Source organism: Zalophus californianus, chromosome 16 (genome assembly GCF_009762305.2).
Source record: "Zalophus californianus isolate mZalCal1 chromosome 16, mZalCal1.pri.v2, whole genome shotgun sequence".
NCBI lineage: Eukaryota > Metazoa > Chordata > Mammalia > Carnivora > Otariidae > Zalophus > Zalophus californianus.
In genome coordinates this window covers 5,300,001-5,808,266 of record NC_045610.1, presented here as the reverse complement: position 1 = coordinate 5,808,266, position 508,266 = coordinate 5,300,001, and the positions used below count along the sequence as shown (strand labels likewise).

General features: G+C 45.9%; 3 protein-coding genes, 1 long non-coding RNA gene and 1 pseudogene across 7 annotated transcripts in view; 2 read left to right on the top strand and 3 right to left on the bottom strand.

Moving 5' to 3' along the window:
- LOC118356381 (dynein heavy chain 9, axonemal-like) overlaps positions 1–628 on the bottom strand; it is a 148,573-nt gene extending 147,945 nt beyond the window's left edge. Inside the window, exon 1 of the mRNA XM_035724677.1 lies at positions 233–628. Within this exon, the coding sequence (XP_035580570.1) occupies positions 233–628 (396 nt within the window). The remainder of the gene's footprint in view (positions 1–232) is intronic.
- Positions 629–24,236: 23,608 nt separating this feature from the next.
- On the bottom strand, positions 24,237–326,571 carry SHISA6 (shisa family member 6). 4 transcript variants are annotated; one of them, XM_027624594.2, is made up of 6 exons: positions 325,928–326,571; positions 304,544–304,704; positions 184,423–184,518; positions 30,022–30,078; positions 26,129–26,281; positions 24,237–24,789 (listed from the first exon to the last, which is right to left on the bottom strand). In XM_027624594.2, exons 1-6 carry the CDS (start codon positions 326,569–326,571, stop codon positions 24,239–24,241), a joined length of 1,662 nt encoding a protein of 553 aa, XP_027480395.2. In that variant the 3' UTR covers positions 24,237–24,238. The 4 variants fall into 4 exon arrangements, with proteins under 4 accessions (XP_027480395.2, XP_027480396.2, XP_027480397.2 ...); XM_027624595.2 differs by lacking the exon at positions 30,022–30,078; XM_027624596.2 differs by lacking the exon at positions 184,423–184,518.
- LOC113939019 lies at positions 325,890–336,606 on the top strand. Its single transcript, XR_003525092.2, has 3 exons — positions 325,890–326,023; positions 333,602–333,712; positions 336,545–336,606. It is a non-coding gene; the product is annotated as an uncharacterized LOC113939019 (long non-coding RNA).
- Positions 336,607–479,816: 143,210 nt separating this feature from the next.
- On the top strand, positions 479,817–480,047 carry LOC113908241 (annotated as a pseudogene).
- A 17,258-nt stretch (positions 480,048–497,305) lies between these two features.
- LOC113908129 (V-type proton ATPase subunit G 1-like) lies at positions 497,306–498,183 on the bottom strand. The gene is made up of 2 exons (XM_035724676.1): positions 498,158–498,183; positions 497,306–497,901 (listed from the first exon to the last, which is right to left on the bottom strand). The coding sequence occupies exons 1-2, from the start codon at positions 498,181–498,183 to the stop codon at positions 497,586–497,588; spliced, it is 342 nt and encodes a 113-aa protein (XP_035580569.1). The 3' UTR covers positions 497,306–497,585.
- Between the last annotated feature and the right edge of the window lie 10,083 nt (positions 498,184–508,266).

Sequence of the window (508,266 nt, the reverse complement as noted above, 5' to 3'; positions counted from 1 at the left end):
TCCTCCTGACTTTGGCTTGTCCTCAGACCAGGGCGGACGCAAGTCAGGGCCCTTTAAGCTTCTCACTGTGACCTGGCCCCTCCTCAGCTTGTCCCAGCTCGCCCCCACATCTCAGGTGTGCTCTGGGCTTAGTTCCCATCCCCTCCGGCCCCGCCCCTCTCCGCCCCGTCCTCCCCTCCCCCTCCCCAGCGGCTGCCCGCGCAGGGCTTCCGGGCCACCTGCCCACCCTCACCTCGGAGAACAGCGCGGCCAGGTGCTCCAGAGGGGCGGCGGGCACGTCCCCGCACAGCACGGCGCCGCGGAGGCTGCGGGCCCCTGGCGGCTCGGGCCCGGTGCGCAGGAAGAAAAGCCCCTTGGCGCGAGGCGAGCCGGCCTCGGGCCCCGCGTCCAGCCCGGGTCGCACCGCCAGGCCCCCGGGCCCGGGCCGCACCACCAGCAGCGGGCTCGGGCCCCCCGCAGCATCACTGCCCAGGAAGGCGTGCAGCAGCCGCTCCGCCTCGGCCGTGCCGGCGCAGCGCTCCCAGGCGCCGACGGCCGGCCGCAGGCTCCGGGCCACGTAGGCCCCCAGGAGTCGCAGGCGCGGGTCGGCGGCGCGGGGCTCCGGGTCGGCGTCCTCCGCGCCCGGCATTGCGCGCTGCCGCCCGCCGCAGCCGTTTCCCTGGCGACGCGGACGCGGCCGGGACTCCCGCCTCCGCTCCCCTCCCATTGGGCACGAGTCTCCTGGCCCCGCCCCTCCCAGCCCCGCAAGGTAGGAGAGGGACGCCGAGGGCAAGGGGCGGGGTCGTGTCGCTGTTGCTAGGAAACCGGCCGCAGCTCCTATATAATGCCAGGTCTCTGGGATTGCGGGTGCTTCACGGGTGATGGTCCAGTGCAATGGTTTATTGACGGGCTGCGTGGAGCGGAGGGCAAGGAGAGAAATGCTGTGAAGGGTTCTGCTGGCTAAGGTCAGATTAAATTCTTTTTTTTTTTCTAAGATTTTATTTATTTATTTGACAGAGAGAGACTGCGAGAGAGGGAACACAAGCAGGGGGAGTGGGAGAGGGAGAAGCAGGCTTCCCGCGGAGCAGGAACCCCGATGGGGGACTCGATCCCAGGACCCTGGGATCATGACCTGAGCCGAAGGCAGACACTTAACCGACTGAACCACCCAGGCGACCCCCCACTTTTTTTTAAAAGGTTTTGTTTAGTTCAGATTAAATTCTTGAGAGGACTCCAGACACTGCAAATATAATGGTTCTCGCACCTACTCCCCAAATGTGTAATTCAAACTCGAAAACTATGTCGAATCATAAAACGGATGTAAACGATTTCAGTAAAGTTTTTAATTTCTTTTCCGTGATAACTTAAATACTTTAGAACGGTGTTTATGTGACTACTGAGCAATTTGAAATATGCTGGTGCGGCTGAAGAACTGAATTTTTAAATGTAATTTACGATTTAATATTAAATTATAATTTAATTTTAGCTCAGTTTCAGAATTTCAGTATCCCTTATTAAAAAATAAATAAATAAAAGGTTTTTTTAGTGTCCTGTTTCGTTCCTGCCTTAAGTGGGTGCTCAATCTGACAAATGGGGACTCAAACTCTGAGATTACTTTGATTTCCATCAGTATGGTCCCAATCGGTTCTTCTTAGGTGCACACAAGTGCTTTTAAATATACAGGATGTTCAGAGTCTGCAATATACCTGATCTTATCTTCAAAAAAGGATAAAGTGAAGCACGTTTCCTGACCTCAGAAATTATTTGTCACCTGCTGGATCCCTCTTCATTACAGGGCTATAGATAGCTTGGCCCTTTGCATTGCATGTGAGGGGAGAATGGGGCAAGAACAGGGACAGCCTGGCAGCATGAGGCCTCCAGGTCTGAAATGAGCTCCTCCTCTGCCTACCACCCCGATTTTAGTCACCAACCAGGAACTGCAGAATTTCTGGTAAAAAAGAATGTTTGTAACGGGCTTCAAAGGAACATTAACAAAACTTATCAAAGGCAACTCAAGCTAACAAGAGCCCCTCAGGAAAAGCTGGTAGCTAAAAAGTAAAATGATTGATTTCATAATAACCAGGGCACAGGAGGTGCTATGATGAAAAATGTTCACAATAAAAAACAAACAAACAAAAAAAAACAAAAAAAAACAAAAAAAACAAAAAAATGTTCACAATAGAAAAGGAATCTTTATGTTTGTAAAGCGTGTTTTATCATTGCTAGTTTAAGCAGTAGGCAGACCAACTGTGAGTAAAGGGACAAAGCAGAGGCACTGAAATGATTTTATCTTATTTTTTTATTTTAAGGATTTTATTTATTTATTTGAGAGAGAGAGAGAGGACATGCCTGAGTGGGGGGAAGGGCCAGGGGAGAGAGAGAATCTCAAGCAGACTCCCCCTGAGCACAGAGCCTGACATGGAGCTGGATCCCACGACCCTGAGATCATGACCTGAGCCAAAACCAAGAGTTGGACACTCACCCGACTGAGCCACCCAGGTACCCCACACTCGAATGATTTTAAGGTGAATTTGATGATTGACGTTGCAAAAAAAGCATCAGGGAAAGATAGAAGTATTGGGGGCTTCTTACACATATCATACACATAGTTCTGTAGAGTTTTTATTTTGCACAGAGGAATGCATTATATTGTTTAAATGCTTAGGGCCTCCAAATGCGTGAATTCTGATCAGGTTTTATAGAGTGACTTCAGTGCCATTAACTTCCTATAAGCTCTTCAAATAAAGTTTCTACCACCCCAACCATGGCCTATTTTGCCCTCCATTCTTACTGTGCTTTTGGCCCAATATACATAAAAATAGAAACCCAGGAGCCTGTGGAGATGACTTGAAGATGTCTGTCTGAGAGAGAAGGCTCCCAAACACTGGCAAGCCCACCTTTTGCTTTTTTCCTCTAAAAACACACCTTCCTCTTCATTTTAGAAGGAGCTGGGGGGGGGGGCAGTTAAATAGGATTTATTGAAAGCAACTGCCATCAAGTTTATATTGTGTAATTATAGTAAGGAAAATAACATAACAAATGTGTTAGCTATCTATTTCTGGGTAACAAATGACATGATAAGTTAGTAGCTTAATAACATTTCTTATGTAGCATAGTTTGTGACAGCTCAGGAATTTGGGTGTAGCTTATCGGGGTGGTTCTGGCTGGGGATCTCTCATAAGGTGTCAGACAAGATGTCATCAGGGGCCACATCATCTAAAGGCTTGACTGGGTCTGAAGGAGCTGCTTCAAGACGGCTTGCTCCCATGGCTGGGAGTCAATGCAGGCTACTGGCAGGAGCCTTCAGTTTCTGAGCATGTGGAGCTCTCCGTTGGGTACTTGATGTCTTCCCAACACTATGGCTGGCTTCCCCTAGACCAAATGATCTAAGAGAGAGTGAGCCAGACAAAAGCCACAATGTCTCTCACAACCGAGCCTTGGAAGCCCCACACTCATTTCTGCAAGAGTCCCGATATACAGATTCAGCCTATTCAGTGTGAAAGGGAAGTGTTCCAGGATGTGAATAAAGGGGGACAGGAATCATCTGAAAGGCTGGCTACTACAAAAAGTGTTAAGGAAGATATTGAGTTTGTGTAATTATTCAGATGAAATGATTTCCTTTTTTTTAAGATTTATTTATTTATTTGGGGGGGGAGGGGAGAGGAGAGAGAGTCTTAAGCAGACTCTGCACTGAGCATGGAGCCCGACCCGGGGCTCGATCTCTTGACCCTGAGATCAGGACCTGAGCCGAAACCAAGATTTAGAGGCTTAATCAACTGTACCACACAGGTGTTTTGATTTCCATTTTTTAAATTAGAAACTTAAACTTGCTTCTATGAGCATAAGTTTTTTTATATCAGATTTTTTACTTTGCACAATTCCTGTTCAACACTTTTTAAAAAATCATCTCTTTAAATTCTAGATAGTCCTCATTGGCAAGAATTTGTTCACACAAGCAGGCATAATGCAAAATTTAAAGCCTTTACAATCTTTCAAAATTTAACAGTTGACATTATATTTACAGAATCTAACAGTTCTTTTCTTCATCAACAAACATTATGTTGAAATTTCTCATGATGCTGCTAATGGATATTGAATCTACATCAAACTTTTCCTAATGAAATATTCAAAATAATGAAGTTTTATTTTATTTATTTATTTGAGAGAGTGGGAGAGGGACAAGCAGACTGTGTGCTGAGTGCAGAGCCCAATGCAGGGTTTGATCCCAGGACCCTGAGATCATGACCTGAGCCGAAATCAGGAGTCAGACGCTCAACTGACTGAGCCATCCAGGCGCCCCATGATGAAGTTTACCATTCATTCTTCTTAAACCATACTTAAGTATCATATACTTTCTGGTGTATGTATAAAATGCTTCACAATTAAAAAAAATAGAAAAGGGATGTGCCATTTTTTGTACTCTGAATGTTATGGGGCAATTCATTTCAGGTACTGGGAATAAATGTATTATTATTCATTTAAATGCTCACCATACTCCATTAGACTTATAAAACTACACATCAAATATCTTTATCTGAGTTGGTTAAATTATCTTTAATCTGAGTTGGGTAAATTACCAAATTTTATAATTAAGTCTGTTGCTGGTCATCAAATTCAATAGGTGTTTTTCAGCTCTTCTCTTAATAATTTCTTGGCTCTGTTCAACTCAGGGTTTTCCAGATTCACTGTGTGGGAATGTTCTAGACTCTGATTTTAGAGATAGTCACCTACCTCTGGCCACACACTGTGATTCTCTGTGACTACTCTGTTTTTACCTGTCCCTTCAATATCGATGTTGGCTAGGCATCTCTCAGACCTTCTAGGGTCTTTTCACTTTAAAAAATCTCCCTGGGGCACCTGGGTGGCTCAGTGGGCTAAGTGTCTGTCTTCGGCTCAGGTCATGATCTCAGGGTCCTGCGATGGAGTCTTGCATCGGGCTCCCTGCTCAGTGGGGAGTCTGCTTCTCCCTCTGCCCCCCCCCCCCCGCCCCAGCTCGTGTGAGCACATGCTCTCTCTCTCTCTCAAAAATAAATAAATAAAATCTTAAAATCTCTCCTTGTATGAACTTCTTTATCCCAGTGACAATTCCTCCCATTATGGGGGAAATAGCTGCCAAATCTGTATCTCCAGCTCAGAACTAAGTAGGTATATCATTTTAGGGCGATACCTGTTTTCCTTCAAACCTCTGTAGAAATCCCTTTTTGAAACTTAGTGTTGAAGAGAAGTCTGAAGCCAGCCTGATTTTTGTTCCCTTGTAGGAAACATTTTGAAACAACGTGATTGTTTAAGGCAGTTTTTTCCTCCCTTTTTTAGGTTTGTGATTTAAAAAAAAAATGTTTTAGGTTATAGCTAAAGTCCCATTGAATTGATTTTTTTTTTTTTTTGCCTAAATTATGAGAGCGCATTTGGTTCTCATAATGATGGGTTTCTTTGCAGCAGGAAAGATTGTTCTATGGAATCTTTGATTATTACCTATTTTCTACTTGCACTTTCTGGTCTGGTTCTCTGGTAATGTAAACTGATAGAGTGTGCTCAAAATTACAAGTAAGGGATACATTTTGCAATACTAATTGAGGGTTTTTTTATTCCTATATGTTTCGATGTTGTCCTGTGGCTCTCCACTCAGTGAGTTAGTGACATTTAATGCCTCAGGGGAGTGCGGATATGGCTTCAAGCAGTTTATTGAATTTCTGAATAGTTTTCAAACACACAGCAGAGACAATAGTCATGAAAGCCGAGCTACTTCTTTTCTTTTACTGTAAGAGCTAAGCACTTAAGAGGGAGAAAAGGTTTCTGTTGTATTGCTCGTTTGCTCTAATTGCAGGAGCTCAGCTTTGAGGACACAGGGTACATGGTCTGGAGACTGAGAGGCTCGAACGTGTATGCTAACCTGTAGATGCATAAGCGTATTTGCTAAAGAGGAGAGAGAATATGGGGAGGAGGGCTGGGGAAGCACAGTAGAGGACAATTTAGATATGTTGTAGAATTACTGACCCTTTCAGGAGAGTCCAAGCAAGGAGACACGACGTGACAGTGACTACAGAAATCCTGGGGTACACAGAAGGGGACACTTGAGCCTGGCTTCCCAGGGAAACCCCTGGTATGAGAGCAGCAATGAGTGAGAGCAGGGTCGAAGGAGAGTAAGCAGAAAGCTGACTCCCCCCTCCCCACCGGCACTCTTAATCTTCTGTGTTTCTAGATCTCTGTCTGTCTCTTTTCCAACTCACCCCTTCCCCTTCTCTTTGACTTCCTCTCTCTTCATCGTTCCTCTGCTTCTACTTCTCATTCTCTCTTGGTTCCTTCAGACATTCTTATTTCCATCAGTCTGGAGAGGTATAAACATACTCTCAGAGAAGAGGCCACCACTGCCCTTTGCTCCTTGAGGGGCCCTTTAGATACTGAGGCCACAGCAAAAATGAACTATTGGGATTTCATCAAGATAAAAAGCTTTTGCACAGCAAAAGAAACAGTCCACAAAACCAAAAGACAACCGACAGAATGGGAGAAAATATTTGCAAATGACATATCAGATAAAGGGCTAGTATCCAAAATCTATAAAGAACTTATCAAACTCAACACCCAAAGAACAAATAATCCAATCAAGAAATGGGCAGAAGACATGAACAGACATTTTTCCAGAGAAGACATCCAAATGGCCAACAGGCACGTGAAAAAGTGCTCAACATCGCTCGGCATCAGGGAAATCCAAATCAAAACCTCCATGAGATACCACCTCACACCCGTCAGAATGGCTAAAATTAACAAGTCAGGGAACGACAGATGTTGGCGGGGATGCGGAGAAAGGGGAACCCTCCTACACTGTTGGTGGGAATGCAAGCTGGTGCAGCCACTCTGGAAAACAGTATGGAGGTTCCTCAAACAGTTGAAAATAGAGCTACCCTACGATCCAGCAATTGCACTACTGGGTATTTACCACAAAGATACAAATGTAGGGACCCGAAGGGGTACATGCACCCCAATGTTTCTAGCAGCAATGTCCACAATAGCCAAATTGTGGAAAGAGCCAAGATGTCCATCGACAGATGAATGGATAAAGAAGTTGTGGTATATATACACAATGGAATATTATGCAGCCATCAAAAGGAATGAGATCTTGCCATTTGCAACGACGTGGATGGAACTGGAGGGTGTTATGCTGAGTGAAATAAGTCAATCAGAGAAAGACATGTATCATATGACCTCACTGATATGAGGAATTCTTAATCTCAGGAAACAAACTGAGTGTTAACTGGAGTGGTTGGGGGTGGGAGGGATGGGGTGGCTGGGTGATAGACATTGGGGAGGGTATGTGCTATGGTGAGCGCTGTGAATTGTGCAAGACTGTTGAATCACAGATCTGTATCTCTGAAACAAATAATGCAATATATGTTAAGAATAAAAAAAGAAGAAGATAGCAGGAAGGGAAGAATGAAGGGGGGGAAATCGGAGGGGGAGACAAACCATGAGAGACGATGGACTCTGAAAAACAAACTGAGGGTTCTAGAGGGGAGGGGGTGGGCGGATGGGTTAGCCTGGTGATGGGTATTAAAGAGGGCACGTTCTGCGTGGAGCACTGGGTGTTATGAACAAACAATGAATCGTGGAACACTACATCAAAAACTAATGATGTAATATATGGTGATTAACATAACAATAAAAAAATAAAAAAAATAAAAAATAGATACTGAGGCCACAGTTGATGCAAAAGGAAGACACTGATCCCAGCCCTATAGGGGCCTGGGGTGGGACGATGAGGCCTGGTTTGCTCTGGGTTGGGCCAGAGGTTCTCAAAATGTGACCCAGGCCATCAGCAGCACCTGGGAGCATGTTAGAAATGCAAATTCTTCACCCCTGACCCAGCTCCACCCAAAAGGAAGCTCTGGGAATGTGTCTCAGCAAGTGTGTTTCGGAGGACTTCCAGATGATCCCAGCGCATGCTGAAGTTTGAGACCCGGGCTCTATGGAGACGTGCTCCCTGGCTTCCTCTTCACAGGCCTCTACCCTGGATGAAGGGAGTCTTCCAGACATCTGAGCTCACAGTGGGTTGGGACCTGTATTTTTCCAAGTAAATAATGCTCTCCGCTCGGAGAAACCACCCCGAATCCGAGACTCGCGTGGAAATAAAGACCACCTAAGTGAGAAAAAGCAGAGACTCTTTATTCAGAGCTTGCTGTAACAAGAGAGTCACTGAGACGGGAGGAAATTTATATAGTTAATCCCTCCTCCTACACACACACACACACACACACACACACACACACACACACAGTGTATTAAAATAAGTCACAACCTCTTCTAACATTTACTGAGAGCTTACTCTGTACTCAGCACTGTTTTATGTGCTTTACACGTATTAACTTATCTCGTCCTCACAAAACCCTATGACTTACACACAACTGAAATCCCATTTTGCAGATGAGTTGTCTGCAGCCTAGAGAGTTGTTTTGTTTTTTTTTTTTCTACGATTTTATTTATTTGACAGAGAGAGAGCACAAGCCGGTGGGGAGGCAAAGGCAGAGAGAGAAGCAGGCTCCCCACTGAGCAAGGAGCCTGATACGGGATTCCACCCAGGACCCCAAGATCATGACCTGAGTCAAAGGCAGATGCTTAACCAACTGAGCCACCCAGGTTCCCCTGGAGAGTTTAAATAGAAGGTCTCAGATTGTAGTGGTCCGGCTCCCAGAGCCAAAGCCCTTACCACTCTCCTATACTCCCTATTGTCCTTTGTGGACAGATTTCCCCCACGTGCATTTTCTGGTGCAGATCATGCAGCCCTATCTGATGAGCTTATGGGGCCCCGGAGCTAAGCTTAATTTCTGTGGGGAAATAGAAAAGAATGATGAGTAGCCTGGTATAGCCTCGAGGCAAACCTAATTTGCCCTGGTTGACCTGTGTCATCCAATTCTGAGAGCAGGATCAAAGGGACAATCACAAGGCTTTGAAGGGTGAGCTGCTTATTTCACTGGGCCTCAGAGGGGTCAGAAGAGATTGGGCAAGGCAGCCCAGGAAGGAGCAGAGAGAACTTAGGGCCTTCCCTGACCTTCTATTGCTCTCCTCCCGCGGAAAGATACCAGTGCCCACTGGTTGACCACAGGCTTGAGTTAAGCCCTTAAGATAACAGGGAAGACAGAAGAATGTCTGGTCTCCAAAGGAGTAGGAGCTCACAGAAACTCCCCAGACTGCCTGTCTTCCTCTTTGCCCACCTTAAATCCAAAGAGGAGGACCTCTGATTTTGATTGATCAAACTCCCGACATAGTATTTCGTCCAGAGTGAACCCCGGGGACACCCTTTCTTCACACACCCAGAGAATTCAAGAGGGTGGGGATTTCTCTTAGTGGAGAGAGGGGTCAACCAGCTCAATGTCCCCATGGCTGTCTATCCCATGCTCCCCCCATCCTCCCTCCACCACCACTGCCCAACACACACACTTTTGAGGCATGTTTGCTCACAGGGTTGGATAAGCAAGGTAGGGATGGAGCATTTTCTCTTTTTCCTAAAAGCAAAACAGGCCATCTTTTTCTCCATTTGGCCTTTTTGTCCTTTGAGATCTTCTCCCTCGTGGTCAATGTAAGCTGAGCTGGCCTCGCACTGGAATTGGTTGAGTCTAAGACACTGCAGTTAAACCCTAGACTTAGAAAGAGTCCCTCTCTGTTATTCTTCCCCCAGCTCTTCGCTAGAGAAAAAGGAGTCTTCCATGAGATCCAGCTGAGTTCACTAAAACTCTGAGCGGCCCTAGACAATCATAAACGCCTCTCTACTCTGCGCTCATTGCACATATTCCTGCCCCAGATCCTGTGGTGAGAAGTGACAGTTTCAGGGAGAGATTTAGATGTTTGGGATTTGGTGTTTCATCCTTCTCTTTCTGCTGTAGGTTGACATGATTTCGATTTACTGCTACACTGACTTTCTCTTGGTGACACAGCTTCCCAGGGGTCTCCGAGCTACACAGTGAGAACAAAGACCAGTCCAGCTCAGAATCTTCAGGAGCTTTACTGACCTATACAAAGGGCATCGTGGAAATAAGCACAATGACTCTCAAGCCTAGCTCAGGGAAGCGGATTTTGTCAGAAGTGTGTATAGATTATGCTCTGCTCATACTGTTCAGTAACCCCTTACGTAGCCAGCATCTTTTCTTATAAAAACCTACATCCTATCACTTACCAGAATGTGGGATTCCCTCCCCAGTTTTCAATATCCAAGGGAGACATTCTTGCCCATGATCTTGTGGGTTCTCGAAATGCTCTGGTCATTCCCCCTAGTTCAAGGTTATTACTCACTCGTCAGTGCTAAGATTACTTTTCAGAATTACAGGTTCTATCCCTACTCTGCAGCCCCAGTGGTTAAGAGCTATCACAGATGGAGGAAAGTAAGGAATCTTAGCTCTGACCCTTTGACCTGGAGGTTATGTATTTTTGGCCAACCAACCAGACCATACCTCCCGGATGTATTGTGTGTAGCCTGAAATCGTTGGCCCAGAGAGGGTTTCTTTTTAAATGAATCAATAACCATCATTCTAATATCAGTGTATATTTTTATCCCTTAAAAATATAAAAGATGGGCCATTCTGGGCTAGCATGGCCACACCGTAATGATTGGCTACAGGTAAGAGGTGTAGCCCCCTTTAGATGGGGCTTACGCTCTCCGATTTGACCTAGTACTCACTACCCCCCACTACCTCCTAATGCAACGAACACACATAAGGTTAGGCTAAGAGACAAGATAGCCTAGAAATTGTGTCTCCTCATAGGCAAGACTAGTTGTCTCATAAGGGGTACAGTAGGGAGTGACGGGAGTCTACCCAATTTAAGCCAACCTCTATATGATGATTGGGGCTCCTGCCTGGATGGGGCTCTGCTGGAGAATGGCTACAGTGTTTCCTGCTTTGTTTTCAGGAATCTGTGGCAACTTTGTTCAAAACAAGCCCTCAAGGAGGGCCTGGCTGGCTCATTCGGTAGAAAGTGTGACTCTTGACCTCATGGTCAGGAGTTTAAGCCCCACGTTGGGTGTGGAGCCCACTTTAAGTACTTTAATTAATTTAAAAACATTTTTAACGATTTATTTATTTGACAGAGAGAGAGAGAGAGCATGAGTGGGAGCGGCAGAGGGAGAGGGAGGGAGAATCTCAAGAAAACTCTGCACTGAGCGCAGAGCCGGACGTGGGGCTCAGTCTCACGATCCTGAAATCATGACCTGAGCTGAAACCAAGAGTCAGGTGCCTAACTGACTGTGCCACCCAGGCGCCCCAAATTTAAAAACAATTTTTTTAAATGAGCCCTCCAGCCCTAAAATTAGAACAATAAATTTGATTTTTCCCATTAACAAAGTAATGCACACTCATTAAAGAAAATTGGGAAAATGCGTAAAAGTAAAAGGAAATTGAAAAATTGCCTAGACTCACCACCACTGTTGTTAATAATTTGGGGTGACTTTCTTCCACTCACTTTTCTGTATACGCACAAACACATATTGTGTGTGTATGTATGTGTGTATATATCTGTATATACACACGTGGAAGACAAATAGAAAGGCAAATATTGTCCACTGCTAGATGGCTTATCAGTCTACATATTTTTTTAACACATAATGATGTGGATTATTCAATGGGATTTTTTTAAACACCAGAGAATTGCTCAGAATCCTGAAGTGACCACTACGTTAGTTGCTCTATGCAACTGAAATTTTAAGGATGGGGCAAAATTCTGATATGGCGGCTCTCTGGGCCCAAGACCCACCTGCTGCTTGCTGGTCTCCTTGCCTTCAGCGTGAGTTTCTCCAAAGCATTCTCTATAGTAGAGTTCTAGATTGCTCTGAAGCAGAACCTGGATCTTGGGGGCGCCTGGGTGGCTCAGTTGGTGAAGCATCAGCCTTTGGCTGAGGTCATGATCCCAGGGTCCTGGGATCGAGTCCCGCATCCGGCTCCCTGCTCAGCATGGAGCCTGCTTCTTCCTCTGCCACTCCCCCTGCTCGTGCTTTCTCTCTGACAAATAAATAAATAAAATCTTTGAAAAAAAGTTATTTAGAACCTGGATTTTGCCCCCATGCTGCTTCCCCAGGGCGGGGGAGCCTCAATGGCTTCTCCTTGCCCTTAGGGTAACAATGGGGCATACAGCAGTCCCTGCCAGGAAGAGTGAGGATTAAATGAGCTAACTCCTTTGAGTTAACTGCATAGTGAGCTTTCTCAACTACTGTTCACTATCACATCACTGTTCTTTCTACTGTCTACATTCTCTCCCCATGGTACATGGGACAAGGTCCCTGGGAGCCCCCAGATGCATGTCATTAAGGTCCATTTCCTGAGAAGGAAGGAGTTTTCTCTTCTTAAGTTTCAGTTTGGAAATTAAAGAAAAAGACTTTAATTCGTCTGGTCCGAGTCATGTGTCTACACCAGTGATGGTATGTGGTTGGAGTCTGTTACCAAGTGGTGTTGGCGGGCGGAGAGGTATGGTTATTTGTCTTTTTCAGTCTAATTTCACTAAGGGCAAAACCCTCTGTGTCCATCCATGTTGTGGCAAATGGCTGGATCTCATCCTTTCTTAGGGCTGCGTAATAATGATGTTTATCTTACTAACCATTATGTAAAGCGAGTAATTGCTGCCATCTCATTAGCAAACTTCATTCCTTCCTCCCACTCTCTGCTTTTCAGAGTATTCTTTCCCCATTTCCATCCTGTCTTTCCTTACGCTTTTCTGCTCCTGATACATAAAAGCCTCGTCTTCTAGTAGTCTAGTCAGGATGTCACATAATTTTCCATTTCCTACAATTTTAGGATCCTTTTTTGAGTCTCTAGAGTGAACATTCCCTTTTCTTTAATCTGAGGTATTTTCAAAGGTCCCATGCATGGTGTGCTTATCTTGTTTTATTTTATTTTTTAAAATTATTTGAATATAGTTGACACGCAATGTTGCCTGAGTGTCGGGGGTATGATGTAGTGATTGGACAACTATTTGTTATGTTGTGCTCACCACAAACGTAGCTTCCACCTGTCACCACACAACACTCTCAGTGACTATATGCTTTTCAGATTATTCTCAGAAAATGAGAAGTCATTTGGTAACTTCTTAGCTTAGTAATATGCCCACTTCGGGGGCGCCTGACTGGCTTAGTTGGTAGAGAATGCAACTCTTGACCTCAGGGTTATAAGTTCAAGCCCTACCTTGGGTGTTGAGATTATTTTTAAAAAAACACTTTAATAAAATGCCCACTCCATTATAATAACAACTCCAAGTAAATGTGAAACTAAAGCCTGGCTTTAGGCTCTGCTCAGGCTGACTTTGGGCTGGCTGGTGGAAGTAGAAGAGGGGGGGGTTTCTCCCTGTTTCCTTTTGGGTGCTTCTCTTTCTCCTCCCCTGTTTCTGAGGCTGCCTCTGGGTCAGGGAGGTATACAAGGTGTGATATGGCAACCGACTAACTGCTGAAGCAAGCATCAAGATCCAGTGACCTTCTAATAAGCTGGATGTTAAAGGAATTAGCAAAAAAAAAAAAAAAAGGAAAGGAAAATAATTCCACTCTTCTCACTATTGTTTTGAAAATACAGTTATTTCTGATTATGTTATTTCTGGACACATCATGAGTTGGTTGTTTATTAAATGATTTAATAGATAAATTTTTAGGGGTACCTGTGTGGCTCAGTTGGTTAAGCATCTGCCTTTAGCTCGGGTCATGATCCCGGGGTCCTGGGATAGAGCCCCACATCGGGCTCCCTGCTCAGTGGGGAGCCTACTTCTCTATCTGTCTCTCCCCCTGCTTGTGTTCTCTCTCTCTCAAATAAATAAATACAATCTTAAAAAAATAGATAAATTTTTAAATGGTCTCCATTTAAATTTCTAATATAAAAAAATGTATCTAGATATGTCTCCCACCCAAGCAAATCTCTCTGGGATCCTCAATAATTTTTAAAAGTGTAAAAAGGTCCTGAGACTAAAGGCTTGAGACGAGTCTTGAAAGATGCTGGATCTCAAGTACCTGCTTTAAAATTTATAAACATAACTTAGATATGAGGATTTTGCTTGACTTCATTTCTTTGTAATGGCAGCCATCTGCTGTTGTGAGCCCGGAGATAATTAATCTTCAGAGATAACTTCCGAATTCCTACCCAGGGCACATATTATCTTCTGGGGATCACTTAGGGGCTGGGGGCCTGGGGTTCAAGGTGGGAGAAGGGCTCACTCTGTGTAGACCTATCTTGCTACCATTTCCATGCTACCAGACCAGACATATGTGGGCATAGAAGATTCATCAAAAATGTTCCTCTTGGGGTTCCAGGCAGGAAGCTGGGCAGAAACCCGCCTGCTCCCCGATCCTCACTTCTCTGATTCTCCCTGAGTTTCTGCTCCCGTGCAGGAAGGTATTTCTCTCTGTCCTGCATAGTAAGGAAGTAGTTCTCCATGTATAGTCTATTCTGTGGTTCCTAATCAAGCTTGGATCATTGATACTCAGAGGTCAGCTTGCAATATCCACAAAAACACTTTCTTTCCACTATGTTGCTCTTGCAATTACACAAGATTTTTTTGCTACTGTGAGCTTGACAAAAGTCAATTTTGAAAGTCAAGGTTGAACAAAGATATCTTTCTCTGGTCTCTCTACATTTTCCCTGGGGGCAGAGTAGATGGAGGGTTATTGTTGATGTATGGTCTGGTGGGGAAGGTAAAAGGGAAAGGGTAAAAGGAAAGGCAGGAACCCACCACAGTTTAAAATCATCACCCTGTTGTGGGGAAATATTTTAATGCAATTTCACAGAATCCACTGTTAGTGTGTCCTGTTCACTGTCTTCTCCGGAGCCTCGAGGGTGAAGCTAAAATGTAGATGCTCTGTTTGTGGGATGCTTTCTCAACACCGCAGGAATGTCCCACTGTAAAGAAGCTGCTCGATGTCTAGGCTCATCCAACATTTCGTCTTCTGGAAACTGCCTACAACTCCAGAGGTGGATGATTGCAGCCATTTTAGATTATGTGTTCCATGTTTCCCTGACCATGACTATGGGACCAGGGATAGATATTTGGCCCAAAGTGTGACAGATTGCATTTTCAATTAGCAGTATCTTCCATCAACATGGAAGGACATTGCTTTTCCTATGATCTAAGCTTGCTATGCTCCCTTTAGATGGGAGAGCCTGTGTCCGCCCCCTCCCCTTGAACCTGGACAGGACATCGTGACTGTCTGACCTGGAGAATGCACTACGTGATTTCTGAGATTACATCGCATACAGCGTTCACCTGGCTCACTCTCTCAATATTTCCCTTTTGCACACTCCCTCTCTTTCTCCTATCTCAAGATACTTGCTCTTAGAACCCAGCCACCATGTGATGAGGAAGCCCAGGCCACGTGACGAGGACATGTGTAACTGTTCCAGTGGATAGCCCCTGTTGGGGTCCCAACCAAGAACCAGCATTAATAGTTGGATATGTGAATAAGGAAGCCTTGAAGATTGGCTCCAGCCCAGCCACCACTGGACTGCGATCACAGAGGGACCCTGAGCCAGGACTGTCTGGCTGAGCCCAGTCCATCCTTAGCATCATGAAAGATTACAACAATAAATGATTGCTGTTGTTGATGCTATTAAATTTGGGGTGTTTTGTCACACAGCCATGGATGACTGATACACAAGGGGAGTCATCATAGACTTTCAGGTTTTTGCCCAGGAATTTTGGAACTGGGGCACAAAGAGGTTGTGTCTGCTAGCCATAGGGGTTGGGCTCGGGAGATTGGACAGACTTAACTGCCAAGGATGTCATTTCAGTCAGGTGTGACCATGCATGAAAGGAACCACCTACAGAAGGAATAGAGAGTCTATTTGCAGAGAGAAGGAAATGAGAGTCCATGCCAGCTAGGGAAGGGGTATTAGCATGTTTTTGGATGACCTTCAACTTCTTAGCTTTGGAGAGGCCTGGTTATACATTCAGGCCTTCGATGCTTAGATCCTATAAGATGCTCTCCTATAATAATAATACTAATTAATAATAATAACATTTTCATTTTTTTGGCTCAACTGATTTGAGTACATTTTTATTTCTTATAACCAAATAACTCCTGACTGAACTATGTCTCCCAGCCAATTTGAAATGGAAATGGACATACCATTGGCTTCATAGAAAATAAATTAGCCACAGAACAGTTTTAAAAATGAGAAGTTTTTGATGGTTTTGCTACAGCGATAGAGAAGGGGGCATTTGGCTCTATAACTTCCTAGTCTTTAGCTCTTGGCACGTGGCAACTGGGGGGGGGGTCATCGATGCCACTCACTAGATGTTTCCTGCTCCCCATCTGCCTAAAACATCATCAGACCCACACTTCCTGGCTCCCTAGCAGCATGGTGGGACTGTGTCACCAGATCTGACCAAGAAGATCTGAACAGAAGTGATAGGTGTCCCGGCTGGGCTGACACTTAATTGTCCCTACCAGACCCTCCCCAATTCTCTCCCCTGCCATGGTGGAAGGTGACATTGCAGACAGAAGCCTCTCCTACTATCTCTGAGAAACAGCAAGTTACAGATCCTCCTTCTGGAACTTTCAAAGCACTCATTCCCGACCTCTGGTCTTTCTGATTTGTCCACTCCTGACACACTGCAGCCTAGTGCGTGTCCTTAATTTTCTTCTTAGAATCTTGAAGGAAAACCTTTCTTACTCCTTCCTAGGGGTTTCATGCTTCCTTCTCATGCTCAACCAGAGAGGGGATCAGTATCCACAGTGACATTAGAGGTGAGAAGCTGAGACTCCTGAAATTCCAGGGACCCCAACATGAGACTTCTCCAGCTTTGGCTTGTTGATGATGGCATAGTAAGACCTTATTTTTTTAGATCTCACCAATTTGAAATTAATGACAGCCGGGATGGTTTAAGTTGAGGTTTACCTTCAAGAATCAAAGAGAAACCATTGAACAAATTATCAGAGTTAATGATATTTAAAGAAGGATATTTAATCTATTTAAGAGAAGAATCTTTTCAAGTATTTCAGAAATACCATTTAAGGCATATTCAGAACTCTGACCCATAGCTCTTGACCATTTTTCTATTAATTACACCTTATTCTTACCTGTTCAAAAAAAAAAACCCTCCTGAGATTGTTCTATTAGGGAGCATGTTGTTAGTTGAATTTAGTCATTATAAGTATGTGTAAGCATCGTAATTAAATTACACTTTTCTGCTGCGTGGAGCACTGGGTGTTATGCACAAACAATGAATCATGGAACACTACATCAAAAACTAATGATGTAATGTATGGTGATTAACATAACAATAAAAAATTATTTAAAAATAAATAAATAAATAAATTACACTTCTCTAAACAAAAAATTCTCCAATTCAGAATTTTGTTTTTGCTTGGGTTTCCTTTCGATAGTGAGTATAGGTTAGTGAAGTTTTCCTATACGTGTGTGTGTGTGTGTGTATTTGCTATGGTCATCATAGAGACATGGTGACTTAGGACCAATACACTGTAGTAATTAGTGATTGTTATAGTGAGCAAAAGACATCTCAGAATATGTATGGTTATGTGTTATTAAGTATTAGAAGAGCAATCAGGTTTTTAACTTTGTTTTAAGTGAGGAAAGCCATTAGCAGGAGATAATAGCAGGATTTTTAAATATAAGCTTCACACATCCAATGAGATAGGCTTTAATTACAAAGGAGTCAGGCAGTTGGTAAGAGACTATGACTCACTGTAGATTCTAGGAACTATGGAGGTGCTGAAGTTGGCCAAAGACGATGCCCTGTTTGGCAACCCTTTGTTTGCTGAACCTGAGCCCACCAGTATCTAGGTTATGGTGTAATTGCAGAAACTCAGAACAACAGCTGACCTTACTAGCCGCAGCGAATATGTGCCAAACAAAATAATACAAACAGACGAGTCTAGAGAAAGAGGGTCTTGAGTAAGATTCGAAATCTAAATCAATTTTCATGGTGCAACTTGATTGTCGGGTTAAATGGCATGGATATTTAACCACCAGTACTCTAACCACCTATGTTAACTACGAGAATTAACTGTAGGGCTCCTGGGTGACTCAGGCAATTAGGCATCTGTTGCTCCCCCTGCTTGTGTTCTCTTGCTCTCTCTCTCTCTCTCTCTCTCAAGTAAATAAATAAAAAATATATTTTTTAAGATTTTACTTATTTGAGAGAGAGAGCACACAAGAGGGGGAGTGGGAGAGGGAGAAGCAGACTCCCCGCTGAGCAGGGAGCCCGATGCTGGACTCGATCCCGGGACTCCAGGATCATGACCTGAGCCGAAGGCAGTCACTTAACCAACTGAGCCACCCAGGCGCCCAGTAAAAATATTTCTAAAAGAAAGCATTATTTAGGCCCAATTTGAATATCGTACAATTCACCCATTGTAAATATAGAATTTGATGATTTTTAGTACATTTATACAGTTGTGGGCATCACCTTAATCAGCTCCTTCATATGCAGCCAATCCCTGCTTCTACCCGCATCTCCAATGGCCTACATTCCTTCCTTTTGGCTCGATGTTCACAAAAGTAAGCATGTGGCTACTTTAAGAGACACAGGTTATGTTGAAACGGCTTTATTTTTTTTTAATCCATAAATATCTGTTACTGACAAAAGTGGAAAAATCCTTAAGACTAAATCTTACTAAATTGATACCTGTTTACAGTACATATAGAATGTGCTTTGACAAGTAAGTGGAACGATGAGATCTGTACAGAAAGAGCAGGTGCCAGAGCCCTGCTCATCATGAAGCTTCCTTACGAGGAATGGAGAAACTGTGCAAAGAAAGGTACAGATAGAAAGGTACTTTTCATCAGTACTACCATATAATAAACACGGAATCCGTAAATTGGGCTAATGTGTATAAATGTTCATTACCCCCCCTTAGGAAATTGTGCCCCCAAACTAAAAATATTACAGTAAGAATTGCTTTTTATTCGAGAATTTCAAGAATTCTTTACTACAAAATGTCTAGTTGAGTTACAGAACTAGAGGACTATTTGCTACTACGAAGCGAATGAATGAGTCCTCCCATGGAGTGGCACTGCAGGGGTGCAGCAGGAGTGGGCGGCAAGGTGGAGCAGGGGTCTTCCTCTCCCTCTGGAGGGAGGGTTTTAAGGAAACCTACAACGTCGTTTCTCTCCCTGATGGGAAGTTGATGTGTTTGGCCGATTTACAAGATGGGTCTGATGGTGCGGACTTGTACTCTCAGTTCTCGCTTTTCAAGCCTTCACCAGGAGGACGGTAGTGTCATGAGGAGGGACTAGAAAGGTACTAGCCTGGGGTGAGTGCCCACCCCCAGCAGCCCAGGGGGCGACGCCTTCCCCTCTCCTCCAGCTGGAATGGAGCCTGGTGTCCAGACTCGGTCTTCAGGACACAGGTTCTGGAGGGAGGTAGAGTAACATCCATTTCAGCACAAAGCTTTTGCCGTGTATTCTCCTCTGTGGCTTGGCATGCATTCGCAAGCTGTCCTCAAATACAAACCTTACACCCCTGTGGGCTAGCCTCTGGACCCTTCTCCTCCAGCCTGTCCTCTCTCTGAAATTGGAACCGCCTCCCTCCAGCTTCAAGGACCACATCCAAATGAACACTTCCAATTCAGAATTCCCCAACGACACAGACACCCAGGATGATTTAGACGTGTCTACATGAGAGGGCATTCATGAACACTGTTGGTAACCTACTGAATGGGTAGGCCCTTCCATCTGCAGATGAGAGCATCCCTGGGTGGCCAAGAGACTATGGAGCCCACCTCAGGCTTTAGTGAGGAGTCTGGTGGCTACCTAGGGCATCTGAAAATGTCACCATAGGGCAGGCGTAATGGGATGTGTGCAGCTTGGTTGGGCCGGGGAGGAATGCGAAGAAAAGAAGGGGGTGCCAATGGGGAATGAAGGCCCTAAAATGTAAGAGCTGGATGAAGCTTCAGAGCTCATCTACTCAAAGCCCCTCGTTTTACAGATGGGAAACTGAGGCACTGAGAGAGATCGTAACTCATCCTTGGTCACGTGGCAAGATGGAGACAAAGCCAGGGCCAAAGCCATGCCTCCAAGAGCCTCAGCCTTGTGCTTTTATCTCCTGTAGTATGCTGCCTTCTGAAATTAAATATAGAGCCCAGGAAGACATATCTTTCATATTGAATCTGTCATTAAAATGCTGCATTTATAAAAAATAACATTTGAACCCTGAAAAATACTTCATTAGAACACAACAAGCTCCTTTGAAAATGCTCCAGAGCAAAATTTCCCAGTTTTGGGGAGGTTGGTAGAGGGATGTCTGTGGGAGGTAACATGTCAAACCCTTCTCAGAGTAGGTGCTGCTTAGGGTCCAGGTCACCAGCAGCCCCTTCAGACGACCTTGGGTCAAGTCCACGGTTGCCTGTGGATGGAATCTGAGGATGGAAGGCTGGTGGCAGACAAAGTATCTCTGAAGAAAAATGGATCATTTGGCGGCAGGGTGGTTGGAATGGATCTTTCTCCTTGCTTGGAGAGTCATGAGGCTCTCCCGTCTTTTGAGACAAAGGGGGAATCTGTGACACACACAAGCAGTTGGGCATAAGCAAGGTGGCACAGTGGCCGAGAGCCATCACGGATGTGAATCTTTGGCCAGAGCAGGAGCCTTTGGGCTCATGGCAGGCTGGGCAGGAGCTTCAGGGGACTTGCCAGCTGTAGGAAGCAAAGCCGACCTTCCAACCGTGATGTCTCTGACAGGCCAGTTCTCTCCCTAACCTCCCAAAGATCAGAGGAGTAGTGCTCTTGACTGCATGGCCCGGAGCATCATCTTGTAGGAACAGGAGAAGTCAAGGATAAACCAAGGAGGCAAGCAGAAGTCTTGGAGTACATCTTCTTTGCTTGTTTTCACTGAGGGCTCTAAGTTTTAGAACTAACTACAAATTAGGGATGGAGGAAGGTACGTGGGGGAAGAGGGCAGAGCCAGGGAGATGAAAGGAAGGAAAGACTGGAGCGGCATAGAAGACCGAGGTTAAAATAGGAGTTTCTGGGTGTGAGAGTGGAAAGGGGGAGGAGAAGTTTGAGTTAAGGGAATGTCTGGGAATTTCTAGAAGGCAGACCCATCACCCAAGATGCTGGGGAGCCCTGAGGGTGGACCGCCCGTTAGGGGGGATAAAGGAATTCTTGGGAAAGCCTTTGTGACTTACGAACTTAATGGAGCCAAGAGTTAACTGGAAGAAGCAAGAAAGGGAGGGTTGTAGGGATTGGGAGAGCCTCACTGCCATCAAAAATCAAGGAGACCCGTGAGATCCTTCAGGTCAGGAGAGGACCTGTGTAGAGCCCTGTCCATTCCCACCAGAGCAAAGGAGACGCCCACAAGGAACCAAACAAGCAGAGGGAAGTTTGGGGCTTTGGGCTGCCCTTTCGGGGAAAGGAGAGCTTTCATTGTGGGGATGGGATGGCCTTCCTATGTGTGCTAGTGGCCACCAGCCTGGTGGGGCTGGGAGTCCTGATGCCTGGGTTCCCGCCCAGAGCCTTCTCTTCTCCGCTATGTGAACTCATCCGGTCATGTGGCTTTGCTTGTTCTCCCAATATGGGTGGGACAATGGAATAAAGGAGATATTTCTGTATCCCAGTTGAAACATAATTTTATGGATTTTGAAATGAAGGACTGAATTAGAGCAAGTCTGTAGACTTCAATTTTTTCCTTCCTTCCTTCCTTCCTTCCTTCCTTCCTTCCTTCCTTCCTTCCTTCCTTCCTTCCTTCCTCCCTTCCTCCCTTCCTTCCTTCCTTCCTTCCTTCCTTCCTTCCCCAAGGATGAAGCAGAAGAATCATTTAACCTAAGTAAGCATTTTAGCATTAGGTAGAATTTTCTGATCTGACTGACACCAGAGGTTTTAAACCGGACAGCAATAAGGCTGAAATGAGAAATGCTTTGGAATCAACCTATCAGACAACCCCTGAGACAGACAGACAGACAGACAGGGCAGGAGAGAAGCATCATCCTGACGCCTGGGGAACTTGGTGCCGAGAAGATGCTTCCAACTCGGGATGAGATCAGGTTTCTGGTTTGGGGTGTATGTGTGTGCAGACACCTGGGGAGGGGATTTTCACACTTTCCCCTCTGTACCAGCAGGCAACCTTTGAGGGGAGGCTAGATTAGAGGGCAGTGGGTTTGGGGGGGAACCAGCTGTGAGAGACACACCTTTGTTTCTGGGAGTGGCCAACTGCTCTGTTTAGATTGGTTTCCTCCACCCCAACCCTCTTAGCCTTACCTTCTGGAACAAACTCTCATAAACCCTTGGGGACCAGCCCTTGAGAAGGTTTATGTGTTTGTAGGGGAGGAAAGCAGAGAGTGACCCCTGTCCTCACAGCTTCACAGTCCCAGTGATGCCACCCCAATGTGGAAGCTGAGAGCTGTGTTCATCACCCCCAGCCTTAACGCCCTCATGATGAGTCTTGAGGGGGAGACAAGAGCTTTGGAAATCTTGAAATAAGTAAGAGGACTCAGTCGATTGAGTTTTCTATGGATTGTAGACTTGGTGAGATTAAAAATTCCCAGGGCTGACACTGGGGCATTCCCTCTGCCTGGTCCCCTTGTTGAAGGACCATACATGTTGTATGCAGAACTGGGAGAACCTAAATCCCCAGTTTAAGGTCATTGCTTTTGGAATCGGAGTGTGGCGAGAGTCACATTTTCTTCGTGTCGTACCTTTACCCAACAGTCTGGGGCTGATTCCCCTAGCCCCAGCCCAAGGAAATGCCCTGACCCTGAGAATGGGGGATCCCCTTTTCTCCCCCCAGGCTCTGGTCTTGGGGAGGTGGATGCTGCTTAGTTCACTGTTCACTCTCCAGGGGGCTGTTACACCCTGCCCACTGCCCAGGTTGGAGGCAGAGAAGGGGCTGAGTAGGGCTGGCAAGGGTGGTCCCCCAACAAAGCTGAAGGCTTGGATCTGCCTGGTGCCCGAGTGTCCCCCTGCAGGGGAGGGGTGGGGAGCTGCCCAGTTAACCCCCAGACCCATAGCCTGGAGTACCATTTTCTGTTTGCTAATGGGTCTCTGTTGCTTTGATCCAGAGGAGGCACTGGTCTAGGTAATGGAACTACAGGGGGAGGAGGCAGAGAGAGTGAGCACTGAACAGAGAAGGGGCCAAGCAGGTGGGCAGTGGTGGGGAGAGAGGGGTGGGCAAGGCGCAGAACCACCACCTTGGGTCCTCCTTGGCTGGGGGCTGAGCCACCCTCTCTAGAAGCCTCTGCCCCCGCCTGCCTGACCTGCACAGTGGGAGACAGGCAGAGCCTGGGGTGATGGGAATGGCAAGCCCTTGAGGCCCAGGGCATCACAGTGCCCCCCCCACCCTCCACTCTCTGGCCATGGGCAGAGGCCTCTGGGGAGCAGAGCAAAGGAGGGGAAGGCAGGCCTGAGTGTCGGGTCATAGTTCAGACCTAGAGGCCTGGAGGAAGTGTGGAGATAGGTTGCCGGGGACGGCACCCCCAAAATCCCTGCACCCCATTGTGACTCTCCTCTGGGAGGACTGGAGCAAAGCCCCAGAGAGCTCAGGGGTCAAACAACTAGGGCTAGAGGAGGGGGCCCTGGGGGGCCGGCGGGGGGGGGGGCACAGAGCTAGAACTGGGGGGGTTCCCAACATTGGGGAGGCAGCTGAAGAAAGGAAACCCCTCCCCATCTCCTGGGCCTTGGGGGAGGGGCACAGGGCAGGGGGTGCCCCGAGGGGGTGAACGAAGGAAGGGCCACTCAGTGGGGACCAGAGCGTTCCAGCAGGCAGAAGAGAACGTTATTGTGCTTATGGACACAGCAGCTCCCTGGCTCTGAGAGAGCGAGCAGGCAGTTTGTAGGCACTAGAAGATTTCTGTGACGCGGTTGTAGGTAAATGAACGAGACCAAGTAGCCTATTGGGTCAGCCCATTGACTGCACCTGCTGGCCGGTCCAAAGCCAGGCGGCTTCGGACCAAGGTCAGGCCAGGGTCTCTTGGCTGACAGAACCCAACGCTGAGCCCCCTGGAGGGGGGAGAGGGACATGGGGCTGAAAGGGAGTTAGTGGTGGTGGGCGTTGGGGGCGGGGGTGGGGTGGGACTGGGGCCTAGCCCCTCTCCTCACTCCCCTCGATGCTTCTTGGAAGAGTGAGGGACATCGCTCTAGATCCCAGTCTGAGTGTGCTGAGCCAGGCCACCGGGCTGTGTCTCCCCCCGCTCCGCCCCCCCCCCCCCCCCGGGGGTATGGCTTTCTGGGCAGAGGCGGCCCACCCTCACCTCCTAAGGAGGGGACGAGCGAGGGGAGCCGCCCAGGGCCAGAGGCAGGCTCTGCGCCCCGCCCCGCCCCGCCCCGCCCGACGGCCCCGCCCCGCCCCGCCCCGCCAGTCACACGGTCACTTCCGTCTTGCTGGCTGTGTAGCAGGTGTGGTGACCGGGGATATAGTGCAGCTGTTCCACCGTGTTGTGTCTGCGGGAGGCGAAGGCCTGACGCTTGGCGGCCGTCTGGCTCTTGCCCAGAGTGGCATAGGAGTTACTGGAGGCACTGGGATGGGAGTGCATCTTGGTCATGCGGTACCGGTCCAGCACGGGCGTGGACACAAAGACGTCCGTGTGCGAGATGGCCCGCGACAGGGACTGCTCAGGGAAGGCCGTCCGCTCCGGGGACAGCAGCGGGTCCTGGGAGTGCAGGCGCTCGGTGGACAGCAGCTGCTCGTCGGACAGGATGCGGTCGTAGGGCAAGCCGAAGTCGTCGGGCAGGCCCCGCTCCGGGGACAGAACCCTGTCCTGGGACATGGCCCGGATGGGCCGGCGGGGTCGCTCTCGAGGTAAGGGCTTCTGTTGGGACATCTGGATGACGTTGAGGGGGAGGGTGCCACGGGCAGCCAGGTCCGGCAGGTGCCGCCTCCTCATGTAATACTCATCAGCCTCTTTGTCAGCTGGGGGGAGAGGGGGAGGGAGAAAGAGAGAGAGAGAAGTCAGCTGGGGTGACACTGTGACATCGCAGCCAGGACTGAACTAGGACCCCACAGCCCAGACAGGTGGAGGAGAGCTTCTCCACTGAATGTGCAAACCCAGTCCGGGGGGGGCTTGTGAAATGCAGATTCTGATTCAGACCTCCTGGTCCAGGGTGGACCTGGGAGTCTCTCTCACTGGCTCCCAGGCATTGCTGATGCCCCTGGTCCAGGACCACCCTGAGTATCCAGGGGGACATGAAGGTGCCCAGGGAGCTCAGGGCAGAGTTGCTGGCACGGCCAAGCCCCTCAGATCCTGCTCTGGTGCTGTTTCGACCACACTACGGTCCAGAAACAGGACGGCTCTGGCTGGAACACTCAAGGAAGCAGTTGGTGGCCTTCTGATGAGGTTCAGAGCCTCTCTCCGAGGAAGCTGGGTTGCTCCAGGGAAGTAAGATGCTCCAACCAGGAGGCACTGGTGAACATGCTTAGCTGGTAACTTAGGAACATAGTAACACCTTCTCTGAGTAACAGCCAGTGTCTAAGAAGCCAACACAGGGGCCTCCAGCCCCACATGTGCACAGAATCCAGCCAACACCTACTTCAACTGTGCCCACAACATGAGCAGCAGGCCAGAACCATCCTCTATGTGCACCTCATTCAATGCTCCACCCTTCTCTTCATCCAGGAGGCCCTCCCACACTCACAGGGACTGCTATACCCTTGAACTTACGCAGGACACACATAAGCCTGCTTTGCCCCAAACTTCAGGAACGAGGCTTCCTAGGGTTTTCCAAATCTCTGCAGAATGTGGGAATGCTGACTGTTCCACTGTTTGCCCAGAGGGTCCTGGATGGGTAGATCCTGCCTCCCTCTTCCCCGCCATTCATCAGATTCCTCGGATCATTAGGGATCCCCGCTTCTAGCCATAGAAATTCACCATTCTACCTTGGAGGTGGCTGATGTAGGTAGACCCAAGGGATGAATTTCATCAGGGTAGGTTACCCCGTAGCATCAAGCAAAGGCTCAGTCCCGCAGCTGGGTGGTCATGAAAATAGTCCCAGGGGGACGTGGAGGCAGAAGGTCCAAGGGTCAGGAGCTAGGAAAGAAGAGCCCTTGTGCTGTGTACCTTCTTGGCATTGTAAAGGGTCTTAATGGGTCTTCAGCCCACCCATGTTCAGAGGCTCCTTAGACTCACATGGCCTCACTCTTTATTCTTGGAACTCCACACCTGTCCCCTCAGGTGTAGTGCAAGAGAGAAAAACACAGGAGGATGTCACAGAGGCTGCAGAGGCAGACCCCAAGCCCAAGAAAACCCACTTACTTAGCCTCTTCAAGGATGAGTACTTGCTAGGGTGGGTCTTCACTGCAGACTCATAGGATGGGGGCAGGTGGGCCAAGTTCTGGAAGGAGCGGGAGAAGGAGAGGTCATAGGGCTCAGTGGCCGATGTCAGGATGTTGTTCATCCGTGGCTTCTCTACAAAAGAAGGGAGGGGTGCATGGCATTAGGGAAGACAGAGGGCAGGTAGGAGGGGAGGATCCAGGTTCTGTCTCTCACTCCTCATCCTGCTTTCCTGGTCTGCTGTGCTAGGACACGGGTGGTGCTGGTGACTCAGTTTCCCTCATGCCCAGTTCCAGTTGTCTACAAGCCTGGGGGCAGGTGCTGTTTTAGCTGTTACTGGCCACGCTGGTGGCTTGCCCTTCCTTGAATGGCAAACTCCTTCTCCCCATGTATGTCTGATGAAAACATAAGCCTGATAGAGCTGGAGGGGGGGTCATAAAATTGTCTACTTTGGAGTGAAAGTTCTGTCCTTTCCCTCACAGCTCTCAGGCTCAGAAAAATCTGAATTTGAAAGAGGTGGAGTGACTGGTCTTGTCCACATATCCATGGAACTGGGTCCAGGACCCCAACTCCACCAAGACTTTATCCCACACAACCCATGATGTCATTCCATCCCTCATTCCATCCCTTACATGGGCCTTGGGCCTCCCCAAGCCCTGCACCCAACAGGCCACCGTGAGCTACAAAGCTATTTCCTCCTCCTCTAGTACCTCCCCTAAGGCCCCCTTGGCTATCTCTGAGCCATTGGAGGAAAGAATGTAGGCAAAATGCGTAGCACATCATTCCCCTTTCCTCCCTCCTTCCCTTGAGACAGAGCCTTGAGATTCCAAACTCTGAAGAGAGAGAAGGGAGTGTGTTCAATGCTAGACCGGAGTGGGGGGTGGGGAATGGGAGGAGGAATGGAAGAGAAGATGAGCAGGCAATGAGGTGGATGACTAATGAGGTGAATGAGCTGAGCTGGGCTCTGTGGTTGAGGGGAGAGAGGAGATGCAGGTGTGGGTGAGGGAGTGGTTGTGAAGGAAGGAAGCAAGCATGCCTTGGTGCTTGACGGACTTGCTGTGCCTCAGCAAGAAGTCAACAGTGGTACCATTCCCCCAAATGAGGTAGGCAGGTGGCTCTCTCATTGTCCCTCTATCCTCTATGGTTTGGGACCCCCAAGAAGGGCTAGGCTTTGGCTTCCCCCTGCCTCTTGGCAAAGAGAGTGCCGAACTATGGAAGTCAGGAATTCTGTGAAATGGGGGGCAAAGAGGAGCACCTGCTAGGCTTGGTCCAAGGGCAGCCTCACTCCAGGGAACTCCCAGCTTCTCTATCCTTCCTGGCTTCACTGGTCCCCCCAAACACTGGGGATGGAGCCAGGGGAGCCCAGCCAATGAGCTGGTGTTCTTGCCAGCTCAGTACATATGTGAGGGGGTGAGGGATGCTCTACATCCCCAAGAGATCAGAACGTGCTGTGCAGAAAGAGCCTCCCTGGTATGGATCGGGATGGATGCCAGGAAGTGGAGTGGGCAGGAAGCTGGGAGCACTGCTATCCGGAACTGGGTGACAGCCACTGGTCCCCTAGCTCTCCTTTCTTCACTTTTGGTGATGCTGGAGAAGAATAAACTTCCCTCTGCCTCTTGGCATCATACTCCCACTGAGGGCATAGCTCAGCTCACCCACTTCCAAATGCAACATTTCTGGATGCTCTTCCCATCAGCCCCGCTTGTTCTCCAACTCATGCTGCTGAGCTAAGGCCAGCTCTTCTTTGTCTTCTGTCTCCACCATGATTACCCCTGCCCCCTTGCTTATGCTGTCTTTCCTATTGCAATGCCTTTCCTTACTCGTCCTCTGTCCAAATTCTCTCTTCACTCAAGACTCCTCACTATGGCAATGTCACATCTTTTCAGCCCACAGCGATATCCGGTCTTCAAGCCCCTATTGCTTTTCCAGGCAATCCCACCCAGTTTAGTTGTCTATGTGATCTCTGATCAGTTGACTTGAGCTGGTCTTGTTGATCACCAAAGATGGCAATGTCCTTGACAGCAGAAATCTTGCTTTCCAATTTGATGCCTTCATAGTGTTTGGCCCCAAATCAGGATCCAACTAATGCTCTTTGGTTAATCAAGTTGACACAGGCCATCTTCCCCTTTAATAGTCAGTCTGCCAGCTCCTGGGGGCAAGTGTAGCCTCCAAGGAAGAAATGCAGAGAAAGCCCTGCTCCCACCAGGCTGTGAGCTGCTGAAGGGCAAGGACCAGATCTACCTACCCTTGCCCCCTTGTACCAGGTGGAAAAAGAAAAGACCGGGAGAGGAGCTGGGAAGAATGGCTCCTCTTCTGTCCTCAGGAGGCTGTGCTTATGTTGGCTCCTTCTGGAGAAAACCAGCTCCTACTTATCCTTCCAGAATGTTCAGGAGTGAGTGGAGCACTCCTCGCTTGCCTTTTCTGGCTCCTCTTCCTACAGCTGTGTCATCACCATGGGCATCCCCCAGGCTCTCTGCTTCTGCCTTCTGCTTTTCTCTTTCAGCCTTCTCTGCACAGACTGCCCCCACTCCCAGGCCGTCTGTTCCTGCTTCCAAAGCATAACTCACGTCTTCAGCTGTAACCTGCCTCCAGACTGCATCTCTGCATTTCTAGCTGCCTGCTGAATCATTTCTCTTGACTATCCTTTGGTTCTCTCCAGCTTCAGATGTCCAGATCCAAATTCACCATCGACAGCTTCAGCTCCCCTACACACAGGCTGCTTTCTTGCCTCTCCAGATTGCATTACTAAAAACTCCCATTCTTCTAATTGAGCATAGCTCACCATTTTACTCACAGTTGACTCTTGCCAGCCATATTCAGTGAGTAAGTTTTCTCGATTCCTTCACCATCGTGTTTCATATCTGAACCTTTTTGTCTTTTCCCACTGTCCACATCACCCCTGGGACCTGCTGCTTCTTAACTGATCTCTCTAATGTCTTCTAGTTCTGGTTTTTTCCTAGACCCCACAACCTGAAACAGCTTATTAAACTATTGCTTTCATCACACATTTCCACCAGGAGCCTCGCCCTAGAGGGGGACATCAAAATAGTCCAGTTCTAGCCTCCTAATTATAATGCTCAACACCTCAGTGCTGATGCAGAGCATAATCTCACAGGAGGGTGGTAAGTCTCTTTGCCAAGAGAGCTGCAGATTTTATCTTTGTTTTGAGTTTCTCTCTCACTAAAATTTAATGATGTTTTCACTCCTTCAGAGCAAAGACAGAGGAATGACTGATAGTTCATAATTTACATGGCTGTCTTGTGTCCTACCAAGTTTTGAGCGGGTGCCCAAAATAGTTTTTCTCTGCCATTCCAGATGTTACGTTGCGACCTGGCAGGAGGAAGTGTTAAAAAGGAAACTTGGTTTTGTAAACCTCTGGGGCTGCCTCCACACTCCCGTGCTCTACAACCTTCATCTTCCTCCCCTGCCCAGGGGCTAATGCTCAGGTCACCCAGTCTGGTTTTGAGTGTTAGCAAATCTTACTTGGTTTGGGGTGGATTGATAGGGTTTATATGCCAAGTCCCATGCCATTAGTAAATGGTACCACAAGCAGCCTTGGGCCAAGGAGAGTGCTCACTCCTTGCTGTGGACATATGGAATTGATGACCGCAAGAAGTGATCTAGATTGCACATGAGAATGGGCTAAGAGAGGGTCTCACTCCTTCCCTTTCATGGTGGAAGGTCACTCCAGTTTCAGAGACAGGACACGAGGGGGTCAATGGTGTAAGGGTGGGACTGAGCCATCGTGGGCTCCTTACACCTCCTGAGCATCAGTGAGTCATGACCATAGGTCTGATGCCTGATGGGCATCAGTAGTCAGGATGGACCCACTCGGAATGGGGATGGAATACGGAGTGCTCACAGCCATCTCTCACCATGTGTAGGGGTCTGGGCAGCACTGCTTAAAATCGGATGGTTATACTGATGATCACCTGGAAATCATAGAAAAGAGATGTTTAAAGAAAAGTTCAGGCATTCCATTGTTGCTCCCGCGCAATAGCACCTCTCTTGACATCTAATGTGCTTCTCTGAGTCCGAGGATGCCCTTCTGAAACCTGATGCCCTGGAAAAGTGAAGGGCAGGAGGCAGTGTGTTAGGCGCAAAGAAACTTCCTCTGCTGTTTGTGTGTCTCTCTCCTTCTGCACCAAGGCTTCCTCTGTCACCATGGAGACCCACCCACATCTGTGGATCTGGCTGACCGGCAACAGAGGTTTGTTGGGGTGGAGGTGGGTGGAGGAGAAAGAGGGATGGAGACTAAGGGCCATTTGGCAAGTACACACACATGGGGTGGGGAACCGGGCAGGGGAAGGAGATCCTTTTGGGGGGGGAAGGGGTGTTTTAGGGTGTGGTTAGCCAGGAAGAGGATTCCCTAACTTAAGGTGCTTATACTTTTACGGGGCTTTGATTTGTCCTTTATACACAGGTGTCTGGGTGCATCCTCAGGTGGGACAAGCTGACGTGAACTGTCCACTGCTTGGGATCAGGAGTCCTGGGTTCTTGGCTCTGTCCTGCCTCTACATGACACAGCCCAACCTTTCCAAAGCATTTCTTTTTATTATAAATGGCAAAGTCCACATGGATTGAACAAGTCACAAAATTAATAGGGTCCCAGTTGCCAAAGCGCAGAGTTCAAGGCATTCTAAGGGCTTCTGAAACTGAATGCACCTGTGGTTTTTGCCACGAAAGAACACTTCATCCCTATGTTATTACTTTAATTCAACATTGTATTTTTGCTTCTAATTTCAACTAAAGCAAGGGGGGAAGGAGGCATGAAGTCTTTGCTTTAGTTTTTCTAAACCATGGTTTACAGCCATGCCATCATCTTGGGGCTAGAAGATCTGCTTCTGTTTCCCTTCATCTCGCTATTGAAACCATCTTTTACTACTCCTGGCATCCTAGCCTCTGGCTGCTCACTATTCAGCTTCCTCATGAGACCCCTTCACCTCTTGTATTCCCGACATACTGATGCTTCATGAAGGCTCTACCTTCTTGCACAAACTGACAGTTCTCAAATACACCTCTTGTTGAAGGTCCATCTGGTCTGGTCTGTAGGGTTTGATTCTAAACAGCTTACAGACATGCCCTCGAAATTCCTGCCCTTATTCCAAACCACTGTGTCCCGAAGCGAGCTGAGCCTTCTCATCATTTTATTGTCCCATGGTCAAGCTTCTGTCTGTCCGTGGCACTAATATTCTATGGGCTTGCAAACCCCAGTCATGGTCCACCATTTCCCTTCCGTCATTCTCCCCAAATCCTGTTCCTATAGCTACCTCCAAAATCCAGGCCCATAATATATCTTTTTGTCCAGATTCCTCTTAGCTCTAGACCCTGGCCATTTCTAAGACAAATCATCCTGGGTACTCCTACTAGACAAAATTTCCCCTACTAAGGGAATTGTGACATCGTTCCTTTGGTTCAGACCAGACTCTTTAAGTAGTCATGGACATTATCCAAAGGGGATGTGGGTTTGGGCAGCAAGCTAGAATTTCTCACATAATGGTATTCTTCCCTCCCAAGACCGAATATTAAGCTATATCCAGGGAAAAAAACATTTGCCAAAGGTTGAATTAATGCTACATCGGACCTGGATTTAAGCAAGAGGAGAGAATCCAGGAAGGGAGATAAAGGATAATTTTTTTTTCCCTTTTTGCTTGTCCTCCAGAGGCAAGGAGAAAACCAGTTTCATTGCTCTCTGTTGTTGTTATTTTTTGGTTTATTTGTTTTTAGGCAATATGGCAGCATTAGAGACAGCTGTAAAAAATGGAAGAGCCCAGTGGAAGGATGGTGAGTGGCAGTTAGACAGAAACACTCTTAATCTTCCATATTAGAGTCTAGGTGCCACCGAGGAAAGGGACATCAATTCATTTCAGTTAATACCTCCTGGTCACCGGTTGCGCTCTGTGCTTTGTGCTAAACACATTCACCTACATTTTTTTTAAAGATTTTATTTATTTATTTGAGAGAGAGAGAGAATGAGAGATAGAAAGCACAAGAGGGAAGAGGGTCAGAGGAAGAAGCAGACTCCCCGCCGAGCAGGGAGCCTGATGCGGGACTTGATCCCGGGACTCCAGGATCATGACCTGAGCCAAAGGCAGTCGCTTAACTAACTGAGCCACCCAGGCGCCCTACATTTTTGAGAATGAATATTAAGACCAATTTTGATTTGTATATATGTTATTGGCCTACCCATTTCCAAACTGTAAAAAAACCTCTTTAAATGTCTTCTTTGAGGTAGTCCTTATCATTTTTCTTTACAGATGCATTTGCAAGCAGGATAAATGTCTTGCATTTAGATATTTTGTTTACAAGTGCAATGCTTTTCCTTTTGTTTGAATCACACTTCGAATGTTTTGCTAACATTTAATTAAGGGAAGAAATTTAAAGCATAAAGGAGAAAATTAAAACTGTCTTAAAATAACCACGATGACACTTTGTTATATTTCCTTTTCTTTCTCTCCCCCTGGAAATGACTATGTGTATGTTTACTTTCAACACACACACAATATTACAATGAATTACCTTTTGCATTTGTCATTTTGCACAAGTGCGAATCAGCTTTCAGCTCTTAATGTGGAGAAAAATACAGATAAATACGATGATTTGATCCTCACATTTGTACAAAATAACAAATGTGTGAGGTTATTCATTGCAACATTTTTATAGTTTTTATAAAACTATAATAAACTAAAATTTATAAAAATTTATAAAATTTTGTAGCAAAGAAAAGGAAAAAAGAAGGAAACTAAATGTTCATAGGCATATGTACATAAACACACACAGATAAATACGTATAGGTTCCACAGATGTGAGTGTCTCAAATACATTACTTTTTTTTTAAAGATTTTATTTATTTATTTGAGAGAGAGAGAATGAGAGACAGAGAGCATGAAAGGGAAGAGGGTCAGAGGGAGAAGCAGACCCCCCGCTGAGCAGGGAGCCCGATGTGGGACTTGATCCCTAGACTCCAGGATCATGACCTGAGCCGAAGGCAGTCGCTTAACCAACTGAGCCACCCAGGAGCCCTCAAATACACTACTTTTAATCTGTTTCCTTTATACTTAATGGACAACGTATCTGGAATATATTTTCACATTTTGAAATATTCCTTGAAATATTTTATATGGGTTCATAATAGTCCTTTCTATAGAATACTCTATAGTACACATCTATAATGTAAGCATTAAATTATATAATTTAAGCCATTCATCTCTTCCTGGGAATTCCCTTAATTTGCTTTTGGTGTCGTATTATTTCATTACAACATTGGATTCTATTTGCATATATTTATAAATTTTTTAAAATATTTATTTATTTATTTTAGAGAGAGTGAGGCAGTGAGTGGGGGGAGGGGCAGAGACAGAGAATCTCAAGCAGACTCCCCCCTGCTGAGCATAGAGCCCGACACAGAGCTTGATCTCACCACCCTGAGATCATCACCTGAGCCAAAACAAAGAATTTGACACCTAACCGACTGTGCCACCCAGGCACCATTTGCAAATATTTATTTAATTCATATATATTCATAAAGAAAGTTTGTCTTTTTTTGTGGTAAGATATCAAGTTTGTGCATCAAGAAAATGATTTCGTTGAGTCAGGTGAATAGCATTCAAATTTTCTCTGTGCCCTGAAACTAATATAGCACATGAGAAACCCGTTCTTTGGAAGTTTGGAGGAATACAATAATAATGTCTAGTGTCTTTGGGGGAGTTTTTGTTAGTACCGTATAGGAGGCTGCCTTAGTATTTCATTGACTGCACAAAAAATTTGGGAGATGGATGTTATAATCACCAATTTATAGGTAGGGAAACTGAGGTTTGGAGAGGTCAGTAATTGGCTTAACAGGTGAAGCTGGGGATGCAAATCCAGGCGGGCTTGCATGAAAGCCCGCATCCATAACCAGTACATGCACTGCTTCTCACACTCGGCAACATTTTATTTACATATTAATCCATTCAGTTTTCCAACTCTAAATTCAACTTGTAGTTTCTATTTTTCCTAAATATATCTACTGGAACTTTGTAAATTTTTTAGCTTAAAACTGTAACATTCCTCAAAAAAAAAAAAACCCTCTCTATATGAAATTCTGTCTTTTCTTTTTTTCCTTTAAATTTTTTTATTGGCATGTTAATCACCATACATTACATCATTAGTTTTTAATGTAGTGTTCCATGATTCATTGTTTCTGCATAACACCCAGTGCTCCACGCAGAATGTGCCCTCTTTAATACCCATCACCAGGCTAACCCATTCCCCGCCCCCAGAACCCTCAGTTTGTTTTTCAGAGTCCATCGTCTCTCACGGTTTGTCTCCTCCTCCGATTTCCCCACCTTCATTCTTCCCCTCCTGCTATCTTCTTCTTTTTTTTTCTCTCAACATATATATTGCATTATTTGTTTCAGAGGTACAGAGCTGTGACTCTACAGTCTTGCACAATTCACAGCGCTCACCATAGCACGTACCCTCCCCAATGACTATCACCCAGCCACCCAATCCCTCCTACCCCAGCCCCACTCCAGCAACCCTCAGTTTGTTTCCTGAGATTAAGAATTCCTCATATCAGTGAGGTCATATGATACATGTCTTTCTCTGATTGACTTATTTCACTCAGCATAACACCCTCCAGTTCCATCCACGTTGTTGCAAATGGCAAAATCTCATTCCTTTTGATGGCTGTATAATATTCCATAGTATATATATACCACACCTTCTTTATCCATTCATCTGTCGATGGAAATCTTGGCTCTTTCCAGTTTGGCTATTGTGGACATTGCTGCTATAAACATCGGGGTTCACGTACCCCTTTGGAACCCTACATTTGTATCTTTGGGGTAAATACCCAGGAGTGCAATTGCTGGGTCATATGGTAGCTCTATTTTCAACTGTTTGAGGAACCTCCATACTGTTTTCCAGAGTGGCTGCAGCAGCTTGCATTCCCACCAACAGTGTAGGAGGGTTCCCCTTTCTCCGCATCCCCGCCAACATTAGTCATTTCCTGACTTGTTAATTTTAGCCATTCTGACTGGTGTGAGGTAGTATCTCATTGAGGTTTTGATTTGGATTTCCCTGATGCTGAGTGATGTGGAGCACTTTTTCATGTGTCTCTTGGCCATTTGGATATCTTCTTTGGAAAAATGTCTCTTCATGTCTTCTGCCCATTTCTTGATTGGATTATTTGTTCTTTGGGTGTTGAGTTTGATAAGTTCTTTATAGATTTTGGATACTAGCCCTTTATCTGATATGTCATTTGTAAATATTTTCTCCCATTCTGTCGGTTGTCTTTTGGTTTTGTGGACTGTTTCTTTTGCTGTGCAAAAGCTTTTTATCTTGATGAAATCCCAATAGTTCATTTTTGCCCTGGCTTCCCTTGCCTTTGGCGATGTCTCTAGGAAGAAGTTGCTGCGGCTGAGGTTGAAGAGGTTGCTGCCTGTGTTCTCCTTTAGGATGTTGATGGACTCCTGTCTCACATTTAGGTCTTTCAACCATTTGGAGTCTATTTTTGTGTGTGGTGTAAGAAAATGGTTCAGTTTCATTCTTCTGCATGTGGCTGTCCAATTTTCCCAACACCATTTGTTGAAGAGACTGTCTTTTTTCCACTGGACATTCTTTCCTGCTTTGTCAAAGATGAGTTGACCATAGAGTTGAGGATCCATTTCTGGGCTCTCTGCTCTGTTCCATTGATCTATGTGTCTGTTTTTGTGCCAGTACCATACTGTCTTGATGATGACAGCTTTGTAATAGAGCTGGAAGTCTGGAATTGTGATGCCGCCAGCTTTGCTTTTCTTTTTCAACATTCCTCTGGCTATTCGGGGTCTTCTCTGGTTCCATACAAATTTTAGGATTATTTGTTCCATTTCTTTGAAAAAAGTGGATGGTATTTTGACGGGAATTGCATTGAATGTGTAGATTGCTCTAGGTAGCATTGACATCTTCACAATATTTGTTCTTCCAATCCATGAGCATGGAAAGATCTTCCATTTCTTTGTGTCTTCCTCAATTTCTTTCATGAGTATTTTATAGTTTTCTGAGTACAGATCCTTTGCCTCTTTGGTTAGATTTATTCCTAGGTATCTTACGGTTTTGGGTGCAATTGTAAATGGGATTGACTCCTTAATTTCTCTCTCTTCTGTCTTGTTGTTGGTGTATAGGAATGCCACTGATTTCTGTGCATTGATTTTCTATTCTGCCACTTGACTGAATTCCTGTATGAGTTCTCGCAGTTTTGGGGTGGAGTCTTTTGGGTTTTCCACATAAAGTATCATATCATCTGCAAAGAGTGAGAGTTTGACTTCCTCTTTGCCGATTTGGATGCCTTTGATTTCTTTTTGTTGTCTGATTGCTGTGGCTAGGACTTCTAATACTATGTTGAATAGCAGTGGTGAGAGTGGACATCCCTGACGCATTCCTGACCTTAGGGGGAAAGCTCTCAGTTTTTCCCCATTGAGAATGATATTCGCTGTAGGTTTTTCATAGATGGCTTTTATGATATCGAGGTAGGTACCCTGTATCGCTATACTCTGAAGAGTTTTGGTCAAGAAAGGATGCTGTACTTTGTCAAATGATTTTTCTGCATCTATTGAGAGGATCATATGATTCTTGTTCTTTCTTTTGTTAATGTATTGTATCACGTTGATTGATTTCCAGGTGTAGAACCAACCTTGCAGCCCACGGATAAATCCCATTTGGTCGTGGTGAAGAATCCTTTTAATGTACTGTTGGATCCTATTGGCTAGTATTTTGGTGAGAATTTTTGCATCCATGTTCATCAAGGATATTGGTCTGTAATTCTCCTTTTTGATGGGGCCTTTGGTTTGGGGATCGAGGTAATGGTGGCCTCATAAACTGAGTTTGGAAGTTTTCCTTCCATTTCTATTTTTTGGAACAGTTTCAGACAAATAGGTATTAATTCTTGTTTAAATGTTTGATAGAGTTCCCCTGGGAAGCCTTCTGGCCCTGGGCTTTTGTTTCTTGGGAGATTTTTGATGACTGCTTCAATTTCCTTAGTGGTTATAGGTCTGTTCAGGTTTTCTATTTCTTCCTGGTTCAGTTTTGGTAGTTGATACATCTCTAGGAATTTCTTCCTAGAGATGTATCATTTCTTCCGTTTCTTCCAGGTTATCTAATTTGCTGGCATAGAGTTGCTCATAATAGGTTCTTATAATTGTTTGTATTTCTTTGGTGTTGCTTGTGATCTCTCCTCTTTCATTCATGATTTTGTTGATTTGGGTCATTTCTCTTTTCTTTTTGATAAGTCTGGCCAGGGGTTTATCAATCTTGTTAATTCTTTCAAAGAACCAGCTCCTTGTTACATTGATCTGTTCTACTGTTCTTTTGGTTTCTTCTTCATTGCTTTCTGCTCTGACCTTTATTATTTCTCTTCTCCTGCTGGGTTTAGGCTTTATCTGCTGTTTTTTCTCTAGCTCGTTTAGGTGTAGGATTAGGTTGTGTATTTGAGACCTTTTTTGTTACTTGACAAAGGCTTGTATTGCTATATACATTCCCCTTAGGACTGCCTTTGCTGCATCCCAAAGATTTTAAACAGTTGTGTTTTCATTTTCATTGGTTTCCATGAATTTTTTTAATTCTTAGTAGGATGCTCTTTACCCTCCATGTATTTGAGTTCTTTTCGACTTTCCTCTTGTGATTGATTTCTACTTTCAAAGCACTGTGGTCTGAAAATATGCAGGGAATAATCCCAATCTTTTGGTATCGGTTGAGACCTGATTTGTGACCTAGGATGGGATCTATTCTGGAGAATGATCCATGGGCGCTAGAGAAGAATGTGTATTCTGTTGCTTTGGGATGATATGTTCTGAATATGTCTGTGAAGACCATTTGGTCCAGCGTGTCATTTAAAGTCTTTATTTCCTTGTTGATCTTTTGCTTAGATGATCTGTCCATTTCAGTGAGGGGGGTGTTAAAGTCCCCCACTATTATTGTATTGTTGTCAATGTGTTTCTTTGCTTTTGTTATTAATTGCCTTATATAATTGGCTGCTCCCATGTTAGGGACATAGATATTTACAACTGTTAGATCTTCTTGTTGGACAGACCCTTTAAGTAGGATTTAGTGTCCTTCCTCGTCTCTTATTACACTCTTTGGTTTAAAATCTAATTTGTCTGATATAAGGATTGCCACCCCAGCTTTCTTTTGGTGTCCATTAGCATGGCAAATCGTTTTCCACCCCTCGCTTTCATTCTGGGGGTGTCTTTGCATCTAAAATGAGTCTCTTGCAGGAAGCATATCAATGGATCTTGTTTTTTAATCCAATCTGATAGCCTGTCTTTTGATTGGGGCATTTAGCCCATTTACATTCAGGGTAAGTATTGAAAGATATGAATTTAGTGCCATTGTATTGCCTGTAAGATGACTGTGACTATATATTGTCTGTGTTCCTTTCTGGTCTATGTTGCTTTTAGGCCCTCTCTTTGCTTAGAGGACACCTTCAATATTTCCTGTAGGGCTGGTTTTGTGTTTGCAAATTCCTTTAGTTTTTGTTTGTCCTGGAAGCTTTTTATCTCTCCTTCAATTTTCAATGAGAGCCTAGCTGGATATAGTATTCTTGGCTGCAGATTTTTCTCGTTTAGTGCTCTGAAGATATGCCAGTCCTTTCTGGCCTGCCAGGTCTCTGTGGATAGGTCTGTTGCCAGTCCAATGTTTCTACCATTGGAGGTTACAGATCTCTTCTCCTGAGCTGCTTTCAGGATTTTCTGTTTGTCTCTGAGACTTGTAAGTTTTACTATTAGATGTTGGGGTGTTGACCTATTTTTATTGATTTGACAGGGGTTCTTTGTGCCTCCTGGATTTTGATGCCTGTTTCCTTCCCCACATTAGGGAAGTTCTCTGGTATAATTTGCTCCAATATACCTTCTGCCCCTCTGTCTCTTTCTTCTTCTTCTGGTATCCCAATTATTCTAATGTTGTTTCGTCTTATGGTATCGCTTATCTCTCGAATTCTGCCCTCGTGATCCAGTAGTTGTTTATCTTTTTCTCAGCTTCTTTATTTTCCATCATTTGGTCTTCTATATCACTAATTCTCTCTTCTGCCTCATTTATCCTAGCAGTTAGTGCCCCCATTTTTGATTGCACCTCATCAATAGCCTTTTTGATTTCGACTTGGTTAGATTTTAGTTCTTTTATTTCTCCAGAAAGGGTTTCTCTAATAACTTCCATGTTTTTCAAGCCCAGCTAGTATCTTTAAAATCATGATTCTGAACTCTAGGTCCGACATCGTACTAATGTCCATATTGAGTAGGTCCCTGGCAGTCGGTACTACCTCTTTTTCTTTTTGTTGAGGTGATTTTTTCTGTCTTTTCATTTTGTCCAGAGGAGAATAGATGAATGAGAGCACAAAATGCTAACAGGGTAATAACGTCCCCAGAAAATATACTCTAAACAAATCAGAAAAGACCTGAAACCAGGGGAAAAGAAAGGGAAAGAATGAAAAAAGAAAAAGAAAAAGATAAAAACAAACAAAAACAGAACAAAACAAAAAAAGAGAATATGATCAAACATGATCAGGCTGGTGCATAGATCAGTGCCACACACTAGATTTTGGGTGTATTTTGGTCTGTTAGAAGAAAGTGCCTCCCAAAATTTTAATGAAAGAAAAACTTATATATGTACAAAAATAAGGGTTGATACAATGAAGGGATGGAATATGACTGTAAAGATGAAAATTATAAAAATTTTTATAAAAGGAATTGATGAAATAAGAAGTTGTTTGAAAAAAGAAAGAAGAGGATTTTTAAAAAAAAGGAAAAAAAGGGGGGAGAGAATGTGATCAGGCAGGAGATTAGAACAAAGTCATACACTAGAGATTTAGGGTATATTTTGATCTGTTAGAAGAAACTGTATCTCAAAATTTTAAAGAGAGAACTATATATATATATATATATATGCCAAAAATATGAGTAACTACTATGAAGGAATAGAATATGACTCTAAAAATGAAAAATAAAAGTTTTTTTAAAAAAGGGATTGATAAGATGTTGTTTGAAAAAGGGAAAAAGAAAAATTAAAAGAAAAGTTAAAAAAATTAACTTTGAAAGACTAATGAATCATGGTAAAAAAGCCATGAATTCTATGTGCAGTATTCCCCTAGCGCTGGAGTTCTCCCGTTCTCCTTGATCGGTAAACTTGGTCTTGGCTTGCTGGCTGTTCGTGCTGATCTTCTGGGGGAGGGGCCTGTTGCCGTGGTTCCCAAATGTCTTTGCCAGAGGCGGAATTGCCCCGCCCTTGTCGGCCCGGGCTAAGCAAGCTGCTCGGGTTTGATCTCAGGAGCTTTTGTTCCCTGCAAGCTCTCGGTACAGCTTTGGAGGACCAGGGTGAAAATGGTGGCCTCCCAATCTCCATCCAGAGGAGCCGAGAACTCGGGGCCCCGCCCCTCAGTGCGCCCCCAGAGAAGAGCAGTCAGTCACTCCCGTGTCCCCGGTCTCCGGCCGCACTCCGTGCTCACCCGGCCTGTGACCGAGTGTTTCTATCTCTGGCCCCCGACCCCATGTGGAGTCTCCAAACCCAGCAGATCCCTGCGGTGCACTCCCGCGCCGCTCCTCCCGGGGGAGGAAGGGGAGTCTCCCCGGCTCTGCCACTTGTTGGGTCCCTGCTGGAGGAGCAGTGGCCCGACTGGCCCCCGGATCACAGTCTATGGCCACCCCGAGCTGAGAGCCCGCGCCTCGGCTCCGTCTCTGCAGCCGGCTTCCCCGCTCCGATACCTGGGAGCTCTGCCGCACTCAGGCACCCCCGGTCTTCCTGTGACCCCGAGGGTCCTGAGACCACACTGTCCCGCGAGGATTCCACCCCCCGCTTAGCCACTGGAGCGACGTCCCTCCGCGGAACCGACTTCTAAAAGTTCCGATTTTGTGCTCCGCGGCTCTAGCACTTGCCAGAAGCGGCCGACGGAGGGCCCCTCCCCCGCCGTCTATCCTCCCGAATATCGCCTCGGATTCACTTCTCCGCACGTCCTACCTTCCAGTAAGTGGTCACTTCTCTGTTCAGAGAGTTGTTGCTACTCTCCTGTTCGATCTCCTGTTGAGTTCGTAGGTGTTCAGAATGGTTTGATCCCTATCCAGCTCAATTCCTGAGACCAGACGAAATCCAGGTCTCCTACTCCTCTGCCATCTTGCTCTGCCCTCTCTAAGTCTTTTCTTATTCTTAGTTTTCTGTGTTAAAATTTTCTGGATCAGCAATTTTTTCATATTATTATTCTTTTTCCAAGAACTATCCCTTATACATATGTATTCTTTGTTTTGTCTTCAAATCTTATTTTATGCTTCTGGACTTGTTCATTTCTTCCCTCCTAATTTTCCTTGGTTTGGTTTGCTTTTGTTTTCTCATTTCTGGGCTCAAATCTTTGGTATATTTACTTTTCCTCTTTTCTTTTTATAATATAGGGTCTTTAGCTCTGATTTCATCTCTGGCACCTTCTCATCAATGTTCTTATTGTTGCAATGTCCTAAATGATCTGTAATTGCACCCTTGGTTTTCCCTCGGACCCAAGAGTTCTTTAGTAGAGTGTTGTTACATTTTGAAGTGTTTGGGTGTGCTGGTTTGAGCTTTGGCCCTTAATTTTCTGTCTCATTGTATCGTGGTCTTTTGGGAATTTATTGAGATTTCCTTTATGGGCTACTATATAATCGATTTTTATAAATGTTTCATGAGTACTTAGAGAAAAGGTATATTTTCCTTTTGGAGGGTACAAAATGGGCATATATCTATTCAATCAAACACATGAAATACATCATTCAGTTCTCCTCCATCCTAATTCATTCGTTGCCTACTTGTTCTGTCAAAGATGGAGGGACGTGTATTAGGATCTCCCACTACTTTGTGTTCCTGTCATTTTCTCTTGGTATTTGTCATGGAATTGCTTTTATGTATTCCCTAGCCACATCATTCAGCACAAAAAGGCTCATGGTACGTATGTCTTCTTTGTGGCTGCCCTCTTTATCAACATTAAATAACCCTTTCTGTCCTACTTAATGCCTTTTCTTGTCTTTAAGTCCTCTTGATCTGATATTTATATTGCCCACCCAGCTTTCCTTTTGTTTGCATTTGCCTGATGAACTTTGCCTATCCTTTTACATCTAACCTTTCTGTGTCATGTTGTTTTATGCTTGTCTCTTGACAGAGCACACAGTTTTCTGTGTGAAAATCTACCTTATGTACTTTGGCACTTTCTGGATTGCCTTGATAGCTAGAAGCAAGTCCTCCTGCTCAGGAAACTGTCCTCCCTTCTTTAAAATAAAAATATATGTATTTATTTTAGAGAGAGAGAGGGCAAGAGCGAGTGGTGGGGAGGGGCAGAGAAAGAAGGAAAGAGAATCCTCAAACAGACTCCCCACTGAGTGCAGAGCCTGATTCAGGGCTCAATCTCAGGACCCTGAGATCATGACCTGAGCCAAAACCAAGAGTCAGACACTAATGGACAGAGCCATCCAGGTGCCTCAAACTGTCCTCCCTTCTACTGTGGCCCCCATAGTTGTATGTGACATGACCCTGCTCCCCTTAATATAGGCCAAACTCTAGGTCACGGCTGATTTGACCAGATGTGAATACCACACTCAGCCTGGGCCAATTAGAGCTCCTTTTCCAGAAATGAGGAATTATAAGAGAGGTTTGGTCTCTCTGCATGGTTGGACCCATGGCGTGTAAACTATGTAGCTATGGGGCAGTCCTGTAGATTCGGAAGAGAGAAGGTCAGCCTTTAGAGACTGTGGCACATTATATTTTATAAAAACAGCCACAGTTATAGTTCTAGTCCCACATGTTCTCCTAGAACATTCCCACTCCAACATTAGAGGGAGTATCCTCTGCACCTCCTTAAAACTGTAGGGCTTTGGTGACTGCCACAGTAAGCACAGTGCAGCAGAAGTAATACTGTATGACTTCCACAGGGAGGTTGCAAAAGGTCATGTGGCTTTCACCTGTCTCTCTTGAGGCACACTCAACCTTGGATCCCAGCCACCATGCTGTAAGGAAGTCCATGCCACATGCAAAGCCTACAGGTAAGGGCTGGAAGCTCCAGCTAAGATATCTGTCCACAACCAACATCAACTGGCAGATGTGTGAGTGAGGAAGACTTCACATGACTCCAGCCCCCAGCCTTCCAGCTGCCCAAGCTATGCCCACTGAGCCCTGCCCCAATCACAGATTTATAAGAAAAAGAAATGTTGCCTTCATGGTATCATTCTCTACCACAAAGATTTTTATTTTGAGATAATTATAGATTCACATGCAACTAGAAGAAAGACTACAGATATCTTGTATACCCTTTAGCCAACTTCCCCAGTGGTAATATCTTACAAAAAACCATAGATTGTATCAAAACCAGAATACTGACATTGAGTCCGTCAAGGTGAAGAACATTTCCATCACTAGGAGGATTCTTCTTGTGGCCCTTGTATAGCCACACCCACTTCCTTCCTGTACCCACCCCTTCAGTAACCCCTGACCACCATTAACCTGTCCATCATTTCTATCACTTTTGTTATTTCAAGAATGTTATATAAATGGACTCATACGGCATGTAACTTTTGGGATTGGATCTTTCATCAAGCATAATTCACTGGACACCCACCAGGTTGTTGCGTGTATCAATAGCTCATTACTTTTTATTGCAGTGAATATCCTATGATCTGGGCGTACCACAGCTTAACTATTCATCTTCTGAAGGACATCTGGATCCTCAGTTTTGTTATATTACGAATAGTTACTATAAACATTCATGTGCAGGTTTTTGTCAACATGTCTTAATTTTCTAGGATAAATGTGCAGGAACACAACTGCTGGATTGTGTGGTAGTTATATGTTTAATCTTGTAAAGAATCTGCCAAACTGTCCTCCAGAGTGGCTGTGCTGTTTTACATTCCCATTAGCAACAAATGAGTGATCCAGTTTCTCCACATCTTTGTGAGCAATTGGTGTTGTCACTATTTTTTATTTTAGCCATTTTTAGTTAGCTATGATAGCTGTGTATTGATATCTCATTGTGGCTATAATTTGCATTTCCCTAATGGCTAATGATGTTAAACATCTTTTCATGTGCTTATTTTTCATCTGTATATCTTTTTCAGTGAAATGTCTCTTGATTACTTTTGCCCATTTCTAATCAGATTGTTTGCATTTTTCCTATTAAATGTTGAGAGTTCTTTCTATATCCTAGATAATAGTTACTTGTAGAATATATGGTTTATAAATATTTCCTCCCAGACTGTAGCCTGTCTTGTCATCCTTTTAACATAGAATCTTTTGTGGAACAAAAGTTTTAATTTTGATGAAGTCCAATTTATCAATTTTTTATCTTATAGACTGTGCTTTTGGTGTCAAGTCCAAAACTTTTTTCTAAGCCCTAGGTCCTGAAGATTTTTAATTTTCTCCTGTTTTTTTTTTTCCCTAGATATTTTATGTTTTACATTTAAGTCCATGATCCATTTCGGTTTTTTTTTTTTTTTTTTTTTAAAGAGAGAATTGGCGGGGAGGGGCAGAGGGAGAGGGAGGGAGAGAATCCTAAGCAGGCTCCATGCCCAGAGCACAGCCTGACATGGGGCTTGATCTCATGACCCTGAGACCATGACCTGAGCTGAAATCAAGAGTCTGATGCTTAATCAACTGAGCTACCCAGGCGCCCCATTTTGAGTTAATTTTTATACAAAGTATAAGACTTAGGTTTAACTTGAGGGCTTTTTTCCCCCCTTCCTTCCTTCCTTTCTTTCTGATGGCCAATTACTTTACCATCATTTCTTGAAAAGGCTCTCTTTCCTCCATCTAGTTGCTTTTGCATATGTTTTTAAAAGTTGGATATATTTGTTTGAATCTATTTCTGGGTTTTCTATTCTGTTCCATTGATCTACATGTCCTTTCTCTGCCAATACTAAATAATCTTTCTGCAAAAGACTCCACCCCAAAACTGCTAGAACTCATACAGGAATTCAGTAAAGTAGCAGGATATAAAATCAATGCACAGAAATCAGTGGCATTCCTATACACCAACAACAAGACAGAAGAGAGACAAATCAAGGAGTCTATCCCATTTACAATTGCACCCAAAACCATTAGATACCTAGGAATAAATCTAACCAAAGAGGCAAAGGATCTGTACTCAGAAAACTATAAAATACTCAGGAAAGAAATTGAAGAAGACACAAAGAAATGGAAAAACGTTCCATGCTCATGGATTGGGAGAATCAACATTGTGAAGATGTCAATGCTACCTAGAGCAATCTACACATTCAATGCAATCCCCATCAAAATACCATCCACTTTTTTCAAAGAAATGGAACAAATAATCCTAAAATTTGTATGGAACCAGAAGAGACCCAGAATAGCCAGAGGAATACTGAAAAAGAAAAGCAAAGCTGGTGGCATCACAATTCCGGACTTCCAGCTCTATTACAAAGCTGTCATCATCAAGACAGTATGGTACTGGCACAAAAACAGACACATAGATCAATGGAACAGAATTGAGAGCCCAGAAATGGACCCTCAACTCTATGGTCAACTTATTTTTGACAAAGCAGGAAAGAATGTCCAATGGCAAAAAGACAGTCTCTTCAACAAATGGTGTTGGGAAAATTGGACAGCCACATGCAGAAGAATGAAACTGGACCATTTCCTTACACCACACACAAAAATAGACTCCAAATGGTTGAAAGACTTAAACGTGAGACAGGAGTCCATCCAAATCCTAAAGGAGAACACAGGTAGCAACCTTTTCGACCTTAGCCGCAGCAACTTCTTCCTAGAAACATCGCCAAAGGCACGGGAAGCCAGGGCAAAAATGAACTATTGGGATTTCATCAAGATAAAAAGCTTCTGCACAGCAAAAGAAACAGTCCACAAAACCAAAAGACAACCGACAGAATGGGAGAAAATATTTGCAAATGACGTATCAGATAAAGGGCTAGTATCCAAAATCTATAAAGAACTTATCAAACTCAACACTCAAAGAACAAATAATCCAATCAAGAAATGGGCAGAAGACATGAACAGACATTTCTCCAAAGAAGACATTCAAATGGCCAACAGGCACATGAAAAAGTGCTCAACATCGCTTGGCATCAGGGAAATCCAAATCAAAACCTCAATGAGATACCACCTCACACCCGTCAGAATGGCTAAAATTAACAAGTCAGGGAACGACAGATGTTGGCGGGGATGTGGAGAAAGGGGAACCCTCCTACACTGTTGGTGGGAATGCAAGCTGGTGCAACCCCTCTGGAAAACAGTATGGAGGTTCCTCAAACAGTTGAAATTAGAGCTACCGTTCGATCCAGCAATTGCACTACTGGGTATTTACCACAAAGATACAAATGTAGGGACCCGAAGGGGTACATGTACCCCAATGTTTATAGCAGCAATGTCCACCATAGCCAAACTGTGGAAAGAGCCAAGATGCCCATCGACAGATGAATGGATAAAGAAGATGTGGTATATATACACAATGGAATATTATGCAGCCATCAAAAGGAATGAGATCTTGCCATTTGCAACGACGTGGATGGAACTGGAGGGTGTTATGCTGAGTGAAATAAGTCAATCAGAGAAAGACATGTATCACATGACCTCACTGATATGAGGAATTCTTAATCTCAGGAAAGAAACTGAGTGTTACTGGAGTGGTTGGGGGTGGGAGGGATGGGGTGGCTGGGTGATAGATATTGGGGAGGGTATGTGCTACGGTGAGCGCTGTGAATTGTGCAAGACTGTTGAATCACAGATCTGTACTTCTGAAACAAATAATGCAACATATTTTAAGAAAAAAGAAAAAGAAGAAGATAACAGGAGAGGAAGAAAAGGGGAGTATGTCAGAGGGGGAGACGAACCATGAGAGATGATGGACTCTGAAAAACAAACTGAGGGTTCTAGAGGGGAGGGGGATAGGGGGATGGGTTAGCCTGGTGATGGGTATTGAGGAGGGCACGTTCTGCATGGAGCACTGGGTGTTATGAACAAACAATGAATCATGGAACACTGCACCAAAAACTAATGATGTAATATATGGTGATTAACATAACAATAAAAAATTAAATACAAAAAAAAAAAAAATAAAAAAAAAAAATAAAAGTTAGAAGAAAAAAAAAAAAAAAAAAAAAAAAAAAAATAATCTTTCTGTTTTTGTTTTTCAGGAACAGTCTTTTGTTTTTATTGAAGTATAGTTGACACACAATGGTACATTAGTTTTGGGTGTACAACATAGTGATTTGACAAGTCTATATGTTATGCTGTGCTCACCACAAGTGTAGTTCCCATCTGCACCATACAACACTATCACAATACCATTGACTATATTCCCTACGAATACAAAGTCTTGATTAACGTAGCCATATATTTCTTGAAATTGAGTAGTCTGATCCCTCCCAGCTTATTTCTCCTTTTAACAATTATTTTATCTATTCTAGTTCCTTTTTCACTCCATATAAATTTTAGAATAATATTGATTATATCTACAAAGACTCTTGTGAGGACATTGACAGGAATTTTGTTAAAGCTGTATATTATTTTGGGAGAATTGATATGCTTACTCTTTTGAGTCTTTCAATCCATGAGCATGGTATGTCTCTCTATTTATATGGTGTCATTTAAATTCCTTTGACAATTTTACTATATCTTAAAAGTTATTTTCTTGGTGATTGCTCTAGGGATTACAACTATCTATCTATCTATCTATCTATCTATCATCTATCTATCCAATACTCTGGAAACTGACCAAAGAGCATACAACAATCTGAGAAGCACCTGTACTTGAAGAACTGCCAAATTCCAGGTAGGAAAAGTGAGAGTTTCTGACATTCCTTTTTATACATGTATACATATATTATACCCAATGATCAGTATTAAAATTATTGACATATACAATTTTATGTCTTTTCAAAAAGTTAAGAGAGGAAATGAAAAAAGTTATGTATAGCGTTTCTCACATTAACCATGCATTGATCATTTCCGGTGTTTCTCATTTCTTTCGGTGAATGTGAATTACTGTCAGGTGTACACTTGTTTTCAGCCTGTGAAGTTTCTTTAGTATTTCTTGTCAGTCAGGTCTGCTACCAGAGAACTTTCTTAGTCTTTGTTTACCTGAGAATGTCTTCATTCCACCTTCACTCTTGAAGGTTAATTTTGCTGCTACAGAATTCTTGGCTGATGGGTATTTTCAGCACTTCGATGGGGCTTCCCATCTGTCTCTGGCCTCCTTTGCTTTAGATGAGAAGTCAGCCATTAATTGTATTGGTTCTTTTCCATATGCAGTGAGAGGGCAGGGGTGTCACCTAACATCCCAAATCCAGTGGGTCCCTTCTGACTAGCACAGCTGCCAGTACTCACAGCTGGCCCCATCTTGGCAGAACCTCTGTGCTGACTGATCTGGGGGGAAGCTGGGAGAAGCCCCAAGACTGTCATATACTCTCCACTCCTGCCTTGAGTTCAGCAGTTTTTCAAGCATAAATGCTTCTCAGATGTTGTAAGCTTTTTGGTTAATTGTCCAGGGGACTGAAGTGGCTATTTTTATCAATTCTGTCCAGCTTTGTAGTTGCTTTATGGGGACAGGATTTGCTCACTGTCTCACTGGGCCCTGGCCAGCTTCACCCAGGTGCTTGGCACACCCTCCCCAGCTCCCTGTTTCTCAACAAGGCTGGTGGAGTCTCCCAAGTAGCCTGAAGACCTCAGTGCTCAGCCAAAGAGACCCAGGGCAGAGATCAGGAAGAAAGGAGAGTTGGACTGGGTCCTTAGTCTCTGGGGAGCTTAAAGGTGCTTTTAAGCCTTTCAGTATCAGTAAAATCCCCAATACGTTTTGGGCCAAACATTGTGTATCCAGGGATAATGAGACCTGTGTCCAGATGTCATACACATTCACACACTTTAATAGTGAGAATATTGGCTGGGAGAAGTCATTTGGTACAGAAGACACTTCCTAGGAGCATCTGATGGTTTCCAAAGTTCCTTTACCCTGAGGTAAAGGGAATTACTTGTTGCTATAAGTGGAGATATTTTCAGAAATAAAGAGGAAGATTCCACAAGGGGCTTTTCCCCAGCTTTGCCTCAAGTTCAAGCTCAATGGCTCTCCACCTCCTCTGGGTGGGGAGGGGGCAATGATGATCCCATGTGAAGACCATCTTGTGCTCACATCAGAGCAGGCACTCAGGAGTACCTCTAGAACAGTGTTTCTGAAACTGGCTCCAGGAAATCTTGTGGATTCCTTGGAGGTACCTCAAGGGCTCCTATTTAAGAATAGAGTGTAGGGGCACCTGGGTGGCTCAGTCAGTTATGTGTCTGCCTTCGGTTCAGGTCATGATCCCAGGGTCCTGGGATTGAGCCCTGCATCGGGCTCCTTGCTCAGCGGGGAGTCTGCTTCTCCCTCTCCCTCTGCCCCTCCCCCTGCTTATGCTCTCTCTCACATAAATAAAATCTTAAAAAAAAATAGAGTCTAGTGGGTGGTGTTTTAGCCCTGCCCACCCACCTCCACTCCTCTACCCCCAACCCTTGCCTCGCTCAGAGCAGCTTGGTTTCCATCTGCCTCCCACATTGGTCTTCTACCTAAGGTTTCATTTGAAGAAACAGTGGTAGTGTTTATAAGTGTAAAATCTACTGGTCAAGTTTGGCTACTTCATTTTGCAGGTGAAAAAAAGAGGCCCAGAGAAGTGAAGTGACCTGCCCAACATTACAAAATTGGTGGCAAAGAAAGGCCTAGGTCTTAGGTTGTATTTTTTTTCACAACCCATCATTATCTGAAAGCTTGTGGGTTATTTAAAAAGTCTCTCATGTTCTCCAGCAGAGGTTCCCAGGAGCTGTGCATTTTCTGGTGGCTCTGCCCCTCTTTGCTAGCTGCACTTGGCTGTCAGTGTATATCTGGCTTCCCTGAAATACATACTCTGCATTCTGAGGGTGGGGAGAGAATGAAGAGTGGTTCTGGATCAACGAAGCTTTGGAGTCTACATACCTCATCTTTCCTCTTGGATATTCACCGGGTATGTTAAAGGGAGATGAGAAGTCCAGTCATAAATCATCCACCTTATTAGTTATTTGACCTGGAGATTTTTTTTTTCACCTAACACAGTTAGGGTGCCGACAGGAAACAGATACACATCCAGTCGGGTATTTTAGGGGGGCTTTAATAAGGCACCATTTGCAAAGATGTGAGTAGAATGTAGGGAACCCATAAGGAATAGCACAGTGCCTTGGGGTGAGTAAGAGTGGGGGACTTTATTCAAACTGGGTCTGAGTAGTGAAAGAAGGAAGTGGCTTCTGGAATGCAAAGCAGGAGGGAGCTGTGTGGACAGGGCTCCCTGAGCTTTGGTTGAGGGCTACAACCAGGGCCCCGTGAATAGACCGGGAGGTAAGGTAGGAAACAGGTAGCCCCTCGTCACTCTCCTCCATTCCTTTCTCTTTCCAGTACTCCCCGTTTACCAAAGCCAACTAACATCCACTAAGCAAGATAGCCGCACAAAGCAATCCATAAACGTTAGCACCCAGGAGGCTGAGTAGGGTAGGGAGTCGATATGGAGGATCGAAGAGAAAAACTGTCTGGTGCAGACTTACTAACGCATTCTGACAAATGCAATTGTGGTTAATTCTGAAGCTGGTCTTTGAGGGTTTGGGCAGATGGTGTTCTAGGCACTGGGTGGAGTTTTGGGGTGTGTGGGCAGGTAGGTGTTGACGCAGAAGGGAGGAAGGCAAGATTTGTGATGTACAAAGACTACAAAGGCTAAGGATCCCAAGATTTTGCCTGGAGCTCCTCTCCACCGTGCAATGCATATGGTCTGCTAGATTTGGCATCCCTGCCTGTCCCTGGACTTAATCAACCCATCGCATCTCCACTCCCTCAAACACCTGTCTCCCCCTCCCCCTCTCCCTTCAGGAAGTCCTAAGGCCTTGGCACAGTGCCGAGCCAGGGCCATCAGCCTCCTGATGGATTGAGTTGGATAACGTAACAATTAATTAGCGCTCAGGACTCGTCGATCGATGTGCTGACAGGACTATAAAGGGACGAAACACAATCTAGATTCGTCCGGGTGCCAAGGCTGCTTGAAGGGAGCAGAGAAGTAGGGCGGGGCCCTCCGCCCACGAAGAACATGTGGACCACAGGCAGTTAACAGGTCTCCTAGATTCGGATTGTCCCCCCTCACTTCTGCAGCTGCGAAGGCGCTGGAGCAGACAGCAAGTATCCTCACACTGGGGTCTGGTTTAACTGTTACGGGAGTTGGCCAGTTTTCTCTGCGGAGCCAGTAAATTGCAGGTGTGGATGTGTGTGCATGCACTCATGTGCCTGTGGGTTTGTTCCTCTGTGCCTTTGGAAGGGGAGCCAGGGAGAAGGAAGGGTGATAAGGTGTTGGACATCCCTGGGGACAATTCAGTGGCAGATGTAGCCAAAGCAGTTTCTGTTGCAGTGAGGCACAGGAAGGTTGTTGGGTACAGATAATACCCAAAGACATAAACGATGGTCGATCAATGGGAATCTTGAGACAAAACAAGGAGATACTATGCATATTGGTTCTAGATTCTCAAGTCTTGGGACCTATCACCACACTCTGGAATTGCTATGATAGCCTCCTGATTTCCTCCCAGCCTCCAGCCTCTGTTCCTGTGGATAAGTCTTTCTTAAATGCTAATGTCACCCTTGCCATCAGCTTGCAAATATTGCAAACTACCAATAGGTTAACACTTAGATGCCTTTGGAGCATGCTTTTCGAACGAGTGTCCTGAAGAATCATCAGAAGACCTCATTAAAAACTTCTGGGCCCTTCCCCCATCCCGTGAATGATGATTTAGGTGATCCGAGACCGGCTCCAAGAATTAGCATTTCAAAAGCATCTGAGATGATACTTCTGCAGCTGGAATCTGGACCACACTCTGAGGAATGCTGTCCAACATCACTGCATTTTCTAAGCTATGCGTGGTCTAGGACCTCTTCATCTCACTCAGCACACCAGCGGCTTCTCTATGATCCGCAACACTCATCACCGCCTCATGCTCTGCTCAGTAACCTCTTCCCACGTGGACTGCTCTTCTCCTTACTTCCCCCCAAACCCTTCCAATCCTTGAAGCTAGAACTCTGGTGTCACCTTCGTCAAGTCATCCTCAGGCCCTTCCGTGCACAGTGATATCCTTGACCTTCTGATAACTGATAAATCGGTTACTGCCAACATTTGCTTTTTTCCTTCTCTCTCTTCCATTTGCTCTTTCAAAGACGATTAAACACTCCTGCATGGGAGGAGCTTCTCCCCAGCTATTAATACACTGAACGTTTCTGGAGGTGGAGATCGATCCCATCTCTTTCCTGTTTACCTTAACAAAATACTCCCTGGGCTGGGCTCCTTGGAGGCGCTTGTGCAGTTTTTGTTTTGTTTTGTTTTGTTTTTGAATGATGAATGGATGAGTAAATGAATCAAGTCTTGAGGCAGAAGAAAATGGGCAGGAGGCCACGGTGATGGTCCTTGATTGCCTGTCCTACTTTCTATGTTCTTGCTCTTTATACCCTCTCCTTCATGCTCAGAGTGGCAGATTTTCTAGGCCGGTGGCCAGGCTTGTGGGTTGCAATATTTTAGATGTGTCTGAGTATAAGTGTGTGTGGAGGAGTCAGGCACCCCTCCTTCCCCACCTCAAATTCAGCCCAGGCTTTCACGTCTTCTTGAGGATCAGTAACCCTTCTAATGCAACACCATCTTTTAAATCTTGGTGGTATGAAGAGGTCAATGTAGGGAGGCAGGCGGGACCCATCACCACACTCTGGAATTGCTATGACAACCTCCTGATTTCCTCCCATCCTCCAGCCTCTGTTCCTGTGGATAAGTCTTTCTTAAATGCTAATGTCACCCTTGCCATCAGCTTGCAAATATTGCAAACTACCAGTAGGTTAACACTTAGATGCCTTTGGAGCATGCTTTTCGAACGAGTGTCCTGAAGAATCATCAGAAGAACTCATTAAAAACGCATAAAAAATGAAGGAGACTCATTTGAAGTGTCAGAAGGTGGGGCTCCTCCCAAGATGACTGGTTGGTTGCCAATGACACTGGCACAATGCCATTGTGAGGTCATCGATTCCCGTGCTCCTGTGGGTTTCCCCTCCTTCTCTAGGTCTCGGTCTTCTCTTGCTTCAGAGGCTTTTTGACTCAGGGTCCCTGGGTCCTCCCCCTGGGAGTCTGGCTTTGTATGAGTGCCTCCCTAGTGGGCCTGCCCTGCTTCCCCACTTCAGGCAAGGATTTTAATTTTCCAGTCTGCCTGGGTTGTCATGCCCACAAAGGAAAAGAACATGTCTTCTGCCAGATTCACTTAAAAAGACAAAACTCTAGGTTTCCCTGGGAGAGCTGCCTGCCACCTGCTGTGATCACCTTCTTCAGGACAGATGTGGCCCCCATGAGCCCTGAGACACCAGAGCTGTGTTTGGTCTGCCAGTGGTTATTGTAATCACAACAAAAGGAGGATTTTCCACCCCTTCTGTTCCAGGGCACTGATCATGCTCCTGGCAATAAGGACTCAAGCAAAGCCCTGAGTGCTATTGAAATCCTACCCTTGGAAAATCAACCTTGCAATGCCCTGGAAATACCTGGAAGTGGGATGGGGCATGAGTGTCAGGTATGTGATGAGATGGATCTGGGAGATGGTGGGATGGCCTTGGCCTCTGACACTGGGCCAAACCAGCACATCAGGCGGGCTCCTTAAAGGGTTTCGGACATCTGATATTCCCTCAGAAAGGGGAGTGTGGTGAGAGTTTCTGGCAAATCCCAGATTCTCCTCGCCCCCACTCACAGTCACCCCATCCTACGATTGCCCTCCAATAGCGCTTGATCTAGGCACCCAACACATCTACCGGATGACATGAAGTAGCTCAATATCTCAAAAGGTGACTCGGGTTGAAATATCGAGAATGGAAGGATGATTGATATTTAGAGGGCATGCAGTCTTTTGGGAAACCCCAAAATAACCCAAGTGACAAGTAGCTTACCAGAGGATCTGCATCCATCCTGTAACTACTACGAGCTATGAGTGTATCTGACATAGTATCATATTTTTCTTTAAGAAGTGAAAATTTTGTGTGTGTGATCTGGGTCCATTTTTAACCTACACATTTGTTCTTTACATTACAATACCAATTGGAGGACACTCTAAGCCTTGTGCCTGGCCCTAGAAACCACGCGCATTACTATCCCAGCACAAATGGAATTTTTCTTTTTTTAATTTTTTTAAAAGATTTTATTTATTTGACAGAGAGAGGCACAGTGAGAGAGGGAACACAAGCAGGGGGAGTGGGAGAGGGAGAAGAGACTCCCCGCGGAGTAAGGAGCCCGATGCGGGGCTTGATCCCAGGACCCTGGGACCATGACCTGAGCCGAAGACAGACACTTAACGAAAGAGCCACCCAGGCACCCCTCTTTTTCTTTTTCTTTTTTTAGATTTTTATTTATTTATTTGACTGAGAGAGAGAGCACAAGCAGGGGGGATGAGAGAGGGAGAAGCAGGCTCCCCGCTGAGCAGGGAGCCCAACGTAGGGCTTGATCCCACGACCTGAGATCATGACCTGAGTCGAAAGCAGATGTTTAACCGACTGAGCCACCCAGGTGCCCCTCAAATGGAGTTTTTCTGTGTTAGGGCAAAGGCAATAATCTTTTTTCTTATCAACTACTATTTCTTGCATCAGACACTTAATATGCTAAGTAATTTACAAGTATCATGGCACTGAAACCTCACAAAAATTTCATGAGGTCATTCACACTGTATAGATTGATAATACCCAGTTGCCCAAGATTGCACAGAATGTAAATGGTGAACCTGGATTCAAATTCACAGGCAGAGACTCCAAACACAGTGCCCTTTTGCTAGAATGGGCAAATAAGGATTATTCCGCGGCATCAGAGTTTCTAGGGGGATCTTGGTTCTTTGGATTTACCCACTGGTAGCGAATCGCTGATACTTGGGAGAAGAATCTCATGCAATTTCTGATCTACAGGACCTGTTCTTACACCCACCCCATGTGCCTCCTGGAGGGTTGTCCCCGACTCAGGCCAGAATAATGCAGCCCTTCCTTGCCTCGCCTTTCCCCATTGATGGTGATCTTCTGGCTTCCCATTGCAGCCCCTCTGTCATTCACAAAAAAGCCCCCATCCGATCAGTGCACGCAGCTCAGCAGAAGCCAGCCCCACCGCTGGAGACACAGGAGACTGGGTATTCAGGCAGGGAGTGCTCTCTTTCTGGGGACCATCATGCAGAGCACTGCATTCCAGGCAATGGGTCATGGCCCTCTAGAGGACAGTGAACATGCCGGGGGTCCTCTGCTCTCTCATACCTGCTTTCCTGCTCAGGACTTTCCTAGCACAGTCCCAGCACACAGCCTCTTGCTGACCTTTCCACTGAGTTCCATCTGCATCCGTTCCCTTCCCTCAGCTCTATTCCTTCTTTCCATTGGCTACCTGCTCGGGTCTTTTTTTTTTTTTAAATATTTTATTTATTTATTTGAGAGAGCGAGAATGAGAGAGAGAGAGCACATGAGAGGGTGGAGGGTCAGAGGGAGAAGCAGACTCCCTGCTGAGCAGGGAGCCCGATGTGGGACTCGATCCCGGGACTCCAGGATCATGACCTGAGCCTAAGGCAGTCGCTTAACCAAATGAGCCACCCAGGCGCCCCTACCTGCTCGGGTCTTATCCATCCGGAAGGACCAGCTGAAAGACGACCCCTCCCCTTGCAGTTTTCACCACCCCCTCAGCTGCCGGTGATTTGCCCATGCTGTGAACCCTCTTATGCTCTGTAGTTTCTTGGGGTCATTTACTATTTTCTAGGCTCTGTTATCCATGACATAAGGTGCATGCCTTGTCTCTTCTAACACACTGGGTCTTCATGATGGTGAGTGATAGACCATTCATCTTCATATTTCCCAAGCTAACAGTGCTTTTATTCAATAACCATCTATGGGATGAATAAATGAGTCCATCATGCTGGGCACCTAGGGAGATATGAAGGCAGATCTGACACCATCTTGTTGCCTACAGTAGGTGTCCAATAAACGTTTAAACACATGAAATAGGGGCACCTGGGTGGCTCAGTCATTAAGCGTCTGCCTTTGGCTCAGGTCATGATCCCAGGGTCCTGGGATCAAGCCCCGCATCGGGCTCCATGCTCCACAGGAAGCCTGCTTCTCCCTCTCCCACTCCCCCTGCTTGTGTTCCCTCTCTCACTGTGTCTCTCTCTGTCAAATAAATAAATAAAATCTTTAAAAAAAATAAACACATGAAATAATAAATACATGGATATACCATTGCGGAGGGTACACAAAACATCTGGAATATTTCGTCGAGTACAATTAGGGAAGGCTTCATAAAGAAGGTACATTTTGAACAAGGCTATAAAAGAGATGTGATTTTGGACTGGGGGGATGGGAAATCAGAGGAAGGCACTCATTGCCTATAAAGGAGGGCCAAGGCCAAGGAGTCAGGGTAGAACAGATGGTTTGGAACGGGTGGAGGGTGAGTGCTGGGGACGGCAGCGAAACGGGCGGAATGAGGTTAGGTCAAGGCAGTTTTTAATGGCAGGTGGAAGACTCTGACTTTATCCTGAAAGGCTGTGGATTCCCAGACAGGAGGGGGATAGGAAAAAAGTCTTGTTTCCTAAAGATTGATCAGGGGCAAAGACTAGGAGGAGGAAGAAAAACAGGTTTGGCCGTGTTCGGTACTAAATGTTTGCATCGCCTCGAAATCCCCTTGTTGGACACCCCTACCCCCCAGTGTGATGGTATGAAGAGGAGGGACCTTTGAAGGGTGATTAGGTCATGAGGGTGGAGCCCTCATGAATGGGATTAGTGACTTGCTAAAAGAGATCCCAGAGGGCCCCTAGTCCCCTTCCTGCCAGGTGAGGGTACAAGAAGTTGGCCATCTGCACCCCAGAAGGGGGCTCACCCCAGGACCCGACCATGCCATCCCTGGTCTTGGTTCTCCCAGCTTCCAGAACCATGAGAAGCAAGTCTCTGTTGTTTGTAAGCCGCTCAGTCGATGGCGCTTAGTTACAGCGGGGGGACTAAGATAGGAGCGTACTGTGGAAATGCAGGTGGGAAGTCCGGGAGGCTGAATCAACTCTCTGATTCCTTCCAGACTGCGGTGTCCATAATTTATGGTGCTCGTGTTTCATGAGCAAAGAGCCAGGTAGAAGACGTAAGGAGGTGCGGTCATAAATACTTGATCCCATTTCTTCACTGGGGGACTCCTTCCTGCTGGCAGTTGGTTTCAACACTTGCCTCAAACAGACAAGGCAGAACTCTCCTGGGATGACAACCACAACCCCAAGTGCTGCCCACAACTGGCGCAGCCTCTCAGTCCCCTGTGAGGTTGTCTGGGGCTCTAAACCACAAGCGAGGAAGGGCAAGGGAGGACAGGTGCTGCATCCTGTCACCTGCTTCTTCCAGAAAGGCCACCTCCACCTGCACCAACACACCCATTTGCAGGTACTGTTTGCCCCGTGGAGTATTACCCTTTGATAATACTCAGCACAGACCCTGGAAATCACTGTGTGCTGAGAATTGGGAAACCTTGTGGTAAGAGGTAAGAATTCGTATTAGCCCCATCGTAGAGATGAGAACACCAAGGCATGGGGCAGTAGCTTGGCTTTTGGCCAAGACAGAGGCTGGGGAACCCACACTTTTGGCTGAATCGCCACCGTCTTTACCCTCACTAACCAGATCTGAGCTGCTGCTTGTTCCCCGATGTTTTGCGGCTGATCTTGTCACTGGCACTTGCTTCTCACATCAGTTACTAAGACAACTGAAAAGGCTTCACTGATCTCGGGGGAATCCTGACCGTAAGAATAGTGCAGAAAAATAACAGCCACCAGCTGATATCCCCAGTGGGGAAGAAAGGACAATTAATAAATTCACCCTTTGCCGTGCGATTCCATCTGGAAGCAAGTTCCCTTGTTAGGTTGAGAAACGTCTGCCAGCATCAGAGTTCAGCTCCCTTGCTATGAAATGTATCCTTGCTTTGTTTCCAAGAATATCACACACCGCTTCCTTTCTTCGTGAGTATGGGAAACCTTCAGCCAAGAACATCCTAAATAAATGACTAGCCTTGACAGCAGACTCGCCAGGGATGGGGCTGGAACTTCTACCACGGCGTGCTGAGACATCCCATCAAGTGTGATACTCTTTTTTTAAAATTTTTTATTGTTATGTTAATCACCATACATTACATCATTAGTTTTTGATGTAGTGTTCCATGATTCATTGTTTGTGCATAACACCCAGTGCTCCACGCAGAACGTGCCCTCTTTAATACCCATCACCAGGCTAACCCATCCCCCCAACCCCCTCCCCTCTAGAAACCTCAGTTTGTTTTTCAGAGTCCATCCTCTCTCATGGTTCGTCTCCCCCTCCCACTTACTCCCCTTCATTCTTCCTCTCCTGCTATCTTCTTCTATTTTTTTTTTCCTTAACATATATTGCATTATTTGTTTCAGAAGTACAGATCTGTGGTTCAACAGTCTTGCACAATTCACAGCGCTCACCATAGCACATACCCTCCCCAATGTCTATCACCCAGCCACCCCATCCCTCCCAACCCCCCACCACTCCAGCAACCCTCAGTTTGTTTCCTGAGGTTAAAAATTCCTCATATCAGCGAGGTCATATGATACATGTCTTTCTCTGATTGACTTATTTCACTCAGCATAACACCCTCCAGTTCCATCCATGTCGTTGCAAATGGCAAGATCTCATTCCTTTTGATGGCTGCATAATATTCCATTGTGTATATATACCACCTCTTCTTTATCCATTCATCTGTCGATGGACATCTTGGCTCTTTCCACAGTTTGGCTATTGTGGACATTGCTGCTATAAACATTGGGGTGCACGTACCCCTTCGGATCCCTACATTTGTATCCTTGGGGTAAATACTCAGTAGTGCAATTGCTGGATCGTACGGTAGCTCTATTTTCAACTGTTTGAGGAACCTCCATACTGTTTTCCAGAGTGGCTGCACCAGCTTGCATTCCCACCAACAGTGTAGGAGGGTTCCCCTTTCTCCACAACCCTGCCAACATCTGTCGTTTCCTGACTTGTGAATTCGAGCCATTCTGACGGGTGTGAGGTGGTATCTCATTGAGGTTTTGATTTGGATTTCCCTGATGCCGAGCGACGTGGAGCACTTTTTCATGTGTCTGTTGGCCACTTGGATGTCTTCTTTGGAAAAATGTCTGTTCATGTCTTCTGCCCATTTCTTGATTGGATTATTTGTTCTTTGGGTGTTGAGTTTGATAAGTTCTTTATAGATTTTGGATACTAGCCCTTTATCTGATATGTCATTTGCAAATATTTTCTCCCATTCTGTCGGTTGTCTTTTGGTTTTGTGGACTGTTTCTTTTGCTGTGCAAAAGCTTTTTATCTTGATGAAATCCCAATAGTTCATTTTTGCCCTTGCTTCCCTTGCCTTTGGCAAAGTTTCTAGGAAGAAGTTGCTGCAGCTGAGGTCGAAGAGGTTGCCGCCTGTGTTCTCCTTTAGGATGCTGATGGACTCCTGTCTCACGTTTAGGTCTTTCAACCATTTGGAGTCTATTTTTGTGTGTGGTGTAAGGAAATGGTCCAGTTTCGTTCTTCTGCATGTGGCTGTCCAATTTTTCCAACACCATTTGTTGAAGAGGCTGTCTTTATTCCATTGGACATTCTTTCCTGCTTTGTCAAAGATTAGTTGACCATAGAGTTGAGGGTCCATTTCTGGGCTCTCGATTCTGTTTCATTGATCTATGTGTCTGTTTTTGTGCCAGTACCATACTGTCTTGATGATGACAGCTTTGTAATAGAGCTGGAAGTCCGGAATTGTGATGCCGCCAGCTTTGCTTTTCTTTTTCAAGATTCCTCTGGCTATTCGGGGTCTCTTCTGGTTCCATACAAATTTTAGGATTATTTGTTCCATTTCTTTGAAAAAAGTGGGTGGTATTTTGATGGGGATTGCATTGAATGTGTAGATTGCTCTAGGTAGCATTGACATCTTCACAATATTTGTTCTTCCAATCCATGAGCATGGAACGTTTTTCCATTTTTTTGTGTCTTCTTCAATTTCTTTCCTGAGTATTTTATAGTTTTCTGAGTACAGATCCTTTGCCTCTTTGCTTAAATTTATTCCTAGGTATCTTATGGTTTGGGGTGCCATTGTAAATGGGATCGACTCTTTGATTTGTCTCTCTTCTGTCTTGTTGTTGGTGTATAGGAATGCCACTGATTTCTGTGCATTGATTTTATATCCTGCTACTTGACTGAATTCCTGTATGAGTTCTAGCAGTTTTGGGGTGGAGACTTTTGGGTTTTCCACATACAGTATCATATCATCTGCAAAGAGTGAGAGTTTGATTTCTTCTTTGCCGATTGGATGCCTTTGATTTCTTTTTGTTGTCTGATTGCTGTGGCTAGGACTTCTAATACTATGTTGAATAGCAGTGGTGAGAGTGGACATCCCTGCCGCGTTCCTGAGAGAGCTTTTCCCCATTGAGAATGATATTCGCTGCAGGTTTTTCATAGATGGCTTTTATGATATTGAGGTATGTACCCTCTATCCCTATACTCTGAAGAGTTTTCATCTCTTTTCATGTCACCCAAGAAAGAGTGCTGTACTTTGTCAAATGCTTTTTCTGCATCTATTGAGAGGATCATATGACTCTTGTTCTTTCTTTTGTTAATGTATTGTATCACGTTGATTGATTTGCGGATGTTGAATCAACCTTGCAGCCCAGGGATAAATCCCACTTGATCATGGTGAAGAATCCTTTTAATGTACTGTTGGATCCTATTGGCTAGTATTTTGGTGAGAATTTTGGCATCCATGTTCATCAAGGATATTGGTCTGTCATTCTCCTTTTTGATGGGGTCTTTGTCTGGTTTGGGGATCAAGGTAATGGTGGCCTCATAAAATGAGTTTGGAAGTTTTCCTTCCATTTCTGTTTTTTGGAACAGTTTCAGGGGAATAGGTATTAATTCTTCTTTAAATGTTTGATAGAGTTCCCCTGGGAAGCCTTCTGGCCCTGGGCTTTTGTTTCTTGGGAGATTTTTGATGACTGCTTCAATTTCCTTAGTGGTTATAGGTCTGTTCAGGTTTTCTATTTCTTCCTGGTTCAGTTTTGGTAGTTGATACATCTCTAGGAATGCACCCATTTCTTCCAGGTTATCTAATTTGCTGGCATAGAGTTGCTCATAATATGTTCTTATAATTGTTTGTATTTCTTTGGTGTTGGTTGTGATCTCTCCTCTTTCATTCATGATTTTGTTGATTTGGGTCATTTCTCCTTTCTTTTTGAGAAGTCTGGCCATCGGTTTATCAATCTTGTTAATTCTTTCCAAAGAACCAGCTCCTAGTTTCGTTGATCTGTTCTACTGTTCTTTTGGTTTCTAGTTCATTGATTTCTGCTCTGATCTTTAGTATTTCTCTTCTCCTGCTGGGTTTAGGCTTTATTTGCTGTTCTTTCTCCAGCTCCTTTAGCTGTAGGGTTAGGTTGTATATTTGAGACCTTTCTTGTTTCTTGAGAAAGGCTTGTATTGCTATATACTTTCCTCTCAGGACTGCCTTTGCTGTATCCCAAAGATTTTGAACAGTTGTGTTTTCATTTTCATTGGTTTCCATGAATTTTTTTAATTCTTCTTTAATTTCCTGGTTGACCCATTCATTCTTCAGTAAGATGCTCTTTAGCCTCCATGTATTTGAGTCCTTTTCGACTTTCCTCTTGTGACTGAGTTCTAGTTTCAAAGCACTGTGGTCTGAAAATATGCAAGGAATAATCCCAATCTTTTGGTACCGGTTGAGACCTGATTTGTGACCTAGGATGGGATCAATTCTGGAGAATGTTCCATGGGCACTAGAGAAGAATGTGTATTCCGTTGCTTTGGGATGGAATGTTTTGAATATGTCTGTGAAGTCCATTTTGTCCAGTGTGTCATTTAAAGTCTTTATTTCCTTGTTGATCTTTTGCTTAGATGATCTGTCCATTTCAGTCAGGGGGGTGTTAAAGTCCCCCACTATTCATGTATTGTTGTCAATGTGTTTCTTTGCTTTTGTTATTAATTGCCTTATAAAAGTGGCTGCTCCCATGTTAGGGGCATAGATATTTACAATTGTTAGATCTTCTTGTTGGATAGCCCCTTTAAGTAAGATATAGTGTCCTTCTTCATCTCTTATTACAGTCTTTGTTTTAAAATCTAATTTGTCTGATATAAGGATTGCCACCCCAGCTTTCTTTTGGTGTCCATTAGCATGGTAAATGGTTTTCCACCCCCTCACTTTCAATCTGGGGGTGTCTTTGGGTCTAAAATGAGTCTCTTGCAGACAGCATATTGGTGGGTCTTGTTTTTTAATCCAATCTGATAGCCTGTGTCTTTTGATTAGGACATTGAGCCCATTTACATTCAGGCTAACTATTGAAAGATATGAATTTAGTGCCATTGTATTGCCTGTAAGGTGACTGTGACTATATATTGTCTGTGTTCCTTTCTGATCTATGCTGCTTTTAGGCTCTCTCTTTGCTTAGAGGATCCCCTTCGATATTTCTTGTAGGGCTGGTTTTGTGTTTGCAATTTCTTTTAGTTTTTGTTTGTCCTGGAAGCTTTTTACCTCTCCTTCTATTTTCAATGACAGCCTTGCTGGATATAGTATTCTTGGCTGCAGATTTTTCTCGTTTAGTGCTCTAAGGATATCATGCCAGTCCTTTCTGGCCTGCCAGGTCTCTGTGGATAGGTCTGTTGCCAATCTAATGTTTCTACCATTGTAGGTTACATATCTCTTCTCCCGAGCTGCTTTCAGGATTTTCTTTTTGTCTCTGAGACTCATAAGTTTTACTATTAGATGTCGGGGTGTTGACCTATTATTATTGATTTTGAGAGGGGTTCTCTGTGCCTCCTGGATTTTGATGCCTGTTTCCTTCCGCACATTAGGGAAGTTTCTGCTATAATTTGCTCCAATATTCCTTCTGCCCCTCTCTCTCTTTCTTCTTCTTCTGGGATCCCAATTATTCTAATGTTGTTTCATCTTATCGTATCGCTTATCTCTCGAATTCTGCCCTCGTGATCCTGTAGTTGTTTATCTCTCTTTTTCTCAGCCTCTTTATTTTCCATCATTTGGTCTTCTATATCGCTGATTCTCTCTTCTGCCTCATTTATCCTAGCAGTTAGTGCCCCCATTTTTGATTGCACCTCATTAATAGCCTTTTTGATTTCGACTTGGTTAGATTTTAGTTCTTTTATTTCTCCAGAAGGGGTTTCTCTAATAACTTCCACGCTTTTTTTAAGCCCAGCTAGTATCTTTAACGTCATGATTCTGAACTCTAGGTCCGACATCGTACTAATGTCAGTATTGTGTAGGTCCCTGGCAGACGGTACTACTTCTTGTTCTTTTTGCTGAGGTGATTTTTTTCGTCTTGTCATTTTGTCCAGAGGAGAACAGATAAATGAGAGAATAAAATGCTAACAGGTTAACAACGTCCCCAGCAAATATACTCTATACAAATCAGAAAAGACCTGAAAGCAGGGGAAAAGAAAGGGAAAGAAAGAAAAAAAAGAGAGAGAGAAAAAAAAGAAAAAGAAAAAGATAAAAACAAACAAAAACAGAACAAAACAAAAAACAAAAACGAATATGATCAAATATGATCAGGCTAGTGCATAGATCAGTGCCACACACTAGATTTTGGGTGTATTTTGGTCTGTTAGAAGAAAGTGCCTCCTAAAATTTTAAAGGAAGAAAGACATATTTGTACAAAATAAGGGTTGATAAATGAAGGGATGGAAGATGACTGTAAAGATGAAACTTATAAAAGGTTTTATAAACGGAATTGATAAGAAGTTGTTTGAAAGAAGAAAGAAGAAGATTTAAAAAAAAGAAAAAAGAAAAGAAAACAAAATGGGAGAGACTGTGATCAGGCAGGAGACTAGAACAAAGCCATACACTAGTGATTTAGGGTATATTTTGACCATCAAGTGTGATAAAGCAGGGGGGCCTGAAGGCAGCCCCGCACTCGTGGGCTCAGGTACAAGCTCCTGATGTCTCTGGAAGGATCTCCGTCTCCCCTCTGAAAATGGCTCCAGTTGTTACTGCCTCTGATTTTTTTTTTAATTTTTTTATTCTGATTTTTTAAACTATATAATTAATGCATGCAGTTGTTGAAAGTCTAGAAAATAAAAATGAACGAAAGAGAGACGTGTATTTTCCACCCAGAAAAATGGGATAATGCTGCATAAACCGTCATGATTTTAGATTAGATACTGTGATTCCTTGTCAAAGTCAATCACGAAGGGTTCTGTGATGACTGTAAATGGTAGCTGAGCCTTCAGCCATATGGATGTGTCCTTATCATTGTTGGTGACTTTGTTTCACTAACCACTTCCCTATGGTCAGATATTTAAGTGAATTCCACTTCCGTGGTATGAACGATACTTTGTATCTCTGCAGGCGGAACTCTGCGTGTCCTTGATTGCTTTCCCTCGGAAAAATTTCTAGACTCCGAATTCCTGGGTGAGAGGGAATGTAACGTTTAAAATTGTGGTTTAATTTCTTCTCGGGAACTGTGCCCATTGATACTTCGTTCAGTTCTGCATGAAGAGTGTAGTGTCTATATCTCCTTCTGCTGAGTAGCACTGGGTAGGACTTTTTCTTTTGGGAGTAAGTGGTTTTTGCCAAGTTGAAAGGTTACATTTCACTGATTACTAGAGAGATAAATCCTTTTTTTTTTTTTTTTTTAATTTCCCCTATGTCTGACAGGGGAAATATGTTTGATACTTTCCTTGGCTCATTTCTTCCCCATTGGGATGATTAACTTATTTTTATCCTTTTATTAAATTTTTAAGAATTCCACCTATAAAGGATATCAATCCCACATCTACCACACATCACAACATCTTCCCTCTTTTTTTTTAAGATTGTATTTTTTTCAAGTCATCTCTACACCCAACATGGGGCCTCGAACTCAATCCCGAGATCAAGAGTTACACACTCTACCAAATGAACCAGCCAGGCGCCACACCCCCAATTTTTTTAAATCATTTGTCTTTTCATTTAATTTTTTCAACTCACGCCTATCTTAAATTCTAATGTAGTCAAACTTACCTGTATTTTTCTCTATGTTTTGTCTCTCTGGCAATTGTAATAACTTACAATTCAGAAAGCAATTGTTGAGCCAAGACTCTGGGCTAGTGCTGGGGTATGCTCAGAAAGAGCATCCCCATTCCCAGAGGGCACAAACATTGTGGGTTATATTATTTAGGGTTTTCCTTCTGGCATTTTAATCTTGAATATACCTGGAATATATTGTGTTATGTCATGAGATAAGAATTTAATTTATTTTAAAGTGGTTCACTATTAAGTCCAATGCAGGCTTTCCTCACTTTCATGCAAATCCATCTAATCCTATCCCGAATAATTACCCGTGGAGGAAGCCCCCTGCTTTGGTGGCTCAGCGCAGAGACTATTCAGATGAATGATAGTAAGGGAGGGTTGCCCTGCAAGAGGTCTGCTGGGTGAACGCAAAGCCAGAAATGATTCCATGATTTCAAGAGTATTTTGATAGTAGAGGAGCAAGTAGGGGAAATCAAGGTTCTGACTGGGAATCTATCCTATAAAATATTAAGCAACAGTTGAATAGGAAAGAAAAAGAATGGCTAAGCTGGATCAGGGTGAAGCTGGCCTCCCTCAGGCTGCGGGCTTTGGGACCTGTGGCCCCAGGGCATCTCCTGTCAGAGACCTGGACCCCAGCAGGTTGCTTCTGGAAGCACTGGGTCTCTGCGCTGTGCATCGAACTACAGTGTGTTCTTTATGGAGGGAGTGTTTTTTTCCCCCGACAAATGTCTATGTCTCAGTGCTTTCCCTGTCGGCCCCAGTTCATCACACATGCGAATCCACGCAGCTCATTCTGTCTTTCTGCCACCGCTCATGCGGTCTGAATCATTACATTTTTCTTTTACCTTTAAATAGCTAAAGATCTAGCAGTGCAAATGTCTGTCCGTATTTTCACATGTGTGTATGTCTGTACACATTAAGTCTCATGCATTAATGCTTCCAGGACTATTTTCCTACTATTTTGTGAAATGAGCAAATTTAGATTTTGGCTTAGAATTCCATTATTATATTTATAGAATAATCTGGGGGAATAATTGAAAATCTTCCCATTCAGGGTCATGGCCTATATCTCCCCCACTCCTTTATTTAAATCCTTTATTATGTGCCTTAGTAAATACTTGTTGCCTTCCTTATATAAATCTTGTACATTTTTATATAATAACATCTCTTTCCAATGATTTTTTTTTTCCTTACTACAGTGGCTGTAAGTGCCTGGTTTGGTAAATAATATCAAGTAGCCCAAAACAACTTAGGGAATGTTATAACTTACCAAAAAGGAAAAAAAAATGTGGAAGTAACTCCCTGGGACTTTATCATATTTCAGTTTTATTTTAAAGTTCTTCATCTTAAAAATAAAATGAAACAAATGGATGAACCAGCAAACACACAGTTATCAAATAAACCTAGAGGCTTGCTGATAGATCTGGCACCTGGATCAGACAAGGTGGTCCAATTCGAAGGTATAAGTAACCCAGGGATGCTTATATTTTGAATGACAGCAGGCCCCCACCTGTCTTTCTAGATGCAGGTTAACTGCCCTGACATTTCACCTCAGGCTCCTTTTTAGAATCTGTTGATGAGTCCTCATTATACAGCTGAGTTTTACAAACAAGCTAGAATTGGCTCATTCGGAAAAGGTCTTTGCTTCCAGGGCTCTGTGAGAACCCTTCTGTGTGATCAGCTCTGCTCCCCACTAGCCACGTCCTTCGCCAGCACTCCGGGTGAGATCCCACCTGCCTGCGCCAGGTGGGAAGCGAATACCATCTCCCCAAAGGGCAGCTCTTTATCACCCCATGTTACAGACCTATTCCTTTCCTGGGCATTTTACCCAAAGGATAAGCCAGCTTCTCGCTTGATCACCCATAGATGTGGGTTTCCCCAGCTAACGATTCATATGAAGAATGGTGGAAGCTACTCTTGGCCACTCCATCAGGACCTCTGGAATATGTCTTCCTGTTCCGTGAGAAAATAATTAATAGACTCCATAGGGATTAGATGGGCTTATGGGCAGGAATCAGTTAAGGTTGAAGCTTTGGAGTTTCACACATTCTTGATTTGGATGGAAATATACAAACCATACTGAAGTATTACTATAGGAGTCGGTTGACTCCAGCTGACTAAGTTGGTTTAAATTTTGTCTTGTTCCTTACTACTCTGGGTCTACAGTTGGATGATTTGTACACAGGCATTTTTACCCACAGAGGGACGAGAAGGATGATCATTTTCTTTATACCGAATGAATTTTTCGCATTGTTTATTTTATTCGATTATTAAATTAGGAATTGCCTGATGGGAAAGTTGGTCTTTTATAGGTGCTTTGCCGGAAAGAATGACATAGATCCAGAGTTGGCAAATGATGGTCTGTGGGCCAAATCTGACGAACCACCCCTTTCGGAAATAAAGTTTCATTGGAATACAGCTACATTACTCATTCACATATTTACACATTATCTATGACTCTTTCATGCTAGAATGGTAAACTTGAGTAGTTTTGAGAGATACCATATGGTCTGCAAAACCTAAATATTAACTCTTCGGCCCTTTACAAAAAATGTTTGCCAACCCCTGTTATTATTATTGGTAGGTATTATTATTAGTTAGTATTTTTGGTAGGTCATCCTTAATTCTTACCCAGTTTACCTAAAAGCGCATACAAGTTATCTTTTTTTTTTTAAGATTTTATTTATTTGAGAGAGAACTGTGGGTGGGGGCGGGAAGAGCATGGAGCTAGAATCTCCAGAAGACACCCTGCTGAGTGCAGAGCCCAGTGTGGAGCTTGATCTCATGACCCTGAGATCATGACCTGAGCCAAAATCAAGAGTTGGATGCTCAACCGACTGTGCCACCCAGGCGCCCCTCATATGAGTGATCTTACTCATTTTCCAAATTGTCTATCCCTGAAAAGCATCATGATATGGCTGTGTTCAAACCAGAAAGTCTGTTGAGAGTTTGACTTTGCCTGGTGGGGATGTGGCCGAACGTGTTACAAAAACTTTGCAGGCTAAAATTTTTTTCCCCTCTGGTGTGTGGGATTCAAGTGTGTATGCTTACGTACCTGCACGGAGTAGGTGGAAAGCAGCGATATCCCTGGGGACAGTCTGTGGGCACATCTTTGACTCAGGTCTGTTGTGCAAACGAGATTAGCATTCTTGCCAGGCTCCCTCGTTTTCACAAGCAGGTGCAAACTGCATGCATGGCCTAGTATATATGATGCAGAGTATCCGCACGACCAGAAGTCGTCTCTCCCTACCATACGATATTCATCAATAGTTTGCTTGAAAGAAACAATACCCAGGCAGAATTGTAGGAATAATATGTAAGCCATTGACTCATCCTAGTAGTTGAAACCGTATCTGGGCCAACCAAATCAGGAGAGGGCAGGAAGCTCTTGGCACAGTGTAACGCTGCCATCATGGACGTTTACTGACGTACTCGGCTCTGGTAGCCTCAGTCTACAGAAGGTGGTTATGTCAATCAGCCCCATGAAACCCGTCATTTAGGATAACCTCGTTCATTACATCACAACAGCCCCTTGGAGGAAAGCACTGGGAGAAAGTAGCTTGATCCTGACAGCAATAAGCATACCTCTCTTGGCTGATGGACATAATTCCTTCTTTTTTTAATGATTTTATTTATTTGAGACAGAGATAGCAAGAGAGAGCATGAGCAGGGAGGAGAGGAAAAAGCAGGCTCCCCGCTGAGCAGGGAGCCAGACGCGGGGCTCCATCTCAGGATCCCGGGATCATGACCTGAGCCGAAGGCAGATGCTTCACCGACTGAGCCACCCAGGTGCCCTGGACATACCCTCCTTCTTACACGTAATGAATTGTCTACTCCAAAAGATTCTGTTTCTCTGGATGGCTGCTAAAATGGCCAGATCAAACGTACAGGTGAGGACACAACGGGGCTGTATGGTTTAGCTTCATTCCTGCCTTCAGAGTAGTCCCCTGCTTTTGTCTTACTTTCGCCGACTTTCAAGCCCTTCTCTCCTTTTGCAAAACTCCTCCAATTCCTTCGAGACAAAGTGAATAATATGCGGACAAGAAAAATCAAAGGAAAACAGGGTCAACACAAGCCTGCTCGTCTTCCACGTGTGAGATGTGAGAGAACCTTCCACGCCTCATTCCAGGGTTTTGGAACATGTAGGAGTTACTTTGCAAGACGGCGATTTAAAAGCAATAGAGCTAAACCATCTCTAACCGCTTTTCTTTCAAAAGGGGCGATTTAAAAAAAAAAATTCAGATCATAGAAGTAATGTTGCAGAACATTGAAAAAATTAAAGGAAAATATAATTTAAAAAACCACCAATAAGTCCACTACCCAGAGAGTTATCTTGTTTCTTAAAACCCGTCACTCATCTCTTGTCCATAAGTCCTGCCCGCCTCCTCCAGGATACTCTTTTTAATAATTCTGGACCATATTAGTCTGCAGAAGGAAAAAAAAAAAAACCCAACAACTTGTCTTTCTAGAATACTTATTTTTCTGCCCCACTTTGCCACAAGTTACCGTCTGATGATTTCAGCTGTTGCCATCTGATAACCAAAGGGTCAGGGGTCCAGTCTCTTTCTCGGGAGTTTTGGGGCCCCGTGAACCAGATGGCGCAGGTGTGACCCCATCATGTGGTTCAAGCTAAAAGGTCTGCTATTCTTTTCAAAGCGTTCAAGATTGTAGTGTTTACTTGTGCCCCCCCCACCCCCAAATAAATAACTGATTGGAGAACAAAGCCGATACACTTGAGGCTGTTTTAAATATCCAAGCATTCTGCTTTCAGAGCAGATGCACACACAACATCAGATGGCCATAATTAGCACAATTCGTGAGAGTCAGCCTGACCCTTAGCTGGTGGCCAAACCCCAAGCCAAACTTGGACTTCTCGCTCTAGCTCTGAGCAGGGGCCGGCCTCACCTGGCCCAGGCACCCCTACCTCCCCGGCTCACCCGAGAAGCATCTGCCCGCTTCTGCAGTGATCTTTTGGCATTTCTATTCAGCGAGACTTGCGGTATTTTGCCAGACTCCCTTTGCAGCCTCTAATCCTCCCACAGACAACGGGAGGAATAAGTTGCCAGAAATGAACATGGTAAAGCTGCAGCTCGTGTGCAGTGGCGGCAACTCCAAGCAACTCCAAGGGGAGCAAACAGGATGCTTTTCTCCCTTCTGGCTCCTTCTTCTTTTTTCTTTTTAATCTTGCAAACTTCCCTACTCGGCTCTAGAATGTGCCGATACACAGCGTCTGTGCTTGCTAACTGACACGCCCCGTTGGTGGTGCTCAGAAAACTCACCAGCTGACTTTTTTAGAGGCTCGGAGAGCACTCAGTGTCAGTATCTGGGATGAAACCTGTGTAAATAGCTGCTGAGAGGCTGCATTTAAACGTTGGTAAGAATGCTCTTAAAATATATATATATATATATCCTGTCCAAGCAAAGGATACAACTTGTTTTGGAAAATGGCTCTGAAAACAGGGAATTCGAGGCAATCTGTGATCTCAAGGCATGTCCAGGAACTTGGTAAGGCAAAGAAGCTTCTGGAAGCCTATATGGAAAGCATTATGGCCTGCAGCTCAGTATACAGAAGTTCTTGTTGTAAATACTTCCCTGGAACGGAAGAACAAAAGCACAGGCTGAATAATGTGAAATAGGCCATCTACTAAGGAGACAGATGCTGGGTCTGATCCTGGGTTTTATTTATTTATTTTTTTTTACTCAATCTAAAAGCTACGTCTGTCTCCCTCGAACTCTTCGTTCCTCCTCTTCTGTTTCTTCAAAGAAACAAAAGACGAAGGAGAGAAGAGCTAAAGTCTGGCCCCTTTCTTCGTAACTACTTTTTAAAAGGCAAGAAAGAATCGCTAAGAGTTTGTAGCCAGTAACTCAAATACCAGCTGCAAATATTTTTGAAGTCAGGCTGATTCGAGCAAGTCCCCAGAGGATTTTTGCTTAAACTAAGAATGGGATAAGGTGATGTTAGGGATTTGTAAAACAAAGATACCAAATCAGCACTCGTTTTATAAAAATCTTGCTTTAAGCACAAAATACATATTTCATTATGATCCTTAAAAACTTGGCTTTGAAGAGTAATATAATCCACCCATTCATACTGTATGAGATCTGCAGACTACTAATAAAGAATTCCATTTTTGTTAGTAAATAAAATTGGGGGAAATTCAGGATTGCAGACTTGCAGAAAAGTCTTAATCTAAACCCAAGCATTACAGACAGGGCATCATGTCCCATGAGGACCCGGTACCCCAATCTGTCATCCAAGGATTTATCCAGTATACCATGTGCATCCCAGGTGGACCCTACCAGAGGGTCTCTAGGATACAGTGGTGAATCAAGTAGAGCCTGTACTCATGGGGCTTGGGATTTACTGACAGCAACAGACGAGAAGGAGTTAACAAACGTAATTATTAATGGTGACAAAGTCTAAGAAGATAAGACATAAGGGATGGATGACAACAGAAGGTGGTGTTTATTTAGTTAGGATGATCAAGGAAGGTGTGATTACACTCTGAAGAAGTGGTATTTATGCAGAGGTCTTAAGGATGAGAAGGGCCAGCCATGGAAACAGACATGGGGTGAGGAGGAGGAAAGCATAAAGATGTGTGTGTGTGTATGTATGTGTGTGTGTGTGTGTGTGTGTGTGTGCAAAGGTCCTGGGGTAGGAAAGAGTTAAGCCAAGCTGAGCACAAGCCCAGCTGAGAAGCTGAAATGACTCGTGTAGCTAGAGCACAGAGGTTGAGGGCAAGGAGCAGAGAGGCTTGAGATGAAGTTGGAGAAGAATCAGTCAGGACTCTGGGGCACTAAGAAGACTGCTACAATCTGCTACCAAAGAGGCAGTGGGCATGGAGAGACATGGACTGATCCAAGACATAAGTTTGAAGGAAGATGAAGATTTGCTGATGCACAAGGTACAGAAGACGAGGAAGTGACAGAAATTAGGCATGCCACTCAGATCTGAACAGCTCAGCCTTTGCTGAGATGGGGAAGGATGACAGATGCCCAGTCGAGAGTGCTATTTTGAATACATTAAGTGCGAGGTGCCCACGGAATGCTGCAAGGGTGATGTCAAGCAGGCGGTGGGGTTGGCCACTCCGGAGTTGAGAGGAAAAGCTGAGACGAAGTCCCCTGGAGAAAGGAGTGTATGCACAGGGAGGAGAGAGAAGGTCCAGGGAGGAACTGAGGAAACTTTAACCTTCACCCTGAACCCCAGGGCCCCAAAATGAGGGGGCAGTTAGGAGGAGAAAACAGGAGAGTGCGGTGTCATGGAAACTGGAGAAAGCAGGGCATCCCTGAGTGCCGCATCTGTAATCCTGCATGTCAAGGTGACCTTGGCCAGAGCAGGTTTGTTGGAGTCAGGGAATAGAGCCTGGTGGTTGTGAGCGGAGGAACACATGGTAGGTTAGACTGGGGACAGCAGGTGTCTACAACTGTTACTGTTATTATTTTTATTTTTATTTGTTTTTATTTTTTTTTTTAGAGATTTTATTTATTTATTTGAGAGAGAGAGAGCATGAGAGAGGGGAGGGTCAGAGGGAGAAGCAGACTCCCCGCTGAGCAGGGAGCCCGATGCGGGACTCGATCCCGGGACTCCAGGATCATGACCTGAGCCGAAGGCAGTCGCTTAACCAACTGAGCCACCCAGGCGCCCTACTGTTATTATTTTTAACTCTGGCGAATATGCATGACATACAATGTACCATCTGAACTACGTTCAAGTGCACAGCTCAGCGGCGTGATGTCCTTTTGCGGTGCTGTGCCGCCGTCACCGCCATCCATCCCCAGAGTTCTTTTCATGTTCCCCAACTGGAATTCCGTACCAAGTAAATAACTCTCCATTCCTTCCTCTGCCCCGGCCCCAGGCAACTACCTTTCTATTTTCCATCTCTATGAATTTTAGAGTAGGGTCACACAGTATTGGTCCTCTTGTGACTGGCTGATTTCCCTCAGCATAATGTCCTCAAGGCTCAGCCACGCTTTCCTGTACAGTGTTACGTATAGACCACACTTTGCGGTCTGCCCCCAACAGACACTTGGGTTGTATCCACCACGGGATGTTAAGAATCGCGCTGGGCGCGCATGGTGCCTAGACACCTGTTGAGTGGAGTCACGGGGGTGGGCGCTGGAGGGGGGCATGCAGTCAAGAGAGGGTCTGTTTTGTTGTGGTGATGGTTGTTTCCTGAACTGAGAGAAGCCAGAGCATGTCTGCGTTGTCACCGGCAGTGATTCTGGGGGAGAAGCAGAGACGATGCTGAGCAGAAAGAGGGACATGGAAAAAGGGAGGGAAAGTGACCAGGCTCTGTGATGACACGTGAGTGGGGAAGCTGGCCTTGGGCTGTTGGACGTGGCTAGACCTTCCTCTTTTGAAGAGAAGGCAGAAGACTTGGCTCTGGATGCAGACACTTTAGCAGTTTTGACTTCCTCCAAATGGCTTTAATTTTCTCCCTGAAGTATCAAGCAAGTTTATCAGCTGAGAGCTGAAAGACGGGAGGGTGTGGGAAACTTAGAGGAGAGAGAAGGTAGCAAATGATCACCTTAAAGCAACATTTCTCCATCCTGGCTGCCCATGAGAGTCACCTGCAGAACTTGCAAAATATTGCAGAGGTAGCCCTGCTCCCTCCCCCGCATGGTGGTTGCGACGTCCTTGGTCTCGGGTGGGTCCTGGGCATCTATAGTTTTAAGTCTAGCTTAGTTTAAAAACGACATCGTTTTAAACTACAGTTTAGCTTAGAGTTAGTGTAACTAACCTTGCAGTTAGTTACAGTTTGAACTCCCTAGATGATTCTAATGTGCCACCCGGGTGGAGAATGGCTGTCTCAGACTGGCAAAGCAAGCTTGTTAGAGAAAAATAATAGGATCGCTGGGATGGTCGGACCCCAGTTTGAGATTCGTGACCATAAATTTCAAGTGAAATGAGCCCGTACAGATTACAGTGTGTGCGCACACATGCGCGCGTGCATGAGCGTTCCCTGACTCAACATATTACAGTCCAGCAAACCTCTGTCTTCAGCCTTTTTCCCCTTTAAAAAGTACTTAAGAGCCCATCTACTTCTCGTCACGGGCTTCTACCAATCAGAGTGAGAGCTAATGTCATCATGTGCCAAACGCTGTGCTAAGCATCTTCTGTCCACTAATTCCTTCTGTCCTCACAATATCAACATCTCCATTTTATGAAGAGGCAAATGAGGCATGACGATAAAATCAGGCAGCCAACCTTCACACAGTTAATGTGTGATGATGGGGCGGGGGGTGGGGGTGGGAAATCATACCAGGAAATCTAGGCTTAGAGTGCACGCTCTTGACCATGGATGGCATCACACCAACTCTACGTGCACCGTCTGAACTGTGTACCTCCAGCCCAGCCCTTCCCAGGGCATGAAACAGAGAGAACAGAATCCACAAGAACACAGTTGCGTGTGTGTTTTTTTTGGGGGGGGGGCTTCATACTTTGATAAACCCTCAGGTGAGGAGGAGACCCCATGAGGCTCATGGGTACGCCCGTCAATGGAGGGTGGACCCGGGTGCTGCTGGAGGTGGGATGGGTGACCAGAGGGGTGAGTCAGAATGCACGCCTGAGGGCAGAGCTGAAATTCTCAGCATACTGGAGGAGAAGGGTACAGAGAGGGGCCAGGGGAGCTGGTGGGGGCCAGGGGACTGTTGGCATACAGCTATGTCTGAGCCAGACTTTGAAACCCTACTTTGCACGCCGCCATGGAATATGACACTGCCTGCCACTAAGGTCATTGGTGTTAGCGGGTCATATTGGGGGCAGGTGACCAGGGGCTGCAGTCTATGGCAAGACTGAAGGAGTGAGAAGAAGACTAAAGGTGAAGGCGGTCGTGTCTGGTTTATATCACTGGGCTGCAGGCTACATTTCCAATGGTCTTACGGCTACTTAACACAATTAAGCTCACTAAATGCAGAATTACCTCCCCAATCCTTCATGCCAGTTTCTCCTCCTGGCTTCTAGACTCCTGTTGGTGGTAGCAGGTTCCCCAAACTCAAAGGCTGGGGACGTCTCAGCATTATTTTTGAGTACGGTGCCTTCACCAGAAGGTGCTGAAATCGGGTTGGTCTTGGATGTAACAGGAGTAGAGCACCGGAGATTTTTATCAATACGCATGAAGGTTTAGAATGAGCATCAGACCGAGACCCTTTTAGACATCTCTGCAGAGACTATCCCTTGGCTGGGAATAATCCCTTAATAATAAATAAATAATCCCTAAATAATAAATAATCCCTTAATAATAAAAAATGGCTTAATAATTCCTAAGCCATTTATCCAACAGACATGGGCAAGTACGAGGAGCCACCATTTTGATGGGCTTCGCGGTAGGATGCTGGCTTCCCACCCGCTCCCTTGAGCGGATTTCCAAACATGCAGGAATTTTGCAAGGTGGTTCTTAAACCATAGGTAGGTGGAAATCAGTCAGAGTGGGAATATTTACACCATGGAAATCAGCCAACATAAATCAGGGCTCCCTCTCCAAACTGCCCCCTCACCTCAGGCCAGCATTACGGGTGTGCCTGGTTGCGATAAGCCACTGTTTCATTCATTTGGAACCTAATCCTTATTTGTCCCTGTGAACAAGCTCACAGGAGGTTGACTTTGTTGTGAAGGGTCATTTGGCTGGTGAGTAGCAGAACCAGAGTTGGAGCTCAGAGTCTTAAACTGAAGGTCTGAAGGAGGTATGGAATGAGACCCTGAGGTACTCTGCAAGGAGTTTTTGGCATCTGTTGCCCACGCCTGGGCTAGCGGGGCGGATACTTCCAGAGTTTGCTGTCAGAGATGCTTATGGTAAAGGTTGGGGCCTCACTTCTGAGGCACTGCAATGCTTGAGGAAACGCTCAGTTTATAAAAAGATTCCAAATTATCAGCGCACAATCCTAGAGGGAATGATGGGGACTTACATGCATTTTCATGTTAGCGACTGAGATGATGTCATAACACTTAACAAATCCGTAATTTGGAGAGAATCCCTGGCACTCCCCTGAGCTCTCTCAGTTGGAGAGATTAAAGATTAAACAGAGAGCTCTGGACAAGGGGAGTTTCAAAGCATCCAGGCAGAGCAGAAGTCTCTGCATCATGAAGAATTTGAAGGAAAAAGGGTCTTCTTCGTAGATCATGGGCAATGCAAAGGATGCTTCTAGTGGCCCATCAACTGGGACCCCTTTGCTAAGCTGGTGCATCTGTCCCCCAGCTCCTGGGATGATTTCCCTGGTCAGACCCCCATGTCGGGGAAGTGTGGGGTGGGGGCAGCCTTCAGCCAATGTCTGCCTGACAAGGGGTACACAAGGCCCACCCTTTTGTCTCAAGGTCTGATCAACACTCCGCCCTTTGTGCTCTCGGGTTCTCCACGGGGCCGGGCAGAAGCCCGTCTTCAGCTGAGCCCACATCCTTGCTTGGCTTTCTTGCCCTGCCCCAGCCTCCTTCCTTCCTCCCTTGAGAAAAGCCTCTCAAGAAAGGTGGTGCCCAAGAATCCCACCCCAGCCTCAGCTTCTAAGGAAACCAACCTAAGGTGGGAAAATCTTCTATTCTGGCGTCCAAGAAATACACAAAGTCTTAGTGGTTATTTGGAACACCTTTTAAGGGTTTTCCTGGCAATGGCACGCCTCCTTTCCCCTTGCAGCACCAGTAGAAGGATTTCGGGGAATTCTGGGTCTTCCTGCTGAGACTTCACCCTCCCCAGCAGAGACACCATCCCCTGCTGTGGTCTCTAAAGGAGGTCTAGTGACCTCTAAAGGAGGTCATAGAGCTCTAGTGCTACCCGAAGGACCAGTCCTCCTTGGCCTCTACAACACCCACTCAAAAGCACAAGCAGATCCAAGAATGTGGGTGCATGCTGTTCATTTGGGAGCCAGCCCCTGGAATTGAGGCAAGGAAAGGAAACCAGCCTTGTATTTAAGGACCTGTGCTATGTGCAGAGCACTCCCGAGAAAATTTGGGGTGTCTCCTGGCATCATCCACAGAGGGAGGGACTGCCGGGGCACCCTTGTGCTGGCTGGTTCTCATCCCATGCTGGCTGACAGTGAACCCAAGGGGTTTAACTCCCTCGTGTTTCTGGGCTTCTGCCACATCCAGTAAAGCCTTTAAGCCCAAAGATGTGCAGAGGATGGATGCTGTCCTTGTAAAGGAGTCTGAGGTCAAACGTCCCCTGAGCTGAGGCTGAGCAGCTGGGGCTGAAGGCAGAGATGGGCCAAGGTAGCAGAGAGGTCTGCCCCAGGCACACACTCCATCATTTCAAAGCTTTTCTTAAAAACAATTCCAAAAAGGAGGGCATCATGAGAACTGTTTACTCACTTTCCCTTAAACACATTAAGACTAGTACCTTCATGACTCACCACTGTGTGATCTCAGACACCACCAGAAACCCATGTCCTGATGTCTGATGCCTGAAACATAGTAAACTGTCAATATTTGTGTACTGAACACAGGGGCAAGAAAACAAGATATGAAACTTTCAATCGGGATGTGAGGCATGGATCAGATCACTCTAACAAGATGAATAGTAGGACAATAAGCTGTGTCACAGCCGGGGTGGGACAGAGCTGACGTGGAGTGGAGAAGTCAGGGTCATGTCAGCCACCAACACACAGCCCAAAGTGGCTGTGCCCACCCAGGCGCTGTCCAGAGGGAAGAGGGAAAACAGGTGCATCGGAGCCAGAAGCCAGCAAACTGTCACCTACTCCCCTTTTCAGCTCTCTTTCTGAGAGCTTGGTCCACTTCCCTAGTTTGCCTGAGGGAGAAATTGTGCTGGAGAGCCCAGCAGTCGTCGGGTTTGCCTAGCAGTTAGGCACATAAAGAAGCTGGATCTTGGGTTTATATGCCCAGGTCTCTTGTGAGTCTAGTCACTGTGAGTTTAGCCTGCTGGGGACCAGCTCTGGGGCATTAACGGGATGGAGCTTCTGGATGAGGAAGACAGATGCTTGATTCCAGAAGGGAGTGAATTCACCGCCACCTGGGAGAGCCCATGTGGTCAGCTAGGAGCATCCTCACAGGGACCTCCAAATTTCTGTACTTATGTAGTGAAGGAGCAGGAGGAGAGCAGGTGAAGGGAGCAGGCATATGGTCTCCACGGAGGATGGGAGAAAATCCACCTAAGTTGGCTTACGGGATCTCTTATCCAGACATGCAGTCTCCGTTGAGAATGAATTTAAGAAGCTACTGCTCACTTAAAAGATGTTTTTCCATTAACAGGACTTCATGGAAGAAATACCAGAAACGCGCTTGGCACACTGAAGGTGACTGATAAATATTTGTTGAATAAACAAAATATAATCGGTCAGTGAACATATGAAAAAAATATCTAGACTCAGCGATCAAGGAAATGTCTAATAAAACATCAATGAGATCCCATTTCCCCCTTTTTAGATTAAACAAGTTAAGGGAAAAACCATATAGGGGTGCCTGGGTGGCTCATTTGGTTAAGTGTCTGACTCTTGATTTCAGCTAAGTACATGATCTCAGGATTGTGAGATTGAGTCCTGCATTGGGCTCCACACTCAGCGTGGAGTCTGCTTGTTCCTCTCCCTCTGCTCCACCCCCGCCTTCTCTCTCAAATAAATAAATAGTCTTTTTTTTTTTAAAGAAAAAAAACATATAGCATCAATAAAATAGCACATGCTTCTTGGGAAAAGAAAGGAAATAGGTACTCCTATAATTCCTGGAAATAAATCCGGTAATATGCATCAAAAATCAGAAAAAAATATACAGAGACCAACTTGCCTGGCCATTTCCTGAATGGGAATGGAGCTTTAAAAAGTAGTTGCGCAAACTCACTGGAAAATTATTGATAATAGCAAAAACTTAGAAACAATCTTAGTGTCCAACAATAGTAGATTAAGTGAATAAAGTAGAGAACTCTGAGCGATGATATGCCATTTGGCCTTTACAACTCATTATATAGATAAATAACACATTTATATACGCTAAGTGAAAAAAAAGCAGATTGGAAACAATATAATAGAATATGATTCTCTCTTTTTGTTATATGAATTATTTGCATGTAAATAGTCCAGAAGGATATATAATAAAAGGTTATCTTTGGTAGGATTATTAGCATTTTTTAAAAAAGATTTCATTTATTTATTTGAAAGAGAGTGAGCAAGAGAGAGAGCACGAGCAGGGGGGAGGGTCAAAGGGAGAGGGAGAAGCAGACTCTCTGCTGAGCAGGGAACCTGACACGGGGCTCCATCCCAGGACCCTGGGATCATGACCTGAGCCGAAAGCAGATGCTTAACCAATTGAGCCACCCAGGCGCCCCACTTTTTTGCTTTTTTTTTTTTTAGTAAGTCATGGTTTCTAATTTATCTATAATCTACTTACATTGTTTCAACAGTAAAAAGTTACTTATATTTTAAAAATTAAGGTAACTTAATTTTTTCCAGTTTCCAAAGGGACTTGATTTGACTTTGGAGGTGGGAACATGCAGTTACAAAGTTATACATGTAAGATTAAGAAATTCACCTCAAGGACTGCAAGAATGAGCTGTTACTTGGTGGGTGGTGTGCTCTGATTACCGTAACTTGGTGCTGCATTTATCTGTGAGTGTCCTGGTAGCTAAGGCAAAGAGGAACCAAAGTGGCAAGGTGGTTTTTATTTGGCCTGAAAAGGAAAGCAAACAGACTGATCTGAGGGGTACATTCCTCCAGGCATGCAGTTAACACAGGATGTGTTACCTCTGGAGGCCACTAGATAGATAATGCATTATTACATAGATTGTCACAATCTTGTTCAAGGAGATGATTTTGGACTAGAACTTTCTCTAAAAAACAGAGGGTGTGACACTAAGTTGTACTTTGAAATCACAGAGTGTTCAAATTGGACAGAAGTAACCTCAGGGATTACTCCTTTCCAGACGAAGAAACTGAGGGTCAGAGTGGTGAAGTAATTCACTCGGTGAGTGGGGGAAGGGGGACTAGAATTGACTGATTCTTGATTCCTGGGGCAGTGGTCTTCTTACCACACCCCAAAGCCTCTATCACTCATGCCTCTAGCTTATCTGTGCATTCAGGACAGGACTGGCTGTGACCAGCCGGACAACAGTGTCCATGTCTGACACACCCTCTAGATCAGGATCTTTAAGGCAGGAGTCTCGTCTATGTCCCGCACCACTTGCACGGTGCTCTGGACACAGAAGGTGCTGGGGTGGGCTCATGGATTTACAGTCGATGAGGGGATCGTGCACAAGAGTGTCAAACAGGATCGTTTTGCTGTTTTATAACCTAATTTTACATAGCTTCGGAAGTGTAGGTAGCACTGGGCTCAATAACAAGCATGACAGCCCTAAATGAACACTTACTGAACCCCTTGCTAGGCACTAGGCTCGTTTCTAAGCACTGTTCGTACACTATCTCGTTTCATAGTCACAGCCCTAGAAGAAGATGGGGGGCTCTTCCTCCCTCCATTTAACAGATGAGAACACTGAGGCACGAGGCAGGGAATTAACCTGTGTGAGATGACACGTTTAGAAGATGGCAGAACCGGGGCAGAAACCCAGGCAGAATGTTCTAGAACCCGATCTTTAGCTACCAACTGCACCAACTCCAGCAATAACAAGAATGTTCATGCCTGCTATTTGGGGAGCTGTTTTCAGGGGCCAGGCCCTGTGCTTAGTGAATTCTAGCACACTGGTTAGATGCTGCTATCTGCATTCAATTGGGAGACAGATGGAAGTTATTCACCCCCAATCCAAGATAGCTGGCAAACCATGGCACTTGGCTTGAAACCCACGTCTCCGAAATGTCTGTGCTGTTTCTACTGTGTCCTGTACGGGAAAACAGAACCCCCCACCCCCACCCTCCTTGGACACATTCTGAACCTCTGCACAGGAACCAGGCAGGCTGAGCGAGGATTGTACTCACCTCTCCGATGGATCCCAGGGTTTGTGGCTTAAGTGCTACCTACACACACTCCCAGGCTGGGGGGTCAACCCCATCGCTCAGCAAGGTCGATCAGGTGGCTGATTCTGCTTGGGAAAAGTCTTGTCCAACCTAGAAAAGCCTTTAACTAAAGCTAGAACGGAAGCGGATGCTTCTTCTCCTCCCACCCGGGACTCACTGACCACTCAGACACTCGGTTTAGTGGATGGACAGGTTGTGCTACTGGGACCCCGTAGGGGAGGTAGGCATCAAGGGAAGGCTTCCTGGAGAAGGTGATGTCTCATCTGTTGTATTAAGAAAGAACCAGAAGAGCAAGGGCTTTGGAGAAGCTGACATGGCTGAGGGACAGGGTTCCCTAGGTCACCCGTGTCCCTCGAGGGCTCTGCTCTGTGAAAGCTACAGACGGGAAGTGTGGTCTCCCTCCCCGTAAGGTTCCTCCTTATGTCCCACATATTTCCCTTCTCTCCTCTCCCATGTCCTACCCTAAGTCAGCCACTTCCTTCACAGACCCCTGCTTTCAGAGCTTCCGTTCCTCAAGGCGTAAATGATCGAACACACAGCATCCCTCTTCATCCTGCCTTCTTCCTCCTGCCACACTGGCTTCCTCTCTTCTACCCCCGAGTGGGACACCCCCCTCCCCAACCCCCCCCCCCCCCACCATTCCCTCTGGGGAAAGCCTAGCCTGGTGCTTCTCACTGCTGTGGGCCAGTCATTAATGCACTTGTTCTGGTCTCTCATAGGGCAGCCTTGGATGACCTAAAGGGGCAGAGTTTCCAGACCAGGTGGTGGGCACCCAAGGTGAGAGGGAGGACATCTCTGCAGAGCCAGTAAGCAGCTCCCCACAGACACAGAACGATGCTTGTTCTCCTCACACCCCCAAGAAGTGAGGCAGCCTCTGGCATTTCCAAAGCTCTCCGTCCTGTCTGCCTCGCATAGCTGTGGGGAGCCTCCAACCAGATGGCAGAGGCCAAAATGCTCTAGAGATGGTGAAGCCCTGTGCAAGTACCGCCATGTGTGATGCCGTAGTGGACTATGGGTGTGCGCCTTTTGAGTGAATCAGACTGCCTTTCCCGCCCAGGGTTGCTAATGGGCTTGGGGGTAAAGCCTGAGGAAAAGCCTCCCCTAACAGTGGCCGAGCACCTTCTGTCCATGCCCAGGCTTTGGGCTTTCACACACCACTTTGATCTGGGTTACCTGAGAGACTGAGCTTGTGTAGACACAGAGTCTGAATTCCACACCCCCCTCCCCCGCTGCCCCTGCCCGCCCCGCCTTTGAGAATCAGTCAATGCTTTAGGCAGTCAGACCTCCCTGGGAGGATTTTAAGACAGTGCTATTATCCCATTCAGGTATAAAATCTTGTCCCCAGTGCTCATTTTTCCTATAAATGAGAATGATTGATCTAGACTCTTTTAATGTGATACTCAGACAAATGAGCGCTTCATTGAGACTTAATATGATCAGATCACCTGTAAAGGAGATTCCCTCAGAGAGGCAAGGAGCCAGGCAGACGGCAGGGGAGATGGGGGTGGGGGTTAGGGCTGTAGGCTCACAGCACATGTTTGGGAGAGACGGGGGCATGTTCATGCTTGTACACAACTACCTAGAAAGAGCACCTGGTACATACCAGGTAATTCAGTAGATCTTTGCCGGATGAATAAAAAGGAAGCCATAAGGGTGCATAGCCTCTTATGTGTGCAGTCCGCCATTTTGTATGTAGCACCCACCTGTGAGCACCACCCATGGGGGACATGACAGGGGAGCAGTGGCAGGGTAGACATAGGGGCGCTCATAGGGGTTGCCTTAACCACCAGCCGACCAAGGTCAGGGAGGCTGGCTTCACTCCTCAACAGCAGGACCACATCAAAACCTTGGGACAAGTCTCTCTTCAATGAATGGAGTACCCCGGGCTTCTATGATCAGGGAAGGGAGGGCAGGGTAGGAAGGACAGACAGCCCCCTCTTCATGAGCCCCTTCTTACTTGCTGACCTTTGGCAAAGGTTCCAAGAGGCTCACGGACCTTCCAAGGTCATTGGGAAGTTTTCTCCAAGCCACTGCCTTTGGGTAATAATAACTCATGCATCCGTCCCAAACAAGCGAGCATTTCCCCCGAGGTTTAAAAATCGCCAGAAGGCGTTGTGTTCATTTGGTTCTGCTTTTATTATATTGTGAACATTGGTACAAGGTTAAATACACACAGAGACAGATATCAGGAGCATACACATGAACATACTTGTACATACAGAAGGGTTATAGAGAGACAGACAGAGCACATGGATACACACAGAATGCAGATAAGGGCCCCAGGGTGCTGGCTACATTGGGTGTGCATCCCTGCACAGAACACAGCAAGGCATACAGAGAGCAAGAGTCAGTTGATAAACATCCATTAATTAAAATCCAGCCATTTGTGTTACATTTTTGACAAGACAATATGCATAGCCTTATGACATCTCCAAGGGCAAAAGGTCTAAGGAACCTCAAAGAGTTTTGTAGAATGGTCTCAGAGGCCGGGCTCTGAGGAGGAAAGAAGCAGACAGTGACCACAAAGATAATGAGGCCAGGAGACCTGACTGTCAGGCTGAGAAGCAGGAGTAATCGGTGGGGCGGGCGGAGGGAGGGTAGCGGGGGGAGGGGGACGACAATGGGGCCACATTTGTCAAGAATCTCAGTGACATCAAGATCAAAGGTCCTTCTCCGTCCAGACCCTCGGGCCCAGCCCCAGCTCCACTCTCCAGCCCTGCTGGAAAAATCCAGGCATTGAAGATGAGTCAACAGGAGCCCATTTTTGCTTTGTTTAAGTGACATCTGATGACTACGTTCCCGGCACCGGATACTAGGCAAAGGACGTCACCCCTGCGTGTGAGAACTGCCGTAAGAGCCTCCGTGCTGTCAGCCTCGGGTTCTAGCCCTGGCTCTGCAATCAACTAGCTGAGCTCTCTCGGACAAGTCACTTAACCTCTCTGGGTCTCAGTTTCTTCATCTGTAATATGGGGGCGCTGTCTAGTTGACCTCTAGACCCCTTGAGGCTCTTACAGAGGGAAATTCAGGTGCGTTTTAATAGCACCTTTTTCTGAAGGAAAAATGAAAAAGAAACGAAATGGTTGAACAGAGGTAATCCTGCTTTCCTGCCACCTATCTACCCCTTCATCCCACAGTCACCCCCAAAGGCCAGACCCTGAAACTCCACAATTAAACACCATGAGACCTGGCTCTGTGCCCAACGCCAACTCCTAGAAGGCTATTTTCTGTTCAGGGCAGACTTCTCAGGATTAGGAGCCAGCTAGAAGGGAGAGATGCCTCTGGAGTTTGTGAGCCCCAACTCCGCACCCGAGCACCTGGCAAAGAGGAGATGCTTTCAGCCTCAACCTCCCGCAACCTTCCATGTCAGAGCGGTGGGACTGAGTTTCTGGAGCGTCCGAGCTCTAAGCACTTCGGCCTCTCTTCCTTGGTTCCTGATGCTCAAGTAGAGGGACTTCAGAAACACCAAAGTGGGAAGTAGGGAAAACAGAAAGTGATTTGCTATCAAGGAACTGTCCAGCTCCTAGCAGAGCAATGGCCAGGGGAAATGGCGATTCCTCCACCACATCTGTCTTTCCCACCCTTTCCACCATGAGCAGTGGGAACGAGATCCCTTCTGCTCTTGTCGCCTGTCCGCGGGGCACCACTGGGACCATGAAGGGTGTGTGACACGAGGCTCTTTTTCTCGGAATATCTCCAGGTGGCAGTGGTCCCCCTTACTGTCCATCTCCTCCATTGCTCAGTGCTCAGGAAGCACCACCTTGTGACCACCTGCGTTCCCTCTGCCCCATGCCCTTTCTCTGCCCTGGCCCTCGGCAGCTGGCTGTCTCCCATTCCCAGAGACGGGATTAAATCACCCCTGGGTCTTCTCTTCAAGCCCTCCTTAATTCCTGTCATCGGTTCTTAGCCCTTTCATGGTCTTTGCCATCTTGAAAATAGCATCTGTTTGCTTGGCTCTAGAGCAATCCTTCAGTCTCTGCACCCTTTCTAAGCCACTCACTGGAAGTAGTAGAAATCAGTAATTAAGTACCTGGCCTCAGAAGTCCAACAGACTCAAGCCGAGTCCTGACTCACCACTGACAAGCTACGGGATCGTGGTCACTTGTGTTACTGTGTTCAGTATAACCTATAGTCCGATAGTGTCCACCCAGTAGAACTTTTTGAGAGGATGGAAACTCCAATGTGGTAGCCACTAGCCAGATACTCAAAATGTGGCTGGCACAGCTCAGGAAATGACACGTTAATTTTATTTCACGTGCAAAGGTTTAAATTTAAATTGCCGCACATGCTTCGTGGCTACCATATTGAATACATCTAATGGATATATGGAGGTAAATACATATGGACGTATCTGGACCAGTGGCTACCTAGGGTGCATCTTTGCCATGCATGAGGGAAGAGTTGGCCTTTTGAACAAACCAGGGAAAGTGTGGTATAAAATGTGTCCAGGGCTGGGGGGGGGTCTCCACGTGACACTGCCATGGAACCTTGGGCAAGTCGGTTCACTTCTGTGCCTCAATTCCTCACCTATAAAGTCAGGTAGTTGAGCAGTGTCCACCCAGGGCTGCTGTATCTGAGCACAGGCGCTGTTCCCAGCACTTGTCACAGACAGGCAGCACCATTCACAGAGACTATAGTATGACGGGTGTCCCCCAGAGTTGTCCAACCTTATAGTCTTGCCTCCATCCCTACCTATTCTGGGGCTTGACAAGGCTGATCTTCCAAAGTGCCTCTTCTGATACCTTCTGTAAGTCAGGAGGGGCATCTGCACTTGAGAAGACAAACTCCGCAGGGAATGGGCGTGGGGAGGGCATGCCTAAGGCACGTGGTCAGCTTTCCTCTGCCAGTGCTGCCTGGGGTAACCTGCCCGCCTTCCTGCCTTGGTCTCAGACCCCACAGATGTATCGCAAATGTTCATAGCCACCATTTAATAGGGACTAATTTAAGGCATTGCTCCTTATTAAAGCACTGAATCAGTATACATGTAGGCTTAGTAGACACTAACACTCTAGCCTAAATTAGCCCATTTTAAAGTGCTAACTAGCTAAGAGCTGTTTTGCCAAGCAGAGCCTGTCACTGCCTAGAGAAGGCAGAGCCACTTATGACTTGGTGGAGGGTAGAAGCAAAGGTGTGCATATGTGTGTGTGTGTGGGGGGGTACATGTTCCCAAAACAGGGACAGTGGTGCTCCATAGCCCACTGCCTGGGTGGCCCCTTGCTGGCATTGCCAGCCCCACACAAGGATGGAACAGCACCACCTCCTCTCAGCATCCTGCACTGTCTCTCCTACTTTAGCAATGCCATGAATTCTAGGGCCTGTGAAGTCCTGCCCCAGGCTGGACCCCGTGGCTTTGCAACCTTGCCTTTTCCAGAAGAGAAGCCTCCACTGGCTGCAGGTTAGTTATGCATCCCGAGGAAGCCAGCCCATGTGCTGCCGCCAGCCCTGGAGGCCCGCAGGACAGACTGTGACAGTGGGACTGCAGCATCCAGCCCCCTCCCTCCGTTCTTCCCCTTGATGACAGTCATGACGTTCAAGCAAAAATCATGAACATGCATGTGCTAAGCCCTTCAGATCCATCGCCTCCCTGACCATCTTTTTATAAAGATCATTAAGACTTATTTTTTTTTTTTTTTTTTGGAGAGAGAGAGAATGAGCGGGAGGGGCAGAGGGAGAGAGAATCTCAAGTAGCCTCTATGCTGAGCGTGGAGCCGACTTGGGACTCGATCTCATGACCCTGAGATCATGACATGAGTCAAAACCAAGAGTCGGATGCTTCACCGACTGCACCACCCAGGTACCCCTATAAAGATCATTTATAAATGTGAGGTTACAAGCACAGAGAGGAAAAGCAACTCCTACAAGGTCACACATGTCATTCCGGGGTTCAGCTGGAATTCCAACCCAGGTCTGTCTGGCCCCACAGTCCAGGCTCCTCCCGTTCCCTCCTCCCTTCCCGCTTCATCTTTTTTTCTTTTTCTTTCCCTGATTATATTGCTTCTTCCCTAATTGATTCTAGTTGAGGGTGAGAAAGAATAAGACATGGGTGTGTTGAGGATGTTTGAGGGACTGGATGGTGGGGGCCAGCACAGGGAAGGCTCTACAGGAAGATGCACCCTTTGGGCTGAGCCTTAATCACAAAAGACAACTTTCTATTTAGTGTGAGAGCTCCAGCATCCCCCACCCCCCTGTGTCCCACCTGCGGATTCCACTTGTGTAGGAGAGGAATGGAAAGAGAAGAGGGGTGGGCTGCTAGGCTAGAATCAGTAAGAGTCCCCTACTCGTCACCCCTTTCCCTTTTTTGCTTCCTTCTGCAAATGCTGTGTTTATTAAGCATTTCCTCAGAGCTGGGGATTAATACAGAAAGAAATAAAGTGCAATACCTGCTCCTTGAAATCCAGGCTAGGAGCAGGTGTGCCCAATAGAGAAATGGTCTTTAACACAACACTTCAAAGGTAGTGCTGCACGAGCCTGGAGGGAAGGAGCTGTCTGAGCCTGGTAGTGAGGAACAGACATGGGAAGAAGGTGAGGAGGAAAGCCCCATGGAAAGAAAGAAATAGAAAATAAGGTAGCTGCAGGGAAGATCTTAGGAGGAGCAAGAAGTCTGATGAGCGGGAGAGCTCAAGGTTATAGGAACATGGCTGGTGACAATTTGTGGCCAGGTTCAGCATCAAGGGAAAGCTTTTGGGTAAATGTTTGATAAGGTATGATTGGTTCCTAAAGGGGCATTTCCTTGGTGATTTGACTAACTCACTGCCATATTCAAGGCCAGCAGCCCAAAGTGTCTGGAAAGCCTTCTTTGTGCACATGTGGTCCAGCATCCTGGGCTGATGCACCTTAGCCACAGTGTTTGGCTCTTGCTTGGACCATTGCAGTGGCCTATTCAACAATTGTCCTGTTCACTTGGATGTGTCCACAGCCTGCCTTTCTCCTCACAACAGCCAGAGTGATTATTTTAACCCATAAATCAGACCATTTTCCAGGCTTCATGAAAATCAAGGCACTTGAAAATGACGGCTGAGACACAAGAATTAAGAATTTCTAGAAGCAATCCCAGAACATGAGGCAGGCTGGTCTTCCACGAGTGCAATCTCCTTTTCCTTCATCTCTTTCCCCTGCCCATGATGCTCCCCTCTCTTCTCCCCTCTCCAGGTCAAGTCCTCAGGGCATCCCCTATCAGATTTGGTCCTAAGGAGAGAATCTAAAGGGGCCTGGCCTAGGACAGGGGTCCTGTGTCTCCTCCCTGCTAGAATCTGTGGTGAGTGGATGGACAGATGAATGGGTGGACTTTCAGTTGCAGCTTCCAGGCCTTCTTCTGGCTTAGTTGGGGCAAGGGCAGCCAAGAAAGAGGGGCCGTAGGAAAGGTCTCTGGGAATCCTCCAGAGGCAGCCTCCCTTAATAATTGAGACTTCTTTCCCTCCGCTTTAACTGTGTGATTTGAAAGTCTGGCCTGCAGCCAGAAGAACACAACTGTTACACATTTTATAGATAAATCAACCCCCTGATGGTTTAAAATGAAAGGGATGGGGAGAATGCAAACCAAAAACATATGAGCCAACATGCTCACTTAATTCTTGGAGGGATGGTGCAGTGGCTATGCCCGGGTCAGGAACAGTGGACAATGGCTGAGTCCTGACAGTCTGCAGTCTTCATACAACATGGCCAGGCCAGGGGCATACCTAGGGGATGAAGAGGTAGGCAGCTGCCTTGAGAGGAGCCTCAAGGGAAGATCCTGGATACGAGGCCCCTCTGTCCTAAATTCTGCCAATCGGCATTGAAAGGAGGTGGAAGGAGTACATGCATGCTTTGTGCAGACACCCAGACCAGCCATAACCCTGGCATGGGAAAGCCTATCTTCTCTCTCTCCCCCAGCCCCTACCCTTCTCTGGCAATCTATCCAGTTCTCTTGGCCTCTGTGAAACTTGGTTCCATTTGGTGCCATGGGCAGCTGGAGCTGCCCGCAGAATGCCGCTCCATCTATGACCCCCAGGGAAGATAGGAAAAGGTACTGAAGTGCTTGGTAGAGAGGTCAGCCTGCCCAAGGTCACATAGCTAATGAGTGATGGAACCTGGCTTTCTCTGATTCCAAGATTCATGCTGTTTGATTAATATCCTTGATAGACTTGACAATGGATGAGAGGCTTTCACCTTGGGGTTGGATTTCTCCCAGACAGAGCTCGGTAAAGTCTACTAGAGGCAGGGCAATCCAGTCATTCTATGTCGTCCAGATTTTCCTGGTTTTAGTCCTGAATTCCCCATGGTCCAGGGAACCCTTCATTCCCGGGCAGACTCACGATGGTTGTTCACCCAATCAGAAGATAAGTCGTCCTCAGCCATTTGGCTGTATTTTGGATGCTTTGAACAATATTAATGACCGGCTCCCAACTCCAGACATGTTGATGTAATTGATCCAGACTTCAGCCTGAGAACCAAGAGTTCTGAAAGCTTCCTAGGTGATTCTAACGTACAACCATGTTTGAGAGCCACGGGCTTAGCCTTAGGAATCTGCCCGACACCATTGCTGGTTACGCTCAGCTTCGTCTGTGTCCTTCTGTGATATGGTGATGTATATATTATTGTATATATTATATGATATATATTGTAAATATTATATGATATATATATTATTATATATATATTTCGTTTGCATTCCTGTTTCTAGCACAGAGTTCCAGAGTCCAAAACCTTTGGAATTTCCTAAATCCTGACAGTGGTCAAGGTGTCCTATTCCAGCTTAGCTCCCCATGATTCTCAGCAACTGCCCCTGGGGAATCCCAATGCAAGGGTTCCATAGACCACACTTGGAGAAAACTCTGTTTTCCCCGTCACCTTCTGAAGCTCCCTGTTCTCTGGAAGTCTGGTGGGTGTGCAAGGGTGGTTCATTTCTACCTAGACCTGGTAAGTGACTGGTGATTTCGGGTGAGGTCTGGACAGCGCTCCACTGTGGTGGAGGATTTGGCAAGACCACTAAGCAACATACAGAGCAAGGCAGGAAATAGGACTGGGGGTACCAGCAAGTGGATGCTAACAAATAGGAAGAGGGTGGCATATGGGGGGGCAAAAGGGGTGGGGGAAGGGAGAGAAACCCTCTGCTCCTGCCCCCCCTGTTTGTCTCTGAGGGGGAGAGAGCCCCCAGTCCTGTTCGGCACGTGGGCTGTGACCCCGTCGGACCGAGACAGCCCCTGGCTGAGCCCCGGTCTCCAACCAGTCTGTGAATGAGAACTGCCTCATGCTGGTGCAGCCTGACTTAATTGGTATTTTTCCTAATTATCAGATTTAATCACCACCTCTCTGATGAAATAATTTTTGACTCAAATGAGAAATTAGACTCAAATGAGGAAAAAAGAACAAGTAGGGGAAAAAAGCAAAGGAACAGAACTCAGTACAGGAAATATGTTAAAATTACTTTTTGTGTGTGTCGTGAAGCATTATTTCCTTTTCTGTTCTGACAGGAGCGCCCCAAGGCCAGGGTTTCGGAGGGACTCCTGCACTTGTGAGCTTGTCTTGGGGTGGGGGAAGAGCCTAGGGGCTTGGAGGTCAATGAACCTGGGCATCTCCAGCCCTAACCTGCCCCTCTAGCTTTGGTGCCTTTCCATATAGGTACCCCTGTGCCTGGCCCCTGCCCTGCTGATGGGTTGGAGGTGAAGGAGCTGGGGCTTCTTTTATTTTATTTTATTTTTTTTTGTTTAAAGATATTTTATTTATTTATTTGACACAGAGAGAACGAGGGAGAGAGACAGAGAGCAAGCACAAGCAGGGGGAACGGCAGGCAGGGGAGAAGCAGGCTCCAGGAATTTGGGCAGGTGGAAAGCACGTGTGCTGGGAAGGGGAAGGGCGTCAAGCAAGTAGCAGGTGCTTTATCTCCTTCCAGGAATCAGGTTTGGCTGGCCAGTCAAGTAACCACAGTGAGCAGGAGCCGACCCTGCTGTACAGTTGCGGGGGGGGGGTCCCCCGAACTCACAATGGTCATTAGCCAAAGCTTTCTGAACATATTCGGTGTTCATGGAAAAGTTAAATAAATGTCAGTGTTTGGGGGATCCGGGAAGGGTCCAAGGCCTGATGCACAGAGCGGTATTGTTTTAAGAGGGACGGGTAGAGAGAAGACAGGAGCGTTTACTGAGGCCTCACCATGCACCACGCTCCGTGCTAGATGCTTGCCTATGTTTACCCCCTACAACTACCTCATTTTAAGGATGACGGGCTGTGGCTTTGAAATACACCTATGAGAGGCTTAAACCTGAAGTCTTTCCGATTCCTAAGCCAGACCACCTTCTAGGGTCTCACCAAGGCTTTGGCGACTTGCCCATCAACGCCACCATGGTTTTTATGAGTCGAGGTCATGGTCGTTCACCTGGTGCTCCTGTAGCTATTGGTACAATTGGACCCCAATCGAAGAAGAAGTGAAGCATTTTGGAGCGTGTACTCTCAACCTTCCGTGACCTTTCAGCTCCCTGTCCTTCTCACCGCTCTTTGATTGGGCATTCTTGGGAAGGCCCAAGAAGAACATGAAGATCCAGGCGGGACCCCCACCCACCCCCAACAAACACCCCTCTCCCATCCGGGACTCCAATCACATCACACCTCACTTCTCAAAACCTTCCATAGTTCCCCCCTCGAGCCCCACAAAACGGGACCCCGATCTTTAAGTTGGCATTTAAGTGCCAGCCCATGGGCTCGGGGGGCCCTCCCAGCCCTTCCCCCCGTCACTCCTTTATACCCCAATCAGAAGGGACATTGGGCTCCATTTACTCAAACGTCTCTCCCTCAACACACCCAACTCCTGGCAAAATCCCCACGTACAGCCATTACCCCACAGAAGTGCTTCTGGTTCACTGCCCTGGCTCCTAGCTTAGTTCTCTCCTGGAGACTCTTGAGGCTGGGGAGACTCTCCACTAGCAGGGAGACAGTAACACCGAGCTAACGGGACCCCCAAGGAACCAGGGTACTGGAGGCTCTCCCTTCCTCCTCCTGTGCTCACAACCTGGGATCCGGCCTGAGGCCTGAGTTGGGAGTCCTGGATTTACACTTGTCCTGTGTCTCCTGGGAGGCCCGGGAGGCCCAGGCGCGGTTTGCTGCACCTGCCACACAGCCACGGGCAAGGCCCTTTCTCTGCACTGGGCCCCAGCTGGATGAAGGAGGTCATCAGACCTGAAATGCTGCTGCGGATGAACATTCTCCTGCCGCTTCTCAGCCCCACACAAATTCATCAACAGCCACTCCTCTTGCACCCCGCTACCCACCCCGCAGGGTCTGGAGGAAGCAAGATGGGAAAGGTCAGGAAGGAAGGCCTCTGAGCCCAGGTCTGCCTGCCCATAGCCGGGAGTCAGGCTGCACCCCCCTCTCCCCCACCTTCCTTCTGCAGTGAAGACAGACCGGACTCACCACTGGTGGAGCGTCTCCAGAGTGTAGTGGAGTGTGTGGGCTCAGAAACCGCTGGAGCAGAGCGTGAATAACGGGAACGGCTTCTGACTTAATTAGACTCCCCTGAAGCCTGTAGAGGCAGTGGGGAGGCCCCGTCCTCCCTCCTCCACGACCTGGGATGCTCTTCCCGTGCCAGCCAAGTCCAGATATCCTCCCCAGTCTCCCGTTCTCCTTCCTCCTTCATCAGCTCCTCCTCCTCTCTGTGTCTGCTCCCCCCGCAACCCCGTCACGATTACCCCCTACCTGCCCTCTGCCTCCACTCGATCCGGGGACCCCACAGTGCTACAGCGAGGGGTCTACTCAGTGTCTCTGCTCTGTAACTGTGAGCACAGGCCAAAGCCGGGGCGCGGGGGCATGCTCTGGTCGCGGGCAAACCGAAACGCACGCCAGGAAGAGGTGTCCTCCGGCCCCGGTTCCTAGCACGCCGGCCTGTGTATTTCCCGCCCCTTCTGATGAAGACGAAATCACACAGTGACTGATTTGGCTTGCACCTGGCTGAGGACAGAAGGGGAAACCATTAGGGGCTATGGATGGAGACACTTCTCTCTGGATACCGGCACTATTGATCGCTCTTTGTTGCGTGGGGGGTGGCTGGGCGGGGGGCACTGTGCTATGTGCTGTAGGATGTTTAGCAGCATCTCTGGTTTTTCCTTGATAGATGCCAGTCAACTGGCATCCTTCCCCTGAAATGGGTCAATCAGAAAGGTCTCCAGACATTGCCAGATGTCCCCTGGGCAGCGAAATGGTCCCAACTGGAGAGCCACGCTCAAAGCTTTGCTCATTTAGGCATCTGTGTGGTTGAAACAGAAGCCCCCTGGGCTCTGTGTCTGCGTGCAATTTCCCACCTCCCACCCTGCTTGTCAGAACCTACCCTCTGGCACATGGAAGCTTTCTAAGTTTTTTTTTTTTTTCTCTTTTTCACTTGACAAATGGAGACATTTCCCCCTTTACAGGATTAACATGAAGGACAAATGAGATACAAACTATAAAGTACCACATCACATTATGGAAAACATATTTAAGGACTCCACTATGTTATTATATGCAAATGGGACTAAACCTATATACTCGAGGGAGAGTTCATTTTAAGTGATGATGGATAAGGGCACTCCAGAAGCTCAGTTGATTAGATTGGGAGATTTGTGGAAAATCGTTTAAATGGAGGAAGAGACTCAGCAGTCAGGGTGGGAGAAAGAAAGAAAGGAAAGAAAAAAAAAAACCCATGACAACAGGTGTGAATAGAAAAATTTCCCTAGGGGCACCTGGGTGGCTCAGTCCTTAAGTGTCTGCCTTCGGCTCAGGTCGTGATCCCAGGGTCCTGGGATCGAGCCCCGCATCGGGCTCCTTGCTCGGCGGGAAGCCTGCTTCTTCCTCACCCACTCTGCCTGCTTGTGTTCCCTCTCTCCTTGTCTCCCTCTGTCAAATAAATAAATAAAATCTTTAAAAAAAAAAAAGAAAAAAAAATTTCCCTAAAAGCCGGGGTAGCGAAGAGGCTAACAAGCAGTCTGGGGCAGACTTCTCCCTAAATGGAGGTAATGATTTAGGGAATCAACGAAGGGACCTAGAGCTCAGGGCTGACAGGGAAAATCAGCTACGCTGGGGTGAGCGGGAGACCCAGAAAGAATTTAGAGACGGATCAGCTAGCCAAGAGTGAACAAGGACTAAAACCCTGAGCCGGAAGGATCCAGACCAGGAGGACAGACACACCCACATTAGGAATATAAAGCAGCTCCCGAGGCCGACTCTGTAGGATGCAGCATGAGTCCCTGCTCTCTCTGCTTCCCAGCACCTCCCATCTCTTCCTCTGGAAGGGGAATCATGACCCCTGATTTTTCTTTGAGGAATGACCCATTTCCCATTCTCTGTCCATGTGGCTTCAGGAATGGCCGTGAATATCACAGCCTCCCAGCTGCAGCAAAGAGACTCAGGGACGGGCACATAATCAAGCAAGGCTGATCAGTGACAATGAGCATCAGCCCTGGGACTTCTGAATACATTGCCGGAAAGGGTACTCTCTCTCTCTCTCTGTGAGAAGTGTTAGCTTGGAAGGATGTGAAGGAACCTGTCTGAGAACAAAGCCAGCATGGAACAAAGCAGAACGGAGAGATGGACAGAGATAGATTACTGACAACACCATCTGTACACCTGGATCCAGCCATGCCTGAAGTCTAGTACCCCAGGCATTTTCAGTAAAATGAGGCCATACATTCATACACTTCACTTTTTTTTTTTTTCTCAGTTTGAGTTGGGCTTCTGAAGATGCAAGTGTCCTCAGTAATGTAACAAGGCAGTGTGGTAAATTGGCAAAAAGGTCGGCTTAGGAATCAGGAATTCTAATCTTGGCTCCAGGTGCCCATCTCACATCTCTGAGCTTTACTCATCTCTGAGGACTTTGAACAAGGTGGTGTTGAAGGACCCTCCCCACTAGTAAATGTGATGATTCAGACCACTCTACTACTGATAGTTCTTGACTGCAAATAGCATTAAGACTTCTTCAAGGCCAGTCACTGGACCCTGTTCAGCTATGTGTGTGTGTGGCTCCTGGTGATCTGGCCGGACAGCTGAGGGCTCACAGGGCAAAAGCAAAGTCAGGAAAGTTTTTCTCCACAGGAGACAGTCCTGTCCTTCCAAAGCTACAATAGACGAGGGTCTTTGGTGCCAATGCCCCCGATCAAAACAAAAAACCAATCTGATGATAGACTTTTGCCCTATAGTCTGAATGAGATCTGAACAACTTTTGAATCTAAAGCAACTTGGGCAAACATTTGGTTGGGCTTCTTCTGTTCACCGAGAGGCATTTTATGGCCCTTAAGGGAGTTGGCCTAAAGGTAAGTTGTCACCAGTGTCTTGCATTCAAGAAGGGTCACATCCCTAAGACTAGACTCCAGGTTCTTGGGAGGGGGCAATGCAAGCTAATTTCATTGCAAGCTGGAGTTCAAAAGAGACTGGCAGGCCAGACGGGGTATTTACAAAAGGGTCCTGGCATTAACAAAGTGCTAAATTGAAATGTTTCCAGTCTCAGAAAGAGTCAGGGGGCATTAATGCACTCCACCTGAGGCTAATCCTATTATTTGGAATTCTATCAGCCCGTTCTGGCTCGAGCCTAATCTCAGGAGTGAATTAGTGCAGGGGCTGCTTTTCATTCCTGCTGTCTATGCTGTGGTCCTATTTCCTGGGTACCTGGCCCGGTAGGTAGGATTCGCCCCAAATCCCACCATATGCAAACAATTATGGTTGATCGTGATAAGCCAGTGAGAAAGTATGTTTTATAAACAGTGAAAAACAACAGTGGACATCTATACTTTCTGCCCTAATTTACAGGCTTTCTCAGCCCGGTGATTTTCATATCCTCTGGATGCCCGAGAGAGGAAGAAAGAGCCTGTTATAGCCAGAAGCTCCATTCACCACTCATTCATTCATCTACTGCCATGGCTCTTGACGCCTCCAGATGGAAGACAAGACAATGGTCCACCTGTGCTTATGCAAGCCCATCCACGTGTGCACACGGGCCTTCCCATGTTTTCCCTAGATTTGGGCTCAGAAAACTTTCTGCAAGAGGCTAGAGAGTAAATATTTTAGGCTGTGTAGGCTGTATGTTCTCTGTTGCAAAGATCCCACTTCACCGTTGTGATTCGAATGCAACCACAGACGGTATGTTAACAAATGGTGGGGTTGTGTTCTAATAAAACTTTATTTAAAAAAGCAGATGGGGGGCGCCTGGGTGGCTCAGTCGGTTAGGCGTCTGCCTTCGGCTCAGGTCATGATCCCGGGGTCCTGGGATCGAGCCCCGCGTCGGGCTCCCTGCTCAGCGGGGAGCCTGCTTCTCCCTCTGCCTCTGCCTGCCTGCCTGTCTGCTTGTGCTCTCTCTCTCTCTGTCAAATAAATAAATAAAATCTTAAAAAAAAAATTGGAAAAAAAAAAAAAAGCAGATGGTACTGGATGTGGTGGGCAGGCTGAGTTTGCTGACCCCTGAGCTATACACCAATTGTGCTGAGTGCTTTGGTTTACTAGTGTTAACTTAGCGATGGCAGTCTGCCTCTCTCTCCTGCATCCCTTCTGTATCTGGGGTTGGATAGCTATCTTCCCAGAATGCTTTGAGGACAGCTGATAAAGACAAGCAGGGTATAAGAGATGGCCCCTCCAGAATCCTCCTGGACCCAGATGCCAGAGTGAAGAGTAGATGAAGAATGATGGAAAATTCTACCTCTGTTTGTCTGTTTATGGTCTCACCTTGGATGCTGTCTCTCCTGGCACAGAAAAGGTCCTGAAAGATCACATGGCCCAGCTTCTGCCCAGGACTGGGGTGTCTGACAGCCAATCTTATTGATTCTGCTGGTTGCGCCACTTTGTAGCATGTATTTACCCATTCACCTCCTTGTTTTTCTCTTTAGCAGTACTTTGCATATTTACAGAGGAGATGTTTCATAATATTTGTTGAATATCCGCCAACTAGGTGTCTGGACTTGGGCTAGGCATTATTCCGGGTTCAGGGGGAAAAGGCGTGGTCTCTGGCCCCAGGGAGCTTACAATGGAGTAGACAGAAGGAGGAATCAACAAACACAGGACAATGTGTCAAGTGCTGTGCTGGGGGTGAGCAAAGAAAGCAGAAGAAAGGGCAGGTAGGCTCAATCAAGCACTATGGCAGACTCAGGAGGTGGGTAATACCAAGGCCCTGTCTCTTCCTGGGACAGAATCCCAGAGCATGGAGCACCATGGGGAAGGACTGGCTCGCCTCTCCGCGACCACTTGAGTGCCATCGAGCTCCAGTCACCCGCTTAGAATCACAGGGAGCTATGGCAGAGACCCCCAAAGCATATTTGGAGGAATGAAGAGAGGCCCATTCAAGGGAGAAGGAAAAAAAAAAACCTCCCCCTGTTTGCTTCTTACAGCAGTTTTTGTTTATCTCATTAACTCGCAACCTGAAGAACAGGACCATCTGGCATGCGGGCATGTTAACAAGATCATAAATTAGGAGGAGAAATGAAGCCAGATTTCCATAATGGTCGCAAGACAGAAATCAACAGCGCTGGGACTGAATTTGCTGGGAAGGTAGGGTGGGAGGGGGCTGGAACAAAATGAAAATGCCTTAGCACATCCAGTCTGAATGAAAAACACAAATCCAGAGTCATTTAGAAGGAGCGTTTTAGAAAAAAGTGCTGGCAAAGCATCTGCTCCCTGGAGAAGTCTCTCTCCCGCCTGTCTCCCTCTTCCTGTCTCTCCGGTCTTCCCCTAGGACTGGGGCCAACCTGATTCCCCTTGTTCTCGTAGGTCATGATTACGATTACTATAATAGTTGCCTGAAAACTCCCCTTGCTTCTCATCTGGCAGAGGAAGACTTGCCCAGTGTACCAGGCTGCATGCTTGGACCCAAGCTCTGAGCCACCAGTGTTTCTACAGATTCTGAGTATTTTCTAGGACCCTATGCTGTGGGCCTGGCAAACACAGCACCGGTGGGTCATTAGCGAGAGAGAGGCCTTGCCCTCTAAGGGCCCGGCTGCTGAGTGCCCAGTACCTGCGCACACGCAGAGCGTTCCCCAGTGTCATGGCTCTGGGCTTCTTGAAAGAGAGAACCCCTCCCCTCCCCATTCCCCAGCAGGTGCGCCCCTCCATGTGGCAGCCCTGGGCCCCTTCCCCTCTTGGGCCACAGCTTCTCCCGCTCCTACCTCTGCCTCTCTGTGAAAACAAGTCTCCTCCAAGCACCTTTCCCTTCCACCCAAACTATCCTGATAATAAAAACACTATCTCAGGTTTAAAAATGTTGAGAAGGGGAGGGGCACCTGGGTGGCTCAGTGGGTTAAGCATCTGCCTTTGGCTCAGGACATGGTCTCAGGATCCTGGGATCAGGTCCTGTGTCCTGCGTCGGGCTCTCTGCTCAGCGGGGAGTCTGCTTCTCCCTCTCCCTTTCTGCACCCTCGCTCTCGAATAAATAAATAAAATCTCAAAAAAAAATTAAAATGTGGAGAAGGGGAGAAAATTACGTGCTTGTACTTACAGAAGGACATCAGAGAAAGGGGTCTGTCCTTTTCGTTTGATAGAGGGAGACCAAAACTATGCTAATTTTAAGGTACCTGATGGAGAAGAGGCTGATAGGATGACAATGGTAAAATAGCAAACTTTTTTTTTTCCGATTGGAAAAGCCACAGCATAATGGATTCACCAACGTTGCCTACAAATTTCTCTCTGCTCAGTTTCTTTGAGGGCGGCAATTCACCAACAAATTTTTCAATTTCTTCCATAGTTTTTCACCAATTCAGGCTTTTAAATACTCTCAAAAAGTCAATTTTGGTAATACTTGGTTGCCTAGAAAGCTACTCTCTCTGTGGATATAAGAAATTTTATTTTCTGTATCTGTGGCTTCTTAACCCTATTTCACACCCTTCTTTTTTGTATTTGTGATTTTTTTAAAAAAAGATTTTATTTACTTATTTGAGAGAGAGCAAGCAAGAGGGGCAGAGGGAGAGGGAGAAGCAGACTCCCCACTGAGCAGGGAACCCCACGCGGGGCTCGATCCCAGGGCCCTGGGATCATGATCTGAGCCAAAAGCAGATGCTTAACTGACTGAGCCACCCAGGCGTCCCTAGTTTTGTGGGCTTGTATCTTTCTCTCTAGCCAGTTCTCATTAACATGGACATTCACTTCATATATTTTATATGTATTTTGGTTAAGCCACAATTCTAGACTCTGTTCTGCTAACTGATTCTTTCTAATTTATGAATTTATTTTTTTGTTGTTATCTTTCTCAGTTATGCCCTGATAATTTCCAAAGATTTATCTAATTGCATCTTTCTACATCCTGATACAAATGAGTAATTCCCTTGTTCTCATTCAGTTTTGTTCAGTCAACTCACTGACATTTTCTTTAGAGGCCAAGATACGGTCTGATTTTGTAAATATCCCAGTCATAAGAAAGGAAAATATATTGACTTCTTTGTAGGTTAGTGATGACAATATTGAACTATTAAATATTTATGTAGATCACTATGGCCTTATTTGAGAAATGTTCCCCCTTCTTATTTCTGTCAATGTTCCTCTTCAATTCCAACTTTGGCTTTATATATTTTGATGTGATATTATTATGTATGTATGTATTTTGAGAGAGAGTGCGTGAGTGCACACACGCACGAGTTGGGGAGGGACAGAGGGAGAGGGAAAGAGAATCTCAAGCAGACTCCCTGCTGAGCGAGGAGCCCGATGCCGGGCTCTATGTCATGACGCTCAGATCATGACCGGAGCCAAAATCAAGAGTCGGACACTTAACCAGCTGAACCACCCAGGCGCCCCGACGTGATGTTAATATGTGCACAAAGAGATAGATCCATTAGCCCTCCATGTGTATTATTTACTTCATCAATAAAAAACACTCCACTCTAGAAATGATTTAGAATTCTACACCCTACTGCCTTTAAAAAATTTTTTATTTTTGTAGTTATTTGTGTCACTTAGTAGTTTTCTGTCTAGCTCTTAACTTAAAATTTTTTTACATGTAATTATGCAGTAGGTGTATTTCTTGTAGGTAACATAAAGCAAAGCTTTGTTTTTTGAACCATTATTTCTTGAAAGCCTGTATTTTGACAAAGGAGTTAAATCCATTTATCTTTATCTCAGATTTGATTTGTTCATTCCTATTTCTGCGTACTTTTATTGTTTGGGGTTCTTTTTGCTTTTTATGCCTCCTTGATTTATTATTTCCTATCATTAGTTTTATGGGACCATGTTTTGGTTTTCCCCCCTAAAATGTTAATTTTTGCCCTACAGTAATTACTTTCAACTTTACAAATATTGTCAAGCCTGTGTTTTTTATATTATCAAAATCCGTAATGAAACCGTACCTAGTGACTTATACACATATGGGAGGAAAATGTTACCGAATATTGACATTTCCTCCTCTCCCTCCCAGATTTACCTGTCAGGCTTTCAAATATTTGGCCCCCTGATGAATATTGACCAATGACTATCCTTAGAGTGTCCTTTTTTCTCTTTCAAGAATCACATTTGCACTGTTTTGTAACTGCAGTGACAATCACGTTTTATGTGTGATGAGTCTCCAGGGTCCTCCAGTGCTGTGTCTTCTCTTGGGAACTCTTTGACTCTTTTTTTTTTTTTTTTTGGTTGTCAGGTAGACGTTTGGAATCTTTACATATCTGAGGAAGCTTCTGTATTGTCTTGACAAGTAAACAACGCCTTGGCTGGCTGGTGTGTTCTTGGATCACAACCTTTCCCTCTGTCTGTCTGTCTCTCTCTGTCTCTATCTCCTGTCTCTCTCTCTCTCTGTCTTTGTCGCTTTCCCTGTCTGTCTCTTTCCTTCTCTCTCTCTCTCCTCTCAGTCTCTGTCTTTCTCTCCCTGTCTGTCTCTCTGTCTCATCTCTCTCTGTCTCTGTCTTTGTCTGGCTTTTTAGCAACTCTCTTCTGGAATGCACATCATCTGTGTCATGGAGATCTCTGTGACAAATCTAACTTGTTGTCCTTTGTAGATAGCTTTTTTTCTTGTTGTTCCCCCCCCCTCCCCCGGCTACCTGGACACCTGCTGAATTCTCTCTTTATCCTTGACACTAAGAGGGGAAAAAAATCATCAGTATTTGTCTGTGTGTTGGTTACTTTCAGTTAATTTTGCCTGGGGAGTCCCATCCCATTTACTCATTCCTGTCTTTGTAAATTCAGAGAATTTTTTTTTTTTTTTTACTTTGTCCTAGTTTATCTTTGTAAGTGATTGAATTCCTTTATTAAAAAAAAAGAAAACAAACCCCTTTTTTCTCCTTCAAGAACTCCCTTTACATACAGGTGGATTTTTATTCTCTGGACTCAGGCTCCAAACACCTGCTTCCGGCCACTTCTGTCCATGGTTCCTTTTTGCTTCAGCATCTGGACGGCATCTCTGGCTTGTCCCTCACGTTCCCATGACTGTTTCTCATGGAATCCGTTGCTCCTTGACATTTCCAACAGCCATATTTGCTCCTTGTCTCCTTTCCTTAACCTATCAAGGCCTTAAAAGAATGTTCCAGCTTGTCTGCTTATTATCTCCCGTTTTGTCTTGTATTTTATTAAGTGTATGGCCTCTTCTACATCAGTGAAAAGAAATGCCATACCGACATGTTTCTGAATATTTTAAAAATCATTTCTTATCTCTGATTCTTGAATGCTACATTTATCTTTCTAGGTACTCCATATTTTTAATAGACTTCCCCGCTGCCCCCTCACTGACGTCTTTAAAAGAGATGGTCACTTCATTTGGGACAGCCCCATATGTAGTGACATTAGACTCTCCTCGGGGGCCCCTTTTTCTGTTCTGTCCCAGGTGCTGTACCCCTCACTCGGTTCCTCAGCTGGTGTAAGTTGGCACACACCGTGGACACCTCCAGCACAGGACCCTGATTGCTGTCACTTCTTTCCAACAAAGCTTCAGTTTTTTTCTGTCTTGTCAGTAACAGTGTGGGGGTGTCTGGCTCCTTCTTGGAACCCATCTAGGAAGCACACTGAGAGAAAACGTGGCCATGGGGACAACGCTCCGCAGAGTCAGGGGACTACCTGGTAGACCATGGCCCTGGGATTCTGGGGTGAACTTGGCCAAGTTCTGCTTCTCCCGATATGCCTAATATGGTGGCACATCACCTGGGACAACTCCTATTCATTATTTCCAGTTCCCATTCATTCATTTGATAAATGTTAGTCTGCCGATCCATTCAACAAGCGTTTGAGGATACTGCCGGGCTGAGTGCTAATTGCTATGGGTATGATTGAGAGAGAGAAACGAAAAGGTCCCCTGGCCAGACTTTCATTTCAGTGGGTCAAACACAGTCACCAGCCCCCGGTCTAGGGACACGTGGCGGCCAGCCAACAGGATGATGCAGAAGCTGCTGTTCCTTTAGATCCAGAGGTCGGGGAAGGCGTCTCCCCTTGAGGAGATGACCCAGAGTGGAGCCATGTAAGGTGACAGGAAGGCCATCTTCTGAGAGAACAGAAAGCGGACCAGTGTGCTGGAACACAGTAAGCAGGCTGGTGTCTTTGGCTAGCTCTCTGGGTTTGCTCTCGCCGGCTCCACTCTGTGCACCCCAGATCCCCTGCTCCTCTGATTTCTGTGGGGCTTAGTCAGCAGGCATCACCAGCAGGAGACAGGGTGGGGGGCAGTGCAGTCAGTTGGGGGTATCTGTTCTCCCAGCTCATGCCCACGTGGGTCACTGTGCATGGGCTCCAGCTCCTATACCTTCTCTCTAGGTCAAAGATTGCAACAACCCCCCACCAGTGCTAGCCCCCCGGGACTGCGCTATCCTCCCCCTCCTTGTTTTAAAAAAAGATTTTACTTATTTATTTGAGAGAGAGAGCAAAAGCGGGGGGAGGGATAGAGGCAGAGGGAGAAGCATGCTCCCCGCTGAGCAGGGAGCCCGATGCGGGGCTCGATCCCAGAACCCTGAGATCATGACCTGAGCCGAAGGCAGATGCCCAACCAACTGAGCCCCCCAGGTGCCCCTGACTGCGCTGTCCCTTGTTAGTTCCCCTAACCATGATCACCCTTTCTTCGGGAGCCCAGTGCTGCTTGCTTCCTGCTGGGAGACAGGAGCATAAAGTAACACTGCACATTTTGTCAAAACAGATGACTGTGCTCTGCCTCCCCCCCTCCCCCCATTCCTCAAATGCCAAGTTGTGACTTTAGCGCTTACTGAATTGGATCACTGTCTCCCCCACGTCTGCCTTCTTACTCATTTTCATCTCGTTTCTCCTGCTGTTGGTGGACACTTGAGGTGGGGATGCCCGCTCCTCTGGGAGGCTGGATCATGGCTGGATCCTAAGGAGCCTGTGCCCTAATCCTTGTGGGGGAGAAGCTGAACCCAGGGGGTGGGAGGTGGCCTCTGGGTCCCCTTGTGGGCAACATGCTTCCAAGTGAGGGGAGGGTGAAGAGGCATCTGAGCCTCTGGGGACTGAGGTCTGCAAGGAACCCTCCCAAGAGACGCCCCAGCCTCCTACTCACTGGGTGCTCATCATCGGCTGCTTGGAGCACAGAACTTTGAGCAGAGAAGAGAGAGGTGCTCTGAGATGGCCCGGCTGGGCGAACAGAGGCGTTGCCCACAGTCAGCGACATGGCAGCCCCAGGAGGAGGGCACCAGCACCAAGGGCTAGTGCTGAGGTCGGGGAGAAGCAACAGCTCAGTCTGGAGCCCAAGCTCTGCTGGGGCCGTCAGGGATACAGGAGGAGGGTAAAACTCCGGAGATTCTGAGGATGACTCCCACGAGGCCCGTTTGATCAGGTGAACTTTACCCAAGGGTGGTGGGACACCCTCAACACCTGAGCTGCTTTCCTCCTTCTTGGGGCGGGGGGCACATATTCGTTTCCTACCACTGCTGTAACAAATGAGCACCCGCTCAGGGGCTTCACACAACATCAACTTATTACGTTAGAGTTCAGGAGGTCAGAAGTCTAAAATGGGTCTCTCTGGACTAAAATCAAGGAATTATGGGGCCGTGTTCCTTCCGGAGGCTCTAGGGGAGAGTCTGTCCCCCCGGCCCTCAGAAACTGCCTCTGTTTTTGGCTCGGGCCCCGTCTAACACCTTCGAAGCCAGCCATGCGGCACCTTCCAATCTCTCTCTCTGACATGCTCCTTCCTGCCTCCTGATTGTAAGGACCCTTGGGATCACATTAGACCCGCCCGGATAATCCAGGATAATTTTGCAATCTTAAACCGCCCTTGCCATGTAAATACCATATGCACAGGTTTCAAATATTAGGATGTGGACATCCCGGGACCAATATTCTGCCTACCACAGGGGGCTCATTCTGTCTGTACCAGAAGCTTTCTTCTGTCCTTGGGAGGGCACCGGAGCCCAGAGAGGGATGGCAGAAGCCATAACATCGACATCAGGGGACACTGCTCACTGGGGTCTCAGGAACAGCCATTCCTACTCAGGGAGGTTTGGAAAGGAAGGACATATGGGCCACGATGAGCGTGAATCAAGGCTTGGCTGGGGGGGCAGTGGGCAGTGGCAGACATTCAGCCCCAGTCCTGGCTTCTGACTCCAGAAGGTTGGCTCCCAATGTCAAATGCACTCTCAGCCCTAAAACCCGAGCAGACTCAGGATGGGATCCCGGGGTTGCCGGGGGCCCTGTAAGTTCGGACCTCAGTGGACCCAGGCACACCCGGGAGGTCCTTCACGGCTAGCACAGGGGTGCCCTGCCTTCTTCCCATGACACTGACCAGCATTCCAGGCAGGAGCCTCAGGGAAGGAGGGGATGGGGAGTCTGTGGTTGTAGCTCCTGGCATCACACTGTCCCTTCTCCTTGTAAGAGGAATGATGGGCTTCCAGCTTCATCTTTTGAGGATCAGGCTTGGACTGGCCTGATAAATGCCACAGTATCCTGGCATTCCTCTGGGAAGGACCCTGGGGTAACAGGGCTCCCCCTCTCCTAAGATGAGAACAAGCCTGCAGCCCTCCTGAGCGCTCACCATCTTACCAGAATCAGGCACAGTAACCCATTCTCTTGCATGTGTCTGCACGCACCTTGCACCCCAGTCAGTTGGATCCCTGACTTATGTGGGTCCTGTCTGTGCACAGTGTGTCCCTCTGTAAGCAAGCTAAGGTACCAGAACAGAGGCTCCCCTGCATTCCAACCACGGGCGGGAGAGAGAACCCATGGTGCCCATGCGGACGTGTTTTAGGAAAGCAACAACACCAACAAACAGCTTTCGAGGAGACAGCTGGCCTGGGGAGCGAGCGGGCTGTGAATGGGAGCAGACCAGGGAGTTGTAAACTCCTCTCCCCCGAGTTGCTGAACTGGGAGAATTAAAAATATAAATTAAATAACGCATCTGTTCTCCAAGGTCCCTTCCAGCTTTAAAATTTTATGCTTCCATAAGCTTCTGGGGAAAAGAATAAACCAACCACTAATATCAAGGAGCTTTTGAAAGCTTTAAAGATTTTAGAAGCTGTATCTAACAGGAACAAGGAGGTTTGCTGCACACATGGAAAGGTCTAGTGGGAAAAGTGAATACGCAGCTCTCCATTATCTGAATGGAGGCTTATCCAAAGCAAGCCCTGCTTTCAGGGACTTACACCATTTCTATTCTGCCCAACTAAGCTCTCGAAACAGACGCTATTTCCCTTCCCCAACAACAGGAGCTACAAGAAGAGGCCCCTAATCCCTCGCATATCCCCACTCCCCCAAGAAGTGAGGACCAGTTAGGACACAGCACCCAGGCTCTCCCTCACCCCCGCCCCTCAGAAACAGGCTGGTCCCACAGGAAGCTCAGACTTGCATCCCATTTGGGTCCCACAACCACGGGGACGGCGGAGGGGGGGCTCTCCTGCCCACCTTCCTTTAGCTGCTTTTCACTGATGCCAGGACAAAGTCACCTGCCACCTAACAGATAACAGGGGGAACTGAGAAGTCTTCGAGAACCGTTGCCAGACTACAGTCAAGGTGATGAAAATTAGAAGCGATCTTTAAAATCCGCCCATTGGGGGAGGGGTGGTCTGTACTTAAGTCAAACACCTGTGTGTGTGCATGTGTGTGTGTGTGTGCAACCATCTGAGGGCAGAGACCGTCCCCATCTTGTTCATTACAACCCTGAGGCCAAGACCAGCACCTGGACATATTAGATGCTCAACAAACATTGAATGAATGCATGAATGAATTAGGAGGGAAATACATTTGTACCCACAGGAACTCACTCTGAACGGCTTGCAAATACATCTAGGCAGCGGTCCCCCTGTCAGATTGCCCAAATTGGCGAGAAGGAAGACCCAGAAACACGGTCCTTTGTTTATTAGGAATTTAGTGACCTTCGGGACATGGAAAAAGAAAAAGACCTTGGCTTAGAAGAGAGAGATGGGGTGAATGCCTAATTGACATAAAGGAGTCAAGGGTCAGCAGGAAGGAGGAGAGACAAGCCAAGCCTTAGGAGGCCAGCCCAGAGGAGGTGGGGGCCGTGCGTGCATCCCCGTGGAGGGCTGTCACTGCTCCTGTCCTAGGATCAATGATGTCTGACATCCGTTTAGAAACTGTTTCCTGGGGCGCCTGGGTGGCTCAGTTGGTGAAGCGTCTGCTTTCGGCTCAGGCCATGATCCCGGAGTCCTGGGATGGAGCCCCACATCGGGCTCCCTGCACAGCGGGGCGCCTGCTTCTCCCCTGCCCCTCCCCCCACATGTGCATGTACTCTCTCTCTCAAATAAATAAATAAAATCTTTTAAAAAAAAGAAATTGTGTCCTGCTCTCTAGAGGACCGTTGCCTTGCCAGATCCTTGATTTTAGCCCAGGGAGACCTTTTGTGGACTAGGGACCACCAGAACCATAAGATTAAATAATTTGTGGTGTTTTAAGCCACTAAGTGTGTGGTAATTCATTACAGCGGCCATAGGGAACTCACATCACCCTTTCCCATAGAGAGCCGGGAAAGGCAAACCCTTCCAAGAAGGCGGGTGGGTGGGCAGGCGATGGCAGGGTCCTGATGAATATGGAGAATTCTACCTGGGGACCCCTGAAAAAGCTAGGAGCGAGGGGCATGAGAAGTGTCCTGCACAACACACAAATCCAGTCCTCTCCATCAGCCACCTCCCCACCAGGATCCCCAATCGGCAGGTGTGATGACCGGGCTGTCCAGTAGAAAGGCAGTTCCTGAAATCATAGAGCCTTGGGTGGGAACTACATGCAGTCCTGCCATTTTATTGACCAGGTGCTGACATCCAGGAAAATGACTTGTCCAAGCACAAAGCTCGAGGACAAAGCAGAAGTGGCACTGGAACCTCAGGCTGCTCATTTCCAAGTGTTCGTCCTTTGCCCGAGACATGCCCTTGCCAAGGACTGAGCCCCAGCGCAGGGCTGCGTGACCTCCCACCAGAAGGCAATGTCCTGCTGAAATGCTCAGGTGAGTGAGCAGGTCTGGAGAGCCCATGTGATTATCTGTGACCACAGGGCCATCCAGCTCCCTCTCCCCATTGGCGACCGACCCTTGGGGACCTCATGTTGGGCATGCCTATATCTGAGTGGGTCACTTCGGGGCAGGTGGGTCTGGGGCTGTGGGTGTGGGTTGCCTGCCTCTCCTAAATGACCTTTATAGGCAGAGCTGCCTCCAGCACAGAGGGCATCTTGCAGGGGAGGCTGGTCCCCCCTTCATCAAGCTCCCTGACCCTGCACGGCCTGTTTGTCACTCTTAGATTTCTTCCCTGACCACCCCCTCGGACTGGGGCCTCTCTAGCTGGGGGATTCTAAGGACTTGTGGGGTCTAATCAGCATCCTTGACTCAATGACACTTGTGCTCCCCAGAACTCCGTTTCCTGAGAACCTTCTTCAGGGTGAGTTTTTGAGCACTGGGTTTGGGGTGTTGGTGGATTGAGTCTCAATCTCCATTGATCTGCTCAATTGACTGATCTCAATTGAGTTGAGAGCAACAAAACAGCAGGACCATTTGGAAGCTTTCTCAGAGGGGAAGGTGGGGAAGCCGCGTTTGCATGGGATCTCGGCCCATGAGAGATTGTGGGAACTACGGAGACATTGGATGCCTTCGGAAGGTCATGGCTCTGTGAAGCTCAGCGTCAGAGCAGTGGCCCAGGACTTGGGCAGAGAAGAGAGAGCATGCTGGCTCTGGGGGCTGCCTGGGCAGTGGGGCTGAAGTTGGAGAAACCAGGGTGGGTGTGACTCCAGCATTGTAGAGAAGTTTCCAGCTCCCCTGGGGGCAGGCAGCTGGGACATCTCAATAGGGAAGCTGAGAAAATTGCTGGCCAGGTCCAAGGGATGCGTTTCTGCTTCCTCCCATATGTCGACTTCCTGGCCCCCCCAAAAATGCCCCTTCCCTCCCTTTAGCTGAGGATGGTACCCTCCCTTCCCCCGACCCCTACACCAGCACTGCCCGTCCTGGAGGCTGAGAAGATTGCCTGCCCTTAACTTCTCTACACAATTCAGAAGGCCCGCCAACTAGATCCTGATTTGGGGAAACCAGAAAACACTCCTTGAAAAGTGAGCAATGTGGCTGTAAATCAGGTCCTTAACTTAGTGCAATGTTTTAAAATATGCATTAGGTGCTTATTATGTACAGGAGACAGTAGATAGTAAAAAATGCTTTATGGGGCCTGATCCCTGTCCTCCAGGACCCGATAATCTAATATAGGACATATGCTCTCTATATGTATATATAAATGGGAACAGCAGCAATGCAAGGCTGAATGCGAGACATAATGAATATTAAAATAATTTAAAAGACAGACACAATGGTACAGGCTTCCTGTGCTAAGTAAGCCCTGAATGCCTGTAGGAGTCAGCCTCTAGTGGGAGAGGGACCGAAGCTGAAGCAGGGAAGGATGCAGTGTTGGGAGGATGGGGAATGGACCGTTGGGCCAGCTCCTGTGGGAGATGAAGCTAGAACAGTTGGAGGCCACGGGGTTGAAGACTATGAGAGATGGTCTGACGGGTTTAGTCTTTTGGGGGAGTAACAGGGACAACTGGAAGTATGTGAGAAAAGCAGAAAACATCAAGCCGTGGCTTTTTGATTCCTTCCAACAGACAACCTGAGCAACAAGCAAGGTGGGTCCTTGTGGGCTTGATTTGTTGGCTTTTGCCTGAAGGCAGGATGGGGCCTGCCCCAAGCTTCTGGCTCCCTTCCCCAGGGAACATGCTATGACCAGGGAGGTGCCACACTTTTCCTGAGTGACAAGACTAGAAGATCACTCTGGCAGGACAGGAAATAGAGTCTCCTGCCTTCTGGCCCCCAAATCTGTGAGAAACATGTTCTCTCAAATGATGGGCTAGGGCCCAGGTGGGGGTGGGGGTTGGGTTAATCATGATATTAATGATGACAGTTCTTCCAAATAGGAGGAAAACCCCATAAAATCTATAGATCACGTGGCTTCTAGTATATCATAAATTTAAACAAAACCCTCCGCACAATCTTAAATTCAATCACTTTTCCCCAAATGCCTTATAGGTGCCTGACACATATTTACAGAAGGTACAAGCAGAAGATTTTCCCCATTATATCATGCTGGAAATACACGAGGCTACAACCTAAATGTCCATCAACAGGAGGCTGGTCAAATAAATGATGGCACGTTTGTATCGTGAAGTATTAAAACTATTAAAACAAGAACACAACAGATCTGAGTGAGCTGACCTAGAACATTCCCCATGACATAGGATCAAGGGAAGTAAGTTTCAGACCAGTACAGAAAGCATGGTCCTGCTTTTGTACAAAAAGATAGGTGTGTAGGGGTGGCTGGGTGGCTCGGTTGGTTTAGCATTCAACTCTTGATCTCAGCTCAGGTCTTGATCTCAGGGTCATGAGTTCAAGCCCCATGTTGGGCTCCATGCTGGGCGTGGAGCCTACTTTTAACAAAAAGAAAGATATGTGTGTATACACATAAGTAGCTGTGCGATAAGGCACAGCAAAATGCTAGAAAAGATTCTGTGAATGGCATGTAAGTCATGGAGGGTGGGCTTGGAGAAGAGGCTGCCCTTCCTACTCCTTTCTGTAACTATTGTAAATGGTGGGATTTGAGGCAATTTTGTTTTCTTTATGCTCTGCTGTTTTTTTAAAAAAATAAAACCCTCTTAAAAGGTTCATGAAGTGTTGGTGCTATTTAAAGGAGTCATTTAGCGGAGTGAAGAATAACAGCTATTATTTCTTGAGTGTTCGCTATATGGTTGCTATACACCTAGGTGCATGTGGGTTGCTCTGGCCGGGACACCACTCCTGAAAGATCCCTGGAGAAAAGGGAACGATTGTGTTCCGTGTTTAGGTTTTTCACAGGGCAGATTTTTCAAATAATGGGTATATGGTGTGACGATTCATGGCGATGGCCATCTCTATAAGAACAACATCTGAATTCACTCTGTTTTACTCTTCACCCTACCTCGAGTGTATAATATGCTGATTACTAAATAAATTTCTAAAACAAACAAACAACAAAAAAACTCTATATACTGCCCCACTGGTGTTTCCTCAAAAGTCAAAAACTTGGTTGCATGAATTATCATGAGATTTTCTGAATGGGAAAGTGAGCTTTAGTGGAATACTTTACCTAAAGTTGAAGATCTGTTACTCCTCCCTCCTTCCCTTTGTTCCTAGCTTCCCTCCTCCCTTCTTTCCATCCATCCATCCATCCATCCATCCATTCATCCATCCATCTATGTATCTATCCATCCATCCATCCATCCATCCATCCATCCATCCACCTACCCATACATTCATCCCTCCTTCCAATCTTTCCATCCATCCACTAATTTAGCAAACATTTACGGAATGCATGCAGGGGAGTCTGTTGGGAACAAAGAAGAATACTAAATAGTATCAGACGATTCTCAAGGAACTCAAGACTAGCCCTCTGGCACTGTGACACAGCTCTTAGGCTGGATGGGTTGAAGATCACTGTTATGCAGTAGAGGAAGCCCACTCATCCCACTGCATCCCTTCAGGGGATGGAACCCAGGAGCCTCCACACAGGACACTGGGACCTGGGATGCCCAGGGAGGTGGCAGCCTATGTATCTGGGCAGGAGAATCCACTCTGATCTCATTAAGGAGTCTGAAGAAAGCCTGCTTTGTTTAGCTGGGAGGTTGGTGTCTTGCAATGATGGGGTAGCTGTGCTTCTGTGGGAGACCTAAGCAGAGAACACTGGCGAGGCTGCTGGGGGGAGGGGGTCCTGGTGGGGCTGGGGAGGTGGTGATGGGCAGTGAGGTGCAGTATCCAGAGGCTCTCTCCAATGGGTGACATAGGACTGTCAGAGAGGAGATCCCCATAGGCCTGGGCTTGAGGATCCAAGTGGAAGAATGGGAGTCACTGGTGGCCTGAGGGTCATGGCTTCTGCCTTCCCCCTTTCTGAAGCCAGGACATCCTCAGGCACAGATGCTGCAGGTTGTACCTCAGTCTCCAGGAAAGGCAAGTGTAGTACCAAGGAAAGAGTACAGGTTCTGGCACTGAAGTCGTGAGTTGAAACCCTGCCTCCATCACTTAGTGACCTCACTGTCGTAGGCATGCGACTCAACCTGTATAAACCTCTGCTTTCCTGTAGGTAGGACAAATGGTCACAGGGATTAAATGAGAAAACCCTGGGGCAGCACCTGGCATGGGTGCTTTGTATTTATTTCGGTGTGTGTGTTTATGCTGCTGAGTGAGGCTTTTTTCCAACTCCAGATCGCCATTGGCCCCGGAGCCGTGGAACACACCACAGTTTGAGAGTCAGGCCAGTCTGAGAATTCCCCAAGCCCCAGCTGGTAGCCTGTCCTTCCTAGATGAGCTCTTACCTCCTCTTCTCAGTTCCTAGGCTTCTGGCAGGAGCCCTGAAGCAGGACCCACTTTGTCCCAGAGGGGACATCTACTGTGTCTGGAGATATTTATGATGGTCATAAATGGGGGAGAGGATGCTTCCGGCCTCTAGTGGGTGAGGGCCAGGCATGCTGCTAACCCTCCTACAACCCACAGGACAGGGCTCCCCAACCAAGAGTTACCCTTTCCCAAAATGTTCATAGTGCCAAGGTTGAGAAACCCCACTCTTGAATCAAGAGTCAGGACGCTGATGCCCAGGCAGAGAGAACGTGATACGTGGAGGCCAAACGGAGTTGTTGATGTTAACAGCACCCTTTCTGAGACCTGAGCTGGGGACAAGCATTTTTTTTTTTTTTTTTAAGATTTTAGGAGTGCCTGGATGGCTTAGTCGTTAAGCATCTGCCTTCGGCTCAGGTCAGGATCCCAGGGCCCTGGGATCGAGCCCCACATCGGGCTCCCTGCTCCGCGGGAAGCCTGCTCCTCCCTCTCCCACTCCCCCTGCTTGGGTTCCCTCTCTCACTGTGTTTCTCTCTGTCAAATAAATAAATAAAATTTGAGAGACAGAGCGAGCAGCAGGGAGGAGCAGAGGGAGAGGGAAAAGTAGACTCCATGCTCTATAGGGGACTCGATCCCAGGACCCTGAGATCACGACCTAAGCCGAAGGCAGACACCTAACTGACTGAGCCACCCAGGCGCCCCTGGACAAGCATTTTTCATAGTGATCATAATGATGAGTCTAATGATGATATTAAAACAACTGACCCCTGGCATCTTCTTTCCCCATTCCCCATCTCAAAAATGGCACATGACCAGCCCGGTCCGAAACTGGAAGCCTGAAGGTTTGCAGTGATGTTTCCCCCATTCCCCTCCTCCAGGGCCCTACTCCAGTGCTGGTCCTGGCACTCTGAATTACCCTGTGATTCCACCTGCTGCCCAAGGCACCCTACTCAATCTCAATCTCACCATCCAGCTGTCTCCTAGTTGATGGATTGTTCTGCTCCCTGTCTCGCCTCCCTGAAATTCAGTCCCCATAGAGCTGCCAAAGTGATCTTTCAAAAAACATCACTTTAATTCACCTTATGCCCCCGATTCAAACCCTCCCGCCGCCCCTCGGGATAAAATCCAAATTCCTTGATGAAGGTCCTTTCCTGGAGTTCAGTTCCTAGAATGAATCATGTTTTCCCCTCCTTGGAGCCTTTGTACTTCTTGTTCTACCTGTGCAGACGGCCCTTCCTGGGCCTCCCTCAGGCTTCCAATGTCCTTTCCCCTTGGAAAGGCCAACCCTGATCTCTCCAAAGAGGTCCATTCTGTCACAACAGAACACATCCCTGTTCATTCTGTCACGACATTTACACAACGTGTAATTCACTAATCATGCTGTTGACGTATCCTGGATCGCTACTGAACAAGCAAGGGCATGACCCAGGTATCACATGCACTGCTGTATCCCCAGCATGTAGAACAATACCTACCCCCAGCCCATGTTCAACAAACATTTGTCAAATGAATGAGCTGGCTCCTAAATTGATGCTGGGCGTTATAGTTGACAAACCACTATGGAGACCTATTAGTTATCTCTGGAAGGTGGGAAGTCAATGGAAGCTCCCATCGAGGGTTGTCTGACCATTGGCCTTGATACTGGTGGTAGCCACATTGCCCACTGGCACCACTGGCAGCCACTCCATTCTGGGTTCAGGAGTCGTAGAGCTGGGGGCAGGGGCGTGGCTCAGTGGTTTCCTGATCCATTCCCAGTGGCAACACACACTTGGTAGGCAGCTGGGTCAAAATTGGAATTTGTGTTCTTGGAACACAGACCTCTTGGGACGTCGTGGGGAGAAGCCCCATAATGGTGGCATCGTTAGCATGCCTCCGAACTGGATAAGCCATTCAGCCTCCAGGGCATGCTTTGCAGAGCAGAGATTCACAAGGACTCTGCCCTCCCCACCCAGGGCAGAACAAGGAAAAAGGAGGGGAGGAGAGGAATGCGCAAGCTTTGGTCTCTGTTCCCTGTCCCATTGCCCCTTTTCTCTAAACTTGCTGGTTTTTTTTTTTTTTTTTCCTCCTTAGTACGGCTTTGCCTGGAATATTTTTGCATCTTCCTAAGGCTCATTAATTTCCAATTGTCCATCAACATCCACACCACTGTTAACTGTGTCCTTATTTTCACTTTTGGATGTCGAGTTGTGTTAACTAAACTTTCTTACTTCGTATTCTTGATGCTCTGGTGTCTGTGGCTGGGCTGACCATGGGGGAGGTACTGCCCCTCTCCAGCGTAGAATGACTTGCAAGCCTTTCATATGCAAACGAACCAATCCAGAGTCCCTCTCCTCCCATCTCTTCTGTGGGTCTCCTAAACTCCCGACCAAGATCCACCTGCCTTCATTGCTCAAGGATCAGAAATCAGGCAACTGAGAGTCAGAGCCCACTGGGATTATTCAAACCAGCCAAACCTAAATCTGTTTACCCTGCCTTACCTTTCCTGCTGAAACTATGAAAAAGACTCTCAACCATGCCCCCTGCCCCCACTGCCCCTGCCTCCTGACGGACCCTGGTGCTTCCTTTATGGCCTCGAATGGCATGCTGTGCCTTCTGCTTCTAAACACCTCTGAGTATAAAAACTTCTTCCATCTCCACAAACATTTCCATATCTACATGTCTTACTACCTATTCCTACCTACAAAACAAATCCTAAGTAAATTCTAAAACGAGCGTTTTCTACTGAACTATATATCAAAAGATGATTTTCCTGTCTCATAAATATTTCCATTGTCAACAGATTTGACACACACTTTTTGGATATACTAACAGTTCCTGATGAAGATGGAAACCGTTAGTCACTCATGAATTAATTGATAAAACTCTAGGCTGAAAAAAGAAGTCCCTCTATGTTGCAAGCACTCTTGTTATGCCAGTGAAAATCCATTAATTATAGCTTTCTGTCAGCCATCAGCTGATTCAGAGACAATCGAGGGCTCGTCAGCTCTCTGCGGGCCATGGCAGGACCCATGTCAAGGTTGGGGGCTTGGCCTCATGCAAGACTAGATGCCTGGGGGGTGGGGGGGGTGTCTCTCTGGCCCCTCTTGCTCACACACCTGGATCCACTCCCGAGGGAGACAAGCAAAAGCTCATCCCTTTCTCTCTCAGCCCCAGATGCAAGAGTTGTTGGCTTTCTCCACTAGACTTGGGTCCATCGTTTTGACCGAGAAAATCAGATGACAGAAGCTGCTTCTGGGAGGCGGTCCCGGGGCTTAAGGACCCCGACTGCCAGGCAGTGGAAAAGTTCTTCCTTAATATGTCTGGGCAAAATCCCTCGTGCAGCAGTTGGAGCCCTTGGCTTCCTGTTCGGGCCTGATTGAGCCGGGCATCACCATCCTTCTTGCAGAAAATGTCCACAGACTTGCACATTGTTATTTGTTCCTCTCTGCAATATATCAAACAGATGGCTCATCCTCTCCTCCCGGGTCCTATTTTCTGGCCTTTAATCATGTTTGTTGCTTAATGTTGGCCAATGCACCGGGCAGCCGTTTGTCTGAGACCCGCACGGCCGGGGCTGGCTGCGTTCCCTCTTGAACTCGTCCGGGTTCTGGGGTCTGATGAGCAATCGCTCCCATCAGCAGGCTGGATATTAAACAGCTGGGGCTCTCTGCAGCCATTTCGGGGACTGGCCCAGAAGACAAGGAAGCAATTTCAGAGACAAGAAACAATTGCTTTGAAGACTCCGTCCAGTTCCCTCGAAGGGTTCTGTGGCTGAAGGCAGGCAGGCAGACAACAGAGGGAAGGAACTGGGCTCTGTGCTTCACACCCACACTCTGCTGTTCCCATTATGTCCCACTCACATCCCCAGCTCGTGCAACTGGGGCCTGTCACCCAGACTAGGGAGTGTGGACCCTACGAGAAATCCCCTTCTCTTAACCCCACATCCTGAGTGGCACAGAAAAGATAACACACAGGTTAAGTCCAGGCAGAGAGGACCTTCAGGTTATCATTCAATAAGCATTTACTGAGCGTCTACTGTGCGCCGGGCACTGTGCTGCCCACAGGGGTGAATGTGAAGGTAAAATCCACATCCTGCCCGCCCACCCCTTTGAGATTACGTCTAGAAGGCAAATAGATACATGCCTATAACCCCTCATAATCCCGGGCAGGCTGGGAGAAAGGCAGTTAAGAGGGACACATTGTTAATATTCGGGAGGCAGTCCAGAGGAATACAAGATTAATTCCATGTAGGAGGGCAGGGGAAGGCTTCGTGATGGATGAACATTTGGGATTCGTCGTGTATTCACAGTGTCTTTTACACCGTGGCCCCGTTGAATTCCCACAACGACCCAATGAGCTGGGCAGGATGATGCCCATCTGTCAAGTGGAATGTCGGGGCTCAGAGAAGTTGGGGGGCTCATCAAAGGCTACCCAGAGGGTAGGTGGTAGGTCTGATGGAGCCTGGCTAAATCGAGGAGCGGCGTTGTGCCATCCTGCTTCTCGGGAGAGCAGGGTGGGTTCACTAGGGGATGCCCAGTTGGTACAAGGACACAATGATGGGGGCTCCAGTTTGGGTATCCGACTCCTGACTTCAGCTCAGGTCATGATCTCAGGGTCGTGGGATTGAGCCCCATGTCAGGCTCCACGCTTTGCAGGGAGTCTGCTTAAGGATTCCCTCTCTCCCTCTCTCTTTCTAAAAAATAAATCTTAAAAACAAAACAAAAGACACAAAGGTGGTTTTAGCCCTAAACAAGGGGACCTAGCCCAGTCTGAGGGTTGGCAGAGGGCTCCTCATCCTGGCCGCATGACTGTCTGCATCCCCGGTGTGGCACCCTCCGGGAGCACAGATCTCTCCAGCACACAGCCTCATCCATCCTCGTTAGCACATGGTCACAGAAATAACAGCTCCTCCTCCAGCATCTGTTTCTGTGGGGTTCAGAGCTCACCCCTGGGCCGTTCATACCCAGACAGAGAAGGGAGAGAGAAGAACCTGTGATGGGAAGGGGGGGAACCACTACTGGGCTTAGCAAAGCCAACTCCCTCTCACCATTGCACCTATGGACCAACCCCACGGGCATGCACTTTCTCCATCTTACAGACAAGACAGCTGAACGCCCGAGAAAGTTCTGGTATGACCCGGGAGATACTCACTGGTCTGACCCAAGACTTGCAAAGAATTGATGACACTTCTTCACACATGCTATGCGCTCAGTGAATGTCTTCCTGTCTCGCTGAGGATGTTGCTCTTGTTAAGTCTTAATACCTGGGCAGTAACTGTGGTCTGCACTGGTGGCGGGGTAATTCAGAAAGGGCTCCTCTGGAAGACCCCCCCCCAGGGGGGCTAAGGCAGGATTGCTGAGTGGGATTAGCAGCACGGGGGGGGTTGGGGTGGGGTTGGGGGGAAGGCATGTCTGAGAGATGAGTGACAGGGACAGCACTGGGGAGGGACGGCACTGGGGGAAGAGGGAAAGAGACAGGTGCCATAGCTCAGGGAAGGCTGCAAGCATTACAAAGACTGCGTGCAGACAGGGCGAGAAGAGAGGGCCCTATGGAGCTTTTCTGGCATAATAAATATTCAGTTGGTCACCATGAATATTCAGTTAGGCAGAGATCCGCAGAGAGGCCCTTGAGGGAGCTAGGACGGACAGGGGGACTGATTTCTTCTAAGAATCGCCCAACACCGAGGGGACATACGCCACAGCGGAGCACTGGACGAGAGCTAGAAGCTTCGATGCAGAGAAGTGGGTGACTGACAACTGGTAGGAGCTGAGGGTCCGCTAGAAAGATCTGACAGCAGTGCTCAGCTCAAGGGCCAGGCCACACAGTGGGATTATGAGTCTTATTATTTACATTTGTCTGGGGCTCTCTATGGTCTGCTCTCCTGCTTGGCAGGTGCTTATAAAATCACAGAGACAGAGCGCCGAAGAGGATGTTAAAGACACACCCCATGGTGATGAACATAACATAATAATATAAATAAATAAATAAATAAATAAATAAAGACACACCCTGACCCCTGCTGTCGTGAACCACAAGTGAGGGACATGGCATGGCCGAAAGTTCCAGCCTTTACCCACTTCCCACAGTACATCCTCAAGGCGATTCGCTTCGCTGACTGGCTTCTCAGAACGGTTCTGTCAGAAGACACGGCTCTGTGGTGACGAAATAAAATGTGCGAAAACCAGCTCTCTTGTCCACTCAACATTTTAAGGACGTGGACGCCGGGAGCCAGAGGAGGGCGAGAGTCTTGTCTGAGTTCGTGGCAGAATCCAGGCCGAGACTGAGTTCTGCTCATTACTGTCTGTGAAGGAGGGTGCTCGTGGGGCCACGGCTGGCTCCTTTGGTGCCTACAGGTGAATCAGAAACAGGGGGACTCCTCTGGGTGGTCCCAGCCCAATGAGCAGGTGCCCACTGTGGGCGACCCTGAGTGATGACACTCGGGGAGGGGTTCTGGTGAGGTCTATGATACCATTTACATATTCTCTTTCCTCCTTCCAGGGTTCTGTCTCCCACTCATCTGCTTTTTAAAAGTGTGCATTGAGTAAATGCCTCCTGCATGCACAATGACACCTTCCTGACTCGTGTAGTAAAGACTATCACTGGGGGAGCACCTGGGGGCTCAGTCAGTTAAGCATCTGTCTTCAGCTCCAGTCATGATCTCAGGGACCTGGGATTGAGCCCTGCTCAGAGGCGAGCCTGCTTCTCCCTCTTCCTCTGCCCCTCCCCCCCCCCGCGTGCGCGCGGGTCACACTCTCTCTCTCAAATACATAAATAAAATCTTTAAAAAATAAGAGTAGGAGAAGAGAGACAAATCAAGGAGTCGATCCCATTTACAACTGCACCCAAAACCATAAGATACCTAGGAATAAATTTAACCAAAGAGGCAAAGGATCTGTACTCAGAAAACTACAAAATACTCATGAAAGAAATTGAAGAAGACACAAAGAAATGGAAAAACGTTCCATGCTCATGGATTGGAAGAACCAACATTGTGAAGATGTCAATGCTACCTAGAGCAATCTACACATTCAATGCAATCCCCATCAAAACACCATCCACCTTTTTCAAAGAAATGGAACAAATAATCCTAAAATTTGTATGGAACCAGAAGAGACCCCGAATAGCCAGAGAAATCTTGAAAAAGAAAAGCAAAGCTGGCGGCATCACAATTCCGGACTTCCAGCTCTATTACAAAGCTGTCATCATCAAGACAGTATGGTACTGGCACAAAAACAGACACATCGATCAATGGAACAGAATCAAGAGCCCAGAAATGGATCCTCAACTCTATGGTCAACTCATCTTTGACAAAGCAGGAAAATGTCCAATGGAAAAAAGACAGTCTCTTCAACAAATGGTGTTGGGAAAATTGGACAGCCACCTGCAGAAGAATGAAACTGGACCATTTCCTTACAGCACACACAAAAATAGACTCCAAATGGTTGAAAGACCTAAACGTGAGACAGTCCATCAACATCCTAAAGGAGAACACAGGCAGCAACCTTTTCGACCTCAGCTGCAGCAACTTCTTCCTAGAAACATCACCAAAAGCAAGGGAAGCCAGGGCAAAAATGAACTATTGGGATTTCATCAAGATAAAAACCTTTGCACAGCAAAAGAAACAGTCCACAAAACCAAAAGACGACCGACAGAATGGGAGAAAATATTTGCAAATGACATATCAGATAAAGGGCTAGTATCCAAAATCTATAAAGAACTTATCAAACTCAACACTCAAAGAACAAATAATCCAATCAAGAAATGGGCAGAAGACATGAACAGACATTTTTCCAAAGAAGACATCCAAATGGCCAACAGACACATGAAAATGTGCTCCACATTGCTCGGCATCAGGGAAATGCAAATCAAAACCTCCATGAGATACCATCTCACACCCGTCAGAATGGCTAAAATGAACAAGTCAGGAAACGACAGATGTTGGCAGGGATGCGGAGAAAGGGGAACACTCCTACACTGTTGGTGGGAATGCAAGCTGGTGCAGCCACTCTGGAAAACAGTATGGAGGTTCCTCAAACAGTTGAAAATAGAGCTACCATACGATCCAGCAATTGCACTATTGGGTATTTACCCCAAAGATACAAATGTAGGGAGCCGAAGGGGTACGTGCACCCCTATGTTTATAGCAGCAATGTCCACAATAGCCAAACTGTGGAAAGAGCCAAGATGTCCATCAACAGACGAATGGATAAAGAAGATGTGGTATATATACACAATGGAATATTATGCAGCCATCAAAAGGAATGAGATCTTTAAGTCAATCAGAGAAAGACATGGATCATATGACCTCACTGATATGAGGAATTCTTGATCTCAGGAAACACACTGAGGGTTGCTGGAGTGGTGGGGGGTGGGAGGGATGGGGTGGCTGGGTGATAGACATTGGGGAGGGTATGTGCTATGGTGAGCGCTGTGAATTGTACAAGACTGATGAATCACAGATCTGTACTTCTGAAACAAATAATGCAATATATGTTAAGAAAAAAAAAAGAAGAAGATAGCAGGAGGGGAAGAATGAAGGGGAGTAAGTCGGAGGGGGAGACGAACCATTAGAGATGATGGACTCTGAAAAACAAACAGGGTTCTAGAGGGGAGGGGGGGTGGGGGGATGGGTTAGCCTGGTGATGGGTATTAAAGAGGGCACGTTCTGCGTGGAGCACTGGGTGTTATGCACAAACAATGAATCATGGAACACTCCATCAAAAACTAATGATGTAATGTATGGTGATTAACAAAACAATAAAAAATTAAAAAAAAATAAGAGTAGGGCGCCCAGGTGGCTCAGTTGGTTAAGCGACTGCCTTCGGCTCAGGTCATGATCCTGGAGTCCCGGGATCGAGTCCCGCATTGGGCTCCCCGCTCAGCAGGGAGTCTGCTTCTCCCTCTGACCCTCCCCGCTCTTGTGCTTTCTCTCTCTCAAATGAATAAATAAAATCTTAAAAAAAATAGTAATTAAAAAAAAAGAATACCACCAAAAGGTGAAGTGATGTGTTTAAGTTTACAAAGGGCTTTTGGACCAAGGCAGTTTGAAAGAGCTAGCATGTGGGGCAGAGGCTGGGAGAGTCTGTGGCATCTGGAGGAGGTGAGTGGCGGGGGGTGGGGGGGGAAGGCACTTCTGAGACAACATGCCCTCTGTGTTTGGATCTCCTTGTCAAAAGGCAATGTTGCGTGCTCAGGAGGAGACAATGGAGTTAGTTCTAAGAAACAGGGGATCTGCCGAGTATCTTCAAATGATGTTTATTGTGTTAAGGTCAGTGGAACTCCTAAGAACTTTCTGGTGGCTAGAAGGGTCCATTAAGTGGTACATGTTGGAGACACACACACAGGACCCCATGCCCTGCTGTGGGGGTACACCCTTAAAAACAGAATGGGAGCCCTCTCTCGTGGTTTCTGTGGAGGGTGGGGGTGAGAACTTCTGGGCTGTTCTTGGAGCAAGCTGTAAGGGGTCTGTGTTCTGTTCCCCGTGAAGAATGCCATTTGGCATGATGCTTATGCTTGAGCATGCACTTCCTTTTGTGCAGACTTGGTGCGTGTTTGCCTAAGGAATGAAGACCTTGGGTCTCCTTAAGAAGGTGGAAGCTCCTTTCTCACCAGCTTGCTCATCTCATTACCACTTTTTAAGCTGAGAGTTTTGGTACATTCACGGTGCGTCAGGCACTGCCGAGGGGGTTTTATATGCATGGACTCGTTTGGTTCTAATCCTATGAACCCTTTCATCCCATATTGACTCTCCATAAGCTCCCCCATCCTCACTTTTTAGTGAAGTCACCGGTATAGGCTGTCATCCCTCTATTTATTCAGGTATGTGCTTCCTGAAGAGTCTTAAAACATTTACTATGTGCCAGGAACTGTCCCAGGGGCTAGCGACAGGCCAGATGAGATCCCTGCTTTAAAGGGGCTCCTGTATTAGTCGGGAAGACACAGATCACAAATGGGTGAACCATTTTTTTTAGTAGAAACATTTATATAATTAAAAGAATTAATTATAGAAATACATTTTAAAAATAGAAATATTTTTATAATTAATATAAAAATAACCAATTCGTTGGATAAATGCCATGATGGACACAAAGGCCCTCTGAGAAGGTAGCATTTCAACTAGGGTGCAAAGGAGCTGATGATACACACAGGGTCCCCAAGAAGAGCATTGCACACAGGGGGCAGCACGTCCACAGGCCCTGAGGTGGGCGAGCACTCGGCTCATCTGGAACTCCGGGAAGGTCAGCTGAGCACCGCAGAGGGAGGAGTGCATGGGGGAGTGGGAAGATGGCAGAGATGTAGGCAGGGGGCCAGATCGCCAGCGCCTCTGAAGGCCAGGTGCAATGGGCCATTGATGGGGGGTGTGGTTTGAGCTTGGGAGTCACCTGATCAGATAAATGTCTTAAAAGGGTCACTTTGGCTGCTCCTTGGGGAATGCGTGGTAGGGGGACAGGGCAGAGAGGATGTGGGAGAGGAGCGGGCAGCTCTGTAAGACAAACAATGACTTCTGTCAAGGTGGTGGCAGCAAAGATGGATGGACAGGGGCCCTTCGAGACTATAGTTTGGAGTGGAAGATTCACAGAGAAAGTGAGTGTGGGGAGTTACGGGAAGAGAGTGACAAAGAGTAAACCCGGATTTCTAGGTTTTGGCTTTAAACGCTGAATGGATGGCCGCCACTGGGGAAAACAGGTTGGCTTATTAGTTTATACAGCCAATGTAAGTTACTGCTTTGACTTCCGAAACTAAGCAGAAATATACCAGATGACCCAGAAATCTCATTCTTAGGTATTTATCCAAGAGAAATAAAAACTTCTGTCCAAACAAAAGCTCGTAGCCTAAATGTGCTTCAGTGGGCGAATCAGCCTAAACACACCGAGGTACCATCTGAATCCTCAAGCCCTGGCAGCCACCGATCGGCTCTCTGTCCCAGCAGTTTGACCTTTTCCAGAATGTTCTATGAATGGAATCGTTAAGTGTGGACCTTTGGAGCCCAGCTCCCCTCCCTCCGCAGAATGCTTCTGAGAGTCGTCCTGGCTGTGGCGTGCCTCGCTGGTCCCTCCCTCTTTATCGTGGAGTACTTTTCCAGCAAGACTCCCGCCAAAAGCCAATTTTTAATGCATGTACATTTAAAAATAAACTTGACACATGTTTCGGAATAGGAAGGGAAGAAAAGCAAGGGGCCAGAAGTGAAAAATTCTGCGCACGGATGTACGACTTTTGGAGGTGGGAAGGATGGTGGTAGCGGCAGGGAGAAAGGATGCTATAGCTCAATGCCGAGCCTTCTGGATTGGTAGGTTGGACCTAAGTCCAAAGGCAGGTTCGCTGGGTAGCAAGGGAGCAGGGTCCCTCTGAGGGTCTGTGGGAGGGGAGGGACGGGGGGGAGGTGAGGGTTGGAGACAGTCGAGAGCCCCGCCTCCGCTGGGAGCCCCCGCTCCCCGTCACTGAGGGTCTGCTCTGTGGCCGCCACTTCCTGGGAGTCAGCCTGGCAAACGACCTCTGAGCATCCACAGCGGAGCCTCTGCTGCCCCCGGGGCAGGTCTCCCCCTGCTCGGGGCTGGCTCTCAGTGTCTCTGGGCCCTTGCCAAAATGATTAGCGTAGATCAGCGAGTGAGTCATCTCAAGAGGAAGGAAAGAGAAGGGCTGGGGAGGAAATGGATGCGGATGCCAGCCTGTGTTCCGGTCCTGAGAAAAATCAGAGTGTTTCCCAGAGACCTGGAGCTGGACTGAGGGTGGGGAGGAAGTAGAGAGGAGGAAGAGGGGGAGGGGAGGAGGGGGAGGGGGAGGAGAGGAGGAGGAGGAAGGCGGAGACGGAAGAGGAGGAGGGGGGAGGGAGCGGAGGCAACGTTCACATGGAAGGCAAAGCCTTCCTGGACGGATGCAGTGATGGAATGTGCGCGCGGTTCTCCCCAGGGCTGCCCTCTGGGTCAGGAGACCTCGCCGGCTGCCCTCTCTCTCGCAAGCTGGCCCGACCTCAACCTACCATGCCTGGCTTTGCTTGAGGGGCTCCTGACCATCCCTCGAGGTGGGATTTGTCCCACCTCGTAGTGTGATCCTGCTTCCTGCTCAGAGGCAAGCCTTGCTGGGCCCCACTGCGCATGTCAGGCACAGCTGGGCCAGCGGGGCGCGCAGGACGCTGACGGCGGATCGTGGGCTGGAGCTAACGGGCCCTTCCAGCTTGCCACAGAATCCAGAAATTTCTTCTACAGTCTTCCTCACTGACGGGCATCCTTCGTAAAGCTCGACCACCCCTGGAGATGGGGTGCTCATGACATCACAGCCAGGGAGAAGGCCACGGGAGGAGGGAGGCAGAGAGGGAAGTGGCGCGCCCACAAGCCAAGGAAGGATGGGACTGCTGGCCATCACCAGAAACCAAGACACAGGCATGGGTCAGATTCTCCCTCAGAGCCTCAGGAGGGACTACGTCTGGAGACTTCTAGAACCGTGACACAATAAATCTGTTGTTTAAGCCACAGTGTGTACTACTTTGTTACATCAGCCCAAGGAGACTAAGACGCTCTTTCTTTCCATTCTGTCTGCCCTTCTAAGGTCTTCCCGCCCCCTCCTCCTACAAGACCCCTACCATCTTCACTCTGATCGCTGTAATGAGTCTTCCAAGTCTCTATTTGGTTCCTAACTTCTCCCTCAACTTCCTGCAGATGGTCCACCTCAGCGCTCTGTATACATTTCAGACTCAACTTGCACTGTATCAAACTAAAATAATCCTCTCCACCCAACTGTTTCCAAACACCCCACTTTCTGACACTGTCATGCTTTTCCTCACCCACATCTAAATTTTTTGATGACTCTGTTCTATCCCGTAAGGGAAACTTCTCCATTTGTCACCTTTTCTCGATACTCTACTTCTTACGACCTTAACTCAAGACCATATGACGGGATTGTTGCTATCATAGCCCACTAACGCATGCTTGGGTCCAGTCTCGCCTCCCCCTGGAGGCCAGGAGTCCAACGAAACTCAACTTTCACCCAGCTCGTTGCTCCTCAGGCACTTCCGGTCTTGCTGGCAACAATCAGCACATCCCAGACTAGCCCCAGGTTGCCCAACCTCAGCGCTACACCTGGCCCATCTCCTGGATGTCCCCTCTACAGCCCATGGGCATTCCCACCTCGCATTGCGTGGGTTAATCTCACTGCCCTGGATTGAATGCATGCTTACCTCCAGAGCTACTGACCCTCAGCCAACACCGTGGGATGTGTTCACTAAAAGTAAGTGATGTTCTCTATCCAATGGGCCCGTGAGCTACTGTGGGTCAGGATCCATTAGTCTGTCTGCATTGTTCAGTAATAATAATTGAATTTATAACTGGTAACTGGTTTCAGTGGAGGCTGGGGGTAGATGAGTAGTTTCAGTGGTTAAGGCTGGTCTCATAGTATAATGCGCCTATATGACCAGGTCACTATAGAGAGACCCCCCACTATGAACAGACTTGGGGCTTCCTGGCACCTAGATGCTTTGCATGTGTGCTGGTGGTGCTTCAAGACCTGAGGGCGGTGGGGGTCCTGTGCATCAGCCTGCACCTGAGACCCCCAAGCCCCCTTGAATGCATACCCTTGTCTTGCCATTGCTCTGCTATATGTTTGCCCTGTAATAAAGCTGTTCTGTGAGTCCTTTTAGAGACCTTGAATACATAAGATGATTAGTGTGTAACACATGTAGGCTTTACTCATGCCTTTTTTTCTTTTCTTTTTTTTTAAGATTTTTTTTTAAGTAATCTCTCCACCCAATGTGGGGCTTGAACTCACAACCCCGCGATCAAGAAATGTGTGCTCTACTGATGAGCCGGCCAGGCAGGCCCCCTCATGCCTTTCTGACACATGAAATGTCCAGTCGGTTTCTCCCTCTGGTCTACCCCACACCTAATCTCTAAGGAGGTCTCAAACCCCACCCCTCCAAGAAGTCTCAACCCCTTTTGCTCTTTTCTCCCCCTTCTGCTCCCAGGGAGCTTATAAACGAGGCGGTTATTAGATCTTCATTGTATGCCCTAGCACACCAGCTCCCGGGGGACACACAATAGACAGTCCCATCAGAGCGTATGAAGTGTCATTAGAAAGCGACAGTCACCATAAACACGGAGCTGCCCAAGCTCACTGCCCACTGCTGTTCTTAGGTCTGATAAGCCTTCTGCTGGGTTCATCAGCTCTTCAACTTCCCAAAACGCCCCCTCGCACCCCACAGGGTACTTCCATCAGCCACAGAACATGACAGCCATGAAACACTGTGGATTTGGAGTGCAAGAAAATGGGAAGAAGGAAAATTCATGGAGGAGATAATGCCAAAGCAGCTCTGGGGAATCCATCGTAGAGGACCAAGGAAGAATTTGTCAAACCAGCCAGGGGATTCTGTTTGGAGAAATATGAAATGCCTGCCTCCTCTCTGGAAAGGTTTAGTTGGCGGGGGAAAAAAAAAAAAAACCCACACAAAACCAACCCTGCAGAGGCTGGAGTGGGGCGGGCTGTTAATGAGTCTGGCATTAAGAGATTTGTGTTAACTCAAGGAAGGTGGCTTCATTCCCAGGTTGGATTCAGCCTGTTCGGGGGAGCTGTAGGGGGTCTTCTTGGAGGACAGCAACAGTTAAGCTAAAATATTCAACTGCTCATTATTCCCACGGATTACACCATTTTCCCCAGAGTATTTTGGGAATGAGACAATTGCCCCGCATTGGGTGAATTAGCCCAGCCCTAAATTTTGGAGGATTTTGCCCTTAGGATGAAAAATTTCCTGAGTGCCACACCATGGAAGCTGGGTCAGGACAAGCCGGATCAGGCAGCTGGTCAGAGACATCCAGACAGAAGGAGAACAGTGGCCTGTCTCCTGGGCTGGACCCACCAGGGAACTCCATCTCCTCCCACACTTCTGCCCACGCGTGTCTACTGCAATTCCTTTTCATTCAATATTTGTCTAAGAGTGTTTTGCTGACAGCAGCCTTTCTGGGGAGGAGTGTTGGGGAATTGGATTAGGAATGTTATATTCTAAAGGTCAGAGCCACAGTAATTAACACGAACATGCTCGAATTGGGGCAGCCACGAGCAGCAAAGACCGGGGGGCTGTTTGGTCTCCATACCTCCCGAGGCTGCGAGTCTTTGACTTTGCAAACGGTCCCACCGTAGATGAAGGGTGCACCCGTGTGCATTTTTCTATGCATTTTTATCACACGTGGATTCGTGTGACCACCACCACAGTCAGCTGAGGCATGGTTCCAGCCAAGCACACTGCTTTGGCCCACACTCTTCCTCTGCATGCAATATCCTCCCTCCCTTGCTATTCCTCAGTTTGACCAAAGCCTGCCCATCTTTCGAGGCTCAGTCCATAGGTCGGTCGTCTCCTTTAAGAAGCTTGGTCCTACCTCTTGTCTAGTTGTGGATGGGAGATCTTGTTGATTTCCACTGCTTACCTTGCTATAGGTTTCCTTGTCTATCATTACCAGCTCCCCAATCCCTTGAGCTCTTTGAGGTGAAGGACAGTGCCTCTCATATATCTGCACCACCAGCACTTAGCCTTGCACCTAGCACACAGTAGGGGCTCAATCACTGTTTGCTGAGTGTAACTGAATTTTACCAAGAATAAATGTCCCGTGGCCGAGGGCAAAACCATATGCAAGCAACACCGTCGTGTAATTAGGATGTAATATATGGGCTGGATACCAGCAAACTTGCAACGCTAAAACACTTTGCTCTCAAATTAATCAGAATTTTTGCAAAGGTATGCGTGTCAGTATGTACAGTAATGCAATTACAGCTCTTTCTTCAGGACTGTTAAGTACTATGCTGATCCTCTCCTAAATACTTCCATGGAGTTTTTTTTTTAAAGCATTATGCCTTTAGCTTTATCAAAGACCATTTTTAAAAAGTTGTTTTAAAACCACCTCTCTCCACCTGCATTTTCTATAAAACTATCGCTCCCTGCCTTCTAACTTAGCTGCACCCTGCCATGAAGTTACTTGGAATTGGGCATGAAGAAAATCATGGTCTCCGCTGTGGAAATGGGAAGGCTTTATCTTCCTAGTAACCAGATGTATCTAAAGAAGTGGTCCTCTTTTCCTTTTTGCTGTGGTTGCCAGGAAGCTCAGGGTCACGTCTGCTTCTCATTTACTGATTTTCCTTCATTATGTTAACTGTTTCCCGACTTCCTGTTATTTCTCCTGAGAAGTATAAACTATTGTTAAATAAAACTCTGCTGCCTGTTTGAGGAGAAGCTCCACCCAGATCTACACCCGAAGCTAGAAGCGTCTCTTTGGGTGACTTCAGATTTGGAGCTCAGATTTCTTTTTTCTTTTCTTTTTTTTTTTTTTTTTATGTCGTTGTTATTTTTGCTTTGTTCTGGTCCACAGCATCTGCATCCACAGTGCCCATCCCTCCTGGCTCCCAGGTAATGGATGATCTCCAGAAGACCTCTACCTGGACTGCTCTGGAGGAGCGTCAGTCTCCCTGGGATTTCCTCCTTCCATAACCTCTCACAAAGGCATTCTGGTGCGCTATATTGCCTGTTGGCCCTTTTCATGAAACACGGTAACAGAAAAAGAGAGACACAAAATTCAGTTTTCTCCTTCCTTTCTTGATCTTGACTTTTTGACCCCTCTGCTATTTCCCTGGCTTTAGTTTTCACCTGTCATTTATGGTAAGATGTCACAGACCCTTTATATAAGGCGACTGTGCCCCTCCCCAACTCCAGTTCAAGTGTTTTGGACCCCATGACTTTTCCGGGTCTTCCCATCCCCCACCCACCTCGCTAGGCCTTCTCTCTGTTCTCAGAGCCCTAGTATTTTTTCTTTTTTTTAAAGATTCCACCTACTTAATTTGACAGAGAGAGACAGGACGAGAGAGGGAACACAAGCAGGGGGAGTGCGAGAGGGAGACGCACGCTTCCCGCGGAGCAGGCAGCCCTATGTGGGGCTCGATCCCAGGACCCTGGGATCATGACCTGAGCCGAAGGCAGACGCTTAACAATTGAGCCAGCCAGGCGCCCCAATTTTATCCTAGTATTGCTTCTGTTCCAGCACAAATAATATTACATTGCAATTGTTATGTCTGAGCATCACCCTAGACTATGAGCCTCTTGAAGACAAAGTGATGTGCCCCATTTTCTTTGTATTCCACGGACCCATCCTTAGCAGATGTGCGCAGCCCTCGTCTGAGGGCTCAGGCAGCTGCAAGAGAAAGGAAACTCTTCTTCGCATCCCGGGGTGTCCTTCGAGACTCCTGGCTTCTCGGGCCGGGCCAAGCACATGTTTCAAAGCTGTCAAATGCAGACTCCACTCAAATACCCAAGACTGCGGGGGCAGGGAGCGTGCAGAGCTCAGCGTCATCGTGGGTCCTTCAACTTCAAGCCAATTTCGAGCTGGTTCTCGGCTTTCTTTTCTCCCTAAGAAGTGTCAGGATGGACAGGATTTAGCCCTATCTCTGCCCCGCCCCCTTCCTTGCCTGACTGTGGGTGAAAGTGCTAATGAGCGACGGTTCGGCTAAACAGAAGGCTGCAGGTGACAGTGACACATCATTAGATTGGACCCTTGGTTCACCCGAGCCCAGCACTGCTGCGCTGCCTGGGACCCACAGCACCCTGCAGGCTCCCGTCCCAGGGGCTCCCTCCCAGCACGCCCGGGGTGGGGGTGGGAGCTCTGTCTGTTGCAGGGTTCTGTCCAAAGGCAAACTCCCATTCCTGGAATCTCTTAGCACGGATATCACCAGCAACCCAGGTGTGTGTCAGGCACTGGGCTAACCATTTTATGCCCCTTTTTATTTAATCCTCGAGATAGCCTTCTGAGAGTGGTACTGTTATTGGCCCCATTTGCAGGTGAGGACAACAAGGCTCAGAGAAGTTAAGTACTTTTGCTAAGGTCACACAGCTAGTGAAGGCTGAGCTGGTACGGCGGGGGCGGGGGGGGGCGGGACTCAAGACGCAGAAACTCTACTCTTCATGGTGGTGTTCCCTCTGCTAGTCTCTCAGGAACAAGGTTTTTGTGCAGTCACAGAAAGGGGTAGCTAGGTTTCCAGGTGGAAGAAGGGGACATGTGGGCAAGGAAAAAGCCAGAAACATGAGAGGCTCTGCTGGAGGGCAGATCCACGTGGATCAGGTCCCAGCTGCCCCCAGGCAGGATGACTCCTTGCTGGGTGCCCCGTGGTCATGCACCATCTGGAGTCTGACGCTCTGTTTCTTTAGCTATAAAATAGGGAGAGCCATATGAAGACATCAGTGTTCCGAGCTTCCGATGCCAGAATGTTGGTGAGCAGCCCTGAAGCCTGGTACCAAGGTGGTAAGGGTGATGATGGCGCTGAAGAAGGCACTCGATGCCTAGAAAAGGGGGTGACAGAGGAAGGAAGGCCCCCCCCCTCCCAGGGAGCGAGGCAGCACTGAAGTTTTTGCTACCTGGCTTTGCCCCTGGTCTGCCTCTGAGGGGTTGCTCTGGGCACCGTCCTTGTTAGGAACAGAAGGCCTCCAACGTTCTCTGGTTCAGCAGAGGTGAGCTGTCCTCAGGCCTGCTCGTGGCTCCCAGAAGGCTCCCTTGGAAGTTTCTAGCCAGTGGCTCCCCAGCGCCGGACCCGTTCATCAGGGGGCCAGACACAGCTCACGGTCCACCCAAAAGAAGTAGCGTGAACAAGGGGCACGATGCTGGATATACATCCGCTTAAGGTAGGTGAAAATGTCTAACACAGAGATGCACAGTGGGTGTGAATATATTTTGGGTTTTGAAATTCAAATCCATGGTGACACTTTGTTCACCTCACTGCTCTGCCATATACACACCCACTCCGGAGAATTTTGGAGAGTAACTTTAGTTTAGGTGTTCGGGGGTTTTGTTTTGTTTTGTTTTTGGTGTTTTGTTTTTTACTGCTCCTGGAGGCTCAAATCAGAAGTGACTCTTAAGACCCCTACTGGCTTCTCCGTAGGCTCATGCTCTGGCCCATCCACGGGTGAGCACCTGACTCCTGGTGGAGGTGGCCGTTTTACCCGAGCTCGGCTTAGGTAGTCTCGCACCTTCCATAGGCTAGAGTCCAAAATACATTCCTGTCTCCGATGGTTCCAGGTGGACCCATTTTTTGGGACTTCTGATCCCTCTTCCACAGGAGAGACCCTCACACCTTCCATCACTGTGATCTCTTTGGAGCCCTGCCCCTTGGGGGTAGCGTGGGCTATTTCAGGGAAGGCAGCCTGGGGGAGGCACTGGGAGAACCTTTGGTCTGGGCTCCTGCCAGTGGAGGACCTGGGGAGGGTCTTAGGGAGGGAGGAGTGCCTTGATTCATCAGAAGAGGTGGAAGCTCAGTGGGAAGATGGTGGTGGGCTCTCCTCCTCTCCCCATTTTCTGCTGCTGACCTCTGGACTTCACTGAGTCTTCTCCTTTCTCTCCCTCCCTGCTGAGTGGCCCTGTCTCTCCAGACCCAAGAATACTATTCGGACTCCTCCCTCCCATTGCAGGGACCAAGGGTCGGTGGGTTCCCTTGCTCCAAATTGTATTCTTCTTCCGTCTCTCTTCTTCTTCCAGACAACCCCACAGAAGTCACTGGACAGGAGTAGAGGTTGGCCAGAGTTTAATGCAAATGATGACGCAGCAAATCGTAGCTTGGATTTCCCACCAGTCATCTTGGAGCTCTGCACCTCTTTCCCCTTTTCCACAGCTCCTCAATGTGAGAACTATCTGTACGGCAGGTCCCCAGTCTTGGTCTTTCTTGTTTCCCGCTCAGCACTAAGCAGGTACTTGATAACTATGGAATGAATGAGTGAGTCAATGAATGAGTGAATTCACCCTGAAGCACCCCGAAGGCCCTCCAGCTGCCTCCTGTTCAGTTGGGATGCACGCACACCCACTATTCCCCACCTTGCTGTATTGCTTGTCTTTCCAGCAAAGTACAAGGATGTCTGAATCACAAAAGAGAGCGAATCTCTCTTCTCCGTAAAGATGGAGAATACATGGAAGGAAAAGCTGTCTTTAGACCATAAAACCCTCTCTCCCCAGAGTGCTAAAAACTTGAGACCAAAAGAGAGACAGAAGGAGGCAGAGTTGCCTTCAGATGTTTCCAGAAGCAGGCAAACGATTGCTCAGAAGGGAGGGAAGACCAGTGTAGGAGGAACTAAGGTTTGTTGAGTGCTCCTAGGTGCAGGATAATTTCCCAGCAGCTTTATTTATGTCATACTGCCAACTTATAGATGACATTCAGGATTAGCTGGACCTGGTGACTTAAGCCGAGGGACAGCATCTCTTGCCTAAGACCACACAATTAGCAAGCTGTCGATCCAGGATCCAACTTGGATATGCGGGACTCCAGCGTGCACAATTTTCTTTAATTTTCTGGGGTCTAAGAGGCCTCTACTTTTGGAAGTTTGTACTCATGAAGTCTGTGGCTCCCCACTGCTCAATCCTAGTGTGGCCTATGTTCTCTTTGGGAATAAGAAAGGCAAGCAAACAATCTCGTGACTTCGGTCTGAGGTACAGCTGACAGGCATGGCCAAGTGCTGCCCAGAACGCTGGCTGAGAGCTCCTCCACCCTGAGATGTTCTTTACTCTTCCCCAGGCTCTGCGCTGGGCTCTGCCAGCGGTACACCTAGACCCCTTGGGTCCCCTCCACCCCTTCTGTGCACCTGTCCCCTAGGCGAAATGTGCTTCTGCCGCCAATGGACACACTTGCCTTTCTTCTTGGAAGGATCTTCTTGGGTGCGGAGAACTGGAAATAGGTGGAAATTCATGTCTCCCGGCGAAGCCCTTAGCCAACAATTGACAGGTCTGGGAGTAGCAAAGCCCAGCCCCCAGGCCAGCACTACGCTAGGTGTAATGAATACCCCAGGACCCCATGAGACCAGTCCTTGGGACTCAGCTCAAATTTGCATATCTGCTTCCTTCATTCCCTCACCAGACTCCCCTCGGAGGTTCTTAAATAAGTCACCTGTGCATGAATCCTCAGCTCAGGGTTAGCTTCTGGGGAACAGAGCACCCCGTCCTTTAACTTAACAATTCCCGGCTTGGTCCCTGAAGGTGAGTCAAATCTAGCCCATTGTTTCCCAACAAGATTAATGGCGTCTTTAAAATAGAATGAGTTTGTTACATATGCTTATGATTAAGGACTGAAAAATGTCAGTGCAAAATTCATCTATGGAAACTCTAACAGCCCCCCCCCCGCCCCCGCCATGTGACTGTATCTGGAGAAGGGGCCTTACTTGTAATCAGGTAATAAAGGTTAAATGAGGTCATAGGGCGGGGCACACACCCCCACTGGACTGGGGTCCTTATAGAAAGAGGAAGAGACACCAGAGCGCATTCTCTCTTTGGGCACACCCACAGAGGACAGGCCATGTGGGGATGGCGCAAGAAGACTGTGGACCGCCAGCCAGGAAGAGAACTCCAACCAGACACCCATCCTATCCTGCTGGTGCCTTGATCTTGGCTTTTCAGACTCCAGAATTGTAAGAAAATTAATTTCTGGTTAAACCACCAGCGTGTGCTATTTTGTTATGGCAGCCCAAGCAGACTAATATGGTTACTAATGGCACAACCTAGGGCTTTTTTTTTTTTAATTTTTAAAAAAAGATTTATTTATTTTAGAGAGAGAGAAAGAACTCGAGCATGTGCATGCATGAGCAGGGGGAGGGGCACAGGGAGAGGGAGAATTGCAAGAAGACTCCCCGCTGAGCATGGAGCCCGACAGAGGGCTAGATCTCACCACCCTGAGATCCTGACCTGAGCCGAAATCAAGAGTCAGGCACTCAACCAACTGAACCACCCAGGCACCCCACCACACCCTAGGTTTTTATTTTTATTTTTTAATTTTTTTGAAGATTTTATTTATTTATTTGTTGGAGAGAGGGAGGGAGGGAGGGAGGGAGGGAGAGAGCACAAGCAGGGGGAAATGCAGGCACAGGGAGAAGCAGGCTCCCTGTGGGTCCTGATCCCAGGATTCTGGGATTGTGACCTGAGCTGAAGGCAGATGCTTAACTAACTGAGCCACCCAGGCATCCCCACCCTAGGTTTTTAAACATACCTTGATGTTTAGAGAATGAGGAGGGACAAAACAGTTGGTAAAAATAATGCTTAGGTTGAAACATATCACTAAGTAATGAAATAGCTAATAGACAAAGACCATGTACCAAGTTTGGGGATTGGGCAATGCAGGAACGCTCTTACGGAGAGTAGAAAAGGTCGCAAGTAGGTACGGCAGGAATACTCATCCACCTTGGCCCAACCTGCCAAGGTTCAAACGTCACCACAACAAGTGACATCACATAACAAATGACAAGAGTCATTCATTGCTCTTTCTAATCTTATCATCACCAGCCCCACCTTCAGCAGTATCAGCCCCAATATCCCAGAGCCAAGGCCAACACTGTCAAGGCCGTGTTGGTTGCTCTGCAATCCACATCCACCACTACACCTGCTCCCAAGGACCTGGAGGCTTAAGGACACTTGCAGAATCAGCAAATGAGTAAGAGAGATACATGGCCCACCAGCATTAAAAACTACAGGCCAGCACACAGAGTGGAATGAACCTTGGGCCAGGAGAAAATGACTCATTTGGGGAATCCACCTATTTGGCTACCGAAGAGATCTGATCTATCCCACCATTCCAAGGGTGCTCATGGATTAGGGAACAAACCTATTATCAACTTGAACTTGAGATGTAGGTTCTGGGGCAATCTTTGGCCAACAAGAGACAGGAGCCAGTGGATAGGTCACCCAGCATCCCAATCCTTTAGGCTGACAATTCCAAGCTCTTTCCAGAGATTACACCTTAATCAAGCCCCTGCCATCTGCAGCAGCAACTCTGACTCTGCAACCCTAGATTGGCTTTCTCTTTCCTTCTCTTGTCTCCCTGCCCCTCACTATGGCTTCTTTGGAATAACCTCTCGGAAGCCAAGACCCTCTCCCAGGCTCTGTTATAAACTAAGGGGAATAAACTAAGGTAGCCACTATGTAGCCACACACGTGTTATACATAGGAGGCTAATGAGTTTTCTCCCAGCACAATTAGCTTTAGTTGGGTGGCGCTCATTATGTGAGCAGCCATCTGTGACTTTGACCTTATGGTTGGAAAGGCCAGATTTCCAATGAGGGTATCACTAAGTTGAAAATCAAATCTTACAACTCCATTAGGCTCTTCCAAAGTCTAAAATGGAATCCTTTACCAGAATGATTACGCCAAGATGGTATTAATCAGTATTGTTCAGCTGCCTCAGGATCTATTCCGTTCACAATCAACAACTATTTCTCAGTGTCTACTGTGACAAGCTCTGTGCAGGGCAGATGGAGGCCCTGCCCTCATGGGGCCTGCAGTCTAGCAGGATAAACAGACATCAAACAAACAGTGAAGTAGAAGTACTTGGTAGAAGTACAACCAAGAAGAAACACAGAGATGCCATGAAAGTGACTAGCAGGCATCTGATGAAGATCAGGGCGGTGGTAGAGTCAGCCATTTACAGATAATTATCATTTAACATTTATTAGAGACCGATATAGTTGTACAACTTGTAGGAAACCATGTGGATATACAAACACATAGGTGTCAGTCAGTGCCTGTATTAGTCTGTGGCTTGAATCCTAAGGTCTCTTCCCTTGGCTGGTAGGTGGCTGCCATCTTGCTGTGTGCTCACGTGACCTCTTCTTGGTGCACACAGGAAAGAGAGAGAGTGAGCTCTCTGGTATCTTAAAAGGGCGCTAACCCTAAAAGACCAAGGTCGCACTCTCATAACCTCATCTAACCCTAAACATCTCCCCAAAGCCTCACTAAAAAGTACCATCATATTGGAGGTCAGGGCTTCAACGTATGGATTTGGACGGTGGGGCAGGGGGGAGGCGGGGGGGACATGACAGTCCCTCTTTCAACAGCCTTTAACTGTTTCAATCTTTAAAATCTGTGAAAGAGATTTAGAAACGTGGTGGTAAGTTCTCCCTTCCCTCTCCTCTGTCTCGAATCTTCCTTCGCATTTCAGGTTAAAGACTACTGGAATATACTAGATAAGTAGAGACAAGAGTGACGTATTAGACTGGAAGGAAATTTAAATGTGGGAGAAAGTGGGGGCCAGGTACCAGCTAAACATTACAGAAAAATCACATTGTGTGTAAGTGTCCCTTTTACATAATGGAAAACTCTAGACGTGACACAAGGCACAATGGAAGAAAGTGAGGATGGATTTGTCTGAGTCTCATGACACCCCCTGCCTTATGCTAAGCAACATGCGACCGCCATGCTTGTTAACCTGGAAAGGAACGGCGGAAGGGGTGGTCAGATGGCTGTGGGGCTCAGGCCAAGTTCAGCCTGCGTTAGCATTAGACACAGCTGCAAATACTTGTGGGGAAACTAGGAAGGAAGAAGAGGTGCGCTGGGCTAAGTCTGGACCCAGGTGACTGGACAAAAGAGTTCCAAAATAAGGCATCTCTCACGATATACACAACTGGGCTCTGGACATGCTCGAGGGGAGTGTGTACCTGCTTCTGGCCTCACATCCACTTTTCCCTCTGTGGTTACAGCCTCTTGATTTCCTCTCCAGCCATTCAATGTAATCCATTTGATGCAGTCTTGTTGGGACGACAAACCCCAAGCAAGTGAATAAAGATGCTCTCCTCGGCCTTTGTGTCTTGAGTGGAGTCAGCGAACAGACGGACAAGAGTGGCTGAAGGTCATTCAGTCCATGGGAGGCACCCTCTAGAGGGTCTTGGGTCCTGAGTATTTCTCAGCCAGGATCTCCATCCTCCTCTTTTCTATTTTTTAAAGGTTTTCTGAATATCATCTTTCAAAAAATATATATTACAGCCTTATTGGTATATAATTCACATACTATATAACTCACCCATTTGCAATATACAACTCCCTGATTTTTAGTATATTCACAGAAATCTGCAACCATCACCACAATCAATTTCAGAACATTTTCATCATTGCAAAAAGAAACTCTGTGCCTATTAGTAATCACTCCCCATTTCTCCCCAGCCCTCCAGCCGTACACATGCACTACCCTACTTTCTGTCTCTAAAGATTGGCCTCTTCTGGACATTTCTTATGAATGGAATCACACAACATGTGGTTTTTTGCAATTGGCTTCTTTCACTTTGCATTATGTTTTTAAGTTCTGTTGCTATTGTAACATGAGTCAGCCCTTCACTCTTTAGTGGCTGAATACTATTCATTGTATGGATATATATATTTAATTCATCCATCCATCAGTGGATGGACATTTCTGTTTTTATGCCTACCAGACATCCTTCCAATAAATCCCTTCTCTAGTTAGGTTAGGCAGCGTTGGTTTTCCTTGCTTGAAGCTAAACCACGGTAACAGACACTATGTTCTCTGTAGATGTCCATAGATAATATGTATTTCAGATGTGGTGGCCCTAGGGTTCAGGTGGCATCCAGCCCTGTGATTCATTCAACTTCAGCCTTTCGTACAGGACTCTCAGAGAGGTAGGCTGAGTGTGAACATTGGGGCAGCAAACCAGAACTTACAGATAACTGGATGGTTGGGGTGTCTACCTAAGGGTTCCTTTTGCACTGACTCTGAGCAGGCATCCACCCTGCCTCTGGTCCCAGGGGCATTGCTCACAGAAGTCATGGGAATCTAGCATAGCTTCCCATTCTTTGAGTGTCTTCTCAATGAACCATCCCCTCACCACCACTGAGCCTTTATTTAACCTCTCATCTCTGACCTTTCAATGTCCATCCTCATGGAAGAACTTAGACCTGCGTCATTTTGTTCTTTCTTACAAGCAAATCTGCTTTTAGGACCCCAGAGTTCCTGAAGGGCACCCTGGGTGTCAAGGCATGTCAAACCAGTTTGTTCCATCCATCAAACGAGGGGCAAGAGTGGTTGGACCCGTCGGTGATGTTTCCACTGTATTTGGCAACAGAAGCAACTCTTCAAATGGATCACGGGGGAATCTGACAGCACAGATGAGGCCAAGGACGAGCTACACTGGTTGTTTGTTTGTTTTACTTAAAGTACCTAAATCCATCTTGGAAGGTGGTGCTAGAGTCCCAGCCCCAAGCCCTGGTGTGTTTGTAGACCAAATAAATTAGTCTTAAGGAAACCGGAGGCCGCATGGAGGGGAAGAGAGAGTAGCTCTTGGGTGAGATCAACCCCGACAGTGGGGTTTCCTGAAGGATGGACACAAATTCACAGGGTGGAAGCTTGGAGAAGAAACCACTCCAAAAACAATCTTAGACTTGAAAACCAAGAGGCAGAATTAGGAACCCATGCCGTCCATAATGTCCCTCCCTTGGGAAGCTTGCTTTTCCCTTGGACCAAGAGAAAACGAGATTCAGTGTATAATCTCTGACTCACTTGATATACTCTGATCTTTGAGCAAAGTCTGATGCAGTGACACAACCCTATGTAGTGAGGGGTGGGGCGGTATGTGCTCACAGGACAGAGCCACAAAGGGGGCGCGTCTCTGCTGTCACCTGTGTGGACATGGCAGCCTACCAAGGGACCCGCGTCCACCCAGGATTTGTGCGTGTGAGCAGCAGCAAGTCAGTGCTGCAAGTCCTCCTCGGTGGTATGGAGGGCAGAGGAGAGGCGCCCACGGCCGGAGGAATCAGCTGCTGAGTTAGAGACCCAGGCAGCATAAGCCAATCCCACCTTCCAGTGGAAGAACGCACGGGAGCCTGATGTTTATGATGCATACTCATCTATGCTTGGGACCCTCCCCAAATTGTCCCAAACCTTGATGCCCAACCCTATGTGTACCAGTCCCCAGCCTGGCTGAGGGGAAAACCAGCTTAGCAAATGCCCGCTCCAGCCACCAAGGCTCCTCAGTGACAAGGACGCTGTTCCACTTAAGCCTCTTTCAAAAGCCTCTTGCTGAGCTGTGTGTGTCAGATCAGGCTCGGGAAGGGATAACACTGCCCCAGCTCTGTTCGTGCTCTTTTGCTGTTCCAAAGCAAGAAGCGTCCAGAGCAAATGAGGTGGCAGGGTTCTCACCCTGCCCGTGAATCATGCCATCGGTCCCTCTGGTCCAGACTCCAGCCAGTTATGTTCAGAAATAGAAGGCCGCCAGGAGGCATGCACCGTGGGGCCCAGGTAACTGAGGTGAAGGTGAGTGCCTGCCATGCCCTCACACCAGCCAGCCAGAACCAGAGCTCCTTTTAGGGCAGCCTCCACACCCCCCTTCCTCTCTGCTCTTTTGTCTTCCCTTCAGAGATACGTCAGCCAGGAGAGTTCAAATCGCTCCCCCTCCAAAGCTCAGTGACTCTGATGACACGAGTTTATTTCTTGTTCATGCTATTCGCCACTGTGGGTTGGTGGCCATTGTGGGTTGGTGGCCATTGTGGGTTGGTGAAGGTTCGGCATGAGCGAGTCTGCACATCAGTCACTCAGGGACTCAAATTTTGCTGAGGTCACTGAGGGGTCTTGCAATCAAACGCTCAGGCCTGGAAGTAAGACACGTCTACTCGCAACACACGGACCAGAATTGGTCTCCTGGCCCAGCCCGATCATAAGAAGAGCAGAAAGCATGGAAATCCGCTGGGCCCAGAGTGGACAGAATGGGAGGCACTTGACAAACGATGAATGGAAAGATGAGCTTGTAGAGACAGGAAGAACCGATTGCAAATGTAACCCCATCCTTTCCTCGCTGCATGATCTTAAGCAAATTCTGGAAGTCTGTGAGCCTCAGATTCATTCAATAGGGCACCAGTAACTATTAGCCCCCTTCCCTCCTTCTCCTATTCAAATCCCTAAACACAGGTAACTTATCTTGAAGGACATGATTTAATAATCACTTTTACCCGAAAGGGCAAATGTAGATAACAACTTAATTTTATTGATTTTTTTTCCCAATTCCTATGACGGGTATTTGCATTTTGAGGGGCAGAGTTCAACTTTGACAGATAGGCTTGGACCTCTGTGGGGTGCAGCCCTCTGACATGTTTCCCATGATTCTCAGCCCCAATATCAATCCCCTCGTGGGATCAACCTCCCCCTTGAATGTGGGCCAGACCCAGGGACTTGCAGAAGTGATGGGTGTCATTTTTGTCACCCTCTCTCTTGACTGCTCTGATGAAGCAAGTTGTCTTGCTGTTGGGAGGGGCCCATGTGGCAAGGACTGGAGGGTGGCATCCGGACAACAGTCCCCAAGGAACCAAATCCTGCCAACAAATGCTGAGTGGACTTAGAATTGGGTCGTCCACCTGTTGAGCCTCAAGCTGACTGTAGCTTTGGCCTACCCTGTGATTTCATTCTTGTGGAAACCATTACCTAGAGGCACATGGGACAGCCACCCATGGATTCCTGACCCATAGCAATTGTGGGGTAATTGACGTGTGTTGTTTTAAGCCACCAAGTTTGGGGATCATTTGTTACACAGCCATGGATAGCGGATACAAATCCTAGCATTCTGCTAGGTAGAGAAGCCGTGAATGGGTAGAATATATCCCTTCCGTCTAGAGACAATCTTGCTGCCACCACCCAGTCCCCACACTCGGCCTCCCCTCTTTTAAGCAGGGACAGTTCTCTCATTAAATCTTACCTGGCCATGCTCAGAGTGGGCTGTTTTACAATACACCTGTTCCTTCCTGGACCCCAGACTTCCTCAGGGCTGATTAACTCTGCCTCAGCTGTTTCAAAGGACCGGACACATCCGCGTTTCCCACCCCTATTACAGTTCTTTCATGAGGAGACAGCATGCTGCTGGGGTGGATAAAATCCCATTCTGGAGCCAGATCACCTGGCGTCAAGCTCAGTCCCACCACTTATCAACTGTGTGCCTTTGGGAACATTATTCCACCTCCCTATGCTTCAGTTTTCCTAAGAGTAAAAGGAGGATAAAATAGCACTCGGGGTTTTCTGAAGGTAAAGTAAAATATTACACATACAGAGCACAGCGTAGTGGCTGGGAGATGGGTACGTACTCCATCGAGGTTAGCTACCATTAATTACAGACACCGTGCCTCACTTGACAGGTGGAGTATTTGCATCTGGTGAGCAGCTATACTTACTCTCTCTGGTCTCTGCGATTACACTCAAACTAAGGCAGTAAACTGAGGAACAGGCAGTCCAGGAATGGCCCCAGTTCAACTCAACTGAATGTGCTGCTCCCCTCTTGCCCTCCCAAGACAGAGTGCCATGGACAGATGTCAGGACACGCGTATAGGGGTTTTATTTTGCTTCACTTATAGGGTGGGCTAGAGTTCTCTGTTCTCTTCCCTTCCTGTTGGCCCTTGGACCGCCCACCTCTGATGTGAAGGGAGTCCTTTTGAAGAAGAATTCCCATCAGTGAGGTCAGGAATGCAACTCATGAAAGACAGGTTGTTCAGAAATATTTGGGGAATAACTGATTGATGTCTTAACTAATTAGCTAACCAAACTGAAGATGCTTCACTCTGAACAGTGAGGCCTAGGGTGGGACGGGACATGCCCATGTAGCCTTGAGGGTGTCCTGGGAATGGGCAGAAGAAAGCAAATGAGAGAGGGGTTCTTCTGGGTGTTTTGACCAACAGGCAACCAGAAGAAGCCTTAGAGAAGGCTTTTTTTTTTTTTTTTTTTGCACAGGGCTCTTGAGCACATTCCTAATTTATAACACAGAGTGCCAAGCTGCTTCTAGGAAAATCTTTGTAGCTGCCACAGGGTTGACACAGGAGAGACTGCAATGCGGCTTTTGTGGTTGTTTTCTGGACACAAGGAATGTGGGAGAGGAAGCTGGAGCTGGTGAAAAGATGAAGGTGGAGGATCCGGGATATCTAGATCAACAGCTAAGGATGAAGGGATAGGGGAATGTTCCCCAATCCTCCCCACCTCCCCACATGTTACTCTCTCCCATTTCCAGGATTACTGGACTCTATGGGAATCACAGCTGGCAAATGGGGGTTGTTTTCTGTGCATCCATTATGTGTATACCAATTTTTATTTCAAATTATTAAGATGGATCTACTTTAGGTTCAAGTTTGGAGAGAGGTTCAAGAATAAATGTAACATTTTTCTTGCAGTGCTTTGAAGATAAATAATTTACAGAATCCCGTGTTCTTCTTCTTTTTTTAAAAAAAATTATTTATTTGAGAGAGAGAGCAAGAAAGAGAGAGAGAGCAGGAGCAGGGGAGAGGGGCAGAGGGAGAAGCAGACTCCCCGCTGAGCAGGGAGGCCAACGGGGTACTTGATCTCAGGACCGAAGGATCATGACCTGAGCCAAAGGCAGATGCTTAACCGACTGAGCCACCCAGGTGTCCCACATGTTCTTCTTCTGACAGAGGCACCATGGGCAGAGATGTTACCCGTCTTACATAGTGCCACTCTCCGAAGCTGTGCATAGCTCCCCAATCATCTCTTGGTAAGGTGTCACACTCCATCTTCCACAAATCCACGTAACCTCCTCTTAAACTTTCCTTTTTACCATCGGGGAATGTCTCCTGGCCCATTATTTCCCATGATACCATTCTAATTCTGTCATTCTACTTAGAACTCATTTGACTCCATCTTTGGGGCAAAAGAAGCCTCTCTGCCTACTTCATGAATACTGGAGTCTGAAAGCCAAGATGTGTTTGTCCTCACATAGCCCCGTTTTGTGCTTCAAATGGTCCACACTTTTAAGATTTCTCTCTGGCCCTTTGTCATTCTGTATGCAATGAGACTTAACCTTCTTAAGACCCTCTCTACTGGGAAATTACTCCTGTCATTTTGTGGGCTGTGGTGGACATTTGGTTTTGCCATCTGATAGCCAGTCTTCCTCCTTCTGGTAACCGCATCCTGGTTTCTGTCTGGGGACTGATATCCTCCCCCACTCCCCATCTGTGTGGCTGAGGTGAAGCTGTGCATGTTCCAGAGTGGGAGCTTGTTCACCTCAAGTAGATCAGCACATAGCCCCCAACCCTGTCTACAGTGACTGGCTCCACGTTGGGCTTAGAACTCTATCAGAGCTAATGAGACACAATGAGTGTTTCACTGGGACTTCAGGGAAGGAGATTTTGCTTTTCTTGCAGAACAGAAAACTTAGAGGATTTAAGGGCTGGAGCTGCGGTCACCATCTGGCTACAACCACCATCTGGTCTACCACGAGGAAGCCAATGTAACGAAAGCCAATGAAGATTAAAAGAAAAAAACAAACCTGGGGCACATGATAGTATTTCTGAACTCCCAATCTAGCTGTGCCTCAAGCTAGACCTAGCCCTGAGTTTTTCATCTTACACAAACCAATAATTTTTCACTGTCCCTAAGCCAGTTTGGACTGAATTCTCTGTCACTTGAAGACAAAGGAATCCTAATACAGCTGCATTAGCGAAAGCCATTTTTATGCCCTAAAAGTGTGGCCATCTGAAAAGTCAAAGGAAGCAGAACAAAAGAATGCTGGAAATGGAAAGGATCTTGTTGATTGACAGCTCCAACCCCATTGATTAAAAGATGAGGAAACAGAGTCAGAGCGGGGATGTCTGTGCATGTGTCCACATACCTGCTCAGTAGCAGAAGTGAGGGCAGGACCCAGATTTGACATCCAGTTTTCTTTTTCACCTCTTCCCACTTATTATTTTTTTTTTTTTGAGAGAGAGCGTGCAAGTTCGTGAACTCACGAGTGGTGGGGGAGGGGAAGAGGGAGAGGAAGAGAGAGAATCCCAAGCAGGCTCTCCACTGAGTGCGGAGCCCGACACAGGGCTCGATTGCAGGACCCTGAGATCATAACCTGGGCCAAAATCAAGAGTTGGATGCTTAACTGACTAAGCCACCCAGGTGCCCCATCACTTCTTCCCACTTAGATTGCAATGGATTCCCACTGTCTACAAGGGTGAGTATGTTTCCAATCGCTGTCAAGAGCTTACCAAGGTGAGCCACCTCTCTCTTCCTCCTCCATTTCTCCTTTCCTTCCTTCTCTCTGCTAGTGGATGTAGATTCTTTTCTTTTGATATAGATTCTTTTCCTTAAAAAGTTTTATTTTGAAATAGTTCAAGCATACAGAGAGTATGCATAAAAAAGTAAAATGACAGACACCATGTGCCCCATGTAAAGTTTTAAAATGTTAATACTTTGCCTTCTTTCCTCCAGATTTTTCTCTTATTGATAAAGAGGTAAGATACCCAAATTGTAACTGAAGTGTCACTGCCTTTCCCATCCCTCCTGCTTCACTTCTACCCCACCCAGCAGTAACTACTATCTCAAATGTGACTGTTATTCCTCCACATTGCTTTGTATTCTAAATGCAAGAATAAATACAAGAGTAGTAGATACTTCAGTGTTGGGATTCATAATTTTATGTCGATAATATTCCACATATCCTGTTGGAGCTTGCTTTTCTCACTTAGTATTATGTTGTAAGGTTTACTAATATTGATGGAGGTAGATTCCTTAGTTCTTTATTTGTGCAAAAATGCATTTATGTTGTCTTACCTCCTGAATGACAGTTCAGCTGGTTATAGACTCTCAAACCAGTGGTGGTACTGCCAGTTCAAGTTTGTTCTGTGTAAGGGGCCTGTCGTTAGTGTCTATCTGCTTTAAAATGCGACCTGAGATTTGGGGTGTTGATTATTTCACTTGCTTGAAGGTCACTGTGTTTTTCAAATCCATGGATTCAAGTCATTCATCAATGTTGGAAAACATTTTATCATTATCCATTCAAATACTGTTTCTCCCATATTTTCTCTGTATCTTTTCCTTCTGGAACATATAACATATTAGTAGTTATACGTGGGATTTACAGATTTTAAACTATTTAGCCTAATTCTCCCTTTGTGTCCTTTTCTCTCTGCTCAGCATTCTGTATAATTTCTTGAAATGATTTCTGATCTACTAATCCTCTCTTTGGTGGTATCTGATCTATTATTTAACTTCCCCACTTGGTTTTTAAATTCAGCTGTGACTTTTTCTGCATCTAGAAGTTTTGTACTTGGTTCTTTTTTCAAAGTTAACTGTTCTCTTTTTAAGATCTTAATCTTTTGTTAGTAGAATAAACCCTTTTTTTAAAAAAATATTTTCAATAATTTTAAGGACATTTTTTACATACGTTTCCAAATTGCCCTATTCAGGTTCTAGAAGTCTAAATTATCAGATAGTTTGGCTCTATGGTGAGTTGACATCTTGTGGTATGTTCCTTTTCCTTCAGAAATCTCACAGTTTGCCTTTCCCCTATATTTCTGTTTTTGCTTATACTGAACACTCTAGTGGTATCACTGTCTCAGGATCAGTTTTTCTGTTTTATTTTATTTTTATTTTTTAAGAGATTTATTTATTTATTTTGGAGAGAGTACCGGGGGTGGGGCCGAGGGAGAGGGAGAGAGAGAATCTCAAGCAGACTCCCCACTGAGCGTGGAGCCCGACACAGGGCTCAGTCTCACGACCCTGAGATCATGACCTGAGCCGAAATCAAGAGTCAAACACTTAACTAACTGAGCCACCCAGGCGCCCCAGTTTTTCTGTTTTATGATGTAGTTTCAGCTTGGTGATTCCCTATAACTGTCCAGCAATATAAAATCAGACTTCAGACCTCTATGAAATGCAGTCCTGGTTTTGATTTTTCAGAAGAAACTTTTTTGCCCAACCAGATGCAGACAGTCAGAGAAAATCTTCTTTGCCACTGCCCTGTGATGATGATGATGATGATGATGATGATGATGATGATGATGATGTGTATATATATTAGGTGTAATATGGATGCAGTCCTTTGAAGTCTATGCTTCCCATTTTGCTCAGTCCTAAGGTTTTGTGTCCTTTTTCTGTGTGGGGGGAAAAAAAATTAAATCCCATAGGTTACTGGCATAAGAAAAGCACTCTTTTCCACCTTCCAAGAGTAAGCTGCAAAACTAGTCCATACATTTACCAATATGGTTTTAATGTCCTCTTTTTTCCCGGAAGCAGGGATTTCCCCTTCTTTTGAATCCAGCCATGCATTTTAATTTATTTGTATTTCATCCAAAAATTTTTAGTATGCCTAGTGTAAGGTTATCTTAACCCAGTGTATTGACCTCTCTGGATACCCTTGGCCATGTCTTTCCATTGATGTACTTGTGAGCCTCTGTGAAGATCTCCTGGCCCAAATGCATTCTCGTAGGTGCAAAAGGAATGTCCATCTCTGTGCCCTCCTTCGTGGTGTGCCACTGGCTTAGCTGACTGTGGTCTCTGTACTGATTGCTCTAGATCCTTCATATCACTCAGAGGCATATCTTGTGCCTTGATGTGCATACCTCTTGCCTCTAATTCCTGGGCTTTCCTGTTGCTACCGAGGCACGAGACACAATGGGGCTCTTTGACACATGCGATGTCTTGTCCATCAGGTCCCCAGTGAGGCTGCAGGTGAAGAGATAGGCAGTGCCAATGGCTTGCTTCCATCGCAGGTTCGGCCTGAGTATTGTGGCTTGCGCCTTCGATACTGCTTTACTACGTGCCAGAGATCCGGTTTCCCAGGGCGCTACTGGAGGCCCTAGGAGGTCAACCCCCAAATGCAGGAGAGTTGATGCCACATGGGACAACTTGGACCAAAGAGAGACCAGAGCTAGTATAAAAATTCTTCTCCCTTCCTCCTTCAAGATGGACTATTAAAACATGCAGTGGTTTTAGGTGGCCTCTCTAAAGACATCTGGAGAGACCAAGCAATCCACTGTGCTTGTTCTAAAAGCCGTGATATAACCCCTTAAATTTGCTTTCCTGACTTTCCAGAGTCGCTCCTGTTTTTTCCACATCCCCATTTATCCTTCCTGCCTCCCCCCCGCCCCGCCCTGGTCGCTGGAGTTGGACTCCTCCATTAACTGTTAACACCTAAGAATGTGCTCTAAGCTCCATTGTCTAGGGAACCCAGACTGAGATACTTATTTGCCATCTTATGGAATCTGTGGTCCCTCTGTATCCAATCAGCAACAACTGGGGGAAGGCAGAGAACCTCTTCAAGAAAAAGGTGCATTCTTTCCATTGTTTTTGTACAGATATCAGCCTTGAACAGTCTCTCCAAGCTTCCATTCTTTCTACCCCATGACCATATTTTATCTTGGTGCTGGGCACAGGCAAAGTGGAGAGGGTGTGTGGAAATAGTTTGCAGTATAAGATCCAGGCAAGCCAACTTCCAGATTCAGGCTATGGGCTCCAAGTCCTTGATTTGTACAACCCCTCCTTCGGTTTATATAATAAAGTTTAACAGTGGACACGGATGGAGCTCGAGAAATCCCCCTGGTGCTGTTATTTCCTCCTTCTTTTTGTTGAGAAAATTATCTTTTCCAGCCATGCCTCTCTGCTGAATCTGCAGGACACTTCTGATAGTAATCTTCATTTTAAATCGGAGGCTCTCTAAAATTTCATTGTGAAAACAATGTTCTTAACATAGTGCTTTATCCCCAGGAAAATGTTACATGGAAACACTTAATCATAAAATCTTAAAATTGGAGAGCTCGAGGAATCCCCCCACAATGCCTGGTATAGGGGAGAGATTCGATATTCGTTAAAAGACTGAACACATTGATACGAGGAAACGTAAAATGGTGAAAAGCTCTAGAAGATGAGGAATGCAGGGACAAAGGATTTAGGCCTGCCAGCAATCATCTGTAGACTCTGAGTAGGTTATTTAACAAAAACATGCCCCAAATGGACTTCTGAACACTGCTCCTATGTGGGGAGAAATCCCAAAAGAGGTAAGAGACAGAATCTTGCCTCCTCCTATGGTGCTATAAGGCAAGTGACCATGTAGAATTGATTTGGGTGGTGGTCATATCAACCCCCTCTGGGGCCGGCGGCAGTGGTAATGGGTCCAGCTGTGACAAGAACTATGCCCAATCATGTTCTCCCAGTGGGGCGTGTTACAGCTGCAGCTCTGGCCCCCCCCACTTTCCAATGATTCCTGGATCATTTTTGAGTCCAGACCTTCAGCTTTGCTCTTCAGCCTGTGAACTACGTGATATCACTCCAAATACTCTCCTTTTCTGCTTAACTTACAGACTTAGTCCCCACTGCCTTCAGCCCAAACTCTACAAGTAGAAGGTCCAAAACCAGCTCCCTTGTTTCTAAAATCCCACAAACTGCTACGTAACCCTTTGGATTTTGAGAAGCACTTCTAGCCACGTGGTCATATTTCACCCTCAGAATAACCGTACGTGCATGCCTCACTAACCCTATTACGTGTATGGAAACAAATGAAGATCGCAAGATGGATGGTTTGCTTGGAACTGTCCTGACGGGGCAGGACTTGGGCCCAGTTGGATTCCATGTGTTTGTTTTAAGTCACCAGTGGAACCACAAGATGATGACCATGAAGGTGTGTTCTACTCTGAAGCTTGCTGGATGATTGTTACTGCTGTTTAAAGTCACCCAGGGGGAAGGCAGCAGAAATGTCAGATAAAGGCACACCTGGATTCCAGCCCCGTGTCGTTTCCATTCCTCTATACCCCCTCCCTCCAAAGCAATGCTTTTGTTTAATTACATTTATAGGTTACTATTTTGATACTCATTTTTACAGGTGGTTTGGCAAAGGAGTAAGAAATCTCTTGGGTGGTGTTTGAAGAATTCAAGAAATGTGTGCCTGATGTTTTCAACAGCCACACGGAAATGTCTGCACCTTGCCCTGAATCCCTAATGGTTCACTCAAGGTCCTCTAACTATAATAGTGATCTTATCACATCTATTAAGTGAATTCATGATAGCAATGGAAAATCTGCTCTGAAATTATCCCAATACCTTCCAACTGTCCTAACAGTATGTCTTTCTTAGCTCCTGCCGTTCCTGTCCTCTCTTCTTCTTCTTTTTTTAAAAGATTTTATTTATTTATTTGACAGAGAGAGACACAGCGAGAGAGGGAACACAAGCAGGGGGAGTGGGAGAGAGAGAGAGAAGCAGGCTTCCCGCGGAGCAGGGAGCCCGATGCGGGGCTCGATCCCAGGACGCCGGGATCATGACCTGAGCCGAAGGCAGACGCTTAACGACTGAACCACCCAGGCGCCCCTGTCCTCTCTTCTTCTTAAACCTTGCTGCTTAATCGCATCCCTTGACATTCCCGGCAGCCTCCCATCTCCCAGGAAGGTGGAAGAAAAGCTAGGTGAGCAGAGAAATGGAAAGACAGGCAGCCGCCCAATTAGTAGCAACTGCTGAGCAGATGAAAATGGAATAGAAATGAAATGCTCTCCACTGACCAGATAAACACCACTCAAGTAGTTAAAAGGGAAAAGAACAAATCCATCATAAACTCTAGAATGTGATGGCAATAGTAGGCAGGTGGGGTGGGAGAGAGAGGCACTTCTTTCTCCACCAGACTTTTCAACACCCAAAATGACTGACAGCCTCAACCAGGGACATGCGTATGCTCTAGTGGGAAAGGGAGCACAGGGCAGTAATAATCACAACAAAAAAACTTATATTTAGATAGCACATTATAGTTTGCAACGTGACGTGGGCAGAAAAGTTATTACTTCTCTTTGATATATAAGGAAATAGCTTCCAAGATGTTAAGAGACTTGCTGAGCATCACATAGCTGTTAAGTGGTGGAGCCAGGAATCAAGCCAAAGATTGTGTGTGTGTGTGTGTGCGTGTGCGCGCGCGTGTGTGCGTGTGCGCGCGCGTGTGTGTGTGTGCGCGCGCGCGCGTGTGTGTGTGTGTACTGTGGGGCAGGATGGGGGGACAAAGAAATAAGAAGGGATAGCCGCGAAGGGGATGTGGGGGGAAATGTGTAACAGAGAAGTCTCTCATACAATAAGATAGAACTAAAGCATGATACTAATAAAGATTTATTTATATTATTTGGGAGAGAGAGAGGAGGGAGAGAATCTCAAGCAGACTCCCCGCTGAGCATGGCACCCGAGCTGGGGCTCAATCTCATGACCCATGAAATCATGACCTGAGCCGAAACCAAGAGTCAAATGCTCAACCAACTGAGCCACCCAGGTGCCCCAAGAATGTTACTAATAAAATATCCACCATGATATGACATTGAGGGAGCAGATCCCAGCCAAGTAGAGAGGGTACAAATAATGTACCATCATCACCTGGACAGCAAGACATTCATAGATTTTTAAAAAATATCATAATGATTTAAAAGAAAAAGCACTGTCACAGAGCATAAAGAACCATAACATATTTCACTTTTTTTTTTTTTTTTTTGAGATACGGGTGATATAGTCAGTCCTTTTCCTACATTTGGAAGGCATTTGCTTGTTTTCAATGTGGAGGGTTAAGGAGGAAATATGTGGTTTATAATCCATCTGTACCCCCGCTCACAAGATAGGGAGAGCATGATGATGTTTGTTTCTTGAGTCTTTCCCCTTGTCACCTTTCCCTAAAAAATGACCAAGCTAAGTCCTAGATCTCATCCCTGATCAAATAATAAATGCTGAATTTATTCAGATGGGAACATACATCCTGGCTACTGATCTTTTATTTTGCTTCCCCAAAGGCCCATTCTCTAGCTCAACTTCTAGAAGTTCTATTCCTACCATGACCAAAATGCTGGCAGTGACTTTGATAAAAGAGGATATGAAGTATCTTAGCTAAATCCTAATATGAGCGAAGGTGAGGTCTCTGAAGTGGCCCCCATCTATAAAAGGCGAAATCTGTCTCAGCTGTTTTGTCAACATCCCAATGTGAATCTGCAGTGCAATTTCACTGAACAGACTATATACTTGGTCATCAGATGGTACCAAAGGGCATGCTGTGATGAGCACCATCATCTTACATAATCTTGCAATCAAAAATTCCAGACACTAATTACTCAACATTGTAGCCAATTACTTCTTCCATCTACTTCGTGTTTTTCGAATAAGCCCTCTCTTCCTGCCAATACAGGTAAGAATTTTATCACCTATTTTCTTTTTTAAAATTTTTTATTTATTTATTTGAGCGAGTGGGCGCACTGGAGAGGGGAGGGGCATAGGGAGAAGCAGACTCCCTGCTCTTGGGATCATGACCTGAGCTGAAGGCAGATGCTTAACCGACTGAGCCATCCAGGTGCCTCTTATTATCTATTTTCTTAATTAATAGTTTGATCTTTCTGAAAATAATTCTAGTCAAGCTTTAAGGACCAGTCCTTAAGTTTCGAATCTAGCGAACAGACTAGATGAATTTCTTACTCTTTCTGGTTGAACAGATATTGGTTATCATCTCTTTTAGCCTCTTCAGTCCCACGGGAGTAAAATGATAGCAATTGTTACTATTATTGCTATCTCTTTGTCAATCAAATCTGTTTCCAAGTGGCAGCTTTCCTATCATTTTATTTTCATTCTTTCGGTTTTTTTTTTTTTTTTTTTGCATAAGAAGTGGAATACACATTTTAGGGTCAGATAGATTTGGGTTCACCTCCTAAGTCTTATGCTTATTATCTGTGTAAGCTTAAATAGTTTGGTATCTCTGAGATGCAGATTTTGCAGTTGCAAAGTGAAGACACAAAGACCTACCTCCAGGGCTTGTGAAAGGGTTAAATCAGACATCAGAAGGACTTACACAAGACAATCCCTCCAGAAATGGTAGTTTCGTCCCCCAGTTCAGTTTTCTTTCTCAAATATGGTGCCAGAAACGTGAAGTGATATCCAAGCAAGGATATATCACACTTTTGTACATAACCAATACACACAAAGAGTCAAATGAATGTTCTTTGGTCTTTAAAAGCTAACACATGAATTATGTTTCTCTAGGGAAACAAACGTGGGAAGTCCTAAATCTCTGTTTATGTAAGTAAACTCTATACCCTCTGTTGGGCTCAAACTCACAACCCCAAGAGCAAGAGTCACAGGCTCTTCCAAATGAGCCAGCCAGTTGCTCCTGGAAGTCCTAAATCTCTAAAAGCAAAGTAATTTTCATTCAAACAGAAAAGAACTTTTAGAAGGATGGGAAGAAAATGATTTGAAAAGAATTTTTAGAAGGTCAGGAAGAAAAGAAAAACACATGAGACATGGTACGCATGAGTGGGATTGGAGAGCTCTACAGGGTTGCTCTCATTTACGAACTCCGACCAACCACGATGAGATCAGACTGACCCACAATCAAACAGTATTTCCCATCATCATCCAGTATGTATGGCCAACAAAGCGGAGTCTACTCCGACCTTGCAGGGCCATGACGCAGACTACACTATCCAAAAGTCATGCAGTAAAGTAACAAACTTTAAGTGTTAACAAACCCTACATTTTACAAATTTATGCAACCATGGGACCCTTTTTGTTCATGGGACACCTACAAACCCATCATAAAGGTAATATTCCGTGTAACCAGTTCGGGAGACACTAATTTGTTGGATGACACCCAAACCCTATAGCACAGAGACAAAAACCAAACAATAAACAATAGCAAAACCCACCACAAACTCCAGACCTATAAATGTAGATTGATATGCAAAAATGATATAGCTAAGGAACTGCTTCATTAATAAAAGATCTTGTTTACACCTTTTACAATTATCGATAATCATCCATCTTAAGTAATATATTCTCCTTTGCTGAACAATACCATGGTCACTGGAGCCCTGAGCAACTTACCCATTTGTTTGAATTGTGAGTGTTTTGGCTCTCACATAGGCAGAGGCTCCATCAGTCAAGACTGTCAGCTGATACTTAGGAAGCATGAATTCTTTTCTAGGCTTACTCTAACCACTTTTGCACCATGGATTATAAATAAATAGAGCACGGTGTGTTCTCATGGTTAGGAGTAAGGGCTTGTGGTCAGACAGAGATGAAATTGAATCCTGATTTCCCAGGCATGATCTTGGAAAACATATCTGATGGACCTGTGCCTCAGTCTCATCATATGTAAACACGGGGATATTTCCTACTTCGTTAGAGAGTTTGAAAATTAAATCAGACTATGCCAGTGCAGGGAGCCTGGGTGGCTCAGTCGGTGAAGCGTCTGCCTTCGGCTCAGGTCATGATTCCAGGGTCCTGGGATTGAGCCCCACACTGGGCTCCTTGCTCAGCGGGGAGCCTGCTTCTCCCTCTCCCTCTGTCTGCCGCTCCCCCTGCTTATGTTCTCTCTGTGTCAAATAAATAAAAAATAAAATCTTTAAAAATGAAGGGGGGGAAATCGGAGGGGGAGATGAACCATGAGAGACTATGGACTCTGAGAAACAAACTGAGGGTTCTAGAGGGGAGGGGGTGGCGGGATGGGTTAGCCTGGTGACGGGCATTAAAGAGGGCACGTATTGAATGGAGCCCTGGGTGTTATATGCAAACAATGAATCATGGAACACTACATCAAAAACTAATGATGTAATGCATGGTGATTAACATAACATACTAAAATTAAAATAAATAAATAAATAAATGGAAATAATTAAAAAAAATGATTATGCCAATGCTTAGCACCTGACCAGTCACATAATAAGTACACAAGACACGCTCACTATTATTTTATGAACTTCTGATCATGAGCTTATTAGTTTTTTCCTTTGCGAGTAATAACTTTATCTTCAGAGTGTGTAAGCGTGTGTGTGTGTGTGTGTGTGTGTGTGTGTGTATTCCCTGAAACGCCAATGTAGCCAGCAAGTTTCCGCATCCAGACTGATTATTTACCTACATGCCATTTACAAATTATTTGGCTTTCAAGTCAAAATCCTTAGGGAGACCTATTATTACATGCAGGTCTTTGAAGGTCTCCTTTCATACCTTATCACAAAGTATGTTTCTAGGGAGAGCTAGGAACATGGCAGGGAAGGGGGGTGGCCCTTCTCTACCCACAGATACTTTGCAAGAATTAGCGCTGACTGACATTTCAATGGCAGGGAGGATGGAGGAAAGCAAAGAGGCATATTGTCTGTATCACTCGCCCTTCCTTAACATCTCAACAGGAACCCCTTTTGAGGGCTGCCTGGGCCAAACTGAATGCTTCCAGGGGTGTATCAGTAGGAATTCACTGGCGCTGAGTTTTCTGACAGTCTCATAAGGAGGCTGATCCAAGAGGAACTTTACTAGCAAAGTCAAGGATGGGGGTTCGATGATACGGTGGGTACTGCAAAGCGCTTTCTCCCAGCACCCTTTTCCCCTGGCTTGTCATTATTACAGGGTCTGGTAAAACTTACGAGAAAAGAAAGAGAAGGGGGAGGGGAAGGGGAGAGGCAGGATGGAAGGCGCTTGGCCGGTTTCAGTTCCGGCTAAGGAGTCTGCCCTAGATGAATGGCCTCCCTTTTCCCGGCCCTCCGTGTAAGCACATCTCTGTGCTTTGTGACTTTGCAGTCATTCCTATCAGGAGGCGGCATCTGTTTTTCCAGCTCTTGATGCTGAACTGGCCTTGTGACTTGCTTTGGCCCATAGATGAGGCAAAGTGATGGACTAGTCTTGAGGCCTAGCATGCTTGTGCCCTCTCCTGGAAATGCTGCTGGGTGGCCGGGCAGGACTAGCCCAGGGGAGCCTGTTGGGAAGATGACAGGCACGTGGCCGGGTGCCCCCTCCAGAGGCTGACCCACCCTGCTGGCCCATGAGGACACCCCCCGCAAAGAAAACCCCTGCCCAGCCGAGCCTGCCCCAGCTGCCTCCCCCATCACAGACATGAGTTAAATAAATAGTCATTGCCAATGTCCCAGTTTGGGATGGTCTGCCAAGAGCAGCGGGGAAGTGACACAGAGGCAGAAACGGGTATCTGTTGGCATGACTCTCCCCCTGTCCTTGCTCTTCTGCCCTCGAATGCCAGGGTGATGTGATAGCTGGAACTTTGCAGCCATCAAGCAACCATGAGGGAAAGAACAGACTCCTTGTTTTGTCAGGTAAATAAGCTCCTCTTAGTTCAAGGCTGGTTTTCTTTTCCTTGATGCTCAACATAGTCCCAGCTGGAAGGGGGAGCGTTACTGAAAGTCCGAGTGGAGTTAGGGTGCTCAGTGATGGCAGGTGTAGAACGGTACGGTGGCCTGGGGGTAGAGAATCAAAGGGCACCCGCTCATTCATTCATTCACTTATTCATTCTTTCACTCGTTTAAATAGGCACCACTGTTATCTGAGGACTTGTTAGTGGAGGAGCCAAGTGGATGGGAACCCTACTCCGAAGGCTTTCATGGTTGGGAAGGATGTGGGAGTAATGAAGTCCTACCGTGACCTCCAAAAAAACCCCACTTAGGACATCTCCGGCAGGCTCCCCATTACCACAGAGCCCCTCTCCCTAATTGTTAGAAAGTGACATCCAGCTCTACCGTAATCTGCCTACTTACTGCTTTCACCCACTGGTCAAAGTTCTCCTTTCTAGTGCTTTCCACATTGCTCCTGTGAGGTATGCCTAAGGGCAAAGGGGTGGGCTGCCAGAAAGGATGGGATATAAAGCAATAAAGCCAGTTTTCAGAAGTCTAGATTTTCTTCAAAACATGCTTTCCCTTCAAAACTCAAAAACATGCAGAAGAGCTTCAACAGAATCCTGGTTTTAATATACCACATTTCTGCTGCTTACCAAGAAATAAATTTGATCCCTGAGGAACATACACCATGGTTATCCAGAGGCTTCCATACCTCTACTCCTGAGAAAATAAGACCATTTCGTTCTCGATAATAATAATGGTTGTTATTTATTTATAAGATGTCAGGTGCTGTGCTAGGTACCTCCTACATCATATGATTCCCACAACAGCCCTATGTGGTATTATTTTCTTCACATCAAAAATGGGGGGAAAAAAGAGTTCAGAGATTTGAACGGATTATTTCCCAAAGTCTCAAAGCCAGTAAAGTAGAAATGATATTTAACCACAGTTCCATAGGTCTCCAAAGCTCATCTTTCCACTACAACTTGCTGTTAATAAGCAACAGCCTCACATATTAAGAGACAGCCTTTTTCTTATCTTCTCTAAATATCCTTGTGGGGGGAAAGGAAACTACAAGAAAACCACATTCCCTTTGCAAAGGGGAAATCATAAAGTGGTGGGCATTCACTAGAGAAAATGGAAGGGAGAGGCAGAATTTTTCTGCTTCTTCCTATTTTTTTAAGTCCCTGTATCCCAGAAAGCCTGGAGACACTTGAACATACCCATTGGGATCCTAGGGGCATGTGCGTGGTGAATAAAACCTCAGGTATCCAGAAGAAAATCCTAATCACCTGACAGGGTCGAAGAGGAAACTGGCATTGTTCCCCCAAGATGGAGATGTGAGACCAGTGGTTCTCAGACCTTGACTATGCAGGAGAACCATCTGGATGACTTGCCAAAAACCCAGATCCCCGGGCCCCACCCCCAGAGTTTCTGACCAGCAGGTCTCAGGTGAGGTCTGATAAAGTGCATTTCCAACCTGTTCATAGATAGTGTTGATGCAGTAGGTCCAAGGGTCAATACTTTGACAATCACTGCCCCTTAAACTATCCCTAGCACCAACCAGACTGGCATAGTGCATGCTTGGGGGATCCCAGACCTAACAGATGCACCAGGGAAGACTGATTTGCATCCACCTATGAAACTTTCCCATGATCAGTGGGTTATTGAAGGGCACTGTACTGGGGTGACCCACTTTCATAAAGAGGGCCAGAGAAGATGTTGGACTTTAGAGTTAGACCTCACCCTAACCCCAATGCTAACTGGACCTGAGCTCAAATGTTAGCTCTGCCCCTTAGGAACTGTGCAATGTTGGGCAAGGTGCTCGGTCTCTCTGAGCTTCCTTTTCCTCATTTGTACCTAACTTGTAGAGTTGTTAGGAGTCTGAAAAAGACTGAGGTAAAGAACCTGCAGGCACAAAGCGATGTTCAAGAATTGATATTGCTTCAGGGAACTGGGTAAACTCATTCGGTCTACTCAGCGACGGTGCTGACTGGGGGGATTCGTGCTGCAAAGGCGAGGTCAGAGCCGACTTAAGTTAGTCCTCCTTGCTAGAGCCTGCCCCTATGGACTGCAATTTCAGGGAGTCAAGGCTGGTTTAAAGGAAGGTCTATAGCAGGAGAGGAAGAATGAAGGGGAGTAAGTCAGAGGGGGAGACGAACCAGGAGAGATGATGGACTCTGAAAAACAAACTGAGGGTTCTAGAGGGGAGGAGGGTGGGGGGATGGGTTAGCCTGATGATGGGTATGAAAGAGGGCACGTTCTGCGTGGAGCACTGGGTGTTATGCACAAACAATGAATCATGGAACACTACATCAAAAACTAATGATGTAATGTATGGTGATTAACATAACAATAAAAAATTTAAAAAAAAATAAAGGAAGGTCTAAGAATCAAGGAGAGTTCTTTAACCTCTGGAAGATTAAAAGCCTCCTGGGTCTTAACCCACAGCTGTGGCTATGCCAACAGAAGGGGATGAGGAGAGCTGAACTCTTCCACCAACATAAAGAATTCTGTGAGCCTATGATTTCTTACCCTTCTTTCCAACATTATATAAACCTTTCATCTTGGTGGCCCTGGACTCAGAGAAAGGAAAATGACCAAAGATATGTGTATTAAAAGCAACACATTAGGTCACGACCATTGGTTTATCCAGGTCAACTGTGGTGGTGTCATCCGGGGAGCGGGGGTGGGGGGGGGGCGAAACTCTGATTCTTTATGATGTTATCCATACGTGGTTAGGATGATACCCCAAGAGATGCTAACTTTCTCAAACCAACAGAGGGTAACCATAACTAATATTCTCCAAAGACCAGTATTCGAAAGGCAAGTTAGTTACTGTCTGACCTAATTAGGTATGTAACTTTTAGATTTTGTACTAGCTTCTTCAAAAAGTTGAAGTTATTTTAGACACCACAGCTGTAATGACACAACAATACACGGGTCTAATGAGTAATTTTATCAAATTAATTCTTTCTGAAAGGATACATTTTTATGCTCAGAAAAATCACTCCAGCTTTTTTTTTTTAATGTTTTGATCTTTGTAACTAATTTTAAAGATCACACTGTGCCTGTTCCATTTGCTCTGTGAGTCCTGCGATGGCCCCAGTTAAAAGCAATAACATTCGAATTTGACCAAAGCCCCAATCTTTATAGTATCTCAGCGCATCCTATCACCCTGGGTGATTAAAGTCCTTGGTTGAATTAACTTTCAGAATCTCCCGTTTTAATATTGTGGCAAGGAAGACAGCTGAGCTCCTCCAAGTAAGAATCATCTGAATTAATCATCAGCCTCCAAGCACATCCCACCTGCCTTGATCAATGGGCATATAATGGTTTGTACACTGGAGAAGTGTTTCTCTGGGGTCTAATAAATGAATGGCTTCAATTTCCTGGTGGCTTATGTCGAGCTCCTTACAGTTTGACTTTGGGCCTGGTACAGAGCTCCATTCCTAGCTAACATATTGGCTGGGATATCCTCTGAGGGCATGATACTTAAATAATGTACCCTTTGCATCCACCTACTTGGGTGAGATCATATCTTAAGAAGCATGATCTAATTATATATCTTAGTTCTTTATGACAGTGGTTCTCCCCAGAGGGCTTATTAGAACACACCTTGTATTCACAAGAGTCCCTGACTCGGGAAGTCTAGACTAGAACCCAAGAATGTGCATTCTACCAAGTTTCCAGGTAATGCAGACGCTGCTGTCTGGGGGGCCACACTTTGAGAACCACTGCTTTAAAGATACTGATACTACTTTCCTTTTTAGAAAATTAAGTTCTAATGGTTTCCCATGTGGCGTAAAAGGGACAGAGAAGATGGAAGCTATTGTAAAGTCCTTACCTTGCTGGGTGTGTTTCTTTCTTGGAACAGTCTGTTGTGGAGAACTCTGTTAAAAATATCAGCTCCCAAATTCTCCCACTGACCTCAGAGATAGAGAGAGGCGGTGTGTCTACCTGGGCTGAGCACGTCACATCATATTTGTTTATAGACGTCGGGAGACCACATCTTGGAAGAAATGGCCATGCAAAAATACTGACTCCAAGCCCTATTTTTTCAAATGTGATGTCACCAATGAAACGGTTCTTACAAAAGTGAAAAACTCCAGGAATGAGGGCCACTTCATTTCACAGGAAGGTCCCTGACTGTGTGACAAGTCACTCTAATTTTCTTCATGGGGGAAGGGGACTGGATACAGCCCAGAGGGAACATGAGGGGCCTTAGACTCCTGGTTGACCCCAAAAGAACCATCAAGTAAGGACAGACAGAGGTATCATTAATAGGAGTCTTTTAGACTCAGGAACCACCAGCCAAACTCCTTATTCCGGCACGCCAGTCTTATATACAAAGGAAATAAAATTCTAGGAAAACAACAGCACTGTTCTTATTCCGGAAAAAAATTTTAATTTGCGTTTATAGATAATAAACGCAAATTGAAGATTTGCGTCCATTGAAGATTCCTGAATGTCTCCTTCCTGACAGATGAGTAGGCCTGTATGTATGTGTGTGTGTGTGTGTATCTGAGAGAGAGAGAAAGTCAACTGGTATACCTAAAATTTGAGGACTGCTACTCTAATAAGATGGTCTGTTCTGCTTCCAAGGATCGCATTAGGTCCCTTACTCACTAACACATTACCTATGGGGAATGCTAACAGAGTCACACTGAGACATGTGCTTGATGTTCTCTTCTAGAAGGAGCTCACTCTCTAGCGCAGTGTAGCAGGGAAGAGCACAGACATGAAGTTAATCTACCCGGTCCCAACAGAGACCCACCATTTACTAGGTGTATAATCTTGGCCAGGTTACCGGCTCTCCTGGGGCCTTAGTTTACCCACCTATACAACTGAGTACTTCTCTCATAGGGCTGTTCTGTTGAGTAAATGAGCTAATATATGGAAACCACTTAGAGGATGCCTGCCACATAGAAAATGCTATATAAATACCAGTCATTACTATTTATGTCCAAATACTGTGCCATCCCTCTCCTTTTGTTCTATGCAAATTCTTCATGCTAATGCTATTTGGATTGGCTAGCATCCAAAATTTAGACTTCTGCCATAATTATCTACATATGGCAGCAGGATCATTCCAGAACCACCCTAATGACTTTGATTAGAACCAATCACCTGTGCCTATTTACACAGCAGAATGATTGGCAGGGTTTTGGAAGGACTTGGTATTCCAATTATACTCTCGCTGGGTATGGACTGTTTTGAGCAAATATGCCAGTCAGAATCATGCTAAAGCAGATCGGTTTCTGTACATTTTTCTACAACCCAGTAGAAGAAAAAAAAAAATGAAAGAGGAGAGGAACTATTGGTTTATTCAATAAATGCTGTTTGAGCCTCTGCTATTTTCTGTGCATTGTGCAAGATGGTGTGGATTGAGAGGTGGGTACGCCACTCCCACTCTCAAGAAGCTCATGTCTAGTGGGAGAAGCAGATTAGGAAATCAGCAAATACTGTACCATATATTGAGGATTATAACAGACACCCCCATGGACTGTTGGGAGAGCAGAGAGGTTCCTAGAATTACAGTGCCTATCTTGGTCTGGGAAGATGCAGTCCTCCCAAAGCCCAGAAAGAAAGAGCTGAAAGACAGGTAGGAGCCAGCCAGGCCAACAAGGTGGGCAAAGGCCTCATGAGCAACGCTGGGTACAAAAGTTCAGAAACACACATGATACTGAAGAAGGTGGAAGACGTAGGGAAGCAAGATCCTCATTCCTTAGGGTTCTTAAGGAAGGACCAAGGGGTCAAAAATGATGCGGAAGTCAAAAACGGAGGGATTATGTAAGAGGTTAATCCCATGAGGGTGGCATGTCTATGCACCACATGGCTATGGGGTTGTGTAACTGTACAACGTAGACTTCTCCAGGAGAGGGAGAGAAGCCAAGAAAGCATCCGCCGACAATTGAGAATTAATTTTCTGTGCAAAGAGAATGTACTGGATGCACAGTCTTTGCTAATATTGCTATTGGTTATCTGTAGAAAGGGATATGTTTCGACGAGCTCTTCTGTGATGATAATATATATTGTCTAGCTGTCCGGAAAAAAATATGCAGTGCCCAGCTGGTTGGAAAATGGATTTTGGAGAGTAGGTAGCAGGTCCATGGTTGGGATGGGAGCTGAGCAGCTGAACACAGACCCACTCTGCTAGTAAACAGCTCCTGGACCAGGGGTTCTCAACCAGGGCTGTGTAAATGCAACACCTGGGAAGATTTAGAAATTACCAATGTATGGGTCCCAGTCCCAGAAACTATGAATTAGTTGGTCACGGTTCAGCCTGGGCAACAGGATATTTAAAAGCTCCCCAGAGGAGTCTTACATGCCCTCCGTGTTGAGAACCCTAACTCTATAACTTTGTTACCTCAAGTTTGTCCCTGGGCCAGCAGCAACCCTAGGGACATGTCAGAAATGCTGAGTCACGGGCCAACCCTAAGTCTATCGGATCAAAATCCACATCTTAACAACATCCTCGGGTGATTCAAATGCACTTGAGAGTTTGAGATGTGCCAAACACAGCTATGCATCAGAATCCCCTTGGAAGCTTATCAGAATTACAGATTTGCACATCTATCAGTTAGGCGCAGGACATCTTGAATCTGCATACATTTTTCTTTTTTTTAAGTTTTGATGAATCCAAGCAGCTGGAGTTAAAAACCATTGTCCTATCATGCAGGTCAAGTTGGACAGAGGGCCCATGACAGAGGGATTTGGGCAATATTGCTCTGCTCTGTGCAGAAAGATGGGGAGGGAGGGAAATACTCCCCCCTTCTCCCAGAAGCAGGGTTCCACACTGAGAAGGGGAGCATTATGTGACACAAGGATTTTGTGGGAGGCCTGCACAGCCCCTTCTAATTGCCTTAGGAACAGATGGAGACAAAACATGAGCCCAAAGGTGAGGTCATTCTGGTGATATGAAATGACTCACAACTTCCACGCGAGTCTCCACAAAGAATAGGTGAGGGGCAAAGAGTTTAAATCTCCTTGTGCTCCTGTGTGTGTGTGTGTGTGTGTGTGTGTGTGTGTGTACGCGCGTGCGCACGCGTGTGTGCCCAGTGCTGGTGCCTCTCCTTGTCCAGGCAGGTTCTGGCGATAGACCCTTCCCCCATCTAGCACAGGGTCAAATGCATGGAATGAATACACGAACAAACGGGCAATGAGTAAGTATGCTGTTCCTAGTGCAACTACCCTTCTCATCTAAAAGAACAAAGAAAAGAGTCTCGGAATCACCTGTGCCAGGAGCTTTTGACTGAGTCTGGCTTTGATCTGCCTAGAAGCCGCTCGATATTTTTCTTTTTCTTTTGACAGAACACCTCGCTTCTTTGGCTGAAGTGTATAATTTCCTACCTAGCTCTCGAGGGGCACCTCAGTGCTCAAGAAGAAAGCAGGTGTGAGAGGCTCATGGGCCTGGGGTGTGGCCTCGGGGCCTCGGGCACCCTCCCTGCCATCCCGCCTCGGGGTTTCTGGGTAACTGTGCTCCTGAGTGGCCCCAGGGGGAACCTGCCTGGGACTGATTGACAGGAGGCCTCTGGGAATACCGCCCCGCCCTCCTTTCTCTCTGAGTCCAATTACCCAGGGAGGGAATGGACTGAGAACATATTTAGAAAAATGTGTTCATTGTTGCTTTTAAAAGTCTCCTCTGTAATTAGGTACTACGGGGGTAGTCAACCACGAAAAGCCACAACCAGTGCTGTCAAGTTCCATAAAACAAAAAAGAAACCAATTAATCCAAATGGAAAAGAGGCTGGCTGAGCCCCAGCACCTGTCTCATTCACTCCACGCCTACACCCACCAGAACGGCAGTCTCAACTCAGGCAAGCCCACTCTGCCTGGGCATTTCCAGATCCACCTGGTGTGGACAGGAGGTCACTGAGTCTCCGACCTCTCTTCCGAGAATCCATCTCATCAGTACCAAGGCCAGCAGTTTCATTGTGCTCGCCTACAAAACTTCTAGAATGAGCCCCCAAACCTGCCAGTTGTGTGAAAAGTAATCCAATCAGATTCTGGGCACTTGATGCATCCTAGTGGCTCCTGGGAAGCATCTGTGCCCATAGGAAGAGATAAGGGTGCAGACACCTGCACTGACTTGATCTTGTTCCCTGACGGCTCCTGAACATTCTCCAATGAAACCTGACTCTTGGGAGTGACTGTTCCCTAACTGAGGGATTCCGGTGAGTGTGAATTTTAGAGTGCTTTATAAAGCCTTAGTTGCATTAGCATGCCCACCCAGAAGTGTGGGCTTTTAGATGCTCCCTCTCTGGGACCCCAAGCCACATGGGGTGAGTTCTCTTGCAACCCTTCCTCTCCACGAGGGAGCTGCTTCAGGGCTCCGAGGTCAAGGGTAGGAGGCTGTGAGGCAAAGCACCACGATTCTCTCCACAGGGTGCAGCTACCAGCACTGCAAATACTTGCGTGACCTTGACCCATGGGAAGAACTTACACCTTCCCATCGACACTGTGTGTTTCCTTTACTGAGACCTACCTCGGCGCCTGAGAGTTCCACCCAGAAATGTCACACTCCATACTATCCACTCACTGACCTGGCTCTCCTTCCATCCCGGTGCTTGGCACATTCCAGTGCCTGGCACATCCGCATGACTTGCACATCCCCAGCCCAAATCAGGGGCCCCGCACAATGTCTGCTCAGACAGGTTTCAAAACTGGTAAGGACCAATGCCTGCCAAGTGTCCCCTTTCTTCCCCTTTCTGAACCGGAGTGCTTGCTGTGGATTCCCTGTCCATATTCTACCTCATCGGTCTGTGTGGGGAGAAACAGGTCTTTTCAGTTTATAGATCTCTAGGAGGATTAAGACAAGCCGCCTGGACTTGGACATGGGGAAATCCCTTGGAGGTTGAAGTGCATGGAGGAAAGCAAGCCTTGTGTGAAGTCATTAAGGATGAGTATTTAAAACTAGAGGGGAGGGGCGTGGGAGGGCAGGTTGGCCTAATGATGGGTATTAAGGAGGGCACAATCTGCACGGAGCACTGGGTGTTATACGCAAATAATGAATCAGGGAACACTACATCAAAAACTAATGATGTAATGTATGGTGATTAACAGAACATAATAATAAAAAAAATAAAAAGTAAAACAAGTAAAAAGGTGGGAAAACAAATATTTTAGGTTTTGTTGAGGCAAAATAAATTCTGTACATTCAGTGAAAGATTAAGTATACCAGGCAGGCTACTCATATAAGGTTTTAACTGAGTAGAAAGACAATTAGATCATGGTCTCATGGGTTGTGAGACTGAGCCCTGTGTCGGGCTCCATGTACAGTGGGGAGTCTGCTTGAAGATTCTCTCCCTCTGCCCCTCCCCCAACTCGTGTGTGTGCTCTTGCACACACGCACTCTCTCTGTGTCTCTAAAATAAATAAATGAATCATTAAAAAAAAAAGAACCTAGTAAAAGTGATGCTCAGGCTGCCAGTTTGGGCAACTAAAAGAAAGTGACATCCATGAAATTTCATCAAAAATAGAAGTTGGTTTTGGAGGAAAGATGCAGGTTCACCTTAGGACGTGCTGACTTTGAGGAGATGGCAGAAAATGCAGGAAGGTCTCTCCCTTCCCCACTTCTAAGGCCACATCTCTGCTAAAAGGCTTTCATCAGTGAAGTTCAGCCAAAAGGGGAGAGACGCAAAAGAGAAGGGTCTTGGGATATTTGGCTAGGAATGATGCCAGGAGTCATGCATATAAGTACATCCTCTAAGGGAAAGTTTTAAGAAAGAGAAGAATGAAGGATTAGCCCCGAGCTTGGAAAATATGCAGGTTTCTGGGGTGAGGGAAGGGAACTGTACATAGAAAAGGAGTCAAAGAAGTCACACTCAAAAGAAGCTGTAATCTAGACATTTTTCCAATGAAGAAATCCAAATGGCCAACAGACACATGAAAAAGTGCTCCACATCGCTCGGCATCAGGGAAATCCAAATCAAAATCTTAATGAGATACCACCTCACACCCGTCAGAATGGCTAAAATTAACAAGTCAGGAAATGACAGATGTTGGTGAGGATGCGGAGAAAGGGGAACCCTCCTACACTGTTGGTGGGAATGCAAGCTGGTGCAACCACTCTGGAAAACAGTATGGAGGTTCCTCAAATAGTTGAAAATAGAGCTTCCATACGATCCAGCAATTGCACTACTGGGTATTTACCCCAAAGATACAAATGTAGGGATCCGAAGGGGTACGTGCACCCCAATGTTTACAGCAGCAATGCCCACAATAGCCAAACTGTGGAAAGAGCCAAGATGTCCATCGGCAGATGAATGGATAAAGAAGAGGTGGTATATATACACAATGGAATATTATGCAGCCATCAAAAGGAATGAGATCTTACCATTTGCAATGACATGGATGGAACTGGAGGGTGTTATGCTGAGTGAAATAAGTCAATCAGAGAAAGACATGTATCATATGACCTCACTGACATGAGGAATTCTTAATCTCAGGAAACAAACTGAGGGTTGCTGGAGTGGTGGGGGGTGGGAGGGATGGGGTGGCTGGGTGATGGACACTGGGGAGGGTATGTGCTATGGTGAGCGCTGTGAATTGTGCAAGACTGTTGAATCACAGATCTGTACTTCTGAAACAAATAATGCAATATATGTTAAGGAAAAAAATAAGAAGAAGATAGCAGGAGGGGAAGAATGAAGGGGAGTAAGTCGGAGGGGGAGACGAACCATGAGAGACAATGGACTCTGAAAAACAAACTGAGGGTTCTAGAGGGGAGGGGGGTGGGGGGATGGGTTAGCCTGGTGATGGGTATTAAAGAGCACACATTCTGCGTGGGGCACTGGGTGTTATGCACAAACAATGAATCATGGAACACGCCATCAAAAACTAATGATGTAATGTATGGTGATTAACATAACAATAAAAAAACTGAAAAAAAAAAAAAAAGAAGAAGCTGTAGTCTAGCGTCATGAGAGATGATTTTCAAGTAAGAGTGGGAAGTCCATAGTATCAAATTCTGGAGAAAAGGCAAAAAAGGAGGAATGGAAACTAAGAGAAGTCCGTAGATCTGGAGATTTATTTTGTATCAGGGACCTTTGCCAGTGGAGTTTAAGCTAGTTCTTTGCCTGAAAGTTGCATCATCATGGGCCAAAATCTCTCACCTTCCATGTGGCCCAACACTGCCATAGAAGTTCTGATTCAGGGCTGCCTGGGTGGCTCAGTTGGTTGGGTGTTCAACTTTTGGTTTCAGCTCAGGTCATGATCTCAGGGTCCTAGGATCAAGCCCCGTGTGTGGTTCTGTGCTCAGCGCAGAGTCTGCTTGAGTTCTCTCTCTTCCTCTCTCTCTGCCCCTCCCCTTCACTCATGTGCACATGCATGTGCACTCACTCTCTCTCTCAAATAAAGAAATCTTAAAAAAAAAGTTCTGATTCCTGTTCTCTGGCATCTGCCACTCTAGTAAAATGAGGAAGGGGGTGATCACATAATTCCAGAGTTGTCAATGACATAATATTTAGTCCTATATGCAATCAGTAGAATTAATAATCACCAGGTAGGGTTCCCCATAGTGAGCAAAAGAAGGAAGTGACTACCGCATTACACAGGAGGCTGTGCACTGTGGCTGATCAGGTAAGACACTGCTCACATGTGTAGCTTTCTCCATGCACCTGTATATTTCATGACCCCTGTCTATCTCTCTGTTGTATAACATAAGTAAAAGCTTTACAATCACACAGTCCTGGCTTTAATTCCAGCCCTGTTCTTTCTAGCTGCATGCTCAGCATCGTCAGAAAACAGAAAAAGCCCAGATTTTAAATGACTTTTAATTAAAAAAATATAACAAATCTAAGAAAGTTGTCTTTCCACTCCTGCTATAAGCCCAATGGTGAACAAAAACAGTCTGGAATAAGATATGTGGAAGAGAGAAGAAGGGAGACTGCAACAGGTCTAAGAATAATCTAAAACTCCTGTTGGAATGAGAAACTTCACTCTAGGTATGAAAACAATGAAAAGCATCCTGGTAGGTCAGAGTACTAACTACATGCAAATCAACATGGAGGTCCTCTATAGCATTGTTTCCAGACAAGAAGGAGGTCAAAAGGAAGAGAGAGAGGCTCTTTGGAGATTGGCTGGTAAAGGGGAAAGGAAGCCCAGGGAGGAGAATGGGATCCAGTAAGACAAAAGAGGATAAAACTCTCAATAATAATAATGCCTATGAGAGAAAATGTATTTTCTACATTAATAGAAAAGGCTACCATTAAAATAGGAATCTTCTACACTGCCCCATATCAAAAAAGGGGAGAAGAATATGAATAAATACATACAAACCTTGAAAAGCCCAAACAAGAATCCAAACACCTCCACGGATGATAATTTTCTTCCAACTCTACACAAAAGTAACCATGAAGAAGACACTGAACACAACATTCCGAAATGAATTAAGCGGCCTTAAATACACACTTGTAATTATAAAAAATACCTTGAAAGTGAAATTCAAACATTGAAAATAAACAGAAAAAAATGAAAGAGAATTTACTGAAATCTGGAAAGAGATGGAAGAAAAAGACAAATTGACTGAAGTGCAAGATGCCTAAGAGAGAACAGAGTCTAAATAAACCTTAGCAAAGGCACTGAGGAAAGGCAAAAATGCAGCCATGACAATGAAATGAACTAATGAAAGCAATGAGAATTAGAAAGACAGGAAGGAAACACAGCACACTTATAATTAGGGTCCCTTAAGAAGAAAGACAAAACCGGGCCAGAAAACTAATAGATAAAGACATAATGCAGCAAGAATTCCTTTATTTTTTTTAATTTTTTATTGTTATGTTAAACACCATACATTACATCATTAGTTTTTGATGTAGTGTTCCATGATTCATTGTTTGTGCATAACACCCAGTGCTCCACGCAGAATGTGCCCTCCCTAATACCCATCACCAGGCCAACCCATCCCCCCACCCCTCTCCCCTCTAGAACCCTCAGTTTGTTTTTCAGAGTCCATCGAGCAAGACTTCCTTTAAATTAAAAGAAGATCTGATGGTACCTACTGAAAGAGCAAAAAGTATCTGGGAAATGTACTCAGAATGATCATCTCTGGTACCGAGGTAAAACTAACAGACTTCAAAGATAAAGAGAAAAATGCTCAAGGCTCTCAAACAAAAAGATCAAATAACTTAAAAAGTCAGAAGAATCAAACTGTCGTTAGAGTTCTCAAAAAATAGTCTGCGATAGTCTACAAAGTCAACAACAGGACAGCGTTTTCAAGAACTCAAGTAAAGAAAGTGGGAACCTAGAATTATACAACCAAACTTTTTCAAGCATCAAGGCTATGGAACAAGCTTCAAGGAACAAGAACTTAGGGAATTTTGTATTCATGAGCCCTGATTAGGCAATCTACTGGAAGATGAACTTCATCCAACCAAGAGATGACTGGGCAAACTTCAGAGGAAATATAATGGTAATGAGGAGAGAGAGAGAGAGAGAGAGAGAGAGAAAGAGAGAGAGAGACTGACCTCTGTCAGTCTAAAAGGTTAAAACCCAGCTGGGTAAGAGGTACATAACTAATGTACAAATGCTGTATGGGGCAAAGTAGAAACTGGGAGAAGAAAGTAGAATAAATATACTGATTGTTGCATAGGCAAAAGGTGTAAGTTAAAGAATAGCAATAAAAAACTTTAAACTAGATGAAAAGGTTACATTTAAACACACAGGACTAAGAAGCATTGAACACTAGTTACAAAGGTAACTACTAGCAACAACCAAAAACCAAAGGAACCCCACATAATAACCAACTCAAATACCAAAAATTTAAAAATAAATTAAATAGGAAAAAATACATACCTTGTAGGAAAAGTTACTAATAAGCTACCCTCAAAAGCACTAGGCCCTGATGGTTTTATAGGACAATTATTTCAAACCTTCAAAGACCACACAGTCCTAATGCTGTACACATAGCTCCAGAGCATTGAGAGGGAAAGAAAATTCCCAATTCCTTGAATAAAGCCAGTGATATTTGCTTTAGTAACGTTGATACTAAAAAGATACATAAAGATAGTACAAGAAAGAAAAGTACAAACCAATATCATTCAAGAATATTGATATAAAAACACTAAATGAAACATTAATGAACAGAATCCAATTCCATATTAAGAAAATAATACATGACCAAAGTGGGATTTATTCTAGGAAAGCAAGATTGAGTCAATGTTAGGAAATCCATTAATATTGTATACCATATTAATAGATCTAGGGGAGGAATCTTATATTATCCATAATGATATCTCCATAAATGATGAAAAAGCCTTTGACAAAATTCAATACCCACTCCTGATTTAAAAAAAGAAACCCAAGAAAAGAGGAATTGAGGGATACTTTTTTTTTTTAAAGATTTTATTTAATTCAGAGAGAGAGAGAGAGAGAGAGCAAGCATAGCAGAAGGGGAGGCAGAGGGAGAAGCAGACTCCCTGATGAGCAGGAAGCCTGATGTGAGGCTCGATCCCAGGATCCTGGGATCATGACCTGAGCCGAAGGCAGACGCTTAACTGACTGAGCCACCCAAGCGCCCTGAGGGATGCTTTTGAAAAAAGATTGATCTATTTATTTTAGAGAAAGCACGAATGGGGGAGGGGCAGAGGGAGAGAATCCTCAAGCAGACTCTCTGCTAAGTGCAGAGGCTGACTCAGGACTCAATCCCAGGACCCCGAGGTCATGACCTGAGCTGAAACCAAGAATCAGATGCTCAACTAACCAAGCCACCCAGTTGCCCCAGGAATTGAGGGATACTTTTAACATGAATTAATCTGAATCAATTATCTATCCATCCATCTTCTCCCTATCTACCTTGGTCCTGAAGACAGTATCTTAATGGGAAAGGTTTAGAGCATTTTCTCTAACACTGAAACAAAGCAAGGATATCTTCTATCTCCACTAGTATTCAACACTGTACTAGTGGTATTAAATTAAGCCAATAGAGTCAGACAAGATAAATCAATTAGAGGCATAAGGGTAAAGGAGAAGCAATATTACCTCTGTCTGCATATGATAGGATCATGTATCTGGAATGCTAATGATAAAAATAAATAATACAATAAATCACTAAGGCAGCAGAATATATAATTAACACACAGAAATCAATGGCCTTCATGTACACAAATGTAACCAGTCAGAGGTCATGATGGTAGAGAAACCCATTACAAACACTGACCAAGCTGTTCAAATACACAGAAATAAACCTAATAACATCTGATTCTGGACCAGGAAAAACATTTTTTCTTTTGTTGTAAAGGATGTTAGTGGTGCACTGAAATGAAAGGTGTAGATTAGGTAATGGTATTCCATCAATGTTAATCTTCTGTTTTGATAATCATACTGTGGATATGTCAGAGAATGTTCTTGATTTTAGGAATTACATACTTAACTATTTAGGGGTAGAGTGACATCATATCTTCAACTTACTCCCAAATATTTTTAAAAACCTATATAGGGGTACCTGGGTGGTTTAGTCAGTTAAGCATCTGCTTCCGGCTCAGGTCGTGATCTCAGGGTCCTGGGATCGAGTTCCGTTGGTCTCCTTGCTCTGCAGGGAGTCTGCTTCTCCCTCTGCCTCTACCCCTCCACTGCCCTGCTCATGTTCTACTCTCTCTCTCAAATAAATAAATAAAATCTTTAAAACAATTTAAAAAACCCTATATATATGTATTTTTAGAAAATATATATATATAAATGCATATATGTGATGCATATATCTGTGTCATATGATGTTAAGGATGTTAAATGTATACATGTCATGTTATATATATATATATATATAGAGAGAGAGAGAGAGAGAGAGGGAGAGGGAGAGTATGATAAAGCAAATGTAATAAAATGTTAAAATTTGGAGAATTTGGAGGGTATACAGGAATTTCTGCACTATTTTTGAAGCTTTTGTGTAAGTCTAAAATTATTTCTAAATAAAAACTTTTAAAAGATAAAAAGTCAACAAAAAGAAAGTCATCAGTGGGCCTAATATTGATTATATAAATGATGGTATAATAGGATGGATTATTAAGCAGCCATTGGTGGGGGTGGGGGGGAAGGCTGATTTAGATCTATCTGTGTGGGTATTGAATGATATCCAAGCTGCATTAAGTTTTAAAAAAAGATGGGAAAATGGTTACTATATTGTATTCTTTTTTTTTTTTTTTGTATGTATTTAAAATGCATATGAGGGATGGCTGGGTGGTTCAGGTCAGATCCCAGGGTCCTGGGATCCAGCCCCAAATTGAGCTCTCTGGGGAGTCTGCTTCTTCCTCTCCCTCTGTGCTCTTTCTCACTCTCAGTCTCTCTCAAATAAATAAATAAAATCTTAAAAGAAAAGAAAATGCATATGATTGCAGTTGTAAAGAGTACCGTGATACAAGAAATGAAGAGATATCAATTCTCACAGAGGTATAAAGGTGTAGAGAACAGCTCTGGAGAGGACTCAGTTCATGGGAAACTGCCTACCTTATGTTTCAGCTCACACACACATGAGTCCCAGAACATCAGGACTAGAAAGTATACTTGTAGAAAAGTTTACAGGTGGAAAGATGCAGAGAGGTGAAGGAATTTTCCCAGGATCACATCCACCTGCAACAACTCAGGTCTCTCAACTCCAGTTTAGTGTTGTTTCAATTCATCCATCCATCCATCCATCCATCCATCCATCCATCCATCCACCCATTCACAATATCCATCCATCCATCCATCCATCCATTCACAATGTCCATCCATCAATCCACCCCATTCTATTCATTTCTTCCTGCCTTCCTCCATCCATCCATCCATCCATCCATCCATCCATCCATCCATCCATCCATGTTTCCACCCATCCATCCATCCATCCATCCATCCATCCATCCATCCATCCATGCATCCATCCATCCATCCATCCATCCATCCACAATATCCACTGAACACCAACGTACATGTGTGAGCCGTGGGGAACACATTACATCTCTAGCCATGGTGCCTCCTCTCGTGGTTAGTGGCAAAGACAGGTACCAAGCAAGGAATCATACAAATGAAAAATAACCGTTTGAAGAGTATGGGGAAGGAAACATAAAGGGTGAAATCAGAAAATATAATGGAAGGTCTGTGTTCCATGCAATGGCCAAGAAGACTGACCTACAGAAGGGAGATTCAAGCTGAGACCTGAACCATGAGTAGATTGGTCTGATAAGGACCACAGGGGAAGAACTTTCCAGACAGAAGGAACAGTCTGTGCAAAGGCCCTAGAGAGGGAAGAACAGGCAGGAACCCAATTTTGACTGGAGTGCAGTGAACAGCAGTACTCAAGGACCAAACAGTGCTGGGCTTGCCTGCCCACGTGTTTGCTTTGCTCCTGAGTCAGGCTGTCAACAGAGGGACAGGGGAAAGAAGAGGATTGCCCTTTAAGAGTTTTGAACTCAGTATTCTTTTTTTTTTTTTGAGAGAGGGAGAGAGTGGGGACGGGCAGAGGAAGACAGAGAGAGAGAATCTCAAGCAGGCTCCAAGTCTAGCGCGGAGCCAGATGCGGGGCTTGGTCCCACGACCCTGAGATCACGACCTGAGCCGAAATCAAGAGTCAGACACTCAACCAACTGAGCCACCCAGGCGCCCCTGAACTCGGTATTTTTATGATGCACAAATGCTGTTCTGACACGTTAGGGTGAATATTTAAGACTCTGGCTCCGGTAGAGAGCCTTTGAGGTTTCATAAAGCAAAGCGCGACAAGAGGTCTAAGCTTCAGGTTAGGTTAGGTATATTTAGGATTAAACCAGGTTAAATTAGGTTAGAATAAGATCACTCTGGCTGCTCAGCAGAGGACAGGACGTGGGGGGCAAGCATGAACTCCATCTGGGAGGTCTCTGAGAGCTGTCTAAATGGGAAGGGAGTGAGTCATGGACCGGGATGCTGGGTTAAGAAGGGAGGGAGCAGGGGCACCCGGGTGGTTCAGTTGGTGAAGCATCCAACTCTTGATTTCAGCTCAGGTCGTGATCTCACTGTTGTGAGATGGAGCCCCACGTGGGCTCTGTGCTCCGTGCAGAGTCTGTTTGAGATTTTCCCTCTCCCTCTGCCCCTCCCCCAGCTCTCTCTCTCTCTCTCAAAATAAACAAGTAAAATTTAAAAAAAGAGAGAGAGAGAGAGAGAGAGAAGGGATTAAGCAGGGAGCAAGGTCAAGAGACCAGAGCGGAATGGAATGGAAATGCACTTGGATGTGAGTGGTAAGGCAGGAGAGATCTCAAAGACAGCATGCAGGATTCTACTTGAGCCCCCAAGGAGCCGGGGGTGCTGCCGGCTGAGGGCCCTTTGCCTTCGTCTGCACAAACGTTAAGTTTTTGTCAAATCTGCCATGACTCAATTGGGGCGCAACTGGCAACCATATTTCTTTTTTTTTATTTTTTTTAAAGATTTTATTTATTTATTTCAGAGAGAGAGAGAATGAGAGATAGAGAGCACGAGAGGGAAGAGGGTCAGAGGGAGAAGCAGACTCCCCGCCGAGCAGGGAGCCCGATGCGGGACTCGATCCCGGGACTCCAGGATCATGACCTGAGCCGAAGGCAGTCGCTTAACCGACTGAGCCACCCAGGCGCCCCTGGCATCCATATTTCTGTTGAATGGATGCAGGGCTTGGGCATCTGTGTTCAAGTGCTCGTAGCGGAAAACCAGAAAACCATTATGCTCCCCCAGAATGACTCTCCCAGGGCACAAGCGAAAGGATTCATTGGAAAGCAGATGATGAGAGCAAGCGTCTGACATCCATCTTATTCAAGGAATGAATCCTTTATAAGCTCTGGCCCCCGTGAACCCAATTGCACATTTCCACATTGCTGGAGGAAGGGCCATCAGGTACAAACCATGAACGATCTGCTGTTAACCTCAGGGAAAACAAAATCACCTCCCTCTAGCATGACACACATCTCCTGCGGATCTTCCTGCAGGTATCATGGAGCATAGGCGGGGGATCAGGCCACTCTGGAACACTTGGGGGTGTTCCAAGTCAAAGGTCTCCTGTGGGAGGAAGCTGCCTGCCTGACTCCACGCCGTAGTTCACATCAGGAGGTGTCTCCTCCTGGAATTACCCCAGAGCATCAGAGAACAAGGAGACTTACGAACCTTCCATGCTCTGGCTTGCTCAAGGAAACAGGCCTGACACGGGGAGACTTTCCAGACTGTAAGTCAGAAAACCCGTGGGTGTGAGGGTAGCAGAGTCTCCATGGAGCACTGGCTCCATGGGCCCACCTGATTCTTTCAGCTCTGCAGTCCATTACGTCATGATTGATGTACAGGGAGGACGCTCTTGGTGGGGGAAAATAGAGGCAGGGAGTTGACCCTAAGTTTGCCATGTCCATCTCTGCCCGGGGAGTCAGCCTCACACAGGGGCCTGCTTAGTATGTGCTGGTTTTGCTTAGTTTTATTTATTTATTTATTTTTTAAGATTTTATTTATGGGGGGGGTGGGGCAGAAGAAGAGAATCCCCAGCAGACTCTGTGCTGAGCGCAGAGCCGGATGTGCGGCTCAATCTCACCACCCTGAGATCATGACCTGAACTGAAATCAAGAGTCGGATGCTTAACCGACTGAGCCTCCCAGGCGCCCCTTGCTTAGTTTTATTCTTAAAGGCAGAAGAATAGAACAGAGCAGAAGACGGGCGGTGACAACCGGCTGGAATTCTGACCCCAGCCTGTGTTTTGCCCTGCCTCGATTTTGGCAGGATTTAGGACACTGCCTCCAACCCACCTTTCCAGGGTCATTTCCAGCTGCCCTCCACTGGTGTCCCAGGGCCCCCATCACTTCCTTGTATCCCACGAAAGGGGTCCTATGTCACACTGGCATTTCCATCTCTGTGCCTTTGTTCCAAGAGGCACCCCCAACTGCAATGCCCACCCTGCCCCACTCGGCTTGTCACATTCTTCCTGCCCTGCAAGGACCATCCCAACTCCCATCTCCTGTAGGAGGCCCATGTAGGACTCCTCCACTCAGAGAAAAGGTTTTCCTCCTTTAAATCCCTGCACCTCACCCCTGCCCCCTTGGGATCTATTTTATGGCATTTCCCTTTTGTTTGGCAGGGACGGTACTTCTGGAAGCCAGGCACTGTTGTACTCATCTTTGCTCAACCCATAATTAAGTTTTGCTGAGATGGACAAAGCCCTACGATTCCGATATCTGGGACAGGTTGCTCAAGTCTTAGGATGTCTCTTTGCATCACTGGCTTCCCATATGCAGAGACTTCACGGCAAACGAGTCTCCGAAATGGAAGTGACCTTGAAGACCATCAGGAGGACTGCGCTTAAACCCGAAACCCCTCGAGGGTAGTGCTGCTCAGACTTTTATGTGCGTGGGAACCACCTGGAGATCTTGCTGACATGCAGACTCAGTAGGTTCGGGGTGCAGCCCAGGAGTCTGTGTTTCTAGCTAGCTCCCAGGAGATGTCAATGCTCTAGCCCCAGCATTATCCCTTGAGGCGTAAGGTTCTTCAGCATTTTAAGCCACTGATAATATGAAGAGCTCCCATTGCTTGAGCGCTTAGTGCTCTGCTGCCTGTGATCTCATAGGATCTGCACGTAGCCCTGTGAGGCAGGTGGCACTATTACCTTATCTTACAGATGAATGTCACAGAGGTCAAGGTCACCCGGCTAGCAGGTGGGGGAGCTGGGAGTGAACAAGCCTGTCTGACACCAGTGACCCTCTTCTTCTCAGCACACTCCCCCTTCCACCATTATTTAAGGAGGGAAGTTTGCATCACCACCTGGAGGTCCGTAAGACTGAGACAGAGCCCATGACTCCAGGCAGGAAGGGCTGCCATGTCATTATTCTGCCACATCCATAATCCGCCCAGAAGCTGAGTCACAGAATTCTATGGTTATGTTCCAGAGAGCGGGCGGTGCCCCTGAGAACTGAGATCATCAGTATTCTGTCCCACTTTGGGGCCACAGTGAAATTCTGGCCACAGACTCCCACTGGCGTAGGGATGCACTCCCAGAACCTTCCCGGACCTGACAGCCCCGTAGCTTCACTGTCAGGGTTCCTGAGACTCTTGGCAGTGAGCAGCAGAGATTGAGGGAAAGCCAATGCCAAGGGCTGGCTCCTGAGAAGGAGAGATTCCCAAGTTGGATGGCCAGGCAGTGTCATGACCAGTGCCAGGAAAAGGATGCACTGGCCACAAACTTGCCCCTGGGGCCAACGTGGGCCACGGGTCATGGCAAGAGAAAAGTTCAATCTGGTGCTAGCAAGCAAGTAGAAAGCAAGCAGAACGTGGCCCAGAGCTGCTGGACCTCTGGCTGAGCATGCTGGTCTCTGGGAAAACCCAAGAACTTGATCCTCTAGCCTCTCCCCATGGGGATTTCAAGGGCCCACTGAAATTCGGGGTGCTCTGGGCTTCCTTTGGGCCTCTCCTCCTGCCTGAGCAGAAAAGGAGTCTGGGCTAGCATTTGCTAAGGAGAGATGCTTCACCAACAAGACATCTCTCTCTTGTCTCGCTGCTGAAGGCTATGGCACATCCATCTGTATCTAGATTCCTCCTCTTCTGAGCAGAACACCCAAGGACCCTTGGAATTTCCCAAGGCAATTTCCCAGTGCATCCTGAACCCCCCTTGGCCCTGTATCCCCTCTCCCCTCTTCACACCAACCCAGAGGACTGTCCCAGCAGACTGGCCCGGTAGCCCATGTGGGCCAATGGTAGCAGGCCCACAGGCAAGCATTAATGGGGACTTTTTTTCTCAACACCGTGATTTACAGAGGTAGCATGAGCGGGATGATGGCTTAGATGCCCCATCACCCATCAGTGTGTGCTGTTTCAACCCAACCACTGCCCTTAGAACAAGGAGAACCTAAGAGGACGGTCAACTGGTGGATGGACATCCTTAGTGCCTCCAAGTAGGTCTCCCAATGGCAAAGAGGGTGGTTCTACCTTAGAAGTGGACCCTTGGATGGCTCAAGAAGTTGGCTCTGGTGAGAACCATGCTTCTTAAGCTCCATCTGCAAGGTTTAACTGCTGCCCAAAGGAATCTAGCTGAAGACAGAGTCCTCAGTAAGACTGAGAAGGGTCGTAGCGCCCTTTCTGCTTCCTGAGGATGGGGAGGGGTCATTGGTGTTCCTGTTAGCAGGACCCACATAGGAAAGGGGGGTTTGTGGAACAGTTGCCTTTAATGAAGATGGCCAAACTCCCCGAGGTATGGTACTGGGTTTTGTTCTGCCTTGTTTCTTCTTGTTTGAACAGCAGTGATGCTCAACAATGGATTCACCAGGTGAGCATGGAATTCACCAGTCATGCAGACCAATCTTTGCTTTTGATGCAGTCAACTTGAGCCAACTAACCACTGGGCGAGGTTGACGCCATTCTACCAAAATAGGGAATCACACAGATGCCACGTATTTTCTTAAGTGGAGGCTTGGGTTCAGCCTGTGTGTGCCTGCCTGCATCACGAGAAATACCACCGAATAAGACTGAGCACACGGAGTCAAAGCCTGGTTCTCGGTATTAGCCATTAATCAAGAGTGAACGGGAATGGGAAGAGAGTAAACAAAGGGAGCTGCCCCACGATGCAGAGCAGAATGATCTGCAAACTGCTGGGATCTGTGGTGCCCTCAGCTCAGAACCCAAGAGCTCCTCCCTGCTCTGGTCCCACTTTTTCCCGCCCACCTTGGCCTACGGAGAAGTCCAGAAACAATGTTCCCACGTGGCCCAGGCTTCTCAGAGGCCAATCTAAGGCAAGCCAGACCCAGCCTTCCCTCTCTCTTGCTGTACCTTCCGGCTCTCCGTTGCCATGGAGACCAGATGCCTTCTGAGTTCTGTGCTTTATCTGGAGTCCAGCCTTGGAACACCTTGGCTTCGGGAAAGCCCACTCACTCCCCTGGCTCCCAGAGTGGGAAAATAACGAAGATGGATTTCTTTCACCATAATGGTTAAGGGGTCGCTTTGCCACAATCCACAGGATGGTCTGAAGGCTCCTGATTAAACCCAGGTGTGGGGGCGGTGCCCTGCCCACCCCTTCTTTCTTTTCTAGAATTAAAGACCTCCTTTCAAACCCTGGGTACATAGGCAGCTATGGCAGCCCCCACGGTGGGCTGCCTACAGTCGTGTGGGGCCTGAGGAAGCAGGACCCTCACCTCCATTTTGACTGGCCCCTCCGCTTTGTTCAGACCCACTCCCACGTTATCCCTTGGATCTTGTCGTGACCCAAAGCTCTGCCACCTCTTACGCTCTGTCTTAGCCACCACACTGACCCCAAGGCTCTGGCCCCCACATTCCCCTGCCCTGGCCTTATTCCTGGTAAAACGTGTACCCAGACTCGTCGCTGGCTAACACCTGTAGACTTTCTGCATGTTAGGAACCCATCCCTGGCTTTGTCCCCTGCTCAAGGGACAGGTGCCACCGGCCCAGACCTGTCCCTCTGGATCACTGCTCCCCGTCCTTAGATTTGGGGGCTTGAGCAGCTGGCGTACCGCCCCTGCCACTGCCCCTCATTGCTGACTCCTGAACTAGCATCGGGATGGTCACTTCCATCTCTGATCTCAGCACCCTCCTCCGATGCCCCTAGCTCTTCTGTAGGTAGCGTGTACCCTCCTGCCTTAGCTTCTGCCTCAGACCCTACGGGGAGTCTGGCTGGGCAGCGGGGCTGCCCAGAGCTAGCCTGGTCCCCAGAAAGCGCCATTCAGGCAGAATGAGGAGATCCATCCACTCAGGATCTTTCTGCAGGGTCTGGAATGGTCCTACAGGGCGGAAGCTTCCTACATTCTGGCCTTGTCTCAATCTCCCAGCTGATCTCGGGGGAAGTCCTGAGACCTCTGAGCACCAGGGGGCTGTGCAGAGGCCAGCTCCAGGCAGCAGCATCCTCAGTCTGAGTCTCTGGGACCTGGAGATGGGTGTGGAAGATGCTCTGAAGCCACAACAACTGGGCCTGCTCATATGTCCTCATTAGGGTGACCAAGTGTCCCCGTTTGCCTGGGACTGAGAGGCTTCTCAGGACACAGGGTTTTCTGTGCTAAAACTGGAATATTTGGGGAAAACTGGGTTGGTGGACCACCCTCCCCCTCACTCACAGCTGATGACCTTGCTTCTCCAAATCACTGAGCACTGATGGCATATGCCCACCTGCATGCACCTGGGGCCATATACTCTGCCTTCCATCTGCGGAGGATTTCTTTGGTGGATTTTGCTCCTGGTGGAGATCCAGCATCTCCATGGTGGATCCCATCTGCTCTCACCTACCAAGGACACCACTTCTGAAACACCACCCATCCCCCGCCCCACGTCATCAATTTCCCCTTCTCTACTGGACCATTCCTACCAGCGAGCAAATACACTGGCACCTCTCCCGTCTTAAAACAGAGCAAAACAAAACTCCCTTTACATCACACTCTCTTCTAGCTCCTGCCTTCATTCCTACTCCACTTCATGTTAAAACTCTACAGGGTAGTCTATACCTGCAGTCTAGTCCTCTTCTCCCATTCCCTTAAAGATCTTTTACAGCTTTTTATCACGGAACATTTCAAACACATCCCCAAACAGAGAGGCTAGAGTAATGAAGCTTGCTCTTCTCATCACCCAGTCTGCCCCAATCACACAGAAGCATGGGCCAGACATCATCCATTCTCTCTTGCCTCCATCAGATACACCTATGCCTCCTGCCCCCCACTCCCAACTGCTCTGGCAATGCTCACCGACGACCTCCATGTTACCAGCTCATACCTGGTGGTCACTGCTCAGGATTTCACTCACTGGGCCTCTCTATGGCTTAAACAGTCGATCACCGTCCCTCTTGGAAACACCTGTTTTGTTTTCCACTTGATTTCCAAGGTCCCACACTGCCCCGGTTGGCTTGCTCCCCAGGTCCCTCCCCATCGCCCCAACCTCTCCATGTTGGGTGCCTGGTGGCTCCCTCCTGGAGCCTTGCTCACCTGCGGAGCGACACCCTCCCTAGCTGATTTCATGCGGTCTCCCGGGTCCACCCGCCCAAAACTCCCATGTTTCTATCCCCAGCCTGGCCTTCTCGCCTGAACTTGACATTTCCACATGGATGCTTTCATTAATAAGCATCTACAACTTAATCACCCCCAAGCTCTGCCTAAACCCTGTTCCTCCCACAAATTTCCAGCTTCCTAATGCGTCAGGCCAAGACCATTTTGTCTTCCATCTTGCCCAGAATGGCAACCAGATCTTTAATAAATGGCCCACTGGCCCTGTGTGCTTAAGCCCCAGCCCCTGTCTGACCCCACACAATCTGGCTCCTTCTGCTCCTTCCTCCCAGCTTGGCCTGGAAGACCCCTCCCCCAAATACAGGCAGTTTCGATCCTTTACCCCCTTCGGTCTGTGCCCAATGGTCGCTTTTCTCTGCAGCCTTGTGGGTGTCCTTTTATGAATTGCAACTCCCTCCCTTTCCCTGTCCTGTTTTGTTCCATAGCTTTGAACTCTATCTGACACGCTTTGTATGTTTACTTCTTTCTATTGCTTCTCACCGGCCTCTGTGTCTGCTGTATCCTCAGTGCCTAGAACAGTGTCTGGTACACAGCAGGTGCTCACCGTACACGTTTCCCTGAAGGAGTCAATGACCAGGGGAGTAGCAGTGTCTGCCTCTTACAGAAGGGACCCTTGCATTGGAGTTCCTACCTTTTAGCAAAGGCTGCAGAGATTGCTCTCTGTTCCAAACTCACTCGCTTGCTCTCTCTCTCACACATACACACCCCCTCTATCTGGCTCCTGGCATGGTGGAAAGGGCCCAGGAAACAGAAATAGCAGGGGAGAGGCAGGCAAGCACCAGTTCATCACATTCACTATGCAAAATGCCCGAGTGCAGAAGACAGCCACAGTAACCATGTGAGTTTTCCTGTCACCACCGCTCGCTGCCCGTAAGGACCCCCCCTGGCCTGGCCCGGGATACACTGGTAGAGATCCCTGGAATTAATGTTACTGACATATGGAAGATTCTGGAAAGAATCTTCCCAGCTCTTTTGACCAGACTCAAAAACAGCCAGCCCGACTGTGACTCTAACCAAAATGCTGAAGTCAAATAGGGTCTCTGTAAGTGTGTTCCTTTAGATGGACCCTGAAAATGTATCTGGGCAGACTGAGCTTCCTTTCTGGAAGGACAGTGCCTGCTCATCTAGGGGTGGTGTCTTACTCCCGGTCCATCTTCTTTTAGTGTGACTTCCTCTCCTGCAAAAATGTGTGCCTCTAATAAGAACAGCCACTGGCTCTGGAGTGCTTCCCATGTGTGCGTCCCGAGGAACCACTGCCCGTTGAGGCCCTGGCCCCCTCCTCCTCCCTCCATCCCCAGCAGGATGTGCAGTGGTTGGGAGCATGAGCTTTGGAAAGAGGCCTGGATTTGGAATGGAACGGTACTGACTGCCTGACGTTCACTTGTGCAAATTCCTCAACTGCTCTACTTTGAGTTTTTCCCCCGCCAAATGGGGATGACAAGAGCTCTCCCACGGGGTCGTCATAATGGTGAAAATAAGGGCATGTGTCGAAATGCTGGTACATAGTAAATGCTCAGCAAATAGGAGCCTCTGTCATTGGGTTTCCATTGTGGCAGCCTGGGGGATGCTCTGGTTCCCTCAAGACTGTTCTGGGGTCCTATGGGGGGGGGGTCTGGGTAATCCTGTCTAGTGAACAGAGAAAACGGTGTAGGCACAACTTGTTCCAAACTCGTCATCACTCTGATCAGCATCTTCCTTGGCCTTGACTTCCATTTACTCCTGGAGGCTCACTAATGGCTATGTGGCCTCCTAAGCTAAAATATGGGGTCTCCTAACAGGACAGAGATAGATCAGGGGGCTTTGGTGGCTTCGAATCTTCCAATGTCTCACTTTTGCAATCCCATTAACCAAAAAACATCCCCTTGTTTAGGCTTGGTCTCAGAGGGTTTAATTACCTGTGCACCTGTGGATCTCATTCTAAAGCATCCTCACCCCCAACTCTCCGAATTTGGATGAGCCACCACTGAGGCCGGGGTGGGTGCACTTCTCTCCCCGTGATGCCTGAGGGGGCCTTTGAAATGGCAGACAGGGCTGGCGGCATCCAAGTATCCAAAGAAGGTTCCCGGCGCTGTTCAGAATAGGGACCGTCAACATGTGATTCTCAGATAATCAGAGTCTGCTAGAAATACATGTGAAATTCAGTGATGCAAGCTGGAAGGACAATGGTATGACCTTCTAAAGGAGGCATTAGCTGCCCCGTCAGTTCTGAGCATCACGGTGGGGCCACACGGTGGCCACCAGGAGGCCTAACGCCAATGCAGGAAGAAGAGAAAATGGGAATAAAGGAAGAGGTACCCGACAGGCAGTAGAGGTGAAGCAGAAAGAAATAAATAGAAAAACAAAAGGAAGGGCACAAAACACACGTGATGAACAATGGCCCCATGTTCGGCACCCCTGGGGGGTTCCCTGCCCATGGCGTAATTTGATGGGGCCGCTTTGCTGAACTTGGTACCACTCAGAGCTGAACTTAGGTTGCTCTGACGGAAGGGAGGATGGAGCTGGGCCCTTTCCCAGAGATCCAGGCTGTGCAGAGAGAAAGAATTCTGATATTAGAAGGAGATCCCCGCTTCCAAAGCTCCCCCTCCAGCCCCAGTCTCCTGGCTCATGAAACTTTAGTCATTATCTCAGTAGGAAAAGCCACACAAGGTACATCCCTGGAGGAGAGAGGAGGTTTCAGAGGCCATGAGAGGAAGGGAATGATAAAGAGAATATGGTGGGGGTGATGACTGGTGGGGGCGGTCAGGCCATGCACACACAGGAGGGCTGCATGAGACGCGGACAGGCTAATAGCAGGGAAATCAGCAGCAGCCACAGCAAAGCCCCACACCCTCGGAGGGACAGAGCCTCTTGGAATGACAGTGACCCAAAGGACAGGTAGGAATAGAGAATCACGTCTATGTTGCTCTGATGGAGGTCTGTCTAGTTCCTTTGGGAGCAACCTGGTGTCCACCACCTGATAAATGCACAACCTGGCTCCCCTCTGGCTCGGGTCCCACGTCCTCTTACTCTCGTCCTTTCTACCCTGCTTCATTCACACCAGCCCCCTTCCTGCCTCTCGGCACCACAAGAAAGCCTGTACCTCAGGGCCGCTTTCCTGTCGCCTCTGCCTGGGATGCAGGTCTCTGCCCACTTACCACCGCCTCATCCAAGCTGCCTTTCCCTCCAAGACTGGCTCCCTGCCACAGCATTCCCTGCCTTGCACCTGCTCGGGGTTTTCCCCTTGCCCGCGTCGTCAAGAATTTATTTTGTCTGCTTTCCCCAGTGGAATAGGTGTTTCACACAAGCAGATTCCATTTTGTTTACTTCTGAGTATTGCTTAGCGCCGAGCAGGCCTCGTGAAATATTTGTTGAATGAATGTATGAACCCAAAGCGGCAATGTTTACAACAATATACATATGGAGTTCTTTAGATTGAGCTATTTGGTGTTTCAGCTGCAAGAAGGGGTAGGGGAAAGGGTGGGAAGCCAACAACTGCAGTTGAGAAGGCTTGGTAAGTGCTGCCATGTTCTGTTTGAGAAATTCAGATCTGTGGTTCTGCCCCATGGGTTGTAGGAGTGGGGAAGTCAACCTCCAAGATGGCCCCCAGGGATCCCTGGCACCTGATATTACCGACCTTGTGTAGTTCCTTCCCATCTGGAATAAAGCTGACTTGTGTCACCAATAAGATACTGAGCAAATGACAGCGTGTCACCAACAGGCTTGGTCATAAGAGACATCCGGGCTTCTTTCTTTCTTTTCCTTGGATCACCCCCTCTGGGGAAGCCCAGCCACCACGCTCTGAGGACACGCAAGTAGCCCATGGAGGGGGTGGGGAGGGGAACGGAGGCTTCCTGCCAACAGCCAGCATGATGTGCGTGAACGATCTTGGAAGCCGGTCCTCCACCCCAGTCAAGCCTTCAGATGATGCAGTCCCTGCTACAATGTGGACTGCAACCTCATGAGAGACCCCAACCCAGAAGCATTTAGCTCAGCTGCTCCCGAATTCCTGGCCCGCCAAAACTATGCCAGATAATACATTTGTTCGGTATTGTTTTAAAATGCAACATTTTAGATCTGTATAATTTGTTGCAGAGCAGATGACGTGGGGGTGGGGGCTGGCCGTCCTAGCTTTGAGCTGATACGCGTTGTGTCTTTCGCTGGTTCACCGTGCAGCCCAACTCCCCTTCTGGTCCCAATTTGATTCTGCAACTTCGAGTAGCCATAAATGCCACCTGTATCCTCAATAAACTTTATTTAGACACAAAGAGACACAACAGAAAATACATACACAGATACAGGTATATATATGTATATATATATTTGTCTCTATAGGATGAACAGACATCACACAGGGAATTTAAAAAGTAGTTGCATGGAATGTAAGAAAAAATTGCAAAGTTCCTTGGTCGCTCACACTTAAAACAGACACATATTTCAGAGGCAGACAGGGATAGAGCATCCCTACAACAGAATTCACAGTTGATCTATAACAATACACAGGTGTTAGGAGGGTGGTCAGGAGTCAGGGATCCAGTTACTCTTGATATGACAGAATGCTCACAACACTAGGAGGACTCTGTTTAAACAAAAGACAGAATCGAGGATTCCATATCCCCTCCCCCCCCCCACCCCGGCACAGATGCTCTGCAAGCTGTCAGCTAGGGCAAAAAGCAGCTCAGCAGAAATGCCACGTACATGTTCGTCTTGAGGCTTCAAGGTCTGTATAACCTCTACCTTTGGGTCCACACCACAGAGAGTTTATACAGACACACTTAGGGACCCTGAAACTCTCGAACATGCACGCTGGCTCCAAAACCCATGGTATAGAACGTTGGCATCGGTTTATAAAATGTGGCTTTCAAACGGAAAAGGGGTAAGAGCCGAGAGGAGAACACACACTTTGCAGATGGTGCCCCGTCCACTAGCAGTTTCCTACCAGGCTGCCTGTGGTCCTTCCCACAGGGTCCCTGGCCTCTGGGACCCACTCCTTGCCGGGGCGGGGGGCGGGAGCGATGTCTCTGGCGAGTCTACGGCCCTCTAACGTCCCACCTGTGACCTGTCAAAAGCCACGTATGTCCCCAGGACCAGCTGCCGTGGTACCACCCCTTGCTTCTCCCTGTCCCGGACAAGCCTCTGGCCTCCACATCATCTTCACGTTTCAGAGCGGGGCTCCCCTAGGCAACCTGTGTGTTTTAGTAAAAAATGGTTTCCACTGTACCCTTCGTGTGTCCTCTTCCTAACGTGACAAATCCAGAGGAGATGAAGTTATGGAGATCGGGTCCTCCACTTCGGTAAGCATCCTTCCCATAATGTCCTGCAAGAAGACGGGGCAGAGTTATCCGGAAGACTCATAGCAGCAACAATAAGGCAAGCGAGGCAGCTCCCACTCACCCGGCCGGAGTGAGGAAGTCAGTGGCAAACCAGCAGCTAAGGCAGGAGGGAGAATCCGTCAAGAAAAAAAAAATATATATATATATATTATTTTATAAACACATATAATATAATATATATTACAAATATACATACCACATATATAAAAAGTATATATATCAGGTATATATACATGTACATGTGCGTATATATATATGTAGTTGCACAACAAAGACGAAAGTTCTGGAAAGGATACACAGAAAGCAAAGGGGAAAGGAGTACACATGGCTTGATTTTGGCATTTCTGACCGAGCGCACCAGAACATCGGTGTCTCTGCCCCCACCATCTTGTCTGTTGCCCCAGCTTCTTCCAGCTTGCCTTACTCATTTGTTTTCTTTCTTTCCAGAGCATGGAGGCTGGGCTCTGTCTGGCCGGGGATGCTCTCTCTATGTGCCTTGTTGATAAGTCCCACCACATCCTATGGAGCTACAGCCTCGTGGCTTAGGAGAGATGCAGCGTCAGCTGACATAGGCGGGCAGAATGGCGGTTGTCCAACACTGGGGAAATATTTACTGCTTTTCTCTCTCGACTTTCCGCAATAAACTCTTATTCCTTGTCGGCCTAATGTAGCCATCTACCTGTGGGGCTGGTCTGGGGAAAGGTGAGTGTGGGCGAGGACCCTGGGAGAAGAAATTCAAAGAGAAAGCAAGTAACACTCTGCTTCTGACGTTCGAGATGGGATTTCACAATGCTCTTGAAATACAGGTAGGGTAAAGAAAAAAAGGACTCCGTAAATGCCATCCTGAGGCATAGACCTAGGAACATGGAGAAAAGCCGTCTTTTTGTTGTGTTGCTACAAGAGCGCATTAAAAACTACTTAGAGGGGCGCCTGGGTGGCTCAGTTGGTTGGGCGACTGCCTTCGGCTGAGGTCATGATCCTGGAGTCCCGGGATCGAGTCCCACATCGGGCTCCCTGCTCAACAGGGAGTCTGCTTCTCCCTCTGACCCTGGTCCCTCTCGTGCTCTCTGGCTCTCATTCTCTCTCTCTCAAATAAATAAATAAAATCTTAAAAAAAAAAAACTACTTAGAAGTAAGACAGTGTGCAGAATTATGCAGGATGTAAGGTTAGGTTAAAAAGTGGACAGAAAATGGGGCACCTGGGTGGCGCAGTCAACTCTTGGTTTCAGCTCAGGTCATGATTCTCAAGGCCGTGAGATCGAGCCCCGCGTCGGGCTCTGTGCTGGGCATGGAAACTGCTTGAGATTCTCTCTTTCTCTCTCCCCCCAATTCTGCTCCTCCACCCCCTCTTCCCCTCTCTAAAAAAAAAAAAAGGTGGGCAGAAAATGCTATATTATATATAATCACAATGCTGTAAAGAAGTCAAAACAGAGCATTAAAAAAAAAAAAGATTGAAAGAAAACACATCCAACTGCCAGTAAAAACACTGCCAACTGCCTTCAGATAATTAGAACTTGCATCTTACTTCTCTCCTTTCAGGGCTTCCATATTTTCCAAGTTGTTTTTCCTTTAGTAAGTATGTCTTCTTTATAATATAAATAAGTAAAATAAATTGCTAATGAAAAAAAAAGTATGGTAAATGTAAAGACAACCCAAATCACATCTTTTCTTAACAGGGCGCCCTCTGCCTTGGTAGATCTCAAACACAGGTACATACTGGAACCATCTAGAAGCTTCTAAAAATGCAAATGTCCAGACATAACTCTGGGGATTCTGATTCCGTTGATCGGGATCTGAGCTTAGGCAATGACATTTTTAAGAAGCTCTCTAGCTGAATCTAATGTGCCACCAGGAAAGAGAACCATTGCCCTGGGGTAAATAGAGAGATCACCTAGGTTCAGTTTATTCAGGTGGGTTCAAGGAACACTTGTTGGACCCTCGAGGGTGCTTGGCACCACCCACGAACTAGTAAGTTTTGGGTTCCAGAGTCCTCTCTTCCTTCCCTCTCGGCTGCTTCCTCCTCCTCCCATATCAAGAGTCCTCAAACTTGAGTGTGCATCAGAAAAACCAGGAGGGCGTGTTAAAATGGACTGCCGGACCCACTCTCAGACTTTCTGATTCAGGACATCTAGGACCAGGGCTCAAGATTTTGCATTTCTATCAAGTCACCCAGTGATGCTGATGCGGTCGGGTCTAGGGACCAAACTCTGAGACCCACTGTCCTAGCGCATGAGGAACTTGAGAGAATTTTGCCACCATTTCTGTCATGCCCTCCACTCTGGAAGAGATACTCGCTCCTCAGGGCGCACAGACTTCCACGAGGAGCTCTCTGGCTACAAAATACCGTGGCCATGACCCAGAACTCGACAGAATAGAATTATTGGAGCTAAGAGACATCTTCCCAGATCCCAAGCCACCTCAGAGCTCCAGAAACCATCTCTAGCACCTGGAGCAATGAATCTTCATCAGGGATGAAGGGTTCGGGGGGGGGAGGGGTGTGTGGAGGGGTGTGCTGCAGGGAGAGAGGGACCCCTATCCTGTAACATGGTCACTTTCTCCCCACCCCACCCCTAGCAATGGCCGGGCAGGAGAAGGAAGTCACAATTCAGAACTGTCATAAATTTGGACCTCATTAATTCAGAACCTGCGATGCATCCTGCAGAATTGGGGCTGGTTTATTTTTGTGCTCCTTTATAAATAAAATTTTTGATAAACAAATCAAAACCGAGGAAGATGGAGCATAAACAGTGCCTGTGTTACTTACAAATCATTCTTATCTGTCAGCTGGAACAAGGTCCCTCGAGACTGAACGTTGCCCTAGTGCCTTGGGGCTCTGCTTTGTTTAACGAGCAATGACAGTTTTCTGATCACCTACTATGCGCCAGGCAGAGAGACAGAGCCTCTGAACATACAGCCTAAGGACTGGTTTTGGGGTTTGTTTTTTTTTACATCATAGTACCAAACATTTCATACAATAACACAGTTTAATAGAGATTTTTCAAAAGGACTATTATCTTAAAATTTTAATCACAACTGCATACGCATGTTGTCTATTCTATTATGATGTCCCCATTCACCGATGGAAAAATGGAAGCCAGAGGAAGATGACAGACCCAATGGTAGCTTCCAGTTCCTCTCACTCCAAACCGCGTGTCCCTTCCATCATGCACACCTGGCTCCATGTACTCCCACAAGAGCCTTGTGAAAAGGTCACATTCCCCAAGTTCACGGAGCTAGTCAGTGGTAAATCCCCAAGCCCTGCCATCTTTGTACCTCACCTCACGGTCTGAATGGTCACAACAGTGCAGTTGCGACTCTTCTCTGGTGCTTAAACCCAGTGGAAACGCTACCTTGGGCGTGGTCTGCCTGGTGATGAGAAAGTTCATAGAAGCTGGAGCCCAGGTGGGTCAAGCTGCAACACTGAAGCTCTGAGTTGAGTAAAGGTAAAATATGCTGAGGGGTCAAGACCAAGGGCAGGTGGTGGGAATAAAGAATGCTATGGGGAGGAGTAGGAGACCTGGATGTCGTCTGGTCTCAGGAATTCAGCTGAATAGGGATCGAACCATTCTGAACACCTACGAACTCAACAGGAGATCGAAGAGGAGAGGAGCAACAACTCTCTGAACAGAGAAGAGACCACTTACTGGAAGGTAGGACGTGCGGAGAAGTGAGTCCGAGGCGATATTCGGGAGGATAGACGGCGGGGGAGGGGGCCTCCGTCGGCCGCTTCTGGCAAGTGCTAGAGCCGCGGAGCACAAAATCGGACCTTTTAGAAGTCGGCTCCGCGGAGGCACGTCGCTGCAGTGGCTAAGCGGGGGGTGGAACCCTCGCGGGACAGTGTGGTCTCAGGACCCTCGGGGTCACAGAAAGACCGGGGGTGCCTGAGTGCGGCAGAGCTCCCAGGGATCGGAGCGGGGAAGCCGGCTGCAGAGACGGAGCCGAGGCGCGGGCTCCCAGCTCGGGGTGGCCATAAACTGTGATCCGCGGCCCAGTCGGGCCACTGCTCCTCCAGCAGGGACCCAACAAGCGGCAGAGCTGGGGAGACTCCCCTACCTCCCCCGGGAGGAGCGGCGTGGGAGCGCACTGCAGGGATCTGCTGGGTTTGGAGACTCCACACGGGGTCGGGTGCCAGAGATAGAAACGCTCGGTCACAGGCCGGGTGAGCACGGAGTGCGGCCGGAGACCGGGGACACGGGAGTGACTGCTTTTCTCTGGGGGCGCACTGAGGAGCGGGGCCCCAAGTTCTCGGCTCCTCCGGGTGGAGATTGGGAGGCCACCATTTTCACCCTGGTCCTCCAAGGCTGTACCGAGAGCTTGCAGGGAACAAAAGCTCCCGAGAGCAAACCCGAGCAGCTTGCTTAGCCCGGAATCACAAGGGCGGGGCAATTCCGCCTCCGGCAAAGACATTTGGGAACCACGGCAACAGGCCCCTCCCCCAGAAGATCAGCAGGAACACCCAGCAAGCCAAGACCAAGTTTACCGATCAAGGAGAACGGGAGAACTCCAGCGCTAGGGGAATACTGCACATAGAATTCAGGGCTTTTTTACCATGATTCATTGGTTTTTCAAAGCTAATTTTTTTAACTGTTTTTCTTTTGAATTTTTCTTTTTCCCTTTTAAAACCAACATCTTATCAATCCCTTTTAAAAAAAATTTTTTTTATTTTTCTTTTTTAGTCATATTTTATCCCTTCATAATAGTTACCCTTATTTTTGGCATATATATATAAGTTGTTTTCTCTTTAAAATTTTGAGATGCAGTTTCTTCTAACAGATCAAAATACACCCTAAATCACTAGTGTATGGCTTTGTTCTAGCCTCCTGCCTGACACATTCTCTCCCTTTTTTAAAAAAAAATTCTTCTTTTTTCAAACAACTTCTTATCGTATCAATTCCTTTTATAAAATCTTTTATAATTTTCATCTTTACAGTCATCTTCCATCCCTTCATTGTATCAACCCTTATTTTGTACATATATAAGTCTTTCTTCCTTTAAAATTTTAGAAGGCACTTTCTTCTAACAGACCAAAATACGCCCAAAATCCAGTCTGTGGCACTGATCTATGCACTAGCCTGATCATATTTGATCGTATTCTGTTTCTTTTGTTTTGTTCTGCTTTTGTTTGTTTTTATCTTTTTTTTTCTTTTTTTCCCTCCTCTTTCTTTGTTCTTTCTTTCCCTTTCTTTTCCCCTGGTTTCAGGTCTTTTCTGATTTGTATAGAGTATATTTGCTGGAGACGTTGTTAACCTGTTACCATTTTGTTCTCTCATTCATCTGTTCTCCTCTGGACAAAATGACAAGACAAAAAAAATCACCTCAGCAAAAAGAACAAGAGGTAGTACCCTCTGCCAGGGACCTACTCAATACGAATATTAGTATGATGTCGGACCTAGAGTTCAGAATCATGACTTTAAAGATACTAGCTGGGCTTGAAAAAAGCGTGGAAGTTATTAGAGACACTCTTTCTGGAGAAATAAAAGAACTAAAATCTAACCAAGTCAAAATCAAAAAAGCTATTGATGAGGTGCAATCAAAAATGGGGGGGGGGCACTAACTGCTAGGATAAATGAGGCAGAAGAGAGAATCAGCGATATAGAAGACCAAATGATGGAAAATAAAGAGGCTAGAAAAAGAGAGAGAAACAACTACAGGATCACGAGGGCAGAATTCGAGAGATAAGCGATACGATAAGACGAAACAACATTAGAATAATTGGGATCCCAGAAGAAGAAGAAAGAGAGAGAGGGGCAGAAGGTATATTGGAGCAAATTATAGCAGAAACTTCCCTAATGTGGGGAAGGAAACAGGCATCCAAATCCAGGAGGCACAGAGAACCCCTCTCAAAATCCATAAAAATAGGTCAACACCCCGACATCTAATAGTAAAACTTACGAGTCTCAGAGACAAAGAGAAAATCCTGAAAGCAGCTCGGGAGAAGAGATATGTAACCTACAATGGTAGAAACATTAGATTGGCAACACCTATCCACAGAGACCTGGCAGGCCAGAAAGGACCGGCATGATATCTTCAGAGCACTAAACGAGAAAAATATGCAGCCAAGAATACTATATCCAGCTAGGCTGTCATTGAAAATAGAAGGAGAGATAAAAAGCTTCCAGGACAAACAAAAACTAAAGGAATTTGCAAACACAAAACCAGCCCTACAAGAAATATTGAAAGAGGTCCTCTAAGCAAAAAGAGAGCCTAAAAGCAGCATAGATCAGAAAGGAACACAGACAATATATAGTCACAGTCACCTTACAGGCAATACAATGGCACTAAATTCATACCTTTCAATAGTTACCCTGAATGTAAATGGGCTAAATGCCCCAATCAAAAGACACAGGCTATCAGATTGGATTAAAAAAATAAGACCCATGGATAGGCTGTCTGCAAGAGACTCATTTTAGACCCAAAGACACCCCCAGATTGAAAGTGGGGGGGTGGAAAACCATTTACCATGCTAATGGACACCAAAAGAAAGCTGGGGTGGCAATCCTTATATCAGACAAATTAGATTTTAAAACAAAGACTGTAATAAGAGATGAAGAAGGACACTATATCCTACTTAAAGGGTCTATCCAACAAGAAGATCTAACAATTGTAAATATCTATGCCCCTAACGTGGGAGCAGCCAATTATATAAGGCAATTAATAACAAAAGCAAAGAAACACATTGACAACAATACATTAATAGTGGGGGACTTTAACACCCCCCTGACTGAAATGGACAGATCATGTAAGCAAAAGATCAACAAGGAAATAAAGACTTTAAATGACACACTGGACCAAATGGACTTCACAGACATATTCAGAACATTCCATCCCAAAGCAACAGAATACACATTCTTCTCTAGCACCCATGGAACATTCTCCAGAATTGATCCCATCCTAGGTCACAAATCAGGTCTCAACCGGTACCAAAAGACTGGGATTATTCCCTGCATATTTTCAGACCACAATGCTTTGAAACTAGAACTCAATCACAAGAGGAAAGTCAGAAAGAACTCAAATACATGGAGGCTAAGGAGCATCCTAAAAGAATGAATGGGTCAACCAGGAAATTAAAGAATAAAAAAATTCATGGAAACCAATGAAAATGAAAACACAACTGTTCAAAATCTTTGGGATACAGCAAAGGCAGTCCTGAGAGGAAAGTATATAGTAATACAAGCCTTTCTGAAGAAACAAGAAAGGTCTCAAATACACAACCTAACCCTACACCTAAAGGAGCTAGATAAAATAAAGCAAATAAAGCCTAAACCCAGCAGGAGAAGAGAAATAATAAAGATCAGAGTAGAAATCAAGGAAATAGACACCAAAAGAACAGTAGAACAGATCAACGAAACTAGGAGCTGGTTCTCTGAAAGAATTAACAAGATTGATCAAGCCCTGGCCAGATTGATCAAAAAGAAAAGAGAAATGACCCAAATCAACAAAATCATGAAGGAAAGAGGAGAGATCACAACCAACAGCAAAGAAATACAAACAATTATAAGAACATATTATGAGCAACTCTATGCCAGCAAATTAGATAACCTGGAAGAAATGGGTGCATTCCTAGAGATGTATCAACTACCAAAAGTGAACCAGGAAGAAATAGAAAACCTGAACAGACCTATAACCACTAAGGAAATTGAAGCAGTCATCCAAAATCTCCCAACAAACAAAAGCCCAGGGCCAGATGGCTTCCCAGGGGAATTCTATCAGACATTTAAAGAAGAATTAATACCTATTCTCCTGAAACTCTTCCAAAAAATAGAAATGGAAGGAAAACTTCCAAACTCATTTTATGAGGCCACCGTTACCTTGATCCCCAAACCAGACAAAGACCCCATCAAAAAGGAGAATTACAGACCAATATCCTTGATGAACCTGGATGCAAAAATTCTCACCAAAATACTAGGCAATAGGATCCAACAGTACATTAAAAGCATTATTCACCATGACCAAGTGGGATTTATCCCTGGGCTGCAAGGCTGGTTCAACAACCACAAATCAATCAACGTGATACAATACATTAACAAAAGAAAGAACAAGAATCATATGATCCTCTCAATAGATGCAGAAAAAGCATTGGGCAAAGTACAGCATCCTTTCTTGATCAAAACTCTTCAGAGTATAGGGATAGAGGGTACCTACCTCAATATCATAAAAGCCATCTATGTAAAACCTACAGCGAATATCATTCTCAATGGGGAAAAGCTGAGAGCTTTTCCCCTAAGGTCAGGAACGTGGCAGGGATGTCCACTCTCACCACTGCTATTCAACATAGTATTAGAAGTCCTAGCCACAGCAATCAGACAACAAAAAGAAATCAAAGGCATCCAAATCGACAAAGAGGAAGTCAAACTCTCATTCTTTGCAGATGATTTGGGATACAAGCAAAGGGCAGTCCTGAGAGAAAGTATATAGTAATACAAGCCTTTCTGAAGAAACAAGAAAGGTCTCAAATACACAACCTAACCCTACACCTAAAGGAGCTAGAGAAAAAACAGCAAATAAAGCCTAAACCCAGCAGGAGAAGAGAAATAATAAAGATCAGAGTAGAAATCAATGAAATAGAAACCAAAAGAACAGTAGAACAGACCCATTTCTGGGCTATGTGGAAAACCCAAAAGACTCCACCCCAAAACTGCTAGAACTCATACAGGAATTCAATAAAGTAGCAGGATATAAAATCAGTGCCCAGAAATCAGTGGCATTCCTACACACCAACAACAAGACAGAGGAGAGACAAATCAAGGAGTCGATCCCATTTACAATTGCACCCAAAACCATAAGATACCCAGGAATAAATTTAACCAAAGAGGCAAAGGATCTGTACTCAGAAAACTATAAAATACTCATGAAAAAAATTGAAGAGGACACAAAGAAATGGAAAAACGTTCCATGCTCATGGATTGGGAGAACCAACATTGTGAAGATGTCAGTGCTACCTAGAGCAATCTACACATTCAATGCAATCCCCATCAAAATACCATCCACGTTTTTCAAAGAAATGGAACAAATAATCCTAAAATTCGTATGGAACCAGAAGAGACCCCGAATAGCCAGAGGAATATTGAAAAAGAAAAGCAAAGCTGGCGGCATCACAATTCCAGACTTCCAGCTCTATTACAAAGCTGTCATCATCAAGACAGTATGGTACTGGCACAAAAACAGACACATAGATCAATGGAACAGAATCGAGGGCCCAGAAATGGACCCTCAACTCTATGGTCAACTCATCTTTGACAAAGCAGGAAAGAATGTCCAATGGAAAAAAGACAGTCTCTTCAACAAATGGTGTTGGGAAAATTGGACAGCCACATGCAGAGGAATGAAACTGGACCATTTCCTTACACCACACACAAAAATAGACTCCAAATGGTTGAAAGACCTAAACGTGAGACAGGAGTCCATCAAAATCCTAAAGGAGAACACAGGCAGCAACCTCTTTGACCTCAGCTGCAGCAACTTCTTCCTAGAAACATCACCAAAGGCAAGGGAAGCCAGGGCAAAAATGAACTATTGGGATTTCATCAAGATAAAAAGCTTTTGCAGAGCAAAAGAAACAGTCCACAACACCAAAAGATGACCGACAGAATGGGAGAAAATATTTGCAAATGACATATCAGATAAAGGGCTAGTATCCAAAATCTATAAAGAACTTATCAAACTCAATACCCAAAGAACAAATAATCCAATCAAGACATGGGCAGAAGACATGAACAGACATTTTTCCAAAGAAGACATCCAAATGGCCAACAGACACATGAAAACGTGCTTAAGATCGCTCGGCATCAGGGAAATCCAAATCAAAACCTCAATGAGATACCACCTCACACCAGCCAGAATGGCTAAAATTAACAAGTCAGGAAAGGACAGATGTTGGCGGGGATGTGGAGAAAGGGGAACCCTCCTACACTGTTGGTGGGAATGCAAGCTGGTGCAACCCCTCTGGAAAACAGTATGGAGGTTCCTCAAACAGTTGAAAATAGAACTACCATACGATCCAGCAATTGCACTACTGGGTATTTACCACAAAGAAAGAAATGTAGGGATCCGAAGGGGTACGTGCACCCCAATGTTTAGAGCAGCAATGTCCACAATAGCCAAACTGTGGAAAGAGCCAAGATGTCCATCGACAGATGAATGGATAAAGACGAGGTGGTATATATACACAAAGGAATATTATGCAGCCATCAAAAGGAATGAGATCTTGCCATTTGCAACGACGTGGCTGGAACTGGAGGGTGTTATGCTGAGTGAAATAAGTCAATCAGAGAAAGACATGTATCATATGACCTCACTGATATGAGGAGTTCTTAATCTCAGGAAACAAACTGAGGGTTGCTGGGGTGGTGGGGGGTGGGAGGGAGGGGGTGGCTGGGTGATAGACATTGGGGAGGGTATGTGCTATGGTGAGCGCTGTGAATTGTGCAAGACTGTTGAATCACAGATCTGTAACTCTGAAACAAATAATGCAATATATGTTAAGAAAAAAAAAAGAAAAAGAAGATAGCAGGAGGGGAAGAATGAAGGGGAGTGAGTCAGAGGGGGAGACGAACCATGAGAGACGATGGACTCTGAAAAACAAACTGAGGGTTCTAGAGGGGAGGGGGGTCGGGGGATGGGTTAGCCTGGTGATGGGTATTAAAGAGGGCACGTTCTGCGTGGAGCACTAGGTATTATGCACAAACAATGAATCATGGAACACTGCATCAAAAGCTAATGATGTAATGTATGGTGATTAACATAACAATAAAAATTAAAAAAAAATAAATCTTAAAAAAAAAAAGAATGCTATGGTCAAATCAGCTTGGAAAATACTGAGTTACATGACATGAAAAGGAAGCATGAACACCGCGTCTAGGGATCTGTCAATGAGCACCCACCTGTCTAGGGAGAACTGACAATTTTCAAAGGCATCTCTTAGGACACTTGTGTTGGTAAAGCTGCCCGTGACATTGAGTGGGAGAAGACAAGGTGAAAGCTTCAGCTTCTGTTGGAGCTGAGGTCCTCACACTTGAGCACTCACTGGATGGCTGAGCCCTGGCCCGGGGATTCCTGATGTACTAGGTCAGAGGTAAGTTCCATGTCTGAGAAGTTCCCAGGTGATGCTGCTGAAGGCCACAGGCTCAGAGACCACACTTTATGAACCACTGTGTTAGAACGACCTACAGGTCCCTCTTGAGCTGGATCCAGGGCCAATGCTAGGAGGTCAAGGTCCAGAAGGATCCACATTCTCTGTACCCTCCAGAAAAAGGGTTTTGCATGAGCAAGGGCAGCATGATTAGAAGAATGATCGGTAAAAGCAAAGCCCTAAGCAGGTGGGTGGGGTAAACAGAGGGAGTCAATGCCTCTTCTCTGCCCCAGTGATGCATGCAGTCCGGCAGTTGGAGAGATGTGTGATATGAAGGGGTATCGCAGAATTCTTAAGACATAACACAAAGAACCATGCCCTTCTCCATCTGGCAGCCACCACCCTAAGTCTCTGCCCTTCCACCTGCCATTGAGGCAGGAAGCCGAGCAGTACTCCACCCAAGAGAAAGAGCATTTCCAGGGAAAGAGCCATACGTCCAGCAGAGCTCCCAGCAGAGGTAAGCGAGAGCTCTCTGAGCACCCCTGCTGAGTAGCATAAGCACGCCCAGGTCCTGATACAGACACACACATGGCCACGGCCAGGAACAAGGGTGGTTTGAGGCTGCAAAGGGCACCTGCCGCTACCTGCTGAACCCCAACTGTGCAAAGAAGCACCTGGGTGGATTCTCTGCCCTTGATTCTGCCACTGCTCTCTCACCAACACCAGCATCCAGAAGCCTGAAGTCACAGGGCCAGCACTGAGGTTCAAGTTCAACACCCCCACCCCACCCCACCCCACCCCCGGCGGCAGGAGGCACTGAAAGCTAAAGAGAGGTCTGAGGCTGAGTTCCTGGAGCCTCTGCAAGGCTGGTGGCCCTGGCAAGACAGCGACTCTGAGTGACTACAGGGCAAGTTTCTCTGTAAAAGAGATTTGCTGCAAGAAATAGGAGGAGCAAGGGAGGTAATATCTGAATGGTGCTTTCAGGTAAGATGTAAGAGCAGTTTGGCTCTGTGAAGTTAGATCAATAGCCAAGGGAGGGAAAGAGACTGACCAGGACGGTTGCCTGGGTTGCAAATACAGCCAACAGAGTGTGCGTCCTGAAGGCAATGAGCACAGTAAATCCCAATGAGAGATGCAATGAGCACTCAGTGGGAAGAGGACCAAGAGACAGCAGTAATGGGAGAGAAGACACAGAGGGGACGAGTCGAGGCATTTCCATCAATTTCCAACAGTATTCCCAGAAGAGACACAGAGGGATAATTCAGAAGCAATGATTAAAAGTTAATAGATTTTTTTTGCCCTGAGAAGATGGGAAGACTTTAGTCTTTAGATCCAAAGACAAAAGGCAAGATCAAGCATCACACTATGCCTTAGAAGGGACCAAAATCTAGATATCTGGTGAAATGCTTTTTTTAAAATTTTTTATTGTTATGTTAATCACCATACATTTACATCATTAGTTTTTGATGGAGTGTTCCATTATTCATTGTTTGTGCATAACACCCAGTGCTCCACGCAGAATGTGCCCTCCTTAATACCCATCACCAGGCTAGCCCCTCCCCCCACCCCTCCCCTCTAGAACCCTCAGTTTGTTTTTCAGAGTCCATCGTGTCTCATGGTTCGTCTCTCCCTCCGACTTACTCCCTTCATTCTTCCCCTCCTGCTATCTTCTTTTTTTTTTCTTAACATATATTGCATTATTTGTTTCAGAGGTACAGATCTGTGATTCAACAGTCTTGCACACTTCACAGCGCTCACCGTAGCACATACCCTCCCCAATGTCCATCACCCAGCCACCCCATCCCTCCCACCCCCCACCACTCCAGCAACCCTCAGTTTGTTTCCTGAGATTAAGAATTCCTCATATCAGTGAGGTCATATGATACATGTCTTTCTCTGATTGACTTATTTCACTCAGCATAACACCCTCCAGTTCCAGCCACGTCGTTGCAAATGGCAAGATCTCATTCCTTTTGATGGCTGCATAATATTCCATTGTGTATATATACCACATCTTCTTTATCCATTCATCTGTCGATGGACATCTTGGCTCTTTCCACAATTTGGCTATTGTGGACATTGCTGCTAGAAACATTGGGGTGCATGTACCCCTTCGGGTCCCTACATTTGTATCTTTGTGGTAAATACCCAGTAGTGCAATTGCTGGATCGTAGGGTAGCTCTATTTTCAACTGCTTGAGGAACCTCCATACTGTTTTCCAGAGTGGTTGCACCAGCTTGCATTCCCACCAACAGTGTAGGAGGGTTCCCCTTTCTCCGCATCCCCGCCAACATCTGTCGTTTTCTGACTTGTTAATTTTAGCCATTCTGACTGGTGGTGAAATGCCTTTTAAAAATATAAAATAAATAAATAAAATTTTAAAATAAAGGAAAATGCCATCTTCATAAAACACTTTAAAAAGTGGCGGGGGGGGGAAGCGAAGCAACCTTTTGAAGAATTTTGAGACCTTATATAAGGCATTGAACATAATGTGAAGCTTGCTAATATTTTTTTGAAAGGTAAAGCAATAAAGCTTTTAATTTTTTATTGTTACGTTAATCACCATATATTACATAATTTGTTTTGGTATAGTGTTCCATGATTCATTGTTTGTTCATAACACCCAGGGCTCCATGCAGAACGTGCCCTCTTTAATACCCATCACCAGGCTAACCCATCCCCCTACCCTCCTCCCCTCTAGAACCCTCAGTTTGTTTTTCAGAGTCCATCATCTAAAGCTTGCTAATATTTTTGAGTAGAGATGTTTTGATTCCATTCCTCCAAAACTCATCGAAAATAATGAAAAGAAAGAAGAAGAGGAAAAAAGTTCCACAGGCGGAGAAAAATATCAGACTTTTTATTTAATGGAGGTGGAACAACTAGGGAAAATACACATACAGCAATACAAAAAAGAAAAAAAAAGATACACATGAAAATCAGTTCAGAGGGGACTAAAGCCCTAAGTGTGAAAAACCAAACCTTAAATCTGCCAGAAAAGAATAGTGGGCAATCCATTCATGATCTCAAAATAGGGAAGGATTTTAAGAGGAGGAGCAAAAGGCACAGGCTAAAGAGGAAACAAGTGAGCATTTTTAAACCGTCAAAATCAGTCACGAAAGCTGCAAGTCAAAGGTTAGAAAACATATATTTACATTCACATCCAAGACCCATAAAGAACTTCAAATTAATGAGAAGATAAAAGAACACAATTATGAATACTGTGAACAGGCAATCATAGCAGAGAAGACCCAAAGGGCCGATTCACATAAAGTGGTGTTCAATCTCACAAGTGATCAGGGAAATTCAAATTAAAGCCGTAATGAGATATCATTTCATACCCAGCAGACTAGGAGGAGTGAAAAAGCCTGACACTACGGACGCAGGTAAGGAGGAACGAGAACCCTTGCATGCTTCCGCTGGGCGTGTAAAATGGTAAAACCGCTTTGGAGATATGAAGATTGATATACGGTAGAAACAGCAATTCCCCCTTCAGGTAGATAAATCCTCACACATACGCATATGGAGATACACACGAGCACGTTCATATGAGTACTGTTTGTAATAAAGACAAATGGAGGGGGCTCTATATTCCTACCAAGAGAACAAGTGATAAATGGTGCTATCCTCGTATGATATAATCCTGTACTACAGTCCAAATGGAATGCACCAGAGATCTAAGTAGCAACATGGAGGACAGCCCGTTATAATGCTGAGCATACTAAGCAAAGCGAGGAAAAACAGGATGCCACTCATCTATAACAGAGAGTTATAAAACAGGCAATACAACACTCTATATTGTTTCAGGATACGTGCAAATGTAGTGTAATACAAGTACAAAGAGATTCGGGGAAATGATAAATACTTCAAAACAGATACTTCTAGAGGTAGGGAGTGAAATGTAATTGAGGAAGAAAGAGTAGATGAGGTGCTTCTGTGTTTTATTTCCTATGCTGGGTAGTTGGGGACATCATTCACTGCTAAATAATTATTTTATGAGATGATAGATGAATGCATAGATGATGGATGGATGGATGGAGGGATGGAGAGATGGAGAGATGGACAGATGGAATGGATGGATGGATGGAGGGATGGAGAGATGGAGAGATGGGATGGATGGATGGATGGAGGAATGGAGAGATGGATGGATGGATGGCTAGCTAGTTTTTAGTTAAGAAACTGTAACCCAAATACTTTATTCACCACCAAATTGTCCCTCAACAATAAAGGAAACAAAGAGTCTCCAGTTTTAAGAACTCAGAGACTAAAATACCCTCGAGTTCTTCTTGGGGCAGGGGCAAGGTGCCTGATGATGAAATCCATCAAGCAAGAAGTAAACCTATAGATCACAGACGTATTTATTTATAATCTTCAAGCAGTATCCAAATCCCAAAATTCAATAAGAAAAGATAGGTAAATCAGATTATACATTTGTAACATTTAACCAATTGGCTTTATTGACAGAAAGAAAGTTCAGTGGTACTGGATTTGCCCTGGAAAATCTGGTACGCAAACGGGGTGTAAAAGTACATTTATGGCAATGAAATAAAACCAAAAGTAGCTTCTGTGGTCAGAGGAGCAGCTCTCCATCTTTAGAGCCTGCTTGAAATGCACAGCATGCACTCAGAACAGACAGGGAGCTGGTCTCTGAAAAGCTGAAATGGTTCTAGGGCCCTGCTATGCAGCCATTCTCCTGCTGCACTTCTCAGTGGAAAAATGTGACAGAGACAGAAATCAAAACACATGGTAAACCCTGGGAAAATATTTTCAATACACGTGAGAAAGGACCTTTCCCTTTGTTTACCTCCACAACGCTCATTCATATCAATAATAATAAAACCCTAGAAAAAGTGTACAGGGGATATATGAATAGGTAATTACATCCCCTGGTGGGGGCGAGAAAAGAAAAGAAGGTTTTTTTGGAAGACCAGTGGATATGTAAAAAATACGATTAATCTTGAGTCACAATTAAGGAAATGCAGGCCAAAATATAAAGGACCTTTCTAAAAACTGAATTGATTTTGGGGCGCTTTGGTGGCTCAGTCGGTTAAGTGTCCCCGACTCTTGGTTTCGGCTCAGGTCATGATCTCAGGGTGGTGGGATCGAGCCCCACGTCAGGCTCCACGCTCAGGGAGTCTGCTTGAGATTCTCTCTTTCTCTCCCTCTCCCACTGCCCCTCCCCCTCCCCACACACTCTCTCTCTCACTAAATTAAATAAATCTTTAAAAAAAAACTAATCAATTTGGCAAAACTTAAGCCTTCCACGACACCGAGCGCCAGGAGGATGGGCTCTCTCACTGTGGCTGAAGAAAGTAGAAATTAGTGGTGCTTATCTGAAGGACAAGCTTTTGACCTGGCATTTCCCTGCTAGGAATCTGCCCTACATAATGCCTTCTAGTCTTCCCATAATCTAAGAATCAGGCCAGACGTTGACTGCAGTAGTTTTCTGGCAATGGGCAGCTAAGAAAACCAGAATCCATGAATGTCATGGAGTATCATGCAGCCGTTACAAAGATGAGGTCAGACCGTATGTGCAGATGTTGGGAAGATCTCCAAGACCAAGTTAAAAAAAAAGAAAGAAAGAAAGAAAGAAAGAAAGAAAGAAAGAAAGAAAGGAAAGAAAGGAAGAAAGGAAGAAAGAAAGAAAGGAAGAAAGGAAAGAAGAAAGAAAGAAAGAAAGAAAGAAAGAAAGAAAGAAAGAAAGAAAGAAAGAATGAAGGAAGGAAGGAAGGAAGGAAGGAAGGAAGGAAGGAAGGAAGAAAGAAAGAAAGAAAGAAAGAAAAGAAAGAAAGAAAGGAAGGAAGGAAGGAAGGAAGGAAGGAAGGAAGGAAGGAAGGAAGGAAGGAAAGAAAGAAAGAAAGAAAGAAAGAAAGAAAGAAAGAAAGAAAGAAAGAAAGAAAGAAAGAAAGAAAGAAAGAAAGAAGGAAAGAAAGAAAGAAGGAAGGAAGGAAGGAAGGAAAGAAAGAAAGAAAGAAGGAAAGAAAGAAAGAAAGAAGGAAAGAAAGAAAGAAAGAAAGAAAGAAAGAAAGAAAGAAAGAAAGAAAGAAAGAAAGAGAAAGAAAGAAAGAAAGAAAGAAAGAAAAAAGCAAGGGGCAGAGCAATGTTTCAGTAGGATTGTTTTTTTAACAAACAAGAATGAAAACAGTACAGAGAACATACGTAGAGACAAAACTACTAAAGGTCCTTTCCTTCGGGGAGAGGTCCTGGAGGAAGGAAGGGAGGTGTTCACCTTGGAGTTTTATTACTTTTCTCAACTGTCCTGAACTTTCTACACACATCTATGGGTTATTTTTTATTTTTGTTACTATTTACAGAGTTCATCTGGGATTAGGGAGTGGGATCATGGGCCATTCTTTGTCTTTGTCTTTGTACTTCTTTATGTGGGGGGAAAAAAAACTCTAATAAATGTCATTTTATCAAAAGCAGTACAAGGGCCAGGAAGTGAGAGGGGCCACTTCTCCTTGTGTAAATGACAAGGCATTTATCAAACACGGATTCTAATACCCACCTGGCAGGAGGGTGGCGAGGATTAGATGAGATCCCGGGTATAGATCGTTTCGCCTAATACTCTACACCAGTAAGCCTCAACAAATGGGAGCTGCTATTCACATCAAGACTACAGTCTTTTCCTCTTTTCTTATGCAGGGAACTCCGTGGGGGTCCTCTTACTCTGCGTCTGCCCCAAGCTGACCTTGGGCCAGAAAGAGCTAAGAGCAGAAGAAGCTGGACAGAGCTTGGACTTGCTATCTTGCCTGAGGGGCTCTTTCCCAGAGAAACCCCAAAGCTCCTTCCAGGTTCCAAGAGCTCACACCCGTTGTCTCCACAAAGGGGAGGGGGCTGGGAGCCAGGAGGGCCCGAGTTCCTCCATGCAGTCACTTTCTGCTAAGTGAACGAGGCCACTCTGAGCTTGCTCCACCAAGGTAAACGGGCAGGCCAGGTCTAATTGCAGATTGCACTGACAATGACTATTTACTAGTCTAAAACTCTCGAGAGAGCAGCTACTGGGGATGCTTTATTTTATGTGTCAATTCTAGTGTTTGCTCACACAAGCACATGGGACCGTCTCCTCCAGAGTCTGTGGAGTTAGGGCTGTTGACGAATACTCTGGCAATGCCACAGATCTGCCCTCTGGAGTCTCCCCTCTGCAGGCTCAGTAGCTGGGAAACCTGGGGATGGCTGAGGTCATGTGTCCCCAGCTGTGAAGGTCGGCAATCCCACAGTGAACCAACACTCTCCTGTGACAAAGAAGGAAATACGTACCCGAGAGGGTGAGTAGAGGCATTCTCAAGGCCACACAGGTTGATGGTTTTGGATACCGAACCCTCAACTCTTGACTTTCAAGATGGCACTCTTCATCCTATCATTCTGCTCGAGGAAAGCAGAGGCTCTGGTCAGACAGATCAGGATCACAAGCAGGGTAGGGTGGGGAGCATAACTCAGAATACATCTTGATAACCATCCCATTGAGGGGGGTCAATCCTCCAGAAAGTCATTCCTAAACCAAACCTTTTCAACTCAAATTAATGTCCCTGAACTATCGGTTTTGTTGGTTTGGATTTAAGAAAACTGGTACTTTTGTGTTTGAAAGCAAAACGAAGAAACAAACAAAAATATAAAGATGTCCTCTGTAGAGGTCTCCAGCTGTGTCCAAGGGCAAACTCTAGGTCAACTTTATCCACTGCAAGAGGGGAGCTCTTGTTGTGGTCTCCTGCATCTCACACAGGCTTTGGGGTAAGATTTCTTGTTTCAGAAAGCATTACACGGCTCAAAAATAAAGTCTGAAAACCACACCTCTGGTGCATCCTAATTATTTACCAAGGGGACCAGAGAGAGGATTACTTGATGGTGACATTAATCTTCAGAGACTTGGGGAGGGCTAAACCCTCCTCCTCTCCCCCCCCCACCCCCGGCCCCTGAGATAGAATCAGAGAATGTTCCAACTGAGGGACTTCTCAAGGGCACCTTCTCTAGCCTCGATGTTTGCAGACGAGGAAACTGGAGCTGGGGAGGGAACCCAGACAGCCCAAGGTCACCGGCTGCTGACTGTGACCACACTCTGCATCTTCCCACATCAGAGCCTTCCCTAACGCACCAGGCAGCCCACAGCCTCCCCTGTGCCCCGGGAAACGGTGCAGAGGTTGGTTTCTATTTCAGGGGACCCCAGCGCGCCATTTATTTTCTCCTCGGATGCGCTGGCTGTAATCCCCTTGGAAAGATGCCCAGAGTCTAACCAAATCCCCATCTGACTGCGATCCCCATTTCAGTTCTGGCTCATTCCTGAGAGCAGGACCCTGGCCAAGAGTCCTGAAGAGAATCTGAGTGGAAGCAAAGATGGAGGTGCTCGCCACAGCGAGGGAAGACTTTCTATGGCCCCCAAGTCTGAGGACATTCGGGCAGGGGTCAATTAAGGAGATCCCCTCTTGTTATTGCCTTGCAAACAGTGGGGTAGCCCGAGGTGGGTGGGGGCGCCTGAGACCTACTTTCCTCTCTGTTTCTTGCCCTCTCCTCCTCCTCTGCAAACAAAACAAAACAAAACAAACAAACAAACAAAAAAACCAAAAACCACTGAGCCTCCTATGAATACATCCAAACTGGGGGGATGAACAAAATAATGCTGAAAACCTCTACCATCTTAGATAATTTTACTGTGTGCCTTTACGCAGAGACATTGGCAATGAACGCCTTTTATTACCTACAGGGAAATATTTGAGGAAAATATTATCTCCATTTTGCAGATGAACAAACAGCCTCAGAGAGGCTGATTATACAAAATCACAGAGTCGCTGGCCTGTGATTTAGGACAGAACCTAAATTCTCTGTCACTGTACAGACTGGGGGTTCCTTTCATTCTATCATGCTTCTAGGAAAGCCATGCTTCTAACTGCTTTTCCAAGATTCCTACCTCTCCCCCAAAACCCCAGAGAGACCCTTCTAAGACGGCTGAGTTAAAAAAAAAAAAAATGGGAGAAGGAAGAATTTTAAGGGCTGTCATCTTCTGTTGGGCTTTCCCTCCTAATGGGAAGGCAATTTAATTTGGGGACTATGACGTATCTCTGAGAAACTATCAATGAGAGAAGGTTCATATTCAAATCTGGGGCTTTTTCACACTGATCTGCCATGTTGAATAATGCAGCTCAGCAAAATAGGAGATGAGAAACAAGATAGTGAACTTTAGGCACAGGGCACAGAGTAGCCTCAGAGTTATGGCATTAATGACATGTGCAACTCTGCTCAGATGTTTCCTTCTGTGGGCAAAGCAAGACTGCCTGCTCTGGACCCCAGGGAAAGACCCAGGGGAGCCATGATTGTTACAGGCATGGTGGGGAAGGGGGGTGCCTCACTGGGAGCTTGCTATACTCTCATCAGTCTCCAGTCTCCTCTCTTGCCAGATTTTGGAGGGGGACGGGGAGCTGGAGCAGGTCCAGGGCCCCTACCCTGCCCTCTGCTCTCAGAACTTGGTCTTGTGCATCGGTCTTCATCGAGGGGGTAAGGCAGAGGAGGACACTCCTCAGGACTGCCTGGCTAAGTACCTTCCCCACGGGCCCTCCTCCTCCTGTGTGGGTCCCTAAGGCTGGAGGTGGCAGGGCCTCCCTCTGACCTCTGTGAATTGCATTAAGGGACCTCCAGGTAGTGGTGGCCAGGGTGGGGGGCAGCAGCCGCAGGAGAGGGTGAGCAATGAGAGGATTCTCGGGTCCCTCCGTGGACAGGCTGCAGAAGTTCCTCCCCTCCTTCCGGGTTCCTTAAACCCTACCTCCTTCCTTTCAATGACGCTTCTGCTGAACTGTTCTCAAACTACCCCTTTGAAGAGGGCCATCTGTTTCCTGCCGGACTCTGACGGATAGGCCATCCATCACCATCCTGGGCCTTCTTCCCTCCTGAGCCCGTTCAGGTGTGGTGGTCCATCCTTCTAACCACCCCGGCCTCCATCCTCATGCATGGTGTTCACCCAGCAAAGCCACCAATGAACAGAGCTGGCCAGCTGCCATTTTGTCGCTGGGGGACTTCAGGCAAATGACTTGACCTTTCTAAACCCTCACTTCCCCCTCTGTAAAATGAGACTAAATAACAGTACTAAAAGAGGGCTTTGTGATAATCGAATTAATTAAGACTTAGAGTATTACATGAAGAGTCTAGAACAGTCCCTGGAATATGGTAGGTGTTCTATGCTTTGCTATTATCACTACTAGTATCTCTTAGAATGAATGACCCCAATCCTCAGATGGCACCTCAACGCTTTGGCAATGTTCACCCTTCCACTTCCTGGATGCCCTTCATGGGTTTCTCCTGGTTCCTGGAACCTCCCACACCTGCTCTCCATACCTTCCCACTTGCCCTTACCTCATACTCCAGGGAGAAATCAGAGCGGTAAGAAAGGAACTCTCTCATTGCCAGGAGATCACACCCATCCCCTCTCTCTGTCTTCCTTGCTAGTACAGTGGGTGAAAGGATGTGTGAGCATCGTGTCCCTCCATCTTCTTCAGGACTTAGCTCCTGAAATCAACCTCCTCCTTCTCAACCACCGCTTTCTCTCCCTCAACAGGCTCACTCACACTTCAACTCCTCCAGACCCTCCGAACGCTACATACAACACTCTCCCTTGACCCCAAGCCTCCCATGCCAATCACTGCCCATTTCTCACCATTTTGTAGGGGAAGAAACGGAATCTCGGAGTGTTGAGGCATCTTGCTCCCATTCACCTATCTCATTGGGGGATGACCTAGGGCTCAAAATACAAGTTTTCTATGTTCTTTAAAAAAAAAAAAATGGATGTTTTTGACCACAATAAGATACCACTACACGCCCACCAGAGTGGCTGAAGTTCAAAAGACTGGCCACACCAAATGTTGCTGAGGACGTGGGGCAACTAAAATTCACACATACTGCTGGTGGGGATGGAAAATGATAAGGCACCTTGAAGAACTTTGTGGTAGTTTCTTCCGAAGGTAAAATATTCCTGCCCTGCACCCCAACAGTTGCATACGTAGGTATTTACCCAAGAGGAGGACAATATATGTCCACCATCAGAGACAGGCAAGAATGTCTACTGCAGCTTTACTTAAAGAGTGATAAAAAAAATCAAATATTCAGAATGCCCAACAATGGAGCTTGAATTAATATACTGTGGAATATTCACAAAAGAATACTATACAAGCAGGATAGTAAGACAAAGCCATTTCATGATGACAGCAGTCAGAATAGTGGTTACCTCTGGAGATTAAATATAGACTGGGAAGGGGCACAGGGAATTTTATGGGGTGATAGAAATGTTGTTTTTATGTGGACAAGGAGGCAGGGAGAGATGGGCGGGTAGAGAGATGGCAGATAATCACATGAGAAATCACTGACTTGGGGCGCCTGGGTGGCTCAGTCAGTTAAGCACCTGCCTTCAGCTCAAGTCATGATCCCAGCGTCCTGGGATCGAGTCCCTGCATCAGGCTCCCAGCTTAGTGGTGGGTCTGCTTCTCCTTCTCCCTCTGTGATCTCTCTCGCTGCTTTCTTTCTCTCTCAAATAAATGAATCAAATCTTTTCAAAAAATCATTGACATCTATCCTGAAGATTGGTACACGTGCCATATTTTAGGATTTCCATTAGACCTCCATTTTAAAAAGCGATGCGTTTAACCCTTGCACTAAATGGATTCTCATTCGTACCCCAATTATACCAACACCAAGAGGAGGCAACTATTCTTAGTATTCTAGTGCCCTAACTGCCTCTATTTAATTACGTTTACAACCCAAAGACCATCCAAGCTGCAAGGCAATGGAGAGACCCCTCATTCGAAGAATGAGCCAACAGATCTGGGAAGAGAAAGTGAGCTGTAAAACTCACTTTTACAGGTGAGTCTGATGCCTACCTCCTAGTAGGCATCTCCTACCCATCTCCTACCTCCAAGTCTAGTTAATGTTCTTCCCTTTCCACGCCACTGCCCGTCCCCGCCGTTCTTCTGCAAGTGAGGGCACTCGCAGAGATTTAGGATGTAACTCTGGGAGAGCTGACCCCGCGATAATGAACAGCCCAGCAGGCTTCCTTCAAACAGAGGGAATGTACGCTTCGCCCCCCCAGAGCGACACAGGAGGGATGGAGAAGGGGTTCGCTGTAAAGACTGTGGAGAGGAGAGGTGTCAACAGCAGAGGCTTAAGCTCGGCCTCTAATGAAGTTGTAACATCTGAGCTTTTGCTCTGGCCGCCTGGTGAGCAATGAGGGAGAGAAAGCTGCCGGGCTTGCCAGGAAGGAGGCTGAGCAGATTCATCTCAGTGGCTGGCCCGAAGTCACTTATTCCGCTAATAAACTCAGTGCGACAGTTGACAAGAACCTGAAGGCCCACAACCCCCTCGAAAGGGGCGAGGTAAGTAAAAAGAATGATTTTCGCTGAAAGGTGAAGTCAGGCCAAATCCAGAAGTGTGATAAATCTCTAGGTTTAGGAGCCCTCTGATCCAAAGGGAAGGCCAGCTATTAATAAAGATGGTCACCACCTCTGATGTGGCACTTGGCGGCATGCTTTAACATAAAAATCTCATTTAATGGAATCTTTGAAACAACCTTACAAAGGGTGCATTCATTACCCCCGTATGGCACGTAAGAAAAAGAAAATCCGCCTCACTTTAAATAATTTAAGAACTGCATGGCTAGGGGCGCCTGGGTGGCTCAGCCGTTGAGCGTCTGCCTTCGGCTCAGGTCGTGATCCCAGGGTCCTGGGATCGAGCCCCGCATCGGGCTCCCTGCTCAGCAGGAAGCCTGCTTCTCCCTCTCCCACTCCCCCTGCTTGTGTTCTCTCTCTCGCTCTCTCTCTCTGCCAAATGAAAGATAAAAAAAAAATCTTAAAAAAAAAAAAAAGAACTGCATGGCTAGTCACATAAATACGTAGGATTCGAAGGAAACATTATTTTACCCCAAAGCCTGTGGTCGTCCAGCAGCACCAAGCTGCTATGAGAAATAAAGATAGATTATATTGCAAGAAAGTGGAGTGAGCAGAAGCATCTGCGGGAAGGGGAGTAGAGGTCATGTTCAAGAGAACTGGACCCAAGGAATTTGGATATGGGGGTCAAGGATTTGACCTCAGTAGTGAGAAGTGGAAATATTATATTGTGTTCAAAAGTCCGGGCTCGAGCCACCATCTGTCAGGCTCCCCAGGTGATTGATCACATGTGGCTTCTGGTCTCTTCTCTTCCATCAGATGGAGAGGGGGCAAAGTCCCCCTGAATCTGGCTGGCTATGACCCGATCCCATATCTGAGTATGCACAGCATTGCTGCACTCCGTCCGGCATGGCTCCCATTCCACCTTCAGTACTCACTACTATTAGTGGTGAGCATGCCTATGTCAAGGACCAAGTTCCAACCCCACCACCTCCCTGCAGCCAACACAGCGCCTGGCACGTGGCGGGTGCCCCTTAATTGCCTGTTGAATTTATCAATGAGCAAATTAATTAGCAAACAAAACCAGTGTGTCTAATACTCTCAAGTTCTGAGTCATGGGACTTCCTGCTTTACATGCACCCGGGGAACTGCTGAGTCGTCATGAGACCTCCGAAGGACAGGACCCCACTAGGGGAGGAGCAAAACCTCCCCCACTGCTTTGGCTTCCACCTGGATGCCTCCCGCTAAGTTATCCATATGATCATCCCAGCTTTTCACTTCCTGGACATCAAAAGCCAATCCGTGTTCATGGACTTGAACACATATTCATTTATTCACTCACTCAACAGGGTGCTGGATGAGATTAACTTTGAACTTCCCATCTCTGTCCAGGTGGATCCGGTTTTTAGGTGCCATGATAGCTTAAGACAAAAAAACCCCTCTAAGTTAAGTGAAACTCATTTTTATTTAAAAATAAGTAGAGGTGCACCTGGATGGCTCAGTCAGTTAAGCCAACTCTTGATTTCGGCTCAGGTCATGATCTCAGGGCTGTGGGATGGAGCCCCATGTCAGGCTCAGCGAGGAATCTGCTTCTCCCTCTCCCTCTGCCCCCCCCACCCCCCGCTCACTCTCTTTCTCTAAAATGAAGAAATAAAATCTTTTAAAAAATCTTTAAAAACTAAACAAATAAAAATAAGTAGAAATAGTGTGTACATGAGGTGTTTTGAAAATGGAAATTATCCTTACACTAATGTACCTGTGGTTTTAAAACAATTCGAATGTGAATCGTGCATATGGGAACTAAAAAGCTGACACACTGAAAAAATAAAAAATAGAAAAATAAAAGAGCTGACGCGTTGAGTCTGAAGTCTACCTGGGAAACATTAATGTGAGAGAAGAGGCAAGACTTTCTGAAATGAAAGAGAACTTGTACCAGATATCATATAATAGATAAAGCTACAAAAATCATTAAAACAGTACAGTACAAACCTAAGAATAGTTAAATGGAACGGAATGGAAAACCCAAGAGGAAGATCTTTGTGAACGTTAAGAATCGAGGTTATGAGAAAGAGGGCACCCAAACTGGTGGACAAAAGAAAGAGTATTGATTATCTATTTGGGAAAAATAAGACTGATGTCTACAGCTTCTCCTCATACAGACATACTAGGATGTCTGCCCAGCCCATACACCCCAACAGAAGCCCTACAGGAATTTCCTGATAAGGGGTGCACCTGGAAAGCCTTGTTTCTATTCTATCACATGACCCATCTCCCATTTCCTGGCCAGGGCTAACAGGGCCAGAAACAAACAAACAAACAAAAAAACAAAAAAAACAGTGTTTGCTCTCAAGAATATTTAAACTAAGAGTTGGAAATGCTCCAAAGTATTTAGACGTGTAAAGTCATAGAGAGTTAGGGCTGGAGTCCCGGTCAAGACAACCCAAAGCCACATGCAGTCCATAAATCTGTGTATTCTCAAATTATTTATGAGCAGAAAATCCTGGTCCAGAGGGAGGAAGGCTGTAGCAGAGAGAAAAGACCCCAAAGAGAGAAGCTCTCTGCCCAGTTCCCAGCCATGAGACACCCCTGTGCAGCTGAACACGCTTCCTTTCATTTGAGGATTTTTTGATCTATGTTTCTCATAAACAAACATATTCCAAGTAGAACATACACCATTTGTCAAAACACATTCTAGGGATAGTCTAGAATTTAACATAAAGAAGTAAGATGGTGGAAGAAGAGATTTGTGACTATCTTCCCAATCCTGGCCGAGCGAGACACGTCTAAACATGAGAGCAAAAAAGGAAAAGCCAGTAACGAAAGGAAGGAATAACCAGATTTTTTTTCCTTTAAATTTTTTATTGTTATGTTAATCACCACACATTACATCATTAGTTCCTGATGTAGTGTTCCATGATTCATTGTTTGTGCGTAACACCCAGTGCTCCACGCAGAACGTGCCCTCTTTAATACCCATCACCAGGCTAACCCATCCCCCCAACCCCCCTCCCCTCTAGAACCCTCAGTTTGTTTTTCAGAGTCCATTGTCTCTCATGGTTCGTCTCCCCCTCCGATTTCCCCCCCTTCATTCTTCCCTCCTGCTATCTTCTTCTTTTTTTTTCTTAACATATATTGCATTATTTGTTTCAGAGATACAGATCTGTGATTCAACAGTCTTGCACATTTCACAGCATTCACCATAGCACATACCCTCCCCAATGTCTATCACCCAGCAACCACTCTGGAAAACAGTATGGAGGTTCCTCAAAAAGTTCAAAATAGAGCTACCATACGATCCAGCAATTGCACTACTGGGTATTTACCCCAAAGATACAAATGTAGGGATCCGAAGGGGTACGTGCACCCCGATGTTTATAGCAGCAATGTCCACAACAGCCAAACTGTGGAAAGAGCCAAGATGTCCAGCGACAGATGAATGGATAAAGAAGAGCTGGTATATATATATATACACAATGGAATATTACGCAGCCATCAAAAGGAATGAGATCTTGCCATTTGCAACGACGTGGATGGAACTGGAGGGTGTTATGCTGAGTGAAATAACGGGTCAGATTTTATAAGATTTTAGAGTTCTGTATGTGAAAAATTACCATTAATGTACACTCCTGTCCATACCAGTGTTATTCACAATAGCCAAAAGCTAGAGGCAACCCAGGTGCCCACTGACGGATGAACAGAGAAGCAAAATGTAACATATTTGTACAATGGGATATTATTCAGCCTTAAAAGGGCTGGAAATTCTGACATGTGGTACAGCATGGATAAACCCTGAGCACATTTATGCTGAGTGATATAAGCCAGGCACTAGGGCGGCAAATACTGTATGATTCCACTCATATGAAGTATCTAGAGCAACTGGATTCATAGAGACAGAAAGTAGGGTGGTGGCTGCCAGGAACTAGGGGATGAAGAAAATGCTTCCTTACTGCTCAATGAATACAGTGTTTCAGTTTTATAAGATGAGTAAGTTCTGGAGTTGGATGTCAGTGACAGGTGCACAACAACATGAACATAATAACCCTACCGAACGTGCACTCCAAAATGGCTAAAAGGGTAAATTTTATGTTGTGCGTATTTTACCGTAATTAAACATTTTTTAAAAACAGTTAATAGGGGCGCCTGGGTGGTTCAGTTAAGCATCTGCCCTCGGCTCAGGTCACAATCCCAGGGCCCTGGGATTGAGTCCTGTGTCAGGCTCCTTGCTCAGCAGGGAGCCTGCTTCTCTCTCTCCCTCTGCTCTTCCCCCCTGCCCGTGCTCTCTCTCTCTCTCCCTCTCTCTCTCTCAAGTGGATAAATAGGAAATCTTTTAAAAAAATAAACAGTTAATATTTTCAGCATATATAAAAAAGCTCTGACAAAGAAGAGATGAACCTCCTTGGGGGGAAAAAAAAAGCAGGCTGCGGACATAAATGGGCAATTCGGAGAGAAGAAATAAAATGGAACAGTATCTCTTTAGGGCAATATAATGATATATAGTAAGAGTCTTCAAACATGCACACCTTGTGACTTAATAATTCCACTTAATAGCAATCCATCCAAGGGAAATAATTACACACACAGCAGAGATTTATGTGCAATGATTATCATCACAGTATTATTTATAATAGCGTAAAACTAGAATCAAGCTAAATGTGATCAACAGGGAAATGGCTGAATAAATTATGTTACTTCCAAGGCTGGATGCCACGGAGTCATCCTCTGCTGCTTTTTGAAAAAATATTTCAGTGCCGTGAAAAATGCTCATGAAATGACATTAAGTGAGCAACAGATTTATAATTAATATATAACATGTTACATCTTCGTTTAAAAAAACGGGGTGGGGGACAGGCGGGGGAGACATGGGGCAGAAGAGAGATACCTCAGTTGCTTCTGAGGAACCTGCTGGGATGATGAATCATTTTCTACACTCTTCTGTGTTTTCCAAGCTCTCCTTAATGGGCAGCTATTTCCTTGATAATTAGGAATATTCTGTATTTGAAACCGGGTGCATTTTGATGGCAGGGAGTTACTGTGAAATTGAGCAACCAGAAGGCATAATGCAGAATGCACACAGAGCCTCCCCTCACTGCTGCAAGCCTCCACCTGTCAGCCTCTGTTTCTTGCTACCACCCTTCGGACGGCACGGCCCAGCGATGGGGCCGAACCCTGCACAAGCCCGGCCTCAATCTCCAGCCCTCACTCCCGAAGTCTGGGAAAGCAAAGGAGGCCCCTCTTTCCCTACCTACCATGCGGACTGCTTCCCCTGCACGGCATCTAGAGGAAAGGAGAACTATCCGTCCCCCACTCGCCCAGCAGGGACCTTGCTGGGCCACTTTCAGGGGATGCCGCAGGGGTTTGGGTAGGGGAGGTGGCAGCTGGTGCGCCGGGCTCCTGGAAGGAACAGGAGGGTGCTCTGCTGTTGGCAGCTCGCCCGTGGCGGTCCTCCCTCCACCCAGAGGCAGTGTCGGGGCCGAAGGGGACCAGACAGATGGACACGGACCCCACAGCTGTCAGCCAAGGGAAGAGGCCTCCTGGTTCTCATTTAGGGGAAATTAGCCATCAACACCCTCGTCTCTTCGGGTGTGAACTTTAAATAAGATGTTCCAGCTGAAGTGGGGAGAGGAAGCTATTTTGCGGTGACTGGGAAGAGAATAATAACTGTGGAGGATGTTTGCCTCGCCAGAACACCAGCTCTGGGAGCCAGCTTCATGCAAGTTGAGACAGAGACCAAGGAAGCGAGCCCAGAGGAGGCTAGCTGCAGGCAGCTACCTTCCCACCGCCCGATGGAGCTGAGGTTTGGGCAGCCTGCTTCCAACCTGTGTGATGGGTCCTGCTTGGACTGGGTGTGTGCACTTCTGAGCGCCCAGAGGGCCAAGTTCATGGCAACAGGAGAGATGAGGAATCCGTGCGGGTCTGCTCATGAAGCCAGTCCTATGGTATGTGGACCCCGCTGGGCTGAGCCTCCTCCTTCCCGGGCCCCCAAAGGGAGGTAGCATCTGAAATCCCCCACCCTAGCCGAGAATGGCTGGAGTTTTGTCAAATTGCTTTGGTCAACAGGAATGAACCCAGTGCCTTGCATCTTGCTCAGAGGTGCTGATGTGCTTCATTGGGGGGGTATTCTGCCTGAAGAAAATTCAGGGAAAGAAGAGGATTGGGAAGGATGAGAGTTGGGGGAGGAGTATTAACTAAGGCTGACTGAGCTCCCCTCATCCTCCAGACTGAAATTCCGGTGGGCAGAGCTCAGGCCTGGCAAAGAGGAGCTCAGCGAACAGGAACCCCGCCCTCTGACCCCTACCTCTTCCCTAACTGCCCTCAACAACACTGCTGTACCCATGTGACCAGGGAGAAACCAGATTCAGAGAGGCTGCGCCCATCACCCAAGGTCACCAAGCGATGGAATGCTTCAAGTCCATTACCTGACGTAACCCAGGTGTTGGTCAAGGTCATGAGTTTCCGCAGGAATTCAAAGGCTACGCGGGACCAAAATGCAGGTTTGAAGCTGTCTTCACGAGCCTCAGACAGACGTGTCCCTGTGAGGCTGTGTCGAGTGTGGCCCACTGAGGCAAGGCAGTCGGGTGGAAACCATAGTCCCCGGGAGGCTCCCCTTGGCTTAGGAAGCCTAAAAGGGAATGGGTTGGGGTGAGGTGTTGGCACATGACCAACCTCATCTTTAGTGCTGAAAACAACGGGTCTGCTTTGGAATTAAATAGCAGACATCAGCCAGGAGAAGTGTAAGAGTTGGGAGTACAGTTGGTCTTACAGCTTTGAAGGATTTTTAATTTGGTAAGACTCACTTCGCAGGATAAGAAACTGAAACCCATCTCTTTCCTTTGAGACTTGAGAACAGAAGGGCCAGCCAACAGCCCCTGGGCTCTGCCCTCTCCCTAAGCTTTGCGGTGCAGGAAATTCCAGAATTCCAGAATAAAGTGCTGCTTCTCTCTGGGGAGGTTTGCCAAGGGCTTTGCCCTAATGTGTTAACAGTTAAGGGCTGAGAACACACAACATCTCCTGTAATTCCTTGCATTTGATGGAAGGTAATGCCCTGACCAGGGATCCCTTGGCAGGGGGTGCGAGTGGGGGTTGGCTATCTTTTCATGTTGCTCCCAATCACGACCCTGGCTTGGCTTCCAAATAAAGCCGGCTGCCAGCGCTTTTAAAGAAAGTTCCATGATTCAACACATTCACATCTGAAGGCTCAATGGCACACAGGCCGGGAAGAAAGAGGGCCTTCAGCCCCCGTTCATTTAAAAATGGCTGTTCTGTTTCCGGAGGGCAGGAACAAAGGAGGAAATCACTGTGTGAGGATGGGGGAGGCACGTGCCCGCAAACAAGACCATCTGGTCCCATTAGCTCGTGTGCCCTCTGAACTGTGCCCCGTGGACCGAGGCACAGCTGCCTTGGCTGATGTGTGAGCAACTCCAGGCCTCGGCCGTCTCCCCCATGCCCCGGGCTTCCAGTGGGACATCAGAGGCGTGAGCAATACGGTTGAGACGGGTCTCTTCAGCCTACCTCCACCTGCCCTCTGCCCTTCCAATCGAGAACGTGGAGCACGGGAAGGAGTGGGGGGGGGGGTCCTGCTTGGTGGAGGTCTTCGCTGAGACGACGGGGAGGGGCCCTGGTAGGGCCTCTGCTGCCACCCAGGCTCTACCTGGGTGATGGTAGGAGGGGCAGAAACAGCAAAGGTGGGCAGGGGTGAAGACCTCGCTGTCCAAAGCCCGGCCCTTGGGGCAGCAGCATGGGCATCCCCTGGGAGTTTGCTAGGAATGCAGAATCTCCACCCCAGCCCTACTGACTCAGTATCCACAGTTGAACAAGGCCCCCAGGCAATTCCTATGCACCTTAAAATTTGAGAGGCTTTTGTAGAGCACCGTTGTTCCATCCTGGGAGATTTTGCCCCCTCGGATGACACTTGTCAATGTCTGGGGACATTTTTGGTCATCACAACTTGGGGGGGGATGCCCTGGGGAGAGTCCAGAGAGGTTGACAAATATTCTGACAATGCACAAGAGTAGCCTCGTGACAACAAAAAATTAGCCAGTCCAAAATGTCAATAATGTTGAGGAACCCTGGGGTAGGGAGTTCTCTCACGAAAGGAAAATTCACAGGGGTCTGTACCCCTTTCCCTGTCTTCCTCAGAGTTCACCTGAAATTATGACTTAAACGTAAATTTATATAACAGGCCCAGGACAACTCTATAAACAGATGTCTCCTTCCAGCATTTAGTCCCAGAAGGCAGGAATGACAACCTGCATTTCAAAGCGACATTAAAATCTAAATTATGAACAGATAAATGATCTTCCCTCCATTGCTCAAATCAACTGTTTTTTTCCCTTGTGTTCATCATGGTACCCTCGGAGTACACCAGGACGGTGCGTGGGTCCCCGTGGCTGGGGGTAGACCCATCGCATGTTTTTTCCTTCAGCTGGAGACAGATGGCATTGAACTCGGCGTATGGATCATCTAAGTCCACACACTTGCCTACCTGTTCGGTTGGAGTGACCCAACAATGGTTTAAGCCTACAAAGCCAATGTTCTGTCACAGGTGGTGAAGACCCTTTCCAGGGTCATATTCTGGAGAAACCAACCCAAGGTCTTCACCGGATACCTAAATCAGTCATTAAGTCTTACTGATTCTTCCTTCCTCTTTTTTTTTTTTTTTTAAGATTTTATTTTTAAAGTAATCTCCATACCCAACGTGGGGCTCGAACTTAAAACCCCGAGATCAAGAGTCACAGGCTCCACTGACTGAGCCAGCCAGGCACCCCCCTGATTCTTCCTTCTTATATCTCAAATCTCTCCCCTCCTCCCTATTTACTAGACCATTAAAATACTATGCCTACTTTTTTTCCAGTTTTTAAGTCTACCCTATCCTTATTCAACCATCATTCAGGGACTTTAATGGCATATAAACCTGGCCATGTCATTCCTTGCTCAAGATTCCTTAATGGTTTGCTACTGAGTAAAGGCTCAATGCCCAACTCCTTAGCAGAAAACAAAATACCCTGCCTTCATCCTGTCGTGCTTATCTTTGAATATCCAAAGACCAAAGTGATGTGTAGGTCCCTGAAAACAATGATCTTGGATACCTCTACATATTGTTACATGCTGTTTCTTTTTCCTAGGACACTAGGTTGTCAAAGTACCTACTGAGTAAAATCCTCCTGCTTCTTCAAGTTTCAACTCAAGCATCACCTCCTCTGAGAAACCTACTCTGATCTTCCCAGCAGATAGAATTCCATCTCTTTTATCATTTTTAAATCAGGTCTCCCTCACAGCAGGGATCAAGTCTTATTAGTTGTTTTGTCTGTATGTCTCTATTTCCATTAGACCTTGAGCTCCATGAAGCCAAGAACCATATTTATTCTCTGTATCCCCATCTCTTGACACAGGACCTAATAATATTAGTGGCTCATGGGATACTTGCTGAATGAAGAAAGCATTTTAGGAAGATGAACAAGTCAGTGTCACGTGGTTTCAGAACAAAAGCACACTGAAGATCTATCTAGGACAAGGAATCAACAATGATCCATAGTTCTTTGAACCTGGAATGGTGCCACCACCACCGGGGGTTGTGCGGGAGGAGAATAAGACAAAAAGAGACATAAGTTTAAAAATAATTTGTGGGGTTTAAAAATCAGAAGCGAAAAATGACTTGAGGTTTTTGGTGGAACCTTTACATGGAGATATTATTCAGCAGGAAGTTGGAAATGTAGGGACACACCAGGGGCCAGCAGTGGATTTGAGAAGGATCTGCAAGGAGGTGAGAGTGAGTCCCAGGAGAACAGAGTAAGATTAATAAGGGAGAGAAAGAAGAACAGGCAAATGTTCAAGAAAAGAACCTTTGTGGAAATGTCATTTTAAATGACGGGACAGAGAAGAGGAAGCCCAAGGAGAGAGAGCTATTGGAAGGGTAGGCATAAAATGGAGACCATTTTATGGTCACTGGGAAATCAAGAGGACACAACTCACCACACAAAGACGGTTAACAGCTTCAAATACAGAAGAATAAATACATTAAGGACTGAAGAAAAGCCATATCATATGGTTAATTAGGTAGTCACTGGTGCTCAAAAGCGGAGCGATTTCAGAAATGGAAATATTACATTAGTGACTGTGTTATGTGAGAGACTCCAAGATGAGAACAACGCGGGCTTTGGACCACCTGTAGACATCTACAGTTTGAGCTTTTTAGCAGTGAAGCAGGTGGGGAGACCAAGTGAGCAAGATCTCAGTGCACCGAGGTTCCCAAGATGAAAGCAAAGCGAGAAATGTGCGCCTGGGGTTGTTCCAGAGAGCGCAGGACGCCTAGCGCGGGCAGGGTCCACAGCAACAGGTAACATCAGTGGTTCCTTTGGCCACTCCTTTTGCGGACAGAGTTGCCTCTTTTTTTTTAAAGAGTGATGCTGACTGAGCTTCGCCCCCATGACCAGTCCCAGCCATTTTTATGGACAACAAATTCCATAGGTTTCTCATTATCTGCTAGTGACATTAGGTTTCCTCTTTTGATAAACACTGGCATTTGGAGAAGTGAACGGTTCCTATTCACTTGATCCACGCAGCCCCTGGTTCTCCCAATTCTGAGCATGCCGTGCCCTGACCTTGGCCTTGCCAAACTGGAGGGCACCCACTTGGTGTTCCTGTCTCATTGTGGCAGCCCCCACCTCTGTGCCACCCCGTGGCTTCCCTGTTTTCCCTTCTTGATACGGGGGAACCAGAGTCACACAGAGCTTTTCAGCTGCCAGCAAATCAGTCATTAAACAACGGAAGGACATGGTTTTCCGTAGGCCACGCATTCCCATGTTGGGGAACAAAGGAAATGCCAAAGAAACAGTTAGAAGAGCAAAATACGTTTCGGCACTCTTTTGTTGGCTTCTCTTGGGTCTTGCAGGACTCCGTTTATATGTTTGAAAAGAAGGAGCAGTGCAGGGGACTGATCTCTGGGTTCATGGACCGTCTTGAGTTCTTGTCGGTTTTAACTCTCCACGCTTCATTTTTGCCTACTTCAAATCTACTGACTTGAAACCTTTCATGTGAATAATCACTCTCTCTCACTCTCTTTTTACCTCGTCCCATTCCTTCCCTGCCATCAGTAATCAAATTTAGCAGAGAGTTCAAGCTGACTGGCAGGTAGGAAACTGCTGAGGCCCGTGGAGGCATCTGGAAAGCACTGGATCTTTGTAAACAAAGCAGTTGCCTCTAGACCTAAACATCCCCCCCAGGCTGCTCAGCTCCAGGACTCAAGCCCAGGGAGACACAGCCACTGGCATTTACAGTTTCCAGAGTGTTGACCCGTAAAATCCATACCAGAAATAACTTCCATTGTTACCATGTAGATGGGGGACAAAAGCCCTCTTCAAAGGACTGTGTGCCAACCAAGCAGAGGAAACAATGCCAGATAATCTTATACTGGTGTATTGACTCCAAAACCAAGGAGGAAAAGGATTTGACTCTGAACCAAGGATTTTACTCTGAAGTCAAGGACTCTAGAGGCATCACCCTGACAGGCTACTGGTCTAAGCTACAAACTGATGAATGGTTTTCTTCCACCCCAACAAGAGCCACAATATGCACAAAAAATGGTGGACGACGAGGTGAGGCATGGTTCTACGGATGACCCAGGATGGAGAGACGTGGCAAGGGGGATGGGGTGGTGAACTGATGGGGTGGTCCCTCTAGCAAAATTATCAAGGCCAGCCAAAATTTTCTCCTTCCTTGCAAGGTGTCAACAAAAGCATCTAGCTGACGGTGTTTCCCCAGTGGCGTAAAATTAAACCAAAGGACCCCAGACCACACATGGCCTTCAGCTTGTCTGGTACCACTGGTGCAGCACCCCTTTCTTGATGACATCTCCAAGTCTTAGGTGCTACTTTGGGGGGAAGTGCACCTGTGCTTGCCTGCCCCTGGGAAAGGCTAAGCCAGATGAGTGGGAGGAGCCAAAGGATGGTCAAGGCCAATGATTTCAGTTCTGATGTTTGTTCCTATGTTTGTTCAACTCCTTTCATCGGTGTGAAGAATAAGTTCCTCACAAGGTAATTATGAGGTCTGGAAATGAGCAACCTTGATACAAACATGAAATAGATATTCTATTTTACTACTTAGGATCTCGAGTGTCAAAATACACAGCCTGCGTAGACTGCCAAATACAGGCCCCGAAGGAATTGTTTCTTTAAAGGGATAAAAGGGGAGAAAAAGCCAAAAAAAAAAAAAAAGCTGGGTCAGACATTGCTGAGTACCAACAGAATCCAAGGAATAAACCCTTCCCTCACCCATTCACACCAACAGTGCAGAGGCCCATCGGGATCACTGAGTATTTTAAGAGAAATTATATGCTTATAGTTTTATTGAATTAAATATCAGTATTAAGTAAGTATTCAATCGTTTTTAGCACAGACGAGCATTTAGCATAAATGACACTTTAGCATAAGTGTCATTAACTAACCAAGAATTGTCAAGAAGGTCTTTGAGGCCTGCTTTAATAATAGGCAAGAAATTATTTATAGTTATCATATCCCTGATCTTGTCAGTACGTGGTTACATTAATTTCTTGAGAATTGTTTATTAGCTCTTCAGGAGATATCACACCCTCGTGCTTGTTCATATAAACAAATAACTTACAAGTTCCTTTCTGGTCCCATAAATGGAGCAAAGCTAAGCTTCAGCCTAGCTCCTGCCCAGACCGTCACAAATGTCAAAATGATGGGGCCCAATTAAATGCTGTTTCACTATATGTACTCCCAACAAGAGGAGAAAAGGAGGACACATTTCTTACGGTGCTACTGTGTTTTACGGAGCCACTGCATCCTGCAAACAAAACAGAATTTTGCACCCTATTATGGATCACCAATTAGTCTAAAAAAAAAAAAAAATCCTTCTTCTTCTCAGAAGTGAGCTCTGTGTTTTGGTCTTAGAGGTTCCCATGGATCTTTCTAGATCAAGTCAGTTCATGGAAGAAGAGCATAATGGGTGGTGGAAGATGACACCCCAGGAGCACGGGGCCAGATGCAGCGCTGAGTGTCCCCTGCGGCCTGGATGAGGAGTGGTGGGGATGCAGGGGTGGGGGAGTGCTGGGGTAGGGGTGCCTGGGTGGGGGTGAGGGGGTGGTGGGAAATGAGAGCACGGGGCCAGATGCAGCACTGAGTGTCCTTTGCTGCCACCCGATCAGTGCTCTCGAGGAGAGGGTGTCCACTTTTACCTCTGGGCCCAGCGGTCCCTTCCCTGAATCCACTTCCATCTTTGCCGATAGGTTCTAGATCTCGCCTTGCCTGCCCATGCTGCTTTGATTTCCTTCACCACCTGTCCCCTCCTTTCTCCTTTACAGTCAGATTGGGATTGAGTTCCAGCTTGCAAATTACTCTCGTGTTGACCTTTGGAAAGGTCCCTTAAGATTCCTGAGCTACTGCTTCTTTATCTATGAAATGGAAGTAATAGGGTCTATCTCACAAAGTTATTGTGAATATTAAGATAACACATGTGGAATATGTCTGATTGAAGTGATTTAAGACTCACTTCCACAAACACGCAATACAGTGGCCTATAAAATTATGAAATGGAAAGAGGCCATTCGTCCCCCAAGAATAATTCATTACAACAAATGATATATATCATGTTAAGTATTCACGAGAATATCATTAGTCTATCGATTATGCCATGAATAGACTGATGAGTACCAAATGAATATATCAATTCATTATATCAAATGATATATATCCTGTCTTTCACAAATATATCATAAGTATGTCGAGTATAACATTGAGACTCAAACATTTCTGCTCATTGCATCAAATGACGAACTCATATGAGCACAAGTGACAATTATTTCATCGTAACAAAAAGAGTATTTTAGATTACAAAAGACAAGCTTAGAATGGTATATTATTTGAGGAAATTCTTTTCAGTCTCCTTCAGCTAGCTCTAGAAATACTGATTTACCACTTTGTCCCAGATGATTTTTATCTCAGATGTATTTTACTAGTTTAGTATTTTGAATACTCTGAAACAGACCCAAATTTTCAACATAAAACTAAGTCTTCAGGCAATCACTTTGCAATCTCTGAGCGCTCATTTAAAATGGTTCTTTAGATCTTAAAACAACTTCAGAGAGGCAAAACTTCTTGGATATTTATGAATATAGATGCAAAAATCCTTAATAAAATCCGGCAACATGTAAAAAGGATTGTACATAATAACCAAGTGGAATATAGCTCAGGAATGCAAGGTTGGTTTAACATCTGAAAATCAATTAATGGAACACATCATATAAACAGAAAAGGACCAAACACAAAAACAAACATAATCATCTCAGATGCAGAAAAAGCATTTGACAAAATCCAACACTCTTTGATAATAAAAACTGTTTACAAAACTATAGATAAGAGGAAATATCCTCACCTGATAAAGAACATCTATGAAAAACTCACAGCTATCATTTTATGTTATGGTGAAGGACGGAATCCTTCCCTGCTAGGATTGGAAACGAGAATAATATCACTCACAACTTCTATTGTGCTAGAGGTTCTAGCCACGACAATTAGATAAGAAAAAGAACTAAAAGGCACTCAAGACTGGAAAGGAAGGAACGAAACTCTCTCTCTTTCCAGATGCCATGATCTTTTATATACATATGTATGAAATCCACGTATGAAATCCACTAAAAAAAAACTACTAGAATAAATGAGTTCAGCAAGATTGCAGGATATAAAATCAACATACAAAAATCAATTGTATTTCTATACACTAGCAACTTTGATCTTTGGGCAAGTTATAACATTCCTGAGCCACTAAATCCTCAATCAGAAAGTAAAATAAAGGCATCCATTCTATTTATAGTAACATCAAAAATAACAAATAGAACAAAGAAATGCAAGACCTTTACCCTGAAAACTATAAGCATTATAGAAAGAAACTGAAGAACACCTAACTAAATGGAAAGACATCTCATGTTCATGGACTGGAAAATTTAATATTGTTAGGATGGCAACATTTCCCAAATCGTAGTGAGCTTGGATTAGGCACCAGCTTCTAAGATACAATACCAAAAACACAAGCAACAGAAGAAAAAGTAGATAAAACATATTTCATCGTATTTAGGAAATTTTTATATCAAAGGACAGCCTCGAAAAAGTTAAAAGACAACCCACAGATTGGGAGAAAATACTTGCAAATCCTCCACCTAATAAGGGACTCGCGTTTACGTAGAAGAGTTACATAAAAACTCTTTCAATTAAAAAAATAAAACAGCAAACCAATTAAAAAATAGACAGGATTTAAATAGATGTGTCTTCAAATAACATACACAAGTGGCCAATAAGCACCGGAAGCAATGCTTAATGTCATTACTTATTAGGAAAGTCCAACCAGATATCACTTCACACCCACTAGGATACTACATACAATCAAAAAGATGAATAGCAGGTATTGATGAGAATGTGGGGAAACTGGAACTCTCACTCCCTGCTGGTGATGCAACCACAGTGGATAGCAATCTAGCTGCTCCTAAAAATGTCACACACAGAGTGACGCTGTGACCCAGCAATTCCACTCCTACTTACACAAACAAGAGAATTGGAAAACATACATTCATGCAAAAACCCGTGCATGACTGTTCATAACAGCATCATTCATAATAGGCCAGAAGCAGAAACACTGCAAATGCCCATCAGTTGATGAGTAGACAAAAGTGCCATATATTGTTTAAAAAAAAAAATCGGCTACCCTATCTACCTGTCCCATCAATTCTGCAAAGTCAAATCCAGCATCCATTCCAAAATGGTTGCAAGGAAGGGCGCCATTTTTGATGTTATAGGGGGCAGTCCCAATGGTGGCTAGGGCTGCTAAAATTCTACCTCCTCCTACCTCCTTTTCTCCTCCATGTGAGGTTCATCACGGGCAATGGTGCACAGAGAAAGATCCTGCCTTATTAACTGGGCTTATCCCAGAAACCCCATTTCAGAATTTTACTTTCCTAAGCGGGGCTGAGACCCTGGCTTACCCCCAACAGTGGTTCCCCCACTGTGGCTCCCAGACCAGTGGCACCAGTATTACCTGGGAACATGGGAGAAATGCAAATTCTCAGGCCCACCAAGAGTCTAGGAATGAGACACTCTGGGATGGGTTCCGGTACCACCTGTTTTCACATGCCCTCCGGGGGGGGGGGGCAGTTCCTCGAGTTTGAGAACCACAATGATAGCCAAAAGCCTAGGCGGCCCGGATCTGTCAGGATCTCATAGAAGCCGGGCCAGGTCCCTGGTACAGGAAGGCAAAGAAAGTGCTTTCATCTTTATGCATGAGTCTACCGACCATTTCTTGGGCCCCATCTCACGTTTTCTTGTCCCTTGTCTTTGCTCGGCTGGAAGTGCGGGCAGCAGCAGGCTGGCTGCACACAGGTGTGTCTGGAGAGTGCCCCTCACTGCTTCCCACCACCTCTTGCCTTCTGCGCCAGGGCCCTTGCACTGCTGCTCAGCCATCCCATCACGTGCAAATTCAGAGTGAGGGCATTTAACCGCCTCTGGCTACAGGATCCAGGAGATAAATGCTCCCCAGCTCAGCATCTCAGGCGGACAATTTCAGTGCCCATGTTCTCAGCAGGATGGAGTTCCTGTTATCCGCTGTTAAAACCAGCTCAATAACCCCTGGATTAGCCTCCTCTCCTCCCGTGTTTACTTTCTCAATCCTCCACCCTTGGGATCGCACCATAAAACTGACGTCCCCGCAGGAGGCCTTGTTCCAGGCTCTGCATTCTGGGGCACCCGGGCGAAGCGACTGATCTCATAAGCATGGGCTAGAAATGCCCCGGCCATCGGACCAATCACATTCGTTTCCCGCCTCTTAGAGAGGATCAAGGACATTGAGTAGGAAGCTTACTGTGGCTTGAGAACAGAAGCTGGGAGCTCCCCCCTCCCTCTTCCAGATGCCTGCATTGGGATGATGCACGGCTTTCCGTTCCTAGCCTGCCTAAGTTATGAATTTGTCCCCCAGTTGCCATCACATACGAGATTCAGGAGGAAGACGGGCATCAGGACGAGTGTGGGGAGCTCCGGCTGTGTTAGCCTGGGTACTGCCTGCTTCACAAGCCAGCAGCACCTGGAGTCAGCTCACCTGCTCTCTGTCTTCCGCTGCACCCAGTTGTCTGGTCTGTAAAGCAAGAGGCTCGGACTAGAAGCCCCTAAAGGTCTCACCCAGCCCTGGTTCTGCTTCTGGAGAGACATGCAGTTCGCCCAGCATGAAAAATACATAGCAGACGGGTGACGTGCATCCTCACACCCAACGTCAGACAGGGGCTTGCTCTCCCTGTCCCCCACCAACACGGAGAACATTCCAGAACCAGGACCTTGCCTGTGATGCTCACAGCCAGTATGCATGACCCACTCCTGCCCAGAGCAGCCCTCGGATAAATATCTGTGCGAGTGTGAATCTTCCCATGGGGGAAAAAAATTAAAATTCCTATCGGAACACAGGTCCGACTTATAGCCTGGGTGGTGGGGTGGGGGGATTGGCTGTTTATTTGGGGGCAACCCCATAACCTGTACTCACTACTAGAAAGGTGTTACTGCTCTGCTGATGGGAAAGGAGGTTTTGGAAAAATCATCTGTGCTCTTGGGAGCATCTTTTTTCTCCCTACCCACCCCCCCCAAACCCGCCTTATAACCTGGACACCAACTAGTGGCTCCAGGTCCTTTCTTTCTCTCTGTACCTCCTGCCTGGGTTTCTACCCCTCCTCCTTCCCTTCCTTTCTTTCCTCCCTCCCTCCCTCCCTCTGTCCTCCCCCTCTCTCATCCCCTTGGTCTCAGCTTCTTCCCTCTTCTCCTTCCACCCCCCTCCCAGACTGCCTGTCTCAGAGAATTTGGGACCGTAGGTGATTTAATATTTATGTTGCTTAAGGCTGCAGCTCCCTAGATCTCGCTTTCCTGGTAGACACCTCTGCTTCTCTGGGCCCTGGAGTGGCTGCAGAACCTCTTGGAGGCTTTGGGGTCAGCAAGGAAAAAGCTCCTCCCTCCCCACCCCTGCTTCACTTCAACAGGAACATCAGCAGGGAGATCACGCAGGAGGCTTGATGAAGGGGCACCTGGGGTGGCTCAGTCGATAAAGCGTCCGACACCTGATTTCGGCTCAGGTCATGATCTCAGGGTCGTGAGATCGAGCCCTGCCTGGGACTCCGTGCTGGACGAGGAAAAAGCTTGGGATTCTCTCTCTTCCTCTCCCTCTGCCCACCCTGCCCCCTGCTTGTGCTCTCTCTCTAGGAAAAAAAAAAAATGAGCCAGAGAGACAGGATATCCTGATGCACACCAGCTTCTGGGAGGTGCTGGGGAGGGTGGGAGAGGTGCAGAGTGGGTGGGCTGCAGGAGGCTCGCAGCTCTGGGCTGCCCCACCTCTTCCCCATCATCCAGGCTGGCCCAGGACTCTCAGATCTCTTCCCCATCCTTAGGCCAAGGAGCTCAGCAGCCCCTCTGATGGTGCCCACTGCCTGCCACACAGCCCAGTTTCCTCCTCTGGGAACCCTGCACCTTGTGGGGTTCCACGCTCCTTGGGGCATGGGTGGACCGTGGAAGTTCCCTAACCCGCGCCCACCACTTCAGGGCCGACCACACTTAAAACCACACTAAGAGACGAAAAGCAGTCACTGGCTGGTCCTCAGGCAGGAATCCGCTGTCTCCCTTGGAAACCTGTATCCATGTGAGGCAGTTCTCACTTCCGGATGGGGTGAGGTGTGGGGTTCAGCATGCTGCCTCTCAAATCCATCTCCCCTTACCCTAGACTCAGTTGGCACAGAGACCCAATAATACCACCCCCAGAGGATGCACTGAATCCATTTTCAGAAAGAAGCTGTGTATAATTAATCAACAACCAAATATTTACCCGGTTGTAAATGAAATCACCAGTCCATTCTACGGGGAAGGGCACCAGGATCCCAAAACAGGGAGAAAGAAGAAGCTCAAATGCTCAAGCAGGCTGATGGCTCCGAGCACAGAGCCAGGGGGGCTCGACGAGCCAGCCGCCACCCACCCCACCAGCCGAACGCAACCACAGGAGTGAGCTCTGGGCCGGCAGACGAGAACCATCCAGCCAACCCTCAGAACTGCAAAAAATAATACAGTGTTGCTTTAATTCACTGAGTCTTGGGCTCATGTGTTACGCAGTAATGGATAATGGATACACTTCACAAATCCCCACACCATCACCCAGGCTCAGCTCATTTGTGCCCAAGTTCCCACGGTGTCATGCACATCCGATCCCTGAGCGCTCGCGTGCTCTCAACTTTTAAAATGGTGGAGGCAGCAATGAGCAAGAAGGTAAAACACAGGTACCCGGTTTCAGTACCTAATTAGCTTGACACAATTAAAACAGTAATTGGCTTTCAACAGGTCTTCCCTTTGTTTCTCCCCTGGGTCTCACTGCCGGCCCTCCTTTTGAAGTATTTCTCAGACTTTTCTGTCCTTACCTTACTAACTACCCGAGCTCCAAGTGAAATGTCTTTCCCCACCTTCTTAACCTGCAAACCCAGGGCACCTGGGTGGCGCAGTTGGTGAAGCGTCGACTCTTGATTTCAGCTCAGCTCATGATCTCAGGGTTGTGGGACTGAGCTCCACATCGGGCTCCGTGCTCAGCCCAAAGTCTGCTGGAGAACCTCTCTCTTCCTCTCCCCTCCCACCCATGCACGAGTCTGCTCTCCCCCCACCCCCCGCAAAAAAAAAAAAAAAAAAAAAACTTTGAGCCCAGGTTGCAAATCCACACCCCCAGGTCAGAACTATTCTCTCTCCAAGGCCAATGAATACCAAAAAAGGAAATCCTTCCCTCGGCTGGGCTCCCACTGGTTGGATCTTTCTGCCTCCGCTCACACCTGAACCCTTAACCTCTGTAGGGAGGGAAGGGGAGAGGTTAGAGTCAAGCAGAAAACCCTTCTAGATGGAGCATGCGAAGGCAGCCCTTATGCTTTTTTTTATCCTGCTTTAGGCTGAGCAGAATAATCCTATTTCATTCTGTTTAACTCTCCAGAGCGCTGCTAATTTTCACAGTTATCCCTCGAAAACTTTACTATACGTACGAACGAAAAAAGTTTTATAGAAGAGTAGAAATCACAGACCCCCAACAAGGGGGTGAAAAACTCACAAGCCTATCGCTTTGAGATAACTATAGTAAATGTTTGGGGATGCCTATTTCAGATCTTTTACTCACATTTAAATAATTACGGTGAAAACAATGCAATCGTGGCACATATACTAATTTTTAATTTGCTTATTTCATTCATTATATTAGGAAACAGACCTTCATGTCAACACATACATGTTGACAACATATTTAATGGGACCTGGGGGCAACTTCATGCCCCACTGCTTTCCACCGTCTGGATGAACCACACACACCTGTTCTTTTTCTTTTTACACAAATCCCCTATCATTGGGTATCTAGATTATCTGTGTTTTTCTGTGATTGTCTGTTGTTATCTGTGATCATCTGGGCATCTATATATGTTTTGTTGTCTTTTTTTTCTAGTATTTTAAATAGCATTCTAGGTAACACACATGGATGTTTGTACTTTTATGTACATCATTCAATTAATTTAATAATCCCTATCGTTGTACATTTAGATTATTCCCAGCTTTTTGGTAATTTAGTCAGCGCATCTTTTTCATGCATCTTTGCAGTTTCAGTACGAATTAGTGAGGGAGCAAGACTGGTGTTGTCTGTTATAATTCAAAGTCACCTTGAACCACGCATCACAAGATGGCCAATTAAGAGGCAGGTAAGTCTCCTGTTAGAAGCCTTCTGGTACTAAGGGGACTTGCTTGGCAGCCCATGGCTCTAGGATACGGATTCTGGGTTGCCTTCCATTAGTAGATGCTCCCTGGCCCATCACTTTGGGGCCAGAGGTCCAAACCGTTATGTAGCTGAGAGGAGCAGGGAGAGAGAGTGGTACCCCAGTAGCATCCTCACAGCAGAGGGATGCTGAGCCCCCACCTAGTCTGTGTACCGCTGCCGAACACCATGTTTTTGTGTGCTCCCCCCACTGCTGAAGACCTTATCCAAACCAGATGGGAGTCCAGAAGACTCTTCCCCAACAATCTATCTTTCTACACTGTTCCTACAAGCGCACCCTGATGCAGCCCCTGATCACTACTTCTCGGACCACTGCGACGGTCCCTGACGGGACCTGCACCAGCCATCACTCCTCCTCTAAGACTTCCCAAAGCTCAGAACCTGTGCACCCCCCCCAACCCCGCACAATCAGCAGCGACGGTAATGTGGGTAAGCGGGCACTGTCCAAGGCACAAATGAAGAAACAGCTGACCCACCATGATTATAGGTTAGGTAGTTTACAAGGGGCTAGGGGGGACAAAGATGAAGCAGGTATGGCCCCTCGTCCTACTGTAGGGACTCACACCCAAGGGGCAAAGACAGGCGAACCAGCAGTATAGACAGGTGGCCAGGTGGGCCACGTAGGAATGGGGTGGGAAGGAGTCCAGGGTTGCCTTGCTGCACCCAACCAAAGCCAGCCCAGAGCTGAGAACCTATGAGCCGATGCTCAAAGGAAAAGGTGTGTGTCAGAGGGACAAAAGTGGTCCAGTCCCTGCCTCTTTGTGCCTCGATGGAGAAGGCAGATTCCCAGGAGGAGGTCTGGATCTTGGTGGCTGATGCTAACAACCCACCACACTGCATCCCCAGGCCCCGTGGTCTCGGCACAGCAGCTGTGACGGGCAGTTCTCTGCAAACTGCCAGCCTCCCGTGTCAAGGGTGCCAGGCGTCTCTCTGCCTTCCTGCCTCAGGGTTTTGCACAAAAGGGTGCAACCCATAAGTACAGGGAACTGATGCACCGGGGTGCCAGGAGCAGGTAGCCAGTCCCCCATCTCCCAGTGGGAGGCACATTCCACGTGGTGCTGCGGAGGGTCCCCTGGGACTGAATCCCAATTGCCCACAGATAACCAGCTGGTGCATGCATCCCGCGACCGGCTTTCCCTGCTGCACATGCCCTCACTTCTGCCCCCAAGCCCCCTCCCAGGTAAACCACCTGTAGCCAAGTCCTTGGGTCAGACTCCACCTCGGGGAAAACCCAAAGCAAGACACAGTCCGATACTCTCTGTGATTCTGGGGTCCTACGGAAGATTTGGGGCTCTGTCTCAGGTTGAGGAAGCCCAAGGGGAATGAGTAAATGAGTCTGTGTGGGGTTTAAGTTTGGCTCATCCTGGCCCAAATTCACACATCTCTCATCTGAGCTCCCACAGACTCAGGCCCCACTTGAACTTGAATCCTAGCATGTTCTCACCACCTCTGCGCTGCCTGCCCTGGAGGAAGCCTTCTGATGCTGGAGCAGCTCCCACACAGATCTGCTTAATGACTTTCTGGAAGAAATCAGAGGTGACACGAACACTGTAGAGTATCACAATGTGCCAGCTCCGAATCCCAGCGCCCTGGGCGACCGGGGAAGGACAGGACAGATGGCAAATGTCAAGCCTTTAATTGCAGGAGGCTCCTCGGAGAGGGGCAGGGAAGGGCTGTGCCCCGGGCTCACTTCCTGTCTCACCCCTGATGGAATGGAGGGCAGAAGGGGGCGTCATGACGTCTCCCCTGTCCCCTCCTCATCGGCCTCCTCGGGACCCAGGTGCGTGATGCGCAGATGCCTCATCGGAGTGAGTGTGGACATCATGGGCTGGGAGGTGAGGAGCTGCAGGATGGGCCCCATGAGCTCAGTTTTGGGGCCTCAGCAGAGCGTCCACTCTGGGCCATGTTGCTGAGAAGCGTATACACCTCTCACCGTGCTGCCCCTTAAGCTCCCCAGTCCCCCTCGCTTCCCCCACATCCACATCAAGCTTATTTAGGCAAAAAAGGTACATAAAGACTAGAGCCATAAAATGGAGAAACTCACGGAATTAGCTAACTTTTCCTGGCACTCACTGGTTTTATAAGGTGCCGTCTGCAAACCTCATTTGAACTTCCAAGTGATGCCGTCTTGTAAACACCATCCTGATGACCCCCTCCCCCAATCTACCAGTAAGGAAAAATGAAGCTCAGAGAGGTTCCAAGACACACTCAAGTCACCCACCCCATCAGTGAGTGCTGATGCCAGAGAGGGCACCCGAGTCTGCCGCTCTCCCTCTACGCTCACTGGAACCTCAGGCACCTGAGCATTTGCCGGGAAGATTCCATCTCCTTGGGTGGGAAGTGTGTGGAGACTCTAGGTCTCAGGCACAAGGACCTCTGCTGCGGAGCTGCTTGGGGAGTCTGGGGGGGAAGGGATGGTGGTGGATTTTCTGCCCCTGGAGCCTCATTACCTCTCGCCCCGGCTTCAGAGGTCCTGGCCCCCTGCTGAGATGCCCCAGCACCAAGGCTCCCCCCTGCTCTGCTCCTGCCACAAGTCCCTGTGGTCAAGCAGGAAGAAGGACCATTCTCACCCATCCACGTATCTGTTCACCTGTTCACCCCACACCTGTGCGTTGGCGTCCCCATGCTGTCGGCACTTTGCGAGGCTCTAGAGTAGAAACCGACGGACCCGCGACACAGGATGGGTGTTCTTCAGGGGACTCTGCTCCCCACGTGGCTCAGTGCCGGGAAGATGACCGACTGCCCTGGGAGTCTGATGCAGACAACGACTCTCAGGTCCCGGGGCTGAGGCTGAGGCTCACGCACTCTCCACGTGCCGTTTTCACTCGCAACACTTCCACCACCAAGTGTGTGGGTTTTGCACACAAAGCAATTCTCCCCTTCTCTGTGGACCCCAGCGGGGTGTCCTGTGAGTCACTTCCATTCTGACAGCGTCTACCTAGAGGTGGCACCAGACCCCACAGGCTAAGGGCTCAGTCCCCCCAGACGGCCCCCCTTCAGATGCAGCCATCACAAGCCCTGGGCCTCCCGTATTCCTGACAGTGGGCTGGCAAACTACTTAGGCGCAGCTGAAGCGAAGACACGTATAGGTCAAGGTATGGGAGCGTGAACATGTGCAGAGCCTCCATGCCCTCTCTGGGCACACGACCCCTCCAGCACCTCGATGTGTTCGCCAAGCCAGAAGCTCTCTGAATCCCGTTGTTTTGATGGAGATCTCCTCACAGAGTTGTGACAGATGAAATCACTGGTCACTGGTGACTGGACTCAACCTCCAGCCCCTCTCCCCTCCATGGGAGTTGGGGAGGTGCTAGGAAGCAAAAGTTCTAAGCTTCTAATCAAGTCTTGGTCGTTCTGGTGCCCGGCTCCCCTTCTGAGCTCCGTAGGGGGCCACCAAGAGTCACCTCCTTAAAACAAAAGATGTTCTATCATCTCTAACACTCAGGAATAGAAGCCTTAGCCACTCTGGGTCAGGCCCCAGGGATGGACCGAACACATAGCTCTTAGTAGGCCACGCTCTGCAACCCTCTGGCACTCCCGGGTCCCCTCTGTGGGTGCAGCAGGGGAACCCCTCCATCCCGCCCTCTTGAACATCGCGGCATGGGGCAGGGATGGACAATCCTTACAATGCAGGACCTGTCCCTAGTCCTCAAGCAGCACCATGAGGGCACCGCTACTGATGTGCTCCCAGCAGCCCCTGTTCATGCCATCCCCTCTTCAGTTCACTCAAGCTCCTGCTGATCGCCATCTTGCCACAGGGAATGCTCCTGGGCCCGGCCTTGGCTGCAGCCACCACCTGAGAGACAATGAAACCAAAACACCATGGCACGCTGAGAGCCAGGGTTTGGACAGGCTTCCCACGGAAGGTCACATGATGAGCCATTCCATCAAATTCCACCGCTCACTCATTCCCGATTTGTCTCTAAAGCAATCCAAGCGTGCTGACCACCAATCTGAAAGCGCCACGTAGCCCTGAGTGTACATAATTATCGACTTTAGTTTAAAGTGCTCCGAACCTAGAGGAGGGGGCTCCCAGCAGAATTCCGTGATTCTGTGATTCCGTGGCACCCAGTCGGCACAAAAGGGAGTATACCAAAGGCCACAGAGGACAGGCCTGTGTCTCCCTGCTTCCATCCCATGTGGCCCATGTCCAACCCACACCATGGGAGCCAGGAGGGGCTAGATCTGGGTTCAGTGTTTAACTGACCAAGAACAAAGGAGGCTTTTCAAAAAGTTTGGGCCAGGGGCGGGGGTGGTCCAGAGATCTGAGCTAAGCAATGATTACAGTGCATGTTTATTCCAAAGCTTCCAGTTAAAGAATTCACCATTTTATCCAAAGGGACGGACAAAGAGCAAGTTGTCCCCAGTCTCTGGTGCCCGGCATGGCAGAGAACTGGTGTCAGACCAGGGGAAGCCCAGAGAGGACTCAGCCAGCTGGGGGTGGAGCTGGGGGATGGGGGGGCGGAAATGTGTCATTGTTTCCCCATTTTTTTTTTCCAGCCCCAGCTCTTCTGTCTCTTGGTGCCAAAGAGACGGGTCACGTTCCAATTAGGATGTTCACTTGTCTTCACTTTTCAAGAGAAGGGTGAGGACCGTGGTGTTTGGGTAATTGAATCCATAAGTCTTGTGGTTGTAAGTGTGTAGGCGAGTGTATGCGGGAGAGAAAGGTGGGGGGGGGGGGACAGAGGAGGGAAAGGAAGGCGGCAAGTAAGATGGATGGGGGCTGGGAGATCAACAGAAGACTGGAGGGAGGGGAATGTGGCTGAGGCCAGACTGGTAGCGTGGCTGTGAATGAAAGAGACCAGATGGGGGGAGGCAGCCACTAAGGGCAGGGGTGCATGCTCGCAGAGCTCGGAGGGCAGGGGGGAGGGGTGCAGGGCTGACCAGAGACTGCAGGTCTGTGTATATGAGAAACAACTGGAAGGAGACAAGGGCAGGCATCGGGAAGTGCCCCCAAAGGCTGTGCGCGCTCTGATCAGTGCATCTGGTTCAACGCACGCCATCTGTTGTAACCGTATATACTATTTGTTCTCATTTAAAAAGTAATACGTGGTCACTAGACATGGGAATCCATAGAGAACCTGAGGAGGACATGGCCCGTAGACCTACCTCTCCAGAACAAAAGCAGCAGGCTTGGCATTTGTGTTTATAAAGCTTAGTTGTAAACGCCACTTAACTGGGCTTCTGAATTTGGGGGTGAAATTGACCTGAAATAATGTACCTTAAGCCTTTTGGCAAAAGGCCCAAAACTGGGGTCCGGTGGCAGGTGGTGCTGCGGCGTATGCTGACTTTTTTGGCCCGGACTCTTCCGAGGAAGAAGCTCTTCCAAAGGAATTTCTGATAATTCAGTTAGAGAGTCGGCTGCACAAAGAGGGGTGATCATGGATTAGGAAGCCCCTCGCTTTGAAGCTTCACCCCGACGCCCCCGTCCAGCCCAAGCGAGGGCTCCTGCGCAGGTGTCTGTCCTCCAGACCTCTGGACGGGAGCGTGTCATCCCCCCCCTCAGCACCGCCCGCCAGCTCTTATAAGCAGAACTTCCAACTTGTGCCCCTACCTTCAGTGATCCCTTGGTTCGCTAGAGCCTCAGACTTACTCTTTTCCAAGACAGAGTCTATCCAAGGATGACTTTACGTTGTCTCTATAGAAGAAAGATGTTTTGTCTGGGTACAAAGTTCCTGGCTCACAAACTCAGGACCCTGGGGCACGTCTTCCCCTTGGTGCCAGGCAGAAGAGCACGCCAGCCCAAATGTCATTACTTTGGACATATAATAATTTTTAAGTTATCTTAAATGACTAGATGCTTACTGAATGTTTAAACTTTGTTTGTACACTCCCGAAATCTGGCAAGTTGCTCTGGGCACGGTTTTATTTTTTTTTCCTTTCGTTTTTGTCTGTAATGAGAAGCATCCTGTTCACACAGACCCTGGGAGGAAACCCAGGGAGGGTGATGTATTTGCATCTGCGATTCCTACTTCTCAAAACTGTCGTGAAATCACTGTAGGAACAGTGCTAATTCCTGCTTCTTCTCTGTTTTGTTGTTTGGGTGTTTTTTGTTTTTTTTCTCCTATCTATAATTTCTCTCTTTCTCCCTCTCCCTCCCTCTCTGATCTCTAGCATTACCCACAGAATTTTCAGAAAACTTCTCGATCCTCATTACTGACAGATTTTCCTTTTTCTCTTTATCATTCTCATTCATTCGTTCGTTCATTCATTCATTCATTTTTAATTCCAGTATAGTTAACATACAGCGTTACGTTACTTTCAAGGGTACAACAGAGTGATTCGACACTTCCATACATCACCCTGTGCTCATCATGGTAAGTGCGCTCCTGAATCCCCATCATCTGTTTCCCCCACCCCCCACCCACCTCCCCTCTGGTGACCATCAGTGTGTTCTCTGTAATTAAGAGAACGTTTCTTGGTTTGTCTCTCTCTGTTGCTCACTCGTATTTTTTTTTCCCTTTGCTCGTTTGCTTTTGTCTCTTAAATTCCACGTGTGAGTGAAATCGTATGGTACTTGTCTTTCTCGGACTGACTTCACTTAGCATAATACACTCTAGCTTCATCCATGTTTGGCCAGATTTTTCCTGATGCTGGTTCTCCTCTACCAGTGCTGGTCACTTGTCCAGCACAGATGGAACTCATGTGAGGCTTTCATGTGCATAGAACCCCCACCTTAGGGAGCCACCCCAGCCTCCTTCCATGAAGTTCTGCATGGTCCAGGTGGTTTCTCTTGCCAGAGAGGCAGCCCCCTGACCAGTCGGACCAATCTCACCAATCAGAGGCCCCCCGCCCCCCTGAAACTAGTTTAGATACAGGCCAATCCAAGACAGGCCAACCGGGATTTCAACCAGAATCCTGGAGCCTTTGCTGGAAACATGAGGAGCATCTTCACTCTCTTCCGGGATGTGAAGCTGTAAGGATTATGCATTTGGGAGTTGCTAGGGGTCATATTCCACCCAAGGCAACAGTCCAGCCAAGAATTAAGGAAAAGGCAAACAGAAACTGTGGGAGAGAGAGAGAGACAGAGCAACTGAGACCTGAAAACATCACTCGAGCACCTTGAGCCAGGAGCCCCTGAGACATGACATGCAGTGAGCCAATACATTCCTCTCTCATGTCCTCTTCTTTCAGCTGGCTTTCTTGACCCGACCCACGTGAAGAATCCAGACCAGGACAGCTGGCTCTGCTAGACCACTGTGGGATTTCCTCCTGCCCCCACTGACTGGTTCACAACCACTTCCTGAGCAGCAAAAGTGCATGAAAATCCGTGATAACCAGCACGTTCGCTCCTGAGGCTCTTCTAACTGCACCCCTACCCAAAGCCTCTTGCTCTGGGGGAGACCATACCTCCCAACACAGAGTGCGCGCCACTGCTCATCTCTTTGCCCCTTCCCTGTGTTCTGGACCCTGCAGGGAAGAGCCAGGAATGGAAGAGCCAAAACCTGTCACTTGGAGAGAAGACGGATGCCCAGTCCGTCGGGAAACTTGTGATTTCTCCATCAGTGAGCTGTCACCGAAATAATTTGCGATTGCAAATCCTACCTATTTTCATCCCACAGAGGGGACACCAGAGTCTACATTTGTAATCCAGGTCCAACAACGTTGTCATCAGTGGAAACCCTTCCGAGAATCTGAAGGCAGGGTGACTCGCGGTCTCTGTGGTCAGTGGCCCGTGTGTCTTCTAGACTTCGCGATGGGAAGCACCAGGGGCTACTGGCCAGACAGCCTGAAAAGCTAGAAGCCCTACCATCCTTCCCTTATTCCCTCTTTGAACACGGGCCACTGCAATTTTAAAACACATGCCTACTAGAGGAGCCGAGAGCAGAAAGATGAGCTTGTGTGTCTGCATCATATCCTCACCATCCACGGAGCACTATCATTAAGGCACGGTTGTGGCTTTTTTTGTTTTTTAAAAATCATTATTACTGTTATCGTTGCTATTAGTGTTAGCAGCAGATTCACATTTGACCGTCACCGTTCTCTCTGCTGGGAACACCGGGGCCGAGGCTCATTCCAGTGAGCTCGTCATTATAAATATCAATATGCCTCCTTCGGGGTGAAACTCTAGCGGGCACCCCTACTCGTCACCCATTACCCCTTGCTCAGCCCTCCATCATACTCACCCCCGCCTGACCTACTCTGTTTTTACTTATCTGAGTCCTCGAGAATAGGAGCTCTGGGAGAGAATGCTTGGTGACTTGTCATTTTTGTTGAAATTTCTACCACATTACTCTTGTTTACTGCTTCATACTCTACAAAACACACACAGACACACACACACACACACACACACTCACTCACACACACACACTATTCATGGAGTGTTTGTTACTAAGTACCAGGCACCGCTGTAAGCATTTTATCCATATGAACTCACTTGATCCTCAAGAAAATCCTGTAAGGTGAGTATACCATGACCACCCCCACTTTCTGATGGAGAAACTAAGGCAAGGAGAGGCTAATGAAGTGGTCTGGGATTATGCTACTAGTTAATGTCAGAACCTGGCCTTGAACCCTTGCACATCTAACTCCAGAGCTGAGCTCTTGATCACCTCACCACATGCAAACTGGTCCTCTGGGATCTACAAAATATAGATATAGTATAGCTTATAGGATCTAAACTGCCTCAAGGGGCGCCTGGGTGGCTCAGTCCGCTGGGCGTCTGACTCTTAGTTTGGCTTCAGGTAGTGATCTGGGGGTCCTGGGATCAAGCGGTGCCTGGGATGCTCAGCAGGGAGTCTGCTTCTCCCTCTGCCCCTCCCCCTGCTCATGCTCTCTCTCTCTCTCTCTCTCTCTCTCAAATAAATAAAATCTTAAAAAAAATACTTACTCTGGTCTCTGACCCTCACCCCAGGTTTCCAACACATGGTTTTTAAGGGCCGATCCCAGGGTCCCGGGATCATGACCTGAGCTGAAGGCAGATGCTTAACCAACCGAGCCACCCAGGCGCATGGTTTTTAGACTCATCTGTCCACGACATCATTTATGCGAATGTCCACCCCCGTCAGATGATGCCCTTACACTTCCTAGGTGCATTCCAACCCTGGGGCTCCTCTTGTTCCTGTCCAAGGGGGCTCGGGGGCAAAATGTCCACAGAGTTCTAGGGGGAGGACACAGTTGGACGGTGAAGCTACAGATGGAGACTCTGGTGTGCGAAATAGGGAGTAAAGTTGTTACTTTTATGGGACGATGTCTTTTGGGCTCTTCACCTTGTTATTTCAGGGTCCCATTGTCTGAGACGGTTTCCTCGGGTCCCGCCTTGCCGTGGACACGGGAAGAAGGTGGGGGGCTGCTTCCTGTTCGTGTGGAGGGCCCCTGCTCTGGACTGTTGGGAGCAAAGTGTGGCCCCGGGGAAAAGGTCGCTCAGGTCTGCCTGCATTCTCTGCTGAGGATGTGTAATCTTGCTGGAAGGTCCTCCGAGCGCACAGCCCTCCAGGACCAAATAAACAAAGAGAGGCAGATAGCCTAGGATTCGGCAGGCTGGGGCACTGGCCAAAGACGGTGCCATGAATGAATGAGTAAATGAGCCTGGTCCCAACCCCAACATTGCCCTGCTGGTGACCAGCTGGGAGACTCACTGGCACTCCTCACTTGCACCCCCCAGTGCTAGACTGCACCCGAGTGAATGCACCCCAGACTCTGAATGCCCTGCATGGAGGCGTGAAGGGGAGCAGGTGCAGATCTCCTCCTCTCGCTATGTCTCCAATAGCGGGGTGGTGGAGAGGTGACTTCTCAGAGGCTACCCTCTTTATTGTTTCCTGGCATTGTTAACTAGGGACCATGTCCCGCCAGGGCCCTTCAGAGCAGGAAAGACCCCTGGAGGTTTTCTAAGCCAACCCTGTCATTATACCCCTGAGAGGAAGTCATTCTTCCAAGTTTAGCGACTCACATCAAGGTGACTTGACGTCAAGCTTTTTTCCCCCCTCCCCTCACATGGCACACTTCCCTACCATTATTTTGCTTCTCCAGACTATAAAACATAACAGTAAACGGGGAAGATGTATCGTCATTTCGCTTCCTAATTCTTTTTTTTTTTTTTTAAGACAGTCAAAAAAGCCTCTGCCCGCCCCCCCCTTATTGTTTGGGGTAAGCGTCCTGCAATAAATATGGACTCCACTCCCTGTGTTGTAACATTCCCTTCCACCAAGCGCGCCTGTCTTGTCAGTGCACGGAATCGGGCGGGGGGGGGGGGGGGGCTAGGATTCCAGATGGAGCCGGACAAGGAGATGACCATTTCTGGGTCACCCAGCTGCCCAATGCCCTCGGGTGGCCGCAGCAGCAGGGAGGGTAACCTAGTTTGCTTAGGAAATATTGCAGATGTCCCAGTTTATCTGATGCAGTCCTAGAAAAGTATTGGCACTTGCCCTGTTTCCATAGCTCTCTTGTGCCACTCAGCCTGACAAAGCCGCCCTGCCCCTCCTGCTGGATCAGCTGACCCCCAGACCCCCGGGGCCCCCGACTCCCTGGCCTGCCTTGATGTGCCCCCTAAGTCTGCATATCCCCTAAAGGGGATCCTCGCCTGGACTGAGGCTGATAGTGTCGGGGCCTGATGTCCATCCTGAGATGGCAAGGCTGCCATTTGAGAAAGACGGCACAATTCTCGGGGACATTCAGACCCTGATGGGTGAGGACCTGGAGCTAGGAGTTGGGACTTGGGGTTCTGTGACTGGGTTGGCCAGTTTGCTTGGCTGCCTGGAGCAGAAACGGTGTCAATGGGGAGCTCTGGGGGCAGAAGCCGCGGGGTCAGGCGGAAGGCACCCGGGATCTGGCCTGGGCCCTATTATCCACATGACTCTGGGTGATTCCAGTCATTTCTTTTGCGTTTCAGCTTCCTTATCTGTAAACTGCAGGACACCTAACTCTAATGGGGCTGCGGGTAGAGGACAATCGTTTGAGATTTCAAAGTAAACCTACGAGTCATACCTCCCAGATGTCCAGAGTCTGGTTCCAGATTCCCCAGGCTCGACTCCGAGAGGCTCGTGGAAGCTTCCGAGCTGGGGGGGAGGGGGGGGGGGCGTGGGGGAGTCAGGGAGGAGTGGAGGATGACGGCCAGCTGGGCCTCCACTGTCCATGTCCCCAGTCAGGGTCTGACTGCGTCCTCCTGCCCGTGTTCCCCACCCACCACCGAGGGCAGAGCCTCTCTGTCTGCTCTGAGTCACCGCACAACCTCTGTGCCCAACACAGGCCCCAACACAGGCGCGGCATTCGAGGACTAGATCGGGGGCAAACAGAGTAATGTGCGTTTCTTCTTTTCCCCTTTGCGCCAAAGACGACTCACAGATAATGTTCCTTCTTAGGGCTGCATTCTGGGAGAGAGGAAGGATGTCAGTGACAGCAACGGAGCTCAGGAAATGAATTGGGCATCAGACTTGACAGCTGACGTGTGCCAGTCTGACACACTTGCATGGCTCGGAGAGATGAAAAACCCAGCACCTAAGCTGAGAAGAGCTGCAGATGGGTGGGAACAGATTTCCAAGAGATCTGGGGCCAGAAACTTAGAAATGTGGGTCTTCTTGGACTGGGGGCTTCCAGGAAATATGAGTGCATCTACTGCTGGTGGTAACACCCTGGGGTGGGGGTGGGGGGTCAGGGGTGCCCTGACTGTCTTGCTCAGAATAGCCTTCCTTCTGTACGTGACGTTCATTCTCGGATCTGGGATCCAGATTTCAGGCAGCAGGAAAAGAGTTACTGACAAAGGGGTGCGTTGTGCAGTATGTACATTGTATCTCAGTAAAGCTGTCAGAAAAGACTAAGTTCGTGAAGCCCAGGTAACACTGGGCCTGTGGATTGGACTGTGGATGGGGCAAGTAAAGCCCTGCCAGGGCTCTGGGAGGGGAGGAGAAGGGAAGGGAGGAAGGGAGGGGCGGACTGGGCAGCCAGGATAAAGATGTCTGGCGTGTGGCGGCACAGGACAGCCTGGCCAGGGACGGCAAAGACTACAGGTTCAAGTTCTGGCTCAGCCACTAACGAGTATTATGACCTTGAGCAATCCCTTCTAGAGTCTTGGATTCCTCATTAGTAAAATAAAGGTGGCGGGATGTGATGAGTGCCAGCTTTCTATTATTCTCTGGCTTGGGAATTATTTTAAGGCAAGCTAATGAAGTTTGGATAAAATTAGAACCGTGTGAGTTTTACAGAACTCACCCAGCTCTCAGTGACAGATTAAGGCACAGAACGGAATTCCAAGATCCTCTGTGAATTTCTTGATGAAGGACTCGTGGCACATTGGCTCCTGCAGGCGCAGGATTGGGGAGGACTGGTTAACCTGACCTGGAAACGTTTTCTCAAAAACGTCATTGAGTCATCCTTTCTCTTCTCCTGGACCAACTCCTTCTTCCGTTCTCCCTCAAACCTCTGAATAGTACCCCCCAAGTTGAAAGAAACGCCTGGAAATTAAAAGAAGCACCCGACTGATACCCTCAGGCCCAATTTGCCCTGTAAAGAACGGATGGAACTCCGTATCTTAACTAGGAGGCTGAAACTCTTCAGGTAAGATATTTGAGGAAGGCATTCTAGAAGAAACCTGCCATTTTACATTTGGATCAACCCACTTATAAATACAGTGAATTCTCCCTGAGTGGATCAAATGCACTGGGCTGGTATCCCCAAGAAGAGAATGACATAGGGCACCCTGATTAATAAAAGTTAGCTTTCTGATTCTAGCATAACTAAAAAGGAATTAGATTCCAACATCTCAAGTCCTGAGCTCCACTTCCAATATGGCTTGTGTTAATTACAATTTCTGGGCAAAGTGGAAACCCGATTGTTTGAAGGTGCCAGAGAAAGATGAAAAGCAGGCAGAAACCAGTTGACCCTTGAAGAAAGAAAAGCATGTCTGGAAAGGTTTATGTTTACACTGCATTTGTCCTGCCGGAACTCTCCAGCCCACATGGTACAATATGCTTCCAATTCAAGCAAGGAGCCAAAGTATCCTTGGCCTGAGTTGGAGGACAGAGTTTGGGACTCCCAGAGCAGCCAGAAATGGAAGGCGGGAGAGCCTGGAAATGAGGGAGCCACAGAAGGTGGGATCCCCCAAAATCTGCCCTTAAAACTTTCAAATCCTTGGCTGACCCTCAGGGCGCCTGGGTGGCTCAGTGGGGCAAGCATCGAACTCTTGATTTCGGCTCAGGTCATGATCTCAGGGTCCTGGGATAGAGCCCCGAGTCAGGCTCCCTGCGCAGGGCACAGTCTGTTTGGGAGTCTCTCTCTCCCTCTCCCTGTGCCCCTCCCCGCTCCCCGCACTCTCTTTATCTCTCTCTAAAATAAATAGAATAAAATATAAAAAAAAAAAATCCTTGGCTGACCCCCATGGGCAGGCAAGCCTTGCAAGAGGCTGGCAGGGTAACAAAAGCTCTAAAAGTTAGGGGAAGGAAAGTTGCACCTGCTGCCCATCTCAGGGGACAGTGAATTTATACTGTAAGTCTCACCAAGTCAGAGAAACTTGGTAAACATCTCATACTTTTTGACATAACCCAAGGCCTGGATTAAGGGCAAAACCAGCAGAGACGCACCCAACAAAATGCAGAACCAAGCCTCCACAAGTTCATGATCCATTTATTTGAGAGAGAGAGAGTAGAACATGAGCAGGGGGGTGGAGGGGTAGAGGCAGAGGGAGAAGCAGACTCCCTGCAGAGCAAGGAGACCCACGGAACTCGATCCCAGGACCCTGGGATCGTGACCTGAGCTGAAGGCAGATGCTTAACGATTGAGCCACCCAGGTGCCCCGGAATAACATCTTTAAAGTGCTCAAAATTGGGGCGCCTGGGTGGCTCAGTCAGTGACTCTGACTCTGGCTCAGGTCATGATCTCAGGGTCATGGGATTAAGCCCTGTGTCGGGCTCTGAGTTCAGCATGGCATCTGCTTGAGATTCTCTCTCCCTCTCCCTCTGTTCCTCCTCCCCCGTGCTCACACAAACACAAACGCATGCTCTCTCTAAAATGAACAAACCTTTAAAAAAAATAAACTGCTCAAACTTAAAAATACCACCAACCTAGAATCCTACAAACAGTAAATACCTTTTAAAAATGTTAAAAATAACCCTATGACCCAGCAATTACACTCCTGGCTATTTACCCCACAGACACAGAGGTAGTGCAAAGAAGGGGCACCCGCACCCCCATGTTCAAAGCAGCAATGTCTGCAATAGCCAAACTGTGGAAGGAGCCGAGATGCCCTCCCACAGACGAATGGATAAAGAAGATGTGGTCCATATATACAATGGAATATTACTCAGCCATCAGGAAGGATGAATATCTACCATTTGCATCCACATGGATGGACCTGGAGGGGATTACGCTAAGTGAAAGAAGTCAAGCAGAGAAAGTCAATTATCATATGGTTTCACTTATTTGTGGAACATAAGAAATATCATGGAGGACATTAGGAGAAGGAAGGGAAAAATGAAGGGGGGGGGAGTCAGAGGGGGGAGACGAACCATGAGAGACTATGGACTCCGGGAAACAAACTGAGGGTTTTAGACGGGAGGGGGTGGGGGGCGGGTGAGCCCGGTCATGGGTATTAAGGAGGGCACCTATTGCATGGAGCACTGGGTGTTATACGCAAACAATGAATCATGGAACACTACATCAAAAACTAATGATGTACTCTCTGGTGACTAACATAACATAATAAACCAAATTACAAAGTAAATAAATAAAAATGACCACCAAAAAGGTGGAACAATTGGACCAAGAAAATAAAGTAGTCCTGGATTATAACCCAAAGTATAAAATAAATACCCGTAAGTCTATACTGATATAAACGGAGGAGAAGAGGCAAATCTCCCATGCAGAAGTTTCTGAAATAGTTCATGGAGATATTCAACTCTCAAAATACCCAAAAGGGGGAGCATAAATTCCCTTCCTTTTTTTTTTCTAAAGATTTTACTTTTAAGTCATCTCCACACCCCACGTGGGGCTCAAACTCACAACCCCAAGATCGAGAGTCATGTGCCGAACCGACCGAGCCAGCCCCATCAATTCCATTTATTAAATGTGGGCTGCACAGATTGACTTCCTTGCACAAAATACAGTGGGGAAGTGGAGAGAGATGGAGAAAAATAACTCGACAGTGGAGAAGTCACACAGACGTTACCTACAACGCCAGGTAATCAGGATTCACGTCGACAGCAGGAGTCATAGGAATAGTATATACCCTTGATTTGCTGCGATGAAAACGACACTTGACTTCTGTGGCCTTCCCCTTGGACACACACAACTCCAGTCTAGTCCTAAGAAAAACACCTGACAAGTATCATTTGAGCGACATGATCCAAAATACCTAAACTTGCCTTCTCAAAACAGCCAGAGGCAGTGACCAGAGGCAGAAGTGGTCACAGCCTAAGGAGATCTGAGCTACATGGGATCCCGGAGCAGGAAAAGGACATTAGGTAAAAACTAAGGAAATCTGATACAACATGGACTTTAGTATTACAATGTACCTATCTGTTAATTGTAACAAATGTATCACTAACGCAAGAATTCGTGAGGGGGGAAACTGGATGTGGGGTATATAGAAACTCCTGGCACCATCTCTGCAACTATTCTGGAACTCTAAAGATATTCTAATTTTAAAAATTATTTTAGGAGAAAGATGATAATCTAGGTAATTTTTTTTAATTGTGGCAAAAAAAAAAAAAAGACATTTTCAGATCAAGGCAAGCTGAGAGAACTGATTACCAGCGGATCCACTCTACAAGAAACTGTAGAGAAATGTATTTCTACTAAAGTAAAATGGTGCTAAGTAGAAATTTCAATCTCTAGGTAGAAAGAACCGTCCCCGGAAATGGTAAATAGATAAATGCAAAAAGAGTATTTTTTCTTTCTTCTGTTATATTCTTTAATTGACTGAAGTAAAAATAAATGTAGAATAGAGTTGAGAATATACATAAAAGTAAAATTCCTGTCACCAAAGAGACAAAGGATGAAAGAAGCATAAAGGAGTTTATTATTGTAGAGATCTTACATTATACATGAAGGATATAATATTAACTCATGGTAGTGGTAGACACTGAGGAGTTAAGGAGACATACTGTAATCCTTAGAGCAGGCACACGCAAAAAATTTTTTAAAGATGTGCAGCTGAAAAACCTACAGAAGAAACAGAACCCAAGCAAAGAACAAAACAACCACAGAACTTGATTAAACCTATAAAAAACCTAAAAACAGACAGGAAAGGGGGAACAAAAGACCCAAACCAGAGGGGCCAGACAGAGAACAAATAACAAGATTGTAGATTTAAACTCAAGAATGTAAATAATTACATTAAATATATGTTGGTTAAATACTGCAATTAAGAGGCCGAAATTGTCCGCCTAGCTAAAAAAACAAGACCTACCTTATGGTGCTTATCCTGAATGTCTTTTATTTTATTTTACTTTTTTTATTTTTAAAGATTTTATTTATTTATTCATGAGAGACAGAGAGAGAGAGAGAGAGAGAAGCAGAGGGAGAAGCAGGCTCCCAAGGAGCAGGGAGCCCGATGCGGGACTCGATTCCAGGACCCTGGGATCATGACCTGAGCTGAAGGCAGATGCTTAACGACTGAGCCACCCAGGCGCCCCTGGATGTCCTTTAAATATAAAATCATAGGTTGAAAAAGTTAAAGGATGGAGAAAGATCTATCATGCAAATATCAAATCTTTGATCAGTATTATCGGTTGCCAACCTGGAACCTCTTTCTCATTTGCCTGCCTTTCCCAAAGAAGCTGGGAAAGCTAATCATTCTCCTTCCTGGCCTCACTTGCAGCCAAGAGTGGCCATATTGTCTAGCACTGGGCTGCAAGATATGAAACTTCCTGGGACTGCATTAGCTTTCCTGATACACAGGATATGTGGAGATAAAAATCAGCCTTTATCTCCATTGTCCCTGCCTTGAATGAAAACGTGATGCTGGTGCTATGGCAGCCATCTTGTGACATGAGGAAAAGTCAAAGAAAATGCCAGAGGTTGGCCAGTATTCCACTGAGCTGTTTAGTAAATACCCCACACCTCTTATTTTGTGAGAAACAATTCGTTTCTGTAATACTCGTCAGGTATTTCATTTTCTTTAATGTAGACATGAACAAAGATTGTCTTGAATCCGCATCTGTTTATGATCTTTGCTGTCCGATTTCCCACTCTGTATCATATTCAGATAATACATTTTCACAAAATGTTGGTTCTCAGGAGAACAAAGTATCTCACACTAATAAATGTTTATTCCCACAGGAGAACCACAAACAAGACTGGGGAGAAAGAACGCGCCAACAGTCGGCACCTTGCAAATGCAGAAGTGGCATGTGGGCAAGTGGAGAAAGTCTCTCTTCACTTTTCCTGCATCTTTCTGTTTCTGGAAAGGCATGGGCATGTCACCCAAGAGGACAGGGTAGGTGTGGGGCCACTTCTGCTAAAGTGCAAATAAATATGGGCACTTCTTCACAGACGTACCTACCCCTGCCTGTTTTTCTCCTCCTCACCCTCCCACCCTCCCAAACACTGGGAATTACAGACCAGAGACTCACCCTTTCTACACTTCCCCAAAACAGCTTATTTGTCACTTACTTGTTAAACATCAAGGATACCTACAATTAACCTGAAGAGCGTCACGGTATAACTAATGTTTGGGACTGTTTTCCCGACTGTGTCCAGACAAGTAATTGAAAACACTAATTTCAGAAGAAGAATATTTCTGTTCTGGTCCTACATTAATTCTCTCCATTCTCTGGATGTGCATTCCTGTATGAAAAATGCAATGAAATAAACGTTGTGGAGGACGTGGAGAAAAGGGGGCTCTCGTGCACTGTTCGTGGGAATGCACAACAGTGCAGCCACTGCGGAAAACAGTATGGAGCGTCCTCAAGAAATTAAAAAATCGAACTATCATGGCGCGCCTGGGTGGTGCAGTCGGTTGAGCACCCGACTCTTGATTTTGGCTCAGGTCGTGATCTCAGGGTTGTGAGATGGAGCCCTGTGTCGGCTCTGCACTCAGCATGGAGTCAGCTTCAGATTCTCTCTCCCTCTCCCCCTCCCATTCTCTCTCTCTCTAAAATAAATAAATAAACCTTTTAAATAGAACTATCATATGATCCAGCAATTTCACTTCTAGATATTTATCTGAAGAAATGAAAACATTAAGAAAAAAGGATCTATGCAACCCTATATTCACTGCCGCATCACTTACAAGAGCCAAGATACAGAAGCCACCTAAGTGTCCTCGGACAGATGAATGGATAAAGGCGATGTGGTATACACATCCACTGGAAAATTACTCAGCCATAAAAGCAAATGAGATCTTGCCATGTGAAGCCACATGGATGAACCTACAGGGTACTACACTAAGTGAAACTAAGTCAGAAATAAGACAAATATCGTATGACTGCACTTACCTCTGGAATCTAAAAAACAAAACAAATGAACCAACCAAACAAAACAGAAACAGACTCACACCTACAGACAACAATCTAGTGGCTGCCAGGCGTGAGAGAGGCAGGGGGATGGGCAAAGGGGGGGGCAGTGGGATTAGAAAGTAGAAAATTCTGGTTATAAAAGAAACGCGACAGAGGGATCCATAGTTAATGGGGAATAGAGTTAATACATGTAACAACTCTGTATGGTGGCGGGTGCTGGATTTTTCATGGTGATCACTTTGTAGCATATACAAATGTTGACTCACCGTGTTGTACACTTGACACTTACAGAGTGTGTCAATATACTTCAAGAAAAAAAATTCATGAAAATTTTTTAGTATCGAGTATTGACTATGTTCCAGCACTAAGGATGTAAAAGAGGAAATAGCTACTTCTTCTCCTTCTCTGCTACTTCAGAACTTCCCCCAAGCTCTTCCTTTCTTGTGCTTTTAGACAATCTGTTACCATGATTACTTTAACAAAGTTGTACTGGATCCCAACCATTGACCTGTACTTCTCCCCTCCTCAGCTGACCTGATAAGGGAAAGAGCAGAAACTTACTCAGAGTTCTGTCCCCAGTACCTAGAGATGTAGCATATACAGTTAATGGAATACTTGAACGAGTTGATGAATTTGTTTCGAATTGATGAATACATTTCGAATAATCCTTATATCCTCAAGCACAGAGAAACAGAATAATTTGAATAATCGTACAGCCATCATGCTGTACATGCAAATTCATTTTCCTTCACTTTGTAAAAGGGAACAAGTCACACATGACTTACTTAGTTGATTAGAGTGTTGGTTTTTAAAAGGGAGGAGACAATCCTTAATTCCCAACCTTTCAAGGAAAACAGTAGCAGGGAGAAGTGCTGGACTCAACAAACCGGAAAACTCATAAAAACAGAGTTAACTTCAGAAACGGAAAACAACTTCAAAATAAATGACATTAGTTCCCTCGGAGACATCTGAGAGCACATCGTACAAATAAAATAAGCATACGCTGGGGGCGCCCAAGTGGCTCAGTCGGTTAAGCATCTGTCTCTTGATTTCAGCTCGGGCTGTGATCTCAGGGTCGTGAGATCAAGCCCCGTGTCAGGCTCCACACCAGGCATGTAGCCTGCTTGGGATTCTCTCTCTCTCTCTCTCTCCCTCTGCGCCCGCCCCGCCCCCCCAACGACTCATGTGCACATGCTTGCTCTATCTAAAAAAAATTAAGTAAAATAAAATATGTCATGAAAAAGTAGTAAGTTTCTTGGAAAATAAAACCTAACAACAAAAACCTCACAAAGAGCCAACACCAGTCCCAGGAAAGTGAACGCAAGGCTGAAGCACAAATTAGTAAATGCTACAGACAAGAGGTACAAATTTAAATCGTGACAGAAAAGTGAAAGGCCATTCATTGTAGATGCTTTGGGTAAAATCTGGTATCCATCTAATCAGAATTCCAGGAGCAGAGAAATAGTACGATGGAATGAAAAAAAAATCCAAAAATAAAGTATTCGGATAATAAAGATACAATGAGTACCTTGGGAAGACGTTCGTTATTCATTCATTGAAGTAATTCAAACATTCACATCTTTAACGGATGTTTATTGAGCACTACTGTGCACAAAGCACTATGCTCATTACTGTAAAGGCAATGAGGAACCAAGATAGATACAGTCCCTACCCTTAGGGAGCTTATCTTGTGGTGTAGTAGGAAAAACAGACATCGTTCCCCCCAACAAAAGGACAGATTGGATATACAATTGTTCTGAGAGGATGAAGTACAAGTGAATGATACTGCAGTGGTGTTCGGAAGACACCCAGGCAGCATGCTCATTATGCTCACATCTGAAGGACATTGAGGTTTATGTAAGCTGAGAGTGGCTTAGGATAGAGTATGTGGAGAACAGCACTGCAAGAAGAGGGAACCACCTGTGCAAAGGCCCCGTGGCATGGCACATTAGGAAACTATAAGAAAGCCAGTGTGCCCAGAGCTCAGGAAATAAGGAGAGGCGTGAAATATGTGAATCCCAAGTCTAAACATCAAGTATTGCCAGTTTCCAAAAAGCCAAGTGAATTTACAAAGGGAACTGGGTATTCTGCTTCTCACCTGCGAAACTAGGTGTGAGAAAACAATAGAGCAATAACTTCAAAGTGCTGAAGTTCAAATAATTTGAGTCTAATTTGAATGTGTTAAGGAAGCAGTGTCAAATGTTTAGTATAGTAACGGCATCGTGCTTGTTTCCCAAAGAGTGTCTTTATCTTATTACCTTTCAGAAGAAAAACATTGAACTAAAATATTTACTATTTAGGGATGAAATTATATGATCTCTGCAACTTGCTTCAAAAGAATCCAGTGTGGGAGTACGAGGCAGGCGTTGGGGGGTAGGGCAGCAGGGACAGCTGGGAGATATGGACAAGCGGTTTCTCATACCTTTGTCTGTGCACCTGTGTATGTCTGAAATTTTCCATAATAAAAAACCAAATTCAATTAAAATCTAGAATAGTGAAATAAAGACATTTTTCAGAAATACACACACTGATAGGCTTGCCACCTAAATACTCAAAACCTGTTTTTTAAAAGAAAGGGAGACTCTACCCTTTGCTCCACCCCCCACCACCAAAAAAAGAGAAAAAAACAAAAACCACCAAAAAAACAAGGAAGGGAGGCAGACAGGCCAGCAAAGAAACCAGTAAACAATAGAGAAAATCTAAATAATTATACTGTGGCTGTGAAACTCATTCTATTATTTGTTTCAAGGACTTTTAAGGTGTAAACACAAACAAATGAACAAATTATATATGTATACACACACAGATATATTCAATAAACAAAATGATAGAGAAGGGCAGAAGACAAAGGAGCGAACAAAGACAAACTATGCAGTTATTATTAATAAGGAATCAGAGCTGGAAATATTCTATCAGATAACAGATAATATGGAACAAAAAAAAAAAGGCAGCAAAAGAGACAAAAAAAGATACTTTGTTTTGGTAAAAACTAGACCAAAGAAATAAAAGCAATCCTGATATTTTTTTTAACAAAAGGAAATACAGTGGAGAAATACTGAAAGCAAAATTCAAAGAAATAAAAGAGAGTTTGAATAAACCATGATCATGGTAAAAATATAAGTAATTCACTAGGGTTTTAAAACTATGAGACAGAAAGAAATACATAGGATATATACATTACGCATAATGAAACTTATAAACGTGGATGGATAGCCAAACATAAAATGCATTTTTCCCAAATATCCATTAAGTATTTAGAAATTCAGTCACTAAGCCACAAAGAAAATCTTGATAAACCTCGCAAAGTAGAAATCCTAAAAGAGGCTCGTCCTCAAGTCAAAATTAAATATTAATAAGTTAACAATTTAACAATAGCCAAAACAATAGCTATCTGGAATATTTTAAAATACAAACATAAAATCTCTTCTAAATATTTATGTTTGTGGAAAAGGAAATTCAGAAAATTACATGTTCTTTAGGGAAAAAAAACTTTAAAACTACAATATTTCAAAATCTATTAGATGTGGCCAAAGTCTTACTCAAGGAAAAACTTCTATCCTTAAGTGTATTTATAAGAAAACTTTAAGAATGAGTAAAATTAAGCCTAAAGAAGAGAGAAGGATGAAATTAATACAAACGCTGGGAGAAATCAGTCAAACACAACAAGACAGACCCGATTAACCGAAACCTAATTTACTGAAAAGCCTAAGAAACAAAATGTTGCAAAATCTGGTCTCACTTGGAGAGTAAGCCCACAGGAAACCAAACAACATTAGGGATGCCAAAGCAAAGGTAGTAAGAGCTACTGGGAAAACTTTACAATTAATTTTTACACATACTCTGTTCAACTTTATACCAATACTTTTTTAAAAATCGGATGAAAATAGACACAATTAGCTCAGGATATAACAAAAACAAATCCACCAGTAACAACAGAAGACAATGAACAGAGACACTTGCCTCCAAAATCACCATGCCCAGATTATTTTATGACCCAGCTGGATCAAACTTTTAAATAATACATAACTTCTTTGTTATTTAAGCCACATCAGAACAGAGAAAAAGACCAAAAATTTTTTCAGTCGTTCTTTGAGTCTAAATGTAATAAGTACAAGATAAGTGTCAGATTCTGCTTGGCTTCTCACACCAAAACCAAGCAAAGATATTAGGAAAAATGAAAGTTCCAAATCAATCTCACTTGTAAATTTCAATGCAAAAAAAAAAAATCTAAATAAGACATTAGCAAACTAAACCTAGAGTAATAATACAATAAAGCATCAAGGCCAAGATGAACTTATTCCAGAAATACAGGGAAGCTCAACAGTGGAAAATCTAAGTTATATCATTCATGACGTTATAAAAAAGAAAAACCACATCACTATAATCCTAAGTGCAGAAAAAGTCATTTTTTAAGTCATTTCTCAATACCCTGAAAACAAAAGGTTTAACTTAATGACAAATCCCAAAAGACATTTCTGTAAGGAGTACCTGTTACCACTATAATTATTTATCTTTTTAAAAAGAAGTTACCATCAATGTACCAAAGGAAAAAAGTAAGAGAAACAAATATTGAAATGAAACAGAGTAACTATCATTACTTGTAGATGACATGATCACTTAGGAAATCTAAGGCAATGAACCAAACCACTATTAAAACTTAGTGAGAGGGGTGGCTGGGTGATAGACATTGGGGAGGGTATGTGCTATGGTGAACGCTGTGAATTGTGCAAGACTGTTGAATCACAGATCTGTACTTCTGAAACAAATAATGCAACATATGTTAAGAAAAAAGAAAAAGAAGAAGATAGCAGGAGGGGAAGAATAAAAGGGAGTAAGCCAGAGGGGGAGACGAACCATGAGAGACCATGGACTCTGAAAAACAAACTGAGGGTTCTAGAGGGGAGGGCGTGGGGGGATGGGTCAGCCCGGTGATGGGTATTAAAGAGGGCACGTTCTGCGTGGGGCACTGGGTGTTATGCACAAACAATGAATCATGGAACACTACATCAAGAACTAATGATGTAATGTATGGTGATTAACATAACAATAAAAAATAAAAAAAAAAACTTAGTGAGAAAATCCAATACAGTGAGCAGATGGAAGAAAAGCGTAGCAAAATAACTTTCCTATATCCTGGCAAAAGCCAGTGAGAAATAAACCCATTTACTTAATAACCAAAATGGTGACATGCCTTGTAATAAAACACAAGGTGAGTATCAGAACTCTAGGATAAAAACTATGAAAACTTTGCTAAAGAAAGTCAAAGAAGGAAGGGTCCGGAAAACCAGAATGATATACCATATTACTGGACAGGAAAACTGAAAACACCTAAAATGTCAGTTCTCCCCAAAATTAAGACATGAAATCCACGTCTTTTTTTTTTTTTCTAAATCTCATTCTTTAAAAATAGAATGTGACTAGCTGATTACAGAAGTTATCAAAGGCAAGGGAATGCACACGAACCACCACTAACATTCTGTAACAAGAACATGATGACAGGAAATTTGTACCTCCATGGTAGCAAAATGTAGTATAGAGCCCCAATTTAAAAAGCAGCATGGAATGACATAAAGGTACACAGAAAAAAATACACACAATAAAAGTTTCCTACTTTATTTATATACCAAAGTCATTTCCAGATTCCTTTTAAAATCTATTGATTTGAGGGTGCCCTGGTGGCTCAGTCGGTTGAGTGCATGCCTTTGGCTCAGGTCATGATCTCGGGGTCCTGGGATCCTGCTTCTCTCTCGCTCCTTTTGCCCCTCCCCCCCACCTTGTGCTCTCTCGTGCACCCCCCAAATAAATAAATAAAATCTTTTTTTTTTTAAAGATTTTATTTATTTGACAGAGAGAGACACAGCGAGAGCGGGAACACAAGCAGGGGGAGTGGGAGAGGGAGAAGCAGGCTTCCCGCGGAGCAGGGAGCCCGATGCGGGGCTCGATCCCAGGACCCCGGGATCATGACCTGAGCCAAAGGCAGACGCCTAACGACTGAGCCACCCAGGCGCCCCAATAAAATCTTTAAAAAAAATTAAAATCTATGATTTTTTTTCCCAGTCTAAAGGCGGAAAGAATATGAAAGCGTGTCTTACAAATTTGCAAAAGGGAATATCTCCCTAAATGCAACAAGGAAGCTCAGAGGCAATAAAGGAAAAAGGATGGACAAATCAGACCTCTTGAAAATTTAAACCTTTGATACTTTGCATCATGCAATAGGTTACAACCAACTGTGAAAAAAATATTTGCAATACATATAGTAACCCAAGGGTATCTACTACCCAGAAGGTAGCTAAACGTCAATGAGGGGAAAACAACCAGTCATTTCCAACCACCGGGCTGCCTGTTATAGGAGAGCAGTTTGAACAGTGCCCCCTGGAGTTGTGCAATGTGATGATTCTGGTCCAGAACATTATTACTTGTCACCAAGTAATCCATACCCACAAAAGGGATTTTTTTGTATTTTTATTTTCAATAGGATTACATCCATTCTCCATCTAAAGCAGCAGTTGACCGCTCACTTAGAATAGAATCCAGTCCCCCTCCAGGGCCTGGCCTGGTCTTCCTCTCTCTCCTTCATCTCTATGCCCTGGCCTTGAGGATCTTCTCCCTGACTCTCCCAAATTCTCGGGATTTTGCACACACTGTTGCTGCTACTTGGAAAGCTTATGGACGCCACCTCTAATCTCTGGTTTCCAACTCATGCTGGCTGCCTGGCTGGCTCCTTCACACATTTAGGTCTCAGCTAAGATCCTGCATCCCCAGAGAGGCTTTCCCCAAATGTCATAGCAAAAAGAATGTACTCCTTCTTGTTTTCCAGCTTAGCTGCTCAGTTGTTAATTTCATAGTTTATTTTCAACCTGTGGTAATTTTATCTGTCTTGTCCCGTAGAACATAAACTTGACCAGTGCAGGGCGCCTGGGTGGCTCAGATGGTTAAGCGTCTGCCTTCAGCTCAGGTCATGATCCCAGGGTCCTGGGATCAAGTCCCGCATCGGGCTCCCTGCTCCTTGGGAGCCTGCTTCTCCCTCTGCTTCTCTCCCTCTCTCTCTCCCTCTCTCTCCCCCTCTGTCTCTCATGAATAAATAAAATAAAAAAAATCTTAAAAAAAAAAAAAAAACTCGACCAGTGCAGAGAACAAATCGGTCCTGTTCACTGTTGTATCCCCAGCAGCTAGAGGGACAGATAGTACTTAGGAGATGCTCAATTAAAATGTCGCTGAACGCTTAAAAACAAAAAAAGTGCATCACATGAACAAGCAATCATAGAAGACATAAAGCGGCATTAAGCACATGAAATGCTAACTAGATAGAAGTAAAATACAATTTTTAATCTATCAAATTGGAAAAAAAAGAATGTTTTTTTTCTTGTTTAGACTTTATTTATTTATTTGACAGAGAGAGAGAGAGAGCACAAGCAGGGGGAGTGGCCGGCAGAAGCAGGCTCCCCACTGAGCACGGAGCCCAACGCAGGGCTCCATCCCAGGGCCCTGGGATCATGATCTGAGCCGAAGGCAGATGCTCAACCTACTGAGCCACCCAGGAGCCCCAAGAATGAATCTTAATATTCTGGTTATCGAAGTTATAGGGAGAAGTGCATTATCACACACTGAGCAAGCATAATGATTTTGGAGGCCTTTGGGCTTCTCCTAGTGGTATGCTAGAATCAGCTTGAACTGGCTTATCCCAGCTCACAAGAAACCATAGTTAAATACTCAGGGATTTTCTGAGAACCATCCCCATCTTGAAGTTGGCCATGCTGGGAGTACAGTTATCCCCCAATTATCCACGGTTTCAGTTACCCGCGGTCAACCGCGGTCAGGAAGAAGATCACCTTGCTTCCCACGTAGGGTCGGGGGGGGGCGGGGTCAAAGGAGCCTAAAACCACAACACAATACACCTTCCTCCAACTTGTCATGTAGGCATCTTACCATCTCACATCCTCACAAGAGTGTGTACACTACAACAAGATACTGAGAGAGAGAGACCGCATTCACGTAGCTTTAGAGTCCATTGTTACGGGTGTTCAATTTTATTATGACTCACTGCTGCTCATCTCTTACTGTACTGAACTGATCCAATTAAACACTATCAGAGGTACGCATGTATTGGTCCATACTTTCCCATTTCAGGCATCCACTGGGGGTCTTGGGACATATTCCCCTTGGATGAGGGGGGTGGAAATCAGCAAATGCTATAAATCAGAGGGTTGTTCCTGTTTGTTTGTTTGACAGCCAGCGTAGAAGCATACTCATGCCCTTATGTATAAAAAGGAAAAAACGGGCATAATTTTGGTCTAGTATTATGGCATGAGCGCATGAGGAAAAAGGACATTTAAAAAATAGACAGTCTAGTCCTCCTAAGATGCCCATGAGTAGGGGAATGATTAAAATGCATTCCATAATATAATATAGCCATTTTAAAAGACTGAGACAGATAGATCTACAGATACCTGCCACAGCTTATTGTTGAATAAATAAAGGATCTGGGGGACATGCATATTATCTCTTTTTAACAAATCATATATGCTCGCAGTATATCATTTTATATGTGTTTGAGCGAGGTCTATTTGGATGCGTGCCAAACTGTTGGAATTATCTATTCCTTAGGACTGACAGAGGAGTGGGGGCAGGTTTTGCTTTTTAATTTATCCATTTATAAGCTGCATGCATTTCCAGGACGGCAGCAGATGCTATTTTCAGGGACAAAAAAAAAAGATCTCAAAAAGTTTTGGATTCAAGAGGGAATCAAATTGTAATTACAGACTATTGAAAAATCATGACAATGAGAAAAATGCATAGCAAAAATTATGGAATATGGCAAAAGCTGTAATAAGAAGGAAACTCATAGCTTCATATAATTTCATTATTAAACAAAAAAAGCATGATAATACATTAAGCTCTTGAATCAGGAGACCAGGATTTCTCAAGGAAATCAAGAGAGGCACATTAATAGATAAAAGCGGCAATTATGAATTTAGAAAATATGAAAAGCATAAGACACCTAGTTTTATGGGAAAAAAATGCCATTAAAACTGGCACGCTTCATCAGGGAGGCTACTGACTATGAAGGAATTTTCTAAATCTGTCCCCTAAACATAAAGTTTTGAAACTTCAAGGAATGTGTCAGAGTTCTGCTATTTAAAGTATCCTTATAACAGGAAAAAAAAAAAAAAGAGGTAAGCATCCCAATTCATTTGACTAGTACTGTTCCACAGTGGATTTGTAACATAATAATTACAGTGCATCTTACTAGTATAGCCACCACTCTAAAACCTGACATTGTCACATTCTAACGAGACACCCTCACACTGGGGATGCCTGGGTGGCTCAGTGGGTTAAGAGTCTGTCTTCGGCTCAGGTCATGATCCCAGGGTCCTGGGATCGAGTCCCACGTCGGGCTCCCCGCTGAGAGGGGAGCCTGATTCTCTCTCTGCCTCTGCTTGGGCTCTCTCTCTGACAAATAAATAAATAAAATCTTAAAAAAAAAAAAAAGAAAGAAAGAAAGAAAGAAACCCGGAGACCAAACCCCATGCCCATAAATGCAAAGATCCCAAAGAAAATACTTTTTAGATTCCTCTCCACATAGCAGCCAGAAGGGATCCTAATAAAGCATTAACAGATCACGTCTTGGACTCACTCTTGACCCTCCCAGAGCTTCCCGGCTCACTTAGGATGGACTCCAGAGCTTTCCTCTGGCCCGCAAGGCCCTTCATGAAGGGCTTTCGTGCCTCTTGGACGTTTTCTTCCCCTCTCCCCAGGCTCTTCCTGCTCTAACCATTCAGGGGCCCCTGATATCCCTCAAACCCGAATGCGATGCAGTCTTACGGTTTTGCATTCCCTGCCTCTGTTCCTGAGCATCCTAAGTGGCTATTTTGGCCATCCTATATACCCCCTACCTGCACTATTTTCCTTCACAGGGTTTGCCATTACGTGAAGTTGTATCATGCACCTGCTTAATCTACGTATTGCTCATTGTCTTGAACCAACGGCAGTGCCGTGATGAGGGCGCAGACTGGTAAGTCCCGGCCCCAAAATGGTGCTCGGCACACAGAGTCGTTTTGCGAAATTCCATTATGAATGTGTATATTTATTTGCCTCTTCAAGTCAAGGAAACTTCAGGACAGCACAGACATCTTGCACACGGCCAGCACGATGGGACTGTTTACTATTAACTGCCAACCACAGTCCGTGGGAGAAACACAGCCCGACACACAGGTGGTCAGAGGGAAAGTGCATTTCCCTTCTCCCAGCCTCCCTTGCTGTTAGGTGTGCTCAGGGCACCTGCAGGGCGGGTGAGGAGGGTGACGAGAGGACTCTATGCTACTTCGGGTCCAACGCCAGAAATACCGTGGATCTTCCTCTTCTTGCTCCCCTTCCCATAAGCTGGAGAACTCTGGAGCCCAGCTTTGGCCGTGCAGAGAAGGACGATGCCTTGCCAGGTCTGAGTGAACGAGCGAATGAATGAATCCCTCTTCCTGCCATTTCCATTCTGCATTTGGAAATGGGGACAGGAACCCCAAAACCAAGATCGACCACGGGCATCTCTCTGCATGGGAAGAATTTTAGAACAGAAAAGAAGCGCGGCTGGTAAAGCGAATTAAGGAAGTCACCCCGAAAATCCAGGGCACAGCAGATGCTCGCAGATGCTCGGGGAGCATCTGTCCCCCTTGATTTAATGAAGAACTAAAGTTATCGACAAACCACTCTGCAAATTATTGATGATGCTCTAGAGCATGGTCACTTCCCAGAGTCCAGCAGTCACTCACAAGGGAGACAAAACCCAACATCGGAAGTTAACAAACACATCAAGGCGGCAAAGAGTGAGGGTCAAGCAAAAACAACAACAACAACAACAAACAACAAAAAACAAGCCAAGAGACTCTAGGGAATGAATCCACCCAGGCATGGAGGTGTCCTCTTGCCTCCAAAGAAGAAACTAAATGGACGGACCATGAATAACATGGGTTCCAGGCGGAAGAGACACAAGACCAGGGTGAGAAACAATCCAATGAATCAATTCAAGTTACTGCAGAAACTGATTTGCAATTGGAACCGACCAGCATCTTATTCTGCCTTAACAAACGTTTGCTTCAAGAATGCCCACATGGATGCTTCGTGCTTCCCCGGCAGTGACCAATCTTTGGAACCTTTAGTATCATGGAATGGAAGTGACAGCCTTCATGTTTCCTGAGCTCATTTGTCACTGGGGCTTCAAGTCCCCACTCCAGCTGTTACCCCCACCCCCCCACCCCCCCCCCCCCCCACCCCCGGCCACTTACCAAACAGAACTCTAGGGATGGCTGCAGCCTGAGCCTGGGGCAAAGATCAGCTGTGAGATAAGAGAGTTTCTTTATGAAAGAACAAATCACGGTGGACAAACTTGATTGTTTTGGGGATCAGCTTGTGAAATGAGGGGGCTTAGCAACCACAGGCAAGCATAGTATCTGGGGGGAGGGGGGTTAGTGAGTTATTTAATGAAATGCTCTGGAAATTAGACTCGGGAAGCCTGAGATGGTTGGCCTTAGGGACAGGGAGGATGAGAGGGTGCCCAAGGTGGCCTTGGGTGTGGAGAGGAGAAAATCCTGCGCCCGCCATTTTCTGGAAGAGTCATTTGGCTGCACTGGGGTGTGCCTGTAGGGGGTGGGGAGCTAGGGCGGGGCCCCAGCACAGGCAGACGTGTGTCCCCAGGCAGCGAGGATCACAGTGATGGAATTCGGGCAGACCAGTCCCTCGAGCTGTGTCTTCCTCATCCGGCATCTCTGCCCCGTCATCCTCCTGAACAGGAATTGTGAAAAAGCCAGACCCCTGGGTGAAATTCAGGGCCAATGACTCCTCCCTCTGGTTTCTCATCTGTAAAACTAGAGCTTGGACAAGGCTTTTTGGGGGGGCCCAACCCACTTCCGTGAAAAAACTCTAATAACCTGCACACCTAGCTCCACTGTGCTTGCGTCCTTGCCCCACCCCAAGATGGACTTTTAAGACGTCTCCATCTGCTGGATGATTCAAAGGCACCAGAAAACAAAACTGTCCTTTTTCAAGGACACTCCCTTCATTTGCTGGTTGACATGAAAAAATTGTATAGTTATTTTCCTTAAATTATTCCCATCTGCAAATTGAGGGCATGGACCAGCATTCCTAAGGGTCATCTAACCCCATCTCAGAAACAGTTCTGGCTGCTCCGTATCCCCAAGCCCCCAATATTTTTCTTCAGTGTGTGTACCATGAGGCGAACTTATAATAAGAATTGGAGTATTTATTTACCTCCTCAAGTCAAAGTAAACTCCATGACTTCATGAAGGTAGAGAAAGAAAACGAAAGGAGCCCGCGTCCCCAAACCTTCACATGGCTCAGAAACTTAGCAACGTGAGCAACAATTAACTTGTTGGAGCCGCTACATCTTATGGACTCTTCCTTAAAGCAGCTTAGATTCTAACTGATACAGAAAATAAACTGCTAAGTGTATGGCACTGTCCTAATGGTTATTTTGCAAACAGAGAGGGAATAAAAAAAAAATTTCCAGAAATGGGGGTGGGGAATGCAGAGGGTTGGAAAAGCCATCTGCTACTACAACCCTGAACATCAGGAGAGAGACCAATCAATTCCAAGTCGCTTTCAAAGAGCTATTAAAGTCTTCTCAGTCAAGCTAAAGCATCCTTCCGGCGAAAACCGACTTAAGAACGCAGCCTCCCCTTCCCACCAAGCTCTACCATCTCAGATGCCCTTAAGACAGCCACCACTGAGTGGAAAGAGATAGGAGAGGTCCAAAGAAGCAAAGACATAAAGCAGCCCTAAGAACTAGAGCTAGGAAAGATTACTTGAATGTGGTTTCTGGAACATGGGACTGACTGCAAGGAGGTAGACCAGAAGTCTACCAAATCTTCTGTGGGAATTGCATTGCCATAAAACCCTGGAGCTGTGTTGGGAAAGCCTGACTGTTTTATGCATAGAACCACCACCAAGGCCATGACTGTGGACAAGAAAGCAAGCAGGAAAGCTCTCTGTCCTCCGGGGGACACGTTGCCCAATGCACTCTCAGGAGCAGACAGAGAGAAGAATGGATAAGAAGATCCACCCAGGGCAGGGGCATCTGGGGGTAAACACGGTCATCCCAGCACATGTGGCCATGGATAAGGGAGTTCTTCCCTGAGAGCAGAACCAGGGTCTCCGTCGGAAACCTGCCCCACTCCCAAGGCAGAGGGTCTTCATGATTCCCACCCAGGAGAATCCCATCACTGCTATGGACCAGCTCTGGTCTCCCCTTATTCCCTTTTCTGAGTGGAATCTGTTCTTGTGATTTTTTTTTTTTTTTTTTTGGGTTTGGTTTTGTTTAGGTCTGTTCTTCCTTTTCCTGTGCGTTGCCAGTTGATCTTGGACATTTATTTAAACTCACTGCATCTTGGTTCCCTCACCTGTTGAATGCAAACATGCATTCGAGGGGGTCCAGGGGCACCAGCAGTTAGCTCACGGCATGTATACGGACATGAATGCACAGTTAATGGGGCTGGTCGGAGGTCCATAAAATAGCGAATGTTCCCGAATGTTGGCAATGTACTAAGTGCTTTATAAAGAGTTGCTTACGCCGTGCAAACAATAGACCCCTAATGAGGCTGGTCTTAGGAGCCCTGTTTTTCATATGACGAAACCACGAAAGCTATTACGAACTTGCCCAGAGGTAGTACGCTGGCAAGTGCTTTGTGTGACCAGATAGGAGATGTGACACACATGGGAAAACTTCGAGGGCCCCACCTCTGCAGGCCGAGGTGACATCCAGGCCTGGGCCTCTCTGGAGCAGGTAGAAGCTGAAGAACACGGCTGTCCACACGTGCGTGGTCTGAGAACTTGACCATCACTGCACCTGTTCCCGGTCCCCTCTGATCTTCGACCGACTGGTCAGCCGGCAGCCAGGCAGGGAGGAGGGGGTCTCTTGCTAGCGGCCAAGGTCCAGGAGACCAGCATGGCCCCAGCCAGAAGCAGCTGTCGAGGGTCCAGGGCCGGGCTCCCGGGCGTTCAGCCCTGAAGCGAGCCCGGAAGGTTCCCTGAGTTGTTCTGAGCTCTTCTTGGCCCTCCTCCCTGCCTCGCTGACACTCTGTCCTGTGCCTCATCGAGGAAGCACAGTCCTAAAGGGCAGAACTGACTGTGGGCTGTGTCTCGGCTCCCGGCTTGACTCATCTCCTCCTCCGACACCCCCGCCCCGCCCCTGCACACGAGCACCCCCTCCTCACTTCCTCTCCAATCAGCTCAAAATGCCACCCCAGCACACGCACACCCCTTGCTTCTCGCTGCTGGCTCCCCCGTAGCCTCCCGGGAAAAAGGTCCCCCCTGCCCCCCGTGCCCCGCCCCTGCCTGCCTCACACAGACCCCAAGCTGGAGGCTCAAACAGGGGCCCCGGCACCCTTCTCTGGATAGCAGGGTGGCAAGGGCAACATCTGCAGGGCAGGTTAGGAAAAATCACCATGAGACCAAAACCCAGAGCAAAGGGGTCTGTCACCAGTTGAGAGTTTTGCTGCCCTGTCTGGACCCCATCGCTCACCAGGAAAAATGCAAACCACCCGAGGGGTCCCAGGGAAGTGCTCCCATGCTCAAGGGGGCTTTCCATTCTCCATCCTCCTTTCTAGAAATAAGAAGGTCCAGGCAATGCATTCACCGGGTCACTTAGTGCAAGCGCTTCCCAGGCCCTGCGGAAGGCCGGCCCATCGGGTAGCTTCCTGACATTCTGGATGTCCTGCCCTCCACGCCCTGTGTCCACGCCACTCTCCCTGACCCCTGACTGATTGGAACAGACAGAGGAAGAGAATCTGTCATCTTCCACCCTTCTCCCTGTCCCCACTTGTATCCCGGAGCCCCAGGGGCCGGCTCAGCACGCTCCTCCGAGGAGCCAGCCCCACCGAGGAGCTTTATGGCCCCCCTTTGGCTCCGCAGGTGTCTGAGGCAAGAGGAGAGGGGGCTCAGGGAGGCACGTAAGGTCAACATGGATTGGGTCCCCTTTGTCCTCCCTGTCCTGGAAATGATTTCGCCCAGGCTCAGCCTCTGGTAAGGCCCTTTCCTGCGAGGGTCTCCAACAGATGGAGTTTTCTGACTGCCTTCCAGTGGGGTAAGCAGAGACAACAGCACACACACACACGATCACACAGGCACACCACACCACTGTACCCAGATGAGGCCTTGCTTGGCCCCATGGAGAGTCATCACACTCCTCCCCTGGGCCAGTCGCCTTCCCCGGACGCCCCCGGACCCATGAAGACATCCCCTGCTGCAGGACATCTTGCCGGGAAATGACAGAGCCCCCAGCCTCTGACTGAACTCCAGCAGAGCGTGTGGAAAGTTCCCAGTTGCCATCAAGAAGTTCTAATGTCAAACCTCTCCCTCCAGGCCACCTGGATTAATCCTGACTTCTGTTTCCTCCCCTCCCCCGTACTGTTGCTACAGCAACCTCCAGCCCCTGGGTATGGCTGCTGGGCTCCAGAGCTCGGACCCTTCGGGGCTGCCTCCTGGGCCCTATCCATAAAATGGCTGGGTTAGGGACCACGTGTATATATGCTCTAGGACTTGAGCGTTATCATTCCTGATGGGTGCAAAAGAGGGCTTGGACCAGCCCAGAGGTGCTAGAGGTACCAAGCCACTCAGGCTAGTTCCTTGGCACCTTCTTCCCTCCTTGCTGCCTCCCCATCTCCCCTCCACCCACCACCTTTCAAAAGCATGCGCTCGTCTGTTTGGGGTACCGTCGCGTACAAAGGGAGACAGGTGCCCAGCGTACCCATGTGCAAAAGGGAGCTGAGCGAGGAGGACCTGCCTGTCCTCGGCCCTGGATTCTGGCCATGCGTCTGCCACTCACTAGCTGTTGGCCCTTGGGCAAATTCCTCATCTGTAAAATTAGGGGTTTACACTGGATGAACTCAGGAGGTGACTCCCAGCATAACGTTCTATCATCTATTTCACTGCCCGCAACTTCTTAAATTCGGCTGGCAGGACACGGAGCCTGGCAAATACTGTCAGAAGGCTCCAACCGCAGGCCTGAGGCTCAGCTCTAGGACCCTAAGACCAAGTGCCTGCAGAGGGACGGGCGCCCCTACAGCTCGGAGCTTTCCCTTAGGAGATGTCTCTCCTCCGAAGTGCCAAATCTGCACTCCTATTCCTTCTACGGGCATGACCTTGACTTGGGGACCTGACTTCCAGCACCTAGATTGCGGGGACCACAGCCCTCAGTGAGATGTCATTTCCAAGGAGTCCCCCCAGACCCACAATGAAACTAGCAAACGTGGACGTTACTAGAAGCTGCCCCTTTGCTGTTGGAGGCAGGGAGGGACCGGCAGGGAGATCGCGACCGAGGAGGCTCCTAAGAGGAGAAAGGATAATTCATGCACGGTGTGACCTGAGGGTGGAAAGCCGCAAACCACAGGCCTCTGGCCAACTCCCCTGTAAAGCAGTGGATTAGGGGAGATAGTGACCCAGACTGCAGCGATCACGCGGGCTAGCGCAGTAGGTCGTGGCAAAGCCTGGAGGCCCCCGGGAAGAAGTGGGAGGCTGGGAAGACAAATCAAGGTTAGTGTACTGCTCCCTCTTATTGAGATGGAATTTTCCACCCACCTGGGCGATCTGATGCTTGGGGAATGTGTGGTTAATGGTCCCAGAGGTTCCCGTGCACCCCAGGGATAAACAGCTCGGCTTCCATCTGAGAGCCCGGGGTTCCCAACCCAACCCCCCAGCACGTTATAGGCCGTGGGGTAAGAGGACCAGTGAGGAGCCCAGCTGCACGCGGGGCAGGATCCCACCGACACGGGGCTCTCAGGAGGAGAACCCGGAGCGCGCGGGGGAGCCTCTGACACCCAGAAACAGCAAGGCCCATGATGAGGCTGAGGATGCCACTCCAGGAGGCTCCGCTGGGGACTTCCTTTGGCTTCGGGCCTTGCAAGTACCCTTTAAAAGTGTTTCCCCTGCCTGATATTGAAGGCTGTTTGTTTTCTCTCCCGGGTGAACATGTGAATTTTCTCTCTCCTCCTCATGCCGGGCTCGGCAATGACAGCATGTTCTCGAAGCCAGGGCAGATGGGGTGGGAGGGCAGAGCTGTGCTCTCCTTATGGGCCGCACCTCCCTCCCCCACTGCCCAAACTCTGAAATTCTCCACTAACATTTTGGGAAGAGCTGTGGTTCCCGGCCAGTGTGCCAAGGAATCAGAACAAGACGACTGCTTTTTCCCACAACCGTCTTCTCTTCGCTTAATGTTTACGCCCACAGTTGGTGGCTTACAACAAATGGCCTTGAACTTGCAAAAAAAAAGATATTCTTTCCCCAGAGGGGCATGCGGGCTGCCGCAGGCAATCCTCTAACTCTCGCCAGGATCACAGACGTCCTGGACGTCAAAGACCCAAACGGAGAATGGGCCCGAGGCTTTGTCATGTGGAGCAATCCAGATGAATCGATGGTGCTGCCTGGAACACAGTGTTGAGAAGGATTCTGAGGATGCATTCGGATTCGGAGGGAGAGTCGACTGCTGATGTTCCAGGTGCACAAGAGCAAGAGTGGTGGGTCACATGCCACGTGGCCCTTCCTGACTCGGCAGCAGCTTGGGCTCGCGCGCTAGACAGAGTGATGCCCCCCCCCCAAAGACGACCACATCCTAACCCCCAAAACGTGTGAATAGGTCACTCTACAGGGCAAAAGCAACTTTGCAGATGGGATGAAGCGAAGGATCATGAGATGGTAAGATCACCCTGGATGTGGCGGTGGGACCACGGTGATCCGGGGGTCCTCATCAGAGGGAGGCGGGAGGGTCGGAGCAGAGAGCGAAGGGGACGGGATGGCAGAAGCAGAGGTTGGAGTGATGCCCTTTGAAGATGGGAGGCAGGGGCCATGAGCCAAGGAATGGGGACAGTTTCCAGCAGGTGCAAAAGGCAAAGAAGCGGATTCTCCCCCAGAGCCTTCGGAAGGAACTGGCTCTGCCAACGTCTTGGCTTTAACCATAGTGGGACTTATTTTGGACGCCTGGCCTTTAGAACTATAAGAGGATCCATGTGTGTTGTTTTTAGCTACTGAGTCTGCAGTCGTTCGTCCCAACAGCAAGAGGAAGCTAATACAGCATGTTATTCTCCGCGTCTTGGCTCGCTCTTTGGAAAAACAGTGGCCACCTCAGATGGAGCTGTCCGGACAATTAAATGTAATGTAATATATGTAAAGCACTTAGCAGAGCATCTGGCGCTCAGCAATTCTCAATAAACATTAGCTATGATTATTCTGGCCCAACTGCTTTATTTTATCGAGGAGAACATCAAAGTCCAGACAAGGGAATATGATGCACTAGAGATCACAATGACACAAGGAAATGTGCTCGTTCCTGGCTGATTACTGCCAAGGAGCTCTCCTATTTACAAAAGGGAACGTGGGAGCTAGAAAAGATTCCCCTCTTCTAGGTCACAGGAGGACACGGGGTCCCAAAGCAAAGTGCATTCGGTAGCTGACTTTCTGCTGTCCGTGGACAAACCTACCATCAATGACAACCTGCCCTCAGAGAGCTGCCTTAAACAGGAGCCGCTGGGCTCCCCCACTCTCTCCCTACAAGTCAGCAACGAGCTCCATCTCCTTGACCTGGCTGCCAACAATGAACTTGGCACATGGTTTCCCCACCGACAATTTGTCAGTGTTCTTGGTTCGGAGCCTTCTCTCAACTTTCCACCCACCCCTGGGGCTCCTATCTAAGAGCCAGAATCTATCCCCACGTGAACACCCCACTGCACCACCTTTGGGGAGGCCCAGCAGCTCCTGTTCCCCCCCTGCCACACTCCTTAGCCTCACCGATGGACCCCAGGCCTTCCCACCGGCCACCACCTGCCGGTCATCACCCCGTGCCCACTGGCCCAGGCTGGATTTCAGAATCTGTCATTATAACATCTGCATCTCAAACACTCTCGGGGCTCTTGCTGGGGGCCTCCCTGCCACACCCACCTGGAACAGTCTAAGTTGGTTCGATCCATCTCTCTCCTTCTCCCTACCCGTACTCCCCAGCTGAACTTCTCCAGAGACAACGGTGCAACTGGGCTCCTACGTTTTGCTACCATCAACTCACGGTCCCACATCTTGGCTGGGGACCCGATGGTGTTGTCAAGCAACCCCTCGCAAGGTGCGGAAACCATCCCACACCCCTGGCTCCAGGCTGGAGGCTGTATGCACTGGGGTGAGGCTCGTGAGTGCTGGGATGAGGCCACATGAGGTCAAGTTCCCACAATCCCACACAACAGCTGTGGGGTCTTTGTGGAGCAGCTAAAGCTCTCTGGGCTTCAGCATCTCATGGGTTCTCCAAATCTTATGTCCATGGATACGTGTATCGGGATTTTATTTTATTTTATTTTTTTAAAAGATTTCATTTATTTATTTGACAGAGAGAGACACAGCGAGAGCGGGAACACAAGCAGGGGGAGCAGAAGAGGGAGAAGCAGGCTTCCCGCGGAGCAGGGAGCCCGATGCGGGGCTCGATCCCAGGACCCCGGGATCATGACCTGAGCCGAAGGCAGACGCTTAACGACTGAGCCACCCAGGTGCCCCTGCATCAGGATTTTAGAGCAGAGGCTGATAAGGACTCAGCCCTGCATCATACACATGATTATTCTTCTCCCTCCAAAACTCTCTGGCATTCCGCCCTGTCAGCAGAGGACCTCACCTCGAAAGACAGGAACTTTCTCGTCCTCCAGCAGTCCGATGCACAAGCCCTCCAGCACCCACTCCCTCTTTTCTCTTCCTTCCTGCTGCCACGAAGGAACTGTGCCCTCGTCCTGAAGGCCCAATCCCTCCGCTTTACAGAGGGGTTCCATTCCCATTTCACGGGGACAGGAAATGCTGGACACTCTGAACGGTGCTGGGGACAGACTCCCGACAGCTGCCCCTTCCTTCTCTGATGGCAAGAGGAACTCACATTTTGAGCTGAGTGCACGTGCTGGGGGAAAGCTGATCTTGGACTGTTACTTGAAAAGGACACAATCACCTTTTGTCTTAGTTAGGCTACTGTTACCTGAGGTATCCCAAACACGCAGAGCCAAACGGGTCAATACACACCCCTACACTAATCAATATGCCCAGCTTCTCTAGGATGTCACTCATTTGCCTGCCCTCCCTTTTCCGTTCACTCTCGAGATCTTCCATTGGACTGAGCATTTCAGGCACACACACGTGTTCTGGCAACTTCCATCCGTACAAAACCCATGCCTGACTCCACACCCCCTCGGCACCGTTTCTTCAACCTCCTTCTAAGCGAAACTTCCTGCACGTGCCATCTCTACAGCTCCCCCTGCCCCTCACCCACCTTTTTTACACCCCCCAAAAACCCAGACTAATCCCGCTGACACGGCTCTTTCTGAGGATGCTGATGACCCTCACGCACCCCCCCCCCAAGTGGGTGCATCTTTCTGTTCCCCTCTCATTGGATGATTGCATGGCTTTGGACAGGATGCACACACTGTCCTCTCTAGCTTCTCGAACACCATCCTCTCTGGGTTTTCTTTCTTGCCTCCCTCCCGGGATTCTGTCCAGGATTCTTTCTAACCGACCCCAAAGCATCTGGGTGCCTCCCGACTTTGTCATCAGCCCTCTTCTCTCTTCTTGACAGTTCAGTATTCTCTCCCGACAAGACATTACCCCATCACTTCCATGACTCCCCAGATGCAGATGACTCATGCATTTATATTCCAGACTGCTCCGGAGCCGCCCAGACACTGACCCATACTGCACACGGAGCAACTCTAACCCAACGTCTCAAAGAGAACATGTCCACAGTGGTCTCAAAATAAAATATTACCTCCCGAGACCGGCTGCTGGGGGCTGACCTGTGTCCCTCCCCCCCCCACCCTCTAGTGTAAAGAAGCTACTAGAAACATTCTAGCACGTGGCTCTACTCTAACCATGTGCCCAGGTGGTGTCCCTCTGATCATTTCCCTGCTTGCAAAATTACCATCTCTCCCCCTCATCAAACTATAACTCGGCAACAGCAGAGATCGGACCACCACTAACTCACCTGCCTGCTATGATGCAGGAAGTCCCTCAGGAAGGAAGGACCCACTGGAATGAATGAATACGTACGTGACTCTACCCTCCAGCTTATTCCAAATAAAAACCGAGGAAAGAAGAGGAAGGGAGGAAATGAAGGGGAGGCACCAGGAGAATAATAAGCTAAATATTTTCCAAATCGCTGGAGAATAAAAGAGGCAAAAATGGGGCGGGGGATGAAGGGAAACGGGAAGGAAGGATTTTTTTTTAAAATAGATGGGAAACGAAGGACATAAAAAAAATATAAGAACCCAGTGTATCGGTTATCAAATAAATACATGTAGGCTTAACACCTCCATTATAAGAAAAGCCTCTCACACAGAGACACAAAACAAAATGTTAAGATAAGCTGTGTCAAAGACATGTCCCTAAAATGAAATTTCCTCAAAAAAAATTAACAAGGGGAAAATGCAAAAATGCAGAATCAGGGCTGGCAAGATTAATGTTACCAATCAAGGCAAACGGTATCAGAGATCAGAGGGTTTAACCTGCTGTGGGCACAGAAGCCTAAGAAGCCCTCACACAACAAATGTTAAAAATATACATAGATTTTTTTTAGATATCATAAACCATGGGAAATCGCCAATATTTAGTTGCCTTGACCCATAAAACCAGCTATTTCCTATGTGCGTGATGCAAGAAGAAAGGAACAGTTGCAGAAGAAATGAACACATCCCTATCAACTCTGATCACGTGAACAAAAAATGAACAAGGACAGAAAAGATCTGAATAACATGACTAACAGGCTTTTTCATTATTATACATTCATTAAGTATGATAAACAGATACTCCTTTAAATGCCCACATAATAGTTAACAAAAATCGATCCTATTATACGCCTCCTAGATACCAAAAAAAAACTTGAAAATTTCCAAATTTGGAGACAATATTGGTCACCCTATCTGAAATGCAACGAAATTAGATGTTGGTAACAAAATATAAACACACTCAAAGGCAACCCAATTGAAATGTAAGAAACAAAGTTCTTTAGCAAAGTCTTCACCTTCAAAGTCTTGAAGATTACTTTTCGGGGAGAAGTCCTCTTTGGGTAAAAGTGTCATTGAAATCAGTAACTGCAGATATTTAGAACATACCAGTAATGAAAACATTACCTATGAAAACACAGACAAAGTTGCGGTTGTAGCTACCCTTAGAGAAGAACTTACACCTTCGAGGTCTCTTATATTAAAGAGGCAACAATAACACTTAAAGAATCTGGAGACCAACTCCAACATGCACACCAACAGAATCTCTGAAACAACTAATTAAATCTCTGGCAACCCCAGTCAGAAGCAAGAGAGCACAAACACCCAGTGATATAAAAGAAAAAAGGTATATAATTGCTGATCCAGAAGAGCTATTTTTAAATAATAAGAGGCTGCTTGCAGCTCTCCGCCAATGAACTCAACAAAATCAGAATGATTTTCTTTGAAAGTATGAATCGCCGATGTGAATTCAAGAACAAATGGAAACCCTGAGACTTGCAATAATCACGGAAGAAACAGGAAATATTGTTTAAAAAATATATATTTAAAAATATATTTTTATATATTTATATTTTATATGTCATACATAAATATATATTTTATACATTGATATTTATGTATTTTATATTTATATTAAAATTGGTATTTAAATATATGTTATATAATAATATGTATTATTATATATTATATAAAAATATATATTTTTTAATATATTTTAAGTTTCCTGCCCAGGGCAACTTCACAGGTATACCCCTTCAAAGTTTCCCAGCACAGATTACATAGGTCAGGGGTGGAGAAGAGGCAGGATAGAAAGAAAAACTTTCAGGCACGCCTGGGTGGCTCAGTCGGTTAAGGGTCTGGCTCTTTATTTTGGCTCAGGTCATGATCTCAGGGTCATGAGATCGAGCCCCGTGTCAGGCTGCATACTCAGCAGAGTCTGCTTGAGACTCTCTCTCTCCCTCTCTCTCTCTCCTTCTGCACATGCACAGGGAAACGGGAAAGGGGAAAGGATCATTTCCCTGCTTGCAAAATTACCATCTCTCCCCCTCATCAAACTATAACTCGGCAACAGCAGAGATCGGACCACCACTAACTCACCTGCCTGCTATGATGCAGGAAGTCCCTCAGGAAGGAAGGACCCACTGGAATGAATGAATACGTACGTGACTCTACCCTCCAGCTTATTCCAAATAAAAACCGAGGAAAGAAGAGGAAGGGAGGAAATGAAGGGGAGGCACCAGAAATTGGAAGTTTTCTTTTTTAAAAAAATTTATTTTTAGAGAGAGAGAAAGAGAGGGATGCTTGAGACTCTCTCTCTCCCTCTCTCTCTCTCCTTCTGCACATGCAGAGGGAAACGGGAAAGGGGAAAGGATCATTTCCCTGCTTGCAAAATTACTAATAAAGAAATCCAATTTCTTTTGCAAAGCAAGCATAAACTTGATCTCAAATCTTAAAAAGATACCTCTGAAAAATGGGAGAAGACAGTTTAACTCCTGAAATTCGATGTACATACTCCAAAAAAAAAAAAATGTTGGAAAACAGAATCCAGCATTATTTTAAGTGGATAACGCACATTTGACTGAATTGGTTTTATATTCAAAGAATGAAGGATTTGTCAAAATTAATACATCATATTAACAAATTAGGGAAAAATATAAGTACGGAATTAAATAAATGCCCAAAAAGGCAGTAGATAAAATTCAATATCCATTCTTAATTTTAAAATAAATCTTAATAAAAGGAAATTAAAATATACCTCTTTAAATGATAAAAATGTCTAATAACAAAAAGTCTGTCAAATGTCTACTATTTGAAAGGTTCTGTGTTAGGGGCACTGGGGTGGCTCAGTCATAGAACATACAACTCTTGATCTCGAGATTGTGAGTTTGAGCCCCACTTCAGGTGTAGAGATTACTTTAAAAAAAAAAAACAAACAAGATCTTAAAAAAAAGAGAGAGAAACATTCTGTGTTAAATGTTTTACAAGATTCTTTAACTCCTCAGCTGAGAGCAATTACAGACCGGTAGTCACTGTCAGGCAAAAATGACTGTGAACATGGCCATTTCCACTCAAGTTAGAAGTGAAGCGAGGATGCCAACTACCTCATCATCATTTAGCCGTATTTGGAGAGGTTGCCAGTGGAGTTAAACAAGAACTAGAAATAAAGGATTTATTTATTTCAGGGAGAGGGAAAGCATGAATAGGAAGGGGCAAAGGGGGAAGGAGAGAAATCCTCAAGCCTACTCTGTGCTGAGCACAGAGCCCCACACCCGGGGCTCGATCTCACCACCCTGAGATCATGCTGAGCCAAAACCAAGAGTCAGACGCCTAACCCACTGCACCACCCAGGCTCCCCAGTAAGAATATTTCAAAGAGGGGCACCTGGGTGGCTCAGTCAGTTGAGCATTGGACTCTTGATTTCAGCTCAGGTCATGATCTCAGGGTCCTAAGATGGAGCCCCGTGCCAGGCTCTGTGCTCAGCGGGGAGTCTGCTTAAAATTCTCTCCTGCTCCCTCTGCCAATCCCCTCGTGCCCACTCTCTCTCTCTCTCTCTCAAAGAAATAAAATAAATCCTTAAAAAAAGGGAATATTTCAAAGAAAGAATCAAAATTATCATTATTACCAGATCATGCGATTACAGCCCTAGGCAATCCAAAAGATCAATTGGAAAAAAAAACAACAACAAACTCTGAAACTAATAAGAATTTTCAGTAAGGTTGGCAATTACAGAATAAATGGACAAAAATTAATCTTTTATACCAGCAGTAATTAGTCTGGGCAGGATAAAGAGAGAGAAGAGAGAGAAGAAAAAAGCATTCCTATTCACAATTATGAAAAATTATATAAAATACATGGTATTTTAAAGGAAGTGTGGGGAACTCGCATGAGTAAAACTTAATGTATTTACTGGAGGACATCAAATGCTCATTCTTGGACAGGAACTCTCAGTATTATAATACAAATTCATCTAAAAATAATCTATTATATAAAAATGCAGTCAAAAATAAAAACTAGCTCCATTGTATTTTTATTTTGACAAAATAATTCTAACATTTATACAGAAGAATAAAAATAAAACTGCAAGGATAATTAGACAGTCTCCTGGATTGCTCATGGATTGTGTAAATGAGTATAACCAAGTGGAAGGAAATTTAACATTTTAGAATAAAAGTCCTAAAAACCTACGCAACCAGGGCTCCTGGGTGGCTCGGTCGGTTGAGCACCCAACTCTTGGTTTCAGCTCAGGTCGTGCGTGATCTCAGGGCCATGAGATCGAGCCCTGCGTCAGGCTCCTCGCCTAGCTCCGTCTGCTTGAGATTCTCTCTCTCTCCCTCTGCCCCTCCCCCTGCTCGCGCTCTCTCTCTCTCAAAATAAATAAATAAATCTAAAAAAATAAATTAAAAAAAACCTACACAACCTTAGACTCGGCATTGCTGCCTTCAGCAATTTATCCTGGGAAAATCGTTACCCAGGTCTGCCACCAGTTTCGTCAAAGTTACTCACTGCAGCATTATTTGCAATGGTGGAAAACCAGAGTATTAACTAGAGTATTATCTTCTCTGGCCACAAACCAATGAATCTGAGTCCGATTATGAGGAGTTTATTTTCTCATTAATTCGCTGAACTTTGACATTTCTCTATAGATGAAAAATGTTTTACTTGAGTGATAAAAATTACTAAAATTGCAGAGGAGGGAAATTTCAATAGTAAGCCATATCCATCGAGAGCACGGAATAGTTATGTCTGCTGGATGAGACGCTTCCTTCCTCACATCAATAAACTCATGCCAAAATACTTGCATCAGGCATTTGGGCTAGCACCTCTTTTTTTCCATCATTCTAATAAACACTAGGAAATTCTTTCTCCTGAATCCTGCTTCCAAGGCTCGGCTGCAGTATTCTGCATCTGAGAGATTTCCAATTCATGTCATTTAAATAAGTAAACGAATTATGATATTCTGGACAACATGTCCTGGGGTCTTATGGGGTTCAAATAGGCATTTCACCTAATGAAAGACCCTGTCCCTGCACTGGGTTCTGGTTCCTTTGCAAGGAAACGCACATTACCCCCAATTTCCACGCAATGTCTCTTTCCCAGTGATAGCCACGCTTTTCCTTGGGTACATTCCAGCGACATCCAGACACAGAACTGTGACAAAAGGCAGGATATTGGGAATGCCAACTAAAGGTACAAGCCAAAAGCTACACAAGAGACAGGAGGCGGTAATTCTAATGTCGATGAAGGGAGGAGAGGTATCCTAGAGGGCTTCCTGGAGGAAGTGGCAATTCCTGTAAATTGTACGAGATGATAAGGATTCTATAGGTGGTCAAGGGGGAGAAGGGAATTCCTAGCACAGAGAACAGCAACAGCAAAGGCACAGAATTGTGGACATTCAGGATGCAGGGGCGTGTGCCCTTTCCACCTGTTACTGAATCCTCAGTGGAGAGGGATGCACACAGGTGCCCTTGTACCCTGGTCAGTACCAAGGACTCGTCTGGTGAGGTGTGGGGCGGGCAGGTTGGTGGGGGGGAGGTATGGTGGGAGCTGACCTCCAGAGAACTGGGCCTCCCTTGCTTGAGGCACACTGGTTCCTGCAGAGGCGGTGAGGGGCGCAGCTCAAGCTCAGGGCTGCATTCCTCCATGGGGTCTCGCCTCCCTGGACAAGGCGATACATACCACCCTCCCTCTCATTCCGACTGTTGTCACTGCATCCACCAGCTTCTACAGAGTGCCAAACAGCCACTTCCCAGCCACCCTAATGCTCACATTGGCCACAGCTGTTTCTTAGAGTAAGCCCAGACCTGTTGCCATCAGGGCAGACACATGAGCTGCACGTGTTCTGCAAAAGAAAGGGTGTACAAACTGAATGCATACCCCCAGCGTTCTTTTTTAAAAAAGATTCACTTTTTAAAAAGGGGTCAACATCATTATTTCTCACAAAGAAATGAGCCCCCTTTCTCCCTTCCCAGACACATGCTTTCCCAACTGCAAGGGGGCTTAGAGGGGCGGTGGGATGTGTGACGCTGTCTCCATCTGTCTGACACGCCAAACGGGATGTGCAAACCCAATCCAAAGCGCAGACTTCTAACAACGCCCCTGAAGTGCCTCCGATCACACTGGAACCAGCAGACGCCCCAAGACGTGCGGAGCCTTATCTACGAAGATTTATGCCTAAGATGCACGTGTGCATGTGAGCATGCGTGTGGATGAAACTGGAAACTCAGTGAGTATTTCTCAGGGCTTTTTTTCCTTGTTGATTTCATGTGAGCAAAATGCCCCGTGATTGCAAAATGGCAGCATGTTTGGGATATCCTGAGCTCACTGGCAGGCCACAAGTTAATCCTAAGGTAGCACCTCCTCAGCCACCTTCACTCTAGTTAGAAATAACAGAGGAAGAGCAGCATGGAACCCTGGACAAGGTGGACCTGGGTTGAACACATCTCTCACGTTCTTTGCTCTCAGTTTCTTCCCTCGAATGATGGAGACGATAATATTTGTATCTCCGACCTGTGGTTGAGTTTATATGGGACCATGTCAGTGAAAATGTCAAGTGTTGAGAAAGTAGAATATGGCATGAACGGAGTCATTAAAAACAGAATGGACTCCAGGGGGCATCCAAATTCGTTTATGATAGAGAGATTTGTTTAAAGTGAGCACATAACCAGAAGCCTCTCCTCAATGAGGAAGTCCCTTTTGAGCCCATAAGAAAATGGAAGAAAGTATACCCAAAAGATAGACACTGTGAGCTATCCACCCAGTAGTCACCCTGTCCCTCTCCTTCCTTGCTAACAAAACACACATTCTTTAGGGCAGCAACATGTCCAGCTAAACAAAGGTTGCAGGCTCTACCTTTCCCCATCCTTGGTGCCTGGAATGTAGATCTAAAGCCTGGAGCTGAGGCAGCTGTCTTGCAAACATGAGGCAGTAAGAAATGTGAAGACAGAAGGTGGGAAAAGTCCGTTTCTCTGAAGGCAGTGCTGGGCGGCTGAACCAACTCCAGGAATGATCTCGCTTTGGACTCCTGGCTAGGTAGGAAAATCAGCTTGTATTTGTTTCAGCCTCATTTGGTCAATTTTCTGTTATTTGAAGTGGAGCATAATCCCAAATGACACGAATGACTTCTCCCACTCTCTGCTAGGTAAGGTGGGGGGAGTTTTGAGGTGGTGATATGGGAGTTCGAGGGGTTTTTTTATTGTTATGTTAATCACCATACATTACATCATTAGTTTTTGATGTAGTGTTCCATGATTCATTGTTTGTGCATAACACCCAGGGCTCCACGCAGAACGTGCCCTCTTTAATACCCATCACCAGGCTAACCCATCCCCCCACCCACCCCCCTCTAGAACCCTGTTTGTTTTTCAGAGTCCATCGTCTCTCATGGTTCGTCTCCCCCTCCGACTTACTCCCCTTCATTCTTCCCCTCCTGCTATCTTCTTCTTTTTTTTTCTTCACATATATTGCATTATTTGTTTCAGAAGTACAGATCTGTGATTCAACAGTCTTGCACAATTCACAGCGCTCACCATAGCACATACCCTCCCCAATGTCTATCACCCAGCCACCCCATCCCTCCCACCCCTATACAGATCACTTCCACCGTGCCTCCCTAATACTAGCAGAAATAGGAAAGAAGCTCCCCCACAGCACAGGACAAAATTGGAATTTCCTTATTGGCCACTAAAGTTTTATGTTCTTGAAATTCAAAACTGCACCTTATTTCCATTATATGTTCTTTCTCTGTTCCAACAGAACCTGGGTGTTTAGCATCTGCAATATCATACGGCATCTCTGCATTCGACCAAACATTTCCTGAGTTCCCAGAGCATGGCACTGGGGTTCTATGCCTTGTACGGTATCTGCTGGTGCCATTTTAATGTAACCAGCTTATTTTCCTTAACTCTCTCTTCAAAAGAACAGAAAAATAAGCACGTGCATGGGTCTATTCAGCATAAGGTCCGATCTACTTGATTTCAATTTGGTAGCAAACAAGTGGCTGAACTATAAACAGGGAGAGGATAGAGAAGTCTGACCAGAAGACCTAAGTTCAAGTTTGGGTTTTAATGCCTACAGGCTGTGTGATGATGGACACATTAGTTAAACCTTCTGAATCTTCATGGAGAATCACCTATGAAATGAAAATAATTGTTCTTCCTCAGTAGACCGATGTGATGATAAACTGATTGACATTCAGATATATTTGTTTTTGTAGAGCAATATATGTTGCATATATATATATATGCATATATGTATATATATATATATATATGCAATGAGTTTTATTACATATATTGTCTAAAAGGACAGTAACAGTTAATATTTTTGTAGGGACACTCTACAGAGTTCAGTAACCCTGAAGTTTGGGGAAAAAAATAACCCAGATGTTCTGCTCCAAGTTCAATGATTTGGGCACTCTGTTCGGTCAATTAAACTGTCCTGGAGCCAATCATTTACAAACAGCAGGATTGTTGCTTAATGCAAACCTCTGTTCAACTCTGCACTCTACAAACCGGAATGTGGAATGTGGCTTTTGGGGGAAATCAGAGTGAGTGCATCCATCTGAATTCCAGTTTACAAACTCAGGGTCTGAGTGAGGAGGCATCTTCTTGCACCTGCTGCTTCACGGGCGCCCCTTGGGTTGGGGCGGTGAGGAGATGCCCAATCATGTACGTCTCCAGATCACAATGGCAGATACATGGTGTGACAGCAAATAAACGAAAACGTGTTTAGTCCAAATGGTTTGCCCTCTAGCCCCGTCCCTTCAACCTTCCGGGTTCTCATATCTAGAACTGTACCCTGATGTCTGAAATCTGGGTAACAGGTGAACAGAATTTTAAAGAGCTAGAAGAGTAAGCTTGTTTACATAATAAAACAGTGGGGAGACCTGCAGAGGCCAGTGGGCTGAGTTTGGGGGAGTTTTGTGAGAAAAGAAAGTGCGTGAAGAAGGAGCATCTGTGGATACATAAGGCACTGAGAGGAAGGAAGATGAGGAAAAGTTTTTGAAAAATTTTTTAATTGCTTTAACAGTAATTTTTAAATATTTTAGAAGTTTAAAATTAAAAATTTAAAAATTTGTTATATACCACAAATGTTTCACAGATCCCACTGTTTTATTTTTTTCTTCCAAAAGACCAAGTAAAGATTTGTATTGTTTTTTAATTATATTTGGGTATTTGTTGCTTCTTCATGTCAAGACAGCTAGCTGTCCTGGAACCAGAAACTTTAGCAAAGTTTTAGTGTTTTTTAGTGACACTTGGTTGTTTCAAAAAAGAAATAATCTGAGGAGCTCTCCGTCCATTAAAGAAATTGAGCATTTAGTTTAAAAATCTTCCTGTAAAAATAAACAAAACTCGAACTCAGATGGCCTCATCTGAGTGAATCCTACAAAAATTCTTCCACAAACCTGAAGTGGAGGGAAAACTTCCCAATACATTCTATGAGGTCATAACTGCACTGATACCATTGAAACCAAAATGATAAGAAAACAGAACTATGGACTAATATCCTTCATGAACACAGATACAAAAATTCTTTACAAAATTTTTGCAAACCAAATCCAATAATCTATAAAATGATTATGAAATCATGACCAAGAAAGGTTTATTCCAGGGATGTAAGGTTAATGTAACATTTGAAAACCAATCAATGTAACTTACCATATTAACAGACTAAAAGGAAAGCCATATGATCAACAGATACAGAAAAAGACAGAAAAGTAGACAGGATCCAATATCCATCCCTGATACAAACTCTCCACAATGGGATGCCTGGGTGGCTCAATCGGTTAAGCATCTGGCTTTGGCTCAGGTCATGATCCCAGGACCCTGGGATCGAGCCCTGCATCAGGTTCCCTGCTCAACGGGGTGTCTGCTTCTCCCTTTCCCTCTGTCTGCAGCTCCCCCTGCTTGTGCTTGCTCTTTCTCTCTCAAATAAATAAAATCTTAAAAAAAAAAAAACTCTCTCCACGAATTAGCAATAAAAGGAAACTTTCTCAACTTGATAAAGGGCATCTCCAAAAACTATAGCACACGTTACAATGTGAAAGACTGAATGCTTTCTCCTTAAGATCAGGAACAATATTTCCCCACTTTCATTCAGTATTATACAGGAGACCCTAGCCAGTGCAATAAGGCAAGAAAAAGAAATGAAATGCATACAATGTGAAAGGAAGTAAAACGATATTACAGATGACATTAATGTTTATGTAGAAAATCCTAAAAAGCCTATGAAAAAGCTACTAAAACTAATAGGGGAATTTGCAAGTTTGTAGGATACAAGGTTATTATACAAAATGAATCATATTTTTATATGCTAGCCACAAGAAGTCAAAAATTTCAACAGTCAGCTGTTTTAGCATATGAGTATAAATGTGAAGGTAAACACCACTATCTTTATGGCGTTCCCTTCAGACATTCCCCTTGAACAAATCCTAGCATTCAAGACCTCACGTTCTCATGAGAGACGATGAACTCTGAAAAACAAACTGAGGGTTCTAGAGGGAGGGGGGTGGGGGGATGGGTCAGCCTGGTGATGGGTATTAAAGAGGGCACGGTCTGCGTGGAGCACCGGGTGTTATGCACAATGAATCATGGAACACTCCATCAAAAACTAATGATGTGATGTATGGTGATTAACATAACAATAAAAAATTTTTTAAAAAAAAGACCTCACGTTCTGTTTCCAACCCTCTCCTCTAACCTGTTCTCCTACTATTTGCCCCATCCCACCATTAGCATGCTACTTCAGAAAAGGTCTATTCTCTGTCCTATGAAAACCACTTTTTATCCTGATGGCGTTCTTTCATCCACCCCATTCCTACACTAGCCAATCTCTCCCCAGCTTTCTTACCATCCAAGCCTTATCTAGCGTTCTAGGTCATATTCAATATCTCCCACCTGCCATGCTGCTTCCTTAGATCATTTCAGTCTTTGGCACAGTGCCTGGTATGCAGCAGGCATTCAGCAAACCCTCAGAGAATGAATAAACTTGCAGTATGCTCCTACTGACAGGAATGCCCCCACACAACTTATGTGTACCTCTCAGTTCAATCTGGCTCATATGTTGTACTTCAACCTGTCTCTACACAGGCCTTGTTCCTACAGATGATAAGTGAACATTTCTTGAATCATAATTCTGTGCAGATTTTTAACTCTTCTACTGCTCCGTAAGCCTTCCTGGGCACACATCTTATTTACTCAGACTGTAAGCCCTCCATGCGCATGGCATCCCATCACAGAACAGGATCAGTTCTCAATCAGTAATGGATGAATAAAGGGATTAATGAATCTCAATCTACTTGGAGTAAATTTCAATCACAGCAATCATACATCCCAGGGGAAATTTCCAAAAAAAGACCTGCAAGGTGCTTAAGCGAACCTTTATGTGGCAAGAACAGAAACAGAAACACTATCGAGGCTTGTTTCTCCAGTGGCTCCTACTGAAGACGGTTTATAATAGGAAAACATCTCGCTCCTTCTCAGAGAATGATGAGGCTCAGAATGCCCACCTGGTCCTTCTGACTCACGCAAGCCCATAGGCCGGAGGTTGCTGGCCAGCCTCAGCTAAACTTTATGGCTCTGAAAGTCACCGGGAGCTTTTCTTGTAGGAAAATCTAAGAAGCCAGGTTAATGAAATGCGAGCTTGCTAATGAAAACTGAAAATACAGGTCATTGCCCCGGTCTTGTCTCCCTCTCTCTCTCTCTGCTCTCAGTCTCTGCGACATTATGACTGTGAATGAAAAATTGTAAAGAGACTGCAAACCCTGATCAACCGGGAGGGCTGAGGGAGCCTGTGTCTTTACAAGCTCCTATAACCACTCCTGGCACCGACCTTGAGCAAGTCAGCCAGCCTTTCTGCACTTCACGCCTGTCATCTGCAGGTGACAGTAAGGATGATCCTATGATCTACTCCATAGGATTCCTTTCCAGTTGCCTCTTAGGAAAGTGGGTTCACGTGGACCAAAGGAAACCACAGAGCTCCCCATTCTGAAGCCATGGAAAGAAAAGTCTGTTTATTACACAACACTGATCCAAACTCCATGCTAACAATACCAATGTTGTCATTTTTTACTCATCAACCATGTGCGGGGGATTCTGCCAGCCACTTTATACTTATTGTGTCCTATCTCCACAAGGATTCCTACAAGTAGGTATTAATATTCTCACGGAGGAAAGAGCAAACAGAGGCCTCACAGCGTCCCCCAGCCTCTGAGCTCACGCCACGTCGTTTCCGAAGGACTGCAGGAAGGGTCTTCCCAGGTGCCCCAGGAGGAGGAGTCAGGGACCCAAACTGCTCACCTGAGGGAGGATTCAACAGCAAGCCTGAAACTTCAGCGCTTTAGCTCCTTTCCATGGAAAACACAGGGCTATCCCTCTGGCGCAGTGATGCTGACCACCTCCCTCTAAAATGACCCCAAACTGCACTCCGGCGTTCCCATCCCAAAGCCATTTGGTTGGCCCTGTCTTCTTGGTGCCCCAGGTCTACCTGCCCACCCTGGCTGGCCTCCTCTGAGACCCCATTTCCTTTCATCTCATTCTTCAGGGGAAAGAAATGCCACATTTATTAAAGTGCAAGCTTATCTATTCCATCACAGATCTAAGCCGCAGTGATAAATCCCCAAGCTAAACACACACAAAGGGAATGATGAAGCTTGAATACCGATCAGAATCAAGGAGCAGGGAGGGGCAGATGTGGGCTTCCTCCACGCCTGGCTGTCTTCCCCACCCACCCGAGGGTCTTCATCCAGAAGGGACTGTTCCAGCCTCCTGGCAAGGGTGGGTGGCTGGGCGCAGTCAAGGTCCACATTGACAGACTTTCTAAATAGTTCTGGCAAAGCCTCCGCAAACGTTCTATTTCGGAAAAACTGGCCTTGTTGCATCTTGTGAAACTCCTGAATAATCTGCGATTGCCTTCTCTTCATTCAGCAGGCACGGGCTAGGGCACAGGGCGCAGGAGAGGCCCCAAGCTCCCAGCAGTGGGAGCGCGAGGACCCAAAGCTGAATAGGACCCAGCCTCTGATTCCAGGGACCTCACAGCTGGGGACAGAGTTGGGAACTCTTCAACCTCTCCAGAGGCTTCCGAAAATGGGGGAATGTTCTGTGGTCTCTGTTTCAGAGACTCCTGCAGAGCTTTCAGAGGTTTCTCCAGAGGTGTCCCAGTGGCCTGACCCTCCTGGGCACAGTCCCCTTAAGGACACAACTAACTGTCCTTACAGTTGGGAAGTACAGATGGTGGCGACAGTGATCCACCAGATCTGCTGGCTTTCCATACTGATGGTTGGTAGTAGAAAGCACCACACAGCCCCGGTCCCTTGCCAGGCCACACTGTGACACTAAATGTCCCCCAAGAGCCATTTTTCTCTAGTAAAAGAACTCCCATATCTTAACTGGTCACACGGTCACTACATTGGCTAACAGGATGGAAGTGGGAGTGGTATGGCAACTTCAAGCAAGTGTCCTTAAAGAAATGTGGTATGATCTTGGTCCTTTCTTCCTCCTGGAATGCAGGCACGATGGCATGTGCTTGGGCAGCTACTTTGGGCCATGACATGGAAGCTGCATGTTTAGAAACCAAAGCAAACAGATAAAAGGAGTTCCCTTACACTGTAGCACCATACCATCCCTGGACTGACTTCTTTTATACGAGAGAGAGAAAGAAACTTCTCTTTTGTGTCAACAACTGTTATTTTAGGTATTCTGCCACTTGCAAGCACATATATTCACGATCGCTGCACCCTGCCTAATGTATTAAATAAGAACATTCAGTCTGTCATTCATTTATTCAAGAAATAGTTTTTGAATACCTGAGTGCCAAAAGATGTACACTCTGAATACAGTAAGTAAAGCAGACATGTCCCTGTCCTCAAGACACTTACAGTCTAATGGGTCATTACTGGTTCTGCTTAGTTATGGTGAGATATAACTATGGCTAAATTCAGGTCCAGATCACTGGGAGAAGGAAGTCTGTATATGTGTGTATATGTATATGTAGGGTGTGTGTGTGTGTGAAAGAGAGAGATAGAGATGGAGACAGAGAGAGAAACAGAAAGAGACAGAGAGACAGTGAGAGGGGAGGAGAGAGCTCAGATTCTCTGACTTCCCTTAGAAGTGTTGCGGCAACATCCACTGGAGAACTGGACAGGCCACCAGCTCAGCTCATCTGCCAACACTCAGACTCTTTCTAATCTTCTTTTGCAATCTGAATTGCTCTCAGCAATTCATTCCAGGTCTTTGCACTGGCCTGGCCATTTTCAGCAACAATTTTGTCTGTCCAAAATCTTGATGTCATCACTGACTCCTACCTTCTCTTCATATCCACCATATAATCCATCAGCAAATGCTGTCATTCTACTTCAAATAAATCCTGCACTCTCTATTAGATTGTATTGTATTGTATTGTATTGTAACAAAGATGAATTCCCTACATCGCATAATTGTTTCATGGTTATGTAAGAAAATATCCTTGAATTTAGAAGATACATGATGGAACACTTAGCAGTGAAGAATCATGATATCATGATTCAGTTCTGGTGATGATCACAGTGATGCTGCTGATGGTCATGGTGACAGTGATGATGACGATGGTGATAATGATAATGGTAACTATAATGATGACGGTGATATGGTGATAGTGATGATGCTGGTGATGGTAGTGATAGTGATAATGAAGATGATGGTGACAGTAATAATGATGGTGACAGTAATGACGATGATGATGGTGGTGACAGTAATGATGATGATGATGAAAATGACGGCAACAGTAATGATGATGTTGATAGTGATGGTGGTGGTGATGAAAAAAGTGGTGGTAAGTATGATGATGGTGATGATGGTGGTGATGATGATGATAGTAACGATGACAGCAATGATGATGTTGATAGTGATGCTGGTGATGATGAGGTGGTGATGATGGTAATGGTGATGGTGATGGTGATGATGATGGTGGTGGTGATGATGATGAAGGTAGTGGTGACAGTAATGATGATGATGGTGATGGTGATGATGATGGTGATGGTGGTGATGATGATGATGATAGTGATGGTGATGATGATGGTGACAGTGGTGATGGTGATGGTGGTGATGATGATGATGGTAGTGTTGACAGTAATGATGATGATGATGATGGTGATGATAGTGATGGTGGTGATGATAGTGATGGTGGTGATGATGATGATGGTGATGATGATGGTGGTGATGGTGATGGTGGTGATGGTGGTGATGGTGGTGATGGTGGTGATGGTGGTGATGATGAGGTGGTGATGATGGTAATGATGATGGTGATGGTGATGATGATGGTGGTGGTGATGATGATGAAGGTAGTGGTGACAGTAATGATGATGATGGTGATGGTGATGATGATGGTGATGGTGGTGATGATGATGATGATGATGATAGTGATGGTGATGATGATGGTGATAGTGGTGATGGTGATGATGGTGATGGTGGTGATGATGATGATGTTGATGATAGTGATGGTGATGATGATGGTGATGATGTTGATGATAGTGATGGTGATGATGATGATGACAGTGATAGTGGTGATGGTGATGGTGGTGATGATGAGGTGGTGATGATGGTGATGGTGATCTTGATGGTGGTGGTGATAATGATGATGGTAGTGTTGACAGTAATGATGATGATTATGATGGTGATGATAGTGATGGTGGTGATGATAGTGATGGTGGTGATGATGATGATGGTGATGATGATGGTGGTGATGGTGGTGGTGGTGATGATGGTGATGATGGTGATGGTGGTGATGGTGGTGATGATGTTGATGATAGTGATGGTGATGATGATGATGACAGTGATAGTGGTGGTGGTGATGATGATGACGGTAGTGTTGACAGTAATGATGATGATGATGGTGATGATAGTGATGGTGGTGATGATGATGATGGTGATGATGAGGTGGTGATGATGATGGTGATGATGATGGTGATGGTGATGGTGGTGATGATGATGATGATGATGATAGTGATGGTGATGATGATGGTGATAGTGGTGATGGTGATGATGATGGTGATGGTGGTGATGATGATGATGTTGATGATAGTGATGGTGATGATGATGGTGATAGTGGTGATGGTGATGGTGGTGATGATGATGATGACTAGTGTTGACAGTAATGATGATGATGATGATGGTGATGATGATGGTGATGATGAGGTGGTGATGACGATGGTGGCAATAGTGATGGTGGTGATGATGATGGTGATGATGGTGGTGATGATGATGATGATGATGATGATAGTGATGGTGATATGATGGGGATAGTGGTGATGGTGATGGTGCTGCTGATGATGATGGTAGTGTTGACAGTAATGATGATGACGAGGGTGATGATAGTGATGGCGGTGATGATGATGGTGATGATGAGGTGGTGATGATGATGGTGATGATGATGTCGGTGATGGTAGTGGTGGTGGTGATGGTGATGGTGATGGTGGTGATGGTGGTGATGGTGGTGATGATGATGATGGTGGTGGTGGTGGTGATGGTGGTGATGATGGTGGTGGTGATGGTGACGACGATGATGGTAGTGATGACAGTAATGATGATGGTGGTGCTGAAGATATGGCAATAGTAATGAGAATGGTGATAGTGACAGTGACGATGATGATGGTGGTGATGGTGACAGAAGGAAGAGGAGGAGGAGGAGAAGAGAGACAGAGGGAGGCAAATGTTAACTGCTGGTGAAGGCCATATAGGTATTCACTGTATCGTTTAATCATTTCAAAAGTTTCCATTGGTTTTTAGAACTCTTCCAAACGAGAAGTTAAGAATAAATAAACACCGAAGGTGAATCTTTCTCACATCCTCCATCACCACCATCCCATCCCAGTCGAAGCCTCTGTCTCATCCCCTCCCCCCACAACTCCTTTCCCCCATGTTTGCCCTTCCAGGGTCTATTCTCAACATAGCGGTCAGAGGGATGATGTCAGACATGAGTCAGAGCTTATCGCTCCACTGCTGTGACCCCCACAAGGGCTCCCATCACACCCAGAATGAAGCCCAAGACCCTAGTGTGGCCCACAATGCCCCACCTCTTTGACTTCATCCACTACTGTGTCTCTACCCTGGCTCTCCCCACACTAGCCACTCTGCTCCCCTTGTTCCCCAACACTCCTGGCACAACCTCCCCTCTGCACACAGTCACACGTGGATCGTTCTCGCAGCCATTCAGGTCTCTGCTTCAGTATAATGACCAGTCATCTAGGTCCTTTCTTCAAATCAGGCTTTTTCCTACCACTTCCCACCACTTTCTACTTCCCTGCTCTATTCCCCTTTGAAGGACTTATCACGACCTGATTTTACGCTGCATGTTTATGGGTTTATTTCCTGCCTCCTATAACTGAATGTAAGCACCCTGAGACTAGACACTTTCTTTGGTTCACTCCCATAGCCTCGGTGCCTGCTCCCCACTAAAGGATCAAAACTGTTTCTACATGAACGAAGGGGTCAGCGTCTCCTGAGCCCCACTCTGACCTGCCCTTCTCCTTTTTCTCAAGGTGCTGCTCATGGTCTGTGGTCCTCGCGCCTCCTCCTCTGTGCACCTCCCACCTTACGGACCCTCAAAGCCTCCTCTCCCAGCCCCCTTGCAGGGTCCAGCTTTGCCCCAACCCCATCCCCCATCATTAGCCCAACTAATGGAGGAGCCATATGGCACCTCCACTCTAGGCACCCCACTCCTACCCACATAGCTCCTGACCCTCGGGGACACAGCCCTTATGTTTAAAGAAGGAAACAGAAAAGTCCCTGGCTCAGAGCAGCCTTCTCCAACAGGACACAGAGTTTTAGTTCCTTCTGGCCTTTTCCCTGGTTCTTTCATCATGACTCTCTGTTTACAGAAAAGCCATGACCAACCTTTCCAAAGGAACGGGTCATCGCTCAACCTTTGCAAACCACTGGTTCCTTAAGCATCCCTGCCCTGTAGGCTCTGGCCCCAGCTGACCAGCCAAAAGCTACCCCTCTACCCTCCTCGCCCATTAATCCACCCACCCTTCAAGGCCCTAGGTGATGCTCTCCCTGACCAGAGCAGCCTCCCTCTGAACCTCCTGAGCATGTGGCTTGTAATGCTGGTGGGGCACCAGAATTATCTTTTTACTGTATAGTCTTGTCTTTCTGCTCCTGGATTTAAGTCCCTGAGGCCAGGACTGTGTCTTACTCCTGATCTCGCTTCCATAGGACCTAACGGAGTGCTCCATGCGTAGTGGGTGCCTAACACCTAGATGCAGACGGCTCGATGTCCCCTCCTCCATCTTTGGTCCCCAACTATCCTGTACTCAGTAGGTGATGGGCGTGGAGCCCCCTACAGAAAAAGACCCCTACCACCCACTCAGGTGGAGGCTGGGCTCCCCTCACCGTGGGAGCCCTCATCTTTCCCAACTTGAGGGCTGAGGACCTGTGGCCACCCTCCCCTGAGGCCTGCAGCAATTTGCCTTCCCTGTCCAGCGCCCTCTTGCTCTTGTCCTTGCTGAACCGTGCGTGCTGGGCTGGTCCCTCCGTTTTGCCAACTCACCAAGGTAATTGTGAATTCTAACCCTGTCCGCAGCGCCTTGGCTCTCCCTCTCCCCTGCACCTCATTTTGGTAACAGCCAGCACACATTCTAAATCCTTCTGCTTCCTGGGCGAGGTAGGTAATTAGTGGGCCAGCTCAGTGACTCTCCCTTCTCCCCCAGCCATACGGTGAGAGCAGGCTCCGTCCGCCCTCCACTCTGGCTGCTTCCCTGGCAGCAAGGGTGCAGGCGGGGGGTCCATTCTGGCCAAGGTGGCCAAGCCCCTGCGGTTCCCACGCAAGATGGGGCCCTCAGAGTGGGCAGGGCACCTCGGGCACAGCCCGCCTGGCCCAGGTGAGGGCAGCTCCTCTGGCTTCTGGAAGGCTCTGCTCCCGGGCACACCGCTTCTTAAGGCCATCCTGGGCCGGGAAGGGCCATTCCCCACCACCCTCAGGATCAGAATACAGGGGCTTGGGACTCGCTTTCTGAATGGCATTAAATCCTGTGGTGGGAATGAACTTCCCCTCTGTGACAAGGCTTGCACAGAGAATGAATGGGACAGTGATTCAGTGGCTGGGCTCGCCTGAGCTCTGACCCTAGGGGTCACAGAAGCCCAAGAAAAAGACAAAGCACTGTAGCCGCTAAGTGAGCTCCGGGTGGGACACAGTGAGCCAGGTCCACACCCTGCCCCTGCAGCCCCCAGCAGGGTGAAGGGGCAGGACCCACGGGAGGAGGCTCTGAGCCCAGGCAGCCCTCCACAGATGCTGGTGACCGCTCCTAGTATATTCTCAGAAAGGAAGAACTTTCCTGAAGCTAAAAATACCCAGAGGCTCCCCCAGCCCTACTTAAGTGCATCCTGGGTTGAGTGGCTCAGCACTGGCCAGGTGGCCACTGTCTTGAAGCTGAGGGGCTCACATCATGAAAACAGGTGCCCTTAGGCTGAGCAACCAGCGGCCTCTTCTAGCATCTTCCACAAACCCCAAGTCCGGGCACGGTGAAAAGCAAGAGCCGACATCGACCCCCCCTGGTCACAGGACAGGTTTCAAACAGACACAGGGGCCCCCCGTGTCCCCTTGTCCGTCTGTACCTCTGGTCTGTACCTCAGGCCAGTCTAACATTAGGGCCTGGGCTCTGGGGTCAGACTGCCTGTACTCAGAGCCCAGACCAGCCCCCTCCAGGCCGTGTGACCTTGAACAGGATTCTGGAGCCCCTGAGCCTTCTCGACAAGGTGGGCATGATCATTGTGACTGCTTTGTTGGGCTGCTACAGGATTTACATAAGTCAGTGCCTGGAAAGCATTTTACAAAGCTCCATGTCACTCTCCGGGCACACGCTGGACAAGTGTCTCCAACAGGACACGGGAGAGCCGGTGTCCGCACTCGAGCCACGGGAAGAACAGGCCTGTCTCTGGATCCACCCTGGATCCAGATTCGAGGTTCTTTCAATGCAGCCTAAAAACAGCTGTTTCCAGAGCGACCAGCAATTTGCTCTGGTTGTTGACCTCCAAACAGTGTCAACAGTAAATCGGTCAAGGCCCTACAGCCAGGAGAAGGCAGAGCTCAGCTCTGAACTGGGGTCAACACTCCGCCCAGTCCTACCGCTCTGCAATGACAGGGAGCCTGGGGTGCGGGGGCAACAGGCACACAGGGCATCCCTGTGTTGGCGAGCACTGATGACACCTGGGAGGTAAGGTGGCGGGGCGGAGGGGGCAGCAAGACTCAGGGAGAGCAGACAAAGAGAGAATATTCCAGACAGAGCACAGAGTGGGGCATGCACGGGAAGCCTAAACGGGCTCAGGGCTCTGGCTGGCCACAGTCTCGCCCACAGGCTCCTGGTGCCGGACACGTCCCTGTTCACATGCCACATGGAAGGCGGACATGGCTTTCAGAGCAAGATGGAGAGCGAGTGTTGACAAACGACAGCCCCCAGGCCAAATCCTGCCCACCGCCTGTTATTGTAAATAATGGTTTATGGGCACACAGCCAAGCCCATCATTGACCTATTACTATGGCTACTTCCACGCCACATTGGTGGACCTGAACAGATGCCACAGAGGCTTTCCGGCTGCAGAGCCTAAAGCACTTACAATCTGGCCCTTTGCAGAAAAAGTTGGCCAACCCCTCTTGGAGAACCCTGGACAAAGGTCTATGGGCTCGTCCAAGCTTGGGTGGGATCTGGAGCTTCAATTTGTCTAATTCGGAAACCCACGGGCCATCATCATGCATCACCCTGCTCCCTTATACCTCTTCCCGTGGAGAAGAAAGTCTGAGAAAGTTCTCTCATCAACTCATCTCGCTATTAGAAATGCTCATTGTTTTCCTGCTTCTCAACAGAGCCCATTCCCACGGTGTGGCAACCAGAATCGTCGTATTAAAACAGAAATCAGATCACGCTTGCAAAAATTCCACACTCCTTACCACGGCCTCTAACACCCTGCATGGCTGGCCCACATCTACCCCTGCCACACTCAAAACCCGTGTCTGATTTCTGTGCCTTAAACACGCAAGGTCTGCGCCTGCCTCGGGGCCTTTGCACTTACTATGCCCTCTGCCTGGAATGTTCTTCCTCCAGATCTCTCCGTGGCCAGCTCTTGCTTATCAGTCGGCTACCAGATCAAATGCCACCAGCTTAGGACCACACTATCAAAACTGATCCCCTCCGGGGCACCTGGGTGGCTCAGTTCGTTGAGTGCCTGACTCTTGGTTTCAGCGCAGGTCATGATCTCAGGGTCATGAGTTCAAGCCCCGTGTCAGGCTCTCTGCTCAAGGGGGATTCTGCTTGGGATTCTTTCTCTCCCTCTGCCCTTCCCCCTGCTCATGTGCGCTCTAAATAAACAAATAAATAAACACAATCTTTTTAAAAAAGTGACTCCCTCTCCCCAGTGTTCCTCGAACACATCACCTGTCTGATCCTGAGCATCATGCCCTTAAGTTTTTTATGGTATACTTCCTGTCTCTGCCAATACAATATAAGCTCCACAAAGAGTTTGTTTTGTTCGTGAATGAAACTTGAACTCAAGTGGACTCTTGATGCCACTAACATTTGGATCAGTGTGACTTTTCCATTTTCCAGTAGCCATGTTAAAAAAATAAAAGAAACAACTGAAATTAATTGTATAATAGATTCTACTTAATCCAATATATGCAAAATACTACCATTTCAACATGCACTCAATGTAAGAAATTACAGAGATATTTTAGGCTCTTTGCCAAAAAAAAGAAAAACCAAACATTTGAAATTTGGGAGGCTCTGAAACATTTTTCAATTTCAATTTCAATTCTGACCACTCAACAGTCACAGGTGGCCGCGTGACCAACACATGAGCCCCTGCGGACTGAAAACAGTGTTTCCCTCTATCTGATGCTGCTCCAACTGCCATCCATTCAAACTGCTTTAATCCCACAACCGTCCTTGGAAGGAGATGCTATCACCAGCCCCGTTTTCACAGACGGGTAAACTGAGGCAGTCTAGATTCACCCCAGTCTGGCTCCGTAGTCTGCTGCCTTTAACCACCACCCCGATTGCCTTTAATCCTTGTCTGAAGGCACGGATGACCTAAGTGGTGGAATTTCGCAGAAAGGATCCAGCGTCCTGGGAAATGGAGTGAAAACAAGAATGCGGAGGGGGAGCGGCTCTGAGATAGACTATGCAGAGGTCTCGCTGGCCAAAAATCACTCAGCTGCAATGTCACCCACACACCAGAGGAAAGCAAGAAAGGAAAATATCGGAACCACCAGAACCAATGAAAAAGACTGGGTAAGACGCAGGTCCCCCCAGTGAGAAAGGCAACTCCTCCTTGCCACGTGAGCTTACTAGGCTCGGCCATCTGTGTGCTCAGTCCAGATGAAAGCCTTTGGCAAAGAAAGGGGGGTGAATATGCTGAAGTCAACATAGGGAGTCGCTGCCCGCCTGAACCCAAGGGAAGCAACAAACAGCAAAGCATGAAAAGCTGACCCTAAGAACCCACGGAGCTTTGCAACGTGGAGGGCCTCACACCCACATGGGGCCAAGCCCCTGAGAGCATCCTTCTCACAGAATGTTCCTTGAAGATTTTATTTCCCACCCTTGATGATTCTGGAAGACGGGCTGCACTAGTTTGAACAGCACACTGCCCACCCTTTCCAGCCTGTGGAACTCTTAGGCATCCTGCAACACCGACTCAAGCATGCCAGCCTCTGTGGGATCCTGGGTTTCCCGCTCCCCTCTCTACACCCACACCCTGTTGTCCTTGTAAGGATGGTGCCATGCTTGTCAACTGTGGGGACTGACAGGGCTCCATTCGTGGACCCCCAGGACCCAGCACAACATTGGGGATGTGATAAGCTCCATGTAAACTATTTGGGAAGACCAGGGAACAGAGAGCAGTGGCAGGGAATGGCCAGAGAGGTCCTCGGAAGGAAAAGGCAGGCCCATGGTGGGCTGAGTTAGTGCCTGTTTTAACGGAACTGCTGAGACCCAGTCACTGCTGAAGATCCACGAGGTGAGAGATGGATCAATGCAACCAGGGGAACCATGAAAAGGAGCGGGGACAGAGGAAAGCCTAGCAGTTACTGGGGAGAAGGAGAAAAGAAGGGGCAGAGGAACACGGAGAAGGTATGGCTGGTGACAGCGAGGACAGTCACTGGAATGATTGAAATGGGGAGCAAGAAGGCGGAGGAGTAGGAGACCTGGATTTCGTCTGGTCTCAGGAATTCAGCTGAATAGGGATCAAACCATTCTGAACACCTACGAACTCAACAGGAGATCGAAGAAGAGAATAGCAACAACTCTCTGAACAGAGAAGCGACCACTTTCTGGAAGGTAGGACGTGCGGAGAAGTGAGTCCGAGGCGATATTCGGGAGGATAGACGGCAGGGGAGGGGCCTCCGTCGGCTGCTTCTGGCAAGTGCTAGAGCCGCGGAGCACAAAATCGGAACTTTTAGAAGTTGGCTCCGCGGAGGGACCTCGCTCCAGTGGCTAAGCGGGGGGTGGGACCCTCGCGGGACAGTGTGGTCTCAGGACCCTCGGGGTCACAGGAAGACCGGGGGTGCCTGAGTGCGGCAGAGCTCCCAGGGATCGGAGCAGGGAAGCCGGCTGCAGAGACGGAGCCGAGGCGCGGGCTCTCAACTCGGGGTGGCCATAAACTGTGATCCGCGGCCCAGTCGGGCCACTGCTCCTCCAGCAGGGACCCAACAAGCAGCAGATCCGGGGAGACTCCCCTTCCTCCCCCAGGAGGAGCGGCGCGGGAGCGCACCGCGGGGATCTGCTGGGTTTGGAGACTCCACACGGGGTCGGGGGCCAGAGATAGAAACGCTCGGTCACAGGCCGGGTGAGCACGGAGTGCGGCCGGAGACCGGGGACACGGGAGTGACTGCTTTTCTCTGGGGGCGCACTGAGGAGCGGGGCCCCGAGTTCTCAGCTCCTCCGAGTGAAGACTGGGAGGCCACCATTTCTGCCCTGGTCCTCCAAAGCTGTACCGAGAGCTTGCAGGGAACAAAAGCTCCTGAGAGCAAACCCGAGCAGCTTGCTTAGCCCGGACGACAAGGGCGGGGCAATTCCGCCTCCGCAAAGACATTTGGGAACCACAGCAACAGGCCCCTCCCCCAGAAGATCAGCACGAACAGCCAGCAAGCCAAGACCAAGTTTACCGATCAAGGAGAACAGGAGAACTCCAGCGCTAGGGGAATACTGCACATAGAATTCATGGCTTTTTAACATGATTCATTAGTTTTCCAAAGTTAATTTTTTTACCTTTTTTTTTGAAATTTTTTTCCCTTTTTCAACCAACATCTTATCAATCCCTTTTAAAAAAAACATTTTTTATTTTTCATTTTTAGAGTCATATTTTTATCCCTTCATAGTAGTTACCCTTATTTTTGGCATATATATATATATATGTTGTTCTCTCTTTAAAATTTTTAGATACACTTTCTTCTAACAGATCAAAATATACCCTAAATCACTAGTGTATGCCTTTGTTCTATTCTCCTGCCTGATCACATTCTCTCCCTTTTTTTTCTTTTTAAATCTTCTTCTTTCTTTTAAAAAACAACTTCTTATCAATTCCTTTTATAAAATCTTTTATAATTTTCATCTTTACATTCATCTGCCATCCCTTCATTGTATCAACCCTTATTTTGTACATATATAAGTATTTCTTCCTTTAAATTTTAGCAGGCACTTTCTTCTAACACACCAAAATATGCCCAAAAGCTACTGTGTGAAACTGATCTATGCACTAGCCTGATCATATTTGATCATATTCTGGTTTTTTTTTTTGTTTTCTGTTTTTCTTTGTTTTTATCTTTTTCTTTTTCCTTTTTTTTTTCACTTCTTTCTTTCCCTTTCTTGTCCCCTGGTTTCAGGTCTTTTCTGATTTGTATAGAGTATATTTGCTGGAGACGTTGTTAACCTGTTAGCATTCTGTTCTCTCAATCATCTGTTCTCCTCTGGACAAAATGACAAGATGAAAAAAATCACCTCAGCAAAAAGAACAAGAGGTAGTGCCGTCTGCCAGGGACCTACTCAATTCTGACATTAGTACGATGTCGGACCTAGAGTTCAGAATCATGACTTTAAAGATACTAGCTGGGCTTGAAAAAAGTGTGGAAGTTATTAGAGAAACCCTTTCTGGAGAAATAAAAGAACTAAAACCTAACCAAGTCGAAATCAAAAAGGCTATTAATGAGGTGCAATCAAAAATGGGGACACTAACTGCTAGGATAAATGAGGCAGAAGAGAGAATCAGCGATATAGAAGACCAAATGACAGAAAATAAAGAGGCTGAGAAAAAGAGAGAGAAACAACTACAGGATCACGAGGGCAGAATTCGAGAGATAAGCGATACGATAACAATAAAACATTAGAATAATTGGGATCCCAGAAGAAGAAGAAAGAGAGAGAGGGGCAGAAGGTATATTGGAGCAAATAATAGCAGAGAACTTCCCTAATGTGGGGAAGGAAACAGGCATCCAAATCCAGGAAGCACAGAGAACCCCTCTCAAAATCAATAAAAATAGGTCAACACCCCGACATCTAACAGTAAAACTTACAGGTCTCAGAGACAAAGAGAAAATCCTGAAAGCAGCTCGGCAGAAGAGATCTGTAACCTACAATGGTAGAAACATTAGACTGGCAACAGACCTATCCACAGAGACCTGGCAGGCCAGAAAGGATTGGCATGATATCTTCAGACCACTAAATGAGAAAAATCTGCAGCCAAGAATACTATATCCAGCTAGGCTCTCATTGAAAATAGAAGGAGAGATAAAAAGCTTCCAGGACAAACAAAAACTAAAGGAATTTGCAAACACAAAAGCAGGCCTACAAGAAATATTGAAAGAGGTCCTCTAAGCAAAGAGAGAGCCTAAAAGCAGCATAGATCAGAAAGGAACACAGACAATATACAGCAACAGTCACCTTACAGGCAATACAATGGCACTAAATTCATACCTTTCAATAGTTACCCTGAATGTAAATGGGCTAAATGCCCCAATCAAAAGACACAGGCTATCAGATTGGATTAAAAAAATAAGACCCATGGATATGCTGTCTGCAAGAGACTCATTTTAGACCCAAAGACACCCCCAGATTGAAAGTGAGGGGGTGGAAAACCATTTACCATGCTAATGGACACCAAAAGAAAGCTGGGGTGGCAATTCTTATATCAGACAAATTAGATTTTAAAACAAAGACTGTAATAAGAGATGAAGAAGGACACTATATCCTACTTAAAGGGTCTATCCAACAAGAAGATCTAACAATTGTAAATATCTATGCCCCTAACGTGGGAGCAGCCACTTTTAGGAGGCAATTAATAACAAAAGCAAAGAAACACATTGACAACAATACAGTAATAGTGGGGAACTTTAACACCCCCCTCACTGAAATGGACAGATCATCTAAGCAAAAGATCAACAAGGAAATAAAGACTTTAAATGAAACACTGGACCAAATGGACTTTATAGACATATTCAGAACATTCCATCCCAAAGCAACGGAATACACATTCTTCTCTAGTGCCCATGCAACATTCTCCAGAATTGATCACATCCTAGGTCACAAATCAGGTCTCAACCGGTACCAAAAGATTGGGATCATTCCCTGCATATTTTCAGACCACAATGCTTTGAAACTAGAACTCAATCACAAGAGGAAAGTCGGAAAGAACTCAAACACATGGAGGCTAAAGAGCATCCTACTGAAGAACGAATGGGTCAACCAGGAAATTAAAGAAGAATTAAAAAAATTCACGGAAACCAATGAAAATGAAAACACAACTGTTCAAAATCTTTGGGATACAACAAAGGCAGTCCTGAGAGGAAAGTATATAGCAATACAAGCCTTTCTCAAGAGACAAGAAAGGTCTCCAATACACAACCTACCCCTACACCTAAAGGAGCTGGAGAAAGAACAGCAAAGAAAGCCTAAACCCAGCAGGAGAAGAGAAATCATAAAGGTCAGAGCAGAAATCAATGAACTAGAAACCAAAAGAACAGTAAAACAGATCCACGAAACTAGGAGCTGGTTCTTTGAAAGATTTAACAGATTGATCAACCCCTGGCCAGACTGATCAAAAAGAAAAGAGAAATGACCCAAATCAACAAAATCATGAATGAAAGAGGAGAGATCACAACCAACAGCAAAGAAATACAAACAATTATAAGAACATATTATGAGCAACTCTATGCCAGCAAATTAGATAACCTGGAAGAAATGGGTGCATTCCTAGAGATGTATCAACTACCAAAATTGAACCAGGAAGAAATAGAAAACCTGAAAAGACCTATAACCACTAAGGAAATTGAAGCAGTCATCCAAAATCTCCCAACAAACAAAAGCCCAGGGCCAGATGGCTTCCCAGGGGAATTCTATCAGACATTTAAACAAGAATTAATACCTATTCTCCTGAAACTCTTCCAAAAAATAGAAGTGGAAGGAAAACTTCCAAACTCATTTTATGAGGCCACCATTACCTTGATCCCAGAACCAGACAAAGACCCCATCAAAAAGGAGAACAACAGACCAAAATCCTTGATGAACATGGACGCAAAAATTCTCACGAAAATACTAGCCAATAGGATTCAACAGTACATTAAAAGGATTATTCACCACGACCAAGTGGGATTTATCCCTGGGCTGCAAGGCTGGTTCAACATCCGCAAATCAATCAACGTGATACAATACATTAAGAAAAGAAAGAACAAGAATCGTATGATCCTCTCAATAGATGCAGAAAAAGCATTTGACAAAGTACAGCATCCTTTCTTGATCAAAACTCTTCAGAGTATAGGGATAGAGGGTACATACCTCAATATCATAAAAGCCATCTATGTAAAACCTACAGCAAATATCTTTCGAAAGGGGAAAAGCTGAGAGCTTTTCCCCTAAGGTCAGGAACGCGGCAGGGATGTCCACTCTCACCACTGCTATTCAACATAGTATTAGAAGTCCTAGCCACAGCAATCAGACAACAAAAAGAAATCAAAGGCATCCAAATCAACAAAGAGGAAGTCAAACTCTCACTCTTTGCAGATGATATGATACTGTATGTGGAAAACCCAAAAGACTCCACCCCAAAACTGCAAGAACTCATACAGGAATTCAGTCAAGTGGCAGGATATAAAATCAATGCACAGAAATCAGTGGCATTCCTATACACCAACAACAAGACAGAAGAGAGACAAATCAAGGAGTCGATCCCATTTACAATTGCACCCAAAACCATAAGACACCTAGGAATAAATTTAACCAAGGAGGCAAAGGATCTGTACTCAGAAAACTATAAAATACTCAGGAAAGAAATTGAAGAGGACACAAAGAAATGGAAAAACGTTCCATGCTCATGGATTGGGAGAACAAACATTGTGAAGATGTCCATTCTACCTAGAGCAATCTACACATTCAATGCAATCCCCATCAAAATACCATCCACCTTTTTCAAAGAAATGGAACAAATAATCCTAAAATTTGTATGGAACCAGAAGAGACCCCGAATAGCCAGAGGAATACTGAAAAAGAAAAGCAAAGCCGGTGGCATCACAATTCCGGACTTCCAGCTCTATTACAAAGCTGTCATCATCAAGACAGTATAGTACTGGCACAAAAACAGACACATAGATCAATGGAACAGAATCGAGGGCCCAGAAATGGACCCTCAACTCTATGGTCAACTCATCTTTCACAAAGCAGGAAAGAATGTCCAATGGAAAAAAGACAGTCTCTTCCACAAATGGTGTTGGGAAAATTGGACAGCCACATGCAGAAGAATCAAACTGGACCATTTCCTTACACCACACACAAAAATAGACTCCAAATGGTTGAAAGACCTAAACGTGAGACAGGAGTCCATCAACATCCTAAAGGAGAAGACGGGCAGCAAATTCTTCGACCTCAGCCGCAGCAACTTCTTCCTAGAAACATCGCCAAAGGCAAGGGAAGCTAGGGCAAAAATGAACTACTGGGATTTCATCAAGATAAAAAGCTTTTGCACAGCAAAAGAAACAGTCCACAAAACCAAAGGACAACCGACAGAATGGGAGAAAATATTTGCAAATGACATATCAGATAAAGGGCTAGTATCCAAAATCTATAAAGAACTTATCAAACTCAACACCCAAAGAACAAATAATCCAATCAAGAAATGGGCAGAAGACATGAACAGACATTTTTCCAAAGAAGACATCCAAATGGCCAATGGACACGTGAAAACGTGCTCAAGATCGCTCGGCATCAGGGAAATGCAAATCAAAACCTCAATGAGATACCACCTCACACCCGTCAGAATGGCTAGAATTAACAAGTCAGGAAACGACAGATGTTGGCAGGGATGTGGAGAAAGGGGAACCCTCCTACACTGTTGGTGGGAACGCAAGCTGGTGCAACCACTCTGGAAAACAGTATGGAGGTTCCTCAAACCGCTGAAAATAGAGCTACCGTACGATCCAGCAATTGCATTACTGGGTATTTACCACAAAGATAAAAATGTAGGGATCCGAAGGGGTACGTGCACCCCGATGTTTATAGCAGCAATGTCCCCAATAGCCAAACTGTGGAAAGAGCCAAGATGTCCATCGACAGATGAATGGATAAAGAAGAGGTGGTATATATACACAATGGAATATTATGCAGCCATCAAAAGGAATGAGATCTTGCCATTTGTAACAACGTGGATGGAACTGGAGGGTGTTATGCTGAGTGAAATAAGTCAATCAGAGAAAGATATGTATCATATGACCTCACTGATATGAGGAATTCTTAATCTCAGGAAACAAACTGAGGGTTGCTGGAGTGGTGGGGGGTGGGAGGGATGGGGTGGCTGGGTGATAGACATTGGGGAGGGTATGTGCTATGGTGAGCGCTGTGAATTGTACAAGACTGATGAATCACGGATCTGTACTTCTGAAACAAATAATTCAATATATGTTAAGAAAAAAAAAAGAAGAAGATAGCAGGAGGGGAAGAATGAAGGGGAGTAAGTCAGAGGGGGAGATGAACCATGAGAGACGATGGACTCTGAAAAACAATCTGAGGGTTCTAGAGGGGAGGGGGTGGGGGGATGGGTTAGCCTGGTGATGGGTATTAAAGAGGGCACGTTCTGCGTGGAGCACTGGGTGTTATGCACAAACAATGAATCATGGAACTCTACATCAAAAACTAATGATGTAATGTATGGTGATTAACATAACAATAAAAAATTATTAAAAAAAAAAGAATGATTGAAATGAAGGTGGCCCCTGAGCATAAGGTCAGAGCCATGCCAGTGCCCTTGAAATACACAGACTGTTCCATTCAACGCGTCAACGGCCCTCTGCTCTAAGGAGGGTGCCTGTTACCCCACTTCACAGGTGCCGGATGCAAGCCGGGGTCCTACAGCCTGTGAGTGGGCAGGGAGGAGTCACACCCAGGTCTGCCCAGCTCCAACTCGAACACCCTGGGTCAGCCGATCTCACCGTCCCAAGAGCTCCAACATCATCTGTGGCCACCATGTCAACCCCTTCTAGAACAAGACAGTCCTATCTCCCTGGGGATGAGACAAAGAAGAATCCCACTTCCCTTGAGGGGCTGAGGTTGACCAGAAGTTTCTCAGAGTTCAGGTATATAGCCCACAGCCCCAAACCGATCCCTGTGAACGGGGACTCTGATCTGCCTTAGCTTCCAAGACCTCTGCAAAGGAGTCTTTCTTGGGTCAGTGGGCAGAAGGGTGGGGGCCCCCTGGGTCAGGGCCTCTCTGTGCCCAGCCAGGGAGGCAGGGAGGTGAAGCTTCCAGCCTCTGGCCACACTGTGCCATGGAGAGCTGGGTCAGCCCCAGACAGGAGGAGAGAGCCAGGGGTTGGGGAGGGGCGTTGGTGAAAAGCCTGGGCGCTGGTAACCAGGGCCTCCAGCTCAGCCTAACGCCAGATGACCAGACTGCCAGGCTGTCCAAGTGACCGACTCCCCACTGATGTTACACAGAAGGCCACAGAAGGGACACGCAATCTTTATGGGAGCTCTGTAGCACGCAGCTGCGTAACCAGTACCTGCGTGCTGGCTCCTACGTCCATCCTAGGAAGGAACTGTGTCATCATTCATTCATTCATTCCCTGCACAGTCACCGAGAACCCGTGATCTTCCAGGCAATGCCCCTGGTCCAGAGACACTACAGTGAAGACAAAGACAAAACCCTTGCTTTGTGGAGCTTACATTCTGATAGCGGCAAAGACAGTGAACCAACGAGCCAACAAGTACACAATGTTAGTTAGACGGCATACATGCTCAGAAGAAAGTAAGGCAGGGGACCGGTGAAGATGAGGAGTTGGGCAAGGTGGTGCCATCAGAGCATTGGATTTCGCAGCACCGAGATCTGGTGACAGAAAGTTTCCGGCCAAAAATCAAAAGAGGGAAAGACCCCAAGGCAGGCATGGACTGGACATAAGGAGGGACAGGGTCTGGATTCCAGCAAGAGACACGGAAGGTGGCAGGAACAGCGAGGGGCCCGGCTACGCGGAGCTGTGACAAAGCGCCCCTCTGTCAGCTGCCCATGCTTCATTCCCAGTCTCCACAAAGCTTAAACAGTCACGTCCCTTGGCTCCCTTCGTCTGCCATTATAACACACAGCTTTGACAAGAGGCAGGATGACTGATTGCTCATTTATACAACTCACAGTGGTGTGTGGCCGGGACATAAATATTTATTTCCTCCAGCTGAGGCCACTCTTGATAAGGGGGGAAGTTGGGTATCAAAAGTTTGGAACCCCAACACGTGGTGTCACCTGCTACTGGGAGGGACAGGTACCCCGCTGTCCCCCAGCGGCCCCCAGCCAGGCTCTTTAGGGCTGAGTCAGGCCAGGCAGATGCTAAGTCTCCATTCCTCCCCACCCTTGAAGACCAAGCAAGCCCGTCCCCTCCCCTGGCCCCCTAGGAGCCTCTGGGAACTTGCAGCTCCAGATCCTGGTGCATTTCCCGATGCCTGGCTCTACCCGACCCTCCGATCCATTCTGGTATTTCTGCTCATCCCCACTGCTGCACAGTGACCCCATCAGAGCTGCAGACCGGTCCCTCCCCCTCGGCGCACCTGTGTCTTCCAGTCCTTCTGCCCTGCCTGCCGTGGGGATGATGTGTCTCTGCAGCCTGCTAACCTTGGCCAGCCAGGCTCGAGCTGCTGGGTCTTGAGGTGCACCCACGCTCCACAGCCCTCAAGATGTTTCCCTCACTTGCCAGTCTCCCTCTCAGCTCCGGTTCCCCAAGTTTTCTGAACATGAGAACCGGCCACGTGGGAAGCTCTTGAAAAATACCAATGTCCAGGTACCACTCCTGACCAATTAATGCAGAAACTCTGAGGGTGAGAGCCAAGCATGAATAGTTTCGGCACTGTGTACACCAGTCCATTGTGCAGCCAGGGCTGAGGCTCCCTATGCTAAAAGGAGCTTCTTCCACCTGAATGCGCTTATGCATCATCTGAAGATCATGTTAAAGAGCAGATTCTGACTCAGTACTTCTGGGAAAGGGCCCAAGGTTCTGCGTTGCTAACCAATTCCCGTGGGGATGCAGTCACAGCCGGTTCATGGACCACACTGTCCATCATGCATCTCCCTTCAAAGTCGAGAAGGGACTTCTGGAAGCGTTAGCTAAAAGGCTCTTCCAGAAGGAAAGAGGAATTTTCTAACATGGGGATACGAGCTCCTATACCTAAGAAAACTTACAGGGTCCACCTGTGTAATAAAGTGTCTCCTGGAATTAAAATCAAACCCTAGGGGTGCGTGGCTGGCTCAGTTGGTAGAGCACGCGAGTCTTGATCTCTGAGTTTTAAGTTCGAGCCCCACACTGGGTGTAGAGATTACTTAAAAATGAAATATTTAAAATAAATAAAATAAAATAAAAATTTAAATAGTGTTTAACAGAGGACCCAGCGCATAGTAGGTGCTCAACAAATGGTACTTTTGCTACTCATGTTCTCTCTGCATTATGATTCTTAAGGGAGGACTTACCCCATTTCCTAATCTAACCAGGCATGTGCTTTGGGCATCCAAAAACTGGATGGAGCCCTACAAAGCCTGACAAATCACTTTCGCCCTCAGAAGATGCCCTGTGGGTGGGGGCCAAGCACAGGAAGGCCTGGGTCCAGGGGCTTTCATCTCGGACACAACCCCATGGACCCTGCCTTGTCTAAGAATACCAATGCCTTTGGTTTTCCCTCTTTTTTTTTTACTAACTTGCCATGAGCCGTGGATATACTTCTGTAGTCCGGTCACAGCTCACAGGGAGTGTGTGCTATGCGTCAGGACAAGTTGTAAGTCTTCTAGTTGGTTTAACTCATTATATCCGTAAAACAACTCAGGGAAGCAGGTACTATTAGCCTCAAGGGCAGACAAGGACACTCAGACCAAGCGGCCTGCCAAGGTCATATACGGAGGAAGTCACAGGGCCAGAAAACAGACAGGGGGTTGTACTTCAAAGCCCAGGCTTTTCCAACGCTTCTCCAACTTCCCTTGCTAAATGACTTCACTAAAATGCAGGTTCTCGGGTGCCTGTGTGGTTCAGTCGGTGAAGCGTCTGCCTTCAGCTCAGGTCATATCTCGGGGTCCTGGGATCGAGCCCTGCATCGGGCTCCCTGCTCCGCGGGGAGTCTGTTTCTCCCTCTCACTCTCCCTCTGTGCCCTTTCTCTCTCTCAAATAAATAAATAAAATCTTTTTTTAAAAACGCAGGTTCTCCTTCAGCAGGTGAGCTGGAGCCTGAGACACCGCATCTCTCACGAACCCCCTGGGAATGCTGATGCAGGCGGTCTACGGACCTCACTTTGAGGAGCAGAACGACTCCTATGATGCCTCCCGGTATTTCTGCCACCGTACCCCTCCGACCAGCGGTTCGTTGATTCGAGGGGTGACAAAAATCACAGTGAATCTCCCCTTTGGACACTTTGGGAAAGTTCTGTTGAAACTTCTGCTCCAATTGCAACATCCTGTGGCAAAGGGTATCAGCAGCTGTATGGAAAAGCCGTTGAGCCCATGAGAGGCTGTAGGCATTTGAGGGTTACAAAATTGCTTTTAAATTTAAGTGTCACCACTACTGAGAGCACTCTCTGGACCAGGGAAACCAGGCCCATCTTGAAAGACAAAGTGAAGAGTCGCAGGTGGAGAAATACAGGGTGCGATTTCTCCGAACAAGCACGGAAGTGAATCACGGAACTGTAAGTTTTCCTTCTTGGATTACCGAGAGAGGATATACACCGAGACCAGAATAAATGACACAGCTTCCTGCCCAGAAATGTATTTAAGAGCCAATTGGGACTGTCCACTTAATCAGCCTGGATTCAGCAGCTGGGAGCAAGCAGGCTGGTGAACGAGACAGAGGAAATCAGAGCACAGTGGGGTCGGGGTAAACTCCCGGGGCACATTGGACACCAGGGTGACCTGAAGTTCCAAGATTGCAGATGTGGTTCTGGGGAAGCCTGACTTCAAACCGCGAGTCTTCAGGACAACAAAAATACCCTCCTCAACCCTGATCATAACACCAAGGTTGGATTAAACAGTGATCGACGAAAACAAGGATTGGTTAGAATGGTATGGTTAGGCCATTTTCCACCACCCGGCGATCCTCAAACTTTGCTCCACAATAGAATCAGCTGGGAAGATTTCAGCACGCACCTCCCTGCCTCGTGCTCGGGCCACACTCCCGCATACATTAAATCACACTCTCTGGGTGTGGGACTCAGGTATCCCTCGTTCTGAAAGCTCCCCGGGGTGATTCCAACATGCAGCCAAGTTTGAGAACCACCGGAGAGCCTCTTAGGGTCTTTACTCATAAAATGAGGAATCCGTCTGGATCAATGGTTCTTCACCTTGTCTGAGGGTTAGAATCACCTTGGTAAGGTTTTCACAAGCAATGATGTCAGTAGCATCCCTGGAAATTCGGGTTAATGTGTAGGGCCCAGGAATCAGCATTTTCAAGAGCTCCTAGGTGATCCTGATGTGCAGCTAGATAGATGACTCCTGGTCTGGATGTTTTTGCCAAGATTCTTTCCATTGCTGACATCTTAAGCATCTATAATAGTAAGGCTAAAAGTGCATCTTAGATCTCTCGTCTTTACTTTTAAATCAGGGATTTCTAACTCTGGAAAGGTCCGCGAATCCCGTTATATTGTATTAAAAATGTTGGATGAATACACGTGTTTATGTATAGGTACATATTTTTGAAGATGAATGTCCTTCCCTTCTATCAGACCCTCAAACGGTTTCAGTAGATTACCTGAAAGGCAAGTACGTGGTTTCTGATTTAAATAAATTGAAGCAAGTTCAAGAATGAACGGAAAAGAAATTTGATCTCAGCAGCATGTTCACTACACTTTTGAATTTGGCCCATACCTCCTGGCACCAAGCGACTGACTGCGCATCCTTCCAGCAGGTAAAGTTCAGACCCCTATAGCCCCATCCTCCAAAAGGCGTTAGGGTGATGGATGTCAAGCTTTCAGATCCAAGTTGCACTTGGAAGGAGACTATCCACTCAGACCCTTTGGATTCATGTCCCCAACTGGTTTAGGATGTTAGGATTTTTGAGTCCTGACTGTTGCAACCTCTATGTCTGGGTCTGGAGCCTGGCTTTCTTCCCCCCCATGTGTCCTTGGGAAAAACTGCTGAACTTTCCTGTTCCTCTTATGAAATGGGGACAATATAAGTCCTTTTAAGATCGCTGTGAAGGACAAGTAAGGAAATACACGTAAAATGCTCAGCATATCACTTGGCGCAGAGCAAGACCCAAATAAACGGGAGTTATATCACCGTATCGCTGATGTTTTCATGACCATTAACATCTCAGTGCTCTTGCCCAAGTCGCTAAATTTCACTGAGCTTCATTTATTGATCCATATGGCAAGAAAAATACACCCTGCTTCGTTTCCTTCGTGGGGTTATCGTGATGACTGCTAGAACATGGCAACTCATCATATATTCGGGGGAATCTACAGAGCACTGGACAAGGTCACCCTATAATACAGACATAATCCCTACTCTCAGGAAGTACATTCCAATAGTTGGGACTGACTATGGCAATTTCTCATTACGTCTCTGGCGTCCTGGGCAACCTAAACCATCCCATCCAGTGGGCAAGTGGGGGACCACACTCCACCACGCCCGCCACAAGGCTCCTATCGGGTAAGAGAGTATGCCAACCACTGACTCAATCACACGTGCCCTGAATCGTCTGCTATCCTCCAGCCAGGACACCCAATGGCACCATCTCTCTGATGTCAGGCCCTCCCCAGGAGACGGTCCCCAGGCTCGTCCATACGCCCCAGCCTGCCCAGTAGAGTCTTCTCACAGCACCGTGGAGCACCACCTGCCCCACTGGAGTGAAGCATCACCAACACCTCGAACCAGCGCCCCCACCCCCACCCCAGCAAAGACGCAAGGCAAGGCGATCAGCGCTCACTTACCTGGAGTCGGCTTGGCCGTACGCACGGGGGTGTAGTGGTTCTTGGAGGACGATCTGACCGGTGTGTTCTCTTTGGGAGAGGTATTGATAGCCGAGATAGTTTCTCTTTCACAGTGTGCTATGGGGATTGGTCCCTGTTGTCTTAAGATGTCGGCCAGAGCCCTAAACAAGGAGGAGATCACACGGTGAGATTCACTGAGCAGGTGGACACAACCACAGAGGGAGCTGGCTTACTTCCGTGGGCCCTTTGATGGACAGAGCTATGGGAGGAGACGCACACACAGTATTTTGTTCTCAGGAGCCACAGCTACATCAGGTACTGGTCCCCGGGGGTGGGGGAGGATGCAGGGACTGATTATGGTTTCTGTCTTCAATGTATGTCACGTGAGCCCTTTCAAAATACTAACTACCCAAACACCCCCCTATGCTTGGCAGATGTGTGCCCAGCCAGCCAGCAGGACACCCCCGCAGAACATCTGTAGCCTCGATTCCAGCAGCAGGTTACTCATAACACGGGCACAATCGCCCCTTTGAGAAACACCCACCGGGTAGCACGTACTGGATACTGGGGACCCAGCTCTCTGCCTGGGTGGCTCAGCCGGTTAAGCGTCTGCCTTTGGCTCAGGTCATGATCCTAGGGTCCTGGGATCGAGCCCCGCATCGGGCTCCCTGCTCAGCAGGGAGTCTGCTTCTGTCCCTCCCCACAACTCGTGCTCATTCTCTCTCTCTCTCTCTCTCTCTCTCTCAAATAAATAAATAAATAAACAACAACAACAACAAAGAATGAATGAAAGGTGTGATGTAACTGCAAACACAGGACATACAAATAACAAGGTAAACACCCAACCACACGGACGGTGCAGACCGTGACTGCAGCTGGAGCTTAGAGGAGGCAACAAAATACACAAACACGGACAGGAAGAAACAAGAATGCACAGAGATGCTGCTACGGCTGGAGTGCCATGCCCCTCTGCAAGAGACCCAGCTACCCGAACTCTGAGCAACTTGTATTCACTCAACACATCCCTTCAACCACCAAATGTGCATTTACTGAGGACCCAGCGTGCACACGTCACCGCAGAGCCAGAGGTAAACAGGACACAGTTCCCACCACCTAATGGCTCACAGTTTCGGCGAAATCAGTACGTGGTTTCTAAGTTAATAAACTGAAGCAAGGTTTCAAACAGGACTCGCTCGGAGGGGGTGCTATGTGACCTGTGCGTGTGTGACCATCATTCGTGGAAAAAACAGACAGGCAGGGATAGTCGGAGGTGGCGAAGGCAAGTGTGGACAAGCTACAAACACCCCGCCACCCAGAGAAGGAAGGCCACCTTAGGGCCAGGTCCCCAGTTCTGAGTGCACCCCTGTTTTGTACAAGCTAGGCAGGGACTCTTCCGTCTACTCGGGGAGTCCCTAAGATGTGGGCAAGGTACCACGCCCCCAAGCCTCCCTGCCCCCGCCACCAGCCTGGCCCATCACCACCCCCCCCCCCCGCCGCTTCATTCACACTGGGACTCTGGCGCCCAGCATCCTGCCCCCTCACAGTCTAAAAGCGTGTCTGAGAGTGAATTATTGCCTTCCATTACGCTGCCTCTGACATGCTGAACCTTCCGAGGAGAAGAGCATCAACCTGGCAATCTTATCATTTAGTGGCATTTATATAGCAATTTCAGACGTTCCAAACGCTTTCCCCTGGCTGGCATTCTCTTCTCTCCGGCTGAAAAGGGAGGAACAGACACTGGGGTGGACCAAGCAGTGAGGGAGAACACAGGAGCTCCCGAGGTTGGCGAAGGAGGTTCAGGCAGACCCGGGGTCCGGGTCAGGGACCTGAGATTCAGGGTGTGGGAATGAGAAGCATGCACCGCCCTGAAAGGTTGAGAGATTTGGGTCCTAATCCCAAATGAGCTATTCGACTTTAGGCAGCTCTGCTAACCTCTAAAATGGAATCTGATCTTTTCTCCCCCATCAGCAAGACAAAGGGTTTAAACGAACATGACCCTTCCAATTAGATCCCTTCTAATTCCAAAATGTTATAAATATTTTCTGTATTTGTCACCACAAATCCACGCAAGCTATCTTGATTTCCTTCGTTCCTCTGGTTATCAAAGACACTTCCCTACCACGTTCCCATGGTAAGGAAACAGGGAGCTTGAAAGTTATAACAGAAATATAGGCCAATGGAATAGAACTGAGAGCCCAGAAATGAACTCATACGTCTACGGTCAATTGATTTTCAACAAGGGTGCCAAGATCACTCAACGGGGAAAGAGCAGTTTCCTCTACAAATGGTGCTGGGAAAAGTGGATAGCCACATGCAAAAGAATGAAGTTGGACCCTTCATTCACACCAGATGCAAAAATTAACTCAAAGTGGATCACGGAGCTAAATATTAGAGCTGAAACTGTAAACTCTTCGAAGAAAGTATGGAAGTCCATCTTTGTGACCTCAGGTTTCACAGCGGTTTCGTATCTATGACACCAAAATCACAAGCAAGCAAAGAAAAAAGTAGAAATCCTGGACTCTGCCAAAATTAAAAACTTGTCTGCATCCCAGGATACCATCCAGAAAATGCAACACAACCATCAGGAATGGGAGAAAATATTTGTAAATCGTGTGTCTGAGAGGCGACTTATATTCAGAATACATAAAGAACTCTCACAACTCAACAATAAAAAACAACAAACAACCCAATTTAAAAATGGACGAAGGATAGAAAAGACATTTCTCCAAAGAAGGTGCGCATGAAAAGCAGCTCAGCATCATTAGTCATCGGGGAAATGGAAATCAAAACCACGATGAGACATCCGTTTATACCTACTTGAAGAGCTACCACCAAGAAGTCGGATAATACCAAATGTTGGCAAGCCTGTGGAGAAATGGGAGTCTTCATTCACTACTGCTGGGAAGGTAAAATGGTGCAGGCCTTTTGGTAAAGAGTTGGGCAGTCCCTCAAAAGGTTAAACATACAGTCACCCTACAGACCAGCAATTCTACTCCTAGGTAGAGACCCAACAGAAATAAAAACTCATGTCTACACAACACCTGTCTATGAAGGTTCCTAGCAGCATCACCAATAATCACCAGAAGGTGGGAAGAGCCCAGATGTCCATCGACTGATGAATGGATAAACAAAATGTGGAATACTCACACAATGGGTTATTTACTCTGCCTTTTTTTTTTTTTTTTTTTTAGATTTTATTTATTTGAGAGAGAGAGCGCGCAAGCACGGACAGGGGTGAGAGGGAGAAGCAGACTCCCCACTGAGCAGGGAACCCAACGTGGGACTCGATCCCAGGATCCCGGGATCATGACCTGAGCCAAAGGCAGATGCTTCACGGACTGAGCCACCCAGGCGCTCCTTATTCAGCCTGAAAAAGCAACGACGTACTAATAGATGCCTTGAAAACATCATGCTAAGTGAAAGAAGCCAGTCGCCAAAGACCATGTGTTACGGGATTCTATTTACAGAAAATGTCCAGATTAGGCAGATCCGTAGAGACGGAAAGTAGATTTGCGGTGACTGGGGACTGGGGGAGGGGAAAGTGGGGAGTGAATGCTAATAGGTATGGGGTTTCTTCTGGGGGAGATGAACATGTTCCCAGAGGATAGCTAGACAACTCAGGGAATGCAGAGAAAGCACCAAATTGTACACTCGAAAATGTAAGGATGAATTTTATGGCAGGTGCACTACATTTCAATAAAGCTACTACTACAAAAAAAAAAGTATATATTAATTTTCTTTCTGTTTCTTGCCTCTCAAGTTTTTATAAAGACTCCTACCCCTCTGGTGACTGTGAAGGGGGATGGGGTCTTGTGGTTAAGTCCACTGCTTTGGGGAGGCCAAGACAGTCTCCAAGGGTGCTCCTCCACAGTGATGCTGCCCCCCCCAAGGGGGGATGGCAGTTGGCAACGTCCAGAGACATTTTTGGCAGTCACGCGTGGGGAGGGAAGTGCTGTTGGCTTCTGGTAAGCAGAGGCCAAGGGTGCTGCTAAACAAGCCAGCCCCCCACAACAAAGAATGATCTGGCCCAAAATGTCAACAGTGGCGATGTTAAGAAATCCTGAGCTACCTCTGTGCGGCATGAGGGAAAGCCAGTCTTTGATTAAGGCTCAATGCAGTCCGGCTCCACAGATATCCACTGAGCAGCCCGTACCAGGATCAGACACGGGGCTGGGCCGGAGATACCGAAAGGAAGGTCCCCAAGGAGTGGGCCTGTCCGTCGGGGACTTCGTTGTATCCTGAGGCCTTGGCACACTGCCTGGCCACGTTACATAAACACAGGAAGAAGTGAAGGTCAGCCATGTCCCCACCTTTGTAGGGCTTTCAGCTTCTCTCCCCCTTTGGTCCCCACTGACAGTGTCCGTGGCAATTTCCGAGGAGATTGGCCCCGGGGCTCATCAGCCAAGGAGGATGCAGCAGAGATGAGATTTTCGAACGGCGCTCCCCTCTCGAAGGATGCAGAGGCTCTTGACTCCCAGCCCCTAAGAAGCCCTGCAGGATGCGGGCTCTGAGGACTCAGGGGTGGAGGAAAGACACTTTTCTCAAGACCATCAGGCTCGGTGGAGAGCGGTGTGCTTGGGTCTGGCTTGCGACTGGAGAAGGAGTTTTACCTGGGGTACAGCTAGGCCGTCTCCCCGTGAAGAGAGTGACTTGCACTGTATCCTTTCCAGATGCCCGCTTGGCTGGGCTGAGCTGGGCAGCGCGGCCAAAGGGGAGGGATGCACTAGAGGAGGTGTTCCCGAAGAGGCAGGCTCTCTGGGGGTAGGTCCCTGCCCGGTGTGGTCCTGATAAAGAGCATGGTAGCCAGGGACACACTCCCGGTCCTCCCACCTTCTGGCAAGGGGAGAGGTGGCCCTAATTTCCAGGCGGTGTCCTCAGGAGCGGTGCCCTCTGGCAGCCCCCCTCACACCCCGTTCCCTCAGCCCCTCAGCTCGTGACCTCCCTTCCTTGTTCCCGTTCCTCTGCTCCTCTCCATCTTCCACCCCCTTCTCCCCAGGGTGCTTGATAAATATTATCCTAATTCTGAAACGTGCCATCCCAGTCTCACCTAATTAATCTGGATGTGCCCCAGGAAATGGGTTAGGGCCTGAGCTATTTTCCAACCACGGGAAAGAAAATCGGTCACTGAGGAACACGGAGGTGCGGCTTGCGGGACGGGGAGAGTGGGCAGCTACTTCCAAGTCCGAGGCGGGGGGCAGAAGGAAGGTCAGGATATGTCTAAAAAAGCATGCTTTTTGCCTGAATTGCCTGGATCATGGCCTTGGTTCGCTGCTCCCTTTGGCACACGGATTCCTTGGCTTTTGTGGATGCGTGGCGAGCAGGGGAGAGTAAATTAACTGGGCAGCAAATCGGAGCAGGGAAAACAGTTGTTTGTGAGCATTCAGGCCAGGAAACTTCAGGGGTCCTCAGGAGCCCCCGTCTGTGTCTTCACCATCTGCATCTCTGAGACACCCCCTCACTTCTGTGCCGCACTAACCAGGTTCTACATGCGCTCGCCTGCCTGATCCGCCGTGACACCCACTCAAACCCTGCGTGACCTTGGCAGGCGGTACCGCCCCGATATTTAACCAGGAACCGAGGCTTGGACGAACTCTAGGACTGGAACGTGATGGAAGAGAAATTTAAATCCGGGACGCGTGACCCGAGTCCGCATGTCCTTTTGCTCACGGGACCACTGCTTATGTTCATCTCACTGCCCCATGCTGGGTCCACTTGCGCCAGTGAGTCCTTCTGGTCTCTCCAGCTGGGTCGGCCAATTTAGCAAATGCCAGCTAACATTTAGGCACGGAGAAACGATCAGTAAAGGAGCAATTTGGATCAAGACCCCTGATTTACCTGCTTAAAAACCTTGGTTAGTAGTGTCAGCAATCCCAAGGAAATGGAAATGTGTTTGAATGTCCCAAAGTGTTGAGTTATCTGGACACCACGGACCAAGCCCAGTCAACATTTTTGATGTGCTGCCACCTGCATTCAAGAGACATGGAATCTTTCTAAAAAGGGCACGTGATTCCCCTTGACAAGAGAGAAATAAAACCTTCATACCTTTGCTTCATGACCTTGCCTGCTTGGGAAATTCAGCAGGAACTCAAAGACTTAGGCAATGGACCACTATCACTGATTGAGCAATTACTATGTGCCAGATACCAATGCTAGACTCACACATGCACCGTATCCTCTAATCCTCAAAATGACAGGATTTGGTAGATGCTATCAGTAGCCACAATTAACTGCCGAGACTATTAAGATTTTTGCAAGGTTAGCTATATTTTGCCCGAGGGCACACAACTAGGAGGTGGTAAATCCAGATTCCACCAACGGGTAGGTTAAGAGACAGAGGGCTGCCTTTACACCACCAGATTATCCATTCATCCACTCCGTCACATTTGTTTTTCCACCTAATGCATCCCTCTAATGATCTCTGAACACAAGGTTCTAGAGAGTGCTCAACTGTTAGTGGAAAAATTGGCCCAAAGAGAAGCAGCTCCCGCTCGGCTACCCGTTTCTAGCAACCTTCGTGAGTCATCAACGTCAGCCGCTTGGAACGTTTTTATGTTGTTTTGAGCAGGCTACTGTTTTGTCCCACCAAGTCCTGAGCAGAACACCAACATACTTCCTAAGACCCTTGTTCTGCACGAGGCCCCAGTGAGAAGCCACTGTCCCCGGGCTTCGTGGAGTTTCTGTCTCAGGAGTTCCGAGCCACACAAATGCCACAGATGGGGAAAAAGTAAGTTCACCTACTGTCCAGTAAGCTTTTCTCTGCCAAGGGCAAGGCAAGCTGACTCGCTTCGACCCCTAACTGTGCCCTTTCGTTTTCCGGAAGGAGTAGGAAGACATTTCTGCTGTTGGATACGTATGATAAAAGGCCAAACAGATCGACTATTCCATGAATAAGCTATTCTGGTTAATGTTCTTACTCCTGAGGACTAATGAGAACACTCTGGATCTTGAAGAATTTTCTCAACTCATTCCTGCCTAATTAAGTAGAATATACTGAATATAACTAATTTTTTTTTTTTTTTTTAAGAATGCAAGTTTCTTCCATGAGAGGGCCACCAGCCTAATCTTTAGCTCTCTTTGGAGAACACTAAGCAAATGCAGACTATGCTAGGCAAATGGAGCTATTCGTGTAAAAACTGCAGGATGAACCATGAAAGGTTGTTTTGTTTTGTTTTTTTTAATTTCTCCTCCTTAAGTAAATCTCCGATGGCTACTTTTGTATTTGTCCTAGAAGTAGAATGTGGACATTCTATTCTAGTTAAATCGAATATTCTGGTTATCTGAGTTCCAGAGAATGGAGCTTTTGCATGATGCTGGGAAGAGCTAGTGTCCTCTGTAGCCTCATCCTCGTACCTGTTTACTGGGCAGTTGGCGTGCCTTTAATTCTCCGAAATATGCACTCCGGACAATCGAAGTGAATATATTTTTAATAAACACAGAACAAGGAGAATGGCTTCATTTAGTTCTTATTCCTGGTTCTCTCACGGTCCACTCGAAAAACACAGCTGCTGGCTTTGTGTGTGCACAAGACCGCTCTCCTCATACAGAGAGGCTCCAAATGGGTGTGGAGATCTCCTTTGTTGCGGTAACAATGTTTGTGCATCTGCACCGAGCTCTTCTGGGGGTCTGAGTTGTCCCCGGGCACAATCGGAATTCATCGTGGCCAATGAACACCGCGGGACCCAGGGAGGGAAGGCTCGGCCCGCCTGCTTTGTTTTCCAGGCAAGCAGGGCACGTTGCTCCATCCCGACCGGCACCTGTCGGGGGTCTGCCGCGTGACGGCCAGCCACGAGCCAGGCGGAACGTAGACGTGCCTCCTCTGGGGCACCCCCGTCCGCCCTTCAGAGCAACCCCTTCCACACACTGTATTCCCAGCCTCATGAATCATGTGAAAATTTACCCGGGAGTGGGAAACTGGGTAGCGTCAACACCAAGCCTCGACTTTCCAGAAATATCTGGATTGTCCGAGAATGAATTAAAGACCTCGATGGGCCGAGGACGACCACGACTTTGAACTGGGGAAAACAAAAATGCTCCCCACGATCTATCAGCAGAGCCACGTGGGCAGTCGGGTGACACAGGAGTTAACAGATGTACCTGCCACTGGTTTTTTTCTTTTGTTTTCTTGGCATCAGTGCACAGACCGAAATCCACAGCTGAGGCAAAACCTCAGCCTCGTGGGGATGCTGGAGCCAGAGTTCCTGGGTTGGAATGCTGACCACTCAGTACAATGGCGATCACCAGTTAGTTACGTAAGTGCCCCATGGTTCTGTTTCCTCATTGAAAAAATAAAGCTGAAATAATAAGGCCAAAAAGAATGTCTACCTCTTAAGAGTTATTACGGAGATTAAATGAGTTAATATTCGCAGAGCACTTCGCCACTTCCTGGCAACCAGGAAGCACTATATAAATATTTGATTCATAAATAAATCCAGAGACAACCTCCTCGTGTCTGCAAACAGGCTCAGCCCACAGGACCACAGCAGAAGTATGGGTGGAAGAGGAGCATCCCAGGCGACTGACTCCATGGCACCAGATGAGCAAAACTCTGGGTGTGAACAGGGAGCCACTTGGCACGCTCTGGCCACGGGTCGTCCTGGAAGGCACCACCCACGTTCGATCTTTTCTGCTCAGGCCTCAGGACGGGCATGCCTCTGGTCACACAGCAGTCTTCCCTGAACCCTGAACCCGGCCTCCGACAGCCAAGTGCAAACAGACAGCCAATCTGTTCCTCTCTGTGAGGCCGTCACAAACTGTGCTTCTGCTAGACCGTGAGGAAGCTCCAAGATAAAGTACCACCAAAAGGCAAGGAGACTCACGTCATGAGCAAAACAAATCAGGATTCCAGCAGGGCACAAAAGAGCAAACGCATCACACTGGCCAGGGCAACGTTTGCTGCAAAGGATTCAGCTGGAGTTTTGTTTTTTCTTCATTCTTCCTACTTCCCTTTTCCTTTCTTCTTTTTCCTTCCTTCCTTCCTTCCTTTCTTCTTTAAAAAAAAAAAAAAAGCATAGGGGCGCCCGGGTGGATCAGTCATTAGGCGTCTGCCTTCGGCTCAGGTCATGATCCCACGGTCCTGGGATCCAGCCCCGCATCGGGCTCCCTGCTCCGCGGGGAGCCTGCTTCTCCCTCTCCCACTCCCCCTGCTTGTGTTCCCTCTCTCGCTGTGTCTCTGTCCAATAAATAAGTAAAATCTTTAAAAAAAATTAAAAACTTAAAAAAAAAGCATAAACGTGACTGGCATTTCCAAGCTCAAGCATCTTTGCATCAATGCAACCATCAGAAGAGCGGGGTACACATAAAGACCACCCAATATCCTCCCCAATTTAATTACTTAAGCCATCTATTCGTTCAACCACATTACCTGAGCACCCACCTTGTGCCAGGCATGACTCTAGGCATACAATACAGGTGTGAACAAGATGAGCAAACACACGTGTCATCCTGACATCATGGTCGGGGAGACAGACAGGTGCCTAGCCCTGGAGGCCAACCAATTTCCCAAAAGGAACCTTTCAGATGTTTACAAGGCGCCTGAATGACTGAGACCTGCATGTTGCTCTTGGAAATGTCACTTGGGGGTTCTGTTAGAGATTTATAAGCCCATTTCTATGTGACCCTCCTTCACACAGGCACGAACACTTGAATGCATGTCCTGTGAGGAACAGACTCATAACTAGGGATGAGTTTATCCAAAAAAAAAAGGGAGATTGAAGGGGGCATGCCCTGCTATCTTCATAGAGAAAGAAGTCTTCTTGTCTTCCAGAAGAAAGGATACATTTCCTCTGGGTTGCCCCACTGGGTATGCCTCACGCCAAGAAGTCAGTGTTGGCTCCCTGTAAGAATTAACGAGAATTACGTCCTAACAACCTAATGGACAGCTCCAGGAATAGAGAGAGCCCAGGTCTCGATGCACATGTATGGAAGGACCAAAACACCTCCTAAGTCCCTTTCACCCAAGAGATTCTATGAGTTTAAGATGCTAAAAACAAGCAATCGCCGGAGGCCATCTGCAGACAGCATTCTTACCTGAAGGGAGTGTGCAAGGAAAATGCATTTTCTCCCAGGGCAGTTGGATTTGACGGTACAGATGTACACTCTGCTCGCCTCAACCTCCCAGGGATGCTGAGATCAGAATGGGGCCAGAGAAGAACACACCTCCACAACTTGAGAGCCCCCATCCCACAGCCAGGCTAACAGACTAAAGTCGGGGCCAAGGGCCTCACCCAAGGGCATGGCAACAGAAAGTGACCCAAGGTGGGATTAGCCTGCCTCTTATCTCAGCTCCCAGGAAACCCCTGGTTCCTAACCCCTGGTGTCCAGGGGCTCATCCCGTGGCAAGAGGGAACGAGGTGAACCTTTTGGGTTGCGGCAGAACCCATAGCAGAGTTCCCAAAGCCGAAAGAGAGAGAGTTTCCGGATTCTAAAAACTCAGGGCAATACAAAAGAAAAGAAACAACAAGAGAGGCAATTAGCAGGAGCCCCCAGAGGGAATTAAAAAGGGAATTCGAAGCAGCCTATGGTCAAGCATCACCAATTCACCAGAAACCGGGGCAGGCTAATCCCAATCAATGAAATGGGCATGGAAATGCTAAAACACTCTAAAGGAAGTGCATTTTTACTGCTTCCCGGGGGCCATTGCAGGATTACAAACCAGGCTAGAAAAAAAAAAAATTGACCTTTGGAGGCTACTTCATTGAATAGATAAGAATGATTGGTAATTAGCATGCCAGCCACAAATGAAGGGCCTGCTTGAAAAATCTGTCCTTCCGCGTGGTCTGTGTGTCCTGTGCAATTTTTGCAGTCTTGTCTGAGCCATTAATCTGTTCATCACAGATTCTTATCAGACAGAGGAAAGAAAAACAACCTCACCCAGGTCCGATTTGGATACATGCGGAATTAGCAGAGTCTGAATCGATGCAGTTTAATGAAGTTACAGCAGGACAAGTTCAAAAAGGAGAGCCGGAGGGAGAGAGAGCAAAGGGATGCAGCCCAATGGAAGTGAAGAGGGATCAAAAAGGCAGGAGAGATGGGAGAAACAAGCAACAGCGGACAAAGACACCAAAAGGAAGGAGAAGAAACATTTTAATGATGGGACTTGAAAGAGGGAGGGAGAGAGAAGCTGACAGATCCTCTGCTAAAAGACCCGATTCTCTTCGTGAATGCTTGAGGCTGGGGGAGAAGACGCCGGCCCAGAGGTGGGCCCGGTTATCTGAGAACGGAAAAACTGTGTGATTTCCCGGCGTAGCAAGAGTGCCACCCACCATGCCTCTGGGGCGGGGGCGTCATCCCCTGGGAAAGTTCGAGCAAACTTCTCGGGATGCAGTCAAAAAAGTCACAGAGGGCCGGCCGGCTGCTAGTCCAACAGGGTAGCTGGAATCCCGATCCTTCCATGGGGCCCAGAGCAGCCTTGGTGCCTGAGAGGTGGGAACCAGTGCCCATTCCCGCTCAACCCCTAAGGCTGATGGCAAGGGTCTGCATTCCCAAGACCTTCAAGGGGAGGGGATGGGTGGGCTCTGGAACCCACTCTCAGGCTCCTCTTAAAATGAACAGCCACTCCCCCACAAGCCCTCCTGGGTTCAAATCCTTCCTCCCTGGGCCACCAAGACCAAAGGAAGATCCAAGAGGGGACACAGCGGAAAGCATCCTTCCCAGAAGAGGACATTTGGCTAAGGGAGCCACGAATATGTCCAGAGGACAGATGTCCTAAGTAATGAGACTTTAATGCCGGAGCTAATGGGAACAGTACACAAAACCAAATGCCAAGAACGCAAGGAATAATGAGTGTTTGGGAAGCCTGCAGAAAGCAGCGACTCCTCTCTCCCAAATGCCCAGGGAGCGGGGCCAAGGTTGTAGCCACCCAGGGCCTGGCTGGAACTCGGCCTCCATGGTCTCGAGGTGAGAACAGCGGGCCTGGGCAAGGAGGAACAAGGGTTCTCCTGTTCCTCTGACCCGTATGGGTCTGAGCCGGGGTGGGGACTGGAAACGGTGCCCAGGAACTCCCCCTCCCTGGAGAGAGCCAGGGAAATTGTTCCCACACCCCCACCTCAATCAGGTGAGTGCCCCCCTCAGTCAGGGACCCTGCCCTGGGTGCCACAGGCCAGGGAGTGCAAGCCCCACCATGGACCACCACCCTGGCCATGACCGCCACCACTGACCGGGACAACAGAAGTTTGGGAGTAAAGCCCAGGGCGCTGAAGTTTCCCCGGGATGCCTTCCTTCGAGCGTTCCTTTCAGGACAGGGGACTTGAGATCATAAGAGACAGAGAAACATCTGGAAAGAATGCGGAATTAGGAGACACAGCTGGAAGAACGAAACAGGGAAAGCACAGGACCAGAGCAGGAACCAGCAGTGACTCTGTCTTGTGTGCACGGTGCCACATGTTATAAATGGGGCAGGGAGGAGGGGTGGCGATAAATGGAGCTGTTTGTGAGCTGTGGGTCTCAGTAATTAAAACTGGGAATGGCCCGAGGTCCACATCCTCTCGGCCCCAAATCACTTCCTCTCCCCTAGCGCCTCTATTACTCTCTGGAGCGGGGACTCGCAGAATTGCCCCGGGGGTTCTGCCAATACGGTAAAGGTTTGTTGTTTTCATTGTTGTTCCTCCACTGGAATCAGGGTGTTTTGCTTCGCTTTTGTTTTTTAATGTTTTCTTCGTATGGCCCTCACCATCCTCAGCCAACAGGATCCATTCTTGAAAACAAGCCTGCTTTTCCCCCTCTCCCTCCGCCTGACGCTCCCCGTTGTGCTCTCTCTCTGTCAAATAAATAAAATCTTAAAAAAAAAAAAAAAAAGAAAGAAAGAAAGAAAAGAAAAGAAAACAGGCCTTTGCTCCGCCCTGGTGGCCTCGTGCCCTGCAGGTAATGTAAGCGAGGCCACCAGCCCGGTTCTGCTGTACCCTGATCTGTAGGGTGGTGGTGCCCCCATTTCTCAGCACGATAACCCGTGCCAGGGCACAAGGCAGAGGGTTCTTTGCTTTCTCAAGGCATCTGAGCATCACTGACCCGTTTACATCTGGGAAGATGAGAACCGGCTGGCCCCCCAAGGAGATGGAGACTGGCAATGTTCTAGCTGTGTGACCTTGGGCAAGTTACTAAGCCTCTCTGAGTTGATTTCGTCGGCCATTCAATGGGCACGGATCCCCAGAGGGTGAAGGAAGGATGCAGTGAGACAGTTTGTGGCCAGTGCATAGCAGGGTTCCAGGCCCAGAGGAAGCCCTGGAGACTGAGAGCTCTCGAGAGCCTCTCTCTACCACCCTCCCTGTTTCATCCACGTGACCTTGAGCCCCCCTCAAGGCCAGCTTTCTGCAGGCGCACAGCGGACAGAGCTGTGTAAGCTTCCGGAAAACAGACCTCCCCCCATCCTGACCTTTGAGCAGAGGAAGGGGGCTCCCCAGCCACAGAGCAGGGCTGACTCCTCCCAGGGTCCAAGAGTGCCCGTTAGGGGGTCTTCGGGGCCAGAGGCTGTGCCCCTGCCCATATGCACTCGGGGGGGGGGGGGAGGGGCCGGAGAGCGCAGTAAACGCACGTTGGGAATCTACGGGCCATGCTCACGGGCAGCCCCACCTCTCTGCACATGCAAACATTTCTACCTCATCAATGGCTGTCTGGCCCCAAAGGGGACCTCACGTGAACGCCAGATCGCAGAGGTGATGGCATCCACACAGACAGAAGGGAGGGCACAGAGACCCTCCAGCTCTAACCCCAAGCCCAGCCCCACGCATCCCCAAGAAACTGGGTCCCTCTACCCTCAGAATGAAATTAGGAATCTAAATTGAGCTATCTGTCTACTTATCTCGTGAAGAAATGTGGGACATTCTTTTTTTTTTTTTGGTTCTCCCTTTCTGGGCAGTTATTTGAACTCTTTCCTGCAAATTTGACTCCTTTCTTTTCCCAGTGCTTCCCCCGTCTGCCCCCAACATGCTGGTAGGACATGAAGCTGATTTTCTGAGGGCTGGCGATACCCTTCTGCGTGCAGAGTGGTCTCTGCAAAGTGGCCAACGTGGTAAGCCCGGCTCGGCTTTGCAGGGCCGGTGTTCAATACTGGAACGCCTCTTCTGGGCTCCGCCTTTGGCGACAGTGGCCGCGGCTCCCAGGAGAGCAGGTCTCATTACTGGAGGCGCTCTTTATGTCTGCGAATAACTGGCTGGTCACCTACCCCATTCATTGGCCTCAGCCCCGTGACTCATCGCTGCTTACAAGAATCAGATCTGCCCTAAGAGGATAAAAATCTGTGCCGTTACGGAGAGTCAAGATGACATGCCATGGGCTCCGAGAACACTTCCAGGAAAAGAACTGTGGCAACATTTTCTGGAGAAGAGGCAGCATGGGGCCTCTCAAGGTGACTGCTTAGAAGGAGGACACGTTAGGATACGCACGTCCTGGTTCTTTCAAAGTTACGATCAGGCACATTGCTGGACACGGGCCCCAAATCGCATGTCATCGAGATGAATTTCACAGAATGGCTGGACCTAAATCTCCAGCTTCAAATTTCCAGGCATCCTTCTAGAAGCTTCTCTGGACCCCTCACCTTGTATCCACCCTGTCCCTGTGGGGTCATGGCCCAGCACTGAGAAGGGGCAAGGGCTGGTACCAATGAACGTACCTCTGTGGCTCACAGAGCTGTCATATATGCGGGGAGCCATCCTGGAGGACAGAGGTGAAATCCCCCCCACACTGGGCCACAGGGCGCCTGGAGGTCTCTGGTGGTCTGTGGCAAAACTGAAACTCATTGAACCTGGTAGGTCTCAGCGTTCCCCCCAACCTCATCTCTGGGAGAGAGAGAAAGCATTCAGCGCCCACATTCTGAATTACAGAGGTCAGCCCACAGTTTTACCCGGTGGCCCCTTACCATAGTTCACAACTTTCTGGCTTTCATCGCATTCCCCTTCTTCAGCGCTCTGCATCCCTCAGATCTTATTTAAAGGATGGTGCTTAGATCAGGTTATCGCCCTCCGCAAAGGGACCTGGAGAAAACTGCAAGGCGGCCGCGGAAGACGGACAGAAATCATTTTAGGGGATGTTCAAACTGAACGAGGAAGGACCAAAGCAAGGTAGGGAAGCGCTAGAGGGGAGAAGGCCCTCACTCACACCTCTAAACATCTGGACGTTCTCTGGTGGCGACTGAGAAACAGGTGTGTAAAGTGAAGCCATCATGGGTGCTCACTGCTGAGCTGCACCTGGGCAGGAAAGTGGGCGGGCCCAGGATGCAGGCCCCGCCCACCAGCTGGGGACCCCCCCTGACACTGGGATCTGGCCTCCCAGGGCATCGCCTCACCTATAAAATCAGGAAGTTAGGCTACATGACCGGCCTGCAATAAAAATTCTACAATTCTATAATGATGACAAAATAATAAAACGTATGGTTGGCGCTTGAGCAAGGCAGGGGTTAGAGGCGACAATGCCCCCCCATTCAGTTGAAAATCCAAGGATAATTTTTGACGCCCCAAAAACTTAACTACTAATAGCCTACTGTTGACCAGAAGCCTTCCCAGTCTGGAGAGCATGTCACTCTTGATCTCAGGGTCGTGAGTTAGAGCCCCACGTCAGGCGTGGAGCCTACGTTAAAAAAAAAAAAATGCAGAATAAAACTGAAAAAAAAAAAAATCTGTGTATAAGTGGACCCGCGCAGTTCAAACCTGTGCTGTTCAAGGATCAACTGTATTACTCTGTCTTTTCAGGACGATTCTGTTTTACTTCTAAAGATAAAAGAAGAAGAACAGACAGAGGGAGGAATCTATCCTGAACAGGTGTGAATTAAGCCTGCTCAAGGCCAAGGGATGGAGACCCTCTGAGGGTTTGTGGGTAAACCCTTGCACCAAGCCCTCTTCCCCATCCGAAGTACCTACTAGAAACATGAGGTCAGAAATGTGACTCAGGGAAAAATAACGGGCTGGAGTTTCCGAAGACAGAGAAAAGAGGGGGAGAAAAAAAAATCTCAGCAGAAGATATTTAAAAAACAAATTTAACCCAGGCTCTCATATAGTCCCTTCCCCATGGACAATCTGAGACATGTCACCTGCAAGTCTGGAAGGTAATTTTGTGGTTCCACAGGATGGACGTCGTCAAGGGATAAGACCAAGACTGTAAGACAAGATGCACCTGAGTTTGCCATAATCCTAAAGACAGATTATGCAGCACATCGCATGGGGCACGGTGGCAAGGAGTGGGGGGGGGGGGGGTGGCAACCCACAGCCAGTGGCTGGCTGCCCCTTCCAGCCTGGAGTGGGGGATTCCTACTCACTATGGAAAGGCAGCCAGAAATGTTAAGATCTAAGGGCAATCGATGCTGCCAGGCCCTGGAGAAATCGGGCTTCCTTTGGTATAGCTCCCTTCTACTCTGGATCCTCCGTGGGCATGTCTGCCCGGGGCTGGTGAATTAACGTCTTTGCATCAGCTCACTTCTTCAGCTGTCCGAACCCCTGGATCGAAATCAACAAGCCAATCTGATCCCTCATTAAAATAGGTTGAAAACAGTGAATTGGACTTTGCCTCTACCTGGGTCTTGGCAATCTAGCAACCGTGGGCGAACTCTTATCATCTTAGCAGCAGATTCTTCCCGAGGAACGTGCTCGGAGCCTGGGTTGCGGCTGTGGGTGGGGAAGGAAGACACACGTGTGTGCCTTCTGGGCTGGGGCAGGGTGCAAGAGAACAAGAAGACAGTAAAGCAACAGACCAGACAGAACTGTCAACGTGCCAGCTTCTGGAAAAGCAGCTTGCACGGCTGACCTGCTCAATCAAGAATGAACTCTGACGGTCGTATGTGTCCAAGGTAAACCCCACCTTAGAGGCTTACGTTATATGGTTTGAGACATACCTCGCCCCCCAGCAGGTGAGCGGGGCTCCTCTGTGGAATCGAAGGCATTTGCGTGTAGCCCAGGACCCGGGCACCACATCTGCTTCTTACCCCACTGCCTCCCTCCTTTTGTCATTTTTGCCTCTTCCTGTCTTCCTGGTGTCCTTCCCTAACCCCTCTTCCATAAGCCTCCTTAAATTCTTCTACAATTTCCCTGCTTTCCCTGCATGCATTTTTTTTTCCCTCCAAAGCAACAGAAAACAAGCAAGGCTCAGACCTTCACTCCAAGGCAAGATTTTTTTCCCTGTCCTTCCAACTGCTCTATTTGAAGTAAAAAACAAGTTGACTCTCTGTTTAGATCAATTCATTAGAGTGAGCTCACAGTGCTCCAAGAAATGGGGAGTGTTTGGGGATGCTGCGACAATTCATTGCCTGCGAATCCAGGAAGAGAATTTGCGAAATCAGCCAGCAAAGGGGTCCTGCAATTGCAGCGATGTGGTCAGGCAGCCCATAACAGGCCTCTTTGGGTTTGCCATGGATTTCTAGAGGGAGAAAAGGTGGAAGAGAGTGTTCTCTTGATTCCTCTAGAAACAAGCTGAGGAGTCCAAAGACAAAGGACCTTCCTGATGGCTGTCGGGTCGCTTCCTGACACCTCTCCTCTTTCCTGGCCGCATCTGGCTCAGGTTCTTCTGCCGCAACCCTGAGCATGACCCCCCACCCCAAATTCCTCCATCCCCTCCATCCCTGTAGAGTGGGAGGACCCAAGGCAGCCCTGCCTCCACCAACTACATCCAGAGCACCCTAACAGCTTCCTGCCCCGGCGGCTAAGTAGCCACTAAAAAAAAAGCCAGAGTTTCTCGCTTGGAGAGTCTCATCTCCGGGACACTAATGAATCACCTCCAGGTGAGGAGGAGGGAACAGGTTTGAATGTGAGACAGCTCCTGGGGCCCCATTTCCTGGGCCAAAGCCCCTGCGCTGGGGAGACCATCGCTGCCCCTTGCCGAATAAACAGCCCCAGGAAGCAATGCAGAAATGGCTCAGGCTCAGGAAGCATTAAACTCGGGGCATGCCTGCAGGTTATCAGCTTGAGCCTCGGCCCGGGGGAGGTGAACAGGGGAAGGTGAGGAAGCGATCCGGGTGGGAAACGGAGCCCCCGCGGGGAAAGGTGAGCACCCCAAGTCCAGTGGCTCCCCAGATCCAGAGCACAGCTCAACCTTTGGTCCCTCGGGCCGTCCATCTCTCCCTCCTCCCTGGGGTCCAGCTGAGTGTGACTGATCCTCTGTTCACGTCACCAAAGAGCTGAGAGTTTCCCCAACAGACACCGACTTCTCACACAGAAACAAGATGGCAAGAAGGTCTAATCACTTCTGGAAAAGACTAAATCTGTTCTTGCCTGCGGGGGCCAGAGCAGCGAAAGGAAGGTGGGCTCTACGGAATGTGTGCCACGGGTAAGCGGAGGGCTGGCCAGCCTGGGGACACCAAGAGGAGGCAGACGGCTGATCTCAGGGCGGAAGCCTCCCCCCTACCCCTTCCTAACCCTCCCACAAACATCCCTTCGGATGAGGCGGTTCTCCTCCCTCCGACCCAGCCCCTGCCTGCCCAGCTCCCATCTTCGGAGACAGGATCACTCGCTGGAATAAACCTTTCGCCTTTCCAGAAAGGAAATGTCTCTGCTGAACTATTTCAAGGCATATGGCACCACACACACAGCCCACTTCTTCCACTGACCCCTGGAGAGGGTGCGTCCTTTCCTCCTCCCCACTCTCCCTGAGGAAAACTCATGAGGTGGGACTAATTCTCTCTTCCCTTTTCCCTACTCCGGTTCCCAAAGAGACCCTCTGCACGGAACCCCTCCCCCCCACCAGAATGGCAAGCGGTGACCTGTGAAGCGTGAGCGAATTGAGATGCGTCGTGGGATCGCGCCCAGGAGTCGGGGAGCAACTCCCTGCCATGTGCACGCTCAGCCTGACCCTCCCCGGGGAGGGGAGAGCTCGAGGTGGGATGCTGCTGTGCCTGAGGCACCCAGAACTGGACGCTGAGTTCCGCCTCCCCCTCCCCCCGCTGCCCCCTGCCCAAGGTCACTCATGGAGTGTCCTCGAGGGATGGCTCATGCTCTCTCCCCTTCCCCCGAACACAGAGACGGGCACTGTCCCCCAGCAAACAGGCACCATTATGTCGCTTTCCAAAGCACCCAGGAGGCAAAACTAGAGCTGCTATAGCAGAGAATCTGCAAACTGAATAAAATCAGGAGGGGAATTTGAGGGAGAAACATCTCATGTTGACATCATGGTCTGAGGCTGAACTCAGCTCCCTTCCACAGTGACCTTCCTTCCCTGACCCCAGAGAGAAACTGCTCCAACACCATCACCAGTCCCTGAGCCACACACCTGTACACAAATGAGTCGCCCCAGTCTGGGCTTGGGGGAGGGCTCGGTGTGATGGGGAGGGGAGAAAACACCCAGAGGGACAGTGACATGTCCAGGGTCACAAACCAGTAGAACAGAGGCCAGCGCCAGCATCCAAAGACCGTCATCAGTACCCTCCCAGGTGATAATGAATACATTCAGTAGGGTGGTGGCAAGGGTAGGGTAGGGGGCAGCTCAGAGAAGAAAGAAACCAAAAGCAAGGTTGGTGGGAATCAACCAGCCAGGGAACGTGGGACGGGAGCCCAGGAGGCCAGGAGAAGGTGAAGAGAAACAAGGCTCTGGGGCCTGGAGGTAGGTAGAGGAACGAGAAGGACCAGGTACACCTGCTTCTGGAAGGTGCCTTCCCACAGGCTATGCCTTCTCTGCTTTCCAAGGTGAGCCAAGAGCGAGAACCCTTTACCAGACCAGACCCAAAGGAGACATGGACTGACCGCACCCCATTTCTCACAATTCCTCCATCCATGCTCGGGACCAGCCGGGTACAGACTCACTACCTAAAAGATAAGATGGGGGACGGCGGGGGGGGGGGGGGGCGCCTGGGCGGCTCTGTCGTTAAGCGTCTGCCTTCCACTCAGGTCATGATCCCAGGTCCTGGGACCGAGCCCCGCATTGGGCTCCCTGCTCAGAGCGAAGCCTGCTTCTCCCTCTCCCACTCCCCCTGCTTGTGTTCTCTCTCTCTCACTGTGTCTCTCTGTGTGTCTAACAAATAAATAAAATCTTAAAAAAAAAGATGGGGGACTGGGGGATGGTGGCACATTAGGGTGATGAGTGTGGATTATACACGGGTCTGCTTTTGGAAGCACCCAGTTTTAACACCCAAGTATGTATGTCACTATTGAAATACCCACACGTCCTGCGTTTGACTCAATAAAACCTGCCAGAGAGTATCATCTTTTCTCAACACCTTCAAAGGAAGAAGAAAAAAAAATCATGCCCAGAAATTTCTATCTGCCTTTCTCTTCATCAGGGTCCGGCTGATCAATGTCCACAGCAGCAAGGGAAGAAGGCTTTCAGCCCGAAAGAATAGAAATGAGCTTAAGCTGTGCAGTTTGGGGTGGGGGCCTGCTTGGCACACTCAGAAGCAGGACGAGTCAGGGGGAGGGGGGATCCTGGTTACCGGGACAGTGCTCACACCATGTGCCAAAAATGGAGACATGTCCTGGGGCAGGATTTGTTCCCTGAAAGACTCTGCTGAACCAAGTCCAGCCATTCATCATCACGAGGGGACTGGAAGCTGAGCTAACTTTGCCTCCCCTGGGTGCATCGGTCCCTGCCTTGTGAAGAGAGCCTGATTTCCTGGTCTCTGGGCTCTGACTTCCCTAAGGACTCCCTGGGAGCCAGGGTGGGGCCAAGCACTGCCATATTTTGAGCTCTTGGCATAAGTTTTGGGAGGAGGCTACCCCACCCCCACCCACCCACCCCCAATGTAAGCGGTAAAAGCTGCCCACTGGGCTTAACACAGCAAGAATGTTAACTCAGAGCCTTCTGCCAACAGGGTTTGAAAGACCAAGTCCTCCAGTCTCGGCAGGAAAATAAGCATTCCGCTTGGGCAAGAGGCAGGCAGTGAAGAGACACCATCTGCCCTTGGTCAACATGGAATGGAGAAATCTTTACCCCTTCTTACCCGGGAGGCATCCCTTCCATACCGCCCCCAGTCCCACACAGGGGACATGCGGCTTATACTAAATCACTTGCTACTCCCTCCTGTAAGGTTCCAACGTTGTTCAATATCCTAGACCCAAGAGGATGTGCTGGTTAGACTCAGAAAACCAAACACAAGAGGAGCCTACCCCCAAAGTGCCCACTTGCCCCGAAAACTGAACCCGGGACCCCACCCTCACCCCTCACCCCCTCCCATCCAGGGTTATAGACTTTGTAAAATTCCTAGGCTCAAACTTCATGGGCTCCACTGATCCTTACTTTGCCCCGTAATCCCCCTACCACCAAAGCATGCGTTCTGGACTCTGAAGAAATGGTGGAAATAAGAAAGCTGTGATTTATCTGCGTGTCAAGGAAACAAGGGAGAAACTGGTCTCAGAGAGTCCGAGCGATGTGGTGCTGAGGACCGGGGACGCACGTTAGGAGGGGCGAGGCTCGGCGGGAGGCTGAGGACCCGGGGACCCGGGGACCGGCACTGGACGGCCGCGCGCGCGCACGCGCTCTCACCTGTGGATGTTCATCTCCCGCGGAGGGCGGTGGGCCTTGTCATAGGAGACCTTGGCAAAAACACCGGCCACGATGACGAAGGCGATGACCCCGCAGGTGATGTAGACGGTGAAGTTGGTCTTGTCCTTCTCCGGGTCGTACTTGTTCTCGGGCCCCGGCGACACCACCTTGGTGCTGGGCGTCTGCACCCACACCGGGCTCTGGTAGTTGGTGCACTGGCGCTGGTCCAGCTTCTCGTGGCGCTTCTTGCAGCAGAAACGGTAGTAGCAGGTGCCGCAGCAGTACAGGTAGCCGCTCTCGCTGTTGTTGCACTCGAACTCCTTGTCGTACTGGCCGCTCACGTCGTAGTAGCCCCAGCACGTCTCGTAGGTGACGGCCGCGCTGGCCGCCGCCACCGCCGCCGCGGGCTGACCCCGCCGGCTCCCCGCCTCCGCGCCGCCGGGCGCCCGGGCGGCGGTACCATTCAGCTCGCGGCCGCCCCGGGCCAGGGCGCCCCCGGGCCGTCGGCCCCCGACGGCAGCGGCGCCGGCGCTCAGGGTCCGGTTGGCGGCGCGGCCGCGGGCGGCGCGGGCGCCGGGCAGCAGGTGCAGGGACTCCAGCGAGAGCAGCAGCAGCGGCAGCAGCAGGAGGCGCCGCAGCGCCATGGCGGGGCCGGGCGGGAGGGCGCGGGCAGGCTTCCGCCGCAGGCCGCTCCCCGGCCGCCGGGCTCCGAGGGCGGCGGCGCGGGCCGGGCTGGCGGCGCGGGCGGTCAGCGGTGCCGGGGCGATGGCGCCATCGAGGCGCGGGCGGCGGCGGCGGCGGCGGCGGCGGCGGCGGCGCGCGGTGCGCACGGACCGGACCGGCGCGGGCTGCTCGGGCGCTCACGCTGCGCGCCGGCTCCCTGCTCCCCCTGCGGGCTCGGCGCGCCTCCCGGGCAGCCCCATCCCCCGCCGGCGGCGGCGCGGCTCAGGCGGGACCCGAAGCGCGGCTCCGGGCGGCGGCGGCGTGGTCCCGTCCGGGCGGGTCCTGCGGGACAAGACGGGGAGCCGGTCACGGGGCGGGGCGGGGCGGGGCGGGGCGGGGGGCGGCAAGGGAGGGAGCGCGCAGCCCTCGAGGAGCGGGGCTCGGGGTCGGAGGGGCGCGGAGCCCGCGGCGAGACGGGGACCGGCGGTGCTGCGCGCCGACCACCGAGGGCGCACGGGCTGCCGGCCCCGCAGCGCGCTCCCGCCGCGGGCTTAGTCCCCGGGACGGAGCGGGCTGCGGCGGGGGGCGCGCGGCGGCCGGCCCTCACTCACTCACCATGCCCGGCTGCGACTGCAGAGGCGGCGGCGGCGGCGGCGGCGGCGGCGAGGGGCGGGGAGCGCAGCGGCCGGAGCGAGCGAGCCGGGAGCCGCCGGCCGGCCGCCTGCACTAGTGCCGGAGCGCGTGCGGGAGGGAGCGGGGGAGACACACGCACTCACACACCCGCACACGCGGTAGCGCCGCGCGGGGAGGGGAGACGGCGAGGGGAGGGGAGGGGAGGGCAGCCGCTCACCGCCGCCCACGTTTACACGCCCGGGCGCCCGGGGAAGGGGGGCTCCTCTTCACTGCTCCCCCCTCGCGGCGGCACTTGAAGCTCCGCGTCACCAGAGCCGAAGACTCCGCTTCTTGGAAACGGCGAAACCGGCGGCGGAGAGGGGCCCGGGAGCGGGGCGGGAGTGTCCCCTCTGGAGCCGGCCCGCGGCTGGGCCAGACCTCCGCTGCCTTTGCCCCGTCCGGCCCTCGGCGAGGGTCCCACCTTACCCAAGCCCCGGACGGTGCGCTGCCTGAGCCGGGACTTGGGGGATCTGCAAGCCTTTGCCTCTCCCTAGTGGCGACGCTCGAAGCGGAGGGAGGAGGCCAAACCCATTGCTACAGGTTCCTAAACTGAGACCAGGGGGTCAAGCGGCTTGTCTGCGGTTATAGGGCTGCCAGTGAGCTGGGCCTGCACTCTCTTCCCCTTGGGCACGCTCCTCTCCACCCCGCCAACAACACGGACACAGGCGCGAGGCAACCCCAGCGCTGGGTGGCACCTTTTATTGCCTCTTCCCGGGGCTTTTTCCAGAGCATTGGGGCAGAGTTAGACAAGCTGCCTGAGCCTCTAAGACTCAGCTTTGAAATCCGTCTGCTGTAGGTGATGGGGGGGGAGGGGGGGTGCAGAGAGGGAGGTGTTCCTGTGTGCTTGCTCATCGGATCTGTGGAATGGAGTCCTCCCGGGTCTCACTCCTAAGCCTTGAGGCCACCCCAAGAGGGAGTCCTAATCATCATCTTTGGCATGCGTCCATGGAGGAGATGGGGGAAATGAGAGCAAGAAGCAGGGGCCACTGCCAAAATTCTGCCTGCGTGTCCTGGCCTTTTGTGCCAGTGCCAGCGTGTTCAGGTTGAAGGCAGGGGCAGTTGTCAGAGTGTGGGCAGGAGAGATTGTGGGAAGGTTGTCCATGAAGTCCCACTTGTGCCTGATCCAAACCGAGGATCCCCCATGCCAGAAAGGCAGAGAGCCTCTGCTTGGAATTCCATCATGGATAAATTGGAGCTGGAGCCCAGATTCCAAGACACCAGAGGCAGATCCTGGGATGCCTTCCCTCCCTCTTCCTCTGCATTTCCTTGCATTCTCTCGACTGCATCTCACCTGCCACTCTCTTCTTAGTGCTTCTGTTCAATAAACACCTGTGTAGTAAGTACTGTCCACCAGGCACTGATAAGTGCTGGGTTAAAAGATGAGTAAGCCAATCCCCTTCCTCATGGAGGGAAACTTGCAGAGCCCTCTGGAGACAGCTAAACAATTGTTTTCCACGTCCATGGTCACGTCCCATATAAAGGTGGGCACACAATGCTCTGGGAGCACAGATGTCAGGCTCCTAGCCTAGCCCTGGAGGGGCAAGGTCGGGGTCAAAGGCAGCTTTCTCCACGAGTTAATGAGCAGATTCTTGAATGAATAATTAAGAATTAATACAGCAAACAGAGGGGAAGGACACTGGCAGCAGAGGGAACATCATTAGCAAAACCAGAAAGGTGCGAAGTGGTGATTGGGGGTGAGCAAGAGGTGCAGCAGTTGAGCAGAAACTCCGAGGGAGTCTTCCAAATAAAGCTGGCAGGAGGGCATTATATCTCCTGCCAAAGAACTTGAATTGATTCTGCAGTTGACAGAGAGCTATTGGTGGGTTTTACTCAAGGGGAAGCCACTGTCAGATTTACACATTCTCTGGCTCTCTAAGTCAACTGGAGTAAGCAACACTGCATGGGAGAAGAGCAATTTGGAAGCTCTTCTGATGATCCAGGTAAAAGTTGACGAAGGGCCGAAGTCGAGTATTGGGAGTTGGTGCCCATAGTGGAGAATGATTAGCGTGGTCAAAAGAGCTGGTTCAAGACGGCATTAGCAATGGGCATGCTGAAATGCCTTTAAGAGCCCAGAGTGGAGAGAGCGCATGCATGTGAACAGGGGGAGGGGCAGTAGGAGAGGGAGAGAGAGAATCTCAAGCTCAACCCTGAGATCATGACCCTAGCTAAAATCAAGAGTCAGACGCTTAACCCAATGAGCCACCCAGGCACCCAACTCTGTGCATTTCTAAGTCATTTCCTGCCTTCTCTCCTCTGAGCTTTCACCGCCCCTTCCTTACTCCAGAATTGCTGATTCCGTATCTGAGAGCTTCCTAGCAAGGGGTAGAAACATGTCTTCCTCATGTGGGACTCTTAACAAGACTTGATCAGTGGTACTGAGTAAGGAAAATTGCTTTGGATTCTCAGATGGTCCCCCTGACAAATGTGTTCTGAACCCTTGTACTCACAGAGGGTAACATCAGCAAACCCACAGAAAATAATGGTATCTCAGAGCTGGACAGGATCTTCAAGGTTATTGATTCCAACCCTTACTATAGTGCATTATATATTTATTTTTTTTAAGTTTTATTTATTTATTTTTTAGTAATCTCTGCACCCAACATGGGGCTTGAACTCACCACAGGGAGATCAAGAATCACATGCTCATCTGACTGAGCCAGCCAAGCATCCCCACATTCTATTTCTTCCCCCCCCCCCCCGCATTCTATTTCTTTGTTTTTCTTTTTTATTGTTATGTTAATCACCATACATTACATCATTAGTTTTTGATGTAGTGTTCCATGATTCATTGTTTGTGCATAACACCCAGTGCCCCACGCAGAACGTGCCCTCTTTAATACCCATCACCAGGCTAACCCCTCCCCCCACTCCCCTCCCCTCCAGAACCCCCAGTTTGTTTTTCAGAGTCCATCGTCTCTCATGGTTCGTCTCCCCCTCCGACTTACTCCCCTTCATTCTTCCCCTCCTGCTATCTTCTTCTTCTTTTTCTTTTTTCTTAACATATGTTGCATTATTTGTTTCAGAGGTACAGATCTGTGATTCAACAGTCTTGCACAATTCACAGCGCTCACCGTAGCACATACCCTCCCCAATGCCTATCACCCAGCCACCCCATCCCTCCCACCCCCCACCACTCCAGCAACCCTCAGTTTGTTTCCTGAGATTAAGAATTCCTCATATCAGTGAGGTCATACCACATTCTGTTTCTTATTGACACTTCTAGCCCTCCTGGTTTGCCCTTTGTCGTTGACCAGGTTGGTTGGCAACCAACCAATACCCATTTGTCTACCAACATCTATTTTTCTCCTTTCTCCTTCTGGTTTCAATACCTGAGTTGTTGACAGGATGAAACTATCCTTCCTTTGTGGATTGAACTTATTGAAAAGTGCTTAGAGAAGAGTTATCTTTTTCAACACCTCTACCAACTTCAGACAGCCAGTCCATAGGCTCGAGAGAACATGACCCAATCTCTCTGGCTCTTGGAGGGTAAATCCTAATTGGGCTAAGGCGACCGTCAGAGTCCCATTCCCCTGAGTCCAGTGATTGGTTAAGAATGAGCACATGATCCATTTCCAGCCTATACAAAGTGAGGGAAGTGTTGGGAGAGTCTGGGGAAATTTTCCTTGTTCTGAAAATTAGTGGTCATGCCTCTACTTTTGAAAGTGTTGTTTCTGTGAATGTTCTGACCTCACAGGGAGGTGTCGGGGTCGGGGGGTGGGGGAACCCGTCCTTAGTCGAAGCTGGTATTAACTTCCATCGTCATTAGTGCTGCTTACTGCCTCTCTCTGCCTTCTAGGCATATAGTAGAATGGCAATTCCTGGCCCATTTGTGAGTAGGAGGGTCGACAAATCGTCGGCAGAAATGATGTATGTTATTTCTGAACCAGAGCATTTAATCACCACTTCAAGACACTCTAGAGTTCCCATTTTCTTCTGGCATGTGATCAGCAATGTTCTATGTGGGAGTGGCTTTGTCAGCCTATAAATGATGACAGTAGGGATGGCCCCCTAGTTAATGAAAATGGTGCCCGGCCATGGACATGGAGTAAAAATACACTTTTTTCCCCTTAAAGCCACTGGAATTGGGTCTGTAACTGCAGCATATCCTAGCCCATCCTGATTTATACACTGAAGATGACGGATGGAAGGATGGAAGAAACATTATTGAGCCACTCTTGGATCTATGCCTGGGGTTCTCACAACTCTGGTCTTCCAGTAATGTGAAATAATTAAATTCCCTTCAATAAGCCTCTTCGAATCCAGAGTTTCTCTGACATGCAGCCCAACGCATCCTAATGGATATATCACATATTCTTCATCTCCATTCTGACTTTCTCTAGAGTTTCTAGCTAGTTATGCAACTTTGAGCAAATCCTACCGCTTCCATGGAATTTGGTTTTCTCCTCTATAAAGTGGGGAGCTAAGTGGAGGGAATGTTTCTAACAAGCCACCTCCGTTGTATCTTCCCATTGTGAGTCTTTACCGTGGCCCCCAATTATAAGCATGGCCTCATGGCCCTGCATGGTCTGGTCCCCGGCTATTCTTTGAAGCTCCTGTCTTCTTCTGTCCTTACTCCCTCCCTCCAACTGCAATGGTGTCCTTGCTCTTCCTCAAAGCCTTTCCACTTGCTCACTGCCTGGAGCCCCTTCAGGCCGCGATGTATGCAGGATTTTTTTCTCCAACCTCCCTACGTTTCTGCTCAAGCATCACTTAGAGAAATTCCCCTGACCCTCCTGATGAAAACACTACAACCACCACATCACTACCTGCCATTTCTTCTTCCACTGTGACCACCTTCTCCCTCCCATGATGCATCATCATGGCATATTGTCACTAATTGTTACACATTCATTTAGCTATTTTTTAAAAGTTCTCAGGGTGCCTGGCTGGCTCAGTCAGAAGAGCGTGTGACTCTTGATCTTGAGGTGGTGAGTTCAAGCCCCAAGTTAGGTATAGCGATTAGTTAAATAAAGAAAACTTATAAAAAATTTGAAAAATAACATAAAAGCTCGCCTCTCACCTGCCACTAGAATGCCCACTCTTGCTTGAACGTTGCTGCTATTTTGTCAACTGCTGTATTCTCAGTGTCTGGAACAGCGCTTGGCACACAGTAGGCTGTGGTGGGCACAGAAGGACACATCTCCAGCTGTCAGCTCCGCTAGGGACACAGGCTTCTCCTCCAAGGAACACAGGCTTCCTTCTCCCAAGTGGCCCACATCCAATGACTAATCAAATTGCAAATACAAAGGCCTAGCTATTTTAGCCCAATGCAGGAACTCGGATGGGCCATATTTTCTCCAAAGACCCATTCTCCCTATGACCAGCGCTTTGCTGGGCCATTATTAAATCTGCACAATCCTGCTTCCTCCCCCTGAAAAAAGCCTGTCAACGTTTGTCTCAGCCTCTGCTTCAAGAGATCTGAGATCACACCATCAGCATTCAGGAAATATGTGTTGAATGAGTGAATGAGTCTATGAGCCCCAAGTTCCCTCAGTGGCATCCCTGTACGTGACCATATGGCTTTTGCTTTAGGACATCCAGTGATAAGTTAGAAACTATCTCCTAAGGCCATCCATTCCAATGAGAGATAGTTCTAATAGTGGAAAATCAGAGTGCAATGCATGTTGTTATTTTTGCTGACTGGCAAATCAATTTATTGGTTCATACTTCATTCTTCATTCTTCACACCTGTACTAGTTAGGATGACTTTTGGCACCCATGTGGAATACTTCATACATAGTTTAGTTAATTTTATGGAGCTGCAGCCATGACTCCAGCTTTTTGAGCAATTGGGGAACTTGTCATCTGATGTGTTAATTCTCCCAACATTCTTTCCCCCTTTTTTTTTGAGCCAGGGTCTCAAATCTTTATTCAGAGACTTACCCTCCACTACGCTCATTACATGGGGTCTGTACAGGATTGCACATGACCCAGATTTAAGCCTAACGGCACATCTTAACTGCTTATTCTGCAGACTTAGAGAAAGTAAGCCAGTGGAGGAAGCCCATCCGGTCAGATGAACCACAGGACTTGTGTGGGCAGGACTGAGGAAGATGATCACTCTTCCTTCTGGGAGGAGGCAAACATGGCATCATGACAACTATCTTGCCTTGGGAAGGGAGAACCCAAAGCTGCTGAGGTCCCCACAGGAAGCCAGAGAAAGGAGCCAGCAGGATACTGGACCGAGCCAAGAGATGGAAAGAAACAGCCTTATTGGCACCATTTGAATCTTGAATCTAGCTTCATCTGAAGCCTGCCTACACCTGCACTTTTATGTTGTGTGAGCCAATATATCCCTACTTTAACTAAGCTCTTTTTCACTGGATTGTCTGTCTGCAGCTAGAAGCATTTTAACTGATGACCGCTGACCTCATAGTTGATCAACATGACTCGAGTCTTACGTTGGAAGAAGTGGTTTTGGCCTCCTCTGAATAACCTCACACGTGGCAGGTGAGGACTGGGGGCTGGGGTTGAAAGAAGCAGGCCAGGTCATGCCTAATTAGAACTCTAGAATTGTGGCATTTTAGAAGTGGATGGGCGCACAAGCATTTATGTCCTCCGGACTCTTCTCAGCCTATATCTGATCAGCCAGACATGTGAGGGCAGGAATGACCTCCTATTACCTCTACAGCTAGCCTGGCCTAGGATCAATTCATCTCTGCTTTCATCTATTCATATTTTGTCATTCATTCCGTCTCTCAGTCTTTCAATGAATATTTAATGAGCCCTGCTAGGTGCTAGTCAAAATATGAACAAATAAATTGCATTTTCTGACCTGCCATCTGGAGCCCTACTTGGGGACTCATAGAATACCTTCCTTCTACCACAAACCAGGTGTTATCTACTGACAGTTTGTGTCCCTCCAAAATTCATACATTGAAGTTTAAGCCCCAACGTGATGGTATTTGGAGGTGGGGTCTTTGGGAGGTAATCAGGTTTAGATGAGGTTGTGAGGGTGAGCCTCCCCACTCCCCCCTGCCCCCGGCCAATGGAGTTAATCCACTCATAAGAAGAGGAAGAGGGGTGCCCGGGTGGCTCAGTTGTTTAAGCATTTGACTCTTGATTTCGGCTCAGGTCATGATCTCAGGGGCATGAGATTGAGCCCCACGTTGGGCTCCACACTGAGTGTAGAGTCTGCTTGAGATTCGCTCTCTACCTCTGCCCCTCCCCCCACTCGTGCTCTCTCTCTCTCTCTCTCTCTCTCTCTCTCTAAAATAAATAAAATATTTTTAAAAAAGAAGAGGACATGTGAGGACACAGCAAGAAGGCAGCCATCTGTAACCCAAGAGTGATCTCTCACCAGACACCAACCCTGCTGGCACCTTGATCTCATATTTTCATTTTCTCCTTTTGTTTTTTTAAAGATTTTATTTATTTATGTAGAGAGAGAGAGCATGTGTGCGGGGGGGGGTAGGGGGGAAGGACAAAGGGAGAGAGAGCATCTCAAGCAGGCTCCACACGCAGCACAGAGCCGGATATGGGGCTCGATCCCAGGACCCTGAGATCATGTCCTGAGCCAAAATCGAAAGTCGGATGCTTAACTGACTGAGCCGCCGAGGCGTCTCTTGCATTTTCAGTTTCTAAAACCATGAGAAATGGACTATTCTTTAATACATCCAATTGTTGATATTTTGTCATGGCCACTGGAGCTAATTAAGACATCAGAGGTTGGGAGGAAAAAATACCTCTCTGAGAGGACTTCAGAAATGAAGTCCCCACCAGCTGAATGTCCAGCAGCTCCCTAGGACCCAGATTCTTACAGTTAGGTCGTGAGCTACACCGCCAGGAGGAAGCCTTAGCAGATTCCGAGCACCTCAGGAGATATTCTGGAAACATAATTGAAGAGTCTAGTGTGTGCACCACCTGTGAGCTCAATATCTTAACAGCTTCTTGAGAAATATCCCCCTCCCCCTTAAGGGACTGCTCTCCATTATGATGATCTAGAACTATAGAATGTGGTTTGGTCCATGTTTATTGCAACCTTATTAGCAATGAGAGGTGAGTGTGCATGCACTTTTATACTTTTCACTCCAAATGGACACTTTTAGCTGCAGAGCATTACATTCAGTCACTCCTTGTGGCTAGTACAGGCTATAACAACGCCCCATGCTTTAACTCTGTACTCCCGTGCCCACGGCAGACATCACTAATCAATTACAGAATCTTTCCTGCTGTGACCCCCGTCAGAGCCTCAGAAAGCCCTTCAACACCCAAAGCTCCACATAGCCAACAGGGATTAACTAGAGTTGGAATGAGTACAAGGATATAAATCCTATTTGCCTAACTGCTCCGTGAGAAGCTACAGAATGGTTCAAGCACAGTTCTATCACTTTATGTAGACACGGTTTCAGAATGCCACTCCAATTATGAAGCTTTATCGCCCCGAAATGAAATATTTATGAAAGGAAGGGGGTGAGACCGTGAGGGACACCAACGTCATCGGTTATTATGTGTTTTTTTCCTGAAAGATGTCGCTGATTTACAGCTAGAGGAAATGCACACCGGGGTTAGTTCTTCCAGAGAAATGTGAGATGAAGAGTGCGCCCAACGAATGCCAAGGATAATCACCACAAAGCCATTCCCAGATATTCATGTGCAAATTCTGTGCATCACTATTACATTTTCTGTTTGGTTGGAATTTTTTGACATTTTATTCAAAACCACCACGAATTCACCTACTAAAATATGTTTCCCTATAAAACTGAACACATTACACATAGATGTGATATTTTCTTGACATAAGATTCATACCGACCTTCATTCTGTATCAGTATAAACTCTTTTCTCATCCTTCTGTGTCCTACCTTTTAGATGGTGTCTTTTGTGTCTTTTGTCACTTGGGTCACCTTGAATTCTGTGTCCGACTTTCATGAAGTTGAACAGGCCATAGTCAATAGTATCTTCAGTAGAATAGGTACTCATGATTAAAAAAAAAAAACACTAAAAAAATGGTTGGTGTGGCCTTTCTTTTTCCTTTAAAGGAAAAAAAATTGAATAAACTAATTGGATCTAACTCACTGATCTAATCTAATTGACTGAGCACAAATTGGTCATTAATACAGCCAAATGAATAAACAGCAATTCTTGATCCTACATCAGGATGTAGACACTATCTGGACAGACCATCTGTTGGTTGGGTGCCAAGCTCAGGGTGAATCACTGAATAGACAAATGCCATCATTAAAATAACAGAGGTAACTGGGCTGAAAAGGACCAATTTTATTATTGTTAACTCCCATCAATTTTCAAAATTACTAACTTGATCCTGGAATTACTTTCCAGTGGACAGACATCCATTCTGACATCATGAGCCTTGAAGAAGACACTGAATAACCCCATCTGCAGACATACCCTGTGCTAAGGTAGGACCTGCTGGAGCCAGGTACCAATGAAAGGAGGAAAGGCTGGTCCAGAGATGCTTGGCAAAGGAATTTCTGGAGCTAGTTGGCCAGAGAGCCTGAGAACCACTTATTCAACCTTTGCATGATGGTCTGGTTTTTATTTTATTTTGCAGATCTTAGCTCGACACCTGGTGTGCCTGTTTATTCCACCTTCCTATTCATTCCCCAACCCCCAGGCCCAACTCCATCTCCTAGAATCTCAAGCTTGGAGGGAGGAGATGAACCCCCTCCAACTCCTTCTCCAGGAGGAGTCACCAGAGGCTGAAGGGCAGTGTCAGGGTGGTGTTGCTGTGGCAACTGGACAGTTGCAAATCAAAGAGAAAAACTGGGACCAGGAAAATCCTGAGACACACATCATTGACATTGTGCTCAGGCCATTTGCAAAGGGTACCAACTCAGTGAAATCACACGTGGGGAATGAATCAGAAGATCCGTTGAGAACCAGGCAGGCAGCCCAGGAAGGTTGCAGTGGAGAAGGAGGTCAAGGCAGGGTGGTGCATTAAATCCAGCAGACCTGGGAGATCTCCGAGCAAGAAAGGTGATGATTCAGCACCCATCCAGCGGTTGGGTAGAAGGACGTCCACAGGAACTGACAGGCAGGGCAAGACATCATCCCTGGGTCCATTCACAGTGACAGGGAAACTGGCAAAGAAGTGTCTTATAAGCCTTTGGCATGAACAGGTATCGATTCTAATGCATGGGCTCTCCAGGGCTGGCAGGGGGACATAGCTGGAGACCCAACTGGTGTGTGGAAGAAGTCCCACCAGGCCAAGTGTGACAAGAGTCTGTGCCCAGTTGGCTTCCATTCACCTGTCTTGTTGACGGCACTCAATCCTCACATACATCACAAAGGAACTTAGGAAATTGGTCTTAATGCTCATCTTCAAGTTGCTTATTGTCCTATTTCATAGTTTCCTTATTTTTGCTCTATCACCTTTATAGAAATGACAGAGTGGAGGACAGTGGTTTGCAACCTGGGGGTGACGGGGAGTTGAAATGATAGCAAAAGTGTGTGTGTGTGCGCGCGCGCGCGCGTGTGCGCACCGCACACACGTGCTATTTTTAGGAGACGTTTCATCAGATAGGTGAATTCAGACCAGAAGAATAAAATGAGAACATTACTATAGGACGAAAAGCCAAAAACTTAAATTCAGGAGACCTGAATTCCAGTCCTGAGGCTACTTTTTACTAGTTCAGCAACTAGTGTGTGACCTCCTGGGGGACAGTTTCCTTTGCTGTCAAAAAGAGAAGGTAATTCTGGCCTTTCAAACAACACAGGGTGTGTGGATCAAATGAGATCATGAATGGTAAAGTATTTTGGACACTCAGAAGTTCAACAAAAGTGTTCATTTCTCTTATTCTGCCAAATCTCTCAGTTACACAAAAAAACATAAGGGCTGGATCAAAAGTCAAACCAAACCAGCCTTGGCAGCAAGGGACATGATGTTTCTGAGACCACACATGTCCTCTATGATATTTTAGTCTTTCTGAATTTCTTATTTGCTCTGTGCAAAAGTGCACATTATGGCTGCTATCCAGTTTATTAAAGCAATTATCTGGATATTCGAACAGACGCGTTTACATACTCTGGTTTCGCCGTTTCTATCTCAACCTTATTCTCCTTATTGGTATATAAAAATTGCTGAGGGCACAGCCCTTGTATGGACAGCTGCCCTTGGAGAATGATTGTTCTAGGAGATTTCTGACACAGCTCTGCAAGACATGGACTGTTATTGGCCCCTGTGGACAGTGAACTTGGAATAAATGATGGAATGATTCCCTATCTTCCCTCCAGTGGAGAAGGGCTTTGACCCAGGTAGAGCCCTGGATGATTCTGGAATCTGAGACCAGAGTGAGCCCAGCTAGAAAATTAAATAAGGAGCCAGATCGGAAGATCTGGAAAGAGCCAGAGTGAGGACCCAGAGGGACAAAGTTACACTTTATTACCAAGAGAGTAACACTTTTTAATTGGTTAACACAACAAATAAAGAGGTGGCAGCCTTAGCTTGCTTCCGATTTGCTCATGCACCAAATAGGTTTGAGAGAACAAAATGCTCTCCTCACTTAATTTAGAAGTTGTGATTTTGATTAGAAAACAAAGGGCCACACAGGAGACAAAAACATGAAACAGAAGGAGGCTTCTAACTGATAACAACTGAGTTTATTAGAAAGTCTCCTTAAAGGCAAACATAATGAACTGAAAATAACTTAATTAATTCAACATTAAGAGGAAAATCCTAGTCTTATGAAAAAGAAAAACCATTCTCCGTTGGATGCAGCATGGAAGACAGGCTTATGAGGACTATTTGATTTTGAATAATGCGTATGTCAACTTCGTGGATTCTTCCCCAAATTTGCTCCTTTCCCTCTACGGCTCAGACATGCAACTCTGTCAACAAGCCCAGAACAAATAAATTGGATAGCTGAAAATATTGCTTGCATTTCCAAAGGAGACTACCTGAAATTATAGGCATTTGGAACGGCATTAAATTTTAAAAACACAGCTTGCGGCCACTGTAATTTTTTTACAGTCTGACAAGGTGGTCGCAAGGCTTTGGATTCTGATGACAAATGTAAGTTTTTTTGTTTTTTTTTTTTACCAGGCTGGACCCACTTCCATATTATAGTTGACACTTATGGTTCTAAACAACGCTATTAATACGTTATAATTAACGAAAGCCCATACTTTATTCTACTTTCTTTAGTTTTCCCCTAGTGTCCTTTTTCTGTTCCAAGATCCTACTCAACACACTATGTTCCATTTACTCCTCATGTCTCCTTAGGCTTCTCTGGACTGTGACACTTTCTTAGACTTTCCTTGTTTTTAATGACCTTGACAGGCTTTGAGGAGTACTGGTCAGGTATTTTGTAGAACGTCCTTCAACTTGGGTTCGTCTGATGATTGTTCTCATGGTTTGACTGGAATTAGTGGGGTAAGAAGACCAGTGAGGTGAAGTACCATTGTCATCCTATCAAAGATATATGCTATTAGTAGGTTTTAACAATAATGATGTTAACCTGGATCACCCCTGCTGAGGGAGTGTTGTCGGATTCCTCCACTATGAAGTTGGGTTTTTTTTCTCTTCATACTATACTCTTGGGAAGGAAGTCCCTCTGTGCAGGTCACAGGTAAGGAGTAGGGAGTTACTCTGTCACTCTCCACTTCCAGGAAGGGCTCACAGACACATAAATTATATGGAATTCTTCTGTATATGAGACTTGTCTCTTCTCCACTTATCTATATGTTCAATCATTTCTTTTTTTTTTTTTAGATTTTATTTACTTATTTGAGAGAGAGCGAGATCATGAGCAGGGGGAGGGGCAGAGGGAGGAGAGAGAACCAGACTCCCCACTGAGCAGAGAGCCCAACATCAGACTCCATCCCAGGACCCTGGGATCATGACCTGAGCCAAAGGCAGATGCTTAACCCATTGAGCCACCCAGGCGCCACTCAATCATTTCTTTACATCACTATGGGCTCACCGATACTTATACTTTAACTTATAATCCGATAGTACATTCTGAATTTTGTACGCAAATGGTTTGTCCACTGGGAGCTCATTCAGTTTGGTCTTATGTCCACTTGGCATATATCCGTTGGGTATTTGCTGTTGTGTTGTCTCGTTTTCCAGCACTTCCTTATTCTTCAGCACTATGAGACCTCAGGGCTAAAGTACATTCCCTGCCCCACCGCTAGACTCAGCCATTTCCCTAAAGGAGTCCTTATTCCTTTTGTGGAAGAATGGCATTATTTCTCTTTGTTTGAAAAACACCCATTTATACCACTTTCTTCCAGTCCGTCCATTGTCACCATCACCTTACCAGCCGGTACTTTTCCCTGATTCTTTACTAATTTTTTTTTAGTGCCTTCAGATTTTTTTTAAGGTTTATTTATTTATTTGAGAGAGAGAGAGAGAGAGGGCGCATGCAGGGGCAGGGGGAAAAAGAGAGAGAGAATCTTCAGCAGACTCCATGCTAAGCGTGGAGCCCAATGCAGGGCTGGATCTCACGACCTTGAGATCACGACCTGAGTCAAAGTCAAGAGTCAGAAGCTTAACTGACTGAGCCACCTTTAGTGCCTTCAAAATCTGCCTCACGGATGCCTCTAAGATTGGAGATGTTCATCACATTTGGAGCCCTTTCTCGACTACCTCTCACTTTTCATTCATATTTCCACTGAACATCACATCTTCCCCTCTCTGGAACCTGTGTAGTGTCAGCTATAAGTTGGGGAGAAGGGACTACAGAGAAACGCTAAGAGAGGAAGTGTACTCAAGCTATCTCTTGGGTGGCATATTATTTTTAATTAATGCCGCTGCCATTCTCACTCTCCTGGCCAAATTAATGCAACAAGAATTGTGTTGGCATCTGTGGCAGCAAATGGAGAGGAACAGCAGTTTAAAAGGAGGGGTGACAGCTCCCCACCCCCAATCTGGGTACACTTTGGAGCAAGACACAATTCACATGCAGACTGCCAGGACGTGGCAAGTCTACGAGTTGGAACTCGAAGGCTCCAGGAACACATTTCCTCCATGACTGGCAACAATTCCTACTCTCCATGACACTGAGAGGTTTTGAAGAAGATTCTTGCTTGAGGAGTTCCCTGTAGTCTGACATACAGCCAGCTTATGGGGAGCAAGGGAGTGGGGCAGGACTGAGTACCCTCAACACCTTGCTGTTCATTTCCAGAAAGAACAGAGATCACAGGGAGCATCCCCTCCCCCCTTCAGCTCAGTCCTTCCTTCCTTGCCCCATTATGCTTCAAATCACCACCCCTAAGAAAGCCAGATGGTTTCCTTTAAGATCGGCTAAAAAGAGTTCTCAGGGGCCAAATGCACTCCAGTGTCCATGGTCCATGCAAGATGTACAAAGGGGAACATGATAAGGCTTATGGTCCAGTGCAAAGATAATATTAGACTATAAGCAGATAATATCAGACCATGCATTATCTTTAGTGTCTAGACCAATATTTATGGATTACGTTATGTACGTATACCCTGTGGCTTTTATCAATTTTTTATTTAATTACCTTTGGTTTTTAGACACACTTATTATTTATTGCCTTTTGATTTCTCAAATAACATGTGAATGCATTCTACTTGTAAAAAATTAAAACATTACATGGGGCGCCTGGGTGGCTTGGTCGGTTAGGCATCTGTCTTCAGCTCAGGTCATGATCCCGGGGTCCTGGGCTCGAGCCCCACGTTGGGCTCCCAGCTCAGCAGGGAGTCTGCTTCTTCCTCTCCCTCTGCCCCTCCCCCAACTCATGCTCACTCTCTCTCTCTCTCTCCCTCCAAATAAATAAATAAAATCTTTTTAAAAAATTAAAACATTACAGATGACATGAAAGGTCCCTTTTACAAACATACCACGTATACCTACCTATACCTCCCCCTTCCCAAATCCTGAGGCAAATGCCTTGAGATTTATTGTCTGTCTTCCCAGAGAAAAGGTATGTTTTTTAAAAAGATGTTCAAATTCAGGACAGTCTAATTCAAAAGGGTACACCTGACAATAACCACCTTATCTCTCCTTTCTCCTCCCATTCTTTCCCACCTGTCACTTAGCCTGGGTTGGTGATAAAACTCCAAGCAATGCTTAGAATGTGGATGAGCCAAGATGGTTCCTGTCAAAATGGAAGAATCAGAATTGAAGACAGAGGCTGGGACGGGGGGAAGTGTGCAGATTTCCTCATCTATGAATTCAGGCCGGACCGGGTCAAGGGGACCCACCGGTGAAATGAGCGGGGAACAAATATCACCAAGAGAAGCAGTAGGGGAGAGAACGCAAAACCAGGGAAAGGATCCAAGCTGGGATGGAGACTGGAGGACCATGGTTCTCAGGCCCAGGTGGGACTGGAACAAAGCAGAGGCATGCTGGCAAAGCCAACTTTTGAGCAGACCATGGCCACAGGCGAGAGGATGTGTGTTCTCAAAGGAGAGGTTTGGTTTGACCGAAGACTTCCCACCGTGGATGTCCTTTCACACTTTGTATTACACAATACCCAGATCGAGAAACAGAACATGGCCAGGAACACAGAGGCCCCTCTCCCTGCCCCCTCAAAAAAACTTGAGGTTTTCCTTGGCATCCCCTATTCAAGCTCTTTTGTCCTGGTTTCAAAGAATCCCAAAGGGTTCAGTAGGACGGAAGAGGGAGGGAGGAGTGTGTGTGTGTGTGTGTGTGTGTGTGTGTGTATTGGGGGAAGGGAGCTCTCCTTTTCCTGTGTAACAGGGACAAGATTTTTTACACATGAATATGCTTGTCTCTTTTGTAAACCTTCAATGTCTATGACCTGCTCCCTAATTGACTCACTCTTTCTGCCCTGAAAGCAGAGAGATAGAGAGATGAGAGGGAGCACCTGGCTGGCTCAGTTAGAAGAGCCTGTGACTCTTGACCTCTGGGTCGTGAGTTCGAGCCCCACGTTGAGGGTAGAGATGACCAAAAAAATAAATAAATACATAAACTTTAAAAATAAAATAAAACCTAAAGGAAACAGAGAATGGGGACAGACCAGACTATGAAACAAGTAAGCCTATTTCCCCTTCTAGAATGTCTCTCTCTGTATATAGTTACGACATGTAGAATCAAGACACACGGAGCCACCCTGCATGGCTAGGAGGGTGGGGGGCACTGGCTGGGCTGCAGGCAGGTCTGGCTCGGTCTCCGAGGCCACCCTCACAGCCCACGGTATATGGACACTGCCTTGGGTGCCATGAGGCCCACTGGGAGGAGGTTCAGGTGCTCACACAGCAGAGCCTGAGCGGCGGGCAGCCTTGGGAGGGCGACCAGATTGAGGATGTAGCAAAGACACGGGGAGGAATGCAGCATCCACAGGAGCAGAGAGGAGGTCAAGGCAGCAGTGATGGGCCCTGGGCCCTGACCCAGCCAAGAGAGGAAAGACCCCGGAGCTTCAGCCACGGCCACCGGCAGCAAATACCCATAGGACATCTGGTGACGGGCTCACGCTCGGGAAAGTGCTATGGGTTCCTTGGGGCCCATGCAAGTGGCTCTGCTTGCCTGGATCCTACCCTTTATCACCAAAGGGGGCAGGGAATCATCACTGACCTTCTTTTGTGTTTTCCAGGCCACAGATCATTGCAGCCTTGCCGGGTGCGCTGGGCACGCCCACCTCGCCCCTCACCGATGTCCTCCTCCAGAAGCAGGGGCAGATACCTCTGGCTCTTTCTCCTAGTGTTGTCCTCCTTGCGTCTTCCCTGGGACAGGCATTGTGAGCAGCTCAGTCTTTTATGGCCGCTTCCCCAGGGGGAGGGTTCTGGTTGCGGGGTGACCCAGCTCCATAGGGCAGCTCTGCCAGCAGCCTGGGCCCTCCAGGTCTCCCCCTGGCATTGTAGGACCAGGAAAGAGGGAGCCCACCCCTGCCTCTGAACAAGGCTCCCGCCGAGCTGCTCCTGAGAGCCTAGCGGAAACAAGCCAGGGATTGTTCCCTGCCCTCCCAGCCTCCCCTCTGAAGCTGTGCCAAGTAGGCAGGACGCTTCTGCCTGAGCTAACTTGATAATCATGGGGCACGATGGCAGGAAGAACTCCACTCTAAGGCGCGGCCCCCTCCGGAGCCTTTCTGGACCGCTAGGCGTGGAGATGAAGAGACACCAACCCAGGCCGGTCTAGGAACAACACGGGTACTGACTCAGATTGCAGGCTCCCGCTTGTCCTGGGGAACAGCAGGCAGGCTCAGCCCCCAGACTGGGGACCCTAGTCAGCATGAATGACTCAAGGCCGTCCTGATGCCACAGGACATTTTCTCTTCAATAAAGGCCCTTCTCTTAGTGTAGGGTGCCATTTCTTGTTACTATCTCTGCAAGGCCTTTCATTTCAGTTTTCAGAATTTCATATGCTCAGTTTGTGCATCTCAGCACAGGGTCCCTTCCTGTATCCACGGGCTGCTGGAGCTGGGATAGGTCAGCGGGGAGCCTTCAGTCCGTGCTTACTTATCATGTCACACCGTCAATAATTTTAATGGGAAAATATTGATTGCAATTACAAAGAAAAGCAAGTTGAAAGTGAGCTGTGAGCAGGGCCTGTGACCACGACCTGAGCGGAAATCAAGGGTCAGACACCCAACCGACTGAGCCACCCAGATGTCCCCATAAATAAAATCTTAAAAAATAAATAAGTAAATAAAGTGATGTGTGAGCTCAAAGGAAGGTCATTGGCTTGGGGAATTGGGAAGGTCTCACACGTCTCCTAGGTGGTAAAAATGACCAGAAGACTTACATTGTGCCTGACTACGTCATTCTGCTGAAATACACACAGAAATCCATTCACTGTAGGGTAGTGGGAAGGTTCTTGAGCCCAAAGTCGAGGCAAGGTACAATATCCTTAATCTGTAAAACAGGAAGCAAATTCCAGTCCTCACATCCATAGCTCTCACTTCTCCTACAAAATGCACTAAGAGTGTACACTTTTGGGTGCCTGGGTGGCTCAGTCGTTAAGCGTCTGCCTTCGGCTCAGGTCATGATCCTGGGCTCCTGGGATCGAGCCCCACATCGGGCTCCCTGCTCCGCGGGAAGCCTGCTTCTCCCTCTCCCACTCCCCCTGCTTGTGCTCTCTCTCTCACTGTGTCTCTCTGTCAAAATAAATAATAAAATCTTTAAAAAAAAAAAAAAAGAATGTATACTTTTCAGGGTGGCTGGGTGACACAGTCAGTTAGGGGTCTGACTCTTGGTTTTGGCTCAGGTCGTGATCTAATGGTTGTGGGATTGAGTCCTGCATTAGGCTCCGTGCTTGGCTCAGAGTCTGCTTTGGGTTCTCTCTCCCTCACCCTCTGCTCCTCCCACTGGTGCGCTCTCTCTCAAACAAATAAATAATCTTTAAAAAGAGTGTACATTTTTCAACCACCACACTTGGGGAGTATGCATGTCACATTTCTTGATTTTTTTTCTGAGTTAAAAAGAACAAACCTGATCCATCGGGTCTTACTAAAATTAACTTCTATTCTGTGAGAGTCACTGTTATGAGAATGAAATGATGAGCTAACGGACTGGAAGAAAATATTTGCAAATCACATGTCTGACAAAGGAGTGGTATCTAGAATTTATAAAGAGACTCAAAAGTCAATAGTAAAAAGCAAAAACATCCAACCAGAAAATGGGCAAAACCATAAGCAGGCATTTCACTGAAGAGGATATACAGAAGGCATATAAGCTCAGCACCATTAGCCGTTAGGGAAACAAATTAAAACCACAATGAGATATCACTAAATTCACATCAGAATGGTTGAAATAAGGAATCATGACCTCACCAAATGCTGGTGAGGATGCAGGGAACCCTGATCACTCGTATGCTGCTGGGGGGACTGTAACAGAGTACAGCCCATCTGAAAAAGTTGAGCAGTTTCTTACAAAAGTAAACATGAGATTACCAATGACCCAGCAAATGCACACCTTGGCATTTATCCCAGAGAAACAAGGACATATGTTCACACAAACACCTGTCCATGAATGTTCATGGTGGCTGTAATCGCCACAGCCCCAAATTTGAAAAAACCAAATGCCCTTCAATGAAAAATAGGAAAGTGGTGGTACATCCATATCATGAAATATTGACAACAATAAAAAGGAGCCAATGAGGAGTGCCTGGGTGGCTCAGTCGGTTAGGTGTCCGACTCTTGGTTTCAGCTCAGGTCATGATCTCGGGGTCCTGGGATCGAGCCCCACCTTGGGCTCTGTGCTCAGCAGAGAGTCTGCTATCTCCCTCTCTCTTTGCCCCTCTCACTCATGCTCTCTCTCCCTCTAAAATAAATAAAATACTTTTTTGAAAGGAGTTAATTACTAATGTGCAAGAAGTAGGGATGCATCTCAAGGGAATTACACTGAGTAAAACAAAACAAAAAAAATAAAGGCCAGTCCCCAAAAGTTTGCACACTGCCTTACTCCATTGATTTAACATTCTTGAAATAACATTATAGAGATGGAGAACAGAGCAATGGTTGCCAGGGCTTTGCGACAGTAAAGGTGGGAGAGAGGTGGGGGCTATAAAAGGAAGCATGAGAGATCTCTGTGGCGGAGGGAAATGTTCTGTGTCCGTGGTGATGGATACATAAATTTATGCATGTCATCGAAATGCAAGAACTAAATACACATGCATGCACACATGCACACACATACACTCACACACTGAGTACATGTAAAAGGTATAAAATTAGAATTAGCCTGATAGATTACAGCAATGTCAATCACCTGTTTGTAATATTGTCCCATAGTTTTGCAGGATGTCACCATTGAGGAGAATGGGATGAAGGGTGTATGTCATTATGCTGCCATAAGGTAGAACTTTATGCCCAAATTTCATAAAAGAAATATTAATAAATTCAACTTAATAACAATAACAATCAAAGGTGTGCATGGGAGAAATATTCATTCAGCAAAGTCAAAGACAAATGACAACGTGGGAAAACATCTGTAATTCGATCTCAGATGATTAGGTAATGTCCCCAATTCGTAAAGAAGAACTCAAATTCGATAAGAAAAAGACCAATAACTCAGTAGAAAAATGTTCATAGGAAAGGATAAGATGTCCCTCAAATACCTGAAAAAATAGAAACCTCAATTATAATAGAAATGAAAATGAAAACCACACTGTCATGCCTTTTTTTTTTTAGAAGTCTCTCAGAATTACAGATGTGCATTCCCTTTGACTCAGCAACTATAGTTCTAGGAATTTATTCTACTTAAATATTTGTCTACATGCAAAATGATACACAGACGAGGCTATTTAGAGCAGCACTTGTTTGACTAGCAAAATAATGGAAACTACCTGCCCTTCCACTGGGGAGTAGTTAAAAAATAATAATGGTACATTCATATAATGGAATACCACTCAACCATAAAAAAAGTTTTTGCAAATCATATTGTATACTGATATACAATTATCTCCCTGATAATCTGGTGATAGGTGGTGATGGTAGCATCGGAGTGCAGCATTTGGAAGAGCAGAAAGGTCTTTTCACCTAAAGCAATGCAATTAGGACACCTAGTGTCCAGTGACACGGGCTGCCCTCGCCAGACCTGCCCCAGAACGGTGTTGGCTAGGAAACAAAAATGAGCTAAGTGCCCTGCCTTACCGTTGTTGTTTTTTTAATCTCCTGTTACGTCTTAATGGTGAAATTAAGCCTACCTGAGATCATTTCATTAAGTGCTCGTGTTGGTTTGCACTTTCAGGAGTTCCCTGGGATGAAATCCGAAACCATGCTGGCCCCAGAGGGCGAACAGAGACCAAAGAAACAGTAGACCCCTTCAGGTCGGTAGCTGAGTGGCTGCAAGACTAGTAGACTTGCAGATTTCTGCACCTACCTGCTGGGGGAGCCTTGAGAGTTTCTATAGAGGGTTTAACAGGGTTTGATCAGCTACACAGTCCAGATGGTCTCAATGACGTCCTACTCTCTCAAGGATGTGTCTGTCCTTCAAGTGGCTCCTGGGTGGGTGGAACGTACATTCCAAGGACAGAGGATGGGGTGAGGAGCCTCAGATTGACAGGGTCCAGCTGTGGGGTCCACCAGCAGTCTCACCCTCACGCTGACCTCCTCCAACAAGGCTTATGAGACATTTCCTATTCATTTCTACTTTTCCAATGAGTATCTAAGCAACCAGGGCAGCCCCAAGCAGAGCACTTTTAAAACTTGCAGAGCTTCTTTGTCCTTCCTGCAAGGCTAGCCCAACTCAACGGGTGGCTGTGTAGCTCTGTAGCTCTTCCGTGGCTGTATGCTTCAGTCCAAACCCCCGCCCGGCATCGGAGTCTGGACCACAGCATGAAGTCAAGGCTAACCGCCTTACTGAAGTAAGCAAGGGCAACCCAAGCCAACAGCTTACTGCTGCCCACTCTAACCGTTCTTTTAACTGTCTTCTTTTTGTGCAAGACTCTGAAGCTACTTGCCCAGGAGAAGCTTGTCTGTAGTTCCTCCTTCCCGAATTATCTTCAGAGAGCCTGCTATGTTTTCCGCTCTGATGGGCAAGAGAAATTCCGAAGGATGCATTAGATCGAAGGTCACCACCCCTTCTTCCAGTGTTGCCTGGAAAACTGGTTGGGTAGACTCTTCTCTGTATAAATCTGTGTTTGAATTTCATTACCTTCTTTTATTCTTTGACCTGCTAAGCTGTGGTGATAGCAGCAGCAGAAACAAAAAGCTACAATGTTCACAGATGCATTCACAGAAGATGTAATACAATCTGGCCCTGGAGGTCAGGGTGTTCCCACCCTATGCAAAATAGTATGCGTGTGGGCATCAGGATTAAATACATGCATCACGATAGGGTTTAGCTCATTTGCCTAGTATATTTGAAAATTACTCAATTTATTGCAAACGAAGATTTAGGAAGCTCAGTTTACAGGTTGACAAATTAGCATTTGTCTGTACATATTTCACTATTTTGCATAATTAATTCCTCCCCATAGTACACAGGCATTTTAATCTACAACAAAACCAGCCTATTTCTCCTTCCCTTCCTGTTAGCATCATGTAAATCGTATTGATTCAGAAGATGCATATTCTTTTCCAAAGCATCCCCTGGAACATGACTGAGATTTTCATCCCAATCATTATCAGCTGTTTATTACCCAGCTTCCCAAATCTCATTCATAAAAGAAAAATAAGAAAAGGAGAAGTTGAGTCATAGGAAACAAAGATAACACCGGTGAAATGGATTGACCCAATTCAGATTAACTGGGTATATCAGCTAGTGTTACCAGGGAGAGAGAAGGAATCTAATTAAAAGTGGGTTTACAATATAGAAAATACCCTGATTCGTTTGCCTGAAAAATCCACAGGAGAATAGCTCAAGGGTTTTTTGGGTTTTGTATTTTTTTCCCCCTTTTGACAGTATTTTCTTTAAAGTTATTTTCTCCTAAGGCTGGTTCTTTTCTTTATTCTAAGATGGATTTTGGAAATTTCAAGAGCTATAGAGCTCCAGCAAGAAAGAGACACCATCTTTATTCCCAGCAAAAGTCCTAAGTATCATTCCAATTGGATTGGCTAAGATCACATGTCCACACTGAGCCAATCACTGTGGCCGAATAGGACAAGTGCCCTAACTGGTCATGTGCTTTGTCTCTAGAACCGGATTGAAATCAGCTTCCCTAGAACAAACCAAACTTCGGAGGCATTAGGAAAAAAGAAGCATCTGGGAGGGGTGGGTTTAGAAAAACAACCAAAGCGTGTTGACAACAGTCGAGGAAGGTGAATCTGAACTAGAGAAAAAAAAATCTGAATTCTAGAAGACTGTCAATCTAAATTTCCTTTGAAATATTTTTCCTGCAGTTTTCTTTCATATACATGCAGTAGCTCAAATTAGTTAAACAAAGTGTTGACAGGCGCTTACTTGAATGAATAGATATGGTTGATTGGCAATTAGCTTCTCAATTATATATAAGCACACTGACTTTTTTTTTTAAGTAGGTACTTAAAAAGAGTTTGCTCTTTGAAGGCAGGCACACCAGCCATTTGGTGAAGTACTGCTCATTTTTGTGTGTTGGAAATCTTGAGCTCACTGGGGTAGGAGGGGCAGTGCTTGGCAATTAAGGCCGTGAATGGAAGAGGAAAGAACGGCTTACTGGCTTTTCCTCTCTCTCAGCAGTTTAGGCAAAGCAAGGAGTATGGGAGACCTGGATAAGGGACTCTATGCTACTGAATGGGCAAGGACAACGGGTCTGGGTGTCCACCAGGTAAGTGTTTGAGTTGTTCTAGGACAGCAACCATCTTTAGCCAGATAAACATAATCTCATAATGTATTTCTACTATTGCTCGCATGACGACCCTTTCCTTGATTAGAAATAGCAGGAAAGAGATGGTACTTATGAGGAATGATGGAGTCCTTCCACTAGAGTGGAATTTGGATAACTTTACAGTTGCAGCTAAAACAGAAATTGCCAGGATGCATCCGATTCTTCTTTTCCTTGCTGGTGGCAGACATCACTAATCAATCCATGCTCATTTTTCTGCAAAGCCCAGAAATGACCTCACGGTCTCTCTTGACCAAGTGCTCCAGGGCGCCATTACCAATTGATCAGACTTGGAAATTGAGATAAAACCTGCCTGATACAACAAATTTCAGCCTGATCCTTCCCCATTTTCGTTTTCTGTGATGTTGCTCCTAAGGATGTAATCCATTCGGTGGCTCATTCCTTCTCTAGGCTGAACTGATGAATCTGCGAATCTTCTTCCTGAAATGCTCCTTCTCTGCTCCTGGCTCTCAGGTGCCTCCTACAGGAGCATTTTCTCTAAGGAATATTTTAAAGCATAACCAGTGGTCCCCAAATCACTCATTTTGGTATCTGTGACCACCGGTGATTGGTTATTTTGCCCTCATCTTTGGAAATACCATTCCTTCCTACTTTTGGGTTCTTGCCTCTGCACCTCATTTGGAATAGGATGTAGGTGCACAATTTTCTTTTTGATCCCATCTTCATCTTAAATGAATACCTCCAGCATTCCAGGTCTCATAAGGTTTATTTTGTATAATGTATGCCTGTTATTTTTTAGTTTGAAGTCAATACTCCACCTGCAGCAAAATTTACCAGGGTGAGGTCCTTATTAGAACTGATATTTCTGGGCCTTACTCCAAAGCCAGTGAATCAGAATTCCTGGTTGTCTGACTTTTCAGTTGGTTTACAAGGTGATTCTTAAACCCATTAGAATTTATAAATAAATGCTACAGGAAACAGAGGTTTTTAGGGGGAAATCATGGTGAGCCTGCCCAGACAGAAGGAATCTTAAAAGTTTTTGGCAATGTTATCTCCTGAGCTCCGTTGGGTTTTAGGTGGAGCTATGTCTGATCCTTCTTAAGCCTTCTCTGACTCATCTCTTATGATTCTTCTCATCTGAAAGTCAGACTAGAACACAGCCAGAGTAAGAGACAGGCCAAGCGCACACTTGTATGGGACGCCAGCCCAATCGTGCCATGAAAATGTTACTGAAAATAAAACAATGTGGAGTGTTACGTTGTTTTTATCAGAATACTCTTAGGAAGAGGCATGCATGTGAGTTGAAAGAAATGCTCTGATGAGTTGCTAAGGGGGCAAACATCCTAGAAGCTTGTCCAAATAATAGTAATAAGAATAACCATACTGATGATGGTGATGATAATGGTGATGGTGATCCATGGCTTTCTAAGGAGATTGGGTATGGTGAACTGCAAGCTATGGTTTTGCTTCGTGGAATGTTCAAGGTTTGGGGCACAGCTGGATGCTCTGGATGAGAGACCAAGCTAGGGCCCAGTGTCTGTGGTCTTCCATCATTGCTTCATCACCTATGTTACCAGTTGTGCTTAGGGATAAATGGACCAATAAATACTCTAATTATATCAGCTCTATGAGGCACTGAATTGGGAACCTTTCCAGAAAACCTATACATTTCAGGGTGGCCTGTCAGAATTGTCCAATTCTCTGATTTTCATTCTTGGGAATTTTTTCTCCCAGGTCCCAATCCCTTTCCCTCAGGAGTCAGCCCATGGGCTTTAGAGACCACAGGGTTCATGGCTTAAAAATGGAAATAGAAGTCAAGTAAGACCCTAAAATCTCAAATAAGAGTAATTTATGTAGGGAAGGAAAAATTCTTCCTCTACCCTCAAGGTCTTCCAACTGGACTAAGAATTAAATTTACATGGGGGGCAGGGGCACCTAGCTGGCTCAGTCGGTAGAGCCTGCGACTGGACTCTTAATCTCAGTGTTGTGAGTTCAAGCCCCACCTCGGGCATAGAGCTTACTTTTACTTTAAAAACAATTTACACACAAAAAAATAAAGTTACATGAGTTGGATTAACAGGAGAAAAAAAAAACAAAGTTTTAGTACATGTGCGCACATAGAGGCCCAATATTGAACCAAGACCTAAATAAACGACCAAGGTGGGCAGTTTTTATACTTTTTAGACAGAGACAATAAATCCGTGAGGAATTGACAGGACAGAGGAAACTCAACTTTGGGAGCTTCAATTAGTGAGGAATTCTAAACAGAATTTGGGCTGGGGGAGTAAATGAGTAAAAAGTAACAAGTGTTGTTTATACAGGCTGGTTGGCTCTGAATGTCCCACCTCTGGGGATGAGGAGAGGTCTCTTTACCTCCTGGTACAGGGAGGGCGCCTTTCCCCTGGGAGATTTATTTCCTGCTTTCAGGGGGATGGAGGAGGGCTTGAGATTCCTTCCTGCACAGGCTGGTCCTTAAGTAAATTTTATTGAAAATAATCAATATGCCAGTGTACCTGGCTGGCTCAGTTTATAGAGCATGCAACTCTTGATCTTGGGGTGGTGAGTTTGAGCCCCACATCGATGTAAAGATGCCTTAAAAATAAAATCTTAAAAAAATAAAATAAAATAATCAATATGCCAAAGTGGAATATTTTGGGGCCACCTGCCCTTAGCCCCTACATTTGCATCTCTGAAGAAAGTCCTGACAAGCAGGACAAGCCTCCAGAGGTCATAAAAGTCTTCCCACTTTGCATAAAAAAGTCCTCTGAGGCTGTTCCCTAATACATCCTTTCTCTCCTCACCAGTGCCTGTGAACCCCAACATTCAGCCCAGAGACAACACTTGCCTAATAATATCTTTCTACTTTGAAAGATTTATCTCATCTCTTCTACCTATTCAAGCAAAAGTCAGTTACTTTTCTGATGCTCTCTCCCCCCCCACCAAAAGCACCTATATCAAAATACAACACTCTTCTTTGGCTGGCTCAGCTGGTGGAGCATATGACTCGAGCTTGGCGTTGTGAGTTCAAGCTCCACATTGGGTTGTAGAAATTACTTAAAAATAAAATATTAAAAAATAAAATACTGAAAAACAAACTGAGGGTTCTAGAGGGGAGTGGGGTGGGGGGATGGGTTAGCCTGGTGATGGGTATTAAAGAGGGCACGTTCTGCGTGGAGCCCTGGGTGTTATGCACAAACAATGAATCATGGAACACTACATCAAAAACTAATGATGTAATGTGTGGTGATTAACAGAACAATAAAAAATGGAAAGAAAAAGAAAAAAATAAATTAAATAAAATAAAAATAAAATAAAAAAGTAAATAAAATAGGGGTGCCTAGGTGGTTCAGTTGGTTAAGCATCTGACTCTTGATTTCAGCTCAGGTCATGATCTCAGGGTTGTGAGATGGAGCACTGCATCAGGCTCCGAGCTCAGCAAGGGGATCTGCTTGAGATTCTCTCCCTTTCCCTCTGCCCTTCCCCCTGTTCGCTCTTTCTCTTTCTCTCTCTCTAAAATAAATAAATAAATCTTTTAAAAAATGAATTAAAAAAATTAAAATAAAATACCAACTCTTCAAATTCATAGAAATATTGAGGACTTATCCCTAAAGTTCTCACACTGGCCATAAAATCCTGTCATTTTGGGCACCTGGGTGGCTCAGTTGCTTAAGCGACTGCCTTCGGCTCAGGTCATGATCCTGGAGTCCCGGGATCGAGTCCCGCATCGGGCTCCCTGCTCAGCGGGGAGTCTGCTTCTCCCTCTCCCACTCCCCCTGCTTGTGTTCCTGCTCTTGCTCTCTCTCTCTCTCTCTCTGTCAAATAAATAAATAAAATCTTAAAAAAAAAAAGAGTACTCATTTAAGTGCATTTTTGCATGAATTTCCCCCATAATTATTTTTTTGGGATGTTAGCAGATGGCACATTCTTCACTTACCCAGTACTCCTAAAACTATTTGAAATACGAGGTGAGCCCTCTTACCATTGAGTTCTGTTTAGGAATTTCATAGGTTTCTGATTCAAGACGGCAACCTGACCACATGTTGCAACCTCCATATTCTCCCAAATTTACACTGAAATTACACATATATGTCAGAACAGAGCAGGGGAAAAGAAATAGATACCTTTAGTGGCCTTTAAATTTTGAGGACTATCTAGAGGGTATAGTGTAGTTTTATCTGACAGAAAAAGTAGAAGAAACCACAGGCCAAAGCACCAGAGCTAAGCATTGGTCCTCTCAGAGGAGCCTGAAAGAGATCCAAGTGAGAGTCCCCCAATGTAAGAAAGATCTAGAGGTCACTGTCAAGGGTTTTACTGAAGAGCTGCATTTTAAGACTATTATCAGTGGTCCTTTTCTCCTAAAAAGACTTCCTGGCAACTATAGCTTTTATCCTCAGACCAAAGCTTGAGAACTGCTTTTTAGAGAAAGGAGTTGATCTGTTGCTACAAGAAATGGGTGATGTATTATTATTTGCTTTGTAACAAACCACTCCAAAACTTAAGGGTGAAAAATGATTATGCATTTGGCCGCCTGGCTGGCTCAGTTGGTAGAGCATGTGACTCTTGATCTTGGGGTTGTGAATTTGAGCCCCATGTTGGGGGCAGAGTTTACTTAAAAAAAAATTCTGTATTATCACCTCTCATCTTTGTGAGTTGATTGGGCTCAGCTTGATGGTTCTCTCTCTCATGGTACAGGCAGATGGGGAAAGGGGCTGGTGGAATCATCCGAAGTTTTCCTCATTCATGATGCCTGGTTGCAAACTATCCAAGTGGCTCAGATATCTGGGATCTGGCCAGGCACCTATCTCTCCATATAGCCTCTCCATATGGCTAGCTTTGGTTCCTCACAGCATGATAGTCTCAAAGTCATTGGACTTTTTACAGAGCAAGTGTTTTAAGAAATACAAAGTGAGGGACACCTGGATGGCTCAGTGGGTTAAGTGTCTGCCTTTGGCTCAGGTAATGATCCCAGGGTCCTGGGATTGAGCCCCATGCCAGGCTCCCTGCTCAGCGGGGAGTTTGCTTCTCCCTCTCCCTCTGCCCCTCCCCCCCACTCATGCGCCCTCTCTCTTTCTCAAATAAAAGAAAATCTTAAAGAAAAGAAAAGAAAGAAAGAAAGAAAGAAAGAAAGAAAGAAAAGAAAGAAAGGAAGGAAGGAAGGAAGGAAGGAAGGAAGGAAGGAAGAAAGAAAGAAAGAAAGAAAGAAAGAAAGAAAGAAAGAAAGAAAGAAAGAAAGAAAGAAAGAAAGAAAGAAAGAAAGAAAAAGAAAGAAAGAAAGAAAGAAAGAAAGAAATACAAAGTGAAAGCTGGCCCAGGACCCCAGAGTGGATAGTGTCACTTTGGCTATGTTCATAGATTCCTACAGACTCCAGGAAAGGGGGATCAAACTCCAACTTTCAATGGGAGAAATAAACAAATGATTTGCATCGATTTTTAATCTACCCTGGGAGAGCTCCTGGTGATGGTGTTGGGGACTACAAAAGAAACAGAACAAACCAGAAGCACTCATGGGCTCTAATCTCAGGGGACCTTGTTGGAGTCTCTAGCGTGTTTCCTTCTTCCTAGTCCCCCCAAATTACAGGGGAGTCTGCCTATAATTATGTTTGCTGACTGAAAGTTCACATTTGGTTCTTCTATTTAAGAAAGAGACATATACAACTGCAGATGAAATGCACACCAATTATCTGCACAGGTGAAAGTAGCTCTTCATTAAAAAAAAAGGCACTTGCAAATAAAGATTGTGAAGCATTAAAAAAACTTCAAAAGCATGGAAGAGAAAGCAAAGGATCAGTAAACACAAAATAAATAATCTCAGAGTGGGGAGAAAGAGATAATTCAAGGAGAAGATGGGCTGTTTAAAAACATTCTGATTTCGGCCTATGAGTTTGGGCAGATATTGTAACCATCAATTAAGAGCAGTCTCTTTAGAAAAGGTACCAATCAGAGAACAAGAAAGAAATTTCAAAATCGAGATATTAGTGCAAGAGTGAAGATTTCCCTAGACAGGTTGAATGATAAATTGGACAGAGATGAAGATTAAGTTTTTGATCTGGCAATAAAATCACAGAAATCTCTCCAAATCTGGAGCCAGAAGATAAATAAAAGGCAAAGGAAAAGTTAAGAAACACAAATGCAAATCTAGGAGACTTGACAGTAATCTAGTAGACCTGGAGGGAAGGAAGACTAAGCATAAGAAGGTAAAGCATAGTTAAGGACACTAAGTTCCCTAAGACTAGACATGACCCTTAAGATTTAACATCTGCTGAGTATAAAAAAGAGTAATTGAGAAAACAACCCACATAGAGACCTATCCTGCTGACATGCCCTAATTCAAAGGATAAAGTGAATGGCCTTAAAGCATCTAGAGAGAAAAAAGAGGTCACTAATAGGGAAAGGTGAGCACACTGAAGTTTGTTTCTGGTCGGCAATACTGGGTTTTAGGTAAAGGAGCAATATATTCAAACTTCTAAGGAGAAACTATTTTGAGTCAGAATTTGATACCTAGCTAAGCTATCAATAAAATGCAAGGACCAAAAAAAAAAAAAAAAAAAAAGGCTATGGACCCTGTAAGTGTGTCACCCGCATTCCCTATATGCGAAGGGAATGCTTCCCAAAATCCTATCACAAAATGAAGAGTAACTGCAGGGGGAAGGTTAGCATGAAATACGCTGAGCCAGGACAGCTGAAGATAATTCAGAAGTAGAAGAAACAAGAAAGGCATTAACAAAGAATATTTTTGACTGGAGTTTTCAGAAACTATAGAGAAAAGATTGATTAATCTTTTAAAAGTTACAACAACAAAAATTAGGTTGACATATAAGTAGCAAAACAGAAAAAAAAATTTGTATTGGGACGCCTGTGTGGGTCAGTCGGTTAAGCATCTGCCTTCTGCTCAGGTCATGATTTCAGGGTCCTGGGATCGAGCCCCGCATTGGGCTCCCTGCTCAGCGGAGAGTCTGCTTCTCCCTCTGCCTCTGCCCTTCCCCCTGCTTCTGTGTTCTCTTGCTCACGCTCTCCTTCTTTCTCCCTCTGGCAAATAAAATAAAATCTTTAAAAAATATATTTGTATCGCATATGACAAAGGACTAATATTCTTAGGATGGAGAGCACTTTTAAAAGACAATTTTTAAAATGGGATAGAAATAGAAAAATGAGTAAATATCATGAATGGGCAAGTCACAAAAGAAAAGGAGGGAGGAAAATAAAAACAGATAAAGGGTGACTATTATGGACTGAACATTTGTGTCCCCTTGCCTCAAATTCAGACATTCAATGCTAACACCCCTAATGTGACGGATTAGGAGGTGGCACCTTTGGGAGATGATAAAGTCATGAGAAGAGAGCCTCATGACGGGTTTAGTGTCCTTATAAAAGAGACCCCAAAGGGCTCTCTCCTGATTTTCCACCACAGGACGCATAGCGAGAAGCCGGCCCTCTAAGAACCAGGAAGCAGGCTCTCACCAGACCCTGAATCTGCCAGCACCTTGATTTTCTAGCTTTCAGAACTGTGAGAAAAAAAAAAAAATGCTATGTAAGCCACCCAGTGTACTGTATTTTTGTTCTAGCAGCCCCTCGTAGACTAAGACGGTGACATTCTCTGAATTTCCCATAAGGCTGTTCCTGGAAATTCAGCCTGTAGCAGGAGGATTTTGCTTACTGTCCAGGGCTCATGCAGGTGTGTGTGGGTCAGGTCGAGAAGGTTGGGAAGCACTGGTGCTCAAGGGAGGCTCTCCAGCAGGAAAGGGACCGCATGTAGAAAGCAGGGGACATATTTTTGCAAAGCTGTCCCACGTGTGAAACTGCGGGAAAAGAAAAGTCAGACTAAGGGGAATTTTTAGGAAGTTTGCTTCTGCTAAGTGTGTGAGTGCTGTGTGTGTCTTTAATAATTATCGCATTTATTCCTCATTGTGACCTGAAAGCCAGCTTGCTTACTGGTCAGAAGGTGGGGAGCTCTGAACATCAATCAGGTTTATGTTTTCCATTGGCGCTTCCAACCAGACTCGGTTGACCTGGCTTCCCATCCCTTCAGCCATAACTAGGGCCAACTGTACAACTTTCTGGTTGCTTTTGATTATTAAAAGTCCAACCTGGTTTAAGGCTTTAACCAAAGATCCCATTATAAATTCTTCCCTTTCAATCAGCCTTGGGGCCTTGCGGCAGTGCAGTGGGAAGCCACGTTCTTTGTCTGGGCTCTCTTTTCCCCACATTTCCACATTTCATTCCTCCAGGAGGGCACAGAGAAATGGGAGAGACACCGGAAGTGAGCTTCCCTACCTGTCAGCTTGGTGGAGCATCCTGGACTCACATGGTCCACTTCATTCCATCCTGTTTCCATAGGGTCTCCAGAAATGCCATGGCGCCTGTGTAGAGGGGAGCTCAGTGTTCCTGGAATAATGTGCAACTTCTACAAATTCCTTCACATTAGTGACATCCTCCTTGTCCCCCTTCGGACCTGCTAGCGGTCCACGCCCTCAACCTTGCTGCTGCCAGGTATGGTCACGCTTGCTCGGCCAAGCCCTGGGCACGGTCTCACCATCTGCCTACTCTTCTAACTTAAGATGGTCCTCCAGTGATGCTCTGGGATGACTAAGTGTCTCTTCTCGCTCTTGGAGGGCCTTAGAGGTACGGGGAGCAACCCTTCCCTCCACTGTTAGGCTCCCCACTGCCCACTGGCTAAAAGCTTCACCTGCAAGCTTCCTGCTTCAGAAGCCTCCAGAGAACAGGGCATCCATCACTCTGCTCATATCACTCCCTAGGACATGGTCAGATGCTCCCATGAATCATGGCACACACCCTGCCCCATCCCAGGTGGCTCCCAGTTCCTTCCTGCAGGGACTGGAGATCCCTCCTTGGGACGCCCTTGGAGCCCTCTTTCCCCATTGCTCACTTGGCTTTTTTTTTTTAGTTTAGTTTTTTTTTTGAAGGGGGAAGAAATAGGCCCCTGCCACTCTGAGAAGGAGAAGTATCCATCACCGTAGACACTGTGTTTCAAACCTCTGAGGATTTTCCTGATCATCCCTTCTTGCCACACTTCCTGCTCACGCACTGTGGTACAGCAGAGAGCCTTCCTCTCTTGCCTGTGAACCTCCAAACCACCCAGCTCCCCATCGGTGCCCCGCCCATTGGGCCCACCTCTGCCAAGCTAGGGCTGGGGGCTGCACGGGACAAAAACCACACCACCTCCAAAATGCCACGAAGCTTTCTTGACTGTAGCCATTCATACACCAAAACGGTTTCATTCAGAATTTTTTTTCCTGCCTCTCTTTACATTTGAAAAGATGACAGCATTCATTAACATATGACTTGATGTAAAAACATAAATAGACATCATAACAAAAGTCCAACCTTCAAAACGGTTCAAATTTATCATCTCTGAGAAAGCAGAGCGATCTGAGCGATCATTTTATGGGTACCAACTCTCAAAACTTGCAGGTGTTAAATGAGCTGCAAAGAATGTCTCCCTGCTTGCGAGAGTATGTGGTGGGAACATGCTAATGAGAATTAGAGGGGATTAATCGGAGGGAGTCTGGGGGAAGTTCGGCCCAGCTTCCTGTGTGGTCAATTTTCAGAAAAACTGCCTTAAAGTACCACGGCCCCAGAGCTTATAAGTAAAACAAAAACCAAAAAACAACAACAACAAAAATACCCCCAAAACAAGCAAAAACAAAATTGTAGAAACCTACATTCTTCACTACAAAACTACACACTTCTCCTAACATGCAAGCCTTAAACATGCAAAAGAGAATGTCAGTGTCAAAAGAGTTATTGCCCCCAAATAAATAAATAAACTAAGACAAAACCAATAAAGGAGAGCATCAGTGAAGCATCCCCCACACCTGTGTCGCCGAAACCAAGCGAAGAGATGTTAACGTTAATGGCCATACAATTTGTGTGTGAACTCTGACTCTAGCATGAAAGATGGGGCTAATATTTCATCTGGTCCCAATGTCTGGTTTTACAGATAAAGAAACGGAGGCCCAGAGAGTTGAAGATGGTACCAAGACAATTCCTAAGGTTTGTGACTGTGTCAGGACTTGAATTCATGCCTAGACTATATTGATGGTGATGCGGACATTGAGAAGGATGTTAGCCATCAGCACTGATCCTGGTCCGGAGATGTCGGTGACCAAGAGGGTGGTGCTTGCATCTCATCCGTTACTAGCATTCAGTTAACTTCAGTCTGACAAACCATGTATTGAACAGCTACTACACCGCGCACTGTCACGACCTCACAGAGAACTCATGGCTCAGCAAGGAGGGCAAATGAGCAATATACCAACCAATACACATAAGCCAAGATGATAAATGCCGAGCAAGGTGTTATGGGGATAAAGGTAAAGGAGCATTTAATCCTACCTCAGACACAGGACGGCAGGGAGGTTTTTCAGGAAAGAGTGAAAAAGAGTAGCTATTTCTTTGTAGTGGAGGTGGGTACGGAGCTGGCTTCTGAAAGATAAGGTGTTCATCAAGAAAAAAAGCCAGAAGGGGTGCCTGGGTGGCTCAGTTGTTAAGCGTCTGCCTTCAGCTCAGGTCATGGTCCCAGGGTCCTGGGAACGAGCCCCGCATCGGGCTCCCTGCTCCGCGGGAAGCCTGCTTCTCCCTCTCCCGCTCCCCCTGCTTGTGTTCCCTCTCTCACTGTGTCTCTCTCTGTCAAATAAATAAATAAAATCTTAAAAAAAGAAAGAAAGAAAGAAAAAAGCCAGAAGAGTAGGGGAAAGCATGAACACACAGAGTCCTGAACATGCACTGTGGGTCTGGGGAACGAGGGGTGAGTCCTGCTTACAGAAAGCCTGGAAATGTCAGCTGGAGCCGAGCTGGATTTGTATAACCTTCTCTACTGTGCTGGAGATTTTGTTCTTCATCTTGCAAATAATGAAGAGACAATGGAGTTGGGTTTTTTTGTTTTTTTGTTTTTTTGTTTTTGAGAACGGATAAGTTTGGATCAGATTTATTTTAGAACATGATTCTGTTGGTATTGCAAAGGATGGGTGGGAGGGTGGAGAAAGAGAGTCTAAAGGCAGGAAGATCCATCCACAAAGCTGAAATAGCATGCGACGGAGATAAATACCCAGCAAACCATGCGGGTGGGGGTGGTGAGAACAGCTGGGTTAGGAGCTGCGTGTCCCATTTGGAATGACCAGGATTCCTGATGATGGCATGTGGTGGCTGGATGCTTCGGGCTTCTGGTGAGGGCAAAGCGGATGCAGATGTGCAAAGGAATGTTCCAGATGATGGTGATGCCAACTCTGCTTTTCTACACGCCAGCCATCGATTGCTAGTCTGGTTCTTGAATGCCAAGCTTGTTTCTGCTTCTGCTTCTGCATTCCTCTCTGCCTGGGATACTCAGCTTGCATTATTGTACCAGAGCACCCTCATCCTCCAGGTCTTGTCACAGGTTCAACTGGCAGCAAACCACCAGAAGCAAGGAGAGAGGCATGGATTCTGTCTCGTGGCCCTTCTTGATCTTGGACCTCTGACCCCCCGAAACGTGAGGCAGTAAATTTCTGTTGTTGTGACACTTTCCGTTGGGGGTGCTTTACTTCTGCAGCCTCAGCAAACTAATACAGGTCTCACCTCAATCAACTTCTGTCCGAGAACTTCGGTGCCCACGCAATCAAAATAGGGTGTCCCCGTCACATCACCTTGCTTTACTGTCTTCACGACATTTAACATCTCCCGTCTTGTTAATGTATTTATGTGTTTTATCTCTCCCTGCTCCCTGCTCCCCCAGCCACACCCTGCCTCACCACCCTTAGAATGCGTGTTCCATGACACTGGGGGGATTCTTCTTGACCTCTCCTCTTTCTCTGGATTTTAGAACAATCTGCAATGGTGGGCAATCAATAACTATTTTATGGAATGAATGAGTAAATAAACAGTGATCAGTCCTGACCCTAAAGCTCGCTCTGATGTCAGTTACTGTGCAAGTATTCATCATCTGTGCTCTGGAAAGCGTTGGATTTGGGAGGTGTATCTTCTAGGGAGGAATCGTCTGGATTACTCTTCGCTCCACCATCTGAGCTGGAAGGCCTTGAGGAGTGGAAACACCTGTGTGGGTCTCTTCGGGTGGTGTGGCTTCCAACCATCGTGGCGGCCTCAGCACAGTTGGTCTTAAACAGTGGGTTAGGACTCCAGATGTGAGTGCTCCAGAGAACAAGCTGGAAACCGCATCACTTTTTATGACCTAGTTTCAGAGTCACTATGTTATCTGCACCATATTTTATTGGTCAAAGCAGCCATTAGCCCATCCAGGTTGAAGGAAGGTGGTGGGGGACACAGACCTCACCTCTTGATGGTATGGAGGCAAGATTATTGTGCAGGAGAGGATGTGAGATCATAGATATTCTGTTGCCATTGCTTTGGAAAACAGAGTTTGCCACAGATTCTTACCCTGAACCTGATTCTTGGGTCTTGCTCCAAGTGATTCTGATTTCCAGGTTTCAGTCCCAGGTGGGAACACCTTGAGGGGGGCCCAGGAATGCATATTTTTAACAAACATCTCAGATGCTCCTGATGCTCAGGTCCACAACCCCACTGTCTAAGAATTCTACTTAGAGACTGGTTGATGTCTCAAAAGAGCTGCCGCCATTTATGTGCACAAGCCCATTCACTGTCAAGCTCCCTCCAAGTATGGAAAACGTAGAGATACACTAAGCCAAAATGCTGGGGCTCCCAAATTTATAAAAATGAGCTATAAATATAATAATGATATAAAGGTTAAAAATGACTGTATTTACATACAATTTTTGAACTAGTCTTGGAGAAATTACCGAATGAAAAAACCTGAACTAAATATTACGCTCTTACAAATGCAACTGTTCTCAATTTCTGCCTAATGCAATTACTAGTTTTCTCCTCGTCCTAAATTATGGATTTCCTGTAAATCCTTTTCCAGTATCATAGACTTTCTTAGGGTATACTTGTGCTTTCTGTAATCACTGGGGATGATTTAAAAATCCTTCCATAGGGCACCTACCTGGGCGGCTCAGTCGGTTAAGGGTCTGCCTTTGGCTCAGGTTATGATCTCAGGGTCCTGGGATGGAGCCCCACATCGGGCTCCCTGCTCAGTCAGAGCTTGCTTCTCCTTCTCCCTCTGTGGCTCCCCCAACTTGTGCTCTCTCTCTGTCAAATAAATAAAAAAATAAAATAATAAAAAACAGGCACCCCAGTGACAATACTTTTAATACTTAAAATACTACTGATGCCAAAGAGACATATTTTGGGGTAGCAAATTCTACTCCTCTTCATAATCAATTCAAAGACAATTTCTGGGAGTGCCTGGCTGGCTCAGTCAGTACAGCATGCGACTCTTGATCTCCAGGTCATGCGTTCAAGCCCCAGGTCGGGTATAGAGATTACTTAAAAATAATAGAACCTTTAAAAAAAAAATTCTGTCACTCTTTGAAGAAACAGCAGAGGGGTAGGAAAAGCTCTGAAAACTGAGTCTAATTTACCCTTTTGTAAGAGACATTTACATTTATAAGGGAAATTTCCATTTGTAAAGGTGTCTCCCTCTCTGTTCCAGGAATAGAAGGATGACTAAGTCTCCGGAAACTCTTATCAATGGGGAAAGCAAAGACGTAAATCTGCATAACAATCTTTCCCTTGTTTACGGGGCTTTTCCTGATGGCCTTCCAGATCTGGCTCCCCACCACCTGACATTTTTTTGTCTTTAGCTGACATTTAAAAAGATTGGCGTGGGCCATTTCCAAGAGTTACTCAGTTTTTCTGGATCTTTCCCATGCCTATAGCAGCTTTACATGTTATTAAACGTCTGTTTGTTTTCTCCTGTTGGTCTTTTATTAATGGGGGGGAGTCTCAGCCAAGAACCTGGAGGAATAGAGGAAGAATTATTTTTCCTCCCTCACAATTACCTAATCTCCCCGTCCACCCCCACTGTTCTCAATCTTGTAAACATAATCTGAATATAGCAGATGAGCCCTTAAGGGATGACCTGGAGTGGATTCTTGACTGTTTGCTGCGGACAGGGTGTCCTTTTGCTGAAGCTGGAGTTAGGAAGAGTTCTGTAGATCAGAGATAGGGAAAAGACGGGCCAGGTCAGTTTTGAAGACAAAGGGATGGGAATAGAGGATCAGACGCCAGCGCACACCCTAGGGGCCAGGAGGGGCAGGTGCAGAGCTAGTAACAGTGGTTGTTAGGAGAGCTGAAAGCAAAGCCAGGCGAGAAAGGAAAGTCACAAAGACAGATTAACAGGAGAAAAATCACATTTTACTGTGTGCATATGTGGAATCCAGACAGACAGGTACATTCCAAAGGCAGGCAACATGAGGTGTGTAGGTCATTCTCAACTACGAAGAAGTGGGTAGGAGTCTGGGACTTCAAAGGGAAGGAATGCAATTCACGGGAGATGAAAAAGAGTTAAATGTTTGGTAAATAAATGTGTGCTGAGCCGCTCAGAAAAAAATGGGACAGGGAGGGCTTGGATCCAACAGATCTTGCCATGTTCCTCTCTGGTTGATGTCTCAAAAGAGCTGCCGCCATTTATGTGCACCTGTCTCCCTTGTTCATATCATAAGGTAGCTCTCTGTGGGGATAGTCTCCTCGTGGAGCAGGTCCTCTATCTAAAGGCAGCTGTAGGGGAGGAGGTAAAGAGCTCTTCCTGAATCTTCTGGGGTTTGATTGCTTTTTAAGTCAAAATAATTTTCATGGTGCATCTCGGGGTGACCTGCCTTTGGCCCCTACAAAGGCGCTAGCCCATGGCATGGCCCTCCAGGCTTCGTCCCTCAATGGTACAGTGACTGGGGTGCTGGTCTGGGGGTGCATGCTCAGAGCCCCGGGCGTCCATGCTCAGGACCCACCTCTTGCGGGCAGCCGTGGGCAGGGGGTCCCTTGCACTGCCTTAGGCATCTCAATGCCAGTTGGCCAGGCTCACAGTGCTTTCTGTCCAATTCCTTGGCTCCCCAGAGCTTGGAACGCACACCGGAGGGGGTCTCCTGGGTCCTGGAGAGTGGGGCACCAAGGGGGAAGCCTTTCTGACTCATCTGCAGATGTGACCTTGAACCAGTTCTTTAGAGCTTCAGTGGTTTTGATGATGATTATCATCAGAGTCACCGCTGAGATCACTTCTAGCTCTGCAAGGGGTACTCTTCTGCAAATCCGTACTGTTTCCCTCTTTACCGTGGCAGCCTGCATCACCTTTCCTCATCCTCCGTCCTGCTCGCCACCTCCTCCGTGGCGGGACCCAGATCACTTCGTCTGACCTTGACCCTTGACACCTGCGCAGGCTGCAGTCAGACGAGGAAGTGACTGCCAGGTTTGCACCTGTGACGCACCTCCGTTCGGCTTGTGACGGATCTGAGCAGAACACCCGGGACTTCCGGGGCCACCTGATACTCTGTGTGTATCAGCTCCAAACAGCCTTGTCTCCCTGCTTTTCTTTTTTTCCTTGCCCACCTTCCTCTCCTCCAACTCTAGGAACGATGGGTGGGCTCCTGGGGGCTTCAAGAACTAGAAAAAGCTATGTGTTTGTGGTGTGAAGAGCTTGCAAGTGGCAGGAACTGCAGGCCAGACACAGCCATCTGAAACCCTTGTGGACTCCCCGCCCAGACTTGTCCCAGCAGACACCCACACCTCCCTCCCCGCCGGCGCCAGAGCACAGTCCTCCTGACTTGCAAAGTGAAAATTGGTTGTTTGGTGGTGGCTCACGCCAGGAGCCTCTGAATCCCAGCCCTCAGTTACTGACATTATTGCAAATAGCAGCTTTTCTGTTGCAAGCGGAGCTGCAGAGGACCTGCTGATTTCCAGCGGAGGGTCTCCGACTGCCTGGGGGTTGTTTGCAGGCATGCGCCCTGCAACGGTGGTCTTTTCCTCCTCATTTCGTTGACTTGCCCTCGAGTAGGTCATGGTCGATGCTGGGGAGCTTCCTGGAACTCACCCCTGCCGACCGAAATCGCAGAGATCATCCCAGCGTCAGCTGCTCCTTCTCTGCCTGGTACGGCTGTTAAAATGCTGGAATCCGAAAATGATTGAATTAAGAGGAACCCCGGCTGTCACCCCATGTCCTGCTCTTTCATTTCACAGATGATGACACTGAGACCCAGATAAATTAGGGGCTGGCATTTAGCGATAGAGGTAGGAAGGAGCCTAACTTAAGGAAGTGGAAGGCGGTAGGAAGGAGGGACTAATATCTATCGACCTCCCACTATGGGCCAGGCTTAAAACTTGGCAATCTCATTTAATTTTGCAAGCGGGGGCTTTTAAAAAGGAAAGCACTGGGACTCTACATGGTCGAAGAGCTCGACCAGTGTCACTCAGTGCAAAGCGGAGGAGCCCATGGGGAGGTAACCTCCACCACAAAGCAGTGTTGCTAAAGGAAGAGAGATTTCCCCGGGGTTTACCAAATAGGAGGCTAGTGGGGAGCCATAGTTGTGGGTTGGGTCTACCCCAGGGCGCTTTGCAAAGACAGGGAGGATGCAATGTTGGTGCTTTATTTTCTGCCTCTACCTTTCCAGCAAATGGGATTTGAGGGGGGAGGGTGTGATAAAAAATTCCTATTTTTAGACCTTGTGACTCTTTGTATTTATGGCTCAGGATTAATTTTGCTTTTTCTGGTCACTATTACTCTTCAGGTGTCTATGATTCTGGTCAGAATCAACCCGGTATTTGTTTCTGTAATCATTCTGATAATGTCTGTCTCCCCCATCAAAACCTAAGCTGGGATGATGTCCAATATTTTCCCGGTTATGCTCCAACCCAGGTCCTGGTAGCTAGTAGATGCTCAGTAGATGTTTGTTGAATGAATGAATAAATGCATGATTGCATCAATGAACTAATTATTTTTTTATCTGCCCAAATTGGAAGATGAAAAGAGGTTGAATTTTATGATTGTTTGGAATGTTGAGAACAATACTTAGAACAAAGTACTCTTATTTAGCTATTTGGCCTTAACTTTCCACACTCCTATTTTTTAGTTATATACTAGGCATCGTGGTTTCATGGAAGGAACATTGGAGATGAGAGTCCTAGACTCAGCACTCCTGGGTCACCCAGAACTACCTGCTTTGCCCCTCAGCCTGTTTCCCCACTTGTCGATCAAGGGTGTTGGAGTCAAGGAGCACCACATTGCTTTCTAGTCTAATACTCTGAGTTTTGTGAGAAACTATGAGCCGTGTCAGATCAAGAGCGTATCTTTGTGCTATAATTTCCTCAGGCTTGACAGTAAATACACTTTGCTTCTTAGCTGTGTCACTGGATTTGTGTGAAAAGAAGACTGACTCAGGCCCTTGCATATGGCTGAGCTTCTCGCTATTGACTTTTTGCTTTGGATGTGTTCCTTCCCTTAATCCTCATCCACTGCCGTGGAGGGCAGGGAACACTCAAGCCCCACATGGCGTTTGCCACACAGAGCTGGCCCCTGTTTACCCACCCCTCAGACACTTCCAGGTTTTTCTAGGGAGCCCGGTGGAGTTGGCCTATCGTAACTAGCCTGAGAAATACTGTCTTCCAGGAAATGTTGGTCAAATAAGAGACTCCATCAAAATGTTTACCATTGCCCATGATCTGCGGGAAATGTTGCCCTAATAGAGTCACTTCCTAGAAATCCACAAGGCGCTCAGTATTTTTGAGTGTCTGGACGTTGACACAATAAACAGACCTCTTAAACTTTTGTGAAATAACAAAAATTCAACCGAGTACATTTTAAAGATCTAATTGGCTTTATTAATTGGTTTATGAATGGGGCAGCATCCCGTCTAGCAAGCAAAGGGGAGCTCCACAGGGCTACAGATAAGGAAAGGTTTTTAAAGGCCGGAAGGGGCACCTGGGTGGCTCAGTCAGTTAAGTGGTTGTTTCTTGATTTCTGCACAGGTCATGATCCCAGGGTGGTGAGATTGAGCCCTACGTCAGTTCCCATGCTCAGCGGGGAGTCTGTTTGAAGAGTCTCTCGAACCCCTCCTCCCCCATCTCAAAATTAAATAAATAAATCTTAAAAAAGAAAAGGCAGGATAGAGAGAAAAAAAGGGTTATTTCGGGTGAGATCATCTTCAATTGGGGAAAAAAGGGTTTTAGCAGGTGGATTAGCTCATCTCCCTTTGGAGGATAAAGAGGGCTCACGTGACAGATTATCTCATTGGTGCTGACCAGAAAATTCCTGACTGACTGGTTAAGACTACATTTCCTGGGGATTGAAACTGAGTTGGGTAGGTATGAAGTCTTGCTTTGCTGACTTGGGGCCTTAACCTAAGTGATGCCATTTGAGGGCCTGTGGTGTTCTTTTTAATACTTTATTTAATCCTCTTTCCTAAATACATTGGACCACAAAAGCCCCATCTTTTCCTCCTCACCCTTATTCACAGCTCACCAAAGTCTTTCCCGTCATGCATTTACGGGAGACACTGAGATCTTGAAGGAAGGGAAAAGGCTAATGCTAGCCCAGAGCTAAATTTGCAGAGAAGATCAAGTTTGCACCAAATGCACTCCTATTTCACCCTCTGGATACTACTCATCTCCCAGGGTCCAGAGCTCTCCTCACTGCAGTCTGCCAGCATCCAATCACCGACTCTGCTTCCCCACTGGCTCATTTCATCCAAGTCAGGGTGGGAATCAGGGGCTGTCTTTTTGTATTCATGTACTTGTGCTGTAGCCATAGATCGGAGCAGGGGTCTTAATCATCCTCCAGTCAGACAGAATGCAGCACCGAGGCACTGAGAAATATTTAGGTACTGGTTTGTGAAAAATACTGCCAAAGAAGAGGGAGGTGATATCAAGCCAAAGACAAAGAAGAACCTCTATCTGAAAATTCTGGATTCTAGAATAAATCACAAATTATTAGGAAGCGATTTGGCATTTTCAATAGAATCCAAGAAGTACTATTTCCCTGACGCATAATAAAAATATCCTTAAAGGGAGAATGAGTTAAAGAGACAGCAGGGTAAGATGAAGAAAAAGATGGAAGAATATGGCAATGAAGTTAATATTTTAATTGCAGTTGAAAAAATATATAGAACTGATCCTGCAGGGAAAAAAAATCATGTAAGTGACACAGAGAGCAAGTTGGAAAAGTTCCCCAAGAAAATAGAGGAAAATGGGAAGACATTCCAGTCAGCAAAAAAAGAATAGATGAGAGCAGAGAATGTAAACTCGGCATACAGATATTCTTCTTCAAGTGGAAAATGATACCATTTCATTAGAATCAATAAGCAACGATACAGTAGAAGAAAATTTTCCCGAGAGGAGAGGGATTGTGTAGACATCGTGAAAGATTCACTGCACAGTAAAACTGTATGTGGCTTATTCTTAAAAACCTAGGAAAAAAAGAATTAGTCGAAATAGTAACATATAGTCCAACTTTGTAGATGTAACCACTGTTAGGAGTTTGGTGTATCCTTGTGGCCTTTGCTTTTTTCATTGCTTATATGGCTATATTAGTATTTTGAAAAGAGTTTTGGAAAATTCGATGAAAGGGATAAAAACAAAGGCATTTATTTCCACTTGGGCCATTATGAAAGGACCCATGTGCTCTTGGGGCTCAGCATGGCAGTGGTGGTGGTAGTGGGAATGAGAACCAGAGGTACTTGAACGATGAGGGGCCTCGGCACTGGGGCCCTTGACCAGCCACACCTCCTCACTTAGGTATTTCCTTCCAAGGGTAAACTTTGGGAAGTTTTCGACTTTATTCTAGACAGTACCGACCCACCATGGATCAGTTTTGTTTAAAAAACAGAAGAAAAACACAATGTGGTGGTGGGTTGCTTGACCAGTTGTGAGACTGAATTATTGGTAGGCAGCTGTTGGAATGTCAGTGTGTAAATTGTGTCTTTCCTTGGGCATCTTTAGGAAAAGCACCGATCACCATATGTGCCGAATGGCTCGGAAATCTACTTGTTTTAAGGTGGGAGGCAGGACAGAATGAACTCTGAAGACCGCTTTTTTGTTCTGTTAGCTTGTGTCTCCATGGTGCCATTGGAACTCCTCCTAGCCATTCACTCTAGTGTTATATCACCATAATTAACATTGCTGTGTGGAAATAACAAGCGTGTCAGAAACCAGGAGAGAGAACTCTCAGGTACTAATGAGAACATCAATTACAATAATGATAAACTCACTGTCATTCCAACCATTGATCTTCACATCACTCAGCTGTTGGTTGCAAATGAGCAGAAGGAAGGAAAAGTCTCCTATAATCCTACTACCCACTTAATCACCATTAACGTTTAGGTGTATGTCCTTTGAAGCTTTATGCTATGCATATTTAAGACATGATTTTGATCAGATGTTGTAGTTTAAATTCTATATACTTATTATTTAAAATTCCATCTATCTTTTTCTGATATGAAAAGGAGTAGATAGTCATTGCAATTTTGGAAAGTACATAATGAAGAAAAATTTAAAACATCCAGATTCCCATCACTTAGACATAACAGTTTTAGGATTTGGTATATATTCCTGTAGTATTAAAAAAATCATTTTTGCTTTTCTTAGATTGGAGCAGTTTTATAAACACTGTAAAAATCTAAGAACTACATATATTGTATACAGCATGTATATATATTTATATGTGTGTGTGTATTTATTCATCTTTTACAATATCGAATTATACTCTATATTCTCCCAACTTCTTTTTGCATTTAACGACATGACATGGCAAAACTGTTGTTTAAAAATGTCTCCAATTGCTTTGTATTTATGTGTCTTTCCATTTTTCTATTACATACAAACCTGCAAGGAATATTCTTTTACCTATGTCTCTTCACACTTACATAAGTATTTCTGTGGGAACCATAGGGCCCGAAGGCATATATTTTTAAAATGTTGAAAAATGTACCTTTCACATCTTTGTTTTAAATTTTTTTATTGTTATGTTAATCACCGTACATTACATCATTCGTTCTTGATGTAGTGTTCCATGATTCCTTCTTTGTGCATAACACCCAGTGCTCCACGCAGACTGTGCCCTCTTGAATACCCATCACCAGGCTAACCCATCCCCCCACGCTCCTCCCCTCTAGAACCCTCAGTTTGTTTTTCAAAGTCCATCGACTCTCATGGTTCATCTCCCCCTCCGACTTACTCCCCTTCATTCTTCCCCTCCTGCTATCTTCTTCTTTTTCTTTTTTCTTAACATATGTTGCGTTATTTGTTTCAGAAGTACAGATCTGTGATTCAACAGTCTTGCACAATTCACAGTGCTCACCATAGCACATACCCTCCCCAATGTCTATCAACCAGCCACCCCATCCCTCCCACCCCCCAACACTCCAGCAACCCTCAGTTTGTTTCCTGAGATTAAGAATTCCTCATATCAGTGAGGTCATATGATACATGTCTTTCTCTGATTGACTTATTTCACTCAGCTTATGCTGAGTGAAGGGAACCCTCCAGTTCCATCCACGTCGTTGCACATGGCAAGATCTCATTCCTTTTGATGGCTGGATAATATTCCATTGTGTATATATACCACATCTTCTTCATCCATTCATCTGTCGATGGACATCTTGGCTCTTTCCACAGTTTGGCTATTGTGGACATTGCTGCTATAAACATCGGGGTGCACGTACCCCTTCGGATCCCTACATTTGTATCTTTGGGGTAAATACCCAGGAGTGCAATTCCTCGATCCTATGGTAGCTCTATTTTCAACTGTTTGAGGAACCCCCCCATACTGTTTCCCAGAGTGGTTGCCCAGCTTGCATTCCCACCAACAGTGTAGGAGGGTTCCCCTTTCTCCGCATCCCTGCCGACATCTGTCGTTTCCTGACTTGTTAATTTTAGCCATTCTGATGGGTGTGAGGTGGTATCTCATTGAGGTTTTGATTTGGATTTCCCTGATGCCGAGTGATGTGGAGCACTTTTTCATGTGTCCGTTGGCCATTTGGATGTCTTCTTTGGAAAAATGTCTGTTCATGTCTTCTGCCCATTTCTTGATTGGATTATTTGTTCTTTGGGTGTTGAGTTTGATAAGTTCTTTATAGATTTTGGATACTAGCCCTTTATCTGATATGTCATTTGCAAATATTTTCTCCCATTCTGTCGGTTGTCTTTTGGTTTTGTGGACTGTTTCTTTTGCTGTGCAAAAGCTTTTTATCTTGATGAAATCCCAGTAGTTCATTTTTGCCCTGGCTTCCCTTGCCTTTGGCGATGTTTCTCGGAAGAAGTTGCTGCAGCTGAGGTCGAAGAGATTGCTGCCTGTGTTCTCCTTTAGGATGTTGATGGACTCCTGTCTCACGTTTAGGTCTTTCAACCATTTGGAGTCTATTTTTGTGTGTGCTGTAAGGAAATGGTCCAGTTTCATTCTTCTGCAGGTGGCTGTCCAATTTTCCCAACACAATTTGTTGAAGAGACTGTCTTTTTTCCATTGGACATTCTTTCCTGCTTTGTCGAAGATGAGTTGACCATAGAGTTGAGGGTCCATTTCTGGACTCTTGATTCTGTTCCATTGATCTATGTGTCTGTTTTTGTGCCAGTACCATACTGTCTTGATGATGACAGCTTTGTAATAGAGCTGGAAGTCCGGAATTGTGATGCCGCCGGCTTTGCTTTTCTTTTTCAATATTCCTCTGGCTATTCAGGGTCTCTTCTGGTTCCATACAAATTTTAGGATTATTTGTTCCATTTCTTTGAAAAAAGTGGATGGTATTTTGACGGGGATTGCATTGAATGTGTAGATTGCTCTAGGTAGCATGGACATCTTCACAATGTTTGTTCTTCCAATCCATGAGTATGAAACGTTTTTCCATTTCTTTATGTCTTCTTCAATTTCTTTCATGAGTATTTTATAGTTTTCTGACTACAGATCCCTTGCCTCCTTGGTTGAATTTATTCCTAGGTATCTTATGGTTTTGGGTGCAATTGTAAATGGGATTGACTCCGTGATTTGTCTCTCTTCTGTCTTGTTGTTGGTGTATAGGAATGCCACTGATTTCTGTGCATTGACTTTATATCCTGCTACTTGACTGAATTCCTGTATGAGTTCTAGCAGTTTTGGGGTGGAGTCTTTTGGGTTTTCCACATACAGTATCATATCATCTGCAAAGAGTGAGAGTTTGACTTCCTCTTTGTTGATTTGGATGCCTTTGATTTCTTTTTGTTGTCTGATTGCTGTGGCTAGGACTTCTAATACTATGTTGAATAGCAGTGGTGAGAGTGGACATCCCTGCCGCGTTCCTGACCTCAGGGGAAAAGCTCTCAGCTTTTCCCCTTTGAGAATGATATTTGCTGTAGGTTTTACATAGATGGCTTTTATGATATTGAGGTATGTACCCTCTATCCCTATACTCGGAAGAGTTTTGATCAAGAAAGGATGCTGTACTTTGTCAAATGCTTTTTCTGCATCTATTGAGAGGATCATATCATTCTTGTTCTTTCTTTTGTTAATGTATTGTATCACGTTGATTGATTTGCGGATGTTGAACCAGCCTTGCAGCCCAGGGATAAATCCCACTTGGTCGTGGTGAATAATCCTTTTAATGTACTGTTGGATCCTATTGGCTAGTATTTTGGTGAGAATTTTTGCGTCCATGTTCATCAAGGATATTGGTCTGTTATTCTCCTTTTTGATGGGGTCTTTGTCTGGTTCTGGGATCAAGGTAATGGTGGCCTCATAAAATGAGTTTGGAAGTTTTCCTTCCACTTCTATTTTTTGGAAGAGTTTCAGGAGGATAGGTATTAATTCTTGTTTAAATGTCTGATAGAATTCCCCTGGGAAGCCATCTGGCCCTGGGCTTTTGTTTCTTGGGAGATTTTTGATGACTGCTTCAATTTCCTTAGTGGTTATAGGTCTGTTCAGGTTTTCTATTTCTTCCTGGCTCAATTTTGGTAGTTGATACATCTCTAGGAATGCACCCATTTCTTCCAGGTTATCTAATTTGCTGGCATAGAGTTGCTCATAATATGTTCTTATAATTGTTTGTATTTCTTTGGTGTTGGTTGTGATCTCTCCTCTTTCATTCATGATTTTGTTGATTTGGGTCATTTATCTTTTCTTTTTGATAAGTCTGGCCAGGGGTTGATCAATCTGTTAATTCTTTCAAAGAACCAGCTCCTAGTTTCGTGGATCTGTTCTACTGTTCTTTTGGTTTCTAGTTCATTGATTTCTGCTCTGACCTTTATGATTTCTCTTCTCCTGCTGGGTTTAGGCTTTCTTTGCTGTTCTTTCTCCAGCTCCTTTAGGTGTAGGGTTAGGTTGTGTATTGGAGACCTTTCTTGTTTCTTGAGAAAGGCTTGTATTGCTATATACTTTCCTCTCAGGACTGCCTTTGCTGTATCCCAAAGATTTTGAACAGTTGTGTTTTCATTTTCATTGGTTTCCATGAATTTTTTTAATTCTTCTTTAATTTCCTGGTTGACCCATTCATTCTTCAGTAGGATGCTCTTTAGCCTCCATGTATTAGAGTTCTTTCCGACTTTCCTCTTGTGACTGAGTTCTAGTTTCAAAGCATTGTGGTCTGAAAATATGCAGGGAATAATCCCAATCTTTTGGTACCAGTTGAGACCTGATTTGTGACCTAGGATGGGATCAATTCTGGAGAATGTTCCATGGGCAGTAGAAGAGAATGTGTATTCCGTTGTTTTGGGATGGAATGTTCTGAATATGTCTGTGAAGTCCATTTGGTCCAGTGTGTCATTTAAAGTCTTTATTTCCTTGTTGATCTTTTGCTTAGATGATCTGTCCATTTCAGTCAGGGGAGTGTTAAAGTCCCCCACTATTATTGTATTGTTGTCAATGTGTTTTTTCGCTTTTGTTATAAATTGCCTTATATAATTGGCTGCTCCCATGTTCGGGGCATAGATATTTACAATTGTTAGATCTTCTTGTTGGATAGACCCTTTAAGTAGGATATAGTGTCCTTCTTCATCTCTTATTACAGTCTTTGTTTTAAAATCTAATTTGTCTGATATAAGGATTGCCACCCCAGCTTTCTTTTGGTGTCCATTAGCATGGTAAATGGTTTTCCACTCCCTCACTTTCAATCTGGGGGTGACTTTGGGTCTAAAATGAGTCTCTTGCAGACAGCATATCCATGGGTCTTGTTTTTTAATCCAATCTGATAGCCTGTGTCTTTTGATTGGGGCATTTAGCCCATTTACATTCAGGCTAACTATTGAAAGGTATGAATTTAGTGCCATTTTATTGCCTCTGAGGTGACTGTTACTGTATATTGTCTGTGTTCCTTTCTCATCTATGCTGCTTTTAGGCTCTCTCTTTGCTTAGAGGACCCCTTTCAATATTTCTTGGAGGGCTGGTTTCGTGTTTGCAAATTCCTTTAGTTTTTGTTTGTTCTGGAAGCTTTTTATCTCTCCTTCAATTTTCAATGAGAGCCTAGCTGGATATAGTATTCTTGGCTGCAGATTTTTCTCATTTAGTGCTCTGAAGATATCATGCCAGTCCTTTCTGGCCTGCCAGGTCTCTGTGGATAGGTCTGTTGCCAATCTAATATTTCTACCATTGTAGGTTACAGATCTCTTCTCCCGAGCTGCTTTCAGGATTTTCTCTTTGTCTCTGAGACTCGTAAGTTTTACTATTAGATGTCGGGGTGTTGACCTGTTTTTATTGATTTTGAGAGGGGTTCTCTGTGCCTCCTGGATTTTGATGCCTATTTCGTCCCCCACATTAGGGAAGTTCTCTGCTATTATTTGCTCCAATATACCTTCTGCCCCTCTCTCTCTTTCTTCTTCTTCTGGGATCCCAATTATTCTAATGTTGTTTCATCTTATCGTATCGCTTATCTCTCGAATGCTGCTCTCGTGATCCTGTAGTTGTTTCTCTCTCTTTTTCTCAGCCTCTTTATTTTCCATCATTTGGTCTTCTATATCGCTGATTCTCTCTTCTGCCTCATTTATCCTAGCAGTTAGTGCCCCCATTTTTGATTGCACCTCATTAATAGCCTTTTTGATTTCGACTTGGTTAGATTTTAGTTCTTTTATTTCTCCAGAAAGCGTTTCTCCAATAACTTCCACGCTTTTTTTTAAGCCCAGCTAGTATCTTTAAGTCATGATTCTGAAGTCTAGGTCCTCTGCTGCTTGTTGGGTCCCTGCTGGAGGAGCAGTGGCCCGACTGGGCCGCGGATCACAGTTTATGGCAACCCCAAGCTGAGAGCCCGCGCCTCGGCTCCGTCTCTGCAGCCGGCTTCCCTGCTCCGATACCTGGGAGCTCTGTCGCACTCAGGCACCCCTGGTCTTTTTGTGACCCCGAGGGTCCTGAGACCACACTGTCCCGCGAGGGTTCCACCCCCCACTTAACCACTGCAGCGACGTCCCTCAGCGGAGCCAACTTCTAAAAGTTCCGATTTTGTGCTCCGCGGCTCTATCACTTGCCAGAAGCGGCCGATGGAGGCCCCCTCCCCCGCCGTCTATCCTCCCGGATATCGCCTCGGATTCACTTCTCCGCACGTCCTACCTTCCAGTAAGTGGTCGCTTCTGTGTTCACAGAGTTGTTGCTACTCTCTTCTTCGGTCTCCTGTTGAGTTCGTAGGTGTTCAGAATGGTTTGATCCCTATTCAGCTGAATTCCTGAGACCAGACGAAATCCAGGTCTTCTACTCCTCCGCCTTCTTGCTCCGCCCCCAATCCATTTCACATCTTAACATATACTTCCTTCAAGTCCAATACTCCAGTCCCACTCTCACCAACAATGTATGAAATTGTGTGTTTGGACAATATTAGGTATTTTCAGTACCTTTAAAATTTGAAAATCCAATAATCGAAGAATGTAAGGATTTAATTTGCATTTATTTCATGACTGATGAGGCTGTGTATCCTTTTGTGTTTATGGTCATTTCCACTTATTCTGTATATTGCTGTTCTTACCCTTCTGCCATTGTCTCTTGGACTGTTTCTTATTTTCTTACTTATAGTGCAGGAGTACTTTATACATTACAGATATCAACCACAATATAAGTTTTAAATAAACAGAACATTTCCACTCAGAACATTTCCACTGAGCAATAAAAATACGAGAATGTTGCTTTATGGATAATTTTTTTTTTTTGATAGTGAAAAATAGAAATTTTTTACTTATTCGTTCTGGTGTGATGTGCCAAATGTATAACTAATTTAACTGGTACTAGCAAATGGGCATAACAAAACAAAACTAGATATCTTTTTAAATGATCAACAAACTTGTCAAGAATTGCGAGGTGGACAATATAGCCCAAGAAAACATATTTCCTGGAGAAAGACATTTCCAAGAATGAACATTCTTGCTGAAAGAAAGCTCTGCAGAGCCAAATTTCCCCCATAGGCTCCAAGATCCACCTGAACAGAGAGAAAAGAACTAGGTTCCTAATTTAGGAACCAAACTGAATAAAGAAATACTTTCAAGCTCCCTTTATATTGTAACAAGATTTGTGATAACCAGGAGGAAGACCTCATCCCCTCCTGGTCCCCCATGTTGGAGCAAGAACCAGAGCTCAGTTTTCCCTTAGATGCAAACCTCAAGTTTCATGTCCAGAATACAGATACTGGAAAAGGAAGACATAGGTTGCTACCTATTTTCACGTAGACAGACTCACCCATGTCATCTCATGGATGCTCTTCCAAGATTGTTTACAGTCCTGGACAAGATCCTGAGGCCCAGGGAAAATCCCCTCCAGTGTTGGCAAGAAGATCAACCATCAAATTTGGAGCACCGCAAATTTTCGTTTTTCTTGTTTTGGTTTTTTTGTTTTTGTTTTTTTGTTTCTTGCCTTCTTAATACATTTCTGTGAGTAAGTTAGAGATTGTTCAGTGGCTGTACCCAAAAGGCATTTATTTTTTGGAAAGAAGAGAGAATGAAGCTTGAATATACATGTGTGTCCCTGTGTGGCCAGGTGTCCGCATGAACTTTTAACTAAAGTATAATAAATATTCAGAAAAGTGCACAATGTCTAAATCAATTAAATTTTGCAACAACGATCAGCAATATAACCAACATTTAAGTCAAGAAATAATAACACCCAGGAAGTCTGCCTGGTGCCCTACTGTCCTGGTTTCTAACACCTTAGATTAGTTTTACCTGTATAAGGAAGAACAAATTCTTCCTCTACCTTTCAGTCTTCCAGTTGGACTAAAAATTAAGTTTACACGAGATGGGTTAACAGGAGGAAAAACCAAAGTTTCGTTACATGCACACGCACGGAGTCCCAATCTTGAAATTGAGACATAAAAAAATGAGGCAGTTTTTATATTTTTTAGACAAAGAGACACTACATTTGTGAGGAATTTACAAGGTAAAGAAAACAGATGCTTGGGGGGCTTTAATTAGTAAGGAATTCTGAGCAGAATTGGGGCTGAGGTTGTAGAGGAAAAAAAGTAACAAGGTTTATTTCTAGAACTTTCTCTGTTTTACAGTTCCCACCTCTCTTTACCTCCTGGCACAGGAAGGGCACCTTCTACGTGGGAGGTTTATTTCCTGCTTTTGGGGGGAGAGAGGAAGGTCCGAATGTCCTTGCACTGGCTGTTTTAAGTAATTTTTTAAAAAGATTTTATTTATTTATTTGACAGAGAGAGCAAAAAAGCGAACGCACAAGCAGGGGGAGTGGCAGGCAGGAGAACCAGACTCCCCTGCTGAGCAGAGAGCCTAACACAGGGCTTGATCCCAGGACCCTGGGATCATGACCTAAGCCAAAGGCAGCTGCTTAACCAACTGAGCCACCCAGGCACCCCTTAAGTAACTTTTATTTAAAATAATCAATATGCCACAGTGGTACATTTGGGGGCAGCCTGTCCTTGGCCCTACATCTCTTTTTGACTTTTATATAAATAAAATTGTATGTTATATATTCTTTCCTATTTTCATCTGGCTTTCCTTCAACATTAAGTTTGTGAGATACATCTACATTGTTGCGTCTAATTGTAGTCTGTTTATTGTCACTGCTGTATGATATTCCATTGTGGGCAGGTACCACTGTTTAGCCATTCTGTTACTGTTAGGTGTTTGGTACCTACCCAGTTACGGGCTATTATGAAAAGTGCTACTACATGTATGCATAGGAGTGGAATCGCTCAGTCATAGGATATGCATATGTAGATGATGCCAAAGAATTTTTCAAAGTGGTTGTACCGTTATTCTATGCCTACTAACAGTGTACGAGAGTCCCATCGGCTCCCCATCCTCACTGAGATTTGGTGTTTTCTGGTTTTTTTTTTTAAGTAGGCTCCACACCCAGTGTAGAGCCCAACATGGGGCTTGAACCCACAACCTTGAGATCAAGACCTGAGCTGAAATCAAGAGTTGGACACTTAACTGACTGAGCCACCCAGGCGCTGCTGTCTTTTTTTTTTTTTTTTTAATGGTAGCAATTCTGGCAGCTGTGGGTAGTGTCTCAGGGTGGCTTTAATTTGCATTTCCCCCATAATTAATGAAATCAAGAAACCTAAAAAGATTTTTTTTTTTGACCATTGGATATTCTTTTAATGAACTGCTAGTTTAAATCTTCTGCCCTAGAAACCGTATTTTAGGCAAAACTATCTACCTAGTTCTTTGCCCTTTAGAAAGGCTTTATACTGGTTCCCTAAACCACACTCACAACAACCAAGTCACATGGGAGGAGGTTACAGACGAGGAAAAGGAGGTCCAGCAAATGTAGTTGAGTTATCCAGGGCTTCAGTTGTGGTAAGAAACCGTCTTCCAGTCTTCATTCAACTGACTCTTATATTCTGCCATATTGCTTGTCCTGGTCACCAACCATAAACGGTATGCCATTATTATGGCCACCAACTGTGGTTGTCAGGGTCTGTGGTGGATCTAGAAGACTGAATGATAGGGCATGGTTCATGCCACAAGGAAGGACTTTGCAACTACTTATTTACTGGTTGTCTGTGTGGTCTAAATTCATGGTCAGCACACGTGATAAAATGGACACAGTACCCCATGCATTAACTTGTCTTACCTTGAGAGAACCATCTCAGGAAAATTAAGAGATGGCTCAGGACCAAACAAAATATTGGGGCTGCTTCAACTCTCAGGTTCAAATGCCAGCTCCACGACAAACCAGCATGTGACCGTGGGCTAGTTGCCTGAACTCGGCTTTAGTTTTCATTTTCCAAAATGGAGATCATTCTAGTTCTTGATTCATAGAGCCATCAGCATGATTCGATGAGCTAACGCCTGGAAGTCCTCAGTGGCGTGCCTGGCACGTAGCAAGCACTATACATCATGTATGTCAACAAATATCAGTTATGGAAGTTATGATTATACCCTGGGCTCGACCAGCAAAGCGATCATGTGATTCTTGGGTGAAATTCTTAGAGTCTCAGGATCACTCATTCATCTGTTTCATCTTTCCTTATCCTCCTCTTTCAACTATTCTTTCCCATCATCTCTACATCCCTTCTCTTCAGTCAACTTTTAATTTTGTCCTCTATCCCCTTTTGGGCCAGGGGATACATGAATTTTAACAAGACTTGCCAGGGACTTGATATTCCAGCTCAGTATTTCCAAAGCCTATGTTACCATCGGCCTCCTGGCGATGATTTAAGGCGGTAAACACACAAAGCACTGTATTACATTGAGTCACCTTGTGAAAAAGTTAGAACCCTTTTATGTCTACTCCAACCCTCTCAGGACCCCAAAGAGAACATTTCAGTGTTGTGCCAGGCTGTTTGTAATGTATTTCTAATGATTGCTACTCCCACCCGTTTTTGGTTTGGTCTGGTTTTTCACAAAGAGACAACGGGTCCAACCTAACAGCCTGAACGAGTAAATAATATTTCAATGATGTCTAATAACATCTTATATAGGCACGGTTTTCTTCATTTTAGTTCATTTTATATGTGATATTGTTTTCCATTTAAAGTAGTAAAGATTCATTCCCTTGGTGAAGCCAAATATGTGAGCTGATTTAAATAAAAATACCAAACATATGATATGGCCAAAAATTATGTGAGTGTGAAAAACAGTGCTTTAACCTGAAGGAGTGTCTTTTTTTCTTAAGTTTTTAAAGACTTCTTTTTTTAAAGATTTTTTTATTTATTCATTTGAGAGAGAGAGAGATAGTGAGAGAGAGCACGAGCAGTGGAGAGAGGGAGAAGCAGGCTCCTTCCTGAGCAGAGAGCCCAATGCGGGGCTCGATCCCAGGACCCTGGGATCATGACCTGAGCTGAACGTGGACACTTAACTGACTGAGCCACCCAGGTGCCCCCTAAGTTTTTATTTTAATTCCAGTTAGCATACAGTGTTATATTAGTTTCAGGTGTATAATGTACTGATTGAACACTTCCATGCATCAGCCAGAGTTCATCCCGACAAGTGCATGCCTTAATCCCCATCCCCCCATCTGCCTCCCCTCTGGTGACCATCAGTTTTGCTAAGAGTCTGAAACAATATGTTTTTAATGGTGACACATTAGCCTAAGGTGGCTGACCAATGGAGAATCTCTTCCCCTGCAGAAGGAGCTCCATCCTATAGGAGAAATAAGAATTTGGTTTGGACAATAAAATACATTTGGCTTTGAGTGATTTCTCCTCTTGCTTACTTATTTACCCCTGAAAAGAAATTATTAATCTCTTCAACTTCAGTTGTATCATTTGCTAACCCAGCTCATTTAATCAGAGAATAAGAATTATTATTCTCTGATTAAATGAGAAGATGCACTTAGAGCTTGAAACGTAGTGTCTGACTCACAGTAGGTATTCGATAAATGCAGTGATTTTATTATAGCACTGCACCATACAGGTGACCATCTTTCCTGCTTACTGTTTCGCATTCTTCCAATTTTATTCTTCGTTTCCAAAGACTCATCTCTGGATTCCAGCAAAACCAAAGGCACTTAAACACAGCACCCTCCTGACAGATAGTAGGTGCTCCTTAAGGGCATTTTAATTGATGAGTTGATTAATTGATTAGGAGACCTCTAGTAGTGTACACCTGTTTATTAGTCTACTCCAGAAAAGTCTTTAACACTGTTGGGAAGAGGCACCCAGCATGAGAGTCTGTCTAGTTAAACTCCTATTTTGTTTTGTTTTCCTTTACTTGGAACAAGGGGGACTTGAGATGGTGGTGGTCTGGGGAATGAAATTAGGAGATCTGGTCTACTTTGGGGTGGTTCTGCCATGTTGCCCTTCTTGACTCCATTGCCAAAGAGGAGGGAGAGGTGGTACCTATTCCTACTCTTCATGGATGTGTTTGTAGAGGAGCGAATTCCTACTCCATTGCATGGGGATGGACTGCATGGGAGGACCACAGAGCTGTTCTCCACTCTCAGTCTTTGGCACGAGAGGAAGAGGAATAACCATCGGAACAGTGAGTCTGGAAGAAGAAAACCAGCATGCTTAGCTCAGGCTTCTCTCTTCTCCTTTAGAACCAGCCTGCCTGCCAAAAGGACCCATCCTCTGCCTCTCCATTCTTTGAGCTTATGAGCCAGCACCCCATGGGGGAAGCCTGCGGTTCACAATCTGGCCTGTAACTCGTAGTACTTGTACCTAATTAGGAAGGGAAATATTAGGAAGACCATTGCAGGCACACACTGAAGCATTTCCTTTCAGCCCAGATGACTAGAACTGGGGTGCCCTATACCTTAAGGGAGCGTTGTCAAGGCAGAGACAGAACAACAGAACCAAATTTTTGACTTTTGGATGTCTAAAGCCAGGATTCAGGGTATAGGACCCATAGATTTAGAAGACTATGCAGGACTGTTCTTCCCACTTCCAGACCAGATCAAGATACCATGGATTGAGACTTTCCTGCTCGAATGACCCAGGACTCTTGGAAGCTCTTTGAGATGGAGATGATAGTGGCGTAGACAAATAAATGGAATGATATTGTTTAGAAGCACAACCCTATATTCTTAAGGTAGGGTGGAGTTGGACCAATCTAAATTTTACCCCCTACTCATCCCAGGAGTAAAATGCTCACATCTGGTTTTATTCCTTTATTCCCTTGCATCACCTAACACAAAAGAATTGTGTATTTAGAATGCCCTGGGTAAATACATCTTTGTTGAATTTAATAAATTCAATGTATTTAAAACTTGATGCTCTATCTGGACAATGGACCACGCCTTGTCCTGATCACGTTTCCGACACTTAGTTCCTAAATCATCTCTGGCCAAGGCTAGAAGCAAGTGATGTCGTTGTATCTGTGGTTTTAGGTCCTGAGGTCTCCATGTCAGGAAACATAATTACTTTTTTTAAAGAAGAAATCAAACTTTGAAACCTTCCCCCAAACACAGTAGGTGTGTTGACAGGGAGTGATGATATGTGCCTTCATTCTCAGGTTAGGGCATATTTGGAGAGGTTGAAACTCACGGATATGTCAATAACAGCATAATAGTAACTCCAACTTTGAAATTTGGCAGATACAGCCTATGCCACTTGCTGTCTGTAAGAGCTGGAATAATTTACTATTTTCTCTACCCCTTGGTTTTTTGTCTGTGCAATGGGGAGGATGTCACTTCTATAACATAAAGTTGTCTTGAAATTCACTGAGGGGATGTCTGTGGGGGGCTGCAAAAAGTGTCTAGCACAGAAAAAACAATCAATCTATGGTAGTTACAATTACGGATAGTGAAAACACACTATAATTTTTTAAACCCAAGCCAGTGCAGTCAAACCTGTGAGGGTCTGCTCGTTGGGCAGCTAGGAGAACTGTCCGCCTCTAGGTCGTGTGACTCCCTTTCCCAGCCTGGGGAGAGAGTATGGGGAGCTGTTGGAAGACTGCTGTATGAGTCAGGATCTCAAAGTGCAAGTCCAGGCTCCTCCCTTGGGTAGAATAGTGAGTCTGGGCTATGCCTGAGCAGCCCTGGTCAGAATCAGCGATCCTGGTGCTGGAACCACTGCCATTTTTGAAAGCATACCCGACAAGGTGACATAGTCTGATGAGCACCGAGACACTTCACTGGGGTGAGATCAGTGATCTGTGGCCAAGAGGGAACCTCCGGCAGGCAGCAGATGCAGACATGGCTTGGGTCATTGTAAGCTCATTACCACCATCTGCTCTGGCCATCTCGACCTGGTCAGCTGGAGAGGACTCCTGAGTTATTGACACCATGGAGACCTCTTAGGGAGTGATTTTCCTGTTGTTTAATGATTACTGCTTTATGGGAAAGACCTCCATGAAGTGACACCCATTACCTTCCTTGATTGCAAGCAGGGGGTCATTTATATGTCACAGCTGGGGGTGTATTGCACAGATTCCCTGCCCCTGTGAGCTTTTGATCTCTTCCAAATCCTTACCCTCCGGGGTCACCATACCTGCTCCTACCTGTCCTATATTTCCAACGACTATCACTACTTTGAGTGGGAGGATAAAAACAGGGACATTGTTCCCAGAGGTCACAAAGAAATAAGCTTTCTTACTATGTCCCCTAATCTTCTTTCTTTATGCACACTTCCTCTCTTCCAAGCTTTTGCTCATTTCTTCACTCAAAAAAATATTTTCTGAGTGTATCCTTTATGCCAGGCTCAGTGCGAGATGCTGGAGATATAATCAGGACCCAGGCAGATGGGTCCACTGCTCTCATGCACCACATATTCTAGTGCAAGGAGAGGGAAACATGTACAAAGTGTAAGCAAGATCAGTTCAGACGTGGGAGAGGTAGCGTGGCGCAGTGGGTGGACTCAAGCTGGCTCTCTAAGCCACAGTTGCTTTAGGTTCAATTACTGGGCAGCTTCACCTGTTAGTTGGATGACCTCTGGTAAGTCACTTCACAGTTACGGAGTGCTCACTGATTTGCAAAATGGGGATTCTAAGAGAACCTCCCTCATGGGAGGCCCATTTGAGTTGAGACTTCATGGCTCCACAGGCAGCCAGCCACATGAAGAACTTAAAGGAGAACATTTTAACCAGAGGGAACAGCAGGTACCAATGTCCTGTGCCAGAAACAAGCTTAAGGGATTCTCCTACCAAAGGAAGGCCCACGTGTCTGACAGACACTGAAGAAGGGTAAAGGTGATAAACCCTACTTGGGATTAGCCAAGTAGGCAGGCACCAGCTCATGATCACATTACAGGTCATGTTGAAAACTTTAGATTTTATTTTAATTGATGAGGTTTTAACCTCACCTGGCCCCTCATCTTCAAAACAGAAGCTACTGAAATTCTATTCCTATTTTAATAATGACTTCTAATATCTTTTTCTCTTTGAAGTCTTTCTTCTCCTACCCCCCAGAAAAATTAATTTCTACCTCCATGATGCTCCTGTCATCACATTAGTTATAGGCAGGCTTATTTCCTGTCTTCAGGGTGAGTACCGGAGGTCAGGGACTGAGTCCCATTCCTTTTAGAACTGCCTAGCAAAGTGTGTGGCACAAATAAATTTGAAAGACTGAGTGGATGTGTCCATGCATGAATGCATGAACGATACAAAGCTAGGGTCTTTTAGTCGGATTTGCTCCTTGGAAATCTGGACCCTGGGCACCTGAGTGGCTCAGTCGGTTAAGCATCTGCCTTCAGCTCAGGTCATGACCCCAGAGTCCTAGGACTGAGCCCTGCATCAGGCTCCCTACTCAGTGAAGAGTCTGCTTCTCCCTCTCCCTCTGCTCCACCCTCTACTTGTGATCTCTCTGTTGCTCTCTTCCTCTCAAATAAATAAAATCTTAAAAAAAAAAAAAGAAAGAAAGAAAATCAGGACCCAGAAGGAATGAATAATCTATAGCCCAGGTAGATTTCCCTCAGGGCAGAAAGAAGCCTTGAAAGCAATAGGGAGGCAGGGAGGAGCATTATGGAACTCTGTATACTTTGACGGAGTTCACACTTCTTTGTCTCCGTTCTGCCCCTAACTATAATTATGTAAGCTTGGGGAATCAATCAAAATTACTCCATGACAATCACAATGCTTCATTTACCAGAAGTTAGGCCTCTGGTAACCCCAGCCTCTTTAACCTGAATGCAACAAAACAAAACAAAAGCCCCCAAAATGAAAACAAAAGTCCACAAAACCCCCCAACCCTCAAAAAACAGAAATTTCAAGGAAAACAACTTCAGCGTAAAGAAGTGATGGTGAAACTAAAACCCATGACCCCAAAGCCAGATCCCCTTCCTTCCTGCCTCTCATCCTTCTTCCCCCAAATGTGCACCAGACACAGAGCTGCTGCTGGGGCTGAGGCTGTAAACAGGACAGATGTGTCCCTGGTCTCAGGGAACTTTCTTCTTACTCCTGCTCACTGCCTTTCTGCCCTCCTCCTGGATGCTAAAACAAAAGCTTTAGGGTTCTGGGGCAGGTCTTGTGGCCTCTCTGGCCCTCTGTCTCTTCATCTCTAAGGGGCAACTACTGTTTCAACATTCAAGCAAGAAGTCAGCTAATCGCCCAACCTCAAGCGCTGTGTGGTACTCGCTACAACTAGCAGATACCACATCCACTGGCCTGTTACAACACCCCCAGGGAAAGAGCTTTAAAGATTTGTACAAAAAACAGGTCTTTTTTATTTCTCTGATGAAGAGAGTGACTTTAAAGCCAGGAAGCGAGAACTATGTGCAATTTGATGGGATTCAGAACATCAAAGGCGGTTGAGTTGGTGTTTGGAACAATCTCTCGGGTCAAATCTAATTTTATCCGAGCTAATGTTTCCAAGCTCTGGTAATTGCTCCCAACATAACTATTGGTTTTTTTGTCACAAGTCTTTGAGTGCAGCTCCTGCTGGGTCTCCAGCTGAGGGTCCAGCATCTGGCTTTCGTCTCTGTTGCTCTTGGGGCTGGGAAACTGTGCTAGATTCAACTCTTGGAGGTTATGGGCTGATGTGGCAGAAAGGATACCACACCTGGAGTGGGGACCTTGGTCTTCAAATGTGGGCTCAGAGATTTCTCCTTCCTGAAAGCTTGAAAGCTTTCCCAGTTAGACTGGGCAGTTTGTGGACTATTTTCCAGAAGACTTGGCCATGGAAGAGGGATGGAGAGAAGTGTGGGGCTGAGGAGGACAGGCTGCTATCTGTGGGGAAATTGACAAAGAGAGGCACAAAATGGCGCCATGGCTCCACACACAGCCATTTTTCTGATTTAGAGAAAAAGCATCAGCCTAAAGGTTACGAGTCAAAGAGGGGGCTACAGGTGTTGGGGCTGACAATATAGTTGGGGAGAAAGGACCTGTGATGGTGAAGTTTCTGTGTCAACTTGACTGGGTCCCAGAGTGTCCAGATATTTGACCAAATATATTTCTGGATGTATTTTTGGATGGGAGGAACACTTAAATCAGTAGACTGAGTAAAACAGATTGCTATCCCTGAGGTGGGTGTATCTCATCCAATCAGTTGAAGGTCTGAATAGAATAAAAAATCTGACCTGCCTTTAAGTAAGAGAGAATTCTCCTGGATGTGAGGGCGATCTGGCTGCGACATCTGTCACCCCATTGATCGCCAGGGTTGATTCGGCTGATCTGGCTGGCTAGGCGGGTGTCCCCTTCCTCCCTCACCGCTCCATGTGCGTCCCTCCCGAAGCTGCACGCTCGGTCGAAGAGGACGACCTTCCCCGATAGAGGAGAGGACCGTTCTTCGGTCAAGGGTATACGAGTAGCTGCGCTCCCCTGCTAGAACCTCCAAACAAGCTCTCAAGAGAGAATTCTCCTCCCTGATACCTTTGAGCTGGGACATCTGGAATGTGTGTGAGTGGAGAAGGTGTAGGGTGTAGGGGAGGTGTCCACCATGTTTGTTTCTGAGCCAGGAGGATGTACTAGGGATACTTAGGAATATAAAAGCCCCCATTACCAAGGTAGGATGAGGAGATATGAACAAAGGTATAGGAAAGATTCTAAAATTTTAAGGCCACTCTGTTGTGCTTGGCTAAAAGCAGACTTATTCCCTTCTGCATCTGGTAAGAGTTTGGGGGATAGAGTCTGCCAGACTCAAAACAGATTATCAAGTGAGGGGTTGCCTTGGACTCTGAAGTGTTCTTTGTTTGAATTTCTCTACCCAACTTCTCTTGAATGCAAGAGTCTGCTGCAGACAAAGTGCTTTGTGTTGGTCCATTTTCTCCAGAGAAACAAAATCGAAATCAACAGAATATATAGATATAACAAATCAATAAATAATTTCTCTTTTTATGTAGATAGAGGTATAGATATATAGACAAATATAGATATAATTTATCTATATCTAGAGATATAAATATATCTACATAAAATAAGGAATTTCTGAGATTTGTTATAAGAGATTATAATCATCACTCATGCAATTACGGAAGCTGAGTCCAAAATATGCTGAGTCAATGTGCCATCTGAGAAACTCTGGCTTTCATCTGGTCCCTGACCGGTGGAGGTGGAGCATCCACAAGTTATGTGGGGATACCAAAGGGATAGATTCTGGGCCATGCCTTGAACCAGTTCTGGTTTAGAGGTAGAAAGTGTGAGCAGAAGTAATTTAATTTGCAGTAAGTTAAATTTTGATATTAATGTGTGTGCTTGTGTTTGATTTCTTTTTTTTAAAGATTTTTATTTATTTATTAGAGAGCAAGCGAGAGAGAAACAGCATGAGAAGGGAGAAGGTCAGAGGGAGAAGCAGGCTCCCCGCTGAGCCAGGAGCCCGATGCGGGACTCGATCCCAGGACCCCGGGATCATGACCTGAGCCGAAGGCAGTCGCTCAACCAACTGAGCCACCCAGGTGCCCGTGTTTGATTTCTTTTACTTTCTACCTTTCCCTTCATCACTGAAGAAGTGGCTTTACATATACACTTCCCATCAGGGTGGGACCAAAGTATACCAAAGAGTGAACCAAAGAGTCAAATTCAAGGCTTTTGAACTTTTCATTAATTTGGGGGTAAATTGATAGCAGAGATAGGAACTTGAACATCATAGGTCTTTATTCTGAGAACCAGGTGCTTAAACGAAAAGTAGATGTTTTGAGTTCTAGAAAGCTTGGTTAAAAGATGACAAGGTGAAGCCTGGAGAAAGAGGACAAAGTTGGTCCATAAACAATAGATTAAAAAAAAAAAAGGAATTTGAAGAAAAGCTAAGTCCTGCTCTGAAAGGAGTAAGGACTTTTAGAGGCTTGGGGAGAGAAGGCAGGAGGTTCAAAGCATGCTTGACATGGAGAGGTCTGCACACCAGAAGGAGCCATGGGATGGAGTGATGACCGCCCAGCAGCTACAGTAGCGAGTCCTAGAGGGGAGGGGCAGATACTACCTGGGAACGCAGGTGCACCTCAGCTATGACCTCTGCTCATGCGGGAGAGTACGTGACCCAACTCCACCCACTCCCAGGCACTGACGTCCCTGGAAAGATGTGGGAAAACACTAAAATTAGCTGAGCACTTACCTAAAGGAGATTAAATTTTAACAGCCATGAATGAATTGCCTTGCATCGGTAAGATTACTTTTTCTACCATTAGTGGAGATCAGAGTTTGAGACCTAAACCATGTCGTTTCATAGATAAAGTTTTGAGTTTTGTCTCCATCCCTGAATTTTTTTATTTTACTACCGTATTTATTCCGGTCCTAATGCCATGATGGGAGCAGCCAGATTCTGTGGGCCTGTTGAGAATAGTAAATCACAGTTCTCTGATGCCAGGACCAACTTCAAGAGGGAAGCTGGTTGGAGATATCTGACCAGTCTGAGGACGTCCTTCAGAAGCCAGAATCGTGCATTCACTATCTCCTCTTTTATCCCTGCCTTTGTTCATGTTAACATTATTATTAACCAAGGTTACTGCGATTTCTTGAGAACTGACTATTTCTTAGTCACTGCGCTACATGCTATGCGAGGTGATTTCATTTAGATTGCCTTGTATTTCCCTTGAAATAGATGCAATCTTTTCTAGTTTACAAACAAGCAAACTGAGGATCCGTGGAGATTAAGTAACTTTCTTTCAGATTCCACAACTAGTGGGTGGCAAATGCGGGGTTGAGATCCAAATATCTCTGACTCTGAATCCCTCGTTCAATAATGACTCAGCTATACTGAATTGAATTGGATCAAATAACATGGATACCGGCCAGAACGGTCTGAAGAACCCTCCCCCAAATCCTTCTGATCATCAGAAACTTAATGAATAACTGTCCTTCGCTTTGGCTACCCATTGTCTGCATCTCTTTCTATGTTTGAGAGACTCCCCACTTTGGGCTCGCGATGGGAGAACTATTTGCGGTGGCTTTCAGTGAACGACAGCAAGCGTCACTAGGTACTAAGAGTCAAAGGCGAATGTGCCAGAAGCTCTGTAGGTTGTCCATTCTCCTGTTGTCCTACCAAACAGGACTGAGACCTGTACAAGACCTGCCCAATGCACCATGGGGTCCGGTACTAAGAAAGTGACCTCACCTCCTTTCTGCCCTTTCATTTTGCAGGGCAAGCTTGAGAGTGATTTTGGAGGCAGCGAATAAACATTGCAGACTTGGGAAACAAATCTGGGCTTAGCTGGGCCAGCTATTCACAAAGGTGCTGGGAAATGCCAGCTGGCTAGTGCCTGGACACTTGGAAGTTGGGATTGTGTGCAAATTCTCCCCTATGGGGAGAGAGGGGGAACCCCCCATCTCGGCGAGCTCATTGCAAGGCAAACCTGAGTTTCCCACGTCCTTCGTTAGATAATCTTGCTTGTCTCTAAAATCCAGGGCTCATCAAACAGAAGGGTTTCCATGAGGGGAAATGGTAGGTCTACATGTGCAACATGAAGGAAAAAGGTATTGTTCAACCTCGATTTCTACCCACTTCCAGGTACTGGAAAAGTTTATGTCCTGCTCTAGGCAAAATCTCTAAATCAGTCCCCTTTTCGTCCAGGTGATCTAAATTCAGGCAGTGAGACCTGCTGCTTATTCCCAACTGGTGGACACCCCCACACTCAGGTAAAGGCTGCTGTGTCTGGGTTTCTGGGTGCCGGGCTCAACCCTGGCAAGCGGACACATTCGCTGAAGAAGGGCAGGACTAGGGTGGAGAATTAAGTCAGCCAAGAGGAAAGCCATGTCCCTCTTCTTCCTCTCCTCTCAAAACCCTGCGATCATCTCCTGATGGGCGCATGTGCCCAGGCCCATGCTCTACTCTGTGCTGCATGCCTGAGCTCCCCATTCTGCCATGCCCAGCAAGGGAACGGAAGAGAGAAGCCAGTAGGGATTGTAGAGACCAGAGGGTACTGGAAGCTGCTTGCTTCAGTATCAGAGTCCTGACTCTGCTGGTTCATTCCCTGCTCTGGCTCCCTGGGTGCCTATTCCCAGGGAATAGGTGCCTCTCCCTTGAGCGAGATCTCACTGGGATGGCCCCTTGTGGTAAGCAGGGCTGCTCAGTTGATAGGCTGTTCCATTTCCCTAGGGTCAGAGGAATAGTGCCAAAATCCAGTTAAAAATCTCCAGTGCTTGTAAGCTCTTATGTGGGGTCTTCCCCTGCTCATCAGGGCACACGGTAGCACATTTCTATCACCATGCGTTAGTTTTGCCTGTTCTTGGACTCTGCTATGTCCTCCTTCCTTCACTTAGCAGAGCGTCCTGGAGATTCATCCAGGTTGTTTCATCTATCCACAGCTAGCTCCTTTCTACTGCTGAGTAGTAGTATATGAACACACTAGAAATCCTTTCTCCATTCTCTTATCAATGGCGATATGGTTTATCTTCCAGTTTGGGGTTATTCTGAATGAGACCGATATGAACATTCTTTTTTTTTTTTTTAAAGATTTTATTTATTTATTTGAGAGAAAGAATGAGAGAGAGAAAGCACATGAGTGGGGGGAGGGTCAGAGGGAGAAGCAGACTCCCTGCTGAGCAGGGAGCCCGATGCGGGACTCAATCCCGGGACTCCAGGATCATGACCTGAGCCGAAGGCAGTGGCTTAACCAACTGAGCCACCCAGGCGCCCCTAATATGAACATTCTTGTACAGGTAGGTTTTCTGTGTGTGTTTGTGTGTGTGTGTGTGTGTGTGTGTGTGTGTGTGTGAACATATACTTTTATTTCTCAAGGGTACATACATACCTAGGAGTGGAATTCCTGGGTCCTAAGTTAGGTGTATGTTTAATATTAATAAGCTTCTTTTCCGCTAAACTTACCCTGAGTTGGTTTGTATTTGTGGCCTGCAGTAAACCACACCATCGACAGCATTGTCACTATGGCTAATAATGCACTTTTATGGGGGGTGCCTGGGTGGCTCAGTCGGTGAAGCGTCTGCCTTCAGCTCAGCTCATGATCCCAGGGTCCTGAGATGGAGCCCTGTATTGGGCTCCCTGTTCAGCGGGAAGTCTACTTCTCCCTCTTCTCCTCCCCTGCGCACTCTCTGTCTCAAATAAATAAAATTTTAAAAAAACTGTTAAAAAATTATGTGCTTTTATGGAAGAGCAGAAAATGTCAGGTACTCTGCAAAGTGTGGGAGATATGGAGGTGTAGAAGACTTAGTTTGGTTTTCACGGCTATCTGAATCTAGAAAGAGGGACAACACATCTACACACAGAAATGTTAAAAAAAAAAAAAATACAAGGGAGCCCATGCTAGGAGGCTGAGGAACAGAGAGAAAATGCTTGTGAGTTCAGAGGAGGGCACACTCTCTGAGCCTGGGCTGCCCACATAAGGCTTTTCAAAGATGTGGGTCTGGCAATGCACCTGGGAAGGATGATTCAGTTTCATTAAGGAGATGTCAGATGGTTTCTAGAATGTCAGCTTCATGGCACACTAGATGATCATTAAAATTAAATTAGGGGTGCCTGGGTGGCTCTGTTGGTTAAGCGTCTGACTCTTGATCTCAGCTCAGGTCTTGATCTCAGGGTTGTGATTTTGAGCCCTGCATCGGGTTCTGCGCTCGGTGTGGAGCCTACTAAAAAAAAAAAAAAAAAAAAAAAAAAAAAAAAAAAAAAAAAAAATTATAATTCAAAAAAACTGTAAGAACTTGAAAAAAAAAAGATCAGCTCTCAAGTGAAAAATGGCAGAACAAAACTCTCCCCGCCATGATGATGAGCATACACTCTATGCTTACAGATGTGGGGTGGAAAGAAGAAACTGGAAAACAAAGACAAAGGACGTGCAATTCTGGGTGAATTTTCTTTTCTGTTTCTATTTCCTTTTGTATCTTGTGGTGCTTGTTACAATCACGTTTTTAAAACAATAGGGGTTGGGAAGGAGATGAGCGTTCCTAGCCAGGAAAGCAACCGCATCATGGAGTTTGGAATGGACAAGTCGTTCATGAGCTTTCATCTGCTGAATAGCTGGGCTCGGAACAGAAACCAGGGCTGTGTTGACTGCAGGTGCCGGACACACAGTGTAGGCTAGCAGCCGGCTCCTTGACTCAGAGAAAGATCCAGTATCTCAGCAAGTCCCGTCTACCTGAGAGATGCGGGGGAAGGCAGGGGTGTTTGGACTCAACAGGGAAGGTATTTGGTGGGTGAGTCTTGGTGGCAGGGTGTCTGGGAGGCTGAGAGGAATGTCACCAGAACCAACCATCTTTGCTCTGGTGGTTTTAGCAGCAATAGTCACGTCCTTTGTCCAACAACATGTACACAGCACCTCTTTTTTTTTTCCAGAAAAACTGGGGAGCAGGGAGCTAGCTACCTGTCCAGCAGCCAACTGAGCTGTTTTCCTTTTACTGTCATTAGCCCCAAACTTGTTAACAGGGATGTGGAGGTGCTCCCTCACCTAGCATCCCATGGTCCTGTCAGTGGGATCCAGCAGGAGCACCCCATGTTCAAGCCCTCCAAACAGGGGTGCCCCACTGCAATCCAGATCGAAGAGATGAGCAGCTTCTTTCCAAATGAATTAGTGGCCGGAGCAGGCTGTGAGGCACTCTGGTTTTTCTTACAGGGGGCACTCTTGGGAAGGTCTCCTAGGGGTGGAAAGGAACAGAACCTCTAGAGATCTCAAGCACTGGAGCCAGGTTGGTTTTCCTGGCTTGCATCATCTGGTAACAACTTGAAAGGAATCACCATCAGGGCATCCTCAATTCCTTGCTTCTGTCCCCAGGCGTCCCAACCTGTGGCTCTGAATGAGGTTGCATCCGTGTGAATTGGATATCCCATGTTGCTGAGTCCTGCTCTCTATGTGTTCCCTGTGACCTTCCCCAAAGCCCCACTGTTGGTGCCCAGGGCCCCAGGGTGACCACAGATGGCCCTCTTAAGTTCTTCTGCCCTGAACTTTGTGTTGATGTCTGCGCCCACATGGCAGCTTGAACGGAAGTCCCAGTACTAGTGCTCAGGCTAGCAGGGATCCCCCCAAAGAAAGCTACTGCTCTGTCCAGCAGGGTGCCCACTGTCTGCTGGAGCTGCAGAGCCCCCTGCCTTGTTTGGTAGCTTTTAGGACTCCCTTCTCCTCAATAGCATTGATCACTATCTGACATTCTGCACATTATGTGCTCTCCATGATTTCCTTCTAGAATGTAAGCCCATGAGAGCAGCTCCTCGTGGCTGGAGTGAGCTCATGAGTCCTGCCTCAAGAGGGGGTGCTCAGCCTGGGAGTGCAGCCCACACACTCTTCCGAGCCCCTGGCAAAAGGGGGTTGAATTGTCCTGTGTGCAAAATGGCAAAGATCAAAGGCAAAAATAGTAGAGCTCATGAGAGAACCTTGAGCGTGTGGACCGAGAAGCAAACTCAGAGGCATTTCCTAAGTTTGGTTCATTTTTATCCACAAATTTATTCTTTTTAGTCTGCAATAAAAATAGGTTTTTAACTATGGAAGTACTTTTATTAGTTTTTTCAAAGATCTTATTTATATATTTTATTTGAGAGAGAGAGAGAGGGAGCGCACATGCACATGAGCCCGGGGAGGGTCAGAGGGAGAAGGAGAGAATCTCAAGCAGACTCCGTGCAGAGCATGGAGCTGGACATGGGGCTCAATCTCACCACCCTAAGATCATGAGCTGAGCAGAAACCAAGAGTCTGACGCTCAACTGACTGAGCCACCCAGGGCCTCTGGAAATACTTTTATTATTAAAACTGCTATAAGAAAAACAATTTTTTTATTGTCAGTCTGAAACGCTCCTGCCCTTCACCATTTTATTGATTGTATTGAAATGATTGTTCTTGTAAACCCCTTGGACATTGTGAAATATAGCACACAGGGAAAAATGTGCAAAAGGAAAAGATGTACGGCTCGAAAATTTATCACAATGCAGATACCCAAACCCCCATGGAACCCAACACCCAGGTCATTACATAGAACATCATTAGTCCCCTAGAAGCCCCACTCATGCCAAAGCCCAGTCACCACCGACCCTTCCCTCTGAAGGGAATCATTCTTCAGAGCTCTAGGGAATGCAAATCTTCGACTTCAGCAGACAATGTCAAATGATTTTCCAAAGTGGTTGTACCAATTTTTGTTCCTTATAAGTTTATAAACTAGGTGCTCCCTGTCCTCACCTACTTGGTAAATCAGCCTTTCAAATGTTCGCTTTCATTCCCATGGGGATACAGTAGCTTTGCATGGTCATTTTAATTCATGTTTCTATGATTTCTGATGAGGTTGAGCACCTTTCTTGTTTTTCGGCCATTTGGGCATTATCTTTTGTACCTAAGTACCTGTTCAAGCCTCTTGCCCATTTTTCTGTTAGCCTATTTGCCTTTTCTTAATGACTTATAACAGTTCTTTATACTTTGCAAGCAAGTCCTCTTGGCTTTATATGCAACAAATATATTCTTCCAGACTTTGCATTGCCTTTTCATTCATTTTTTTAATGGCAACCTTTGATGCCCAGAAGTTCTTAATTTTTTAAAGAGAGTAGAGCTAACTAACCTTTCCTTTCACTTAGCAGTGTGTGTGCGTGCACATGTATGTGCGTGTGTGTGTGAGAGAGAGAGAGAGAGAGAGATGTTTAAAAGTCACCTACTCCAAGATCGTGAAGATATTATTCTTAGACATTTCAGTATTTTACTTTGAACACAACATCTTCTAAGTCCAGCTGGAATGGACTTGAGTATGGTGTGGGAGGTAAGCGCCAAAAGTTTCCTTTATTTTATTTTTGCTTTGAACATTCAATCATTCTAGCACACTTTGCTGAAAAGCCCACCCTTCCTTCCTTCTCTGTGGTACATTTGTCAGCTGCCATCTCTCTGTACATGCATGATTCTGTTTCTAGGCTCTTTTTTATTCCATTGGTCTATCCGTCTGTCCTTGTCTTCACTAATCTAGCTGTATATAATTTTCTTTTCTTTTGAGAGAGAGAGAGAGAATGCAAGTGGGGGATACGGGGCAGAAGAGGAGGGAAAGAGAGAATATTAAGCAGGCTCTACACCCAGTGGAGAGCCAAGGCAGGGCTTGATCTCATGACCCTGAGATCCTGACCTGAGCCGAAATCAAGAGTCAGACCCTTAACTGACTGAGTCACCTAGATACCTATAGCCTTATAATAAGTCTTTTTATTTTTTTTAAGGATTTATTTATTTATTTTAGAGAGAGAGAGAGAGTGAGCACAAGAGTTGAGGGAAGAGCCGAGTGAAAGAATCTTAAGCAGACTCTTTGCTGAGCACCGAGCCCACAGCGGGGTTCTATCTCATGACCCTGAGATCACAACCCATGAGATCACAACCTGAGCTGAAACCAAGAGTCAGACGCCTAACAAACTAAGCCACCCAGGCACCCCTAAAATAATTCTTAATATCAAGTTGAGTCAGCCTCCCACCATTCACCTCCGAGAGTGTCTGAACTATCCCTGTCATCTGAATTTCCAGATAAAGTTTAGGATCAGTTCCCAATTTTCCACCAAAAACTACACAACACAAAACAAACCTGAGATCCTATTGACTTTGTCAATCAATCTAGTGAGAATTGATATCTTATAAATACGGAGTCTCAAATTTGCATGGCACATTCCTTCATTTCTTTGGTTCTTCTTTAATTTATCCATTTACATTTTGTACAATGAAGTCTTATACAGCTTTTATTAGATTGAGTCCTTGGTATTTGATATTTCATACTTTTGATGTAAATGTATGATGTACATATGTTAATGTTTTTCATTTTACACCAAGTATTATTATCATGTCTAATCTCATAGGGAAACTCTCAATAATTCATTTAAGGATCAAATTTGTGGCTCAGTTGGTTAAGCGTCTGCCTTTGGCTCAGGTCATGATCTCAGGGTCCTGGGATTGAACTCCACATTGGACTGCTTGCTCAGCAGGGAGCCTGCTTCTCCCTCTCCCACCCCTGCTCATGCTTGTGCTCGCTCTCGCTCGCTCTATGTCAAATAAATAAATAAATAAAATATTTTTTTAATAATTTTTTTTTTAAGATTTTATTTATTTATTCATGAGAGACAGACAGAGAGAGAGAGAGAGAGAGAGGCTGAGGGAGAAGCAGGTTCCCAAGGAGCAGGGAGCCCGACATGGGACTCAATCCCAGGACCCTGGGATCATGACCTGAGCCGAAGGCAGACGCTTAACCATCTGAGCCACCCTGGCGCCCATAAATAAAATCTTTTAAAGAAAAGGATCAAATTTACTGTAGGTGTGTGTGTGTGTGTGTGTGTGTGTGTGTGTGTGTGTGTGTGTGTGTGTGTGGGTACACACCCTTTATCAGCTTAGGCAAGCTTTTTCCCATTCCTAGCTTGCTAAGGCTTTTTTTTTTTTAATTTAATGAACAGATGTTTAAATTTGTCAATGACTTTTCTGCATCTGTTATTTTTCTCCTTTATTCTGTTGTTGTGGTATATTACATTGATTTTCGAATGCTTAATTAAACCATGCATTCCTGAAATAAGCTCAATCTACTCATAATAGATTATCCTTTGTGTATATTGCTGGATTCAACTTGCTGACATTTTCTTTAGGATTTTTGCTTCCCTGTTCACAAATGAGTATTTTCTCATATCGACCCTGTCAGATATTTGTGTTGAGGTATCTGACCTCGTAAACAAACTGAGAAGTAGTGTCTGTTTCAATCCTTGTATAGAATTGCCATTTGCCACTGAAACTGCTCCTGGAATTGTATCTGTGGGAATGATTTAAATTGTGGTTCCATTTTCCTTAAGACTTATTAAGCTATTCATGTTTTCTGTTTCCTCTTATGTCACTTTTGATGAATGTAGTGATTCCAGATCCATTTCATCTAAAACATAAAATGTGTTGGCATAAGGATGTTCAAATTTTCTCTTACTTGCTTTCTCATGTCTGCATGATCTTTAGTCATGTGTCCCTATTTCATCATCCCTCATACTGGATATTTGTGCCTTCTTTCTTTTTCTCCTGATCAGTCTTCCTAGACATGTATCAATTTTATTAGTCTCCCTCCTGACTGCCTCAGATTTATAGTTTTATTGATCCTCTTTGGTAGACTAGTTTCCGTTTCAACAATTTCTGTTTTTATATTTGTTTTTCTTTCTTCTACTTTGTTAAGATTAAACTTGTTATGCTTTTAACCTATTTTTTCCAAATTTCTCCAAATGTATACATCCCATTAGTTTGTGTGTGTGTGTGTGTGTGTGTGTGTACAGTAAAAAAATAAATAAATAAAAATAAAAATAAAAATAACATGGGGCACCTGGGTGGCACAGTCGGTTAGGTGTCTGACTCTTGATTTTGGCTCAGGTCATGATCTCAGGGTCATGAGATCAAGTCCCCGTCTGGCTCCATGCTTAGCGGGGAATCTGCTTGAAGATTCTCTCCCTCTGTCCCTCCCTCCACTCACATGCTCTTTCTCTGTAAAATAAATAAATCTTTAAAACTATAACATACAATTGATCAGTAGAGACATTTGGTTAAATCACAATATTGCATAACTGTCACCGTTAGCTCCAGAATATTTTCATCACCCCAAAAGGAAGCCCTGTCCCCATTAAGCAATCCCTCTCCATTCCCTCATCCTCTCAACCCCTGGCAAATATTAATCTGCTTTTTGTTTGTGGAGATTTTCTTATTCTAGACATTTCATACAAATAGAATCATTCAATATGTGGCTTTTTGTGTCTGATCTCTTTCAGTAAGAATAACGTTTTTGATGTCTATCTATGTTCTAGCATACATCAGGCCTTTAATGGCTGAATAATATTCCATTGTATGGATATACCACATTTTGTTTATCCATTTATCAATTGATGGACATTTGGGCTACTGTGACCAGTTCTGCTGTAAACATTTGTGTACATGTTTTTATTTGCATGCTCATGTTCAATTGTCCTGGGTATAGACTCAAGGGGAATTATTGTGTCCTATGGTAATTTTGTGTTTAACTTATTGAGAAACCACCAAACTAGCTTACGCAATGGTGGCACCATTTCATCCCACTAGTTTCTTCTATAAATTAATAGTTATTTTTAAAAATAGTTTTAGGTTTATGGAAAAATATTTGTTGTTAACTAAAGTCCAAAGTTTCCATTAGGGTTCACTTTTGGTGTTCTATGTTCTATAGGTTTTGACAAATGTATGATGACATCTATCCACTATTACTGTATCATGTAGAACAGTTGCACTGTTTGGAAAATTCTCTGTTCAACCTCATCCCGCCAGATTTTATATGCTATACTTTTATTATCATTGGGTAAAACTTACTTTCCAAACTTTATTGTAATTTCTTCTTTTCTTTAGAGGTTATATAGAAGTTTAGTTCTTAATTTCCAGCCACTGGGGGGAAGTTTTTAGTATCATCGTTGGTTTCTAGCATCCTTGAATTTGATCAAAGGACATATTTTATGTCCTTTCAATCTTTTAAATTTTGTGAATGATCATTTTTCATAAATGTTCCATGTGCCCTTGGAAAGAATGTATACTTTTCAGTTTGGGGGGGGGAATATTATCTATATCTCTATTAGGTCATGTTTCTAATTGCATTATTGTAATCTTCTAGAACTTTGTTGATCTTTTGACCTGCTTTTCTGATAGTTATTGAGAGCGGTGTGTTGCAATTTTCCACTCTGAACACGGATTTGTCTGTTTACCTTTGGTTTTATCAATTTATCTGTATGTATTTTGAGTCTATGTGATTAAGTGAATACAAATTTACCATTGTTATATCTACTTGGTAAATTGAATTTTTTGTCATTACAAAATATTCCTTTTTGTCTTCAGTAATATATTTTGCCTTAAGTCTATTTTATCTCCAATTAGTTAAGTTATACCAGTTTTGTTAAAAATTCTGTTTTGCATCATGTCTTAGTCCATCAGACTACTATAATATCAAAATACCGGAGACTGGGTGGTTTGACAACAACAGAAATATATCTGTTGAAAAATTCATTTCTCACTGTTCTGAAAGCTGGGGAGTCCTAGGTCAAAGCACTAGCAGATTTGGTGTGCGGTGAGGACCCACTTCCTGGTTCAAAGCCACCCTCCTGCTGTGTCCACACGTGGCAGAAGGGGTAAGGGAACTTTCTGGGATCTGTTATCAGGGCACTAATCCCATTCACGAGGGCCCCACCTTCATGACCTGATCACCTCCCAAGAGTCCCACCTTCAAATACCATCACATTGGGGATTAGGATCCAACATATAGATTTGGTAGGGGGGTAGAGGAGTTGAAGAGACCACAAGCATTCTGTTTATATCATATATTATCTCTTTCTCACCTTTTTGTTGTTGTTGTTGTTGTTGTTGTTGTTATTGTTAAGTAGGCTCCATGCCCACCATGGAGCCCAACATGGGGCTTGAACTCACAACCCTGAGATCAAGACCTGAGCTGAGATCAAGAGTCAGTGGCTTATTTGCAACGATGTGGATGGAACTGGAGGGTGTTATGCTGAGTGAAATAAGTCAATCAGAGAAAGACATGTATCACATGACCTCACTGATATGAGGAATTCTTAATCTCAGGAAACACACTGAGGGTTGCTGGAGTGGTGGGGGGTGGGAGGGACGGGGTGGCTGGGTGATAGACACTGGGGAGGGTATGTGCTCTGGTGAGCACTGTGAATTGTGCAAGACTGTTGAATCACAGATCTGTACTTCTGAAACAAATAATGCAATATATGTTAAGAAAAAAAAAAAGAAGAAGATAGCAGGAGGGGAAGAATGAAGGGGAGTGAGTCGGAGGGGGAGACGAACCATGAGAGACAATGGACTCTGAAAAACAAACTGAGGGTTCTAGAGGGGAGGGGGGTGGGGGGATGGGTTAGCCTGGTGATGGGTATTAAAGAGGGCACGTTCTGTGTGGAGCACTGGGTGTTATGCACAAACAATGAATCATGGAACACTGCACCAAAAACTAATGATTAATGTATGGTGATTAACATAAAAATAAAAATTTTTTAAAAAAACATTTTTACCAAAAAAAAAAAAAAGAGTCAGTGGCTTAACAGACTGAGCCACCCAGGTGCCCCTCTTTTCCACCTTTTTATATTTAACCTTTTTGTGTCCTTATATTTAAAATACACCTCTTAAAAGAGAATATCTTTTGAATCTTTTTAACTCAGTCTGACAACTGTTATATTTTAACTGGAATATTTAGTCTACTGATTTTTATTGTAATTACTAATATATTTTTGTGTCATTATTTAAGCCATCTCTCTCTCTTTTCTTTTTTAAAGATTTTTATTTATTTTTTTTAAGATTTTTTTTTTAATTTATGTATTTGACAGAGAGAGAGAGACACAGCGAGAGAGGGAACACAAGCAGGGGGAGTGGGAGAGGGAGAAGCAGGCCTCTCGCTGAGCAGAGAGCCCGATGCGGGGCTCAATCCCAGGACCCTGGGATCATGACCTGAGCGGAAGGTGGACACTTAACGACTGAGACACCCAGGCGCCCTAAAGATTTTATTTTTAAGTAATCTCTACACCCAACGTGGGGCTCAAACTCACAACCCCGAGATCGTGTCACGTGCTCTGCCGACTGAACCAGCCAGGATCCCCTAAACCATCTATTTGTTTTCAATTGTCCCACCTCTGCTGCATTCCTTTTCTCTTCTTTCTTTGCTCGTTTTAGATTTTGTTTTATTATTCTATTTTTAGATATACAAGCTTTGATTATTCTTTGAGTTTCTACTCAACATTCAATATTTAATTGACTATTAAATATTCATATTTTATCAAAATGTTTATTAATTAAACATTTGATATTTATTTAGGATTTAATATTAAAATATAACATTAAATATTAATATTTGCTAATATTAATTAGTACCTTATATCTTTCCCAAAGAAATGTAGCAACAGAGACCACTTTGACTTAATCTATCCCCTTTTCATCTTACAAGCAATTTTTGTGCATTGGAATTTCATATATATTTTAACCCTCATTTTATGTATATTTTTATATGTTCTCTTGTGTTATACAGCTAATATTCATTTGCCCATAGATTAATCTAATGTTTATCTGTTGAATTCTTAATGTCACTTTTTACTCTTTCTAAAATTTTTACTTAGTTCTTTCAGATCATAATTTTTAACTCTGTCAGAATTCTCAGTCTGTGTCCTCTATTGTCACGGCCATAATAAATATGCTTATTTTGAAAAAATAAAGTCTGTGTATAGTAACAATAATCGAGAGCCTTGTGGGTCTATTTTACTCTCTGTTGTTTTTGCTGAGTTTCGTTCATTTTTTTTCTTGTGCTGTTTTAATTGTGTGGTAGATGTTGTACTGGAAAAATTCCTCATAGAAATCATTTACATGTGCGTCTGCCAGATACTTGGTAGCATTAACAATAGGGATCATCAGCGACACATACTCCTTGAAGAACAACTTCATTCCCTGCAAGAACTTGTCTACTTCTGGGTCACTCTGATTCCTAGGGTTACTTTGGAGGTCACCAGCACCCAGCTCCGTGGACCCTAGACTTTCACTTTTGATCTTCTAACGGCTCTCAGCCACCCCCTTGGGAATCAGAAATTACCCACAAGTTGGGGTGCCTGGGTGGCTCAATCATTAAGCGTCTGTCTTCGGCTCAGGTCATGATCCCAAGGTCCTAGGATTGAGCCCCACATCAGGCTCCCTGCTCAGCCAGGAGCCTGCTTCTCCCGCTCCCGCTCCCCCTGTTTGTGTTCCCTCTCTAGCAGTCTTTCTCTCTGTGTCAAATAAATAAATAAATAAATAAATAAATAAATAAATCTCTAAAAAAAGAAAAGAAATTGCCCACAAGTGAAAAATGACCACAGATTGTATGCTCCCACTTCCTGGGATCTGTCCTTACCTGCATCTTGGCCAGAAACTTTCTGTTACCTTGGAGTCCTTGCTTTGCAAGTCAGTTTCCTGGAAGATTGACTTTTCAGATGAAGCTTTTATAAGGTGTTTTTTGTTTTCATGAGGTGTCATAAAAACTCAACGATCTAACTATAGCAAATGTGTGTATGTGTGTATATGTAACAGATATGTGTGTATATATATAAGTATACCATGTATGTACGTTCCTAGCATAAAGCAATAAGTGGTAACTAAAAATTCACTTGCAGAAAATGAAGGTAAATGGAAATCAATATTTTTTTAGTCACTATGTATTACCATGATACTATATCATCTTATACTGTACACAGCTGAGTATATGCTGAAATGAGAAAGTCCCAAATTATTTTAAGGCTTTCACCTCTTACCGTATATATTGTGCAATAAAAGATAATGAAGTTAGCCATCCCTGTTTCCAAATGGGGGCTAGCCAGAGGATGACAGCCCAAATACCAATCATGTTTCTTCCAAATTCATTTTAGTGTAGAGTGTGTTATTTCAGGACACATACACACACAACTTGAATTAAAATCCGAGGATTTCTGGGGCGCCTGTGTGGCTCAGTCAGTTAAGTGTTCGACTCTTGGTTTCGGCTCAGGTCATGATCTCATGGGTTTTGAGATTGAGCCCAAGGTCAAGTCCCACTGGGCTCAGCACTCAGCGGGGAGTCTGCTTGGAGATTCTCTCCCTCTGCTCCTCCCCCCACTCTCTCTCTCAAATAAATAAATAAATCTTTAAAAAGAAAATCCAAGGATTTCTGTGTTCATAGCTATAGATCATACTGTCTTCTGTGGCTACTTTAAGCAGTAAGGAATTTATCAAATTGTATCCAATCACTTAGGAAATATTTGGAAAGGTTGGTAGAACAGATTTTAGGCTACATTTCCAGAAACAATTATGGGTATGGAATAGAGAGCAGAACCCATTACCTGTGCTGTGTCTAGAAAGCTACTGCCATTACTTTTCTCAGTAAAATGGATGATCCACACCTGCCTCTTAACTCACTTTCAAATCAAAGTCTCACTTGGGTGCATCTGATTGACAGAAATTCAATGAGGTTGCTTGCTATTATTATGTACTGTCCTTTTAAATCTAACACATTCTGGTCACCTGCTATGGGAAGAAGCCACCTCAGATTCTTGTACTTGCCTCTAGAGCTTCCCTAAGCTTAAGAATTACCTTAATTAGGTTTCTTATTGATTTCCATACCCTTCTTTTGTTGGCTCCCCTCATGGCTGACATCAATGGTATCACGCATTGGCGGCTCTTCCTTTATACTTGGTTCTGTTTGAATTGGTGACCCCATTTTAAGCTGCTTATGTGAGTCTTAAGTAGAGTTTCCAGTGATTGTGCCTGAGCTCCATGCACCAAAATCCTGAAAAAATTTCCTCCATCATCTACGACCAGCCGGGACTTTGAAATACTTCCGCAAACAGTACCACAATGCCCTCAGCCCTTCTGGCAAGGGGATGGGAGGGCATCATAGTGATTTGTTAATAAGAGAGTGCCCTAGTATAGGAAAGCTCCCAGAGTGAAGGCTGTTGTCTGGAAGTGGGCAGCATGGTGGTACCGACACAGGGTCCATGGACGGGAGAGAGAAAAGACCTGGAGAGGATACAAAAGAAGGAAGAAGGTGAATGAAACCATGGTAATAGTGGCTTTTAGGCTTTTGAGACCGATAATACACTCCTCTTGCAGGCAGCAAAATAAAAGACATCCTGATATGTGTCTCTGCTTGCAAGCCAGTGGCCATTTCAATGACTCTCCGGGTGTGGGGGGGAGGGTGCTCATTAGACACCTGTGTTCTCAACATTGTACCTGGAAACGTCTTGTTTCCTTTGATCATTTCCAGTTCCGTGCACTATGTTTAGCACCTTCTGCATTTATACGTATGCCTGTGATCTTTTGAAGATCTAAGTGCATGAATTTCTGTAAAGGTCAAAGAAATCTCATTGAATGTTACCTCCAATTTGTGGGTGATTTTTTTTTCACTTGATAATAGAGACTTTGTTTTGAAAAATCAGAAGAGATGTCTTTGATTTCCTAGCTTTGGAAATTCCTTTCAAATACATTTCTTTTATGTGTATGTGTGTTTATATATGTCAAACTACGTGACTCTGAGCGCTTTGTGTTTATGGATCCTGAGGTGTGCATTCATGCATGTGTTCATGTGTATATACATACATGTATATTATGAAGCATTATTATGAAGTAATTACTTTTTTTAGAGAGAGAGAGAGAACACGTCAGTGGGGGTAGGGGCAGAGGGAAAGGGAGAGAGAGAATCCCAAGCAGCCTCCATGCTCAGCCCAGAGTCCTTTGCGGGACTCGATCTCATGACCCTGAGAACATGACCTGAGCCGAAACCAAGAGTTGGACGCTTGACTGACTGAGCCACCCAGATGCCCCAGTAATGATGGTTTTTGTTGCATGAATGCTGAAATGACAAGAGGGGGCAAACATCTAGGGCAGTAGATCTCAACAGGGAGGTATTTTGCTCCCTGAGGACTTCTGGCAATATCTGCAGACACTTTTGGTTGCCACAGCTGAGGTTGGGTGCTATTGGCATCTAGGAATCAGAGGCCAGGAAGGCTACCAAACACCCTCAGTGCACAGAACAGCCTGCACAACAAAGATTTATCCGTTGCAGTGTTAATAGTGCTAAGGTTGAGAACCTCTGTTTTAGAGGCAGAGAGGTAGGCATATTATTAATTGAACAAATGTTTATTGGGGCCTCTATAATTCCCAAGACTCTATTTTGGTCATGGTTCAGATGGAAGGGTAATGCACACATATTTTGGTATGCTCTTAATTTATTTAGGAAGGAGAGATGTGTCAGGCAGGGTCCCAACCACAGACGTTTGGAATGCACAGAGTAAGATAAACTGAAGAACTCTTCACAGAGAAAGGACTATAGGGGAAGCACACAGAATACAGTGATTAGCTGGGCTGGTCATAGCCAAGGCGTTATCATCCCGAGGCCCTACAGAACTCAAGTAGGCGGTGGATGCTTGGAAGGGGACAGAGTCTCCCGGTGTCAGCTACCTTGAGGTGACCTCCCAGAGAAAGAATTAGGGACGAAGCACCCCAACCTTGCCTCCCACCTACTGTAAATGCCCCCATGGGCCAACAGGTGCCAGGATCATGGGCGATGGCTGGTGTTCTGCATACAGCCGAGTGTCCCAACTCACAAGGCAGGGTGGGGAAGAGTAGACATGCAGTGGGCATGCGGGAAGTCTGGCAAAGCAAAGGGATCTGGGCAAAGAGTGACCTTACACATGACTCTCATCCAAAGCAGAAATTGGGAAATGCCACCAGAGAGGCCCTCATCAAGGGCTTTCGGCTTTTGGAGGCACAGAGGAGTCTTTCCAGCTTGGCCGAGCTCAGGGAAGGCTTGGTGAAGGATGTGACATTTGAGAAGACGGCCTTGAGGAGTGAAGAGAGTCACAGACACGTCAGCCTCTTCCCATTTGGAAAGGTCCCTTGCTGCTCAGACACTCAGGATAAAGGGAGGGGGGGCTCTCCTTCCCACGGCTCCCAGCTCCATCTCTGCTCCCTGAGCATTAGGCTGGGAAGCAGTTAGTTCCTGATGGTCCTCTTCTCCCTCAGTGTGGCCACCCGTGGAAGGCCACCCCCCATGGGGCCAGCCCGGCTTCCCTTCATGAGGCTGTTTCTCTGTCCTTCACACCACCGCCATGTCTAATGTACATATCAGCTGTGTGATATACCAATAGTATATCAACCGTCATGCAGGCTTATAGCCACCCAAGGACACTGTGATGGAGGGGCACAGACATTGAAACCTCTAAGAAGACTTTCGCCCTGATCCAGGGAAGGACATCACGGTGGGAAACCGGCCCGGAGGTGCCCTCATGGGGCTCCCCCAGCTCCTGGCTATGCTCCCCCGTTTGGGGGTCTGCATCTCATTGTGACTCCTCTCCTCCTGCTACTCTCCTGCCTATGTCACAATTCCTGTTTCAGGAAGCCCTGTCTGTCTGTCTGTCTATCTGTCTTCCTGCAGGAACCAATCACCCAGGAACCACCTCCCTCCTGGCCAACAGAAACACTCGCTCCTGGCTCTGAGTCATTCCACGTAGGGCAATGCCCCAGGCATCCCAAGTCCCACAGCGCTGCCCAGGGTCGATGCAGGCCCTCCTATTCCAGCCCCCAAGGGGTCTCCTTTCCACGGTGACTGCAGACAATCCTCCTTGTTCTATTGATTGCTCATTGGAGAGCTATGGGGTTTCCTTCCGCTTCCTCCTCCAGCATGCACATATCCATGTTGGCCTGAAAATGAGTGTTAATTATCAAGAGATATTACAGTCTAAACCCATTAGGTGGAAGAGAACTATTCTTCTAACGTCCCCACAGTTTTCAAAGCCTCCTCTTTATGGGTAATTAACACCAGATATAATTTACCTTTGAACAGTGGAGGTGCTCCCACCCTTTCAACCTGGGACCCCTAGGGCCTCTTGGAAATAAGAAATGGGCCCCTTTTCCAGTTTTAGGCCTCTTAAGAACTGCTCTCATGCCTACACAAAGACCAAACAGAGGCTCTGTAATTACTTCTTGAAAATGCTAGATTAAATTCTTAGCCAAGGGCCATTCTCTTCCCCAGACTCTGTGAAGGGAGAAGAAAGGATGGTTATGTTTTCCTAGCAACATGAGATTTTAAATTCAGAGATAGGACTTGGAGCTTGAGGACAGATATTCAAGATGGAGAGAACAATGTGAGCAGATCCCATGGGTCAGAGATAATGGTCATAACCCACAGTTTAAATTAACATTGCCTCGCATGTGAAAGCAATGAATTGGGTGTTTATAGAGCAGGTATCAAATTACAGGTGGTGCTTAATTATTTCCTTTAAAGATGTTTGTAATTTTTAAAGATTTATTTATTTATTTATTTGAGAGAGAGAGCATGAGCCGGGGGGAGGGGTAGGGAGGGAGAGGGAGAGAGAGAGAATCCTAAGCAGACTCCCCGATGAGCACGGAGGCTGAAGCGGGACTCGAACTCACGACCCTGGAGATCATGACCTGAGCTGAGATCAAGAGTCGGATGCTTAACCAACTGAGCCATCCAGGTGCCCCAAAAATGTTTGTATTTTTAAAAATTCTATGTAGCTGTTTTGGGAAAAGGATATCAAGTCACTGGAATAGAAACAAAGAGTCATTGTGTTTTTTCCAGTTTTCTGCTCTTACTCAGGGTATAGCCAACTTTCCCACCCTCACTGGACAGTGAACCCCCTTCATGACATCACAGGTGAATTGAAGACCTTTCTGGTCACTTTTGGTTATTAGATCAGTCTTGCTTCCATTCTCTTAGGTTCAGTATTATTTTAAATTGCTAATTCCGTAATCATGTCAACGTCCCCCTGGCCCACCACCATCTGCTTCCCCCACTGCAGGGTCTCCACTGGCAGCTAGTGGCTTGGAATACAGAGGGCTGTATACACCACAGGCCATTGTCAGGACCCAGGGGAAGGAGTGGCTGGTGGGTGTCTCCTTCCTGGCCGCCCCATGTGAAAGTTCTTTCTGTTGGCTTCTCTCTCTTCTCTAACACCAATCTCCATTGCTTCTCCCTGTGTGCCACATTTCCAAAAGAATGCTGGTTATTTTGCCGAGGTATTTGTGGGTGTTTCAGAGAGCCGCAGGTGCCTCGTCTCCCTGCATATTACCCTGGATTTGTCCCTCGGTTGCGTGTCCTCCCCCACTTCCTCCCACTACTCACTCCCAGCTGTCTACCTTGTACATCTTGTTGATGGGTCTCCCCACCACACTAGCAGTCCTCTAGACTGAAGTAGAGTCCTGCCTATTCTTGTGCCTTCTGAGGGAGTGTGTACACCTTTGCCATACGACATGGGATTGAGTACTGGCTCCCCCACCAGCATACCCTCCCCTAGCTCAGCCACACCTCCCCTCTGCTCTCACCTCTGACTTGCCCAAGCAGAAGACACTTGGGCAATCCATTGGCTCACTGACACTCAGAGCAGATGACCTCCAGTTCCCAACGTAGCGGAAGGATAGGAGGTGCTGGTATTTTCCGCGCAATGACTGATTCCCTTGGTAAGTCTCAACTTTGGGGAGAAAAAGAAAGATCCACTTGTCACAAACATGACACTCCTTCAAAATGCCACCTGCTCTCCCTCTTAGCCCCTTTCATGTTGCGGTTGTGCGTAAGGAGTGGGTGGGTGGTGCTGACTTTGCTGAGCTTCATCCTTCAACATGCCCTCAGGGGGCGGGGCTCACCACACACCAAGCGACCCTCTCAAGTCAGAATGCGAGGTCCTTAGCAACACCGGTTCCCTGTCAGGGACCTAAACAGCCAATACCAATATTTGGCAACTGACAACATTTTGTTACGGTTCTAACCCCCCTTCAAAGACACATGGGCTCTCTTTGCATGCCCTTTGGTTTGGATGTCAAATTGATGGTGCTGCACACTCACCAAGAAGCCATGATAAGCTTATTACTTACATAGTTGACATCTCTGGGGAGAGTGTGGGGAGCCTCTCGAGCAGGTCCAAAATGACTTGAGAGATGGAGGGAAGGAGGCTGGCCTGGGTTCTCAGGGTGGTTACAGGATGAGGCCGGGGTGAGAGTTCCCACGAAGGGTCAGGGCCAGGCGGAGTTGGAATCTCTTGCTGGTGCCAAGAAAAGAACACACAGGCTTTCTTATCATTTCCCCCCCAGATGTGGGGCCCAAGGGGTCGAGGGAGAGATGAAGCTTATAAACTGTCAGAAGTAAAATGGGGCCAGAAACCTAATTGCAGTTAATGTAGATATTAGAGATATTAGAGAAAACAGTGGTGACACTGTTCTCCAAAGCGGTCACCAAGGGAAACTCACTCTAGTCCCCCAAGAGGCGGAAATCAAAATGGGATTAACTGTGTAAGAGTTTTCGGGAAAAATGCCTATGGGGGAAAAAATAGGGAGGGGGCCAGGCACGCTGGAAGAGCATTCAGCCCCGTGATGCAAGTTTGATCCCGAGGGAAGGACAGAGGAAGAGAAGGTTTAATGGAAAGATCCCCGACTGTCATGTAGCCCAAGAAAGGGTCACTGAAGTCTTTTTGTGCCAACATCTGCCACTGGAGGAGTCCCTGCTAGGAAGGGGGCTGCCCACGTGTCCCTGCTGCACCCACGTCTGACCTGGGAGCAGCCCATGGGTGAGTGAGGGGATCCAACAGCTCTGCAGTTGGACCCCCAGTCAGCGGTCCTTCTTGTAGTTGGAGGATGCAAGCCTCATTGGAGTTCCTTTCAGGGGAATGGATTCCCAGAATAGGATTGAAGCAAAGAAAGGAAAAAAAGAGTTTGGTAAATTGTAAAAAGACTCTTAACTCTTGACCAAAAACCACATCGGCTGGCCAGCTCGACTATCCATCTTAGTACTTATCAGGGTTGGTTCCACGTAGATTTGTCGATCAATCAATCAATCTGCACTTAAATGATAACTGGTGTTATCCTTAGTGATATTCCAAGGAATATACCACAGAATCTGAAGGCAATCCCAAGGAACATTCCAGGTACATTCTAAACAATGGCAACATTATAAGAGTAAGTGTACAACCTTCAAAGTTGACTCCACTGAGGCAGGCCATTCTCAGGACGTATAGGATTTCAGGCGTAATAGTAAAAAACTGAAATAGCTGTTTTATACCTCTATTTCCTCTAGGTATGTGCACAAGCAGATGGGTGTGTGTGAAGATTATTCAATGAGGCTGATGAATGGGACTCTTCCAAGGCTCTGTGCTTAATTTTGTATTTGATGTATATATATATATATATATATTTACTTATCAAAGGGAGATTGCCAAATTTTATAACCTCTAAGACCTACAAGCCTTCATCCACCCTAGGTGTGCGTATTTGTGCTTGTGTGATTTTGTGTTTTTCTATGGCTCCCCTGCCCCCAGCCTCACACTTAGATACATATGGTTCTCCATATGGGGGAATGCTCTCCCTCATTCACATTCTTAAATGTCTTTGGATTGCTTAATAAAAAGAAGTTAAAGGGTCTATCAAGAAGAAAAAGCCCGGTTAGACCAATCTCTGAAGCAAAGAGAGGGGTGGAGGAGGGACTTCTTCTTCCCCTCCCAGGGTCTCAAGCTTGGCTTCCCATTGCTCGTTTGGGAGAAGGAGCTCTTCCTTCAAACCACTAGAGGGCATCGGTGTGCAGACAATGTCTGGATGAAGGCAGGGTGCTGAGCTCCAGGGAGTAAGGAGTAAGGTGACTGTTACCTTCTTGTAGTCACCAAGTCTTTTCAAAACACATCTTCCTCCACTCAGGATGCTTCTTCCTCACTCAGAATCATCCTGGTATCTCCTCCATACTCTCACCCCCCAGGGGGGCCATGAATACCCCTCCTCCATGTTCTCTGCTGTTAAGATTATCATCTCTGTGAATGAAGGTTAACGAAGGTTAACGGAGGCCCCTCATCTTCAGAAGCATAGACCAGGGAGACATACAGGCCAGGGAAGGAACTCTCAACTGACGTCAGGAGGAGACCTGGACCCAAGTCCCAGATCTGTTGCTGGCTGTGTGATCTAGAGAAAATATCAGTGTGCTTATCTTTAAAATGAGAGGGATGGTCCTCTAAATTTCTATGGGTCTATAAGAAAAGGACTGGATCTAGGAAAACATCCTCATGTGAAAGCAAAAGCCTAGTTCTTTCCTGCCATTCACTAAGTAAGCAATCAAAATTAGTGGTTAAAAAGTCTCATTCCAAAATTCTAAAACCAGCTTCCTTAATATTGTTTATATGCCTAATGAACAAAATCCCAAATTAGGGACCTCTTTAGGCTTCCGGGCCAACACGCTTAAAAGTCATCTCTCCCATCCACACAAGAGGGAAGATGAACAAGCCGAAAATCAACAATTCTTCTTAGATCTATCAGAATATTGACATCAAAGAGCGAATTGCCACCCCCAACATGGAAGAGACAGACAGGCATCCAGAGAATCACAATTTACTGGGGCTGAAGCCCAGCAGAAGGAAAGTCTGCAGGATCCAGTACCATCTTCCTTTTACCCATTGACCTAGTTCATCCTGTCTGACATGCAGCAAAACCCGGCAAGGGAGACTAAAAGAGAAACAAAGCAAAACGGAAAACAGCTCACAGATGGAAGAGATAGAACAAGCATCCGAACAAACTCAAACATGGCACAGATGTTAGAATGGTCCGATTGGGAATTTACAATGATGGTGATTTGTGTGCTGATGGCTCTAATGGGAAAGTGGACACCATGCAAGAACACATGGATAATGTAAGCCGAGTTGGAAACTCTAAGAAAGAACCAAAAGTGAATGCTGGAGATAAAAAAAAAAAAAAACACCATAACAGAAATGAAGGAAGCTCTCGAGGGACTCATCGATAAATTGGACTCACCCGAGGAAAGAAGTAGTGAGCTTGAAGACATCAATAGACACTTCCAGGGAAAAAAATGATGAGAAAGAACAGAATACCCAGGGACCGCGGGACAATGAGACAAGGTGCAACATATGTACCATCAGGAATACCAAATTAAGGACTCCCATTCTCTTCTCACCACTGCGCAACCACCCCCTAGCCACCACACTGCTCTGAAAACCCTGAGATTCACTAGGAAATCATATTTGTTGCTTACAACTCCTAACATCACCAAACCTTATTAATTTACCTCTGTGGAAAAGACAAAAGACCTGTGAAAAGAACAGCATGGAGAATTTTGTCAATAATAGTGGAATAATGTTCCACGATGAGAGATGGTGACTTTGCTCACCTGGTGAGCATCGTTTCATGTACAGAATGTCTAGTCATCGTGTTGTACACCTGAAATGAATAGCACACTGGCATTAATGACATGTTGATAAAAGGAAGGGTATTGATTGAAAATTGGGCAATTTAGCAATTGACTTTGGAATTGAATTCATTGATCCAGATCTTGGACTGGCTCCTACATTATCTCTGTTCCAGGGGAAGTGGGGGGAAGATGAAGGACAACATGAGAGAGAATCTCAGGCAAGGGGGAAAGAGAGCTGACCCAGCTCCTCTGTAACCTCTGGGCCTCATTAAATTGGGCTTGGAGCCATGTCTACCTTCTCTCACCTTCTGCCTGAATCCTCTACTCCTCAAACCATGGCACTGGGACAAGTGAGACCTCAGAGATGATATTTCTTCCTGGAATAAATTGTAATGTCTTATTCTGTTCCAGTGGAGCTTTCTATGGAGCTGGAGAAGAGTGGGACCAGAGAGTTTGGGAGAGACGGCCCCCTCACTTTCCCTCTGAGGACATCACCTTGAGGTCTCCCAACTCTATTCTTTTGCCCTGATCCAGTTCTTTCTCTTCATTTCATCACCTCGCTGTAAACCTCCTCATAAAAGGCCTTCCACTTTCCATCCCCCAACCTTACCCTCCCTCCTGTCCCATGTGCATCAAACGTAAGATGCACCCTCTTGAGAGCGACCTTCAAGGCCATTTGTGACCCAGGGAGATGGTCTCTTGTTGCACCTCTCTGAACCTTTGCTTCCACATCAGCCACAGCATTCTGGCAACACTGAGCTGCAAGCAGTTACCCAAAACCCAAGGCATCTTCCTGCATAGGCTGTTCTATCTGCCCTGGAAAGAACTCTCCCCACTCTTTGGGCTGAGTCATCAACATCATGTTTTCAAATTCAGCTCAAGTGTCACCTCCACCGGGAAGTCGTTCCTGAGAAACCAGTCCAGATTGCATGCCTCTCCTGGGTCCATTCTACTTGCCCTGGACTATCACTGCTTCTCTAGTGCCTAGAAGGCAGGAATTATGTTCCTGTCTCTAAACCTGTTGTCTAGCACAATCTATGAAATAGGGTTTGCTAACGGATATAGGTGTGGATGAGTTGAAAGAATGCAAAATTTCAAAAATAAGTTGCAAAAAAAGTACAGAGGCTCCTGGGGGGCTCAGTCAGTTGAACATCCGACTCTTGATCCCAGCTCAAGTTTTGATCTCAGGGTCATGATTTCAAGCCCTGCATTGGGCTCCAGGCTGGGCGTGGAGCCTACTAAAAGAAAAGGGGGGGTGTAAATGTGGACCATAAGGGAAAGAAAAGAAGAGGCAGAAGAGAAAAGCAGAAAAAAAGATGGGAAAATTTGACATCCTGTCTTAAACATAAAAATTGGATAAATGAATGTTTCAGTCCTCATTCAGATGATTAAGGAAATACCGCTTAAGAAATGTCTTTTGAAAATTATGTTTAAAAAAATTTAGAGATAAGAACCAGGAGAGCTAAAACGGAATGTGTCTCTCAAAATGTTAAATCCATTTATCTAATCCGAAAGCAAAGAAAACTTAAAACGGTGGAAAGCCCAGAAAAAGAAGAAAGATCAAATGAAGGGGTCATATCAAGATTCTCTGCTAGAAGACAGACAGATGGGGTCAAAACCCCAAACCTGAGCGTCTACAGTTTACAACTTACACGCCTAAAATAAAATTATCCAAAAAGGCTAAGATAAAAATATGGGCAAAAGACATGACTGTTAGATTTTTTAAAAAGGAGAAATATGGAAAAATGGAGCTTTCCATATTAACAGAAGACAAAGACCCAATGTCAAAGACAGTATATGAGACAAAGGTTTTTTTTGTCTTCTTAACTAGCTTTAATTTTTTAATCAAAAAAGTTAAGTGTGTGCATAGTCTTTTTTTTAATTCTCGAAAGATAAAACAAATGTATCCATTCCTACTCCTTCCTTCCCATCCAATATTTTAAAGGCGACATTGTTCAACTCTTTTAGCTGCTTCTTATTGGCAGTTCAATGTTAACATTAGTGGACATAAACTGACCTCCCTTGATCAGTAATAGTGACTTTTTATAATGCCAACAAAGAAGTTGGTGGGGTTTTTTTAATTATTATTTTACACCCATCCTAGCTGCTCTCATTCTTCCGATGTCACAATGTAGGGGCATATTCCATTTGGGGAATATGCCCACATCCAATTTTGTATCGGTTAGGAATGTGCAAATAGGGGCTCAGTCGTTAAGCGTCTGCCTTCGGCTCAGGTCATGATCCCAGGGTCCTGGGATCGAGCCCCACAGGAGCCTGCTTCTCCCTCTCCCACTCCGGCTTGTGTTCCCGCTCTTGCTGTCTCTCTGTCAAATAAATAAATAAAATCTTTAAATTAAAAAAAAAAAAAGGAATGTGCAAATAACAGACAACCCTCTGAACAGTGGCTTTCAGGCAGTCAAGTGCAGAGCTAGTGGTTTTATGATATCATTAGGAGCTCAGGCTGTTTTCATTTTTCTGTTCTCCTGTTTTGCACTTGTGCTTTTTATGCTTCTGGTCCCAAGATAGCTTGCTACACCTCTGATATTGTATCTGAGTTTCGGGCAGGGAAAAAAGGAAGGAAGAAGACAAATAAGCAGGAGAAGGGAAAAGAACAACTTCCCAGAAGCCCTTAGCAGGTTCCTTATTCAGAAGCACCGTGTCATATCGCCACTCTAACTGCAAGGCAATCTATTATTGCAAGAATGTTTACATAGGCACTAGCCAGTCAAGGTTGTGATATAAGAAAGAAAAGTTGTAGAAATTGGCAAAGTAACCAACTGTGTTTTTATTATTAACACTATGGGAACAGTGTTAACTGCCTAACCAGTCATACATTATGAGTATTTTCTTTCTGGTACATATTTTTGTTTTGCCTGAAGTCAAAGCTTGCCTCATTATTTTTCATTTGCTTTGTTGTTATTGTTGTTTTCTTGAGCTTTGGCTTTTTCCATGAATACTAAGCTCCATAAAATATCTCTCAACATTATTTCTATGTTAAATCTGTTGGATAATCTGTCATTGCCAACCTTTTTAGGAGATACCGCCACTTGGGTGACCCATTCTGTTCCAGTGGCTCTCTAGGCTTGAAGCCATTCTGTCCCCCCCCCACCAGGACTTACCTTTGTCACCATCCTGGGAACTCCTTCCATCCATTTCCCCGACTTCCCTGAATCCTCTTTCATTTTCTTGAATTACTAGATAATTTTGTTGGGACATAGCCTTAATTGCCTTCTGGAAAGGAAAAAGGGGGAAAGATGTATGGTTGCTATTGGTTTTTTTTTTTAGACTTTTGCATTTCTAGCCTAGCACTTGATTGAAAATCTTGCCAGTCTAGGGCTCTAGGTTGGAATAGGTTTCTCTCAGATTTTTGCTATCTCCTGCTTTTTCAAAGTCCGATGCCATTCTGATGACTCATCCTTTGTGTGTGACCTGTTTCCCACCCCCATCTTGGATGTTTTTAGGATCCTTTCTTTATCCTGGTGTTCTGAAATTTCACTATTGTGTGTATTGACGTGAGTATTTTATCACCCATTGTGCTGAACATCTGCTAAGAAGTAATCTGGAATCGCTAATTCCCAGTTCTGGGGAGGTGAATTTCACTGTTCCTTTGTTAATATCATCCCATACATTTCCTTGATTTTTGGTTTTGGAAACTGTAGTAAAATTAGGACTCTCTCTTCCTGTCTATTTCTTTTTTTTTTTTAATTGAAGTATAATTAGCGTACAGCATTATATTAGTTTCCAATGCACAGCATATTGACTCAGTGATTCTGTACATTACTCTGCTTACCCTGACAAGTGTAGTCACCAGGCGACTCAATTACATTATCGACTATATTCCCTCTGCTGTACCTTTTGTCCTCACGACTTGTTTACTCTTTAACTGGAAGTTTGTACCTCTTAATCCCCTCTTTTTATTCAACAATCCTGTTCTTCTTTCTTCAAGACCTTCCAACTTTGTTTTCTAGATTCTCTGCTTAACTTTTCATCATGGCTGTCACATTTTTAATTTCCAAAGGCTGTTTCTGGTCCCCTCGTAAACAGCATCCCATACCCATTTCACAGACCCACTGCATTTTCTTATCTCTGAGGATATTGATTACAATATCCTTAAAGTTACTAATTCCATCATATGGTAAACACCTGGCCACCTGGCTTTTCCTTTGGGAGCCTTGGGAACCTGGATGTCAGTGTAGGTAGATCTTTTCTGGGGCTGTGTGCAGACAGGAGTGGTTTCTCCAAGGCTCACTCCCAGAATTCAGAGGCTGGTGGGAAACTCAGTAAACAGACTATTGCCTAATTCTCTGGTCTTCGGTTCCCCATACTCACCCCAACCCTATTCTGTCCTTAATGCTTCTGAGTTTAAAGGCTCTCAGGTTCCATTTTTTAAAGCATTTGTCTTTTGCTTTATATTGGGGGACAATTGCTGAAGGGAAGGAAAAAATCTTCTCAACTCTCGAGGTCTTCCAGCTGAACTAAACTGACATGAGACAGATGAACAGGGGAAAAAAATACAGTTTTATTTCGTGTGCCTGGAGACCTGATAATGAAATTGAGACCCGAAGAAATGACCAAGGTGGGCCGTTTTTATACTTTTTAGACAGAGACAATAAATCCATGAGGAATTGACAGGACAGAGGAAACTCAACTTTGGGAGCTTCAGTTAGTGAGGAATTCTAAACAGAATTTGGGCTGGGGGAGTAAATGAGTAAAAAGTAGCAAGGGTTGTTTATACAGACTGGTTGGTTCTGAATGTCCCAGCTCTGGGGATGAGGAGAGATCTCTTTACCTCCTAGTACAGGGTGGGCACCTTTCCCACCGGAGATTTATTTCCTGCTTTCAGGGGCACAGAGGAGGGTCTGAAATTCCTTCCTGCTCAGGCTGACTCTTATGTAACTTTTATTTAAAATAATCAACCAGCCAAAGTGGCACATTTAGGGCCAGCTTGCCCTTGGCCCCCTTGTCTGTGTAGGATAGTGCTGGGTTGTTGGATCTAATTGCTTCTTGCAGAAACTTTTGAATAATCCTCTGGTTGTCAGCCCTACCCCACCTCTGGCTTCTTTGGTATTTGTTTTCTCCAAATTCCTAAGGGTTTCCAGCACTCGAGTTAGGCAATACTACCCTACTTCTCACCAGTTCCCCTTCTGCTATAAGGGGCATGGAACTTTCTCTCATTGGTAAGCCAGTTAGCAGTCACTCACGTTCCTGTTTCGTATAAGTGATATTGTTTGGGGCCGTAGAAGTCTGGTTTCATCAATGATGGAATTTACCTTTCCGTTTCTCCTGGTTGTTTGCCATGATTTTGAGAAGAAATGGAAACCAAACCACCTTTTGTGGTTATGACTTGAAAACTAGGAGCCTCATTTTGTTTTGATAAAAGTCACAATTCACGGTAAGTATGTAACTGACACAAACTTTTATCTGGGGAATAATGTTGCATCAAAACATATAAAAGCAAAATATTTTATATTCATGGGAAAATTGACAGAATTAGAATGGTGGCAGGAAGTTATTATACTTCTTTAAATCCTTGACAGATCAATAGGCAAAAATAAGGAGGTTGCAGATCTGAATAATGTAATTGATTGGTTTGATTTCAGAGATATATTTCCAACTCTGTACTTCACAAAGAATAAAAAGAAACAAAATACCAACCTCAGCCATAGTTCCAAGAACATAGGAGAATACATTTCACGATGAAGTTGGCATTTCAGATCACAAGCCAAGGGTAGATTATTCAACAAATGGTGTTGGGAAAACTGGCAACTGATCTGGAAAGAAAGAGAAAAAGACTAATGAATTCTGTCTTTTAGTTATTGCTGTCAATTCTTGGCAGAGAGTTTGACCACAGGGGCTTTTCCCAGACAGTCGTCCTTCCCTGGTCTTTTACACGCTACCATAGGCTGCTTCCTAAGAATTCTAAAGAATAATCAGAATTCAGCCATTTGGCTTCCTCCGGTGATTTAAATGGCTGCCTTATTTTGAAAGCCAAGACACCCTCCATAATTCATCCCCCTCCCCCCCACCCCGCCACTGCCTTAGTTGATTGCCCGGCATGCATTTGGTAACACGGAACTGCATACTGGAATCTTCCACCATGGGGGTTTGGAGGGGGCCAGAACATGGGTGGAGGAGGCTGGGGATCCCACATTTATGGAACAAGGCAGCTGTCCATAGACAAGGCTTCACAAAGCCCTCTCATGCTGTCTGAGGATCCTCCTGAGCTCCTCCTCCAAGCTCTTCCCTTGTCTACTGAGTGCTCGCAGCTCTGAAAAGCCCCTCCAGATACTCTGCCTTCTTTCTGTGTGCCCTCTTCCCCCATCCCATCTGGGAGAATGGGAATAGAATATTTACCAACTGTTCCCTCATTGTGTCATTGGCACCAACCAATCAGAATGGTCAGATACCAGTCAGTCTAGAAACTGGATATGATTAACCAGTCAAACCTGTGCCTAGCAGATAATCATCAGCTCTCCCTCTGCTAAATTCTCCTAAGAGCCTTTCCCCAGAGCCCCACTTTGTTTGAGGCGTTCGATTCTCTCTTAATTTTTACTTCATTTATCCCCTTGAACTTATTCTAATGGTTGTCCTTTCCTTCCCTGACACGTTGTCTGCCTGATGATAATTTTCCTGGTTTGATTTACTATGAAAGTCTCTTGAGCTAGTACCTTTCCAGAGTGGGGCATAAGTGGGGACAGACGCATACACTGGTAGACCAGATGGAATATGGCTAAGCATACCCACCATGGCTTCCCCACTGTGGAACCAAATTCCCCTTGATTTTTATACATTAGAGCTCTCTTCCCAGCTACTCAAAATCCTTTCTCCTTTTGATTGTACCATTGTTTCCTTACTCTAAGAACACAGCTAGATCTTCAGTGTTCTGATGGCTGATGTGCAAGGAGGATAAAAGTGGAGAATCTCATAGGACATTTAGGGCCAAGTCTGAATGTGGTCAGTATGCCTTCTACCCACATTTCACTGGCCAGAACTCAAAAACATGTCTCTCACCACTGCTCGGAAGTCTGGAAAATGTAATATAACTTGTTGATGGAAGAAATTGGTCTGGTGAGCATCTCACCAGTTTCTGCCTCAATTTATTATCCCTGTCCCACAGAGTGTGGTGTGCGTTCTAAATTTTGATGAGTCTGCGATGTTTCTAATTTCCTTTTTATGCAAGAGAGCATTTTCATTGGAGTAGTCACATTTTTTTCTTTCAGGGTAGTTGTCCTTAAGCCTTGATATGCATTAGACTATCCTGGAAAGTCTTGGTAAAATGCAGATACCTGGTACCACCTCCAGGAATTCCAATGACCTTGGGCCCCATGGCCAGAGGGCATCTGCGTTTTTAACAAGCAACCCAAGGGCTTCTACAACCCAGAGTTTGAGAAACACTCCTTTCTAAGTTCAAAGTTATTCTAACAATGTTATTCGATAGACATTGAGTCTATCAGAGAAAAATTCCTGTAAGGGTAGGAAAAGGGGGACCAAGGGACTAAATTTTGCTTGAAGAACTAGAATTCAGATGGGGAGGCCCTTCTCTACATCGTTGGGGGAAATGACATGGAACCATGTCTGGATAGAGCCTAACACATGGACCACTGTAATCCAGTGTTTCAATGTTTTTACTTTAGTTTTAATTCTGCCTTCAGCTCTAAGACACACATTTTTGTTACACATTTTAACGTTTCTGATACCAGGATGTATCTTACAGTCAATAGTGTCTTAAAATTGTAATTGATACCATTTTACTTTTTGTAAGAGATGCATAAAATAATAGTGTATCTTAAAACCTTTGGTGGCTTAGATGCATGAAACAGGGTACTTCACCATAGTTACGTGTGTGTTAGATTTTACCTTAGTTGTACTTACTTGCTTTCGCCAGGAATTCACACCCCTGGAGTGGTGAGCTAGTATTCTAATCAGGAAGCCCACTGCCAGAAAGGGCTAAGAGAAGTGCTTTAGTTACCTTTACCTCTGATCAGTGTCTTTAGTCAAGACATTGGTCTTTGGTTATCTTTACCTCTGATCAATGTCTTTAGTCGAGACATTGGTCTTTGGTTATCTTTACCTCTGATCAATGTCTTTTGTCGAGACATTGGTCTTTGGTTATAAGGAACACAACAAATGCTAAAAGTGGATTTTCACTGGTGGAATAATGGTGTTTAAGAAATGTGAATTGGGGCTAAAATATTTTTTATGGGTTTTGTGTGAACATAAGTTTTCTTTAAAATTTTTTTTTCCAAAACCACTTTAGCAATTTGGGGTCCTTTGTGGTTCCATATAAATTTAAGGATTTTTTGTTGTTGTTGTTCTAGTTCTGTGAAAAGTGCTCTCGGTATTTTGATAGGGATTGCATTAAATCTGTAGATTGCTTTGGGTAGTATGGGCATTTTAACAATATTTATTCTTCCAGTCCATAAGCATGGAAGGTCTTTCCATTTCTCTGTGTCGTCTTCAATTTCTTTCATCAATGTTTTATAGTTTTTAGAGTACAGGTCTTTCATCTCTTTGGTGAAAGGTTTCTTCTTGGGCATCTTATTATTTTTGGTGCAGTTGTAAATGGGATTGTTTTCTTAATTTCTCTTTCTGTTACTTCATTATTAGTGTATAGAAATGCAACAGATTTCTGCATGTTGATTTTGTATTCTGTGACTTTACTGAATTCATTTATCAGTTCTAGTAGTTTTTGTTGGAGTCTTTTGGGTTTTCTATATAGAGTGTCATGTCATCTGCAAATAGTGAAAGTTTTACTTCTTCCTTACCAATTTGGATGCCTTTTATTTCTTTTTCTTGCCTGATTGCTGTGGCTAGGACTTCCAAAACTATGTTGAATAGAATGGTGAGAGTGGATGCCCTTGTCTTGTTCCTGACCTTAGGGGGACAGCTCTCAGTTTCTCCCCACTGGGTATGACTAACATCCCTTACCTTGATCTGCCAACCTTAAGCTGTTTTCATACTAGGACATTTCGAATGCTAATTGACCAAGTCCGAGGTGAGGGTTCCTATGAGTTTGTTCTCACACACACACACATATTGCTGGGCATATTTACAGATCATAAATTTACCATAGATACATAACATTGATGATATATTGATTATGTAGGCAATCGGTGATAATGAAACATCAAGAACAATGCTATAGAAATATATCTGTTCTGCAATATGGAGAATAACATGCAATAAAAATTAAAAGATGAAAAAAAGAAATATATTTGTTGGCAGTGAGTGATGTTTACAATATGTAGATAACAACCAAGGAAGGGTACAAATCACTATACATATATTACATTAACCTCTATTCCCTTTTTATATAAAAGTTTGGAAATAAATCAGCCAGAATGTTACAAAAGTTTTCAAAAGTTGAATCACCCAAAATGTTAATAGTGGATTATGTGTGATTTTCTTTTTCTTTCTTTTTGTTTGAATTCTCTGTCCTAAGTCATCTGGTGTGCATATGGGCTATTTGTAATGTTAGGAGGCAGATAACTTATAAAGTTAAGGGTCAAACCTTTCTTGTCAGGGTACAAATGCTCAACATGTCCTCTTCTGTCTTCTTAGCATGTCTTCCAGCAGCATTTAGGACACAGCACCCTCTCCTTTTAAAAATCTTTTTTTTTTTATATAGTTTTGGCACTGTCATTGAGGTATAACTTACACACCATTAAATGTGCCCGTTGTGCGTGTGCAAGTCAGTGATTTTTATTAAATGTGTAAAGTTGTGCAACCATCACCAGAATTCAGATGAAGAACATGCCCATTACCGGGAAATAGTCCCCTGTGCCCATTTGCAGTCAGACCCCACTCCCCCCTCAGCTCAAATAGCCATCAATCTTCCATCTGTATAGATTTGCTTTCCGTGAATATTTTGTACAAATGGAGTCATTCAGTATGTGACCTTTCATTCACCATAATACTTTGGAGTTTCAACCATGTTGTAATCTGTATCAATCTATTCCTTTGCATCACTAGATAGTATTTCAGTGTGTGAATATATCACAGTGATCTCCCATCACCACCTGATGGGCATTTGGATGGTTTCTACTTTTTGGCCCTAATGAATAACAGTCCTATGAACATATTCCTACAAGTCTTTGTATGCACATAACTTTTTGTTTCTCTTGAGTGGATAGTTGGAAGAGGAATTGATAGGGGGAGCCTGGGTGGCACAGTTGGTTAAGCTGCCGACTCTTGATTTCAGCTCCCACCAGCAGTGCATTAGGGTTTCAACATTTGGTGTGGTCAAGCTTTTGGATTTTAACTGTTCTTGTAGATGTTAATTGTATCTCATTATAGTTTTAATTTGTATTTCCCCAGTGACGAATTGTGTTGAGCATCTCTTATGAGTTTTTTAACCATTCATATATCTTCTTTGATAAATTGTCTGTTTAATTCTTTTGCCCATTTTTATTTGGGTTGTTTGTCTTATTGAATTACACACGTTCCTCATATTCTGGATAGAAATCCTTTCTCAGATATGTAATTTGCCAATATTTTCTCTCCTCCCGTGATTTTTTTTTTAACTTTCGAAACAGTGTCATTTCAGGGATGCCTGGGTGGCTCAGTCGGTTAAGAGCTGCCTTTGGTTGCTCAGGTCATGATCCCAGGATCCTGGGATTGAGTCCTGCATCGGGTTCCCTGCTCAGCGGGGAGCCTGACACTCCCCCTGCTTGTGCGCTCTCTCGCTCTCTCTCACAAATAAATAAATAAAATCTTTAAAAAGAAATAAACAGTGTCATTTCAGAGACATTTTTAGTCCAATTTATTAATTTTTTAATCTTACGGATTATGTGCTTTTGATGTCATATTTAAGAAATCGTTGCTTAACCCAAAGTCTTAAGATTTTCTCATACATTTTCTTCAAAAGCTTTTACAGTTTCAGCTCTTAAATTTAGAACTATAATCCATTTTGAGTTGATTTTTGTTTATTGTGTGAGATAAGAATCTAAGTTGTTCTTTAAAAAAAAAAATGATATCCATTGTCCCAGCATATTTGTTGAAAAACAAATCGTCCTTAAGAAAACTACTGTGACAAAATATACATAGCAGAAAATTTATAATTTTGGCTAAAAATTTCGAGTGTACTTTTTTTTTTTAGTGTGGGTTACTTTTTTAGTGCAGTTCAATGACAGTAAGTGTGTGTGCATCGTGCAAACATCACCACCATCTATCTCCAGAACTATTTTCATCCTCCAAAAGTGAAACTCTGTACTTGTCAAAAAATAGCCCCCCCATTTCTCCTTCCCTCCAGCCCCTGGAACCCACCGTTCTACTTTCTATGGATTTGACACTCTAGGAACTTCGTATAACTGGAATGATACAATATTTTTCCTTTTGTGACTAGCTTATTTCACTGAGCAGAATGTCCTCATGTTTCGTCCATATTGTAGCAGGTGTCCAAATTCCCTTCCTTTTCGTGGCTGAATAACATTCTATTGGATGGATACACCACACTCTGTTTATCCATCCATGTGTTGATGGACACTTGGGTTGGTTCCACCTTTGGGCCATTGTGAGTAATGTGGCCATGAACATAGGTGCACAATTATCTGTTTGAGTCCTTTGAGTATATATACCCAGAAGTGGAATTGTTGGATCCTATGGTAGTTCCATTTTTAATTTTTTGAGGAACCATGGTAACTGTTTTCCACAGCAGCTGCCCCATTTTTTATTCACATCCGTAGTGAATGAGTGTTCCGATTTCTCTGCATCCTCACCGACACTTGTTAGGTTGTTGTTGTTTTTTTTTAATAGTAGCCATTCTGACTGATGTGATTTTTTTTTTTTTTTGAGAGAGAGAGAGTGGGGAGAGAGGCAGAGGGAGAGAGAGAGAGAGGGAATCTTCAAGCAGACTCCATGCTGAGCTTTGAGCCCAACGCCGGGCTTGATCTCACGACCCTGAGATCATGACCTGAGCTGAAATCAAGAGTCAGATGCTCAACCGCCTGAGCCACCCAGTTGCCCCCTGATTGTTGTGATTTAAAAAAAAAATTCTTTTTGATTCCCTCCTTCTTAAAACATTTTTTTTCGTGTGACTTTCAGGACTGCACAAGGGTACATCAGAACCCTACAAGGTGACATATTTCTTCCTAGCATGTCGGCTATTCATTAAGTCTCTTCTGCAGTACACTCTTCTCCCTCCTGCTCCAACACGTCAACCCTCCTCCATTCTCTATCCTTATACCCTAAAGGTCTTTTAAAAATTAAAACCCGTAATATTAATTCTGAGATACACCCTGCATTTACCTGCCTTAAAAAATCTCCAGTCCTGATCTTCACCCCAAGTTCCAGATTTGCATATACAACTGCCCAGTAAGCATTTCCACTATCGTACTTAATAGGCTTCTGAGACTTAAACTATCCAAAGCACATTCGTAATTTTCACCCCAATTTTGCAGATCCGGTTGTGATTTTCTCTCAACAAATGGTGACACCATTCATCCGTTTGTTCAGGACACATATCTTGAATTCTCTTTCACTGCTTTCTTTCCCTCCTACTCTCATCCCGTCCAAAAGGAAGTCCTAACAACCTGCCTCCAAAATCCATTCTGAGTCGGACCACACCTCACACCCCACACCCCTGACGTCTTAGTCCAAGCTGTGTGAGCATCTTGCACGACCTGTGATCTCTTCTTCATCGGTGTCCATTCTGCTGCTCTCTTCCCTCCACGGTCAACATTCCACACACAGAAACCAGGGCACCCCCCTGAAAACATCAGCCCACCATGTCACCCTTGCCATTAATCCTCCTGTGGCTTCCCTTGACTCCACAGCACCCAGAGTCCTCACTGTGGCCCTCAAGGTCCACGGGAAGTCAGCACTTGCTTCTTCTCTGATCCCGTGTCACTCCCACTCACGACACATGGTCACACTGGCCTCCTTGTCCTTCCTTGGCACTTGCTGATTCCTTTCCTGCATGGCCCCCTACACCTTCATTTCCCTTCCAAAGAGTTTTTTTTTTTCCCCTGACTATCCCTCATAAATAGGCACCCTGTCCTATCATACACTATCATTTTACTTCTGCTTTTTCTCCCCCCATCCCAGCTCTTATCATTGGCTGATTGAACAATGTAGTTACTTGGCTATTTATTTTCTCCCAGTCTTGCCTCAGGACTCTGCAGACATGGTCTGTGTTGTTTCCTTCTCTCTTCTCCAGCATCTAGAACAGTGCCTAGCCCCTGAAGATTTTATAGTATCTCTTTAAGAATAATTTCTTCTATGAAACAATAGCCCTTGTGTTAATAAAAGATTTCCCTCTCTTTATTTAATGGAGATCTTTGGCTTTCTAATTCCATTTTCTGCAGCAATCAAGTAAAATGTCAGTATAAACCCAGTGTCCTGACATTCTGGCCTCTGTTCTCTGTTAATACTTGGGAAATTTCCCTGAATACATGACTTTGTCGGGCCTTCCCACTTGAAGTCATGCACAGGGCAGCCCTGGTTTCCAAGCCTCCACCATGATCTGATCTCGGGCACAGCATCTGCACCCTGCGGTGGGAGACAGAGAGATCCCAGGAGTGTTGCTAAATTGGGAGACTGGCTTCATTATTATGCATCCACAGTAAATCCTAAGCGTGACTTATGAGACTCATTTTAGGATGATTAGAAGAAAGAAAGAAACTAACGAGAAGGTCACACACTTCATTTGTACCAAACGTTTCGGGCGGTTTTCTTCCAGGTTGTTTATAAAGGACACCCAGGGGAACCAAACGGGGTCTCTGCTTCTTGATACCCCAAGTCAGAAAATGCAAGAAGTCATAGATCTTAAAGAAGAATATGGGGTATCCAGTAGAGCTGAAATAGAGAAATAAATGGTATGTGATAGTTGGCACTGTGTGTGTGTGCTCGAGGACTCGTGGTGGGTGGAGAGCTGATGTTGCAGAATAATGAGAAGAAAGGTAGATAGTGCCCAGGTGGTAAAATCTCCAAGAATTTTCCATTGGAAACCATTGCAGGGTTTGAAGCCAGGGTCTGATTTAATGAGACTTGCGTGTTGGGAAGATCTCTCCAGTCTCAGCATGGTGAAGGAGGTGAAGGGGTATGCCAGAGATGTTAAGACCAGCGACAAGGCCACCGTAGTAATTCAGGCGAGAAAGAAAGATGGTGATGTGGACAGAGAGAGACCAATTCAGGTGGGAGAAACCACTTTGTATCCTGCGATTCAAAGGTGCAGAGTGACATCTTTAAAGAATTCTAACCTCCCAAGAGAAGCACACTATTCTTCCTTGGAGAGAGGGACAGAAGATGGGGAATTATAGCCCAACTTACCTCTGCAAACCCTGAGAACTTTCCTAAAGGACTAAGGTCCCTTCTCTGCAGATAAAACGAGCTTCTCCTTCCCCACAGGTTCTGACAGTATGGACAGGCCTTTATGGCTCCATGAGGGATGTGACCTAGTAAGAGTTTTCAGCACGAGATGCCTAGTTTTATAAACCTACTCAGAGTAAACCCTGCTCTCAGCATCTTTCCTCAGTTGTAGGACGGGGTGGATGCATACCAGCAGAATCCTTTATGACCCCGCCAAGCAGAGCAGTGGCCCAGCCTGGAAATGACAAAAAGTGAGGTGCAGAAGCCTCACGTGATGGCAGGAGCCTGGCCCCAAACCCACCATCACATCTCTTCCAGAGGCACCCCACAAGCCCATTCTCCTCTGGGGTCTGACCTTGGACCTTGCATGATCCTCCTGCTGAGCCGTGATTTCCTGCCAACCAGTCTTTCCTGGCATGTGTCTGCTGGAATAAATTGTCCTAAACCCACACACTGGAGACTACTGAGTTTTTTTCTTTTTCAGAGCAGAACTTCTTACCAGATAGCAGCCCTATGTGATTATTCTCCATCTGCCAACGCCTCTCCCCCAACCTCCTTTCTCTGTTCGGCTCTATGTCCTGGAGCACCCCCAGGCTCTCCTTCCAGATGGTTTCTGATTGGGTTCAACCTATGGGAAGTCTTGGCAGGAGATTGGAAAGCGGAGGAGAGGGGTCGGGATACATGTCCCTCTCTTCCTCCCAGATTGGGTGCCTCATCTTCGGCTTCCCTTCTGGACTGTAGCCCCTACCGGGTGGCCCCTCCTCCACTGTTCCAATCCCCCAGGGGTGGCAACAGCTTCCTTCTGGTGCTCCTCTCTGGGTAATTCCTCCTCCCTCGTTTGTAACCTGCATGCAGCCCACCTCTCTGTAAGTGGTCTGCTCATACATTTCTCTTCATTGGAACCATCTGCAATGAATTTGGTTTGCTGCTGAGACGCTGACATTAGCACAATTCCAGTAGATTGTGCCCACCATCTGCGTTAGCTCATGGTGCTTCCTATCACGTTGAACACCCAGGACTTGATCGCTGTGGGTTGGCCCTCTCGTTCATGTTAGGACCATGGGCCACTCACCTGTAAGAGTTGGTTCTTATCCCTTAAAACACACACACACACACACACACACACACACACAACTCCACAGTAGTTTTGCCCCCTTTCCAGGGTTTAAAAAGGCTGGTCTTGAAGTAGTCTTCACTCCCCTTCAGAATCGGAGTGGAATACTCAGTGACATCCAAGGGTCATATCTTTATTTTCCTCTACCATGTGTCCAAAAGGCTCACACCCATGGGGAGGATTTCAGGGTGCTCAAGGGTGGGGACTGAATTCAAGATGAAGTGAGAGGTTGCACCTGCTTCTGAACTATTTGGAATGGTGTCACAAAATGGATTTTATAGAGCTGAAATATCTAATAGGGCTTTTAAAAGATTTTTATTTATTTGTGTGAGAGAAGAGAGAGAGAATGAGCCGGGGGGGGAGGGCAGAGGGAGAGGGAGAGGGAGAAGGAGACTCCCCGCCGAGCAGGGAGCCCAACTCAGGGCTTTCTCCCAGGATCCCGAGATCGTGACCTGAGCCAAAGGCAGACGCTTAACCGACTGAGCCATCCAGTTGCCCCTCTAACAGGGATTTAAGACTGTTTGCTGTGGAGTGAATGATGTGAACCCCTCATCTACATCATCCTCAGTAATGCTGTCCTTGCTAAAGCTTTTGAGAGAAGGAATTACTTTATAGCTGTGGAAAGAAGTATGAAAATTCTTACATTGCTCAACATGGTGAAGAGCAGAGACAGAATTCACGGTTGAAAAAACTTGGAAAAAGTAGAGGGTACATCCTGAGAATTAGCACAAACTACAGGTAGCACTCCAGAGTCTCACAGGCTATGGAATTGATAGAAGTAGAAACAAATTATACAAGAGTATACAAGAGTCATCTGACCCCAGAGATCCACCTCCCTCCATGAGCAGCACCATATCCTCCAGTAAGTTCTACAAGGCAAATATCTGAGTATCACCTGCTCAATGACGTCACCCTATAGCTCTTGATACATAGATGCGTGCATGCATGTGTGCTCATATTTAATAACTATATGAAATATTTACTGAATTGAATGAATTCCTGATTCCTCTCTCTCTGCCTGACCTACTTCCTTCAAATAATACTATGTTCTAACTTCACTGCGTCTCTTAAACCTGTCTTCTTCTACCCTACCTTAGGTCAACGACATCTCTTCCTTGGGTACATAGAGCAACCTCCTATCTAGTCTCCCTGACTGCAGGCATTTCTCCTCCTTTTTTTTTTTTTTTAAGATTTTATTTATTTATTTGAGAGAGAGAGAGCACGGGAGGTGGGGCAGAGGAAGAAGGAGAGAGAAAATCTTAAGTAGGCTCCACGTGGAGCATAGAGCCCGATGCAGGGTTCGATCTCATGACCTGAGCCAAGAGTCAGATGCTGACCTGCAGCACCACCCAGGCACCCCCAGGCATTTCTCCTTCAAATCCATCTTCCTAAAATGCAAATTTGGTCAAGTCTCTTTCTTGCTTAAAACTCTTCAGTGGCTCCAAATTGTCCTCAAACTCCTTAAAATTGCTTACAGTAAGATTATTCCTGACTTGAAATCTTACTTTTCTGATGGCTCTCTGACAGCTCTCAACTTTTCACAGTGTGTCCTAGCAACATAATAAACATTGTCAGTCACACCAGGTGCTGTCTTATCTCTGGGTCTCAACTATTCTCTATTTTTCCCCTACCCAGGGGATGCAGACATGCCATGTCCCCTCTTGTCTCGGGACTTGAACAGTCTTTCCCCCTCCATCCACCCCCAGCTAACTCCAACCTACCTGCAGGTCTCAGCTGGATGCTGCTTGATCTGTGAGGTACTTTGTGGCTCCCCTGGAGGGCAGGTTGGTGTCCTATCTTTTGTGTCTCTTTTGCATCCTAAATTTATTTTAGTGGAACATTTTCGCCTTGTATTTGTTAGTTTACTTGTCTGTTTCCCTTCCTGGACTGACACAGATAAGCTGTGTGAAGGCTGGCTCTCTCTTTGTACCGGTTATGGTCTAGGCAGAAAGACAGAATCAACTCCAGTCATTTTAAGAGAAGGGGTTTCATACAAGGAATTGGGGAAACGGGTACCGGGGGACTGAAAAAGTCGAGGGGGACCAGTGAGGTGGGACGGGAAGCAGCCACTGCACCGCCCCAAGGGTTTGGGGATTGAAGGAGAGAGGCTGTAAGTCCTGGAACCCCAAAGCTTTCAGGAGGGGCCCTGAGGAACTGGGGTCCGGGTCTTGGAGGAGAGGACGGCACCTGGGCTGCCGCTCAGAGGAGGAGCCCCAGAACTGGACCCAGAGCCACGGGGTGCTGGCTGACTGCAGCTGTTGTCTCTTGTTGCAGGGGTGGCGTGGGGTGAAGACTGATAAGGTTGTTTCGGGGAGGGCGGGGAGAAAACTGGAGACTGGAATTAGTGACCACGGTCAGGGTCAAGAGCATCCTGGAGCAAGGCTGACAGGAAAGCTATGAACAGGAAGAAGCTGGTTTCCTCTCCCTTGGGCCAGGCTCCCTCCCTCTAACACCTGCTGTTGGGGGGAGCCTCGGGCAGGGCACCCACTGGCCAAACAGGACCCTGCACCTAGAATCACAGAGAGTGGGCTCGAAGCTGAGAAGCGATAGCTTGAGACGACATAGAATAGTGCACTGTGATGGGGGCAAATGAATGACTAAGTTGTGTCCCAGAAACTGACCGAAATGAAGCACCAAAGAGAAAACTCCAAAGCTCTTCTCAGGGCAGGGGCAACAGAAGGGTACCCACACCATGCAGGTTACAGTTGGGTACCAACCCACTGAATGTGGTTACTTCTGGATCAAGAGCAGATCCCACCAAACCCAAGAAAGATACTAGGAATCGGCAGGTAAACCCCCTGCCTGAGAAGCCCATGCAACCATCTGAGCAATAGGTAAGGAAATTGAGACAAATCTGACTGAGAGCCTGGAATGAGGGCGTGGAGAAGCTGTGGGAGAGCTGGGCTGCCTGACTGGACAGCATCCCCGACCATGCTCATGGTTTGCAAAGCAGGCTCACCGTGTAGCTTGTCTGCAACACGGACCGGGCTTTCCCTGGTTGCGGGGTGATGGGCGAAGGGAAAAAACCGTGGGAAAGTCCTCTTACTGTGTCCAGGGATCAAGCCCCACGTTGGGCTCCCTGCTCAGCAGGGAGCCTGCTTCTGCCTCTGCCCCCCACCCTCCTTGTGCTCTCTCTCTCTCTCAAATAGATAAATAAAATCTTTTAAAAAAAATACAAAATACACACATCAGTTCCCCTGGCAAATAGCAAGTGGTCCACGGGAGCATCCACTCCTGCAACATAGTGAACTGATTCTTCCAGATTGATCTGAGTAAATTGAAGAAAGAGTGAAAAGCAGGGCAAACAGTTACATACAACATAGTCTAATATGGAAAACTTACAGAAAGAAACACACAGCCTTGGGAACTACAAATGAGAAATCATTTGAAACGTGTATACCAAGGAGCCAAAAAAAAAAAAAAAAAAAAGAGCTTAGACTGTATCAAGCCAAGATTTGTTGTAAGTGGCACTCACTGAAAACAAGATGACAAGATAATAGGTTAAGAAGGAAAGGGATGTGAAGACATAAGGAAAAAGGTAGAACTGAAATAACTTCATTGCAGAAATCACAACAGGAAGTAAAAGTAACGGGGAAAAGAATAAACTGCAAAAATCAAATTATGTGATGTGGGTACTTTTGCTAAAAATGGCCCGTAATGCAGAGAAAGGGAACAAAGAAATGGGTGTAATCAGAAATGACAGGGCAGGGGAAGGGGGAACAGCCCAGATTCCACCAAACAGATCATCGGCATTCCTGAAGAACAAAAAGGAAGACAAACATTTTCAAAGATCTATGAAAAGAAAAATTCCTGGAATTTAGGGACGAGATCCAGATGTCCGCACCAGAAGAATTCACCAATTCTTAAGCAAAATTAACATAAAGAAACAAACAGCTAGTCGTATTATGGTGACGATGTTATTTTAGGAATACAGAACCCTACCAGCATCTCCACGCCATGAACAGATCACTTACAACAGAAAAAGAAATTGGGCCCAACTCAGATTTTTCTTCAATGTTCAATGTCAGGTTTAGAGAGCTTTGGGGGCACTCGAGAACCCCCTTCCTTATAAAACTACCATTCCCATGCGAGGAGGCACCAACGTAGGGAGTATATGACCCAGGAACTCATTCTTAAAAGTCTACGTGGGAAGGTGAAAAGCCAGGAGATGGATTAAATATGCAAAGCTGATGAGTAGCGTAGTGATGCTATAAGGTGCTTGCTGGTGGGCGCTGAATTCATACGCGTAGGGCTCATACCTAAACAACTGTGGCATACGTAGCCACAAAAAAAAAAAAGCAAATAATAAAACCATGGAAAGAAAAAACAATACAGAGTGTCAAAGTAATGATAAAAACAGAACAGGACAAAGTTGCTAAAACCCTGTGAGGTAGGGTAGAGAGGAAGGGGACCAAGGGCGGGAATGGAAAAGAGCCAAATCCCTCTTCTGACAAGAATCAGGAGTCTCTGTTGCACCACTGACTTCAGAAAATTCAGGTTTTAAGTGTATTCTTTAAGGATTTAGAAGCGACTACGACTGGGAGAAGGAAAATAGCCACCCTTCCACGTGACCCAAGAGAAGTCAGTTACAGACCACACATATGGTAACTAAGTAAGTGCTTTTCCAACTCCGATGTGAATACAAATCGAGGCCCCAACAGCCTCGACTTGCCATCGTTCTCAAACCCCCTCTGCAACGTCCCACCTCTGGACCTTGAGTCACGCTGGGGGTCCTATTAGGAATGCCCTCTGGGCGCCACCCCACTGTCAGAATCCTACCCAACGACCCAGGGCAGGGTCTGTTCAAGTCATACTTGCAATTTAACCACTCCTTTCGCTTGATCCTTGTCTCAGGGAATGACCCACGTTCCACACATTAAGCTGTCAGCCTGCGTGCATGTCCTATTTCCGTTCGATTGTAAGGATCTCAAGGTAGAGATCCTGTTCTAGTCAACGCCGTTTACTCATAACACCAAACACAGCTTCATTAACATTCGATGCTCGACAGCTTGAGCTGAATTAAGGAAATTGAGAAAGGCACAATGCGTTGGCAAGAGAACTATATGGAAGCTGGGAAACTTGGAAGGGCCTTCTGGACTCATAGCTGCCTTCTCTGCTTCATCTTTCGTCGGCTCTGGGGTCTCTCAGGGGAGTCGGCTAATGAAGGTGGTGAAATTAAGGCTAACTGAAAAATCCAGACCGTTTGCCCTGTGTGCCAGCATGCAGAACGTAGGGCGGAAAGCATTCCGTTGAGTAGCTGAGTTCCTCATCTTAAAATTATTTATTTTGTATATATTTATATCTACCTACCTATATACGTATAAACGTTATATATGTATATATGTTTTATATAACATATATAAAAATAAATTATATGATAATAAATATCAGTCCACAAAGAATTAATTTCCTTAACATTTGAGTAATTTCTTGCATTCCCTTACTAACACATTTGCATTTTTCTTTATCCAATTTCCGGGGCAAATCTAAGCCTATATTTTATTTATTTTTTATTTTTTAAAGTTTTTTTTTTAAAGATTTTATTTATTTATTTATTTGACACAGAGAGAGGGAGCACAAGCAGGGGGAGCTGCAGAGGGAGAGGGAGAAGCGGACTCTGAGCTGAGCAGGGAGCCCGATGCGGGACTCGATCCTAGGACCCCAAGATCATGACCTGAGCCGAAGGTAGACGCTTAACGGACTGAGCCACCCAGGTGCTCGGGAAAAGTTTTATACAGGACTGTGGCCAAGATGGGGCATTTGAGAGCTTGGATTGGGAGCAGAAGAGATTGCCGAGAAGGTAACACGCAAGGTGGGTGTGGCAGAGACAGAGTGAAATGTGAATCCACGGCAGATACAACAGGGCGGAGTCTGGGGACAGCCCTGGAGATGCAAACTGTGAGGTCTCAGGAAGGAGGCAGGATATGGAAAGAGCCCTGGGGAGGTAGGTGTGAGATAGGGAAACGCCAGACACGGCTTGCACCTTCTGACATCATCTCCCACCCAGGTCCCCTTTCTTCAGTGAAACAAGATGAAGAAGCTAGTTAGAAGGTGCTCCCCTGCTTGAGCAGCATCCTGAGGCTGGGGAGCGGATTCCTGCATTGTTCTTTCAAATCAAGTCTTTCGCAAAGGGCTAGAGTGATGTTGTGATTTATAATAAGAAGCTGTATTTGGTCTTTGACCCAGTTGCTGGCACAGAGCTCCTCAAACCCTTGAGATTTTGTAAGGAGAGCAATAAAGGAGTCTTTTGCTATGTTAATAGGCTGACTTCGGGGAAAGCCCCTAGGTCACCTAAAGATGGGGGCTGGTTGCTAGAGGAACCAACCTTGTGAGGAGAGGTTGAAATTTTCAGTCCCAACCCCTGCCCTCTGGGAATGGGACAGGGGCTGAAGATCAATGTTCAATTGACCAATGGTCAATGATTTAATCAATCATGGCTCTGTAATGAAGCCTCCATAAAAACCCAAAAGGCTAGGTTTTGGGGAGCTTCTGGGTTGGTGTGCCTTTGAAGCTTTAGGGAGCGTGGTGCACCCAGGGAGGGCATGGGAGTTCCACGCCCCTTCCGCATCCCTCCCTCTGCACCTCTACCAGCTGGCTGTTCCTGATGTTTCTCTGAGTTGCGTAAGCTGCTCTAGCAAATTTATTGCACCCAAGGAAGGGGTTGTGGGAACTTCTGATCCATTTGCCGGTGGGTGACTTGCTAGTAGTGTCTGAAGGGGGAGGATGGAGGATGGCAGTCCTATAGGACTGGGCCCTTAACCTATGGAACCTGAGGTTATCTCCAGGTAGATAGTGCCGGAATTGAGATGAACTGTAGGACACTCAGCTGGCGCTGGAGGATTGCTTGGTGGTGTAGGCATCCCCCACTCTCAACGTGTCCGCACTGGTGACCAGAATCTTCACTAGCCTTGAGGGCTGCCTCCGGCACTGCTTCTAGGAATCTGATACATCGCTTGAAACTAGCAAGGACTCCCGGTTAATTGGAAGGTTACTGGGACAGAGGAAGAAAGATGCGATCTTGTTAGTTTCGGCTCCCGTGCAAAATGTGGAGTATCCCGCCTTAGAAGGGAGTCAGGGAGATTGTATAGTCCTAGAGGCATCACTGCTTAATTCTACTAGCCAAAATGTGTTTTGAAAACAGACTTCGATGTGGCAGCTTCCTAGAGATGGTTCAAATGTGAGATGTGCAGGTGGCCTAATGATGTGCACCATGAAATTCAAATTAGAACAATAAGGAGACAGGATTGTGTGGGATATTTACAGACACTCTGAATTGTCAGAAAAGTTTTATTTTTAAAACCTCCAAAGCAAATGGCAAAAGTTAACATTTGTCAAATATCAGCAGTGAGGACATGGATGTATGTTATATTATTTTCTGCACCCTTCTCTGCAGGAGAAATATTCCTATAATAAACTGTTAAAGAATCAGAAAGAAAAACTACGTGCCCCATGGAGTTCGTCCCGGCAGCTGAAATCAGCAGGATCAGGTAATGACCACAGATGGAAACCACCTCCTCCCTCCTATTCAGAGTTTTAAATCTTTCTTGGACCAGCTGTCAGAAAATGAACCACAGAACTTTTGCAAAGAGTGCAAATTGGCAAGTCTTATCCTCATCAATCTCGGGGCTTTGCTTGGTTTGTAGGATATATTTTTTCTCGTTTGGTCTGTTTTGATTTAATTCCTTAAAAACCGGATATAACGTATGTTTACATGTATATTTCCCCTGCCGAAGCAAATTCAGCGTGGCCGGATATATGGTCTCCTTTCATGACCATTTAAGCTTTACATATTCTGGTTATTCCATGGAAGAACTGGTTAATTGTTGGGAACTGATTGTTATACATCTGAGGATATCTTCCATGCTGTCACTAACGGATGGAGTGCTTGCTTCCTTATGTGACATATATGTTGCAATTTATACCAGAAATACCTTTTTTCTTTATTTTTTATTGTTATGTTAATCACCATACATTACATCATTTGTTCTTGATGTAGTGTTCCATGATTCATTGTTTGTGCATAACACCCAGTGCTCCATGCAGAATGTGCCCTCTTTAATACCCATCACCAGGCTAACCCATCCCCCCACCTCCTCCCCTCTAGAACCCTCAGTTTGTTTTTCAGAGCCCATCGTCTCTCATGGTTCGTCTCCCCGTCCGACTTACTCCCCTTCATTCTTTCCCTCCTGCTATCTTCTTCTTTTTCTTTTTTCTTAACATATGTTGCGTTATTTGTTTCAGAAGTACAGATCTGTGATTCAACAGTCTTGCACAATTCACAGCGCTCACCATAGCACATACCCTCCCCAATGTCTATCACCCAGCCACCCCATCCCTCCCACCCCCCACCACTGCAGCAACCCTCAGTTGGTTTCCTGAGATTAAGAATTCCTCATATCAGTGAGGTCATATGATACATGTCTGTCTCTGATTGACTTATTTCACTCAGCATAACACCCTCCAGTTCCATCCACGTCGTTGCAAATGGCAAGATCTCATTCCTTTTGATGGCTGCATGATATTCCATTGTGTATATATACCACCTCTTCTTCATCCATTCATCTGTCGATGGACATCTTGGCTCTTTCCACAGTTTGGCTATTGTGGACATTGCTGCTATAAACATCGGGGTGCACGTACCCCTTCGGATCCCTACATTTGTATCTTTGTAGAAATACCTTTTTTCTTATAAAACATTTTATTCTACATGATCTCTACACCCAACATGGGGCTCGAACTCACAACCCCGAGATCAAGAGGCATGTGCACTACCAACTGAGCCAGCCAGGTGTCGATATACCAAATACAGAACTCGATATCACTTTATTATCGGAAAAAGAAAACAAACATAAAAAGTCTTAAGGAAGAACCGAGTCCAGACTACCAGAATGCCTGGTGTGCAGAGGCTGGTGCATAAAGACATGGGATTATCTCTGAGATAACAGAGTCTGCGGGTGGGAAGGAAGCCAGGACTGGCTCAGCGGCTCAACCACCTCGACAAAGCCCAGGCTCTTTCTATCTTTGTGCTCTGCCAACCCCAGTATGGTGGCTTGCTGCTTTCATGGTTGTCGGATGGTTGATGCAGCTATGAGCATCAAAGACTGCTTTTAGAGGCAACGCCTAGGAGAGATGGAGAGAGGTACGGCAGGGGTGGGGGGAGCAGAAAAGGAGTCTATCCTCCCATGGATCTCTTCTTTTGTCAACAAAGGAATGACGTTTACCAAATGTGTCAAGCAGACTTGATTCATGATTCACTGTCCAGGCTTGGTATATTACAATGCCAAGGATATGTGGGCTCTTCCAGCCAAAACTGAGTGTGGAGGAAGAGCTATTACATTGACAAGAGAGTCTTTAATAGAGGTGCCCAGGACCCTCACTTCTCCAGCAACTATAAGCTAAGTAAACCGCCTTAAACCTTGCGTTTCTCTGGGCCACTTTCTGACTGGGGAATGGTAATGGTCCTTTAAGGTCGTTTTGAAACCTATGGTAAGGGGCGCCTGGGTGGCTCAGTCAGTGAAGCGTCTGCCTTCAGCTCAGGTCATGATCTTGGGGTCCTGGGATCGAGCCCCGCATCGGGCTTCCTGCTCAACAGGGAGTCTGCTTCTCCCTTTCCCTCTGTGTGCTCTTTTTCTCAAATAAATAAATCAAAAAAAAAAAAAAAAAAAAGGAAAAAGAAAAGAAACCCATGGTGAATAAAACACCCAGAGATATTTTTTTCCCCTGACGAGGCCATTTAAGGACCTCACAAAATAACAAACTTCAATTTTGGTAGACATGTTAACTTCTATTGGTTTTTCAAGTATGGCCCCATCTGACAGTTTGTTCTATTTTCAAAATAAACCAACCTCCACTCTCCCTAAAATCTAAACCTATTAGTTTGTGGTGCAATCCATGGATATTGTGCTGTAGGGAGCTCTCAACAAATTGCACATGTGGGTTTCTCAGGCCGGAGTTTTATCAGAAAAATTGCACATGGTCATGGTCACAGTCATAGTGGTCCACTCGTGGTTAGTCGCTGATAAGTAGCCAAGAAAATAATAGAGGATAAATAGCTTCAATTGCTCTTTTTTTTTAAAGATTTTATTTATCTGTCAGAGAGAGAGAGAGATCACAAGCAGGGGAAGCAGCAGGCAGAAGGAGAGGGAGAAGCAGACTCTCGGCTGAGCAGGGAGCCCGATGCGGGACTCGATCCCAGGACTGCAGGATCATGACCTGAGCCGAAGGCAGATGCTTAACCGACTGAGCTACCGAGGTGCCCTCTGTTGATCTTTCTTAACTTTGACCTAGAGACAGGACCCATTCCGTGCTCTTGGCTCGGCTGCACTGCCCATTCCAGCTTTCTCTTTCCTGCGCCTTTCTGGTGTCCATGGTCAGGGCTCTGGCTTAGGGCCCTGGTGATGTTCTCAGAGAACCAGAACTGTAAGTGCCAAGGGAATTCAAGATGGGCCATACATTCTCTCTAGAATACTTCTTAGCATGTCTGTGTGCACCTGGAGCTGTCCTGTTTGTGAAGAGTTCTCGGTAGTACACTTGGAGATTTCCAGGTGCAAATCAGAGATGTATTTGGTCCTATTTATTTTTGTCTTTGATCTGATACCACTCTTGGTGGATCAATCAGGGATCACTCGGAGAAGCACAACCATATATATATGTAAATTTACAAACTATATCACCATATAACTCTAACTATACGACTCGGTAACTTTCTGTCTCTTCTCTAAATATATATATGATTGTATGTAATATATAATTATTAACATTATTAAGTATGTGTATATAATTAGATACAGGGATTTGACAGCTTTCAGATTCCTTTTAAAATAGGATCTTTGCTGAGAGGAATTCCCATCCCGTATCAATAGATCTTGCAAAGGGAGCACACCTGTCCCTTTTCCTCTAGCCCCACTATGTGCGCCATTTTCTTGAATCAAAGTGTCACCATCTGAAATTACATCATTTATTTGTTTCTTCTCTCTCTTTTTACCTCCACTAGAAGGTGAGTCTCGCAAAGGTGGAGACTTACCTGCCGTCCCTTCCTGCGGGACTAGAAGAGTGCCCACCACCCAGCGAGTCTCGATCAGTACTTGTGAAATCTGTGATAAATCTTCACAACAGTGCTCTATGGTGCATGTTTATTGCCTTCAGTTTTACAAAAGAAGACATGGAGGATCAGAGAGATGAAGCCATTTTCTCAAAATAACCAGCTGGGAAGCAGCAGAACTGAGATCTGAATCCATCCCTCTCCTCTCTCCTGCGTCTCAGCTATTCTGAGATTAAAAGCTATTCCAAGCTACATCTGAAGTTACTCAACTATTTTTAGTTATCAAGTGCGTAGATATTCCCTAACTTTTTAGTGCTTCATAAATAACTACGTCTTGTAAGAGGCTTCTTTGGTCACCCTTTTGTACCCCAACCCCAACCAACACACACACTATGCATCATTGCTCAAAGTTAGGTGTTCTGGATAGTGTTTTGTTGAGATATACCTTGGCAAAGAAGGGTGTCTGATTTGTCCCTTCCTAAATATCCTTGATTCAATTCTATCTTTAGCCATGTTTCTCATTTTGTATTCTATTTTAAATTTATTCTGTCTTGTCATGTTTTATGTGTCTTTTCAGGCAACCTTAAATCATCCTTAGTACAAAGTGAGGGTAAACAACATAAATAGTTAAATGCACAGTCCTGGAGGATGCACTCAAGCTATATTATTCTGAGTAGCACTAACATTCAATGTAGGTAAAATAATGAGATAAAATTTGAGTTTCAGCATTAAGAAGCCAGAGGGGTAGCCACTAAAAGTGATGATCACAAAGACTGCAAAACTGTGTGCAGATATGCTTACAGTGTAATCTGTATAGGAAAAGCTGGGTGCAAAAGTGCATATTCAGTATGGGTCAGAACAATTTACAAAATAAGACTGGAAGGAAATACCAATCTACTTTATTTGGGGCAGACCTGAGGTCTGCAGATTTGAAATGGTGTAATGTACAAACAGAATATCTCACTTTATGAATCACACTACCTGACTATTCCACTTTAAAACTCTTGATTAAGCAGATGTAAAGCACATCCAACACACACGGGATAAGGTAATAAATGTCCCTTCGCTCGGCACCAAACGTCCACCACCAACTTGTGTTACTCTGGTTCGTGTCCATCTCCAGCTCTCTGCACTTCTTGGGTGACTTTTCATTAAATCTACTTATACTGAAATGCCTAATGGATGATTTTGCCACCTGTTTCACCTATTCCTATTGTTCTAGAAAGTTCCCTGGGATTCCCTTCCAGTTCATCTCTTATCCCAGCAAAGGAAACCACTGTTTTGAAGTTTTCCAAAATAAATTAGTTGTATTTATCCTAGCACTTCATTTAAATAGAATCATGAGGGGTGCCTGGGTGGCTCAAGTTGGTTAACATCCAACTCTTGATTTTGGCTCAGGTCATGATCTTGGGGTTATGGGATCGGGCCCACGGTGGGCTCTGCGCTCAGCAGGGGAGTCTGCCTGGGATTCTCTCTTTCTCCGTCTGCCCACCCCCCACCGCACTCATGCTCTCACTCTAAAATAAATAAATCTTTCAAAAAAAAAAAAAAAACACCCAGAATCATGAGACCATACCTTTTTTTGTGTCTGGCTCACTCTGTATCCTCAAGTAGTAGCTCATTCCTCCTTTACTTCCTGAAATAGGTTGTGTAAATTCAATGTTATTTCTTCCTGGAACATTTGATAATCAGTTTAACTTTTCAGTAGATATGAGGCTATTTTTGTGTCAGTTTTGATCATCTGAGTTTTTCAGGGGACTGGCCCATTTCATCTGCATTGTCAGTTTTGTTAACGTAGAGTTACCCTTAGTATTCTCTTTAAATTGTTTTGGTAACTACGCAATCTGTCATGATAATCCCTCTTTCATTTCTGATATTGATCATTTGTGCTCTGTCTCCTTTATTCTTAAGCAGGCTTATGTGGGGTTTACCAGTTTTGCTAATCTTATGATCAAAAGAACTAACTTTTAGCTTTGTTGATTGTTTTCAATTCCATTGTTTTATGCTCTGATCACAATTATTTGTCTTCCACTTATTTTAAGTCAATTTTCCTGGTTTTTATCTAACCTCTGGAAGTGGAATTTTAGGTAATCAATTTTTGGCCTTTGTTCATTTCTGATAGAAGCATTTAAAGCTGTAGATGTCCCTCCAGAAAGACCTATGATGAGGGAGAGGGAAAGAAAATCCAGAGCTTCACATTCTTTGGGTCAGCAAAAGGGAAAGGTGCTCAGGACAGCAGTGGAAGGATTTAGTTTGGGTTAGGAGCAAGGTGCTCTTTTCCTTACAGGAGGGGAAGGGCAAAGAAGGGTCATGACTAAGGGAGGCTTCCAGATCTGCAGATGAGAAACTTGAAAGCATCTCCATGGGATGGCTTACATTCCCTCAGCAAGCGTGAGGGGAAAGTGGGGAAGGTCTGAGCAAAAAGGGAACCTGGGATAGTCATCGCAGGGTGGGGAGAAGGGAAGTTAGTAACGAAGGGCAACATGCATCAGGAAGAATGAAGGGCTCACATGGGGATAATGGCTGTGATTTATAAAGCAGAGAATTTAACCCAGATCTATGATTTGCTACACAGAGCTCAGCTGCTCATGGGGCAGCATGGAGGAGGCAGACATGTGGGCTCAGCCAGGACGGGGGTTTACCAGGTAAGCAAGACAGTGACATCTGGGGCAGGTCGGGGAGTGAGGGGGATCAAGGGACCCAGAATATCTGCAAGGAGGTGATTAAATTCATGAGCCATGGGTTTGTAGTTTGGCAGTTAGAAAAATGAGAACAGGGTTCACGAGTCACAATGAAATCAAAGGCTCGTAGCATTGGGTTGAATTCTCAGAGTAAAAGACATTGGGTTGAACTCTCAAAGTTAGCTCTAAGGGAGATGTGGTTACTGGGGGTGACAAGGTCTAGGCGTGACTATGGAAGAGACTAGATGATGTGCAGTTGGAGGAGATCTCTGGAGGTGCTGTGCAAGTCATTGGCGTGGGTGTCCTGTCCTCAAGAGTGTTGGCGGGCGTACTGGTAGGGAGGAAAAGTGTCAGACCCACCATGTTCAGTGAGTGGTGGGGAGGGACCGGCAGGCTGATGCATGGCAGGAAGGAGATGGGGCAGAGGGCAGTAGAGCTAAGAGTAGCATGAACTTCAAATAAGAAAGGGTTTTTGCAGGATGGAGGGGGTAAATGGAAGATTGGGAACATTGAGATTGTTTCCTGACCCTGAAGTCTTTAGGCTGTGAAGGAAAACTCTGGCTCTGCTTGAGTGACCATCAGAGACCCCAGGACTTCCAGCATCAAATAAGGAATGTCCCAAGAGAAGATGGCAGTTGGAGGGGAGACCACTAGTCATTGAGTGGGAGTTCCAGAAGATGCAGCAACTATAGGCTTTATTTAGCCAAGGAGGACGGCTGGAAAGTTGACTCCAACTTGGAAGTGTGAAAAACAAGGATGGGGCGCCTGGGTGCCTCCGTCGGGGAAGCGTCCAACTCTTGATTTCAGCTCTGGCCTTGATTGCAGAGTCGTGAGTTCAAGCCCCACGCTGGGCTCTGTGCTGGGCATGGAGCCTACTTAAATAAAAACAAAAAAATCAAAACCAACCAACCAAACAAAAAACGAGGACAAGACTGGGAGAGAATGAGCTGTGAGAGATGAGTTGAGAAGGACTGTAGCTACTGGTGTCCACTAAGCCCTGGAATGTCTGTATGGGGTGTGTACCAGCTTCCAGGGGCTTCTGTAACAAGTTACCACAAGCTTGCTGGCCAAAAACAAGACAAATTTATTATCTTCTACTTCTAGAGGTCAGAAGTCCAAAATAGATTTCACTGGACTAGAACCAAAGCATTGGCAGGGATGTGTTCCTTCTAGAGGTGTTAAGGGAGGATGTATTTCCTGGCTTTTTTCAGCATCTAGAGGCCGCTTGCTTTCCTTGGCTTGTGTCCCTTTCCTCCATGTTCAAAACCAGCCATCCCTCTGGTTCTGACTCATCTGCTTCCCTCTTCCCCATTTAAGGACACTTATAATTACATTGGACCCGCGAGGATAATCCAGGATAATCTTTGTATTCTAAAGTAACCGATTAGCAACCTTAATCCCCCCTGGCCATGTAACAGGACATAGTCCCAGGTCCCCAGGGTGAGGATGTGGACATCCCAATTCTGCCCACCACGGTGTCTTCCCCGAGATGCAGGGGTATGCAGAGCCACTTAGAGGAGCCATGCCATGCGGCAAATAAGCTATTGCTTGGTTTTCGGGCAGCAGAGCAGTCACCCAAGAACCATCCTAGGACCTCAACATCCAAGGATGGAACCATCATCTAAGGCAGTGGTTCCCAAACTTCACTAAGCATCTGAATCACCTGGACGGTCTGTTAAAACACAGAGTGCTTCCCCCTCTCCCACTCCCCCTTTCCGATTTAGTAGGTCAGGGGTGAAGCCTGGGATGGACATTTCTAACAAGTTTTCAGGTGATGCTAATGCTGTTGGTCCAGGAGCTGCAATTTCGGAACCATTCCCTTCATGTGTTCTTGCTCCAAAAGTTCTGTGAATCAAGATCTTTGTGCTTGGTTGAAATGTGGGTGTATGTTTTATTGGTTATGTTTTTAGTTTTGGTTCAATCTTCGATCTCAAACACCTCCCGAGTCCCAGCTCCATCACCGATTTACCGTGTGACCTTTCTACTGCTTAGTTTGTGAAATGGGGATGGTGATAGTACCCGCTTCATGGGAAAGTTATGGGGATTAAATGAATTAATAATAAAGCACTACTAATGCTATAAAAGGGTTGGCAATTATTTAAGAACTTTATCAGTCAAGGGGCGCCTGGGTGGCTCAGTCGGTGAAGCGTCTGCCTTCGGTTCAGGTCATGATTTCCGGGTCCTGGGATTGAGCCCCGCGTCAGGCTCCCTGCTCAGCAGGGAGTCTGTTTTTCCCTCTCCCTGCCGCTCCCCCTGCTTGTACTCTCTCTCTCTCTGTGTCAAATAAATAAAGAAATAAAATCTTAAAAAAAAAAAACCCCAAACCGTAAAAAAAAAAAGAACTTTATCAGCTAATCAAGAGGAAGACCTAGAGGTTCTTTATAGCACAGAGTTGACAGGCGATGGACAAGGTGGGAAGCCAAGAACCGCAACAGGAGTAGTCACCGCTACCTTAGGGGCAGGGAGGGACCGCTGTAGGAGAGTTTCTAGAGCTCAGAGACTGGGGTTTTAGAGGGGCATCCAGTAGGAGCAGAGTAGGGGAAAGGCTAGGGAAACGGTCCACCAGCAAACAGTCGCTGACTGGTCCACGGATTTGCCCACGGATCATAGGAGTAAAAAGAGCAAAAGAAAACCCTCCCGAGATCCCACTGATGAGGGAGCAGAAGGCGAGCTGAGGACAAAGCAGAAGCTGACACCGCACCCCCCCCCACCCCCGCACCATGGGATATAAGTGACATTCCTCAGGCACTCCTGGTTGCCCTAAAGGAAAAACAAATAGTAACTTATAGAGATCACTATCCTATAAGACTTGAGTCTCCCTCAGTTTACAAATGTCTTAGCAATCTACAAGAACAAAGCATTCCCATCATCAATAACCTAGCTTCCAGAAGGAAATGTAGATACTATTAAATGCCCTTATAACCTGCAGCCATTGACAGATACTTGAGGCGGGCAGAGTGTTATGTTCCTCCAGGAAGCTCCCAACTATCTTAATGTTAATGCCTTGCCGGAGGGGAAAAACAACCTTAACTTGACAATGGCAAGGCCTCCAGCATCTTGTAGGTCCTCTTTAGCATATGAAAGTTCTTTTGAAACCTCCCTTTTCCTTACCTCCCCCAACCCTATAGTATATGATCAGCCACCCCTCACAACCCTGGGGCAGCAGCTCTTTCTGCCCACGGGTCCTGTCCCTGAGCTTTAATAAACCACCTATTTGCACCAAAGATGGCTCAAGAATTCCTTCTCCAGACTCCACCCCACTGAACCTCACCTATATTCCAAAACCACATCACCATAACCTCAGTTAACTGTTTTGTTTCAGCTCAAGCGTAGTTCAGGCATTCCCCATTCATTTCCCTCTTTTGGAACAACGAACATTTAGAGCAGACACCGAGAGAACATTGACTCCCACATTCAGTCTGTGCTTGTGCTCACTTCTGCTCAAGGAGACTACACACTGAAGAGCACACACTGAAATCCTCATGTGGTGGGCTTCCCTGGGGAGCCGCTCTGTGAGCACATGGAAGACGCTAGAAGGTAGCCAGTGACATGCACCCCATGGAACCAACCAAAGAAAATGGACAGAGGAGAATCCTGGGTGTGTCCGGGGGCTCAGGGGGTTGCGAGGTCTGTCTCGCTGGTTTTCTGGAATGTGCTTCGGGAAGACCATCTCGCCGCAAATGGCTTCGTTGTATTTCATGGGCAAAGTGCCTTCTTCCATTATGTCATTATGATGAGTAACAACTATAGGCTCTGTGGTGCCTTTTATACAGGGCGTACATTCTCCGAGGCCAGAGGCTTATGTTAGAACACAGAGCCCTGTGAATGGTCCTCAGAGACATGCAGCTGCAGGTGTCCAGGCTGCTATCCTCAGCTGGTGCCTGCTCCCAGCCAGCTGCCAAATGGACCTGAGTGAGCTGGACCTGGACCCAGAACACCCTTCCCACATGTAGCCTCCTAGGATATTGCCATTTATAAGAAGAAATAGATATTTGTCTTCCATCAAGCGTTCCTGACTCACAGCTCCTAAAACCCTTGGAATTTCCTAAGTGGTAAGAGCCATAAAGGTGTTTTATTATTCATAACAACCACACCTGAGTTTATGTTAACGGGTGACTTCCGGGAAGCCCCCAACAATGGGGCTGGTTGTGAGGGAACCAATCCTGGGGCTACAGTGTTGGAACTTTCTGCTCCCCCCTCCTCCTCCTCAACCCACTTCCAACCTCTGCCCTCCAGGGAGAGGAGAGATTGAGTTCGGTGACCAGTAACCAATGACTTAATCGACCGTGCCTCATGTAATGAAGCTTCCAGAAGAAGTCCTAACCCAAGGGGCTTGGAGAGCTTCAGGATTGGTCAACTCAGGGAGGTGCTGGCAGGTGGGGGCCCCAAGAGGGCGGGAAAGCTCCACACCCCATCCCCCACACCCTGCCCCGTGCATCTCTGTCATCTGCTGGCTGTTGAGTCATATCCTTTGTAATAAACCAGTAATCAAGGAGGTGAATGGTTGTTCCAAGTTCTGTGAGCCATTCTAGCAAAGGATCACACCCAAGGAAGGGGGTCGTGAGGACGTCTGGTGCGGACACTTGGTGGCAGCTTGTCTTGGGACCGATGTGCGAGGCAGGGGCCGCCTTGTGGGACTGAGCCGTTGACCTGAGGGGTGGGCACCAACTCCAAGCAAATAGTATCAGACCTCGGTTACACTGTGGGACACCCAGCTGGTGTCGGAGAACTGGAGAATTGCTTGGTGTGGGGAAAACCCACACGCATTTGGTAACCAGGAGTATGGAGAGTATTCTGTGAATAGACAGAACATAGAGGAGTCTTTTCTTTACGCCTCCCAAGGTCAAACTGGGAGGAAGGGTCAGCGAAGAGCCTTTGACTGAGAAGCCAGGGGCAGCATCTTGAGATTACCGGGTAGACAGTGGAAAATTCTTTTTGGCCTGCCGTTTGGGCGATCTCTAAGCTTCCAAAGGGAATCTCCTCTCCCAGTGGCCTGTTGTGATGGAAAGTACTTTCTTCCACTCCAGAGATTCCGGAAGGCACCTTGTCATTATGGAGAGGAAATGGAGGGATTCCTTCTCTAAACGACATCCACGTTATTACTACTTCATCCCTTTTCGGCCTTGCCTCTTTCCACAGGACAGACTTGCTGATTGCAATCCACTCCGAGGGTCTGACTTCCCTGCACCTGAACCCTAGTTTCCCATCCCTGGATCTTTGCTTCCGGCAGCCAGACAGCTTCAAGCATCCCAGACCTCCAGGGACCACCTGCTCTCCCTCCCTGTGCCTGCGGACTCCGGCTCGTAGTGTGAGCTCATGCTTGGTTAATGGTGCTTGCAGCCTGTCCATATTCCCCTCCTCCCAATTTGACATTGATCTCCTGCATTTCTTGAGACCTGCATTTTCCCTCTGTTGTAGCAGTTTTATGCCTGACCTTTGGATACACTCCTTCCATGTTCTGTCACTAGATGGTCACCTGCCTTGCCAGGGAGGGAACACTTTTGATATGGACTCAACATGTGTCTGGTTATTGATGCAAGGAATAAAGACAACCGTTTTATACCCTAACGTATAGGCTTCTCTTTCAGGGGGCAGAAAAAGTGTGGTGGGCATGTGCTGGGAACAAGGACACAACCCAGACGATAGCCATGGATTGATACGGTGAGGTTAAGCCCATTATTATCAACCCTAGCTGCTCCATGTTATCACCCAAGAGCTTAAAAACATTCTCTTGGGGCTCCTGGGTGGCTCAGTCAGCTAAGCATCTACCTTCAACTCAGGTCTTGATCCCAGGTCCTGGGATCAAGCCCTGAATCCGGCTCCCTGTTCAGTGTTCAGGGAGTTTGCTTCTCTCTCTCTCTCTCTGTTCCGCCCCCTGCTTCTGCGCTCTCTCTCTCTCTCTCTCTCTCTGTCAAATAAATAAATAAAATCTTAAACAACATTCTCTTGCCTCAAATCCCATATCAGGACAATTGAATAAGCATCTCATGGTTCAATTATGGCCAAGGACCACAGAGTTAGGCTTTTCCTTTCTTCATTCAGTACACCTAGAGTGAGACCTGAAATCCATATTTTTAACTAACATCTCAAATAAGTTTTACTAGCAAGACAAGGTGAGTTTAATAAACACTAGCTGTAGGATCTGATCGCAAAGCTTCTCACAGTTTGTGAAATGCCTCAGTCAAACTAGAGAGCTCCAAATGTCCCAAAATGTCTTCTAGATAGAGCCCAAACCAGTTAGCTATGGAAACACGGTAATAAAACCCAAGACTATACAACAAAAAAATTATTGAGGAACATCTTATACCTTACCTACATTTTTTTGGTATATAAATCTTTTATTGAGTTTTATTTTTCCTAATATGTTAAGAATCATGGTTGGTTACTACTTTGCATATTACTTTCATTCACTTCTAAGATTGTTTTTGTTTTGAGAAAATAGAAGATGGATCAGCTCGCATTCTATATATTCTCTAATTTTTATTAGTTGTCTCTCTCCATGAAAGGCCAGAACAATACCTCATGAAGTCATGACTTGAGGTGGTATAAAAAAAAAAGAGCACAAGCCCAGGGCGCTTGGGTGTCTCAGTTGGTTAAGCATTGGGCTCTTGATCCTGGCTCAGGTTGTGATCTCAGGGTCGTGAGATCGAGCCCCACGTCAGGCTCTCAGCTCAGCATGGAGTCTGCTTGAGATTTTCTCTCTCCTTCTCCCTCTGCCCCTCCCACCTCTCTCTAAAAAAACAAAAACAAAAAACCACAGGCCAAAGGCCAGGTTCTCTTTCATCCATTTCAGGACCTGTGAGCAGATTGTTTCATCTCTGGGCCTCAACTTCCTTACACGTAAAATGTAAAACAAATGATAAATAGCTATTTTCACTGTTCATCTTTTGGCGGGTATTATATGCATGGTATCTTGGCAGAAGTCAAACCCCTACTCTGAAGGGCTCGTCTTATTGGTCATATTTGGCAAGCCAGTGATGGACCAAACTATCATCCCAGGACTCTGTTCATTTTTCTGACACTTCTCTAGAAATTTGATGCAGAACATAGTCATTGAGCTTCATCATTTTCTGATTTCTTGGGCAGCATCATGGTGATGAGGGAAGGAAAAAAAACAAACAAAACAGATAAGGACTCAGAGTTATCTCCCTTCCACCAGCCCACAGGCTCATCCTGGACCCCAGGCTCTCCTGAGCCCCACCTTCCCAGCCCTGCCTATAATTGGCTTCACCATGGCTTTCCCTCCATTGCAAAAGGGATGTATTTCTGTGGAGTCTCCTTCCGACCTGTTCTGCTGTTCACATGCGATGAGACCACCCCCAAGAATTGTGGCCCATGAGACCTGCAATATTCATAACCACTGCTTTTTGTGTTGAGCTTCCTGAAACCAGTAATTTGTTAGGAAGACATAATAGATATGTTGGAGCTGAACTTTGGGAAATGACAGCTCTTCCGCCCTCTCCTTAGGGTACCCCATAACTATAGGGTCCACAGGGGCTACCGTGTGGGCACTTCTGCCTGCTAAAAGGCATTGTTTCCTTTTTCTGCGGAGACTCCTTTCAGCCGCAGAAAGGACAGAGGTAGCTCAGCGACCAGGCAACTCATGAACCAGGACAGAAACCCAAGTCGGGAATGCATACATGCTTCTCGATGCCTGAGTGTCCTGTGTTACGTTTCTCAGGAACTGAAGGGGATAGACTGACAAGATGCAAGCAGAAACTGGGGAGGAGAGGGAATCCCGACTTGTAACATGAGTAACCCCATGGTAACCCCAAGGTCTGAGATCTGAAGATGTGCTCTTGCCTCTGATTCCGTTGATTGTGGCCATGGCAGCTAACCTCTTGGGCTATGGGGAGATCTCCTGGTACGGGTCTGGCCCAGGATAAATGCTTGACAAATAGAAGTTATTAATAATGTGATGATTATTATAAGGGGCCCAGAATTTGTCACCCCACAATATGCCATAATTTCCTGGTAGTCACTTTGGAAGGTTTCCTTAATGTCTTTGAGACATGGCTTCTCCTTCCGTTAATCGATGGTAACTACCTCAAACATTTGTTGACAATTAAAATCAAGAATCCAGGAACACCTGCCTGGCTCAGTGGGTAGAGTACACCTTCTCCTAATCTCAGGGTTGTGAATTCAAGCCCCAGGCTGAAAATAAGTTACAAAATAAATTAATAAAATAAAATAAATTTTATAAATAAAAATAAATAAACAATAAATAAAAATAAAGTAATAAATAAAAAATAAATTTAAAAAACAAATTAAATCAAATAGAGAATCCAAGCCCAAGAATTTCAAGTAACTTGAAATGATCGTTTCTTTTCTGGCCATCTTCCTCCCACTCAAGTGAAGAGCACTTCTCCTTTGCTGAAAAGTCTTCTTCTTCTTCTTCCTCTTCCTCTTTTAAAGAAAGAGAGAGAGCACAACCAGGGAGGAGAAGAGGGAGAGAGAGAATCTTAAACAGGCTCCACGCTCAGCCCAGTGCACAGCCCGACGGGCTTGAGCTGAAATCAAGAGTCAGATACTTAACCAATTGAGCCACGCAGGTACTCCAGAAAGTCTTTAAATGGGAGCTGTGGCGTCCTGAGAGCGAACCTGTTCCCCTACTCTCCCCTTTGACTCTGACTTTGAACAGGTCATGCTTATCCACCTGCCGTCAAAGCTTTGGGAGACAGGGGATTGGAAAAGGTAATCTAAGAAAGGGAGAGGAACTTCACAGGAATGGGATAAGCTCGGGGATGGTGCTGGGGGCGCTTGGCACATGAGAATAGACAAGGAGGCAAAATGAGCAATGCTAAAAGTGCAACCAGGTGTGGCTTCCTTCCAGCTCCTCACCTCAGCCCAAAACACCCAGGCTTGTCCTTCAGGCTCATAGATCACTCGCCTTGGACCCAGAGGGTCAGTCCTCCTCACCTGACGTGGCCACAACTGCGCCTCATCTGTCCTGCAGGGGCAGGGACTTAGCTTAAAAATCTGCTGAGCTGGCTCTCTCCTTGTCTCAGAGGGCACCAGTAACATGTTCATGGCCTCATTTCCCCTACGCAGGGTTTCCCAAACCCATCACTACTGACATTTGGGGCCAGACAATTCTCTGTGATGGGGGACCATTTTGTGCACTGTGGGATATGGAGCAGGATCCCTGGCCTCTACCCTCTAGATGCCAGGAGTACCTCCTCGAGTTGGGATGACCAAAAGTGTCTCCAGACATCATCAAATGTCCTCCAGGTGGAGGGGAAGGGGGCAACATCGTCCCCAGTTGAGAACCACCACCTTGTTATACCCTCTTGGCTCATGTTTTCTACCTTCTGCCCAGATGAAGTTAAATTAAAATTCAAGAGAAGGAAGACTTCCTCCAGTTAAAAGCACTTTGTAGGACCCTTGACATAAATAAGCACTGGCTGAGGGCAACACCTCTTTGATACTTTCTTGGAGGCCCCTGCTATAAGTAAGCATTCCTTCTTAAAAATTTTTAGAGCACTTTGTTCTTATTGTCACATTACTTCTCGTATCGTGGCTGTTCGCACATCACCTGTTAGCATGAAAGCTCTTAGAGTATAAGCATCAATACTATTGATCTTAAATCCCCGAAGAACCCTGAGGCACAGTGCTTGAAACACAGTCACACCGTGGTTTACCCTTGGCCGGCACACACTCCTCCCCTGTCCCCATTCCTGTTGGTTTTTGTTGCCAGGGGGGACAAGTGATCCAGGTGAGTATCTCATTTAGGCTGTGTGCATCTTGCACTCAGGTGCTCTGACTCATTCCTCTCCCAGTCCCCAGATCTCAAACAGGCCTGGGCCTGACCTCCGTGGCTCCACCTGCCAGAGGAAAAGCAGCTCTATGTCCGCAGAGCCAGAATCCAACTGCGTCTCAAAAGTTTGCTTTGCTGGGTAAGCCAGCCGGCAGCAATTATTAAAAAACATTTTTCAACAAAGTCTAGAGCCATGGTGTTCCCAGACCACTGGCGGAGTTCCCTCACAACAGAGCTTTCTTCCTATTGGCAGGGGAGAGACAATGCGAAACAAGGAAATTTAATATCTTCGCATTATGCAGATCTGATTTAATCAGAGATGAGGTTGAAGTGCAATAAAAACTATACTTTCATTAAGTTTATGACTTACAGACTATATGTCAATTACCCTGTTACCATGGCCACCCTGCTAACAGCCTCTGCGTGCTTGTTTCCCCACAGTGATGGGGACGGGAGGAAGTGCATAAGAGACAAGACAGAATTTCTCATTTCACGTCCTTTTTCCCTGTGTTGGAGGTTTCTGGAAAGGAGATCAAGTTGCAAGAGTCTTGACAATACCTTCTCAGAAGAAAACCGGTGAAGAATGAGAAGAAAAGGGGAGAGACAAGAGTTGTACAGACTCTTCCCTTCCTGGGGGCAATCCCACCCCAGGAATATTGCAACATGTCAGGCAGTTAGGTAGCAGAAGTGAGCAGTGGGAGCCTGAGTGTTGCCCACCCCTCTCTCCCCGGTTTGCCAACGTGATCGCCCATCCTTTACCTTTTCCTCTTCTCAAGGATTGTTGAAGAGGGTGGATGGCAGTTGTATGCATGGTGAATTACGTGGCTGCCACACTTTCCACACCTTCCATGGGGCAAGAAGGCAGAGGAACCATCAAAGTGAAATGTCGACAAGTTGCTGGAAGGGTGCTTGGCTGGTGGCTCCTAATATAACTGTCCCCACACTGCATGACCCATGGATACCTGGAGATCAGCTCTACAAAGGGGATGGGGAGGTAGTAGCTACTCTGTTAGACAAGACACTAAGCACGTCCGTGCTAGTTGCCTGCCCAATATCCATTCCCATTCTGCCTTAGAGGCTATGTTTTTACTTATAGACCACCCCACTGAAACTGCTCGCTCTCCACGTTCCCTTCCACCTAGGGCTGGCTATGTGACACATTTCTGGCTGATGACAATTAAGTTGGGTAGAGGGGGAGGTAGTTTTTACTTTCTTGGTTTTAGCAGGTGATTTTTGTGCCTCCTACCACATCTCCTCCACCTGCCTCTGATTTCAGCCACAGGTGAGCAAATCCGGGCTCACTGACAACTAAAGGGCATGCTATGGCATTGCTTTGTTTTTCTGCCTTAGAGTTTTCTTCGAAGCCACAGGAGTCCACAGACCTCATATCCTGGCCCGGTCAGGAAAAGCAGGAAGGTTAATGTCCCTGGGGTTAATGTCCCTTCAAACAATGGGGGATGGTGGCCCATGGACAAATGCCCTAGCCTCCTGTCCTTCAGGGAAATTCTACGAGGCATTCCACATGCTTCTCTAAGATCTCCAAGAAGCTGAGCTCCCTTACAGTGATGGTACACCCTTTATTGACTCCTCCTTCCCTAACTCAGTCTCATTGTAATTTTCCTTACTCTTGTTTCTTGGGGTTGCCTTTCCAGATTATATGCACCAAGTCTTTATCTTAGGCTTTGCTTTTGGAAAAACCCAAACAAATACATGGAGACCAAGCCAAATCAGGCCATCCTCAAAGAAGGACTCAAATCTCTTCTCCTCCAGCTATTCTTCCCCCACTACCTTTGCCCTCACCATCCCTCTGTCTTCCTTCTAAACTTACTGTCCCTGAACAACAATCGAACCCATAGATAATCACTGCATAGAGTTGCAGGCAGAGGGTTCCCCACATACATGTTTTCAAATAAATCCAAGCTTCTCTAGGACATGGATAATGTCTTATATTTCTAAATATTTCTTCCCAGCTCCTATAGTGCTGAACAGGTGTCACTGAGGCTCTATGTCTAGTGCATGGATCAGATTTGTAAAGTTGTGTATTCATTAAACCGTAGATAATAACGAAAGAACAAAGGAATCTCCTTTAAGGTGAAAAACAGATTTGGCTTTAAAATTTTTCCTCCTTCCTCAAATGGATCTATCTAGTCTACAGATGTGTTCAGAAACCAAGTTACCTTTATCTCTGTCTTTCTCTTTTATCTCCTTGTCTTTAAAAACACAAAATGATGTCGCTGGAAAAGATAAGTCCACTCAGCTGAAAAGAACTAGATTGTGAGGTCAATGTGATATTTGACTAACTGCAGTGTATAATTGGTGCCCTGAGAATTCTTTCTTCTTGCCTGTTTCTTAGGTTTTACCCTCATGTTTAGCTCAATGGCATTCCAACTGAATGATGATATTCTTTTGTCTGCATTGGCCTAATTTTCGGCTCTAATTCTGCCTTCTGCTGCCAGTCTTCTCTCAATCACAAACTCAAGCAACTTCAGCTTCTTCCCACCCCTTCACATAACTACGCTCCATTCATATTTGCTCATTTGTCTCACATAGGCTTCACATTCCTAAAGACAATTTTGATTTCACTTCTGAGACTCTGGGCAAATCATTGAATCTCTGGGCCTTGTCATTAGTTCTGATGCAAAAATGACGCAGATAAGTCAGTATAACGCCCAGGACATGGTAGGCACTCAATATGTTGTAGTTTTAATTTGATCATCATTGACTCTTTCATGACTACCCAAGTATCTCAAATACTTCAGGAAGATTTTTACTGGGGAGGAAATATTATAGAATAGTCAAGGGTACAGCTTTGCAGCGAGTAGACCCAGGCTCAAATCCAAGTTCTGCCAACTCTCCAAAATGACTTGAGTGATTCTGTCCCTGTAGTTATGCCCTTGTGTTAGGGGTTTTGTCCACTGGATCATGGCAGGCTTGTGGGTCCAACAGAACACAGTGGAAATGCAAGTGTGTGACTTCTGGGGCTGGATAATAAAGACATCGAATTTTCCACCTTGCTCTCTCTTGAATGACCCACTCTGGAGAAACCCAGCTGCAATGTTGCCAGAACATTGGAGCATCCCCTGGAGACGCCCACATGGTAAAAACCTGAGACTTCCTTGCAAAAGCCAACACTAGCTCACCAGCCGTGCAGTGCGCCATCTTGGAAGCACTTCTTCCAGTCCCCGTCAAGCCTTCAGATGATGCAGCCCCAACTGACATCTTGACCATAACCTCATGAGAGGTCCTGTGTCAGAAGTGCCCACAAAGGTACTCATGAATTCCTAACCTAGAAATTGTGTGAGATGGTAAATGTTTATTGTTACTGTAAGACCCTAAGCTATGGGATAATTTGCTATGGAACAATAGAGAGCTAATACACTACTTCTGTTGGTAGTATGGGGAAGTTGCTTCTAAGCCTTAATTTCCTTATTTGCAAAATGAGAATAATAACAGTTCTGACTCCAAAGTGTTAAGAGGATGCAGTGACCTAATACATGCATAGCAATTATAAAAGTGCCTCACACATTAGGAGTGCTCAGTAAGTAGCAGTACTGATATTGAGGATAAATATTTCCTGATCCTATCGTGCATATGGCACTGGTCTCTTGAAGTACATTAAGAAGCTGACCTCCTATGTACAGCAGATTATGTCTACAACAGAATAAACATCATCACAAAAGACACATTACTAGCTGATCTGGGAATCATCTGGGTTCCAAGGACCAGAGATCTCCTGGATCAAGGAACTCTGGAAAGACATTGATTGAAGAGGCAAAATATTCAGCTGTCCTTTGACTTGTTAATGTACCTGTAGAGTTGGAACATGGTTAGACAACCAGGTGTAACTGGAGCCCTGTAGTGGTGGATTAATCCCCTGCCTTCTACCAGACAAAAGTCTCTGGCCGCCCAGCCCCAGAGTTAAATTTTCTTAAGGCTTAAAGAACTGCAGAGAGCAGAAATAATCCCACAGTCTTCCCTCACTTGTTAATAAAAAGGACAGTCGTTTGGTTGCATCACGGGCCCAGCTGAAATTTAACCTTCGCCTTTTGTACAGAGCAATTGCAAAGCGCAACAACATGTAACTAGCATCCATTCGGAACTTCTCTACAGGGTAATCTGTAATTTAGCTGATTAGCAAGAAGTGTTTGAAGGGCCCCCTTTGTCAACTTAGCTCGTGCAGGCAACTTAGCTCCAGCTGGTTCCTCGGTGCAGCTTGTCTGTGGCTGCCCTTCAGAAGTGCAGTGCTGATTATTTCATTAGCGCCGTCCCTCAGAAGTCCTTCCGAATGTAAGAGCTCTTAAGATGTCTTGGGCTGCCGAGGCTCGCCCCGCTCCTCCTCTGTGCGGATAAATGCCGTAACATGGAGAAATGGACTTTTCATCTCCATCCCTGTTACAGACTATCTGAGGACTCCCTCCTTATTGCTCAAATGCTCCCCATAAAATTGGAACTCAGGACAACACACACACCGTTTGAACACCCTTGGTTTTACGAATATGTTATGGTAATGATAATACGCTTTCGTGGGTAGCTCCTCCATAGCTGGGGAGTGGAGGTCTCCACTTGTGGTTGACTGGTGGGTTGACTGGTGGGTGCCAAGAAGGAAGGGAGGGTAGGACAGATAAATAAAGCCCATAGGCTGTAGGGTCACAGAGGTGGACCGCTCGTTGCAGACTTGGAGCCTGACCTTTCGTCAAGAAACATAATGACCTGTGCTTTGAGGCTCTCTGACCCCCTTGCTCTCCATGCCCCTCATAGAGCTCCCATCACAATACGGGCAGCTGGAGATGATTCGGTGTCCCCGCTTGTGGGCACCATGCAAGGAGCATCAACCGTGCTGTCAGGAGATCTGTGCTGTGGTCTGGCTTCTGCCTCGAGCAATCCAGTCCTGTGAGCAAGTCATTTCCCTCTGGATTGTTGTTGGTGTTCAACCTGGGAAGGATGGAAACCTCTATCTGGTGCAATTTCCCAGCTTCTAGTATGAGTCAGAGAATGGAGAAAAGCACTCAGATTTGAATGCCACTACATGCCAAGCTTTTTATAGATACGATTTCATTTCATCTATATGCAACCTTGAGATAAGTGTTTAGTCACTCTGTGATAGATGGGAAAGCCACAGTTAGGGTCCAGCCACCTGACTCGTCCCTCCCTCTGCAGACGGCACAATTCCAGCCTCTCTGACCACCTGAGACAGGAATGCTTGCCACTCTCCCGGGGGCATAGTTAGGTGTCCCCTGTCACACCCTGTTCTCATTGCTCTCATTACATCACAATATTTTATAATATTCTTGATGAATATGTATACCTGAGTTGGAGCTCCTTCAGGGCAGAAGCTCTTTTTTTTTTTTTTTTTAAGATTCTATTTATTTATCTGAGAGAGAGAGCGAGAGAGCACAAGCCAGAGTGGGGTGGGGGGGAGTGGCCAAGGGAGAGGGAGAAGCAGACTCCCTGCTGAGCAGGGAGCCCAATGTGGGGCTCGATCCCAGGACCCTGGGATCATGACCTGAGTCGAAGGCAGACACGCAACCAACTGAGCCACCCAGCCACCCCAGAAGCTCTTTTTGTTTTTAAGTTTATTTTTTTAATTGCTACACCCAACGTGGGGCTCGAACCCATGACCCTGAGACCAAGTGTCGCATGCTCTTCTGAATGAGACAGCCAGACGCCCTGCAGAAACTACTATGTGCCTTTCCATGACTAGGTTTTGCATACTGCCTAGCATTACAGTACGTAGTCAGTAAACATATTTAAGTAACATTTGTTAGGTGATGTGTGTGCGTGTGTGTGTGTGTGTTTTAACCTGGAAAATAGAAAGAAAACTTAATCCCACCACCCAAATAACACTGGCAACCTTAAAATCAGAATAAATATGTTACATGTACATTATTAAAAAATATTCAAATAGCACCAAAATTGAAAAGTAAAAGTTTCTCTTTGTCTACTTAGTACCTTTCTGTAAACATGTTAAGCTAAAAATAAGTTTTCTTTCCTGGATAGTCTTCTAAAAAATGTCTATGTATAATACATGTGTAAACATACATAAATTCATGGGTATATATATATGTGTGTGCATCTGTCTGTATATCCTTAGTCTATGTATGGTTATATATATATATACACATATATCTATGTATAAATATATTGATCCAGGGGCGCCTGGGTGGCTCAGTCGGTTAAGTGTCTGCCTTCGGCTCAGGTCATGATCCTGGGGTCCTGGGATCGAGCCCCGCATCGGGCTCCCTGCTCAGTGGGGAGTCTGCTTCTCTCTCTTCCTCTGTCCCTTCCCCTGCTCATGCTGGCTCTCTCTGTCTCTGTCTCTCTCTCCCAAATAAGTAAATAACAAAAATCTTTTAAAAATATATTGATTTGTACTTGGTTTTTTCACTTGATAGCATAATTTGGAATTCTCCCATCAGAAGAGAGAGAGCTACACCATATTTTTAACCCATGCATCACCTTTTAACTACGCATAGCGTCGTGCTTTGTGATACGGACCATTTCTTTAACCAGCCCCAGCTATACAGTGATTAGGTTTACGGTCCCACCAGGAGGTGAGAACACCCCCAGCTGTTCCTACAATGTCCATCTTTCTCCAAGCACCTTGATGTTCTTCTGTATCTTTATCCATATCTTGACATTGACAGCACTGATGACATTTACCTTCCACCCTGTAAAAATATTGACAATCATTTGTCTAAAAGCTTATTCTGAAAGCCAAAAACAACCACGTGCACTTACAGTATTAGGACTCTGGAAGTCCCATTTATTGCAGAGCCGCAGAGTGGTCTAGGATTATAACACCTTCTTTACACACTGTGATAGTCAATTGGAGTGTCAACTTGGTTAGGCCCCCCAATTATTCAATCAAACACACAAATCCAGGAGTATTTGTGAAGGCAATTTGTAGATGTTGATTAAAGTCCTTAATCAGCTGACTTTAAGTAGAGATTGTGCTAGAAAATCAGGGTGGGCCTGAGGCAATTACTGGAAAGTGCTTATGTGGAGAGCTGGGGCTCCCTGTGAGGAAGAGAAATTGCACCCGTGGACAGAAGCTTCGGTTTGCACACAGGAGCCCCGCTGCCCTTCTCCATGCCCTGCCCTTTGGATTCTGGATTTGCCCAGCCAGCCCGCACGTTTGCAACATCCAATCCCTTGCAACAAATCTCTTCATATATATCTCTTACTGGTTTTGTGTCTCTGGTTGAACCCTGGCGGATAGGCCCAAAGTCACAAATCCTGTAGCACTCGATGTAGACTCATTTCAAGCACCCAGATCAAGTAGATCATCTATTTCTTATACTTCATCAAGAGCTTCCAACTAGGCTTCAGATTATTTTACTTCATATCTAGATTAACATATTTAAAAATATGTTTGCTTTTCCTTTTTAGTAAATCTCAATTTTCTTGCTGAGAAAAGAAATAGAATCTTCCTTTACCATGTTGATATAATCATCCAGCCACTCCATCTTTCTATTACTTGATTAATTTCCAGTTTCTTTCTCGAAGACATTCCTCTTGGACTTGGTTGTGTATTTTCTGGGGATCACAGGGGGTACATTTTACATTTTGCAAGTCAGGAAGTCTTTCCCTCTCCATCTCCTCTTGACCGATGGTCTAATTTATCATAGAATTTAGGTGCAAAATAACTGTCCCCTAAAACCTTGCCTTCTGCCATTGCGTGTTGCTAATGAGAAGTCTGTTGACTGGCTAGTTTGGGTCTCTTTATCGATGACTCTTTTTCTCTTCTTTGAAGTCTTTGAGGATTACCTCTTTACCCGTAGTGTTCAGGAATTTCACAGGATGTGTGACGGTGTGGATCTTTCTGGAATGTCCCATGATGCATGTCAGCGTAGATCTTTCTTCATCCCAGGTTGTTTGCACTGGGAAGGCCCCTGAGAGCCCCAAACCCACCTCTTTACAGCGCTGGAAATGCTTTTACTTCTGTGTATATTGTGTTAGGGCTCCCCTCCCTTTTCTCTATACCTTCTTTCTGGGACTCTACTTGAGAGGTAGGCTTCTTGAATCCTCGTAACACCCCATGCTCCTTGTCCTTTCACTCAGACGTCCCCCCTCTGATCTCTTGCTCTGTCATCTGTGAGATATCCCTGATGGTCCCTTCCAGCCCTTTATTAAATTTGTAATTTGAGCCATCATAGGCTTACTTTCCAAGAGCTTTTTGTATATTTAAAATTGCTATTTTTTTAGGACACATCTTTGTTATGGTTATAGTACCCTCCCTACACACTCCGAGGTTACTAATTAGAGCTGCTTTTTTTTTTTTTTTTCCCAAGTTTTGTTGTTCCTTCTGTTTTTTTAAGTGACCTTGTGTCTGGTACTGATTGTTCTATCTGTTCACCTTGGTCTTTCTCTCTGGTGTCACTGTTTGACCCCATGTTTAGTAAATGAGGGACTGGGTTGATTTTTCTCAGGAGCTCTCTACTGCTGCTATTTATATCGTTCATAATATTGCACTGGGTCTGTGCCATTGATGGTAAGGCTGACTGGGAGTCTGTACTGGGAGAGGCTTACAGGTGAGCAGGTGGCTGCAGTATGAGCAGATGGGAAGAGACTTGTTGGGGGGGGCCAACCACCAACATTTAGATGACTTAACTCTGGTGTACTGTCAACCCTTTTACCTGCGCTCATTATTCTGAAGCAGTTTATTTCATTTATTTAGAGAAGAGTCCTCTACTCCATGTAAATTAACCAGATAGCATATTGAAATTTCCTATTTTATATCATTTTCATTTGTTAGTTGATACTTTAGCTTTTACAAAATGCCCAAACATATCTGCAGCCAGCGATAATTTTGCCTCCTCTGGTTTTATTCTCTTGTCTAATTGCTTTGTTTAGAACTTCCAGAAGAGTATTTTAAAACAATATTTGTGCTGGGAGTACCTTCCATTCCTGACTCTAATGAGCATTTTTCTAGTGTCTCCTCCAGCAAGCAAGGTGCTGGCTTTTGATTCTGTCATTTTTTTTTTTTTTGGCTTTGTTTTTATTGTTTTGTCAGGAATCAGTGTTGAGGGGCGCCTGGGTGGCTCAGTCATTAAGCGTCTGCCTTCAGCCCAGGTCATGATCCCAGGCTTCTGGGATCAAACCCCACATAGGAATCCCTTCTCAGCGGGGAGCCTGCTTCTGCCTCTCCCTCTGCCTGCCACTCCCCCTGCTTGTGCTCTCTCTCTCTGACAAATAAATAAATAAAATCTTTAAAAAAAAAACCAAAAAACAAGAATCAACGTTGAGTTTTTTCAAATGACTTTTGGCCTCCACTGGGATTATCATATAGTTTTTCTCTTCAAATCATCTGTATTAGTTTCCCAGGGTTGCCATAGCAAAGTTCCACAGACCCAGTGACTTAACAATATAATTTTATTGTCTCATAGGTCTAAAGGCTAGAAATCCGAGATCAAGGTGTCAGCACAGCTGGTTCTTCCAAGGGCTGTGAGGGAAAATCTGTTCCATGCCTCTCCTCTAGCTTCTGTGGTTTGCTAGAAATCTCTGGCCTTTCTTGACCCGTACATGTATCTCTCCAATCTCTGTTTTCATCTTCACATGTTGTTGTCCTTCTGGATGTATCTTTCCGTGCCCAAATTTTCCCTTGTTACGTGGATACTGGTCATGTTAGATTAGGACCTACCCTAATGACTTCATTTTTATTTGACCAGGAACACTATTTCCAAATAAGGTTACATTTGCAGGAGCTGGGGTTAGGATTTGAGTACCTATTGTGGGGACATAGTTCAGCCCATAACACCATAGTTCAACCCATAACACCACAGTTCAACCCGTAACACCAAAGGGAGGGAAAAACCCACATTAGGGTATACCATTCATTCGACATTTTGCATATTTATTTTTGTAATATTTTATTGAGGATTTTCTCCATTGATAATCATAGGTAAAGTTTTTTTTGTATGTATCAAATCCTGAAATAAAATTTTGCATAATTTTGGCATTAGAGTTACCGTGACTCTCTCTATATATTTATAGAGAGTGTGCAAGTGAGGGGAGGGGCAGAAAGAGAGGGAGAGAGAGAATCTTAGGCAGTCTCCACATTCAGCACAGAGCTCGACATGGGGCTTGAACTCATGACCCTGAGATCATGACCTGAGCCAAAATCAAGAGTCAGATGTCCAATGGACTGACCCACCCAGGCGACCCCTGTACAAATTTTTTTTTTAATTCTCATTCAGCCCTATTATCAAGACAAGAATAAATAGTATTGGAACTATACATTCTTTGAGGGTTAGGATAATATCTGTGGAAATGTCTAAGCTTTTTGGGTGTTTGGTGTTGTTCCTCCGTTCTTCTAATAGTACCAGTGTATTTAGAATTTCTCTCTCTTCCAGAATCATTTTCAGCCATTTATATTTTTCTAGATAATTATCCATTTCCTCCATTTCTTTTTGATTTATTTGCATAAAAGTAAATTGCTTTGCAATGTTTTTATCTACAGTATTCTCTTTCTATGATGTTATTTTACCAAAATCATTGCTAATTATGTACATTTTCTTGATCAAGCTAATCAGTGATGTATATATTTGTTACTTAAAAAAACACAGTTCTTAAGTTTTTTATGTCTCTCTACTTTTAAAATTTGATATTTTTTTTTGCTTTTTATCTGTACTAATCCCTTCCTTCTATAGATTTGTTCCATTTTTAAACTTCTTGAGTTGAACATTTAATTTACTTATTTTCATTTGTTTTTATTTAGTAATGGAAAAATTTGCATCTTTAGGTATTCCTCGGAGTGCAGTTTGTCTTTTTTTAATGTTTCTGCCCCATTTAAAGCTTCATGCAGTCGAATTCAATCTATTCCGTAACAAAACTCATTATCATCATCAATCTGGGCATGACTTTGCTCATGTGCTGTTATTTCTCCTCTTCTTCCCTCAAAACCCATCATCCTCTCTTAGACACCCACTCCAGTATATTAAATTTATATCTTTACATAACAATGTAGCTCTAAAAATATTGTTTTCATCTTTTCCTTCTTTTTTTCATTAAGCCCTATATTTTAAAGAGCTATCTGTATTGCTGTTTGTAAATATTGTTTTTTTATAGCTGCAATACATTTTATACACATTCTACATTTTATTCTGTTCGCCTAGTGATGGGCACGTAGGCTCCCTCCAACCTTGTGCTCCTACAAACAATCTTGCAATGAACGCTGCCCAAGGAGTCTCTCCATGGACTTGTAGGCAGCTTCTTGTGAGTATGGACAGGATGCTGGATCTTGGGATATAAGCTTACTTAAGTTTGCTAAGTGCAACCAATTCACTTTGGGGAATCACTGCACTTCATGCAGGGCATGAAGATTCCTATTAATTCATACCCTCACTAACACTTAGCATTATCTAAGAGTCTAGATTTTTATCAATTCAATGGGTGCAAAAGAGGATCTCCATAAAGTTAAGTTTCCATGTCGACAACCACTGCCTCCTATCTTTCCAGATCTTTCCCTTTAGTAAGTTTGAAAACCTTTTCTCCATGGAGGTTGTCAGTCAGTCCATGTACCGTTTATTTTCATCATCCCTTACCTTTTTGATTCTTCCTGTCATCCTTACCTAGCTTGAATTCATGGTTTGTCATTAGATTACAATCCCTCCAGCTCCTTTCTTGCTCTCTTACCTCATCATACTGTCTTGGCTAATCCGTAGCCCTAATGAAATTCAGCTCTCCACACACTTCATGCCTGCATCTACTGAGCTGAATGTGGTTGAAATAAGGCACACTTCATTTTATTTTATTTTATTTTGTTATGTTATGTTAATCACCATACATTACATCATTAGTTTTTGATGTAACGTTCCCTGATTCATTGTTTGCATATAACACCCAGTGCTCCATTCAATATGTGCCCTCTTAAATACCCATCACCAGGCTAACCCATCCCCCCACCCCCCTCCCCTCTAGAATCCTCGGTTTGTTTCTCTTTGTTTCTCAGAATCCATAGTCTTTCATGGTCCATCTCCTCCTCCGATTCCCCCCCTTCATTTTTCCCTTCCTACTATCTTCTTTTTCTTTTTCTTTTTTTCTTTTCTAACACATAATGTATTATTTGTTTCAGAGGTACAGGTCTGTGATTCATCAGTCTTACACAATTCACAGCGCTCACCATAGCACACACCCTCCCCAGTGTCTATCACCCAGCCACCCCCTCCCTCCCACCCCCCACCACTCCAGCAACCCTCAGTTTGTTTCCTGAGATTAAGAATTCTTCATATCAGTGAGGTCGTATGATACATGTCTTTCTCTGACTGACTTATTTTGCTTAGCATAATACCCTCTAGTTCCATCCACATCATGCCAATGGCAAGATTTCTTTTTTTTTTTTTTTTTTGATGCCTGCGTAATATTCTGTTGTGTATATATACCACATCTTCTTTATCCATTCATCTGTTGATGGACATCTTGGCTCTTTCCACAGTTTGGCTATTGGCACATCTTATTTTAAATTAATGATCACTATCCTTCTGTGGACCTTTCTTGCTGACCAGCCACCATGCCATATTCTTCTAGTCCATCCATTGTCTCCATTCTCTTAGATGACTATTCCAAACATCTTCCTCTCTTCCCAGACCTCTAACAACTCCTTCTTCATCCTAGTGTTGGTTGGTGGTCTTGTTTTCTACTTCACTGAGCAAAGGTCATGCTCAGTAGGACTTCCATATGCTTCCACCAACATTACTTCTACAGACCTATGGGCTCCTGTGCTTGTAACTTACTTTTTTCCCAGCTATTATGAATGTGTTGCCTATTCATCAGTGAAGACCAACTCTCCCACTTGTGAAAATCCTGTTGGCGCTAATGTCACTATATATTTAGAATCTGACTACTTCTCACCACCCCCACTGCCATCCTGGCCCAAGTCACCATAACGGTTTATTTCAAGAGCCTCCTCATCAGTTCATAGCTTCCTCCCTATTACTCAGAGCACATTCGCAACACAGCAGATGATGTGGCGCTATTCATATTGGATTACAGCATGGCATATTTCCATCACAAATCCTCTAGGGGCTTGCCATGTCATAGTAAAAGCCAAAATCTTCACTATGATGTATGATGATTTAACTTTCTGTCACCTCTCTGAGCTCACCTCCCCCCTTTCCCCCCCTCATTTACTCTGTTCCAGCAACCCTGGCCCCAGACTATTTCTGAAACACACCTGGCAGCCTCCTGCCTCAGAGTCCTGACACCTGTTCTTCCCCACATGCACAAATGGCATATTCCTTCACCTCTACTAGGTCTTCATTGAAAGTTTGCTTTTTTTAGATGAGTTTCTGGCATAATGTTGGGCGTCTGGATCCCCACAATCTAATGTTTTTCTTTTCTTAGATAAATTTATACCATTAGCTTTTACTGATGGAAGATTTATATGATCTTAATTCTATCTTGTTGCATTTTCTTCTTTAAAAAGAAAAGACTTTAAAAAGTCTTCCTTGGGCACCTGGGTGGCTCAGTTGGTTAAGCGACTGCCTTCAGCTCAGGTCATGATCCTGGAGTCCCGGGATCGAGTCCCACATCGGGCTCCCTGCTCAGCAGGGAGTCTGCTTCTCCCTCTGACCCTCCCCCCTCTTGTGCTCTCTCTCTCTCTCTCTCTCTCTCAATCTCTCTCTCTCAAATAAATAAATAAAATCTTTAAAAAAAATAAAAAATAAAAAGTCTTCCTTTTTTTTCTGTTTAACTGTGTGAGCTCTATTTTCTCTGGTGGAGGCGGTGGGTGTCACCCCTCTGATTTAGAGGGTTTGTAGTCTTTTAGTCTTTCTATGATCTCTGCTTGTACTTTTCTTCCCTCTCATCCTCCCATTTTTTGGAAGATCTTAGCTTATGTATTTTCTTTTAGGCATTTTTCTCTAAGTCCTTGCTTGTTCCTGAGGATAATTAGCCCCCAGTGATTATAATCATTCTGTTGTTCCTGTCTGTTTTTTTCCAGGCTCTGGTGGGATGGTGGGGGGCGGGTGGTAGAGTCTCTTTCCTCTAGCCTCATGTGCCCGCACCCTGTGATGACTGCATAGCTCTCCACCTACCTCTCACCAAGTTGGGGGCAGTGAATTGATTTTGTAGAATGGTTTCATTTATCCTTTCTTGCACCCCCTCTCAACCTCAAGCTGTATTTCTGGGGAAAGGGACATAAGCAATGGGGGTTCTAATACCATCCTAATGCACCAAGCTGTGCAGATTCTTGGGGTCTTCTGCCTCTCTCTCTTCTGTCTCTTTCTTTTTCCAAGATTATGGCTTGAAGTTCCTTTTCCTGTTGATGAGGAGATTTTGGTTTTCAAAAATTTTACCTGCTCATCTATTGTATTAAGTTTGGTAGAGGCAGAATTTATGATTCCCCCTTAATTTTGCTCTTGTGACCTGGAAGAAAATGAATGTCCTTTGGAGGAAATAGTGAGGTGAATTTGATGGGTGTGTCCTCTATCGATTTGCTCTGTGTAGCACCAGGCCTGTGATGATGACAGTTGCCACCAGGGGCAAATGGTGTCTGCTGAGTTTATTTTTCAGTCAGTTGTATTGTCTCTTGCAAGGAAAACATTTTCTCCCCCGTAAAGATAATTCTTCATTAAATCAATCTGTTGAGACATGAAAATGCTTGTCATTTCTCCCTAAAACTCACAAAATTAAGAAAAGCGAAGACCAAGGCCAAGTGAAGAGAAATGGGACTTGAACTGATTCAAGATGGCAGCCGTCTCAGTATTTCTCAGGGTGTGAAGACCACTGAGGGATGGAAACTTAGCTGTGGGGTCCAGTGGACGATCTCCAGTGTTCCTTGGGCTGACTGCAGGCTTGGGTCTGGCCTGCCTGTGACAGCCAAAATCAGAGGGCAGTCACTGTAGTTTTATAAGTATAGCCTCCAGCATGAGTCTGTGCCAATAGATGTTTAAGGCAGCATGGCTTCCAGAGCCCAACTTACTCCCCTCTTGCTAATCCGGAATAAAATTTTAAATCTCCTTCATCATTCACTTTCTAATGCAGAATTTTTTTCTCTTCAATAATATGATTTCTCTCAGGACGCCTGGGTGGCTCAGTCAGTTAAGCACCTGCCTTTGGCTCAGATCATGGTCTCAGGGTCCTGGGATCAAGCCCCGCGTCGAGCTTCCCTGCTCTGTGGGGAGCCTGCTTCTCCCTCTCCCTCTGTCCTCCCCCACCTCATGGGTGCACTCTCTCTCTCTCTCTCTCTCTCAAACAAATAAATAAAATCTTAAAAAATATATGATTTCTTTCTAAAACTCCTTACAGTCCACATAAGATTACTTGTCCTCGCCATGGATATTATACCAGCAAGGCGTTTTGTAAAGTGAAGGAGACGTGTACTCCATTATAATCTGGCCCATAAAAGCAGGAGTGGCCTATCACTTCCTTTATTTTCGAAACCATATTATTTGAATTTAACAAAAGCGGACATTTGGCCTTTAAAAACTGTTATTTTATTCAACAACGCTGACTGTACGGTCTAAATATTTGTGGCCCTCCACCCCCCAGATTCATATGTTGGAGCCCCCAGAGTGATGCTATTAATGGTGGGGACTTTAGGAGGCAATTGAGTTTAGATGAGGCTGTGGAGGTGGGACCCTCACAGCGGGATTAATGCGCTCACAGGAAGAGAAAGTCTCCCCCCCATCAGCAACCCTCCTCCTCCTGCGGTCTCCCTCCCCACATGCAAGGCGTGAGGAAAGGCCATGGGAAGAGAGCAGGCAGCCATCTGCAAGCCAAGAAGAGAGCTCCCACCATAACCTGTCCATTCTGCTGCCCTGGTCTTGGCACTCACCCCTGTGAGAAGAAAAGAAGTGTGTGTGGTTTTAACCACTCCATCTATAGCAGTCTGTCATAGCAGCCCAAGCACACTAAGACGCTGGCTCGCATAAGACTCATCAACAGAACTCCCAAATCTGCAGTTGTTGAGACATCCCCGTTGCGATTTTCTTAAAACCAAAATGTGAAGATTTACATTGAGCACGATATTTTTTTAAAGATTTTATTTAATTATTTGACAGAGAGAGAGACACAGCGAGAGCGGGAACACAAGGAGGGGAGTGGGAGAGGGAGAAGCAGGCTTCCCGCAGAGCGGGGAGCCCGATGCGGGGCTCGATCCCAGGACCCTGGGATCATGACCTGAGCCGAAGGCAGACGCTTAACGACGGAGCCACCCAGGCGCCCCTACATCAAACATGATTTACATTTCATACTCTTCTTCAATCTTTTTATTTATACAAATCTTAAATCTTTTTACGATAACACTTTTTTTGAGGTTCCCAAGGGTAGATCTTGGAAGCTGGAGAGTCAAGGGGGAGGGGGTGCGTTCCCCAGGAATCCCCATAGCCTGTAAGAAGTGCAGTCTTGCATTGGCCTTGAAAATGAAAACTTTCCTAACAGCCCAAATGTGGGGGATGAAACACAGATCAGAGCAGACAGAAACAGTTGATGCTAAGTCAAGTTCATTGAGTCCCGGGTGTACCTCTAAGTTCCAGGCTGTGCATACATTTTCACCCACCAGAACTCCGTTATGAATGAGCTAAGATCAAGAGTTGGGTGCTTAACTGACAGAGCCATTTGCAGCCTAAAGAGATGACTTGCTCACCCGACTGTACGTTCTCTATTGTAGTAAAGTAAGTAAAATGTGACTCAGGCTGCACAAAGGATGTGGAGAAAGGACATACCAAGCCTACGCAGATTCTGTTCCCAGTCCTGCCGCATGACCTTCTCTAGCGGTTAAACATCTCCAAGCATGGGTTATTTTGATCTGCACAATGCAGGCCTTTGCTCTGAAGCCCCTTCCAGCACATGGGTCCTGGATTTCCAGGGTATAAATGTAAAGAGAGACGGTTAGTAGATGCCGGCGTGTCCCGCGTTATCCTACAGCTGGATGCGAAGGGGAGCTGGGCCCAGTGTACGGGAGCTGGTGCCCCACACCTCTCCTCTGCACAGGAGTGAGAAGCAAGAGGAAGGAGGGAGTGACTTCGGAGAACAGCCCCACCTGCTCTCTACCCTGAGCCACCTGAGTCAGTTCCTGTCGCTGCCAACACATCTCAGCGGGTCCCCCCGATTTTCTGGGGGAATGTAAAAGAGATGTGCACACATTCCGGCCCCTTTCTGCTGACTCGGATGGCACAGCAAGCTGCAGGCATTCTTTTTTATTGCTGATGCCACTTCCTATCGAAACAATTTGGTGCTAATAAGCCCCTATAATAGTAAGCAATGGGTTGGCTGAGTAATTGTCACTAAATACCATTCAAGGCTTTGTTGCTTCTTGGGCATATTGCTAATTATTCTGCATCTGAAATAACACCCAGAGGCCCACTGAATGCCAGTAAATAGGGTTTCTTCATGCTCCTGAAGCCCGGAGGCTGGGTGTGATTGGGAATGCCAAGGCTTTAATCCAGTAAACAATGGCTACCTCACAGTCTCAACTCCTACAAAATCACAGCCTTTTGCAAATTGTACGGGAGCTCAGACAAATCGGGGTGTCCGTCTGGTGCCGGAATTGGCGGAGGAGAGTGGTGTAGGTGAGGGTCTCCTTGGGGCTGCCCAGGAGGGCTTCAGGGGTGAACAGAGGGCTGGTGTTGGGGAGAGGGGTCGGAGAGGGCAGAGTGGAATCACCGGGTCCAGCCTGTCCACCTGAGAATGGGATGGGTGTTATGGTCCCAGATGGTCCCAGCTAGGAAAAGCGAATGTTGGTAATGCAAGGGGAGTAAACACTAGGAGCAGGGTGGAACAGGGAGCTGAGAATATCCGTATCAAGCTCCATGTCACAGAGCAGTGGATACAGATTCGGTTTTCGCCTGATCAGGGCAGCAGCTGGGTTTGACTTCCATTTCCCAGTTGGGTGCCACCCCAGTCCCTCAGTTTCCTGTGTGCACAGGGGGCATGGCACCTCTGTCCTCACCCCCAGGATGCCTCCGTTGGCCACAGGCCACGCTGGGACTCACGGAGAGCCAAGGCAAGAGGAGCATAGGGTTCTGGAATTAACACGTGTTACCACATGCATAGAATAGCTCGACAAAGACAGTGGTAGGAGGGAAGCTGGGTACTCGGAGACAGGGAAGGAAGGCAGGCATACCATTCCCTGAACATCCTTTCCTGCTGTTTCGTTTTGCTTGTTAAGTAGGCCCAATGCAGGGCTTGAAGTCACGACCCCGAGATCAAGACCTGAGCTAAGATCAAGAGTTGGGTGCTTAACTGACAGAGCCACCCAAGTGCCCCCTTTCCTACAGTTTAAAATGATGACCAATATATTCATGGTAAAAAATAATATTTAAAAATACAGCATGTGCATGATCCTGGCCTGGATCCATGACTGAGGCCGTCCCTGGACCTGCATAGGTGGGGGTACCCACAGAGCACTGGGACTGTTCTTATTTCTGCAAAATTTCTACTCCATCCATCCATCCATCTATCCGATATTCTTCAATCAAGTTGTTATTAAGTACCTGTTCTTTGCAGACAAATTCTAGGCCCCCAAGATTATAAATTATTCTTAGAAGGAAGGCTTCTATTCACAAGGAATTAAAAACTTGATAGAGGAAAGGAAGACATGTTCATGAATCACTGTAATGCAGTTTGATAAATCCACCCACTCAGGATACTCAAGGTGGCCCAAAGGAGGCAGGGCATGGAGGAAGGCTTCCTGGAGGAGGGGGTTTCAGGAGGAACCAGGAGCCGCTGCTAGAGGACAACTAGACTGAGAATGCTGCTACTTGGGACTTGGAAAAGGCTCCTGTGGTCGGAAGAGATACCCCCCAACTTCAAAATGCAAGTCTTCTCGATTCTACGTCTTCCTCCAACTTCTACCCGAACTTTTCTCCTTCTCTAAACTGACAGTGTCTTGGAAAAGCTGGAAACGCTCATCATCTTCCCTCCTTCCCTTTCCATTCACTCCACAGTTGTGTCCCTTCCTTTCCCGCCACTCCACGAAGGCTCTTCTCTCCCCGGTGTCCACTGCTGTCCTTGTGGCCAAAGCCATGGACACACCACAGTCCTCACCCCTCCGCAGCCCGTCATGGGACACTGGGGGCCTCGCCTCCCCCCACACTCCTGGATCACGTCCTATCTCCCTGCTACTCCTCATTTTCTTAGTTCACTTTTCTCCTGCATCAAATGCCTCAAATGTCAGTGTCCCTAAGCGCTCTCTTTTTAGATTCTCTGCACATTTTACTTCTCGATTTACATATATATATATTTTTTTTTCCCTTGAGTGGTCTCAAATACTTGTATTTCTTTAATGACCATCTGTATGCTAACAGCTTTCAAATCTCTGTCTCAAGCCCGGCTTTCTCTCCCGAACCACAGACTCATATATCTGAATTTCTACCCTGTGAGCAAAACTTAACATCCAGCGTTGTGGATGCTACAGGAATCTTCATGGAGAGGGAACGTAAAAATGTATAATTAATGTAAAAATGTGTAATTAATTTGGCTGGACTACCCAATCTAAATTATGCCTAGTACTTCTGCCTCACCTTCCTTTTTGTTTTGTTTTGTTTTTTTAATTTGTTTCTACTTTATTTTTTTTTATTAGGAAAGTTTCAGGGATAATTATGATAGAGGAATTTGGGAATTCACAGGCAAGTGGCTTAAAGCCTTACATTACTCAACGTAGGGTATAGTAAACTTTCTGATATAATTCAGTTATAACTCAGAACAATTGTATTGATTTACAGGTGCTGCAAATACATACATCAATGTTTATATCGTTATATATTTTATGTCCAAATATGTACCTTTTATTAACCAGTGTTTTTGTTGTTGTTTAGAACAAACTTTCTTCCTTTCTTTCTCTTTTTCTTTCTTTCTTTCTTTCTTTCTTTTTCTTTCTTTCTTTCTTTTTTCTATTGAAGTAGAGTTAACATACAGTGTTATATCAGTTTCAGGTATATGATACAGTGATTCAGCAACTCTATACATTACTCCTCAGTGCTCATCATGATAAGCGTGTTCTTGATTCCTATCACCTTCATCCCAACACCGAACTTCCCTCTGGCGACCATCTTTTCTCAATAGTTAAGAGTCTGTCTGTTTCTTGGTTTGTCTCTCCCCACCCCTTTGTTCATTTCCTTTGTTTCTTAAATTCCACACATGAGTGATATCATATGGTATTTGTCTTTCTCTGACTGACTTATTTCACATAACATTATACCCTCTAGATCCATCCATGCTGTGGCAAATGGCAAGATCTCATTCTTCTTTGTTGCCTTTTTAATTAATGGACTATATACTGTGAGGTATGTTATATATGAGTGAGACATATATATCTCACATCTTTATCTACTCATCTATGCATGGACACTTGCTTGGTGGCTTCCTTATCTTGGCTGCTGTAAATAATGTTGCAATAAACATAGGGTGCATATATCTTTTCAAATTAATGTTTTTGTTTTCCTTTGGGGTAAATACCCAGTAGTGGAATTACTGGATCATATGGTAATTCTATTTTTAATTTCTTGAGGAACCTCCATACTGTTTTCCACAGTGGCTGCACCAGTGTGCATTCCCACCAACAGTGCACGAGGGTTCCTTTCTATTCACATCCTCACCAACACTGGCGTTTCTTGTGTTTTTGATTTTAGCCAGTCTGACAAGTCTGAGGTCATATCTTATTGTGGTTTTGATTTGCATTTACCTGATGATGAGAGAAGTGGAGCTTCTTTTCATGTGTCTGTTGGCTATCTGGATGTCTTCTTTGGAAAAAAGTCTGTGCAACCCTCTGTTTTGGGGACTGTTGGCTTGTATCAGTTCTTTATATATTATTTATATCAGCCCCTTATTGGATATATCATTTGCAAATATCCTCTCTCATTCAGTATATTGCCTTTTTATTTTATTTTGTTGATGGTTTCCTTTGCTGTGCAGAAGCTTTTTATTTTCATTTGGTCCCAGTAGTTTAATTTTGCTCTTGTTTCCCTTGCAGAGAAGATGTATCTAGAATAATGTTTCTGTGGCTGATGCTGAAGAAATCATTGCCTATTTTTTCTTCTTGGAGTTTTACTTTCCATGAGTTTTTTCTTCTAGGAGTTTATTTCCTGACCCACCCTTGCATCCCTGGAGTAAATCCCACTTGATAGTAGGGAATGATTTTTTTTAAAAATGTATGTTGGATTTGGTCTGCTAATATTTTGTAGATAATTTTTGCATCTATGTTCATCAGAAATATTGGTCAGGGGATGGAGGCCAGGGGGAGCGGAATGGGGAGCTATTGTTTAACAGGTGTAAAGTTACAGTTGCTTAAGGTGAATGAGTTCTAGAGATCTGCTGTATAACATAGTGCTTATAGTTAACAATATGGTTGATATTGTGCACTTAAAAATTTATTAAGGTGATAGGTCTTATGTTAAGTGTCCTTAATACAGATACACACACACAACCAAAATAACACAGGGAAACTTTTGGAGATGATGCTTATGTTTATTACCATGATCATGGTGCTGGTATTGCAGGTATATGCATATGTCCCAAATTATCAAACTGTATACATTAAATATGTGCAGTTCTTTTTTTTAAATTTTTTAAATTTTTTATTGTTATGTTAATCACCATATATTACATAATTTGTTTTGGTGTAGTGTTCCATGATTCATTGTTTGTTCATAACACCCAGTGCTCCATGCAGAACGTGCCCTCCTCAATACCCATCACCAGGCTAACCCATCCCCCCACCCTCCTCCCCTCCAGAAACCTCAGTTTGTTTTTCAGAGTCCATCATCTCTCCTGGTTCGTCTCCCCCTCTGACTTATTCCCCTTCATTCTTCCTCTCCTGCTATCTTCTTCTTTTTCTTTTTTCTTAAAATATGTTGCATTATTTGTTTCAGAAGTACAGATCTGTGATTCAACAGTCTTACACAATTCACAGAGCTCACCGTAGCACATATCTTCCCCAATGTCCATCACCCAGCCACCCCATCCCTCCCACCCCCCCACCACTCCAGCAACCCTCAGTTTGTTCCTGAGATTAAGAATTCCTCATATCAGTGAGGTCATATGATACATGTCTTTCTCTGATTGACTTATTTCACTCAGCATAACACCCTCCAGGTCCATCCACGTCATTGCAAATGGCAAGATCTCATTCCTTTTGATGGCTGCATAATATTCCACTGTGTATATATACCACCTCTTCTTTATCCATTCATCTGTTGATGGACATCTTGGCTCTTTCCACAGTTTGGCTATTGTGGACATTGCTGCTATAAACATTGGGGTGCACGTACCCCTTCAGGTCCCTACATTTGTATCTTTGGGGTAAATACCCAGTAGTGCAATTGCTGGATCGAATGGTAGCTCTAATTTCAACTGTTTGAGGAACCTCCATACTGTTTTCCAGAGGGGTTTGTGCAGTTCTTTGTATCTCAGTTATATCTTAATAAAACCATTAAAAAAGACTGAAAAAGATATCCACAAAAGTGTGCAAAGACAGACATATAAGATTATCTTTTGTAGGATTTTCTACAAAGTGTAAAGTGAGGAACAATCCAAGTAACTACCAATGGGTAGTTAAAGTGGGTGGTTAAGTAAATTGTAGTACATGTCCACCATTTGCCCATTCATCCCACCTCAGCACTCACTGTTTGGGCAGATCCCAGTGGCATCCTATGTGCAAGCACTGAGACCCTCTAAAGTAGGAGGCAGCAAAAATTTTCCTGCAAAGGACCAGGTAGGAGCCATTTTAGGCTTTGCGGGACAGACAGTTTCTTTCACAACTACTCTGCTTTGCCCTTGTAGTATAAAAGCAACCACAGGCAAAATGTAAGTGAACGGGCATGGCCATGTTCCAATAAAACCTTATTGACAAAAACAGGAGGTGGACTGGAATTAACCTATAGGCTACAGTTTGCTGACCCCTGACCTAAGGCTTTCTTTCAGCCCCCGTATAAGGCAGGACAAAAGTGCCAGCAGCTAATGCTATCAGGAACAGCCATTACCTAATGAGAGAAAGGAGTTGGAGGGTAAATCCTGCAGGGTTCTTGCCCTTTGGTGGGCGAACAACTTGGAGATTCCTATCAGGATTAAGTCTGAGTTGTCCACAGCAGCAACCTGCTCATTGACATAACTCCATTGGCTTTTTTCCCTTCCCTGTCTCCTTCCACACTCTTCCAACAGGCTTCCTGGGAATCACCTCCCTAACAAACCAGTTGAGCTAAAATTTGTCTCAAGATCTGTTTTGGGGGGGCAACGTAGCCTAAGATGGTTGGTAAAGAAGTGATACTAAGAAGCAGACCTCAGGATGGGTTTCTGAAATTGGATCCTTCTCCAACTGTAGCACTTCTGATGTTAAGGGGGTATCGTCAAAATCTTTATCATGCTGTTGATTCACGTGTACTAAGATCTTCACGTATGGTTTATGTGGATAGAATAATAAGTGGAAAGGCACAGGCTTACGCAGCAGCTCTGGTGCTTGAAAGATATGGGCACTGCAGTAAATGTAAGGCTTGTTGACTGCCCATAGAACCTCTACAGGAAGAAAAGGACAGACTCAGGTCAACCAGTTATCAGCTTTAGGGCATGGTGCGAATGCCAGGAAGTATCCATTGTCATCTGTAAAGAGCTTCTTGTCTCCTTCATCCATCCTGCTAAAAATCAGGCCCAAGACTTCATTGTAAGAATGGCAGAATTACAACAGAGGCTGAATACACAGCCTGGTGTGTCTCCTCTGCTAATTATTGAGAACTTGAAACCATTCATTCCCTCCAAATGCTATGAATCTGCAGAAGTGGCCTTCTTCCTCTTGCTACTGGGCATCAACCTTACTGCCTGGAGATCAGCAAATGGGATTCCTAAGGAGCATGCCTTAAAAAAAGTCAGTTTGTCCTCCTCAGAGTCTGCCTCTGCTGTCTCTCGTTATCTCAAGAGTGAGAATGAGGATCGAGATTTAGCATGACTCAAACAGGAAAGTGTTATTCCTAGGAAGAGAAGAAAGTGGTTGTTTTCAAAAAGAGCTGCAGGGCACAGCTGGTGTGTTCTGGAATGATGTGAGAGAATACATCTGGGCTTTGGAAGGTGGTGGACCAAAAAATCTGAAATATAAGCTTTGTAGTGGAAAGTTTATGGTACGGGCATACTCTCCAACGACTGTAGACTTCACATGGTGAGGATAGGAGAGGAGCAAGCCAGGTTGGAATGTTGGAAAGGTTTCTTTTTTCCTTTTTTTTTTTTAAAGTAGGCTCCACCCCCAGCATGGAGCCCAATGCAGGGCTTGACCTCACCACTCTGAGATCAAGAATTGAGTGGAGATCAAGAGTCAGATGCTCAACCGACAGAGCTACCCAGGTGCCTCGAAAATGGCTTCTTTTTGAAGCTTGGAAACAATGATAAGTTACAGAAAATGAACCAGAGATGCTGGAATGGCCTTGGCAGAATTTTGAGGAAGATGTCAAGATGTTAGAGATGGACATTTAATAGACACCAGACAGCCAGGACGCCAGCTGACCAGCTTCCCTAGGAGGCCCCAAAGGAGAGTCCCTTTACTAAAGGAATAGAGAATATGCGAGTGAAGGGGACCCCAGCCTTGTGGAGAAGCTCCGTGGTAGCTTCCTCTATAGCCCAGGGTTGATAGTTGGAGATAGTGCAGTGAGGCTAGGCTCCCTAGTAGCAAATGCGAATGAGAGAATTCCAGAGCAAATGCAAGGTGGTGGCTTGTAAGCATCAGAGGCAAGGTGGATTTAATGATCATAATGGACAGCAATGCTGGAATAAATCAGGAGGCCTAGAGCTGCCCAGCTCGGTGGCAAGGCATAATAGATCATGGCATTGCTAGAAGCAGCTAGGTGGGGCACAAATAGGATACCACTTGGCTTGCATAACCCAAAGAGACGAAGAGCAGATGATCACCATGCTGAAGGTGGTGGCCCAATGGAAGATAATCCAACATCTGGTTTCCAGATTTGAGCCAGTTCTCAGATCCAGAATCCTGTGATTGAGGGAGATACTAGATCCTCTTGCAGAAACTCTTACAGAGCCTCAGAAAGAATACATAGTACTCATTCCCCCATTCCTTCTCCAGAGGGACCTCCAACTGCAGAGAAGGAAATGCCCAGAGAGTGTGCACTGCACGGTGCACCATGGAAGGGGACCCGCCTACATATTTCAAGGGCAATTGGATCCGGGGATCGAGCTGACACTAATGCCAGAGAAACTAGAGCACCATCCTGATGACCTAGTCAGAGTGGGTTTGTGAAAACCAGGTGATAAATGGAGTCGTGGTCCAGGTCCATTTCATAAATGCGCAACGAGTCTGCCAACCCACACTGTGATAATGTTTATGGTTTCTGAGTGCTTAATTGGGTTGAATATGCTTAGCTGCTGGAAGAGCCCTCTCATTGGTTCCTGACTCGCAGAGTGGAAGCTATTAGGGTGGAACGGGCCAAGTGGAAGCCCCTGAAACTACTCGGCATCCCAGCCAGGACAGTAAATTAAAAGCAGTAACTCATGCCAGCTGAAATAGCATAAACTAGTGCTCCACAAGACATCGAAAGGTGGCAGAGGTGGTGGTCCCCATATCTCTACTCAACGCATCTACTCGGCCCTTGCAAAAACCAAATGAATCATCCAGGGTGGCGCTAACCCCCCCCCCCACCACCAAATGGAACCAAGCAGTAGAGCTGAGCACCACTGCTTTGTGAGGTGTTCAAGTATCTTCACGGGAACAGATCCACACAAATGTAGGTCTTTGGTGTGTTGCTATTGTATTGTGTTTTATCAAGGGATTGGCTCAACCTGCTGGTGTGGACAGAAGTTAGAAATGAGAGTGTTACCACACCTAAAATAGTGGTGGGGGAGATCCACGCAGAGGCCAGAGCTCAGAGTGGCCATCAGCTTTGCGTGGAAAGGGAAGTGGTCTGAGATAAGGATATATACAGATTTCTGGGTGCTGGCAAATGTCTTGGCTGACCATCAGAGGCCGGGGTGGGGGAGGCAGGGAGCCTAGAAGAATACAAACAAGCAATCTGGAGAGTGAAAGGGGTATAGGGTAGACATATGGAGTGGGCACAAAGTGTATGGGTCTTTGTGTCTCGTGTCAGTGATATCTAGAAAGCATTTACTACTGACAAGTCACTGAAGAACCAGGTGAATGGGATGACTTGTAGATTTCAACCCACCTCTGTCCTCAGCCACCCAATGCCTTCATCCATAATGAAGGGTATTTGTGGATCCAACAGCATGAGCTCCCGATAACCAGGGCTGGCCTACCTACTGCTGCTGATGACTGGCCTGGCCTAGGAGCCACATCGCCTGGCACTGAGCCTGGGGTTTTCAGGAGACCAACTAGCACTTAGATGTCAAGTTGATCACATTGGAGCCATTCTTCCCTGGAAAGAACAGTGATTAATCCTGGTTAGGATTGGTACATATTCTGGGTATGGGTTTGCTTTCCTAACCATAGTGTGCCAATCAGTAACCACTATCCAAGGGCCCACAGAGCCTAATTATGGGATCCTAAGCAGAAGGGACCTGTCTTCTGGCAAACGAGTTGTGACAGTGAGCACATGATCGTGGTATCCAGTGGCCTTTTCATATACTGTTTCCTCCAAAAGTGGCTTATCTAATAAAATTGGAATGACCTCTTAATGTTTAACTAATGCACCAGCCTAAGGATGATACTCTCAAGAGTTTGGGTGCTATCCTTCAAGAGATAACATATGCTTGGATCCAAAAGCTGAGGTCCAAAGTAGGAATGGCTTTTCTCCACACCACTGGGAGGGACTCAGTTGGGGAAATTGTGCTTTTCTGCCCCATAATGTTCAGCTTTTCTGGGGTGGAAGGACTGGTTACTTGTGTGGAGGAGACAGGTGTCCGGGGCGGGAGGCAGCAAAAAGTGTTCCACTGAACCCAAAGCTATGGCTGATGGCTGACTATTTGGAGTTCCTCCGTTCAGTGAATTACCAGGCAAACAGGATTTACTCTGTGGCAAGGGTAATTAATTATGATTGTCATGAGCAAATGGAAGGATAAAATGGTTAAGACTCATGGATTCACTGGGCCACCTCGTGGTGCCCCTATGTCTGGTGACAGTCAGAATTGGGCAACTGCAGCAACCCAGGTTTTACAAGCATTCAGGAAATCAAGAGCTTAGACTCGTTGGGGATGAAGCCTTGGCTGAGGGTTCTACCTTCTATCTGGAATAAAAGCCGCAGGAAGGAGATGCTGAATTGGGACCAACCACAGCAGTAGTGATTGGAGTCTGTCTGGCCAATCCTCTTGTTATAAGTCCTTTTTTTAGAAATCATGATTGCAACCTCCTTGAAGCGGGGGGCAGTGTTGGGAGAGCATGAACATAGGGATGTGAGCAGTGCCAAGGGTCAACTGTAGCACATAGTATGGGTTCCCTGCTCATAGCTTCTTAGCACGCATGTGTCAACAGCTTCCAACAGCAAGCCCTGGTAATTCTCCACCTATGAGCTCTCTCTTAACCTAATCAGGGTACACCAGAGTATAGGGAGTTTCCGGGAGCAGCCCTCACCAATAACAGAAGGGAGTTGGAGGATAAATACCCTTGCTTCCTTGCTTCTAGGTGGGATATCCTGGTACATGTTCCATACTGTTTCCCAGATGTCCCCAGGGGACTGAGTTCTAGCTGCCCACGGTGGTAACCTGCTCATGAGTGCACCTTGTACCATCACCTCCTCCTACTGTCTCCATCTACCCTTACTTTTGCTTTGGGGACTACCTGCTAGAGAAGCCACTGGTATTCAAGCCCTTGTCTCAGGATCTGATTCTGCAAGCACCTATTTAAGCACTGCCTTGGGGAGCACTGATTCATTAAAGTAATGTTCATCTCAGAATTATTTAGTCTCTAGGGGCACCTGGGTGGTGCAGTCTGTTGGGCATCTGACTCTTGGTTTCCGCTCAGGCTGTGATCTCAGGTTCATGAGATTGAGCCCCGCATCAGGCTCCGTGCTCAGCACAGAGTCTGCTTAAGATTCTCTCCCTCGATCTTTGAGCTCGCATGGTAGACACCATGAGCAAAGCTCACCCTCCCGAGTTGAAAAAATTTATGGACAAGAAATTGTCCTTGAAATTAAATGGTGGCAGACATGTCCAAGGAATATTGCGGGGGTTCAATCTGTTTATGAATCTTGTGATAGATTAATGTGTGGAGATGGCAACTCGTGCACAACAGAACAATATTGGAATGGTGGTAATACGAGGAAATAGTATCATCATGTTAGAAGCCTTGGAGCGAGTATAAACAATGGGTGTGTTCATCAGAAATCAACTGCTTCCACACGTCCCCTCCATAGTACCTGTTTTACTACAATATAAAAATCAGGTCGTGTGCATTTTCATATTGAACTTTTTTGCTAAATAAACTTTTATAATAGTCAAAAAAATTAAAAAGATTCTCTCCCTCTCCCTCTGCCCCTCCTGCTTGTGCTCTCTCTCTCTCTCTCAGAATAGAGAAATAAATAAATAAATCTTAAAAAAGAATTCTTTAATATCTAAGACATAGATATGTGTCCATTAAAAGTTCTTAGTAATGCTGAATTACTTTCCCATAGCATATCAATCACAAGAGCAAACCACTCTATCATGTGTGTTAGCCCGTATGTGCTAAAGGAAGATACGGGTTTTCTCAGGTTGAGGGCTGCTGGCCAGTCTGTCTGCTTTGCAAAACCTCTCTCACTGCTGCTCCCATGTAACCATAAATAGTTTTGACCATGGTGGCCGGCAAAAGACATGCAGGACGGCATGTCAGGAGCTCTGCACCAGAGCTAGGAAGTGCGTCGGAGTGTAGGTTTTATGCAAACACCCAGGTGTCCCCAGGTGCCCTGAAGACAATTGAGGCGGAACAGAGTGGTATAAAACTCAGAGGCTGGTGGGAATGCTTTCAGTTTAGGAAGGTATTATAACCATCAATATGTACTCCAGGCATCTGCAGCCAAACTCCTGTCCTGACCTCAGGGACAGGGAAAGGGAAAAGAAAGCCTTTGCTAATGGATTCAATATTGGGAATGCATTTCTTAATGCCTTATACCATAGTGATTCCAAGTGCTGACGACTAGTCCATATGGGCTGACATGGAAGGATGTACAAGATAAGTTTTAATACGTGTGTGTTTATAAAAAGCAAATTTTGTTAAAAAATAATTATTATTTCTATACACAAGGAAATAGTACAATACTGGCATAGATTTATTGGACATTTTACTTTTACTCTCTGTATTTCAGGATAGTTTGAATTTGTCATAACAAGTTTGCATTTATAATCTGAAAAAAAGAATCTCTGCTCCTCTTTTCTCCTGGAAGCTCCCTAAAAAAAAACAACAAAGAGAATGAGGAACAGAAACGTTACATATTTGATGATGCGGAGACATGTTCATTACTTCAAACTACAACTTGTGAGTGAGGGTTAACACACACAGTTAAAATCCTTCAGAGTGAGCGAAGATGCTGAGAGAGGACTCTTGTCCCTGAGGTTTTTGGATGGAGTGGTCAGAGCCCAAAGTTCTCAAATGGAACTCTTTTTTTTTAATATTTAATTTATTTATTTGAGAGAGAGAGAGAGAACAAGCAGGGGGCAGGGGCAGAAGGAGATGGAGAAGCAGGGTCCCCACTGCACAGGAAGCCCAAAGCTGGGGCTCAGTCTCAGAACCCTGGGATCATGACCTGAGCCAAAGGCAGATGCTTAACCAAGTAGGCCACCCAGGTGCCCAAGACTCTTTCTGGAGAAAAGTAAGTTTGGGATACATGGGTAGCAGAGGGAGTTTTTCTGAAAGCTGATGCCGTGGAATAGCGGAGAAGCAGAGCTGACCAGGAACTTATGAAGACCTGACACCTTTGTGAAAAGTAGGATATTTGTAAAGGAGAAACCAAAAGGTAAGAAGCATAATTAAAACTGCAACTCTGACCTGCTGGAGAAAATTAAAGGCTAAGTCACCCCCATCAAAACAACTGAGACATTCGGAGTTTCCCTGTGACCAAGGAGATTTTCTGCCAGCTTATGGCAGGAGCAAACTTGGGTGAAGGAGTGTTTGGACACAGTAGACTCCAGGCTACTTGCTCCCCCAGCTCAGCCCTGCAAACTTTCTCTCTCTGTCCAGCATCAGAAGAATGGAGTCCATGCTAGGAAAAGCAACGATCACAGAGAAGACAAACAAACCAATGTGAGTGTGGAGCGGGGAACCTAAAAAGGACGCATCTCAAGAATATTCTAGAACAAAGCAGGTAAAAATTACCAGCAGAGTTCTATGTGAAATAAAAGATATAATATTCTACTTGAAATGAAAGTGCAAAGAAGAGATACAAGGGCTCAAGAAGGAAACGATCAAACGATAGAAGGGGATGAAAATTGGGTTGGTTACGGTCAAGGGAAACATGGCAAGACAAAGTGAAGACATCTGGGAAATGATGGGCAACCCCAGAAGCAGTGAAAAAGAGAAAAGGAAATGCAGAAACACAGTCAGGAATATGAAAGACGGGATTGAGGAAATGGAGCAAAAAATGAATTTGACAAGGATAAAGAGTTTTAAAAACACAGAGAGAAAATGAGAAAAGAGTTCAGGAAAGCTATTCAAAGAGAAGATGGGGAAACTTTGGTGCGTCTGGAGAGTTTTCCCGGGGAGATGAAAAGGGACTGATGAAGGCCAGCAGCCCAGGGTACCCTAATAAAGTTAGGGGAGTTCAGTGAAGCATTCTAGTAGAGAAAGAATTCAATTCAGACTCCCTTATTAGTTCTTTATTGACAAGTCACACGCTGCCCCCAAACTCAATGGCTTATGAAACCAAACATGTATTGTCACGTAGTTTCTGTAGGTCAGGGATCCAAGCGTGCCTTACTGGGTTCTCTGGCTCAGGGTCACTTACAAGGCAGCCACCATGGGGTTGGTCTGAGCTGTGGCCATCTCAAGGGTGGGCTGTGAGGACCCGCTCCCAAGCTCACTCATGTGATCGCGTTCATAGGATTCAGTTGCTCAAGGCCTGTTGGAGTGAGCACCTCGGTTTTTCTCTGGCTGTTGGCTGGAAGCTGACCCCAATCTTTGCCATGCGGCATTTCCAAAAGGCTCCTCAACAATATGTCCGTTGGCTTCCCTTTGGGCCACAAGTGCCAGATAAAGTACAACTGTTTGACTCTCAGAAAACCATGAATCATTTTTGAGTATAAGTGTGTCCCAAATACTGCGTGAGACACACATGAAAAGATTATTCGTTGCTTGTCTGAACATTTAAATTCACCTGGGCATCTGTATGTTGATTTGCTACATTAGGCAACCCTGTTCAGATGAGCCAGTAAGAGAGCTGAGGGGGACGAGAAAGGCAGAAGTCATGGTCTTTTGGTAACTTAATATTGGAAATGATATCCCATCGCTTTTATGATATCTTATCCATTAAGAGCAAGTCACTAAGTACAGCCCACTCTCAAGGGAAGAGGATTTCATAAGGGCATGAACAGTAGGGGGAAGAGATTGTGGTGGGGATTTTAGGGAGTCCCCAGTGTACACCCTACACCCACACCCACCCACCCACCCACCCACACACTCACATACACGCGTGTGCGCACACACACACACACACACTCACATACACGCGTGCGCGCGCACACACACACACACACAAAGCAAATCATACACATGGATGAATCAAAATGAGGTGTTGGAGACACTTACATATAGGAAGACTCAAGGCTACAAAATGGAAGCAATGTCTAGAAAATTCTCAGGGCAGTGCATGCCACTACGTGCCACTAGGAGCACAAAAAAGAAAGTGTTGAACATTCCAATTACCAGAAGGGAAGGGAGGTCAAAAAAGGACAACAAATACTATAGAATGAAAGGTTTTGTTTTTGTTTTGAAAGTATTAAAAATAGAAAGGATTAAAAAAAAAACCCAAGATGATAAAAATATGGTAATTTGGCTCATCAATAAATTTAACTCAGATAGACTCACCTTTTAAAACATTTTATTTTATTAAATATTAGCAGACTGTACCAAAAAGCAGAACCTAGGAGAGGTATCTAAAGCAAAATGATCTGAAAAATTGAAGACAAATCAGCAGTGAGCCACGTAACTAACAAGTGCGTTTTACTGACAGACGAATGTGAAAAATCATTATTTTGGACTGGAAAATCATTATTTTGGACTGGAAACGTTGTTCACGGTAAAAAGGATATATAGGTGACAATATAATGAGCATCCCTCATGAATCGTGATACATCAAACAGAGAAGCATCAGTATGTATATGGTAAAATTGGAGATTTTATTTTTTGTTTTATTTCATTTTTTTATATTGGAGAGTTTAACACACCTTTCTCAGTGTCTGACAGATGAAGTAGAAGGAAACCACGTAGAGACACCCAAGCAGCACGATAAACAAGCTGCACATGACATCGAAAAATAGGTCAGAGTAAAAAAGGAAAAAAATCCACTGACCGAGGAACACTTCCGAGTAGAAATGGCATAGAGTACGCTTCCTGCTCATGAAGCAATAAATACATAAAATAACAGTGAAGTAAAAAACAAGAACAAAACAAAAAACAAAAACAAAAAAGCTCTACTATCTAGAAAATGCAAATTCTCTTAAAAAACTCTTGTGCCAACGAGAAAAGCAAAACCAAAATTGCACGCTTTTTATAAACAAGGAAAATTTTAAAAGATGACATTGATCTTGATCAGTAGAAATGAAGTCTGTTTCTTCAAAGGAATACACATCTGATCATGCCGGTCCCTTATTTAAAACTGCTTAACGGCTGCCCATTGCTTTTTGAATGAAGTCGAAACTCTGAGGCCTTTATGTTCGGTGATGTGTGGTGGGGGGGGGGTTCTCAGATGGTCCCCCATGGTGGCACTTCCTGCTAGCCAAGTGATGGATGTCACTTTTGAGATTAGGTTTTTAAAAGGCTCTGGTTTCTCTCTGTGTGTCTCTGTCTCTCTCTGAGAGTAGAATAGGAGATACCCAGACACGTCTGACCCGAGAAGACAGGTCTTGCAGTGGTTTGTTTATCAAACAGACAGAGTGAGCAGGGGCAGAAGGAAGGTGGGAAGAATTTGAACACAGTAGCCATTCCCACTAATACCCTGGACCAAAAAGCGTCTCTGGATACTGTCCAGTTAGATTCGGGACTCTGTCCCCTCTGAGTGTGAGGAAAAGTGGGGTGGACGTAGGCATAGAAACCCCTGCAACTTCCATGGGTGTTATTATCTTCTCTAATCCAGTGGCTCAAGAAAGAGGCAAGCCCGGGATCTACAGGGATATGGCTGTTCCCTCAGGGAAGGGGGCAGTTCTGTTCCCACTTCCTGAGTCCACCTCCCCATGGGGACACCACAGCTCCTTTGTGTTGTTTTGGAACGTGAGAGGGACAGCATACTTAGGATTCACGATAGCATCTAAAAGAGGTCCACGTATACTTGGATCATACGTATCCCAAGTCTGTAGAGCACAGAATCCCAAATAGTCACCTTCTGGTCTCCTTTCCGTCTCAGAGTGTGTAAAACTCCTTCAATCCGTACAGCCCACCAGAGACTGTACAACGAACCCACGTCACAAAAGAAGAATGCCTAAATTTTAAGAGGAAACAGAAAGAAATCAAGACCTGAACATGAAAAGTGCTTTATCTTCTAGAAAGAAAAATCTCCCCAAATTACACTGCAACCATTCTCCCCTCCCTAATTTCCCGTGATGCTTTTAGGGTCACCTAGGCCAAAGGGTCTCATTTTAATTTTTTGGCCACACGCTGAGCTTCTTTGGCGTTGTCTACAGTCAAATTATCCAACCCTGGGCTCTGGCATGGGATCCTTTTCAAATGCATGAAGCGTCAGCATGGAAGAAATGCATTCCTTTCCATGCTCCTTGTATCCCTTCCTCTTGGTAACCGACTCCTCTCTCACTGTGAGTCGGGTGGGGATAGTCCATCGAGTGTCTTCACCTCCCCTACTGTAGGGTTAAGCATGTCACCAAGATAGGCCATCAGTGACCGCGTTCCCGCAACACGCGGACACACTGATTGGATTTGATCTGGACACAAGACCCGAGTAAGACCCATCAGGGCCCTTTGGGTTGGAGGAACAAAAAACACGGCTTCTCTCCAAAAAGCAAGAGTTCTAGAGGCAATGTAAGCCTGAAGATGCAGCCATGGGATTGCAGGCACAAGATGAGGGCAAAATGCTGGGCGCCTGGGTGGCTCAGTCAGTTAAACATCTGCCTTAGGCTCAGGTCATGATCCCAGGGTCCTGGGATCGAGTCCTGGATCGGGCTTCTTGCTCAGTGGGGAGCCTGTTTCTCCCTCTCCCCTCCCCCACTCATGCTCGCTCTCTTCCTCTCTCTCTCTCACACACAAAAATAAATGAGTAAAATCTTTATGAGGACAAAATGCTATTATCACATGAACAAAGCCTAACTGAAAATAAGAACAAGCAGAGACAAACAGCTGAGTGGTGGGGAGTGTCAGATGGTCAGAAAAAGAGAGACTTGTGACAATATTATTTGAACCTCTGTAGTCATCCCAACCCGAAGCTAGATCCACTCCAGATGCCTTAATTACATGAATCAATTACTTGCCTTTTATTGCTGAAACGGGTTGAGTGAGTTTCTGGCTCTTTTAGTTCAAAAAGTTTTGAGTAGCCCAGGCAATGAGACATACGTCGTTTCTATGGCGAGAGACGTCTCTTCCCCCAACACACATACGATGCATGACTCCTGCAGATGGCAAAACACAAAAGTGGTGCCATCATCATGCTAGCCTGGAACCACACCAGAGACTGTGTTATCTCCAGTTAAGAGACCTGCCTTCCCACCACGCACACACTCTGAAGTTGAGGACTAAAGAAACCACCTCCCTTAACTCCATGAAAAATCTCTCTATCTTGGACCTAAACTGGGAGCCTGTGATTTCAGCGTGAGGTCCAGGACCCTCCTCATCTGGCTCCAGTCATTCCTCCTTCTTGCTACATCTGGTTATTGGTGCCGGTGGCCACAGCCCCAGCCTGGCCAGAGCTGTCTCCTAGAACTGGGTCCAGAGCTTAGATCTCCCCCCAAGGTTGTGCTTTGGTCCCAAATACTCATCTTTGTGCATTTCCCAACTTGGCTCCAGATCAGGCACGAATACATTATTGATTCAGTGTAGGGTTTTGTTAATATGATATTATTATGTCCAAGGCCCATAAATGCCTGGATATTACTGAGATACCGATACATTAGGAACAACGAAAGAATTACAATTAAAGTAATCCTTACTTAGCAGATGGTGAGCACCTGGTATGCTGCTGTAGGGCTTCCTGGCAAAGTTGAATAGGAAATGCAGCATAGGCCTCTTGCAAAGGTTTTTTCACGCTCTGAATTTAACACAATCAGGTCTCCAAAGCAGGCCCCGCCCTATTCTCCCAACCACAGGTACAAAGGAAGGAGATAAGGAGAAATTTTATCAGTCAGCCCTGCCTTATCTGCTCACTACGCCCATACCAGAAGAGATGGCTCATGGATGCTCAGTCTTTTAACTCACAGTGCCTCGTAGTAACTCTGGCCTAATATTCTGCATTCATTTATCAATTATTTACTAAGCACTTAACATATATGAAGTGCTGTTCTAGGCATCAAAGATAAAACAGGACGGAAAAAGTGCTACCCTCACTGAGCTTATGTAATTATAGGAGAAACAGACTAAAATCAGATAAGCAAATAAAGAGATATTTAAAATGTGGAAAGTGACTTCAAAGAAATTAACGTGGCACTGCGCTGGTGAGTAACTGACAGAGGGCTGTAGTGGCTTGGGTGGCTCATGAAGGCCTTCCAAAGGTGATATTTGAGCTAGATCTGATGAACGCAAAGTTGTCTGTTGTGCGAAGAGCCAGGAGAGGCACATTAGAGCTGAAATATCATGTGCAAAGGCCCTGAGGCAAGGAAGACTTTAGGACATTCTCAGAACGGCCAGTAGGGCCACAACATGGAGGATGAGAAGAAAGGTGCAGTGAATGAGGTTGGAGAAGGGGTTAAAGCCAGACCATGTGGTGCTGACAAGGTCATGATGAATACTGTCAGGACTTCAGAGTTTATTCCAAGAGCACTGGGAGGTCATTGGAGGGTATTAAGCAAGAAAGAGAGAGAGAGATTTGATTCATCATTTAGGAGGATTTCTCTAGCTGCTATGTAGATATCATTAGACTCTAGGAAGGCAAAGCAGGACACGTGGCAGAAAATTAAAGCAGAGGTCTAGTTGTTCCAGACGCTGAGCAACAGAATCATCAATTCTTCCTCCCTTGGGGGTGAAGGGGTTGAAACAAACTGGTTGCCAGAGAAGAAAGCATGAGGAGAGGGGGAAGAAATGCACCTTCCACTGACCTATAAGATTAAACGTAGACCCCTTACCTGGATATACAATAAAGAGACGTTATATGCTTTAAGCTCATAATTTAGCTTAATCTTTACAAAAGCCCTTGGAAATAGATATCTCCCCATTTTACAGACAGGAATACAAGTGTTGAGAGTTTAATTAAGGAGTGATGTCTTCAAGATGGAAGAAGAGGAAGTCCCTCATTTCTCCACAAGAATACTGATTTAATAATAATATATGGATCAAAATACTTTTATGAGAAGTCCAGAATCCAGTGAGGAGGTTGCAGTATTCCAGATGAGAAACACACACACACACACAAAACATGAACACCCATATTGAAATGAGTAAGAAGAGCAATTTCACTATCTACGCCAGCCCCTCCCCCAAGCTGGTATAGGTCAGCACCAGCAGAGATTGCCTAGCCCACAACTACTCTTTTGTGGGAAATCGACCGGAGCGCACCTCCAACATTCTAGTTTTTTTTGGCACACTGCCTGAGGGGCCAGTTTCTGTCTTGCTTCACACAGAACACTGAAAGAACCAGCATAATTCAGATACCTGAGGGCAGTTTAAGAACAAAGGAAAGGGGGTGGTAACTTGGTGCATCCAACACAGCTCCATAAGATTCAGAGAAGGAAGAAACTGAGACTTCATTCCCAGGAGAAAGGAAGAGGTGTGGAATGTGCTTCCAATGTCCCAGCCTCTTGATGCACTGCCTGAGAGGCTGGTGTCTGTCATGCTTCACCCAGGCACCAGTGGAACCTGCATAGTTTGTTGGGGTGGCTGTGAAATGTTCCTGGCGATTTGGTGCATCTAACGCACCTTTGTGAGAAGGAATTTATCTCAGTGTAATAAGAATACAACTAACATCATACTTAATGGTGAAAAACTGAAAGCTTTTCCTCTAAAACCTGGAACAAGGCAAGGATCTCCACTATCACCACTACTATTCAACATAGTATTAGACAAGAGAAAGAAATAAAAGACACCCAAATCAGAAAGGAAGAAGTAGAATGATCTATTTGCTGATGACATGATTTTATATGGAGAAAAACTTAAGGACCACACCGCCCCAACACACACACTGTGAGAATGAACAAATTCAATAAAATTGCAGAATATAAACCCAATATACAAAAATCAGTTGCATTTCTGTACACTAACACTGGATTACCCCAAAAGGAAATTAAGAAAACAATCTCATTTTCAATAGCATCAAAAATAATAAAATGCTTAGAAATAAACTCAACCAAGGAAGCAAAAGACTTGTACAATTATATAATCTGAAAATTATATAAAATTGATGCAAGAAATTAAAGAAGACACAGACAAATGGGAAGACGCCCTGTGTTTATGGATTGCAAGGTTTAATGTTGTTACAATGTCTAGCCAGAGCTGATGGACGCATCACCTGGGAGCATAATGTCAGAGGATAGAGTATGATGTCACAAACTTGCTTTAGTTGCATTTCTGAAATAATTCATGCTGATTTCCCTCCATGAACACCTTTCCCCTTCTCTCTCTCTCTTCCTTTCCTCTTTTCTCTGGTGCTTTATGGCTCCCATTTACCCTTCACTCAACCCTTGCTTTTATTTCTTTCTTCCTCTGGCTTATGCTCTTTATTTACTTAGGGATTCCATGAATGATACTTTTTCCTTACTCCAGAGGAAAGGGACGATAGGAGGCAGAAGGTGAAAAGAGCATGGTGGGAAGGTCTGGGGAGGGAGAAGAAGAAGGCAGATAACTGTGTGTGCCCCCATGACAATCATGGGGATTACATGGGTCCCTTGTACCTACATGAGATTCTTGTATACAAGGACTCTCAGTGAGTAGGACAGTTGTTGTTGTCTCAAAGTTATGAGTCAAGTTCCAAGGCTGGGAACAATAGGCTCTAACATCCTAAAGAAGACCTCTCAGGATGTAGATGCTAAGGGAAGTGCAAAGAGATCAGCCAGAGCATAAGCCCTTCCACACCACAGACCCCTCATGGCTTCTCTCAAAGAACTCATACATTCACTCCTTACCTCCTCCTCTCCCAGACCCACCAGGTGAGAACCACCGGGAGCCCCCCAAGACAGCTGAGAGAGCTGCCACAGAAAATATGCTTTCCCTCCTCTCAGCCCACAAGCAGATCCCAATACACCGGAGAAGGAAGAAAGAGCGAAGAGAAGTCTCCTTATTCCCCCCACGCTAAGGTCTGATCAGTGCTGGGGGAAGGCGAGGGGGGCACAGACGGGAGTGGAACTGAAGGCCCCTGGGTTGTTCAATATCAGAAAGCGTCCAGAAAATTAAAGGGTCTGACAGAGACATTAGTGAGGCACACGAAGGGGAAAATTGTCACAGCATTCTGAAGGAAACGATTGGACAGAAAAAGCAAATTTGTGTTTTATCCCACACCCAGCCCAAATGTGGCTAAAGATCGAGTAATAATCAAGACAGTGGCCGTTCATACTGATGGAGAACTAACCGTGTGCCTGGCGCTGCACCAAGCACAGAAACCGTCACTGGCTTTGATATGGATGCCATGTTGAGAACACGACAGGGACTTGCTGAGGTCCCCCGGCTGAGACCCCGTGTTCCAGTGCAGGCAGCCCTGCTTCCGTGACCATGCTCCTCCCCAGGGTTAAGATACACCACTGCCACTTCCCCAGAAGGTGTGTTCTGGCACATGGGAGGGCCTCAGGTGGCTGCAGGTACATGGTACAAGCTGTAGTCTGGGGGCCTTGGAACCTCTGGCTTCAACAGGCTTATCTCTCCATGCCAAGGTGCTGTGGCATCACTACTTCTCTGGGACCCATGTGTGAAAACAGTATGGTAAGCATTGCTACGGGGGAAAGGCAGGGACCGAACTCACAATTTGTAAGCAACTGCTCTGAACCAGGTTGTCCACTTGCCAGGCACAGTTTTGGGAGGACCCCAGAGGTTCTCTTTTTGATCATTCTAATAACCCTGGGAGGGAGAGACAAGTAGCTTCATCTTGCAATAAGGATGTTAGGTTCAGAGAGCTTCTGTAACATGCCCACAGCCTGTGTTTTGTACCCCGGTCTTAATTTATAAAGGTGACTGTGTGATGATACCAAGAGGTCAATGCCACTGAAAGAGAAGTTGAATGTCACAGTACCCCCGGAAATGAGAGACGTGATTCACCATGCAGGCCCATAGGAGGAAGACCCCAGGCTTAAGTCAAGAAATGGAAGCAGGAGTGAGGGAAGGTTTAGGCCACCCTGTTTAGTGGGGGCAGAGAAAGACGGGACAAGGTGAACAAATTAGAACTGGCTAGTCTGGACAATTTCAGCAGGGCTTTGGGCTACATGGGGTGTTCCCTAGTTGCCCAGCACGTAGCCCTGTCTGATTCGGGCGACTATTGACCCCTGGGTTGTTCTGGCCAGGTAGAGGAGGTGTGGCTCTGGGTTGGTTAGTCTGCATATCAAAGGCATGCTCCTGGCTGACACTTAGCCATCTCTAAGAGTTGGCTAACCCAGGGAAGGCCAGTCTCTCCCTGGCAAGAAAGATTTTCCAAGATGTCAAAACACCATAATACACGGAAAATTTAAAAACACGATTAATACACTACAAAGCCAGAAAGGGCTAGAGCTGGGATTCAAACCTGGAACTTCTCACTTTACCTTTATACCACGATACCTTCTTTATATACTGCCCATGGCAGTACTGGCCCCCGGAGCTGACTTTTATGAGGTTTAGCCCCAGTTGCAGTGGGTCTGAAGAGCAGGAGGTCAGGGCTGGACAGGGCACAGCACGTGCTTGTCAATCCAAGTCCTTTTCCAAAGGAAGTGACGGTGCATAAGCAGTGTGGGAACTTGAAGGTGGTAATATCCAGGCCCCGTGTCTATTGAGAACACTCTATCTTGTGTCTGGGATTGTGGGTGCTTTCCATGGCGAGAAGCTTGGCTTCTGATGAGAGTCCCTAAGGAGGGAACCAGGTAACAGTGGCTCCTACAAGCGATCTGAAGCAGTTTCTGGTGAGCAAACCCTGTCATCCTGCAGGAGGGGAGAATGGGGTGGGCAAATTAAGCCAGCTTGGGGAGACCTACAAAGGTTACATTGTTGGGCTCTTCTTTTATGTTCTGACTCTAATAAGGATCAGGAGTGGGGAGTCACATGGAAGAGGGGAAGCAGAACCTGCTGCCACCCCCTTCATCGTTTCAGAGGACCAGAGATTAGCCCTAGCTAGGGAAAGATTGAACTGAGTTTCGAGGGAGCAATTAGTAGATTCTATCTACTAATATGGGTGACAGGTCAGGAAGGACCTTCAACGTTGATTTTTGTGATTTGAGACGCAAGTAGAAGAGGTCCAGACAGACAGCTTACATTAATTTAATGGCGTGGGCATTCACGCTCACATGCACTTGTGCGCACACACACACCAATTACAGTCACACCATGATTCTTACCACCCCAGATCCTCGGGTTGCTGTGGAGAGCCAATCAATGTGAGATCCGCAATGGTTGACCAATATACACAAGCAGCTTGAGAATAATACAGATTTCCACCCATCTTCTCTCTGATAGTCTTCTCTTATATATTCCTTTTTGATTTTGATTCTCACCTTCCGCAGACAGCTTTTATGTGTTCTGTCCTCTGTTCATTCATTCATCTGTTCATGCACTCATTCATGTATTCTTTAGACACCCAATGAGTTTCTTTTGATGTTCCAGGTTGGAAGTGATAAAACAGCTAAAATGCAGTACTTCTCTGTGGTTGGGACACTGGTGTTTGGCTCCAGGAACACTCTATTTTTCTGCCAGGCAAACATGACTCTAATTGGTAGATGTTGTGTTGTTTGTCATGCAAATGTGATTTCACTTCGAACGGGGTTTTAAATTGATGACTGAATTCATTATTTTTTTAATCATAAAAGCCTTACACTTACACACACACACACACACACACACACACACACACTATATTTTCTTCATCCTCAAACACAGGCATTCTGCCAAACATTGATGGGCATGGCCATTCTCCTTTGAAATTAATTAAAAACACTTATAATTAAATAAATTTGATTTACAGCAATACTTGTTCTAATGCCAGTATTAACTTTCATGGTCTGGCTCTTCTTCCTTTCCATTCCTTTCATTTCATTTCAGCATCATTTTATGCTGTAAGGTTCTGAAGTGACAGAAAAGCCAGAGCATCGACAGCCAACATTTGAGAAGCCTCCATTTTCTGCTGGACACTGTTCTGAACACTTTCCACGCATTGCTTCCACTAATCCGTACTGCTGTACACCTCGTGGGTATATACTGTATCATCTCTGATTGTGGATGTGGAAACTGAGGCACAGAGCAGTTAACTTTCTCAAGGTCATGCCAAACTAGTAGTTTGGCAGAGCTGAGATTCATACCCACCCCACCTGGTCCCAGATCCCATTTCTTGTCTCGTATTCTGCACTATGTCCCAAAGCAGAAATGCACCACCACCAATGGAAGGATGGAAGGTAAAGCAGTCCCCAGACAGGAAGAATTGAAAGATTTCTCTTTAACGTGAGCAGAAAACAGAAATTAGAATAACATGACAGATAGGGCTGATGCTTAGTGGGAAGTTATTCTTGCTTGTCCAAAGAAAATGCTTCCCCCTGCAGGCACATGCTTCCTGCAATTACACACACCTCATAAACCTTCCATGTTTATAGGCTTTTAAAATTATAAAATTTAGAAATCAAGTAAGAGCCAACTATAAAATTAACCTCAAATGACCAATGTAAGTGTCATGGGCTAGGTGATGCCTTGCTGAAACTAGATCTTTAAACCCAGGGCGACAGTGGTCCCACCTGTCACAAGTGGTCCTTTTGAGGACATCTAGACTGCTGTGTGATCTCTGTGTCCTCCTACTCGTTTTCCCCACTAGGGCTTTGGCAAAACCTTTGTTCACGCAGAGAGCCAGGGCAGTACATGGCCTCACTTGCTGGGAATGCCTCCATGTTGTATAGAAGTATATTTAGTAACCTACACAATAAAAGAGACTACTTACTGGGGGCGGGCGGGGGGTGGGCACTGAAATCGCATTGCTCCTGAAAAACGGAAAACAAAGCCAACAAAATGAGTTTTTCTCAGGTTCTCATCAGGGCTTATTTGATTGTGCTTGGCATACAGTTTGAACAAGCTTAGTTATCTGGTTTCTCAATCTATAGCAGATTGCAAGCAGCAAATTAAAAAGAAGGGAGAGATACCACCGTACGCTAGGAGAATGAAAAGATTGAGGCATGCCAGCTGAGAGCCAGAGAGAACAGTATCAATCATGGGGCCATTTAGCATCACCCTTAAATTGCCCCCAATACAACTGGTCCCATTATAGAACAACACCACAACTGACACTCCCAGTGATGACTCATAGAGTCATAAAGGAAGGCTAAGTGGTTTCCTTCACGCTCCGTAAGATGTCAGAAAATGTAAAATTCACTTGTCAAAGATGTTCATTGAAAATGATTAAAGTAAGAAAGGGTTTCAGTGTTTAAAGGGCAAGCCCCCATTTGGAACTGGCCAGGTCCTGAGGCGTGATGGTGGAGAATTGTTAAAACGATAATGTCTCATCTGCATGTGCTCTTTCTTAAGTTAGAATGTAAAGAAATTGAGAGCAGGGGCTGGAGACATATTTCTGGCCTTTGTGGCCCCCAAAATAGACTGTTGCTCATGCCATCATCATCATAATCACTGCATATTGTCCCAGGCTTCACACTTAATGACTCATCATGACATGTATACATATGATCTGGTAACCTGCAGCTCGTGGCTTTGCGATATGGCCACTACATTTCCCAGAATCCCCGTTGCAGTGTGTTTCTTGTTAGGGTGGGCCATAAGAGATATTTTTTATGCCAGATTTTGAGGATGCATATGAAGCGGCTGCCATTTGGTTTTATACTCCTCCACCTTGCTGCTGATCTGTGGACTCACCTTGTTGGCCTGGGGCAGCTGCCATGGAATGGGCTCCACCTTCGCCTGGATCCTCCTTCATCTTCACCATCTCCTGGGCCTGGTGTGTGTGGCTGTGTGATGTAGGATGCCGGCCTCTCTTGCAGGACCCAGCTTCACTGAAGTTGGAGGCAGTGAGAAATGACACTGGTTCAAGTTGGTCCCACCAGGCTCCTATTCATGTCCATGGATTCCAACTTGTTCTTGTTCCTCTCCACCTTACATCCATCTGCCTGTTCTGAAGATTTCAAGTACCAGCATCAGGCAGGGAGAGAAGAGCCTCCCAGAGATGGTTTAACTACTGCCACAATTGAATAAAGCCAAATCCTTGACATATATATATTCTAGTATGGCTCTGCTTCTGTGATTGAATTCTAATTGACTGATATACCTTTCACGGATGCGGAGAGGGAACTCAGGAAGGGTAACTAATTCGAGTCCTCAAAGCAAGTATAGGGGTGGAACTCAATTTGGTTCCATCACTTGTGTTCCTATTCATTAAGTCACATGGTTTCTTGAATAAAAATTCAGCAAATGGATGAATTCAAATAAATATAACATCTGATATGGTAGGAGCTGCAAAGTAAGGGAGTCATTTCATTTTCTTGAGTACCTCCTTAGTGCCCAGAGAGCCTGGTCCTGGCATTGGGCAAACCAGATGCTCCAGAATCTACTTTAGAACTATCACAATGGGATCCTTTCATTCTCATCTATGACTAAACAACCACCAGTCAAATCTAGGTAGACCTATCAACAGAGCTCTCTCCTCCTTTGAAAACATTTCCAGAAGTCTCTTCACTGACACAGCTGTCTAGTAGAATGCGAAGATAAAGATAAACATGTATACATTCGTGTCGGAAAGGGCTCTGGGGCAGTGGTTTTATTTTCCATTCAATGTGCTTCTGTTAGTGAAATATGTGGCTAGTCATTTCTACTTAAAGTAACAATAGAGAACATTAATCCAGACACATCATATCTTCTGAATAGAGGCATGCAATTTGCATACACCAGTGTTGCTAAACTCTAAAAAAAAACTTGACGTTTACTTCCATTTAGGATTTTTTTGTGTGTGTGCGTGACAAAGTCTTTACTTTTAAATGATTATTGGTACACTGAGGAATAACATGTAGCAAGTTCTTAAATTCTGTCATCTAGTAATTTTGATTAAGAGAAACTAAAAGCAGCCCAAACATTTATACTAGGATCTGTTGTTCTAACACTTAGCCGGAAAGGACTATTTGAAGGCTGGCTCTTCCAAGATGTCCATCGACAGATGAATGGATAAAGAAGATGTGGTATATATACACAATGGAATATTATGCAGCCATCAAAAGGAATGAGATCTTGCCATTTGCAACGACGTGGATGGAACTGGAGGGTATTATGCTGAGTGAAATAAGTCAATCAGAGAAAGACATGTATCATATGACCTCACTGATATGAGGAATTCTTAATCTCAGGAAACAAACTGAGGGTTGCTGGAGTGCTGGGGGGTGGGAGGGATGGGGTGGCTGGGTGACAGACATTGGGGAGGGTATGTGCTATGGTGAGCGCTGTGAATTGTGCAAGACTGTTGAATCACAGATCTGTACCTCTGAAACAAACAATGCAATATATGTTAAGAAAAAAAAAAGAAGAAGAAGATAGCAGGAGGGGAAGAATGAAGGGGGGAAATCGGAGGGGGAGATGAACCATGAGAGATGATGGACTCTGAAAAACAAACTGAGGGTTCTAGAGGGGAGGGGGTGGGGGGATGGGTTAGCCTGGTGATGGGTATTAACGAGGGCACGTTCTGCATGGAGCCCTGGGTGTTATGCACAAACAATGAATCATGGAACACTACATCACAAACTAATGATGTAATGTGTGGTGATTAACATAACAATAAAAAATTTAAAGGAAAAAAAAATGAAAGCTGGCTCTTGCTTCGCACAAGTTACAAATAGCTGTTACTGCTTTTTCATAGACAAAGCCCCTGACCTTCAAGAAAGTGATAGGGGAAAAAAATATTTCATCTTGTTTTCTTTAAAAAAGAATTTTTTTTTACTATATCTAAGAAAGAAAAAGTATTGATATATATGTTGCCTAAGCTACAAGGTATAGGAAAACAGACAACATCTACACATTAAATTTTTTTTGAAAGATTTTAATTGTGAGAGAGCATGAGCATCGGGGAGGGGCAGAGGGAGAAGCAGAGTCCTGGCTGAGCAAGGAGCCCAATGCAGGGCTTGATCCCAGGACCCCGGGATCATGACCTGAGCCAAAGGCAGACGCTGAACTGACTGAGCAACCTAGGCACCCTACACATTACATTTCTAAGAAACACGAGGTAAAAGAAAATCTTTGGGTAAGCTCTAAGTTTGTACAAAGAAGCTAGATTTGCTATTCTCCAAAAAGCAAAAGACCCTACTGTGAATATACAGAAATAATTTAATGCCTTTTCCCAAGAATGAAACTCAAGCTTGGTGCATCATATTCCATGAAGGCATTTAAAATGCCAATCCATGCATGGAACCACTCCTTCCTCCCCTATCCATTTTCATGCATTTCTGGCCAGGTGTCAAAGACAAAGGCCAAGAGGTGCTGCAGGACTTCATCCCTGTTCTGCTGGAAGAAGATCTGGAGGATGGTCATCTTCTCGTGGGCCTCCTTCTCCACTTCCATGCTGCAGCTGCCTGGGGATCCCAGAGCCACATCTTCCATGGCCTTGAACTCCTTTTCTCTTTGCAGGCAGTATTGTTCAATTTCAGTCTGAGCTGCTTCTTTGGCCTGCTTCAGCCTCTGGTTCTTTTGCTTGTGGGCCTTGGACACCTTCTCAGAGGCCCACTTCATGGCATGCAGCAAACTGCTGGATGGACTGGCTAGCCATGGCGGTAGCCACTCTGGGGCCGAGGTGAGTCTAGGATTTTTAAATGGAGATGTATCTCACTCTTCCCACTTTGGGGATTTCCAATGTCAAGGTAAATGCTCTGATCTGGATGTCAGAAGATCTGGGGTCTAATCTTGGATGCACCATTAACAGCTGGGCAACCCTGAGCAAAGGACTTCACTTCTCTGGGCCTCGGTTGGCACATCTGTGAAAGGAAGGGTCTCTAAATTACCTCCATGGGTCATTAGCATTCGCCATCTAGGTATAGGACAATCAAATGAGAACTTACAGTTTCATAACATGTGTTCCTTCCAGGAAATATGTAAAAATGGAAAACAATTTGATCATATGTAAATCCAATCCCAAGATGAGAAGAGTACTAACTCTTCACAGGGACCTGTTCATCCACCAGCTTTGCAAGATTCCCTTTGGGGAAAACTGAATAAGATTCTATCTGATTAATTCTTGAACCTCAAGGAAGGCTCAGGAAAGGCAGAAAATAGAATGGAATAGAGCCTCCACGTCAAGCACTAGGGAGGGATTAGACAAAGATGAGCAAGAGACAGACTGTCTTGATCTTTACGGGGCTCACATTATCATGGGGAAAAAATGAATATGTTTTACACTGTCCTTGACCTTTCATTTCTCTCTTGCTGAACATATTCCATTTTTCTATATACTTTGTCATCTTAAAATTCAATTCCTCCCAACATCTTAGCATTACTTTACCTGGAAGATTCAGGCTATGTAATGTGAGTGTCCTCATTTACTTATTCAGGACTGAATTATTAAAATATGTTGAGATTCACTCAGGAGGGAAGCAGAAATACATGTTAAGAGCCCTGGAGGAATCCTTCAAGGTGGTCGGTGAGGTAGACAACAAAATCGTGATGGTTTAAAAGATTCTTTGACACTTCTTGCAGCAAAAGGTGGGGTTCTGCTCCCCCTCCCCTTGAATTTTGACTCATACATGACAGTTCTGGCCAAAAGAGTACAGCAGGAGAGCTGTTCTGGGTCCTCCAAAGCTGTGTTATCAAAATCAACACAACTACCTTGTTTGCTGGAACATTTGTGCTGGAAACCATGAGTCCCACACAAGAAGTCGGACTGTTGTGAGGCTGCCATATTGTGAGGAGGTCCACACTGTGTGTAAAGTAAACACAGGTAATCCAGTGGAGGTCTCCCAGCTGAAATCCTAGTTTGTAGCCAACATCAACTGCCGGACTTGTAAGTGAAGACAGTTCCAGGTGGTTACAGCCTTCAGCGATTGAGTCTTCCCAGCTAAGTCCCTAGACATCTCGGAACAAAGACAAGCCATTCCCGTGGGGGACTGGACCCATAGAATCTGTAAGTATAATACAAGTCGTTTTAGACCACTAACTTTCGTATCGTTTATCATGCAATAATCGAAATAAAAACACACAACCCTGTCTGTTTTCATTGATCTTCCTTGTCAACTAGAATCAGAGCTTTCCCACGTCTTTTCTGAATCTTTGTCCCAATCCTTTTCTACTTCCCTATAATCTACTATCCCAAAATCTGCTATCCTGTCTCCTCTCTTCTTGCCTCTCTCTCTTCCCCCTCCTCTTCTCTCTTTTTTCTCTCTCTCTTTCTCCAACCACCCTCATCTTCAAATATACCTAATTCTCCTCAAACTTTGTTAGACCCTTTCACCTCTTTTGGCCTTTGCCAGACCTGGCAGTGAATATGCCATAGAAACAAAACACAGTAAATCACATTATAATTTTCACACCTATAAGAGTCTACCCATGGTAAAAAAAAAAAAAAAAAAAAAGATTCCCAAGCCCCAATGGATGAGTTGCTTATTTCAAAATTAGTTGTAAAACCACCTTAATTTTTCCATGGAGAAATGACTGCCCTATTCATCAAATTATCACAGGTAATTTAGAGGCCCTATGCTTCTTACTTAACTTCTAGTATTCTGTGTGGGAAAACTGAAATGAATTATTCCTTGTGAGGCAGGAAATCTGAGCCACACTCTTAGTCTAAGTTAAGATGCTTTCAATTCGGCCCTCAGATTAAGCCCATATGATGATCTAATTATCATTCAAACTCCCATACCTTTCCTTTGCTTTCCAAGCATTCAGTGCTTACCACCTTAGTGCTCACTGGAAGAAGAGAAAGCTTACGTTAAAACAAGACCACCTCTAGAAGCTTGTTAGCATGCGAGCTGAAACCTGACACCCTACAGTTACCACTGGCCAGTGAATGAAGGAAGAGCAATTAAGAGGAAGGCAGAATTAATCATCTGCATGTGCCAAGGTCATGATGCAGTGAGAGAGAAGAGGGGGTGGAAATACTGACCTGCATTCACTTGGTTGGAATCATGGTAGAATGTAGAGAGGGGACCCCAGGAGTTCTGCTGCCCAGAGAAATATGTTCCTATGAGAAGGTATGCAGGACCACAGTGGCTGAGGTTCCTCCCCCCAACAGACATGCAATGCCAGTGGCCACAGGCTAACCAGCATCAGTCTCAAGGCACAGCAAAAGAGCTGAAAGGGTCAAGGGACAAAAAGTTTTTTAAAAATCCCACCAAGTCTGCAACAGGCAAAAAAATTGACAAAATTCATTAGCTCTTCGGGATATAGAACCCTTGGTCCTGTAGGCATATAAACCCACAAGTTTGTACATATCTGTGCATATTATTTGGATCATGCTGTTGGTTTCACAGGTGTATACATATGCCAAATTTGTCAAATGGTACACTTTAAATAAGGGCAGTTTGTCATATAACAATTATAGCTCTCTGTGAGAAAGAAAGAAAGAAGAAAGAAAGAAGAAAGAAAGAAAGAAAGAAAGAAAGAAAGAAAGAAAGAAAGAAAGAAAGAAAGAAAGAAAGAAAGAAAGAAAGAAAGAAAGAAAGGAAGGAAGAAAGAAAAGGAAGGAAGGAAGAAGGAAGGAAGGAAGATGTCACAGAAAAAAAAAATGACTTCTTTTATTTATTGGAGGCACTTTCTGCATCTAAAAGTATAAATGCAGTCAGGATAGCTCCTGAGTGTACAATTCAGTTCTAGGAAAAACTAGAATATAATTAGTACCCAGCCTCATCTCGATCTTTCCTCCGAAACCATGAGACAGGATTTTCTTAAAGGAAAGAAATTCTCCTGTCTCTTGACATTTGGTTGAAATATTGAAAATAAAGTGTGCCTTGCATAGAGGGCTTGGCATATTCAATTCTCCATCTTTGTCAGGAGAGAAAGACAGGCATCTCGCTATATAGTGTGATTTATAGCAACAAGCACATGAGAAAGGGTGTTGTCTTCTTTTTCAGGCTAAAGGCCTCTTCTAATTAACAGAGAACAGGGCTTGCTTTTTGCAGAGTTGGGGATGGGAGGGGATGTTTGCAAACACCCATGTACCCATGAGGAGTGGGAGACAGTGTGATCAGAGTTGTGGCTGTTCTGTGTGGTTTTACACACCAGAGGGACCCTCACAGACAAGATACACAGTACAGAAAAGCATGCATACAAGAATTACAGTTACCACATGAAGTCGAAACTGAGCATCCGAGCCACCACCATGCTCTTTATCAAACCAAAGATAAAGAAAGTACCTTAAGATTGAAAATCCTGGGGGTGGGGGTTAGTGTGTATGCCTCCTGACTCATTTAGTTTGTTTACAAACATTTACTGAACTGTCTGTTAGATTCCAAGGATGTAGACAGGATAATAAGGATATATTAAACACATCCTTGACAACATAGAACTCATGCTAACTGGGGAAATGAAAGAATAAGCAATTAAAACACAACTTACCAATTGCTGACATAGAGATATTTCTAAGACACAATAGGAAACAAAACCCTAGCTGGAGAAATCCAAAAGTGCTTGGCATAGAAGAGGACCAGTGGGCTGGGTGTTAAAGGAGGAGTTGAAGATGGGAGTATAAAGGCACCTGGGTGGCTCAGTCGGTGTAGCGTCTGCCTTCAGCTCAGGTCATGATCTCAGGGTCCTGGAATGGAGCTCTGCATCAGGTTCCCTGCTCAGCGGGGAGCCTGCTTGTCTCTCTGCCCCTTTTCTGGCTCATGCTCTTTCTCTCAAATAAATAAAATCTTTACATAAAATAAATAAAATAAAATTGAAGAATAAAGAAGATGCACTGATATGTTCCAGGCATAGGGAAGAGTTAACACATGAAGGGTTACGTGTGAGTTCCGTGTATGTGTGGATTAACACTTCACAAATGAAAATTTGATGAACACTAGGGAGTTGTGTGTGTCAGGTATGAGACAGCTGGTGGCAATTATGGGGTTGGGAAGTCTCCTCTTGATGTGGAGGGTAACAGTGCAGAAAGAGCAATGGGGAATTTGAAGGACAACCACATGATACACCAGGACATGGCAACTACACCAAACAGCGGGCTGGAGACTGCCGAAAATGCCCCACCATCCTACAGAACAATGGCTCAACCAGGTGTGGTGGGCTGGGAACGGGACCGTTTGCCAACCAGGTACCCGACTCAGTGGCTTTACCTAGAAAACACACTGCCCCATCATGCAGTTGACCCGAACTTATCTGCAGCTGTAGGTCTCTCTCAAGTCCTCAGGCTACCCTCAGGCTTAAGACCTCAATGAGATGATTTCAGAAGGACCTACTCATCCAGTTTGGTGAGCAAATTCCAGACACAGATAGAAGCTTTATTGTTCCAAGATGAAAAAATAGAAACAAGATAATAGGGGACCTATGAAAAGATCCTAAACACAGATGGATAGTATAATACTTATGAAGTAAAAGGAGGACATTCTTTTAAAGGATTTACTGCATAAATTTTAGACATTTGTCTTGTATTGTCAACAATGTTAAAACAAAAGACAACACAGTGAGATCAAAAGGCAGCTGCTAAGAAGGAACTATAAAAAGGGAACTAGATGAGATAAGCAGAGAATGTTACTATTAAATGTGTGAAAAGATTTTTTAAATGCATAAAAAAGTAAAAGAATCAACAGTGCAAAAGAAAATCACATCAGCAATGTGGAAGACAATTTTGAGGAATTCACCCAAAATCAAGAGGAAAAGGAAAAATAAAATAAAATCATGAAAGGGACGATGCTGAAAATAGAAAACAGAAAGGAGAGATTCAAACAATGGATTAATGGGGTATTTGACGGGAAAAATAAGGCAAATAGAGCAGAAGCAAATACCAACAATTTAATAAAAGAAAAATCTTAAACTGACGACCTGAGCTGTGAATCCCAAAGCTTCCATGAATATTAGAGTCCCTTCTAGATACAGTTGTATCTTGAACTTAAGTGGGTGATGTCCCAGAAAAAGTTAGGAACTAGCTCTTGCGTAGTTTTTATTAAAGCATCGTAAGCTCTATCATCCCTATGGTGTTGCTGGTTCTTATAACTGAGTAAAGGGTTGGGATCTTTCCCCCTTTATAATCCTTAATGTTCTTCAAAGAGTTCATATCATATGAAGGGTAAGAGCTTTTTCCTCAGGCCCTCAGTGGGTTTCTGCAGGCAAGTTTGGGGATAGAAGCCGAGACCTTCCTCTAGTCTGACAGTTGGGTGATGTCAGGGTGGCAAAGGGAAGGGGAAGGTGCTCCATATAGAAAGGGAAGAATGTGGAGTTTTTGGAGGTGAGGAGACTGAAGAGACCATCCAGAAAGGGGGAGAGGGAAAAAAAGAAATGGGGAAAAACAAAGACAGTAGGGCTACCTCTGACGTGACTCATCTACAAGAACACTACATTGTGTTAAAATATCCAACATGGCTGGTGTGAGTGGATTTTTTGCAGAGACCTGAAAAGAGCTGAATGTACGATTACAGGGATGTAGATCCAACAGAAATAGCACCTGCAGATGAAGTCACTGGACTCGGAGTCTAGCCAGGACCTGCAGAAGCACTTCGGGAGGAGACTAAAACTAACTGGTGTCCATGACAATTGCACTTGGGTCTCCAACAACAGTGGGTTCTCAAGTGACAACTGCTTCTACCTTGTTTCTTCTCTGAATAGACTCACTTGGGTTCTTGACAGCTCCCTTCACACTGTTATTCATTCTTTCATGTGACAGCTACTGAGATGGGGCTGGGGACAGAGTGGAAAGCAAAAAACAGACAGGTCATGGGGCTTTAATGTCCAGTGTTGAGGACAGATCTTAAGTCATCATGGTGTTAAGTTCATAATTACAAGTTGACGTAAGTGCTAAGAAGGGAAGGAATGTGGGTCTCTGAGAGCAGATAACAAAGGACTCCATGATGGACAAGGGGGTCAGAGAAGGTTTTCATGAAAGAATGATGCTCTAGTTGAGATCAGAGTGGTGGGAAGGGCATGCTTGGCAATTGGGCTTCATCATGAGACCAATGGGAAGCCACCGAACATTTCTAAGTGGAGATTGAATACATGACTCTGTGCTGTGAAGAGGTTGGAGGGCTTAGAATAGATGTGGTAAGACCAATTAGGAGTCTGTAGGAGTCCAGCCAAGAGTGATGATGGCTTGGGTCCCAGTAATGGCGGTGGAGATGGGAAGACATGATCCGGGTACTTAGAAGGTAAAACTGGCAAAGCCTGGGGTAGATCCAGTGTGAGGCACAAGGGAGGATAAGGTTTCCTGAGTTTCTGTGCAGCTCCATGTAGAGGTTCAGAGTAAGCAAACCAGCAAGTTAGATAGAGAAAGGAACCCTCATGAGCCATAGTTTTGTCCTTTCTCTGCATCTCCCACCTCCTGGTCCCTGAACCACATCTCCCAACTCCTGCCATTAAATAAAGATAAGGGAACGGGAATCTTCTTTCTGGAAATTCCTCAGAACTTCTAGCTAACTAGAGAGAGACCCTCATTCTGCTCAGTCACAACTTGGTTGTGGGCCAGCTCAACATCCTCTGGGAAACTACAGATAATTGCTTATGGGGTACATTGTTTTAGCCTGTAAACTGCATAATTGCCCTCTTGCCCTCTGGAAGACAGTCCAGCAGAGAAAGAAAAGCCATTATGCAAGTCTCTCTGTCTCATTTCTAAGGGCATTAAACCCCCACTCTGGCCACCAGAGGAAAGCAGCATTGTCCCAGCTCTGCTTCCTGAAGTTTCTACGGTGGACCCTCATGGGACTCTCCCCAACTTGGTGATGCAAATGAGAAGTTGTGTGGTGTTATAAGGTGCAGAGGGTTGACCCCATTAATCATGCTCTCCTTCCTGAAATACTTCCCTCACTTGGCTTCTGGGAGCCATTACTCTGCTGATTCTCCTCCTATGTCGCTGGCTGCTATTTCTAAATGTTTTCTGCTCGTCCCCATGCTTCTTCTTAACCTTTATAATTTCAAGTTTCCTAAGGCTAAGTTCCTGGACTGCTTTTCTTCTCCCTCCTCATTCCTTCCTTGGTGATCCCAGCCAGTCCTATGGCTTTACACATAACTTATACCCTGATGCTTCCCCAGTCCGCATCTCTAGGCTCAACATCTCCCTTAGTTATCCAGCTGCTTTCTTCCCACATCTCCATTTTTATATTCAGCCTAATGTCTAAACCCGAATGCTTGATGTCCTGCCTTCCCTCATCCATTGTTCCTCCACTAGTCTTCCCATCTCAGTTCATGATAACACCACTTACCCACTTTTACCGACACAAAAGCATCCTCATTCTCTAAGTGTAGTCTACGAGCAATCACTACCAGCTCCACCTTCCAGGTATATCTTGAATCTTGTCACTTCTCTCCAGATATCCACCAGATATCCACCAGCACCATTCTGTCCACCATTGTCTTTCTTGGACTTCTGCCGTGTTTTCCTAAGCTGACTCTCTGTTTCTGTTTCTGTATGTTCTCCGTTCTTCACCCAGAAGTCAGAGTGATCCATCTAAAACATGAACCAGAGTATGTCACTCCTTGCTCTTCACTCTCTAGTGGGTCTCATCCTATTTAGACAAACTTCAAAGTCTGACCGTGACCTAGGAGGCACTCAGCCCACCTCTCCAGCCTCACCTCCGACTGCTCTCCCCATCACTCACCAGGCTCAGCCACACTAGCCTCCTTGGTGTGCCATGAACACACCAAGCACCCTCCAACCTTAGGGCTTTCACATGTGATGCTTCTTCCTCCTGTAGGGCATGGCTACTTCACTGCTTCATTCAGGTGTCTGCTTTACCTTCACTTCATCAAAGAGACCTCCTTAATAATTTTTAAAAAGCACCCAGACCCTATCAGTCTATAAATTTACTCTGCTGTATTTTCCTTCAGAGCATATATCACTCTCTGACCTAATAACTTTCAATTATTTACATCTTTGTTAGTTTCTTCTGTAAAAATATAAGGCCAGGAAGTCAGGGACTATGCCTACCTCATTTGCTGCTGAATCTCCAGTGCCTGGTACAGAGTTTGGCTCATAGTAAGAGCTCAATAAACATGTGTTGAATAGTTGAATAAATGGATGCCTGGTTCTATTTTAAGAAGGTTAAGTAAAGAAACACCTGTGGGATGCAAAGAGCATACACAGGGAAACACTGGCCATCTGAAAGTGTTACATGAGTTTTGGAACAGGTTGAGGAATGTTAGGGGGAAGCAGACTGGAGGTGGGGGAAAGCAAGCTGCAATTAAAAAAAAGGATTTACGGTAACTTGTTGGAAGGAAGGAGGGTAAAACAAAAACAGAGAGTAAGGGTATTGAACTTAAATACTTCCTGAGACTTCAGAAACCCTGAAATGGGAAAGCACATAATATAACCAGGAGAACGACATTCTAAAAGGGTCAGGCGCATTATGGAAAAGCAGAGGGAGAAAGAAGAGATGGGCAAGAATGAAAATGTGACTGTATTATGTTTACAAAAAGCCATGATGTCCTTCACCGAATGTTTGTGTAAATCGTTTTGGTTTTCCTGGTGGTGGGAAAGGAAGTACAAATGCCGTGTGGACACTATGGAAATTCATTTCGCAGTTTTTGAAGGATGTTGTCATGAAAAGAATAAAAGGCAACACTGCTAGGATGTGAGAGTAAACTTTGAGGAGCCTGCTCAGAATCCCAAGTGGTGGGGTTGCCTGGGTGGCTCAGTAAGTTAAGCATTGGACTTTTGATTTTGGCTCAGGTCTTGATCTCAGGATCATGAGATCAAGCTCCATGTCAGGCTCTGGGCATGGAGTTTGCTTGAGATTCTCTCTTTCTCCCTCTCCCTCTGCCCCCACCCCCCAATCACTCTCAATCTCCAATAAGAAGAAGAAGAAGAAGAAGAAGAGGAAGAGGAAGAAGAAGAAGAGAAGAAGAAGAATCCCAAGTGGCCCAAAATCTAGGGCAGTGAATAAACCCAGAACTCCAGCTGCTGGAAGAGTAAGGCAGCTAGTGATGACCTATGGAGGGAGCCCCCGCTTGCAGGAGGTAGGTGAAAGAAGGAAAGAGAGAGAGAACACTCCAGAGTGCTCAGAGAGAGTCTAGCTTACAATAGGAATATATTTCTCATGCCAACTTGCCTATCCAGGAGCCATCCCTTTGGCTATATTGATTGTGAGCTGTGCAGGTAAGCAGACGCAAACAAGTAGAGGTGAGGATGTGACTCAGAAAGTGTCTAAACAAAGATAGTGTTCCTGAACGATCAGCAGGTGATAACTGCCACCATCCTTCTCCTGGATAATAGGAGAATCCGTCCTTCCCACCTTCTCCCTCACATTTTGGCACTGAACTCTAGAAGGCCCAGCCTGCAGCTCTGCTGGAAATGTGGCTTGAGAGCTCCACAGCAGTGGTTAGCACACTTTGTGGAGGGTTCCTCGAGTCCAGCTCTGCAATCCCACAATGCCCAAGTCAGTGGTCCATCCTGTGCATCTTTAAAGTGATCTGGAGACAGAGCTGATCCAGAAGCACCAGTCTTGATGCTTTCCATGCTGGAGGGAAGGAGCCACCCTTTCACCCAACAAAGGATGCTCCCTGCGAGGGGTCAGGGATCAGAACAACGAGAGCGGGCCCAGCTTCTGTCATGTGTTGGCACTTTCCTTCTCCTCGTGCCTTGGAAGCAGTGTCCTGAGCAGACATGGGGTGATGCCCCACCTCCTCGTTGATCCCTCCCACATCCCAGATGCACATGTCTACTACTTCCCACCTGCAGCTCACGCAGGCTCAGCCATCCAACTACCAACCAAGGCTTGGACTTAGAAACTGAAGCTGCTCTCTGGAAGAACACTGGAAGACCTTGTGTCTTCATTCAAACTCTCTGGGCCAATGCTACAGGCACAGCCCCACCACATGTCACTTTCCCAAGCCTGACACCTTTTCTAGACACATTTCCAGGATGAGCAAATGAAATAGCAGTCACACCTCCACTTGGGTCCCAAGACAATGTGGACAACTTTCTCTGCGCTTTCTACTCCAAGAGCAGATACTTCCCCCAACATGCTCTGCTTGGGAGGAG

Excerpts from the sequence above, each read along its gene's own strand:
- LOC113908129 (XM_035724676.1), bottom strand. The coding sequence starts at position 498,183 with ATGGCGAATGCTAATGACCCATGGAG. Across the intron at positions 497,902-498,157 it reads AATGCTAATGACCCATGGAG|TTTGCTGCATGCCATGAAGT; the intron begins GTAATTTAGAGA and ends TCCATCCAGCAG.
- SHISA6 (XM_027624594.2), bottom strand. The coding sequence starts at position 326,571 with ATGGCGCTGCGGCGCCTCCTGCTGCTGCCGCTGCTGCTGCTCTCGCTG. Across the intron at positions 30,079-184,422 it reads AGGAAGAGGACACACGAAGG|GTGATCATCAGTATAACCAT; the intron begins GTACAGTGGAAA and ends TATGATTTCCAG. Across the intron at positions 24,790-26,128 it reads CTCATCCTTGAAGAGGCTAA|CTGACAAAGAGGCTGATGAG; the intron begins GTAAGTGGGTTT and ends CTCTCCCCCCAG.